The sequence below is a fragment of the Budorcas taxicolor genome, chromosome 21 (genome assembly GCF_023091745.1).
Source record: "Budorcas taxicolor isolate Tak-1 chromosome 21, Takin1.1, whole genome shotgun sequence".
NCBI classification, from domain to species: domain Eukaryota; kingdom Metazoa; phylum Chordata; class Mammalia; order Artiodactyla; family Bovidae; genus Budorcas; species Budorcas taxicolor.
This window is the reverse complement of record NC_068930.1, coordinates 51275860-51852575: the sequence shown is the minus strand read 5'-3', so window position 1 is coordinate 51852575 and position 576716 is coordinate 51275860. Positions and strand designations below refer to the sequence as shown.

Here is a 576716-nt window from a genome sequence, read left to right as displayed (position 1 = left end):
ACCTTTCTCTGTACAAGATAAACCAAATGAACAAAACAGTATGAATAAAGATTAATTTAAAATATAATTAATAAGGTAGATCTTATACATTTCAACACTATATGCTAATGATAGAAACTCTTTTTGGGAAGGCCCCTGGAATATTAAAGAAAAAAAGTTATCATGTATTAGACCACATTAAAACCCAATAAATTTCAATATTTGAAAATATAAAAATCCTCCCTCCTGAACATTTTAAGTGCTCCATCAATTTATCCTTTAATCAAAGGGGAAATTTGGCTAAAATTTCAAGTGCAACATTTTGGGAAAACAAAAATAAAAACACTAAAGACCAAAATTCAGGGGATACTGCTGAAAACATTACTTGGGAGAAAGGCATAACCCTTAACAACTTACCACAATATAAGTGAAAGAGAGAATAAATAAAGCTCTGACTCAAAAACTTAGACAAAGAATATAATAAAATTGAAGATAAAGAACAAAAGAGTAAACATATAAAAACACAACAAATAGTTTGATTCATGTAATGCATTACAATTCAAACATAATAAATTCAAAATATAAAAATATCATCTACTAACCCAACATTTTCATTTCAGACGTTATGAACTGATGCTGAAAAAAAGATTGTTGCCATAAAAACCAGAAGTAACATACACATCTCCTCACCCCCAGTCAAGTGCTCATGTGACTGAAACTTAAGGTAGAAATTTCGATGAGCTAGACAATTAGATCATGAAAGATAGTCTGAAAGAAAGTCTGAGATTTTGCTAAATGGGGACAAAAAGCAGAGAATTCCAGGTGGGAAGCTGGCAACAATGGACAGCAAGGAGACTGCAGGCACCTGGAGAAGTCCAAAACAATGTTTACTGGACAAGTGTTGAGTGGCTGATAATAATGAAAAGAATAAATGCACAGAGGTGTAAACATTTAATACATAATTATAGGCATTCTTATGAAAGAGAAAATCTCCTAAAGAGCTAATGAATGCCTGAGACATAAAGATTGCATTTTGAAACTATATGTAATGAAGAAAGCACTTACTGTCAAAAAGAAAACAAGAAGAAAAACTCACATTACCTGGGAAAATTGCCTGTGATGAAAGTAGATATTTCCTGCATTAAAGTAAGCCAGCGAGTAGGTGGGGTTTAAAGAAATTGCTTCTTGATAGTCTCTCATTGCGTTCTGTTGTTGACCCATAAACTCATGAATCACACCACGATTTGTTAAGAATTCTGCTGTACCATTGATCTGCAATATAATAGTAAGAGCAGTTAGCGTCTGGGAATAGTATTTATCTCCGATTTCATGTCTGCAAAAATGGACATTATGAAATCTCTTTGTGGGAAGCTAGTGATTTTATAGGGCAGGTAAAACTCCACGAGAGCAAACATTTTGAGAAAGGACTTGGCATGAAGTTGGTTCAATGCCAACATTTTGTTGATTTGGTTGCAATAAAACAAATAATCTTAGTGCTTTATTCAGTTCCTTTGCAAAGAATGGGGCTTAAGAATAGATGCATGAGGAAAAGTTTGTCTGTTTAGCTCTGTTAAGCTGGAGGAGAAATTAAAAAGTTACCATGTTTATTTGTCCTATGCAGTATAGCAATTACCTTTCAGGTCTTTCCTTTATCTGATCTCAAAGATTACAATATCTACCCAAATATACAAAAAAAAAAAAAAAAAAAAAGAATCCAAAATTGAGAAGACAAAAGGAAGATTTTCTGTCTTTGAATTTATTTGCCATTTCACTACAGAAAAAGCTGGGGATTTACATTATTCTTTCTTTAGTTCCTTCAAAGCCAGAAGATTATTTTATTTTTTTAATTATAAAATAATATTGATGTATCATGAAGCTATAAATTTGCATGTACTAAGAGGAATCAACTAAGAGAAATGTATTTTCAAAATTTTAAATACATTTAGGTTATAAAACTGGCAAGCTATAATAACTCTTTATTCTGTGAAACTCCTGGGGGAAACAATACAAATATTATTTTTTCTACAAGTCACTTTTAAAAGGCAACAGAGGACTTCTTACTTCATCTTATTCACTGATGACATTAATTTACACTAATGATAAATATAATATAAATAGATTTTTACCTTTATGGCAGCATTTATATCCTGAAATGCAGCAAAATTATCACCCATCTGAAGACAGACCACAGCTCTTCCTTCATAGGCTAGGTAGCTCTTTGGATCAACTTCCATAGCAATGGTAAAGTGGTTCCAAGCTTTCTGGAATTTTCCTTGGGCCTAAAATAATTTTCCATTTACACCAAGTAGGAAATTGCCCATATCATGACAAATGTTTATGATTCTAACTTAAATAAAGTCTTTTAGTAAGGGTATATTTATACTGTGCTAAATCTAAGATATTTTAAACAAGGAAGTAGGCTGTACTGTGAGTACATTCAAATGACTGATTCCCCTGAGTATTTATGCTGAAATTTTAATTAGTTGAAATAAATCTGATAATCAGAACCATGTCTTAGACGGGTTTTCAACAACATAAAATCTTGACCACCATGGGAAACACCAATGCTTCTGACAATCACTACCAAATTTACATTGAGTTCTGCAAGCTCAGTTGGTAAAGGATCCACCTGCAATGCAGGGGACCCCGGTTCGATTCCTGAGTTGGGAAGATCTGCTGAAGAAGGGATAGGCTACCCACTCTAGTATTCTTGGGCTTCCCTTGTGGCTCAGCTGGTAAAGAATCCACCTGCAAAGTGGGAGAGTTGGATTTGACCCCTGGTTTGGGAAGATCCCCTGGAGAAGGGAATGGCTACCCACTCCAGTATTCTGGCCTAGAGAATTCCATGGACTGCATAGTCCATGGGATAGCAAAGAGATGGACACGACTGAGCAACTTTCACTTTCACTGCACACACAGGCAGGAATCGTTTATTTGCTTGGCATTGAAACTCTAGTTATACATATTATACATAACAAAATAAATATGTGCTCAATAATTAAATAAACTAATGGTATAAAGTGAAAGTGTATAAATTGTACAGCCCATGGAATTCTCCAGGCCAGAATACTGGAGTGGGTAGCCTTTCCCTTCTCCAGGGGATCTTCCAAACCCAGTATCGAACCCAAGTCTCCAGCATTGCAGGTGGATTCTTTACCAGCTGAGCCACAAGGGAAGCCCATAATGGTATAAAACCTAACTGTTAAATTGCACCAGCGTCTGGCATTTTAGGATCACTATACACATTCCATGAAAAATGCATACAAATCAACCAAGCAGGTATTTATACCAACCTTAATACCAACTGGAAAACAAGAGAGAAAGTTAGGAGAGGGACACTGTTAGCAGAAAGATGTCAGAGTATTTCCTAGAGAAGACCAGTTGGCAACTAAATAAATCATCACAGAAAGGCAGTGAGTTGATAAATTCAGCACAGCCCAGGGCCTGTCTTTATTCCTGTGGGCTCAAAAACTCAACTTGCCAGTCTCAGAAGCTGACTCTCACATAAACCAATTGACTCTTGAATAAAACTAATACAAAATAGAACTTAGAGTTAACTAGACACTGTCTTTAACCAGTAAACTTCTCCCTCACAGTAAATTATGTGAAAATCAATGTCACCATCACAAGTTCATTTGATAAACAAGGAATTGAACTTGTCTGGTCCTGACAACATCTGTTCTGCTCACTTCACGTCTCTAGTGCTAAGTGCGTAGAAGGGGAATCTGTTTCATATTTATCTAAAAAATGGTCACTCGTGGCCCTAAACAGGATTTGATGGGTTTTTCTAGCTTTCATTTTTCCATCCTTCCTTTCCTGATTCAATTCTTCCTCATACTGACGAGTTCCTTCAGGTTGACATACACCCAGTGAGATCTTCATAAAATACAGATCTGATGTCAGTGCTCTGGTGAGTGATATTCACATATTTAACTGACCTAGACCAGTTAAAATGACCTTCACCTCCGGTCATTATGCAGTTCTGCAGTCTTATCCCACATTACTCTCGCCTTGTCCATAACATTCTGCCTCCCTTAAGCCTTCTGTCTCTTTCTCACCAAATGAGCTGGTCCCTCTCTGTGGAACACGGTGTTCTAAGCCCCAACTCCTACTTCTAATTACTAGTTTTTCATACCTCGATTTAAATGTTAATTTCTCGAAAAGTCTTTCCTCATCCCCTCAAACCAAGCTAGGTTTCCTTCATATGTTCAGTTCAGTTCAGTTCAGTTCAGTCGCTCAGTTGTGTCCGACTCTTTGCAACCCCATGAATCGCAGCACGCCAGGCCTCCCTGTTCATCACCATCTCCCAGAGTTCACTCAGACTCATGTCCATCGAGTCCGTGATGCCATCCAGCCATCTCATCCTCAGTTGTCCCTTTCTCCTACTGCCCCCAATCCCTCCCAGCATCAGAGTCTTTTCCAATGAGTCAACTCTTCACAAAGAGCAATATTGCATAGGAACCTGGAATGTCAGGTCCATGAATCAAGGCAAATTGGAAGTGGTTAAACAAGAGATGGCAAGGGTGAACGTTGACATTCTAGGAATCAGCGAACTGAAATGGACTGGAATGGGTGAATTTAACTCAGATGACCATTATATCTACTACTGTGGGCAGGAATCTCTCAGAAGAAATGGAATAGCCATCATGGTCAACAAAAGAGTCCAAAATGCAGTACTTGGATGCAATCTAAAAAATGACAGAATGATCTCTGTTCGTCTCCAAGGCAAACCATTCAATATCACAGTTATCCAAGTCTATGCCCCAACCAGTAATGCTGAAGAAGCTGAAGTTGAACGGTTTTATGAAGACCTACAAGACCTTGTAGAACTAACACCCAAAAAAGATGTCCTTTTCATTATAGGGGACTGGAATGCAAAAGTAGGAAGTCAAGAAACACCTGGAGTAACAGGCAAATTTGCCCTTGGAATGCGGAATGAAGCAGGGCAAAGACTAATGGAGTTTTGCCAAGAAAACACACTGGTCATAGCAAACACCCTCTTCCAACAACACGAGAGAAGACTCTACACATGGACATCACCAGATGGTCAACACCGAAATCAGATTGATTATATTATTTGCAGCCAAAGATGGAGAAGCTGTATACAGTCAACAAAAACAACACCAGGAGCTGACTGTGGCTCAGATCATGAACTCCTTATTACCAAATTCAGACTTAAATTGAAGAAAGTAGGGAAGACCGCTAGACCATTCAGGTATAACCTAAATCAAATCCCTTATGATTATACAGTGGAAGTGAGAAATAGATTTAAGGGCCTAGATCTGATAGATAGAGTGCCTGATGAACTATGGAATGAGGTTCATGACACTGTACAGCAGACAGGGATCAAGACCATCCCCATGGAAAAGAAATACAAAAAAGCAAAATGGCTGTCCGGGGAGGCCTTACAAATAGCTGTGAAAAGGAGAGAGGCAAGGGGCAAAGGAGAAAAGGAAAGATATAAGCATCTGAATGCAGAGTTCCAAAGAATAGCAAGAAGAGATAAGAAAGCCTTCTTCAGCGATCAGTGCAAACAAATCGAGGAAAAGAACAGAATGGGAAAGACTAGAGATCTCTTCAAGAAAATTAGAGATACCAAGGGAACATTTCATGCAAAGATGGGCTCAATAAAGGACAGAAATGGTCTAGACCTAACAGAAGCAGAAGATATTAAGAAGAGGTGGCAAGAATACATGGAAGAACTGTACAGAGAAGATCTTCATGACCCAGATAATCATGATGATGTGATTCCTTCATATAAACTGTACTAAAACTCATCCTTTTTTTTTTGTACTTATCCTGAGTATAATTAAGTAATTATTCATGTGCCAGCTTGATGCTTATCCCTTCAATAGGTAGTAAACTCTACAAGAAGAACCCAGTGTCTTTTCACCGCTCTAGCCCTAGGCCTAGATCAGTCCCTGTCCTATACTAGATGCCCAGCAAATGCAATGAACAATGACATTAACACATTTCTTTTGATTGCAGTCAGTTTTAGCTGTTTGGGAGTCACCCTGTCTCTAAATTGACTTTGCAAGTTTCTACTGTGATCAAACAATGGCTAATTTCATGTTTAACTCTCAGAAGGCAATCTTATTTCCCTTACTAATCAGTTCTTAGGCATACCTCACTATAACCAAGCCATAGCCACCTCCTAGTCTTAGATCAGCCAAATTTATTTATTTTTTAAATGAAAAAAAAAAAAAAAAACACCTCAACTTTAAAAGACATTGTAGATGTCCATCAGCAGACGAATGGATAAGAAAGCTGTGGTACATATACACAATGAGTATTACTTAGCCATTAAAAAGAATACATTTGAATCAGTTCTAATGAGGTGGATGAAACTGGAGCCTATTATACAGAGTGAAGTAAGCCAGAAAGGAAAACACCAATACAGTATACTAATGCATATATATGGAATTTAGAAAGATGGTAATGATAACCCTGTATGCAAGACAGCAAAAGAGACACAAATGTATAGAACAGTCTTTTGGACTCTGTGGGAGAGGGCAAGGGTGGGATGATTTGGGAGAATGGCATTGAAACATGTATATCATATGTGAAATGAATCGCCAGTCCAGGTTCGATGCATGATACAGGATGCTCGGGGCTGGTGCACTGGGATGACCCAGAGGGATGGTACGGGGAGGGAGGTGGGAGGGGGGTTCAGGGTGGGGAACACATGTACACCCATGGCGGATTCATGTTAATGTATGGCAAAACCAATACAATATTGTAAAGTAATTAGCCTCCAATTAAAATAAATAAATTTATATTAAAAAAATAAAAGACATTGTTAATAGGAATTTCTGTAAATTACAATAATTTAAACATACTTTTGCCCATTATTTAATTTTTTTAATAATAAAAGGCACAAAAAGATTACTCCTTTCCTTTTCATGGAAAATATAAGTCATCTAGCACTTTCTTCCAAGAATATCACTCCATATTTTGTAGTGCACGTAGCTCAGTGAGCGTATGGGTCAGGTCAGTGTCCCAGAAATGACTCAGAGACATGCTTGATAACAAAGAACAACACTCTTCCAACTATCTGGAAGGACACATGTCTATTCTCTTGGCTTCCAGTGTGTTCTAATTCACTGCCATTTGGAAGATGACCTGAATTCAGAAGTCCCTATATAGTGCTCGTCTGGTCCATCGCATAGGTCATGTCATTACATTGTCTATTCCCTTTAGCTTTTCACTAATTTAACAGGATAAAACCTATGGAGCTTAGGCATAACTAGTGAAATAAATTTTAACCAGCTTTTTATATGTGAAACTCACTGGGAAAGTCTTAACAGCTGTCTGTAAGAGTGGTATGTATAACGGGGTGAGGTAGAAAGAGGTGCAGGCAATAAGGCAACTCAAGTTCACAAGCTCCTCATCTCACTATCACACCAGGTTCCTGGGAATGCTTCCCAGGCAGCCTCCCTGTAACTCATCAAACCCCTGCTTCCCACTGACACTGTGAATACTAATAAGAAGATAAAGGTAAAATGTTCACAGTGAAAGAAGCATTGTATATACCCAGCACCAATGAAAGGTCAAATATAACCTCTTTCTTGTCCAAAAGGTGCTTTCGTGGTCCAAACTGTTGTCATATGATATTACCTGCAAATTATAGCCTAAACAAATTCTGGCTTTTGTATAGGCTGGATTAAAATGCAGTGCTTTCAGAAAGTCCTTCTGTGCTTGCTTGGTGGCCTCATCATGTCCATATTCCATGTAAGAATTTCCCCGTCCAATGTAAGCATCCAGAAAACGTGGATCAATTTTAACAGCCCAGGTGAAGAAGTTGACAGCTTCTTCAAATTCTTTATTCCTGAAAAGAAATGAAAATATTAATGCTTTCTGGTGAATTATCTAAGTGCTTTCCTATATATAATCTTTACATACAGGAATGCATTAACCCTTAAAAAAAACTTTAATTTTTATTAACATATGAATTATCATAAGAACTATTGCCATGGAGAAGAAAATGGCAACCCACTCCAGTATTCTTGCCTGGAGAATCCCATGGACAGAGGAGCCTGGCAGGGGGTCTCAAGAGTCCATGGGGTCTCAAGAGTCTGACATGACTTAGCGACTAAACTACCACCACCACTAAGAACTATTGCCATATAACCTAAGGCAGTCTGATGGGGTTCTTTGAAGATATTGGTAGAAGGAAAGAGGGGAAGTAAGAGCCTTCTTTATAGCAGAATACATTGAGATGATATTCTAGAGTTCTTTTTTCAGAATTATAAAAATCTGAATGGCATTCTTGAACACATTTATAACAGTTATCTGTGGACAGCATAGAAAAACATACTATTATTAATAAAATATACCATTTAAATCAGATTAAAATAAATTCATTGTTATATAATATGTCCTTTATAATGAAAGGAGCTCAATTTTTTGTCACACAGGAATTTTTACTTCAGTACTTCTGTAAAGGCAGCTCATTTCATTTTAGACACCAAAAGAGGAGGGGAGAAAAGGAGGTGAAATGCATTTTATTATTAACTTGTGAATATATGTGACTAAATGATAACTCTGTCTTTCTAACTTCCTGTGGGTTAGGTGAGGGTTGTTGAAGTAATCAAACATTTATCCATGGGTATATAAAGTCACTTTGCCATTTCACATGCAAATCTAATAACTATTTTTAATTTCAATTAATATGGAGAGTTTGCTGCTAGTGCTAAGTCACTTCAGTCGTGTCCAACTCTGTGCAACCCCATAGACGGCAGCCCACCAGGCTCCCCCGTTCCTGGGATTCTCCAGGCAAGAACACTGGAGTGGGTTGCCATTTCCTTCTCCAAGGCATGAAAGTGAAAAGTGAAAGTGAAGTTGCTCAGTCATGTCCAACCCTCAGCGATCCCATGGACTGCAGCCTTCCAGGCTCCTCCGTCCATGAGATTTTCCAGGCAAGAGTACTGGAGTGGGGTGCCATAGAATTTTTTAATAGAATAAAGGAGCTAACACTGAGTAACTACTTACTCACCAGGTACTGTGCTGAGTGCTTTACATATACTATTTCACTTAATTCTTCCAACACTTCTGTAAGCTTGTTATAATTTTTTATATTTTATAGATTAAAAGAATATCACGACTCAGAAAAGTTTGCACATATTAAATAACATAGTAGATAGCATGCTAAGATTGCACAGAGCAAATATGTGGGGTTCAAACCCAGGTGAGTCAGACTCCAAAATCCATGCTTTCCCACAAGTCATCCCTACCCACATTCTTCACCTTTAACATACTTGTAGCTGGCACACAAGAGCTGGTGTGGTGACCTCTCAACAGCGCAGTCAGAAGAAAGGCTTGGAATTCAAAACTAAGCCTGAACATATAAATTAATACTAATTTTTCAAAACTGCTAGAAGGACCAAATGACAGCATGTGAAAAACCCTTAGCAGAGAGACCCTCACCCAATAAAGATTATTTTCCTCTTTCCATTCTTTTCATTACTTCTCAAAAAGGTTTCAAACTTTAACAAGATGCATCACTTGCTTTTCTAACGTTTCCTTTATAAAAATACATGGAACCCAGGGTAACTGTTCTAGAAACTATCATCTCTTAGATATCACTCAGCATTATCTCTTAAAATACAGTTTCTCAAACCTCAGCCCTTCCTTCATGACAGTTGCCCTGTGTCCCAACTATACCTATCATTTATTGAGTACTTCTCTTTAAGTCACTTTTTTACTTAAGTAAATCTATTTTTAAAAATAACTTCAATACCACAAGTACAAAATCAATATCTCATGCATAAACAGAAGGCAACCATAAACATAAATAAATATTGGAGCTGGATAATACAGTTTGCAGAAAACTAAACCTAAGAGCTGTACCATCTATCATGAAGTGTGGGGAAGATGCTAAAGACTAACTCTTCGCTGAGACTTTCTCCTTGATGTGTTCAGAAGGTTTGAAAGAATTCACTTTGAAACTGAAAAGCAATCCAGTTTCCCATAATGTGATTCAATTTTTTTGAATGCTTGTGCATGCCATGAAAAATAATAGAGGTGCTGATGATTGCCCCATGCCAGAGTCGGACACGACTGAAGTGACTTAGCAGAGTCCAAAAGTGTGCACCAAGTGTTGTGCCAGAAGATGACAAAAGAGTCAACAGGAAAGCACTGGGAGAGGTTGACATTACAAACAGGAGACAGTTAACACTCCTGGATATGAGACAGCTGGTATCTTCTGGGTTCACTCTGTGGATTCTCACAAAGAAAACATGGCTCCCCTCCCTCAAGCAGTTTAGAGTGAAACTCTCCTCCTCTTTCCTGATAACTGGCACTATTTGAGAAGTAAAAGTTCACTGAATACAAGGTTACAATGCTTGTAGCCACTTTCTCACTGTATTACAGAAATAACTCCAGTCTAGATAATGAACTCTTTATCAAGAATAACTACACAGTAGTAATTTGCATTTCTATATAAAATGCATTTAGCTGATAGGTTTTTAACAGCCACTGCTTCCCTGGTGGCTCAGACGGTAAAGAATCTGCCTTCAAGGCAGAAGACCCGCATTCAGTTTCTGGGTCCGGAAGATCCCCTGAAGGAGGGCAAGGCAACCAACTCCAGTATTCTTGCCTGGAGACTCCCCATGGACAGAGGAGCCTGGTGGGCCACAGTACATGGGGTTGCAAAGAGTCAGACACGTTTGAGCAACTAACACTTGAACTCTTCACTTTCATTTCTGTCTCTGGGTAGTGAGCTACTTATTTATGATGCATACCTACAGTGACCATGTAAATGGAAATTTCCAGGGCAACCCAGTTCTCTCATATTCTTCCCACAAATCACTGAAATGTTTCTAGTATGCTTACATCCAAATTGTATCATACACATTGCTTCCCTCTTACCCAGAGGGAAATTTAAAATCCTTTGTGAGTACATATGCCAATATGTAGTTTACAAAACATAATTTCACCCTTTAAATCATCAAACCAATTTTAAAAGAAAAAATGAGGCAATGAATTGAAGTTATTTTTCGACACACATCTAGTTATCAGCACTAATGTTTAACAAACATCTAGTCTATTCAGACTAAGTAAACAATCATTAAACCTTAAACCTGGGGAGGGACCTTGAAAGGCACCTAGCAACCTCTTCAAAGCTGATAATATCTAAAAATCAAGTCCAGAGGAGGTGATGGAGCCAAAGCTAGAGACACCACCCCCAGCCCCTTACACCAGTAGGAAATAACATAGACCTAGCAACTTCATTTTTCTGAAGATGGGTATGTCACACAATGTCCTGTAGATCAGGGCTGCTGTTAAATAATCACACGACAGTTTAAAAATGGAAAAACGTGGCAGAGTGTCTGTTATATCAGGGTACACAATCACTGGCACATAAACTGTTAAAACATCAATCACACAAACACAAAACTATATTAGTTTTTCTAAAATAAAAAGTCTCTCTATAAATCTAAAATAACGTGATCACCGAAGGAAGGTGTGTGACTCTCATTATGGTGTCTATTAACTAAGGACCAGGTGCTGAGCTGGCAGGCTAGGCCACAGACACCAAGGCCCACCGCGCTTTCCAAATGAATCATATACGTGACCAGATGTGCCCTACTGGGTTGTACAAATAAATCATAAATACCTCCCCAAACTAAAGAATGTGGCCTGCAGAGTCGAAGATTCAGAAATATTTTATGCAAATATAAGAAGAGTGGAATAAATGTGCTGAAGTAAAAAGTGGATAGAATATGTAACTCTGAGCCATCAGGCTCTCCTTCTGTGACTTTTTTTTTTTTTTTAATCTTAAGGTGGCTTTCTCAAAGAGATCTAAAAATTAACTCTACCATAATACTCTCAGTGACCCAATTGGGCAACAAGTAGGATATTCAGCCTAAGGAATGTTGTCTCCTAGCAACCACAAGAGTGAGAACCAGAGATATACAAAGGCACACTTCAAAAGTCTGCAACCCCACGAGTTCAAAGATCAAAGCCCTAAAGTTTACACATTTATTCCTTTTTAAAATTTTTCCAAATGGGAGAATTTTTACTTTCTCTACTATGAAACATCAATAGTGAATCTCATTATTTACAAACCATGCTGCTGAAGTCATAAGCATGTTATAGCTCAACTTGAAAAGCAAAAATATTTTTCTTGAAATAAATATAACCGATCACTAAACATTCCTTATTGTTAAATTTAGTAAAACTGTTAAAATACATGGAATTGGGATGCTGAGTTATCAGAATTTTACTGTTGACTTAATTCTACTTTTATTAAAAGACAATAGAGATTCTGGTGGGATGATGAAAGTTGGTTATTTGGAATTGCAAAGCAGTTTCAGCTTAAGGAGGCCCTGCCATATATACCCAGTGATTACATTTCATAAAGGAGATCAGGACCTGACACATAGAAAAATTTACTGACTCTAACAGTTGCAAAATACAGGAATCCTGAGAAAATTTTGGTGTCTGGTTTAGGTTTTAAGAGAATTCAGTGACCTCAGACATTTCTGGTCTCCACTCGCCCACCAAAACAAATACATCAGTCAATATTATTCCATTTCTTTTTAAGAATGACAATTACTTAAAGAGATGAATTGTACAAAGATGCTGTATTAAAATAGCCAATGATGTGACTATGTTTTTTGCCTGTATAAATTTAAAGGTCTGAGACCAGTTTGGGCCTTTTAACCAAATATACCTTTACAAGCTCCAGTAATTATACTACCATAGTCATAAAATTGAAAAAATATAACTCTCATAGAGAAACCATACCTGTACTAGTTATGTCCCCAAAGAGGGGAAAAAAGAATGTTAGTTTTCTAAGTAATTCAAACTATGTCCTGTTGCCTAAATTGTATATTTACAGAGTCTACTTGCTATGCTAATTTTCTCATCGAAGTAACTGCTATTATTTCACTCATGAAAAATGCTGTAAACTATTACTTAACTAAATACATTCAATTTCACATTCACGAGCTGAATTTCTATCCTTTTAAAAGTAAAATGTCCAGAAATTAATTTTTTATATCAAATGTATGGGTAGAAATGTAAGCTACAAATTATAGTTAGCAAAATCAATCTAATATTATTTCAGAGTAAATTTTAAACTGATTTTCTATATTTTAGCCTTATGTTACTATTCTTTTCTCCTCTTCTATAATTTACTTATTTTTCACAATAATACCAGAAACAAGTAATGTATTTTAAGTAATTTTAAGTAATGTATTTTTTTGTAGATTTCATTATATTTTATAGATATTTACTGGTATATTTTAATTAGTTTTAGTTTAGAAGTGCTTTTCAAAGGTAAAATTTTCTTGAAAATATTTTACTAAATCAACCTCTCTTCTAGGAAACAGACTTTTAAAAAGTTAGCTCCATTTAATGAACAAAGTTAATTATTCTATTCTTAGATATTTCAAGCTATTCATTATTTCATTCTGTGTTATTACCAAGGTCCTTTCCAATAAGTGGACCTGAATCATATGGATACCCCCAATGCTATCAGCAGGCATTTACTTGCTGATTTGGCTAAAATAGTTTGAGAAACTTAGGTGTGGTTCCCACTTCCATACAGTGATTCTCGGTGTCTCTCGCCATTTTTGTACTCTGTCATTTCCACAATATTCTCCTCTGTTTCTCCTATTATAAATCTGCCGGTCCCACTTGCTCTCACTTCAACATGAATTGCACTCCATACCTGTGATAGCACATAGCAGTAGCTTGACATAGGCTCACATTAGTCTTGCTTATCAATGCAGCTTGCTTAAAATCCTGAAAAAGTGTTACAAATTTTTGTTAATTTTACCACATTATCTTTTGGGTTTTCATAAACTTCCTAACTTTGATTCTACCACAAATAAATTTTACACAAGCCTTAAAATATACATCTTCTTTAAAACTTTATGTTTTCCTTTTAGTATCACATGAGAATACTATAACCCAATACAGAATACCATAACCAAAAACTCACTCAGAACCTTGCACTACTGTCTCCACCCTTCCTGTGGTTTTGCCTGGTATTGTAATGAGGTATCACACTTACTTTCTTTTTCATTGTTTTTTTTCCCCCCACTGAACACAACCAGAGACTTCTGTATCCACACAGAAATAGAAATTTGCCTGCAGAGACTCTTAGGACTACAGGACAGATAAGCACTCAGGCCAGGCCCTACAACTGCAACTCTTGTGTGGATTAGCTAAGGTAGCTCCTACCTAGGCAACCCACACTTAGGGGAAAATGTGTCATTTTGTCCAGGGATCCTAGAAGCCTCCAGAGACGGAGCAGTGGAAATGCTAACTGCAACAGGTAAAGTCAGAGCAGTCAGTTGGAATGGACCTGAATGGTACTGGTTGTGCTTAGTCGCTCAGTCGTGTCCAACTCTTTTGACCCCATGGACTGTAGCCTGCCAGACTCTTCTGACCATGGGGATTCTCCAGGCAAGAATATTGGTGTGAGTTGCCATGCCCTCCTCCAGGGGATCTTCCCAACCCAAGGATCAAACCCACATCTCCTGCACTGCAAGCAGATTCTTTACCATCTGAGCCACAAGGGAAGCCCAAATGGTACTGAGGAAGAGGTTGAAAGTGAAAGTGAAAGTGAAGTCGCTCAGTCGTGTCCAACTCTTTGTGACCCGTGGACTGTAGACCACCAAGCTCCTCCGTCCATGGGATTCTCCAGGCAAGAATACTGGAGTGGGTTGCCATTTCCTTTTCCAGGGGATCTTCCCAACCCAGGGATCAAACCCAGGTCTCCCACACTGCAGGCAGACACTTTAACCTCTGCACCACCAGGGAAGCCCAGGGAAGAGTTTAAAAGAATTTAAAGCACTAACTCTGCCTAAGATCCTAATGCTGTGACCTGAACATTGTTCTCTGTTGGACACCAGAGATATGCTGTCTGAAGCTCTTTAGCTTTTCAAAGCCCTACAAAAACAACTGAAACCTGAAGCAAAATAAGAATACCACTCAGTCAGTTCAGTTCAGTTCAGTTCCTCAGTTGTGTCCGACTCTTTGTGACCCAATGAATCACAGCCCACCAGGCCTCCCTGTCCATCACCAAATCCCAGGGTTCACCCAAACTCATGTGCATCGAGTCAGTGATGCCATCCAGCCATCTCATTCTCTGTCGTCCCCTTCTCCTCCTGCCCCTAACCTCTCCCAGCATCAAGGTCATTTCCAATGAGTCAACCCTTCGCATGAGGTGGCCAAATTACTGGAGATTTAGCCTCAGCATCAGTCCTTCCAATGAACACCCAGGTCTGGTCTCCTTTAGGATGGACTGGTTGGATCTCCTTGCAGTCCAAGGGACTCTCAAGAGTCTTCTCCAACACCACAGTTCAAAAGCATCAATTCTTTGGCGCTCAGCCTTCTTCACAGTCCAACTCTCACATCCATACATGACCACTGGAAAAACCACAGCCTTGGCTAGATGGACCTTTGTTGGCAAAGTAATGTCTCTGATTTTGAATATACTATCTAGGTTGGTCATAACTTTCCATCCAAGGAGTAAGCGTCTTTTAATTTCATGGCTGCAGTCACCATCTGCAGTGACTTTGGAGCCCCCCAAAATAAAGTCTGACACTGTTTCCACTGTTTCCTCATCTATTTCCCATGAAGTGATGGGACCAGATGCCATGATTTTTGTTTTCTGAATGTTGAGCTTTAAGCCAACTTTTTCACTCTCCTCTTTCACTTTCATCAAGAGGCTTTTCAGTTCCTCTTCACTTTCTGCCATAAGGGTGGTGTCATCTGTCATCTGAGGTTATTGGTATTTCTCCCAGCAATCTTGATTCCAGCTTGTGCTTCTTCTAGCCCAGCATTTCTCATTATGTCCTCCGCACATAAGTTAAATAAGCAGGGTGACAATATACAGCCTTGACGTACTCCTTTTCCTATTTGGAACCAGTCTGTTGTTCCATGTCCAGTTCTAACTGTTGCTTCCTGACCTGCAGCCAGGTTTCTCAGGTCTTGTAGGTCTTCACAGAACTGTTCAACTTCAGCTTCTTCAGCATTACTGGTTGGGCCATAGGCTTGGATTACTGTGATATTGAATGGCTTGCCTTGGAAACGAACAGAGATCATTCTGTCGTTTTTGAGATTGCATCTAAGTACTACATTTTGGACTCTTTTGTTGACCATGATGGCTACTCCATTTCTTCTAAGGGATTCCTGCCCACAGTAGTAGATATAATGGTCATCTGAGGTAAATTCACCCATTCCAGTCCATTTTAGTTCGCTTATTCCTAGAATGTCGACGTTCACTCTTGCCATCTCCTGTTTGACCACCTCCAATTTGCCTTGATTCCTGGGCCTGACATTCCAGGTTCCTATGCAATAGAGGGCATCAACTCCAAGCTAGTGAGATGCAAAATATTCCCCGGACATTTACCCCTTCATAAAATTTCTGCCACTCAGTGTCAAATTGGTTGACAGAAACACGCGGCCATCTCATTTTCTCCTGAATCTGCCCATGTTGACAGGCTTAGAAAGTTTTCAAGAAAATGTTTCCTTCCCAAGGAGAATACCACTAAACTGAAACAAATAAAATGTTTAAATAAATGTCTACATATCGAAAGACCATGTCAACAGCAATGAGACTTATATGTATAGGCATGTGTGAAAGTGAAAGTGAAGTTGTTCAGTCATGTCCGACTCTTTGCAACCCCATGGACTGTAGCCTACCAGGATCCTCCATCCATGGGATTTCCCAGGCAAGAGTACTAGAGTGGGTTGCCATTTCCTTCTCCAAGGGTTCTTCCCAACCCAGGGATTGAACCCGGGTCTCCTGCATTGTAGGCAAATGCTTTACCATCTGAGCCACCAGGGAAGTCCTAGGTATGTCCATAGGTATGTGTACATATATACATAAATAATGTGGGATACCGATTGATTTCAATGCTTGCCATAGTGTGGGATTATGGAAAAATATCCCATAATTTGGGAACTCAAAAAATAAGAGTTCAACACCTGTGAAGGAATAAAAATGTAATAAACAAAGGAATAAAAAATAAAAATGACTCTGCTTTTTCCCAGAGGACTGCTTCAGCAAGAATCTTTTGGGCAGTTTTGGTTATGAACTAACTTGACCAAGCTAGACTGTGGGGAGGACCCTAGCCTCCTGTAGAGTGACTAAAGGAAACTTTAGTTTCCAGACTCCCTTCCCACTCTCAGAAGGCTGGGTAAGAGCGCTCTACAGTCTTAAAAGCTAAGCATCAGACTTCTGGTTTCCCCTTCACTAGAGAGAACTCAACCATGAAGATAATCTCCCTCCTCCCTCTGTTCCTCCATCATCTTCCCCTCTCCCTTCTCCTTCCACAAAGCTGGCTGTTTAATGGGGGGTAGAATAAGTTCTCTTCTAATTCCAGGGATGGAAGAGGGAGCAGTAGTGTCAAACTGAACCCTCTGGGATGCTACTATAGGAGAAGGGTATCAGTCCAGACCCATCTGAGAATATGAACTCCCCACTTAGACTTCTGAAGCGTATTTTGATGCTACATGGAATTATTTGGAAGAAAATAAGAAATTTATTGTCTAGAGAAATATAATCTAATGAAATATGCTACCAGGTATTTCCCACTAAGAGGATTTTCTTTTTCTTTTTTGTTGAAATGAAGTCAAACTTACAACTGTAACTGAGATTTCATTACAAACTTTCCCGTTAATTTGGCGTAACAATTCCAGTTCAAGTGCCACACTCTATTTCCTGTGTTCTTATGAAGGGGACACAACTATCAATTAACTAATACATTTTCAGCTCTCATCCTACTTGATCTCTCTGTTAATCAGTCATTCCCACTAAGAATGTTTCGCTGTGTAGGTTTTCTGACTCTGCTCTCTCTAGGTTCTGCATTTAGCCCTCTTATTATTCAGTCATGTATTTCTTCATTGGTCTGCCTCAGCAATCATCTTTTTTTAATATTCCAAATGAATTTTTAAAATTTACACAGGGGAAAAACTTTTTTTGCCTTTAATTGCAGGCATATCTTGTTTTATTGAGCTTCGCAGATACTGCACTTACAAATTGTGCAATCTTGCCTCAAACAAGTCTATTGGCACCATTTTTTCAACAGCATTTGTTCAGTTCATGTCTCTGTATCATATTCTGGTAATTCTCATAATATTTCAAACATTTTCATCATTATTGTAGTTGTTATGGTAGTTTGTGATCCTCAAAGATCCTTGATGTTACTACTGCAAAAAGATTGCAACTAACTGAAGGCTCAGATGATGGTCAACATTTTTTATCAATAAGGTACTTTTTAACTATGATAGGTCCATTTTTAAGACATAATGCTATTGCACACTTAATAGACTATAGCATTGTACAAACATAACTTTTATATGCACTTTTATGTGAAACAAAACAATTAGTGGGAGTCACTTTATCGCTATGTTTGCTTTATTGCTGTGGTCTGGAACCAAACCTACAATATCTCCAAGGCAAACCTGTAGTGTTTGCAGGGCATGTTTTTTCCCCCAGTCTTTTTACTTTTACCCTTCTTTATCTTATATATAAAGTCTGTTTCTTGCAGCCAGAATACCGTTGGGGCTTTTCAAAAATTCTAATCTAACATCCTCACTATTTCAATTGGGATATTTGGAGAATTTCCATTTAATGTAACTGCTGATAAGGTTGGATTTAGGTCGACCATTTATTGTCTGTTTTCTGCTGGTCTCCTCTGTTTCTGTTCTTTTGTGTTCTCTTTCCAGACTTATCTGGGATTATTTTAATTTTTTAATATTCCATTTTAATTAATCTACTCTTTTTGACTGCGGAGGTCACATTTGAAAAGAAACCTGGAATAAAAGGTCATGAACCATATACAGATCAATAGGAGGAGTGTTTTCCACATAGGGAATAGCTTGTGTGAGGACCCTGAGGCAGGAAGGGAGCCTGGGATTTCCAAGGTGTAACCTGAGAAGTAACCTGAGTTACTGAGTTACTCAGTTACACAGAGGAGTAACCTGAGTTGAGAAAACAAGAACATTGACAGTGAAGTCAGATCAGTGAGCAGCAGTCAGGCCACTGGGGTCTTGGTTGGCAACAGTCAAGAGTTCAAATTCTGGCCTAAGTGTGATGGGAAGCCCCTGGAGGGTTCTGAGCTGAGGAGTAGCTTGGTCTGCTTTATGTTTTTCAGAGGCATCTCTGGCTGCTGTGTGAACAGCACATAGAGGGACGAGAGCAGAAGCAGCGAGTCCAGATGGAAAGCTACCGCAGGAACCCAGGCAGGGGAAGGTAGAGGCTGGAAGGAGGAGGAGAGCAGGGGTAAAAAAAATGAGAAATGACTGAATTCAACATATGTTTTGATGGTAGAGCTGACCACACTGGTTCATGATTTAGACACGGGGCGTGAGAAAAGAGAGAGGTCAAGAATGATTCCCACCAGACCGTGAGCTCCTCAAGGACTGGAAATCTGTCTTATTTGTCTCCATATCTTCAATGTCAATGTTAGTACCACGCCTTGTCTGAAGGAATACAGGATTTGGAGAGACCTAAGTTCAAATCTTGTCCCAGTACTTCCTGATTGACTCAGTTCAGTTCAGTCACTCAGTTGTGTCCGACTCTTTGTGACCCCATGAACCGCAGCATTCCAGGCCTCCCTGTCCATCACCAACTCCCGGAGTCCACCCAAACCAATGTCCATTGAGTCAGTGATGCCATCCAGCCATCTCATCCTCTGTCGTCCCCTTCTCCTCCTGCCTTCAATCTTTCCCAGCATCAAGGTCTTTTCAAATGAGTCAGCTCTTCACATCAGGTGGCCAAAGTATTAGAGTTTCAGCTTCCACATCAGTCCTTCCAATTCAGAAAACAAAGATCGTGGCATCTGGTCCCAACACTTCATGGGAAATAGATGGAGAAACAGTGCAAACAGTGTCAAACTTTATTTTTGGGGGGCTCCAAAATCACTGCAGTTGGTGACTGCAGCCATGAAATTAAGACGCTTACTCCTTGGAAGAAAAGTTATGACCAACCTAGATAGCATATTCAAAAGCAGAGACATTACTTTGCCGACTAAGGTCTGTCTAGTCAAGGCTATGGTTGTATGGATGTGAGAGTTGGACTGTGAAGAAGGCTGAGCGCCGAAGAATTGATGCTTTTGAACTGTGGTGTTGGAGAAGACTTTTGAGAGTCCCTTGGACTGCAAGGAGATCCAACCAGTCCATTCTGAAGGAGATCAACCCTGGCATTTCTTTGGAAGGAATGATGCTAAAGCTGAAACTCCAGTACTTTGGCCACCTCATGCAAAGAGTTGACTCATTGGAAAAGACTTTGATGCTGGGAGGGATTGGGGGCAGGAGGAGAAGGGGACGACAGAGGATGAGATGGCTGGATGGCATCACTGACTCGATGGACATGAATCTGAGTGAACTCTGAGAGTTGGTAATGGACGGGGAGGCCTGGTGTGCTGCGATTCATGGGGTCACAAAGAGTTGGACACGACTGAGTGACTGAACTGAACTGAACATGGGCCTTGTATTTAATTCTCCAACAGCTGAGGTCTTTTGCTTCCAAACCTCATTTTCCTCACTTTCTCCACCCAACACCATTGCCCAGACTCTCATAGGTTTTTTGCCTATTCCAAAGACATTCTTTAGCTTTCCCTACCTGAAGGAATTCCAAAGGGCACATCTCAAAACCAAAACCTAAGGGAGTTCAACTCTTGAAATTACATTTCACCATAGTATAAATTGGTTTCCCTGGTGGCTCAGTGGTAAAGAATCCACCTGCCAAGCAGGAATCCGCCTATCCCATGCCAAGTTCAGTTTCTGGGTCTGGAAGATTCCCTGGGAAGGAAATGGCAACCCCCTCCAGTATTCTTGCTTGAGAAATCTCACGGACAGAAAAGCCTGGTAGGCTGCAGTGCATGCGGTCAGAAAGAGTCAGACACAACTTGTAATTGAGGACGAACACGATTATGTAAGCTGCCTAGAATACAGTATCTCAGTTACTTCTTTAATAACAAGTAATTCTGTGGGACAGAATCTCAAAAGATGGCTCCAGAAGTTGAAAAATAATACAAGTTATATTTGGAGGTGAAAAAACAGGAAACATTCCCTTACATAATTGTCTGTTGTGGTTCCTGAGAAACACAGAAGAAAAACTACCATTATGTAATGGCGAACTTCAAATTACTATTTGATTTTTGCCTGTATCTCTTAATTCCTAATTTAACTCTATATAGACAATACAGATAAAAATGAGAACAGTGAACTTTGTTTCATTATTCTATAAATAAATCCACCTGTTTCTTATCCGTGTATTCCAGATGCTGTCTTCTATTGCAATTCTGAGTGCCTGTTCCCACTAAGTTAAAAGCCTATTCCCAGTAACTTATTCTGGGCTGCTGTTCTCTGCCCACATGAAGCAAACATTTATTTTGACATATTTTCAGTGTGGAATGAGGAAAACTATGAACGAGGAAGAGCACTGAGCAGCAAAGTAAATGACACTTAAATCATATTAATTTTTGTCTACAGCGAAGACACCCCCTTAGGAGAGATGATAGTCTTGATATTTCATCAATTTAGAATTTTTTTACATATTATCTATTCATTTGTATTTAAAAAACAAACAAATAAATAAATAAAAAGTAAAAAACACATTTTTGCAAGATTCTATCATTCAAAGTACTTCATCACAATTCTCACTAAAGTTGAATTATTGTTCATCAATGATACCATTTCTTATCAAGAAAAACTTTTTCACAGGTTTTCAGAAGTGAACATACAAAATCAAGTGGGTTCATTTTTACAAGTAAACAAAGTTTTACCTCTAATGCGAAACTGAACTGTTCTAATTCTGCATAGATGAGTCCACGATTAATGTACGTGTTCAATGTCACAGTTTCTCCAGCATTAAGAAGAAGCACAATTCCATAATCTGTTAATGCCTAAAAATGAAATAATCACTTACAAGCTAGAGTCAACTCTTTAGAGCATTACTACATTGACCACGGACAAACTAGAACCTCATAATTAGTTCTTTAATGTGACTTAAAATTTAAGGCTAAAAATAGTCATTTGTTAGGTTTAATAGGTCCACTTAATTAAGCACTACGGATGCTGCTACTTTCTAACAAATGGGGTTCACTGTGCTTGTACTTCACATGCTATCCTAAGCATTTTTATTGTGCATGGATTGAAGGGGGCACACAACACCCTTCCCCAACTCAACAGTTTCACAAAATGACTATGGACATTAAAGCAGAGCACTTGTTAACCTTTTGAAGTTTAACTGCTTTATAGTGTTTTATTGTTTTTGTCACTGAAACCTACATTTTACTGAGGCAGAGATTACTCACTTTATTCACCATTGTTAAGCCAGTAACTAGCACCATGCCTGCACTTACTAGGCATTTGATAAATTTTTGTTGAGTGAATAAATCATAAAGCAATGAAAACAGATCTTAATAAAACTAACAAATGAGCACTTGCTGGAAAATTACTTCAATATTCTCTCTTTTAAAGATAGTCTAAGCTGAGAATCATCTCAGAGGACCTTTTTATATTTCTTATCTTTTTTTTTTCATTCAATAAATAGGTTTTTACTCTGTACCAGGTACTAGGAGTATCCCAAATATCGGTTGGAGCTGATTCTCTTAACTCTGAACATTTTCCTTCCAAACATTTTGCCCAAAAGAGCCATATGGTTTCATCAGAAAAGGGCCAAATCATATATGCCCATAGCATGTGCTAAATGAAAATGCAAATAAATATTATTTTACTATTTGCTTAGTTAGTGGTTCTCCTCTAGTGTTTTGTGATGGGGAACTCGACATCTAAAAGAATCATACAATTAAACATCCTATATGTATGTTGTGAATAACTATAAATAAACACTGACAGGCTGTAAAAATAATTTGTAACACTTGTAAAACAAAACTAGAATGTTTGCAATTTTCCTACCGTGGAATCACATAATTAAAACCTGTGTATATATCACGATGCCTTAGAAATCTACTAAGTAGCTGAATATATAACAAAAGAGGAAACAAAAGCTTGGAAATGAGATTTCATGAAGGTCACAATGAGCAGGCTTTGTGCTTTGTCTCTGCTATTGTTACTAAACTTTCAGTCTTGGGAAAGTTACTTAACATTAAGCCTAAGTTTTCTTATCCACAAAAATGGAATATTAATAACATCATATTGTTATAGAAGTCCACTTTAAAATATTGTTTTTTTAGATTTTTGATATGGACCATTTATTGAATTTATTACAATATTGCTTCTGTTTTATATTTCAGTTTTTTGGCCCCAAGGCATGTGGGATCTTAGCTCCCCAACCAGGGATCAAACCTCCACCTCCTACATTGGAAGGTGAAGTCTTAACCACTGGACTGCCAGGGAAGTCCTTAAAATATTTTGATTGAATGTTGGTAAAGTATTTAGCCCAGTGCCTGTCACACAATAAGCCCAAAATGGGTGGTAACGGTTACTACTTTTATTAACATAAGGGGGTAGGAACCAGACTTCACCTTTTCTTAGTTTTTATGAAACTGTATCTTGGGAGTGCATTTTTTGCACAAAATTACTTGGGTTTGCTTGGTCCTGTTACAGCAGGAATGCTGAGAAACAGGTGGAGGGACACAAAAGGGAGGAGGTGACACTATAAAATGACATCCGGTCCACATGCTGGAGGTCAGATGGCTTAACAAAGCCACCTAAAGACTGTTAACCAGAAGCAAACAAACCTGTGGATGCCGATACAGCTCCCTATTCCCTGTGTGACTTGGATGTGTTTCTAACCTCTCCCCGTTTCCATTTCTTCAACTGTAAAAGGAGGCCATTGGATGAAAAGCATTGGGTACCAGGCCACTCTAAAATAGCCCATATGTTCTTATTCTAGTTAGGTTCCTATTTACATAGATTTTCATTTTCCTTATTCATAGAGCACCAGCTCTGATACCAATCAGACATAACAAAAATAGTACTTCCCTGCCGAGTCCCCGACCATTGTTTGCAAGTTCAGGGTTACCCAGAAAAGGCAGGGGTGGGGGTGGGGAGGAAGCTGTCAAAGATACCTGCTGTATAGGTTACTCTAATAAATGATCCTTTAATTGGCTCTTAGAATGGTAAAAACAGCCTGTGTTAAAATTAGTTATTCATTTGTCAGCATTTCTGGAGGAAACCTGAAAATCCAGTTATTGGCAATTTTATATCCGTTTAGACAGAAACAATATTTCTCAACTTCTTTTTCTTCCATTGAAAATAAATCACTAAATTTCTAAATGTTTTAAACAGATTTAACTTTCCAGGTTTTAAGGAAATTGAGGGAGTGTGTCCGCACACAACAGCGGGAACACGATGCAATCTTTTAAAAGAAGGCATCATCAACAATGAAATGATAGAAACAAGGAAGAGGAGATAGGAGGATATCAGAAAAGGAAGCAAGAAATTGGGCAGAATACTAAAAAACTACTGATCTGCTCCCCAGAGAGGAATCTTGATTCGAAAAGGAAAAAACTGACAAGGAAAGACTGGAGAACGGAGTAAGATTCAAAAATATAAAAAGGGGCTTGCACAGGTAGAATCTGAAACAGGATAAATAGAGAAAAAAGGTTTGCTTCAACCATCAGTTAGGCTTCAAAATGGTCTCTGAGCTGGAAACCATCACTCAAAACTGCCTGCTGCATCTGCGCTCTGAGCACTGTAACAAAATACCTCCCCAGGCTATTCTGGTTAATGTTGAGATTGTGAAGCAAACAATATTGCTAGTGATCACTGCTTAAAAATTATACACACACTTTATCAGTGGAAACATTTTTCTCAAATGAGAAACATGTAACGTGTGTTAATTTACACAGTCCTTAAATGCTTTTATAAGCATTATAAAATTAATTTTCATTTGACATCGCAGAGATTGTATATGAAAATTTGGTAAGCACTAACAAAAAATTAAATTTTCTTTAAAATGGTTCTTTGGCTTCTCAAGTTTTGTGTGTATTTCCACAGAAATTATTTTTCCAAAATTGTAACAGAAATAATAAGAAAATATGCTTTAAATATATTCACAAATCTTACCATTTGAAGTTCATTTATCTTGGTGTAACATAATGCTCTGTTATAAAATGCTATATAACTGTTTTTATCCATGTTGATAGCTGTAGTTAAATCTGTAATCGCTAGTTTATAAGTCTACAAAGAAAACATAATTAAGTGAGAAGAGTTCATCATAATGGACTTAAATTTAGTTGTAAAATAAATTATTGATTCTATCAGAGTTTTGGGACTACTCGTTTAATCATTCTGTGTATCATCCATGAAATTAAGACAATCAAGCTAATCTTTTACAGAATTAATTAAGAAGGTCCCTTGGTAGGAACCGTTATTATAGTTTTTCTCACTCACAAATAAAATTTAATATACAAACAACTATTATCTTTTTTCCATTGTTGCTATATGTATCTGTGTGCTCGGTTGCTCTGTTGTGTCCGACTCTGCAACTCTATGGACTACAGCCTGCCAGACTCCTCTCTCCATGAAATTTTTTAGGCAAGAATACTGGAGTGGGTTGCCATTTCCTACTCCAAGGGATCTTCGCTACCAAGGGATCAAACCTGCATCTCCTGCATTGACAGGCAGATTCTTTACCACTAATGCCACCTGGGAAGACCCCTGTTGCTATACAGCAATGGATAAAAGAGAAGCAAGCTAATTCACCCAACAAACATTCACCAGAGCTGGCTTGCTTCTGTCACTTAGCACTATCATATCACATAATTGTCATGTTTTCTACCCACGTTCTCTTTTGCTTCTCTTTGATGCTTCCCTGATAACTTAGACATCCATTTTTATAGACAGTAATTTTCACAGAATTAACAGGTAATGCAAGGTCTTACCTTTGTTTTAAGGTATTATTTGCAAAATATTTCATATGAAATATGTACAAAGAAATGTCAGAAAAGAAAAATAGGGAGAAAAAAATCTGCCAAGAAGCATTAGACATCAATAGTGTTGCTCACAGTTTTAATTCAGTAATATCCATTTACGAACCATAACCTTTGATTTTGTTCTATGTGTATTATTTAAAATAGTAAAATAAGAAAAATTCAAACAATCCAAATGCCCAACAATAAAGTGGTTGAAATATACTATGATGGAATAGTATGCAGTTGTTAAAACTGGTATTATCTTCAATGATTAAATATAAGAAGCAAGGCACAACACAGATTACTTAAGTAGCACAGTCCCAGTTTTTGGAAGTATATATTTTATTAGGAAAAAAAGACTCAATGAAACACACCAAAATGCTCTCAGGAATTACTATCTGATGGTAGGGAATCAGGTGATTTTAATCTTCTTTATTTCTCATTGTATTTTCCAAATTCTCTATAATAAATACTACTTCCTTAATAAAAATACATAATTAATTCCATTTAAAATATAAATGTCAAAAATAAATATCCCTATTTTACAAAAAATCATTCATTGAAATCCCTTTTGATGTACTGTCAAAGTGCAACACCTTCTATGTAGTTCTGCCTCCATTCCATGGCAATTCTCCTTTCACAGAGAGAAAGGGGAAGTGAGTCCCTCCTTGGCATCCGAGCAGCCACACACTCTAAAATATCAGAGGTTAAGGTAGGAAATTCCTTACCCTGCTGTAGTATTTCAGAACTCCTCTGTAGACATAGGCACGCACACTCTGAGGGTAAATTTTGATGGCCTCATTACAACTCAAGATTGCTTTGGAGTATCTGCCTTTCAAACCATAGTAGGCTACTCGACTTAAATATGCCTTTTCAGAGAAAGAGAGGAAGAAAGCGGAAACAGATTATTTCAGTAAAAGCATCAGTTCTGCCAAAATATATATGGTAGTTAGAAAAAATTTATGCCATCCAAAGATGATATAAACCAGACTTTTTGTCACGCTCTTTTATTAAGAAAATTTCAGACTCACAGAATATTGAAAGAATAGTACAGTGAACACCCATACACCTACCACCTGGATTCAATAATTATTAACATTTTGTAATTTTGTTGTTATGTCTGGGGAGGCCTTACAAATAGCAGTGAAAAGAAGAGAAGCAAAAAGCAAAGGAGAAAAGGAAAGATAAAAGCATCTGAATGCAGAGTTACAAAGAACAGCAAAAAGAGATAAGAAAGCCTTCTTCAGCGATCAATGCAAAGAAACAGAAGAAAACAACAGAATGGGAAAGACTAGAGATCTAGTCAAGAAAATTAGAGATACCAAGGGAACATTTCATGCAAAGATGGGCTTGATAAAGGACAGAAATGGTATGGACCTAACAGAAGCAGATGTTAAGAAGAGGTGGCAAGAATACACAGAAGAACTGTACAAAAAAGATATTCACAACCCACATAATCACGATGGTGTGATCACTCATCTAGAGCCAGACATCCTGGAATGTGAAGTCAAGTGGGCCTTAGAAAGCATTACTATGAACAAAGCTAGTGGAGGTGATGGAATTCCAGTTGAGCTATTTCAAATCCTGAAAGATGATGCTGTGAAAGTGCTGCACTTAATATGCCAGCAAATTTGGAAAACTCAGCAGTGGCCACAGGACTGGAAAAGGTCAGTTTTCCTTCCAATCCCAAAGAAAGGCAATGCCAAAGAATGCTTAAACTACTGCACAATTGCACTCATCTCACATGCTAGTAAAGTAATGCTCAAAATTCTCCAAGCCAGGCTTCAGCAATACGTGAAAAGTGAACTTCCAGATGTTCAAGCTGGTTTTAGAAAAGGCAGAGGAACCAGAGATCAAACTGCCAACATCCACTGGATCATGGAAAAAGCAAGAGAGTTCCAGTAAAACATCTATTTCTGCTTTATTGACTATGCCAAAGCCTTTGACTGTGTGGATCACAAGAAACTGTAGAAAATTCTGAAAGAGACGGGAATACTAGACCACCTGACCTGCCTCTTGAGAAATCTGTATGCAGGTCAGGAAGCAATAGTTAGAACTGGACATGGAACAACAGACTGGTTCCAAATAGGAAAAGGAGTACGTCAAGGCTGTATATTGTCACCCTGCTTATTGAACTTCTATGCAGAGTACATCATGAGAAATGCTGGACTGGAAGAAACACAAGCTAGAATCAAGATTGCTGGGAGAAATATCAATAACCTCAGATATGCAGATGACACTACCCTTATGGCAGAAAGTGAAGAGGAACTAAAAAGCCTCTTGATGAAAGTGAAAGAGGAGAGTGAAAAAGTTGGCTTAAAGCTCAACATTCAGAAAACAAAGATCATGGCATCTGGTCCCATCACTTCATGGGAATAGATGGAGAAACACTGGAAACAGTGTCAAACTTTATTTTTGGGGGCTCCAAAATCACTGCAGATGGTGATTGCACCCATGAAATTAAAAGATGCTTACTCCTTGGAAGAAAAGTTATGACCAACCCAGATAGCATATTCAAAAGCAGAGACATTACTTTGCCAACTAAGGTCCATCTATTCCAGGCTATGGTTTTTCCAGTGGTCGTGTATGGATGTGAGAGTTGGACTGTGAAGAAGGCTGAGTGCCGAAGAATTGATGCTTTTGAACTGTGGTGTTGGAGAAGACTCTTTAGAGTCCCTTGGACTGCAAGGAGATCCAACCAGTCCATTCTGAAGGAGATCAGCCCCGGGATTTCTTTGGAAGGAATGATGCTAAAGCTGAAACTCCAGTACTTTGGCCACCTCATGTGAAGAGTTGACTGATTGGAAAAGATTCTGATGCTGGGAGGGATTGGAGGCAGGAGGAGAAGGGGATGACAGAGGATGAGATGGCTGGATGGCATCACTGACTCGATGGACGTGAGTCTGAGTGAACTCTGGGAGTTGGTGATGGACAGGGAGGCCCGGCGTGCTGCAATTCATGGGGTCGCAAAGAGTTGGACACTACTGAGCAACTGAACTGAACTGAATTTTTTCTGAACAATTTGAAAATAAGTTGTAGACATTTTAAAAATTCACCCTAAGTCTTTAAGTATACATCTCCTTTGAAGACGACATTCTCCTACACAACCATGTTACCACTGTATATCTAAAAAAATTAATAGTATTTCCCTAAAATCATCTGATATTTCATTCATATTCAAATTTCATGCACTTTAAAAATCAAGATCCAATGGAGTTTCATCTATTGGATTTTATATTGTCTCTATGGTCCCTTAAAAGTCAGGATACAATGTAACAGCAAAGCAAGAAGTAAATACATTTATTTATATAATATAATATATAAAATCATAATGACTAATAGGTACATTAAAATATTAACAAATTTATATATGTTAAAATTCACAAAGCACTTTTACCTTCATAATATCCCTGTTGGAAATCATATTTCCAGTTCAAAGGAAAATAGAGATAATATATAGATTATTTAAACAGCTGAAAAGTAGATAAAAGTAACTGTTGCTAACTAATAACAGTAACGCTTAAAGATTTGATAGTCTTAACAAATTTAACACACTCTCCAAACCAGAGCAATCACCTGTTTAAATACCTGGTAGTGTTTAGGATCAAGGGTAATCGCACGATTGAAATCCAGGATCGAGCCATTCTTATGGAGTTTGACTTTACAAAGCCCGCGGTGATAAAAGCTTTCTGCAAAATCAGGATTTGCTTTCACAGCTTTTGTAAAAGAATCATAAGCCTAGAAGAGCATATGGGTAAAAAGAAAATCATTCAGTGAGTAGAATACATTAGTTAAAAAGTTAATACATTACAGTATATAAATATTATTTAAAAGTTTTTTTTTTTGGTCATTTTAAATATGCTTTTCCCAGTGAACTTTGTGGAGCCAAAAAATATGAATGACCCAGGTTTATTATAATTTATAGGTTCCCTTATTCACAGACTAATGTCTATATAATTCATGTTGTTACAATACTTTAGAAGGGGTAATTTTTTAAATTTATTTATGTATTTATTTGGCTGTACTGGGTCTTAGCTGTGGTATGCAGGATCTTTAGTTGTAGCATGTGGGATCTAGATCCCTGACCAGGGATCAAACCAGGCCACCCTGCATTGGGAGCACTGAGTCTTAGCCACTGGGTCACCACGGAAGACCTTCAGTTCAGTTCAGTTCAGTCACTCAGTCTTGTCTGACTCTTTGTGACCCCATGAATTGCGGCACGCCAGGCCTCCCTGTCCATCACCAACTCCCGGAGTTCACTCAGACTCACGTCCATCGAGTCAGTGATGCCATCCAGCCATCTCATCCTCTGTCATCCCCTTCTCCTCCTGCCCCCAATCCCTCCCAGCATCAGAGTCTTTTCCAATGAGTCAACTCTTCACATGAGGTGGCCAAAGTACTGGAGTTTCAGCTTTGGCATCATTCCTTCCAAAGAAATCCCGGGGCTGATCTCCTTCAGAATGGACTGGTTGGATCTCCTTGCAGTCCAAGGGACTCTCAAGAGTCTTCTCCAACACCACAGTTCAAAAGCATCAATTCTTCGGCACTCAGCTTTCTTCACAGTCCAACTCTCACATCCATACATGACTACAGGAAAAACCATAGCCTTGACTAACGGACCTTAGTCGGCAAAGTAATGTCTCTGCTTTTGACCGTAACAGGACTTTAATCATTATGTGTCTTACTGTGTCTCTTCAAAGAAATCACACTTAGTATTTATTATTTCCCATGAGGACCAGTAGATAGTTACAAAATTTCAAAACAAAAGAACTCCAGAGTTTTTCCTAACATTGTAAAGCAAAATTAGGTTTCCCCTGCTTGTCCAAAGGACTAAGAACATGAAAAATATTTGTAATTAATCTCATATGTATTGTAATTTCTTAATGGAAAACTGATCAAGTGCAATTCTCTTTCAAAGTTATGAAGATACAGGTCTCAGACACCATCCAACCCTATGAATATAAGGACTGGAATGATGTGGGGGTGTGTCTGTCTGTGTGTCTCTGCAGTTGTGAAACATCCAAAAAGAGCTAATAATATGGTATTTACATATTTATCATATCAGTGAAAATTTTGAAAAGGAAAATTGCATAAAATAGTCAAATATTATTAGGTTGGTACAAACATAATTTTGGTTTTTGCAATCTTGAAATTTGCCATTTGATATTGGAATACATTCTTAAATAAATGTGATTACATTATGTTATTTTAATACACATTTTTCACTTTATGCTTTTTTGCTAATGATTTATTGCTGTTTATTTTATGTTTATTTTAGATTATGGAAATGATGTTAGACAGAAAGCAAATTTGAGCGATTTTCTTTTTTTTTTAATTTTTATTTTTACTTTATTTTGCTTTAAATACTGCATTGGTTTCGCCATACACTGACATGAATCAGCCACTGGTGTACATGAGTTCCCAATCCTGAACTCCCCTCCCACCTCCCACTCCATATCATCTCTCTGGATCATCCCTGTGGACCAGCCCCAGGCATCCTGTATCCTGTATTGAACATAGACTGGTGATTCATTTCTTACATGATAGTATTCATGTTTCACTGCCATTCTCCCAAATAATCCCACCCTCGCCCTCTCCCACAGAGTCAAAAAGTCCGTTCTATACATCTGTGTCTCTTTTGCTGTCTCGCATACAGGGTTATCATTACCATCTTTCTAAATTCCATATATACGTGTTAGTATACTGTATTGGTGTTTTTCTTTCTGGCTTACTTCACTCTGTATAATTGGCTCCAGTTTCATCCACTTCATTAGAACTGATTCAAATGTATTCTTTTTAATGGCTGAGTAATACTCCATTGTGTATATGTACCACAGCTTTCTTATCCATTCATCTGCTGATGGACATCTAGGTTGCTTCCATGTCCTGGCTATTATAGACAGTGCTGCGATGAACATTGGAGTACACGCGTCTCTTTCAATTCTGGTTTCCTCAGTGTGTATGCCCAGCAATGGGATTGCTGGGTCATAAGGCAGTTCTATTTCCAGTTCTTTAAGGAATCTCCACCTGTTCTCCATAGTGGCTGTACTAGTTTGCATTCCCACCAACAGTGTAAGAGGGTTTCCTTTTCTCCACACCCTCTCCAGCATTTATTGCTTGTAGACTTTTGGATCGCAGCCATTCTGACTGGCGTGAAATGGTACCTCACTGTGGTTTTGATGTGCATTTCTCTGATAATGAGTGATGTTGAGCATCTTTTCATGTGTTTGTTAGCCATCCGCATGTCTTCTTTGGAGAAATGTCTATTTAGTTCTTTGACCCATTTTTTGATTGGGTCGTTTATTTTTCTGGAATTGAGCTGCAGGAGTTGCTTGTATATTTTTGAGATTAGTTGTTTGTTAGTTGCTTCATTTGCTATTATTTTCTCCCATTCCAAAGGCTGTCTTTCACCTTGTTTATAGTTCCCTTTGTTGTGCAGAAGCTTTTAAGTTTAATTAGGTCCCATTTGTTTATTTTTGCTTTTATTTCCAATATTCTGGGAGGTGGATCATAGAGGATTCTGCTGTGATGTATGTCGGAGAGTGTTTTGCCTATGTTCTCCTCTAGGAGTTTTATAGTTTCTGGTCTTACATTTAGATCTTTAATCCATTTTGAGTTTATTTTTGTGTATGGTGTCAGAAAGTGTTCTAGTTTCATTCTTTTACAAGTGGTTGACCAGTTTTCCCAGCACCACTTGTTAAAGAGACTGTCTTTAATCCATTGTATACTCTTGCCTCCTTTGTCGAAGATAAGGTGTCCATAGGTGTGTGGATTTATCTCTGGGCTTTCTATTTTGTTCCACTGACCTATATTTCTGTCTTTGTGCCAGTACCATACTGTCTTGATGACTGTGGCTTTGTAGTAGAGCCTGAAGTCAGGCAGGTTGATTCCTCCAGTTCCATTCTTCTTTCTCAAGACTGCTTTGGCTATTCGAGGTTTTTTGTATTTCCATACAAATTGTGAAATTATTGGTTCTAGCTCTGTGAAAAATACCGCTGGTAGCTTGATAGGGATTGCATTGAATCTGTAGATTGCTTTGGGTAGTATACTCATTTTCACTATATTGATTCTTCCGATCCATGAACGTGGTATATTTCTCCATCTATTAGTGTCCTCTTTGATTTCTTTCATCAGTGTTTTATAATTTTCTATATATAGGTCTTTCGTTTCTTTAGGTAGATATATTCCCAAGTATTTTATTCTTTTCGTTGCAATGGTGAATGGAATTGTTTCCTTAATTTCTTTTCCTACTTTCTCATTACTAGTGTATAGGAATGCAAGGGATTTCTGTGTGTTGATTTTATATCCTGCAACTTTACTATATTCATTGACTAGCTCTAGTAATTTTCTGGTGGAGTCTTTAGGGTTTTCTATGTAGAGGATCATGTCATCTGCAAACAGTGAGAGTTTTACTTCTTCTTTTCCAATTTGGATTCCTTTTGTTTATTTTTCTGCTCTGATTGCTGTGGCCAAAACTTCCAGAATGATGTTGAATAGCAGCGGTGAAAGTGGGCACCCTTGTCTTGTTTCTGAATTTAGGGAAAATGCTTTCAATTTTTCACCGTTGAGGAAAATGTTTGCTGTGGGTTTGTCATAGATAGCTTTTATTATGTTGAGGTATGTTGCTTCTATTCCTGCTTTCTGGAGAGCTTTTATCATAAATGGATGTTGAATTTTGTCAAAGGCTTTCTCTGCATCTACTGAGAGAATCATATGGCTTTTATTTTTCAATTTGTTAATGTGGTGAATTACATTGATTGATTTGCGGATATTGAAGAATCCTTGCATCCCTGGGATAAAGCCCACTTGGTCATGGTGTAGGATCTTTTTAATGTGCTGTTGGATTCTGATTGCTAGAATTTTGTTAAGGATTTTTGCATCTATGTTCATCAGTGATATTGGCCTGTAGTTTTCTTTTTTTGTGGCATCTTCATCAGGTTTTGGTATTAGGGTGATGGTGGCCTCATAGAATGAGTTTGAAAGTTTACCTTCCTCTGCAATTTTCTGGAAGAGTTTGAGTAGGATCGGTGTTAGCTCTTCTCGAAATTTTTGGTAGAGTTCAGCTGTGAAGCCGTCTGGACCTGGGCTTTTGTTTGCCGGAAGATTTCTGATTACAGTTTCAATTTCCGGGCTTGTGATGGGTCTGTTAAGATTTTCTATTTCTTCCTGGTTCAGTTTTGGAAAGTTGTACTTTTCTAAGAATTTGTCCATTTCTTCCACGTTGTCCATTTTATTGGCATATAATTGCTGATAGTAGTCTCTTATGATTCTTTGTTTTTCTGTGTTGTCTGTTGTGATCTCTCCATTTTCATTTCTAGTTCTATTGATTTGATTTTTCTCCCTTTGTTTCTTGATGAGTCTGGCTAATGGTTTGTCAATTTTATTTTTCCTTTCAAAGAACCAGCTTTTGGCTTTGTTGATTTTTGCTATGGTCTCTTTTGTATCTTTTGCATTTATTTCTGCCCTAATTTTTAAGATTTCTTTCCTTTTACTAACCCTGGGGTTATCCATTTCATTTCTAATTGCTTTAAGTGTAGAGTTGGGTTACTTATTTGACTTTTTTCTTGTTTCTTGAGGTATGCCTGTAATGCTATGAACTTTCCCCTTAGCACTGCTTTTATAGTGTCCCACAGGTTTTGGGTTGTTCTGTTTTCATTTTCATTCGTTTCTATGCATAATTTCTGTTTTGATTTCTTCTGTGATTTGTTGGTTGTTGTTCAGCCTCCATATGTTGGAATTTTTAATAGTTTTTCTCCTGGAACTGAGATCTAATCTTATTGCATTATGGTCAGAAAAGATGCTTGGAATGATTTCAATTTTTTTCAATTTACCAAGGTTAGATTTATGGCCCAGGATGTGATCTATCCTGGAGAAGGTTCCGTGAGCACTTGAGAAAAAGGTGAAATTCATTGTTTTGGGGTGAAATGTCCTATAGATATCAATTAGGTCTAACTGGTCTATTGTATCATTTAAAGGTTGTGTTTCTTTGTTAATTTTCTGTTTAGTTGATCTGTCCATAGGTGTGAGTGGGGTATCAAAGTCTCCCACTATTATTGCGTTATTGTTAATTTCCCCTTTCATACTTGTTAGCATTTGTCTTACATATTGCGGTGCTCCTATGTTGGGTGCATATATATTTATAATTCTTATATCTTCTTCTTGGATTCATCCTTTGATCATTCTGTAGTGGCCTTCTTTGTCTCTTTCACAGCCTTAAAGTCTATTTTATCTGATATGAGTATTGCTACTCCTGCTTTCTCTTGGTCTCTATTTGCGTGGAATATCTTTTTCCAGCCCTTCACTTTCAGTCTGTATGTGTCCCTTGTTTTGAGGTGGGTCTCTTGTAGACAACATATATAGGGATCTTGTTTTTGTATCTATTCAGCCAGTCTTTGTCTTTTGGTTGGGGCATTCAACCCATTTACATTTAAGGTAATTATTGATAAGTATGATCCCGTTGCCGTTTACTTCATTGTTTTAGGTTTGGGTTTATACGCTCTTTTTGTGTTTCCTGTCTAGAGAATATCCTTTAGCATTTGTTGGAGAGCTGGTTTGGTGGTGCTGAATTCTCTCAGCTTTTGCTGGTCTGGGAAGCTTTTGATTTCTCTTTCATATTTGAATGAGATCCTTGCTGGGTACAGTAATCTGGGCTGTAGGTTATTTTCTTTCATCACTTTAAGTATGTCTTGCCATTCCCTCCTGGCCTGAAGCGTTTCTGTTGAAAGATCAGCTGTTATCCTTACGGGAATCCCCTTGTGCGTTATTTGTTGTTTTTCCCTTGCCGCTTTTAATGTTTGTTCTTTGTGTTTGATCTTCGCTAATTTGATTAATATGTGTCTTGGGGTGTTTTGCCTTGGGTTTATCCTGTTTGGGGCTCTCTGGGTTTCTTGGACTTGGGTGATTATTTCCTTCCCCATTTTAGGGAAGTTTTCAACTATTATCTCCTCAAGTATTTTCTCATGGTCTTTCTTTTGGTCTTCTTCTTCTGGGACTCCTATAATTTGAATGTTGGAGCATTTCATATTGTCCTGGAGGTCTCTGAGATTGTCCTCATTTCTTTTAATTCATTTTTCTTTTTTCCTCTCTGATTCATTTATTTCTACCATTCTATCTTCTATTTCACTAATCCTATCTTCTGCCTCTGATATGCTACTATTGGTTGCCTCCAGAGTGTTTCTGATCTCATTTATTGCATTATTCATTATATATTGACTCTCTTTTATTTCTTCTAGGTCCTTGTGAAACCTTTCTTGCATCTTCTCAATCCTTGTCTCCAGGCTATTTATCTGTGATTTCATTTTGATGTCAAGATTTTGGATCATTTTCACTATCATTATTCAGAATTCTTTCTCAGGTAGATTCCCTATCTCTTCCTCTTTTGTTTGGTTTGGTGGGCATTTCTCCTGTTCCTTTACCTGCTGGGTATTCCTCTGTCTCATCATCTTGGTTATATTACTGTGTTTGGGGTGGCCTTTCTGTATTCTGGGAATTTGTGGAGTTCTCTTTATTATGGTTTTTCCTCGCTGTGGGTGGGGTTGTATCAGTGGCTTGTCAAGGTTTCTTGGTTAGGGAAGCTTGTGTCAGAGTTCTGGTGGGTAGAGCTGGATTTCTTTTCTCTGGAGTGCAATGAAGTGTCCAGTAATGAGTTATGAGATGTCCATGGTTTTGCAGTAACTTGAGCTGCCTGTATATTGAAGCTCAGGGTGTGTTCCTGAGTTGCTGGAGAATTTGCGTGGTATGTCTTGCTCTGGATTTTGTTGGCCCTTGGGTGGTGCTTGGTTTCAGTGTAGGTATGGAGGCATTTGATGAGCTCCTATCGATTAATGTTCCTTGGAGTCAGGAGTTCTCTGATGTTCTCAGGATTTGGACTTAAGCCTCCTGCTTCTGGTTTTCAGTTTTATTTTTACAGTAGCCTCAAGACTTCTCCATCGGGTGGCTCAGGACTGACAGCATCTTTGGAAGTCCACCATGCACCTTTCCTCTGTTAGGTTTGGTCCTCATGAGTGGTCACCGCTCCTATACTGGGCTGCCCTCACCCATCCTCACAGCCTGGCTGCTCTGACCCCGCCTGCAATCTGAGCGATTTTCTTATTGGAGTTCAAAATAGGTCATTAAGCAGCGGAGACAACTCACAACATCAACAATGCTTTTGGCCCTAGAACTGCTAATGAATGTACAACACAGTGGTGGTTCAAAAAGTTTTGCAAAGGAGACAAGAGACTTGAAGATGAGGAGCACAGTGGCTGGCCATTGGAAGTTGATAACGAAAACTGAGAACCATCATCAAAGCTGATCCTCTTACAACTACATGAGAAGTTGCCAAAGAACTCAACGTCAACCATTCTACAGTCATTCTTCATTTGAAGCAAATTGGAAAAAAGGCGAAAAAGTTTAATAAGTGGGTGTCTCATGAGCTGACTGGAAATCAAAAACATTGTTGTTCTGAAGTGTCATCTTCCCTTTATTCTACACAACAACGAACCATTTCTCAATCAGATTGTGACAAAAAGTAGACTTTATACAACTGGCAATGACTTGCTCAGTGGGTGGACAAAGAAGGTCCAAAGCACTTCCCAAAGCCAAACTTGCACCAAAAAAAGGTCATGCTCACTGTTTGGTGTTCTGCTGCTGGTCTGATCCACTACAGCTTTTTGAATCCCAGTGAAACCATTACATCTGATAAGTATGCTCAGCAAATCAATGAGATACACTGAAAACTGCAACACCTACAGCTAGCATCAGTCAACAGAAAGGGCCCAATTTTTCTCCATAACAGTGCCCAACTGCATGTTGCACAACCAATACTTCAAAAGTCGAACAAGTTGCACTACAAAGTTTTGCCTCATCCACCATATTCACTTGACCTCTTGCCAACTGACTACCACTTCTTCAAGCATCTTGACAACTTTTTAAAGGGAAAACACTTCCACAACCAGCAGGATGCAGAAAATGCTTTCCAAGAGTTCATCAAATCCTGAAGCACAGATTTTTACACTACAGGAATAAATAAACTTATTTCTTGTTGGCAAAAATATGTTGATTATAATGGTTCCTATTTTGATTAATAAAGATGTGTTTGATAAGGAACCCAAAGCTGGGGTTCTGTGACAACCTAGAGGGGTAGGATGGGGAAAGAGGTGAGAGAGAGGTTTAAGAGTGAGGGGACAGATATATACCTATGGCCAATTCATGTTGATGTATGGCAGAAACTGTCACAATGTTGTAGAGTAATTATCCTCCAATTAAAAATAAAATTAAATTAAAAAAAAATAAGGATTTGTTTGAGCCTAGCTAATAATGATTTAAAGTTCAAGGTCCAAAACTGCAATTACTTTTCCACCAACCTAATAGATAAATACTTAATAACTGAATAAACTGGTTTTCAATGAACCTGACCATCTTAACAGCCAATTTACTCTGATTTTAATTGTTCAGTTGTCAATATGGGAAATCAGTGTCCTAATCACTTTCCATTTATCCTGCATGACATTGATGTACTCAATGTACTGACAATGTGATAAGTAAATGTATACTAAGTGATGAAATTCTTTTGCTATAATAATTTCTTACAGTTAGATTTATTGTTTTGGTGGGAAACATGTCTTTAGAATATTGTCAACAAACAAGCATTAATAAAATGTGTTGAATAAATAAAACAACGTAGTAGGTTTTACAGTGTGCAGGCTGACTATAGTAAGCCAAGCTTTACCAGAAGCTTTGGTCTAGTCCCTCACTGCTTAGGTGGCCTTTGGAAATGAAACTGAACGTAAGGAAACAATTTCTAAAACCATGGAAAAACTTATATGCCTAAATACACAAAATACCAGTTGTAAGTTGCCTTCCTCCATGTAACATAGACCCAAGTGATACAGACAGTCTGCTGAAGCTGCTAAGGAACTCGGTCCTTTATCAGAATAAGAAATGAGATCCAATGCCTTTTTAAACATTCTCATGGCTTCCTATAATGATTTTAAAAAAGAGAGAGTGAGGGAAGGTAATGTTTCTCTATAATATTTATTTAACATGACAGCCTACATAATAAAGGGAATCCTGAGTACACAGCCTTACTCTCATTTCACATGAGGACACACAGATCTAGTAAAGACATGGATCTTGTCAGTGCATGGCGAGAGGACCCAGGTGGGGAGTCTGACCTACCCACGTGCCTGGCCTATAAGCAGGTATATCAGTAGGCTTACACAAATGGACTTTTGGAACTGTAATTTCTAAATTCTTTTCTTTTTTGTGAAAATTTATGTGAGTTTAATCTATGAAAAAGAGAGCCATACAAGACTAATTTCTAATTCTAAAGGGCATTTTCTCATAGTCTTCAATCAGACTTCAATTTATAGACCCATTTATGACCAGTTGCCTAGTAAGTCTCCTGAAGGGAATGCTGGCCAGCTGTTATGTAGTAAAAGTTCTCTACTGACAATCTCTGAGGCGGTTTTAATCACCCTTTATTTCATTCTGCTGTGCTCTCAAGGGAGTTCCATTGACATGAGGGAATAAACTAACATCAAAAATTACCCATTTAAACTATTCCGCCAAAAGAGTTGAAATTCATTAATGAAAAAAATTCAATTTCCCAGATAAAGACAGCTTTTCATAATTAGTGACTCTCTGTATTAACCTATACAGAAATGCAGATGCTTATGACTCTTTAGCCCACTTAATGACATGAAATTGCTAAAGAAATGATGAGGTTTAACTTGGATATGCGGTGTCCTGTGTGCCCACCATTGGTTTCTGCAATATATTTACAGTCCATCTCAACATTCAGTGGCTCAGCTGGTAAAGAATCTGCCTGCAAAGAGGGAAGACCTGGGTTCGATCCCTGGGTTGGGAAGATCCCCTGGAGAAGGTAACAGCTATCCACTCCAGTATTCTGGCCTGGAGAATTCCATGGACTGTATAGTTCATGGGGTTGTAAAGAGTTGGACATGACTGAGAGACTCACTTTCAACATTAAACGCAAGACCTTGCGACAGAAAAAACACCAATCAACTTCGCAGTTTCCCTCCTTTTTAATTTTCAAAGTCCCTCTATCTTCTTCATTTCCATCTCTTTCTCTCCTGCCTTTGGATGGTTTCCTTTCTTCTTCTCAGAGCTAACTCCTTAAGCTGTGCCTTTGACCCCAACTCCATCCCCACAGAAGCCTGCTAGTTCCTTCCACTTCTGAATCTCTGCCCCTTCATTGTCTCCTTGACTCCCTACAGTCTTCCATCACATTTACTTTAAAATGAACACATCTTCACTTCCTCCTGCTTTCTCCTTCAGCTGATGTCTCACCTCTCTTTCCTTCACTACTATTGAAAGTAGTGGTCATCCTTGCGAGGTTTACCAGGAAGGCCTATTTACATTCTAAACACAATACTGAGGGGGGCGGTCCTAAGATGGCAGAGGAATAGGATGGGGAGACCACTTTCTCCCACACAAATTCATCAAAAGAACATTTCAACACCGAGTAAATTCCACAAAACAACTTCTGAATGCCGGCAGAGGACATCAGGCACCCAGAAAAGCAACTCATTGTCTTTGAAGACAGGTAGGAAAAAATATAAAAGACAAAAAGAGACTAAAGAGGTAGGGAGGGAGCTTAGTTCCAGGAAGGGAGTCTTAAAAAGAAAGAAGTTTCCAAATACCAGGAAATATTCTCACTGCTGAGTCTGTGGCGAGCCTTGGAAGCACAGAGGGCAACATAACAGGGAGGAAAAATAAATAAATAAATAAACCCCACAGATTACGAGCCCAACAGTAACTCCCCCAGTGGAGAAGCAGCACAGATGCCTGCATCCGCCACTAGCAAGCTGGGGCTGGGCAGGGAGGTGCAGACTGCATTGCTTTACAAGGATCGGGCCCAAATGCCCCGTATGCCCTGAGTGTAACCAGAGCGAGCTAACTTGGGCTAGCAAACCAGGCTGTGGGATAGCTACCACGCAAAAAGCTCTAACATAAGACACTGCCAGGACCTTGCACAGAACAAAGGATGGAACAGAATTAGCCGGCTGCAGACCATCCCCCTCCGGTGACAGGCAGCCAGAGTCAGAAGGGCCAGAAGCAGGCAACAACAGCCCCAGAGAGACATTACCTACGAAACTGCAAACAGGCTTCTTTGCTAACTAAGACTTCTTGGGGTTCTGGACAGTCATCATCCGCCTGAGAAAGTACACCAGCTGTACACCCAGAAAACTGAGTAGCAAGGACGGGAGAGGCGATAAGTCGCAGTGACCGCACTCGCCAAACACCTGAGCTACTCGGACCTGGGAAGGGCACAAAACACAGTCCCAACCAGTCTGCGCCTCTGGGGGCTACCTGAGTGCCTGAGCCTGAGCGGCTTAGACCTGGGAGGTGCATGCAGCCCAGGGCCGGCCTCAGACGGTTCCCAGTGGAGCAATCTAGAGCCTGATCTGTGTGTGCCGTGAGCAGGGGCAGGCCCAGCGTGGCTGGGACACTGCAAGCACTCGCCAGTGTTATTTGTTTGCAGCATCCCTCCCTCCCCACAGTGCAACTGAACAAGTGAGCCTATAAAAAACTGCCCACCACTGCCCCCCTTGTGTCAGGGCAGAAATCGGACACTGAAGAGACTAGCAAATAGAAGAAGCTAAAACAGAGGGAACCGCCTTTGAAGTGACAGGTGCAATAGATTAAAATCCTGTCATTAGTACCCACTACATAGGAAGGGGCCTATAGATCTTGAGAAATATAAGCCAGACCAAGGAACTATCCAAAAATGAACTGACCCCACACTGCCCACAACACCACCAGAGAAAGTCCTAGATATATCTTTACCATTTTTACAGTCATTCTTTTTTTTTTATGTTTGTTTTTTCTTCCTTTTCTTCTTTTTTTTAACACTTTTTAATTTTTAAGTCCTCTATTTCTCCTTTAGTTTTCATTTTTATAACCTGCTATTACTTTCCTCCCCCCAAAAAAAGACCCTATTTTTAAAGCAAACTTCGTATATATTTTTTATTTTTTATTGCCTTTTTAAATAATTCTTGTGACTTTGTTTTTTTTCTTTTCCTTTTTTCTTCTTCTTGTTCTATTTTTTAATATTGTATTTTTGAAAATACAATCTCTACTCTAGATTTTTAATCCTTGCTTTTTGGTATTTGTTATCAATTTTGTACCTTCAAAAACACAATCTTCAGTACCCATTTATACTTGAGAGCGAGATTACTGGCCTGACTCCTCTCTCCTCCTTTGGGCTCTCCTTTTTCTCCACTAGATCGCCCCTGTCTCCTCCCTCCCCCTTTTCTTCTCTACCCAACTCTGCGAATCTCTGTGTGTTCCAGACAGTGGAGAACTCTTAGGGAACTGACTACTGGCTGGATCTGTCTCTCTCCTTTTCATTCCCCTCTTTTATACTCCTGACCACCTTTGTCTCCATCCTCCCTCTCCTCCTCTCTGTATAATTCTGTGAACATCTCTGAGTGGTCCAGACTGTGGAGTACTCATAAGGAAGTGATTACTGGCTAGCTAGCTCTCTCCTCTTTTGATCCCACCTCATCTCATTCAGGTCACCTCCAACTCCCCCCTCCCTCTTTTCTTCTCCATGTAACTCTGTGAACCTCTCTGGGTGTCCCTCAATGTGGAGAAACTTTTCATCTTTAACCTAGATGGTTTACCAATGGTGCGATATAGAAGGGGAAGTCTTGAGACAACTGTAAAAATAAAACTGAAAACCAGAAGCAGGAGGCTTAAGTCCAAATCCTGAGAACATCAGAGAACTCCTGACTCCAAGGAACACTAATCAATAGGAGCTCATCAAACACCTCCATACCTACACTGAAACCAAGCCATCACCCAAGGGCCAACAAGTTCCAGAGCAAGCCATACCACGCAAATTCTCCAGCAACTCAGGAACACAGCCCTGAGCTTCAATATACAGGCAACTCAAAGGTACTTCAAAACCACTGACATCTCATAACTCATTACTGGACACGTCATTGCACTCCAGAGAGAAGAAATCCAGCTCTACCCACCAGAACTCTGACACAAGCTTCCCTAACCAAGAAACCTTGACAAGCCACTGATACAAACCCACCCATGGTGAGGAAACTCCACAATAAAGAGAACTCCAGAAATTCCCAGAATACAGAAAGGCCACCCAAAACACAGTAATATAACCAAGATGAAGAGACAGAGGAATACCCAGCAAGTAAAGGAACAGGAGAAATGCCCACCAAACCAAACAAAAGAGGAGAAGATAGGGATCTACCAGACAAAGAATTCCAAATAATGATAGTGAAAGTGATCCAAAATCTTGACATCAAAATGGAATCACAGATAAATAGCCTGGAGACAAGGATTGAGAAGATGCAAGAAAGGTTTCACAAGGACCTAGAAGAAATAAAAAGAGTCAATATATAATGAATAATGCAATAAATGAGATCAGAAACACTCTGGAGGCAACCAATAGTAGAATATCGGAGGCAGAAGATAGGATTAGTGAAATAGAAGATAGAATGGTAGAAACAAATGAATCAGAGAGGAAAAAAAAAACGAATTAAAAGAAATGAGGACAATCTCAGAGACCTCCAGGACAATATGAAATGCTCCAACATTCAAATTATAGGAGTCCCAGAAGAAGAAGACCAAAAGAAAGACCATGAGAAAATACTTGAGGAGATAATAGTTGAAAACTTCCCTAAAATGGGGAAGGAAATAATCACCCAAGTCCAAGAAACCCAGAGAGCCCCAAACAGGATAAACCCAAGGCAAAACACCCCAAGACACATATTAATCAAATTAGCGAAGATCAAACACAAAGAACAAATATTAAAAGCGGCAAGGGAAAAACAACAAATAATGCACAAGGGGATTCCCGTAAGGATAACAGCTGATCTTTCAACAGAAACGCTTCAGGCCAGGAGGGAATGGCAAGACATACTTAAAGTGATGAAAGAAAATAACCTACAGCCCAGATTACTGTACCCAGCAAGGATCTCATTCAAATATGAAAGAGAAATCAAAAGCTTCCCAGACCAGCAAAAGCTGAGAGAATTCAGCACCACCAAACCAGCTCTCCAACAAATGCTAAAGGATATTCTCTAGACAGGAAACACAAAAAAAGCATATAAAACCAAATGCAAAAACAATAAAGTAAATGGCAACGAGACCATACTTATCAATAATTACCTTAAATGTAAATGGGTTGAATGCCCCAACCAAAAGACAAAGACTGGCTGAATGGATACAAAAACAAGATCCCTATATATGTTGTCTACAAGAGACCCACCTCAAAACAAGGGACACATACAGACTGAAAGTGAAGGGCTGGAAAAAGATATTCCACGCAAATAGAGACCAAGAGAAAGCAGGAGTAGCAATACTCATATCAGATAAAATAGACTTTAAGGCTGTGAAAGAGACAAAGAAGGCCACTACAGAATGATCAAAGGATGAATCCAAGAAGAAGATATAAGAATTATAAATATATATGCACCCAACATAGGAGCACCGCAATATGTAAGACAAATGCTAACAAGTATGAAAGGGGAAATTAACAATAACGCAATAATAGTGGGAGACTTTGATACCCCACTCACACCTATGGACAGATCAACTAAACAGAAAATTAACAAAGAAACACAACCTTTAAATGATACAATAGACCAGTTAGACCTAATTGATATCTATAGGACATTTCACCCCAAAACAATGAATTTCACCTTTTTCTCAAGTGCTCACGGAAACTTCTCCAGGATAGATCACATCCTGGGCCATAAATCTAACCTTGGTAAATTGAAAAAAATTGAAATCATTCCAAGCATCTTTTCTGACCATAATGCAATAAGATTAGATCTCAGTTCCAGGAGAAAAACTATTAAAAATTCCAACATATGGAGGCTGAACAACAACCAACAAATCACAGAAGAAATCAAAACAGAAATTATGCATAGAAACGAATGAAAATGAAAACAGAACAACCCAAAACCTGTGGGACACTATAAAAGCAGTGCTAAGGGGAAAGTTCATAGCATTACAGGCATACCTCAAGAAACAAGAAAAAAGTCAAATAAGTAACCCAACTCTACACTTAAAGCAATTAGAAATGAAATGGATAACCCCAGGGTTAGTAAAAGGAAAGAAATCTTAAAAATTAGGGCAGAAATAAATGCAAAAGATACAAAAGAGACCATAGCAAAAATCAACAAAGCCAAAAGCTGGTTCTTTGAAAGGAAAAATAAAATTGACAAACCATTAGCCAGACTCATCAAGAAACAAAGCGAGAAAAATCAAATCAATAGAACTAGAAATGAAAATGGAGAGATCACAACAGACAACACAGAAAAACAAAGGATCATAAGAGACTACTATCAGCAATTATATGCCAATAAAATGGACAACGTGGAAGAAATGGACAAATTCTTAGAAAAGTACAACTTTCCAAAACTGAACCAGGAAGAAATAGAAAATCTTAACAGACCCATCACAAGCCCGGAAATTGAAACTGTAATCAGAAATCTTCCGGCAAACAAAAGCCCAGGTCCAGACGGCTTCACAGCTGAACTCTACCAAAAATTTCGAGAAGAGCTAACACCGATCCTACTCAAACTCTTCCAGAAAATTGCAGAGGAAGGTAAACTTTCAAACTCATTCTATGAGGCCACCATCACCCTAATACCAAAACCTGATGAAGATGCCACAAAAAAAGAAAACTACAGGCCAATATCACTGATGAACATAGATGCAAAAATCCTTAACAAAATTCTAGCAATCAGAATCCAACAGCACATTAAAAAGATCCTACACCATGACCAAGTGGGCTTTATCCCAGGGATGCAAGGATTCTTCAATATCCGCAAATCAATCAATGTAATTCACCACATTAACAAATTGAAAAATAAAAGCCATATGATTCTCTCAGTAGATGCAGAGAAAGCCTTTGACAAAATTCAACATCCATTTATGATAAAAGCTCTCCAGAAAGCAGGAATAGAAGCAACATACCTCAACATAATAAAAGCTATCTATGACAAACCCACAGCAAACATTTTCCTCAACGGTGAAAAATTGAAAGCATTTTCCCTAAATTCAGAAACAAGACAAGGGTGCCCACTTTCACCGCTGCTATTCAACATCATTCTGGAAGTTTTGGCCACAGCAATCAGAGCAGAAAAATAAACAAAAGGAATCCAAATTGGAAAAGAAGAAGTAAAACTCTCACTGTTTGCAGATGACATGATCCTCTACATAGAAAACCCTAAAGACTCCACCAGAAAATTACTAGAGCTAGTCAATGAATATAGTAAAGTTGCAGGATATAAAATCAACACACAGAAATCCCTTGCATTCCTATACACTAGTAATGAGAAAGTAGGAAAAGAAATTAAGGAAACAATTCCATTCACCATTGCAACGAAAAGAATAAAATACTTGGGAATATATCTACCTAAAGAAACGAAAGACCTATATATAGAAAATTATAAAACACTGATGAAAGAAATCAAAGAGGACACTAATAGATGGAGAAATATACCACGTTCATGGATCGGAAGAATCAATATAGTGAAAATGAGTATACTACCCAAAGCAATCTACAGATTCAATGCAATCCCTATCAAGCTACCAGCGGTATTTTTCACAGAGCTAGAACCAATAATTTCACAATTTGTATGGAAATACAAAAAACCTCGAATAGCCAAAGCAGTCTTGAGAAAGAAGAATGGAACTGGAGGAATCAACCTGCCTGACTTCAGGCTCTACTACAAAGCCACAGTCATCAAGACAGTATGGTACTGGCACAAAGACAGAAATATAGGTCAGTGGAACAAAATAGAAAGCCCAGAGATAAATCCACACACCTATGGACACCTTATCTTCGACAAAGGAGGCAAGAGTATACAATGGATTAAAGACAGTCTCTTTAACAAGTGGTGCTGGGAAAACTGGTCAACCACTTGTAAAAGAATGAAACTAGAACACTTTCTGACACCATACACAAAAATAAACTCAAAATGGATTAAAGATCTAAATGTAAGACCAGAAACTATAAAACTCCTAGAGGAGAACATAGGCAAAACACTCTCCGACATACATCACAGCAGAATCCTCTATGATCCACCTCCCAGAATATTGGAAATAAAAGCAAAAATAAACAAATGGGACCTAATTAAACTTAAAAGCTTCTGCACAACAAAGGGAACTATAAGCAAGGTGAAAAGACAGCCTTCTGTTGGGAGAAAACAATAGCAAATGAAGCAACTGACAAACAACTAAACTCAAAAATATACAAGCAACTCCTGCAGCTCAATTCCAGAAAAATAAATGACCCAATCAAAAAATGGGTCAAAGAACTAAATAGACATTTCTCCAAAGAAGACATGCGGATGGCTAACAAACACATGAAAAGATGCTCAACATCACTCATTATCAGAGAAATGCAAACCAAAACCACAATGAGGTACCACTTCACACCAGTCAGAATGGCTGCAATCCAGAAGTCTACAAGCAATAAATGCTGGAGAGGGTGTGGAGAAAAGGAAACCCTCTTACACTGTTGGTGGGAATGCAAATTAGTACAGCCACTATGGAGAACAGTGTGGAGATTCCTTCAAAAACTGGAAATAGAACTGCCTTATGACCCAGCAATCCCACTGCTGGGTATACACACAGAGGAAACCAGAATTGAAAGAGACATGTGTACTCCAATGTTCATCGCAGCACTGTTTATAATAGCCAGGACATGGAAACAACCTAGATGTCCATCAGCAGATGAATGGATAAGAAAGCTGTGGTACATATACACAATGGAGTATTACTCAGCCATCAAAAAGAATACATTTGAATCAGTTCTAATGAGGTGGATGAAACTGGAGCTGATTATACAGAGTGAAGTCAGCCAGAAAGAAAAACACCAATACAGTATACTAACACATATATATGGAATTTAGAAAGATGGTAACAATAACCCTTGTATGTGAGACAGCAAAAGAGACGCAGATGTACAGAACAGCCTTTTTGACTCTGTGGGAGAGGGAGAGGGTGGGATGATTTGGGAGAATGGCATTGAAACATGTATAATATCATATAAGAAATGAATCACCAGTCTAGGTTCGATGCAGGATACAAGATGCTTGGGGCTGGTGCACTGGGATAACCCAGAGGGATGGTATGGGGAGAGAGGTGGGAGAGGGGGTTCAGGAGTGGGAACTTAAGAAACCCGTGGCAGATTCATGTTGATGTACGGCAAAAACAACACAGTATTGTAAAGTTAAAAAAAAAAAAAAAGAACATTAGAATTATAAAGTACTGAAGAAATCTATAAAAGAAAACATTCAAACCTTTTCCTCTAGAGATTAAAAAGATAAATAAATAAATAAATAAGCAAACACAACACTCTGGTGGCAATGTGGATAAAAACTTTGAAGAGTTATAAGACTATTATATTAAGTCAAGCAAACTAAAAATATGTTCTGAATTAGGACTAATGACCAGAGAAATAGAGAAAGGAAGTGGATTTGAGAGACATATTTAGAAAGTAGATCCAAGAGAACATGACTATTGATTTAGTATAAAGTGCAAACAAAAGTGACCTCGGATTTCTAGCAAAGCAATGTCAGGGAGGCAGGGAGGTTAAAGGAAATTTAGGGTTATTCCCAAGAAGGAATTCAATATCATAAAGGTGTCAATTATCCCTAAAATAACCTAGAGAGTCAATGCAATTCATCAAAATTCCAGCAGGATTTCTTGTTGCTGTTGTTTTTATTGAGGCATAGTGGCAACCCACTACAGTGTTCTTGCCTGGAAAACCCCACAGACAGGAGCCTGGAGGGCTACAGTTCATGTGATCACAAAGAGTCAGACACAACTGAACGACTGAGCATAGATATTTACAGTAGTGTTAGTTTCTGCTGTACAAAGAAGTGAATCAGCTATATGCATACATATATCCCTTCCTTCTTGGACCTCCCTCCCTTCCACCCCTATCCCACCCATCTGGGTCATTTTAGAGCACTGAGCTGAGTTCCCTGGGCTATACAGCAGGTTCCCACTAGGGTTTTTAATGACTCTTGACAAGCTAAATTTTAAATGTGTATGGAGGAGTAAAAGGCTGAAAAATAACCAGGGATTTCCTGAAAAAATATGGTGTGATGACTTGCTCTACCAGATGTCAAAAATTACAATAAAGCAACAGTAATTAAGACATTGTATTATTAAGCCAGGGGTAGAAATTCTGACCAAAGGAACAGAATAGAGAGCCCAAAATCAGTCCCACACATACATGAAAAGCTACAAAAGGACAGATGTACTACTTAAATCTTTGATTGAGGAGAACACTTCAGTAAATGATACTGGAACATCTGAGTATCCATATGGGGAAAATTGAAATTTTATCAATATCTCACATCAAAAATATCTATTTAAGGTAGAGAGAGATCTTAAACTGGAGAAGGGAATGGCAAACCACTTCAGTATTCTTGCCTTGAGAACCCCATGAACAGTATAAAAAGGCAAAAAGATAGGACATTGAAAGATGTACTCCGCAGGTCGGTAGGTGCCCAATATGCTACTGGAGGTCAGTGGAGACATAACTCCAGAAAGAATGAAAACATGGAGCCAAAGCAAAAACAACGCCCTCTGGTCACAGAAGTAAAGTCCAATGCTGTAAAGTCAATACTGCATAGGAACAAGGAATGTTAGGTCCATGAATCACGGTAAATGGGAAGTGGTCAAACAGGAGATGGCAAGAGTGAATATCGACATTTTAGGAATCAGTGAACTAAAATGGACCGGAACGGGTGAATTTAACACAGAGGACCATTACATCTACTATTGTGGCCAACATTCCTTTAGAAGAAATGGAGTAGCCATCATAGTCAACAAAAGAGTCCAAAATGCAGTACTTGGATGCAATCTCAAAAATGACAGAATGATCTCTTCTCATCTCAAAGGCAAAACATTCAATATCATGGTAATCCAAGTCTATGCCCCAACCAGTAACGCTGAAGAAGCTGAAGTTGAATGGTTCTATAAAGACCTACAAGACCTTTTAGAACTAACATCCAAAAAAGATATCCTTCTCATCATAGGGGAATGGAATTCAAAAGTAGGATGTCAAGAGATACCTGGAGTAACAGGAAATTTGGCCTTGGAATACAAAATGAACCATGGCAAAGGCTAGCGGAGTTTTGCCAAGAGAACGCACTGGTCATAGCAAACACCCTCTTCCAACAACACAAGAGATGTCCCTACATATGAACATCATTAGATGGCCAACACCGAAATCAGACTGATTATATTCTTTGCAGCCAAAGATGGAGAAGCTCTATACAGTCAGCAAAAACAAGACCAGGAGATGACTGTGGCTCAGATCATGAACTCCTTATTGCCAAATTCAGACTTAAATTGAAGAAAGTAGGGAAAACCCCTAGACCATTCAGGTATAACCTAAATCAAACCCCTTATGATTATATAGTGGAAGTGAGAAATAGATTCAAGGGATTAGATCTAATAAACAGAGTGCGTGAAGAACTATGGACGGAGGTTCAGGACTTTGTACAGTAGGCAGTGATCAAGATCAACCCCAAGAAAAAGAAATGCAAAAAGGCAAAATGGTTGTCTGAGGAGGCCTTACAAATAGCTGAGAAAAGGAGAGAAGTGAAAGGCAAAGGAGAAAAGGAAAGATATAAGCATCTGAATGCAGAGTTCGAAAGAATAGCAAGGAGAGAAAAGAAAGTCTTCCTCAGCAATCTATGCAAAGAAATAGAGGAAAACAATAGAATGAGAAACTAGACATCTCTTCAAGAAATTAGATACCAAGGAAACTTTTCATGCAAAGATGGGCTCGATAAAGGACAGAAATGGTAGGGATCTAACAGAAGCAGAAGATATTAAGAAGAGGTAGCAAGAATACACAGAAGACTTGTACAAAAAAATCTTCATGACCCAGATAATCACGATGATGTGATCACTCACCTAGAGCCAGACATCCTGGAATGTGAAGTCAAGTGGGCCTTAGGAAGCATCACTACGAACAAAGCTAGTGGAGGTGATAGAATTCCAGTGGAGCTATTTCAAATCCTAAAAGATGATGCTGTCAAAGTGCTGCACTCAATATGCCAGCAAATTTGGAAAACTCAGTAGTGGCCACAGGACTGGAAAAGGTCAGTTTTCCTTCCAATCCCAAAGAAAGGCAATGTCAAAGAATGCTCAAACTACTGCACAATTGTACTCATCTCACACACTAGTAAAATAATGCTCAAAATTCTCAAAGCCAGGCTTCAACAGTACATGAAACATGAACTTCCATGTACTTCAAGCTGGATTTAGAAAGGTAGAGAAAACAGAGAGCAAATGCCAACATCTATTAGATCATCCAGAAACCAAGGGAGTTCCATAAAAACATCTACTCCTGCTTTATTGACTATGCCAAAGACTTTGACTATGTATATCACAACAAACTCTGGAAAATGCTTCAAGAGATGGGAATACCAGACCACTTTACCTGCCTCCTGAGAAATCTGTATGCAGGTCAAGAAGCAACAGTTAGAACCAGAGATGGAACAACAGACTGGTTCCAAATTGGGAAAGGAGTACATCAAGGCTGTATATTGTCACCCTGCTTATTTAACTTATATGCAGAATATCTCATGGGAAATGCCCAGTCTGGATGAAGCACAAGCTAGAATCAAGATTGCTGGGAGAAATATCAATAACCTCAGATATGCAGATGATGGCTGCATGGCTCAGGAGTGGCAGCTGCATGGCACAGGAGCTACCTCACGTCCAAGGTCAGGAGCTGCAGCCGTGAGAGGATAACACCACGTCCAAGGTAGGGAGTAGCAGCTGTGCTTTCCTGGAGCAGCCGTGAAGAGATACCCCATGTCCAAGGTAGTAAGAGAAATGCAAGTAAGATGGCAGGTGCTGAGAGAGGGCACTAGAGGGCTGATAGACTGAAACCACAATCACAGACAACTAGCCAATCTGATCACATGGACCACAGCCTTGTCTAACTCCATAAAACTAAGCCATGTCATGAGGGGCCACCCAAGATGGACGGGTCATGGTGGAGAGGTCAGACAGAATGTGGTCCACTGGAGAAGGGAATGGAAAACCACTTCAGTGTTTTGCTTTGAGAGCCCCATGAACAGTATGAGAAGGCAAAGAGACAGGACACCAAAAGATGAACTCCCCAGGTCGGTAGGTGCCCAATATGCCACTGGAGATCAGTGGAGACATAATTCCAGAAACAATGGAGGGATGGAGCCAAAGCAAAAACAACACCCAGTTGTGGATGGGACTGGTGATAGAAGCAAGGTCCAATGCTGTAAAGAACAACATTGCATAGGAACCTGGAATGTTAGTTCCATGAATCAAGGTAAATGGGAAGTGATCAAACAGGAGATAGCAAGAGTGAATGCCGACATTCTCAGAATCAGCAAACTAAGATGGACTGGAATGGGTGAATTTACCTCAGAGGACCATTATATCTACTACTGTGGGAAGGAATCCCTTAGAAGAAATGGTGTAGCCATCATAGTCAACAAGAGAGTTCAAAATGCAGTACTTGGATGCAATCTCAAAAACAACAGAATGATCTCTGTTCATTTCCAAGGCAAACCATTCAACATCATGGTAATCCAAGTCTATGCCCCGACCAATAACGCTGAAGAAGCTGAAGTTAAATGGTTCTATGAAAACCTACAAGACTTTTTAGAACTAAACCCAAAAAAGTACATCAAGGCTGTATATCCTTTTCATTATAGGGGACTGGAATGCAAAAGTAGGAAGTCAAGAAACACCTGGAGTAACAGGCAAATTAGGCCTTGGAATACGGAATGAAGAAGGCAAAGGCTATTAGAGTTTTGCCAAGAGAACGCACTGGTCATAGCAAACACCCTCTTCCAACAACAAAAGAGACAACTCTACACATGGACATCACCAGATGGCCAACACCAAAGTCAGACTGATTATATTCTTTGCAGCCAAAGATGGAGAAGCTCTATACAGTCAGCAAAAACAAGACCAGGAGCTGACTGTGGCTCAGATCATGAACTCCTTATTGCCAAATTCAGACTTAAATCGAAGAAAGTTGAGAAAACCACTAGTCCATTCAGGTATGACCTAAATCAAAACCCTTATGATTATACAGTGGAAGTGAGAAATAGGTTTAAGGGCCTAGATCTGATAGACAGAGTGCCTGATGAACTATGGACGGAGGTTCGAGACATTGTACCGGAGACAGGGAGGAAGACTGTTCCCAAGAAAAAGAAATGCAAAAAAGCAAAATGGCAATCTGAGGAGGCCTCACAAATAGCTGTGAAAAGAAGAGAAGTGAAAAGCAAAGGAGAAAAGCAAAGATATTCCCATTTGAATGCAGAGTTCCAAAGAATAGCAAGGAGAGATAACAAAGCCTTTCTCAGTGATCAATGCAAAGAAACAGAGGAAAACAATAGAACAGGAAAGACTAGAGACGTCTTCAAGAAAATTAGAGATACCAAGGGAACATTTCATGCAAAGATGGGCTCAATAAAGGACAGAAATGGTAGGGACCTAACAGAAGCAGAAGATATGAAGAAGAGGTAGCAAGAATATACAGAACTGTACAAAAAAAATCTTTACACTCCAGATAGTTACAATGGTGTGATCACTCACCTAGAGCCTGACATCCTGGAATGTGAAGTCAAGGGGGCCTTAGGAAGCATCACCACGAACAAAGCTAGTGGAGGTGATGGAATTCCAGTAGAGCCATTTCAAATCCTGAAAGATGATGCTGTGAAAGTGCTGCACTCAATATGCCAGCAAATTTGGAAAACTCAGCAGTGGCCACAGAACTGGAAAAGGTCAGTTTTCCTTCCAATCCCAAAGAAGGGCAATGCAAAAGAATGCTCAAACTACCGCACAACTGCACTCATTTCACACACAAGTAAAGTAATGCTCAAAATTCTCCAAGCCAGGCTTCAGCAATACATGAACTGTGAACTTCCAGATGTTCAAGCTGGTTTTAGAAAAGGCAGAGGAACCAGAGATCAAATTGCCAACATTCTCTGGATCATCGAAAAAGCAAGAGAGTTCCAGAAAACCATCTATTTCTGCTTTATTGACTATGCCAAACCCTTTGACTGTGTGGATCACAATAAACTGTGGAACATTCTGAAAGAGATGGGAATACCAGACCACCTGACCTGCCTCTTGAGAAATCTGTATGCAGGTCAGGAAGCAACATTTAGAACTGGACATGGGACAACAGACTGGTTCCAAATAGGAAAAGGAGTACGTCAAGGCTGTATATTGTCACCCTGCTTATTTAATTTATGTGTAGAGTACCTCATGTGAAATGCTGGGCTGGATGAAGCACAAGCTGGAATCAAGATTGCTGGGAGAAATATCAATAACCTCAGATATGCAGATGACACTACCCTTATGGCATAAAGTGAAGAAGAACAAAGGAGCCTCTTGATGAAAGTGAAAGAGGAGAGTGAAAAAGCTGGCTTAAAGCTCAACATTCAGAAAACTAAGATCATGGCATCCAGTCCCATCACTTCATGGAAACTAGATGGGGAAACAATGGAAACAGTGAGAGACTTTATTTTGGGGAGCTCCAAAAATCACTGCAGATGGTGACTGCAGCCATGAAATTAAAAGACACTTGCTCCTTGGAAAAAAAAAGCTATGACCATCCTAGACAGCATATTAAAAAGCAGAGACATTACTTTGCCAACAAAGGTCTTTTTACTCATAGCTATGGCTTTTCCAGTAGTCATGTATGGATGTAAGAGTTGGATTATAAGGAAAGCTGAATGTCAAAGAATTGATGCTTTTGAACTGTGGTGTTTGAGAAGACTCTTGAGACTCCCTTGGACTGCAAGGAGATCGAACCAGTCAATCCTTAAAGGAAATCAGTCCTGAATATCCACTGGAAGGACTGATGCTGATGCTGAAACTCCAATATTTTGGCAACCTGATGCGAAGAACTGACTCACTGGAAAAGACTCCGATGCTGGCAAAGATTGAAGGCAGGAGGAGAAGGGGATGACAGAGGATGAGATGATTGGATGGCATCACCAATTTGCTGGACATGAGTTTGAGCAACCTCCAGGAGCTGGTGAGGGACAGGGAAGCCTGGCGTGCTGCAGTCCATGGGGTCACAAAGAGTTGGACATGACTGAGTAACTGAACTGAACTGAGATCTTAAATTTGAATAGCAAAACTTTTAAACTCTTAGAAGAAATTATTGGGAAATATCTTACGACCCTCCAGTGTTCTTGCCTGGAGAAACCCAGGGACAGGGGAGCCTGGCGGGCTGCCGTCTCTGGGGTCGCAAAGAGTCAGACACGACTGAAGCTACTTAGCAGCAGCAGCAGTAGCAGCAGCTGGTGTAGAAAGGGAATTTTTAAACAAGAACTTTTTAAAAATATTTTTTATTTATTTATTTGACTGTGTCTGGTTGTGGCATGTGGGATCTAGTTAGCTGGCCAGGAATCGAACCCAGACCCCCTGCACTGGGAGCACAGAGTCTTTGCCATTGGACCTCTGGGAAAGTCCAAAGAAGAATTTTTTTAAGGCTGTGACAATGAAACAAAAAGTAGATATAGTCAACTACATTAAAATTAAGACCCCCTGCTCATTAAAAGACATCATAAAGAAAATTTAAAAAGCTGGCACAAATTTTAAGAGAATATATGACACACATGCCACCAACCAAGGATTCATACACAGAACTTATTTTTTTCAATGCCAAAAATCAATGTGAACAAGACAAACAAAAATGTGTACAGGAAATTGATAGAACAGTAAATGTGAGCAGCTATTAACCTATAAAATGACACCTCAACTTTCGCTCAAACTGAAAAATGTGAATTAAGACCACAGACAGTTTTATGCACCAAATTGACAAAAATAAAGTTGACAATACCAGTTATCATAGGATGGAGATAAGCAATAATACTCATACACCACAGGTGCAAGAATAAATTGGTAGAAGCCTATGGAATGATGTGCCATTTTCTTGAAAGTCAAACATTTACATTTTCTATGTTCCAGCAATGTTAACAAAGACATGAAAAAGAAGGCTTATAGCAACCTTACTCTTAAGAGGAACAAAAAAAAATAAAAGGGAATAACCTAAATGTTAATTAACAGAAGAATCAATAAATGAATGGCATGATTTAGTTTTGTTTAAAAATGTATATATAAGCTGTAATTCTAAGCACAATATTCAAAATCCATTAATAGGGTTAGTAAACATTACTGAAACGTTTTTCACCTTGTTTCTCTTGGCCTTCATTTGCGCTTTTGCTAATAGAGTACACATGGGGATATCAGGCTTATTCAACGTGATCCCATCCAAGACCTGAATGGCCTTGTCATGGTTCTCACAAAATGAATAAATGAGTGCTTGCTGTATAGGACTTAACTCAATGAGACCTGAAAGGAAAAGGAAGTTTATCAATAACTTTGCCAAGTATCTAGACTTCAATATAATTGTTTTTAGGCAGTCAAGCAATTCAATATTCTGTTTTTACAATATGAATTTAATAAATCAATATGATACTAAAATCTATTTATTATCAACAAACAATAAGACATTCCAATTACAAACAAAAAAATAATAGTGTAAGCTTGATATAGCCTGTAATAATCTCGGGGCTTTCCAGGTGGTAAAGGGTCCACCTGCCAATGCAGGAGACACAAGAGATGTGGATTCGATCCCTGGGACAGAAAGATCCCCTGGAGTAGGAAATGGCACTCATTCCAGTATTCTCACCTGGAAAATTCCATGAACAGAGGAGCCTGATGAGCTACAGTTCACGGGGTTTCAAAGAATCAAACGTGACTGAGCACACACATACCATAATCTCTCACAAAACTCACCAGGTTATGAGGCATTTTACAAATTGATTATATACATACAAAATTGGTGTTTTAAAGTTTCAAAATCCAACTCTGACTTTCAAGTGCACTCTTCGTGCTAGCTATACATAGCTATAGCAAATAGTATTAAAAGATTAAAGAAGTATTTTAAAATTAAGGCAATGTTATAGTTTTGCATTGATTATATTTACCTTTGTTCATTTCTGCTACTTGGTAAATAGTGAACTTTGCAAGATCATAGCATCTCATTTTAAGAAGATACTGTCCTCTGGAAGAAATAACACTCTTTAAATCTAAGCAGTTAAAAATAATCTGCATTTTTCTAAAATAAAGATTTTATATTACTTAAGATCTTAAATTACATTTATTCACACTTACATATATATGACAAAAACTGTGAAATTTATGAAAATTTGTGTAAGTCTAAGTAAGCCAATTAGCATGGGGATGTGAGAACAAAACAATTTAGCAAATGTGAACCTAAAAGGAAAATACTCAAGTCTTTTTTTTATCAGTATTTAAAATGTTACACTCTGCTGCTGAGAAATTTTAAAGCTAAACATAGGTCAAGGGGACATAAAAAGGGAGAAGTATTTACATAAATTGTTAAAATATGGTTCAAGAGTTAAAACACAAAGCAAGCTCTTATCAGAAAGCACTGTTACAGTCCATTTTCCCACATCTGTAAATCCATTTCCCATGTTAGTAATTATATTTTTGGTAGTGTTAACTCATAATTTGCAATAGGTCCTTTCATAGCAAACTCGACTGGGTCTGAAGTATCGTATTTTGTGTTTTTTTTTTTTTTCACCAAATTAGCTGAGGTTTATACTTGGTACCTCTGCAGACACAATCAAAATATATTGCCTCACTTTCATGAGATCTGGGGTAACTATCTAACCAGTAATCTAGAGAAGCCTCAAAGAACTTAGACACAAGACAGTTGTGTTTTGAAACAAGGACAGAACAAAGGGAAAGATCTGCTTATTACATACATTATCTTAAAATTCAACAAAAACAGTAACTATATTTGACTTGCTGGTTGGGAGATGGCCATTTCTGGGAGATTAAATGTAAGACAAAGAGGTCAGGGGGATCAAGAAAGAACTAAGGATTCCAACAGCTAGCTCAGATTCTGTTATCCCAAGAAGAATTCTATTTCTATGCTCATACCTTATTATATATAATTGGATTCCATCTGGCTGAAGGTGGATAGCATAAGATAACTCTCTTACTGACTTTTTCAGTTTGTGCAACTGTTGAGTGATAAACAGAAGTTTAGCTCATAATAATACTAATTGCTTCCTTTCTGATATTTATTTCCTCCCATTCTTCAATACAGAAATTGTGCAGGAATTCCTCAATGAACGTGGGATACAGTGAAGTAAAAAAAAAAAACAAAAAGATGCTAAGTCTTCTGGTTTTTTAAATTATCTTTAAGTTTGAAGAATGATTACACAGACCCACAAATACATAGTTTTAGATAAATATGATTATATCATGTATTCTAGTTTCTTTTATTTAGCTTTTTCTCTAGCTTTTCAGTTTTTCTCCCTCAAACATAGCATCTTTTACACCAAACATTACTCATTAGTAAGCTAGATCACAAAGGAAGGTAAAATAAAAAGTCAATTCCATTTAAAAATAAGAGAGGAAAAACAAGCTTCCACTTAAAGGGTAAAATGAATGAGTAAAACAAAATACAATGATAAAAAAGATATGTTTTAAAATCAATATTCAATGAAAAGCAAACATTGATTCTTATTTTAATAGTTTACATAGCATAATCTGGATTTGTACAAATTTTTACAACATTCAGTTCAGTTCAGTTGCTCAGTCGTGTCCAACTCTTTGCGACCCCATGAACCACAGCACACCAGGCCTTCCTGTCCATCACCAACTCCCAGAGTATACCCAAACTCATGTCCATTGAGTCAGTGATGCCATCCAGCCATCAAAAGGAGAAACTAAACAGATTCCAGCGAAATGAACCCAGGACAACAAATGACTCCTCTTACTATGCTGACATGTTGATCCAAATTTATTTGTTCATGGAAGTAGACATACAGAGTGGGTCACGTCAAAAGAGGGAATTCAAAAGGAAGGAGTTTGAAATGTGTTTAATTGTGCAACTTCCGGCCTGCTGCTTCTCAAATTGACCGACCAGGTTGGTGTAATTAATAAACCACCTTGTCATATGTTTGCATTGCTCCACCTGGTTCCAACAATGGACATAGCTATGCACTGAGAAAACCTTGACTGGGAATGATGCAGGCTCATTCTCTGGTCTTTACAAACTTTCCTGGGATTGAACTTCTCCAGGCAGCATGAAATTGGATTTACCCTCGAGGCTGAATCCACACTGTAGCAAAGGTGTTCTTCTACATACATACACAGGGTTGGCTTTGTCACTGTTTCATCTACATGGGAACAGACTGTACACACCTTATACTCGTCTAAATCTTGCTCTAGAGTATCTCGGAAATCCCTCTAAATCAGCTGGTATAGTCCTAATTATTCTTTTATTGGCTACATAATGCTCTAGAGTGTGAATACAATGTAATTTACTAAACATTACTGTGAAGAAATATTTGCCCCCTCACAAAAATAAGTCTTTGAATATATGTCCTTACACCTTGGTATTATGCTAGTGCTTTGGTTTCTAAGTATGTTCGAAGGAAACTTCTGCATAAGGCCTCAGCTCCATCTACAGGGAGTGACACAAAAGGGTCACACTCCATCCCCATCCCTTCCCAAAGGGAAACTCTCCCTGGGCACAATGCCAAAATGGCCACAGGGTCATCCACCTCCACCATCGGGTAGGTAAGGACTCTCGAGTGGGACTCTAGTCACACTGGGTTCTGAGATGTTGACAATGAGAACAGAGCCTCTAGCAAACTCCCAACGGACATGTAGTGTGGGCAAAAAATAAACTTTGATTATTTTAAGATGGTGACTTTGAAGTTTTGTCTGTTGTTGCTGTTTTTCCATAGCATAACACCCTATCTTGACTGAAACCTACGTGAGGAGAGGACTTGGAGGAGATTGGAGGAGATGGGGGCCAAAAGGTAATGAGAAGCCAGTTCACATGAACTCTTGCAGACCTTTGGCTTTTGCAGGATATTTGGCTTTTATGCTGAGCACACAAGGGAAGCTATTGAAGGGTTCCAGGCAAAAAAGTAAAATAATCTGATTTATGTTTTAACAGGATCATTATGCCGTTGTTTTGAAAATCCATCAAAAAGGAATAAAGAACAGAAGCAGCAAGACCAGGAGGCTACTGCAATAACCAGTGAGAAATGACAGTATCTTGGACAGGGTGGTTAGTAGTGGAGCGGTAGAAAGGAGTATCTGCTTTGAAAAGTAGACACAACCAGCTAACACCATATATCTCTGGAAAGTCAAATTTGCTTGGAGTCAGGAAGAACTTTATTTACTGCATTGTTTGAATTTTACACTAAGCATACATTAGTTCTTTAATTTAAATAACGTGTAAAATTTAAACCAAATTTAAAGGAAAATGTGAATGATTTGGATCCCATCCAGTGCACAGATCCCATTCTAGAGAATAAGATTGCGAATGGTTTTTAATTTATTCTTATTTGTATACATATATTACATATATATATTGCTTTTGTAATAAGAAAAAAAGGCATTATTTTAAAAAAAAGAAAATGAAAGAAATTCACACCTCATCAGGAGAGGCTTTATAAGTGGGCTTTTCTAATTAACTGAATCTATTTAATACCTAATATTCATTGCTTATAAATACACTAGGCTCTGTAAGTAGCTAAAAAAGAATACATATATATTTTAAATTATACTATTTAACAACTATTCAGAAAATTAAAACTTTTTTTAAAAAATCAAGCATCTCAAACTTTAGATACCTTATTATAGGCTTCTGCTCGACAAATATAGCTTTGAATATACATAGGGTCATATCTAATAGCCTCAGAAAAATAGGAAGTGGCTTCAATGTAGTTATCCAGATGTAGCAGATTTATGAGGCCAATATTTATATAGGCCAAAGTCATTGTTCTTTAAAAAAAATGACAAAGCAAAATATTCTTAGACATTTTAACTATTCCAAATGTTCTCCAATTATAAATGAACCTAATAAAACACATACAGCAATTTATTCAAGGGTTCATTCTCAGGGTTTTACTAAAGCAAAGTAAACCAATTAACTACTTTCTATTAAAAATTACAAACACCTTCATAAAATCCTTAGTAAGGAATAAACATCTGTAGGATTTATCCTAGGAATAGATTTCCTAAAGTCTTCTTGACTCTTAACAATACTTCACTCTTTTTTACTTAATCTTGACTTATCTTGAATAACAAGCTTAGTTTTCTTCAAAAGCTTTTGCCTCAGTCTTATGTTATATTTGCCCCGAGAAAGGGTGTGGAACAATAAGAAACAGCAAGGCTTAGGGTTAAAAATCCTCTCCACGGAGTTTTTAACCCAGCTGCTTTTCTATATCAAATAAATACTGTTTTTCTCTCTTAGAATCAAACCATTTTGAACGTAGAACTTTAGAAATTGTGTTCCATGCCTCTATTTCAAAATGAAGAAACTACACATCTTTAGCCCAACTTTGTAGAAGTCCTGACCCTTTGCCTACTGCCCACTTTCTGGCTTTCTGCAACTGAAACTCACTTCTTTCTCCTCCTGACTCAAAAATAACCCAAAGAAAACCACTGCGGCCACTATGGAGCCATGCTCCATGACCTTCCTAAGTCAAGTTGCGTGTTTACCCCAAAGAAGCAAAGTAATCAGTCTGTCGGATAGCACGAAAATGGCATAATTTGTTACCTTTCTGACAACTTCCATTTTAACGAATGCTTCTTTGGAAAGAAGGGGAATTATTTAATTAAATCCTGTTTTTACAGTCTGGTTTTCTTACTAGTGTATATAACCTTTGGTCTGTTTCTTCCTGAACCTATATTCTAATGGTATTCACTTTTTTCTTTTGCATTACTAAACAAAATGCAGTCAGAAGTTCTAAACAGAGGATTTCCTTCCATTAAGTCATATATTGTACATTGTAATGATATACCAAGCAGAATATTTTGCCATTATTTTAGAAATAGATGATAATTTTCCATGAACTTAACTTCGAAAAGTTCTAACCTGGTTATCCCCAAACTGCTCTTAATTACTGGTTGATTTTTTTGTCCATGAATATAAACTCCCCTCAAACCCATTCAACCCCTAAAATTTGCAGAAGCAGCTGAGGCAAACAGATGTTGAGAACAGTCCTTATTTTGGAAGTAATCTTATTTTTGGAAGTAGTATTATAATTCTAGGGTGACTTTATATTTGTCTCATTTTTACAAAGTTACTAATGATGAGGGGAGAAAGCTTTTTCTTGCATTTTTGGTATTTTCTTAATTTTATACAAAAGTGAAATCAGTAAGAATGAAAAAGAAAACATACCTTTCTAGAGAAATAACGGCTTCAAAGTCACAAATTGCTAGCAACCAAAGTTTCAGATCTGCATAGAGTATGCCCCGATGTAGGAAACAACTAAGATTCTCATAGCCATCATTTATGAGAGCTTAAAAATAAAGGTACATATCTTATTCAGGTTGTGAGCAAACATATCTGAGTTATATTTTACCCTATACTCCCTCCTACAGATTATTCTTATTTTTTAACATTACATAAAATAAAACATATCTATGGGTGTAATTCCTTAGTGAGTAAAAGAAGTATTCACATATAAAAGTATATTTGTTTATAAATAACATTGTGATTATCCTGGTTCACAAATTCATTAGAGCTGGAAGACATCCTGGCGGTAATCCAGGTAATCTACAAATGAAAAGATTAAGGTCCACATTGCCCATGCAAACCAATGTCAAAGATGGGCCTAGAATCTAACCTCTGATTCACTTCAGTGAACTGCAGTCAGAAAGGTGCCATTACCCTTGATGGTCTGTTATTATCAGGTATACAGGAAAGCATCATTACTGGCCAAACAACAGGTACAAGCCCAGACTGGAACAGACAGCAGAGGCCAGGCTTATTTATACACATAAACCAGGAAGGGCAGCTCAAAGAGACCACTCCAGTGCATACAGACCTTGGAGTTAAGGCAGGCAAGTTGACTATGCATGTCCCAAATAACAGAAGCATAGGGCACAAGTAACCTCCTCTCAGGACTCCAGGTGTGTGGGCCTCATCAGTGACCAGTGTAGTCAGTCAATCCTAAAGGAAATCAACCCTGAATATTCATTGGAAGGACTGATGCTGAAGCTGAAGCTCTAATACTTTGGCCACCTGATGCGAAGAGACAAGTCACTGGAAAAGACCTTGAGGCTGGGAAAGACTGAAGGCAGAAGAGAAGAGGGTCACAGAGAATGAGATGGTTGGATGGCATCACCAACTCAATGGGCAGCAGTCTGAACAAACTCCAGAAGACACTGACAGACAGGGAAGTCTGGTGTGCTGCAGTCCACAGGATCACAAAGAATCAGACACGATTTAGCGACTGAACAATAACCAGTCAGTCTAGAGGTCATCTCACGTTTCCCCCTCAGCTTTCAAAACTATGCAGTGAATTAGATGAGATTTACACAACATATGGTCTACGTCTTCCAAGTTTCTCGAGCACATTCTAGCTAAAAAGGGAAAGTTTTCAAAAAAAAAAAAAAGATATATAATGTTCACAGTCTGGGACACAAATAATCACAGTACTATATTCTGGGAAGTATACCGAGTATAAGCAATGATCACACAGATTAAGTAATCACTTGAAGGTCATTTGACTGCTCAGTTTACAGTATGACTGTCTAACAAGGAGAAAGTTTGCTGCAGTTTGGGTGGTTACTCTGAAAAACAGAAACATTCTCTTTAGGGCAAAAAAGAAATGTATTAGAATTATTTAACCCCTCTGTGCATCGGTTTTCTCATCAGTAAAATGGAGATGATAATAGTACCTACCTCATAGCATTATTCTGAAGAGTAATTGAGACACTCTCTATATAGCATTTAGAATAGTACCTGGAAAGTTGTGAAATGTCTAATGAATGTTAGATATTATTATTAGCTTAGAGAAATATCTTGAGGGTCCATTTAATGAAAGATAAAACTCCTTAGGCTAACCTATAGGAAAGGACTGAGGCCAAAATAAAGTTGGTCAGCTCTGAATAATCAACTGACAAGGATTTATATTATTGTGATAGCCTAGAAAAGAGGGGATGAGGAGCCCAAGACATGGAGAAGAGGGAAATATGAGAAAGCAGCTTTTAGGAAGAACAGGAAGAAAGGGGTTTGGCCAGATGGCAGATGTACAGGACTGACAAAGAGACTAATAAAAGATGAACCTTCAGAAATAAAGATGTTTAACCTTCAGTTTTAAATTATCTGTGCTAACTTTATCCAACGATCCCTAAAACATTCAGTAATAGATGGTAACCATGAGAAGTGAACTGGTGAACCAAAAGGGAGAATCAATCAGAGAGGAGTAATTAGATACAAAGATTACAAGAGAAATGAACAAGAAGCCTCAGTTCCAGGAATCACCGGCAATAGAAGGGAGGACACTAGACTCCTCCCAGCACATAGGGTGGGCTCTGAGTTATTTTATTTGCATATTCATGGGAAGGGTGACTTCAGAAGTCAGATGGACTTAGAGATATCAATAAATGATCCTCTAGTATTGACTTCCCTGAACAGCTGTCTATTCTCTTCCTAAGGGTCTAGGGGTTTCCTTAAGCTCTAGATTCTGCCTCATCAAGGATGTCGGGATTCTAACACTTTGCACCCAGGTTAACACAGCCATGTCTGGAGGGTTGAACCCTGGCTGGAAACAACTGGACACTGTTTACTGAGCACTTATTCTCTGTACAGAATTGTGCTGAACATACTTGTGGACCAAGAATGTACTGGTACAGAGTGAGGTGGAAATGGCCACTTTTAGCTGTTGGCATCCTCTTACCGAGGATTCCCATTTTCAGTTTAAGGGTTACAAAACTCCGAATTTGACTAATCCATCGGCTGGGCCTATGGAGTGGGAACTCATCCCACCAGGAAAATTTACTATCATTTTAGCAAGAGGACTAGGAAATAGGCCTAGATTTCCAGAAATAGCCTCAGAAGTTCATATATAGAAAGAGATTTCTTTGATATGATATTCTCTCTTTGTCACTGTTATACACACGTAAACACACACACAGTCACACACACTAAAAGGGAATATTAGAAACACTTTAAGCTAAACTATTATAGCTTACAAATATAAACAAACACAGGTGCTATATAAATATACATTAGTGTATATATATATATATATATATAACCATACAATAATACACATATTACATTAGTCATCCCACATTAGTATCCCACTCCATGAAAGTGAGCTGCTGAACCTCAGATTAAATCCCCATATATGTGCCATTGAAGGTGAAGTACCTGAAACACTATAATCCTGTAGTGCTCTAAGAGGGTTACTCTTCCTAAATAAGCAGGCTCTATAATACAATGCTAACCAGTTATTAGGATCTAAGTGAACTGCAATAGAAAGATCTTGAACTGCTTGCTTATAGAAGTTTCGTTTAAAATATGCTCTCCCTCGGTACATCCTAGAAAAAGAGAAAAATTCATTTTAACATGTACAGAAAAATATAAATTTTCTCTTTTTGGCAAACCTATACAACTAATTTCATATTTGAATAACAATTGGCGGTTATTTCCCTTTGCTTCTCAGGAAAGTTTAATCATAATGTTAACAGCAAAAGAGATACAAACTTTTTATAAATAAATATATATAATAAAATGCTAATATTAATAATGTTATATATTAATTGTATGCTTATGAATTTATTATATTTCTTGTATCTATCAGAGAGGTGTGTCAATAAAAAAAAAAATGAAACACCAAAGGTACACCCAAATAAATGGGAGATTTCTCTATCTACACGCATTAAAGATATTGCATCAGTTTCATGAGTTGAATTCTTTCTCCATTAATTTCTGACTTCAGTTCCTAAATTTTCATTGACCTCGATCAACGCTGAAAATCTCATCTTCAATCAATTAATAATGTAAAGCAAATCAGCTTTTGTAAATAAAATTAAAAAGGCAGTTAAGGAAAAACAGGAAGAATAAGCTACTAGGCTGCCTGCTCTGAAGAAGTTAAACCCAGGGGAAGGAAAAGAGATGCTCAAGAAGGTTCTAATAGGAAAATAATGATAATTTGAAATAAAGAGGGCAGCCAGTAACAGAGGCCTTTCAAAAGCACCAAGACTCAGGATATTTTATACTAGAGCAAAATATTTTTTACCCCACACATAAAAAATGTCTTATGTACCTTGTAATAAACATAAAATCTTACTTATTTTTAATAATTTCTATTTTTTAAAGAATATTAATTAACTTTTAAGTCTACATATGATTCTGAACTTAAAATCTTACAGAATAAATCTTTAGTAATATTTTTTGTAGGACGTCATCTACAATGTGTTTGAAGAATTAAGTTATATCAATTCTTCAAAAATACTGACATTCGCATCTGTTGCTTCTTTCATTTCCACTGCCTCAATACTGAAGATTCTCATCAGATCACACCTAGGCTACTATTTTATCCCATTCCTGTCTCTAGAGTGCTAAGATTTGATCATCAGATAATAAAGATCAAGGGGATCTTCCCCACCCAGGGATTGAATCTGCATCTCTCGCACTGCAGGCAGATTCTTTACCAGTGAGCCAAAAGGGAAGTCCTTTCTGTAAGTAATCCCCTTCAAGTCAAGAAGCAGACAACCAGAACAGAACAATAGCTAGGGAAGAATTTTTAAAGAGCTTCAAAAAAGTTTGCCCTCCCTTCAAATGGCTGCAAGGTGGGATAGTTTTATAATTAAATTATTTCAAACTTTCAAAGAATAAAAATTATCCTATCCTAAAGGACATATTTCTAAGAAAAGAAAAAGATAAAAGACTTAATTCATTTTGAGAAAGTAGCCAGTTCCTGAAATCAAAATCTGACTATATGAAATCAGTAAACAATTTTACTATGAATATAGATGAAAATTTTAAAAATTTAAAAGACAAATTCAGTATAGTTTAATAACATTCAGTATAAAAATATATGACAGCCAAGAGGTTTCAAAATTAGAAGGCCTATTACCATGAAACTCGTATAAATAGATCATAGGAAAAAATTTAAACAGAAAAAAAAGATATTCCCTAAAAATAAAGAATAAATGGCTTAAAAACGAAAACTGCAATGTTTGTTGGCAAAAGCCAAAGTCACTTTCATTAATTTCAAGGAATAAAGACTATTTTATCACTAATGTTATAATAAGGTTAAAGTTGATACAATGATAAAAAGAGTTGGGAGACTGAAGTAGACCAAAACAGGTAGAATAAGAACTCTAAAACTCCACTTTTCCACAAAAGCAATGAGTAAGATGGCATAAACTGTCAGAATCAAATTTTTGGAACTCTGAAATCTAATTAAAAACAGAACAACCAGGGAAATGCTTAATAAAGGAGGACAAACTGCTGAATTTTGGTAAGGGAGCTCTGTGGTGTTCTAACTCACCCTGTATTTCCCTCCCCAATTTCCCAGGCCCATGGTGGCCTTCAAGACAACCACCTGCCTTCCTGGTGCAGGTTACTAGTACCAGAGGGAACAACACAAATCTTATTCTCAAAGAACTGTAGCTGTGTATTTTGACCTGTCTGCTGGATGGATCACTGAAAGACTGGCTCAAATGTTTCCCTCTGTTTTGACTGCCTTAGAGCTTTCTGGGGGCTGATGTGACTTCCTGGAAGGTATTTATCAAAAGCACTTAAAGGTAAATGTATCAGCAGCTGCCACTTGAGGCAAGGGATAACAGTCCGGACAAGCAACAAACTAACCAAAAACTCTGGGATGAAAGAAGCTGGAAAAGGAGATACCAGAGGGGTAAGGCCTTTAGAAAGTTTCTACATATTGCAAAAATCTAAAAGCCACATGAAAACCCAAGGCTGGAAGCATGCACAGAAAAGACCTAAGCTCTCACCTCTGATTAACTCAGGCTCTGTGCAAGCAGGACACAAAAGCTCAGTCATTGAAGTCATCTGGACAAGCACTGAAAGAGTGCCTCATCAGAGCCAATCTGCAAAGATTGAGAGACTTCTTTTGTTTGATTGGTTGGTTTCTTCCAGGAGATTAAGAAAGTCTCAGTCAAATCACAGCTAACAATCAAGCTAACAGAAAAGAGACCTAAGTACCCACACATAACAAAGAATACACACTTTAAAAAACCTGTTCAGAAAGTCACTAAACAAACCACATGAATGACAAGAAGCAGCAACAACAAACCCTGAAAGTTGAGTGGATGAAAATGATATCCTGAAGTGCTATATTATAATATTCAAAGTGACTACTTTTCAACAAAAAATTACAAGCAATGCAAATAAAAATATGACCCATTCACAGTATAAAAAGAAATGAATAGAAATCATCCCTGAGGGCATCCAGACATCAGACAGACTTATATTCAACTATCTTAGTCAGTCAATCACTTTAGTCGCTCAGTCGTTTCCAACTCTTTGAGACCCCATGAACCACAGGACACCAGGCCTCCCTGTCCATCACCAACTCCCGGAGTTTACCCAAACTCATGTCCGTTGAGTCGGTGATGCCATCTAACCATCTCATCCTCTGTTGTCCCTTCTCCTCCTGCCTTCAATCCTTCCCAACATCAGGGTCTTTTCAAATGAGTCAGCTCTTCTATCAGGTGGCCAAAGTATTGGAGTTTCAACATCAGTCCTTCCAATGAACACCCAGGACTGATCTCCTTTAGGATGGACTGGTTGGATCTCCTTGCAGTCCAAGGGACTCTCAGGAGTCTTCTCCAGCACCACAGCTCAAAAGCATCCATTCTTCTGCACTCAGCCCTCTGTATAGTCCAACTCTCACATCCATACACGACCACTGGAAAAACAATAGCCTTGACTAGATGGGCCTTTGTTGGCAAAGTAATGTCTCTGCTTTTCAATATGCTATCTAGGTTGGTCATAACTTTCCTTCCAAGGAGTAAGCATCTTTTAGTTTCATGGCTGCAATCACCATCTGCACTGATTCTGGAGCCCAAAGAAATAAAGTCAGCCACTGTTTCCACTGTTTCCTCATCTATTTGCCATGAAGTGATGGGACCAGATGCCATGATCTTAGCTTTCTGAATGTTGAGCGTTAAGCCAACTTTTTCACTCTCCTCTTTCAAGAGGCTCGTTAGTTCTTCTTCACTTTCTGCCATAAGGGTGGTGTCATCTGCATATCTGAGGTTATTGATATTTCTCCCAGCAATCTTGATTCCAGCTTGTGCTTCATCCAGCCCAGCATTTCTCATGATGTACTCTGCACATAGTTAAATAAGCAGGGTGACAATATACAGCCTTGATGTACTCCTTTTCCTATCTGGAACCAGTCTGTTGTTCCATGTCCAGTTCTAAATATTGCTTCCAGACCTGAATCCAGGTTTCTCAAGAGGCAGGTCAGGTGGTCTGGTATTCCCATCTCTTTCAGAATTTTCCACAGTTTATTGTGATTCACACAGTCAAAGGGTTTGGCATAGTCAATAAAGCAGAAATAGATGTTTTTCTGAAACCCTCTTGCTTTTTTGATGATCCAGAGGATGTTGGCAATTTGATCTCTGGTTCCTCTGCCTTTTCTAAAACCAGCTTGAACATCTGGAAGTTCGTGGTTCACATATTGCCAAAGCCCAACTTGGAAAATTTTGAGCATTACTTTACTAGCATGCAGTGGCTGTGCTTTGCTGGAGCAGCTGTGAAGAGATACCCCACGTCCAAGGTAAGAGAAACCCAAGTAAGACAGTAGGCACTGAGAGGGGGCATCAGAGGGCAGACAGACTGAAACCACAACCACAGACAGCTAGCCAGTCTGATCACATGGACCACAGCTTGTCTAACTCAATGAAACTAAGCCATGCCGTGTGGGGCCACCCAAGACAGACAGGTCATGGTGGAGAGGTCTGACAGAATGTGGGCCACTGGAGAAGGGAATGGCAAACCACTTCCGTATTCTTGCTTTGAGAACCCCATGAACAGTATGAGAAGGCAGAAAGATAGCACACTGAAAGATGAACTCCCCAGGTCGGTAGGTGCCCAATATGCTACTGGAGATCAGTGGAGACATAACTCCAGAAAGAATGAAGGGATGGAGCCAAAGCAAAAACAACACCCAGTTGTGGATGTGACTGGTGATAGAACAAAGGTCTGATGCTGTAAAGAGCAATATTGCATAGGAACCTGGAATGTTAGTTCCATGAATCAAGGGAAATTGGAAGTGGTCAAACAAGAGATGGCAAAAATGAACATCGACATTCTCGGAATCAGCAAACTAAGACAGACTGGAATGGGTGAATTTACCTCAGATGACCATTATATCTACTACTGTGGGCAGGAATTCCTTAGCAGAATTGGAGTAGCCACCATAGTCAACAAAAAATCCGAAACGCAGTACTTGGATGCAATCTCAAAAATGATAGAATGATCTCTATTCATTTCCAAGGCAAACCATTCAATATCACAGTAATCCAAGTCTATGCCCCAACCAGTAACACTGAAGAACCTGATGCTGAACAGTTCTATGAAGATCTCCAAGACCTTTTAGAACTAACACCCAAAAAAGATGTCCTTTTCATTATAGGAGATGGGAATGCAAAAGTAGGAAGTCAAGAAATACCTGGAGTAACAGGTAAATTTGGTCTTGGAGTACAGAATGAAGTAGGTCAAAGGTTAATAGAGTTTTGCCAAGAGAACGCACTGGTCATAGCAAACACCTTCTTCCAACAACATAAGAGAAGACTCTACACATGGACATAACCAGATGGTAAACACTGACATCAGACTGATTATATTCTTTGCAGCCAAAGATGGAGAAGTTCTATATAGTCAGCAAAAACAAGACTGGGAGCTGACTGTGGCTCAGATCATGAACTCCTTATTGCCAAATTCAGACTTCAATTGAAGAAAGTGGGGGAAACCACTAGATCATTCAGGTATGACCTAAATCAAATCCCTTATGATTATACAGTGGAAGTGAGAAATAGATTTAAGGGACTAGACCTGATAGACAGAATGCCTGATGAATTATGAATGGAGGTTTGTGACACTGTACAGGAGACAGGGATCAAGACCATCCCCATGGAAAAGAAATGCAAAAAAGCAAAATGGCTGTCTGAGGAGGGCTTACAAATAGCTGTGAAAAGAAGAGAAGCGAAAAGCAAAGGAGAAAAGGAAAGATATACCCATTTGAATGCAGAGTTCCAAAGAATAGCAAGGAGAGACTAGAAAGCCTTCTTCAGCAATCAATGCAAAGAAATAGAGGAAAATAATAGAACAGGAAAGACTAGAGATCTCTTCAAGAAACTTAGAGATAGAAGGGAACATTTCATGCAAAGATGGGATCAATAAAGAACAGAAATGGTATGAACCTAACAGAAGCAGAAGATACTAAGAAGAGGTGGCAAGAATACACAGAAGAACAGTACAAAAAAGATCTTCACAATGCAGATAATCACAATGGTGTGATCACTCACCTAGAGCCAGACATCCAGGAATGTCAAGTGAAGTGGGCCTAGGAAGCATCACTACAAACAAAGCTAGTGGAGGTGATGGAATTCCAGTTGAGCTATTTCAAATCCTGAAAGATGATGCTGTCAAAGTGCTGCACTCAATATGTCAGCAAATTTGGGAAACTCAGCAACAGTGGCCACAGAACTGGAAAAGGTCAGTTTTCCTTCCAATCCCAACGAAAGGTAATGCCAAAGAATGCTCAAACTACCGCACAATTGTACTCATCTCACATGCTAGTAAAGTAATGCTCAACTATCTTAAATATGTTCAAATAGCTAAAAGAAACTATAAATAAAGAACTAAAAGAAACTAGGAGGATTATATCTCAACACATAGAGGTATTGTTGACTTAAAAAATGTTCACAACATATAAGTTGACAGTTATGTTTTATTCAGTAGGATTTTTTAGGACTTCAAGGTTTATTCAAGCTCAAGTAACCTTAAGAGAAGTGCTCTGAGGAGGCGAGGGGTTGGGGGAAGTTTATATAGAAGTTTTGCAACAAAGAGCAGGTGGTCTTAATGTTAAAAGATTATTATAAATTAAAGGAAAACCAGATATCTTAAGTTAAGGAATTTAGCACTTTTCTATGTATGGAAAGATGCAAAAAAATAGACAGCCAATGGGAATTTGCTGTACTGTATGAGGCAGGGAGCTCAAATCCAATGTGACAACCTAGAGGGGTAGGATGGGGTGGGAGGTGGGAGGGAGGTTCAAGAGAGAGAGGTTATATGTATACCTATGGTTGATTCATGTTCATGTATGGCAGAAACCAACACAACATTGTAGAGCAATTATACTCCCGTTAAATAGAAGTAAGTTTTTAAAATATATTTTTTTAAAGTTTAGCTAGATTGTTATATTGCAAGGTCAATATACATTTATCAACTACATTTCTATATAACAGCAACAAAAAGTTTATAATAAAATTATACTAAAGTAGTATCTAAAATAAAACTAAGCAATATTGAATATATAGGAATAAAGAAAAAGATACACATAAGGCTTCTTTACAGAAATTATGAAATATTATTGAGCAAAGGGAATGAAGACATAAAAATATTTATCATAGGCATACATGAAAAGATTTAATATTGTTAGGATGTCAAATTTTCCCCTGCTGCTCTATAAATTCATTGCAACCCCAATTGAAATACAAATGAATTACCACGGAAGTTAACATGCTGATTCTGCTAACTTAAACCATACAAAACTGTGAAACTTTACTATTCTAATCAATAACGAAGTCAATTTTCATATAGTTTGCATGCCTGCTTAGTCAGTCAGTCATGTCTGATTCTTTGCAACCTCATGGACTGTAGCCCACACCAGGCTCCTCTGTGCATGGGGATTCTCCAGGCAAGAATACTGAAGTGGGTTGCCATGCCCTCCTCCAGGGGATCTTCCCAACCCAGGGATCAAACCCAGGTCTCCTGCATTACAGGCGAATTCTGTAACATCTGAGCCACCAGGGAAGTCCAAGAATAGTCTGTCCTTCTTCAGGGGAACTTCCCAACCCAGGAATTGACCCAGGGTCTCCTGTATCACAGGCAAATTCTTTACCAGCTGAGCTATAAGGGAAGACCTTCACATAGTTTAACCCCATTCAATGGGTTTGGAAATGCAAACTAGCCAAGGGAAGCTCTGACAATTTTAAAAGATCAAAAGAACTGTTCTACTGGATTTCATGACTTACTATGAAACCACAGGATTTAAGACAGAATAGTATTGGTGCAAAGGTAGATTTTTTTTAAAACCCCCAAAATAGGGACTTCCCTAGCAATCCCGTGGTTAAGACTTCACCTTCCAATGTAGGGGGTGGTGGTTCAATTCCTGGTCGGGGAGCTAAGATCCCTCATGCCTTGTGGCCAAAAACTCAAAATATAAAAAAACAGAAGCAACACTGTAACAAATTCAATAAACCTTTAAAAGTGGTCCATATCATAAAAAAAAAAAAAAAAAACTCAAAATAGAAAAAAGGACTAAGAAAGAGATCCACCACACCTGGATCTTCATTTCCTACAAAGCTAACAATATAGAGCAATGGGAAAGTGACAGGCATTTTATTAAATGTTGCTGGGAAAATTGAATATGCATACGGAAAAAAATGAAGTTTGTTCTCTGCTTCACAGCATATACAAAAATTGATTCTAGGTATACTGTAAATCTAACTTTAAAGGTAAAATAATAAACTTTCTAGAAGATCAGACAGGAGAATATCTACATGACATAAAAGTAGGAAAAACTTCTAATAAAGACAGATAAAGCACTAATCTTAAAGAAAAAATGTTATTCAGTCAGATCATATTATATTACATTTAAAAACTTTACCAAAGACAATATTTAAGGAGGGCAATGACAATCCAGAGCCAGAAAAAAATAATTGCTATAAATATAACCAAAGGGCTCATATCAAGAATATGTTTTCATTCATACAGATTAATAAAGAAAAAGGACCAACAACACAAAAGCTATGGATGACAAGGAAAAGAAAATCCAAATGGTTAGTAAACATTAGTAATGAAGAAAATGAAAATTCAAACTAAATAAGATAATACTTCATACCCACTAGGATGGCTAAAATTTGAAAGTACCCAGTGCTGGCGTGGAGCCTCCACAACTACTGGGAGTACAACCAGTTTGCAAAATTAGTTTGGTGCTACAGCTGAACAATTGCATATCCTATGAATTAGGCATAGGAATGCAGGTATCCACTCCTACTTGTATACCCAATCAGTTCAGTTCAGTTCAGTCGCTCAGTCGTGTCCGACTCTTTGCGACCCCATGAATCGCAGCATGCCAGGCCTCCCTGTCTATCACCAACTCCCGGAGTTCACTCAGACTCGCATCCATCGAGTCAGTGATGCCATCCAGCCATCTCATTCTCTGTCGTCCCCTTCTCCTTCTGCCCCAAATCCCTTCCAGCATCAAAGTCTTTTCCAATGAGTCAACTCTTCGCATGAGGTGGCCAAAGTACTGGAGTTTCAGCTTTAGCATCATTCCTTCCAAAGAAATCCCAGGGTTGATCTCCTTCAGAATGGACTGGTTGGATCTTCTTGCAGTCCAAGGGACTCTCAAGAGTCTTCTCCAACACCACAGTTCAGAAGCATCAATTCTTCAGTGCTCAGCCTTCTTCACAATCCAACTCTCACATCCATACATGACTACTGGAAAACCATAGCCTTGACTAGACGGACCTTAGTTGGCAAAGTAATGTCTCTGCTTTTGAATATGCTATCTAGGTTGGTCATAACTTTTCTTCCAAGGAGTAAGCGTCTTTTAATTTCATGGCTGCAATCACCATCTGCAGTGATTTTGGAGCCCAAAAAAATAAAGTCTGACACTGTTTCCACTGTTTCCCCATTCACCCAATAGATATGTACACATGTGTGTCATGTACAATAATGGCGAATGAAACCATATTTGAATTCATCAGTAGAATAGATAAATAAACTGTAATATATTCATGTCACTGAATACTATACAAAAATTAAAATGAACAAACTGGAGCCACATGTACTAATACATAATATTCAATGAAATAATCTAGAGATGAAAGAATACTACCTTACAATTTTATTTATATAAAGTTCAAGGAAACAGAAAAACTAAACTAAGAATGTTTAGGGACACATGCTTGCGTGTTGAAACCATAAAGAAATGTTAAGTCAGGACAGTGGTTACCTTCTCAGAGAGGCAAAGGCACAAGGAGGTGTGCTAGAAATGTTTCTTGAGCTGGTGGTGGTTACATAAGCATTTACATTGTGATGTCTTTATACTTTGCATCTTTTTGAATGCATAGTTTATTTAACTATAACAATGCTGCTGCTGCTGTTAAGTCGCTTCAGTCGTGTCTGACTCTGTGCGACCCCATAGACGGCAGCCCACCAGGCTCCCATCCCTTGGGTTCTCCAGGCAAGAACACTGGAGTGGGTTGCCATTTCCTTCTCCAATGCATGAAAGTGAAAAGTGAAAGTGAAATCTCTCAGTCGTGTTTGACTCTTCACGACCCCATGGACTGCAGCCCACCAGGCTCCTCCATCCACGGGATTTTCCAGGCAAGAGTACTACAGTGGGGTGCCACTGCCTTCTCTGATAACAATGCTAATAGACGACAAATAGGTATGACTATATAAACGTTGTAAGCCTCCTCAAAACTAAATTTTGATTAAAAGAAAAACAACAAAATGGAAACGAATTATGTACAATAAGGTAGGAAGAACAAAGTTTAATATCCAAGTTACAACAAGAAAGAATGAAAATCTATGTCAACAGTTCTCTGTACTGAATAAATACAGGTATGAAAAGAAATCCAAAGAAACGAAATACAGGTCAATATTTTTAAAAATTGATAATGTAACTCGTCTTTAGAAAATGCAAATGAAACAACTCTAAATTATCACTTTTATGCCTTTTAGGTTGAAATGCTCACTACTCTGAGGGTATAGGTAAAGAGCTTCATACACTAGTAGCTCTAAAAATAGATTCACTATTTCAAAGGGCTGTCTGATGTTTTTCAAGCAATTTTCTTTCCTGAGAGCATATTTCAATTTTTTTTTTCAAAAACTGTATCTAAAATAATTCTTACCTTGCTTGAGAATTTTGGGGATCTATATTTAACAAGGCTGTAAAATCTTGTTCAGCTGCAATCCAGTTTTCATTTTCATAGTAGAACATCCCACGTTTAAATAATGCATCTGTTCTTTTGGGATCATAAAAGATACACTACATGCGGCAGGGGGAGGAGGGAAGTCACAAAAACATATCATATTATGAAAAAAATAAGCAAGAAAAGTATACAATCCCACAGGAAATTAAAAAACTACAACCCTGTTTTTAACTTCAGATTACATAAAAACAAACTAAGATGCCAAAAGTTTCAGATTTGCATGTAAAGACCATGCCTTTAAGGAAATCCATTTGTCATCAAATTCTAGAAAGGGGAGGTTTTATTAAAAACAAAAACCAAATCAAGCACATATAAGAAGCCAAGGTTTCTTCCCGCCAAAGTTTTTATTAATAAAACCTCATAAGTAATTATTCAACTAGAGTAGGATTGGATTATATTGTATCTATCATAGCATTTTATTCCAATTTAAGGTGACACACATTAGACTACATTAAGGCTGACTCAATGAAATCAAATATGGGTTAATTTAGCCCCTAAAATGGAGAAAAGAAATGAATTGGTAATGGCATCGCTCAATCATTTCACACTGACAAAGAAGACAATAAACAGACTAAATCATTGTAAACTCAGTTGTAAAGTTCCTTGCCTGTTGATAGTAGAGGGGAAATAGAAGCACAGCAATTATGAAGTATTTTTAACAGAGGAAAAAACACACTAAAGATTTTGACGGTTGACCTCAAGTCGCTGCATTAGTCAATTTTTAAACTATTAATATCAGTGCTAGATAAAGGAAATGATCAGAAAAGATATTTTAACAACTTTAATATCTTCAAAAGAGACTTGTGTTCACTTCTATTCAAGAAGTTACCAAGTTATAACAATATTCTCTTGAAGCAAAAGAATGTCAAGTGTGTGGCTAACCATTATAAATTAAGAAACAGAGTAGTTGGGAAAATGAGAAGTTAAACTGTTTAAATAACTTCTAAGTTGTACTAAGAAGCAGAATTTAGAATTAAAACTCAGAAGTTCAAGGTTACAATTCTGCTGCAATCAGTGGAATATCTGCCTGACTATAGACTCAGAACATAGGCTAGCAAAAATTCACTCCCTCAAGGGGTTCTCTGATATCTCCCAGTCAAATATAAATTGCCCCCTATCATCAATAAATATTTCATTTGCTAAAGGGAAAGGAAAAGAGGGAAGATAGACCCATTTGAATGCAGAGTTCCAAAGAATAACAAGGAGAGATAAGAAAGCCTTCCTCAGTGATCAATGCAAACAAAGAGGAAAACAATAAAATGGGAAGGACTAGAGGTTTCTTCAAGAAAATCAGAGATACCTTGGGGACATTTCATGCAAAGATAGGCTCAATAAAGGACAGAAATGGTATGAACCTAACAGAAGTAAAAGATATTAAGAAGAGGCAGCAAGAATACACAGAAGAACTGTGCAAAAAATATCTTCACGACCCAGATAAGCACGATGGTGTGATCACTCACCTAGAGCCAGACATTCTGGAATGGGAAGTCAAGTGGGCCTTAGGAAGCATCCCTATGAACAAAGCTAGTGGAGGTGATGGAATTCCAGTAGAGCTATTTCAAATCCTAAAAGATGATGTTTTGAAAGTGCTGCACTCAATATGCCAGCAACTTTGGAAAACTCAGCAGTGGCCACAGGACTGGAAAAGGTCAGTTTTCATTCCAATCCCAAAGAAAGGCAATGCCAAAAAATGCTCAAACTACCGCACAATTGCACTATTTTACACGCTAGCAAAGTAATGCTCAAAATTCTCCAAGCCAGGCTTCAACAGTATGTGAACTGTAAACTTCCAGATGTTCAGCCTGGATTTAGAAAAGCCAAGAGGAACCAGAGATCAAATTGCCAACATCCACTGTATCATAGAAAAAGCAAGAGAGTTCCAGAAAACCATCTATTTCTGCTTTATTGACTGTGCCAAAGCCTTTGACTGTATGGATCACAATCAACTGTGGAAAATTCTTCAAGAGATGGGAATACCAGACCACCTTACCTGCCTCCTGAGAAATCTGTATGCAGGTCAAGAAGCAACAGTTAGAACTGAACATGGAACAACAGACTGGTTCCAAATCGGGAAACAAGTACATCAAGGCTGTATATTGCCACCCTGCTTATTTAACTTATATGCAGAGTACATCATGAGAAACACTGGGCTGGAGGAAGCACAAGCTGGAATCAAGATTGCTGGGAGAAATATCAATAACCTCAGATATGCAGATGACATCACCCTTATGGCAGAAAGTGAAGAACTAGAGTCTCTTGATGAAAGTGAAAGAGGAGAGTGAAAAAGTTGGCTTAAAACTCAACATCCAGAACTCAGATCATGGCATCTGGTCCCATCACTTCATAGCAAATAGATGGGGAAGCAATGGAAACAGTGACAGACTTTAATTTTAGGGGCTCCAAAATCACTGCAGATGGTGACTGTAGCCATGAAATTAAAAGACACTTGCTCCTTGGAAGAAAGCTATGATCAACCTAGACAGCATGTTAAAAAGCAGAGACACTACTTTGCCAACAAAGGTTCGTCTAGTCAAAGCTATGGTTTTCTCAGTAGTCATGTATGGATGTGAGAGTTGGACTATAAAGAAAGCTGAGCACCAAAGAATTGATGCTTTTGAACTGTGTTGCTGGAGAAGACTCTTGAGAGTCCCTTAGACTACAAGGAGATTGAACTAGCCTATCCTAAAGGAAATCAGTCCTGATATTCATTGGAAGGACTGATGCTGAAGCTGAAACTCCAATTCTTTGGCCACTTGATGCAAAGAACTGACTCATTAGAAAAGACTCTGATGCTGGGAAAGATTGAGGGCAGAAGGAGAAGGGGACGACAGAGGATGAGATGTTTGGATGGCATCACTGACTCAATGGACATGAGTTTGAGTAAGCTCTGGGAGTTACTGATGGACAGGGAAGCCTGGAGTGCTGCAGTCCATGGGGTCGCAAAGAATCGGACATGATTGAGCAACCAAACAGAACTGACCATCTTTATTTCCATCACACCATTCATCACAATTAGTAATTATATATTAGTATATATATTTATTTCTTTAATATTTGTTCTTTATACTATAGGCTCCACGTAAGCATGAAACATGCCTGTTTTATTCACCAAGATTTATCGATTTTATTACCCAGTGCCTTAGGCAATAAATATTTGTGAGTGAATGAATGGATGAATGAATGAGCCAGTAAGCAGTCTTTGAAAGCAGACAGGTTTACTGCAGGAGAAAATTGCCAGATCTCAGTGTCAAGAAGTGGAAAATTATTTTCTCCACTGAATAGAAGAAGCACCTATTAAAGAACCTGCAAAGGTTTCTTTATTCACTGCTTCATAATCCAAAAGAAGACAGCTGGAAAGTCAATGCTCCATCAAAGTTTCCTGAATGCTCCCATACCCAACTCTGATGGAAATCCATTCATTCAAAAATATCATTGATGTATTGTTAATATCAATTCCACTAACGAATATTCTAGAATCTAATCTAAAATAAATTAATTTTGACTTAATTAATTTTTATTAATTTTCATATAACATATGAAAGAATTTCAACAATTTGTTATAAATTAGGATATCATGCTCTAAAATATATAAATATATAATTAGATAATTTGTATTTATATAATTAGTATTTTATATCATATTCTAAAATATACAAATATATAAAAGGCTGCATTATATGTAATAGAACTTACTTTAGAAAAGTCATCAATGGCTAGCATTTTGTTTTCTGTTTCATACATCTCACCCCTCCGGAAGTACAAATCAGCTTCCGTGGGCCTGCACTTGATTGCCTGAGTATAATTTAGAATTGCCAAAGTAATTTCATTTTTTTCTCTGAAAATTTCTGCTCTTGAAAAATATGCATCTAAAGAAAATTAATAGGGTAAAATTTAGTGTTACAGTCTTAAATTTTAAGAGATTAATCCTTCACCCTCCAAAAATGTAATCTTAGAAAAGTGTATCTCTATTTTACTTTGTCATTTAATACTTGTTCTTTTGTTCAACAATGCAAAATTCATGTTCACAGACTGGATAAATATTTATGTTAAAAGTGTTTTCAATTTCATTAACAAAAATTACCTTTTACCTTTTTATAAAATGTCTCATAATCTTTTTGTTCATAGTAAAAAGTTATGGACTTTTAGTAGAGATCAGCACAGAGTTAAAAAAAAAAACATTTATTAAGCTCATTATATTTTAGTGGTATGTTGTGAGTGTTGGAGATACAAAGATGAATATGACATTTTCTCATTTCTCAAAAGTTCCATACCTAGTCATTCAACTTGATTAGAGCATAGTACATAAACACAAAGCTATCTTTTTCATCCAATCATATTCTATTCATGGAATATTTTTCATCCATCTTAGAAGTCTTAAGAATGGTAAAGAATCTGCCTGCCAATGCAGCAGTTTCAGGAGACACCAGTTCGATGGCTGGTTCAGGAAGATCCCCTAGAGGAAGAAATGGCAACCCACTCCAGTATTCTTGCCTAGAGAAGCCTATGGAGAGAGGAGCTTGGTGGGCTGTAGACTATGCGGTCACAAAGAATTGGACACAACTGAGCAATTGAGCACTCACACATGCAAAATTACTACAACTCTAATTCAGACTAAATTTGTGAATTATTTCTATAAAAACTGTAAGCTTAACTTACAAAATAAGCAGTAAGAAACCAATTTATTGTAAGGTATACCAAGGACATTAACATTTCAAACTATGATAAATATTTTTTAAAACAACAGGATCACAAAAGAGTCCTATATTTACAATATCAAGAGTAAATTTAACTTAGGAAAGTTACAAACATTTGTGGAGACTTATATGTCTTAAATTATGTATCTTTATATCACTAAATGACCAAAGCTTAGGTTAAGATATAACCGCACAGACAACCCACCTGCATTATTTTTATTGTATTTATTTATAAAATTCAAGTCATCCAAAGCTTCATTAATTTTGTCTTGGAAAAGATAAATGAAATGTCGGTGCCAATAGGCATTGAGGAACAATGGCTCCAAGAATATAGCCTAGAAAATAGATGTATAAATTCAATTTAAATTGATTTAAGGGAAGAAAGCCTATCAAATAAACTTTCAAACATTGCTGACTTCAACAGCTTTATATGTGTATAGTATAATATGATGCCTCTGAATCTGACAAAATCTAGTGTTTTTAAGGCTAATTATTTGAAAATGTCAAAATTTTCCAATCCTATATACATAATACAAATGTTCATTATTCAAAATTCTAGTAAAAGTTAATATATAATCATAAGGATAAATTGTTAGTATTATTATTTTGATTACATAAAACTTACTTCCTGTAGATCATTCATGGCACTCTGTAACTTTCCCAGTTTCCTATAAAGAGCTCCACGCCTACAGTATAAAAATGCAGGATATTTCTTCTTACTATTTATTTCTTCAGTCAAGATCTCCACTTCGGACTCATAATGTTTAATGACTGCTGGAGGAAGACCACAGGTCAAAGAATCACTCAAGTCCAGCTTTGCTGATTGTTTCACTGTTTCAGATGAGTCTTCGTCAACAGATATTTTAACTCTCGGGGTTGTCTTCTTTTGCTTAAACTGAGACACCATCTCAGGAGCCCATGTTTGAGGATCATTATGTTCTAGAATTCTTTTAATTTGGGCACTTTTGTCAAAATTTAAATCCAAAGGTACACTGGGACACCGAAGTACACGTTCATATTGTGGAATTCTGAGCAAATATTTCTTCTGTCCAGGAAGGACTCCGTGGGACAGTGATCTAGTATGCAAAAGGGTGATTCTTAAATTACAGAAATATAATTTTTATAACCAATAAATCAACTCAGTGACAAGTACTATTTCTCTGCTATCAAAATAAAATTACATGTGAAAGAAAAGTGAAAGTGAAGTTGCTCAGTCGTGTCCGACTCTTTGCAACCCATGGACTGTAGCCCACCAAGCTCCTCCGTCCATGGGATTCTCCAGGCAAGAATACTGGAGTGGGTTGCCATTTCCTTCTCCAGGGGGTCTTCCCAACCCAGGGATCGAACCCAGGTCTCCCGCATTGCAGGCAGACGCTTTAACCTCTGAGCCCCCAGGGTTTTATGCAAACCAAGTCCTGCTGTTCGTTCATTTAGATTGTGTGAAGAATCTATGCTGAGGTTAGGAAAGCAGAAGACTGTTATTAAAGATACAGCCTCTGTAAAGAACTGAATAAGGGGTCAGTGCTCCTTCCAGGCTTAATTTATATCCCTACCCCCAACCAGAGGAAATACAATCTCCAGAGAACTGAGGAGTTAAAACTTGATGTGCAAAAGGAAATGTATCCAAATGGTTGGCAAGGACAAGAACTTGAGGAAGCAGGAAGAAGCAAAGATTTTACTCCATAGCAGACCAACAAAAAGACATCCCAGACTTCATCCCAAACTTCTTAGGCTATCAAATTAGCTAACATCTAATACGCTTTCAAATGCTATGTTTCTAGGATCATCTCCGCAAACTCTCCATTTCCCACACAGTTTTCATTCAGTAGCATTCATTGTATGCTGGTGCTGTTATAGCCACGTGAGAGAACAAACACGCTCTATTGGAAGGAAAAAAAATTAAACCCCATCATTTCATAAATATTTAACGAGTGTGTACTATGAGAAAGGCCTGTGCTAAAAGAAGGAGAATAAAAGTGAGAAATGTCAGTATCCTTCTGCTTCCTTACTCAGTGACACTTCTCACCTCTCTCCACACTCCAGTGCAAGCCTCCATCATCTCTTCTGTCTAGAGTACAATAACATCTTAAATCCCTGCTTGTACTCTTGGTCTCATCCATTCTCCACACGGCAGCCAGCATGTTTTGTTTTTTTTTTTTAAAAACAAATGTAAATCAGATCATGTCACTCCCTCCAAGAGCTTTCCCTAGTACCTAGAATACAAATCAAGCTTTTCACCATGGCCTACAAGACAACACGATGAGACCCCAGCAAATATCTCTAGTAACACTACTCTCTCGCCTCCCACTGTTCCAGGCTTAGGGCAAGCCTCAAAGCCATTGCATTTTCCAGTCCTTCTGAGTGGCTGACTCCTTCTCAATTCCTATTTCTGGTCAAAGGTCACCCTGGAAAGACCATCTGTGCCAAACAGATCTCGTTTCCACCTCCACATTTATCTCTATTCTCTACCTTGTCATTTGCCCTGGAATACTAGTCTGTACAGACTATATACATAGGAATACTTGCTTTCTTCTAATCAAGTATGTTCAATTAGGAGCCCTGAAAAGAGAGTTCAAGTGAAGTCATAGTATTTAGTCCTCCGGGCCCTTCCTGAAAGGTTGCCTCAAACTGGCCATGATCTTTGACCAAAATTCACTACTTCTTTCAAGGAAATCCTTTCCATAAAACTCCTTTCTTCCAGGTTCTAGTAATCATTCTCTCTTTTTGTCCTCTCATACTGAGGGGTAGAGACTGGCTCTATTATTTCTAGCCCCAGGAAAGCACTCTATCATTTGTGATTTCCCTATGCCCACATCTTTGTAAAATACCCTTTGTTATACCTCTCTAGAATTATTCTAAATTGAGAGTGCTATCTGTTTACTTCTGGGACCCTGACTGATAAATTAATTGGCACCAGAGATGGGCCCAGGAAAAGCTATGGTTTAGTCAAAGCTATGGTTTTTCCAGTAGTCATGTATGGATGTGAGAGTTGGACCATAAAGAAGGCTGAGCACTGAAGAATTGATGTTTTTGAACTGTGGCATTGGAGAAGACTCTTTAGAAAAGACCCTGAGGCTGGGAAAGATTGAAGGCAGGAGGAGAAGGGGACAACAGAGGACAAGATGGTTGGATGGCATCACCAACTCAAGGGACATGAGTTTGAGCAAGCTCCGGGAGATGGTGAAGGACAGGGAAGCCTGGTGTGCTGCAGTCCATGGGGTCGCAAGGAGTCAGATATGACTGAGCAACTGAACAACAAGAGACGGACCCAGGAAATATACATACAAAAGGATCCTTCAATGAGTGAATTATAAAACTAAGGCCCAAACCATAATATATTTCTTAAGCTATAACAAATGTTGATTAAACAAGACCTTTCAAGAGTTTTTGGAGGCTTGGATAACTCATCATACACAAGTGTAAGTTTACTGAGTCTCAGTCCTTTCCTCCATCTCATCTTCTTTTTCTTGGGATAAACAATGTAAGTAATGCCAGCTTGTCGAGATGCTTCAATAAGAGTGAAAGACAGGTCTCTTGAACCATATCTGCCGTGCATGTAGTCTAAGATAGTATCTATACTTTCTTTCTCAGAGACAGATTCCTTAGTTTCGTTTTTCTCAGTCATCCAACGCTCCAACTCCTTTGCTTTTTGAAGCTTCACCTCTTTTATATTGCTTTGCATGTCATCCTGAAACTCTGATAGAACTACGGTCTCGTCCTTATTCAACTCAACTGCAGATTTTACTCTCTTATTCATAAGAAAACAAAAAATCAAAAAATATAAAATCAATTTAGTTGCTATACATTTAAAATTAATTCAGTTATAATTACTGTTAATTTAATTTGGTCACTATTGAAAAATTTCAAATCATCTATTCTTGATGTATTTCAAGTGAGCTTATAAGTTAACAGTGGGTTAGTTAAAGCAAAGTACAATAATTTGGTCACATGACATTTCATTAGCTATATAAAAATAACACCATAAAGTAGATATGAATTGTGATTTTATATATTCTTAATTTAAAGAGAATGCTCTTTACATATCCAAATAAAGTATGTGCTCTACTTTTAGTTTAATGCAAAAAAATGGTGAGTGAAGTGAAACCTGCTAAGTCATATCCAACTCTTTGCTACCCCATGGACTGTATAGTCTATGGAATTCTCCAGGCCAGAATACTGGAGTGGGTAGCCGTTCCCTTCCCCAGGGGGTCTTTCCAATCCAGGGATTGAACCCAGGTCTCCCACATTGCAGGTGGATTCTTTACCTACTGAGCCACCAGAGAAGCCCAGGAATACTGAAATGGATAGCCTAGCCCTTCTCCAGCAGATCTTCCCGACCCAGGAATCAAACCAGGGTCTCCTGCATTGCAGGCAGAGCAAAAATTATTGACATGCCTCACCTTATTACATCAATTTGTAAGTCTATTTTCAAAAGCACCTCAATAACACAGAATTCCTATACTTAATATTCAACTGTTTTCAATTCAATATTTATAGGTTTACATAACAGAATTTCAACCTAACATTTTATCTAATCATTACAGAATCAATTTTCAATAATAATATTAATATTACAATACATTAATGAATAATTTATAATAATTATGCATTTGTACTTGAAACTCTAACATTAATTACAAATAAAAGAAGAGATTAGCTTCAATCCTTTGATATAGCATTTCTTACCTATTGAGCTATTGTCAATTAAAAATTGCATTTAATTTTGCTAGTAAATAATTCATTATAGAAATATTTTTCTTAACAGTGAATATAGACCCAAATTCCAAACCCAAATAACAATTCCATACAAGCTAGTTGTGTATTTTAAAATGTACTAAAATGTAATAGAGATATTGACTTTCTCTGTGACTTACTATATATACTTACCCATGTCAAGAAACTCTATTTAACTCAATATGGACTTAGAACAGAGAACAGAGAAATACCAACTATAGAACACATGTATGTGTACATATGTGTGTATATATATATATATATATATATATATATATAAATAAGCACATATGTATGTACCAAGAACAAGTGGAACATGCCTGAAAAAAGTAAAACAAAATTATTCTTCAAATAATTTTTCTGGTCCCTTCTCTCTTCTCCTTCTGGGACCTCTATAATGTGAATGCTATTCTGCCTAATGTTGTAACAGAGGTCCTTTAAGGTAGCCTCACTTTTTAAAATTCTTTTCTCACTTTGCTGCCTAACAGCGATCTCTGTTGCTTTTCCTTCTTGCTTGTAGATTCATGCTTCTCCTTCATCCAGTTTGCTGTTTTAACTCTTCACGTATATTTTTCAGTTCAGTTGTAACTTGTGTTCAGTATTTTCTTATATTTTCTGTCTCTTTGCTGTTCCCACTGTGTTCATCCATTCATCTCCCAAATTTGGTGACCATCTTTTGGCCATTACGTTGAACTCTTTAGGAACACATTCCTGTCTCTGCACTTGGCCTGATTCTCGGTGTTCTATACAAATTAGGCAAACCAGCACCTCTCCTAGGCTTGAAAGAGTCTTGAGTAGGAAATGATCCACGGGACCCAGAAGCACAGTCTCCCCTGGCACCTGAGCCAGGTTCTCCAAGGGTGCTCCTGTGGGTGTTGTGTTCACCTGCCAGTTATTGCAAAGCTGCAGCTGCTGCACAGAGAGAGCAAGGCTTGGTGCACTTGCTCATCCAGCCCAATTGTGGCACAGCTGCTGCGGCACAGGTGGGTGGGACTTGGGGCACTTGCCCTGCTTGACACAATTGCGTCACGGGGTTTGCAGAGTTTGGTACACTCACCCAACCCAGTTTCAATATAGCTGCTGCAGAAGGTATGTGCTGGAGCATGCCCATTGGCACTAACAGGTTACAGGGAGAACACCAAAAATGGCACCCACCAGCTCCCTCATCAGTAAACTAGAACGAGATTTAAAAATGGTGCCCACCAGCACATCTGAAGTCCCAACAGATTTCTGCCTCTCCAGCAGCTGCTTTAATTTCAGTAAGTAGGTGTCCCTCACTTATGATCTATGCTTTAAAACGGTTAGCCCACTTTGCAGTCCTGGCACACCAGGGAACCAGGTCATGAGGAAGGGAGGGCTTCATGAACTCCCACCATTTCTTCCACCTTCAGTCTCTACGCCTTCTGCAGAGCTTCCAACAGTGCTACATTGGGACAGAGCATCTGGACGTTCACAACCTGGAGCCACTGTGAGGAGGGCCCACAGAAGAATATACCATTTTCAGTGGAAAACAAGTGGAGGTTACTAACTATGATGACTTTGCTCTTTGGGTCTGGATTTGTTGCATCTTTCTTTACAGTAAGACACCAACTGCTTAAGAAGTAATCCATGAGACAGACATGAAGAGGAGCATATTAAGAGGTGCAATCTCTGAAAAAAGGATTAAACTCTCAAACTCAGCATCCTAGATATGTTTGTAAATAAACTTACAGCATAAAACAAACTGTGAGCTCAATGCAAATGGCAGATCAATATATAAGTGACTTGACTTATATACTAAGTAAAGTCAGGGTTTCCCTTGTGGCTCAGCTGGTAAAGAACCATCTGCAATGCGGGAGACCTGGGTTCGATCCCTGGGTTGGGAAGATCCCCTGGAGAAGGGAAAGGCTACCCATTCCAGTATTCTGGCCTGGAGAACTCCAATGGGGTCGCAAAGAGTTGGACACGACTGAGCAACTTTCACCTACACTTTTCACTTTCAAGTAAAGTCAAAGTATGACTATGAGACACTTCCAAGAGATGTTGAAAACCTTAAATTGGCACTATGCACAACAATCTTACAGAGGCCACCAAATCCTCAGTTAAATCCAAAAGTTCAATCAACTCTGTATGAATCAAGTGATCATGCTATTTTAGGAAAGCAAACAAAAAGCATAGGTGGTGATTATTACTAGAAATGTGAACATTTCCTTTCAGTAACAAAAACTGAAAAATTATCTTACCTTTAGTTGAGTAGACTGTGTGCTGAAATGTTTTTGGATATTTTCAAATGATGCAGCTTTTCTCAGGAAAAAATGCTGTAAAATAGTCAAATGACAAATATACATTGACTCTACATACTATTTGGTAAACTAAAATATCAGATGACAATTGGCTAGTGATAACTGAGTAAATTAGAGTAAATGCAGAAATACTAATTAAAATACAGGTTCTTCCTGATTTTGAAATCACTATGTTCACACATAGGGTCAGAACTTAAAATCCATCAATTTAGTAGCAGTTGAGTAGTTCAGTTGCTCAGTCGTGTCTGACTCTGTGTGACCCCATGGACTGCAGCACGCCAGGCTTCCCTGACCATCACCAACTTCCGGAGTTTACCCAAACTCATGTCCATTGAATCCAACCATCTCATCCTCTGTGATCCTGTTCTCCTCCCACCTTCAATCTTTCCCAGCAACAGGGTCTTTTCAAATGAGTCAGTTCTTCACATCAGGTGGCCAAAGTACTGGAGTTTCAGCTTCAGCATCAGTCCTTCCAATGAATATTCAGGACTGATTTCCTTTCAGATGGACTGGTTGGATCTCCTTTCTGTCTAAGGGACTCTCAAGAGTCTTCTCCAACACCACAGTTTAAAAACATCAATTCTTCGGGACTCAACTTTCTTTATAGTCCAACTCTCACATCCATACATGACTACTGGAAAAGCCATAGCTCTGACTAGATGGATCTTTGTTGGCAAAGTAATCTCTCTACTTTTTAATACGCTGTCTAGATTGGTCATAACTTTTCCTCCAAGGAGCAAGCATCTTTTAATTTCACAGCTGCTGCTGCTAAGGCACTTCAGTTGTGTCTGACTCTGTGCGACCCCATAGATGGCAGCCCACCAGGCTCCGCCATCCCTGGGATTCTCCAGGCAAGAACACTGGAGTGGGTTCCTTCTCCAATTTCATGGCTTCATTCACACAAATATTACTCACCATGAGAACTAGTACACTAAAAGAGGAAGTACTACCACACCAGATAGGGTGGAAAGTACAAAAAACTAACTTGTTTCAGGTATGATGGTGGAAAAAGACATAAAGTAGTAACAATTCACAGCAGCTGTAACAATGACTGTAAGGATAGCATGAATCAGGTGTAAAGAGAGCACAGGAGAGGCGGAGGTCAATTCAGAATGAGAAGGAACCTGGATTGACCAGCTAGAAGAGGTACCATTAGGGCCAGGCTGTGAAAGGTAGTAACATTTTCACTGTGTGACCGAGAATGGGTTGAGAACATGCCAGGCCAATGGTATAGCCTAAACAAGCACAGAGAAGTATCAAAGTGCTGGGATGTTAGTCCCCAAGGACTCTGGTGCAAGCAGAGAAACAGAGTACATGGAGGTTACATGGAAGCAGAGGCACAATGGGAGGTAAGACAGAAAACATAGCTGAGGCCACGTTATGAGACTTAGATAAGCACTCTAACTTTGATAGGTGATGTTATTCAGTTTGTTGAGATTGAGTGATGTAATTACACCTGTGTTCTAAGAATATTGCAAGGGGCAACAGGGAGGTTAGATTAGAAACAGCTTTGAAAAACAGGAATACCTGGCAGGTTAGGTACCAGTAATGCTACTATAATAGTCCATGGATTCCAAACTAGAAAGTGTCGTTTGTTGGTTCAATTAATTTTTATGTGATGGTCACTGTTCTAGGTGCTGTCGATAAAAAATAAGAATGATATGACCTCCATATCATTCAGACTGATGAGAAATAAAAAGCTCAAACATACATAAGGACAAATATTTAATAAGAAATAGTTATCTATATTAAAATAGCAAAAGTGATCTACATTAAATAGAAACATTACCTCAAAAAAATATATCACCTGACTGTATGGGGAATACAGAAAGGGGCACAGAATCATATTAAACCTAGTGTAATTGACTAGAATAGGGATCTGATTTGTCCCAGGTTAATAAGACTCTCTACTCTGTGGCACTCAGCCTCCTAAGATATCATCAAGGGGAGTAGAGGGCTGGAGGCCTTAAGGAAAGAAAAATAAAACCATTTCCTCTTTGTCCCTCATAAAGTTCAGGATATTTATTAAGCCAGTGATATAAATTGCATACCTATCTTCCCTCAATCGCTATCTCTTTTCTCTTCAACTGTGTTTATTATTTAATTATTTTACTTAGATACACTTTAGTGACTATAAAATCATGGGCACAAATCCAGTCACCACTTAGAGAATTCACTGTTACCCTGTTTCATAGCCATAAACAATCCCCTCCCCTCATTTGGTAAAAAGATTCATAAACATGTTCCTTTGATCATTTAAGACCTGGGCAAGCAGTGACGAATGATGGAAAAAACAGACATTTAGGAATTTCAGTAAAACTCACAGCAGATATCCTACTACTGATTAGTAAATAACATATTCTGAGTATCATAAAGACAGCATATTTGAAAAAGAGGAAATACGTCCTCCACAAACGTTCTGGTGAATGCACGTAGGCATTTCCCAGAATGAGGAAGCATCAAGAAATTACTTCTGAAATCACTAAAAATAATATCTAAACTGTAGGAAGACAAAGACACCAACCCATAATTTAGACTAAAAATTATACTTACCCTGGAACTTCTCCTATGCTGATTTAAAGTAATGATACTTTCCTTGCTTTCAGATGTAAATTTCTCAATTAAAATTCTGCTTGTTTGTGCACTCTGTGATAAAAGAAAGATAACAGTTGTAAACTATATAGTAGAATACTTCTAATTCAGAGCCTATGATTACTGTTGCTACATACTAAAATGTTATTACCAAAAGAGCAATACATAGGAAAGTATAATTCTAGAAAAAAAAAAAAAAACATAGATCAAAGTCCAGCTGGAGCCTTAGTATTTGGCTAAAACCCACAATATGGCTTTGGCACTGGACCTTAGCCAAACCGATACTTCTACATTATTTCTGACATTCTTGGACTCAGGACAATCAATGATCCTGTGACCTCATAGAGTGGTGCTGAATCTCTTCAGTCTGTTAACATCAGGATTATGAACAAAACATGCCATTTAGAGTTATTATCAATATGTGACTATTCACTGACAAATACAAGCAAACATTCTAAATATTAACTGGAATGAAAATTTCCTTAAGTGCTTTATAGTTTGAATTGTATCCATCAGTTAGATTATATATATATTTATTGCTGCAATGTAAACTGCTGCAATAGTTATTATTATTATTAAATGTCCTACTTATCTATCTTGTAACCAGTGATTTGGATATACAGAAACAACTTGAAAACCTAAGTTCCATAGGATTCATGGTGAAGTAAATCATGCTGCTGCTTTGTTTGATGAACTTTTTATATTTCAACTAGCATTTTAATAATTTAAAATTTTTATTCAGTAGAAAATGAACTTTTTAAAGTATCATGTAATTATTACTGAGAATGAAACAGATACGGAGAAGGCAATGGTTAATTTTAGTTATCATCAATATTGAATTTTTGTTCATCCTCTCTGTGGTATTTTTGGAATGTAGTTATAGCACAATGCAATGTAAGAGAATTACTGGACATTGCAGAAAGATACCTGGTCACTTTCATCATTATTCTTCAAAGATAAATTATGTGACACACAAGGATTTTGGAATTATTTGGCCATATACTTACACAAAATATTCAAATATGGAGGAATAGCAGCTATTACATTTTAAAAGAATGCTTTTAACAATAACAAAGACAAAAACCTTAACACTTTTTTTTATATCAAAACAGCAGAACTAACAATCAATGGCTGCTTTGTAAAAAGACAATGTGGTTCATATGTTGGAACCTATCAGTATTTGCTCATACCAGCATGCCTTGAGAGGACAATTACAGTAGTGCTTACATATATATGATGTAAAAATTCTGCTCTATTACAGGAATATTGCTAAAATTAGTATGTGTGCAATAAAAGCTGGGATACAGATGGAAATGGAAACAGTTTTGCTACCTTAAAAGTCAATTATGACTTCTACTTCTAGTTATGGCAAGCTAGGTAATTCTAGGAGATCAAATCAGTCGATTCTATAGGAAATCATCCCTGAATATTCATTGGAAGGGCTAATGCTGAAGTTCCAATACTTTGGCTATCTGATGTGAAAAGCGAACTCATTGGAAAAGACTCTGATGCTGGGAAAGATTGAGGGCAGGAGGAGAAGGGTGCAACAGAGGATGGTTGGATAGCATCACTCACTCAATGGACATGAGTTTTAGCAAACTCTGGGAGATAGTGAAGGACAGAGAAGCCTGACGCTACAGTCCATGGAGTCACAAAGAGTTGAACACAACTTAGGGACTGAACAATGAACAACAACAAGCAATTCTTCTGAAAACAACTAGAAAGCATGTATTATGACAAAGATAATCTTCAAAGCATCAGAGCTAATAATATGACGAAGAGATACTCGGCAAAAAATATACGAAAAATCCAAAAATCTGAAAAGGTAAACCCAGTATTCAAAGATGCTTTTGTTCACAAAATGTTTGCCAAAACAGTTGCAGATCTGAGCTGCATATGTGCAACTTTAAGGGCAAGGGTGACAGACAGGCAAGCCCAGAGTCTCCCTGAAGTATGGAAACTGATTTTATATATATATATATAATATACAGGTATCCAAGGCTTTGGGCTCCAAAATCACTGCAGATGGTGATTGCAGCCATGAAATTAAAAGATGCTTACTCTTTGGAAGGAAAGTTATGACCAACCTAGATAGCATATTGAAAAGCAGAGACATTACTTTGCCAACAAAAGTCCGTCTAGTCAAGGCTATGGTTTTTCCAGAGGTCATGTATGGATGTGAGAGTTGGACTGTGAAGAAAGCTGAGTGCCAAAGAATTGATGCTTTTGAACTGTGGTGTTGGAAAAGAGTCCTGAGAGTCCCTTGGACTGCAAGGAGATCCAACCAGTCCATCCTAAAAGAGATCAGTCCTGGGTATTCATTGGAAGGACTGATGCTAAAGCTGAAACTCCAGTACTTTGGCCACCTCATGTGAAGAGCTGACTCACTGGAAAGGACTCTGATGCTGGGAGGGATTGGGGGCAGGAGGAGAAAGGGATGACAGAGGATGAGATGGCTGGATGGCATCACCGACTCAATGGACATGAGTTTGAGTGAACTCCAGGAGTTGGTGATGGACAGGGAGGCCTGGCGTGCTGCAATTCATGGGGTCGCAAAGAGTCAGACATGACTGAGCAACTGAACTGAACTGAAGGCTACAAGGATATTACAGGGTTATACCCTAAGATTAGGAATGAATGGATATAAATCAACATTTGTGTAGACTTGCAGCCTAGGCTCTGTACACAGCTGTTCAAAGAAACTCAAGCCTCAACCTCAATTTTAGGTTGAACGGTACAGATATCAGGTTCTGACAAAAAATTTTCTCTAGAGGAAGAACCGCCATTCTAGGTCTCAAATATTTACTAAAAATAATGTTCTAAATACAATGATAAACATTTAAAGACAAGTATACAAAAATACAAAACACCAGAATGTAAAAGAGAAAACAGATAAATTCTAAAAAGAATATAAAACCAAGTTTAAACATGCAGAGAACAAGTTAAACGGTATTATTAGACACAACTGAAGAATTTATGAACCTGAACTATATGACAGATCAGAAGAAACTGTATAGGATCCAGTATCAAGGGGGGAAAAAAGTAGTTAATACATGTTATTAAAGGCCCAGAAAATAAAGGACAGAATAGACAGAGGCAAAATGTGAAGAAACAGTAACTAAAAAATTTCCATAGCTGATGAAAGATATCAAACCACAGATTCAAAGATCCCAATCATTCCAAAATATAATAAAGAAGAAGAAATCTGCAACTAGACATACCATACTGAAACTGCATGGAAGAAAAAAGAACAGCTTAAAAGTAAAAGGGAGGAGGCAGAGAATTTATTATCAAAGGGTTCTTTGATTTTTTATCAAAGAACCTTCAAAGGGTTCATATTAGACACAGATGTGTATAACGGACTTTTGGACTCAGAGGGAGAGGGGGAGGATGGGATGATTTGGGAGAATGGCATTGTAACATGTATACTATCATGTTTAAGAATCGAATTGCCAGTCTACGTCTGATGCAGGATACAGCATGCTTGGGGCTGGTGCACGGTGATGACCCAGAGAGATGTTATGGGGAGGGTGGTGGGAGGGGGGTTCATGTTTGGGAACGCATGTACACCCGTGGTGGATTCATGTCAATGTATGGCAAAACCAATTAAAAAAAAAAAAAAGAATCAATTCTCAATAGCAATAATGGATACCAGAAAACTTTGAGACATCCTTAGTGTGCTAAAAATAAGTATCTGCAATAATATTATCACAAAGTGAAATATCCCTCAAGCATGAAGTAATATAAAGGCATTTAAAACAAAGAAAAAACAGAATTTTTACCAACTGTAGACCTCCTACTTCCCTTAAAGCAAATTCTAAATGATATATTCTAGCAGAAGGCAAAATGATTCCAGACAGAAAGGTCTGAGATGTTTGAAAAGTAGAAAGGAAAAAAGAGAGAGATAAATTCATGGGTAAAAATCTAAGGAATATTGCATAAAATGATAAAAACAACATCTTCTGAATTTTAAAAGATAAGGACCTAAAAATATATCAAAGTAAGAGCATATTAAATCAAGAAAGGGTAAATGGAATAACAAGTTTTCAAATAATTGCAGTTTCCTGGAAGAGTATAAAGGTATTAATTAATATTAGATATTGATAAGTTAAACATGTATGTTCTAGGGAGACCACCATAGGAATAAGAAACAATATATATAACTTCCAAAACAGGGATGATAAAGTATAATTTATCCAAATAGTTAAAATAAAAATAAAATCAGAATATGTTATACTCAGACCACTGAAATTTTTTTAAAAGGAATAACAATAAAGGACAAATTTAAGAAAAGAAATAAAAAAGAGAATATAAAACAAACAAAAGGCAATATCTAGCTTATGAATTTGCAAGCAAAGAAGGGGACTGCAACATTTTGGCAAATTTGCTATGTAACCAGTACTAAATTTGTCATTGTACAATTAAGTTTCACTTTGATCTCTGGGATACTGCTAACTGTTAAGACTTTGTAAATTCTTCATTTTATAATGGAAGTAATCTGTTTTTTAGAACGATTGCATATATTGCTTAGTTTGTCCAAATTTTTTTTAAAAAAGGCAGCATCTATAAAAAACAAAAATCAAATGGCAGGATAAAACAGAAAACACCAATAACCATAATATCTGTAAATAGGTAAAATTTGTTTTTAAAAAATGAGGCACACAGATCATTGTATCTAAATGAATTTCCCATTCAAAGGAACCAACAGTCTTTAAACAAAGGTCTGATTCCAGTTCTAGTGAATGGAAAGTGTCCTGGGCCCTCTTTCTGTACCAGAAAGTCCTGCTGGATATTTGTCCTTCTGGTCACTGGATTTGAACAATCACCAAGAGCGATTTGTTTTTGAACTAGCTTTGTAATGTGTTTCTCCATTTTCAACAGTTCTAACCAAACTTCTTAAAATTGCTGAAATTTTTACTTCTGTTTGGACAATTCTGCCTACTCTCAGTTCCCTATATTCATACTTTTATACACACAAAGACAGAAAAACATGTGTCCATGCTTTATAAACACACAGTTTAGATAACACTATACTAATATCACAGATTCTCTATTGCGTCAGTTCAGTTAGAAGCAGATGCTACCAATGGAGGATAAAGAGAGAAGGAGCAGTAGGCAGGGGTTGCCTTCAGACCATGATTCAACAACTGTGGAAGGGGAAGAGAGATTTTCATTCTTAAATTGAAATGTAGATTTACAATACTGTGTTAGTTTCAAATGTATAGCACAGTGATTCAGATATTGTTGCTTAGTCACTGTCATGTCTGACCCCATGGACTGTAGCCCACCAGGCTCCTCAGTTCATGGGATTTTCCAGGCAAGGATACTGGAGTGGGTTGCCATTTCTTTCTCCAGGGAATCTTCCCCAGTCAGGGATCGAACATATGTCTCCTGCACTGTCAGGCAGATTCTTTCTTTACCTTTGAGCCACCAGAGAAGCCCATAATCATACATCAAAAACCTTGCTAAAAAAAAATTGAATGGATGGTTTTATACTAGTGTGAGTAGAGCAATTCGATGAGTAGAAAATAAAGCATCTGTACTTGAAAATAAATGAAAAAAGATCCCTGAAAGAAATACTAAATTAACTTCTAGAAAATTTATTCTAGGGGAAAAAGAAAATTCCCCAAATATCATTAGAAATCATAAAGAAAATAATCCAACTTTAGAAATGGAGATTAAAACTAAAGAGAGACTGTATACAAACTCTGCATATAAACTTGTAAATTTCAACTGAATAGATGGCTTTTTGTAAGCATATATGTTACCAATTGACTTGAGGAAAAATATTAAGCATGAGTAACCCAATAAGTAGAAAACAAAAGGTTCTAATTGTCAAAAGTTATCTTCCCAAATAGCTCAAATGTTCCTAGACAGTGGATTCTTCCACACTTTCAAGATTATTCCTATGTTCTTTCAATTCCAGAATATTAAAAAAATGAAATGCTAATCAATTTACTTTATAAAGCAAGAATAACCTTGATAAGAGTCCAACAAAAAACTACACTACATATACATTTCACTTAGTATGTATTTTAAAAAAACAATAAAATATTGCCTAACAGAATTCAATATAATATTTAAAAATAATACATCATAATCAAGTAATGCAAGGAATGTAAAGATGTTTCAACACCAACACTGATGCTGATGACCTCATTTCAAGCAAAGGCATATATGGACAGAATTTCTTCATGTCTGACTTATGCTATTACCCTGGTTGTTCTTTCCCTATGGGTAACTTTTTTGTCTAATTTTTTCTCATATATGTGTTATGAGTAATCTATCTAGGATCCTATGCAAACAAAATAATTCTAAATACCATTAAAACTTTATGCACAATTATGTTCATCACAGAATTATTTTAAGAGGAAAATATAAGTAGGAAGAAGAAAAGGGGGAAAGGAGAAAAAAAGGAAGAGGAGGAGGAAGAAGAAGAACTTTTAACAATGAAAGAAAGTGGACCAAAAAGTGGACAGTAATTGTCTTGAGGGAGAAAAATAATAGACTATTTTGGTTTTCCTCTCTTGATTTTTCTACTTTGAGACTCCATGGACTGTAGCCCACCAGGGTCCTCTGTCCATGGAATTCTCCAGGCAGGAATACTGGAGTGGGTTGCCATTTGCTTCTCCAGGGGATCTTCCCAACCCAGAGGCTGAACCCGGGTATCCTGCATTGCAGGCAGATTCTTTACCATCTGAGCTCGCAGGGAAGCCCTTTAAAATAATCAGTGTGACATAAAATGTGAAACACCTTAAGGGAAGAAGAAAATGGATTAATAATTGTATTAGGTAGTTTTAAACTTTTTTAAACAATAACTAAAAATTCACTTTTAAAAGCAAATGAGCATATCATAAAGATCTTCTAAACAGCCCAAGATGCTTTATACCTGGTCAGTCAATTAATTCTTTCAGAATGAAAAGACTAGCTAAAGTAACATGGATAAGTCCAACTGTTTTCTTAGAAATATACCTATAAGTGTACATGTATAAGTGTACACATAGTTATAAGCTAATAAGTATATATATATATATGTACACACATATAATATATATAATAATTATCTATTATATGCATACTTTCTATAGTGCCATCCAATCATTCAGTTATTGCAGTCTTTACTGACAATTTGCATAATAACTTCCAGTAAAATTTAATATCATAATTAATTATACAGATTAATTAGTAAACAACAATACAGAAAAGTCATTCTGCATTTTACCTCATATTTTGGATAGACGGTTTCCTTCATGACAGATACTGGAACAGAGAATTTGGGTGAAGTTAGATTCCAAAACAACTTTGTAACTCCTGGATAAGCAGACACCTTTGAAAATAACATAAAAGGCTATTAGAAACTAATAAATAGACCCTAGGATAAACACTCAAGCTTCTATCAAAATTAGTTCTAGTTCCTGAGAAAATGAGGTGATTGGTTCCACAGTCTCTGAAAATCTGGGAAAGACAATTGATCATACCTATAAGATTAGCAAAAATAAAAAGTCAGCAGTTTCAAGTGATGCCGAGGATGTGGGAAGAGGCAAACTGGTCATTTCTAGTAAAACAGAAAATGTACGTGCCACACGATCCAACAAGTTCACTTCTAGCTATATGGGCTTCCCTAGTTGCTCAGAGGTTAAAGCGTCTGCCTGCAATGCGGGAGACCTGGGTTTGATCCCTGGGTCGGGAAGTCTAGCTATATAGTCTAAGGAAATTCTTTCACATACGCATGAGGAGATATGTACAAGGATGTTGATACAGCATATGAAATAGCTAAATCATAGCCCAATCTAAATGTCAATTAATAAGTAGATGAATAAAATGTAGTACATTCATTTAACTAAACACTGTAAAGACATTCCAGCACAAACATTATCAACCATAGACGGATCTTAGTAGCATACTGCTTAACAGTAAAATAAGCATGATTTAGAAAGATACCTACAAAGTCACGTCACTTATATAAATGTTCTTAGAACACACAGAACTACAGGATTTATTGTTTAGGGTCACAAGTACACCTAATAAAGTAAAAAATCATGGAGTGGGGAAAAAAAAACAACACACAACTGTAACAGTAACCGTCCTTGGGTAAAAAGGAAGAGAAATGGAATTAAGAAATACAAGAGGACTTAATCTGTTCTTTAAATGTCTTTTTTAAAAATCTGAAACAAGTATGACAAAATGTTAATTACAAATACACATGTAGTCATGTGTTCATTAGTTTGGTTTCTGTATTTAACTTTTTCCAAATAAAAGCTGAAATTTTTAAAAAATTATTTGGGAGGTCAAGAGGAATCCCACAATGAAATGTGGAATATAACAAAACAATCTATTATAAATATATGAAACAATCTCAATAAAAGGGGGAAGAAGAAATTGCTGACCTTAGTAACTTTGGAAATGAGTAAAGTATATAACACTAAAGGCAAAAGAAACTGTACATAGTACTACACTTCAGTTGATAAGATTATTTTCCACAAGAATATGGGTAAATAATTCTGATATTTCTATGCTGGAATTGAATAACTAGGTAAATAGATGGAGTGTGGGGGCAACCAGGTTTGTCACTAACTATTGGGAGTTTAAAGATTAAGAATGATCCATGTGGTTGTGAATTAGAGGTGGAGACATAAGTATGAACTCATGAATAGCTTACATTAGACAAAGATGGTTACATATAGAAATATCACATTATATGCATTCATTAAATTTATTATGTATATTAAAATGTGTATTTATAGGAAGGAGTTAGAATACAGACATGTATTTGTGTGAGCTGAGAACGCCTAGAAGCAACGGAGACTTGGTGGCAATAAGCACATCCAAAGGCCAGATCTTAGTTTCTAATTACCTTCTCCAATTAAGGGAACTGAGACTTCCTGTAGAAATGGCTGATTCTGTGGCCTGGCACAGGAAATAAGCAAGATGAGCCTGGAACATCAGTACTGCCAGTAATTAAATGTTAAAAAAAAGTTCCACAGTGATAGGGTCTGTCAAAGGGACATAGGAGACAACTGAAGGAGCTCTCAATGACCAAAGCTCAGTCTTAGCAAAATAATAATAAATAGTATTAGAGTATAACTCGGGCTTCCCAGGTGGCTCAGCAGTAAAGAATCTGCCTGCAATGGAGAAGACACTGGTTCAGTCCTTGAGTGGAGAAGATCCCCTGCAGAATGTCATGGTAACCCAACTCCACCATTCTTTCCTGGTGAATCCCATGAACAGAGGAGTCTGGTGGGCTACAATCCATAGGGTTGCAAAGGATCAGACATGACCGAAGCGACTGACCACAACTCAAAGTGTAAACATCTATGAGTCTTACTGATATAAGCAAGTGATTGAATAAATAAATGGGAAGAAGAGACATCCTGTCTGGGTGAATTCAAATTAGTTTTTATAGATAATCTGCCCTCAAGGAGATGAAGCATGGCTCTTTGTTTCTTAAGTGTGGGCTATATATAGCAACTTCTTTCCAGACTACAGTGTGGAAAGGGAGCAAAAAAGAAAAACTTCACAGTGAAATCTGGCAGACACTGCCTCAGCCGGACAATTAAGGTCAACATCAACAATGGTAAGTCACATTGGTAATATGTACTCTGGATATGAGATGAATGGCACCTTACCTCAGTGGTCTTCCTTCCCAAATCACATCACACACAATCAAATCCAAAAGAACATCATATGAGACTTTGCTAGTGGTCCAGTGGTTAAGAATCACCTTACAGTGCAGGGGATGCTGGCTGAGGAACTATGATCCTACACGCCACAGAGCAACTAAGTCCGTACGATATCACTAAGCCCAGAGGCAGCCAAATAAAAAGTATTTGGGGAATAGTCTACAAAATACCTGATAGTACTCCCCCAAACTGTCAAGGTCATCAAAACAAGGAAGTCCCAGAAACTATCACCGCTGAGAGAAGCCTAAGGAGACATGGCAACTACATGTAATGTGGTATCCACTTCTATCCTGGAACAGAAAAAGGGCATTACCTTGATGCTGGGAGGGATGGGGGGCAGGAGGAGAAAGGGATGACTGAGGATGAGATGGCTGGATGGCATCACTGACTCAATGGACGCGAGTCTGAGAGAACTCCGGGAGTTGGTGATGGACAGGGAGGCCTGGCGTGCTGCGATTCATGGGATTGCAAAGGGTCGGACACGACTGAGCGACTGAACTGAACTGACTGAACTGACTGAAGGAAATCCAAATGAAGCATGGATCTTAATTAATCATAAAGTATAAATATTGGTTCATTGGTTTGAACAAATGTATCATACAGCTGTCAGATGTACTGGTAGTTTTCTAGGGCTACTGTAGCAAATTACTATTGGATGGCTTAAAACAACAGAAATTAATTATCTGAGTTCTGGAAACAAGAAGCCCAAAATCAAAATGTTGGGAGGGCTATGCTGCCTCTGAATGCTATAGAGAATTCTGCCTTGCCCCTTCCTAGCTTCTAGTGGTTGCCAGCCACCCCTGGCATTCCTTGGCTTGCAGCAGCATTGCTCCAGTTTGCTTCTATCAGCTCATGGCATTCTTCCCTGTGTGTCTATGTGTTCACAGGGTTTTCACCTCTTTTAAGGACAGTCATATTGAATTTAGATATGTAGAGCTTACCCTAAATCCAAGATGATCTCATTCCAGGATTCTTAATTACATCTGCAAAGACTGTATTTCCAAATAAGGTCACATTCACAGATATCGTGGGTTAGGATCTGGATATATCTTTTGGGTGTGGAGAGGGAAATGGCAACCCACTCCAGTATTCTTGCCTGGAGAATTCCATGGACAGAGAAGCCTGGTGGGCTATGGTCTATGGTGTCACAGAGCGTCAGACACAACTGAGCAACTGAGCATGTATCTTTTGGGGACCACTATTTACCCATCATTATTGTATTAATATAATAATAGGGGGAACAGAGTGGGAAATCTCCATACTGTCTTTGTAATTTTTCTGGAAGTCTAAAACTATTCTAAAAAATAGAGTCTACTATCAATAAAATAATAATAATAAATAATAAAATAAAAAAATTTAATAGTTGAAAGTGAAAAAATTAATCAGGCATTCATGACAAGATTTGAAGAATTGTGAGTTTTTTAAATTATAGCTGTTTGAGTCCATGGTATTCCTGGTAATTATGTTTGCCTTAACTTTCACTAACTCGGAGCAATACTTAATTGGACCAAACACTTTCCCCAACAAGATCTGTGGCTTCCCTGGTAGCTCAGGTGGTAAAGAATTTGCCTGCAATACAGGAGACCACAGTTCAATCCCTGGGTCAGGAAAATCCCCTGGGAAAGGGAATGGTTACCCACTCCAGTATTCTTGCCTGGAGAATTCCATGGACAGAGGAGACTGGCAAGCTAGTCCATGGAGTCACAAAGACTCCGTGGTGGAGCCTGTGGAGTCACAAAGAATTGGACACAACTGAGCGACTAAACACACACACACACACCCATGAAATCTTAACAGAATTCCCCGGTGGCTAAGCAGAAGATTCTGCCTGCAATGCAGGAGACCCAGATTCGATCCCTGGGTCAGGAAGATCCCCTGGAGGAGGACGTGGCAACCCACTCTAGTACTCTTGCCTAGAGAACCCCATGGACAGAGAAGCTTGCTAGGCTGCAGTCCATAGGGTTGCACAGAGTCAGACACGTCTGAAGCGACTAAGCAGCAGCAGTGTGAAACCTTCACAGCCACCATCCCCTGGAGCATGGCTGTTTTACAGACTTTTAGAGTAATATCCAAAGACCCAAACACGGTAAATAAAGATTCACAATTATAAGCTGATACTGAGTCTTCACCACTTTTATTTCTCAACTAGATCACATTTCTTCTCTACCAACAGAGTATTTATTTAGAGAAAGGTAGATTTTTTCAGATGCTATGTTCATTTGTCTACCATAGAAATTCAAAATTGTTTCCATCTCACTCATCCTCTGTTTTGGTGGACACACTGCATCCCTTTATGCTGTATAGACCTAGAGCCAGGAATTCCTTGGTAAAAGATGAAAAATTTCTTCCAAAATCAGTTGAAAATTCTTCTTCCAAAGATCACCTAGAAATTAAGATTTCAGATATTCAAATGATATATCACATACAATGTGGTAAACCTTTCCTTGTAGTAGATAGACTTTCAGCAGCTTGAGCATCTAGAATAAAATTATTCCCCTAGAAGAAAGTAATATACAAGCCTCTAAATGGGAAGGAAGAAAAATCTATCACTAAACAACACTATTTTGTTCCCAAGGAAAAGCACCCATGCACTTTCAGGAGAGATTTGTCAAATTAAACTAGCAAAGAAACACTCATAATGGTACACTGGTTTCCCCAACAATCCTCAGAACTTTCTAAGAGAAAATCAGGTAAACAGAAGCAGCTAGATTGGTGGCTGTTAGAACTTGATTGCACAGCAAATTGAATTACTAACTATAATTTAGTAATTATAGAGCAGGGCTTCCCTGGTAGCTCAGACGGTAAATAATCTGCCTACAGTTTAGGAGGCCCAGGTTCAGTCCCTGGGTTGGGAAGATCTCCTGGAGACAGGAATGGCAACCCACTTCAATATGTTAGCCTGGAAAATTCCATGGACAGAGGAGCCCAGCGGGCTACAGTTCATGGGGTCGCAAAGAGTCAGACACGACTTAGTGACTAACATACAAACACACACACAACTATAAAGCAAGCTAGGTTAATTAGTTTAACAGCACCTGCACAGCCCCTAAGGTTACTATATATATTACAACCCAATGTAATAACCACATTCATACTAAAGACCCAATGGTTTCAGATTTCAAATGCAACAAACATTTTTAGCTGTACAAATGATCATTTAATACACATTCTAATTAACTTTAATTTTTTAGCACTGGTCCAACAACCATAATTTTTATTAAATTTTTAAGCTAATTATAAATTCACATGCAGTTTTGAGAAATAATACAGAGACTATCTTTTACCCAGTTTACCTCAAAGGTAATATCTTGCAAAACTGTGGTACAGAATCACAAACAAAATATTGACATTGATATAGTTAAGATATAGAACATTTTCATCACCATAAGTGATCCCATGCTGTCTTTTATAAACACACTCCACTCATTCCCACCCCCTCATCCTGAAACCCTGGAAAACCCGAATCTGTTCAGCATTTCTGTAATTTTGTCATTTCCTCAACATTTTATAAGAATATCATCCAGTGTGTAATGTTTTAGAATTGGTTTTTTCCAGCATAATTCTCTGAAGATTTATCCTTATAGTTTATGTATTTATTCTGCAACATGCTTAATAGTATTATAGTTGCATATTTATTTTGACTTTTTAACTGTCAAATTATTTCAGGGGTCTGAGAAGGGAGTTTTGTAGGCCTTTACTTTCCTTAACGTTATAGAGCTACTCAAATTATCTATTAATATTTCATACTAAGTGAATTGTGGTAGTTTGTGTTTTTTGATGCACTGCTCTATTTTGTCTAAGTTGTCAAAATTATGTGTGTAGAGTTGTTTATACTGTTCATGGGGTTCTTGAGGCAAGAATACTGGAATTGCTTATATAAATTGCTTATATTAACAACTGGAGTTACTTATTGTACTGCCTTGCTAGTCTTTTGATGTATGTAGGGTCTGCAATGATAGCTTTCATTCCTAATATTAGTAATTTGCGTCTTTTCTGTTTCGTGTCAGCTTTGTAGAGATCCATTTTTTGTAAGAACTATTCTGTCTCAGTGATTTTTCTCTATTGTTTTCATGTTTCCAACTTCAGTGGTTTCTGCTCTTCCTTATTCTTTTCCACTGCTTGCTTTTGGGATATTTGCCTCTTCTTTTTCTAGGTTCTTGCAGGGGGAGCTTAAACTATTGATTTGAGACTTCTCTTTTTTAATTGTAAGCATTTTGTGTTATAATTTTCCATATTGGCATCATCTCTGTTCCACAAATTATGATATGTTACATTTTCATTTTAATTCAGTTTAATTGGTTTTCAAAGTACTTTTTAAATCCCTTGAGACGCCCTCTTTAACCCATGAATTAATTATATCTGTATTGTTTAGACTCCAACAGTTTGGAGATTTTTCTGTTATCTATGTTATTGATATCTAGTTTGATTTCATTATGGATTTATCTTGGTATATCTTCTGCAGGAACTCAAAAAGAATAAGTATTCTGCTCTGATTTGGTGTAGTGGTCTGTACATTTCAATTAGATCCTGTTAGTTGATAGAGTCATTGATTTTTCTGTATCCCTGCTGATTTTCTAGTGTTCCACCAACTATTTAGAGAGGAGCATTGCAGTCTCCAATTGTAACTGTGAAATTGCCTATTTCTCCTTTCAGTTCACCAGCTTTTGCTTCACATGTTTTATAATTCTGCTGTTTTGTGCACACGCTTTTTAAGACTACTATGTCTTCCTGGCGGGTTGACATTTTTGTCATAATGTAATCCCCTTCTCTGTCTCTAGCAACTGTCTTTGCTGAGAGGTCTACTTTATCTGATATTAACTTAGTCACTCCTACTTCTCTTTGATTAATGTTGGTATGACTTATCTGTTTTATCCTTTTACTTGCAGCCTCTCTAAATCATTATATATGAAGTCAGTTACTTGCAGATAGTAAACAGTTGGATCATTTCTTTTTTTTTGGGGGGGGGGGTGTCATTTCTTTTAATCCACTCTGCATTCCCTGTCACTTAATTGGTGTATTTAGACCAATAATGTATTTAAGTTAGGGATTTCATCTGTCATTTCATTTTTTGTTTTCTGCTTATTCTCTCTGGTTTCTCTGTTTTCTTTCCCCTGCTTTCCTTTTACATGGACATATTTTAGAATTCCACTTTTATTTATCTGTGGTGTTTATGAATATGCCTCTTAAAGATTTTTAGACTTGCTCTAGGTGTTACGTTATATAAACATAACTTATCAAAGACTTATCATAGACTTATCAAAGTCTACTGATGTCTGCACTCTACCAGTTCAAGGGTGTGTAAACCTACCTTCTTTTATGTCTCCTTTCTCTATTTATAATACAGTTGTCTTAAACATTTCCTCTGTATACATTTAATGGTATGGTAATTTTTGCTTCAACCGACAGACATAATTTAGAAAACTCAAAATGAGGAGGAAAATTCTTTATTGCATTTACTCACATTTTTGCTTTATTTGTCTTTGTTCCTTCTAGATAGTCCAAGATTTCATCTTTCATCATTTAAGAACATGCTCCAGACTTTCTTTCAGGGCAAATCTGTTGGGTGACAAATTCTCTTACTTTCCTGTCATCTGGAAATGTCTGGATTCCCCTTCATTCCTGAAGGGTATCTTCTCTGGATATGTAGGACTCAGGGCATACCATTCTTTCCTTTCAGCATTTGAAAAATGTTCTGCCATTTATTTCTGGCCTCCATGGTTTCTGATGAGAAATCCATTATCACTCAACTGTTTTTCTCCTGTAGGTAACATATGGTTTCTCTCTTGCTGCTTTCAAGATTCTTTTCTTTATCATTAGTTTTCAAAAGTTTGACTATTAAGTGACTTGGTGGACTTTTCCTGCTTGGAGTTTGCTCAGCTTCCTGAATATGCAGGTTTAAGTCTCACTAAAATGGGGAAGTTTCCAGTCATTATTTCTTCCTAAACATTTTCAGTCACCCCTCTTCTTTTTCTTCTCCTTCCAGGACTGTGATAACATAAATGTTAGATCTTTTACTTTAGTCCCACAATTAACAGACTCCTGAAGATCTGTTAATTTTTTTTTCTTTAGTCTATTTCTCTTGGTTGCTCAGACTGGATAAATTCTACTATTTTATCTTCAACTTCACCTCCTATCTCCTCCATTCTACTTTTGATCCCATCTGCCAAGCATTTTACTTTATTATATTTTTTCAATTCTAAAATGTCTTTGGTTTCTTTACTAAGTATCTTCAATGATTTTTACTAAGATCTTCTATTTCCTTTCTAAATCTTCCTATTTAAAAAAACTTTTTTCCAAGTGTGTTCATAATTATCACTGAAGCATATTTAGGATGATGGCTTTAAAATCACTGTCAGACAATTCTAACATTTCTGTCATCTAAATGATAGCATCTATTGATTACCTTCTTATATTCAGTTTGAGGCTTTCCTAGTTCTTGGGATGGATTAGTAATTTTTGATTGAAATTCGGATACTTTGCTATGAGATTCTGGATCTTATTTAAACCTTCTGTTCCAGCTGACAGTCTGCTGGGCCTCCTCTGATACCACCACAGTGGGGAGGGAGAGAAGTGGCTCATTACTACTAGGTGGGGATGCAAGTCCACGATCCCTGTGTGGCATCAACTGACACCAGAGAAGGGAAACCTCATGACCACTCTACCAAAACAAAAGTCCCAGCCCCACACGGCCTTCTTCAACACCACCCTGTCAGAGGTGTGACAGTGCCTTCTCGTACTCTGTGGCACAGTGGCAAAGAATCTGTCTGCCAATGCAGGAGATGCAAGAGATGCTGGTTCAATCTCTGGGTTGGGAAGATCCTCTGGAGAAGGGAATGGCAACCCACTCCAGTATTCTTGCCTGGAGAATCCCAAGGACAGAGGAGACTGGCAGGCTACAGTCCCTGGGGTCCCAAAGAGTCAGACACAACTAAATGAGCACACACATTACATACTTTGGCAAGAGCAAGTCTAGTTTTCCTACGAGGCCTTTGCTGGTAGAAGTGAGGGAAGGACCAGGGCCACCATTTTTTCTGTGATGTTTGGCTAGGGTTAGTTCAGTTCAGTCACTCAGTCGTGTCTGACTCTTTGCAACTCCATGAATCGCAGCACGCCAGGCCTCCCAGTCCATCACCAACTCCCGGAATTCACTCAGACTCATGTCTATTGAATCAGTGATGCCATCCAGCCATCTCATCCTCGGTCGTCCCCTTCTCCTCCTGCTCCCAATCCCTCCCACCATCAGAGTCTTTTCCAATGAGTCACCTCTTCACATGAGGTGGCCAAAGTACTGGAGTTTCAGCTTTAGCATCATTCCTTCCAAAGAAATCCCAGGGCTGATCTCCTTCAGAATGGACTGGTTGGATCTCCTTGCAGTCCAAGGGACTCTCAAGAGTCTTCTCCAACACCACAGTTCAAAAGCATCAATTCTTCGGCATTCAGCCTTCTTCACAGTCCAACTCTCACATCCATACGTGACCACAGGAAAAACCATAGCCTTGACTAGACGGACCTTAGTCAGCAAAGTAATGTCTCTGCTTTTGAATATACTGTCTAGGTTGGTCATAACTTTTCTTCCAAGGAGTAAGCGTCTTTTAATTTCATGGCTGCAATCACCATCTGTAGTTATTTTGGAGCCCAGAAAAATAAAGTCTGACATTGTTTCCACTGTTTCCCCATCTATTTCCCATGAAGTGATGGGACCAGATGCCATGGGTAGCTGTTGTTTGAAAATTGTGGCATGCTAGGCTGCCCCTTTCCTGGTTCTTCGGCTAAAAAGAGTAGGCTTTGTTTGGACTTCTTTGTGTCTTTACCTAATTTTCTTTCCAGGTTTCCTTTTTTAACTTGAAATTATAAAAAGGATTTATCAAAGGATTACAAGGCAAAAAAGGAAACTCAAGGAACTAGCTTGCCACAGTGTCATTTCTTGGATCCCAAAGTTCCTAGTTAGAGTCTCAGTCTCTCCGCCTTTCAGATCTATCCTGTTTGTAACACCCGGTTTTTACTTGCACTTCGCAGGAAGAATAGGAAAAAGAACTTCCACTGCATCATTCACAGAAGTGGAAGTCTCACAGCTAAGCTTCAAGAAACTACCTCTTGTGTGTGTGTTAAGTCGCTTCAGTCATGTACAACTCTTTGCGACCCCATGGACTGTAGTCTACCAGGCTCCTCCGTCCTTTGGATTCTCCAGGCAAGAATACTGGAATGGGCTGCCATTTCCTCCTCCAGAGGATCTTCCCAACCTAGAGCTCAAACCCACGTCTCTTGTGTCTCCTGCATTGGCAGGCAGGTTCTTTACCAACTGTGCCACCTAGGAAGCGCATTATCAAACAAGAATATCCATAATTACGTTTAAAGGCTATTAAAATAATCTCTCCTTTTTCAACTACATATCTGCATGAAGCCAGAATTTTCCTCATATAGTTCAGTCAAAACAACTTATCACAAAATTGAATGCAGAAGCAAGCATAAGAATCCAGCTGTCATCTATTAAGCCAAGCATTAGAGATTTGCAAAAACTACAACTCCAGTTTTACACTACTTCTTTGTTTTAAAAAATATAACTATTTTTCATATAGCATGTTAACATATATTATTTTAGTACTGTTATTTTACATTTAGAAAATAAACACGTTAGCATTTTCCCAGTTTTAACTTCCAACATTGAAAATGTCAATAGAGACAAGCCACATAAACAATTATTAAAGTCCTCAATAATTTTTAAGAACATAAAAAAGGGTCCTGAAACCAAAAAGTTTGAGAGTCTATGAGATAGAGAAAACTAATATTAAAGGAAGCTCTTACTTCCTCTCCTACGAGTTGTAACTGTGGTTTGTGAGCACTCTGGTCAGTTCCTGGTATCAGTTCAGGCAGTATCCCTGGTCTTGGTGGAACGACAGCAGCATATTCTTGACTGACATTCATAACAGGAGCTCCGTGCAGTATTCTACAGTGTGGAAAAAAAATTTTTTAAGTCATTGATAAAGCAACAGGTATTTACTCTCATTTTATATCTCTATGAAATAAACACATTGACATTTGATATCTACACTAAAGGAGACTTCACTGGTGGCTCAGCTGGTAAAGAATCAACCTGCCAATGCAGAAGACACAAGAGATGCAGGTTCAATTCCTGGGTCAGGAAGCTCCCCTGGAGGAGGGAATGGCTACTCACTTCAGAATTTTTGCCTGGAGAAATCCATGGACAGAGGAGCCTGGCAGGCTACAGTCCATGGGGTCACAGTCAGTCGGACACAACTGAGAGCACATGCATGCATGCATCTATGCTAAATAAATATTGTGCAGAAGTCAGATAATTCAAAATGGGGAATAACTCAAAAATAATTTATGTTTGCTTCTGAATGTACTTTAGTAGTAACCTTTTGGTGGCTTTGCTTTATAATATAATAATAATAAATTCACTCTACGAAAGTCTTATTACAACAGAGGTAAAAAGTTCTCTACCTTCTGATTCCTAACCTGCTCCCCACTCCAAGCTCATGGGGAAATGGTTTCATTTCTTAGCCCAAGGCAAAGCATCACCCTAAGCAGAACTGCCTGCTCACATTAAGGTTTTTCTTTCTTGATTCATATCTTGCCAGGATGAACAAAAAACTGTTATGGCATTAGGTCTTTACTTCTGGGCTACCAACAATATACAGGGCTTCCTTAGTGGCTCAGAATGTCTTCCCTGTAGCTCACAAGGTAAAGAATCTGCCTGCCAGTGCAGGAAATGTGGGCTCGATCCTTGGGTTGGGAAGATCCCCTGGAGAAATAAATGGCAGTCCACTCCAGTAATCTTGCCTGGAGAATCCTATGGACAGAGGAGGCTGGTAGACTACAGTCCATGGGGTTGCAAAAGTGTCAGGCACAGCTTAGCAACTTAACAACAACTAACTATATATACATAAGAAGAATATACATAGGAGGTTTAAAACTTATCAACAAAAGCCTGAATTAAACCAAGAGATGAGGTAAATCAAAATGTGAAGGCAAAATGTGTCATTAATGACTGACTTACAGATGGCTTGAAATAACATTAATTTTTGTATTATCAGTTCAGTTCAGTTGCTCAGTTGTGTCCGACTCTCTGCAACCCCATGAATCACAGCACGCCAGGCCTCCCTGTCCATCACCAACTCCCGGAGTTCACTCAGATTCATGTCCATCGAGTCAGTGATGCCATCCAGCCATCTCATCCTCGGTCGTCCCCTTCTCCTCCTGCCCCCAATCCCTCCCAGCATCAGAGTCTTTTCCAATGAGTCAACTCTTCGCGTGAGGTGGCCAAAGTACTGGAGTTTCAGCTTTAGCATCATTCCTTCCAAAGAAATCCCAGGGCTGATCTCCTTCAGAATGGACTGGTTGGATCTCCTTGCAGTCCAAGGGACTCTCAAGAGTCTTCTCCAACACCACAGTTCAAAAGCATCAATTCTTTGGCATTCAGCCTTCTTCACAGTCCAACTCTCACATCCATACGTGACCACAGGAAAAACCATAGCCTTGACTAGATGGACCTTAGTCGGCAAAGTAATGTCTCTGCTTTTGAATATGCTATCTAGGTTGGTCATAACTTTTCTTCCAAGGAGTAAGCGTCTTTTAATTTCATAACACTATACAAAATACATAAAATGAGTATAAAGTGGAACTACACTGACTATAGCCATATTTCAATTTCACTTAAAAGTAGAGCCAATGTTCCCTCGAATGCTTGGTATACCATTACCTGAACAGACAATCACTTTAGAGCCACCAAATATGAAAACCAAGCACACCCATACCAGACTGACTGCACTTAACAATATGCTGAAATCCTCAGATTCTATCATATCAAACCAGCTCTTAAAAATCAGGCCCACCCAAAGCTAGGCTGGAGAAGACAGGGCTTTGCCAAACTAGGTTCATGGGGGAAAAAAGCCTCCTATCTCACCCAGTTAAATATCTGAATTCAAAGAGAAGGTAAAGCCCAACTCCCAGCACAGTGGCTTATAACACACTGTCATTCAACATCCAATCCAATATGCTTTCCCAAACTGCTGAGGATGGAGAGGTGACGACTCTCCTGCAGCCAGTGTCTGAGATGTGTCTTAGGATCTACTAACCAGATGCACTCACATACAGTCTAGAAGAAGGCTGGCAAGCAGTCGTGGCAACACTGAGTTCTTCTGTAGCAGCCTTCCAGTTACATCTTTTGTGGGTAGGCTTTTTTGCCAGTGAATATTTCAAACAGACATGGTGTATCTCCAGAATCAAAAGCTGTGGCAGGAGAGGCCACACAATCTCTGAGTCTCAGCTAAAGTGGTATGTTGCCAAGGTTGGCCTCCAGCTTTCCCACCTTCCTGACTCTACCAGAAGGAGCAGCAGGCATGGAAGCCAGTTAAACGTGCTATATGAGTCATCTCTGGAAAGTCCAGACTGCCTAGAGCCCATTCTTCCAATCTTTCCATTGATTTTACAAGCATCATATTCCCATTAGCAGATTCCTTTATGCTTAAAATAGCTAAAAATGTTTCTGTTTTCTGCAACTGGCTCCTCACTGATATATCCAGCAAAAACAAAAGAGCGGGATATTGCACTGTCTAGAATAATGAGCCAAGAGAGTACATACATGACAAGCAGGGAGGAGAGGGGTGACTTAAGAAGCTACCTTGAGGCACTGCTATATTTTTATCTGGCCCTAAGCCAAAGCTTTTGACTGTGTGGACCACAACAACTCTGTAAAATTATTAAAGAGATGGGAATACCAGACCACCTGACCTGCCTCTTAAGAAATCTGTATGCAGTTAGAACGGGACATGGAACAACAGACTGGTTCCAAATTGGGAAACAAGTATGTCAAGGCTGTATATTGTCCACCCTGCTTATTTAACGTATATGCAGAGTACATCATGAGAAACACTGGGCTGGAGGAAGCACAAGCTGGAATCAAGATTGCCGGGAGAAATATCAATAACCTCAGATATGCAGATGATACCACCCTTATGGCAGAAAGCAAAGAAGAACTAAAGAGCCTCTTGATGAAAGTGAAAGAGGAGAGCAAAAAAGTTGGCTTAAAGCTCAACATTCAGAAAATGAAGATCATGGCATCCGGTCCCATCACTTCATGGCAAATAGATGGGGAAACAGCAGAAACAGTAACAGACTTTATTTTGGGGGGCTCCAAAATCACTGCAGATGGTAACTGCAGCCATGAAATTAAAAGATGCTTGCTCTTTGGAAGAAAAGTTATGACCAACCAAGACAGCATATTAAAAAGCAGAGATATTAGTTTGCCAACAAAGGTCCAACTAGTCAAAGCTATGGTTTTTCCAGTAGTCATTTAAGGATGTGAGAGTTGGAGTATAAAGAAAGCTGAGCGCCAAAGAATTGATGCTTTTGAACTGTGGTGTTGGAGAAGACTCTTGAGAGTCCCTTGGACAGCAAGGAGGTCCAACCAGTCCATCGTAAAGGAAATAAGTCCTGAATATTCATTGGAAGGACAGATGCTAAAGCTGAAACTCCAATACTTTAGCCACCTCATGTGAAGAACTGACTCATTTGAAAAGACCCTGATGCTGAGAAAGATCGAAAGCAGGAGAAGGGGATGACAGAGGATGAGATGCTTGGATGGCATCACTGACTCAATGGATGAGTTTGAGTGAACTCCAGGAGTTGGTGATGGACAGGGAGGCCTGGCGTGCTGCAGTCCATGAGGTCACAAAGAGTCGGACACAACTGAGCAATTGAACTGAACTGAACTAAAGCCAAAAACAAAGTGGTCAGGATCATTTACATATTACTGTCTTTTCATATCCCAAATGTGCATCAAAAAAAAAAAACAAATTCTGGTTGGTTGGAAGGAAAGTGAGAGAGGTCATTGGACATTTTAAAGTGCATAGCTAGTTCTGGTAGATATGAACTGGAGATCTTAGTGGAAAGGCTACCCAAGGTTAGCAACTATTCCTGCCTGACAAAAATAAATCATTTGCTTTGAAATTTTTGTCCAAATTTTCCCTGCTTCCTTCTTAATTTCCAGAGAAAAGAACCAATCCTTTTGAGAGATCCTCCCTTTGGGGATCACCACTATCTCAGTGGTTCAGACTGAAAATCTCTTCTTCTCCAACCTCTCCCTCATCCCAGCAGTAATCACTAGTCCTGACTCTTCTCCCTCCAGTGTCTCTCCACCCTGTTTCATTCTTCTCTCAACTGAGTCCTGTGATAACATTTTTGCTGTCCCTCACTTCCAAACTTTCCCTCCTCTAATCCATGCTACAGACTGGTACCAAAGTTACTGTCAGTTACCCTCTTCCAAATACTTTAATGACTGCACACACACACACAAGCTCCTGGCCTCGCCATTAGGGTCCTCCACACCTGGGCATCACCTACTTTACCAATTCTACTTCCCTCCCCAACACCCAGCCCAATCTTTCACTGCACAAAAGATGCTCTAGATTACTCCAGCTGTTGCAGGAGAGACAGGGAAACTGAACTACAAATACCTACAATACAAGGTGCCTATGAAAACACTGAAAAGACGACTCAGGTCTCAACTATTCCATGGGGCCTTTACAAATATCCCTCTGCCCAGCAAAAATTCATCTTTGCCTCCCTAGTTTCCCGGTACATTTGATCTGCAATTTCATTACAGAATATGCTGCATTTTGTTCTGTGTGTTTTTCACAGCAGATTACAGGCTAGTTGGGGTGGGGGAAGACTGATTCTTATTCATTTCCTGTCTCCCATGAGTACAGTAGATACTGAATACATACTGTTTAACACTGCTTGAAAAATCCCACAGCCAAAGCCAGTCCAGATCGTGTGTCCTGAGAAACTGAGAATAATGGGTTGGCATGATGTACTACACTGATTCTCAAGGTGTATTCCCTAACCAGCATCATTAGCACCACATAGGAACTTGTTAGAAATTAAAATTCTTGAGTCCCATTAAAAGGTCTGGGGAGAACCCCAGCCTTCTGTGTTTTAAACAGCCCTACAGTTAATTCTGATGCACAATGAAGTCTGAGAAGCACTGATGCAGTGCTCAGACGGTAAAGAGTCTGTCTGCAATGCAGGAGATCCGGGTTCGATCCCTGGGTTGGGAAGATCCCCTAGAGAAGGAAATGGCAGCCCACTCCAGTATTCTTGCCTGGAAAATCCCATGGACTATGGAGCCTGGTAGGTTACCGTCCATGGGGTCGCAAAGAGTCGGACATGACTGAGTGACTTCACTTCACAGTTAATTCTGATGCACAATGAAGTCTGAGAAGCACTGATGCAGTGCAGCCTTTCCCAGCAGTCTGATGGTAAGAATATTCTGGGATGCTTGTCAGATCTACAGCTCCCCAGATACTTCCTCTGGAGATTCTAGTTCAGTTGGTTTGGAATAGAGACCAAGATCACTTAAACACTCCAGGTGGTCTTTATCCTCAGGAAAAGCCTAAAAAGCACAGTGAGAAGAGCTAGCCTTTGGAACGAAGTTAAAAACCAGCATTTTAGCTTTAGTTTGGCCACTTGATGTGCTGTTTTGGGTAAGTCATTTTTCCTTCTTAAGGCTCCATTTCCTCATCTATGAAGAGCAACAGTGATGGGATCTTTCAGCATCTAATGCTTAAAAATAATATATGTAACAAATTTGCACAAAGTTCAGAAAAAATACATTAAGTAGTTGATATTACAATCATTTTTGTTATTATGACTGAGAGGACTGAATGAAGCAAACAAGCCCATCTCAGAGCAAGTTAAACCTCATTCTCAGTCAACACTGATCTCCCAAGGGCCAGAAATATAAAATAGGGTTCTTATTACAAGTTAGAAGAAGTTTGGAGAACATTTGCTCTAGGCTGTGAGCACTCTTAAAAATCTTCACCCACATCTTTTATGACTTACATAAAAGTGACTGCGGGCTCCATCCTGTGATGCATGGAGGGTTCTCCCTCCAGCAACCCTCTTACCCTCCCTGATGTGACTCTAACAACGGAGAAGTTACACATCGCATCCTCCCTACCCCTTCCTCAGAAAATTCATTGTGCTCCTTGGGGTACTAAGCCTGGGGAGCATTCACAGGATAAAGCTCACAGCCATTTTTATGCAACTCAGAGAAGATGTGTTCAGAGATAGTTTGAGCGTTCACGCAAAATGTTTTGTCAAAGTAATACTTACATGCAATATTCTATCCCAAACACCGTTTCTTTAAGGGGCTCATAGCAAGCCATTAAGTTGATCGCACAATCCACTTACTAGGTCACAATCGACAACTTAGAAAACAGTAATTTAAAAGAATGTTGTTTCAAAAGCAAACTTCTAGGTCTAGAAAAGACTTTAAGAGCTCACCTTCTTGAAGATACTAATCTACAAATAATTTTGCTTAGTAAAGTCTTTAAAATCTATAGCAGAGATAATGAATATTTTCAGTACTTTAAAAAATTCAGGAAACATAGTCTTCAATAAAATAATAAATTTAAAGAAGAATAAGCCAAAGAAGAATAAGAGTATAATTATGCAGAATCTTTTATACAAATATAATTAGGGAGGGGGGAATTTTATTTTAATCATTGTAACTTCATTGCTACATGCAAAGAGTGACATCTGGTGGAATGACATTGCTTTGCTTTCAGACATTTTTGTGTGAAAGTCGCTCAGTTGTGTCGACTCTGTGACCCCATAGAGTGTGACCCCATGGACTATAGAGTCCATAGAATTCTCCAGGCCAGAATACTGGAGTGGGTAGGCATTTCTTTCTCCAGGGGATCTTCCCAGCCCAGGGATCGAACCCAGGTCTCCCGCATTGCAGGTGGATTTTTTACCAGCTGAGCCACCAAGGAAGCCCAAGAACACTGGAGTGGGTAGCCTACCCCTTCTCCAGAGGATCTTCCCAACTCAGGAACTGAACCGAGGTCTCCTTCATTGCAGGCAGATTCTTTACCAGCTGAGCTACTAGATGTTGGCAGATATGAAATCAGGCAAATTTCCAAATAAATTTTTTGGTGTTTCCATATAAAAACAAAAATATATTAATCTTATCAAATATTTATAATGTGTACTAACATAAATTTGTCATCCCAATTTATTTTTTAAAGTATGCTTAAGGCTTACTTAGGTATGGGGGCTACTTGAAAATGAATTAACAAAAATCTAAATGAGGTTACTGTTGATGCTAGTCCTAACTGCCACCTACTGTGATTGGGGTGCAAAATTCTGCCTCTGTTTCCCCATCTATAACATGAGATGGTTAGGCAAGGGCAAGGCCAAGGTCTCTTACAGCTCTTATATATGTGCTTCTGTCACACACATCACCAGCAAGACCTCAAATGGGGCTTAGGTCTTATATTCTTTGGTATAATACCTTGGGTCATTGTCTGGATTATGTAGCAAGGAACAAGGCCAAGTAAGGGGTGGGGGGTAGACCAGGTCAGGATTGACCTGATCACCGAGGAATGAATGGCAGACAATGCCAGACATGGGGATGGTGGGGAAAGTCAGTCCCAGATACCCACACTGGAAGGACATGTGGAGCAGAAGACCAAACAGACTCTCCCAAACGCAGAGCTGCAGACCACAGCACTGCAGGTGGCACTGGAAAGGTCTAAATGGGATGAGGGCACATTCTAGTGTGGGGGCAGGAGCAACCAGTGACACGGAGTACAAATACAGGCAGTATTCGGTGAGAGCTTTCAATAATTGAGCAGTTCGTATCAGAAAAGTCCCCTCAGGGAGCAAGGCCCCAGCTTTGGCCCAGGACTCAGAAACAGAACTTCAGTTCCTAAGAAGGAACAAACGATACCAGATAAAATCCCCACCTGAATAAGCATAAACCCTACTTTCGAAATTGGGTCATAACAGACCAAATACAAAGCATCAAGGGTGAGTAAAATATGATCCTTCCTAGTTCATATCAGGATTGGTTCTGAAAACAAGATAAGAATCAGTATTTGGAATTGAAACATAGAAAAAAATAAGAGGAATTTTTATAAGGTCACAAAACAGTGAACTTATATATACACATATATGTGTGTGTGTGTGTATGAATATATATATAAATAATTCCCTGGTGGTCCAGTGGTTAAGACTCTGCACTCCCAATGCAGGGAGCACGGGTTCGATCCTGGGCCAGGGGAACTAAGCAGAAACTAACGCAACATTGTAAGTCAACAATGAAAATTAATTTAAAAAAACAGTGTGATATATTGGAAACCACATTTAGGATCAGAGCAACTTGGGTCTGAGTCCCAGCTTTCACCAGCTCTATAAATATGAACTGGTCAATCTCTGAACCTCCTTTTCTCTGTTTGGGAAACAGAATGATTTCATCTACTGCATAGAGTGGTTGTTAAAAATAAATTATGCAATAAATGTACCTCAATAGACTTTCTACTAGATAATATTCTGTTTTCCATTTCAGATATTGCTACCCTACTCAAGATGGAGGGCCAGATAAAATCTTCCTGATGGAAGTACATTTTATATAGTTGATTTGTAAGCTGTAAGTAGTAAAGATAATAAGTCAAAATAATTACTCATATGTCTGCCCTTCAGTTTTAAAATTAAAATCCTCGAAGGATTATAAATGTCAAGATAACATCTTTAATGTCTTTTCTGTAAAATGTATGTATAAGTAATATATGTGCATGCACAGAAAAAAAGCCAAGAATAATCTTTCCACATAGAAAACTCAGTAGGAAAAGGTCGGCTTCTAGTACAATAGTTTTAACAATCACAGATGTAAACCATAGATGCAAAATCTTTCAATCCTGTCCTCTCCCACCTCCAACACCTTTCAAGAATACTACCAAGTGTATCTGATATGACAATAAATGAATATGAGATGATCCAGCCTACTATAAGAAAATTAATTTCTGATTGGCTTAACTAATATTCAATACTATGAAATCTACAAGGGAAACAACTTAGAAAAAATTAAAAATTAAAGGACAAATATATTCCCTTGTAGCTCAGCTGGTAAAGGATCCGCCTACAATGAAGGAGACCTGGGTTCTATCTCTGGGTTGGGAAGATCCCCTGGAGAAGGGAAAGGCTACCCACTCCAGTATTCTGGCCTGGAGAATTCCATGGACTGTATAGTCCATGGGGTCCCAAAGAGTTGGACACAACTGAGCGACTTTCACTTTCATATATCATACAAATAAAGCAAAAATAAGACAAAGTATAATTTCACTTTTTATCAATTTGGTGTAAAATATAAAAGGAAAATAGAAGGATCACAGTTAACAGTTTCCTGAATTTTCCTCCATGCTAAAAATCTGTTTGTGCATAATCATATATCTGTTTATATACTGGGTTCTAACTCCTCTCAGTACGCAGAGCTCTAACTTATTCTTTGCCACAATTCTAATACATCCCATCATTGGATGCACTATAAAAAGTCTTCCATTGTTGGACACTTAAGTTTTTTCCAGCTTTTAGTTATTATAAGGACAATTATAGCCTTTAATCATTTATTTTAATTAATAATAGTTATCAGCATATAGATCATATGTAAAGCTATGATCCTGAATAAGATCACCTTGAGAGTACAGGCAGAAGAGAAAATTGATCCAAGGATAAGCTTTGGGCACTCCAATGCTTTGAAGTCAAGAGATGAGGAGATACCAGCAAGGGAGACTAAGAAGACATAGCAAAGGAGGCAGGAATCAAGAGAGACTGCAGTCCTGAAGGCCAAGGGATAAAGGTGTTGTAAGGAAGAGCAGGTGATCAACTGTGCTAGGTGCTACTGAGAAGTCATGATGAGGACTGTGCTATCTTAAAGCAAATCTGATCATGTCCTTCTTCCTCAAATAATCCTATCAGTGGCTTCTCAACACACTGTGAATAACAATCTCTCCCCCAGGTCCCCACACACATGCTCTCACATACACACAGAGAACATCTACAAGTCCTGCATAATCTTGACCCTTGTGTCCTCTCCAGAATCAATGGTATCACTGCTCTACTGATGGACATCTTTCTAATTCTCAAATGGGTTACAACTGTCCACAGCACAGACTCTCAAACTTCAGCTTGCATACACATCACCTGTATTTTTAACAAGCTTCCAGGTGATGGTGATGCTGCTAGTCTGTGAACTATACTTTGGAGTAGCAAGAAACTAAAAATATTCTTTCCCTCTTCCTGGCTATCTTCTGTTCATTCCTAGATTTCAATTTAAGTATCATTTGCTCAATCTTCCACAGATAATTGAAAACATGCTTCTATATACTGCCCATCTGCATATTAACTGTCAAACTCACAATAATTAATTCACCACCTTTCTTCTCTGCTAATCTCCAAATTCCCTGTGGGCAGAGATTGTTTGTTGTGTTCACAGATTCTTAACTCTGTCAGTCACTCAAGTTGTGTCCAGCTGTTTGCAACCCCATAGGTTGTAGCCTTCCAGGCTCCTCTGTCCATGGAATTCTCCAGGCAAGACTACTGGAGTAGGTAGCCATTCCCTTTTCCAGGGGATCTTTCCAACCCAGGGATCGAACCTGGGTCTCTTACACCCCAGGCAGGTTCTTTACCATCTGAGCCACCAGGGAAGCTCCTCACAGATGCTTGCTGCTGCTGCTGCTAAGTCACTTCAGTTGTGTCCAACTCTGTGCAACCCCATAGACGGCAGCCCACCAGGCTCCCCCGTCCCTGGGATTCTCCAGGCAAGAACACTGGAGTGGGTTGCCATTTCCTTCTCCAGTGCATGAAAGTCAAAAGTGAAGTCGCTCAGTCTTGTCCGACCCTCAGCGACCCCATGGACTGCAGCCCACCAGGCTCCTCCGTCCATGGGATTTTCCAGGCAAGAGCACTGGAGTGGGGTGCCACTGCCTTCTCTGCTCACAGATGCTTACTTAGTGCCTAACTCAAAGCCTGCCACACAGTAAGTTTAAAAAATTTCTTAAACTGATCAATTTAAATGACTATTCAGACCTGTATTTCATGACATAGAAAGATAATTATGGCATAATAAGCTTTAAAAATCAGGTTACAAAACATTATTTACATAGCATTACCCAAGTTTTGTTCCATATGATTTATTTGCAAACAACAAAGTCCAGAATCATATACTTAAGAAAAGTATTATCTCTGGATGGCAAGATCTTGAGTAATTGTTGTCCTTTTTTGTATTTTATTGCATATTTGTATTTTTATTATTATTTTATAGCAAAATAACAAATGAAATTAAACTTTGATTTCTACCATCTAACCTCTGCTTTTCCAATTTTTGTTGTGGTAGTCATGACTGCTATTTTAATGCACAGAACTAACCATCTACACACGTTTTTCTAAAATATGACTAGAAATTTCCCTTGTAATTTGAATGAAGTTCAGTTGAGGGCTAAATTTGGTATCTCTAATCTAAGCACGTCTTACCACCAGAAGCTGGCTATGAGGGATACCTGACTTGAGAGGGTCAGTCAATGTTTATTGACAGCATTTTTGCCACCCATTCTTTCTTGATGGTGGGTCAACAAAATATACATGTAATTTTACACAGAAAACTCACTAAAATAGAATGTAAGTCTATAAACAAACTTGATGACACATTGCAATTTAAGGTATGAAAAGTTGGCATTTCAAATTAGTGAGGAAAAGGATTTATTGAAAAACTAAACTTATTGTGCAATTAATTAGTCATTTGGGAAGGAAACAATAATGCTTAATCTTATCAAATTAATTAAAGATGGATCAAAGATTAAATTTTTTTAAAGAAAGCAATAAAATTACTTGATGAAAATATGAAAAATATATTTAAATTTAAGTGTAGCAAAGCCCTTTCTAAGAATGACACCAAGACTAGAAACACATAAAGGAAACTATTGCCAGTTTTCACTACTTCTGTATTAGTGTAAAACTTTTGTATGGCATAAAGCAGCATAAACAAAACTGAAAGCAAACAACAAAATTTTTTAAGGTCTTCATTAATATGACAAATAATTAAAATCTTTAATATAGAAAGATCACTTATTAATCAATAAGAAAAAGATGAATGATAACAGAAGATAAATTGGTAATTCTCAAAAGCATAAAAACAAATAACCAAGAGACATCTAAAAACATGCTCAATCTTATTAGAAATGAATAAAAGAAATAAAGAGATTTTTTTCTATATTAGATTAGGGAAAAAAATCATGAAAATTGACAGTTAATAGTTTGGTCAGATTGAAAGGAAATGAACAATGCCATCAATTGTTGGTAGGGATATAAGATGGTATAACTTTTCCAGAGAGAATTTCAGCAATATGCATCAAAATTTTTACACCACAAAATTTAATAAGTAATTCCATACCAAGGAATTCTCTTAAGCTACAGATTGGTTAAGTTAGCAAATATTATGGAATAATTTAAATGTTCACACATAACCTTGAGTGAAAAATATCAGTCTATAGAATGCCATCTATGGTTTAAATTCATGTATACAGAGAAATGTTCACAAGGCTTTTCACCAAAATTCCATGCTATTCACTAAAATTCCATGCTAAGAATCCTAATTCTTGATGTCTATAAACTTCTCTTTATAATACAGAAACTTCTACATGCAAAAGTATGATCAATATGGAGTATTTTTATAGTTCTCATCAAAATTGTTATTTAACAAAATAAACAAGTTTGAACAGTAGATTGCTATTTTAACTAAACTTATGTACCCACACTATCCCATTAAAGTATCCTTGGTGTTTCCCACAAATGACAATTACTATGTGCAAAATTAAGAAAGCATTAAACTATATAACCACAAGTGTTATGCTTTGTGGTTAACTGTTCCCTGCACAGAAAAACCAAAAAGCCACCAAGTGAAAAGGTATTCATTTTCTGTTCACAATTACCTTTCTTGAGACAACTTATTAGTGCAGAAAAAAATATACATTTCTCTGAACTTGTAGGCTCAGCAGACAGATATATTTTGAAAAGGTTAAGCTATGTTTAGCAAGATAATCCTCAAGAAATGGATGCCAGAGAATTAAATATTCAGTACTTAAATTAACTTCTTATTTGGTACTTAGGAACAAATTGCCAAGAATTATCATCATCAAATAGAACATTTATTGACTCTCTGGGAAAAAGAAAGTGAGATCTGCTTAAGGAAAAAACATTTAGAATTGGAAAGAAATCAGTATTTTTAACACTTTGCATGAATAATATAAGCTGTGAGTCCTCAAAAGAGGATGCCTGGCTTGCAGAGTGCCAATGGAAATTACTCAATATAGTTGTCTCATTGCATCTACTACTCTCTAGTTGTATCTACTGGACTATGTTTATGTCTTTATGTCCACTCTCCGCTTTTAAAAGACATTTCAAAGAAGTTATATGGAACTGCTATTATCTATCAGAGAAACTGGAGCAATTTTGAAATCACCAAAATCTTTATATAAAATTTTATTCATAAAATTATGAATAATACATAAATCCTTTTTAAAAAAATCTTTTGCCTAAACAGAAAACAAACATGCGAATGACCTTCCTTGGGGGATTCATATTGAATGGCACGGTGATTACTAAATGCAGGGAAATCAGAAGACTTTAAATCTTAAAAGAAGGCAGTAAAGTGTTACAATCTTGACTAAAAGTAAAGTTTGAGGAAACTGGATCAGAATAAAGCATGTGAGAGTAAGTCACCAATAATTTTTTTAATAGTAAAATTAAAAGTGATCATTTAAAATATGATCTTCATATGTAGACTGGTTAAAATATAACACTAAGAACATATCTATTTAAATTTAACTTAATATTTAATATTTTAGTATTTTAAAAACATACAGAGTACCCAGCCTGCTGCTCTGTGACAACCTAGAGGGATGGAGTGGGTGGCAGAGGGAGGCTCAACAGGGAGGAGATATACTTGTAATTATGACTGATTCATGTTGATGTACAGCAGAGACCATCACAAAACTGTAAAGCAATTATCCTCCAATAAAAAAATTAATGCAAAAAAATGCATTACAGATGATCTTTCAGGATTCCTACCAGCTCTTTTGAAAGACAAGAGACTTTAGAGTATGCATTCTCTGTATGCACGTGATATCACCCTCAAGGGAGTGAAAATTAGTGGCTGAGGAGGGCAGGGGATGATAAGTTTACTCTTTCTATGTATAAGGTACAGATATACACACAGTACCATAGACAGGTATACAATATATCTAGAGCATTATAATTTAATGCGGAGGGGAAATTAGGGTGGGGAGAAGTTTAAAAAGCCTTCTTAAGGGGGTGACAATGAAAAAACATTTTTGAGAAAAATTAGGTTAAACAAATCTGGATTCTAATCACTATTTAGAGGTAAGTTACCTGATATTATAAAGCCTAAGTTTCTTCATGAATAAAATGGAAATTATGACTTCTTATGATTGAAGATTTAAACAGGAAAAATGCAAAGCACAGAGCATAGTACAAGGAATATAGTTCATGTTAAGTAAATGTTAGCCCCCTTCCCTTTTCTTTTCCCATTTGAGGATGCTATAAGTTATATACTCACCATAAAAGAATACTCCTATTCCAAAGGAAACTGAGACATGAGGAGAAATGGAAAAGGTTCCAGTAGATATGACTTTTGTACATGATCCCTGGACCCAAGAATGCCCAATGATGAGGAAATCTAAACACTGCCTTCAGCTCTCAAATCTGTGATGTTCTTAGTTGTATAAGCCAGGCAAAGTTGCTTGGTTCTTATGAGCTTCCATTTCTACATCTGTACTCCATCAAGTTGTTACAGAGAACAAAGGAGGCCGTGCATGTGACACTCTTTGGGAACTATAAACCATTATTAAACGAAATTTGCCTTCTGGTTCATGTCAATACCAGGAAATGAAGACACTGACCTAGACTGTGTACATATGGGGAAGGGACAGAAAGGGCCAAAACTCAACTGTTCCTTTCTAGTGCCCAAGAACAGAAGCAGGTCTTCAGAATCTAAGGCTCAAAGGCAGAAATTCTTTGGCTAAATTCTTTTAAATCTAGTTTAAGACAAAATGAACAGTGGAATTCTCACCTATCTCTTTGCTCTTCGTCTGTATAGCGATCATCTAACAAAGAGGTTCCGAATACTCCAAGCACAGTATTGTGACCTTTCTTGTCGGCTGTATGATACACTCGAGAGGCCACGCGCAAGTCAACGGGCAGCTCTTTGGCTGGGATGGTGGTGCACAGGTTGTGAAGGGTCCAAGTGGAGTAGTCTGGAATTCTGCCACAGAAATAAGAAAGTAGGCCTCTTTTTTTTTTTTTTTTTTTTTATCATTTTCTGCTTTTTTAGATACAAAATTTATTTACACTGTCAGTTTAGTTCAGGCTCTACAAAAGACGTCTACACATGGGAAATCACATTTAAAACTATTACAGTGGTTCATAAAAAATTTATTATTACAACCTCAGGCCATTGACCAGATCTTTAGTCATATATATCCAACTGCCTGCCAAAGATCTCAACCTGTATTTTCTACAAGTATCTCAGAATCAACAGGTCTAAAAGCTAACTCATTATTATTATTATCCCACTCCCACCCAAATCTCTTCTCTTCTGAACTCTGCAACTCACTCAGTGACACCATAACCTTTAGCCATCATACATTACTTCATCGCTACTCTGCTCAAATGCTTACATCGCTGAAGAAGTTCAACAACACAGTACATTATCCATTAACTAGCACTGGTGGAAATCTGGGTCTCTCTAAGTTAACAAAGCATCTTCTTTCCCACTATGCAGTTAATAGAACTTGCTTCTCTCCTGCCTTTCCAAAACAGAAAAGAGGCCATGAAGATCTAATTTCTTAATACCCACTCTCACTTGCCATGCCATTCAATCAACAAATCCTTTTTGACCACCTATTACATACCAGACTTTGTACCAGGCAATCTATACACATCATCTCTAACTTCTATAATGAAACTATGTGGGAGGTATTATTATTATTATTAGCCTTATTTTGGAGCAGGCTTGTTTTGGATAGGTCACAAAATTAGTCAGTGGTCACTGGATCTAAAAAAGTGTTGCTAACTATGAGTCAAATTTCTTTCCTATTAATGCCTATTAATGACCTCTGAGGAGGAAATGGTCATTAGCCAGTACTACTCCATCCCCACCTCCTACTAACGTTATACTCTTACATTACCCAAACGATGGCCTTCTCATCAAATCAAATGAACTTTAAATCTTTAAATTACGGACCTCCAAGCCACAGCTGGCAATACTGATGGCCCTTCTTCCTCTCTGAGCTTTGTTAAGCCTGCACCATCCCAGCTCGCCATCTACCTTTCAAATTCATTATAACTTGACTTAGTCACCGGCTTTTCTTTCACCATCTTCTGAACTGGGTATGGCTTCCAAAGTTGAACTACTCTTTCTACACTGGAAAAATCATATTCAGTGTTTCAACTCTTCCCTCTGTGTTGAATTCCCAAGCCCCATCTCTGCTATCACTATCTCACTGAGATTCCTCATCTTCAACGTAACAAAGCACTGGAGCCATCTTTGTCTCCGCCCTTCACCTGCTCAGCCAATGAAAAACTGAGCGTCTCCCTTGGACAGAGCTCTTCCTGTGTGCTCCTTCTCCCTCTTACTTCCACCACACTCCAGCCCAAGCCCTCACCACCTCGCCTGCAGAGCAAAGTCTGCCACTTGGATTCAGCACTGCACCCTCTGTCTCCTCCCCCTTCCATGCATGCTTGCGTGCGTGCTCAGTTGCCCAGTCATATCTGATTCTCTGGGACCCCACAGACTGTGGCCCACCAAGTTCCTCTGTCCATGGATATTTCCAGGCAAGAATATTGGATTGGGTTGCCATTTGCTATTCCACCTCCTTCCAAAGATCCTGCAAAATTCTAGCACACGGATCTTTAAATACTCCTCTCCCCAATACAATGGTTTTTTTGTTGCTTGCTGCATGCAACAATTTCCTCTCTCAAGTTTCAAGGCTCCTAGCATCTGGCCCTACTTTCAGCATAGTGGTTAAGAATGCCTCTGTTCAAATCCTGTTTAAAGTTATCACTTGGCAATAAGCAAATCAATTAATTTCATTATACCTCAGTAAGGTGAGAATTAACAACATTCGTTAAGATGAGAATTACAACATTAGTGCATCCTGAGTAAGGTTGCTTTAAGAAAGAAAGGAATGAATGCATTTAGAGCGTATGTGCCATCTCATATGGCAGATGCTGTCTCCAGGACAATTCATAGGGCCAGAAAGACCTCTCAGTCCTTTGAGTTATAGATATATTTCCTAACTTTTTATCTGCTTTCCTGGTGTTTCAGACAGTAAAGAATCTGCCTGCAATGTGGGAGACCCAGGTTCAATCCCTGGGTCAGGAAGATCCCCTGGAGAAGGGAATTGCTACCCACTCCAATATTCTTGCCTGGAGAGTCCCATGGACAGAGGAGGCTGATGGGCTACAGTCCAAGAGGTTGCAAAGAGCTGGACATGACTGAGTGACCAGCACTTTCACTTTTTCAAATATTCTTCAAATAATACTTCAAGGACAAATTTCTCTGCAAACTTTACTTTCTTTTTCCTTCTTACAAATATCTCTTTTCATACATCGCCCTATTCCTGTCCCACCCAATCTGACCCTTTATGTAATGGGTTAATGCAGATCTATCCACTGACCGTTCCATGAGTCTGGATAGTAGCATAGTATAAATAGTTAGCAGGGCCTGCATCAGAAGCCTAGTTCTAACACTTGGAAACACTACTACTGGCCTCTCTGAAGGTCTTCTGCAAAATTAAAGCAAAAATTCTTAACCCCTACCTTATAAAAAAATTGATAACAGTAACACTTCTTGGTCTCTGGAACTCTCCAGAAATGCTCACTTATGTTTACTGATGTTACCAATTTGCACTGCACAACAGCTAACCCATTGCTAGGGATCACATGCACATTATTGAATCACTGATAGAGAGTAGTTTATGTCGTTTCCAAAACAGTATACGGCCCAACAAAAACAGGATATGAAATGTGTACATGTTTAAGTGGCAGAGGAAAAGAGAGGTAAATCTAAAGCGTTTGGAAATGCCTGGGACAACGAAATATAACTCAGGGAGTGAAAATGGGTCTCCAGGAAGCCGAGGATCCCTAAGAAACTCACGGTTCCTAAGAAAGGACTGGGAAAAAGAGAAAAAGGTGGGTTCTGATGTCACGCTCACCTACATCTTCATTCTATCAGGGACAGGTCTTGGCTAGTGGAATATTCTTGAGATTACAGATTTTTTTTTTACTTAAAAAAGCATCAGAACCAATCTGAATTCCTATGTTCTCTTCATGTTTTTAATAATATAGATCTGCAAGTGAATCTCCTTGGTTATTGAGCTAAAAAAACACTATGTTTTCAAGAGATGGCTGAATTCCTAAGAAAACAGTTCAATTGGGAAGCTAGTCATTGGTGAGAAAAGTTAGGTAAAAAACTGATTAAGGAAAAAAGTCCAGTGAATAAAAGATTTTCCAAAATTCTCTTCTATTCATATAAACTTTTTAAATACCAGATTTTTATTCCTCTGCATCACATTCTTAGTTCTTTATAATGGAGGTTTCTAATTTCAGTTTTAATGAATTAACAGAGTACTATATATATATATATCAAAAAGATCTACAAATATTTTTGGCATGCTCAAGAAAGGCTGTGTGTTTTTATAGCACACTCTCCTTTAACAGGACTATTTGTCATTCTTTGAAACACTAAGACATAAAAAAGAAAAGACTGCCTCTGTGTGTGGCCACACTACTTTGCCTAATGCACTAAATGCAAGGTTTTTTAGGGAAAAAAAATCAAGAAGTTTCTGCTTCATTGATAATCTGACAGTAACTATTTATTGAAGGTAAAATACTTGTTGTCTGCTGTCACTATTTGTTTTAATACATAATCTTGCTAACTAAATGAGCTTAAAGCAATGCAGATAAGCAATGGCATGTACAGGGTCACTTAAATGCCAATTTGACTCTTTCATAAACTTTGGAATTCTTTTCCTGTGAGTCTACTCTCAGCTACTAAATTGTGAGTATTATCCATTTACAAAGTTTAGGCCGGCCATAAAAAGGTTGTCTTCCATGTCCTGCACACCTTTCAGTGCCCTAAGCAACAACAAAAGCTAATAATTAAAGCTTCTTTAAGCCCCCCATAAAGAGTTAAATGAAGAAGAACCTAGAAAAAACCAACCCATAAAAACCTAGTGGAAAAATAAGGAGAAAATAAGTTTCATCAAGATGACTGGCAAAAGATAAACCATAAACCTAAATTGCATTTACACACTATTATTCAAAATTGTGCTTGCACCCCTGTGTAATAAGAAACCCTACTGAAAGTATGTGAGAGGTGGAAATGAAATATAAAATTATAGTAGAGAAAAGTAAGGCCATCTAAATTTCTAAATCGAGAAGGAAATGGCAACCCACTCCAGTATTCTTGCCTGGAAAAGTCCATGGACAGAGGAACCTGGCAGGCTGCAGTCCCTGCAGTTACATGACTGAGCATGTGTGCATGAGGTTGGTAGCAATAAACTGGTAGAACTAAAAACAAATAAATAAATAAATTTCCAAATCGACTGTCCTATAGACAGTGGGGGGTTGTCTTTTATTTTATCATAACAAAATTAACCAATATAATGAGCAGTTAATCCAAATTAGGCACTTCAGTGACCAAAAATATCAAATCTTACATGTTAACATTAAATTCTTTTTTGTCTCTCAAAGAGTCATTTTTATTCTAGCTGTTGCTTTGTCATTACTTAGTACACTGATCAAAAAAAAAAAAAAGTAGAAAGAAGCGTGGACCACAATATATATATATATCCTACTGTACCAGCTGCCACCAACTCTTCCTGTGAGAAGGTTTAAGTTGGATCTCATACGTGAATTTCTAAAACATTTAATCTTCCTTTACAAACACAGTTTCACGTATCAGTACTACTGAATAATTTCTCTTCCGACAATAAAATTTGTATAGCTAAGAAACCGACAATAAAATTTGTATAGCTAAGGAAGTTACTTTTTTTTAGGTAGTTTTTGACCACACTTGGGTTTTGAAATCTTTTTCGGTCTCTGTGGTGTAACTCCAAATTTACTTTTTCGCCTTCGCTTAACTTCTTTTCCTTTGATTTGCAACAATTCTGATGAATTCACCTTGGAAAAAACATAAAGTATGCTGTTAAGAAAAGTTAGATCTTTCTCTCATATCTGATGTTCCATGTTATTTTTCAACTCCTAATTTCTATGTATATTTTAGAATATAAATCCTAAAGGAGGTGTTGATATTTTCCTCTAAATTTTTTCCTAAATTTTATAACACGTAATTTTCTACCTTCACAGCAATGAAAATATTAGTGCCATAATTATTTATAATAGTCTATTTGTTGCCTTTAAACTATTAAAGAAAAAATATAAGATTTTTCCCTTCATAAATCTACTCTTCTTGATTAGTATTTTTAATAAAACTTACCTTCAGCCCCAAAGTTGGTCATGACTGGTGCTTGAAAGCACAAGCCAAAATGAACTTTAATGCTTTATAGAACTATTTTGAGCAATGTTTACCAATTTATACTTCTTATAGTTATACTGTTTTCTGTTTTGACTACTTGGGAAAAGTCAAATGCATTTCTGTCTCTTAAATAATTGCCTTTTAATCACTATAGATATTAGGAATGTCGTTTCCCTAGATTCCTTAGGAAATCTTCGGAATTCATGGCAGCAGTTCATTTAAAGATACTTTTCTCTGTGGGTTGCTCTGTACTTTTTGGAGACTAGATTTCAGGAAGAAAGCAGGGAGGCTTTCCTTGAGGAAAGCAGAGAATGACTGAATAAGTAGAAGGAGGCCAGGTAAAGAGAGGTCCTTATAAATTAGGTAGAGGGTTTGGGCTCGCTGCAGTCATAAGGAGAGAGCTATTGCAATGTCTTGGGTAAGAAAATGATAATGAATAAGGGAAATTCAGAGTACGGGGTATTCCATCTCACCACCAAGTTCATGTCTGAACTTCCTCTATAGTGTCTCCACTAAAGGCCATCCATCCTGACTTGAAAATGGGGAGGGAAATGATGATGAATGGGGAAAACTCACAGGATGGGGTATTCTATCTCACATCAAGTTCATATCTGAATTTCCTCTACAGCGTCTCCACCAAAGGCCATCCATCCTGATTTGAACATGATCGGCAACAGAGGACTCGGAGTCATCTTTGAAATTCTTCCAGGTGTTAGAATTTTTGTTTATTATTATTATTGTGCCTACAACTTTCATCTACCAATCTCAATTCAATCCTCGGGATCATACAGGCACAATGGCTCTCTTCCATGTGACAGACAAATATTTGAACACAGTTGACTTCCTGGGCCTGCTTTCCCACCTCCCACCCCCTCACCACCACCACCACCACCCCGCCGCGATAAGCATCTCCAGTCCCTCCGACTCTACCTCACATGATATTTTTTTTTGAAATATTCTTTGTCATCCTGAGTACTTTCTTCCAAATGGTCTCCAATTTGTCAGTATCTCTCCTGGGGTTGGACTCCCAGGTCCGAACACAGTATTTGAGGTGAGATGTGATCAAATCTGAGGGCTTTCCAGGTGGCGCTAGTGGTAAAGAACCACCTGCCAATGCAGGAGACATAAGAGACGTGGGTTCAATTTCTGGGTTGGAAAGGTGCCCTGGAGGAGGGCATAGCAAGCCACTCCAGAGAACCCCTGGAGAATTCTATGGACAGGGGAGCCTGGAGGGCTACAGTCCAGAGACACAGCTGAAGTGACTTAGCACAGCACACGCACGTGATCAGATCCACCAGGAGAAAGACGATCTTCTTTTAGGGTAATTGTCAATCAATGCAAATTATGATTGCACATATCTTCCTATCACAAAACTGAATCATAACTTAAAACCCTGAAACCTTTTCCACATTCGCTCTAAGTCATGCCATCCCACAGCTACACACTTAGTTTGTGGAGTCAGGGAAAGAATCATACATACATTTATCCCAACTAAATTGCATCTGAGCCAGCAAATATTATCAGTCTCATTTTGGACATTATCTGCAAATCTAATCAGTAAGTCTTCCATATTCTCACCCAAATTATTGAAAAATAGGCTGAATTAGATACAACCCTATGACAGTCCACTAGGGACTTCCGTGACTAACTGTGCCTCCTTCACATAACTACTTATAAGTCCACCTGGCAGTTCACCAAGTTGTCCTGTCTTCAAAACTGTCATCAGGAGGCTAAATAGATTGTTGAAATCCAAAGGATAGTAACAATAACTAACGTTTATTGAGCTTTCTGATGTGCTGGGCTCTTCCCCACGGTACTCTTGTGTTGACCCCCAGGAATGAAACTTTTCTTCTGTTCAGTCTAGTAATTCTCAAAAAATAATAGTAATAATAATAAGGTTGTTCTTCCATGGCTTGCCTTTAGGGAACACATACTGGCTCCTTTTTATAAGGGTTCAAACACAATTCTTTTAATGATTCATTTAATCATTTCAGATCTTTATCTAAGATCAGTGCATACACTGCAGAAACCATAACTCTTATCCTTAAAAAAAAAAAAAAACCTCAGGATTTGAGTTGCCTGTTTCCAGGTTCCCAGCACCTCTCCCACAACAACAGCTCCTCAAAGCTGCTGCTGACAGAGGCACAGCAGGCTTAAACCCATCTCTCTGAGCCAACAGGATCAGATATCCAAGTTAACTCTTAAAATCTTTCTACCAATCTTGGGCTTCAAGTTTCTTTTATTAATTCTTTCTTCTTTCTAAACTAAGGATCATTCTCCTTGTCAGATTTAAGAGAAGCAAAGTACAATTTTATCAGCTTCCCTTTCGACATAGCTCTGTTTATTTAAAACCTCAACCTTTTCCCAAAAATAAATTAAGACTGCTCTGTCATCTGTTGTCATCACTCTATTCATCCGTAATGACAAGGTTATCCTTCCTTTTTTCTCTCTTTGCTCCAAAACTAACACCAAAAAAAAAATATTTTCTTATTCTTTGCATTATTCACAGGCCTCAACCCATTTTGGATCTTAGCCCTCCTGATATAATTGTTATAGCCACATGCCACTTTTACGTTTATCTATGGATATTTCTTCTTTCATTCTCTGTGTATTTTTAAAACTCTGAATGCAATAGATCACTCAAAATTGTTTTGTAAAAACTGGGGAGAATTTGGGGTATGCCACATCTCTGAAGCTTCCTTTTATTTAGAATTTTGAGATACATGTTAGCTATATTTTTTTTTTAATAAATTTTTGATCTTTTCCTTCCTAAAATGTTCAACGATCCTCTCACAGGTTCTTCTGTCTGTCATTTCTTCAGAGTCACTATTATCTAATTTCTTTTTGTTGGTCATGGCTCAAATCAGAGTCCTCAATCTTTTCTATACTAATAAGCTTCTAAGGGTAGAAATGGTCAGTAAAGTAAGAACTGATTAAATTCTCTCCTTTTTTTTTTTTTTTTTTTTTGGCTGAATGAGACCATCTGGCCTGTAGTTGAGCAGTGCAAATCCTGCATTGTTCCTTTATCACAGCTCCAGGCTACTTCTCTGAGCAACGTACAAGAGGTTTCCTTGTGTCCCCAGTCCGGCCTGGCTAGCTGGAATACACTGTTCCTCATTCCTGTGCCAGAGATGCTGGAGACTAACTTTATGGCCTCAGATGTCCAAACGGGGTAAAGTTCATGGAGACTAACTGACCTTGAGATGTTATCACAAATAAAAGGAATACGAGGTGAAGATTTGGTGGGATGAGTCAGAAAACTTCCAGCTCTCTTTTCTCTGGGCCTTTCTGATGTGTCCCATGACAATAAACCATCAAAGTCTTATCAGACATTCTCTTCTCCTCCTTTTGAAATACTTCTGGTTTCAGGTTAGAACCCTCCGAATCTGCTCTCTGAGTCTCTCTCATCAAACCGTGCCTCCCAGTTCAGTGAGGGACACTCTGGCCATGGTCATTTTCGCCACTATGAGTCCATGTTCTTGTATTTCACCAGGTGCCTGTTAACTGTTGTTATGAATGGGCAGCACCGCAAACAGGCAAAGAGCAAAGGCTCCAGAATTAGACTACCTCAGCTCAAGTCTTACCTCTACAACTTAGCCATATGGTTGTAGCTGGGAAAGCTATTTCTCTTCTCCATGACTCAGTTTTTTCAACTGAGAGTCCTATAATAGGGTTGTTGTTAGGAGAAAAAAGATAACATGTAAAACACTTAGCAAAGTGGCCGGAACATGATAAACACTCAGTAAACTCTAGTTACCTTAGGAAATGAGTGTTTTACCAAAAATAAATAATTTTGCACATTTTTTCATGACACTTAATAGCAGCCACAGCAAATCAAAAGAATGAACATTATGGGCCTTTTTTCAATGCAAGATTTAAATTCCTCACAGGTCATGGTGGTGAAATCATTGTCCAAAAAATCCATTTCATTCTTTGACACACTTACTAATTAACCATTTGCCCCTCATGCCACATTTTATTTCCAAAGTCCTAATTTTCAGTTGGGAGAATGGGTAAAACACATCACCTGTGACCACCAGCTGAACACTTTTTCAGCAAGACATCATCATTTTTAAAGATGCCTTTTAAGTTCTCCACACCTAGAAGGTATCAGCCTAACACAGGGTAGTTATCATTGAGAGGGCTCACTCAGCCGTGGCAGGCTTCACTTCATATACTCGGTGTGAGCTTAGGGAGACAGCATGATGTAGGATAATGTCAGTCACCAATCATAGCAGTTAAGTCCCTTCCCCCTGACAGCAGTGGCAGATTTTCTCTGGTCACCTATTACTTGTGGATTTTCCTTATTATCTATTATTGCAGGAAGATCCATATGCTAATATCATGCCAGATGACCCTAAGAAAATAGGACTTGAGAAATGAATAAAAGGCAAAAGGCAACGGTACTAATCCAGAGAGAATGTCAACTGGAAAAGAGAAGAAAAAGGTTATAAGCAATTATGTTTAGGAGGAATCTAGGCCTTGGAGACTGATTATTTTGTGAAAGGCAAGAAGACAGTAAGGTCACAGAAAACTATAAGGTTTCAGAGTTGGGTGTTTGGGGCAAAAGTTAAAGAACGGGCAATGGCCAGTTGATCTGCGTGATGCACAATAGCAGGATCATGGTCGCTGGTGGGGACAGAGGAGCCCAGAGGGAGAGGGACTGACTAAAGGGAGTGTTTATCCAAAAAGGGGTATCCATCTGAATCAGAGAAGACTGCAGGAGATAATATCAAGATAACATGCTGCGGTTCATTAAAAAGTGGCTTTTCAAAAAAATCTTAATAATAATATATCTATTCTTAAATGTGCTAAGTTACTTCAGCCATGTCCAACTCTTTGAAACCCCATGGACTGTAGCCTGCCAGGCTCCTCTGTCCATGGGATTCTCCAGGCAAGAATACTGGAGCAGGTTGCCATCTCCTTCTCCAGGGAGTCTTCATGACCCAGGGATAGAACCCACGTCTTTTACATCTCCTGCACTGGCAGGCAGGTTCTTCACCACAAGCACCACCTGGGAAGTCCAAGGCTTATTATTAATTATCTATTCTTAAATAAACTCAAATTCCTAAATAACTCATTTATTTAAATCAAAAAATGACTCAAGGAAACACACCAAGCAAATAATAATAAGGCAATATACAAATGTGGTAAAACAATGAAAATTATGCATGAATAAAATAGAATAAAATTATAAATAAAATAAAATTCTCACAGTAGAAAAAGACACTGGGAGTAGGAGAAACCTAAATGGAACACAGGTTACAAAATTCACCCAATCCTGATCCCCAGGCTACAGTCCTTGACTCTCTCAAGATGGTAACAAGACAACATTTGGTCAGTTTCTGAAAGCCCCAAGGTTCCTTTATTCCTTAAAAATCTTTCTTCTCTCTCCAGAGCTGCAATTAGGTTTGAGACTAAAAGTTTGTAAGAAACAGAAGTCCTTTTTTCCCAGACAAGCAAGTTCACATGAAAAGCCATTTTTCAGGACGAACCCTCTCACAAACCTTGGCCCATGCTGGGCCATATCTTCACACTTAAACGTTCTCAACTCTCACAACTTTATTTCCAACGTAAGTAGTGTTTTACCTTTAAAGATACCCGCTTCGTTATTTTTGCATCACCTATGGGCTGCGCGCCTTCCAGAGGTTTACTTGATTCACTTGCTGACTGAACTTCCGAAGTTTCCTGAGGTTTAAATAATATGCTTTCTGCTTCTGAGGTTCCCCATTCTAATACATCCTCTTGTTCAATCTGGAAAATACTTGATACAGTTTCAGGAAGCTTCTCAAGCACATTCTGTTGGGAAACATAAGTGCACAAAGCGTGCTTTTTTAAATTGGTCCTTCCAAAGTTTTAAGTTATGCAATGTTTTCTCTCTGACAACAAACTGATTATGAAAAATGCATGATTGAAATTAAGCAGAAATAATAAACTTCCTCTGAAAGACTGAGAAAGAGAAACTCACACTGGACTTAAGAAAAATGTGAAGCTTGGCAAATTATTTTCCTTGGCCCTTGTATCAAAACATATTACTACCCGACACATATGATCCAACAACTCTAAGGAAATAATAAGACTCTACTCTTGCCCTGATTCTTCCCCACACTCACACAGAATCAAGCCCATTGAAATATTCAACCTCTCCCCAATCTGAGGTTCTTTCATCCTAAACAATGAGATTCCTACTAGCCAAATGCTCTTGTAGAAGCGTGACTTCAGTCTGTCAGAGAAGGGCTCACCCAGAGCCCCAAGAAGACCACACAGACACCCCAGCTCCATGCCAAGCCCTAATGAAAAATTCTTACAAAATATCATTCCTACACCTGTTTTGTGTTTCTTAAAAACGTCTGACTTACTTAATATCTATCTCACTGAGCCTCAAAGAAAGTACCTCTATAGACATATTTTGGGTATTATCCAATTCTAAACCAAGATTATTGGGGATTATGAGCACTGCCTCAGATTAACAGATGATAAAACCAGTTTGATTTACACAGAATCTGAATTTTATAGAATGACTTGAAAACACAATTGTATCCCTTTTCTCTCTGGCGTACTCATTTGATAATAAGTAAGTTCAATTCAGTTCAGTCGCTCAGTCGTGTCTGACTCTTTGTGGCCCTATGGACTGCAGCAGGCCAGGCCTCCCTGTTCACCACCAACTCCTGGAGTCTGCTCAAACTCATGCCCATTGAGTCGGTGATGCCATCCAACCATCTCATCCTCTGTCGTCCAAATAAGGGGTAAAGATGGTGAATAGTACCAAATACTCTTTAAGTTTCTTTATTACGCAAGAAAGGATAGCTAAACAAAGAAACGTACTTTTGTGAAATGTAACTTTAATCTGGAGCTCATGTTTTTACAAAGCTACTCAGTGGTACTGGAGAAAGAGTAAGAGCTTTGTATCTATATAGGACTTGATTCAAATCCTGGATCTATTAACAGATGTGTAATCTCAGTCAAATTATTTAACCCTCTTTAACCTCATCTTCCTCACTGGTGAAAAGGGTTTAAAAAGTCCCTCCATAAAATGGCAGGATAGATACACAAAGGCAATATGTCTTATGGGCTTATAGTGTCTACCTCCAAACTCATTCATTTTATATTCCATAACTTTTGGAACTGTTCATCACTCCCTTGCTTTTTACTCTTTCTGCTCCTGGCTTTCGCAGCATACATTCCCAGGATCTGGCTGGGGAGACTGAACACATGAAGGTGCCACCCTCCAAAATAGAAAATGGAGAAGAAAAGCTTGAGAGGGCAATGGTCATCCCCCAACTGCAAGTGACCATCTCAGGACTCTGCCTCACCTACCCACAAAGCTATTACTGATCTCATCACTACCCTATGACCTGCTCTATTGTAGCACATATCATCCTATAGTATATTCATCTAAGTAACCATCATAACTGTCAACATATAGCAGCATTATCTCATAAAATTTTAATCTTCACCTCAACTCCATGAAGTAGGAACTGTCCGCAACCCCACTTTATGGATGAAGAAACGGGCATAATGAAGTTAAGTAACCTGCCCAAGGCCATATTGAGAGTAACTCTAAAGGATAGGTAGAATGAATAGACAGAATTCTGTTCTCTGACCCAGGGTAGGAACCCCAAAAATGTGTTAGGAATTAAAGGCACCATAGAGGAGCGCATTTTTTTTTTCTAACCATGGCTAGGTATCAACTTAAAAGATAAAGAAGTGATAAACTTAATAAAAGCTAAACAAAAGATAAAAGATCTAAACAAGTGGTAAGCTTCCTCTTAAAAAACCAGTGGCCAGGAGAGGTCCAGAGATTGCTTATAAATATCAAAGCTGAGGGTATGGTTCCTATAGAATTACAAAACAATTGATATTTTTGTTTAAACCTTTCTTTTAACAATCAAGATGATATATAAGCTAGGTATCTGAAACTAGCCTTTTTCACAGCTTCCTTCAAAATGGAATAATATTTTCTCTTACTTTATATGAATATTCAGTGAATGGTATTATGTCAAGTTTATTCTGTGAATGAATATTCTTAATTTTCTGAACCTAAGTGATCTTGCAGTTTCAGTTTACTATACCTGTTACAAGCTTACAGGTCTGATGAAGTGAAGTGAAGTGAAGTGAAGTGAATTCGCTCAGTCGTGTCCGACTCTTTGTGACCCCATGGACTGTAGCCCACCAGGCACCTCCCTCCATGGGATTCTCCAGGCAAGAGTACTGGAGTGGGTTGCCATTTCCTTCTCCAGGTATCTACCTGTAAATGGTGTCACCCAGAGGCAGCTACCCTAAATGTCAGTTTTAAGCCCATAGCATACGTGGTAAGGCTTCAGAATTGATTTATCCACCTACTATTGTGCCACGCACGCTGGGTATTGAGACACATGATCAGACTACAAAGGGGAAAAGTGCATGATCTCAACCCAGAAGCATCTCAAACTCTAGGAGTCAACCTCTTGTAGTAACTCTAACGTTATAAGATCCATGATTTTTGTGAAAAGATTCAGTACATTTTCTAAACATGATATATTATCCTAAAAATAACTGTGATCTGAATTTGTATGTACTCAGAATCATATTTTCAGGAACTAAAGGAGCTTGTTATCTAATGATATCATTTTATGAATCCTTTGTAAAAGACTGATCATCGTGCCATTGTTTATTTCATGTAAATATGGGTTTCTACACACACGGAGACATTTCCCATTCACAGGGAATATGTTCCAGATTCCTTTGAGTCCCATAAGTATTTTGCCAGTGATAGATGAAAAGAAAGTTCTATTTCTGAAGCAAACTTCTATCACCAAGTGTCCGTATTTCTCTACAAAATGCTCCCCTTGTCAGTGCTTTTCACAATTCTTCCACCTAAATAAAGAATTAGGGGATGCTTTCTTAAAAACTAAAAACTTTTAATTTCTCCAGCCACTTTCTAGATATAAATGTGTTCAGAGCAGAAGAACTGTTAAAAACCTTTTCTTTCTGAAGAGTTTTGAGCCTTAGCAGAGAACATCTATGATAGGCAAAAATGGTGAGTCAAAGTAGCCAAGACTCTCCATATGGCATTAGATTAGATGTGTTTATAGTTAAACACGCCTCTAAAATACATCAGAGATTTTTTTTAACTCTCTAGATAAAACATTAAAGCAACAGAAGCAGACTGTTACTTTAAAATAGGTGAGGATGATTTTTATTAAACACATTACCATTTGAGTTTCCTTAATACTTATCTGTGGTCCTTGCTCTGCTTGCATTTGAGGTGATTGCTGCCAGTACCTTTTTCCCATTAAAGAAATATCCTTGAAGGAGGAAAAGAAAACAATTAAAATAATGTGAATTTTTAAAATTTATTTTTAATTGAAGGATAATTGCTTTACAGAATTTTGTTGTTTTCTGTCAAACCTCAACATGAATCAACCATAGGTGTACCTATAGGTATAGCCCCTCCCTTTTGAAACTCCCTCCCATCTCCCTCCCCATCTCACCCACCCCTCTAGGTTGATACAGAGCCCTTGTTTGAGTTTCCTGAGACATACAGCAAATTCCCATTGGCTATCTATTTTACATTTGGTAATGTAAGTTAATAATGCCAGTTTTAAAGATCACTGAGGCATATTATTCAATGCAATTAAATGTAGTCAGTAAAATGCAGTAAATGAGAAGACAAAACCAAAGACACAGTAAAAATATTTTGTCTATCATTTCAATTTAAAACTTTTAAAATTACTGACCTCTATAGATATATCATCAGGCTTAATAAAACAATTAGGTAATATTAAATCAGATAATATAAATCACTGCTCTTAAATGGCTGCACAAGAAATTTAAAATCAAAAGTAAAATTTAACCTAACCAAGAACAAGAAGGAATATAAATATACTTTAAATGTTAATGGGTGGAACTGCTAGTGTCATTTTCATCATTACTGATGCTAACTGCTATGATATACCCTCAATTCAGCTGAAGTGGTAAGAAACAGCACACCACAATGTCTAACAATGAACAGGAATGAAGAGACCCAGCTTCTGCCCAAACTTGCCCAAGGCAAGTTATCTTGTTTCCCTTTACCTCAGTTTTATCATCCTTAAAATGGACATTCATGACTTTTTAAGGCCCCTTTCTCCTCTGGACTTTTAGTAATGTCAGTAGCAAAATATGAACATTCTTTGTACTTTAAAATGCTGCTTGTCTACCTTTCCTTTGCTTCATTAGAAAGAGGCAACTGAGGTTACTGGCTTATACGTCTGCCCTCTTGTCATAAATAACTATAAAACTGGACAAAATATAAGGACAACTCTTTTAGGGCTGGACAATAGGAAATGCAAGACTATAATGGCTAAGAGAATGGAAACAAAAAACGTTATGAGCTAAATCACCCCACATTTCTGCCTCACACAATTTTCAGACCACAACATAAGGAGAGAGAAATCACACAGAGCCCAGGAACCTCACTGAGTTGCAGAGACAGAAATTAGAGAAGGAAGACAAAGAGGGTAGAATTCGTAGGACACAGTATGGGGAGGAGGGAGCTGCACAGATTAAACAGCTCCAGAAATCTGCAACAGAATCCTTGAGTCTTTGGCTGAATATCAATCTGCTCAGTAAAACAGTGAAACCCATGAGGCCAAACAGAGAAAAACTGCCAGGGGGAAAAAGCAATTGCCAAAAAGATGACGTCATAATTCCCAGACTTCACACAGTGCTCACTCAGTCGTGTCCAACTCTTTGCAACCCCATGGACTAGCCTGCCAGGCTCCTCTGTCCATGGGATTTTACAGGCAAGAATACTGGAGTGGGTTGCCATTTCCTTCTCCAGGGGATCTCCCCAACTCAGGGATCAAACCCAGATCTCCCACACTGCAGGCAGACTCTCTACTGTCTGAGTCACCAGGGAAAGATAGCACTAAGCTGTGTCCAACTCTTGCAATCCCATGAACTGTAGCCTACCAGGCTCCTCTGTCCATGGGACTCTCCAGGCAAGAATACTGGAGTGGGTTGCCGCCAAACAATGCTAGGAATCATCAGATCTCCCATTAGACATTCTGAATATATGCTACATTCATTACAAACCTCACGCCGGTGGCTTAGAGGTTAAAGCGTCTGCCTGGAATGTGGGAGACCCGGGTTCAATCCCTGGGTCGGGAAGATCCCCTGGAGAAGGAAATGGCAGCCCACTCCAGTACTCTTGCCTGGAGAATCCCATGGAGGAAGGAGCCTGGTAGGCTACTAGCCCGTGGGGTCGCAAAGAGTTGGACACGACTGAGCGACTTCACTCACTCATTACAAACCTCAGATGGATCATATATTAGCCCTAGAATAAAAACCTCTTTGGACATTAAAAAAATCTTAAAATAAATACTTTAAAAGATCAAGCTGATCTTCAAGTAGCTTAACTGCCTAACAGAACAAACTCCAGATCTTTTTAAAGGAAAACAACAAAATCCAGTACTTGACAATGGAAAATTCACTGTGTTCAACACCTCATCAAAAGTTACTACTTATATGAAGAAGCCTGAGTATGTAACACATAACCAGAAGAAAAACCAACAGAAAAAGACCCAGAAATGACAGAGACATTGAAATTAAGAGGTGAGAATCTTGAAACTTCTAATATAAATATTATAAATTTTCAAAGATATAAATATAGTGAGGAACAAATGTAGGCGAAAGACAGAATCAAATGGAATGACTAGATAAAATGTCCACTACCTGAGACAAAATTTTCACTGACTGGCATGAAAACCAGAGAAAATATTGCAGAAGAAAAGATCAGCTAACCTGAAGACACAGCAAAAGAAGTCACACAAAATAAATCACTGAGAGAAATAAAAACCAAAACAAAATTAACAAAACACTCACACTAACATATATTTAATTAGAGTCACAGAAAGCCGAGTATGAAGAGAGCAGAAGATATCTGTACAAAACAAACACATTATCATCAAAATGAAAAAAAAAGTAATAAATGAAAAAAATCTTAGAAGCATTCAGAGATACATCAATTACAAAGACACAAAGAATTATGGCAACTAATTCCCAGGAGGCTCAGTGGTAAAGAATCCACCTGCCAATGCAGGAGATGCAACAGATACTGATTCAATCCCTGAATCAGGTAGATTCCCTGGAGGAGGGTATGGCAACCCACTCCAGTGCTCTTGCCTGGAAAATTCCATGAACAAAGGAGCCTGGTGGGCTACAGTCCAGGGGGTTGCAAAGAATCAAACGCAACTGAGTATATAGGCAGATAGACAGAATTACCACAAAGTAACACTGCAGGCTTCTCGTCAGAACAATATAAGACAGAAGACAAGGAAGCAACATATTTAGAGCACTGGTACTGAAAACAACAGTCCACACAGAATTCCATAGCCAGCAAAAATGTCTTTTAAAACTGAAGGTGGAATACTTCTGTAGCAATCGAAAGGTGAAAAGTTTGATTGCCATCAAAGCTGCATTACAAGAAATGTTAAAGGAAATTCTTCAAGCAGAAGGGGCCAAACTTGAATGCATATAGTGAAAATAAATGATAAAATGATTTTAAAAATGGGAGAAGGCAATGGCACCCCATTCCAGTACTCTTGCCTGGAAAATTCTATGGACGGAGGAGCCTGGTAGGCTGCAGTCCATGGGGTCGCTAAGAGTCGGACACGACTGAGCAACTTCACTTTCAATTTTCACTTTTATGCATTGGAGAAGGAAATGGCAACCCACTCCAGTGTTCTTGCCTGGAGAATCCCAGGGATGGGGGATCCTGGTGGGCTGCCGTCTATGGGGTCACACAGAGTCGGACACAACTGAAGCGACTTAGCAAATAAAAAATATACTTTCCCATTTTGAAGTTTTTAAAATATAATAGACTATTTAAAAATGATACATTTTGAGATTTATAACGTACATAGAAGTGAAGTATGCACTAATGAGATAACAATAATAGGAGAAGGGAAAAGGAAGTATACATCTCTATGTTTCTTATATTATACACTATTTAGTGGAATAAGCTAGACATACTTATTGTAAATCCCATGCTGCCGCTGCTGCTAAGTCACTTCAGTCATGTCCGACTCTGTACGACCCCATAGATGGCAGCCAACCAGGCTCCTCCATCCCTGGGATTCTCCAGGCAAGAATACTGGAGTGGATTGCCATTTCCTTCTCCAATGCATGCCTGCATGCTAAGTCACTTCAGTCGTGTCCGACTCTGTGCTACTCCATGGACGGCAGCCCACCAGGCTCCTCCTTCCACAGGACTCTCCAGGCAAGAACACTGGAGTGGGTTGCCATTTCCTGCTCTGGCAAATCCCATAGCATCCACTAAAACAATAAAACAAAAAGGTAAGTAAGCTAACAGTATGAAATAGCATGAAAGGCTTTAAAAAAAAAAAAGGCAGGTAAAGCAGAAAAGGGGGGCAAACAATAAATGCAAAAAATAGAAACCAAATAGCAAGATATAAATATCTTTATAATTTATATATATTAAGTTTTTAAAAACATATAATTCATATATATAATGTATATAAGATATAAATATCAATAATGACTGTTTGGTGGCTCAATGCCAAAGAATCCGCCTGCAATGCAGCAGACATGGGTTCAATCCCTGGATCAGGAAGGTCCACTGGAGAAGGAAATGGCAACCCATTCCAGTATTCTTGCCTGGAGAATCCATGGACACAGTAGCCTGGTGGGCTACAGTCCATGGAGTTGCAAAGAGGTAGACACGACTTAGCGACCAACACTTTCACTTTCATTTCAATAACTGCATGTAAATGGTGCTAAATAGTCCAGTTAAAAGACAAAGACAGTCACATTGCAGAAAAAACAAGACCCTACTATATGACTGCTATGGGAAACCTACTTTAAGTATAAAGACACAGATAGGTTAAAGACAAAAGGATGAAGGAAAATAAAACATGAAAATACGAAGATAAAACAGAACTGATTATATTAACATCAGACAAGGCAGACTTCAAAACAAGAAGTATTAGAAAGAAAAATAGGATCAATGCATCATAAAAAAAGAGAATCAAATCCTTCATAAAACATAACAGTATGCACTGATGACAAAGCTTCAAAGGGCATAACATGAAAACTAAAAGAACTAAAAACAGATATTAAAAAAACACACTATTACAGTTAGAAATTTCAAACAAAAACTATGTGGCTCCAGAGACTACATTTTTTTTAATTTAATAACTAAACAGTCAATTTGAAATACGAACAACTACAAAAAATTCTTCACAACCTTTTAGGCTTATAAAGACATCATTAAAATATAAAAACATGACGGCAACAAAGATCAAATTCAGGATACCATTCACATCAGAGGTGGAAGAGAATTACTGGAAAGAGGTACAAAAGGGGGTGCTACTTTACTTGCAATTTTCTATTTATTTAAACAATCTGAAGTAAATGTGGTAAAAATAAATTTTGAAAAATCTGAGTGTTGAGTATTTATTCTACAATTAAAATATTTCCTGATAAAAAAAAGAAATCTCTCAACATATTTAATGTAGGTAGCATAAAACTGTCAAAGATGGATAAAAACATCTTACTAAAGAAACCTACAGCTTGCATCACTTGTAAACATAAATGCAAAAATCCCAATTAAAAGACTTGCAAATCAAACTAATCAGCATATGTAGAAACAAGGTATCTTGGCAAAGGATATTTGTACATCAATATTCATAGTAACACTATTCACAATCACCAAAATGTAGAAATCAGCTGGGTGTCTATAAATAGAATGGAATACTATTCAGCCAAAAAAAGAAGCGACATATTAACATATGTCACAACATAAATGAACCTCAAAACTATTATGGTAATTGAAAGATACCAGACACAAAAGGTCGTATATTTCATGATTCTATTTACATGAAACATCCAGAAGAGGTAAGTCCACTGAGACAGAAAACCAACTGGTGGCTGCCAGGGGCTGGAGGGAGGGCACTGATGGGGAGTGACTGCTTAATGCATGTGGTGTATATCCTTTGGGGATAATGAAATCATTTTGGAACCAGATGTAGGTGATGGTTACTCAACAGGGAAAATGTACCAGATGCACTGAACTGTGCACTTCAAGATGGTTTATTTTACGTTAATTTCACCTCAATGTTAAAAAAAAAAAAGGGATTGGGTTTGATGAGCACTTGAAAATATTCCCTGCTTCTTTGATACTTCCTAATATAGCAATAAAATCTATACCTAATAATTCTAAGATACTGTCCAATGGTAAAAGAACTGCTTTTGTCTGTATTGTAGTAAACTCATAGAAATAAAAATCGCATTTGACATTTTTTTGAAGACATGTAATATAAAAATAATGATTTATTAATATCAATTTTGTTAGTGTTAGTTCTAAATTTCAGTAACATAAACTGATGTGGAGGTAACAGATAAGAGTTACTATCATGGCAGTCTCAAGTGACAATCCCATGGGATAAGCTGGTTGAGCACACATGCTTTGAAGTCAAAAGTTGCTTCAAGTCTTAACTCAAACACCATATGGCAGACTTGAATGAGTTACTTACTCTCTCCAGACCTTGGTTTTGTAAAATGGAGATAATAACAGTGCATACTTCTTATATTTATCCTTAGGAATAAATGAAATAATATATGAAAACAAAAAATATCGTATATGTAATAATACCTATTACTGTTAACATTGAAATAAAAAAACAAAATAAATTCCAGATATGAAATAAATATAAAATTATAAGAAATAATTTAACTGAATTACTGAGCATTGAAGAGGACATGACTATATGACTAGAAACCCTAGCAGAATCTATTGCAAAAGTATTAGAAATCATATTATTTAGACATAAAATCAATTCACAAAAACAAATTTAGAAAATGAGAAAAGGAAAAAAAATGCAAAAAGCAACAAAAATATAAACTATCAAAACAATGCCTTAACAAATATGAGGAAAACTAAAAAACTGAGATATTAAAATTGACTTGAATCAGAAATTTTGAATGTAGGACTAAAAAGAAAAGCAAAGATAATTTTTTAAAGAAATACGATTAGTGTTTTGCCCAAGTGTTTGTCTGTTGTTCAGTTGCATCTGCCTCTTCGTGACCCCGTGGACTGTACCCTGCCAGGCTCCACTGTCCGTGGGATTTTTCAAGCAAGAATCCTGGAGTGGGTTGCCATTTCCTTCTCCAGGGAATCTCCCCCACCCAGGGATCAAACTTGGGTTTCCAGCACTGCAGGTGGATTCTTTACCAACTGAGCCATCAGAGAAGCCCCCTTTACCTAAGAGCAGTATTAATTCCATTTTGTCTCTCCAACTGAGTCAGAAACTATAACAACTAGCATTGTTCTTCATTTTACACAAGGTCTGGCACAGTGTTGAACAAATGTTTTAAAACTTGAGAACTTATAAAGCTGTGAGCAGTCCAGTTTCACAATCCTAGATACATTTTTCATATGTTTCTCAGAGCAGTTTCTACCTGTGGTGTCAAACTTAGAACCCAAAACATCAGAGATGGAAGGAACCTGAAAGATGAATAAAGTCTGAAGGAAGCCACATGTCACAGACACTGAAACCAGAGCTCTGCGCCCCAAAGTGTGCTGGGTAGTATTCAAAACAAACAGAGATGGTGGTCTTTTTCCCTAACCTGCTTCCAGCAGAGGAACCAGCAACAGAAGCAGAAGTGTTCCGGTGGCCTGTTAGGCAGGCCCAGTAGTTTTTCAGTCATCTTTAAAAAGTGATGGGAAGAGCAACTTCCCCCTACCCTTCCTCACATAATCCAGCTGTCCCCAAACGACGCTGCCCGCCAAGATAGAGGCTGAGAGTGTGTTTCTCCCACATACCCATTTATGGTTTCATCAGCACTTATTCAAGGTGCACTGCCTTTAAATAACTTACTATGAAGTTCAAGTTTCAGAAAGAAGGAAAGAAAAGACATTTTTATGGCCCTAAGCAAATACCTGTCCACACAGGTTATTTTCTTGAGAAACTGCCTTGATTTGCATTGACTTTCTCTTGCTTCCCGCAGGCAAAACCCTGCTGGCATTGGCCTGCAGAATCCTGCTCACAGGCACAAGAATGTGCCAGAGCTGCTTTGCACTCGTTCTTAACCACATTTGACTTTTTTTTTTTTTTTAATTAAACAGTTTATGGGATTGTTCTGGATGGCTGACCCCTGTATTCAGTAAACTGTCACTTCTAAAAAATACGATTAAAAAAAAAAAAAAGAACCTGAATGGCAGCCACATAAGTATAAATATCAAAAACATTTGTAGTACCATATGCAAATCTTATTACAACAGACTCTGATATCCCATGCCCAAGGTGGTCCCCAGTGATTTCCATCTGCTGGTAATCATGCCCTTGAGTAGTCTTCCTCCTCAGTGAATATGGCAGACTTGTGTCATTGATAAGCTACAGTGGAAATGACAGTATGTGGCTATGTCATAAAAGATACTGCAAGTCCAACCCTGTTCCCTCTTAGAATACTTGCTCTAGGGGAAGCCAGATGGCATGTAACGAGGACACTCAAGCAGTGTCCTATGGTGAGGTCCACACAGTAAGGAACTGAGGTCTCCTGCCAACAGCCTACACCAAACTGCCAGTCTTGTGTCTGAGGCATCCTGGAACCAGACCCTTTAGTCCCCAACAATCAAGTCTTCAAATGGCAGCCCCCAACAAGGTCTTGGGGCTTCCCAGGTGGCAAAGTGGTAGAGAACATGCCTGCCACCGCAGGAGACATAAGAGACGCAGGTTCAGTCCCTGGGTCGGGAACATACCCTGCAGAAGGGCATGGCAACCCACTCCAGTATTCTTGCCTGGAGAATCCCATGGACAGAGAAGCCTGGCGGGTTACAGTCCATAGGTTCGCAAAGAATCGGACACGACTGAAGTGACTTAGTGCGCACGCACACACACACACACAGAGTAAGATCTTGACCACAATCCCATGACCTCCAGTCAGAGTCATCTAGCTAAGCTGCTCCTGACCCACAGAAACTATGTGAAACAATGCATATTCATTGTTTTAAACTGCTAAGTTCTGAGGTGATTTGTTACAAAGAAATAACTTTGAAAGGCACTAAAGGCTAAATTCTAACTCTTCAGATATTTCATGGCAGTTCCTAGAGAACCCAAGACTTCAAGAGCTCAAAGCAATTACCATTCCTACTTAGGTAATAATATGTTTTCTTTCCTATTATCTATAATTACATAATTTTTCTTAGCTCTTTTAAAAGATATATATTGCTTAAGAAAGTCCAATAAAAAGGTAAGTATTTTGTGCTAGGTCTTTACAAAAAGTATGTGCATTAGCAATATATACTGGGTGATAACTTAATACGCCTTTCTTTGTCCCACATAATTATCCTGTACATCATGAAATATTATCATCTGACATTTCATTACCTATGTCAGCAACTTTAAAAGACACATGCTAAGCACCACTGCTATAGTATTTGAAAACTACACAGTTACAGAGAATTAGGGCGCTTACTTGAAGCAGGCTATACCAAGAACATGGTTCTTTGTCCTATTACTAGGCAAAGCCAAGGAAGGAAATTCTGTAAGTCCCCTAAGAAACATAAATCTATAAGTAATACCCAAACTGTTTTTATTTTAGGCAATGTATACATCTTTAGTTCAGATGAAGAATGACTAATATCATCCATAAAGGAGAATCAATAATCCAGCTTCTGTTATGTATTCCCCATACCAAATTCAAACTCCTCCAAACTTTTCTCACATGGATCTAGGAGTGGAAATGATTCAGCAGAGTCCATAAGTATATTCTTAAAGCCTTCTAATATCACATATGATTTAATAACATAAATTCTTCAATAATAAAATTCAGGTCTCCAAGTATAAGCATATTTTTATTTACAACATTTGACAAATATGTATTTATAGTTAACTCTTAAGTCTGAGGAACTATGTGATGTAAGGGATAAAAAGACAAAATATAAATAATCTTGCCTCCAGGTCATTTAGCATTCATTTGATCCATCCTACTAAAAACAGAAAGACAAGTAAGACTTAATTCCAATCACTTAGTTATTCACAGCCTAGACAGACAAATGTATTGGTATCTGTGTAAATAACAATAATCCATGCCATAAGAGAGGTAGAAAGTAAACTTGTACCATGGAGTTAGGGCAAGGAGGGGACAGATTAAATATTTTTAGAATAGAAGGCATTGTTTCCTTAAAATAGGCATGAGAGAAAGGTAGGATCTAAATGTGTCTGGGGAATACAAAGGGCATTTAGTGTGGAAAAATACTCTTTGGGCAGATTCTTAGGTCCTTTCTCTTCCCCAAGGGGCAGGCACACACATGCCACTTACTCAAGATAAGCAGGGTGAGGATAGAGGCCATATTCACACTGGCTCCTTCACTTCCTACCCACCCCCATGTCTATTTTCAAGGGATGGGAATAAGTCTTTTGGCTGTGTGCTTACCTGATTCTCTAAAATGGCTTTCCTGATAGCCAGATTTCAATTCAAAAGCGAAATCATTCTATTCACCTGGTTTATATGAAGTTGTTAGAACTTGTACCACATTATCTACATTCTTACTTTCCCTCCTCCCACTTTGCGAATTTTAGGAGCAAGGAAGTTCATCTGTCGGGGAACGCAAGGAGCCTACTCAAGTCATCAAATGATTCAATCAACATTCTCAGTCAGAAGCATCAAAAACAGGCTCTTGTCATATAAGAGGCACTGGAAGACGGGCAAGACTCACAGAATCAGTGGGAGAAGGACCAAAGGAGTCACAGGATCAAGAAGCAAGAAATATCATAACAGTGTTTCAGCAAGAATAGACTTGCCAGGCTTCCTCATGACACAATGGCTCAGAATGAACCTTTACCACCTGTGCCACTACTTGGCACAAGTGATGACGGGCCAATTCCAAGCCCAGAGCTCAGGAGGTCCTGCATTTCACTGTCTTGAGCTTCTGCTGTCACTGTGAGAAAGGCATGCCTGGTCAAACCAATGGGTTTGAGGTGAAAACAGGCATGGATGTGCCTGCTCTACACGTTAGTCCCCAAAGGGAAACACAGGGGCAGAGCTGCTCCAGTTAAAGCCTCCTGTTGACCCACTGATACATGAACAATTGGACTCGCAGACCCATATGCAAGTTCAGTTCAGATCAAATAACTCCAGCCAAGAGATGTGAGAGCTATAATAATACTGTCATAAGCCACTAGATTCGGAAAGCTGCTGTTACACAGCATTAGCTGACTGATATATCTGGTGATTGACATCAGATTGCAAGAGAAAAGTATAAGGCTAGTAAGGTTAAATCATGAAGCACCCTCTAGGTTATCTACATTTTGGAGTTGGACTCTATCCTGTGATCAGTAGGAATCCAGCCAAATTTTTGTGAGAAATAACACAATAACAAGTACCTGGTAAATAAACTTCAGTGAGGGTAAGAACTGGCAGTTGGTCCTGAAGATGTTGAAAGGATTCACGTGAAAGCTGATGAGGGCCTAACTGAAGATACAGTCAGTGGAAATAAGAAGATTTAAAAGAATATTCTCTTTAAATTCTCATTCTTGGGACTCTCCTGGTGGGCCAGTGGTTAAGAATCTGTCTTCCAATGCAGGGGATGCAGATGCAATCCCTGGTTGGGAAACTAAGAACCCACACGCTGCAAGGTAACTAAACCCAACTAGAGAGGCCACGTGCTACAACGACGGGGCCCACACACTCTGTAGTCCATGCTCTGCCACAAGAGAAACCCTAGTGCTGCGACCAGAGAAGCCCCCAAGTGCCCCAGCTAGAGAGGGCCAGTGGGCCACAATGAAGACTCAACAACAAAATCTGAAAGAAAAAATTCTCATTCTCCGTTCCTTAAGGATATCTTCACAGATCAAAGGAAAATATTAATAAAAAATAACTCAAGTTTTTGAAATATAGGGAGGCTACCTTGAGTCTAAATGGAATTCAGATATGTTTGGACATGCCTGGCAAAGTCTTACGAACAAACTTCCCAAAATCTCATCTGCATGAATATGGAGTCACTTGTGGGAAAAAATTAAAAAAAAAACAGCGAATGAAAAAGCTAAGGCATGATCAGCAGAATCCCACAAGAAAGCCTTTGTCTTCTGAGAGGAGTGACACGTCTGTCTCTCAAATCTGTCTCCTGGTTCAATCCAATAGAACTCATGTCTGATTCATAGTAGGTATATGATTGGGGAGAATGGGTGTTATAAGTAAAGAGTAAAAGAATTAATTAACTTAACACATCTAAGGGATGAAAAAGAGTCCTTCTCCCCAACCTAATCCCCCTGCTCTAACCAGGGCTTACATGTCTGGTAGACTCAGCAGATATAGTGCCCAGGGCCTGTGATATTTTGAAGACCTACAAAAATGTTTTCATTTTCATTTCTTTTACAATCAGATGAAAATGATACTTATAAGTATGAACATGTAATAATGAATCCAGCCTGAATTCTATTTCTTTTTTATACCAACAGAGTCAAATAATCTTCAAATATTTTTTACAATACAAGGAACTCCAAAGGCAAAAGTGTCTTGGGCCCACAAAAGTCACAAATGCAGTCCTGGGGCCAGCACAGTATAACTTGAGAACTCTGAGAGCCCTGAGCTGCGGTGAATGCCACCAGGATGGGAGCTGGGTAATGCCCCCTCCACCTACCCCCTCAGAGGACATGAGCAGAAAATGACAAGGCTGGAGGCAGAGGGGGGCTTTAGCAGATCGAGATCAAATGAGTTTGGGGTTATCTTTCTTTATTTCCCCTCCCTCCTCTCCTAAGGGAACCTCTGCCCAGATAAGGCATCCCACAGGCCATATGACAAGACAGCAACTGCCTGAGAGGGGCAGGAAAACTGCTAGGCGTGGGGACAGGCACTGGAGAATTTAGACATGTAGAAATCAACTTTAAATCAACTTTCAGCTTTTTACAAAGCAGGATCTTGGGCTCCCCTGGTAGCTCAGTGGTAAAGAATCCTTCTGCCACTGCAGGAGACATGGGTTCAATCCCTGACCCGGGAAGATCCCACATGCCGTGAACTAAGCCCATGCACTGAGCCTAATGCTCCAGAGCCTGGAAGCCTCGCGTGCTGCAGCTGCTGAAGCCCGCACACCCTGGAGCCTGTGCTCCACCGCAAGAGAAACCACTGCAATGCAAAGCCTGTGCCCATTAACAAAGACCCAGCAAGCCAAATATTTAAAAAAGAAAAAAAAAGCAGGATCTTTTTTTGTCAATTTCATGCTTGAAGGTCCAGCAAACCAGTAGATCAAAAAGGAATGCCAGGGGCTTCCCTGGTGGCTCAGTGGTAGAGAATCCACCTAGCAACACAGGAGACATGAGTCTGATCCCTGGTCTGGGAAGACTGTACATGCCGTAGGGCAACTAAGCCCGTGCGCCACAACTATTGAGCCTGTGCTCTGGTGCAATAGGAGAGCAGCCTCTGCTCGCTTGCAACTAGAGAAAGCCTGTGCTAAGCAACAAAGACCCAGAGCAGCCAAAAATAAATAAAGTTTAAAAAAAAAAAAGGAATGTTGCACTTGGGTAAGGACTGATGGAGAGTGCTGGGAGGCCAATGCCCTCTCCACTCATTCCTCCCGCCCACCTCCATATGATCCCAGGAGTCTCTGGTATGCTAGAAATCACTGCTCTTGCTTAAGCAGAAATATAATATAGATGGGCTAATCGAAAAATATATTTAAATTTATAACTCGTTTCATTTGTAAACTGCTTTGTAATTATATATTTATTTGGCTCCAACAGATTTAACTATATATGTTGGGAGTAGAAGGAGAAAAAGAATCATCTATTTAAATCAAGGCTCTTGTATGTGCTTAAGATGACAAGCATGACTTGGCTGCTGCCTCAGTTCCCGATGCAGCCTCAGAGTATGAACATCTCACCTAAGGAGTGTGATTTCAGTTTTAAGCAGATGTACAGCTCCAAAACATTAACCAGCCACGTCATCTTGGGCTCAGCCTAGCTCCCCTGGGCTTACTTGGAGACTGTGTAGCTGTCTTGCGGTGTGTGCTGTGTGCTTAGCCGTTCAGACGTGTCTGACTCTTTTTGACTCCATGGACTCTAGCTCACCAGGAGCCTCTGTTTATGGAATTCTCCGGGCAAGAATACTGGGGTGGGTTGCCATTTCCTTCTCCAGGGGATCTTCCCAACCCAAGGATCAAACCTGCGTCTCTTTCACCTCCTGCATTTGCAGGGAGATTTTTTCACCACTGCACCACCTGGGAAGCCTGTGTAGCTGTTTTATCTGGCCTCTTGTCCTTTAAGATGCTCAGGGGTAGTTAGGAGTGTTCATCATTTTCAATTTAAGTGCTGATTTGGGAACCTGACTCCTCACAGAATAAATCTCTGCATTAAATTTCATAAGGGAAATTCTGTGACTTTTCAAACAGTCAATGGTAGAACAAAAGACACTTTTCTCAAAATTTTATCTATATTAATATCATGAATATCATGTCTAAAGCAACTAGCATAACTAGCAAAGCAAAAAGGTTTCAACTTGATAACATGAATAAGAGAACAGATGATTAAGAGTAACCCTTGATTAACCAACTTCTAAGTCTTGGTAATTAATCATCATATAATTTATATTTCAAAGAAAAATAAACTCAATGTCACCCAATGATTATAGCTTTGTAAGACCAAGATCCAAATTTTAGAGTGGAAGCATGGATGTATTCTCAAAAATGTCATGAGTTTCCATAATCATTTACCTTCATATACATTTCTAAAGTGAAGGTAAAAGAAAGACTTTTTCAGACATCTTATTTATCCAGGGCTTTTCTAAAAACAGAAAGCCAAGACCAGTCAAACCAAGAATACCTCCAACTACAAGCCTCACCAACTCACACTTTTAAGTAACAATGGCCAAGGTCCCCTCCATCTCTCTTTTGTTCAAAAGAGGAAAACTTGATCACATAAAATGACAGTCTTTCATAATATAATATAAATCAAGACTTGGCAAAAAATGGCCTACCAAATCTGGCCAGTCACCTGTTTTTGTTTGGTTCATGAGCTAAGAATGGTTTTTACATTTTTTAATGACTTTTAAAAAGCAAAAGAAAAATAATATTTTGTGACATGTAAAAAATCATGTGAAATTCAAATTTCAATGTCCATTTAAAAATTTTAATTTCATTGATATTTTTGGAAATTCATTTTCTCTTATTATATAAGTACCTACACACTGTTCTTGATTTCACCTTTCGGCCCACAAAGCTTAAACTATTTACTATCTACTATTTACTTTACAGAGAAGTTTGGTGACCCCTGATGTAAATGACTGATAAGTAACAAGAAATCACCACTTTGTGGGGAAAAATGTATTTCTAAAGAGGACCAAAGGAATGAATTTTCCACTCTGGAATTTCTGACAAAACAAATACTTTTAAGAGTTGGTATATATCAACAAAAGAAATCAAACTTATCTCCCTATGTAGAGTTACATGGCTTGAACTGATGTTATCGCCTCACTACATACCATATTGTCTGTAAAACAAGATAAATTGGTATCTCCTCCCAAAATTACTTTCACTGGGAGTTTAAGTTAAAGAATTTAAACAACCACTCTACTTTGACCTTCTGCTTTAAACTTTATTAATCCAAATAATATTTTATAAAATTGATACCTGTGAAAAAATCTACATAATGATAAGCAATGTATGAAGTAAATTTCAATTCACGAAGCACACCAATACAGGTATGCCTTGTTTTATTGCACTTTGCTTTATTGTACTTTGTAGATAAAGCGTTTTTTACAAACTGAAGGTTTGTGACAACCCCACATCCAGCAAGCCTATTGGTGTCATTTTTCCAACAGCATTGGCTTACTTGGTGTCTCTGTGTCATATTTTGGTAATTCTTGCAATATTTCAATCTTTTTTTATTATTATATTTGTTATGGGTGATCTGTGAAATGGGATCTCTGATGTTACTATTGCAAAAAGATTACAGCTCCCTGAAGCCTCAGATGATTTTTAGCATCAAAGTATTTTTTAATTAAGGTATGTACATTTTTCAGACATACTACCACTGCACACTTAATGGACTCCATTATAGTGTAAACATAACTTTTATACACAATGGGAAACTCAAAAATTCGTGTGACTCACTTTATTGCAATGGTCTGGAATGAACCCGCAATATCACTGAGGTATGACTGTAAATGTGTTATTTTTCTTTATAGATTGTCTCAAATCATTCATACTGGTATAGTTTCCCAAATACATTGGGTCCTTTCTTGGCTTAGTACCCCTACTTACATTTGTCCCGCTGTCAGGAATTTTCTTTCTGAATACACTGTTTCAGGGATTCTCTCCAGGTGGCATAGGTAGATAAATAAGGCGTTCAGGAGGTTTGGGGGAGGAGGAGGGTTTTTTTGTTTTGTTTTTTGTTTTTCTTCTTTTTTTAATTGGAAAGCTTCCAAGCCTTCTAAACCTTTTGAAAATGATTTTTTATTGAACTGTCTGTCCTCCTTGAAAGCTCACGCAGAATTCATTGCTCACACAACACATTACTTGAACTTCTATTTTGTATTTATGCCATTCTATCTGGTTAGAATGTGACTTTAGAATCATCCATCTCTAGCTCTTTACAGATTTCAAGAACTTCATTGTGTGGGACTTCCCTGGTGGTTCAGTGGCTAAGACTCCATGCTCCCAAAGCATGGGGCCTGGATGCAATCCCTGGTCAGGAAACTAGACCCCACGTGCCGCAACTAAGAGTTCTCATGCCACAGCGTAAGATCATGCATGCAGCAACAAAGATTCAAGATTCCCTGCTGCAACTAAGACCCAACAAAGCCAAATAAACAAATATTTTTTTAAAAAGGAGAAGCAGCTAGTTGTTTTCCAGAATGGCAATGTACAAATGTCAGAAAGGAGGAAACATCTTTGACATTTCTCCTCTCCCTCATCTCCAAAATCCAGCTCAATACCAAATCCTTAAGTTGCTGCCTAAATATTTCTGGAATTTCCACACTGGCCTCTTAGCTGTTATAACCTACAACCAACCTTACCACCACCTACCAAAGCTATTTCATTCTCCCACTAGACAGGGTAATCTTCTTAAATCAAACTCATCCATGTTCACACATTAGCATCCTTGACTTCATCTACCCACAACCACAGCACCCACATCTACAGATCATAGCACCATGTGGCTTGCAAAATTGTGTGGGAATTTGAAGCCTGTCCCTTCCACGAGATCATAACAAATGATGTGTATATAGTACTCATTCAAAGACATTTCATGACTGAATTAATGCTGGGCAACACCTCATTCTTTGCATTCTCGATGCTGCCAACTACTTTAAAGGAGTCCATTTTGGAAGTTCCACACTTAATTCCGTAATTTTTGGAATATCTTTTCGAACTGCATTCAGAGACACTTTGCCTTCTACAAAAGAAAAAACTGTCTTTCTTTTTCATTGCTATACCTGGATTTTTGACCCAAAAAGGCTTTACTCCAAAAGTGTTCACCCATTGTATTTGAAAGACATTGCTTTAAATGACATTTGCTTCTTTCCAAAATATCTAACCCACATCCAAAAGCCAGATATTTAACAAGAGATAGGCAAAAGAATATATCATGAAAGCTAAGAATTACTTGGCACTTACGGTGGTCCAAGCATCAGTGAACACTTGACAGACATTATTCAACAAATCCATGTGATAATGACTATTATCATTCCAACTTTACATATTAAAAGAAAATAACAACAAACTGAAATTAAGAGCCATGGTTAAGACTTTGTGGAAGGGACTTCCCTGGTGATCCAGTTAAGAATCCTCCTGCCAATGCAGGGAACAAGGGTTCGATCTCTAAACTGGAATAACATGCTGCGGAGCCTGCGCTCTAAAGCCCTTGAGTCACAACTACTGAGCCCATGTGCCCCAACTACTGAAGCCTGTGCACGCAGAGCCTGTGCTCCACAGCAAAAGGAGCCACCACAACGAGAAGCCTTTGCACCATAACGAAGAGTAGCCCCTGCTCACCGCAACTAGAGAGAGTCTTCATGCGGCAATAAAGACCCAGGGCAACCAAAAATAAATACATTAATTTTTTAATTAAACAAAAATGAAGACTTTGCAGTAAAGTCTCTTATGAATACCCACAAATAAAATATTGAGTGATCACAGGTACTGGGTAGTCGTAGTAGCAGATTAATGTTTATCTTTACATTTTCTGGGAATCTACAGTCATTTTATTATCTTTTGTTGATACCTATTCAAAGTATTTTGGGCCCCTGCATGATGCTAAGTCATGCTGAATAATGAATAAGAGTGGGAGGAGCTGTTAGAAAAATAAAAATCTAGAAAAGGGATATGATATGCCTATATTATAGATACAGCCAAAAGTTCAAAGAAAAAGATGGTAACTTCAAATTGACACAAGGGTAGTTCTGAAAAAAAAAAAAGAACAATAATCCTGTTTGGGGGTTCATACTCTAAAAATTCAAGATATCATAATTCATATCAATCACATGGTAGCAAAGTAGTAGTATATTAACAGAAATTAAAACACAAGGTTTTATTTTTAAACTGCAGGAAATAGCTTAAAATACAGAAAGTTAAATGGAAACTAGAGGAATTATTTGAGAAACTATGAGAAACTATCCATTTTATACATAAGAGTATTTTTTTCTTCTTTAGTCTTTGCTTTTTTGGGTACCACTCACTTTCTCTATTTAGATGAAAATGTTGTCAACTTGTTTCATTATAAATATTCATCTTTAAGGACTTAAGCCCAGGTGGCTCAGATGGTAAAGAATCTGCCTGAAATGCAGGAGACCTGGGTTCAAACCCTGGGTCGGGATCCTCTGGAGAAGGAAATGGCAGCCCACTCCAGTATTCTTGCCCAGGAAATCCCACGAACAGAGAAGCCTGGCAGACTACAGCCCATGGGGTCACAAAGAGTCAGACATGACTGAGCAACTAACACTCATCTTTACAGTATCAAAATTCAAAGGTGGCATTGGTCATGATTCTTATTTTTCCAGTCTTTATGTCAAAATCTCCAAGCCCACTACACTAGACGTGCAAATGATTTAAACAACTTGGGGGTGAGGCCAGGGGTGAGGGTGGGGGGTGGTGAGGGGTTGTAAGCGACACATCCAAAGAGCAGCCAAAATCACTTCCTCACAGTTTCCAAACCCATCCACAGCATCCTGAAATCACACACTTAATATAAATTTAGAAATTATTTACATAATCTCCAGATTAGCATTAGTAGACTATAATCAACTATAAAATCTAGTCTCGTTCTCTATAAATTAGAAAACAAAAATTTTTAATAACTCAAATACCTGACTTACTCATATTTTTGAGAGTGCTATTATTTAAACTAATTTAAATTTTGTCCAAGTACACACTACATATTTTTGCTTAAATTTATGAGACTAGACAAACCAAGAGAAAAATTACTTAGCCCTGAACTGCTTTATTCTCTAATGATTCTGTCAGTTCCAACTTCCAAATATTTTTTTAAAGTTATGCTTTTACTATCTTTTCAATTTAAAGCATTTTAAAAATACAATCATATAAGACTCTATAGGAGGCAGCAAAAGCAGTCCTCAGAGGGAAGTTCATAGCAATAAAGACTTCCTCAAACAAGAAAAATTTCAAATTTCAAATAACAACCTAACCTTTACCATCTAAAAGAACTAGAAAAAGAACAACAACAACAACAACAATCTCAAGTCAGCAGAAAGAAGGAAATAATAAGGATCAGAGAGGAAATGAATAAAATAGAGATTGAAAAATCAATAAAACCAAAATCTCATTTTTTTTGAAATGGTAAACAAACCCAACAAACCTCTGGCCAGCTCACCAAGAGGAAAAGAGAGAGGACCCAAATAAGCAAAATAAGAAATTTGAGAGAAATAACATTCAATACCACAGAAATACAAAAAAAGAAAAAACTGTAAGAGAATACTATGAACAACTAAGTGTCAAAAAACTGGGCAACCTAGAAGTGGACAAATTTCTGAAAATAAATAGCCCACCAAAACTGAATCAAGAAGAAATATATAATTTGAACACAGCAATTATCAGAACTGAAATCAAAAATCTAATTTAAAAAATGATTCTCTAAAAACAATACTCCAGGACTGGATGACTTCACTGGAGAATTCTACCAAACATAAAGGAAGAACATATACCAATTCTCAAACTCTTCCAAAAGACTCAAGGGGGGGATGCTCCCAAAGTTATTATAGGAAGCCACCATCGCCCTGACACCAAAACCAGACAAAGATACCATCAAAAAAGAAAATTACAGGCTGATATTTTTTATGAATATACATGCAAAAGTTCTCAACAAAATATTGGCAAATAGAATCCAACAACACATTAAAAAAAGGTCATACACCACAATCAAGTTGGATTCATTCCAAGCTCACAAGCATGGCTCAACATATGCAAACTAGTCAATGTGATATACATCAACAAAAAAAAAGACAAAACCTACATGAGTATCTCAATAGATGCAGAAAAAGAAGCTGATGAAATTCAACATCCATTCATGAAAAAAAGGAGTCTTATCAAAGTGGGTATAGAGGGAAGATAGCTCAACCTAATAAAAGTCATTTATGACAAACCCATGGCCAACATAATACTCAACAGTGAAAAGCTGAAAGTCTTCATGCTAAAATCTGGAAAGAGACAAAGATATTAGTCTCACCTCTACTATTCAACATAGTACCAGAAGTCCTAGCCACAGCTATCAGACAAGAAAGAGATAAAAGGAATCCAAATTGGAAGGGACAAAGTGAAACTGTCATTATATGCCAATGACATACAATAGAGAGAAAGAATCCTAAAGACTCCACACAAAAACTAGCAGAACTGATCAATGAATTCAGTGAGGTAGCAGGATACTAACAGATATCTGTTGCATCTCTTTACGCTGACAAAATGAAATACTAGAAAGAAAGTTAAAAAAAAAAAAAAAAATTTTAAAATAGCATCCAAAAAAGTACTTTGGAGTAAACTTGACCAAGGAGGTGAACACTGATAAAGGAGATACTGAAGATGAGTCAAAGAAATAGAAGGCTATCCTGTGGTCTTGGGCTAGAAGAATTAATAGTTAAAATGGCCATGCTATCCAAAGCAATCTACAGATTTAATGCAACCTCTATCAAATTACCCATGATATTTTTTCACAGAACTAGAATAAGTAATCCTAAAATTGATATGGAATCATAAAAGATCCAAAATTGATTCTGAGGAAGAAGAACAAAGCTGGAAAAGAATCCTCCCAGACTTCAGACATCACTACCACACTACAGCAATCAAAACATCACGGCACTGGCACGAAAACAGACGTGGGGGCCAATGGAACAGAACAGAAAGCGCAGAAATAAATCCACAGACCTACAGTCAATTAAACTGTGAGAAAGGAGGCAAGAATATACAATGGAGAAAAGATAAGCTCTTCAGCAAGTAGTGTTGGGAAACCGGACAGCCACACACAAATCAATGAAATTGTAATATACCCTCACACCATATACAAAAATAAACTTGAACTGGCTTAAAGACTTAAATGTAAGACCAAATACCATAAAACTCCTAGAATAAAACATACTCAAAACATTTTCAGACATAAATTGTAGCAATGTTCTCCTAGGTTAGCCAGTCTCTGAAGGCACTAGAAATAAAAGCAAAAATAAACAAATGGGACTAAATCAAACTTATAAGCTTTTGCACAGCAAAGGAAACCACAAACAAAATGAAAGGACAACCTACAGAATGGGAAAAGATATTTGCAAACAATGCTACCAACAACAGATTAATTTCTAAAATATACAAACAGCTCATATGACTCAATAACAAAAAAACAAACAACCAAAACATCGACAGAACACCTACACTGACATTTCTCAAAAGAAGATATACAGATGGCCAACAGGCATAAGAAAAGATGCTCATGTGCTAATTATTAGGGAAATACAAGTCAAAACCACAATAAGGTATCACCTCACACCAGTCAGAATGGCCATTACCAAAAAGTCTACAAATAATAAAAGCTGTTCTTGCCTGGAAAATCCCGTGGACGGAGGAGCCTGGTGAGCTGCAGTCCATGGGGTCACTAAGAGTCGGACACGACTGAGCGACTTCACTTTCACTTTTTACTTTCATGCATTGGAGAAGGAAATGGCAACCCACTCCAGTGTTCTTGCCTGGAGAATCCCAGGGACGGGGGATCCTGGTGGGCTGCCATCTATAGGATCGCACAGAGTTGGACACGACTGAAGCGACTTAGCAGCAGTAGCAGCAGCAGTGAAGGCGTGGAGAAAACGAAAGCATCCCACACTGTTGGTAAGAATGCAACTGGTACAGCCACTATGGAGAACGGTATGGAAGTTCCTTTAAAAACTAAAATTAGAGTTACCATATGATCCAGTAATCCCACTCCTGGGTGTATATCCAGATAAAGGTCTAATTCAAAAGATACATGACCTCAGTGTTCCCAGCAGCACTATTTACAGCAGCCAAGATATGGAAGCAAGCTAAATGGCCACTGACAGATGAATGGATAATGAAGATTTGATATGTGTGTCTGTGTGTGTGTGTGTGTGTGTGTGTGTGTGTGAGTCAAATGGAATATTACTCAGTCATAAAAAAATAATGAAATAATGTTATTTACAGCAACATGCATGGATCTATAGATTATCATGCTGAGTAAGCCAGACAAAGAAAGACCGTATCGCTTATATGTGGAATCTAAAAAAAAAAAAAAAATGATAGAAATTAACTTAAATACAAGAAAGACGTTGACCCACAGACGTAGAAAACAAATTTAGGATTACCAAAGGGGAAAGGGTGAGAGAGATAGATTAGGCATTTGGGATTAGCAGATACAAACTACTATGTATAAACCAGATAAACAACAAGGTCCTATTGTATAGCACAGGGAATTATGTCCAATATCTTATAATAAAGTGTGATAAGTCACTTCAGTCATGTCCAGTTCTTTGTGACCTTATGTACTATAGCCTGCCAGGCTTGTAATAAACTATAATGGAAAAGAATATAAAAAAAGAATATATGTGTAACAATCATTTTGCTGTGTATGAAACTAACATAACATTGTAAATTAATGATACTTCAATTTTTTAAAAGACAATTATCTTAGACAAGTTTCAAATATAAGAAGACACTGCTTTAAATAAACACTCCTCTAATTGGGAGGAAATATATTAAAGGAAGTTTCCTTTGGACGTGACTTAACAGCCAATGGGAAAAAAAAAAAAAAAACAGCCAATGAGAATCTCAAAATGTGTTTTGTAAGACTGTTATTTATTCTGGTGTCTTACTACTATAACACACACATAGCAAGTTGCAAATAAATAAATAAAGGCACACATTAAAAACAATTCTAAACATTGATAAGCTGACATGAGAATATTTTGTAAATTTTTTTTATTTTATCAAAAATGCTCTGTGAAATGTAAACTTGCTTTACAAAAATGAAAGCCTAGAAGCAAAACAAGTCAAACTATAACCTCAGAAAGATTTAGGAATTGGAGGCAAGTGTGTGTGCTAACTCGCTTCAGTCCTGTCAGGCTCTTTGTAACCTATGAACTACAGTCCGCCAGGCTCCTCTGTCCATGGGATTGTCCAGGCAAGAATACTGGAGTGGGTTGCCATACCCTCCTCCAGGGGATCTTCCTGACCCAGGGATCGAACCCACCACTCCTGAAGCTCCTGCAGTGCAGGCTGATTCTTCAACCACTGAGCCACTGGGGAAGCTCCAGGGATTAGAGGCAATTATCTCCAAAAGTGAGGGTGCAAGGGAAGGCAGCCTCCCTAGAACTCCCCTTCATACAGCCAAATAACTATCTCTCCCACACTAGGATAGAGGACAGAAAGGGTTAAGAATAAAACAAGCCAGCAGAATGAATATGTCAATACAAAAAAACAAGAAACAAAAATTAAGAAAATTCTGCCAAAACAAAGAGGCAACAACAAGGAAGCAAATAGTAGAGAAATAAATAAAAATAAGAGAATCACTCCAGAGAACCAACATCCAACTAAGAGGAGTTTCAGAGAGGACTGAGAAAACAGAGGTGAAGACTTATAAGTAACAAAAGGAAATTTCCCAGAACTGAAGGACATCATGCCATTGTGAAACTGCAGGAAACCTGGAGTAAAAGGCTTTCGGAGACAGGAGAAAAGGTCACTAGAAGGGAACAGAAAGGAGAACATCACTGAAGCTGTGACCGGCAACCACAGATGTTAGAAGATGGAATAGCACTTTCAAAATTCTGAGTAAAGTAACTTTTGACCTAGCATTCTGTGACCAAACTGTTAAGTGAAGTAAGATACAGAAACTTTCACAAGTGAGATATTTTTTTTAAGTACTTCCCAAGTATCCTTTCTTGGTAGTTAGTAAGTCAAGAAATCAGAAGATATGTGGCTCAACCACAGATGATGAAGGCAAATGCCATGGCCACAGGTAAGCATAACAGTAGCCCAGAGAGCAATTAGTCCAGATCTTACCAGGAAATCAACCCCAAAAAGTCTCAAAGAAAGAATATGAAAGATTCTATGATGTATCAAAAGGCACAGCAAGAAATCAGTGATGGTGCTCACTTCGGCAGCACATATACCAAAACTGGAACGATACAAAGAAGATTAGCATGGCCCCTGCGCAAGGATGACATGTAAATTCGTGAAGAGTTCCATATTTTTATTGGAAATAAAAACAAAAATAAACAAATGGGATCTAATTAAACTTAAAAGCTTCTGCACAACAAAGGAAACTATAAGCAAGGTGAAAAGACAGCCTTCAGAATGGGAGAAAATAATAGCAAATGAAGCAACTGACAAACAACTAATCTCAAAAACATACAAGCAAATCCTTCAGTTCAATTCCAGAAAAATAAACGACCCAATCAAAAAATGGGCCAAAGAACTAAACAGACATTTCTCCAAAGAAGACATACAGATGGCTAATAAACACATGAAAAGATGCTCAACATCACTCATTATGAGAGAAATGCAAGTCAAAACCACAGTGAGGTACCATTTCACACCAGTCAGAATGGCTGTGATCCAAAAGTCTACAAGCAATAAATGCTGGAGAGGGTGTGGAGAAAAGGGAACCCTCTTACACTGTTGGTGGGAATGCAAACTAGTACAGCCACTATGGAGAACAGTGTGGAGATTCCTTTAAAAACTGGAAATAGAACTGCCTTATGACCCAGCAATCCCACTGCTGGGCATACACACGGAGGAAACCAGAATTGAAAGAGACACGTGTACCCCAATGTTCATCGCAGCACTGTTTATAATAGCCAGGACATGGAAGCAACCTAGATGTCCATCAGCAGATGAATGGATAAGAAAGCTGTGGTACATATACACAATGGAGTATTACTCAGCAATTAAAAAGAATACATTTGAATCAGTTCTAATGAAGTGGATGAAACTGGAGCCAATTATACAGAGTGAAGTCAGCCAGAAAGAAAAACACCAATACAGTATACTAAGGCATATATATGGAATTTAGAAAGATGGTAACGATAACCCTGTATGCAAGACAGCAAAAGAGACACAGATGTATAGAACAGTCTTTTGGACTCTGTGGGAGAGGGCGAGGGTGGGATGATTTGGGAGAATGGCATTGAAACATCTATAGTATCATATATGAAATGAATTGCTGGTCCAGGTTCGATGCATGATACTGGATGCTTGGGGCTGGTGGTCCCTTGGGACGACCCAGAGGGATGGTACAGGGAGGGAGGAGGGAGGGGGGTTCAGGATGGGGAACACGTGTATACCCATGGCGGATTATTCATGTTGATGTATGGCAAAACCAATATAATATTGTAAAGTAATTAACCAAAAAAAAAAAAAAAAAGAAATTAGTGATGTTTACACAAAACACTAAATAACTAGGGGAAGAAAGAAAAACTCTGCTATCATTAAGTCTAGGAAAAGGTAGTTACTCAATAAAGAAAATGTTAGCTATGATATCTTCCTAAATAATACATTGCAAATACCAAAAATTATGATTATGTTGTGAAGACAGGAAAATGTATGTGCCATGGAGTGATGGCAAATGGTAGAAAAAGCACTAAATTGTTATATTTCATAAAGAAAATCAACAGATGCTGTCTAATATAAAAAAATCAGAAAGAGCAGCATTAAAATATTATTTATAAGTATAAAGATACATGTAAGATGAGTAGCTAAAAGGTTGAAGAGTAATTTTCTATGGGGAGTAGAAATGGGAGGTATGGAACTGTTGTAATTTTTTTTTAAAATCAAGTAGTACTATTTAACTTTTAAAACTATATCTCCCTATTATTTTGACAAAATTTTAAATAAAACAATGATAATACTGGACTTCCCTGGTGGTTGAGTGGTAAGCTCTGTGCCTCCACTGCAGGGGGCAAAGATTCAGTCCCGGGTGAGGAACTAAGATCCCATGTGTTGCAAAGTGTGGTCAAAAAATAAAACATTTGGGGACTTTTCCTCATGGTCCAGGGAGTTCCCAAGGCAGCGGGCCCAGGTTCAATTCCTGGTCAGGGAACTAGATCCCACGTGCTGCAACTAAAGATTCTGCATACTGCAACTAAGACCCAACACAGCCAAATAAGTAAATATGTTTTTAAAATACATAAAGCAACTCTCGATTTGTAATTAAACATATACATTATCATATGTAAAATAGATAGCCAGTGGGAATTTGCTGTATGATGCAGAGAGCTCAATCCTGTGCTCTGTGACAACCTAGAGGGGTGTGAAGGGGTGGAAGGTGGGAGGGAGGTCCAAGAGAGAGGGGACATATGTATACCTGTGGTTGATCCATGTCGATGCAGGGAAAAATCAACACAACACTGTAAAGCAGCCATCTTCCAATTAAAAATAAATTTGATAAATAAATAAAGCAATACAAGAAACAACAACATTAAATCCATTTCTTCTTATAGCTTCACTCTCCCCCCAGGTTGTCTTTCCCCTCAGCATATAAACATCCTTTCCAAGAAAACCCTTATATAACCTCTTCCAGCCATAGTCCAGATTCTTTTCTTTCCATCACAGTCAATCTTACTGCATATTATTCTCTAACCTGCAGCAAAAATTAAATTAAATCATATGAAAAAGTACCGATCCCATCATTTTTTACCTATAAAAAGAACATTTTATATGATTCATCTAAATGGCTTACTCTCATCACCACCAAATTCTGAATTCACTACCTGAATATGCCCTGCTGTTTCATTTGTGCCCTGCACTGCAGCAACACTGCCCTGCCTTCATTCAGACATTCTTCATTTCTTTCTGGATTAAAGCCTTAACCTCCTAACTTGTGCTTACCACCAGGCCACGTTGGCATTGCTGCCAGGACAGGCTTTCTAAACACTCAGTGCTGTGACACTCCCCTTCTTACAATGCATCCCCAAACCATCGGATTCAAACCTAAACTCTCCCACGGCCGTGGGCTGACCACTGCGGCCTCTCTCTGTACCCATCCTAGACAGACTACCACCCTGCACTCTATACTTGACTCAAGCTAACCATTCGGTGTTTTCTTAAACAATCCCAAAAGTAATCATGGAGGAAAAAAATTTCAATCTCTTCTAGGGGCCAAGTCAATGATGTAAGGCTGATTATGTTCTACTTAAATATTCAAATGAATGGTGATAGGGAACTAAGAACTAGTCGTACTGAAAGAGGGAGAGACAGAGAAAGAATGTGAGAAGGAAAAAGAAAAGAGGAATGGGATAGGGAGGCATGGAGAAGGGTCTGGAAAAAAAATACAACACAGCTTCACAGGCATAGTGTCTGCTCTTACTAAAGAGAATCCACTAATATATATCATTGGAGTATTTCAATCATAATACTAGTAAATAAACAGTCTTCCCTCTTGAGGACAAAAAAAGTTTCACCTCAAGTTTACAATGTAACAACTATGTGACATAAACTTGCAAACATTACAACTAATCTGTTTGCAGGAAATTGCTCTCCATTTTCCAACAAAATGATAAACCTAAGACCAGCTCACAGTTAGCTTTAGAAAAATATGTGTACCAAGTATTTGTACTTCTGTTTATCTTCTGGTGAAGAGCTTCATCATTAAGTTTTAAAAGCCGTCCAACCAGTTCTCAAACTAGCACCCTATCCAACAAAAGTTTAATTGGGTTTGGAGTTTTGTTTAAACTGACAGCTGTGGTTCAGAAAGCCCCCAAGGTCAGCGGTACCGTTTGCATCAAATGGCCCAAAGGTATTCTGTGGTTCTGGGGTGGTGACTTTTTTATTTTTATTTGCAACTACCTAGTTAATGGCTCTTTTCTCAGAAAGTGGCATAATCATATGCAAAACATTCTTACAGAAACTCTGAATCAACGAAATAAGAAAAGGAAGGGGGGAGAAAAGCAGTTGATCCTCACCTGTTCACTGTGCAGACATCCTGCACCTTCACGGATCTAGCCGAGACAGGAAGCAGGATGTAAGAAAAAAGGCCTTCGAGCAGGCAAAGAGGGGTCAACAAAGGCTTGTGCAAAAGAAGCTTGCAAACTTTCCCATAGGAAAGCGTGGAAGGCTCTCCCTCAGAGGCTATTTACTCTCACTTTACAAACAATATCACCAGGCTTATTTACCTAGTTTCAAAGCCTAGGGCAGAACAGACAAAAGATATTAGGAAGAGAGCAGAGGAAGATACTTACAACATACTGAAATATTGACTGCAAAACAGAGACACTTGCTAGCATAATTGGAAGGAGGAAACAAAAATTACAAAAAGAAAACAAGAGAATTCAAAGCACAGTTGGATCCAGGGTATGGGGGACAAACACCTCATTCACTCAATAAGACCATGGCCATTACTTTATATAGTATTAGGAACCAACTTCCAAAGTGGTGTCCTTGGTCCTCAAGAAAAGAATCAACTTAGCACCTCTGCTAGGGGGTACCTGAGCAGGTAATGAGAATGCAAGGGGGAACAAGTCCCGCCCACTTTTACAAAGGGGAAGAAGTATAATAGATTTTAGAACATGTTTCTACTAAAAGAGAAAACATTTTAAAAGGGCATATTTGGGACTGGCCTGGAGGCTAAATGGTTGGGACTCCAAGCTTCCAATGCAGGGGACATGGGTTCAGTCCCTGGTCAAGGAACTAAGATCCCACATGCCCTGCAGCACTCCCCTCCCCCCAAAAAAGGCATATTTGTCCTGAACCCATAATTATTAAGAAAATTGAGCATCTACAATAGTTCATTTGCTAAGGTATCCTCATGATGACAGTTACAAAGTATTTGAAACTGAGGTGAAATAAGTATTGGGTTGTAGAATCTAGACTCAATAGGTGTTTCAAATAACTATTAAGACAATATATAACATCAAAGAACAGAAAAGTAGTAGACATCTGGAGTTTGGTCTCTGTTGGACGTGACCTTGGCAAGTCCATTACTCCTCTGAGACTCTGATCCCTCATCTGTCAAATAAGGGTCTGAAGGGACAGTTTTGAAGAATCCACTGACATTTCCCTCCAACCCACATTCACAGTATTCTCCCTTTATTCAACTTGGCCATTCTGGACCCACGGCCTTAGGCAAAAGATGCTACTGCAGGATAAAGTGATAAAACAAGGGTCCATTCTGGTTTTCAGGTTTTAAAAACCAGGGAGTCTTATGGAAAAGAAGAACACAGGACAGTAACAATTAATTTGGGAGCAAACAAGGTGAGTTTATCTGAGTAACATGTCCTACCTCTACAGCTAGAAAAGAATTAAATTCCTGGACCGGAAAACATTTGTGGGGAGGTGATGAAAACACGGAATGCTGCTGGATCCCCAGGACAGAGACTCATACCAGCTCCCCAGGGCTAAGCCCAAAGGAAACAAGAGGGAGATGTGTTTGTAGGAACAGCGAGCAGGGGCAGAAGCCCACTGCGTCTGGTTATTGGTGTCACCAAGGAAAGCACAACAGTCGAGCACTGGAGGGAACAATGTTCCACAGAGAGGCAGAGGAAGATCAGCTCCGCTAGTGGCCGTAGGTCCACCAAGGCCAGCAAGGCCCTCCTGACATCCAATGCAGCACCAGAGGCCTTCACGAAGTCCAGAACTCTGGTGTGGTAAAATCAAAGGCCCCAGCCCTGCCCTGCAATGGACGGATAAAGTAATGGGGTTCACCAGGTGCCATATGACACACACACTTAGGCAGAACAAAGACATACATTTTGAATAGGAAGCAGGAAAAGATATTCCCATACAAGGATACAAATCCAACACAAGCTATGAGGACCCTGGTAGAGAAGTATTCCAAGCCAAAGGCCCATTCCTACGTGGCCGAGTTGGAGTACCCTCCAATAGGCAAAAGACTTCATGTCTTCCTTCCTAACATGACCTAAGGGGAGCCCTAAGTGGACCACCAGATGGAAAGATGTCCCAGGCAAAGAATGAGATGCAATCTTAAGAGACTCTGTAAACACCCCAGGCAAGGTGATAGGGAAACCCCAAATTGCCTAAGACCAAATTTTTGTGGTCCTGATGGAATAGGAACCCCAAATAAAGACTAAATTGAGTTCTAAAGAAATAAATATATTTCTTGCACATCCATGTTTGGAGGCTGAGATTCATACCCACTGTATGCTGAGACAGACTCCATAGCTATAAAATAAAAAGACTATAAACCTCAGAATAAGAAAAATAATATATAAATAACTTTATATATAATAATATATAATATTTATATATTTATAAATAAATACAGCAAAACTTGATTTTAAAAATTATTATCTAGAAATATACGTCACAAAGTTGACCCACTAGGGAGGGAGGGAATTAAAAGTCTGAATAAATTAATAATCATTACAGAAATTGAGATAATTTTTTTAATCTCTGTTTACCCAAGACACAAGCCACATTACAAGTGAAAATTACCAAACTTTCAAGGAACAAACAACCCATCTCTTATACAACATATATAGAACAGAAAAAGATAGAAAGCATCCAGCTTATGCATCTAGAACAACATTAATACCAAAAACATACAAGGCTAGTATAAGAAAATATATATATATACCAATCTCAGGTGAAACCATAAATGCAAAATACCCATAGAGATTCTCATTGTATAAAAACATACTATAACACAAACAAGACTTTTTCCCAGGATGCAAGGATAGTTCAGATAGACCAACATATCACAACATTAAAGAAGCAAAAAAAGAACTCAACAAAAGTCAGCACTCATTAATGACAAAAAGTTTTGACAAGCTGATAAAGGAAGAGAACATAAAGAGTACCTATCAAAAGGTATGGCAAACCTTATACTTAGTGGTGAAACTAAGAACCAAGTCTTTGTTTTAAAGTCAGAAATAAAATAGGGATGTTTATTATCACCACTTTTATTCAACACAAATTTTATTAAAGAAATTCTATAGGCAAACTGTTGGAACAAATAAGAGAGTTCAGAGATATTTGGGATATACAATCAACATGTTAAACCAACATGGTAATAAACAATTTGAAAATGTGAATGGAAAAAAAATCTCACTCAACAAGAACAGTAAGATCTGTAAGGTAGGTATGCTTATGTGTCTGTGTGTAGCTATATGATATAGTTGAAATGTTATTATTAATCCTTACAGTGCACATCTAATTTGACCCAGTAGGATTTGACATTGAAGAAGGAAATGGCAACCCACTCCAGTATTCTTGCCTGGAGAATCCCAGAGACAGAGGAGCCTGATGGGCTATCGTCTATGGGGTTGCACAGAGTCAGTGACTGAAGCAACTTAGCAGCAGCAGCAGAAGCAGGATTTGACACAGTTATCGCATCCTTCTGGACATATTTCCTTCACTTGGTTTTCAAGACCCCATACACCAAGGGTCCCTGATAGGAATCGGACCACACAGCAGGAGGTGAACAGGGGGCGATGGAGCAGAGCTCTGCAGCCGCTCCCCATTGCTCGAATCATCACCTGAGCTCTGCCCCCTGTCAGATCAGCAGTGCCGTTAGATTCTCACAGAGGCATGAACCCTGACCCTAAAGTCAAGGCAGAATATCTTCTTATTGCCACAAAACAGAAATAAAGTGCACAATAAATAAACGTGCTTGCATCATCCCAAAACCATCTTCCAGCCCCTCAGTCTATGGAAAAACTGTCTTCCACAAAACAGGTTTCTGGTGCTAAAAAGGCAGGGGACCGCTGCCATACCCCTCCTCCCGGTTCCTTCTCCCACACCTGGCTCTTCTGTGGCTTTTGTCCATTCTACCTCTTCTCTCAGCCTGTAAACAATGGTGGCCCTGAGGCTCTTAGTCCTTAGGCTTCTTCTCCTTTCCAACTATACTTTTCCTTTGGTCATCTCTTCCAGTTTAATAAATTCAAACTACTGAATTTGGACCCTGATGAGTCCCAATCTTTCTAGCCTTAACCTGCCTCCTGATCTCTGAAACTGTAAGTAATCGCCTACTCAACATCTCCATTTGGAATTATATTAGGTGCCTCTAACTTAAATCGTCAATATGTGAACCATGAACTTCCAGATGTTCAAGCTAGTTTTAGAAAAGGCAGAGAAACCAGAGATCAAATTGTCAACATCCGCTGGATCATGGAAAAAGCAAGAGAGTTCCAGAAAAATATCTATTTCTGCTTTATTGACTATGCCAAAGCCTTTGAACGTGTGGATCACAACAAACTGTGGAAAATTCTGAAAGAGATGGGACTACCAGACCACCTGACCTGCCTCCTGAGAAATCTGTATGCAGGTTAGGAAGCAACAGTTAGAACTGGACATGGAACAGCAGACTGGTTCCAAATAGGAAAAGGAGTACATCAAGGCTGTATATTGTCACCCTGCTTATTTAACTTATACACAAAGTACATCATGAGAAAGGCTGGGCTGGAAGAAGCACAAGCTGGGAACAAGACTGCCAGGAGAAATATCAGTAACCTCAGATATGCAGACGACACCATCCTTATGGCAGAAAGTGAAGAGGAACAAGAAAGCCTCTTGATGAAAGTGAAAGTGGAGAGTGAAAAAGTTGGCTTAAATCTCAACATTCAGAAAACTAAGACAATGTCATCTGGTCTCATCACTTCATGGCAAATAGATGGGGAAACAGTGGAAACAGTGTCAGACTTTATTTTTCTGGGCTCCAAAATCACTGCAGGTGGTAACTGCAGCCATGAAATTAAGAGACACTTACCCCTTGGAAGGAAAGTTATGACCAACCTAGATAGTATATTCAAAAGCAGAGACATTACTTTGCCGACTAAGGTCCGTCTAGTCAAGGCTATGGTTTTTCCAGTGGTCATGTATGGATGTGAGAGCTGGACTGTGAAGAAAGCTGAGCACCAAAGAATCGATGCTTTTGAACTGTGGTGTTGGAGAAGACTCTTGAGAGTCCCTTGGACTGCAAGGAGATCCAACCAGTCCATTCTAAAGGAGATCAGTCCTGGGTGTTCTTTGGAAGGAATGATGCTAACGCCGAAACTCCAGTACTTTGGCCACCTCATGTGAAGAGTTGGCTTATTGGAAAAGACTCTGATGCTGGGAGGGATTGGCGGCAGGAGGACAAGGGGACGACAGAGGATGAGATGGCTGGATGACATCACCGACTCAAAGGACATGAGTTTGAGTGAACTCCAGGAGTTAGTGATGGACAGGGAGGCCTGGCGTGCTGCAATTCATGGGGTCACAAAGAGTCAGACATGACTGGGTGACTGAACTGGAACTGGAACTGGAACTTAAACCAACCCCACATGCTAACTCATCTTTGGTCTTCACCATCTCAGAAAATGAAAACTTAATTTTTCCAGTTAACTTCACCCATCAAAAGACCATGAGTCATCTTCTACTCTTCTCTCTCCACCCTCTCAACCCATAAGGGACCTTCAGAATTCATGGTAAGTCAGACCACTTGTCACCTCCTTTCCAGCACTACCATCACAGTTGGATGAAGTCACAATCATCTCTCATGTGGATTACTGCAAGAGGCACCTAACTGGTCATCTTTTCTCCACCACTGCTTAGCCTGTAAACTACCGTCCACACAGTAGTCAGTTGATCATTTTACAATAAGGTCAAATCATGTCATGCCATGATATGATGTGCTAAGTCACTTCAGTTGTGTCCAACTCTTTGCTACCCTATGCTTCTGCTCGAAACCCCCCAACATCTTCCTATGCCATGCCAAGTGAAATTCAAAGCTCTTAAAAGCCTACAGTTATCTGCACATCAGTGATTCTCATTAGGAATGATACTGCTCCACAGGGAACATTTATAAATTGCCTGAGGGTGGGGGCAGCATCTTTGGTTTTTACAATGGGAAAGTGATACTGGCATTTACTGGGCAAGGAAGGACTAGGGAATGGACCAGACAGCCTACAGTTTACAGGACAGTCCTACAAAACAAAAATGTCCTGCATCCTGTATTGTTGTTCAGTAGCTCAATTATGTCCGATTCTTTGCGAGCCCACGGACTGCAGCATGCCAGGCTTCCCTGTCCTTCACTATCTCCCAGAGTTTGCTCAACGTCATGTCCATAGAGTTGTTATTGCCATTTAACCATCTCATCCTCTGTCGCCCCCACTTTTCCTCCTGCCCTCAGTCTTTCCCAGCATCAGGGTCTTCTCCAATGAGTCAGCTCTTTACATCAGGTGGCCAAAGTATTGGAGTTTCAACTTCAGTCCTTCCAGTCAATATTCAGGGTTGATTTCCTTTATGATCAACTGGTTTGATCATTTGATCACCTTGCTGTCCAAGGGACTCTCAAGAGTCTTCTCCAACACCACAGTTTGAAAGCATTAAGTCTTCAGCACTTAGCCTTATTTATGGTCCAACTCTTACATCCATACATGACTACTGGAAAAACCACAGCTTTGACTAGACGGACCTTTGTCAGCAAAGTCATGTCTCTGTTTTTTAATATGCTATCTAGGTTTGTCATAGTTTTTCTTCCAAGGAGCAAGTGTCTTTTAATTTTGTGGCTACAGTTACCATCTGCAGTGATTTTGGAGCCCAAGAAAATAAAGTCTCTCACCATCTCCATTGTTTCCCCATCTATTTGCCATGAAGTGATGGGACCAGATGCCATGATCTTTATTTTTTGCATGTTGAATTTTAAGCCAAATTTTTCACTCTCCTCTTTCACCTTCATCAAGAGGCTCTTTAGTTCCTCTTCACTTTCTGTCATAAGGGTGGTATCATTTGCATATCTGAGGTTATTGATATTTCTCCTAGCAGTCTTAATTCTAGCTTGAGCTTCATCTAATGTGGCATTTCACATGATGTACTCTGCATAGAAGTTAAGTAAGCAGGATGACAATATACACTTTGATGTACTCCTTTGCCAATTTTGAACCAGTCCGTTTTTCCATGTCCGGTTCTAACTGTTGCTTCTTGACCTGCATACAGGTTTCTGCATAAAGGTTTCTCCATTTTATATATAAAAATACATAATATTCCCCTTATTTATCCCATACTATATTTTCCAGGAATACAACTACTTTGTAAATCAAAGAAAGATTGTACCTCATTTTCCTGGGAACTTCAACAAGAATTCCTTACCATTTCAGAATATCAGGTCAACCAAAGACAACTCTGCTGACAGTTTATTCTATCTGTGTTAACAGAACAATACACCTGTTTCATTCTGCATTGTTAGCAGTTGCATATGAAAATGTACAAAAGGATTATGAAGTTCATTTTATAAACTTAGAACCAAACATAATTAATTTAGCAAAGAAATGTAAAACATAGGAATAATAAATATTTAATAAAGGGATTAACTGTATATCATTAAGAATTTATATAATTTTAAATACTTTAAGCAAAGGGTAATAAATATATCATAAAAATTACATGTCAAAGTGGTTTTTTTTTTTTTGAATGGCCTGGTTTGGTTTTTATTTTACTGTCAAACAGTTCACAATGGTCTATTTCTCCATGTCTTCCTGTATTTTTTTTTTTTTCCAGTTCATCCTGTAGTCTCATCATCTATCGAAAGACATGGCTTGCAAGTTATTTTTAGGTTTCAGACTCTGAATGTGTCCTGGTATCTGCTAAAAGTTCATGTGGGGAAATATGGCGGGGGGTGCGGACAGTGTGATACCTGGCCCTTTGTCCTATATCTCAAGAGAGATTTATTTTGCCAGTATACTTATAAAGAGGCTGAGCTCATTTTCTCCATTTCAAGAGTCTTTCATTGGTCACAGCATACATCCTAACTTCACTCAAAGTTGCTTCCCATCTTCTCTTATCATAACACATGTAAGTCTAGTCTGCTATTAGTTACCTTAACACATATTCCAGTGGCACCTGTGTTCATTTTTTGGTCATCGTTATATATTATGGCCCATATATTCCTACCCAGAGCACATTCATTATCAGTAGATACAAGCAACAAACAACTTTATTATGTCTTCCAGTGTCCTTATTTATAATTTAATTATTCATCACTCATTTTTTTCTTTACATTACAAATAGTCCATTATATTGATTTTCAAGATCACTTAGGTAGGCAGATGATAATTATCCATTAATTTTATTTCAGGCCAGTAAAAGGGGTAAATGACATGCAAAGTGCATGCAAAAAGAAGGGTGTGCTGGAGCTTCCCTGAAGGTTCAGTGGTTAAGGCTCTGTGCTTTCACTGTAGGAGACACGGGTTCAATCCCTGGTTCAGGAACTAAGGTCCCGCACGCCCTGTGGCACAGCCAAGAACAACAAACAAACAAAAAAGAAGGCAATCCTAAGTCTGATCATATTCTCCTATCACAACCCCCCACACACAAAGCCCCCCACTTGTTGTTCCTCAAACACCACAGGAACATTCCTGCCTTGGAGGCTCACAGTGTTTCCTCCCTTTGCCTGGAATGACCTTCACACACATGAAGTATATGGCCCGCTCATTACTTCCTTCAGACCTCTGCTCAAATTCCATCTTCTCTCTAACAGTCCTTCTCTGACCATCCAGTTTAAACATCTCTCCATCCCATCAGGCTCTCTCTTATCCTGAAGTATTCACATCACTTACTGCCACATGAGACATTACTGATTTGTTTACTCTCTGCCTCACGTCTCTAGAACGCAGAGTGGCCCACAAAAGCAGGGACTTCAGCTGTTCACTGCTGTTTTCCAGTTTCTGGTGGGGTGCCTGATATAATATCATAGGTACCCAATGAAACTGAATGGAGAGGTGAATATCTAAAAGGCCAAAGAATGTGCTGGTAGGAGCCTGAATCCTGTGCAGGTAGGTTCCCAACTGACACTCTGCTGCCATGGTATTAAATGTTTGAGATCCTGAACATTCATTGAGTATTTCATTTGAAGAAAGGTTTCCAGAACTGAAAAGTATTGGAAAGCCACTGACGTTTCAAATTAGCAAAGATTCAAAGCACGGTAACACACAATGCTGGTGAGGATGGAGAGAAACAGACTAATGCTCTCTATTTGTGGGAATGTATATGGTTCAATTTTACCAGGAGGTAATAAGAAAATACACACTAAAAGCCTTTAAAAACTGTAGTATATTTAACAAATGCTATTTTATTTAAGATCATTTTACTCTCACAGTATTGTAAAGTAAGGATTATTAACTCTACTGCACAGATAAGAAAAGTGAGGCACCAAGAATTTTAAGTAACAAATAAATTACAAGTCAAGGATCTAGGTCGTCAAGCTGAAATTCCAGGCCTTTCTCCATCGGTTTCCACTGACCGCTAGTTCTGTTTACCTAATTCCTTAAAGCTAACATTTGTGTCACATACAAAATCTTTCAACACTTAGGGCCGGATGTGCTGTGCTCAGTCATGTCCTAATCTTTGTGATCCCATGGACTGTAGCCCGCCAGGCTTCTCTGTCCATGGGATTCTCCAGGCAAGAGTACTAGAGTGGGTTGCCATTCCCTGCTCTAGCAGATCTTTCTGATCTAGGGATCGAATCTGCATCTCCTGCATTGGCAGATGGATTCTTTACTTACTGAGCCACCAAATGTTGCAGGTACTCAATAAACCTTTGCTGGAAAAGGGAAAAAGTTTTTCAGCCACAAAAGTCTCCATAGACACTGCATGACCCATAGGAACAATAACAGAACCCAATCCAACATCTCCTCTATTCTTCTTCAGAGTAACAGAATGTGAACCTTGCCACACAGCCTGCTCAGAATATCAACTTTATTTTCGTTGTCATTTGTAGGTAAATGTAGTCATGGAGTTAAGTTCTGGCTAGTGAAACATAAGCAAAAGTGGTGGGCAATTTTATGCGCACACTTTTCTTGCTTAAAGCCTTCCTGTTGGCTGGAATATAGATACAGTGGCCATGGCAGCCACTGTTGACCTTGAGATGACCATGGCAATGAGGGTTAGTCAGTGAAACAGTAAGATGGCAGGATTCCTGACTCTGCAAAACACCATATCAGTCCAACATTACCTTTGATTTGACTTTTACAAGACAGAAATAAACTTCCATCTCATCTAAGTCACTATTATTTTGGCTTTTCTGATTATCTGCACCCATAAGCTGCCCTATCTAGTTCTATTAGGACTGCCACTTACTCCTGTTTCCTGTTACTTGATATTTGGCTAAACTAATTTGGCATTGTACTAGTGACAACCTATATGAATTATGCATTCCATTTAGCATTTTCAAAGATTCCATTGTAAATGGATATTTAATAAGCTTTTTCACTTAACCCTAAAGAGCGAGAGAACAGACTCAGGCATAAAAAGCTATAATTCAGTGAACTGTTTAATAATCACTTTCCAGAGGAATAATTGATTGTCAAAGACTACATCTAGGCAGGTCTCAACAGCATAATGAGATCAGAACAATGAAAAGTGTCTCAGCTGTCTCAGTCTTTCATTTCTTCAAAACCCTATTTCCAATGATTAAGAGATGAAGAGCTTGATACTAGAGATGTTCTTGAGGGGAAATCTGACTGAAATGATGAGGTCTGGCTTTATTATAATCTTCTCCTGTGTGCCTAATAAATTTGTAGTAAGTCATGCAAAGGACAGGAATTTTATTTACTGTATTATCTGTGAAATCTAAAAAGAAGATAGACTACCAATTTAAAAGGTAGGAAAAGGTAGAGGGCGGCGAGGATTTTATTCATTATCATGACTGGCCCAATCTGATGAACAGAATGCCAACTAACAGCGAACCACGCAATCATGGCAACCCTGCAGTCTCATCTGGATAACATCCAACGTGCTAACTCTTCCTCCTGGCTTTTGGGAAGTCTTGGTAAGGCGACTGATACCCTCCATTCTCTCAAGTCGAGGAGTCTCAACAAGACCCCAATCCATCACAGATAAGAAGATTTCAAGTATGTCAAAAGTTGCTCTCCTTGGGCTTCCCTGGTGGTCCAGTGGTTGAGAGTCTGCCTGCCAATGCAAGGCACATGGGTTGGATCCCTGATCCAGGAAAATCCCACCTGCTCCGACGCAACTAATCCCAGCCCCCCGTGCCACCACTACTGAAGCCCGAGCTCTAGAGCCCACGCTCCACAAGAGAAGCCACTGCAATGAAAAGCCCAAGTCCCAGAATGAAGAGTAGCCCCTGCCCTCCGCAACTAGAGAAAGCCGATGCACAGCAACAAAGACCCAAGTGCAGGCAAACATGAATTAGTTAATTGCTTTTTAAGTAGCCCTTCTTCCCCAAAAGGATGGGGACTCATAACCTATATGACTGGGCTAGGAAGAAAAAAAAAAACGTGCAGGCATCTCCTCACTTTGAGAATAGCTAACAGATTTTTATATAAAATAAAGCTAAGAAGATGAAGTAGAAGTGGGTCAGACTGTATTCTGCCATGAGAGATGGCAGATAATGGTCATTTCATCTTTTATTCATATTAGCAGCAACCTAAGTTGGCAGGATCAGTGTTCCTTGATTGCATGTAACTGGTTAGTGATCATATAACCCACTGCTAATTCATCCCACTTGTATTCTTTCACTTTATGACACAATCTTAGCCCAAGTCCCGCACACACCATCGCTACCACCACCACACCACTCTATGAGCAGCCAATCCTTGCTTCTTGCTGACCTTCCCAGGTCCAAGTATGCTGGGCTTAGAAGTCACCAGCAAGAGGCTACAGATGGACACCCCAGGACAGGAGAGTGTGATGGGCCTCTCACTAATGTAGAGATCTGAGAGGGGGAAAATCGAGTTAAGAAGTAATTTTGGACACTTTTTTTGGGGTCTAGGTCTCAAGACAGTTGGTGGGGGCGGGGAGAAGATGGGGCCAAAGAGGAAAAGGAAGTGCCATCAACACCATGTAGTAAGAATAAAAACAATTCTGGTTCAGCTGTCAAAAGACCTAAACTGGTTCTGATCCCAACAATGCTAATTGGCTGTATGGCCTTATAAAAGTCACTATCTCTCACTGGGTCTCAGTTTTGTTATCAAAGTTAATTAGGTTACCTTTCAGCTCCAGACACTATTGTAATGAAACATGAGGGTAAGGAAACATTATGAAAAAATTTATCACAGAACTCTAGAAGTTCTTTTCGACACAGGAACACAGGGACTTCTCTGGTGGTCCAGAGGCTAGGACTTTGTGTCCCCAATGCAGGGGACTCAGGTTCGATGCCTAGTCAGGGAACTAGATTCCACATGCTACAACTAAGACCCAGCATAGCCAAATAAATAAATATTTAAAAAAAATTTTTAAGACAAATATATAAAATTTATTAAATGAGAATGTGTTATTTTTAGTTTCAATGCAAGAGACTATTTTTTGTTTCAGTGCAACAGATTTTAACCTTTATTCTTAGTGTGCTCATAAAAACTCATAAAGATGATAAGTATGACTGATTCTGTCAAGCCATCCCTCTCTATTACAGTAAGACTAAAATGCAGTGTACTTTACAGTGGACTAAAGAAACCAGGTACTTGTAAAATAATATGCTCCCCAAAGTGACATACATAGTCAGCACAACTGGACCGTGTGCTGTCTCGTCTACTAAATTACTTCCACTTGGGATGAAAGATGCATGATTGCGGTTCACTCGTTCTCAAGATTTTAATTTTATTATCAAAACTGTTAATCTATCCATCCTTAAAAGCCATACGTTTACCTATTATGTGTTAAAACAGGCACTCTAAATAATACAACTGCCCAGCTTCAGGCTGTTTACAGCTACAGAATGACTGACTTAACTCACAACCCAATACTGTAGTTTTCAGTAATAAAAAATAAACCACTTACTGTGTGAAAGTGAAAGCGAAAGAGAAGGCGTCGCTCAGTAGTGTCCGACTATTTGCGACCCCATGAACTGTAACCTGTCAGGCTCCTCTGTCCATGGGATTTTCCAGGCAATAGTACTGGAGTGGATTGCCATTTCCTTCTCCAGCGGATCTTCCCGACCCAGGGATCGAACCCAGGTCTCCCGCATTGTAGACAGACGCTTTACTGTCTGAGCCACCAGAGAACCTAGCTGGGACATTCAGTTGGTTTGGCTGCTCTCGAGGTAGCCATATTATTCTAAGCCTTGATAGCAACTTTAGTTTTTTTAAGCTTCTTTAAACTACATGAACTCTTTCCTCTCGTTTTACACAGCACATAAAAATCATGAATTGATATCACAAAAATTACCCTTAAAGATATATTTGAATTTCACAATGTTAAGATAGTGATTAGTGCTGGATTTTAAATATGCTATTTATCAACTGCGCCTCACCACCCACTTAAGGAGCTTCTAAGGGCTTACACTAGCCATTAAAATGTAAAAGCATTAGAAAGGTCTACTTTAGGAAATCAAAGTTAAAACTGTTATGTATTGAAATAACAATCCACAGAGGGGGAAAGTCTTTGTCCTAAATATCCAAATAACTGTAACTGAAGTAGCCCAGAAAAAAGCAATTATTTCACTAACATTTAAAAATTCTTCATTTTATTGCATATGTACTCAAAACTGTGGCATATGTGAAACTTAATTACTCTCAATACATTCAAATGTATTTGTTCTTTATAGTCTAAATTATGAGACTATTACACAGACAGGCAAAAGAAAAAAATCTCTGCTGGGCAGCATCTGTACTAAGAATCAGAAGAAAAGTACATCTGAATTCTATAATAAATTAACATTTCATCTTTCAAGTAACTCTGTATTTCAGTCTTAAAAAAAAATGCTCATGGAAAATAAAACACATTTGTATCCAACAAAGAAGTTTATTTTAAAGGAACAACTTCTAGCTTGGTTCAAAATCATATTACCATCAAACCAGCTAAAGGAATAAGAATTTTTTCTCAAGAACAAATAAAAATATTATTTTCCATCTTTTAAAATAAACTGAAATTAAACACATGAACATTTTGCATTTATTGAAGGCATCCAAATGATATCTGAGAGATTTTAAAACTTCACAGGAAAAAAAAAACTGTAAATCAAGAAACTTCTTAATCATTACATCATTTGTACTAGTTTAAGCTGTTACGTCTGTGAGAATAAAGTAATGCACAAAGAGAATATAAAGAGAAAAGTATAATAAACACGTCTGTCACTCTGAAGAGAAAAGATTTGCCCAAACTAGTCCTTCCCAATTGTACCTATGACAGTCAAACAACAGATGGCTTTTCTTTGTCCAGATCCTGGTAGGTTCTTTGATTTATAACTCCAGTAGAGCAAAACTTTGTTCCTAGGATAGGGAAAGAAAAAATTTGAAGAGCAAAGAGCCAAGAAATGTTTAAATACTATGGAATAATATGCAGCGATTTTAAAAAAAATAAATTAAAAAGTATACATGTCCATTGATATGTGTCAAAAAAGTAAGCTGCAGAATAATGTGTACCATAGGTTCTTATTTTTACTTAAAAAAAATCCTACATATGTATGTATGTGTACAAATTTATATCAAAGAATTTATTTAGCATAAATATTTATACTAAAGAATTAAGATAAATGTAGAAGGATAAACCTACTTCTGTTTCATTGACAACGCTAAAGCCTTTGACTGTGGGGATCACAACACACTGTGGAAAATTCGTAAAGAGATGAGAATATCAGACCACCTTATCTGCCTCCTGTGAAATCTGTAGGCAGGTCAAGAAGCAACAGTTAGAACTGGACATGGAACAATGGACTGATTCAAAATTGGGGAAGGAGTACGTCAAGGCTGTATATTGTTACCCTGCTTATTTAATTTTTATGCAGAGTACATCATGTGAAATGCCGGGCTGGATGAAGCACAAGCTGGAATCAAGATTGGCGGGAGAAATATCAATAACCTCAGATATGCAGACACCACCACCCTTAAGGCAGAAAGCAAAGAAGAATTAAGAGCCTCTTGATGAAGGTGAAAGAGGAGAGTGAAAAAGCTGACTCAACATTCAAAAAAATGAAGATAATGGCATTCGGTCCCATCACTACATGGCAAAAAGATGGGGAAACAATGGAAATAATGACAGACTTTATTTTCTTGGGCTCCAAAATCACTGCAGATAGTGACTGTAGCCATGAAATTAGAAGACAATTGCTCCTTAGAAGAAAAGCTATGACAAACCTAAACAGCATATCAAAAAGCAGGGACGTGACTTTGCCAACAAAGGTCCGTCTAGTCAAAGCTATGGTTTTTCCAGTTGTCATGTATGGATGTGAGACCATAAATAAGGCTGAGAGCTGAAGAATTGATGTTTTTGATCTGTGGTGATGGAGAAGACTCTTGAGAGTCCCCTGGACTGCAAGGAGATCCAACCAGTCCATCCTAAAGGAAATCAATCCTGAATATTTATTAGGACTGATCCTGAAAGAAGCTCCAACACTTTGGCCACCTGATTTGAAGAGCCAACTCATTAGAAAAGACCCTGATGCTGGGAAAGATTGAAGGCAGGAGGAGAAGGGGACAACAGAGGATGAGCTGATTGGCTGGCATCACTGACTCAATGGACATGAGTTTGAGCAAGCTCCTGAAGATGGTGAAGGACAGGGAAGGCTGGCGTGCTGCAGACCATGGGGTCACAAAGAGTCAAACACAACTGAGTGATTAAACAACAGACGGGTAAACAAGTATTGGTTACTGTTGGTGAGTTAAGCGAGGCTTAAAAGAGAAATTATCGTTTCTTTATATTCCTCCTTACAACTTGTAAAAAGAAGCATAAACTTTTATAAACAATCAGATAAAATTTTAAAAGTTTCTGTTTTGAAATAATTATGGTTCATATTCACTTTGGGGGCTTCCCTGGTGGCTCAGATGGTAGAGAATCTGCCTACAATGCAGGAGACATGGGTTTGATCCCTGGGTCAGAAAGATGCCCCCTGGGATAGGAAATGGCAACCCACTCCAGTACTCTTGCCTAGAGAATTTCATGGACAGAGGAGCCTGGCAGGCTAGAGTGCATGGGGTCGCAAAGAGTCAGACATGACTGAGCGATTAACACACACACACACCATACACACACACACACATATTCACTTATAATAAATAATACAGAGATATGCCCTCTACCCTTTATCAGGTTTTCCCAATGAGAATATCATGCAAAACTATTACAAAATCACAGGCAGGATACTGACACTGATATAGTCAAGATACAGAACATCTCCATCACCAGAAAGATTTCTGAAGTTGCAAGCTACACATACTTCCCTCTCACCCTCCCCTCCTTCAAGCCTGTCCTCAATCCCTGACAGCCACAAATCTCATCTCCATTCCTATAGTCATCTTAAGAATGTTGTATAAAATGTAATTATACAGTATATAACATTTAGAGACTGGATTTGCCTCGGCATAATTTTCTGGAGATTCATCCAAGTTGTTGTAGATACAAGTACTTTATTTCTTTTTATTGCTGAGTAATATGTCCTTAAAGGACATCTGGGTTATTTCTAGTTTGGGGTTATTAAGTAATAAAAGCTTCTGAGAACATTCATCTCAGTTTCCTATTTGAATGTAAGTAATTTTTCATTCTCTAGGATAAAGGCACTACTGCTTTACCTATGTCCCCTAAATTTTATACTTTTAATTCAGTTCAGTTTTTAAAATTTCTCTGAGATTTCCCCACTGATCCATGGATTACTTAGATATTGTTTAAGTTTCCAAGTGTTTGGAGATTTTATTATCAATCTGTTATTAATTTCTAGTTTGACTCCATTATAATCAGAGAACACACTCTATATGATGTCAATGCTTTTAAATTCATTAAAGTTCACTTTTATGGACCAGAGATGGTCTTAGTATATGTCCCATGGGCAGTGACAAGCATGAGTATTCTGCTACCACTGAGTGCAGTGTTTTATAAATGTAGATTAGTTTCTAATGTTTGATGGTAGTGTTGAGTTCATCTGCATTCTTGGGGAATTTCTGTCAAGGGTTTTCTATCAATTGTTGAAAGAAGGGTGCTGATATCTTCAACTATGATTGTAGTTTCATCAATTTCTCCTTTTGGTTTTTACTTCACATATTTTTTCAGCTCTGTTGTTTAACACACATTTAGGATTCCTTTGACATAATGGATTAACCCTTTTATCATGTTAAAATGCCAACTGTGTCTCTCATAATTTTCTTTGTACTGAAGTCTACTTTATCTGAAATTAATATAGCCACTCTTCTTTCTTTTGAATAATTTGTGCCTGATATTTTTTTCATGCTTTACTTTAAACCTGCCTATATCATCATACCAGAAGTACATTTCTTGTAAAAAAAAAATAAAATAAAATACTGGGTTTTATACCGAATCCACTTGCCAATCTCTGCTTTTAATCACTACATTTAGACCATTTACATTTAGTGTAGTTATTGATACATTTGAGTTTGAAGTTGCTACTTTATCTTTTCTTTTCTTTTTGTTCTCTGTTTTTTTGCTTCTGTTTACTTTTACCTGCCTTCCTATGGGTTACTTAAAATTTCTTAATTCTATGTTTATTTATATATAGTGGTTTTTTAGTGAATCTCTGTATAGATTTTTTGGTCATTGCTCCAGATATTACATTATATATCATAACATTTCCATCTACTGGTATTGTTGTTTTTCAATTAGAGTGATGTATAGGACCACTTTAAAATCTTTATCAGAGAATTCTAACATCTTGGTCATCTCAATGTTGGTATCGTCTTTTTTTTTCTTTCAAGTCTAAACACAAAACAAAACTCCAATAAGCAGTAAAATGAGCATACTTGGAACAATGAGAAAAAGAGAGTCTTAGCAGAGAAACAGAGTCTTAGTAAAGAAACAACATATAAAGAGGAGCCAAAGAAAAACGTTAGAACTGAAAATTGCAGTAACTGAAATAAAACTGTACAAATGCCTCAAATACAGAATGTATGGGAGACAGTGGAAAGAATCAGTAATCATGAAGATGAAACAATATGATTTTATCAATCTGAGTAACAGACAGTAAACCGTGGGAATAATAGAGCCTTAGGCACTTGTGGGACTGCAACAGAAGATCCAACCTTCCTGTCATCAAAGTCTTGCTGCTGCTGCTAAGTCACTTCAGTTGTGTCCAACTCTGTGCGACTCCATAGATGGCAGCCCACCAGGCTCCCCCGTCCCTGGTATTTTCCAGGCAAGAACACTGGAGTGGGTTGCCATTTCCTTCTTCAAGGCATGAAAGTGAAAAGTGAAAGTGAAGTCGCTCAGTCGTGTCAACTCTTAGTGACCCCATGGACTGCAGCCCACCAGGCTCCTCTATCCATGGGATTTTCCAGGCAAGAGTACTGGAGTGGGGTGCCATTGCCTTCTCCACATCAAAGTCCTGGAAACTGGGAAAAGCCTGTATGGTGTCCAGTGACACTACAGGGAAGAAGGTAGGGTAGCCTCTTTACTGTTAGATAGGGTTGAAAGTCTTGGCTCTCCACTGACACTATGTCATTAGGGAAGAAATTGGGGTAACCTGTTACAGTCATTCAAGAGTGGAAGTTTAGCTCCCTCCTCAGTCCTGGCTGGCAGAGGAGAGGACAGGGTCATAGGTTTTTCTGTGGTGCTTGACTAGAGTAGCACAGTTATTGTCTAAGAATTTTGTCTTGCTAGGCTGCTCCTTTCTTGATCCTTAGCTAAAGAGAGCAGGCTTTTTCTGGGGCTTTTTCTGTCTGTACCCACTGGCACATTCTTAGGTTGCCAGTCTCCTTAGCTCTGGTGCAGTAGATCTGAGACAAAAAGAAAACCTAAGAACTTATCACTACGTGATCCCTTGGATCCCAAAGTCCCCAGCCAGTCTGCTTCTTTCTACCTTTTGGAGTCTTCTCCTGTTTGATTTATAAACAACATCTTGGGTTTGCACCTAGTTTAACTTAGCAGGAAATAGATGGGAAAACAGTAGAAACACTGTCAGACTTTATTTTGGGGGGGCTCCAAAATCACTGCAGATGGTGACTGCAACCAGGAAATTAAAAGACACTCCTTGGAAGAAAAGTTATGACCAACCTAGATAGCATATTCAAAAGCAGAGACATTACTTTGCCAACAAAGTTCCGTCTAGTCAAGTCTATGGTTTTTCCAGTGGTCATGTATGGATGTGAGAGTTGGACTGTGAAGAAAGCTGAGCGCCGAAGTATTGATGCTTTTGAACTGTGGTGTTGGAGAAGACTCTTGACAGTCCTTTGGACTGCAAGGAGATCCAACCAGTCCATCCTAAAGGAAATCAGTCCTGAATATCCATTGGAAGGACTGATGCTGAAGCTGAAACTCCAATACTTTGGCTACCTGATGCGAAGAACTGACTCATCTGAAAAGACCTTGATGCTGGGAAAGATTGAGGGCAGGAGAATGGGACAACAGAGGATGAGATGGTTGGATGGCATCACCTACTCAAAGGACGTGAGTCTGAGTGAACTCTGGGAGTTGGTGATGGACAGGGAGGCCTGGTGTGCTGCAATTCATGAGGTCGCAAAGAGTTGGACACAACTAAGCAACTGAACTTACTTACTTACTTGCTTACTTGGCAGGAGGAAGAGGGAGAAGTATGTCTATTTCATCTTCCCTAAAGTTAAAGCAGGCATAAGTTTTATGACAAAACATTTGCTTGTGAGTTATTTGTTTATAAAGACCCAGGGACATGAATTCTCTCTTACCTGTGTCATTTTAAGCCATTTCTTCTTTTGAGCTATATGGCCAAAAACAACCCACATGACAGAAGCAAGGATTCCTTCATCCTCAATTAACATCTGGAAGGAAGTCTTGAAACTTGATTCAGTCTCATATAATTAGAATGTATTTTGTGAGTGATAATATTGAATTCCTCAGTAAAACAAACATAGGACCTTATAACATTTCTATCCCTCCTCCCATGGTGTATGCTTACTATTTAAGCCACCAGTTTTCAGCTGGTTGGGAGGATGAGGGGGGCGGGAGGGGTGATTATGCCCTTCTCCCCCTGGTCTCATTTGGCAACATGTCGGAGAAGGCAATGGCACCCTACTCCAGTACTCTTGCCTGGAAAATCCCATGGACAGAGGAGCCTGGTAGGCTGCAGTCCATGGGGTCGCTGAGTTGGACACGACTGAGCAACTTCACTTTCACTTTTCACTTTCATGCATTGGAAAAGGAAATGGCAACCCACTCCAGTGTTCTTGCCTGGAGAATCCCAGGGACGGCGGAGCCTGGTGGGCTGCCATCTATGGGGTCGCACAGAGTCAGACACGACTGAAGCGACTTAGCAGCAGCAGCAGCAGAGATATTTCGATTGTTATGACTTGGTGGCAGGGAGGATGATGAGAGGATCATACTACTGGCATCTACTGCGTAGAGGCCAAGGATAAGTCTAAACATCCTACAATTACAGGACAGCCACCCACGATGAAGAATTATTCAAACCAAAAAGTTAAGTGCCATGGTTGAGAAACCTTGGTTTAGATGTTTCACCTACATTTGACAGCTGAGTTTAATCTTCAGGTATTCTGAGTACCTTCTGGCCTATGTAATTGTTTGTGGAACTCTGAATGCTAGGTCTGGAAGGGCCCTGCCCGAGCTCTAAACAGAGATAGCACATCTTGCCAAGACTGTCTTATCCTCTGACTTTCCCTCAAGGGATTGGCTCCAAATTAAGACGTCTAAAGTGAAGAACCATATCCCTTGGAGATATCATATGGAGAGAACGTTGTTTATATAAACTCCAAACATTTAGAACAAGTGGCCTTATTATAATCTTAAGGATTTTTAGAATCATAGACACCACATTTACTTGCATTTTCATTGCTATCCCTCACCTCCCCAGTCACAACCATTTCAATAAATACCCCACTGTTCTCTTCTCACCCTAATAAAACTTCTGAGACTATAATAATGCAAAGCACCATCTTCTGGAATTGTTGGGGGGAAGGGGAGATGGGGCACAGAGGCAAAAGTTTAAAAGCAAGAACAAAAACTAGCTATACAAAAAATCAATACAATAGAAGGCAGGGATGGGACTAACGCATTTGAAACTGGCCAAGTCTTGAGAGTCCCTTGAACTGCAAGGAGATCAAACCAGTCCATCCTAAAGGAAATCAACCCTGAATATTCATTGGAAGGACTGATGCTGAACCTGAAGCTCCAATATTTTGGCCACCTGATGCGAAGAGCCAGCTCACTGGAAAAGACTCTGATGGTGGGAAAGAGTGAGGGCAGGAGGACAATTAGATGAGTGGATGGCATCACCAAATCAATGTATATGAGTTTGAGCAAGCTCTGGGTGATGGTGAAGACAGGGAAGCCTGGTGTGCTGCAATCCACAGGGTCACAAGAGTTGGACATGACTTAGCAACTGAACAACAAAGTCTTACAATGTGGGGCTAGCTACTGACGCTGGCTTCTGACCCTAATCCTCCAAACCACTCTCCTACATAAAGCAATTCTGGTAACTGAAGCACCAGAAAAGGATACACAAGAGAAATGGAATATTAGAAAGAACAGAATTCACTGTCCTGGGGCCGATCATCATTGATACTCTCCCTTCTTATATCTATTCTATTTGAACCCTTCAAAATGCATTTTTATGGACCCTTGCTCTAAAAGTGTAACTTTCCCCAACTGTATAGGACCTTTGAGCCGGCTTCCAATACAGGCCGCTCTTCATGTCACACGCCTTGATTATGTTACAGAGTTCCTTCTCACAGGGGCGGGCAATGAGGCCTTTGTTCTCTCCGTTTGGGCTCTCCAATGTGTGTATCCCTGATTCCTTTTTCTGTTAGATCCACAGGAAACTTAATTAGAAGTACTCATTTTGAAACAGCCTGAACAGTCAGGCTGGTCTTGTTCAGTAACCGTAGGGAAGTGTGGATCTTACTTGAAAACATTTGTCCCATTCTGCCTACAAACATCAGGTCAAAGACGACACAGGGGACTCTTGTCCTTACACGTTTTTGTTTCCCTAATGGGCTTTAGGATCACATTCCTTAAATCACAGCCAAGAGTATATTCTGGGCTGAAACTATTTTGAAGACATAATGTGGCAGCAGTATTCTGTGTACTAACAAGAGGTTTGGCACTGCAGCCAAGAAGAGTAATAGAATCTTCTTCCCTCCTAAGTGTCATTCTAATTACCATTCTCAAAAAAAAAAAAAACACCTCTTTCCTTTCCTCCTTCCCTCTCTCCCTCTCTCTCTCTCTGAGTATGGGACTCAGACTCCCCTATTATTTTTTCTACTTTGAATGTCCCTGTTTAGAACTAAGTCTGTATAATGAACTAGGACCCTATCTAGCTTTGCTCCCTGCTGGGTTCACATCACAATGAACAAACAGGCAGTCCTGGCATGATTCCAGTCTCTTCTCTGGGGTATGACTGGCTGGGGTGGATGCCCAGCTCTATTCTGCCTTAGTTGCTGAACTGGGAAGCAATCCTTTTAAACTCACTAAAGCTAGGAAGCCTCATGTAAAACAGGGCTCTTACAGGTATCCACCTGATGGGCTTGTCCTTGGGACAAAGAATCACTTATAGTCCATATAACTGAGAAGACCTAGAAAGTAAATTTTTTAAACATATTTTAAGAGAATGATTTTCACTGAAAATGGACCAAAACTCTTATAAATACAACTTATTAGTAATATATTGATCTTCTTAAGGTACAGATTCACTGTTAATAAACTGTACCAAAGACCGTGTCTTTCAGATAAAACATCAACCAAATCAATACTAAATAATCAAAGACTTTGAAAGGAAAGGTTACCAGTGATGATTACTCGGGTCAAAGAACTAGTGTTCTTTGTACCTTTGTACCAGTTTCTGAAATATCCTCTCCATTATTTTCACTTTTCTAAAAGGATATACCCCCTCGATGGAAAATTCAAAGACCCTGATTAATACCCGAGCACTTTGTCTAGCTTTTCGAGCTTGTCTAGCTTAGAACACACGATATGCACGATTTTATGACTGAATCCTGAAATGAAATTTATCCAGAAGAAATATGACCCCCATTCTGGATCACCTACTTCCATTTTAATGTCGTAGTTCTGCCCAAGGACGCTGTGGATGAGCTCTTTGATGGTCTGGTCGGAGGCCACCTGGGCCTCGGACTGCAGCGAGGCGATGATCTCCTCGATGGACTTGGGGATCGCACGCACTGGCTGCGGGGCCTGCGGGTTGGCCTCCCGGGAGTCGCTCGGCGGGGTGCTCTCGCGGTCGGTTTTGGAAGAGGGCCCGGGGGCTTCCCGCGACTCGCCATCCGAGTCCTCGAGCAGGAAGCGGGTGTTAATCCTCACTCTCTTCCGCCGGCCGGCCGCCTCCGCGTCTCCCTCGTCGCTGGAAAGGGAGTCGGGCAGCCTCTCTCTGGCCTGGCCGACCTCGGCGAGCTGAGCCGGCTCCAGGCTGGCCACGCGCCCCCGGGCCGGGTCGAGCACGGGCTTGGAGTCCGCCGGCGGGGGGGTCCTGGAGCCCCGGTGAGCCCTGGCCTTGCCCGTGGGCACGCGCGGCGGCATCAGGACCACGGGCCTGGACGTGCCGGCCCTGGGCGCGATGACTGGCGGTTTCTGGGGCCGGCGCCGGAGGAACGCGGAGCTCCGCAAGTAGAAGTCCTGGGGGCGGAAGGGCCGGCCCTTCCCGGGAGCGGCCACCCCCCTCGGGCCCGGGGGCCGCCGGGCGCCTCGGGGCGCCGGCTGCGGGAGGGTCGCAGTTGGGCGCGCACGACCTTTAACCCGCGGGGAGCCTGCTGGTTTGGGGGATCCGAGGCGGGAAGCGCTTCCCTTCGCCGCATACCGGGCCGGGCTGGGGAGCCGGAGGCCAAAGACGGGGATTTCATCCACCGCTGGCTTGGCGGCCAACTTCTCCTTGATTCGGAGAAATTCTTTTTTGGTCTCCTTGCGAACCTTCTCCAGCTCTTTAAAGATGTACGATTCTTCTTTGTATTTCAGTCCAAAGTGCTTTGAAATCGTGGACATCTTGACTGATTTGTCCTGTGAAATAACAATAAATTTGTATTATATATGTATACATACACACATACATGAAAACTTCTATTGATAAAATTCCAGTTCAAGAAAGCTTCTCATGGTAGAATGCTCACTGCGCTTAACTGAGGCACCAGTGGGCAGCATTCATTCATATCACTTTAAATCTACTATTTAAAGGATTTACTACTAAATCATAATGATACGACTAAAATGATCTTCTATCATTTTTAATATATCATTTTAAACTACTGGCCTTTTCACAGTAACAATGAAAACCTTTAAATTAGTACAGTTTTACAGTGAAGATTTCCTGAAACTTCTATTGAGTGTATTTTAGTATTTGTCTCAACTGTACTGTAGTGTCCCATTTCCAGGCAAGAGGGACCACGCTCCACATAGGCAAAGTAAACCTAAAGTAATCCTGCCAAGAAGAGAGATCAGAGGTCAGCAGTAGCCTGGATCCTACTTGCAAGCATGCTTTTCAATTTCTCTGAGCTTTTCAGAAATATTAATTCATAGCCAACAATTTTAAATTGAGAGATTTTCATATAAAAATGCAGATTTGCAGTTTCTCTCGGGGGAAATAAAATGAAGGCTCTGGCAATGCAAGGGCCAACCCTTACTCTTGTGGCAGGACAACAATTTCCCTTTCCCTTCTCCAGCTGGTCCGGGGCCTTACCCAGCCCACCTGCCTCTAAATCTGACAGGAAACAGAGCAGGTGTAGGAAGGGAAAGAGGTGATCAGCCACAAGCTAGGCTGCAGTGAGATCAGGAGGCCTTGAATGCCAGGTGTTTGTACTTTTTCTGTGGTCTACTGGAAACTATTCAAAAACATTTAACAGAACAGTGGCTTGATAGGATCTAGGGCTTGGGGTGGGAGAAAGATGAAAGGGAGAGAGGGCAAGTAAGAGTAGGTAAGGCCTAAGGCCTAGTTTTGGTAACAGAGCAGAGTGAAAAGACTCTATAAGGTAAAACTGGTAGGATCTGGCCAATGACTGGGAATAAATAAAATAGCAACTTTGAATCGCTTTGATAAAGTCTGGGTCATAACCAAGTGTCTAATAAAGCTGTTGCTATTCACTGAACTTTACACTTAGAAATGGTTTAAGATGGTAAATTTTATGTCAGGTATATTATCACAATTGAAAAAAAAGCATGCTATTCAGCAGAGCCAGCCATCTATGATTACAGGTGAATTTTCAGATCTTGAGAGCTCTGAGATCATTACCGAATGCCAGGATAACAAGAAACACAAATACAGATGGGCTGATGACATTCTTTGGTACTCTCACAGTTGGGAGGTGGGAAGAGTGGGAGCAATCACAGAGCTGGGAAAATGAGTAGTTTCCACAGAAGCCAAGGAGAGGAGAGTGTCAAGAAATAAGAGTAAAACAATGAAATAAAAGCAGAAAATAATAAAGAAACTAATTGATTTCTTAGAAAACCCAAGGCCAAGGTTCTTTGAAAATAAAATAATAAAGCAAAAATACCTCAGGAATACCATCATTACTTGCAAATGTGATTATTTACATAGAAAATCTAAGCACTAAAGAACTATTTAGAATTATAATTGAGGTCTGAAAAGTATTTAAATTTTTAAAATTTATACAAAAAAAAATCTTTCTTTATACCAAAAGCATGATGGCAAAATTCCATGTATAATTTATTTGAAGGAGTAAATGTCTAGGAATAAACATAAGGAATGTGCTGAAACTGCATGAATGAAATGTTTTAATTTTAACTGAAGGACATAAAGGAAAGACTCCACTAAGCAGGCAGTTAATATTCCTTGGTTCAGTTCAGTTCAGTTCAGTTCAGTCGCTCAGTCGTGTCCAACTCTTTGCGGTCCCATGAACTGCAACACGCCAGGCCCCCCTGTCCATCACCAACTCCCAGAGTTCACTCAAACTCATGTCCATCAAGTCGCTGATGCCATCCAGCCGTCTCATCCTCTGTCATCCCCTTCTCCTCCTGCCCCCAATCCCTCCCAGCATCAGAGTCTTTTCCAGTGAGTCAACTCTTCGCATGAGGTGGCCAAAGTACTGGAGTTTCAGCTTTAGCATCATGCCTTCCAAAGAACACCCAGGACCGATCTCCTTTAGAATGACTGGTTGGATCTCCTTGCAGTCCAAGGGACTCTCAAGAGTCTTCTCCAACACCACAGTTCAAAAGCATCCATTCTTCAGCACTCAGCTTTCTTCACAGTCCAACTCTCACATCCATACATGACCACTGGAAAAACCATAGTCTTGACTAGACGGACCTTTGTTGGCAAAGTAATGTCTCTGCTTTTGAATATGCTATCTAGGTTGGTCATAACTTTCCTTCCAAGGAGTAAGCGTCTTTTAATTTCATGGCTGCAATCACCATGTGCAGTGATTTTGGTATTCCTTGGTAAGAAGACCAAATATTTTCATTTTATCAGATCTTCCCAAAATACTGTACTAGTTTAATCCCATCATAAACAAAATTGAAACATGATATTTTGAAATTTGAAAACTAATTCTGGATCTATTTGAAGTAATATACAGATAGATTGGCCACAATTTTGGAAAGAGAAAGAGGGAGTGTTGTCCAACAAGATAATTAAAAACTCATATGGATGTAAGAATTAAAATGGAAACACTGCGGATAGAATCAATATGTAGACTGAGTGAGCAAAATAATTGAGAATAATATGGGTAATATTATAATAGCAGCATTAAATTGATGATAAAAGAAGAATCATTCAATAGATTGTGCTGAGACAATTGGTTGACTATTGAGGGGGGTGAGGGGGTTTATCTCATTTTATGCCAAAATATAATGGGCTTCCCTGATGGCTTAGACTGTGAAGAATCTGCCTGTAATATAGGAGACCTGGGTTCAATCCTCAGACTAGGAAGAAACCCTGGAAAAGGAAATGGTTACCCATTCCAGTAGTCTTGCCTGGAGAATTCCATGGACAAGGAGTCTGGCTGGGTATAGTCCACGTGGTCCCAAAAAGTCTGACATGACTAACACTTTCACTTTTTCATTTTTCACAATGGACTTAAGACAAATATGGAAAGAAACATTTTTTTATGTTACTTTGCATTTCTTTGCTTACCAAGTATCCACATTTCTTGGTTGTTTCTTTTATATCAGCTCATAAAAGGGTTATTTTTACAATTAGATTTCTTCATTTATCATGCAGTCTAGGCTATATGAGAGTATGCCAAGGCTGTATATTGTCACCCTGCTTATTTAACTGGTATGCAGAGTACACACGTGAAATGCCAGGCTGGATGAAGCACAAGCTGGAATCAAGATTGGCAGGAGAATGAATATCAATAACCTCAGATACGCAGATGACATCACCCTTATGGCAGGAAGCAAAGAAGAACTAAAGAGTCTCTTGATGAAAGTGAAAGAGGACAGTGAAAAAGTTGGCTTAAAATTCAACATTCAGAAAACAAAGATCATGGCATCTGGTCCCATCACTTCATGGGAAATAGATGGGGAAACAATGGAAATGGTTAGAGACTTTATTTGGGGGGGGCTCCAAAATCACTGCAGATGGTGACTGTAGCCATGAAATTAAAAGACACTTGACTCCTTGGAAGAAAAGCTATGACCAACCTAGACAGCATATTAGAAAGCAGAGACGTTACTTTACCAACAAAGGTCCATCTAGTCAAAGCTATGGTTTTTCCAATAGTCATGTATGGATGTGAGAGTTGGACTATAAAGAAAGCTGAGCACCAAGGAATTGATGCTTTTGAACTGTGGTGTTGGAGAACACTCTTAAGAGTCCCTTGGACTGCAAGGAGATCCAGCCAGTCAATCCTAAAGGAAATCAATCCTGAATATTCATTGGAAGGACTAATGCTGAAGCTGAAGCTTCAATACTTTGGCCACCTGATGCAAAGAACTGACATTTGAAAAGACCCTGATGCTACGAAAGACTGAAGCGGAAGAAGGGGACAACAGAGGATGAGATGGTTGGATGGGTTGGATGGCATCACCAACTTGATGGACATGAGTTTGAGCAAGCTCCGGGAGTTGGTAATGGACAGGGTTCCCTGGCATGCTGCAGTCCATGGGGTCGCAAACAGTCTGACACAACTGAGCAACTGAACTGAACTGAACTGAATGGGTTATATGAAGAAAACATCCTATTTAGCCTCTAGAAATAGCCATATTGCTTCTAATCACTAAAATTGTCACTGCTGGTTCTCAAATCCAAGACCCTGCTATATGACAGAGCTCTCATTTCAGAATCAGTAGGCTTTCTTTCTCCACCCAGTTCCACCACTGACTACACCTTGGACAATTCAATCCTATCAGTAACAAGATTTCTTATTAAAAAATGAAAATAATAATCTGTTGCCTCTTTTCCAAGCCATAGAATATGAACATTAGAAATGACTTCTAAAGCCCTTAAGGAAGTTTCCTTATTTAAAAAATTCTGTATAACCTCCCTCATAGTATTGTGGCTGTTTATTGTTTGCACAGGTGGTAATATGCTCATCCTGACACCATCTGCATTTCTTCCTACAAAAGACTGAAAGGTAGTGACTGGAACAGAGCACAGACCAGAAAGACATTAGTACCTGATGGGAATCTGATTTGACTCTCTCAACTGCACTTCCCTTTTATTTCTTAGTTCCTGCTTTGTATTCCTTTCCAACTTCTCTCAAGCCCTAGGTTTGCTATTGAAGTTTAACAAGTGGTCATTGTTTAACATTTCTCAGTACCTTCCCTAGAGTTCCGCATAGGAAAGTTGTTCTTTATATGTAAAAATGAAACCGTGGGAAATGGAACTTCTATTGTGTTTTCAAGGAAGGTGGTATCCCAATGCAAATAGGCCAGGCCATCAAAGCCAGTGCTTTCATAGTCTCCATCCACCCCTTAACACTACAAAATATGTAAAATGATTTTTAAACATCCAATCTCATAGGAAAACAACAGGTTCTCTTTTTTTGCTAGCAATTTATTTAAAAAAAAGAGAGAGAGAGAGAGAGAGAGCCTAGTTCTGATTTGGAGATACTCAAGGAAAAATAATGTCGCTGTCCCAAAAGAAGGAAGTATTAAAATTAACATACAGTGTCACACCTGCTGCTCACAATCCAGGTTGACTGTTTACCCTACACTTTGAATGGGACAGAATGAGCAGTAATTTCACCCTCCTCTTCCTTCCCAAGTGTTGAAAACTGCCTTTTCCTTACTCCTCTACCAGGATGTTCAATGCCTGAGCAGTGAAGTAGTCAAGAGAGTCCAAGGGCCAGTCTCCTCTCCCTCCCACAAAGTCGGTCAGACATAAAAAGTAAGCTCCCAGACCAAAAGAGCTAAAGGCCCAGGGAGGGCTGCCTGCATGAATTCTCTAGACTCTGAGACAGGTTGCTCTCTGGTTCTTGCAGGTTTGGTTGTTCCTCCTGTTAGAACAGAAGATACAGAACTCTGCTCTAGACTCTAAAGCAGAAATAAATAAAGCAGACTACCAGATGACTTGGTTCCAAGCCACATGAACACTTCACACAGGGCAAGGAGTCTTAGTCCAGCAGAGTATTACCTGGGGAACTGAGCCAAAGCTCCAGCTGGTTATTGGAATTACTTGTCCTTGACCACCTCCTACAAATAGTCACCTATATATCAGCACGTCAGTGGGAACAGTGACCCATTAAGGATAAGATTTAAGTTGAGTTCATAGCCAAATATCTCAATTCAGTTCCTAAATTTCACACCAACATCAACTCACAATACACAGCACCAAAGTTCCAAAAGAAATGTCCAAAGACAGCCTATCTCATCTAGTAAAATCTTCACTATTGCAAGGAACATAAAAGTATTCTGAAAATCACATTGGCTTTTGAAATATCACTGGTAGAAATGAGATCTGTCTGCCCACTGATAATAATTTATTAAAAAGTCCAAAAGGAAATATATAAACATTTTAATGATTTTGCTAAGAAATGGGATAATAGCACTTTTTTCTATTATCCCACACTTTGTATAATACATGCTTTCCTGCCTTTAATCCTAGTAATATCAATAATAATAACTGACACATATCATGCTGGTTAAAAATGATAGAGAAAATAGAGAAACGCTGTCTTCAAGCTCCAAAAAGATGTTTTTCTAAACTATTCAGAGGCTTCTCTGGTAGCTTAGCTGATAAAGAATCTGCCTGCAATGCAGGAGACCCAGGTTTGATTCCTGAGTGGGAAAGATCCCCTGGAGAAGGGAAAGGCTACCCACTCCAGTATTCTTAGGCTCACAGAAATTTCAGTAACTATAAAAGCTTAACCTAGTTAACTCTTTATAACCAATACCTAGAGTATGTCCATACCCCCTTGTGAATACTCACACATACATACAAAATATATATATACATAAATACATAATAGGTAATAGAACAGCTAAAAGCTCTTTCTGCCTGTTTTTCCTCTCCATGTTTTATCTTTTCTTGCTAGACTTCTGGCCAGAAGAATTAGAGAGAAGAGTCCAGACAACAACCACCACTGTGGAGTGAGAGAGAAATTCCAGAGGAAAGAGAGTCAGAGAAGTTAATCCCCCAATTCTGTGTCTAAACCCCATACAAGTCTAGACTGACCTCTGAACTATGCACATGTGGGACAAACTCAAAGCTCAATAACAGTTACTAGAACATATTGAACTGATTAAAAATCATATAGGAAATAGAAGCAAAGGCTTAAAGAGCTGAACTGAGATTTAGCTGAACTTAACCTCCAATCATAGAGAATGAGATAGAGCTTACAGTGAGCCTAACCTGGTGAATTTCCTTTTTTTGGTTTAAACATTTAAGCTGTACTTTTCCCTCTAATCAGTGCTTTAGCTGTATCCCACACATTTTGATATATTGTATTTTCACTATTATTTAATCTAAAATGTTTTCTAAATAAGAATTAAATGAAGTGAAAAAAGTAAATGAAAATGAAAAACGAACTGAAAAAATGAAAAAATAAACCTTCTTCAGAGAGCTACAACAGAACCCAGAGTTTACACAAACATTCACAGTGTCCAGGATATAACAAGAAAATACTTCACATAAAAAGATCCAGGAAAATTTGACCCAATGTCAAGGGCAAAGATAATTAACTAATGCCAGTCCAGAGATGACCCAGAGGTTGAAATTATTAAACAAGGACTTTATAGCAACTATTATAGCTATACTCAATGAAGTAAAGGAAAATATGTTAAAGAGGAATAAAAAGACAAAATCTTAGAAGAGAAATAAATAGAAATTTTATATCTGAAAAAACATTTGTCAATAAAAATTTGACTAGTAGAATGGGGATGTTAGAGAAAGAGTCAGTAAACTAGAAGATAAATTAACAGAAATTATCCAATATTTAAAAGAGAGAGAAAAAAGTTTTGAGAAAAAGAAGTCCTCAGAGCCTTGTGAGAAAATATCAAAACCTCTAACACATGGATTATTGTTAGCCCAAAAGGAGGGAGGAGAATGGGGTGAAAAAATATTTGAAGAAATGACCTCTGCAAACATCCCAAATTTGGAGAAATACATAAATTTATAGATTCAAAAAGTTTATAACAAAGAGGCTTTCATTATGCCAAGCTAGATAAAGAAAATTACATGCTGGAAACCAAACACAAACATAAAATCCTGAAGGAAACAGAAAAACAACACACTAATTAAAGGGAAGTAATTCAAATGATCGTGAACTTCCCACCCCTGAGACTGCAGGAAAATGAAACAAGGTTCATAACATGCTAAAACACAAAAAAAGTGCCAACCCAGAATTAGATATCTAGCAAGTATAGTCTTTAAAAAAATGAAAACAAAATGAAGACTCAACTAAGATACAGGAAAACTAAGAGAATAACTCACCAGCAGTCTAAAACTGTAACAAATGCTAAAGAAAGCTTTAGACTGAAGGAAAATTTTACTGGTGGAAAATCAAATTCTTCAGGAATGAATGAAGAAGATCAGAAATGGCAAATATCTGTGTATATTTAACAAGCCATCTTTGTATACATATTACAACATTGTCTTGTGGAGTATCTGTATACACAGATGTAATGCATATGGCAACACTAAAGAGACTGGAATGGGGGTGGGTAAGGGAACTGTGGGGCTTCCCTCATGGCTCAGACCATAAAGAATCTGCCTGCAATGCAAGAGACAAGAGACGCAGGTTCAATCCCTGTGTTGGGAAGATCCCTTGGAGAAGGGAATGGCTACCCACCCAGCATTCTTACCTGGAAAATTCCATGAACAGAGGAGCCTGGTGGGCTTCAGTCCATGGGGTCGCCAAGAATCAGACACCACTGAGCAGCTAATCAGGGAACTATGGCTGTTAATATTTCTGTACTTTATGTGAACTAGTTCAATATTAACTCTAGACCATGAAATATTAAGGGTATATACTGTAATTCCTTGTTGTTGTTGAGTCACTAAGCATGTCTGACTCTTTGCGACCCCATGAAGTGCTGCACGCTAGGCTTTCCTATTCTTCACTATCTCCTGCAGTTTGCTCAAACTCATGTCCATTGAGTCAGTGATGCCATCCAACCATCTCATCCTCTGTTGCCCCCTTCTCCTCTTGCCCCCAATCTTTCCTAGCATCAGGTGGCCAAAGTATTGCAACTCCTAGAGAAACACTTTTTTTTTTGGCCACACTGTATGACTTGCAGGATCTTAGTTCCCTGACCAGGGACTGAACCCAGGCCACCCCAGTGAAAAGGTGGAGTCCTAACCACTGGACCACCAGAGAATTCCCGCAAGACACATTTTTTTAAAGTAATACAAAAAGGTGTAATAAAAAGTTAATAAAAAATAAAACAATACAAAAAAATTATTGAATCTTAGGAAACATTTTAGACTAAGTAATAGTGAAAATACAGTATATCAATGTGTGGGACATAGCTAAAGCACTGATTAGAAGGGAAAGTACTGTTTAAATGCTTAAATCAAAAAGAAAAATAGGTCTAAAATCAATAACCTAAGTTTCTACTTTAAGAATCTAGAAAAAGAGGAGTAAAGTATACACAAAGTAAACAGAAGAATATAAGTACAAAGACATATATCAATCAAATAATAGAAGCCAGAAAAATAATTGAGAAAATTAAGAAAACCAAGAGCTGGTTCTTAAAAAAAAAATCAATAAAATTTTTATAATCCCCTAGCTAGACTGTCCAAAAACAAAAGAGAACAAAATCACCTATAAAAGGAATGAAGAAAGGATGTTCACAACAGATCTTAAAGATAGTAAAGGATGATAAGAGAATATGATAACTTTATGCCAATAAATCCAATAATTAAGATGAAGTGGGTTAATCTCTGAAAACTACAACCTACCAAAATTAAAGAAACAGAAAATCTGAATAGTTAAGAAAATCTGAATTAATATATTTTTTATCAAAATCTTATCACAAAGAAATTTCCAGGCCCAGATGGTTCTCTCAAACCCCACTCTTGAAAGAAATAACATCAGTCTTACACAAATATTTTCAGAAAAGAGAGGAAGGAACTCAATTTTTTGAGATTTACATAATCCTACTACCAAACCTGACAAAGACATTCTTTTTAAAAAGGAAAGTTACATACTAATATCCCTCATAAACACAGATGCAAAAATTTTAAATAAAAAAGCAGATAAATCCAAAAATATATTTTTGAAAAGAATACTATATCCTAATCACATAGTTTACCCCAGAGTTGAAAAATGGATTTAACATTAAAAAGCAATATAATTCACAACATTAACAAAGGAGAAAAAAAAAATGATCATTTAAATAGATAATAGAAAATCACATGACAAAATTCAACACTTTTTGTGATAAAAATAAATAAATAACTCTAGGAAAGCTATGAAGCATAGTGAACATTCTCAATCTGATTAAGATAAATTTTTTAAAAACTTGCAGCTAATATTTTATTTTTGCTTTCCCCCTAAAACTGAAAGCTAAGCAAAAATGCCTCAACTCTTACTATATCTATTCAACCTTGTATTGGAGGTACTTGCCATTGCAACATGGCAGGGAAAAGGAATAAAAACTGAAAAGGAGGGACCTCCCAGGTGGTCCAGTGGCTAAGAATCTGCCTGGCAATGCAGGGGATGCAGGTTTGATCACTGGTTGGGGAACTAAGATCCCTCAGTGCCAGCGGAGTGACTAAGCTGGTGTGCAACTACTGAGCCCACACCTCTGGAGCGTGCCACAACTACAGAATCCATGCAAAAGATCACAAATGAGGCAGAAAAGATTCTGCATGCCACAAGTAAGACAACACAGCCAAAATCAGTCAATAAATATTTTTTTAAAAAACTGTAAAGGAAAAAGTAAAACTGTCCCTATTTGCAGATGATGTGATTTCAACGTTAAAAATCTCAAGGAATCCACAAAACAATTACTAGTACTAAGGAATGAATTGCCTAGGTTGTACAATACCAGGTTAATATACAAACTCAATAGCATTTTTATATCCTAACATCAAACAATTGGGAAAAAACACATAAAGTACTTAGTTAATCTAACAAAATATGTACAAAATCTCTACACTGAAAATTACAAAACACTGCTAAGAGAAATTAATTAACATAAATTTAGGGACCATGTTCATAACTGCAAGACAATATTGTTAAAATGGTAATTCTCCCCAAATAGATCTATAGATTTCATGCCTTCCCAATCAAAATTACAGCAGACTTTTTTTTCTAGAAATTACAAGCTTATTCTAAATTGTGTTCACAAATTCAAATGTTTTAAAATAGCTAAATTGATTTTTTAAAAGAAAAAGGTAGACTTACACTACTCAGTTTCAAAACTTACTATTTACTACAGTAATGAAGACAATACCTGCATGCTAAGTTCCTTCAGTTATGTCCGCCTCTGTGCCACCCTGTGGGCTGTAGCCTGCCAGACTCCTCTGTCCATGGAATTCTCCAGGCAAGAATACTGGAGTGGGTTGCCGTTCCAGCCTCCAGGGGATCTTTCCCACCCAGGGATCAAACCCTCGACTCTTGAGGTCTCCTGCATTGGCAGGTGGGTTCTTTACCACCAGCGCCACCTAGGAAGCCTCAACCACGACAAGGCCATGGCAAACCATTATGCTGAGTAAAGGAACTCAGGCACAATGTATGCTTCCATTTATATAAACTAGTAGAAAATGCAGCTGCTTCTACGATATTACACAGCACATCAGTGGTTGAAGGCGGTAGGAGAGGGTGAGTGCAGGGCTAGATAGCAAAAGCAGCAGAGATATGAAAAAGGTTCTGTTATCTTGATTGCAGTAATTGCTTGAAAAGTGTTCGCAGCTATCAAAACTCATCAAACTGTACACCTGAACATTATAAAAACCATACATTCTGTACATTTTAGTGAATACAAATTATACCTCTATGAAGCTGTAAATAGGAAAAAAAATGTTAAATTTACATTTGAATGCTTAAAATAAAAAGAATTATTAAATTTCTTCGGACCCTTGCAGTGGTAGTCCACAGTAGACTGATTGTGGATCTGTGGCCTTCGGTACCGAATAATTCTCAAAGTAATCCTAGAGTGTCCCACTGCCTATCGAAGAATTTTAGGGTCAAACTCAGTAAGAGCTCCCTATTCTGAAATTAGACACACTGACCTAAGTGGGGAAGGTCACCAAAGGAGGTGTGTAAGGTTTGTCCCAAACAACCAGCCCCTGTGGCAAGGGATAGCAGAAAAGGTCAAGGAATTGGAAATTAAATTCCTCTATTGTGACCTTTCAGCCTCCCCCTAACCCCTCCGATTCTTCCCCCCACCCCCGCTTTTTGCCTTCCTAGCTCCTCCTATTTCCCTCACAGTTGGTCATCATAATCTACCTATTATTCCCTCCCACTAGATTTTCACTCCTCCCAGGTCCTCCTTGACTCGTGCTCCCAGCCCCAATCCCTTCTCCAACCTCAACTCTTTTCCGCCCTGATTTTCCTGGAGATTAGAGAGGCGGAATAGAGGTGACAACTGCTCCGCCGAAATAACGCAGCCATTCCTTCTCACAGCCTCCCAGACCAAGTTCCCCGCGCCCCGGTCCGCGACCTCCTCTCACCCGCCTCCCGCGAGGCCGCTGCTCCTGCTCATGTGACGGAGAAGCTGGCCGGCCGGCCCCGCGGCCCAGTCTCCAACCGGCCTTTCAGGGGCTCAGCGGCCGGTGGACCCGCACCGCTGGCCGTCAGAACGCGCGTCGTCGCCTAGCAACAAGCCACGCGCTACTCCCTCCGGTACCCGTCTCCGCCCCCGCCCCCGCCCCCCGGTCCTGGACCCGAAGGATTGGATTCATCTGCCCTGCGGGCGCCCACTCGCGGATTCTGCCTCGGGGAACCAGCTTTACGACCGCTTTGGAGTGTGAGCACAAACTCTTGAGACCGCATCTCCCCTGAGGTCCCAAAGAGCTTCCTGGACTAGAGTCTCCTAGATGGCCAATTTTGCTCAATTTAACCCACCTGCTTTCTTGGCACTCTGGTTATTTCTACAGTTTAATGAATAATACTGGACTACAAAACTTGAAGCTTTCTTTTCTTTTTTTCAAGGGTTTTTAAGCTGTATGTCTACACTACATAGGGGCTTCCCTGGTGGCTCAGTGGTAAAGAATCCACCTGTCAATGCAGGAGACCAGGAGATTCGATCCCTGGGTTGGGAAGATCCCCTGGAGAAAGGCATGACTACCCACTCCAGTATTCTTGCCTAGTGAATCCCATGGACAGAGAAGCCTGGTGAGCTACAGTACGTGGGGTTGCAGAGTCAGACACGACTGAGCGACTTCACTTTTATTCATAAATGCAATGCTATACTTGAAAGAAATAAAGAAAGATCTGTGGGGAACATATACATAAATCGCTAACTAATGTTATGTTGAACTATGAAGCTATACCCAAAAGAATACATACCATACCATTCCATTCATATAAAGTTTAAAACCCAAGCCAGCAAAAACTATAGTGCTATGGATGCAGGCTCAGCAGATTTACTACAAATAAACACAAGAAAGTAACAACCTTAAGAGTCAAGATAGTAACCATGGCGAGTGGATGGACAGTGAAGAATCATGAGGTGCTAACATTGTTCTAGTTTTTAACATTGGTGATGGCTGTTTGAGTTTTTTTCTTTAGAAAAGCCATTCTCTGTTTTGCTCATTTTCCTGTGTTTACGTCATCATTGTTTAAATAGGCAAAAAGAAAAACCACTAAATGAAACCATGGAGATGATAGTGCTTTGCTCAGTCTGGCACTTAGCAGGCCCTTAAAAATGTTTATTTTATATTCCTCTACTCTTGACCATGACAAACCTAAATAGCATTTTAAAAAGTAGAGATATCACTTTGCCAACAAAGCTCCATATAGTCCAAGCAATGGTTTCTCCAACAGTCATGTACAGATGTGAGAGATGGGCCATAAAGAAAGCTGAGCACCAAAGAATTGATGCTTTCAAACTGTGGTGCTGGAAAAGACTCTTGAGAGTCCCTTGGTCTACAGTGAGATCAACCCAGTCAGTCCTCGAGGAAATCAATCCTGAATATTCTTGAAAGGACTGATGCTGAAGCTGAAACTCTTAATATTTTGGCCACCTGATTCGAAGAGCGGACTCACTGGAAAAGACCCTGATGCTGGGAAAGACTGAGGGCAGGAGGAGAAGGGGTCGACAGAGGATGAGATGGTAGGATGGCATCACCAACTCAATGGACATGAGTTTGAGCAAACTCCAGGAGATAGTGAAGGACAGGGAAACCTGGTGTGCTGCAGTCCATGGGGTCGAAAGTAGCTGGACTCTACTTAATAACTGAACAGCAGCAATAACTCTCTACCAACCTGTCTTTCTCCAAATATCCAAGCAACTAATAAGTGAGATCGAGAAAGTGGCAGATAAAACCTTCTGGAAGTCCTCCATGAGACTCCATATGCTGGAAGCGGGAAGCATGCTTTCCAGTTGTTTCATGTTTTCCAAGAATGCTGCTGCTGCTGCTGGAGCTATACAATTCCCTGGTGCTGGGTCTTAGAGCAGCCCGGCTGAGGAGGTGGATATGCTCAGGCATCTCAGTGAGGCCTCCCTGAGGGACACTCCTGTTCTGGAGGTGTACAAAGCCAGGAGTGGAAGCCTGGCTTTGCCACTTGGGCAAGTTGCTTCCCTCGCAGGGTTTCTGCAACCTCATCTGTAAAATGGAGACAATACTCTTACCTTGAATGTTTGTTGCTTTACCCGCTAACATAATGAGTTCACAGAGAAGGCCCTGCCACCTTCCTCACATCTCACTGTCCTGAGGGTGCTTCATGAGGGCAGCTTCATTCTAAGCATGGGAGTAACCCCTTCAGACAGTAAGAAAATTACTTTTCTGTGCCAATTAAAACAATAAGCAAATAACCAAGAGCTTAGAAGATGACTAATTGTTCTTGGTACCATTCTGGAGTCTGCACACAAAAAACAAACAGGCCATGTTTCTGAGCTGGAGAAATTAAAAAATTAATGTAGCCTTGAAATATGCCTATCATATGATCAGGAAACAATTTAAGTGGTAAATAAATACTGTTCATAATACTTTTGATAATCAAAAATAGTATGTAAATATTCAGATAATGAGATCCATGAGCCAGATACTATTAGCTTCATTTTATAGATAAGGTACTAATGTCCAAAGAGATTAAGGATTTACCTTGAGCTAGTAGTGAAAATGGCAAGCCACTCCAGTGTTCTTGCCTGGAGAATCCCAGGGAGGGGGAGCCTAGTGGGCTGCCGTCTATGGGGTCACACAGAGTCGGACATGACTGAAGCCACTTAGCAGCAACAGCAGCAGCAGCGGTCGTCAACCCTGTACTAGAAATTCTATTCTCGGTCTGCTTACACCAAAAAAAAGAAGAAAAAAAAAAGGAGGGAAAGAACAAAGTGACAAAAGAGGAAAGCAGGGGCAAGAGAGAAAGGGAGGAGGAGGAGGAGGAGTGGCAGTTATGGCTCAGACAGTAAAGAATTTGCTTGCAATGCAGGAGACCTGGGTTCAGTCCCTGGATCAGGAAGATTTCTGGGACAAAGAAATGGCTATTCACTCCAGTATTCTTGCTTTTAGCCTGGAGAATCCCATAGACAGAGGAGCCCGGAAGGCTACAGTCCATGGAGTTGTCGGACACAACTGAGTGACTAAGCTGCTGCTGCTAAGTCGCTTCAGTTGTGTCCAACTCTGCGCGACCCCATAGATGGCATAGGAGGCTCCCCTGTCCCCGGGATTCTCCAGGCAAGAACACTGGAGCAGGTTGCCATTTCCTTCTCCAATGCATGAAAGTGAAAAGTGAAAGTGAAGTCTCTCAGTCATGTCTGACTCTTCGCGACCCCATGGACTGCAGCCTACCAGGCTCCTCCATCCACTCATGCATTAATCTAAAAATATTTCAAATTCTTCATTGATACTGAAATGCCATCATATGAAAATGTTAATAATGTTCAGTTCAGTTCAGTCGCTCAGTCGTGTGTGACTCTTTGCGACCCCATGAATCGCAGCACGCCACGCCTCCCTGTCCATCACCAACTCCCAGAGTTCACTCAAACTCATGTCCATCGAGTCGGTGATGCCATCCAGCCATCTCATCCTCTGTCGTCCCCTTCTCCTCCTGCCCGAAATCCCTCCCAGCACCAGAGTCTTTTCCAATGAGTCAACTCTTCGCATGAGGTGGCCAAAGTACTGGAGTTTCAGCTTCAGCATCATTCCCTCCAAAGAAATCCCAGGGCTGATCTCCTTCAGAATGGACTGGTTGGATCTCCTTGCAGTCCAAGGGACTCTCAAGAGTCTTCTCCAGCACCACAGTTCAAAAGCATCAATTCTTCGGCGCTCAGCTTTCTTCACAGTCCGACTCTCACATCCATACATGACCACTGGAAAAACCATAGCCTTGACTAGACGGACTTTTGTTGGCAAAGTAATGTCTCTGCTTTTGAATATGCTGTCTAGGTTGGTCATAACTTTTCTTCCAAGGAGTAAGCGTCTTTTAAATTCATGGCTGCAATCACCATCTGCAGTGATTTTGGAGCCCCCAAAAATAATTAGTACCATCTTAAAGAGAGAACTTAAAAGAGTGACATAAAATTACTCACCCATCATTGAAACACTGATTTCCTCCGGTTTTTATCACTCTCAAACTGCCCTCTAGCCATCCTCTTGTCATCTAGTTTTGGAGCCCCCTATTGGTTCTCTGCATAGCAAGTCAAGGAAAATCCAATGGAACATTCAGCTTCTGTACTTCCCACGTTCTCTCACAGAACAAATTCCAAAGTTTTCCAAAGAGAATTCAAGGTCCCACACCATTAGAGCCTGCCCGAAGGTCTATCTGGAAAATAAATGATGACTAAATTATACCACTTAATATAATAAATTCCAACTGGATGAAAGATTTTGTTATACACAAAAGTAGCAGGTATAGAAAAGACCTGTAAGCATTAAACTATAAGAGGGAGAAACTACAAATGAAAATACTGACAGATGTGTTTTTCAAAACCCATGCATTTAAAAATAAACAAAATTACAGTGTAAATGAAAACTTAGTGGAAAATTCACAACATTTACAGCAGACATGGGATTAATAGTCTTTAAATGAAAAATAGATAAGACATCAAAGCTTGAAATTGGCTAAAGAAAGTGTGAAGAGAGCTCCCAAAAGAAGAAATACTTCTGGCTAATAGAAATATTAAAATATTCAACTTCAGCAGTAATCTTGGACATGTAAAATTGAAACAGTTTCATGTAATTTTTGCCAGACTACAAAGTGACGGGGTACATGCATGCAAGTGTGGCTATCTCTTGCTGTTTTCTAGATGTTTTGTAGCAAAATGTCTCATAAGTCTTAAACACTTATGCATCTTTTGATCTAGAAAGTTCATTTTTGTTGACTTTTCCTACTAATAGAGATATGCAAAATTTAACAATAATGATACTGAAGAATTGTTTTAATCAGTAGAAGGCAAAACTCTTGTCTTAAACCGAATCTCACAGAGCCTGGGACACGGAGAGTGCTCACTGAGAGACACACCTAAATAGTGTCGCTGATTTAGCACTAGTCAAGGCCAAGTTATTGCCAGGGCACAGGTGTAGGGAGAACTGAACTCTAGACTTAACATTCCAAAGATTAGAAAGCGAGAGATGCTCCGGCCATGGAGAGTGTATTTCCCAGGAGCCCCATGGTCCCTGGACTTACTTTGCGCTCAGTCGCTCACCTGTGTCCGACTCTTTGTGGTTCCATGGACTGTGGCCCGTCAGGCTCCTCTGCCCATGAAATTTTCCAGACATGAATAATGGAATGGGTTGCCATTTCCTACTCCAGGGGATCTTCCCAATCCAGGGATTGAACCCATGTCTCTTGCACCTCCTACACTGGCAGGTGGATTCCTTACTACTAGACCCACCGGGGAAGCTCAGACCTAGTTTAGTGTCTGGTTATATTCACACAATCCACTAGAAGCAAAAGTCTCAGTCTTAGGTTTATAGCAAAGATTGGTTCACCAGAAAAAAAAAAAAAAAAAACACTTGAATAATATCGGTACTTGGTTTTAACATCAATTACTTTCACAATGATATCAAATGCAAATTAGCAAATTAACATGGAATATAAAACAAATACACTCAGAGTTCACAACCCTGCAGCCTTGCTTGCAGGAAGCAACCACCACCGAAACCCTGAAAGCATCGCAGCTGTACTCCACCCATGATGATGAGGAAAGGGTACAGCCTTTCGATGAGTACAGTATGAGGACCACACTGGAAAAGTTAAAGACACTGTATTTGACTTCCATTCCCCTCCTTATCAGTTAGATTCCCACCTGAGACAGATGGCATGCTGGAAAGGTGGTGTGTTGGAGGGGTAACACAGAATGGAGAGAGCTGTTTACAGGATGCAGGCAGGATTAAAGGGAACTAACATTCAAGGTGTAGCAACAGCACAGAGCTATTATCACCCTTGATCTGAAGGCAGAAAGGGATTAAAAAGGTGTGAGCAGAGCCTGGTGAGAGCTGAGACTGGAGAGAGGGGTTGCCTGATAGGAACTATGGCCACAGAGGCAGTTAAGGACAAAGCCACACTGATGCAGGGAGAAAGCAGGAGTTAAGTACTCCTATTGCTCTATTCTGCTTTCCTTGCTGGCAACATTATCCCCACATTGGCCAAATCCAACTGGAAGCCCCAAGGCAAGGAAAATGGATCAATGAGACTCATAGAGATTGGTCTCTGGGGCAGAGGACCAGAGGAGGAAGCTCAGAGAACTAACAGAGAAGAACAAGCAAAGTCTACTACCCAAAGTCTACTACTACCGTACTGCTTTAATCCACACAGACTAATGAACTGAGACACTTCCCCCACCTTAGGATCCTCCTTGGCATTGCTCACCCCCAGCCTGCTCACCCATTTCCCCCTTCCCACCTTGCTGACCTAATTAACATATGCCAGGCTTCTCTCCAGACCCCAAACTCTGATTTGACGCTAACACCTGAGCTTTTTGAGTTCAGGAATGGACCCCTGGGAAGCCAGCAACCATCCTTCCAGTGGGATGTCTCAGAAGTCTGGCGCCAGGCCTGATCTCAGGATTTTTAAGGTAAGATAAAAATAGAAAGCATTGAGTAGAAAGAAAAGTCTGTGAGTAAAACTATCCACTTGAAAAGACACAAATAACACTAATAAGCCTTGTCCAAAGCAGGTGTACCTGGCTGAGAATGAAGGATTTATTTTCCTTGGAGGTGGTAGCTGGTATTTGACATTCCAGTTACACTTTACACTTCCAAAGGCTTTGCTTAGGTGTTCTCCAAGCATGGTAATGCACTGGAGATTTTGCTACGTTTGGGGTCAGAGCCATTTTTTTTCTTCTAAAGGCATATAAGACTGTTGGATGTGCTTTGTAGCCTAAACACTGAGCTTAGAGAACCAATGCTCGGTTTATGCTTAGAAAAACTAACAATTCTCCCTAAGTAAGCTGTAAAAACAGAAGCTGCATTTAGCTAGAGATTCATTGCTGCCTGAGACTTCTGTGTACCAGCCCACCTCCCCCAAAGGCAACTCCCCAATACCAACCCAAGGAAAATTAATAAGCTTTGAAGGCGTGTTGTTTGTCTGTCCTCCAGCAGAGGAAATATTTTATTTTATTCCCCTGGTTCTGGTTACTAAGTGAAGCAGAATTCAAAATCTTACTAGAGTTGTCTTAGCCCATCCAAGCCCTGTCTGAAATATGTGGGTCGTTATGCAAGAGACTCAGGAATTCACCCCCAGACTCTAGCTCTTCCAAGCCTCCTTAGTGGGAGGTGATAATCAACTTGTGAATTTTTACCCCATCAGTTGGATCTATGTGTATGGGGCAAAATCCTCTTGTGGCTTGGTCTTTACTATTTGTCTTGATTAAGCTCCTGTCCCCCACTAAGCTTTCCTACACATGCAAAGTATATGCAAAGTATCATTTAGGGTCTTCAGTATTTGAAGGGTCAAACTTAAGTCCAGCATGCTTGCTTCATTTCTGATGGACTTGGACTCTCAGATAGAAACTGTTTTTTAAAGGGAATCTTTATCGAATGATTCTAAAAGACAGGACCTAAAGTTTCCTTACACTCGTACTGTCTCAGGTTTTGAGGATTTTAGAAAACGTCTTCAGTGATACTTCTCCAAATGAGTCCTAAGTGGCTTGTTCTGACTCTGTCCATGACAGGACGGGGGAAATAGGGGAATCCCAGGGAGAAAAAAAAAAATGTTTGGGTGAATCAAGGGTCCTGCTTTCTCACCTCCTTGCTCTGCAAGTTCTAGTGATGAGGGTGGGGAATAGCCTCCCAGAAGCCCCAACTCATTTCCTTCACCTCTCCCAGTGAATGCTTCCTGGATCCAGGCCCCACAGTCTTGCCTGAGGTCACCATAGCCAGTGCTGCGATGGCACAGTTCCCCCTAGCGTGCCTGTGCCCCGTCGGAGGTGGTGGGGAGTGAAGTGGGGGAATAGAAGGGGGTAAGCAAAGAGGAGCTCCTGGAGCTGGACCTACTTCCCTGGTGGCTCAGATGGTAAAGAACCTGCCTGCAATGTGGGAGACTATGGTTTGATCCCTGGGTCAGGAAGATCCCCTGGAGAAGGGAATGGCTACACACTTCAGTGTTCTTGCCTGGGAGAATCTCATGGTTAGAGGAGCCTGGCGGGTTGCAAAGGGTTGGACAAGGCTGAGGGACTTTCAGTGGGGTTTGCCGAGTCCTCCGGGGAGGGAGGCACGGGGATCTCTCACCTCTTCTCCCCTTGAGCCTCCTCTCCCTTAAAGATCCTAACGGTGTAGCTGATGCAGCCACCGGACATTTTCAGGAAGCATGTTTCTTTGCTCCACAGAGAGCTGCCCTGTGGGTGGGGAAGATTGGGAGGGGATTATAGGCAGTGTCTCAATGGACATTTAGGCGCAGCTGGGGGCTCAGCGTCATTAAGTGTGGACTCCCTTCTCCCTGCCATTTGTATCTGGGAGACACTGTGATTTCCGGGAGCCTGGCTGGTGACCACCTCCAAAAGACTGGTAAAAAGGGAGGGCCGAGGGTGCCCAGATGGCCAGTCCACAGCAGCCAGCATTGCCCAGGTTCCCAGATTTCTGTAAAGGCTCTTGACTGTTGCTACCTTTTATTGTACTTACACTCTGCACTCATCTAGGGTGAGGTAGGTACTAATGTGCCCATTTTATAGTTGAAAAAATGGAGGCTCAGAGAAAGCAAGTCTCCTACAGAGTACAGAGTGGAATCTGATTCCAAATCCATGATCTTAAACATAAACCCTATAGTCCTTGTCAACTGCAAAAACAAGCCAGGTTGGAGCTTGTGTAATGAGAGATTCCTAAGACTCAGAGACCCCCAGCCTCAGAGGTGCCAGCCGTGCACAGGGGCATGTGCAGAGCACTGCTTCTGCTGCTGAGAAGGCTTTGCCCGGTGTTGGAAACTGAAACAAAAGCTCTACTTTTCCTCCCACTGCTTGTTGTCTTTGGAGATGCTGGAAAATGGAAAAAGAAAGAAAGAAAGGCTTTTGCCCCAAATGTGCTAAGAAACATAGATCACAAAATTAGAGCAAACCGGAGGAAAATCTTTGTGTTATGTGTTATGCCAGAGTCTTCTCAACTTGCAGAGAAGAGGCTTCCCTATAAATGGTTTCCTTCTTAAGTTCACACAGATCCTGGTTCCCGCGGGTGGGGTCATCAGGCCTGCACCAGCCACTCCAGACTCAGGGGAAACTGAGGCCCAAAGTATCCATCCAGGCTCCCCAGCAAATTGAAGGTGGGTTGGAGGGTGCCAAACTCCTGACCACTCCCTGCCACCCTGTTGGAATCCCTGTCTACATCCCCTGGTGTCTTCTCCTAGTCCAGGCTTCCTCCCTCTCCCATTTCTTGGGACAGGTTTATTCCCATTCCAGCACCTGCAGGAGTTTTAGAAGTTTCTGCCCCAGTGTAAACTGACCTTCAAGGCAAGCACTGTGCTTTATTTATTGAAACCACTTCTCTTGCCGGGTGGGTTGTGAGGGAAGGGTCACAAGGAGGTCAGAGAAGACTAGCAGATTCACAGCAGAAGGTATTTTCGTAGAAGGAGGCTAGTGGGGTGAGGAGAGTGGGATGCACCCCGCGGACTGTATCATGGAAAGCATTGGAAAGAAAACAGACAGACACCAGATCTGTTAGAAGCCTAAGCCTCCAAGGTGGGTCGGGTTCCATCCAGTGCCAAGTTCCTCTCCGGAGCCGCAGGACAGGGGTCCAGGTAGGGAGCTGTCCCGGGAAGAAAAAGAGGTCTGAAAGCAGCCAGTTTGCCCCTCAGCTCCTGGGCGGGGCGTGGGGGGGCGGGGTGTTGGAGAGGGGTGCTACGGAGCCTTAGAGCGGCTCTCAGCGCCGGGGCCGGTGGGATGTAGGGGACTGGGACATCACGGACACCAGATGCTGCCTGGTGGCTTTCCGAGTGACAGCAGCCCAGAGGAGAGGGAGGAGGATGTGCTTCCTCTCTCAAGGACTCCCACGCAGGCTTTCATGTTAAATAAAACTTCAGGAGGAGAAGTTGACCCGCGGGGTCTCCAGTTAATACCTTGTAACAACAACATGGCAGGTTCGGAGAAGTTTGGTGGTCCTTTAAGAAAATGATTACATCACACTGGGAAGGTGCGTGGAATAAAATGCTTTAGATCCTAAAGACAGGAAGACAATGAAGGTAAAAGCCTGAAAACTTTGAGTGCGCTGCCACCTCCGTAGTGCGCTGAGCCTCTGGTATCCGGGAGGGTCACCTCGGGGACTCTTGCTGCGCCACCTGTCCTGGTCGCGCCCCGCCCCTGCAGGCGCCCCCCGGAGTCCCGGGGCGGAAACGCCGCGCGCCCAGCGCTGGGCACAATCCGGGACTAACAGTGCTTTTCCTTCTCACTGCGTGGGATCGGCTTCATCCCTTGGCCAATTTAAACATATTATTTAAACACGGAAGTTTCCTTTACAGATTGGAGTGAAACATTTTGCTTAATAGAAAGTAGATGGGGTTCTTCAACTTTTAATCGATAACTTTGTTGAAAGGTGCGGTTGGCCGCCTTTTCACAGCGGGGGGAAGTGAAAACATTTGCCTCGGGTCACACGTTGAGGGCCCTAGATGAGCAACGGCTGCCGCTGATTCTGCCAAAGGCCGGGTACAGGTGAGGTGAGGGCATTTCCCATTTGATCATGTCACCACGGTGATTTAGGTTAAAATTAAGTGAAAATCCAAGGATCCCAGGGTTCTGAGGCCCTAGCCATTATGCTAGAAATATCTGTTCATCTATTTGTTCATTGTACTGTCCATTTATTTCTCAAGCCCATTGAATTGAGACAAGTCCCTGAGATCCTCTCACTTGGACCAGCATCTTTTCCTGTCTGACACCAACCTGGCCAGTCTCTGGATTGGAACAATTAGTTCAGTGATTGAATCAACAAATCTTTATTGAAGTCTACTAACCCCCAGGCTCTGCTGCAGCAGTGGAGACTACTGTAGTCTGCACCCTCAGAGAGCTTCTAGTCCAGTGAGGGAGAGAAAAAAAAATGAAAAGACACAAATGGAATTTGCTGTTGAGGACGGATAAAAACCTGGCAGGAACTTAGAGCACAATGTGGACCTAAGATCCCCCGAAGAAGGAAATGGAAACCCACTCCAGTATTCTTGCCTTCAAAACCCCATGGATGGGATGGCAAAAGAGTTGGACACGACTTAACGACTAAACAACAGAAACAGAAATGGACCTCAGTTAGCTGGGGAAGTCTGCAAATTCCTCAAGACCCAGGGAGGCTGCACTGGACTTGCCACCACAGATAATGCCCAGTGTTGGCAGCTGCATTTCCTTACTTTGATCCATTTACTATAGACAACCAGGATGGCAGCATTCAGAAAGTGGTAAAAGAGCCTGCAAGTTTTGCTGTATCCTAGCAAAAGGGAATGCTGCCAAGGAGCCCTCCTCCTAGTGTTTCTCTTTACAAGAAAACTCACTGCATGTGAGCTAAGTACTGGTTTTACTCTGTGACCCTTAGGACAAGGAAAATCAAACAGCTTCAAACAGATGCACTATTTTAAAACAAAGCTTTCCCTAGCTCTGGAATAGTTTGCTGGAAACCCCAAAAGCAACCACTCAACAGTGTCCTCCAATCGAATTTTAAATAATGAACATAACCTCCCTCTAGCCATGCCACGCCAATCCAAAAGCACAATTTTAAAATTAGGAGAGAGATCAGGAAGCCAGTACAATGGGAAAAGCCTGGCTATAACACATTTTACCTTTTCACCCCCATGTGTAGGATATGATTTATATAATTGTTACAAAAGCATCTGTTAAATAGAACTATGTAAATTTGAGGGTAATCACATTTGAATAGCCCAAGTTAAGCCGCCAGGTCAGGCTGAAGGGCCGTGAGAAAGTCCTGGGTGTACCTGTGGTGGCGTTTGGGGGAGACCGGTGGATGGGGAAGGGGGAATTCAGGGACTGAGAAGTTAAACATTCCTTAACAATTAGGGAAGGATTGAGGTCTAATCAAGCAACCCCAACCCTTTGTTTCCATCACTGTTTCCCACTAGCCTGAGCTTCTGCCATTTGGAGCAATGGAGGTTCTGACACACCAACCCCTACACCTCCAGTCTCCCAGTTGCACATCTGGAGCAGCATAGGAGGAAAAGATTGGGATCTCAAAGCTTTCTCCCAGCCTCAAGCGCACCTCACCCCGCTCCTTCGGTGGCACACAGTAGGGCCTCAGCCACTCTAGTCCTTTTCTGCTCTCAGACTTAAAAGTTTGTCACACCTATAATTTTTTCAACTCTGAAGCAGTGCATTTCCAGTTACTCCCCCCAAGACCCCCTTCCTAGTGGTTTTCAAGTAACCACAGGGGGAAAATCCGGGCACCACTACGCAGAGATAACCATTCCAGGAGTGTGCAAGGGTGAGGAAAGACTTTAGGGATTGGGCCACTTTCTCCAGCTGGAGTGAATAAAGCTGTCGGGTGACTCGGAGAAACGGCTGCCTGGAGACACGCGACGGCCTCGGGGACCTGGCCTGGACCGGCGGGGGGTTGGGGCGGGGTGTCGCGTTTTATGCGCGACCCTCCAAGGAGAGAGGCCCTGCGAGGACCGACGGGCTTCTGACTCCTACCTCCCAAGGCTAGTGATGGCCCAGGAGGGCAGGTCGCCCTTCCCAACCTTTCTCATTTCAATTCATGAAAATGAGAGTTGATTTTGGCAAGGCGCTGCTCGCTCAAGGCCAGAGAGACGGTTTTGTCGCCCGCGGGCGGAGGCCGGGTGGGGAGCAGCTCCGGCTCCGACATCCGGCTGTGGGCGAGCCCGGCCCGCGACCCGGGTCGCTCAGAAACCCGGCAGCGGCTCAAGAAGCTGTAGGGGAAGGGACACACCCAGGGATGAAGAACCGGGATTAAAACGTTACATTAAAATTTTTTTTCAGTCAAGTGAAAGCCCTTAATGTGTATGTCTGTGGATCCACATACACAGATACCTGCCTGCAAACGTAGACTTCCCCGCAGGGAACCGACAAGGCGGGTTAAGGCGGTCCCGTGGCCCCTACCTACTGAGGGTCAAACGCCTAGTGAATTAATTTCTTAAATTGATGTAATGATAGAAGCAAGGGCTTCCCTGGTGGCTCAGTCAGTAAAGAATCCGCCTGCAATGCGGGGGACCTGGGTTGGATCCCTGGGTTGGGAAGACACCCTGGAGAAGGTAATGGCTTCAGTATTACTCCAGTATTCTTGCCTGGAGAATCCCAGGGACAGAGGAGCCTGGCGGGCTACAGTCCAAGGGGTCACAAAGAGTCGGACACGACTGAGCAAGGGCAGAGGAAGAAAGGAAAGGAGGAGAGAGAGGCAGCGGAGGAACAAGGAGCTCGGTGCTGCTCTTCTGACCCTCTGCGCCCTCACCCTGGCCTGGGCGGCGGCGGGACCCGAAGGCCGTGTCTCGGCGGCCGCGGTGGTGGGCGGGAGGCCGAGGCCGGCGCTGGGGTCCGCCCTCTCGCGGCGCCGGCCCTTCCCCAGCTCCCGCACACACCTCTGTCCTCGAGGGCCAGGCATACGCAGGAGCAGACAGTTGTTTCCAGCGCCCCAAGCCTTCCTCGGTCCTAAACCGACCCGGGGCCCGGTTCCAGGAGACTGTGAACCGCGTGCAAGGCGACAGGTCTTAGTTCCTCGGCGTCTGATTCTCCCGGGACGTGGAGGATCGAAGCTTCTTATCTGGGGGCGGGTGGGAGCCTGTGGCGGAGCTCGGATCACCCTGCAGCGAGCGTGCACCCTGGGCCCGCGGCCGCGGGCGAGATCTGGCCGAGGCTCGTCGGGGAGGGGAGGGCTGGTGAGGAAAGGGGACACATTTTTAGACCCCGCCGCCCCGGGCCCTGCTGTCTGCCACGCGTCTAAACGGGCCCGCTGAACAGGTAGGACCTGGTGCCGCCACAGGCAACCAGCTGGGCCCGAGGCGCGAGCCCCCGGCCTTTGCTTCCAGTCGTCACCCTCGACTTCTCCCTGACCGAGTGGAGATCTGCAGAAGGGGCTCCTAGCCAGGTAATGCTGGGAGAGCGGAGCGAAGGTGGCTAAGTTCAGTGGGTGGGCCCGGCGCCACCGGCCCCAGGGCCCGACTGCGAGGAGAGCGGACCCCAAGGGGGTAGAGGGCGCAGCTTCCGGGAAGGGCGGGGCCCCTTCCTCCGTCCTTGTTCACCTGGAGGTACCCGCGCACCTGCCATCGCGACTGCCCTGACTGCCTCCATCCAAGGAGCCTGCCCACTCCGCTACCCAGGCCACTCCAGGCGCGCTCTGTTCGCCCTGGCACAGGCCACTTGAGCCCGGGACGCCCCAGGAGCCGCCACGTGGCTGCCCTCGGGGCTCCCTTACCTCGATTTCCCCCCGCGACCCCACCTCCCCGACACAGAAGGCAGGTCCAGTTGCCTGGAAAGCGCAGCAATCTTTCTGCACCGCGTAAAGGCAGGGCCTGTTAGGGAGAAAAGGTTGGAAATGAGCAGGCTGCAGCAGCCGGGCTTGTTACCTGGTTGCTGGTCAGCAACCTAGAAACAGCAGTTTTGTTGGTCGTTAATTTTCCAAACCAAAGACCCAATAAGGCACTGATGATTCGCTTTTAAATCTCAGGGAAATGACCGACTGGCAGCAGGGTACACCAGAACTTCACCTTCTAAATTTGTTAGGTGTCTTGGAACACCGCGACCGAGATGGAGAAAGGCTAGAAGCTCACCGAGCTGCCGCCTTTCCTTCTTCTTGGCCTCGGGCAGTCGGCTCTAGGAACCAAAAATCTCTGGCTGAGGGAGGCGTGCGAGGTTCCAGTCTCGCCTGCTAGTGCTGGCTGGGGGCGCCTGCGGCAGGATTCCGCGTTCCCTTTTCACTACAGGAGGCGCTGTGATCGCGGGAATTCCTCGGGCTGCGGACAGGGTGCCCAAGCTGGATCAAGGTTCTAAAACTGGCAGAGCCCGCTCTTCACCACCGATCTTGAGCTTTGGAGAAGCCCTGAAGAAACTTCACTTTGGCCATCCGCTTTGAAAAATGGGTGTCCCCCCTCTCCCCCCCACCAAGCTGAATTTTTTTTAAGATGAGGTCTAGTGGGTTTGAGATGTGGGCTGAAAGGAAGATTTTTTTTTTTATTATTGACTCCCTTTACGGTTACAGCCTTTGGTTTGGTTTATTTTCCCCTTAAAGCTCCGGCTTTTTGTGCAACATAAAAGTTATTGCTAAGTTGTTACTACCCAAGGAAAATACCCTAGTCATGCTGGATGTGGTGGAAGAGCCAAGAGGGCGTTGGCGAATCACCGCGGGAAGGAACAAGGAAGCTCATTAGCACTGAAAGTACCCCCACCTCCCCAGTCAGGCTGAGGAGCCTATGCATCCGTGTACTTTACAAATGGGACTAAGGTCCTGCTGTTGATGGGAACCTGGCACAAAAGAATTAGTTTCTGACTGTCGCCCTGAGAAATATGTGCAGACCCACACGTTTGCAGATACATTTACACAAATTGATGGGACTGGCTTGCAGTCCCAGGGACAGGCTGCAGTTGGGGAGGGCGACTGGCTGCTGAGTTCCAGGTGATTTAATTTCACTTTCAAGCCTTTCCTTACAATGTGACGTTACTCACTACCACCACCCTCCCTTTTTTTTTTCTTAAAGGAATTGGAATCCAATGCTTTTATCTTTTTTTATTTCCTTAACTACACATCTTCACCCTCTCATGCTCTCCTGCTGATTTAAGAGATTTGTTTGGTTCAAGGATTTAATGTGATTCTCTTGCCAGATTTCAAGGAAGAAAGGTTTGTAAGAACAAAGCACAGGGGGGGAAAGGAATCTGTTTGGAAGACAAGTTAAAACACATTTCTTAAAATGAGATTAATAACAGTTTAAAACTTTGCCAATATTTCGCGGATTCTTAGTCCTTTTGGAAAGATTTTTTATTGCTACTTAAACCTAGTGGTTCTCCGAAAGTACAGCACATACATGGTCACACACACACACACACTCAGAACCACACAATCACCATAGCACAACCTCTCACCAACTCACTGCCTACCACCCAGTCACTTTAGTTGGTCCTCCCCAGGGCTTGTGGGCAAGCCACTACCCAGAGTCTCATGGAAGCCAAGAGGCTTTGCCTGAAGAAGCACTTCCCACGGATGTCCAGTCCCAGCCCGGCCACTCCAGATCAGAGATGGGACCAAGCACCGCCGTCACCACCGCTGGCTTCGGCCTGGCACCTCTCTAGCCGAGTAGATGCTTTCCCGCGCCCGAGCCCAGCCTCTCCCGGCGCGTATTTAGGGAGATGTCCCCTCCCCCTGACCTTTCCCTATCAGAAACCAGACGGTCGCCTCCAGCTCAGTCCCCGAGGCTGCGGAAGGGGGGCGGGAGGAGGAGCTGGGCAGAGGGAGGACGGCCCGACTCGGGTCCGCCTGCCCTATCACATAGACATCTGTTCTCAGTTTCTTCCTCTTCATGATCGCTGCAGATGACAGGGGGAGTAGAGCGGATCGAGGTGGAAAAAAAAAGTTATGTCATAAAGATATAAAACGGTGTTGTGACTCACCTGCTCTTAGCCGCAGGTACGGGTTTCGTGGCAGCGTCTCCACTCTGCTAGCCAGGAGCCGGGATCGGCCTAACGTCACCTGGCTCGGCTGACTCAGATGGCCGAGTTTCTAGTGACTGGGCAAAAGTGGGGCTTTTTCCTTTTTCAATCCTGAAGTCCGGGGCGGGGGCCGGGGGTGGGAGGAGGAAGTCTGAATTTTCCAGTCTCCCGGGGTTGAACTTTTAGGTCAGGAATCAGAAGGGCGGGAGCTGGAAGCGGGCAGAATAGTAGGAGGCAGGAGGGGCGCGGGACGGGGTCGCAGCACCGAGGGCCGAAGGTCCCCCAGGGGAACCCTGGGGTCATGTAGCCGGCTCTACCCCCAGGAGCCCGGGCTCCAACGCCACCGCCCCCAGCGCTTCATCGGCTGCGCGGTTCCCATCCAAAACCCTCGCTAGCACTCCCGGCCCCGCCTATTTTTCTTTTTTCCTCTTCCAAAGAGGGGTTACACACACACACCCCACCCCGCCTCCACCACCACCACCCGGGTTTCCCTCATTCCCCCAGCCTCCCGGCTTAAACCAATTACGCCGCTTGGCAAACAAAGTGAGGGTCGGGTTTGGGGGAGGGGGCGCGGCGGGAGGGGGCCCAGGGGGCGCGCGCGGCGGCGGCGGCGCGGCGGGGCGGGAGGCGCGGCGGCCGGACTGGCGGGCGGCCGCCTCGCAGGTGCACCTCGGGCTTTGTAGGTGCGAGCGTCTTTGTGCGGCGGACAAATGGGGAGAGGACGAGGAGGTGGGCACTCGAGCGACGTAAGATCCACATCAGCTCAACTGCACTCATCTCGCAGAGGCCGCCAGCTCACTTCCCGCGGAGGCGCTCCCCGGCGCCGCGCTCCGCGGCCGCCGCCTGCCCCCGCCCGCCCCGCCGCCGCCGCCGCCGCCGCCGCCGAGCACGCCGCGCCCCGCAGCTCCTGGCTTCCTCCTCGCTAGGGTGGCGTTGGGCCGGCGCGGGCGCTCGGGTGACTGCAGCGGCTCGGCTCCCCGCCCCCCGCCCCGGGCCGCGCGGCTGCCAGTCGCTTCGCACAGGGCTGGATGGTTGCAGCGAGCAGGGTGGCTCCAGGATGTTAGGGACTGTGAAGATGGAAGGGCACGAGAGCAGCGACTGGAACAGCTACTATGCGGACACACAGGAGGTGAGAGGCGGGCGGCAGGCGGGACGTTCCTGGAGCCAGTGCTGGGACGGGGGAAACGAGGCGAGGCGGGCAGCGGGCGGACTGGGGCGCCTCCTCCGTGCCACCGGTGCCTACCCACCCCGGTTAGCCCCGGCCGGGCCTTGGCTAAACGGGCCTTGGGGCCGGATCCTCAGCCCGGCCCGGGGACGGGATTCCGGCGATCGGCGCTCAGAGCGGGCGAGACGGTTTTAAGAAACTTGCTGTGAAAGCACCCGCTCTCTGGGACACACTTGCCTCTTGCTTGCGGAGAACGGGAGCCAGAGCCCAGACCCGGGTGCCTCGCGCGGGTTGGCTGGCTGGCGGAGGCATGAGTTTGAGGCAAGTATGAAAAGGCTAGAATTTGCCTGCGGGGCAGTTTCTTCCTGCCGTAGTTGAATTCTCAGATGTCTTCTGATGAAAGCGCGCAGCCGCTAATAATGCGAATCTTGATAATGAAATGATTCCGAAATTTTGTAAAAGTTCTTCAAAAGCCTGTTTGGAGAGAAGTGTGCTTCTTCCTGTTTAGAACCGCTGGGTGGCGCTAGTGCGAGCTGACTTTTCCTCCAGCACTCCGGGCGGGCGGAGAACCTGTTTCTCTTCATTGTCCCCTTGGTGGCACGTTCGTGTGGTTTATTTTATCAACACAGTGTGCACAAAGGGATTGCGAGGAAAACCAGGTACAGGCAGGACCCTACTCCTAAAAGTATTTCTCTGTTAATAACTGGCGATTACCCTCCAAAAATTTACCATTATTGAAAACGTTTATTGAAACTGCCTTGGATAATCTTGGGAAGAGGAAAAGTAAAATATACTTTAAGACATGGACAGAAAAACATAAAATCAAGAAATATTTTCATGGTAATTAATTTATTTAAATTTATATGTGTATATATTCACAAACCTATCCCGAGTTTATTTGCATACTATAGCAGAATGTGTGCCTAATTAAATGTTTGTTCACCTTTTATGTTTTCAAATAAAGTCATGTTTTCGGATGAAAATAAATGTAAGGATATTATTATTTTTAGTAAGTTAACAGATAAGTAGTTTTTACATTTCTATACTCTATATTTTTAACATATCTAGTGCATTCTCAGATTGCCATTGATAAGAGTTTTCCCCTACTGATGATTTAAGAAGCTCAGAACACTTCCTCAGATTTAATTCAGGTACAGTCATCTCCACTCACTAGTGAGTTAAATTCTCTATGAAAAGAGCTTCTTTACAGGTTAGAATTGGGAAGTAGAATAGCATTAAGAGAAAGCAAGTGGACTTTGATTTTTGAATTTTAAAGTATTTGATACTATTCATATAGTTTCGAAAGCCAGGTTTTGAGATGATCAGTGGCAAAATATCAGACTATGTAAAAAATGTGATTATTTCTGTAAATTTTGTCACCAAAATTTTCAGACATTAGGGGCCTGGAAATAGGTAATGAAATTAGTTCAAGTTTATGAATGGCTGTAAATGTAAATGTAGGTTATGCATTGATATTATTATGTACCCTCCCCTATTCTTTCTCCTATTATATATCTATTTTTTCCAAAAAGTTACTCAACTTCTGAGTTTTTTCCCTTTTAATATTACAGTTGCTACAAGTAGATGGAAAACACTACTTCTAAATATAATGAACAACAAAAAGTCACCATTTGGTGAAAGCTGCTAAGACAGTAAAGCCAATTGTTTGGAAATGTTTGGTCATATGGCCATGGATGATTTGCTCTATCAGGGAGAGGTTAACTGTCACCCGAAACAGCACGGGCCGCTAGGTGGTCAGCCCAGGCCTGGCAGGCTTAGGCGAGATGGGTGCAAATCTGGGGATGTTGCCCGCCTAAGGGTGGGGGCTGGGGCATGGAGGGAAGCACTGTCATACCCACCGCACGCTTAAGGTGGAGTGAATAAGCCGAGGATCCGAGATATTAATTCTATTTTCGGAGTTTTAACTCCTTTCAAGCAAAAGGACGGCTTTGCCGAGGCCCGATCTGGGGTGGAAAGTGGGATACCGGCCTGGCGTGGATAGAGGCGATGGAGGGGCCCCAGAAGCCGGCCCCTAAGCCCGGCGTGTAAGGCGATTACACATCTTCCTGGGGACATTTTCTGTGAGTTCTTGGCTTTCATGCCTGCCGAGCTAGGATTTCCCCCCCTGCCGTGCACGACATCTCTTTGCTGGCTCTGGGGAGGGCGCCCGCCGGTTTGCCCCTGGTTGGGGGATCTTAGACTTTGCAGAAATGGCCTCGAGTTCTCGTTTTCGGATTTGCCGGGGGGCCAGTAGCCGCCAGCGCGCCCACTGCTAACTCAGCCCTTCGGGGCCTCTTCACGCTGTCTCCGCTCCAGGCCTACTCCTCCGTCCCGGTCAGCAACATGAACTCGGGTCTGGGCACCATGAATTCCATGAACACCTACATGACCATGAACACCATGAGCACGAGCGGCAACATGACCCCGGCTTCGTTCAACATGTCCTACGCAAACCCGGGCCTGGGAGCCGGGCTGAGCCCCGGGGCGGTGGCTGGCATGCCCGGCGGCTCTGCGGGCGCCATGAATAGCATGACGGCGGGCGTGACGGCCATGGGGACGACGCTGAGCCCAGGCGGCATGGGGGCTATGGGCGCGCAGCCGGCGGCCTCCATGAATGGCCTGGGGCCCTACGCGGCCGCCATGAACCCGTGCATGAGCCCCATGGCGTACGCGCCGTCCAACCTGGGCCGCAGCCGCGCTGGCGGCGGCGGCGGCGACGCCAAGACTTTCAAGCGCAGCTACCCTCACGCCAAGCCGCCCTACTCGTACATCTCTCTCATCACCATGGCCATCCAGCAGGCGCCCAGCAAGATGCTCACGCTGAGCGAGATCTATCAGTGGATCATGGACCTCTTCCCCTATTACCGGCAGAACCAGCAGCGCTGGCAGAACTCCATCCGCCACTCGCTCTCCTTCAACGACTGCTTTGTCAAAGTGGCCCGCTCCCCGGACAAGCCGGGCAAGGGTTCCTATTGGACGCTGCACCCGGACTCCGGCAACATGTTCGAGAACGGCTGTTACTTGCGCCGCCAGAAGCGCTTCAAGTGCGAGAAGCAGCCGGGCCCCGGGGGCGGGAGCGGCAGCGGCGGCCCCAAGGGTGGCCCAGAGAGCCGCAAGGACCCCTCGAGCGCTGCCAACCCCAGCGCCGACTCGCCCCTTCATCGCGGTGTGCACGGGAAGGCCGGCCAGCTAGAGGGCGCGCCGGCCCCCGGGCCCGCCGCCAGCCCCCAGACTCTGGACCACGGCGGGGCGGCGGCGACAGGGGGCGCCTCGGAGTTGAAGACTCCAGCCACCTCGGCTGCTCCTCCGATCAGCTCTGGGCCCGGGGCGCTGGTATCTGTGCCCCCCTCCCACCCGGCGCATGGCCTGGCACCCCACGAGTCCCAGCTGCACATGAAAGGGGACCCTCACTACTCCTTCAACCATCCTTTCTCCATCAACAACCTCATGTCCTCCTCGGAGCAGCAGCACAAGTTGGACTTCAAGGCGTACGAGCAGGCACTACAGTACTCGCCCTATGGCAGCGCATTGCCCGCCAGCTTGCCCCTCGGCGGCGCCTCGGTGGCCACGAGGAGCCCCATTGAGCCCTCAGCCCTGGAGCCAGCCTACTACCAAGGTGTGTATTCCAGACCCGTTCTAAACACTTCTTAGCTCCCTGGGACCGGGGGTCTGTCTGGCATGGCCATGCTGGTAGCAGGAGAGAGAGAGAGAAATCAACAGCAAACAAAGCCACACATACCAAGCCGACAGCAGCATCATGAAATCCCAACTATTTTTATTTCCTTTTTTGTGTGTGTGCACAATCTTTCCCCTAGTGCAAAAGACTGTTACTTTGTTACTGTTGTTCAAAACGCCTTGTGTATATTATTACAAAGAAAACCAACCTCAGACCAAAAAAAGTTGTCCTGCGAAGTTTAATGATCCACAAGTGTATATATATATAAATCCTCCTGCTTCCTTGTCCTTCTCCCTTTCTTCCCTCTTTCCCCCCTGCAGACATGTTTTAGTCTGTGCAGGATTTATTTAAAAAGAAAGAAAGATGGTCAAGCTTGTAAAGTATTTGTGCTTTTTTTCCCCTCCTCACCTGATTCCCCTCCCCCACCCCCCCACACACAGACACACAGTTTACAGGTCCATGGCAATACTCTTAACCATAAGAACTGAAAGGGTGAAGAAACAAGTAGACACCAGGACTGTTAAAAGTATTGAAGGACAGTGCTGCTGTTACACAGCAAAACATAAACAGATTAGAGCCACTTTTTTTCAGCTTGCATTTCAGATACATTCAGATAGCAGATGTCTCTAAATGAAATACATATCTATCATATATATGAACTTATTTATGCACATGCTCAGATATGTAGACATCATCCATATATTTATATAACATAGAAAGGTAATAGGTCAGTGATATACCTGCTCTTGAGTTGCCGGACCAAGAAGTTACAAAGACACCCTCTTCCCCTCCTCTCCAACCACACATAGCCCTGGGAATCAATTCCTTGAGAATTGCCCTTGTCAATAACTCTACTCCTTGTTTTGCAGAGGGCCATGGTCATGTCATTCTGAGGTCATATAACATGTGTAAAATTAGCTTCTTTGTATTTATACCATTTAAAGGATATTTTTTTTCCAGAAAAAAAAAGGGGGGGGAATACTATTACAGTCTTGGAGGAGAGATAAGTTATAGGGAGCTGTATTTCAAAATTTGGTCCAAGATTCCAAAATCCAATTGATTGTGGCCATTTTAATTATTGCCATCGTGTGCTTGTTTCATTCAGTGTTAATGCACTTTTCACAGTTGGACATGGTGTTAGTATAGCCAGACGGGTTCCATTATTATTCCTCTTCGCTTTCTCAATGTTAATTTATTGCATGGTTTATTTTTTTCTTTACAGCTGAAATTGCTTTAAATGATGGTTAAAATTACAAAATAAAATGTTAATTTTTATCAGTGTGATTGTAATCAAAATATTTTGATTTAAATAATGAAAATGAGAAATTTTAAGCTGTGGAATATGTTCTTGATCATTTGCAGCTAAGGACTTTAAATAAATCAAATGTTAACAAAAAGAAAACTTCTGCTATTTTCCTTAATTAAATCCAAAATGGATTTTCTGAATATTTTTCAAAGCCCAACACTGAATAGAAATGACAAAAACGAAAAGAATCTTAAAAATTTTTTTTTATTTTTATTATATGAATGTGTAGCTAGGAAAAAGTAATTAAGGAGATTCAATAAAAGTAGATAAATAAAAAGGTAGATAAATTGATTTAATATCCTAAGAATTGAGTTTTTGAAAGATTCTTTATTCCTTGTAATGTTTACTTCAATTTTTGACAAGGGCTGAAGTCTTCTGTGCTTCCTTTGAGCCTTTCTACAATGAACTCAAATATTATTAATTTAACTACCTCCCCCCCTTCTCCAGTGTATCATTTTCCTTTATCTGAAAAGTATTTGAGTGAGAATAAAATATCAGATGTAGCCGATAAAATTAAGTTGTCTACAAGAGAGGAATCCGGAACGGTCTTTTTATTAAAGGAGAGACAAAATTTAACCATCATGGCAGCTTTAGAGGAGGCCCAGGGAGGCCTGGGTCAATTCACTCCTGCAGGGGAAGCTTTGTGCCACCAGGACGTTTCAGGGTTGTGGGTATTTTGTATTTTGTGAAGGTATTTTTAAAAAATATTGTTTCAAAAATTTTTTTTTCCCTGAGAACTTAAAAACTGATGATTTGTTCGCCTTCTAAGAAGCTTTCGAATGCAACTTCACACCTCTACAGTTGGTTGAGATCACAAAATCAGTAATCTCCTTTGATAGTAGGCTCACTTTCCAGTCCACCTATTTCTTTGTAAGCCTCGTCGGATTGACATCAACAATAACAACACTAGCCCCAGCAGAGGCTGGCCTGCCTGAGCCCTTGTGTATGAACTCCATCCTAGCCAGGGCTTGAACTTGGACAGCCTTTACTTTGATCGCCTACTCCTTACCGCGGACAAGATAAAAAGAGCTGTGTGAGTCCCTTAATTATCGAGTAATTGCCTCCCCAGATGAGAGAAGGGGTGCCATGTAGCACTTGAGAAAAATCCAGAAATTCAACCCCTCGCTCTCAGTTCAGCTAATAAAAGGAGGAGATGGAAACTATTGATTTGAGTAACTTCAAAATTTAATTTAGACGCCTCTCGGAAGGACGTTAAAGTCTCAAAGAGAGGGAAAAGCTTTCAATCCCAATAGTTATTTATATTTATACAATGGGCAACGTTGGCAAATTCGAGTTCCAAAAGTAATATAAAGGCATGAGCTTGATCCTCGGAATCTTACCCGGAACCTAAATCGTCTTACTTTGTTCCCTTCCCTTTTTCTAACATATTAGCAATAAAGTGTCTTGCATTCACCCACCAGGCTTAAGTCGGCCTCAGTTCTTGGTCTCTTACTTGGCGGAGACTTTTTCAAGGTTCGCGGGGGACGGTGCGCGGCGGGTTTACGGCCGAGGCCACTCTGGAGACCCGCCTGGGGAGCTAGCCCGTGGATCGCGGGGAGCGGGGATCGCCTCATGGGCTTCTCAGACTATTTTCCAACCGCACCCTCGGCCACCTTTGGGCGATGCCATCTGCGCCCGGTGTGCTAGGACGCGCGCGGGCTGGGCGCCGGCGCGTCCGGTTGCCGGGGAAGGAGGACAGAGAGAAGGACCGCAAGCATCTCGAGGTGACAAGTGCAGTTAGTTCTTCATTGTTTGGGCATTTTCCCCTCCTAGCGAATAAATCTTCTGTTGAGCCCGAGACCTAAAAGTCAACAAAGAAGGCCAGGCGCCTCGTTACCGCTCCTGCGGCCCCAACGCCCGCGCTGCCGCGGCTGCTCCCGCTGCGTAATCCCTTCCTCGGAAACCGGGACACACAAATGCCGGAACGCCCGGGGCTGGGACGCGGAGCCCCAGGGCCAGGAGGAAAACATCTGTGGTTCCGAGGGAGTGCTGGAACCCTCCCGGAGCGCGCCGCCTTCCCGCGACCCCCTCCCACCTCCCTTTTTGTCCCGGAGCTTCCAGATTTCTACACCTCGGACGCTCCTGCAGCAGACGGCCGGAAAGGGGATGCTGACCGCTCAGCCGCGGTCCACCGGACTCGCTCTATTTAGGAATTTCGCCCGAGGTGGGGGAGGGGTCTCCCGAGGAGGAGGGAGGGAACGAGAAGGGAAAAACCTTCCTTTAGACCCGTGTGCAAAGCTCGGGAGGCCCTCTGATCCACTGACTAGCCGCAGAGCAAACATTTTTAGAAAACAAGAAAAAGGTTTTGAGAGTGAGTATAGTGTTGGGGAGGGGAGCTTCAGAAGTTACCTTCACCTTGTCCCAGGCCTGAAACATTTTTTTAAATTAATAAATTTAGGGATGAAGAAAAGCTCCCTGGTTGTGTTCAGAAACTCCACAACTTAAATGTGTTTCCAAGTAGAAAGCAGCTCAGCGTTTTCCACAGGATAGCTACCAGTGTTTAAACCGAAGATAAAATTTAATTTCCATTGTCCCTTCGCGATCCCCTCATAGTACAAAAAACTGGTGAGAATCATTATGGCAGGAGGGATTAAACAAAGAAAATTCTATTAAAGTTCTCAACTTCTGTTTTCAGTCTCTGAAAGCTAGATACCCGATTGATATCACTGAAAGTATCAAAAACATTATTTTACTCAGGAGTCTAGCAGAGTTGAATAAGCCACGGCAGTAAAGAATTCCTGGAGTGATAGAAATTGAAAACTTCGTTGTTTTGGCACTTTAAATAATTGATCTCAATTCCACGAAAATGCTTATTACATTTCTTTGCAGAAAACTTCTGTGATCGATACAAATTCCTCTCAATGCAGGCCAGTGTAGAAGACCTGTAGCCCAAATTAATTAACCTTTCCTCAAGATCAATTGGTCTTCTGTTGATCTAGCAGTAATATTGCAGAACATTTAGCTATAATGTATTTTAATGTGATACTTCAATATGTCAAGAGGAAACATGCTTTAAAAAGATAATTGTTTAAATTATGTAATAAATAGTTTAAATGTTTTACTTTCAAAAATCAAATTTAAATTGCTTATTTGAATTGTAGTAAAATGTGTTTTGCAACTAAATGGAGTTAAGATAATGTCTAATTACTTCAAGATAATTATGTGCAAAAAGGTGATTATTTGTAAGCTACCTTGGACTAAATAGGAAATGAAATTATGCTGAAATCTAGAATAAGCTTTTCCTGAACTGAAAGAATCATTGGCATATGTAGAAACTTGTGAGAGTAAGAATGTAATAAAATGAAATAACTTGGAAGGTTTTACAACCTTACTACTTAAAAATAGAATCCATTTGGAGAGAGAAAAGGTTTTTAAGAAGTCATTTATTCAAGTTTTTATTTTCTACAAATGATCCTAGTGTATCCAATTAACATTTAAAAACAGATTACTTTAAATATTCTCATCCCCCCCCCCTTTCCAAATAGTAAAGTTTGAGGCCATAATGTTTCCACTGGTGTTTCTCTTTTTAGCTCCTGGTCTAACTCAGTTCATTGAACTTTGGACAGCTGGGACTGCAGCCTTCATCTTTTTTTTTTTTTTCCTTCTCCAGCCATCATACTAGTAAGCAATTTGGGGCTGGAACATATCCATTCTATTCAACTTTAACTTGTAAAGTGCATGCATTTTCCTCCTTATGAATACGTCTTTTAATCTGACAAAGGGGAAATTCTCCCTTGCTACCTTTCTAATTTCCTCATTTCTCCAATTATATTAGCTCTTAAGTGCACAGTGTAAGAGCAAAGCTCATGGTGAGCATGAGCTCCCCTCTGCAGCCTGGAAAGTGAGGAGCATCCCTCCTTCTAGATATCACTTCCTGATGTTTTGGGGTTCTCTATGTCCTAGTCAACTTAGAGTATAAAAGCAGAATATTCTTTCTCAAAATCCGGGAAGGAAAGGGCTTGAATGGAATAAATGCTTGAAGACCTCAGAATTCAAGTGGGATGCCAGTCAAGGCACATCCAGAGCAAGTTGAGACAGGGGCTGGTCAGTGCCACTCAGTGTGAGTGAGGTTGCCTTAGGTTGACTTTCTATTTCTTTTCTCAACTCCTCTTCAACATTACACACCAGGGACTTTTTCTTTGTCTTTCTTTTTTAATCCTGAAACTAAGAAAAACAACCTGGAAATACCACCCCCCCCCCCCCAAGCATTGCCTGGAATTAGGGGGAAAATGTTTTCAACTGGAAACCTCCTTAGTTTTTTTCCCCTCTCTCCCATGAAATTTCAGTTAGTCCTTTGCTTGTCTGATCATGTCCCAGGTCCGCTTTCTCTCTCTCTCTCCCTCTGTCTCTCTCTCTCTCTCACACACACACCAAGGAGTTGTTATTTTAAAACACAAACAATTTAATGAGAAGAATGTAAGGGGCTTCTTGGGGGTGGGGGAGTGTTTCGTTTATAGATTTAATTTTAAGGACACATTATGCACGAGGGAGCATGGACACTCCCGCCTAGTGCTGCACTCCTGGAAAGCTGATTTTCTTGGCGCGATTCAGGTGACTGGGGTGTTTTTGGGACGTTCCAGTAGCCCTGGGTCCCACCTGGAAGCCTACTGCTTCAGTTCCATAGCCCAGCTACGAACGCCTAACCCCAAAGCTCCTCAACTCGGAGGGCCACCTCCTGCCGCGTTCTCCACCGCTTCTTCCTAGGTGGAGGCCGATTCACAAGCTCCAACTGCAATGAGCCGTGTTGTAGCGTAGGGCACCGGCCAGGTTTCTTCGCCTCTGCCTGGAATCACTGCCTTCTGCTGACACGCGCTTCCTTTGTGTTATGCCTGGCTAATATATTAATGGGGCGGATAACCCAGATCCTTTGAGGAGGGGTAGAGGGGGGTTGGAGACAGGGAAGGGAGAGAAGGAAAGGGAACGCATCTAGCTGCTGACCCTTGGGCCAAAGTGTTCAGAGGCGAGCGGGCGGCAGGAGAGGGAGGGGGGCGCGGGGTGCGAATCCAGGTGGGGAAAGTTCACGTTGAGGGCGCTGTAAGCAAACTTAAATGCCTGCACCAAGTGATTTAGAAAGAGCGATCTGATGCTAATGTGCAGCCCGGGGTTCAGAACTGCGAGGCCCGGACGCCACGCATGCTGGAGAACCTGCCCCGCTGGCCGAGCGGGCCGTGCGCCTCCGGGTCCCCCGCCCCGCGTTCCGCCCTCACCCGCCGCCCCCCGCCCGGAGCTGGGTCGCCCTGCGCGGTGTCCTCGAGTCACAGGTGAAAAATTCTAACTGCGTGTGGCACGGATGCCCCTGCCTGCGGTGTGGTTACACCTCCGCAGTCTTATCCAGCTCTAGCTGAGACAGCCACCTTAGATGTTGGGTCCCAGTGACTAAACCTAAAGACTTCCAACCTCCTTCACCCACTGCCTTCCCCAGCCTCACCTCCAAAGGGCTGTCTGGGCTCCCAGTCGGGGGGTCTTAACTGATTAACCACGAAGGCATCCCCTGCGCTACGCCACGAAGTGGGCGCGAGGAACTGCGACCCCAGGCCCCAGAGGACGCTCCTGGTGGGTGCGGGTCTGTTCTCTGGTTCCAGCCTCTCAGCTGGTACGGCCGAGGCCCCTCTCGCCAGGCCTGCGGCCCGCCCGCCAGACAGTGCTGGCGCACCCGCGAGACATATGCTGTCCGCAGGCCGCGCGGCCCGACGTGGTGCTCATTGCAGAGGCGGTTCTCAGCCCATCAAAAGCCCAGGCTTTCTTCAGCCGTATGGGCCGCGAGGTGAACAACAATGCCTGGGCCCCTTCACTTCAAAAGCGGCGATCAGGGGAAAGGCTCCCCTAGAGAATTTTTTTTTTTCCTCCTCTGCCTTTCATTCCAGGTTAAGAGAAAAAAAAAAAAGGCATCAGCAACTCCAGGGCCCGGGCGAGCCTAATGCCCTTTGATGGGGATTGAATTCATTATCTCCAATAACACAATTGTGCTTGGCCAACGAAAAGAGCAAAGCGGGGCTCTATCCCGCCCGAGGGGCCCGGCCGGGCGGGGCAGGCCAGCGAGGCGCGCTCCTGGGACCCGCTCTGAGGCGCAGTTGCAGCCGGCCCGGCCGGGATGCGACACCCCCGGCGCGCGGGGGCGCGGGCCCTCCCGGAGGCTGCAGGACCCGATGGCGCCGCCCGCGGAGGCAGCGGGGGAGGGGGCGGGGCGGCTCTCGGGCTTGATTTATTTTTCGTGTCTCCCTTTGCGGCCATTCCCCGAGGGCGGCCCAGAGGGCTGGGTGTTTACTCTCTTCCCTCCCGGCCTCCAGCTGTGAAGTAGCGGGGGCCCCCGCGCGCCCGCCAGAAAGGACGCCCTGCGCCCACGGCTGAGCGCGAAGGGCTCTCAGCATCCTGGCGGCGCAGCCCGACCCCCCGGCGTCCTGGGCTCCAAGCCAGCTATACTCGCAACGCAGCACTGATATACCCGGCTTTAAATAGCCCCTGTCCTGGAGCCCGCTGCTCTCAGGCTTGCACAGCAGCCACCTGCATTAATCGCAGAACGGCGGCAGGAGCCTGAGCCCCGACGGCCGGACACCACGTCCGGTACCCAGGCGCCAGGCCACAGCCCCGGACGTGAGGTGCTGTACCTTCGCTTCCGGGCGGGTGGACACTGCCCGGACCCCGACCTCCACGCGAGCGCCTCCTCCCGGCTTCCACTGCCATCTTTGCCCTTTCAGTCGCCTCCGGGACCTGCGGTCCTGAGTGGACGCAGGTGAAACCAGGGGCTAAAACGGGTACTGTTAGGTACCTTGATTTCAGGTGTGTGTGCGTGCGTGTGCGTGTATGCAATTCCCTAAGAATCAAGATCAAAGAAGACTTCTGTGTCTAAAATTTGAGTCATCTCATTGCTAGGCGTACTTTCTACGCAACCCTATTTCCCCCGTCACTCATTATTGTGGACAGTATGTGTTGCAGTTTCATTTCAATCAGATAACGAATAATAATAAAGAAAATAGAAACTTCTTTTGTGTGTGTGTGAGAATACATAAAATGCTCTATGGTAGTAACCATGGGTTAGGGTTAGTCATCCCTCGCCAATTAGTCATGGCTATTCCAATCTTGAAGCTTTGACTCTTCACTTTTCTCTTCAGGGCATTAGGGCCAGCACACATATACTATAGGTTTCTCTGGTGGCTCAGACCCATAAAGAATCCATCTACAATGCAGGAGAACCAGGTTCAATCCCTGGGTCTGGAAGATCCCCTGGAAAAGGGAATGGCTACCCACTCCAGTATTCTTGCCTGGAGAATTTCATGGACAGAGGAGCCTGGTGGGTACAGTCCCTGGGTTTGCAAAGAGTTGGACTAAGCAACTAGAATAATAGATATCGATAGGTAGATAGATATGCCAGATATAGGATGTGCGTGGAGACACACACAATTAGATATGCGGATTTAGAAGAGCATACAGAAGATCCTTCTGTTCCTATGACTGTCCCCTAAGCATGAAAGCAATAAATTAAGTGATCTGTTGATTTGGGGGCAAACCAAGAAAAGCATTTCAGATGTAAGACTTTCAGCTAGGTGTTATTCTCATCATGAGAAACAGGGTAGTTTTTAGCTTTTTTAAAAAAATTAGTTTTAATTGAAAGGTGATTGCTTTACAATATTCATTGGTTTCTGCCATACATCAACAGAGATACAGGAATTTTGTTATTTATTCCCTTCAGCATTAAGTGGTGAAAACTACACATTTATCCCAAGAAACTTGGACCACTTCCCCCAGTTTTTAGGCCTAGGAATCTAGGGGAGGTGGAGGAGAAAAATCTATTGTGATAGGTAATGTTAAGGAGAAGACCTCAGTTCTTTCTTCCTTCATTTTCTTCTGTTTTTTTCTCTCCTCTTTTTGTCTTACACAGTAACATCCTGAATACAGCTTACATTAAAACATGTACTTACTTTTATGAAGACTTTATGGTTTTCATTTACATCAAAAAGGATGTAAAACATTGACTTGCAGATATTCTGAATCTCTAATAAAGAAGTCTATGGGTAACACTAATCTTTAGATGAGTTATCAAACTCCAAATCTGTATTACAAATTGTCAAGGAATGAATGACTTCTCCCCTGCACCCTACTCCACATTTTATTAACTTATTAAAGAATGGATCTGAATCTTGGTGACCTAGACATTTACAGTGTGGTGTTAAGTCACCTTTTATAAAATCTCTTTTGTAACATCAAGTAGCAGTTTCATCTTCGTCCTCAATGTGACATACTACTCCACACCTGGCAGACTGCTGTGCTTCCTTTGTTCATTATCACGTGTTTAGAAATACTGGGGAGAGAAAGGCATTTATACTGGGTAAAGATGGCAGTGACTTAGATTTTACAGATTAATAATTTGAGTAAGAGTTTAACATAGCATGCATGACCAGAATAAGTTATATGTAGGTATAGCTATCTGGGGATTAATTTTTACAACATTTTGAGGACTTCAGAGTAACCACATTCTGGACTCAATGTAAGAACTATTCTGTGAGTAACAATGTATTCAAAATAACCACCAAAAAAGCTTTAATTCCAACATATAAACAATTATGTGACTTCAGGTGAGCAGGGTGCCATAGGATGGATGAATTACTAATAAAAAATATCATGATTTTCATGTAAATATCTTCGATCATGAAGCAAAATTAGGAGGGAAGGAAATGTAAAGCATTTCAGTAGAAGTGAGAATTCAATGTTACCTAAAGTGCAACCCCAGAGCATATTTTAAGCCCAGAGATTCACTGCCTGGGACTCTAGTATATGGTAATAGGAAAGATGGATTTACTATGTTTTCTATTTTACACACCTGTGAGTTTACTCCCCTCAGAGTTTTCCCAAATCAAGTCCAGAATAGATTTAAATGTCAAGAACTGAAGAACTCCCACTTCTTGAGTTTATCAGTGTATTGGAGAAGCACTATATTTCAACGCAAGACATCTTGCCAACAGAATATTTTCTCCGATATTTTCGACTTACATTTTAAACGAGCTTCTTGGAAGATCCATTTTCATTCAGCCTTAAACCTGTTTCAGATACTTGCATGTTTATGTCTCTGTTTATGTAACCAATCTGTACACATTTACTTTCTCTAATTCTCGCCTAAGATTGGTCCAAATAGTGTCCCAGGGGGGAAAGCACCTTTAACAAGTATAAGCATTTGACTTTCTATTCTTAATACTGAAAGGGGAAAAATAAAGTTAAACCTCAGCAATTCCTTTTAATTATACTGGCATTATAAACAGGAAACTTGGTCCATTTGTGAATGCCACCCAAATCACGCAGCTTCTTCATCTTTATGTGAGACTATTGTACTAAGTAGGCTTCCTGGTGGCTCAGTGGTAGAGAATCTGCCAATGCAGGAGGCATGGCAATGCATGACCCATTCAGTCCCTGGGTCGGGAATATCGCTGGAGAAGGAAACAGCAGCCCACTCCAGTGTTCTTGCCTGGGAAATCCCATGGACAGAGGAGCCTGGCGGGCTACAGTCCACGGGGTTGCAAAAGAGTTGGACACGACTTAGCAACTAAACAACAACAAATTGTAAGAGGTATAAGAACTTCAGTTTCTCAAAACGTGTTGAGTTCTTAATTTATAAGAACAAAATCAAGAAACCAATCTGGAGTTTGGTTCATTTAAAAGAAATACTGTTCCTCAGACTAGAGAGAGTTTAGAGTATTTGTTAATCTGTGCTACACAGATTTATATGTGACCTATCAGGGATATATTATGTCAGAGTTTTCTTTAATAAAGACACTGAGGAAGTTCATTATTAAACTTCTAAAGAGAAGTTAAACTTTTTTTTTTGGTGTATAGAAATAAAATTTATTTTCATACTATAGCACAGGAGACATACAATCAATATTTTTTCCTAGAGTGTATAATATATAAATTATTCACATTAAAAAATTAAGAACAGAAAGCCTCATATGCAGGAGGTATTTAAAAATGTATACCTAATTTTGAATTGGTGTTTTTGACAGTACACACAACTAGCTTACAAATCTGAATGAGTATGATGATACATATTTGAACAAAGTACACAGATGGGCCCACTCCAGATACTTAATTCGGTACAGATAACTCGTTCTTCACTTTGGTCACTGCAACTCCAGGTGCTGAGGCATATGTGGATCTGAAAGGTACTTCCAGGAGTATTATTTATTACATTGGCATTTTAAAGATTTCTGTTCCTTCTATTCTCCTTTATAGCGAGGGGTCCTTTTCTCTTTAAAAGCAAGAAGACCTTCAAGTCTGTCTTTTGTTGGAATAGTCTGAGCATAACATGCTTCTTCTATGGCTAATCCTGTTACTAAATCAACCTCCATTCCTTGATTAATTGCTCATTTTGCCACTCTCATTGCAACAGGTCCCTGAGGTAAAAACTCTCTTGCTAGGTCCAAGGCCTTTCTGTAGGCGGCGTCCCCCTCCTGGTTCTGTTCTAGAACATGGCTGATCAAGCCCACTGACTTGGCTTCTTGGCCATCAAGCACACGCGCAGAGATGTGCTCTTTCGCCAGGGACATCCCAATGGCACGCGGCAGTCGCTGCGTTCCCCCTCCACCAGGAATAATTGCCAACTTTGTCTCAACCAGGCCCATTTTTGCAGAGGAAGCTGCTACTCTTATATCACACGCTAAAGCCAGTTCAAGTCCACCACCTAAAGCAAGTCCATCAATTGCTGCAATGGTTGGCACTGGAAGATTAGCAATTTCATTAATCATTGCTCTTATTTTGGAGACAAAAGGACCAACTTCACTGGAACTCATTTTGGCTCTTTCCTTAAGATCAGCACCAGCACAGAATATCCCAGGGACTTCACTTCTGACTATTATGGTCCGTACTTTCTTATCAGATTGTAAAGCATCCACAGCTTTCGAAAGCATTTTTATAAGGTTTTTACTCAATGAATTTTTGGCATAGGCTCTGTTTATTCCAAGCACCACAATTCCTCGGTTCTCCTCCTCCAGGTACCGCACCCGCAGCTCGTCCTCAGTCTTCACCTCTGCGCTGTAGCCCCTCTGCCGGGCCGCTCCCCCGGCCGCGGGCGTCCAGTCCCGGGCCCATATCGTCGAGTCGACCCGCGGGCACGTCCAGGAGCCGGGCAGCCTCCACCTGGGGCCTAGCCGCGCACAGCAAGCGGCCACCAAGCGGGCACGGCTGGCCTGCAAAGTGCCCAAGGCCCCAGGTGCCGCAGAAGCCGCCACCGCCATGTTGTCTGTTTACGGCGTGGGCCCGCAGTTGCTGCCCCCAGAAGTTAAACTTTTAAATTTCACTTTCAGAGAATCCAGATTCTAGGTTCCCAAGGCTCTGAAGGATTCACCACTTTCTCTACAGTGACCACTGTACCATGCTTTGCCAAGAATTAACACTCCAGACTACACCTGTCTGTCAAGTTACAACATCTCTACTGAGTCAGGCAATTAGAAAGGAGATGCTTATTGGAATTTGACCGATAATTCACTTTGGAAGTATAATCATAGTAAGAATAGATTGAGGGTTAAGTAGGGAGGAAAAAAATGAGAAAGGAAAAATGATTTCTACTACATTCCACTCACCTCCATCATCTTATAAAATAAAATAGGTGAAAGGGAAAATTGGAATTATAATAAAAGTGAAAGGTTGTAAGGCCTGTGATGACTCAAAGAGTAACAGTAAGAAGTTGTATAATAATATTATTATCTTATAAATGTATTGAATACAAAATTCCAGTGATACCAGCTTCTCCCAAGTTGTCTGTTCTGTTTTGAGATGGACAAGTTCTACCCAATTCTTGTTTCATATGGTATAACAAGTTACAGTGTTGGGTTTTATTTAAATCTCTGTATTTGGTATAATCTTAAAAATATTTAAATAGCCTTCTTAAATGAAGTGGGATCTGCCTTTTTTTTCAGGATATACTTAAAATCTCACATTCACTTAGAGTTGTTATCAGATGATGTGGTTTGTGAAACAACCTTAGATTTTAATAATAAGCAGAAATTAACAGAGTAACATAGACCTTTTTCTTTTAGCCTTATCTTCAGCAACAGAAAGCATGATATAGTAGCCAGTGTCCAACCTGAAAAATTTAAAAAAAAAAAAAAAGTAGAACATAGTGAAATCCTTCTTGACTATACTCAAAACCCCCCAGAATGGATTCCTCATGAAGGGTAATAAACATGACTACCATGCTGGGATCAAAGAAACAAAATTTTTTTTTTCTTAATGTTTACAGTTTAGGAGGTAAACATGTTCTCAAGAGAAACAAGAAAATAGAGTGTCAGGAATGTGTGAGGAAGAAAAGATAAGGGAAAGGGAGGAAGGGAGAGGGTCCATAGCTGAAAAAGCAAAGTATTGGGGCTGCTATAGACTCACAGACCAAGAGACCGAAGGAATAAGAGATGATATGGAGGCAAATTAATGGCTGGAGAGAGCCAGAGAGTGTGTGCTGAGCAAGGGCCAGGCCTGAAAAGATTTTGTGTCGTCATAGCAACGGGCTCAGCCCTGCTCCCCCTGAAGCCCATTCAGCTCTGAGCTGCCGGAACACGTTTTTAATTAAAGCGTATAAAAGTTGTTTTGTAAGGACTTCTTCTCATCCGATAGATTTCAAAATGGTTAATCAGGCTTCATCTCCTTTTGATGCTCACAAGAGCATGGGCTCCTTCAAGCATAGAAACTGATGCTGCTGCCACTGCCTCTGAGTAAGTCATCTCTCAGTTGCACCCAATACTGGGAGTGAGCAAAACATCCAGCTATTTAGACACACATAATCAGAGAATTCAAGAGGGAGTAGAGGGACCATTTATAAGTGCAAATGTTGATTTTCTTTGCTCTAGATACTATAGAATTCATCCTTCTGGATGATGGTCATCTCTGGTTGATGTTCTATTTAGCTTTGGAAAACAGCGAGATTATCCCCCCTTGGGAGCTACAGTCCCAAAACCAAAATTAAAAGTAACAAATTATTTGTGTCAAATAATATTTAATCTAATATGGGTCTCCTGTGAAAGAGGTTTGTTGTACCTTGTGCATCTTTTATAAAAAGATGCTAACCCGTTCATTTTTTTTTTTTTAGGGAATAAAAGGGCTTTTACTTCTAAATCCTCTATCACTTCACAATACACAGCAACAGTTGCATTTTCTGTAGTAAAATGGATGACAATAGAAAACAGCATCTTTTGTTGAGTCACTAAACAACTTCTTAGCAGATGACTCAAATCTTCTCCAAATTTTTCATCTCCTTTTCTCCAAACCCCTGGCAGATGATCTTATTTCTAATTTCACTGAAAAGGAAAAAAAAACAACAACAACAAAGATAATTTTGCCTGTCATCCATTCCTTCATCTACCCTATATTCTAGCTCAGCCTTTCTGTTTCTCTACCAACAGTCTCTGCTGGGTCCCGGAGGAGGAGTCCTGCCTCCCCTCCAGAGCAAACACTTTCCTTGAAGTTCTTAGTCCTAGACTGTCTTTTCTGTTTTTACTGGCACTGGATTTTTTTTCCCGTTTCTATGTCCAGGGAGTCTTCTTCTCAGCCTTGAACATGTATTTCTATTTTTTGGGGAGAGGGGGGACTCCAATTGGTTTTTCAAAATCCTCTAGTGAACATTCCCTTGCTTTCTCACTGCCAAACTTTTCAAGTGAGTGGCCATCACCCACAGTCTCTACTTATCCATAGCCTTGCAATGTGACCTGTTGTCCCTTAAACTTCCTTCTTGAAGACCATCAGTGGTGGCTTGCTCAATTCTGTTTTTACTCTATTTCTTTTGCTAAGTCTCAAAAGCCTCAAGAGTTCTGAATATTCTTAGCAGCGTTGAACGCTCTCCTTCCAGAGATCCCCTGGCACCAACCTATCCTTAATGCCTATTTCTTCTCAGCTGCCCTTCTGTTTCTACAGCTGTCTTCCCTGTCTACTCAAACCTTCACCATAGTTCCCCGAGGCTGAGTATGTTAGCCTGAGACAGCAAAACAGCCCCTCATGTTTGGAAACTGGCTTGACACTTCCAAGTAGCCTAGGATGTTCTTAGGAGTTGGTCTGACACTCACAGATAGACCTAGGTGCTCTCCTGTCAAACATCAACCACTTTACTGAACATCAACAGGAGACAAGGCCACCTTATAACTATAGAAAAAGTGAGGCAAAAAAAAAAAGACGACTTTATAACTTTTTCTAAGCACAGATATAAACAAAGTCACTGCAAATCACAAAAATGGCAAACATTTCTTACACGTGAATTAGGATTGGTAACTGCTGCCTCTTTATAAAGTACAGCTTGACTTTTAGTCTTTCCTCCTTCTAGGTAAGATATTTTTCTTTTTTTAAGTCTTTATTGAATTTGTTACAATACTGCTTCTCTTTTATGTTTTGATTGATGGCCCCAAGGCATGTGGGACCTTAACTCCCTGAGTGGGGATCAAACCTATATACCCTGCATTGGAAAGTGAAGTCTTAACCATCGGACCACCAGGGAAGTCCCAAGATTTCTTAACATACTTAACCGCAGAATTATCTTCAGAGCCTGACGACATCCCACTTCACAGCCTGACGTCCCACTTTCTTGAACTCTCCCTTAAACCACCTAGCAGAAGCCCCAATACTCTAAGTCCTTTCTAACAACTCTCTTACTGAAATATCACACGGCCCTTAGGATGTGTGGTCTCTCTTGCTGGCAACAAGCAAGAAACTGAACTTGTTCAACTATAGGTATATCCCTGTACCAAGCTAAAACTCCATTATCTGTCCCCAACAAAATCTCCCATCTTATATCAACACCAGTTATGAGGTATTTCCATGAGTATTTAATACATTTAAATGACAGCAACACAATTGTTTCAGTACCAAGGCATGCCTCTTGATATCCATATTTCTCTCATTCTCTTTGTCACAGGCTTGAAAATTCATAGTCTTTGACTCATCCCTCTTTTGGCCTATACATTACTTAATTAATATGCTCTTTCAATAACCCCCATCCTCCAATCGTTTATTTCTTAACATTGTAAAGGTCACAGCTTTCATACTAGTGTCTACTACCTGTTGAAATAGCCTCTGAGTCTCTTTGCCTGTATACCGTTTCTAGCCTAATATTCCTGAGCAATACCTTTCGGTGAACACCTTTCAGTGAACTCTGCCTCTTGAGGCCAGAGTTTTCAGAGGTTAAATCAGGAATTACATATGAATAAGTAGCATGATTCCCCTCCCCCCTGCCCCTTATGAAAGATAAATGCCGTTGGTGTACACAGGGAATAGGGACGGCGAGAAGGCTCTAGTCTCCACAGAATCATTCCAGATCTGTTCCAGATCTGTTCTTTGAGAAATATTTTAAAAGTGAGATGCAGTTAAAAGATTCTGGGTTAGATGGGTACTGGACCATGCCTTGTGAAGGAATGTTGGATTGGGGCTGTTTGACCACAGAATAAAGCTTTTCTGTTACATTGGAGGATAATTTAGTTATTTCAAGCATGTGTGAAAGAAATTAGAATATGTATTGCATGTGATTCTAGAAGGCAAAATTAGAGACAGAAGGTGGAAATCGGAGAGAATTACAGATTATAGCTCAATATAAAAACATGTGTAGCATGGTGACAGAATAGGCTACCTCAGGAAATAGTGAGCTTCTCAACGTTGAACATTCAGGGGTGGACTAGATGAACATTTGGGTAAACATGTCCCTCAAATTTGTGCTTTATTTATTAGCTGTGATCATTAGACTGTCAATTACAGTAGATTTGTTTCTTTTAAACAAAATAAACTTTATATTACATGCATGCTCTTATTTCTTAAATAGCTAGCATTCATTTATCTTATCGCACACGTTTACCCTTCCAGGTGATTGCATTCTTCCCAGTGTTACTGTGATTCCATCTGTGATCACTTTTCACTTGCCTAATCAACTTCCTTAAAGATTTTTTTAATTGGTGTTCTGCTTGTAACATTCTCTGATTTTTTGAGGAGCAATTAATTGTAGGTGTTTTTTGTTGGTTTTTTGACTTTCAGCTCTTTAAAGATACTACTTCATTTTATTTTGGATTCTGTTTCTTGGAGAAGTTCTCTCTTATTGTTACCATTTTGAAAATAATATGTACTTTTATTCTTTTTTTCCCTCTTTTTAACAGTTTCTGATACTTTCAACATCTGGGTCATTGCTAGGTCTGGTTCAATCACCTATATTATATTTTCACATGGCTCTTCTTTCTTTTTAGTGTGTCTTGTATTTTTAAAAAATTAAGTGCCAGATATTGTGTGTAAAGTCTTCCCAGGTGGCTCAGTGGTAAAGAATCCACCTGTCAATGTGGGAAACAGGAGATGCAGGTTCCACCCCTGAGTTGGGAAGATCCACTGGAGGAAGAAATGGCAACCTGCTCCAGTATTTTTGCCTGGAAAATCCCAAGGACAGAGGAGCCTGGCGGGCTATAATCCATGGGGTCGCAACGAGTCAGACATGACTGAGCGTGCACATGCTACCCATGGTGTATGAAATAACATAGAACTGAGGTAAGTGCCCAAGACGAGAATACTTCATTCACTAACGGACATCTGTTAACATTTGAAATGAGTTTGGTTTTGTGGTTGCTATAGTTTCCTTTAACATACCACAGATTTGAAGTTCCCCAATAGTGAGCTGGATTTCCACTGTTCTGGGTTTAGTGTAAGGCCTGGAGAACTGGAGGAGGGTTTTCTGTTTCCCTGCTCCACCCTCAGATTACAGCAGGTTCTCTAGGCCTGCAACATTGAGACTGTCTCTTTCCACATTTTTGTTCCCCCCACCAGTACATGGATATTATATGAAGCAGTACAGGGCTTCCCTTGTGGCTCAGCTGGTAAAGAATCCGCCTGTAATGTAGGAGACCTGGGTTCGAGCCTTGGGTTGGGAAGATCCCCTGGAGAAGAGAAAGGCTACCCACTCCAATATTCTGGCCTGGAGAATTCCATGGGCTGTATAGTCCATGGGATTGCAAAGAGTCGGACACGACTGAGAGACTTTCACATGGCTATTACCTGTTACTAGATGCAAGTTTCACTGGGGCAGGGAAGGTTGCTCAGCTCTCCAGCTCCCGTCTCAGGCTTAGGCAGGCTGTATGCACCTGCTCCAGTGGTGGACAGTCTCTGCCTCCTATTCAGTGCAGGGTCTAGAGCACAGGGAAGTTCCCAAATTCTACTTCAGTGTTGGCGGGACCAACTTAGGTGTGAGTGAGTTTGGGTAGATCAACCTGATAAACAGTTGAAGCTGGTCTATTTACCCTTTACCCTTACTTCTATGGCAGAACTTTCCCAGAGTCTAAGTTAAAAGCTGAGTCTTTCCTCCTCGTTGATGAGATTTCACCCCAATTTTTGTCTCCTTAGCATCACAGGACCAATTCTCCTTAGTTATTTTTTTAATCTTCTTAGCAATTTTTTTTTTTTTAAACTTGGTTTCTCTGTGTTTTGTCCTGAATTTAAGCCTCTTAGAAATCAGAAAATGCCTTTAGGGAAAAATTGTACCCAGCACGTTGGTCTCCAGTCTGTAGCTCTCTTCTCCTAACCTTGGCTCCTCGTAGCATAGCTGTTTAATTAGTTCTAAACTCCATTTTTGTTTCTCCAGCTCAAACGGCCACAAACTGGAGAAGCTGCTTTTGTTATACTTCTATGTCCCAAACCTTGACTAGGCAAACACCCTGAGGGAAAAACACAGCTGCGAAGGCAGGGCTCACCTCGGCGTATTTTCCTTCTCTCCAGGACCCTGGCCCCTCGGGTACCGCTGCACTGGTTGCGCTTCAGTGCCTTCAGATTTTGTTTTGTTTGACTTTGCATTTTGTCCAAGTTTTGTAGTTATTCTCTGTGAGTGAATTGATCTCTTTCTATCAACTCTGTTACAGCCAGAAGTGAGACACGTTTTCTAATTATATTCTAAACCCTGGTCCCTAACGATCAAGTCTTGGTGAGACTTACGAGACCCTCTTAATTACCTTGTGTTCAAGGCTCACATGCATCCTCTTACTCATAATTTGTGGATTGACGTATATTTGAGGTCACATTATGGTAGCATTATTGTTCTGTAAATTTTGGTTGTTTAGACAAAAAAGATCATCTATGGTAATTCTAGAAGAATTGAATATCTTGATATTATTTAATCTAGTATGTTTGTTTTACCTAAAGGGCAGAGAGCTACAGATTAACATCATCATGAAGAGCAAGCCTTCACACTTAAAATTCAGATCAGTGTACAGGATTCGTACTGGAGTTTAATTTACACTTTGAATAAGATAATGTCCTTAACAGAGGACACTCATGGAGAGGAAAGTTAGATAAATACATAACTGATTTAAAGCAATACAGTAGTTGAACAATATATAGAAAATAAGTACAGTAATACACGAATCTAGGTTAATCCAAAAAATTCCCTTGAAAATGAATTTTAAGCTTGATTGCAGATAGCTGGAGTGATAGTAAATTGTGTTGGTGGTGGAAGTGAAGAGGTAGAATATTCCAGAAGTGAAGGACATTTTAAGCTGAAGACGGTTGGCAAATAGCCAGAAGATGAACATTACGGAAGAAATGGAAGTGTATTAGTATTAAGCAGTTTTATAATGTCTACAGAAACAGGAAAGATGAAAAGGCATATAATCTGAGTTTATATAAGCTAAGTCATGTAGGATGGACTGAAAGGAGGAAATGACTGGTGTTGAATGATCCTTTTAAGGAAGTTGTAGTATGGTCACCACCTAAATGAGGTAGTGATGTAGATAAAGTGGAAGGATTTAATTAATACTATTACTTGTGGACTCTTTCAGTGGAATGGATGGAGCTGAAGATAGGGAAGAGTTTAAGAGAAAAAATACAAGGAAATCAAATACCATTTTAAAAAAATGCTATTTAAGGTGGTTCAACTGAGGAAGTGACAAAGTGTTCTTGCAGATAATGGTAGGATGGAATTTCATGACAGGGAGGATAAAATATTTGGGTGCTGTCTGTCTAATTGAATTTCAGGGGGTGAGTCTCTGAGGTTAATAATTAATTTTTGTTGAATAATTGCTACATGTAAAACATTGTAAAAGTTATAGAGCTATTTCAGATGGTTTTTGGTCTCAAAGAATGTATAGTCTGATAGGAGTGATGAGATAAAACAGTTTCTCCACCATGGCAAAAAACGGTAGAAAATGACAACTTCAGTTCCTAGCACACAGTAGATGGATGGTGAATAAAGGTTTGTTGAATGAATGAAAGGCATAGAGAGGCACATATAAATATAAGAGTTGAGAAGAAAATCTATATTTGGGAAAATTTTAAGAAAGGCTTTTACATGGAATATGACAACCCAGACCATAAGTGTCAGACAGTATTTAGATAGATTTCAGGGAGAGGGTAGTTCCGGGTGGAAGTAACAGTGTCAGGAAATGGAAGACAGAAAGTTCAGAGTGCATAGAGAGCAGGGTGAAGTTGAAGCTTGAGAGAGGAAGCTACGAGAATAAAAAGTTGAGAAAGTAGACTGGCAAAAAAAGTCTGGAGGGCCTTGAATGCTCTAAAGAATTTGGAGTTTATTCAGTAGGTAATATTTGGTGTTAGAAAGATACTGTATAGACAGTAAAATATTTGAACTTGAGGATATATGGTTAGAGGTATACAGAGAAATTATATGAAAGATGGAAGAGAGGAAAGAAAGAAAAAGTTTCATCCGGGAACACTTTGCAAATAACACTGAAGTTCCTGAAAAGAAAACAGGAATAGAATTAGGGATCAAAGGCATTCATAATACAAAGGTATAGATATGACCCTCCTTCAGTGCTAAGACTCTTGCCAGAAGGATTGATGCTTGAGCTTGTACATGTGGAATGGAATTTATTTACTAACACAGAAAAAATCCATTATATCATTAGCACTTAATTGTGCTATGCAATGTGAAATTCCTTATTGAATCTTTTCAGAGGTAGTAAGTAAGAAGAGTTAGGAGGTAATCCTGGCAAAAGTAGTCTATATTCACTGTCCATTTCTACATTTTTCATTCACATTTTAATTCACTGCCATTTGGATTTTTCTCTCATTACAGTAGAAACTGCTCTCATTAAAGTCATCATGGCTTCTTTAATTGCCAGTTCCAATGGCACTTAGCTCCAAACCATCTCCTCTGGGAAGCCTTCCCTAATCTCATAGATAGGGCAAGGTACCCTTTCACCTGTTCTGCCAAAGCATTCTGAGCCTACCTCTCTTATGGTACCTATGATACTATGTTGTAATTATTTACAGTTTTGTCATTCTTTCTGGATGTGATTTCCATGATAGAAACTGTATCTTATTCTGTATCCTCAGTACCTAGGATGGTGTTGTTTGAATTAATGATAAAAATAAATAATAATGCCCTCTCTATTACACATCTCAATTCTTTCATGAAGATATACTTTTAGAGAAATACTGAAACCTTCCAATATAATCAGCATAAATATCCTCTGAGAATACTACTGACACCTTCACTTGTACTATAAATTATGTGTATGATATTGAATAACTAATTTATTAACAGGGCTTAGATGTTTACATTTTACAGTTGAGTCCCTCGTCATCTATCCCTTAGCCATTGCCACAGTACATTATCCATAATTCTTACGACTCTATCATGATTTCATTGGGTAAGGACATTTTAATTTTAGCTAAATATTTTAAAGTGTCTCCTATGGTCAGTATGTTCTAATTGGTGCTGGATATAAGAAGATAAAATAAGAATTAATAAAAATTGTACACTGCATGAACAAACTCATTATTATTTCTAATTTCATCAGACACGGCTTTTTTTCTAAAAATGGAGTTCATGGTCAGTAAAGATGCTCAGTATTTTATTATTTTGTTTTACCACACCCTTAAACCATTAAAACATAATATGTGAAGACCATTCTTGTCTACATTTTTATAAATACAGACATGCACACAACCTTTTTAAATCCAATTTTGCAAATACTTTGGGATTCATCAGAATCGACACATGTGGCAGTTTGGAATTATCTTTGGTTCTTTCTCTTCCTTTTGCTCCTTTATTTTTGCCGAAGTGTTTCTCCTCATCAGTTACAAAGTCCACACTTTTCATTGTTTTTTGTTTGTTTCTGGTTAACACCTGCCTTTTCAGTCTTATACTTAACTATTATCACTTCTCCCATTATCTTGTTTGTCTATCATTTTGACCATTTTACTCCTGTAGAAGATCTTCTTTTGGCTGTCTTATGGTAGTAGTTTTTTGTTGTTTCATCACTAAGTCATGTCTGACTATATGAGACCCCATGGACTACTGGGTTGGCACTTCCTTCTCCAGGGGATCTTCCCAACCCAGGGACTGAACCCATGTCTGCTGCTTAGCAGGTGGATTCTTTACCACCAGGGAAGCCTGCATCTTATGGTACAACCATGAATAAATAATATACTATACAGGTATCTATATATGCCATGAAGAGGTGTAGTGCTATTATCTTTTAAGAAAATTTATATCAAACTAGTATCTAATATCAGAGAAAGCAATGGCAACCCACTCCAGTACTCTTGCCTGGAAAATCCCATGGACGGAGGAGCCTGGTGGGCTGCAGTCCATGGGGTCACTAAGAGTTGGACACAACTGAGCGACTTCACTTTCACTTTTCACTTTCATGCATTGGAGAAGGAAATGGCAACCCACTCCAGTGTTCTTGCCTGGAGAATCCCAGGGACGGGGCAGTCTGGTGGGCTGCCGTCTATGGGGTCGCACAGAGTCGAACACGACTGAAGTGACTTAGCAGCAGCAGCAGCAGCAGTATCTAATATAGTGTAAAGTCCAAGATAAACAAGGATTTGAGTCTAAGAGGTAAATTAAAGTATTCCAGTTGTCCACTCACTATTATTCTGAGTTTATAATTTCCATGAAAAAGCAATAAAAATTATGAATTCAAATAGCAGTCATAGTATATAATCAAGTGCTAACAAGTGGTAGAAACTAAGCTTCAATAAATGTCATATGAGGGTTGGTTGGAACCAGTAAATGTAGGCAGGGCTGAGGAGGAGAACAATGATGCCTTGATTTGATGTTACTTGTGATAAATGTCCCAATGCCCTAAATGTATCATTCATATATCCCATTAAAAAAACATATTTAGCAAACTAATTTCAATGTTATTGTTTACATGAAACATACTATATGATAAGGAATATGTGACTGCAGGAATCTGTAAATGTTTTGTTATTTTTTATTTTGATAAGAAATTTTCAATTTAATAATGCTGAAGATAGTTATTTCGAGTAGAATTGAGCACATGTTAATTTAAAAATCTTATATGTGTATATTTTAAATGAGTAGCGAAGTTTATATTCAAATTTAGCTTGTTATTTTTTTTCTTAACTTAATGAAAGATAATGAAAGGGGACTTCCCTGGCGGTCCAGTGGTTAAGACTCCGTGCTGCTAATTCAGGGGGCACAGGTTTGATTTCTGGTCCGGGAATTCTGCTCCCATATGCAGTGTGGCATGGCCAAAGGATAAATAAAAAAAGAAGAAAAGTCATTTGAATAATTACAACTTTGTTGGTAGATACTATCAAAGAAAGTTTATATATTCATATAAGCAGAATTTTTAAAAATGTAAACTTAATATTTAAAAGATACTCCCTTTGCTGCTTATAAACTCATCTGTATGAGGGTGGATAGCAGCTATAGACGCTTTGCTTTTACTTTTAAAAAGCATTGGTGCATCTATGGATTTAAATACATTGAAAGCAATACAAGACTAGGCAAACAGACTGAAGGAAAAGCGAGGTCGAAATTAGCCTTTCAAATACATCTTCTCATCATTCCTAATGTAAACTTTTCTTTTAATTATTCTTTACTTCGAATAAAGTATGAACAATGCATACATGACAAAGTTTCCTAACAAGTGAACCTTAGAGAAGATTTTCAGGAACTCAAATATCCTTTACTATGTACCACTTGTTAAAACAACATAATGAACAATAAGACATGTAAGCATAACTGGCTATATATTTAATGTACTTAATTTTAAAGATATCAGAATTAATATATTACATAAAGCCACTCATACTTAAAAAGGCATAATTGTTTGCCACAATCATTTGGATATACTTCTAAGATTATTTTAAGTTCAGGAAAGCAAGGTTTGGAATGTGAAGAGTTAAAAAACGCAGAGCAACAGTAACCCTATTTAGATAAGGGAATAGAGGGGTGGAGCAAAGGAACAATACACTAAAGTGCTTTCCTTTCACAGATCTTGGTTCAAATTAAGGTTAAATTCCACAGGAGGATGTGTTTTCCCCATACGGAGTCTTAAAGGACGTGCCTTTGTTTCCAACTTCCCAGAGAAGATATATGTTAACACAAACAAAGCATTTCATAATAAATTTAACTTTTATAGAGTGACTAATGCCCTGTGGAGATAAGGTAGACTCTCAGTCACCTGTGTTTAATCCAGGCTGAAGAAATTACGCCAAGGGCACACTGAGAAAACTCTATTCCTTTGGAGAGAATGGCAGTAACTTGGTAGGGAGCAGAAAGGGTCTTGATTTTAAAAGTCTCATTGGAATGACTCTTCCTTCCTCACTGTGAACACAGTTTAGCATTTATGTACTTTGGAAGGACAAAGAGGTGAGGTAAGCCTGCCAAAATCTGAACCTGGATTTCTGGGAACCTGTTAGTAGGTCAGCTGTTATAAATGTAAGAGAAGCTGCCAAGGAGCGGTGGGTCCTAGATATTTGGAAGTTGGACTACAACTTTATTAAAGCCTGCGTACTTTTCCTTCCAGATCTGCAGTTAGGTGACATAATGTTTAAAATGCCACAGAGGACCACTATCATTCAATCAAACCAGCCTTTGGTGAAGACCTGGGGAAGAGGTGGAACAACAAAGAAACAACTCTTTCTGTTAGAAATATTTATACTTAGCAGATAGAAAGAGATTTTTCAAACATTAATTGGCGTCTTATTGACAATAATTTAGTAATCTATTTCTTCCTTCTAAGAAAGACAAACTATTTTTGTAAATAGTGCTTTTCTTTCATCTCCCACTTTCTTTCATCTGCACATTATTCTTTACTGACTAGATGCCTAATTCTTACATCCTTATTCTTTAAAATATCTCTGAATTTGTGTCTAGATAATTCCCTCATTGATATATCATCCCTTTCCCATGTGATTTCAATATTGACTTCAATTGAGGATGTAAAAATTAGTTCTATGGCATATAAAATAATTCCATTTTTCAGAGAGAGACGTGTCAAATATCATATTGTATACATTTGTTTTTTATATTTATGAATTCATCCTTGATGAGAGGTTTAGGAAATCTATATAGAATTTAAATAAAATGGAGTAACATTTTCCTCTAACACTAATCAAAAAAGGAGACATTCACACAGAAAAAATTTCATTTTAAGTTGCTTTATGAGAATCTTAGAAACATCTCTTTAGTTTATCAATCTGCAGGTCACTAATATAGATCCCAGACAAAGTTCTTATCATCATCTCTTATCATAGTTTCTTTATAGTGCTCAATTTCTTTCTTGTGGTCTAAATTAAATTTAAAAAATAAACTCCTTTAATCTTTGTATGTTAGCCAGTGACTAACAGAAGAAAAGATGTCTCGTTTTAGACTGTTGGACACGAGTAAAGAGATTTATCTTCTCAGGCTAAGTAACCAAATCCAAATTTCAGAAATCAATTAACTATTCAGAGAGGAATACCACAAGGGGGCAGGTGAATCCAAGCTAGGTCCTAGGTGAGAGGGTCTCAGTTTTAGGAATTCTGGTCAAAGGAGGAGGAAGGATGAAATGAAAACCAGAAACAACTCTAAAGAGAATATTTCTCCAGGAACTTCAGCATTGTGTCTGTGTCGCCCAAGTAAAATTTTATTTAAAATACATCCAGATACATTTTCTTATCATATACCAAAAAATGAGTTAAAGAAACCAAACCAATGTAGTCACACATTGCAAGTGCCTGCTGTATATACAAAGGCCAATAGCATGCTTTTATCAAGAAGAGAAAAGTTATACACAAACTGAGAAGAAATCCAAAATTTACTATAGAGCAATTAGGGTATTCTTTGAAAATAAATTACAACCAGAGAAAATCTATCAAATTATTAAAAAGATATGAAAAGAAAATTTTGCCTCAAGGTGATCTGAATGATCAACAATTTCATAACAGAGGCATAAACTTTGAATAATAGAGTTTCTTTTCCCCATAGAAAAATTGAGATATTAATTTCAGACATTTTAGGAAAAATAAAAGCTGCTGCTTAAAAGAATTTGCTTTTTCATGAGAAACTAAACTTAGTCTACCAATAGGAAGCAAAATTAACAGAAAACTAGTTCTCCTAAACAAATATTTTTAAATTGACTCTAGACATCTCCCATGACAATGTCAATGACAATATCATCAGTCACCAACATATATACATATATATATGTACCTTATATGCAAAGTAGCCAGGATTAATTCTACTTGATAAAACTGGAACCTTTTACTAATAGTCTCCCTTTTATACATCACATTTAGTTATTTGCTGGGGTTAGATAGTGGATTATTTTTTTACAGATTAGTAAAATGAAATGCATAGATCACTGTAGCATAAAATATAATATATAGCATAAAAGAGTGTAATATATAACACAGTATAAAGCATATAAGATTTGTTTCATAACTGGTAGATTTATTTAGTTTCCGAAGGCAATTAGAATCTTTGAAGTGAGCTTTTAAGTAGCTTCTCTTATTTATGATAAAATTAACTTTATATTTAGGCCTTTACAGTAATTTTTTATAGTAACATGGTAGAAGTCACTTCTTCTATTACAAATCTATTGACTGATGAAGTCATCTCCTAATAGACTTTAGGGTAATCTAGGTGTTAGAACCTGGGGGGCCAAGTTGAGTAATCTTTCTGTTATGATTTATTTGGTTTTGTCCTACCATAGAACTTAACACTGGCCAAAATATTATTAAGCTTATTTTTAAAGCAAAGCTCTGGACTCAAATATAAATTTTTATGTCACCTTAACAAAGTCTATTTTTTCTCAAATTCAGTCATTCTTCTCTTTGTGTGTATATGTGTATATACACATATACATAATACATGCTCATACACATAAACGCATAAACACACGTACATACATGATGCAATCTGTTGGTGATATTTTAGGTTATCCTTTCTTCTCTTTTCAGTCTGTCAATTAGCTTCCTCTTCCTTGCCTGTCTTCATCCTAAGTAATTGCAGGGTCCTCAGAGGTTTTGTCACCTGAAGGACATGGAAGCAGCTTCTGCAATACTTAAAAATAATAATGCTTTGATGTGTCAATGTAAGAAGATGGGTGGCTTTTAAAAGCTGACCAGTCAGGGCTATTTGCACATAGTAGACATTCAATAAATATTTGTTGATTTGATTTATTCTAGGGTAAAGACTGGGTTACAACTCTTTTTTTTCTTCACTGATATGCTATGATTTACCCTGTGTACAAATGAGTTTATGAGTAAACATTAATGGTCATGGTCATTGAAGATGTTTTAGAGGGAAAAAATTCTAGATCTGCAGGAGTTAGGAATAGCAATGATGGGAGTATGTTTAATAAAATACTCCAAGTAGTTATAGAATAGATGATAGACACCATAAGATAGGTTCTAACTGAACTGCATTCTGACAAATTTTTTGAAAACAAAGTAGCTACTTCATCATTTTTGAATCAATCACATGTTGAGGGTTTAAATTTTTGACTCCATACAATAAAGCAAAGGACCTTTCCATTAAAAAAAATAAGGGATAGTATTTTGGTGATGAAAATTAGAGCATATTAAAGCTGTGTAATATTTTCTTTGGTATATTCTCCTTTGTGAGAATCACAAAAGTGTTTATGCATGTTTTATTGACAACTGAGAGGTCGTAGAATAAAAAATGAGAATATTTCTCAAATTTCAAGTAACTTTTAAAGAGTTAAACTCTCTACTCCTATCCTTCAAAAGAGCATAATTGATTTCCTTTTCTTGTCACTAACAGCAAAAACTGTTTCTGAGCTTACAACATGTTAATTTTGGCTCAAGGCAAACGTACAACAGCAAGGTTTATGATAAAATCTGTCAAAACATTAACCATGATGGCACAAGCTTCAGCTCTTACCAGAAACAGGGAAGCAGAAGTTTAGGAATGGACACACGGTTGTACATCTAGCTCTGAAAATGCCTGCTTGTGTCATGTTATGAAAGTTATTCAATTCCTTTTTTCTCATTTCTAATGTGAAAGTTCTATAAGGTGATTATCTGTTTTAATTAACTGGTTTCAAAGAGACGGAAGATCCTAGGATTAAAGATATAAATCTAAGTAAAAAATTACCAGCTAACAGGACTTCAGATGTTCAAGACAAAAGCCAAGATTCTATAGCATTTTCACTTCTTGTCTGATGAGTTTCATGAAAATTAAGTCTTAACATAAGTAGTGTCTTACCCTTTTTGCTATTTTAAGACAAAGATGATTCATTTGGCTATGTACCAGCATTTGAGCACTATAAACTTTTAGTTTTCAACATGGTAGACAATGTTGGTAGTTTGGGTTTACTATTCCTTTGTGAGGAAAGAAGCTGTATTTCCTAGAAAATTATGAACAAAATACTGTTATCAAAAGTGAGCCTCTCTGCTGACAGCCAGTTATAACCAAGACAGTTAACTTTGCGTGTGAGGTATATACAAAAACAATTTTAGAGAAGGGCATACTGTCTTGAAAAATGTAACTTGATTAGACACAGCTAGCAAAGATTTATGAAAGTCTTCTTTAGGGAACTCAAAGGTTTTCCTAGTGTTAATGTCATGGTCATACAAGTAGTATGCAGTGAATATTCTATGCTTAAGCATTTCCAAAAGCCTTTGATATAATTAACTTATTTATTGAAGAAAGGTAGGTATTTTTTAAGCTTTAGGATCTTCACTCAACAAGGTTCATGATGAAAATTGGTGAAGACTAGAGATAAAATAAATTAGTAACTAAATATAAATCTTTGAAGCTCTAGCTTGGTGGGTAATGTTCATACACAATTTAGTTTTGCTCTCAAAACTGTATCTTAGAATAGGGCTTAGATATTGAAAGAATAATAAACAGCCAGAAAATAAAATCTCAGGAAAACTTAACAATATACTTGGAATTCAGAAGACTTCAGTTACTTTTAGGAAATAAGGAATTATTGAATTTGAAATCATGATTTAAGTAGCTTGAAGCAATATCAGGAAGCATCTAAGAAAGCCCTGGTTTACACACTGTTTGCCTTCTCCTTCTTTTTGCATTCTAACATACTTGGTTCCAGAAAACAACTTAGTTATTACTGTTCAAAAAAGATTTAAATGACCTCGCTTGTGGTCTGGAAATTTTGTGTAAACATCGCAAGACAACAAAACCTCATCTTAAATTTCTCATGGAGTGAAATTTCAAATTTTGGATTGTATGGGACCAAAATTGAAGGATAATGCAAGAAATTCTGATTAAAAAACAAATCTAATCAAATAAACAAACAAATACCCCCTCCACCCCCAAAACTCTTCACTTTAAATTGATTATGATTAAAAGTTAAAATCTTCAGGTAAACCCGATGTCTCACCTGGTAATGGGCTAGGTGCTAGATAATTTGACATAACAGTATATTTTATCAGCACTATTTTAAAAAAAGGTGCTCAAATCTTAATCTTCCATTGCATGTATTTTTTAGAAAGACAGATTACATAGATGTTTATAAAAACAAAAACATAGTTTGAAAATCTAGCCTTCATTATCAACAAAAATGATTAAGTATTTACCTCTGCAAAGAAATATAAGACTGAATTTTTGACCTCCAGAAGCTATATGCTAATGGGAGATAGTACAGGGATAATGAAACAAGAAGAAACTTATTAACTGCCCTAATAGAGATGAAGGAAGACCTATAAATCATACAGAAAAGAGACTGACTTCTACTTGGCGGTGGGGTAGAAGCGGGGAATTAGGGAAAGCTTCATGTTAGGGGTTGGTATAAAAGTGTTCTTGAAAGATAAATTAGGTTAAACTTGTGAAGGTGATTTTGACTGAGTAGAGGACTAAAAATGGCAAATGAATTAAATAATAAAAATACAGAGTAGGAACTAGAATGGAGAGGAGCACAGGGTCTAAGGTATTAGTATGAATGAGTCACTTTCATTAGTTTTCTTGCTATCCAAAGAAAAACAAAATAACATATCAAAACTTCAAAGTATGAATTGGGCAATTACTTCTTTTAGAAAATCCAAAAATGGGTCCAGAAAACTTTCCTAAAACTTAAAAAAATAAAAAATAAAAAGCACACACATGCACACTTCATTCTTTGATTCTAGAAATGATAAAACCACTGTTTGTCTTATTGCAACTTAAAGACAATAATATCTGTAATATTTAGACTTACAGTACACAGGGTAGCTATAATTCTTGAAAAAGTTGTTACAATTTTTATAAAAGAAGAAATAAGTAATTATATGATATGCTTGAGGTCTTCATTGAAAGGAAACTTCTGATTTCAAAAGACTGTCTTCACTTCTATTTCACAAACAAGGTAACATATTCATGTTCATCTGTCATTAAATAAAAGCATGTAATTACTCTTTGTAGTGTGACCACAACTTAAGAAAATAAGACGCAAAAAGCAATAATTTTGTAAAGTGGGAAGACTATGATGTAAGACATTACTAATTAGTGTGCATACACATTCAAGTAGAGTAATTCTTCAAAGCAATAACACTGAGACATTTCTGTAAAATTATTATATTGCTGTTCAAACTCTATTTGAATTTTCTTCTCCAGAATTATCTTCAGAACTTGTTTTTAAGTTGCAAAAAAAATTCAGCCACCTGGCTTTTGTTTCAAAAAAGTATGTTTAGAAGCAAAATGAAGCTTAGAGATTTAAGATCAAACCTGTCTTTAAGAAGCCAATGTGTACATAATCTATATAGTTTGAGAAACATTCTTTGTGACATTACAGGAGGATATCCCTAAGCAACAAAAACTGTTGGCATGGAAGAAAAGTCCACATGAGACAAAGTCTGTTTGACTGCTGCATTTGGCAGCTCTTACCTTTGCAAATATTATGTAATTTTGGTTTCTCAATTTTATGCAAAGTTTCTAAGTTTTAAAATAAACATGTTTGGGAACACATGTACACCCGTGGTGGATTCATGTCAATGTATGGCAAAACCAATACAGTATTGTAAAGTAAAATAAAAATAAAAATTAAAAAAAAAAAAGCATACATTTTGAAACTTCCATTTTTTTTCTTTTAAATAAAAAGCCACTTCTTAATTTAAGCTTTCTTAGGTGCTACCTTGGTTTATTTTTATCTTTTCATATATATCATAAAGGCTACTTTTGGGCGGGGTTCAGTCAGAATAGACAGGCAGCAGCATCTTACTTTCCTAAAGACATAGCCTATGGTTTTATTTATAATGCCAGAAATGTTGACTGCTGCTGTTTTCTAAGTCTTACCTTACATGGAACCAGTGTTAAAAGTTCGTTAGCTAGAGCTTAACAACACAATGGCTGAAGGAATGGAGTTACCACACAAGTGTTTAAATTCCATGCTGGATTCCTAGCTACAACAGAGAAGAAAGTTCAAACAACAAAAACAGAGCTGCAAGGTCTGAACTTGTGTGTCACGGATACCTCTTACTCATCACCAGGCAGCTCTTATTCAGGGCAACCAAGCCCTCCCAAGCAACATGGTTAATTGAATAAGGATTCTGAACCTTTTGGCTGCAGATAAACCAAAGTGGCACATGGCTCATAACTCAAACATTTCATTTTAGGCAGCTGTTAGTTTTCTTGCCCAGGCTAATTTGGATTATTCAATCATTTTCTTTTCTTTAATGAAAAACTGCTTGTAGATACTGGTGGGGACAAAGAGATGCAATTATGGATCTTGGAAGGTAAATTTATTACCTACTCATTTTAATCATGTATACAAGTGATACTAAATTCAGAACATTTTATTCGTAGTATAATTATACCTGTGTGTGTGTGTGTGTGTGTGTGTGTGTAAATTTAATAACATTCAGCCCTGGCTACTGTTTCCTACTACAAAGGACCTGGAACCTCCCATAGTGAACAACTAAAAATATTGTACAGAAAATGAGAAACATCTTAAACGCATCGTTACATTGGCAAGTAGGTGAGGAATACAGAGAGTAAATCTAAGTACAACTGGGAACCCTTAATGGTATGTGAAGCATGAAGGGCAAGGTTTTTACCTTGAGAGCATTTGACTTATGATAGAGGTAAGGTTGAGCTCTGGTTTTCCATGGCCTCCTAATGGAGCAGGGGACAAAGTCCAGGGCCCACACACAAACAGAAATCTTAAGCTCAGACTATGAATGGAAGATAGAAAAAAATATCTCTTATAAATTTTATAAACACAAGCTACACTTCATAGGAATTATCATCCCAAATTGTTATTTAAGCAGCCCAATAAAATTCAAATTAAGGTCTTAAAGTATGCTAAGGCCTATACTTATTCCCAGGCAGAAGCAAATGCAAAGCCTCTATGAAGGAATCTATCTTCAATTAAGGCCTGAAAACTCCCATAGGAACTAGTTCTAAGACATATAAGCTCATATTCACGAATCAGTAAACATCAAAAGAAAAGAGGCAAGTTAAATGTAGCTAGCAGAAATATCAAAATTGGAGCAATAAATATTTGAGATTGTAAAATAGTCAGAAGTATAGAATTGTTGTTCTTGTTTAGTTGCTAAGTTGTGTCTGAGCCTTTTGTGATCACATGGACTGCAGTTGTCCAGGCTCCTTTGTCCATGCAGTTCTCCAGGCAAGAATCCTGGAGTGGGTTGCCATTTCCTTCTTCAGAGGATTCTCCCAACCCAGGGACTGAACCCATGTCTCCTCCATTGGCAGGTGGATTCTTTACCACTGACCCACCAGGGAAGCCCTAAGTATAGAATAAGCATGTTTAAAATGTACAAGAAAATTAAAAAGGGGTTGAAAATATGAGACAGAAACAAGAGACCACAAGAATGGTCAAACAGATTTGGGGATGAACAAGATATAACTTCCTGAAATGAAAAATAACAAAAATTTAAAACGCACTGGAATTCTGCTTCCAGACAGAACAGAGTCATTTGTGGCAGATCAGTGCTTTGCAGGAACAACTAGTAAAGCTGGATGAAATGGAAAACATATTTGTTTAAAAGTATCAGAAGGGCTGAAACAAAGACAGCTAGAGGAACCAAGACTCCAGAGGTGAGAGCTGAGAGGCAAACTAACGGCCTGCAGCCACTCTTCCTCTGGAAGCATTTGCTGGCGCTGGGTTTGTCCTGGCAGGAGGCTGCTGTTAGAGACAAGAAACCAGCAGAATTTTGGGCAACCTTTCAGGGTTGGAGCAAGAGACCTAGAAAACCAAAGGGGCCTGAGACACATGCCTTGTTGTTGTTTAGTTGCTAAGTCGGGCCTCTCTGCAGCCCCATGGACAACAGCACGCCAGGCTTCCCTGTCCTTCCCTGTCTGCTGGAGCTTGCTCAAACTTATGTCCCTTGAGTTGGTGATGCTATCCAACTATCTCATTTTCTGTTGCCCCATTCTCCTCCTGCCCTCAATCGTTCCCAGCATCAGGGACTTTTCTAATAAGTTTGCTCTTTGCATTAGGTGGCCAAAGTATTGGAGTGTTATGCCTAGTTTCCCCTTGAAAGTATTTGGTAAAATTCTGGGCTCTCCTAGGTGGAAGATTAAGAAAGCTCATATAAGAATATCTAAAAGACTCAAGTGAAGATATTACTTTCACCACTGAAAGCCTAGTAAGCTACCCCATAGGAAAAGAGGCAAACCAGAGAAAACTGAGCCTTATTCAAACTGCAACTCAGCTTCAACTCAGCATACCTGACTGGATTAAGGTGGACGTCCACTCAATCTTTCCAAAAGAGGAAAGATGAAGCTCTCTCTAGTGGAAAGCAAAAGTACCTGGCAGGCTCAGGATGTCTTCTATTAAATCAACAATTAATAGGCATGCCAAGAGAGGACCATGCATCTAGACACCCAGAAACAAAACAGATATTAAGGACCCACAGGTGTTTCAGATATTGGAGTTAATAGGTATGGACTTTTAATTACTAATTTATAGAAACTAAGTTACTATAGTTTCTTATAGTTATAAGCAAAGGGGAGACAATATATTTAGAAAGATGAGTATTTCACCAGAGAATTGAAATGCACCAAAAACACCAAGAGGAAGACTGTAAATTAAAAAACACAAAATCTGAAATTAAGAATTGAATAGATGGCTTTAACAGCAGGAAATAGGATTAGTGAAATAAAAGACAGGTAATTTTGAAAATTTAAAACTAATGCCCATAAAAAAAAAAGGAAAACACAGAAGAGATATATAGGAACTGAAAATATGTATCTAGTTGGAGTCACAAAAGGAAGGAGAAAAAGATACTAAGCAAAGGTTTCCTAAAATTGACAACAGATATGAAGTCAGAGATTTAATAGGTCTACAAACTCAAGCAAAGAACATTAAAAAAAAAAAAACCCTGCCAAACAAAATAAAACACCCTCCCCGCAAAACCCAACAACGAGAAAGATCTAAAAAACAATCAGAGAAAATAGACATTTTACTTTCAGAAGAACATTAAGACTGGATGGTTGATTTCTCAACAGGGATGAGGGAAGCTAGACATTAAGAGGATGACATTTTAGAAAGAGTTATAGGAGGACTTATACTTCTGGTCATGATGGAATAACAGGGATCATTTTACCTTCTCCACCTTAAAAAAAAAAGCAAACGACCAAATGACCAACTAACCAACCAACCACCCAACCAAACAAAAAACAAAAGAAAAATCCCCCAAACAAACCAAAACCTCAAAACAAAACAAAAAGACCCACCAAAAGGAAAACAACAACAAAAACAGGTAGAAATACATGAATCAATGTCTTTGTACTTGGGACAACAGGCAAACAGGACAGTGATCCCAGAGAAAAGGGGAAGAAATGGAGCACTAAGATGATTCCAGTGCATCTCATGGTGAGTTTACAGAGCAGAGTGCAGAGTCTGGGAGCTTCCCTGAATTGAGAGCACAGAGTTGAGAACTGGGGGAGGTCAAGGTGGTTAGGATTTGCAGTCAGGGTACTAGAGAGCGTAGATTCTGGAACAAAAATTGCTGTACAGAAACAGAGTGAGAGCAAGTGGGCTCAGAAGAGCTACAGAACATTCCTTGAGTCTTACTCTGAGTATGGACCAGCAGACCTGTGTAAGTAAACTACCAAGGCTAAGGTTAGAGCTTTAGAGAGGTGCAGGAAGAACAATGACCAAAACTCACACATAGGTGTGACTAGTCAGAGCAGAGCCAACTCATACTGCACAGGGTATCAGGTATTCAGAAGGGGATTGCCTAAGCTGAGGGGGAGAATGAGCCCTAGACTTAAGGTTCTCTGGTCCTACCTACTGAAGCTTAAAACCTACTAGCAAGGATCAAAACTGTTTCCAAACAATGTAACTGCATCCCTGAACACGCTTCAAAATTTTTAATGAAAAACAAAAATATCTAACACCCAACAAGATAAAATTTACAATGACTTGCGTCCAAAACAAGTTATCAAGCATACAAGGCAGAAAAATACAACTCATGATTGTACAGCACAGGGAAATAGCTATTATTTTGTGTTAACTTTAAATGGAATATAATCTATAAAATATTGAACCACGATGATGTGCACCTGAAACTAATATAATATTGTAAATCAACTATCAGTTCAGTTTAGTTGCTCAGTCATGTCCGACTCTTTGCAACCCCAGGGACTGCAGCACACCAGGCTTCCCTGTCTATCACCAACTTCCAGAATTTGCTCAAACTCCATGTCCACTGCGTCGGTGATGCCATCCAACCATTTCATCCTCTGTCGTCCCCTTCTCCTCCTGCCTTCAATCTTTCCCAGCATCAGGGTCTTTTCCAATGAGTCAGTTCTTCATATCAGGTGGCCAAAGTATTGGAGTTTCAGCTCTAGCATCAGTCCTTCCAATGACTATTCAGGACTGATTTCCTTTAGGATGGACTGGTTGGATCTCCTTGCAGTCCAAGGGACTCTCAAGAGTCTTCTCCAACCCCACAGTTCAAAAACATTAATTCTTTGGCTCTCAGCCTTATTTATGGTTCAACTCTCACATCCATACATGACTACTAGAAAAACCATAGCTTTGACTAGTCCGTCCTTTTTTGGCAAAGTAACGTCTCTGCTTTTTAATATGCTGTTTAGGTTTGTCATATATTTTCTTCCAAGGAGCAAGCATCCTTTAATTTCATGGCTATAGTTACCATCTGCAGTGATATTGGAACCCAAGAAAATAAAGTCTCTCACTGTTTCCATTGTTTCCCTGTCTATTTGCCATGAAGTGATGGGACCAGATGCCATGATCTTAGTTTTCTGAATGTTAAGTTTTAAGTCAACTTTTTCACTTTCCTCTTTCACTTTCATCAAAAGGCTCTTTGTTTTTCTTCACTTTCTGCCATGAGGGTGGTGTCATCTGCATATCTGAAGGTATTGATATTTCTTCTGCCAATCTTGATTGCAGCTTGTGCTTCATCCAGCCCGGCATTTCGCATAATGTACTCTGCATGTAAGTTAAGTAAGCATGGTGACAATATATAGCCTTGATGTACACCTTTCCTGATTTGGAACCAATCCGTTGTTCCATGTCCAGTTCTAACTGTTGCTTCTTGACCTGCATACAGACTTCTCAGGAGGTAGGTAAGGTGGTCTGGTATTCCCATCTCTTTCAGAATTTTCCACAGTGTGCTGTGATCCAGACAGTCAAAGGCTTTGGTGTAGTCAAGAAAACAGAAATGTATGTTTTATTGGAACTCTCTTGCTTTTTTGATGATCCAATGGATGTTGGCAATTTGATCTCTGGTTCCTCGCCTTTTCTAAATCCAGCTTGAACATCTGGAAGTTCATGGTTCACGTACTGTTGAAGCCTGGCTTGTATCAGGCTTCAACTATAAAGTATCAAATATACTTCAACTATACTTCAATTAAAAAAAAACAACTTATGATAAGGAAATCAATAGAAACAGACTTGGAAATAGGATAATAGAATTAACAGACAAGCACAGGATTCCAGAAAATAGTGTGAAGCATGAAAAAATTAAGGAGATTGGAAAGACATTAAAAAGACCCCAATTTAAAATTTTAGAGATGAGAAGTATATTTGTGAAGTAAAAGGCTCTAGGTGGAATTAAGAAGAGTATATTAGATACTGCAAAAGAAAAGGTCGCTAACTTTAAAGACAAAATAATAGAAAGTATTCAAAATAAAACAACCAGAGGAAAAAGAAACACTCCTCTGCCACTGGCAAAATGAACAAAGAATGAATAAGCCGTACCTAGGACAACCTCAAGTGGCCTAATATATTAAGTAGCAGTTCTAGAGAGGGAGGAAAGAGTTTGAGGACAAATGGTATTGGGGAAAAAAGCCAAAATTTAAAAAAATTGATGAAGATTATAAACTTATAGTCCAAGAAGTTCAACAAATAAGCACAGGAACATGCAGAAATCTATAACACATCACAATCAAATTGGCTAGAACAAGTAATGAAGGTAAAACCCTTAAAGCAGCCAGAGGACATATGTACAGAGAACAAAAATTAAAATGACAGTAGCCAGAGACAGTAGAATAACATCTTGAAAATATTTTTCCAAAAGGTTAATCTAGAATTCTATAGCCAGAAAAAAACCTTTCTTCCCACAACAAAATGAAGGCAAAAAAAAGACACAGACATTTTCAAACATATAAAAGCTGAAAGAACTCATTATTTACAGCCCAGCATTGTATAAAAGATACATACGTCAGGAAAGAAGAAAATGGTAGCAGGTGGAAACTTGGATCTACATAAAGAAGAGTACTAGAAATGTAAATATGTGGGTAAATATAAAATAATGTTGTTCTTACTTTTTGAAACACTTTAAAAGCAGTTAATTATTCAAAGCAAAAACAATAATTAAATTATTATTGTATACCTATGTAAAAGTAAAATGCATGACAACAATATCACAAAGGTCATACATGGTGAGACAATTTTTTTAAACAGCAACCTGAGTGTTTAGATATTATCAGTTTATAGAAACTTTACCCCAACAATTCCTACTGCCTAACCCACCCTAGTCCTCTTGTAGCCATGTACCTTAAACTTTAAATTCTAAAGTTTAGAATGTAACACACTACAGGTGATAGTGTGTTACATAATCTGTTTATATTTACCTTATCTTGATTGAAAAACCAAACACAACAGAAGCAATGTTCTTAGATTTTAGCTCTTGGTTACAGCAAAATTCCACATACAAATTTCAAAATTAGTAGAGGTGCTTTGTAATAGATTCGAATCATTTTTTTATTAAGAGAATTTGATTGCCTGTCTTAGGTTCTTTCTAACCAAAATACAATTTCTCTTTAATATTTCACTAGTGCCAGTAGTAAAGTACCTAATAAATTTGTCCTTAATGACTTTTATCTTTATTAAACTTGTAAGACAGTCAGACACAGTTTGACAGTGAACTTAATCTGTTTCCTTACTGTAGTGTATTTTATAGGCATATTCAGTACAGTGCCTTCAGGACTGAACACTTTTAAAAGCTTGATTAAATGTATAAATAACTATTGAAATGTATAAAATTTGCAGTAGAGAGCTTAAATGACTGAAAAGTAAATATATATTTCAGATTTTGGAGTTTGTGCATTAAAATATACCTTTCTTAATAATCTGACCGTCAGGAAACTGGTCACATCCAAAGTACCAGCATTCTCTAAAACTATGTTGAGAAAACAGTAACATTAAAAATAAGTATATTAAGATCTCTCCAAAGAAGTTATCAATAGTACACAATAATTTAATGAGTCTTAAAAATACACATTTATCACTGTCCAATTCTATTTATGAAATCATACATTAAAAATAACTTCAACCTTTATCAATTTAACTTAAAGTACATAATAAAAAAGAAAAGAAAACCTTTTCAAAGAAGGTTATTCTAGTAAAAGGATTACAAAAAATCTGGTAACCTGAGATGCTATTCTGGAACGTATGCTACTAGTTCAAATGTGCAAGCTCCAACTTAACAAATGTTTAAAATATTTGAGTTTTTAAAACAGTGCCAAAATAAACCACATCTTTTCTAGAGATGACATATTTAGCTGAGCTCAAGCAATATAAATCTTTCAACCATTTCATGTATTTGTTTAAAAGCCTCAGAAACCACGTGCATTTGTAATAAAACGAACAAAATGCTGAAGTCACTGGAGCCTAACAATTGACTTATAAATCAATTTTTTAGAAAGGCAAATGTATTTATGTGCGTATGTGTCTCTGTATTTATATATCTACATATCTCTCTTGATATCACTAGATAGATAGCATAGCTGTAGAGAGTAGTTATCAACACAATAACTGTCTTGAGAAAAATTTGGGTTCCATACAAACCATATGTGAGAAGAAAAATGTATAGGACATGGCTATTTTATCATTATAATGCCTCACTTGTCAAGAGTATTTACAGACAGAAACTTCACTAATTATCTTTAAAAATATACTATCTATAAAAATGGCTTTCTATGCAATGTTAATCAATATTAAAACTACATTTTTGTCCAATAAACTAATTCTGTTGGAAAGTGATCTGATGAGAAGATTTATCCATTTATTTGAATAAGGACATCTACAAAGAATCAAGTTTCTCACTGAAAAAGAAAGATATTTTAAATAATTTTAACACAATGGTTAAACATAACATAGTAGAATGAAAGTTTCTCCCATATTATTAACTAATAACTTTGCTTTATACTTTGCTTATAACTTGCCTATAACTGGTTGTATCTTTAACAGATGCTCCAGGAAGTACAGTTTAGACTGTCATTTGCTAGAAATATACTGTCAGGTTCTAACATCAAGCCAAATTAAAGAGTACAAAAGAACTCTGGTTATTTTTAATCAACAATGAATTGTCACAATATTCCTAATTAGTGAAAGTAAGGCTAAGGTTGCTACTGAAACACTATAGAGAGGTAGTAACAACGTGATGCTGTTCACATATGTAGCTCACATTACCGTACTTAATTGAAAGATATGTGCAGAAAATTCATACATATATGCATAAAAGAAATGGCACAATAATAAAAGGAATTGCAACAGTTAGAATCTTTGATTTTTAATTTTTGTAAATGAAAGTTTTGGAGACCTGTGGTTGCATGGAGTTGAGTCATAAGACCTCAGCTGTACGTCCCAGCCAGTTCTTGCCAAATTCCTAGCTCCATCGAGTGTGTTTCCTCATTCACAAAATGTATTACTAATACTACTACTAATGGTAATACTAAGACTACTAGCATCATTATCATTATTACATGGTTGACATACATATTGGTAATATATTACTGTCTATAGAATCACATAAAAATGCAGATGAGAAAGGGCTTTGCAAATCAAGTGTTACACGTTTGTGTCTTTTCTGCTTTTCCTCTGAACTACTTATTTTTAACAAGGAAAAGTAAATTATCATTTCACTGTAGGAATTAGACTTGATGTTTAAAGTAAACTCAAAGCAACCCCTTTTCTGAAGTGTTGAACACTTCAGAAGTTGCATTATTATTGAATATATAGAGAACTGATCTTCAGCAGGCAAGATTATTCCTTCATATCCCCTTGCCCTGTCCAAAAAAAAAGTACTACTTGACGCATCTATAATTTTGTAGACAATTCATTTTCAAGAGGATGTGGTAATCTGGGGGAGATTACCTACACTGAGCAATAGGAGATGCTAGAACTATTTTGTAAATTTAATGTCAAGGTATCAAATTCTTTAAAGGTTCTGTATATTGATTATAGGAATTAGTTGTGCTAGTGATTGGTTAGTGATAGAAAGAGATGCTTGGAAATTGTAAAATGCCTTTTTTCTACACTTTGTGTTTTACAAAACCTCAAGGAAAATAACTCAATAAAGTTTTGTCTGTTATTCAGGAATAAATTGAAAATTCAAGTTACTTGCGATTTATTTGAAGAGGATTCAGGAATGGACTATTTTGTGATGAGAACTGTTTTTCTTCACTTACCTGCATGACTTGAAAGGGGCTGTTCCTTTGTGAAGGCTGTTCCTTCACATAGTTTCAGTTAGAGCTCGTAGAGAAAACTACATGCATGACGAAACTATTCTAAATTTCTATAGTTAGGTCATCGCGGTTTAGAGAGGCTACAATTCTCTTCAGGACTGTAGAATAAATCCAGTTAATTTTGAACCCCTATTCTTCCTTATTTTTCACATAGTTTAAGCAAAAGTAAAAGCAGGCAACATGAGTAAATTCTAAATTTGAATCAATGGGATGATTCTGTCAGTTAATTCAACGAGTTTACTAAGAAAGAAATAGAGCTTGTTTGCATCACAATTCTTTTGTCATCCTGTGATAAAGCACCTTATATTTTTCTGCAGAGTAAAAAAAATTCAAAAGAATAATTTCCACTGGTGTATGCAATAAATGATTCTGTACTTGTCCTGAAAATAGGCAATGGTAGATAATTTAGCTCAGTCTTAAATTAAAAGATTATATGGACTTAGAAAATTTTTCACTTGCCTACTTAATTTTCACTAATTCCATCTCTACTTATCTATTTCATCCTATTCTGGTCATATTTATTTTCTATTTGCTTCTCATCTATTCAATCTTAAAAAAAAAAAGATTTTTTCCTGTAGCTAAATACATGAATTTTAGTTTTATCCATAAAATTAAAAAAAGTAGGTTTCCTGAACCAAATCACAGGTTTACTTTCTCCCCCAAGTCTTTATATTTTTACATTATAATTTTATTGTATATTATAATTAGATTCCCATCTTCCATAACAAAAATTCAAGTGACAGTCTAAATAAAGGCATTAAAAAAAAGAATACTTCATATGTTTCATGGGTGCTTGCCTTTTCGTGTCATGGTGACACATGCTAATTTTCAATCCAAAAGTATCCCACCTGTGTAGACAGACTTGGCAATTACTATGGCTTAAATAGAGTTTAGATCATTATTCAGACCCAACATTAAAGAATTTATAAGTACACATTAACAATACTTTCTTTTTATTGAAAACAGTGTGCGTTATTTGTAGTGAAAAAAATCATGCTTTGATTAACATAATTTTAATATGCCAAGCTCTTAATAAAGCAAATTATACATTTGATTCTTGGTATCTATACTTAATATTCTTTAATACTAAAAAAGATTACACGCATGCATCGAATGAAGACTATACATGCTTCTTATGTATGTGTTTCTCTCATTGGTTAAGAAATAAACTCTATATTGAAAAAAGCATGTATTTGAAGTTTTGACCTAACACAGTGGATTAAGGTTTAGACAATATTTACTTTTCTGCATTTGACTCAGAAAGGGCCATATGTGAAGATATGATCCTGACCAACTTTACTATGTTTCTATAATGGTCTTCCAGCAAAAATATTTATATTAAATACAGTAAGATATAAAATAATTACAAATAAGCTACAACTTTACAGCTATTCATTGGTAAAAGTCTGTAGTTAATACATTTGGATAAATAACTCAAGTCAGCAGCAAAGTGGTTAAACATTTGTGATTTGATTTTATCTCAGCTTGGAATGTGGTTGGAGTGTCCCACTTCTAACAACTGTTTGCTAAGTTAAGGCTTTAGTGTTTACACAGTGTTGAATGAAGCAGCCTGGTCACCAGATGTGATTGCTTCCCCAGACTGTCGGGTTTTTTTTCAGTTCAGATCACTGTCCTCATGGTCCCTGTTCCAACCTTCTTCCTCAGGACGTCCACCAGCCTTTCCAACCTAAGTTGAGGGCAGTGGGGTGGGAAGGGGAAAAAATAAAGAACATAGAAAGTGCAATGATTGTCAGGGATGTTTTGACTGAAAAAGGACAGTATTTACCTGTGACCAAGCACTTCTGGTCGTCATGAGAAGAGACAAGGCATGACTGTAAGTGAGAGACACGGGTGCAGACTGCCAAGTATTTGACGTTAAAAAAACAGCAAAAACACACACTTAAACCCAATCTTCAGATTACGTCAGTTTTAGAGGCTACATGAAAAACACAAGCTACTAGTTTTAATACATCTACCTACTTGCATCAAAGTCATGAATTATTATGTCATGACAAGATGGCATATTAAATGTTGAGCAGTTTCAAACCGATTTTTTACCCAAGAAGTACATTTCTCAATACAGAAATACTATCACTCTTAGACCTGTCACTGAGCTTAATAAGTGATATGCTGGTATAGTGTATAATTGTTATGCATTACATTTTCTTCTCTTTAAAGCCAGGTATTAGGTGGCTAGGTTGGAAAAATGATGTCTCAGTGGCATCAAAACAATTTAAATATATAAAAATGGTTTGATGCTAATAAAACCAGATTTTCTGTCCTACATTTTAAAAGTTTCTATTCCTGAGTAATATAAATAGGCTAGCACTGACTCTATATACTTCTGAGTCAAATATAAGTGATTTTTCAGTTGATTAAAAATTCACCAACTAAACTGAAAATGGGAGTCAAAAGTTCAGAAGTCATTCTGTAGGGTTCTTAGACTACTCTCTATGGGAGAGAGATGACATTCATTGAATCAGCAAGGGTTTTGCTTCTCAAAAGATGATGGAATTAGATCATCAATTGCCTTTTTCTTACTATTTCCTTTATGGTAAGCATAAAACCTCAACCAAAAATCTTGCTTGATGTCACACACACAGAAATCTTCTCTGTAAGGGAAGCTCATACCCAGCAGCTTTCATATACACAATTCTCCCTCCTCAAAGACTGGTGAGCGACACAGTCTAGTCTGCTCCAGCTTGCCTCATTTATATGGATCCATGCATGAGGGTCCTTTGCAAATAAACACAGCACCGAGCCAGACACTAAAGGAATGAGGGTATCCTTAGAGTCATACACACTGGTTTAGATGGACTCATCAGCTGCATGCCACATTGAAAACAGCTCAAGTTAAATGGATGACTCTGCATATATCAAGAGTTTTGTTAATAGAAAGTAGGGACATGAAACAACCCGGGGCATAAAAAAATCTTGGCTTTGAGAAATGTAGTTATGATCTCATAGTGAAAAAGAAAAATCTTGCTTAAATTTATTACCACAAATTTCTCTAATGTAAATTTTACGAAAGTATTATACATCCATTAAAACAGCTTTAAGCTAGTGATGCAAATACTTGAACTAGAAGATTTACTAGGCAATTCACTGTATTTACAGATGACTCTGTATTAGTGGGACTTTCCCTAGTGATAAGAACCAGTGCTCTGTTATAACTCTCTGAAGAGTATGATTCCTAGGATCGCATAGATTCTTTAAGACAAAGTTTTACTAAGGTTAACTGTGGAGGAAAGGGAAGAAAAATGTCACTGTGAAATTTTAACTGCATTGTAAAATAAGCGAATAACCTGAATTAACGGTTAACAACTAAAGACCCTGTAGAAGCCAGCAGAAACCTTGATATGCCATTAATAGAATTTCTCAGCATAGACTGTAAAAAGTTAGCACAATGCACATATTTTTGGCTGCACTGGGTCTTTATTGCTGCGTGCAGGTTCCTCCAGTTGCCATGCAGGGGCTTCTCCTGCTGTGAAGCATGGGCTCTAGAGAGTATGGTCTCAGCGGCTGCAGCGTGCAAGCTCTTTAGTTGTGGCATGCAGGGTTAGTTTCTCTGTGGCACGTGGGATCTTGGTGAATCCACATCCCCTGCATTGGAAGGCAGATTCTCAACCAGTGGACCACCAAGGAAGTCCCAAAAGTTAGAAAATAGTACTTTCAGGTTAGTTAACTATATCTCTCTCCCACAATATCATTTGCTCTATTATTAAAAAAACTTCCTAATAATGTAAAAGAAAGCTCTACTTTGCATAGTTATTGTCAGTATGAATTCTGAATCAATGGAATGCTAAATTACTGAGATGAGTCTGTGTTGTGCTTCTTTTGTTTTTTTCTTTACAGATGGACTCATCTTACTTTAGTTTCTTCATACATTAGGATATCTTTCCACTTAGAACTCTTACATCTTGTGATGGTAAGAGGTTAGGAGGAAATACTTAAATATCATGTTTTGCAATGTCTTTACTATATTTCAACAACTACTAGATCAACCACATTCTCAGTTTATCCAGGTTGAATGACTTATGAAAATTTGATCTCAGAAATGAGAAATATGTCAATTACATCGTTTTGTAAAAGCTTACTGACTTTTGAAACACAATGAAGCATCTATTCCTTCCTGTAAGGAATGGACTATACCTTGTCAAACACGGACTGTGTTGACAGGAAGGTAGGTGTGTTTGTCTGTTGAACCACCTTGCAGGATCTGCCTGCAGGTTATTCTTTACTGTCCTAATCAATAATATCCTTAAAAAATTACATAGTTTAATAAAATAGGCTCCAATTGCTTTACATGTTGCTCAATGATAGCTTCTCACAAAATTCATGAAATAGGAAGAGAGTTAGATTAGAATTCTAGGATTAGAATTTCTCTCTTCTAAATGAAGAAACAGAAGCCCAGACAAGGAAACCCTTGTACAAGGTCCTAAGATAAGACAGTAACAAATGTGGGCCTGGTTTCCTTGTTCTTATTTCAAAGTTACTTCCACTAGAGCTTGGGCTAATAGAAAGCTACAGATTTTAGATTATAGGTTAATGTATTGTTTGTCTTAATAAGTACATTAAACTGTTTCCTCAAGTTATTACTTAAGTCAAATTGGTAAGCATTTATTGGTATTTTTTTTTTTAACTGGTATATTTTATCTGCTAGTTTAGTAACAATTATAGGAAAGTAAACTGATAACGCTGTATATAATTAGGAAATAAGACAGTTTATTTGCTATAACACAAATGTTTTGTGAACTTGAAAAATACATTTACAGCTATATTTTAGATAGAAATTCTAGCTTTTTCAAATAACACCACTTTTATATTTTCTTTATGTCTATATAATATGTACATACTACAATGAAATACATAGCTTTCCATCAAGTAGATGATCATAAGTTATTTACCAATTTTCTGAGTTGGTTTACTCTCATTTTTCACTCTTAATGAATATCTTGATACATTTTAAAAGGCAAGTAATACTTAATGAATACTGACTATGTGTCAGTATTCTGAGAAGTACTTTATGCACATATTTAATTTTCATTACAACTCCATGGAGCAGATACTATCATTAGATGACAAACCAAAGCATATAGAAGGTAATCTGACCAGAGTTGCACTGCTATTGAGTTCTGAAGCTGGCGTACGCTGCAAGGTGTAATTACCACATCCCTGATCTCTCTGATGATGTGCTCCACTGCTTCCAAAAATACTGTAACTTTTAAGGTTTAGTTTTGATTTTTTATGGCCTTGGACTACTCTTACTGACTAGATAATTTTTTTGCAAAGTGAGAGAAAGGACTGAAAATAGAACAAATTCCTCATCTTCACTTGAATTGTAGTGAAGCAAAAATCTGACTATAGATAAACAAGCTATAGATTCCATAAAAATTTTTTTTTAGATTTCATTTTTGAGAGAAATTTTTGTTTTATCTATCAAGGTGAGAGTAGAATTCTTATTAGCAGGAGAATTTTCTTTTTAGAAAAAAATTCCATTTCTACTATTTAGGCAATGAAATTATCTCATCCAACATATCTGGCTTCTTAATTATTATTTTTTTTTCCCAAGGAGAGAACCAGGGAAATTCAAGAGAGATGGATAAAAATCATCCTTCCAGTAGAGAAGACAGCAAAGCCACTAAAAATGCTTTGGGTTGTCCATTAGTATCAAAGGTCTTGCCCTCTTTAAACCATGGCAGCGGGACAAGAAAGAGATTTAAATGTAGTTTTTTCTTTTACTATTATGGCTGTTCTTCCTATGCTAGTTCTTAAATGTTGTTTTATCACCTTTAAACACTTTTTATGTTTTCCTAAAAGATGTTATTTGTTCCCCTGATTTCACTTAAATGCTTATGGTACAGATTATCATCCCAAAACTCTTTGAGTTTCACCCTCATATATCCAACTGCCTTCAAGATAGCTCCTCTTGCTTATTTCACGGGTATATGACAATGAGCATATCTAAAATAAAGCTTATTTTACCTCCCATGCATATTTCAGTATTTCTTATTCTGATTACTGTTGCCATTCATTAACTCAACCAACTTTTAAGTTCAAAAAATTTAGAAAACCTTGGTTCATTGATTTTTTTTTTCTCACTGCAGCTTGGATCTATGAAAAGATTGTGATAAAACCATTAATGTAGACAGTGGGAAGCAATAAAAGGGTTTACCTCATCTAGTAACATCATTTACATTTTAGGAAGATTCCCCCTGGCAAGAATATAGAGATGAGATGGAGGTAAGTTGGCCTACAGGTAGGGAGCCCAGATAACTTCTTAGGAGCACAGCAATGTGAATGTACTTATGGTCACAAAACTGCATACCTAAAAAGCTTATGACACAGATTTAAGTTCAATCAACCAACATTTATTTAGTAATTCCTATGAGCTAGTTACTATTCGAGGCATTGATTATTCAAAGACTAGGACATGGCTTGATCATAGGAGCAGTAAGGTGGAGAAACATCTTTATATGGTAACTTCAATCAGTTATTGGTAAATGCTGTAATAAAAGGGTAAGCATGGGTATTACATAGAACCTAGCTTGAGCAGGGAAAAAGAAGGGCCTGTAAAGGCTTTCTGATGATGCCTGAGTTAAGTTTTGAAAGATAAGAAAGGTGGGCATGGAGAGGGGGTAGGATGGGAATTTCAGACAAAGGAAATAATGTGTGCACAGGCACTGAGGTATGAAAAGCATGATGTGTGTCAAGCCTACCAGTAGGATGGTTTCATAGGTTTCTCAGGATCATGGAGGATGTTGGGAAATGAGACCGGAGTGGTTGGTCATGACTAGGTCTTGCCCTAGGTGGTAACTAAAGGCACAGGAGTGGATGGAAATGCTAAGAGAAATATAAGAAAGGAGGAGGAGGTGGGGGGTGGTGGGAAGAAGATAGAACCAAAGTCAAAACAAACACTTAAAAGGAAAAGGACTGACAAAAGAATTTGAGAAAACAGTCAGGAAAGCAAAAGACAAACCAAGAGTACGTGCTGTCACAGAAAGCAGAGAAGAGAATTTCAAGAAGAGAGTGATCAACAGGGTTAAATACTTAAATAAGATGAAAGTGACAAATGAACATTAGGAAATTACAACCTTCTCTGTGCAGCTTTAATAGCATGATAGAAGTAGGATAATGTGAAAAAGTGAAGATGAAGTATAGGCTTGGTTAGAAAATATAAGATCTTGGGTAGAAACTAAAGAGGATTATAGTTGCAGGAAAATGTATGGCTGAGGAAGTCCTTAAAGAAATGGGTGGCATGTGAATATGTTTATTGACGATAGAAGAGAAGACTACGGGAAGAAGCTAAAGTAAAGGAGGAAGACAATATATTTTAAGGAGGGTCTCAGAGAATGGAATCATTTAAGCACAACTTGCAGCATTATCACTAAAAATATGACTGGAAAACTTTTCCTTGGAGATTAGAGGGTATAGAGGTTGGGGGAATAGAGCTGTGGATAACTCTGTACAGGTGGAGGCATTTAACTGACATAACTCATCATTGCTAGACTCAATTTTCCCCACTGAGTAAGAGGCAGAGTTCTCTACTGAGAGCACAGGGTAAAGAAGAAGGCTGGGAAGGGGGCAGGAAATAGTAAAGGTTTAATAGGACAAGAAAGGGAGGTGATATTGGACATGTAAAAGCAATGCTAGTGGGACTGATGGGCCACTGATATTGAAGTTTCTTAGCATGAATGCAGAGGTTAGGGTGGAGAGGAAGACACTGAACCAGGTACTTGAAATGCACATTAAAGGAATCTCACTGATCTCACATTTATGGAGATCAGTAGATATCACTGGAGAGGAGAGAGAAATAGTGATAATAAAGCTGGATGATATAAATCTCAAAGAAGGGAGGGTTTTCATGTGGATGCAGAAGGTATGCAAATAGCAACAGGGAACCAGAGAACTCTTCTTTCTAGTCTACAGGGTATGGGGAAAAGACTGGTGTCTAGTAGGCTACAAGGAAAGAAGTGTCTTTGGTAAATTCAAGTTTCAGGTAGAACGTATGTGTGAAACATTCAGTACAGAAGTTATGGAAAGATGCAATGTAGTAGGGCTTCTGAGGTGGTGCAGTGATAAAGAATCCTCCTGCCAATGACAGGAGGCACAAGACATGTGGGTTTGATCCCTGGGTCAGGAAGATCCCTGGAGTAGGAAATGGCAACCCACTCCAGTATTCTAGCCTGGGAAATCCTGAGGACAGAGGAGCCTGGTGGGCTACAGTCTGTAGGGTTGCAAAGAGTTGGACACGACTTGATGACTGAACAACAAAACCCACCCTCCCAGGCATAAACTGTAAACAATGAAACAAAAGGTTCTTTCTCAGTCTCAGGCACACTATGTAACTGAAGGATACAGATTAAAATACACACAGATGCATAAAAAATACATGTATATATATATATTTATATATACACACATTTATAAATCTGTAAAGATACAACACATAAATATGAACACACGTATGTGCATAAAAGTATGTGCAAGAAATAAAGGAAGATCAATAAAAGAGAGAATAAAATGGAGAAGAGAAAAGAAAGCTTATTCACATATGAAACAATGGAAAAAGAAATTCTAAATGAAAAGGTGAATGCAGAAGTAGATGGGAGAGTGGGGTGAAAAGTCATGGTGAGCACATTAATAAACTGAAAGATAAAAACCATATGATTATCTCAACAGATGCAGAGAAAGCCTTCGACAAAATTCAACATCCATTTAAAAACCCATCCATAATAAAAACCCTCCAGAAAGCAGGCACAGAAGGAACATACCTCAACATAATAAAAGCCATATATGATAAACCTACGGCAAACATTAACCTCAGTGGTGAAATACTGAAAGCACTTCCCCTAAAGTCAGGAACAAGACAAGGGTGCCCACTCTTACCACTACTATTCAACATAGTTTTGGAAGTTTTAGCCACAGCAATCAGAGAAGAAAAAGAAATAAAAGGAATCCAGACTGGAAAAGAAGTAACTCTCACTGTTTGCAGATGACATGATCCTCTACATAAAAAACCCTAAAGACAACACCAGAAAATTACTAGAGCTAATCAATGAATATAGTAAAGTTGCATTCCTATACACTAATAATGAGAAAACAGAAAGAGAAATTAAGGAAACAATTCCATTCACTTTTGCAACAAAAAGAATAAAATACTTAGGAATAAATCTACCTAAAGAAACAAAAGACCTATATATAGAAAACTATTAAACACTGATGAAAGAAATCAAAGATGACACAAATAGATGGAGAAATATACCATGTTCATGGATTGGAAGAATCAATATAGTGAAAATGAGTATACTATCCAAAGCAATCTATAGATTCAATGCAATCCGTATCACGCTATCAAAGGCATTTTTCGGAGAACTAGAAAAAATAATTTCACAATTTGTATGGAAATACAAAAAACCTCGAATAGCCAAAGCAATCTTGAGAAAGAGGAATGGAACTGGAGGAATCAACCTGCCTGACTTCAGACTATAGTACAAAGCCACAGTCATCAAGACAGTACAGTACTGGAACAAAAACAGAAAAATAGATCAATGGAACAAAATAGAAAGCCCAGAGATAAATTCATGCACCTATGGACACCTTATCTTTGACAAAGGAGACAAGAATATACAATAGAGAAAAGACAATCTCTTTAACAAGTGGTGCTGGGAAAACTGGACAACCACTTGTAAAAGAATGAAACTAGAACACTTTCTACACCATACACAAAAATAAACTCAAAATGGATTAAAGATCTAAATGTAAGACCAGAAACTATAAAACTCCTAGAGGAAAACATAGACAAAACACTCTCTGACATAAAAATCACAGCAGGATCCTCTATGACCCACCTCCCAGAGTAATGAAAATAAAAGCAAAAATAAACAAACGGGATCTAATTAAGCTTAAAAGCTTTTGCACAATGAAGGAAACTATAAGTAAGGTGAAAAGACAGCCTTCAGAATGGGAGAAAATAATAGCAAACAAAGCAACTGACAAAGAATTAATCTCAGAAATATACAAGCAGCTCATGCTGCTCAATTCAAAAAATAAACGACCCAATCAAAAAATGGGCCAAATAACTAAACAGACATTTCTCCAAAGAAGACATACAGATGACCAACAAACACATGAAAAGATGCTCAACATCACTCATTATCAGAGAAATGCAAATCAAAACCACAATGAGGTACCATCTTACACCAGTCAGAATGGCTGCGATCCAAAAGTCTACAAACAATAAATGCTAGAGAGGGTGTGGAGAAAAGGGAACACTCTTACACTGTTGCTGGGAATGCAAGCTAGTACAGCCACTATGGAGAACAGTGTGGAGATTCCTTAAAAAACTGGAACTAGAATTGCCATATGTCCCAGCAATCCCACTGCTGGACATACAGACCAAGGAAACCAGAACTGAAAGACACGTGTACCCCAGTGTTCATCACAGCACTGTTTATGATAGCTAGGACATGGATGCAACCTGGATGTCCATCAGCAGACGAATGGATAAGAAAGCTGTGGTACAAAAACACAATGGAATATTACTCAGCTATTAAAAAGAATGCATTTGAATCAGTTCTAATGAGGTGGATGAAACTGGAGCCTATTATACAAATGCAAGTAAGTCAAAAAGAAAAACACCAATATAGTATATTAACACACATATATGGAATTTAATGGTAACGATGACCCTATATGTGAGACAGCAAAAGAGACACAGATGTAAAGAACAGACTTTTGGATTCTGTGGGAGAAGGCGAGGGTGGGATGATTTGAGAGAACAGCGTTGAAACATGTATATTATCATATGTGAAACAGATTGCCAGTCCAGGTTCGATGCGAGAAAGGGTGCTCAGGACTGGTGCCCTGGGATGACCCTGAGGGATGGGATGGGGAGGGAGGTGGGAAGGAGGTTCAGGATGGGGAACACATGTAGACCCATGACTGATTCATGTCAGTGTATGGCAAAAACAAATACAATATTGTAAAATAATTAGCCTCCAATTAAAATAAATAAATTAAAAAATAAAAATAAAAAATAAATACAGGAAGAAAGGGGAAAAAAGTCATGGTGAAGAAAGTGGAAACAACTAGCAGAAAATGGTGAGAGTGGGAAACTGAATAATAGTAACATGGTTAAAATTATTTCTTATATTACTAGGAAATAAGTCTCCTTGGATCTTCCACACATCTGCCTAGATCTATCCTTCACATCATTACCCTATCTGATTTCCTATATGAAGTGGTGTCAAAATGTTAAAAGAACTGCCATGTCCATACTAGGTTATTTTTTTCAAGGTTAATATTTTCAGCTGTAAATGGTTTTGCATATTAGAGTTAATAGACTATCACCATATTGATTATTCTTTGTGCAGGTTCTTCAGCATGTCTAGGTTTTTAAACATATTGAGTCTGATCTAATAATTCAGGTTAATCAATTAGAAAGGAAAGTGGGATTGATATTTCTCTCGATCTGGAATTTACTTCTATTTGAATGCTGCCATATTTCACTACTGGCTTACACAGAGTTTTAGTGCAAATGACTCCACACTGACCTGTTTTGCCTACCAATCCAAGCCAAGTCAAGTCTATTCTATTCTGGACATGGACAACTAATATTTTTGTATCAGTTATTTATTGCTATGTAATAAACCACCCAGGGCTTTCCTATAGCTCAGATGATAAATAATCTGCCTGCAGGGGAGGAGACCTGGGTTCGATCCCTGGGTTGGGAAGATCCCCTGGAGAAGGGAAAGGCTACCCACTCCAGTATTCTTGCCTAGAGAATGCCACGGACAGAGGAGCCTGGCGTGCTACAGTCCACGGGGTTGCAAAGAGTCAGACACAACTAAGTGACTAACACTACTACTTCTACTAAACCACCCAAAACTTGGAGGCTTAAAACAACAGCTATTTTACTTAATCATGCTAATGTGGGCTTGCTGCAGCTGGATGTTCACTTGCCTGACAATCGGTGTTGACTTCTGGCTAGGACTTGCCTCTTAAGGATCTCACGCCCAAGTAGACCAACCCAGGCTTATTTACATGGTGAGCACGAGTTACCAAGAGCTGGGAACAAGGGTGACTGAGGCCTTGTTCAGAAGTTGTACAACATCATTTGGTTCATTTTATTGGGTCAAAGGGAGTCACAGGCCACCCTAGATTCAAAGGGTGGGGGAATAGATTTTACCTTCGACCAGAGCAACTGCAAAAAAATTGTGGCCGTGTTGATCCTAAATGTTATGTGATTGAAAAAAAAAAAAAGGCTACCAAGCGTAACTACATTTTACAATAAAACAAAGCTTTAACCTCAATCTGAATCGTCAATGGAGGAATTTCAGGTATCACTTGACAGGTGTTACAAAAGATACATTTTGGAACTTGCAGTATCTCTTAAATACTACCAAGGGTGTGACTATCTTCTCTGTCAGATAAGGTTGTTTCTATCTGTTGTCAACTGGGTATATTTTGCTGGATCTACATTTATTTAAAAAAGAAAAGCAAAATAAAAAAGTTTGGTACATGCAATCAATATTTAGTTTCCAAAGATGTTACTAACCATTTATTAATTTGCTGATTTCTACCATAACTTTCAATTTAATCAAATATAATTCAGTTCTTTCCTCCAAATCTATTTGCTGTGTAAAAATATTATGCTTTTAGAATAAATAATACAAGGAAATAATATGGATAGATTAATTTAGCTCTTCAGATATGTCATTATATCAAGTACTATCATTCATTTTTATTTATTCATTTATTTTTTGGGCTCCAAAATCACTGCAGATGGTGATTGCAGCCATGAAATTAAAAGACGCTTACTCTTTGGAAGAAAAGTTATGACCAACCTAGATAGCATATTCAAAAGCAGACATTACTTTGCCGACTAAGGTCCGTCTAGTCAAGGCTATGGTTTTCCCAGTGGTCATGTATGGATGTGAGAGTTGGACTGTGAAGAAGGCTGAGAGCCGAAGAATTGATGCTTTTGAACTGTGGTGTTGGAGAAGACTCTTGAGAGTCCCTTGGACTGCAAGGAGATCAGCCCTGGGATTTCTTTGGAAGGAATGATGCTAAAGCTGAAACTCCAGTACTTTGGCCACCTCATGTGAAGAGTTGACTCATTGGAAAAGACTTTAATGCTGGGAGGGATTGGGGGCAGGAGGAGAAGGGGACAACAGAGGATGAGATGGCTGGATGGCATCACGGACTCGATGGACGTGAGTCTGAGTGAACTCCGGGAGTTGGTGATGGACAGGGAGGCCTGGCGTGCTGCGATTCATGGGGTCGCAAAGAGTCGGACATGACTGAGCGACTGAACTGAACTGAACTGATCATTCATTTATTCATAAATACTTGAGTATTTATTTTGTGAATGGCACCTTCTAAGCAGTTGTGTTCAAAAGAGTTTTTCATGTGTCTACCGTAGGTGTGTGTTGTATCAACCTTTTTTTTTTTTTAATACAATATCCTCTGTAAAGATGTTCCATAAAAGGAATTTTCAGCTATGTCATGATATAATGAGTTTGGGCTATACCTTTTGCAAATAGTTCTAAGATTATAAGCATTGTGAACAAGACGTGTATTAACAAGAAGATAATGAGAAAGTAGGAATAAGATGTTCTTAGACACCACAATTTTGGGTCATTTAATTTTCAGTACTTGGTTTAGCTCCACTTTTAGATGTACATTAATAGTAAGAAACTGTTTTTCACCTTGAAATTAAATAATAAACTTGGATTTATCTTTGAGATAAAACAGAGCATAGAAAAAACTTAGTACATGTATATTCAATAGTGCTTAGATTAGATATATGACATTTCTTATTCAATGTCATTAATATATAAGGTGAAGTGAAAAGTGAAGTGAAAGTGAAAGTCGCTCAGTTGTGTCTGACTCTGCGACCCCAGAGACTATACAGTCCAAGGAATTCTCCAGGCCAGAATACTGGAGTGGGTAGCCTTTCCCTTCTCAAGGGGATCTTCCCAACCCAGGGATTGAACCCAGGTCTCTCGCATTGCAGGCGGATTCTTAACCAGCTGAGCCACAAGGGAAGCCCAAGAATACTGGAGTGGGTAGCCTATCCCTTCTCCAGCGGATCTTCCCGACCCAGAAATCGAACTGGGGTCTCCTGCATTCCAGATTTTTTACCAACCGAGCTATCAGGGTAGACAGGGCAATGAAAAGTTACCTATATTTTAAACACAGACTAACATTTGCTATTTTCTATGTAACCTTGAAAAATCAGTTTCACTAAACAATCATTATATCAATTAGCATCAATTTAGATGACTAAAAAAGGTGGAAAAACAACAACCAAAATACATAAAGCTTGGCCTTATTTTTATTTCATCCCACTTAAAAATTAAAACGGAGAAGAATTAAAGCTATATTTCCTTCTTTACAGGATCTCTAAGGTAATTCTGCTTCAAGTTTTAGATTTTAAATGGATAATTTTGGCATAATTTTATCCAGGGCTTAATTAAGTCTTTGTTGGTAAGTTAGATGTCTAGATGGTCTGTTGGATTCCGACTGTCCAAGGCAGTGCTAGTGCAGTGGATGATACTATTAGGAAAGTACTTACTGAAGATAATGGAGCTATTTTGCTTAAGCCTCTAACTTAACATAATAAAGTGATTGAGAGAATAGAATGAATTAAAATCAAGTGACAATTTTATTGGGCTCTTTAACTGTCTATCAAAGGATATTTAAACCATATGTAAGATTCCCTAGAAAACTCCATGTCAGTAACAACCTCATGAAGCTCCATGAAGGCTGGGACACTATGTGTTTTGTTCATAAATGTATTCTTGTAACTAGCAGAATAGGCTCTCAAAAATCAACAGGACATTATTTATTTTTTTGTGCATAAATATTATACACACATGCATATGTTAAGGGTCTCTGCAGAAGCATACTGAATGATAAAATAGTTATTTGAAAAGAATGTAGGGAGTTTGGGGACTTGGTGGGACAGATGTTAAATGAAATTTCACTCTTAGAACCAAGATTATGCTTTTTGTATCAGGAGGAATTTTGTCAATGTGATAAGAATAAATTATTAATTCCAAAACCCAGCAATTCCAGCTCTTCTTTTTGACTTCATAACTTATAAGGAGAAAAAAATGAAGCATACAAAGCGATAAAATTGCTATAGATGCACCTTCTATGCACCTTCTATGGGAGAAGCATCAGAGTCAAAAACAAGCAGGTACATGACAATATAGGGAAAACAAACTGAAAATAAGGTAAAACATTTTTAACTATTCCATTAAAAACTCCTGATTTAGAAGAATTGAAAAAGGGATACGTTAGTGGTATTTTTAAAAAGAAAACAAATTTTGGCCAGTTCCTTTTCCAATTCTTGTGTTTTGTCCCTGCTCAGCAGCTTCTAGGATAGTCCTACTGATGGAACCAGATGCCAGGATCTTAGTTTTTCGCATGTTGAATTTTAAGCCAGCTTTTTCACTCTCTTCTTTCACCTTCATCAAGAGGTACTTTAGTTCCTCTTCACTTTCTGCCATTAGGGTGGTGTCATCTGCATATATGAGGTTACTGATATTTCTCCCAGCAGTCTTGACTCCAGCTTGAGCTTCAACCAGCCCAGCATTTCACATGAAGCAGATGTTTTTTTCTGGAACTCCTCTGCTTTCTCCAAGATCCAGCGAATGTTGGCAATTTGGATCTCTGGTCCCTTTGCCTTTTCGAAACTCAGCTTGTAAATCTAGAAGTGTTTGGTTTACATACTTCTGAAGACCAGCTTGAAGAATTTTGAGCATAATCTTGCTAGCATGTGAAATGAGTGCAACTGTATGGTAGTTTGGACATTCTTTGGCACTGCCTTTCTTTGGGACTGGAATGAAAACTGACCTTTTCCAGTCCTGTGGCTATTGCTGCGTTTTCCAAATTTTCTGACACATTGAGTGCAGAGCTTTAACAGCAGCATCTTTTAGGATTTGAAATAGTTCAGTTGGATTTTGATCACCTCTATTAGCTTTGTTCACAGTAATGCTATCTAAGCCCCACTTGACTTCACACTCCAGGACGTCCAGCTATAGGTGAGTGATTACACTATTGTGATTATCTGGGTCATTAGGACCTTTTTTGTATAGCTCTTCTGTGAATTCTTGCCACCTCTTCCTAGTCTCTTCTTCTGTTACGTCCTTATCATTTCTGTCCTTTATCATGCCCATCTCGCATGAAATGCTCTGTTGATATCTCTAATTCTTCTGAAGAGATCTCTAGTCTTCTCCATTCTATTGTTTTCCTCTATTTCTTTGCATTGTTCATTTAAGATAGCCTTCTTATATCTGTGCTATTCTCTGGAACTCTGCATTCGGTTGGGTATGTCTTTCCCTTTCTCCCTTGCTTTTTGCTTTTCTTCTTTCCTCAAGTATGTGTAAAGCCTCCTCACACAACCATTTTGCCTTTGTGCATTTCTTTTTCTTTGGGATGATTTTGGTCACTGCCTCCTGTACAGTATTACAAACCTTCATTCATAGTTCTTCAGGCACTTTGTCTACCAGATCTAATCCCTTGAAGCCACTTGTCACTTCCACTGTATAGTAACAGGGGTGTGATTTAGGTCATACCTGAATAGTGGTTTTCCCTACTTTCTTCAATTTAAGCTTGAATTTTGCATTAAGGAGCTCCTGATCTTAGCCACAGTCAACTCCTGGTATTGTTTGACTATATACAGTTTCTCCATTTCAGCTGCAAAGTACATATCAATCTGGTTTTGGTACTCACCATCTGGTGATGTCCATGTGTACAGTCATCTCTTGTGTTGTTGGAAGAGGGTGTTTGCTATGACAAGCGTGTTCTATTAAATGTGTTCTGTTAGCCTTTGCCCTGCTTTATTTTGCACTCCAAGGCCAAATTGCCTATTATTCCGGGTATCTCTTGACTTCCTACGTTTGCATTCCAATTCCCTATGATGCAAAGGATGTCTTCTTTTGGTGTTAGGTCTAGGTGTTGTAGGTCTTCCTAGAATTGGTGAACTTAAGCTTCTTTGGCATCAGTGGTTGGGACACAGACTTGGATTACTATGATGTTGAATGGTTTGTCTTGGAAATGAAACCAAGATCATGCTGTTGTTTTTGAGACTGAATGCAGGTACTGTATTTTGGACAGTTTTGGTTGACTATGAGGGTGTCTCCATTTCTTCTAAGGGATTCTTGCCTGAAATAATAGGTATTGTGGTCATCTGAATTAAATTCACCCATGCCTATCCACTGTAGTTCACTGATCCTTAAAATGAAACTATTGCCATCTCCTGCTTGACTATGTCCAATTTACCTTGATTCATGGACTGAACATTCCAGGTTCCTATGCAATATTTTTTTTACAGCATTGGACTTTACTTTCACCACCAGACACATTCACATCTGAGCGTCGTTCCTGCTTTGGTCCAAATGCTACATTCTTCCTGGAGTTATTAGTAACTACCCTCCCCACTCTTCCCCAGAAGCGTATTGGACACCTTCCATCCTGGGGGGCTCATCTTCTGATGTAATATCTTTTTGCCTTTATATACTGTTCATGGGGTTTTCCAGGCAAGAATATTGAAGTGGGTTGCCATTTTCTTCTCCAGCAGACCACATTTAGTCAGAGCTCTTTACTATGATCCATCTGTCTTGGGTGTCCTTGCACAGCAAGGCTCACAGATTCATTGTTACATAAGGGCCTTCACCATGACAAGGCCATGATCCATGAAGGGGAAGGCACACAGAAGACCTTTATTTATTTTAGATGAAAGACTAGTGATTACATCACTCTTCTATTTAAAATATAATAGTTTCACTATTTTTAGAGTCTTTTGTTAAAAATTAAGGATAAGTCATTTTCTTTTCAGTACTGTTTTAAAAACTTCAATTATATTCCCCTAAAAGTTTTTTTCCCCCCCATGAAGAAATTGATCCTTGGTTTCAAGATAAGGATACAGCAAATAAAAGTTTGAAGAAAATCTAATTCATGATATCATTAGATAGCTAGACAGTCACTGCTTCTGTCAGTTTAAAATCGTATGTTACAATACTTAGATATTTTATATACAGTCTAATTTTAATATGAATGAGAAAAATCAATCTTTCTAAAATATCAAAATTGAGCTAAGCAATATAATCATGAAAAAGAAGATTTCTCTGAAAAGTTTATGATGCATACTGGTCATAAAACATACACTATTTACTTACAGTTGCCATGAGAACATATTAAAGGAAAATGTTTATAAAGATTTATACTAATACATACATAAAAGAATAAAAGAGGTTTATATTTTCATCTATCTCAAAAGAGTGTCTATCCCAACCATATACACATTTTTTTGGTAATTTATGGATAAGGAATTCTGAACACCTTCAAAGAGAGCATTTATAAGTTTCATTTCTTCCTGATTTTTGATTTTTATATGCCATTTGTAAATATAATTACTATTCTTTAATATCCATTCACTTCACAGTTAATACTTTCAAGCACCAGAGAAGACAAAATTAAATTGCATGTATCTTTCTTTTATGTGTTAAAGTGTTAACATTAAGGATGAATGAACTTTATTCTCAGTATCTAGATTAGTCACTGGTGGCAAGTTAGTGACTTATATGCAGAGTACACCATGTGAAATGCCAGACTGGATGAATCACAAGTTAGAATCAAGATTGCTGGAAGAAATATCAACAACCTCAGATATGCAGATGATACCACTCTAATGGTAAAAAGTGTAAAGGAACTAAAGAGCCTTTTGATGAGGGTGAAAGAGGAGAATGAAAAAGCTGGCCTGAAATTCAACATTCAAAAAACGAAGACCATGTCATCTGGTCCCATCACATCAAGGCAAACAGAAGGGGAAAAAGTAGAAGTATTTTTTTGGGCTGCAGACCGTGGCCATGAAATTAAAAGACACTTGCTCCTTGGAACAAAAGCTATGGCAAACTTAAACAGCATACTAAAAAGCAGAGACATCACTTTGCTGACAAAGGTCTGTATAGTCAAAACTACGGTTTTTCCAGTAGTCATGTATGGATGTGAGAGTTGAACCATAAAGAAAGCTGAAGGCTAAAGAATTGATGCTTTTGAACTGTGGTGCTGGAGAAGACTCTTGAGAGTCCCTTGGACTGCAAGGAGATCCAACCAGTCAATCCTAAAGGAAATCAACCCTGAATATTCACTGGAAGACCTGTTGCTGAAGCTGATGCTTCAATACTTCAGTCACCTGATAGGGAGAGATGACTCACTGGAAAAGACTCTGATGCTGGAAAAGACTGAAGGAAGAGGAAGAGGGCGGCAGGGAATGAGATGGTTAGATAGCATCATCGACTCAATGGAGGTTAGTTTGAGCAAACTCTGGAAGGTAGTGGAGAACAGAGGAGCCTGGTATGCTACATAGTCTAAGGGGTCTCAAAGAGTGGGACACCACTTATTGACTGAACAACATCAATAAGTTAGTTGCACAGACACACATCCACTCTTTCTAGCTGTGTCTGTGTGTCTGTGACTGTGTGTGCTTAGTCGCTCAGTCATGTCTAACTCTTTGGTATCCCATGGACTGTAGCCCGTAAGGCTCCTCTGCCCATATAATTCTCCAGGTAAGAATACTGGAGTGGGTTGCCAGTTGCCACTCCAGGGGATCTTCCCCACCCATAGATCTAACCTAGGTCTCTTGTATCTGCTGCATTGGCAGGTGGATTCCAGGTGGTGCTAGTGGTTAAAGCATCTGGCTGCCAGTGCAGGAGACCGTAAGAGAGGTGGGTTTGATCCCTGGGTTGGGAAGATCCCTGGTGGAGGAAGCAAGCTGACAGAATACTATTAAATTGTAACAGGGACTGAGTTACAAAGATCCTGAAATGTGAATTACTCTTATGTTCAAATTTGCTTACAGTGAGTAATTCATTCACTGAGGTGGATTTTTTTTTACATAATTTTCTTTAGACTTACCATATTTGTGGTGTTAACAATACATACAGGTTTTTATATTCTAGAAACTACCTTGAATTTGTCACAAATAACAACAAATAAGGCCTCATATATTTATAATGATTATGATTTACAGAGTATTAGAGGGAAATGTAGGCTTCCCAGGTGGTGCTAGTGGTAAAGAACCCACCTACCAATGCAGGGGACATAAGAGACGTGGGTTTAATCCCTGGATCAGGAAGATCCCCTGGAAGAAGGCATGGCAACCCACTCCAGTATTCTTGCCTGGAGAATCCCACCAACAGAGGAGTCTGGCAGGTTACATTCCATAGGATCACAAAGAGTCAGAAGGACTGACTTGACTTAGCATACATGCATGCAGAGGGAAATTTGTATGGTCAGTAAAAACTATTCTCTTAATTGGTAGAGCAATTCCCATCTGGTTGTGAAGAGCTGAGCCTTAAACCTGCCTTCTGATAAAATCCTGAAGGTTTTTCTAACAGTCTATAAGGTATCATACATGAAAAGTATCATTTGTTATTTTTCCTTAAACTAGGTTTGGGTAATACAGAAATGTTTATATCTTCTCGTGTGTGTTTTGTTACTTAAATTTAGCGGAACTACTTCTTTGAGTAAATAATCTGGCTGGTATTAATGAATAATTGCTGTAAATCTTTGCTAGTAGCCTGGCATCGTCATGTGCCTTGTAAAACAAAATAATTATAAAATTTTCTTCTACATCTGCTCTCTGCCCCATATATCTGGACTTTTAAATATTCACCCAGCAGCTCGGTTCAGACAGTTCTTCCCAATACTATCAGCTCAGGAACTGATCTGCTGTTTGCCCAGTAGAGGAGTTACATATTGCCTTTTGAAGAATGACACCTCAGACCACAGCCTTGACATCTGGCCTATTTTTGAATGGCTTCAGATTTAGCTCTTAAGAATAATCTATATCATCCGGAATGACTTTGGGCATTCTGACTTTTAGCACTAAACTCCACAGAAAGAGTTTAATTAGGTGGGAAAGTTATATAATTTAAACTGCTATCATTCTAAAGACATAATCAAGGGTGTTCCTGCTCTTTCCAGAGAAGATTCCTTAGAAGCCTTTTCCTTCTTTTGCTCTTCAGTTACTGGAAGCCAGTTTTGATGAGTTTTATATCTGCCATCTGACAGCACTGTTCTCAAACACTAGTTTTTCTCCTAAGTTTATAAGTTAGGGTTACACAAAAAGAAAATGAAATTCATTTTCAGTGCTGAACTAAAGACATTCTATTAATGGCACTGTGTGGTTCCTATCTCTTGGGAAGAAAATCTTAAAATATCGACTACTTCTTTACCCTGCACATCTCGTCAGTCACCAAATTACACTGTTTTCCTCTATGGTGTTCCTGGTATGAATTCCTTCCTCCTGTTCTCACTGCTACCAGCCCACATCAGCATATCAGTTCTCTATACTATTAAATTATAGTGCTTCTTGGCTGGTACTCCTATCTCTAAAACCAACCTGCTGCAATTAATCTTCCACAATACTAAGCGGGACGGATGTTCTAAAATGCTATTTCCATCATGTAACCTTTGCTACTTTCAAAACTCTTCAGTGGTTTCTTATTCCCTATCACCTGAAATCTAAATGCCTTTGCATACTTTGAAGGCTCTCAGTAGTTCAGCCCTGCCTCGCCCATGTGACGTCATCCCACTGGAACCTCCGCTCCTGCGGGGCTGACCTTTGGACTGGCTCCTCTCCAGTACTCCACTCACACTTGTACTTTTGCTTCATTTACGCTCTTTCTCTCCTCTTTTATCCTTTCTTCCTTCCTCTCTGCTTATGTGTCTCCCACTCATTCTACAGGTCTTCCTTTTCTCTGTATTATCTGCACTGAACAATTAACAAGCTCTTCCAAGTTCTTCGATACCAGTCAACGAAATAATAAAAAAGGGAAATAAATATATAAATATGTTATTAGCTTTATATACAGACGAAAGATGGCAGATACCCTCACAATTTCACTTTGGAATCTGTGCCCTCTCTAAGGCATTTAGCTGTAAGGGCTTCCGTCACGGCTCAGTGGCAAAGAATCCAGCTGCCAAGCAGGAGACGCTGGTTCAATCCCTGGGTCGGGAAGATCCACTGGAGAAGGAAATGGCAAGCCACTCTAGTATTCTTGCCTGTGAAATCCCAAGGACAGAGGAGCCTGGTGGGCTATAGTCTGTGGGGTGGCAAAAGAGTCAGACGCAACTTAGCAACTTAACAACAACAACAACAACATATTCATTGCAGCAGCATTTGGAAACAACTTAAAACCAATGCTCTAAATGTCTTGTGGGCAAGAGCTGTATAGCATACTGTTTGTTTATTCCACCAAATCTGAGTGCTAAATACAGAAAACAAATTCTTTGTGAGGTGTCTTTCTCTATATCTTATAATAACGTGTGCTCACTTGCTCAGCTGTGTTCATGGAATTTTCCAGGCAAGAATACTGGTGTGGGTTGCCATTTCCTACTCCAGGGGCTCTTCCCCACCCAGGGACTGAACCATGTCTTTTGTATCTTCTCCCCTGGCAGGCTGATTCTTCACCACTGTGCCATCTGGGAAGCCCATATTATGCCAGTAACAGAGATGAAAATAAAATTCAAACTCACTGATTCCTCCCTATTACTGGTCTGTATTTCTCACTCAAATCCCATATCTTTACTTTCCAAGAAAAGATAAAATAATTTAAATTTCATATGGTAGTCTGACTAACAAGAAACACAGGAAACTATTTCATTAATGCCTACAAGGAAATGGCTAGAAGAAAAAGCATTACCAGATATAAAGAAACAAGTTGGAAGAATTAATCTTACTCATAATTGTTATCTTCTCCGAAAGTCCCCATAGGCAGTGTGCTTCTAATGCTATGTGCCTGAGTGCATGCTCAGCTCAGGAGCTAAGTCGTGTCTGACTCTTTGTGACCCCATGGACGCTAGGCTGCCAGGCTCCTCTGTCCATGGGATTTCCCAGGCAAGAACACTAGAGTGGGCTTGCCATTTCCTTCTCCAGGGGAATGTTCCCAACTCAGGGACTGAACCCACGTCTCCTGCATTAGCAGGCAGATTCTTTACCACTGAGTCACTAGGGAAGCCTCTACTGATATGTACATACACTCAAAGACTTAAATCCTTCATATGTACCTGTCAAAAGTGCACTATTTTGACATGCTTACTGAGAACAGAGGATAACTTACTATCCTCAAAGCAAGCTAACTCCTGTCTAAACTTTCTCTCTCAATCTGAACTACTGTAGGATGGCTCTTTGACGGAAAGCATTCTCTGCCTTTTCCAACATCATTCTGCTCTATTACATGCCAGTGTCTCTGAAGGCTATAAAAAGAGCCATATTAACAAAGTATAGATATTTTGAATAAAAAGATTCTCAGTCCTTTATCTGAAAATCTAGCTATCACTACATATGCTAGGCTTCCCTCATAGCTCGGTCAGTAAAGAATCCACCTGCAATGCAGGAGACCTGGGTTTGATTCTTAGGTTGGGGAAGATCCCCTGGAGAAAGAAATGGCAACCCACCCCAGTATTCTTGCGTGGAGAATCCCATGGACAGAGGAGCCTGGCAGGCTGCAGTCTATGGGTCACATGAGTTAGACACGACTTAGTGACTAAACCTCCACCACCACATATACTTACGCTTGTGCCTGGTTACTCAGTTCTAACTCTGCAACCTGACAGGTCTGCAGGCACCTGGTCTGCAGCCTGCCAGGGTCCTCTGTCCATGGAAGTTTCCAGGCAATGATACAAGAGGGGGTGCCATTTTCTACTCCAGGGAATCTTCCCAACCCAGGGATCGAACCTGCATCTCTTGTGTCTCTTGCATTTGCAGGTGGATTCTTTACCATAGTGTCACCTGGAAAGCCTTGTATACTCTTATATATAGCTTTTAAACAATTTAGGTTATTATTATAATAGAAGGTATTAACATGTGTTTTATAATTAGAGGGCAAGATGAAGTATTACCTGTATACTATAAAAAAAACCCTAGTACCATATTTCTCTTTTTGATACAACTGAAGAAATTTAAAATCTGCTGCTATTCCTCAATGGCATCTCTACAAATGACCTAACTATATTCTTAATTAACAGAAACCTTTTCTAACAATTCTAAATACTTTTAAATTCAACAATTTGACTTCTAGGAATTTGTGTCTCCAACAATAACTACAGATATATGCAAACATTTAGATGCAAGTAGGTTCACTGCAGCAGTACTTTAAAACTAGTAACAATAGATTTAAAGTCATTTGAATTACTTAGTAAAACATTATGTATAATGATATAGAAAGTTAATCATGACATATCAAGTGAATCAGGAAATCTGTATGTACTATATAAAAACATTTTTAAAAAATGTCAAGTTGTTTAGTAATATTTTAAGTGAAGTGAAGTGAAGCGAAGTCGCTCAGATGTGTCCAACTCTTTGCAACCGCATGGACTGTAGACTACCAGGCTTCTCTGTCCATGGAATTTTCCAGGCAAGAATACTGGAGTGGGTTGCCATTAGTGTATATTAGTATAGTAATTTCCATATAGATATATATCTCATGGTTATAAAGCATTTAAAAATATTTGACCTAAAACAATATCATGTAACATTTCTCTTGATAAAAATGACACATGTACTTAACTACTAGTGAATAAGGGGTCATTAAAAAGAAAAAAAATGCAACCTGTCTCTATTTCCAGTCTTATTTTTTGTTGAGCTATCCACAGGTTTGAGGCTCCAATAAGGCTGACAGACAGCTTATGAGGCTTAAAAGTTACCTGTGGCTATAAACTAGTTTTATTCAGTATGTGTATTTTGCAGGTTTAAAAGTTTTACTTCTTATTAGCTAGACACTTCCCAGAAAAATAAATGAAGGGGACATAAGGTACACAAAGATGGAATAAGTATTATTTCACTGTTTTTTAATGTCATAAATCAAGGTCATATAATTTTGCCAATTAAGTTTTTACAATATTTAAAAATATTATTTGAACTGAAGGAGACTTTTTTACAAGTCAAGGCTTCCTCAGGTACTTTCCTTTAATCTCTCACACCCAAATGAGGCCAATCCAGCAAATAAGAGCTCAAACCTCTCATTGTGTTTTGATCCTGTTTGTTCTATCCTTGCAGGATATTTGCTTTGGAAGAGGAGATTTACAGCTGAAGAACTATGACTTAAACAGCTTATTTGCTAAGATAAACCAACCTGCATTAGTATTAAGGTTAAAAAAAAAAACTATTACCTACTGGACTGCTAATTAATAAAAACAACCCTTTCTTTAAAAGGAAAAAAGAAGTACACAGAGATCAAGTTTATAAATAATTCTAATGCTTTTTCTAGACAGATAATCACAAGTAATAATTTTAAAAAATCCTCCAATGAACAACATAATAAACCTGAATCATAAAAGAAAAAAAAGTCTTTGTTAAAAAAAAATAAAAACAAAGTTTTAAACAGAAAAATGTTCATGGTACATATAATAAAAAGCTTATTTACTACCCAAAGAGTTCTTACAAATCAATAAAAAGTGATTAACAGTTCAGTATAAAAATAGGAAAAGGTCATGAACAACAGTTAACATAAAAAGAAAAATAAACTGCAATATTAAAAATTGTTTAACTTTATTCATAATTAATAGAAGACATTAAAATGAGATATTTTTCATCTTTCAGAGTGGAAGGCTAAAAACTTTGATAATACTAAATAGTGTATTAAATACACTATTTCAATACTAAATAGCTTAGGGAATAAGCATTCTCACAGATTATTAGTTGCTGACGTAACTTTTTAACAGAACAATTTGGCAATATTTAGAATAAAAAGGGGACAAAGGGGCGAAAGAGGATGAGATGGTTGGATGGCGTCACCAACTTGATGGACATGAGTTTGAGCAAGCTCTGGAAGCTGGTGATGAACAGGGAAGCCTGGCGTGCTGCAGTCCATGGGGTCGTAAAGAGTTGGATATGACTGAGCAGCTGAACTGACTGACTGAGTTAAAAAGACACATTTTTTTTAACCTTAAAATTTGGATTTCTAGAAATTTATCCTATAAATCTAGCTAAAGGACTATACAAAAATATGCTTAAGGAAGGCTGTTCACTTGTAGCATAGTTTGTAACAGCATATTTTAAAAACTCAAGTAAGCAAATTCAAATTCTTTTCTCACAGAAATTGCACCCTAGTCTACAAAAGACATATGCATACAGTAATTTTTTTTTAAGCCTCAAAGTATTATTTCACAACGTTCTGTATTGGCTGGGAATTAGCAGTTAATGTTTCTATTTTTGGAAAATCTGTAAGGAAGCTGATAATACTTTGGAGACTGAAAATTCAAAGTTAATTTTTTTTTAGTACTATTAAGATACACACATTTGCCTTTTTCTTGGACACATCAGTATATATCCTTCTTCATGGGTAGGCAAAATGCTTTGCTTAAAACAGGGATCATGTTCACAGAATTGCAGTGGAGAAGATCAAAACAACTTAAATATGGGCTCCAGTGAAAACTTGATGCTCTACAATAATTTGAATTGTTTCTAGCTTCTCTTTTAGTAGCTCAACCCTCAAAAGCTAGCTGGAGCCTGTAATAAAAAGACATCGTTTCCAGGGAAAACCACAGAACCCTGTTTCAAAAAAAATCCCTTAGGTGTGGCATTTGACTTTTTCTTTTTACTTAACCCAACTAATAGGTGGTTATGCATCTCAGTAAACAAAAACTTCACTGACTTGTAAGACTGCAGAAAAAAAAATGAACAACAATGGAATAAAGTTTTAGGAAAATGTTGAAACAAGGAAAGCTCCCACTTGTAACAAATCCTTCTTTATAAACCCAGCCTAGTCCACTAGGTTACCACATCATCTGATATTATAAAGTAGTATATATACAACTATCCTGACCAGAGGCCTGACATAAATTTAGCTTGGAGAAGCTAACATTTAATGAAGTTATAAAACTTCTATTTAAAAATATTTATCACATTTTTGTGATTCTTTTATCCCTAAAATTTAAACAACTTTGTCTATGATGCCATAATCTCTTAGAAATACTACTATTAAAGAAGTCAGTAGGAACAGTCACTTTTTCCCACTGATCCTTCCAATCACCAAGGGATAGTCAATATACCATCATAGAGGAAGGAGTGTAATCTTTCCTTTAAATTTCAATAACTGATATTATGAGCACAAACATAATGCAAAGTCTTCACTGGGTAACCTTTTGTTAATTTATCAATTTCAATTTTTTTCTTATACAAAAGGATGCTTTATTTATAATTCTTTAATGTGCAATTTGAAAACTGAGAAAGGTCCGAAAAACCAAAAGTATTTTTATGTTTGTTGTAACTCTTGTAACAGCAAAACCTGAACGAGGGTGATAATTCATATATTTCACTGCAGAAATATTCATGCTCGATTACAGTATGCTTCTCTACAACAACTGAAGATATTAACTAATAAAGAGAATATACATCATATTACCTTTATGAAATTTGAAAAATTCTAAATTCTGAAACACTAATAGCCCCCAAGTGGGGTTAAATGAAGGGTGTGGATCTGATTAGATTCTGTTTTGTTATTTCTTTAGTAGGTGAATATAGTACATATGCTATAGCATATTCAATATTTAAAAATAAAAATTCGAGAAGGCCTAAATTTTAGACCTTTTTTTTGGTGGCACTCTGTAACAAGTAACCAAGACCACTAGCAACATAACCCACAAAATTAATGAAACATATATGCTTTCACAACCAAGAAACCTCCCCTAATTGATCCAAGTCTGATAGAGTAGTCTCCTTAAGTTTCCCTGAGTACCTCAAACTTCCTCTTTAGAGCTGTTTACTTGTCAATATCCTTTGCTAGATTGTAAGCTCAGCGATGGCTAGTATTGCTGTCTTTAATTTTATCTACCAGTGATGCTCAGTGTCTACCTCAGTGCTTGGTGAATCATACATACTTGATTAAAATAATAATTGAATTGAAAAGAGGAGAAAGGTTTCAGAGAATTTTCTAAGGACCTCCACATGGTTCACTGGAAGTCTCTCAGTCGTGTCCAACTATATAAAGTCCATGGAATTCTCTAGGCCAGAATACCAGAGTGGGTAGCCTTTCCCTTTTCCAGGAGATCTTTCCAACCCAGGGATTGAACCCAGGTCTCCTGTACTGCAGGAGGATTCTTTACCAACTGAGCTATCAGGGAAGCCCCCACATAGTTCAAAGTACTTAGAAACGGGCAGGCACTCCTCTCATTCAACTTCTAGCTTGTGTGTGTGTTTAGTCGCTCGGTCATGTCCAACTCTTTGTGACCCCATGAACTGTAGCCAGCCACGCTTCTCTGTCCAAGGAATTCTCCAGGCAAGAACACTGGAGTGGGTGGCCAGTTCCTGCTCTAGGAGATCTTCCTGACCCAGAGAATGAACTTGAGTCTCCTGCATTGGCAGGCAGATCCTTTGCCATTGCGCCACCTGGGAAGCCCAACTTTTATCTTATCATTATTTAATAGCTCTTTTTTATCTTATTTTACCAAAATATTTTAACAGCTATCCATTCACTGACATTTCTATTGTAGGACAATCATGTTTATTATTATTTCAATTTATTTTTCAGTAATCTTTCATGTTAATGATTACAACTATTTGTCTTTTTAAGTAAAATATTTTAAATACTTATATTTGGTAACTTAAATTTTTGCTGAATCTTCACTGCTATTGACATTTGTTTTTAAACTGTGTACAATTATTAATAGCATCAATATCAACAATGAACAGATCTGAAGTCCTAATAATACTGCTACACTTCAGTATATTGTCAAATAACAATAACTGGTTTTCTATATTCACCACAGCAGAGCATTCCCCTTTCCCCTTATTTTATTTTTCTCATTTTTATCGGTAGGACTGGCTTAAATCTTGACTCAGATTCTCTGTATTCACTTATATTTCAAAGAGATAAAAATCTAACTCTTCCTCCCTTGTTTCTTATACTACCTAGTGGCACTCTGAAGTTTAAAATTCCGATTTCTAAAATAAGTAGGAACCAGGAGCACCACAGACAGATCGAGCTAACTGCCCAGTTCGTGATCTTTTATGTTTCTGAATATGCATGATTCCTGGTACTTAATTTTGGCTCAGGCTTTGGTTTCTTTAGAAGTTTTGACCTTGCCATGACCTTTGGTTTCTTTAAATAGGATTCTGTACATTTTCAGAGGATTGAGATGATTTCCTAAGGTCAGAGTGTGGTTGGGCATTTTACCACTGCTCATGAAGCAATATGAGCAACTGCATGTCATAGACACCATCAATTCTTAGCATCCTCAGTTCAGTTCAGTCGCTCAGTTGTTTCCGACTCTTTGCGACCCCATGAATTGCAGCACACCAGGCCTCCCGGTCCATCACCAGCTCCTGGAGTTCATTCAAACTCATGTCCATCAAGTCGGTGATGCCATCCAGCCATCTCATCCACTGTCATCCCCTACTTCTCCTGCCCCCAATCCCTCCCAGCATCAGTTTTCCAATGAGTCAACTCTTCGCATGAGATGGCCAAAGTATTGAAGCTTCAGCATTAGTCCTTCCAATAAACACCCAGGACTGATCTCCTCTAGGATGGACTGGCTGGATCTCCTTGCAGTCCAAGGGACTCTCAAACATCTTCTCCAACACCACAGTTCAAAAGCATCAATTCTTCAACGCTCAGCTTTCTTCATAGTCCAACTCTCACATCCATACATGACCACTGGAAAAACCATAGCCTTGACTAGACGGACCTTTGTTGGCAAAGTAATGTCTCTGGTTTTCAATATACTATCTAGGCTAGTCATAACTTTCCTTCCAAGGAGTAAGCATCTTTTAATTTCATGGCTGCAATCACCATCTGCAGTGATTTTGGAGCCCCCCAAAATAAAGTCTGATACTGTTTCCACTGTTTCCCCGTCTATTTCCCAAGAAGTGATGGGACCAGATGCCATGATCTTCGTTTTCTGAATATTGAGCTTTAAGCCAACTTTTTCACTCTCCTCTTTCACTTTCATGAAGAGACTTTTTAGTTTCTCTTCACTTTCTGCCATAAGGGTGGTGTCATCTGCATATCTGAAGTTATTGATATTTCTCCCGGTAATCTTGATTCCAGCTTGTGCTTCTTCCAGCCCAGAGTTTCTCATGATGTACTCTGCGTATAAGTTAAATAAGCAGGGTGACAACATACAGCCTTGACGTACTCCTTTTCCTATTTGGAACCAGTCTGTTGTTCCATGTCCAGTTCTAACTGTTGCTTCCTGACCTGCATATAGGTTTCTCAAGAGGCAGGTCAGGTGGTCTGGTATTCCCATCTCTTGAAGAATTTTCCAGTTTATTGTGATCCACACAGTCAAAGGCTTTGGCATAGTCAATAAAGCAGAAATAGATGTTTTTCTGGAACTCTCTTGCTTTTTTGATGATCCAGAGGATGTTGGTAATTTGATCTCTGGTTCCTCTGTCGTTTCAAAACCAGCTTGAACATCTGGAAGTTCACGGTTCACGTATTGCTGAAGCCTGGCTTGGAGAATTTTGAGCATTACTTTACTAGCGTGTGAGATGAGTGCAATTGTGCGGTAGTTTGAGCATTCTTTGGCATTGCCTTTCTTTGGGATTGGAATGAAAACTAACCTTTTCCAGTCCTGTGGCCACTGCTGAGTTTTCCAAATTTGCTGGCATATTGAGTGCAGCACTTTCACAGCATCATCTTTCAGGATTTGAAATAGCTCAACTGGAATTCCATCACCTCCACTAGCTTTGTTCGTAGTGATGCTTTCTAAGGTCAACTTGACTTCACATTCCAGGATGTCTGGCTCTAGGTGAGTGATCACACCATCATGATTATCTTAGCTCCCTAAGGGCCAATAAAAATAACTTAACCTTCTGAAAACTTTGAGGAAGGTGGCTTCTGACATGGCTTCCAATGAGGCTTGCCTTCTGGTATTTACACCATTGTGTAATGCCCTCCCCATTGGTGGGGACTGGACCCAAGGATTTGGTTCTAATGAACAGAACATGGCAAAAGTGATTGAATGCCACCTCTAAGACTGCTAGAAAAGGCTGTGACTTCCATTCTGCTAGGGTACTCTCTGTCTTCCTTGGCCATTCCAGTGAAGCCAGCTGCCAAGTTCTGAGATGCTACATGGAGAGAGCCACATAGCAAGGAACTAAAGAAAGCCTGAGGCCTTGAGTGTGAGAAGAACTGAGTAGCTTTAGTTTAACAGCTTGTGAGATCTGAATGCTGACAACAACCATGTGGGTCACCTAGAAAGTAGATCCTTCCCAGTCAGGCTGTGAGATTACTGTAGCTTGCAACACACCTGGAACCACAGGACTCAGCTAAGCTTTACTGAGATCCTTTATTCAAAGAAATGAAAATAATAATGAAAGTGAAAAGAAAGTGCTAGTTGCTCAATCATGTCTGACTCTTTGAGACCCTATGGACTGTATGTAGCCTGCCAGGCTTCTCTGTCCATGGAATTTTCCAGGTAAGAATACTGGAATGGATTGCCATTCCCTTCTCCAGGGGATCTTCCCAATCCAAGGATCAAACCAGGCCTCCCACATTTCAGTTAGATTCTTTACCATCTGAGCCACAGGGAAGCCCAGGGAAATAATAATAGTTTTAAGCTATTAAGTTTTGGAGTAATTTGTTAGAAGAAGATAACTAGGCTAATATAAAACCTCACAAGCAAAATATTTTTGTCTTATAAAATATAACAAAATTATGGTTTCAAATAATGTACCTAGCTGGTTAATATGTATCTTTTTAAAAAGGCACAGAGTGTGTAAGATCTTTTATTTATTTATTTTTATTTTTTGGCCCCACCACATGGCTTGCAGGATCCTAGTTCCTCATCCATGGATGGAACCTGTGCAGTGGAATTGTGTAGTCCTAACCACTGGACACCCAAGACATTCCTTGGTTAACGTGTATTCATTATATCTTTTAATATGATGCAAGTACATTATTAGCAGGAAATAAATATATATAGCAAGGAAGAGTTCTGGAACAAAATAGTGACACATATGTATAAATGATGTAATTTTAAGACCTAAAGTGATTCTTGGCAAGATGGTTCAATGAAAATTTTTGGATAAAAATGATATATTCTATGGGAAGGAAAAATATACCAACTAAATAATGTTCTTAGGTTATATCTGTTATTGTAGATATCAATCATGTCACAGAATGTTATCTGGTCTCCTCATATAGCTTAATGGTAAGATTATCATGCAGGAAAACCACAGGTTATCCTCTTTTCATTAGAATTTTAAACTCTAAATATAAGTGACCACTTAATATTTAAGGGACATAAATGTCATATATTTTCTTAAATGGAGTGTGCATGTGCTCAGTTGTGTCCAATTCCTTGCAATCCATGGACTGTAGCCACCAGGCTCCTCTGTCCCTGGAATTTTCCAGGCAAGAATACTGGGGCAGGTTGCCATTTTCTACTCCAGGGGATCTTCCCAACCCAGGGCTTGAACCTGCATCTCTGTGTCTCCTGCACTGACAGGCAGATTCTTTACCAACTGGACCACCTGGGAAGCCCTTCTTAAATGGACTAACAATTCTGAGGGATTATCTGTTAATAAATGAAAGCCCCTTCCTTGAGAAATTAACATCCCAAGAAGGACAGCTATTAGGATATCCTGCATACTACTCAAACTCTTAGAAATGTCCTTCTTTTTCATCTCTGTTCTTCCTCTGGTTTTCTCAATCTCAACGAAAGGTATTTCTGTCTATCAGGTTGCTCAAGACAAAAGTTTGGGCATTCTCCAAAACACTCCACATCATTATACAGGAAGTTTATTGCTCGGATTTCATGTACATCTCAAGTTCCCACCGTCTCCATCTCCAATGAGACTCCCCTGGTCCAAGTCATCACAGTGTCTCATGACTGCTGTTTCTCTCTAGTGAGTCTCTCTACGTCTTTTCTTATTCAAATTCATCCTCCACAGAGCATTCAGGGTTAATCTTTTAAATATGCAAATAAGAACATGTACTCTTATTAAAATTGATCAACAAATTCTACCGTTTAAGTTAAAAAAAGGAAACTAACAGACAAAAACCTTGATGAGGGTTACAAGGTTCCTCAAGATCTGACTGTACAAGACTACTCCATCCTTCTTTTTTGTTTCAAGCTGCCCTCTGGCCACAAAGATCTTTCTTCAGTTTCTCCCATGCACCAATTTCTTTGCTTTGGCTTACACACAGAAGGGCTTCCCCCGGCTAATTCTTATTTATACTTTCGGCCTCAGCTTAGTAAAACCATCCTCCCTTTAACACAAATCTGAATTAGATCTGTTTTATTCTCTTACAGTTTGTAGAGAATTTTCCCTCATCATATTAAGTACAAATTACAGTAATACACTTATTTGTATGCATATTTACTATTTATCTCTTCTGAAAGAAGGTTTGCTTTATGAACTCAAGGTACAGTTTGTCTTCATTCACCCATGCCTGACACTATGTGTTTTTAAAATATTTGTAGAATAATAACATAAATAAAATTGTTCAAGATCTTGCTTATTATTATTGGTGAAATATTTAATTATGGCCTTTCATCCATTAAGGAACTTTCTCTTTTATCTTTTTATTTATAATAAAATACATTGATTTCTGAGAAGCGAAAAAATTCTACTATTTATATTGACATGACTATTCACTTCCTCAGTCAGTTCAACTGTAATGATTTATACTTACTTTTTCACTTTACAGTAATTAGGACATCTATATCAACTAATTATGAATACAAATAATCACTGTCTAGTAGTCAAAAGGGCTACTTCTGAAAGTGACAAAATCTGTCAGGAAAAGAGTGTCAAAGCTATGTTTCATCATGAAAGTACAGTTTCTTTAAAGAATTGGACAACTGAATGGGTTAGTTATTTAAGACAACAAAATTTTAACAAGTAATGAAGCATTACAGGAACTATTATTACTATTATTTTTTAATTTCGCTGCACTGGCTCTCAGTTGCAGCATGCAGGATCTAGTTCCCTGACCAGGAATTGAACTTATACCCCCTGCTTTTGGAGTGTGAAGTCTTAGCCACTGGGCCACGAGGGAAGTCCCAGGAGCAAGACTACATGATTATAAAGGAACTTTTTTGATGCATTCATTTTATTCCCAGTTTTATAACACAGTTATTTAATCAATGTAGAATTTACTGTGTTAAATTGTATTTAAATGTATTTAAAATTTTTAATGCATTAAAAAAAATGCATTTTTGGGTCTTCCCTGTGGCCAAGAATTCACCTGCAATGCATGAGACCTGGGTTTGATCCCTGGGTTGGGAAGATCCCCTGGAGGAGGAAATGAAAACACACTCCAGTATTCTTGCCTGGGAAATCCCATGGACAGAGGAGCCTCGTGGGCTATGACTGTGGGGTCGCAAAGAATCAGACACAACTGAATGACTAACACACTTTCAATGCATTTTTGCCATCTATTATAATATGATAATAGAAAATGTATGAAACCAATATAAAATTCAATGACTAAACATAAAAATTTTATTAACAGGTGCCAGTTTCATTCCCTAAATAAGAAATATGATTCATTAATCTGGTTAAAGATCACTAACATGTAGCTTTTCAGAATAATTACTTAAAATGTATTCCCATGATATAAACATTTTGTTTTACTATTAACTGGATTTATTATTCAAAAACTTATAATCAGTGCTACAACCAATTTATACCATACAATAAATGATGTATATTGTTAAAATCAAATGTTCTCAGAGTCAGTCTCATCAAAATATAACTTTCTGATTCATGCATTCACTTACAGTTTGCTTACAATTGCTTCATAGAGATAGGAATATGTACATTACAAGATTTTATTGATTTATTATAGAATATACCTAGCATACTCAGTAGACTGAAAAAGCTAGCTATGGGGCTAGTATCATGTAACAGCAAATTGCAGAATATTTTAGAGGAAAATTAGTGTTGGCATAAAAGCTAAATGTATAAACTGGACTAGTAAAGATAATATTTAGTAAGTTCACTAAGAAATCAGGTCTTGGAGTTGTACACTTTGCTCATGATGAAAGGAATATTATATAAAATAATGAAAAAAAGAAAGTGAAAGTTGCTCAGTTGAGTCCCACTCTCTGCGACCCTGTGGATTACAGTCCATGGAATTCTCCAGGCCAGAATACTGGAGTAGGTAGCCATTCCATTCTTCAGGGGATCTTGGGGATCTTCCCAACTCAGGGATCAAACCCAGGTCTCCTGCACTGCAGACGGATTCTTTACCACTGAGCCACCAGGCAAGCCCATAATATATAATAATAATATTTAATTTAGCTTTACATACATTGGAGTACAGACCCAAAACAATCATAATGTGCTACCTGTGGAAATATTTTAGCAAACAAAGGTTGAAAAACCACTGTTATTTCATTTTAAAAGTAAAATGCTAAGAATTTCAAATATTATCTCACAAGCAGTTATTTAATGCCATAAGACATTATGAAATTTTAATCTATTAATACTTACTTATATGTATATCAAATACCATGTGATGTTACACATGAATACTAAAGAGTGTACTTAATATAAAACTTAAAAAACAATCATGCATATTAACTTCTTTATCTTGTACTAATGCAAGAAGGATACTTAAAACTCTGCCTAGTGAATAGCATTACTACTAAAGGGAATTAAGAGTCAAGAAAGGTTAGGAAACATTGCTATAACATTGCTGAGGTTTTTGATCATTTTAAACCCAGAAAAGTTTCAATTAATGATGGAGGAAGTAAAGTCATTGGTTTTTATACTGCCAAGTGAAATGCAGCAAGCTAGAAAACTGGTTAGTTTTATTAAGGTATCTTATTAAGATGGCTTATTAAGCTACTCACTATTGTTTTCACAGGGCTTTATGCTGATACTAAACTTTAAAATGTAGGATTCTTTCCTTCCTAACTTTCATAAAAGTCATATATAATTAGCACTGAATGAAATTTTCTAATGTCAACATTTCAAATTTTGATTAAGAGGGAATACAAATCAACCTTATTCAAGTTTAATTCAAAAGACTGGCAACATCCTTTGGGAGACTAGAAGAGATAATACATCAATGTACCTTCAAACTTCAGACTAAGCCAGGGGCCTACAAAGTAAAAGTAATATTCAACTTATTAAGCAGAATCAGCACAGTCATTTTCTCTATCCGACTTATCTTTGATTCATAAAAACCAAATATTCTCAAATTGAAATAAACACTTAGGGTCTAGAATACAACCACAGCCTTACTGTTGATAGATATAATAACCCATCTACCCAGGTGATTGCAATAAAGACAAAGCAACAGTCGAAAAAAGTGGTGCAGGTAATGGCCATAAAGTAAGAAACAGAAATTCAGAGAGTGGTAGGCTTTCTGGACAGTATGTAATTAAAAACCTGGTCAATTTCCATAGAGTGGCGAGAACCATAGTTTCTCAGCTCCACTGTATGACTATTATTTCTGAACATGAAACACCATTCAATAGAAATCATACAAACTAGGAAAACTAAGTAAGCGGTTCTTATTTTTGACTGAGGGTAAACGAGAAGTGCACTCTGAGAGTGTCTATTTCATCTACAGAGTACTCAGGGCTAAATCTAGGGAGAGGTGAATGGGATACTCAATTCAGGTGAACAATTTAAAGAGGTGTAAAAACGCTCATTATCAAGATAAATAATATTTTAATGCAACATTTCAAAAAATAAAAATTAACACAAAAACCCCATGATTAAAAAACCCCAAAATTTAAATAAAGGATCAGTACCTAGTCTAAGATTGATAAAATCTCTAAGGCAAAACTTCTTTATAGTGAGTTTCTTTAAAAGATCAATTTTGATAGAAGGTTGAATGGTTTAGGTCTATCTTCTATGATTTACATAAGCACAGAATATTTGAGTAAGAAAAATTTCTAGAGTAAATTTTAATAATAAATCCCTAAATATTGTTTGAAGGCACTTGACATCTTAAATCCCCATGTCTAAGCCCTCTCTGATTTTTAAGCTCTAAACTCTTTGGTATATGCTAAGTAAGTTTCCCCAAACTAGACTGACTGACTCTAGTGCCAAAGTAGCTTCTTTTAACTCATTACATGGCTGATGGAACGGTCTTCGCTTGAATTAATTACAGTAGGGGTTACAAGATGATAGTTTTCTGATTCTATTACTCTATGTTAGCTGCCATTCTCCTTCCATGGGGCTTCCCAGGTGGTACCTGCCAAAACAGGAGACACAAGAGACGCAGGTTCAAGCCTTGGGTTGGGAAGATCCCCTGGAGTAGGAAATGGCAACCCACTCCAGTATTCTTGCCTGGAAAATTCCATGGATGGAGGAGCCTGGCAGGCCACAGTCCATGCAGTCACAGAGTTGGACGCGACTGAGCACAACAGGACAGCACGTTCTTCTTTACAGAAGGCTTTCTTCCTTTCTTCCTTTCCAACTTCCGTCTTTTTTTAAAAAAGTATCTTTATAGATCTTAAGTGAAACAATTACGGATTCTATAATCAAACACACTTCTTCTTTTGATGCATCCATTATGTCAATTTTGGTCTATGGGAACATTGTCAAGCTGTTCCCACGCTCTTTCTACATGACTCTATTAGTCTCTGAGCAAAACCCAGAAAGTTCTTGCTTTCTGGTACTAAATGATAATCTAGACTCATGGTACTTTCCATGATCCAGACCCAGAAGCTTTGATACCCTTTAATAAGAAATGTAGTCAGAAACCAAAATTTGGGTGTTTAGGTGTGTCCCTTGCTTCTAAGGCCTTTTCAATAAATAAAGCTAAGGAAAAATATACATTTTTTTAAAATCAAAATTCATACTGATAGTTTCAACTCAAATTGAGTATTACAGTTTCTTTTTCTTAATGGCATTTATTTTACAGTGTAAATTTTGGCTCCTAATAATATTTACATAGCTCCTTAGTCCAACAATATAGAGAAAAGTTTTAAGATTTTAATAACCAGAAGTACAACTAAATATGAATATACTGAGCAAAGTTTAAGATTATTTTGCATTTCTTCTTGTCCTTAAAACATATGCCTTTAATGATGCATAGTCAGTCTAACAGTTAAAAGACACTGGAGTTAATTATTTTCTCTCTATAAGAATCTAACCAATCTGATATATAGTCAGGTACATTTACTTCTATTTGTGTTCATTTTCATGGGTGCTTTTTAATTTTTTCATTTGATTTTAATTTCTAAATATTTAAAACATATATGTGGTTCAAAAGTCAAACTATACAAAAAGACATAGTTCAAAAAGTTGCATTACCATCCTATGCCTGTATCTCTTTCCTACCTACCTCCAAAGGATAAACATCCTTCCTGTTCTTTTTATCCTTATTTCTTACTTATATTATAAATAATTTTTTCTCCAATTAGCAACATGCCAATCACTGTTCGTTTATAGACATCTTCCTTACTATTTTCCCTGGTGGCTCAGACAGTAAAGCGTCTGCCTATGACGTGGGAGATCCCTGTTCAATCCCTGGGTCAGGAAGATCCTCTGGCGAAGGAAATGGCAACCTACTCCAGTATTCTTGCCTGGAAAATCCCGTGGATGGAGGAGCCTGGTAGGCTACAGTCCATGGGGTCGCAAAGAGTTGGACATGACTGAGCGACTAAACTTTCACTTTCACTTACTATTTTATTTTTTAAAGTTGCACTGTATCACACTAAGCACTGCCACAGGAGGTGCAGTGGTAAAGAATCTGCCTGTAATGCAGGAGACTCAGGAGATGCAGGTTTGATTCTTGGATCAGGAAGATCCCCTGGAGTAGGAAATGGCAACCCACTCCAGTGTGCTCGCCTGTAAAATTCCATGGACAGAGTTGCCTGGCAGGCCACAGTCATGGGGTTGCAAAGAGTCAGACATGACTGAGTTAAGTACATGTATTACACTATGAAAATATATGCATGATTTATTCATCTGCTCTCCTATTGGGGTTGTTTCTGTTTGCTATTAAAAATAATACTGTAGGGGGTTCTCTGACGGTCCAGTGGTTAAGACTCTGTGCTTCCACTGCAGGGGGCACAGGTTTGATCCCTGATCAGCGAACTAGGATGCCACATGCCACACAGTGCATTCACTAAATAATAGTAATGATGATAATAATACTACAATTCTTAGGAGGAATTCCTAAAAGTGGTTTTTCTTAGTCAAAGGGTAAATGTAATTTTGTTGTGTGTGCGTGCTAAGTTGCTTAGTAGTGTCCAACTCTTTGTGACCCTATAGACTGCAGCCTGCCAGGTTTCCCTGTCCATGGGATTCTCCAGGCAAGAATATTGGAGTGGGTTGCCATGCCCTCATCCAGGGGCTCTTCCTGACCTTGGAATAAAACTGGGATCTCATATTTCTCCTGCATTGGTAGGCTATTTCTTTGCTATTTCTTTACCACTAGCGCCACCTGGGAATCCCATGGTTTTGTTAGATACCATCAAATTCTCCACCATAGGGCTTTTTTTTTTTTCTCCCACTATTTTTCAATCTCACCAGTAATGTACGAGAAAGCACAGAATCCTCTTTATTTTTGGTTTCCAAGATCTATGTGTAGAATCATTTTTTCCAGTTACATGACATCTATATCATCTCTGAGGCTAAAATATTATTTTTCTAACTCACTCCTTTCCGGTTTAGATTAATACTTTTTAATCTAAAATGTATATTATAAGCAGAAGATATTCTTCAGTCTATGGCTTGCATTTATAAAGTATATATTTTTCAAAGTACTTTTATGTACATGTATATTATTTGATTCTCACAATCATGTTTGGAAGTAGTTACAGCAAGTCTATCAGCTCCATCTTCCAGATGAGGAAACCGAGAAGAAACACAATCTAATTAACTTATATGTACCCAGTTAATGACAGTCAAGGGCCTTTAGTTTACTGGTATTTCTACTAAATACTTGGTTGCCTTCCTCTTAACTTTCAATTCTATTATTTTATTATATGTTAGTGTCACTTATTAGATAAAAGTATTAAGAACACAGACTTATTCATTATATTTACTTCACATATAATAGAAATATGAAGGCTATTAATTAGTCATGTTCATCTTTTAAGCATATTTTAGAAAATAAAGCTTACTTGTTTGGGTTTAGCTCAAGACTTTTGTAAACTGTAAAGTGCTAGACAAGTCTAATAATTAAATTTGTTCTGGAAAAATACACCATATTTTAATTTACAGTAAGATTCAGTTGTAAGCATTAGTAACAGGTGAGTATAGTGGACTACATCTTGACTATATATACAATTATGAACTTCTAAAATCTTACAAAATCAAATGCAAAGTACCTTTCAAGAATGCATTAAAGTTCAAAGGCTCCTTTGTACTAAACAATGCCTCTTTGCATTTTCTAAAAAGGTAATCAAAAAGTTCTATTCCGACTGTAAAATATTTTGGCCTAAATTAATTAGACTGATTAATCCTTGAGAATGGCAACACAGATTTGCCCTATCAAGTGAGTTTCAAGAAAATATGAAAGGATGTCATTAACAAATGTTATGAATTGAGAGCCCTCAAACGAAAGCAGTAAAATCAATGTGCAAATATAAACTCGGATTTTGGTCTGTTTCATAATGTAAACTGTTTTCCATAACGCACAATCTGTACATTTGTCATTTAGTTTTGAAGATAAATGTCATTTATTTTTGAAGTTGAAAAATAACAAAAAGACTTTAGACCCACATATAAAAGGTATTCTTTTTATCCTTTTCTGAGACGCTGACCTGTATATTCATTTAAAAATGAACACCACATCTTTACGTTATTAAATCTTTGTTTTGATCTATTAGTATTCACCAAAGTGCCATTTTATAAAACCTCACACTGAATAGACAAGGCTGGAGGTGACCATCTGCAGCTTTAGAGTCTGTGTTTGAATTGATGAAAAGAGCTTTGTGTTTTCATTGCCAAGTTTGATTCTTCCAGTCATTAGGCATTCCCCTCAGATCACATCAATGAAGCCGTACTCTCTTACACCCATGTGTTAAATTCTCTTCTCCTCATGGTTTCCTTTGCCAGCTCTACTCAAGAATGACTACTGGGCCTTAGCCACATTCTTCTCACAGCTGTGTCAAAAAGAGCATCAGAAAGTCTTCTTAAAACCCATATGTGTATCTGGGCAGTTCTCAGTCTTAGGGTCACCTCACATTGTAGCGTGATTATACAGAGATTCATTCTTGTTCTTGAACTGAGCTACTCCCATCATTCTGAGAAAGATTAGGCCCTCCAGTCAGTAGTGGAGAACTTCTTGGAACACTGATGTGAAATACACATAGCTCAGAAGGCAGATTAGTTTAAACTAAAGAAGGTGACATTTCAAGATTTTGAGCATGTTTATGTTATTTTTACCATTATGTGGCTTGTCAAATGGTATAACACGAAAGAAGACACACTTTCATTATGCTTTTGGATACTATTGCATGTGAAGGAAAAAGTCAAATGATGATGCTGTTCCAAGAACTATTAGTTTGAATGCTATACATGTCAAAGTAATTTAAAAAATTAAAATAGTTAAGTTCACTAATAGGTTCCAAAATACTATTTACTATATAAAATTTTCACTTCCAGTTAGTCTTTCCATAGGAACACCTAATGAAGTAATCTATAGTAGCAAAATTATTCTTTTCTTTATACTTAGGTTAAGAGCTGAAGAAAAAAATGATATTTGTTGAGTTGCTCAGGAATATATTAACAAAACAATATAAGAAAGAAAGACGGAGGATTTCAGCTGCTATTATATACTATATTGCTACAGAATGCATTCTTTTCTCTGTAAATGTAAATGATGAAGAATGAAGTTTATGTGAGGACTGTGTTTATGATTTCACTATCAGACAGAGTTACCCTGAAAGAAACAATATTCTTTCATTTATAGAGGGCCAAATGTGCACTTGGGAAAAATCCTTTAGTGGGGGATATAGACAAACATGGAATAATGAGAAGAAAGAATCAAACATGGAATCTTACAATCCAAGTAAAATTTGTATTTCTAGTTGTTCTTGGGTTCAATTTAGAATTTTTCAATTATATTTTGGGAATAAAACCTATACCTAGTAAAGAAGTATACATCAGACTTTAGATGAATACACTGACAATATATTTAAAAAAAAATTAGACCTTGATTTATGCAAGCATGTTAACATTCTCTGCATCAATAGACAGATACATTATATCCATTCATCTGTGCTTTTAAGAATAGAGAAAGCAAAAGAGGGATTTCCGAATGAGTTATCAAGTATAATGAGGTCGAGCAACATCCAGGCAGGAACGATGAAAACTTTAAAAAATCTAATTTCTACAACAGCTTCCTTTTTTTCCTTGACTACATAAGAAGTACGCTAAAATATTCAGTGGTTGGTGATATTAAGTACCTTTCCTAGGAAGTTCAAATCACTTTATGTATCTATTTTTATCAATTCTAAAACTATTCTCAGGTAAGATAGATGAGTTCTCCTATCTTTATGAAGTACCCTGGGGTCAAGGGTTAAACAATTAAGAAGGCTTTTAACTGGAGCTAAGAATAGAACCTAGGAAAATGGTACTGATTAGAGCATAAGACCACTCTTAAGGAATTTACATTTCATGTATATGCATGAAAATCACAATAGGACATCACAGCAGTGTAAGAACTCTTGTACTTTTTTCAGCTTGTCAAGTTTCAGTTAAAGTGTACTTGATCATCATTAAGTGCTTTCTATAATTTCCCTAATAAAGGTCCATATAGTCAAAGCTATGGTTTTTCCAGTAGTCATGTAAAGACATGAGTTGGACCAAAAAGAAGGCTGAGCACCAAAGAACTGATGCTTTCGAATTGTGGAGCTGGAGAAGACTTTTGGGAGGCCCTTGGACAGCAAGGAGATTTAACCAGTCAATCCTAAAGGAAATCAACCCTGAATATTCACTGGAAGGACTAATGCTGGAGCTGAAGCTCCAATACTTTGGCCATCTGATGCAGAGCCAACTGACTGGAAAAGACCCTGATGCTGAAGAAAAGACCTGAAGAAAAGACCCTGAAGGCAAAAGAAGAGGGCAGCAGAGGATGAGATGGTTAGATGCATCACTGACTCAATGGACATGAATTTGAGCAAACTCTGGGGGATAGTGGAAGAGAGAGGAGCCTGGCGTACTGCAGTGCATGGGGTCGTAAAGAGTCAGACACGACTTAGTGACTGAACACCAATAAATAATTTCCCTAAAATAATAGGAACTCTTATCTTTGATTTCAATTACTGTAACACTGGGATTAATAAAAAACAATAAAAATTGCTCCATTTTATTTAGTTTTAAACAGAAACTATATGAGTCTCTTATTCAACACTTCTATTCTTTTTCTCTCATTCCTCTCATGATCATCTGAAGCATGTTTTATCTACCTTAGTAGGCTGAGATGAATACTAGTCCAACTCTAGATCACCTAGAGAAGACAGACTCTGAAATGAAGAAGCCAATCAAATGTAAGAACTCATGTTGTGATTTAACTTTTTAGGCCCTACTTTCAGGCTGTTTATGATTCATGCCATAAAATTAACCATAAAAGGGAACTCAACAGGGACAGGGTAGATACTTAGGTTTAGAGAATCCCTCTTCCTCTTTAGCCTGGATCTTTTACTTTACACTTCATTGGAATTTCTCAATTTTAATAATCACAGATTAATCCTTCCCTGGTAGAAAGAAATGAGCTAGACAATTAAAACTATGTTTCTTTTTCATGTCAAAGTGAGACAGTCCTTGAAGATCAAGGTATAAACCTCAATTCTCTAGTTTTTATAAAGAAATGAATATAATTATATCACCTATCAAACATGGTAGGTATTTCTGTATATAATAAAAGTAGCTCGAAGGAAAGCTACTTTACGTACTCAGTGTGTAAGAGAGGTGATCCACTATAAAAATATATAGTGGAATTAAAGTTTTTATAAAATACATACTTGTTTGATAGAGTACAAGATGTATTTCATAAGTTAAATAGGTATTTAATTTAAAAACATGTGTTATGATTAAAAAACCCAGAACATTAAATTCTTAAAAAGCATACCATGTGTTCAAGAATAAAAATTAAGCATGTTAGATTGTGTATATTTTGAGATGATTGTTTAGGAGGCATCTGAATCCATTTTCCGTATATAAATGACATATAAAAGCTATATCTAATTACTTCTAGATTCAGAAGGTGCTGTCCAAAGCTGATGGGGGTGTTCAGTTGTACATAAACTATCACAAATAAATTAACTATTTGTCTGATTATTTGCTGACGTATATATCATACTTCACAGAGCTTTTAAAATCTCAAATACAAAAAAGATTGTGAAGACATTTCCAGAAAAGTTTTAAATCCTCATTTACTAATAATACTAATAAATCCAAGTAAACTCTCAACATTTTATTAAATCTTGATTTAAACCTTATGCTGAGTTGAGAATTTATGAAATGTACTCTTTGATTCAATTAACAAATATCATATTTACAAAGCATTCACAGTACATCTAGTATTGCTTTGCAACTTGTAGTCCAACCAAGAATTTACAGGGAAAATAGCAAGATAAAGTGGGCAAGAAGTAGAATAATTTTAATGAAAACACAATATTAATGCAACTATGTAAAAAAATTCATTGATGCTTTTCACATTAAACTATGTAAGACTATTTGAGCAGAATCATTTATCATTATAGTTAATATCAGATTCTGGAACTAGCAACAAAACTACAAAGTTTAGTGAAGTCTTTTGATGAAAACTGTAGTTTTTTTTTAAATAATAGAAAAAAAAAAGTCAAGAAACTGGAAATGCTCTGTTCCCCTTCCCAGCGCCCAGAGTCATCTACCCTGTTTTATAATTCAACCTGCAAACAGATTAAGCAGCTAAGTTTGTGAAAAGTATGTTTGCTCTCCGCTAAGAACCGTTGTGTGACACTGTGGAGACTCCCCCGATACCTCGACGTGAACTACAGACTGCTCTCACTCATCAGCAGGGAAACCAGGCTGAGAATTCACAACTCCTTTGTAACCTCAACTTCTTCATAGAAATCAGTATTTGGCCAACGGCAGGAAAGACTTTTATTAGCTTTACATGCTCTTTTCTTTTTTTTTTAAAATAGCACTCAAAAGCCACAGGATGCCTTATATTTCAGAAGGAAATGTTTTATGCTGATCTTTCAAATTTTAATTATGCAATTAAAAAATAGAATGCCTACAAATAAGTAACTGATTTTTTTCAAAGTACAGAAAGAAAATTCTAAATATTTTTCTTCTTGAAGATATATTAAAAGTTTACAATTTTAGTCCAACCTATTCATTATATAGTTATAGTTTATGAGGAAATAAATAACATCAGTGAAAATTCGGCCCACAGTAAAGATGGTATGTGATGAAAGTTATTTCATTTTAAAACCTAGATCTTTGAGAGGTCTTCTAACCACATCAGTCTGGCTGTAAATACTTTTAGGTAACTGTGTAGCTTAAAGAAGTTAATTACAGTAAAATATATTAAAAAATCCCTTTGGGAACTTTTGCTCTAGGCCAGAAGAAGCATATCTGTACATGGAAAGACAGATAGAAAAATACAGCACAAAGAATCAGATTTTATAATCTCATGTGATAAAAACATCATTTAGTGGACTGTGCATCAGTTTTCTTTTTAATAAATGAGGACTATGGATGGTCTAGGCAAAACTATCAAGAGAAGTTTGTTATAACAAAGTTCTCATGTTCTTAACCTGTTTTTTAGCTTCCACGTAAATCTCTCCATCCAGGATTGGCAAAAACAAAACAAAACAAAACCCTAAAAGGCAAATCACTATGTGCTCTTCTTCTACAAACACATACATTTTTAAAAGAGACCTACCTAAAGAGAGTAATGTTGAAGGCAAAGGAATGGATTTCCATTGGTGAAATTTTAGGTATCACCCAGATACCTAGGCCAAGAAGTTATTTTTGGTTTGTGAAGTCTGGCATTCACCACATTTTACCCTATAAGTGACTATCTGCCTATAAATATTGGCTACTTTATGGATAGTAATTCTGTACAACTTTCCTTTCCAAATATACTCCTATAGGTTAAAAAATTTAAGAAAAATATTTAATCAAAGAAATAAAATATAAATTTAAAATACAATTATTAGAAATAGTTTATGGTCTCTCTGTCCTATTTACTGAAGATTTCAGGTCTTTTAAATGTAATTAAACTTGATGGAAGTTTGTGGTTAGAACAAGCTGATCACTAGCAAGTGTGTGTGCTCAATCACTCAGTTGTGTCTGACTCTTTTGCAACCCATGGACTGTAGCCTGCCAGGTGCCTCTGTCCATGGGATTCTCCAGATAGGAATACTAGAGTGGTTTCCATTTCTTCCTCCAGGAGATCTTCCTGATCCAGGGATCAAATCCCTGTCTCTGTGTCTCCTGCATTGGCAGGTGGATTCTTTACCACTTTGCCACCAGGGAAACCCCTTTCTGTCATTATATCAAGCTACTAAATTGTTCTAGTCTATATGTTCATAAGCATTTATAGAGAACGCACTTAACAGTGGGCATCTGTGCCAAGTATTTGGAGGCAATGGGGATACAAAGATGAACAGAACACCATCTATGGCTTGGAAAAGCTCCACGATAACTAATTTTGCATGGATCAGAGTAGATAGGATACAGATATACAAAGCAATTTTAACACCTAGTTGATTAAGACTTCTAATAAGGGTATGGACTGAGTATTACGAAAGCATTAAAGAATGGAAATATAAAGAACCATCATGGGGTAACATTTAGATAAGAATTCAAGGAATAACAAAAATCTGGCAAGGCACTAAAAGGGAGGAATATTTTCTAAGAAGGTGAAATGGCATGAGCAGAGATACTATGGTAGGGCATCATGGGGGAAGATGATACTAAAACAATGGGAGAAGCCCATTAATAGGCCTCCAGCACCCCACTCCAGTACTCTTGCCTGGAAAATCCCATGGATGGAGGAACCTGGTGGGCTGCAGTCCATGGGGTCGCGAAGAGTCGGACACAACTGAGTAACTTCACTTTCACTTTTCACTGTCATGCATTGGAGAAGGAAATGGCAACACACTCCAGTGTTCTTGTCTGGAGAATCCCAGCGTTGGCGGAGCCTGGTGGGCTGCCGTCTATGTCACACAGAGTCGGACACGACTGGAGCAACTTAGCAGCAGCAGCAGCATGCTAAGCTAAGCTAAGCTAAACAACATGCTAAGTTGTTTAAACTTTAACTTGCAGGGGTTGAAGAGTCCCTGAAAGATTTAAAATAGGGAAATAATATAACCTGATCTGTGTTTTAGAAAAATTAACTCTGGTGGCGGTAAGGAAGACAAATTTTGAGAGAGCTACAGGCAGGTAAACTAGTTCTAAGATTATTTCAATAGTCCGGAGGAATAATTATTTCAACAGCCATGAGGGATGATAAAGGCCTGCATTAATGAAATTAACAAGGGAAGAGTGGTGGGAATCAGCAGATACTTAGCCAGCAGACAACAGAGACTGATGGCAAAGTGAACGTGAATGACAAGAAAGAGTGAGGGAAGAAGGAAAGGGCTGAAACTTTTGAGGACTATGATAGAGATAGGAAATACAGAATGGGAAGGGTTTATTTTCAGAGGAGTAATTTTTCACCAAAAAAATCTATGACACAGAAGACTGTGATTTAACTTTCTAGGATGCTGGAGAAGACTTGGTAGAGAAAAGGCAGTTGAACTACTCCTATGGGTTTGATAAATGTGATACTAATGATGTAATTTGCAGAATGCTATAGTAACTATTACAAACTAGGCATCTTTACATACCATCCGGTTTATTCTTCACATAAAGTCTCCCTGTGAAGTCAGTGTAACTGTCCAAATTCTTTCACTGAAAAAATTTCGCTTCAAGGGTTAAGTAATCTGCCCCAAATCTGACAGGAAATAGGTAGGAAAGCAGGGACTCAAACACAGGTCTGTCTGATTTGACTACACATCTTGACTGTCTTCTACACTGCAGTGAGTCTCATAGGATGAATACAATTCTCATGAAGGAAAAGGGCCAAAGGCTCCAAGGAGAGAGGCCAACATATATAAAGGCATAAAGGCATTTAGCCTTGAAAAGGTAGTGCCCTTCTGAAGAATGAGACAGTGCAGTGTGAGTGAAATGGCAAGAGGAGGAACTATGCAATGCACATTCTTCTAAAAGCATCACGTGTATTATCTCCTCTAATTCTTACATGATGAGGCAGGAGTATTACTGTCCACATTTTATTGTACACATCAGCACAATGTTTTAAAATGAAATGTCCTAGTTCATATACCATACATTCCGAATCCAGAGCCTGAGATTTTAAATTAACATGTTGAAGACGTATGAGCATTTTTACTTATTTTGCCATGATCATATACTAGTTTTATAATAAAGTATAGTTAGGAATGGGCCGCTGAATTTAATATTTAGGAAATTACTGGTGATCTTAAGAAGAACAATTTTAGTATAAGAGCTAACCATAGTGCATTGAGTAGTAGATGAGCTAATGGGAATCGAAAAATTAGAGTGAATACAGATCAGCCATTTAAGAAATTTAGTTATGAAGGGAAAGGCAAAATGTGAACATTTTTAGTTTAAATTTTAATTATTGCCTGGAATGCTGATGTATTTACAAAGGACCTTCAAAAATAAGTGCTAGTAATAATTGCTAGTAATAGTAATTTGGATTATATAGAGGATACTAATACCATCTAATAAAATCTTACAAGTTGGCTTCCTGGAAGGTTATCATCTTATATCCAATAAAATAGGCTGATGCTCACCATAACTGTAATGAAGATACACTGCACACTTGAGAGTAACTAGAGATGAAAGATAGTGTATAAAATATGAAAAGGAAAGCCTGATAATACTTCCTCTAGGTCTGATTGCTAGAAATCAGAATAAAAGATTTAACATTTAAATTAAAATTAAACATTTAACTCTGGTAACTGACATAATTATTGCACTTAAATCCTGTCCATGGTTGGTGCCATTTCCAAGTCTTGATTTGACTGTTGTAAAATGTGAAAAATAAGGGCAATATCACTAGTTTTTCAAAAGGTTAAGCATTACAAGAGAAAATGTTGTTTCTACTTCTTGGGGTACAAAGTTATTTCTTTTACAAAATAATAAGATAGCTGATGAGATTTAAAAATGAAAGCTGACAACATTTCCAAATATTTCAGCAATCTAATGCTCTTTGGGAAACACAATTTTAGGGAATTTTAGTTATATAAAGAAATTAAAGGATTACATGTAAAGAAAACTGTGAAATTTTGAAGTACTTGTAGCTTTTAAGCAAGTTGATCCAAAATAGATCTTGACTGTCAAAAGTTACTGATTTGTAATTGACAATGAAATGAGATAGACCTAAATATCTATCTTGGTGTTCTTAGAACGTTAATATTTCATTGTGAATAATTATAGACAGTTGCTGGTCAAATATAAACTTAATCTTTAAACCTATAAAAATATAATATCATAAATCATAAGTTTCAAGGTAGAAGACATTGATTTAAAGATTAATATGCAAAATTCCTAATCTGTTTTAAAAAAGTCTTGACTACATATGTACTTGACCTTAGGCTATGAATCAAGATATAAGATATAATTTCAGGAGTGTGAGGGAAATGTTTGAGACCTATTTTCAAATAAGAAGTAGTAAGAAGTAAGAAATCTTGAAGTTAGCACTTACACTTCATACTGTAAAAATGAAAAAAAATTGCTAAGGAAAAGGGTATGTTTTAGAACTCTTTGTCTTACAATTTAGTGTCTTAGAATTGAATGCGATTAGGTATGTAAATGATGCAATGCTGTTAGCAATACATCAAAAAAGGCTCTGTTAAAATGACAAAGTTCTATTACATTAAAGCTGCCTTAGCAAATTCTGCTACAGTGTTCAAGTCTCATCAATTAACAAGCGACTTCATTATCTGATAAGTTATTTGTTATCATTTTGCTAGCTATCATTAAAGACTGACTGATTATGCAGCTTTATTTAAATCTGAATAAAAATGCAAAGATTATTTAAAATAAATATCATGCACTGTGAAAGCTGTATTGAATTCTTCAGAGGAACAACACAAGAAAATGAATTTCACTGTACTGGATTCTATGTACCTAGAGGTCTCAAACTGCAAGATCACAGATTTCAGCTCAGGCAGGATTACTTTGATGCTAAATGAATAAAGTTGGTAACTTGCCCGTCTCTTCCCTTTGCTAATAACTTCATGTATTACCTATGAAATGACTTTTATCGTATGGCCTCCATGAACTCATGAAGATCAATTACTAAGTTATAGAAAGTTAAAAACAAACAAAAATAAAAGTTGTTTGCCCTAAACAGTAACCACGATTCCCAAGTAAATGACTTTTTGAGCCCAAATTTAAATATGACAGGTAGTCTAAAAAAGTTCATTTGGCTCAATCCACTTTTGTCTGAAACTATTAATAACATGAATAACATATTCCTTAGTTGCCAAAACAAAGTGCTTTTGCCTTGTTTTGTTTCATACTTTTGAAATAATACAAGATCATTTTACTTACTTCTGAATTTTATCATTGGCCGTTCGGGAGGCCTCTACAGCACGCTGAAGCTCTAATTCCATGTTTGCTCGATCTGTCAGAGCTTGCTGCAGTTGGGTAGCCAGTTCCTCATTTTGTTGTTGAGTGATGGAAACAATGTTCTCTCTATTTTTTAAAGCTTCTTCATAGGTACTAAGTGTAAGATTAAACTGATCCTTCAAATTTTCTTCTTGGGATAAAGATTTGTGTAAACTGAGAAAACATAAAAATAAAAAAATTTAAACATAAATATGTAGGCTTACAAACCAATAATCTATTAAACAAAAATCTCCAGTTAGAAAGATCCATTTCTAAAAATCAATAAAGGCATACTTAAATGGATAAATGAAAGTAATTTTTATATCACAATATTATACTTGATAATTATCCATTTCTCTGCTTCTAAGCTGAAAGCTACCCAGACAAATGATTATCTTTGCTACCAAAGCATACAAAAAGATGCTGTAAGATGTTAATTTAATTATATCAGTGTAAATATTACATTCAATTTTCTTTAAAAGGAATAGCAAAGAATTGGAAAATAAAGTATCTCTAGGTAAATAAAAGAATGTAATAAGCTGACTGCAAAGAAGTGAGAAGTAAGAGAATGGGCATCAGTTTAGTAGATCCAGGGTCTAATTCAGCTGAACACTTAATGAGAACGAATGAGGTTTGTACAAATACTGAGAAGCCTTATACACAGCATTTTCTACTTGTCACAGTTGAGATATGAATGAGGTTAAAATTACTAGTCAGACCGCACAGAAATAATTTGTATTCAGATATATTTTCTTTTTGTTAATGAATCTTACTCCAAATACACCCACTCATTAAGTCATACAGAGAAACAGCATATAAATTAAGACCAAATGAATGCAGAAGAAAATGCAGACAAATAGAATCCTAAAATGCTAAAGGTCAAATCTTTGATATGTCATTACACCTACCACCTGAGGTTATTCTGAAATGGCACCAAGCACCTCACTCAATTAAATAAAGACATTTTGAAAATATAAATATTTAATAAGGGGAAATTTAAAATCCACACAGGAGATGTTCTTTTTTAATTAAATAAAATCATTTCAGTATATGCATACAAAAGAAATGTCGATGGGAGACTCGAAGTAAAACAACCCAACTATATAATACAGATTGATAATGTTGAAAGAAAGTAATCTAATCCTTAAAGCTGCAGAAAGCTTGTCAGGGAACTTTAACTCTGGCCAAATATCTAGCCTAGTACTTAATCTAAAACTTTTCAAACTAAAGTAATTATAAATTTCTTCTTGCTTTAGCAACCTATACAACTCTCCAAGGTGTTCACTTTGGAGATGGTGTCACAAGGAAATAAGATGGACCTGAGGCAGGGACCGTTAGCACACTAAAAGAAATCATTCCAGAATTCAACTTAATCTGGAAGAGAGAATGCTGCTACACTGTGGTCAAGTGACTGATTACTGTGTATGAAATAAAAATGGGGTATGGTGCCAGATTGGCGGAGTGCAAAGAAAGTATTTTCCTTTGTGCTTTTTCACCTCCTTATTTATGTTTCTAACTCTTTTTTCATTCTTCTTTCTACCAATCTATATACTTAAAGACTTCTGTCTCTTGCTCATTTTCCTATTCTTTCTCTGTCCTCTCATACCTTCTACATTCTTTCAACTTCCAATTTCTTTCAATCCACTCTTTTTGTTTACTTGAAAGACCCAAGAAAGAAACTAAAAACAAAAGAAAACCTCTAAAAAGTCTATGTTCTTTCCTTTAAATGTCAATTACATTTTAAATAATATAATGTGCACAAATCTAAAATATTCAGCTTTGACAAAATGTAAAGTGAAGAGGAACTAAAAAGCCTCTTGATGAAAGTAAAAGAGGAGAGTGAAGAACGTGGCTTAAAGCTCAACATTCAGAAAACGAACATCATGGCATCCGGTCCCATCACTTCATGGGAAATAGATGGGGAAACAGTAGAAACAGTGTCAGACTTTATTTTGGGGGGCTCCAAAATCACTGCAGATGGTGACTGCAGCCATGAAATTAAAAGACACTTACAACTTGGAAGAAAAGTTATGAGCAACCTAGATAGCATATTCAAAAGCAGAGACATTACTTTGCCGACTAAGGTCTGCCTAGTCAAGGCTATGGTTTTTCCAGTGGTCATGTATGGATGTGAGAGTTGGACTGTGAAGAAGGCTGAGTGCCGAAGGATTGATGCTTTTGAACTGTGGTGTTGGAGAAGACTCTTGAGAGTCCCTTGGACTGCAAGGAGATCCAACCAGTCCATTCTGAAGGAGATCAACCCTGGGATTTCTCTGGAAGGAATGATGCTAAAGCTGAAACTCCAGTACTTTGGCCACCTCATGCGAAGAGTTGACTGATTGGAAAAGACTCTGATGCTGGGAGGGACTGGGGGCAGAAGGAGAAGGGGACGGCAGAGGATGAGATGGCTGGATGGCATCACTGACTCCAATGGATGTGAGTCTGAGTGAACTCCGGGAGTTGGTGATGGACAGGGAGGCCTGGCGTGCTGCGATTCATGGGGTTGCAGAGTCGGACACGACTGAGTGACTGAACTGAACTGAACTGAAAGAACAAAATACAGAACAAATACAGAAGACTCCAGTCCTTACAGTTGATCCCCTTCCCAAAGGTAATCACTAATTCAACCTCTATCAAGATTAATATTGCTTTTTGAACTTTTTGTTTGACTTATTTTACCTAACATAAAGCTTATGAGATTCATCTTGCTGTTGCATGTAGTTCTCCCCCCACCTTTTTTTCTATTAAGTATTCTGTTACATAAATACACAGTAACTTATTTCACCATTCCACGGTTGCTGCCATGAATAAATTCTCGTATGCATCTTTCGATGGACCTACGCACTTGCTTCTTTTTTGTTTGGTTTTGTTTCCAGGTTTACTGAGATATAAGTGACATAAGCACTCATACCTGGAACAGAATTTCTCCTTAGGGTATATGTATGTCCAGATTTAGCAGATACTGCAAAGTTTCCCAAAGTGGTCACACCAATGTACACTCCCATCACAAGGGAGTTCCAGTTGCTCTATGCGCAACCTTAGAGTGGGATTGCCAGTCCTTTAAACTGTGGCCATTTTAATAGGGGTACAGTGATATTTCATTCTCTTAATGTTGTCTTTTGATGAATACAAGTTCTTAATGCTAATGAAATCCAGTTTATTATTATTCCATTTATGGCAGTGCTTTCTTGCGTCCTATTTTAAAAAAATCTTAGCCTATCCTGTTCCTTTGTATTTTAATCTTACATATATGCTCATCATTTAAAATTTAAAGTCAGTCAGCTTTTTTTTGGGAATTCTGCACTCGTTTATGATACCTAAAACACTATCTAGTATATTATAAACAATTAACTATTAAGAATCAATGACTCAGTTTTAAAAATTATACCATTATTAAAATCAATGTTATCCTAATTTAACTCCCTCATCATTCATCATTTATTAGTCTTCTATCATTTAATATTTTCCTTTTGGGGAGTAAGTTTATACTACCTGATTTTAATTTTCCTCTCAGATGGACTTGTGACTGGGACCCTTTATTCTCAAGCTCAAAAAGCTACTCATCATTCCGTGTGTTTTGGAAACCTTTAAATCCCCATCAAGTCTTTCTCAGACTGAAGTAGTAGCTGGAGTGATCTCATAAAAAGATGAATTAGATAATGTCATTCAAAATCCTATAATAGTTCCTCACTGAATTCAGAATAAATCTCTGACGATAATAACGAACTACATATTTTAAATAACCTCACAACAACTTTGAAAGTCCTATTAATATTACTTTTTTACTAATAAAAAACTGAAGCAAAGACATAAGTAATATAATTAATCTCACCCCTAGCAGAGCCAGGATCTGAACACCCACCACAGCCTTTTACTTGGGCTGGAATCCTCCCCTACTTGCCATGGGCTACAAAGCCTTCTGTCATCTGGTCTCTCTACGTGCCACCTTTTAGCAGACATTCCATTTCTCAGGTACAGCAAGCTTTTCCTGCTTGAAGCATTTGTTTGGAATGCCTTTCTCTCCACGCTTCTATGTGACTAAACCCCTAGGTCTCAGCCTAAGTACTGCTTTCTCAGATAAAACTTTTATGTCTCTTAATTTAAATTTATATGCTCCCTCATAGAACCTCTTTTCCTTAGAACTTACAATACTTTGCAGTTTTTTTCAGTATCATCATGTGATTTACTTTCTAATTCCAACATATTAACTTACATAGGGAAGTTCTATTTTATGGGAAGAATATATTCATAAACTTCAATAAATCAGAATGCTTATAATTTAGGGAAATTTTCTTAGAGGAATAAAGGTGAAGTAGAGTGGATATATTCCTAGTGTGTATAAATCTATAACCACTGAAGTAAATTTTTGTTTTGGTGATTTTTTCCGTGGCCCCATGGACTGTATCCCACCAGGCTCCTCTGTCCATGGAGTTTTCCAGGCAAGAATACTGGATTGGATAGCCATTAGCTTCTCCAGGGGATCTTCCAGACCCAGGGATGGAACCTGAGTCTCCTGCATTGCAGGTAGATTCTTTACCATCTGAGTCATGAGGAAAGCCTGCACTAACACTTTTCTTCAGAAAGTTCTTCCCTAAATTGACAAGAGGGTCACACTGTTTAGTTTTCTTCAGAGTCATATCACATTTAACCTCTGTTCCAAGTTGATTGAGATGCATTGCTTTTCAGATGTATCTTTTCCCATGCAGCAGCACTGCAATTTAATGGCACTTAAATGACATTGTACAGGAAAATATTTTAAGTTGCAGTAAGAATAAATGATAAAACAACAACAGAAAAGCTGTTAATCACCCCCGGAAAGAGTGTGGCTTACAGGGCATTAACACAGGATGGTAACCAACCGTATTTATTATGAAGATAACGAAGTAACATAAAAAATTAAATTAACTCTTCCAGTTTTGAAATTCTTAGTGAATGTTTCTTTAGGAAGTGAGCCTTTAAAAACACTTTTACCAGCATTTAGTGAGCAGAGGCCAGAGATGTTGCTAAACATATTACATTGCAGAGGACAGATCCCCAGGACAAAGAATTATCCAATCTAATACGTCAAGAATGTCAAATCTGGTAAACAGAAAGAGATTGGATTTGGATTTTGAAGAAGGAGATTCAAATTTCAGTCTTGCTGTTCACTCTGTCTGAAAAATACAGTACCCCTTTGACTGTTATCCTCAACTCTAAAATAATGAGAAAAACCTCATTAAGTTTAAATGAGAAAAAAATGAGGTGATCTATCTATATGAAAATATCTAGCACAACACCTGGCAGAAACCAGCTATTTATACACTACATAATTTTTTTATATTATATAATTTAAAAGAAATAATTTATATCTAATTATTTTGTATAAGATATCATACAATACTTAGATATTTTATAAATACTATGATTAAAAAAACCTGCCTGTTGCTACAGATTTTTCATGAACTGGGAGAAGTAACCTAGTTTTCCTAACCTTATCACTCACTGATAACATTATTAAATCATAAAAAAAAAAAAAACAGGCAGGTTTGGCTTGTTTTACTGAATAAAAATAAATAAAGACAAAGCCAGTATGGAAAGCAGAAGTATGAGCTATGCTGTCCTAACTACATTTTCTGAGAAGACAGAGCCTCTTTTTTACTTCCCGGTTTATTGCATCAATTAATTAACTGACTTACTCACAGTAAGTCAGTTGCTAACTGAGTTGCTGACTTACTGTGAGTATCTTTACTCTGAAGAAATTCTTTTAACATTTTCTGCAAGGTAGGTGTTTTGGTGACAAGCTCCCTCAGTTTTTGTCTATCTAAGAAAGTATTTCTCCTTCACTTTTGGAGGGTAAGTTCCCTGGATGTAGAATTCTAGGCTGATGTCCCAAGGTTTAGTCTGACAATTCAAGGTGCTCCAGAACTCTGTTCTGCTTTTCTTTTCAGGCTTCATCCTACCTATGCTATCAAAAATTTTTATTCTAGTCAAATGGTAACATAAACTATTCTTTAAAAACACTCTCACATTTTTCACTATGAATTACTGCTCACACTGTTGCCTCCACTATGAATGCCTGATCACTACACTTTAAGACCCAGATGAATTGTCACAACCATCAGGAAGTCATTCTCCCATATCCTGCCAAGGAGACACAACTTCATCATTTTCCACTATCCTTCATACCTACTTTATGCCTGTCTTATCTTTTCTACTTTAATACTTTTACTCTTCTTTATTTCCTTCTATGGCCAAGCACAGCGGCTTTTCTATAAGAGGCTTGCAAAAATAATCTATTGAACATTGTTGCTTAAATGCTCCATTTGAACAAGTGGACTCTAGTGCTCTAGAAGAGTCATATCAGTTTTACTTTCCTTCTTTTTGTCCTTATGTTTGTGTGAAGCCTCATTCTCTACTGCGTTCCCTCATCCCGACTCCATTCCATTCCATTTTTGAGGAATATTTAATGATTTACCTCTTTGTTTTGAGATAATTGTAAATTCATATGGAGTTGCATGAAATAATACAGAAGATGCCTGATATTCTTAACCACCTTCCCCCCAACAGTAACATTTTGTAAAATTATAGCATAATAGCACCACCAAGATATTGACATGGATACAGACAAAATACAAAACAGTTATTTCACCACAAAAACCTCCTTTTTCCCTACTTCCTTACCACTCCACCCTCTCCTTCAATCTAATAACTACTAATCTGTTTCCCATTTGTATAATGTCATTTCAAGAGTGTTATACAAATAGAAAGGTTTGGGGATTTTCTCTTTTCACACAGCATAGTTCCCCAGGAATTCATCCAGGTTGTTGCATGTATCAAAAATGACATAGTAGTTTTTTCTGAGGAAATGGTCTGTCACTTGAAGTTTCCATTTCTATGCATGTAGAGCTGTTCATAGTAATCTCTTATTCTTTTTTTCTCTGGAAAGTCCATTGTGATATCCTATCATTCCTGATATTCGTCATGTGTCCTCTCTGCTCTTATGTGCTTCTTTCTGTTCTTATTTTTAATATTTTCCTCCTTCTACTTGGTTTGTATTTATTTTAATGTTCTTTTTCCATATTCTTGAGGTAGGACCTTAGACTGCTAATTTGATACATTTCAAATTTCCCTAAGGTATGAATTTAGTGCTAAAAATTTCCCTCTCAGCATTGCCTTAGCTGTGTCTCAGAAATTTTGCTATGTTGCAGTTTGATTTTCATTCACTTTCACATGTATGTGTATACATATATATATATACACATATATACACACATATATATATTCTAATTTCCCTTGACAATTCTCCTTTGACTTATTGATTATTTAGAAATCTGTTGTTTAGTTCCCAAGTGTTTGGAACTTTCTTGTGTCTCCTTGCCACAACAGGTAACACTTAAAGGTTCCAGTGATTTACTGTGGATATCTGGGAGGTGGGAGGGGGGTTCAGGATGGGGAACACCTGTATACCCATGGTGGATTCATGTTGATGCATGGCAAAACCAATAAATATTGTAAAGTAAAAAAAAAAAAAATGAAAGCAGAAACTTTAATTCAAAAAGAAAAAAAAATACCCTTCACCCCAAAGGAAAAAAAAAAAGAAAAAAAATAATGTGGATATCTTTGAGAAGAGGCATTTTTAGCCTATCACAATTAATAAAATCAATAAACCTCTAGCCATGTTAACCAAGAAAGAGAAGATAAAATTTACTAATAGCAAAATGAAAGAGAGGTCCTCACTGATCCCAGGGACATTAAAAGTAACATTAGAACAACTCAATGTCCACAAATTTAATAACTTAGGAAAATGGACCAAATTCCTTGTAAGATACAAACTAACAAAACTCATACAAGGAGAAATAGACAGTATGAATAAGTTTTTATCTATTAAATTAATCAACAGTCAATGATATCCCAAAAAAGAAAGCACAAGGCCCAGATGAATTAATTAAACATTTAAGGAAGAAATGATACCAATTCTTTTTCTTTTGATAACAATTAGCTCTTCATAATCTCTTCCAGAAAGTAGAAACAGAAGAAATATTTCCAAACTCAATCTATGAGTCCTGCCATTATCCCAAAATCAAAATCAGATTAAGACATTATGAGAAAAAAAACCCTACAGAATATTATCTCTCATGTATATAGATGCAAAAATCCTCAGCAAAATATCAGTAAATCAACCCCAACATAGTACACAAAGAATTATGTACTCCAACACATAAGATTTATTCTAGGTATAAAACATCAAAAAGTCGATTATTGTCATTTATCATAAAACAATCTAAGAAAAAAATCATTTGATTATATCAATAAATTCAGAAGAAGCAATGGCAAAATCTAAGATCCATTCATAATAAAAAGTTTCAGCTAACTAGAGGGAGAAGAAATTTCTTAACTTGATACAGAACATCTGCCAAAAAGCCTCTAAAGCTAACATCATACTTAATGGTAAGAAATTAGATACTTTCTCCCAGAGATCACAGCAAAAGCAAACACATTTCCTCTTACCTCTTCTGTTCAACACAGTACTGGAAGTTGTAGCTAATGCAATAAGATAAGAAAATAAAATGTATACAGATTAAGAAGGAAGAAATAAAACTCTCTTTGTTCACAGATGACATGATTGTCTATGTAGAAAATCTCAAAGACTCAACAGAAACAAAACAACAAAATTCTTGGAACTAGTAAGTGATATAATAAGGCTGCAGGATTGAAGGTTAATCTAAAGTTGATTGCTTGCCTATCTTGCAGCAGTGAACAGTTCCAATTTAAAATGAAAACATAATACCACTTATATTACCACTCCCTCAAATGAAATATTTAGATATAAATCCAACAGGAAGAAAACTGGAATAAAACAAATCAAAGACCTAAATAAATGGAGAGATATTCCATGTACATGATTAAAAAGACTCAATATCATTACATGTCAATTCTTCCTAACTTGTTCTATAGATTCAATGAAATTCCAATCAAAGGACCAGAACATTATTTTATATATTGACAAACTGATTCTAAAGTTTATATGGTGAGGCAAAAGATTTAGGACCGCCAACTCAATATTGAAGAATAGTCAGAAGAATGACATCGCCCAACTTTAGGACTTAAAGCTACAGAAATCAAGACAGCATTTTGCTGGCAAAAGAAGAGGCAAACAGATCAGTGGAAGAGAACAGAAAGTCTTGAAACAGACATACAAATGTGGCCAACTGATCTTGACAAAAGAGGAAAGGCACTTCCAGGGACAAGGAATAGCCTTTTCTCAAAGTGCTGGAACAAATGAACATTCACACAAGAAAAGAATCTAGAGAGAGAATTGACACCAAAAAGTAACTAAAAATGTTTTATAGGCCTGAAGAGTAAAATGCAAAACAATATACATCTAGAAGATAACATAAGAGAAAACATATGAGATCTTGGGTTTAACAATGAGCTTTCAGATACAACACTAAAGACATAATCCATGAAAACAAAATAGATATAAAAACTTATTAAAACTAAAAACTTGTATGCTGCCAGAAACACCGTTAAGAGAATGAAAACACAATCCACAGACTGAGAGAAAATCTTCACAGCAACATAGATAAGACTAGAGATTATCATATTAACCATATTTTAGTAGGAATCCAAAGTGACACGAGAAAGGAATAAAAAAAAGGCAAGCATGGCCAGCCATGGCATAATATCCAAATCAGACATAATCACACCTGAATTCAGCCATGTCTAAGTTATAAATTGAAGCACCTTATCAGGTAAGATAAGCCCTACCTGTGATCAGATACCATATTTATGTAGACACTAGATAACTAAGCTGTTAGAAATGGTGTAGAAGAAATCCCTGCACAATGTAGGAGAGTGGTGTCAGTCAGCTCCAGACATAAGTGATCTCACAGTGCGGAGGCCTAGTTAAATGTCAACTATCATAATTTGTCATCCTCCTTCTACTGAGATGGGGCACTCCATCTACAAACAGTCACAAAGGAAGAGTATCACCCACATAAGGGTCAGTTCTAGACAAAAGGTTTTGAGGAGCCTGGCCATGCTCTTACTAGCCTATTTCTTAGCAAATGGCTGAGAAGTCTGTTCAACTATTGAAAAGCTATGCTCCATACCATCTGCATGAATAAATCATTCTACTAAAAACGTAAAAACAGCAGACCAACTGTTCTTACATAGGGTAAATATTTTTCAATTTTATTAATGATCCTAAATGACTCCCTTAGGAAAAGTAAATTAAGTCCTATATATATAGTTTTATTTCACATTATAGAAAGCCTAGGATAAGCACTGATGCTGCTCTCAGCTATGAAGTTTAAATAAATTCATTTTATGAGACCATTACAAAGGCACAGTGCTTGATACACAGCTGTTGCTGTACCGTTGTTTGTTTAATTGAGTTGTTGAGTAGGGTTCAGTCAGTACACACAGACTGGAAGCATGTGCTTTGCTTTACTTGGAATTGGGCGGCTGCATGGTGACATGTCAGGCCCTGCTTCCCCTCCTCACGTAAATGAATGACTAGTGTGTGCTGGGGCACTTTGCTAGAGCTATAGTAGTGACTAAACACACATTTCAAATGATTCCAAGTGCTATCAAGGAAGGGATGTGATATTTGAGTTGAAATTTAAAGGTAAGAGTAGCACTAACTAGAAGAGAGGTGATGGAAACATTTCAGGCACAGGAAAGAGCATATACCAAGGCTTCATAACAACATGATGATCTTATTACATAGTAAGTTAGTAAGTATTAGTCGCTCAGTCATGTCCGACTCTTTGCAATCTCATGGACTGTAGCCCACCAGGTTCCTCTGACCATGAAATTCTCCAGGCAAGAATACTGGAGTGGGTTGCCATTTCCTTCTCTTATTACATAAGGATATATTATATATTTATTTATCTGTACTTTATATATATAATAAGGATGGCTGATGAGCTCAATGAAGCCCAGCTACAACCAGTGTTTGTATCACTGAACAAGTGGTTGGGACTAGATCAGAGGGCCTTTTCAGAACATGAGGAGGATTTTGCTTCTTTTCCTAAGGCAAATGAGAAACTCCTGAAGGATTTTAAGGAGAGGGGAACAAGATTTACCTTTTAAAACAATTGCTCTAGTCTGGGTAGGGTGTGTTTTGTGTCTCTTCATTACCTTATATGACAAACAGCCTCTAACTGCTAAGATGTACCTTGCTTCTTCTCTGAGTGGGCATGGAATTATATTGAGGCTTCCCTGGTGGCTCAGATGGTAAAGCGTCTGCCTGCAATGTGGGAAACGCGGGTTCAATCTCTGAGTTGGGAAGATCCTCTGGAGAAGGAATGGCAATGCACTCCTGTGTTCTTGCCTGGAAAATCCCATGGATGGAGGAGCCTCGTAGGCTACAGTCCATGTGGTAGCAAAGAATCGGACATGACTGAGTGACTTCATTTCTTTTCAAATCTGGGAAATAAAGTTCTAGGACTCACATTTTATTTATTTTCCTTGGCTCAGATATTCCATTTATGAAGTTTTTTGCTTTGTTCTGTTTTCTACCAGAGATTCTGACTAAGTTCAAAGGTATGCTAGTCTGGTCTAAAAGATGAGATTTTTCTTGGACTTACTTTGGGATCATCTCATTTAGAATCAAACTGTCTGTGCTTGCTATCTTCACCTCAAATTCTATTCAAGGCTCTGCTATCTGCTCTATCCACAGCTGCTCCAACGATGTTGTTGCTCATTTTTCAATCTCTATGTTTTATTATCTATTAGAAGCCAATTCTTTCTGAAAATGCTTTCTATAAAAATATACTTTGGCTTTTCTGCTTCATCAAAAGTATTTCTTGACATTTCTTAATCTCCTCTGGGAGCTTCTTTTTCTTTACCCAACTTTTAACTGTTGTTGTCTTCTCACTTCTAGTCCCTCTCCCTTGATTTTAACTCAGTCCCATGGTCTCACTCAATCATTTATTTTGCTAATGACTCCCAACTCAGAAGTCTTTCTCTCCAACTCAGATTTCTATCCTCAGCAGCAGATCTACACAACCACCTACTAGACATCTTCACTTGGCCATCCTACAAATATCTACAACTCAGTATATCTAAAAACTAAACTCATGATCTCATTTTATATTCCTCTACAAATCAGCCCTTTCTTTCCCTGTCTTCTCACTGGGTACTGCTAGTGTTCATGCTCAAAACCTATGCATCATCCTTGACATCTATTTCTCACACACAGTCTAATCAATCCTTTTGATTTAAACTTAAATCTCCCTTGTATCTTTCCAGTATTTCTTTCTAGCCCCATTACCATTATCATAATTTAGAGTGTCTGCCATTATTTTCTTAAGTGGATTACTGCAGTAGTCTTCACTTGTTCTTTGCCTTGAGTGAGTTTTCTAAAGCACAAATGTGAATGTATGACTACATGGATTAAAACTCTTCAATGACTTCTCACTGCTCCGAGGGTAAAGTCCAAATTCCTTAAGCATCATTTACAAAGCTCCTCATGCCTCTCTTTCTAGCTCATTTCTCATTATTCACCTATTTAATCTCTATACTCCAGGCCAGAATGAACAGCTTTCATATCTCCCAGAACACTGACCTTATTCTCTGTTACTTATCTAGCCCCTACTCATCCTTTAGATCTCAGCATGGATATGAGTTTCTCTAAGAAATCTGACCTGTTGTCCAGATTAGCTGATCCTCTCACGTGTTCCTACAGTACTCTGACTTTTCAACTGGATAGCTGTGAAGCAATTTTTTTCCCCCACCATTTGATCTCTGCTGCTGCTGCTGCTGCTAAGTCACTTCAGTCATGTCCGACTCTGTGTGACCCCATAGACAGCAGCCCACCAGGCTCCCCCGTCCCTGGGATTCTCCAGGCAAGAACACCAGAGTGGGTTGCCATTTCCTTCTCCAATGCATGAAAGTGAAAAGTGAAAGTGAAGTCACTCAGTCGTGTCCGACTCTTGGCGACCCCATGGACTGCAGGCTACCATTTGATCTCTAGTGCCCAGAAAAGGATTTAATAAATATTTGTGGAACTGATAGTCTGCTTCATGTGGTTCTTAATTTTTTTTTTAATGTTTTAATGGCTGACTCGAATCTCTGTGATTGGTGTGTGCCCTGCAGAATCTAAGTTATGGATATGTACTGGTCTACAGTTAAGCAATGTGGCTTCCAGGTTGATTGCTTTGTGAACACTAACAATAAGAAAAAGCCTAAGATTTAAAAAGAAAATGAAAGAAAGAAAAGCAAGCAAAAATAGCTCCCACGAATTATTCTCCTCTGGAGGGGGATTTCACCTTGACTCTCATCTACCATGGTACTGCTGTGGATTTCAGCAGTTTTCCTGGAATACTAGATACAAGTGCTACTGGACTCCCCTCTGGTGGATGAGTGAATATTTGCTCGTAATGAAATAATGTTTGAAGGGAGTCATTCATTTAATAAATACTTATTGAGCAACTAAACATATAGAGTACTGAGTATACATTAAAAGCTTGGGGATATAACAGTAACCAAAGCAGATAAAAATGTCTGATCATACAGAGATTTTGCTCACTACCTTTATCTCTAGTGCCTGGAAGAACTGCTTAATATTTGCAAACTGACTAATGAATGTTGCTTAAGGCCTGCTTCTAATCTGAATCATTCTGCATTTCCTTACATCTTGATGGCCTTGCATTCTAGATGAGGGATTATAAGGCAGATGCATAGAAAAAGAAGGAGGGCTGTAACACAGTTCTTCCGGTGGGTAATCGTTCTGTCTCCCTTAGTTTCTTTTATATCTTTAAGTTTGAAACCAATTTTACCATAATATAGCATAATCAACAAATGCTACCTTGTGAAATTTAAAAGAGTTCCCTTTATAATGAATAGAGTTATAAGAAAATATCTTTTTTCATAATTTTGCTGATAATTTTGGCTATGGCAATTGTAGAGAAATGTTATTCAGGGCTTCCTAGGTGGTGCAGTGGTAAAGAATATGCCCGGTAATGCAGGAGACACAAAAGATGTGGGTTCTATCCCTGGGTTGGGAAGATTCCCTGGAGTAGGAAATGGCAACCCACTCCAGTATTTTTGCCTAGGAATTTCCATGGACAGAGGAGCCTGGTGGGCATGGTCATAAAGAGTCGGACATGACTAGGTGTGTACATACTACATACACTCACATACACCAGAATGATTCCCTTAATTTTAGCAAATTACACATGTGCTCTATATAACTTATTTAAAAGGAAATCAATTTGATAATTATTGTTATATTTTTAGCAGTTTCTCTGTATAATATGTGAAAATTGAAGACATGAATAAAATCAGTGCAAGCTTCTATCCGACTGCTTTATCTATATGTCTTAGGGATTATAAAGATAAAAGTAAGGTTATTGTTCTTTGAGAGCTAAAGAACTCAGTAAAGCACTCATTCAGGTTTCTTCAGAAGGGAATATGTGATTTATCAGCAGTCTGATAAACACTAAATGTGCCTTATATCACATTTATAGGCATCAGAATTCTTTAAAAAAATGTAGCTAATAATCAGGTTGAATGTCATTTACTTTTGTTTTGGTCTCCAGGAAATATTGTTTACTTTGCTTTAAAATTTATGTGAGTCATTTTGGTTATATGCCTTTTTTAATTAGCTTGAAGGAAGCAATCACTGGGGAGAAAGCGGAAATCAATTCTGATCCGATATTGATAGCTACTGTGCTGTAAACTGTGTGTCCTTTCTAATTAAATGTAAACATGTTCAGTTCTAAAGTCCAGCGGCAATGACAACAGTCACTAGGAAAGATTGCCTAAGTACTTACTGCTCAACTGATTTGCCTGGCCTTTCTTTCTTTCATAGCTGTGCTTGTGCAATCATCGCTGGGGTGAATGCTGGTTGTAACTGACTTTTTTTTAGGTCATCTTCAGAGAAAATATTTGACAAGAATGTAGAGTGCTCTGTAATACCTAAAGTTATTTATTAACTATGTCCTTCTGATAGCTAATCAATGGCATTGCACAGAGTCAAATTTGTTGCACCAAACTGCCTCCCTGCCCAAAGCTGAGTCTTGGTAAATATTTAATGGCAGAAGAGGTGTTTTGCTAGTTATCAAACTGATATGCTAAAGGACTCTTAAAAGCAACTTTATCTTGCCTTCTCTTCCATAAATGATTTGCTCAGCAATATAGTATGTAGGTGTAAAAGCATCTGGATTTCATTTTACTGGGTATCCTGCTCAGAAAAAGACCAAATGAGAATATGAAAAAATGCTCATTTTAATCAGTACTCTGTTACTTAAACATAAGAGGGGAAAACAAACCACCAACAAACTTCTCTTCTTGGCAAAATGCCAACTCAAACCATAAAACAACCTAGCCTCTGCATTTTACTAAACATTGCACCAGACTTTTTCAAAACTCATTGTAGGCTTCTGTCATCAGGAAATGTTATAAAGTTTCTATTGCTACAGAGTTGCTACATGCCCTGTAAAAATCAGAAGGCATTTGGATTTTTGCTTTCTATTCAACACAACGAAGGTTGAGTTTTACACCTTTACCTTTTTAATTTCTGAATTCTTAGGCCCTCCTGTTTCACTTACTCTAACTTGTGGTTGGGCAAAAACAAATAAACAAATCTGACAACTTTTTTAAATTTGGAAGAAATCTTTTCAGGTTTAAATTTTATTGGAATATTGATAACTGTTTAGACTCTTTCTAGAAATCATGCTCATTTTATCTAAAAATTTAACACTAAATTTACTACTAAATACTGTTTTACAAAGTATGAATTTTAATAGTCTAACTACAGAAAGCCACAAATTATTCTCCTAAGTATCAAATAAGAACCTGTGACTCAAAGCATTGTATTAAATTAATGGCCTTTTAAGAGGCATCCTACATCAAAAGGATTAAAATTGAAAATTTTAAAAAAGTGTGAAAGCAAAAAAGTTTAAAGTTAAGTTTCAGAATGAAAAAATTTTACAAATGTGCCAGATTTGAGGTGGAAACACTGGGTTTAACAATACCTGGATGACCTGTTTACTTTACTTTGTGGTAGTCTGAAAGGAATGTTCATACATTTTTTTTGGCCTGACATGGCTAGTGCATAAAAGAGAAATAGCCACCTATTATCAGTGACATATGAAGTTAATTTTTTAAGATATTATTAGATGAACCAATTATATGAAAGAAAGGTTTCTGAATCTTTCCTAAAACCCTTTCTAAGAGTTCTTTAATAACATTGTGCTTTGAGAGAGTAAGGCACTATTCAGTTCAGTTCAGTCGCTCAGTTGTGTCCGACTCTTTGCGACCCCAGGAAGTGCAGCACACCAGGCCTCCCTGTCCATCACCACCTCCTGGAGTCCACCCAAAGCCATGTCCATTGAGTCAGTGATGCCATCCAACCATCTTATCCTCTGCTGTCCCCTTCTCCTTCTGCCCTCAATCTTTGCCAGCATCACGGTCTTCAAATGAGTCAGTTCTTCACATCAGGTGGCCAAAGTACTGGAGTTTCAGCTTCACATCAGTCCTTCCAATGAACACCCAGGACTGATCTCCTTTAGGATGGACTGGTTGGATCTCCTTGCAGTCCAAGGGACTCTCAAGAGTCTTCTCCAACACCACAGTTCAAAAGCATCAATTCTTCGGTGCTCAGCTTTCTTTATAGTCCAACTCTCACATCCATACATGTCCACTGGAAAAACCACAGCCTTGACTAGATGGACTTACACTCCAACTATAAGGCACTATTTCCAACTTTAAAAGGAGTTCATTTTTACATTGCTAAGCTCTACATACTAAAGTCTGGAAAGATGGCATAGAATACGTATGCTTTAAAATTAGTATTTCTGTTTATGTCTCTTGAAAATATGTCTATATTCATTTTGATATATATTATGTGATATAATGGTATTGCCCTACTTCTCAGAATTTGGCCAGGGATGTAGATCAGACAAGAATTAGGGGCAGGCCAATAGGTGCACGTCATGGGCCTCAATTTTAAATGGTCACAAAAAACTCACTGGAATAAATTTAAAATTTGCACAGGTGACCAATGACTCATGTAAATGCAAAAAAGTAAATTGGGTCACTTCCCTAAATAGATGAGTACCTTACCTAGAAATTTAGAATATTTTTTTTTGCCAGCTCTGATACATAATTGCATATTATAACGTATGATAATTAGCATCAATTACACTTTACCAGACAACTAACTTCTGAAACCAAAACATATGATGTGATGCCACTAAGGGATTCAATTCTAATATGTTTCCTCAAAAGTGTTTGGTTGGGAAATTAAAAAAGACAAGTAAAAGAAGCTGTGGCAGTACCTAGTAGGGGCACCCAGCTCAGACAGACTGAAGGGTAGGGAGTATAGGAGCTTCTTAGAAGACATTATGTCTAATTTGAGTCTTGAAAAGGAACAGGATTTGTGTAATCAAACAAAGATCTATAGAAGATGTTGTAGCTAATGAAGGTTGTGTTTATCATACAACTATGTGTGTATCAAGGTGGTATGAGAAAAACTTTGTGGAAAATATTTAACTCATTATAGGCTTGCACAGTTGGCTAGTGCTAAAAAGAAACCGTCAGATCTTTGTAAAGTAGGTGAGGGAGAGACTATTTAGTGTTCTCTTACTGACAAGTGTTTTCTGAATCTAAGAGAGGGAATAACTGATGATCTGACTGCTGAAAGGCCAATGTGTGGAAACTCTGGTCTGGTTGAGGACAGGCTCATTTTCACTGTCATCACTCATTCATTCAACAGATATTTATACAATACCTACTTTGTGCTAGACACAGTTCTAGGCACTATGGAGAGAACAACGAATAAAACAGATTAAGATTCCTACTCTTCTGGAAAGTTTGAGAATGAAGTTTACTCAGCTTTATTTAGCAAAGACATACCTGACAGCTGAGGTCCCTTTCTGGAGAACTAACCTATAGCCTTGGTCTGAGAGGCTCTTATGGCTCACCTATTTTTCACTCTATCCTCTATGTTAAAGATTCCCCAGATAACAATTCTTCAGTTTTTAAAACTAATGTTTTGTTTCAAATTTTATATTTTCATGATGAGTCCACTTTTTGTATTATATGTATCTCCAGAATAAATTTTCAGTCAACAAAGTACACCTTATTGTAGTATTTCTTTTTAATGGTAAAGGTATATGTAAATATTATGCAAATACACAAAAGAACATTAGTTATAATTTTATTTTTTTTAATATTTTTATTTATTTATTTGGCTGTGTCAAGTTGCAGATGTGGGATCTAGTGAGCTGACCAGGGATCGAACCCAGGCCCCCTGCATTGGGAGTGCAAAATCTTAGTCACTGGACCACCAGGGAAGTCCCATTAGTCACAATTTTGAAGAATGATTCGACTCTAAAGACAATTCCTTGAAGGTAGCCTATGAAGTGAGTTTTCATATACTCACGCTTATTTTCAAAAAGATTTTATATTCTTATAAGACATTAGGATAAACTGAAATATTTTCAGATAATAAGAAAAGGTTTGAAATCATAAGTACTAGGTTTTATAGTACTTCAACATCCATCTATATTCTGATAATCACTGCCTATAAGAGGTTTACTTTGGAGAGTGACAAATATAACTTCTAGATCTCTTTGAAGCAAGTAAATCATCAAAACAAACAAACCAACCAATCCAACAAACTGACAGTTAAATGATATAGCAGGGAAATTTTTATTGTCCTTACAATCCAATATTTAGCTAGCTTTGGATTGAAATAGTGGATTAGGATAAGATGTACTGCTGCTGAGTATACTATAACAAAGAATGTTAGGCTCCTTTCAATAAGCAAGATTGTATTTCCTTTATCTGAAAAATTCATAGCTGCAACATGCTTGTTTTTCATTTAATAAGTTTTCATTGTAGGTATGTATAGAACTTATCTGTAATACAAATATAAACATGGGCCTAACTATAATTTGTTCTTTACTTGGGGAATAACTATCTGATCTTGTTCACTACTCAAGAAAATATCTGCTAACTGGAAGGCAGATTCAACTAGAAAAAACAATATAAAAAAGACTGATGTGGATGGGCAAAGGACTGAAAGCTGGTCTTCAGCTTACTTATTTTATTTAGTTTGTTTCCTGCTATGGGTATGATAAATTCATAAATGAAAAGCTACCAATATTAACATAATAGAGAAGAAACCTATATTTTCATCTACACGAGGCTTCTGCAATATTATCAGCATATGTTACTTTTTTATAACTTATTGAAACATGTTACAAAAGAGAATAACAAATTATTATTTTAATGAAAAAATGACATGCATATGGATTAAATCTAACTTGGCAACATGAATTTACCAAATTTGACCTACTAAAGAGATCATTCACAACAAAATGAAATAAATTTAAAAACTTAAACACATGTAGTTTTCAAGAACACAACATTTCTAAAAGCACACCCATTTCAAAACTATCTGAGTGTCTGAAAATAAAAAGTGAAAGTCGCTCAGTCGTGTCCAACTCTTTGCTACCCTGTGGACTATACAGTCCGTGGAATTCTCTAGGCCAGAACACTGGAGTGGGTAGCCTTTCCCTTCTCCAGGAGATCTTCCCAACCCAGGGATCGAACCCAGGTTTCCCACATTGTAGGCGATTCTTTACCAAGTGGGCTATCAGGGAAGCCCAAATCTGAGTGTCTATAATATACCAAATATACCATTAGCCCAAGTGTTACAAACTGCAGAGTGCAGCTGATGAGACAGATAATTACAATACAAGCAGAGTGGAAGCTCACCTAATTTGGCTGGTGAATGGGAGGTGAGAATGGTAACAGATTTTTAAGAAGAGAACAATTCCTTAAAAAAAAAAAAAGCATAAGCAAAAGCTTTTTTGGGGAAAAAAAAAGAACAGCATACGGGCAACTATAAGCAGTTGGTGTGTAGGTGGCCTCAGCTAAACAGCAGGGAAAGGGCAAAGATGAAGTGGAAGAGGGAGTCATGGGGGAGATCATGACGGAAGCCTTAAGAACTATGATGCTATCCTGTGGGAAGGGAGGACTATTATTTAAAGGCTTTACAAAGGGAAATGGCAGTCAGGAGTGGGGAATGAATCTGAAGATAACAAAACTGGCTACAGAGAAATTATTTAGGAGGCTATCCTAGTAGTTCAGGGCTTCCCTGGTGGCTTAGACGGTAAAGAATTTACCTGCAACGTGGGAGACCTGGATTCAATCCCTGGGCCCGGAAGATCCTCTGGAGGAGGGAATGGCATTCTTGCCTGGAGAATCCCATGGACAGAGGAACCTGACAGGCTACAGTCTATGGGGTTGCAAAGAGTTGGACACGACTGAGTGACCAACACTTTCCCAGTAGTTCAAGTGAGATATAATGAGGGACTGAATAGGGTACTGCTAATCAAGATAAAGGGAGAAGGCAATGGCACCCCACTCCAGCACTCTTGCCTGGAAAATCCCATGCACGGAGGAGTCTGGAAGGCTGCAGTCCATGAGGTCGCTGCGGGTCGGACATGACTGAGCGACTTCACTTTCACTTTTCACTTTCATGCATTGGAGAAAGCAATGGCACCCCACTCCAGTGTTCTTGCCTGGAGAATCCCAGGGACGGGGGAGCCTGATGGGCTCCCGTCTCTGGGGTCGCACAGAGTCGGATATGACTGAAGTGACTTAGCAGCAATCAAGATAGAAGAGAGGAAACAGATTCCAGAAGTATTTGAAAGGAAAGAGATGACTATGTTGACTCAGGCACTTAGGAGGAAGAGCAGTTTTTATTTTAAAGAAAGTTGTCTTCAGTTTCAGAAGTTGGGATACCCATTCTGAATTGGAGTGCCCCTGAAATATCATCTGGAAATGTCCAGCAGATAGTTTGCATACAGTGACTGAAGCTGAGAAGTCTGGGCTGTGTATCTGCATTTAGGAGTCATCAGCATATACGTAGGTGTTAAAATCAGAGGAATAAGTGGAGGCAGTCCAGGAAAATGATTTATAGAATAACTGCGATCACAAACAATGAAAAAATTGCTGAGAGATAGTTGTAATAAAAATCATAGAAAGACTTTTTTCCCCTAGAAGAGACAGTGTCTTTTTAAATGATATTCTAAGTGAAATAATAATTTAAAAAAATTTAGCAGCTACCTCCCAAGAGAGTTTTGAGAGAAATAAAAGAAATGTAAGACTTACTCCCTAGTTAACACTGCCAATACTTTATTTCTCATATAGATTTGTATATAAGATGCTTCTTCCAGTAGCCTTCATATCCCAACATAATACTTTTAACTGTACATTTTCATTCTGTTATTATATTGGGGCACTTTTAGTTATCTCAGGGCACCTGGGGTACCATTTGCCAGCAAAGGATCATAAGCAGTGATTGAGAGGTGAAAAGAGCATGGGGTTTGTGGTCAAAGGCCCTAGGCCCTTCTGTTCATGATTTACATGACTTTGGGCAAATTACTTAACTGAATTTCAGATTCCTCAATTGTAAGACAGACAATTTACGTACTTCACACAGTTGTTATGAGGATCAACTTAGATTATGGCTGTGAAAGAAACTCTGCCAAAAGTAAAGCTCTATGTAAGTATTAGCCAACACCATCACTACACCTCTGTGGTAGACCAGTTAGACAGCATGGGAAGTGAGGAGTGGAAGGTCCACATCACAGATGGCAAAGAAAACTGGCTCAGGAGAAGGTCAAACTTGGGGAGCACCCTGAAACCTATAATCCAGGAGGAGTAAGAGATCTAGAGCTCTGAACACCGTTCTGGTCCAAGAGCATGAAGTCCACGAAAAGCCAGCAGACAGAATACAAGGTGCCACGTATCAGCAGGTATATTGGCAACTGTATGACCTAGAGTAGAAATTGTATGACTTACAGTAGAAATGTCTTCTGTTATTTATTCTAGGTCATGGCTAACTAGACTCATTTTCCAGATTCTAAAAATTGGCCGTTGAAAAAACTCTTGTTTCTAACAGAATTTGAAAGTATTTGTTTAAAAATAATAGGATTCTTTAAATCACACATACATGAAAAAAAAAAAAAATCTGGGTTTCAGGCCTTAATGACAGATATTCAAATCTTGAATTGTAGGGACAGGCAAGAAAGTGATGACACTATTGAGTAACATGCTGCTGTTGTTGTTATTGTGTCAGTCATGACCGACTCTTTGTGACTCCATGGACTGTAGCCCCACCAGGCTCCTCTGCCCATGGGATTTCCCAGGCAAGAATACTGGAGCAGGCTGCCATTTCCTTCTCCAGAGGATCTGCCCAACCCAGGAATTGAACCTGTGTCTCCCGCACGTCTCTTGCATTGCAGGTGGCTTCTTTATCATTGAGCCACTGGGGAAGACTCATTCAGTAACAGGGGTATCCACCAGTGAATAATCCTGACTAAAAAGACTAGACAATTTCAATAACTAAGAGATAACATTGCATCTGCAAAGAACACTGGATTTGGTTAGAACATCTTAGTTCTAAACTCTATCCTTGCCACTAACAGGTCATGATACCTTGGTAAATTCTATTTTAACTTTTCTAGGACTGAGTTCAAATCTTCAGATAAAAATGAACATGATGCCTATTGTTCTGAGTGCTTTCAATACTTATTTGGGCATTTTACATACACTATATCTAACTTGCACAGAAAAGCTGAAAGGTAGTTATTTCCATTTAAAATGAGAAAATGGAGGGTAAAGAGGCTGAGTAATCTACCCAGGCTAGTAAATGGCTGAGTAAGGGTTCCAGTCACAATATATGTTCCTCCAAAAATTATGTCATATTTGTTTTCTAAAATGTGATTTTCTCAGGACTCTTTCCGGAGAAGGCAATGGCACCCCACTCCAGTACTCTTGCCTGGAAAATCCCATGGATGGAGGAGCCTGGTAGGCTGCAGTTCATGTGATCGTGAAGAGTCGGACACGACTGAGCGACTTCACTTTCACTTTTCACTTTCTTGCACTGGAGAAGGAAATGGCAACCCACTCCAGTGTTCTTGCCTGGAGAATCCCAGGGATGGGGGAGCCTGGTGGGCTGCCGTCTATGGGGTCGCACAGAGTTGGACACGACTAAAGCGACTTAGCAGCAGCAGCAGCAGCAGGACTCTTCCAGGCTTACTATTTTATGAGACCAATGTTTAATCAAATAAAATGAGTATAAGTATACATTCTAAGTCCTAGAATAGTTTATCAAAGTTAGTATATCAAAGATCAGTTCTGGGATCCAAAGAAAACTACCAAGCCTCTCCCTGTTTCACTTTTGAAACCATTTTTATAGAGATAATAATTTATGATATCAATTATCTCACAAGAGGTGGGAAATAAAAAGTGCTTATGACCTTGGAAGATACAAAGACTATGGATAATAACATTATAATTGCCTATCATGTATCTAAGAAGCCTTTCAAAAATTTTTTAAAATAAAAATAAAGTCAGTTTTAATACTCTGTGTATGACTTAAAAGTTATCAGTTGAAGACTGAAGGAAATTTCTTCTATTGGTAAGCAAAAATGTACATGCTAACAACATTCATTTTCCAACCCATTACTACAACTTCTTAATACCACTGCCTGGTTTCTGAAATGGAATTCATTAGAAGGCCATTTCACCAAAAATACCTAAGGAATAAAGCTTAAGGAATAAAGAATGAACATCCTGCTACTTGACATTAATCACATTAACTCAGAGAACCTAACAGACAGCTATAGCATTACTCCTAACTGGAAGACACTGAAATTAAAGCACAGGGCTTTACAGTTAATGGGAGTTGCACAACTGAAAACACTGAATGTCAACTTCAAAATATGCCCCTAAGTTATTGTTCATGGATAGTGCCATTCCTCTGTTTAATCAAGAGTTAAAGCATGTGCAGTAATTCCCTATTTTCACAATATTCTTTCTGACAATAAAGATAACAACTACGAGAACAGTTTTCAGCTGGCTAAACCTGATGTACTGGTTTTGTTAATAAAAAATTCATGACAATTAATGAAATGGATCTATTAAGACAGTCCCCCAAAGTAGCACAGCTGCCCCACCTACAAATGAACTTCTCGTGACCTATATTATTCAGAAAGAACTGTAGTAACTTGCTCTAAAAATTGTTACATACAAAAGGTTCAAATCAAATCAAAGCATTACTCAGAAGCTGGCAAGATAATTCAAGAGAAGAATGTTTGATATGGCCATCTTTAATCAAGTTTTCATTTGCTGTTCATATTCATGAGACTATTTCTCTAATTAATGCTTTTCTACTATATTAAATTATAATAAATGCAAACCTACATTTAAAAATCATCTAAAGATATTAATAACTAACACTTGGCTGAATTCCAGATTTCATACTTTGCTATTCCAACTGCACTGACAGACTATTGAGTAGCCATATCTCTTTCTTTTCATCTCAAGCCCTTAGTGGTCAAGTGCTAGGCAAAGAGAACAGACAAAAAACTTTAAGATTCATAACGATTTGCTTGATATGCTTTCACAAATACAACTCAGCAGGACATTTATTTCTTAGTTTTCCCCTTAAAAATAATCCTTTGTTTTAACTAAGTCATGCTTTGCACTTAAAATCTGTTAAATGTTAATGCTTTTTTCTAACACACTCACACACATATGTATATGTGTACATGTATACATCTTTCATTAGAAAAATTTATGACTATCAGGGAGATAATTCAGGAAGATCCCCTGGAGGAGGGCATGGCAACCCATTCCAGTATTCTTGCCTGGAAAATCCCATGGACAGAGGTGCCTGGTGGGCTACGGTCCCTAGGGTTGCACAGAGTTGGAAAAGACCAAAGGGACTTAGCTTGCAGCACGCAGGGAGATAATTAACTCCATTTCCATATACAAAAGTCAGAGTCTACACACTGAAGTTCAATGTACAAGAATGACAGATTTGTACCAAAAGGCAGGTGATGTCCCTGATGAAGATATGGAAAGCTTATGACACACAATCTTTTCTAAACCAAAGAAGCCTCATCATATTTAATCTATCTTTAATTTAGGAATTGAAATTATTTAAAAATTTCTACTTGTACAATAGTTAATGAAGTCCACATCTGATACTAGGCCTTTTGTTTTTTAACTATGAAAAGACATATGACGAGAGCCACAGTATGAAAAAGAATAAAACAAGGTAAATAAACAGAAAATCTGATCCCTAAAAAAAAAAAAAAAGTTTAATGTGAAAACACAGAGAGACATGAGAAGACAAGACAATATGTTATCTTACAATATAAGATTGGGATGCTATGGAAAAGGAATAAAATCTAAGAAGGCAATTTTAGAGAATAAAGATTTCACTGACTAAATTAAAAGTAAGTAGAAAGATGTAACAGTATAATGTGACTGCATGATGCCACTGAATCGCCCAGTTAAAAAATGGTTAAAATGGTAAGTTTTGTTATATATGTTTTATGACAAAAAAAAAAAAGAATGTGTGAACTTTTATGTAGTTTGGTAAATGGGAGAATATTCTACAGAAAAACTCCTCGTAGCCAATAGCTGTGGTGGAAATTTTGTACTACAAACAACTTATTTTTATTCTTGGAAATGGAAAGTTACTTAAAGCAACAGTGAGGAAGTAGACTGCATTATTTATACAAATAAATGTTTTAAATCCACTGACAAAAGGATAACCTGAAGTAAAGTTGGGGAAATTTCTACAACTATGTATCAGAAAAAATATATAAAGAAAAACATGAATCAGTCCAGAAAGTACAACATCTGGGAATTAGGAAAATTGAAAGAGACACCATAAAGAAACAAAAAAGAGAGGAAACTCTCAGATAATCTTAAGGAGCATTTCTCAGAGATGAAAGAGAATCTTCAAATTAAAAGCATCTATAAGTACAGAACACAATAAAAGAAAGAAGATCCACTCTCAGAACCTCCTTATGAGATTTCAGAACACTAAGGTGAAAAAAAATTAATATTTTTCATGAGCAAAAAGCCTGCAAAGGAAGACTGATTTGAATCATCCTGGAATCAGTTACCGGAAACAGAAAGAGAGAAGAGAAATCTCTTAGAAGTTTCAAAGGCAGATAAACTTCAAACTTCAGTTCCACATTCAAAGAACCTCTCTGTCATTACCCTTTGTTTAGAAGTGACTTGAACAGGCAAGACAGCAAGAAAGAAGACATGGAATCCTAGAAACAATGAAACCAACCCAAAGGAGAAGAGAAATCTTAGGAAGACAGCTGCGAGGAAGCCTAGAGAGCAACCAGCAGGCCCAATTATAGCAGGAGGATGGGGGCTCTGGTGAAAAAGGAAAGTGCAGAAAACAGAAAGCGTGTCAAGACGGACAAAGCTGAAATAATAAAGCACAAGATCCAAGAAAAAGAAAGGTAATTAGAAATTTCAGACAAGATGAAACAACTGTACAAGAAAGTCAGGGCTTAAGTAAGAAAAAGACACAAAATATGGTATGATGTGAAGTACTTGATGGAGTTTTTTTTTTTTTTTAATCCTTTTGTCTTGATCCAAAGAACATTCTCCTTTGGCACAGGGACTGAAAAATTCAACCCAACAAAAGGGACTATAGTTCTTGAACATACATGGCCAATACAGTCAATTACATTGCTTTCTGTTGTTCAAACAGGAAAAATTTTAAATTTGAACATCAATCTGTGTATAAAGCAATAAAGAATTTCATTACTAATTCCACTGAAGGACAGGTGGAGAAAAGAGGAGAAAGTCAAATTCAGATTCTTCACCTTCATTCAATTTGTTGAACAATTTTTAGGGCAAGTGACAATAAGAGTTCTTTACAAATCTATATATTTGCTATTTCAACGCCTTCTAGAAGTCTGCTGCTGCTGCTAAGTCAGTTTAGTCGTGTCCGACTCTGTGTGACTCCATAGACAGCAGCCCACCAGGCTCCCCTGTCCCTCGGATTCTCCAGGCAAGAACACTGGAGTGGGTTGCCATTTCCTTCTCCAATGCATGAAAGTGAAAAGTGAAAGTGAAGTCGCTCAGTCGTGTCCGACCCGCAGTGACCCCATGGACTGCAGCCTACCAGGCTCCTCCGTCCACGGGATTTTCCAGGCAAGAGTACTGGAGTGGGGTGCCATTGCCTTCTCTGGTTAAACACCTTATTTAGACCCAAATAAGAGCACATTCCAAGGCACTAGGGGTTAAGACGTCAATATATTTTTGTGAGGGACACAATTCAACCTATAACAATAACCAATTAGTATTTACATCAAATAACACTGTTTTAAAGCATGGATTCTTAACATGAGGATGGGAAAAATTTTTTATCTTTAATTTTCACTCTTCATGTAAATACAGCATTTCTTACGATTATGAACACAGGCAACATCTTCAGTAGTATTATTAGTGGTTCTTGAGACTTTGAGCCCATAGAAACCACTGGTATTTTCAGGTCACATTTCAGTGTTTGCAGTCATCTTCAAAATATTATTTATAGTTATCACTACTTCAAAATTACAGTTTTTAATAGACTTGCTGTTAGATAGTTATTTAATGTATTAGTGCATTAATATATCATGATGTAATACCTTCATAATTTTATTTCAATAAAACTGATTTTGATTTAATTGAATTTTATGCACTGAACATTATTTTGAGAGGGGATCAAAAATTTAAAAAAACCTTTCAATAACCTACAGCTCTAGTTAGTGAATTCTTCCATTTCATACTTGAGTTTTTTTAATCTTCTTAAGTATTTAAAAATATGCAGTGCCTTGTACATCATTTTCAAACCTTTTATATAAAAAAAAACTATGATCCACCATGAAAAAATATATTTTACATGTAGCTCAAGACACAATCTTCTTTCTCACACACAACACAAAACTGAAACAAAAATGTCACAAAACAGTATTTATCCTTCCTGCACTCCTGACATTTTCTATTCTATCTCTATTCATTAAAAAGTGCCAGTGTGACCTAATGAATTAATTTTACAACTAATCTCGGAGCATAAATTAAATTAGTCTTAAAAATCCTTTAGTTTTGTCAATTTTTATACTGATAAACAGGCTTCCCAGGTGGCGCTAGTGGTAAAGAACCTGCCCGCCAATGCAGGAGACACAAGAGACACAGGCTTGATCCCTGCATTGGGAAGATCCTCTGGAAGAGGGCATGGTAACCCACTCCAGTATTACTGCCTGGAGAATCCCATGGAGCCTGGCAAGGCTAAGGTCCATATGGTAGCAAAGAGTCAGATACAACTGAAGTGGCTGAGCATGCATACTGATAAACATAATTATTCAAAACATAATCTGAGTGTATGTTTGTTTTAATATTTTAACAATTGTAGATTACCTCTGCCAAAGATTCCTTTCATTTTTAAAACTGATAACATTAATAGAAGAGCCTATTAACAGGGAGATTAAAAGAAAATGAAGTAGAGCTCTTAATTATCAGAGATGACTTTGACATGGCAAAAATTTCAGCAACCTGTCTGATCAAGTATCGATGTATGAAATAAGACAAATACTCCTCAGGTGACAAAAAGAAGAATGTGATCTTGCTGCTTTTCCCTTCTTTGCTGGCATAAACCGATTTCTTTTAAGGTGGTCTTTGAGAATGTCTCTGGTCTTTGAGAAGACAAATATGTAAGAATAAATACTTTGAGGAATAACTAAAGGAACACGTCTGTCATGAAATTTGAATGTAGCATATATTGATAAATATGTATAAACGTAAAAACTACAAGTGATCTTCACATAACAAGAAAGAGTCAGCAGGATATCGATTCTGACATCTGAGATCCTTTGGCTCTTTTAGTATAATAAACAGTATAAAGTAAGACTATCAGTTCTCTAAGATCCCTTTAGGAAGCTTTCTGCCCCTTGCACTCCTGATTAACCCCATCCCACTGATTTTAAAAGGCCACAGCATAGCAAACAATATTAACTTCCTTGGAAAGATTTTAAGAGTATTCAATATGTAAGGGATAAAATGAACTAAGACGACTGGAAACTGTGAATGATTTTGCTGGCTGTTAATAACAAGTATTTATTGGCAAATCAAACAATCTTTTAGGAAAAAATGATCAATATAGTTTAGTCAAAAAGAATTTTGTGATGTATCAGAACTTAATTCATAATGTCATCAACATCAATAACATAAAAATAACTTCCTGCCAATGATACTATGGGCAGTTTAGTTTAAACAAACTACTATAATACTACATCTTAGACCAGTTTTAGAAAAGCAGCATGTATAGGACACCATGAATCAACTTCCTGTTTCAGAATATAAGCTGCCTTTTGCAATGATACCTCTGTCATGCATCAGCCCACACTGCTTATTGCTGTTATTGCTGTAGAACAGAGTCTGTCCCCTTTAAAAGGAAGATCTGGCAGTCTTGAAGTTATGAGGGACTGTTAGGGCTTCCCCTGTGGCTCAGCTGGCAAGGAATCTGCTTGCAGTGTGGGAGACCTGGGTTTGAATCCTGGGTTGGGAAGATCCCCTGGAGGAGGGAAAGGCTACACACTCCATTATTCTGGCCTAGAGAATTCCAAGGACTGTATAGTCCGTGAGGTCACAAAGCGCTGGACATGACTGAACAATTTTCACTTTCATTAGAACCTAATGGGTTTTCTCTCTGGTGAGTAATCGAAGTAGAATCCTGAAACATAGCTTTGAAGAGAAGTATTTATTTTTCTGTGGCTCAGACTATTTTTTGGTTTTGCTTTTAATTTAAGAGCATTCCCAGTTTGCAACCAAGTGATGAGGTAGTTTATAATACAGCCTACTCCTTTAAGAATCATTTTATAAAATCAGCCATCAGGAGTCCTGAACTTTACCTGAGATCTTTCTCTTTCATGTCAGTGGTCAAGTTATCTTACTTCTCTAGTTCATCTACCAACATTAGTCACTGATTATCTACCCATATATTGACAGTATGGCTACCAAAATCCTTTAATTTCTTTGAGCAAAAAATTAAGTCATACTGGATCTATATTAATTTTTTTAAAAACTCACTGGAATTAAATGTTAGCATAAATGAATATATTATGTTGACTCTAGCTGCCAGTGGGAGTAAAATTCACATCAGTAGCATCAACAAACAGTATTGAATTATCCATAGGCACATATCATTGCTCTGTTTCTTGTTACTCTAAGTTTAACATGTTCTTATGCTTGCCACTTCCAATAAATACAAATGCAATGACACAAAGAAATATCTATAAAACTATTAAACATTTCAGAGTCAGGTGAATGTACCTGGAAGTTATGAAGGAAAGTTACCCAGACTGACTCAGTGAAATAAGGGAACTAGAATCTGGGTTATATCTTAACGAAACTGAGTTATAGCTTATTGAAGCTAAAACAAAGTTTGTATAGCCTTCCGAAAGTGTGGTAATCATCTCTCACTTAGGGTCAGAAACCAAGACAACTATTCTAATCATTTATTCATTACACAGGTAATTATTTAGCACCTACTACCAGACAGATGGGCTTTCCTGGTAGCTTAGCTGGTAAAAGAGTCTGCCTGCAATGCAGGAGGCCCCGGTTCGATTCCTGGGTCGGGAAGATCCCCTGGAGAAGGGATAGGCTACCCATTTCAGTATTCTTGGGCTTCCCTGGTGGCTCAGATGGTAAAGAATCCGCCTGCAATGCAGGAGATCTGGGTTTGATCCCTGGGCTGGGAAGATCCCCTGGAGGAGGGCATGGCAAACCACTCCAGTATTCGTGCCTGGAGAACCCCCATGGACAGAGGAGCCTGGTGGGCTACAGTCCATGGGATCATAAAGAGTCGGAGACAACTGAGTGACTGAGTACATGAGACAAACAGTACATAAGATGCTGGAATAAAACTTTTTACATTGTTAACATGGTGAATTACATTGATTTTTAAATGTTAAATCAAACTTGCATTGCCACCTGGTCACAATGTGGTGTCATTTTTATATACTGTTGGGTTTGAGTTCCTGATTTTTGTTAAAGATTTGGCCTGTGGTTTTGTTTTTTGTAATGCCTTCATCTGGTTTTTACAATAATGTAAAACTGGCATCATCAACTAAATTAGAATGTATTCCCATCTCTTCCACTTTCTGAGAGTTTAAGATTGCTTACTGTTTTCCTTAAATGGCTGACAAAATTAACCATTAAAACACTTGGGCCTAGCACTGTTTAAGCTATAAATGTTTTAAACTGCAAATTCAATGTCTTTAAAAGATATTGGGCCATTCCGTTTTCATTTCTTACTATGTCAAGTATGGGTTTCCTTCTAGAGTCTCAATTCTGTTGAATATCTAGATATCTATTCTAATGCTAGTACCACAGTGTTTTAACTAACGTAGCTTTGTAGTAAGTTTTAAAATCAGGAAGTGTGAGTTTGCCTATTTTTTTTCAAGACTGTTTTTACTATTCTTGTCCCTTGCCATTTGACATGCAATTTCCATACAAAAGTCAAAATTCTGACAGGAGTTATGTTGAGTCTGTATCCAGTCTGGGGAGTGTTACCAACTGCATGGTAACATGGTAACAGATTACCAACTTCTTATCCCGGCAAATGGATGTTTTCCATTTATCTTCTTTAATTTCTTTTAAGAATGTTTTATAGTTTTCAAAGTATATGAAATACATTCCTAAGTATATTACTCTGTTTGATGTTATTACAAATGTTATGTACTTGATTTCATTCTTGGATTGCTCATTGTAAATGAGAAATACAATTAATTTTTACATATTGAGTTTGTGTTCTGTAACCTCACTAAACTTAGTTCTAACATCTTTTTAATGAATTTCATATAATTTCCAAAATTATGACCATGTAATGTGTAAACAGAGATGCTTTTACCACTCCTTTTCCAATCCGGAAGCCTTTTTATTGTATTTTCTTGTCTAAATGCCCTTGCTACAACACACAGTACAATTTTAAGCAGAAGTGGTGAGAATGGACATCTTTGTCTTGTTTGTGATCTGAGGGAGAAGGCAGCTAGTCTTTCATTATTAAGTGTGATGTTATCTGTGGGTTTTTCATAGATGCCATTTTTCAGATTGAGAATATTCCTTTCTATACCTATTCTGTTGGGAGTCTTTTTTTTTAATCATGAAAGATTGTTGGATATTGTCAAATGCTTTTTCTGCATCTACTGAGGTAATCACATGGGTTTGTTTTTTATTCATTTTACATTATTTTGTTTATATTTACTTTTATATTAATGCATAAGTATGTCGATATGGTGGTTAACTTTACATGTCAACAGTGCTCAAATAGTTGATCAGACCTCCTAGACTTTATGTAACAGTGGTTTCTGAATGAGACTAACATTTAAATTAGTTAGCTTTGAGTAAAAGCAGACCACCTTCAATAACGTGGATGGGACTCATCCAGTCAGGTGGTCTTACTAGGACAAAGCAAAAAGGAATCCTAGCCATAGACTGCCTTCTAAACTGCAACCTCGAGCTTTCCCTCATTCTTTAGCCTAATGGCCTTTGTACTTGAATTGCAATATCAGCTCTTCCCTAGATCTCCAAACTACTGGGTCACCTGAAGATTCTGGATTTGTCTGTCTCCATAATCACATAATCCAATGAGCTGTTTCCTTAAATTAAATCTTTCAGTGTCGTACATATCGTACATATCATATTGGTTCTGTACATATCGTATTGGTTCTGTTTCTTTATAACTAATATAGATTTTCGTACCAGAATCTATAACTAATACAGATTTTGGTACCTAAAAAATGTAGATGTCGCTTTGGAACTGGAAAAAAGGTAGAGGCTAAAAGAGTTTTGAGATGCATATTAGAAAAACCTACATTGCTCTGAAGAGATAGCTGGAAAAAAACATGGATGTTTTTTCTGATATTGCAATTCAAGATGAGTTTGGTGAGGTCTCAGATGGATTCAAAGAATGTGTCTTTAGAAACTGGAAGAGAGTTGATCCTTGTTTTAAACTGGCAAGCAACTTGGCTGAAATGTGTTCTAATAACGTGGAAAGTAAAAATTTTAAGTGGTGAACTTGGCTATTTAATTCAAGAGATTTCTAATACTGATGGTGTGGCCTGGTTTCTCCTCGCTACTTGGAGTAAAATATAAGCAGAATCAGTTGAAGAAATTAAGTAAAAGGCACCAGAACTTGATTTAGAAAATTCACAGCCTATCCATACTGCTAAAACTGAGGAAGTGTCTTCTGGAGAGAACAATGAGATGGGACAGAAATGCCATAAAGTGATTACAGGTGTGACTCATGGTCTAATCAGCCACCTCTGCAGAAGCTAGGAATAAACATGGGGTTACATCAGGAGAAACACTGTCAGTCTGGACTAAAGGGAACAGAGATAGGACAAAATGAAGTGACGTGGTCGGACTTCTGGAACTCTGTAGGATGGGATAATAGATATATCCATCTTGCTGCACACGTGCCATCCTTCATGAAAGAGAAGAGGGACCCTGGAGGTGGTTCAGGTATCAGAACGGCTGTCACTTGCACCACATGTCCAGGGCGCACCACTGTCTCCTCTTTAGCTTAGGGGGACCAGGTTCCCACCCAGGGTGAAGTGGTGACCGTGCCATCCTAGAGGGGCTGCAGGTTGGGCTGTTACCGCACTAGGCCTGAAGGATAGAGCACTGAGTCAAAGAAGATTACTCTGGAGCCTTAAAGCCTGTTTTGGACTTAACTGGGACCTGTGATCCCCTTTCTTCTTTCTGGAATGGAAATGTCTACCCTATGCTTGTCCCACCACTATATTTTGGAAGCAGATATCCTGTGTGGTTTCACAGTTTCATAGCTGGAGAGGAAGTTTGGCTTGGGCTGAATCATACCTCAAGTTTTGTTCACCACTGATTTATAAGAGATTTGGAACTTAGAATGATGATGCAATCAGTTAAGACTTTGGGGCTGTTGGGATGGGGATGAATGAGTTTTGAATGGGAGAAGAACACATTTTGGAGTGTGATGACTGAAATCTATACCCGCCAAATTCACATGTTGAAGTCCTAACTCCCACCAAACTTCCAATGCCTCAGAATGTGACTGTATGGGCGACAGAATTTTTAATAAGATAATTAAGATGAGGATGTTATGGTAGCCTCTAATATGACCTGACTGGTGACCTTATAAAAAGAGATCAGGACAAAGGAGATAGACATCAGGGATGTGAGCACAAAGAGAAAGCCTACGTGAGAACTCAGCACGGTGGACATCTGCAAGTCAAGGAGATAGAGCTCAGAAGAAATCAGACCTCTGACACCTTTATCCTAAACTTCTGGTCTCCAAAACTGACATAAAATAAATTTTCATTGTTTAAGCTACCTAACCTAAGGTATAGGAGAAGGAAATGGCAACCCACTCCAGTATTCTTGCCTAGAGAATCCTGTGGACAGAGGAGCCTGGTGGGCTGCTGTCCATAGGGTAGCACAGAGTCAGACACGACTAACGCGACTTAGCATGCATGCATGGACTGGAGAAGGAAATGGCAACATACTCCAGTATTCTTGCCTGGATAATCCCAGGGACAGAGAAGCCTAGTGGGCTGCTGTCTATGGGGTTGCACAGAGTCGGACATGACTGAAGTGACTTAGCAGCAGCAGCAGTAACCTAAGGTATTTTGTTATGGCAGTCCTAGCAAAATAATAAAGCATATTCCATGTATCAATTTTCAGGTGTTAAACCAACTTTGCTTGTGTGTGTGTGTGTGTGTGTGTGTGTGTGTGTTAAGTTGCTTTAGTTGTGTCTGACTCTTTATGACTATATGGCCCACCAGGTTCCTCTGTCTATGGGATTCTCCCGACAAGGATACTAGAATGCCTTGCACCAGGGATCTTCCCGACCCAGGGAAAGAACCTGTTTCTTATGTCTCCTGCATTGGCAGGTGAGTTCTTTACCACTAGCACCACCTGGGAATTCATGATAAAGAATTCTTTTTATAGGTTGCTGGTTTCAGTCTGCGAGTGTTTGGGTTTTTCTTAGAACAAACATAACATGAAATACACTATTAGTGATATTTAGTATAGTCACAACGTTGTATAACCATCTCACTATTTAGTTCCGGAACACCTTTATCATCCCCAAGGAAATCTTGTACTCATTAAGCAGTTACTTTCCATTCTTCACTATTTCCAGTCCCACTAATCTACGTCTGGTTCCATAAATTAGGATAATTTTTGTCCAAAAATTTATTCAAGGTGTACCTTTGTGTGGCATTCTTCATGTAGCATGTTCCTTCATATTGCAGCATGTACCTGCATCCCATTCCTTTTTGTGGCTGAAGAATATTGTATGGACATGCCACATACTGTCTATCTATTAAGTGATGGACATTTCAGATGTTTCTACTCTTTGGCTATTGTGAACAATTCTGCTATGAATATTCATGTACTAGCTTTTGTTTGACTATCTGTTTTCAATTATTTTGGGTATATAGTCAGGAATACTGGGCAATATGCTAATTCTATAATAAATTTATTAAGCAATCACCCAACTATTTTCCAGTTGTTGCACCATTTTATATTCCTACTAAGAAAGCATAAAAGGTCTTTTTTTCTGTATCCTTGCTAATATTTGTTATTTTCCATTAAAAAAAGTATAGCCATCCTGGTTGCTATAAATGTTAGCTTTAAGGATAATTAAAACTTTGCTGTATTTTGAGTTAGTTTATTATGATTAATAGCTCTATGACTCTATAAACTTGGAGGGTCTATGTTCTATCTGTATATTCCCATGCCTGAAATGAATTCATTATATTTATCTTTACAGTGTATCTCAGAGATGATTATATGAAACCATTCTATGACTCCATATTATAAGGAAACTTGTATGACAGTCTTGTGAATGGGAGCTAAGATATCTCTCTTATGTGATTCTAAACTCTAGTTTCAGTTCATAGTGGATCAAATTTTAAATAGGCATAGTATATTTAATTTTTACTTTTTATCAACTGTGAGGAATATGAAAGAAGCTAAGAATTAGTGTTATTATATACAGATCAAGATGTATGACAGAAGTAACAGATAATGTAAGAATTATAGTATAATATATACTGGAAGAAATTGGCATAGAAACATTAAGTAAAACATTTTGAAAAAAAGTACTGTATAGCTAGTGACAGGAGAAATGTTTAGAATTATACATTCCAAAATATGAACAGAGTAGTGGAACTGAAGCTCACTTCTATTTTTATAGTTTTGGATTTTCTACTATAAATATTTATAACCAATAAAAAGGGGCATGTGAAAACTGAAGTGAATGATTCATGTTCTAAAAAAACAGACATTATACATACATACATATTAGAAGTATAACAAATGGTAACTTCAAGAAAATTGGAGCTACCAAGAGAACATTTCATGCACATATGAGCACAATAAAGGACAGAAATGGCAAGGACCTAACACAGCAGACGAGATTAAGAAGAGGTGGCAAGAATACACAGAAGAACTATACAAAAAATGTCTTAATGACCTGGATAACCACGATGGTGTGGTCACTCACCTAAAGCCAGACAGCCGGGAGTGCAAAGTCAAGTGGGCCTTAGGAAGCATTACTACGAACAAAGCTAGCAGAGGTGATGAAATTCCAACTGAGCTATTTCAAATCCTAAGAGATGATGCTGTTAATGTGTTGCACTCAATACGTCAGCAAGTTTGGAAAACTCAGCAGTGGCCACAGGACTGGAAAAGGTCAGTTTTCATTCCAATTCCAAAGAAAAGCAATGCCAAATAATGTTAAAACTTCGGTACATTGCACTCATTTCATGTGCTAGCAAGATTAATGCCCCAAATCTTTCAAACTAGGCTTCAACAGCATATGAACCCAGAACTTCCAGATGTAGAAGCAGGATTTAGAAAAAGCAGATGAACCAGAGATCAAACTGCCAACATCCACTGGATCATATAAAAAGCAAGGGCATTCCAAAAAACCATCTACCTACTTCTGCTTTATTGACCATGTTAAAGCCTTTGACTATGTGGATCACAACGAACTGTGGAAAATTTTGAAAGAGGTGGAAACACCTTACCTGTACACAGGACAAGAAGCAACAGTTAGAACCAGACATGGAACAAGAGATTGGTTCAAAATTGGTAAAGGAGTATGTCAAGGCTATATATTGTCACCCTGCTTATTTTTCTTTTTTTTTTTATTATTTTTCTTATAAGCAGAGTACATCATGTAAAATGCCAGGCTGGATGAAGCACAGCTGAAATCAAGATTGAGGGAGAAGTATCAATAACCTCAGATCTGCAGATGATACCACCCTTATGGTAAAAGTGAAGAGGAACTAAAGAGCCTCTTAATGAAAGTAAAAGAGGAGAGTGAAAAAGTTGGCTGAAAACTCAACATTCAAAGCACTAAAATCATGGTATCTGGTCCCATCATTTCATGGCAAATAGATGGGAAAACAATGGAAAAAGTGAGAGACTTTATTTTCTTGGGCTCCAAAATCACTGCAGATGCTGACTGCAGCCATGAAATTAAAAGACACTTGCTCCTTGGAAGAAAAGCTATGACACAACTACACAGCATATTAAAAAGCAGAGACATTATTTTACTGAAAAAGGTCTGTCTAGTCAAAGCTACGGTTTTTCCAATAGTCATGTATGGATGTGAGAGTTGGGCTATAAAGAAAGCTGAGTGCCAAAGAACTGATACTTTTGAATTGTGGTGTTGCAGAAGATTCTTGAGAGTCCCTTGAACTGCAAGGAGTCAAATCAGTCAATCCTAAAGGAAATCAGTCCTGAATATTTATTGGAAGGATTGATGCTGAAGCTCCAATACTTTGGCCACCTGATGTGAAGAACTGACTCATTGGAAAAGACCCTGATGCTGGGAAAGATTGAAGGCAGGAGAAAAAGGGGACGACAGAGGATGAGATGGTTGGATGGCATCACCGACTTTATGGACCTGAGTTTGAGTGAACTCTGGAAATTGGTGATGGACAGGGAGGCCCATGTGCTGCAGTCCATGGGGTTGCAAACAGTCGGACACAACAGAGTGATGGAACTGAACTGAATGCTCATTACACCTTGTTCAGTTTTGCTTATACTGTTCTATACTATAATGCCCTTTTTCTTTCTCCTCTCTTTCAGAATCTCATTTGTTCATATCTCAATTTCTAGGCATTTCATAAGACTTCATTTTAGTCTGTAAAAATTTCTCACTTTGCTTTCTATGGCAATGTCCAATCACTTTATTTAAAAGTTTATCATTTTATATGCTCATTTTCTTTTTTCCATCTAATTATATTTATTTGTGGATGATAACTGTATCTTACTCTTTGTTACTCTATTTATTATAGGAGACTACACAATACAGTAGGAGACTCTGCATATAGTAGGTTCCTGATACTGAAAATGACTATTTGGTTAATGTCAGTGATTGTGATAGAGCACTGATAAAATAACAATACCAAAACATATAAATGAAAATAAATGTTTGGGTAAAATTACTTTCAGGCACAGTATTACCTTTGTTGTCTGACATATGATATAATGCTAGCGCTTAAAGGTTCTCAAAAAAATAATTCAGAGGTAGTCTATTTATAAATCCAGACACTGACTGCGGTTGTAATTTGCAGAGTTTGGCTGAACACAGACAAAGACTGTTGAACTCCACAGCAGGTCAGGTTCTTTTACCATTTTAACATGTCTTTAACGTGGGCTTGGAGGCATGGTTTATGTGATAAACATACCAAGCATATCCAAATCAGAAAAATAATGCTGAAGTACCAGTTCTACCTTAGCATTATTTCTGAGAGGCAAGGGTGGGGGAAGCTGTCTGGCAGATAGTGCAGGATGGGTTATGTAATATTTATACTTCTGTTACTGGCCCTGATGTGACCTAGGGCATGTTAGTTTATAGCTCTGTATTTCAGTTTCCTCATCTGTAAAAAGCAATAACACCTCACAAGGATGTTGAAGGGATTCAAGGGATTCAAGAATATAATGTTTGTACTGAACTCTATGATACAAGATAGAATTAGGAACATAGCTTTAAAAGTACATCCTGATTATTTTCTGGAGTAGATTCTAAAACAGAAAACATGGTATATTTTGAATGTGTATTACATGAAACATATGTTTCTAATAGAGTAGAAAAAATGAAAAAATTATTAAATTCTCAATAGAGTTCTGAGCTTTAAATTCTCCTGTGTGAAGAACAACACCTGAAAATAAACTGTTAATCAAAAAGGGCCAAATCTAAATCAAAACATAACACTTTGACTAAATATTTTTTAAATGTCATGTAACGAGAAAAAAAATTAACCTTTTAATTCCAGTGAAAACTTGCTTCCAAAGAAAAAACAAATGATTCCATATTGCAGTCACAGTATTACATTTTGAGTCAAAACACTAAAAATATTTAATATCCATTAATACATTCTCAAAGAAAAGTGAATGCTGGATCACTATAAACTCAGCATAGGCATCATAACAACAATCAACTCAGTTCAGTAGCTTAGTCGTGTCTGACTCTTTTGGACCCCATGAACCGCAGCACGCCAGGCCTCCCTGTCCATCACCAACCCCCAGAGTCCACCCAAACCCATGTCCATTGAGTCGGTGATGCCATCCAACCATCTCATCCTCTGTCGTCCCATTCTCCTCCTGCCCTCAACCTTTCCCAGCATCAGGGTCTTTTCAAATGAGTCAGCTCTTTGTATCAGGTGGCCAATATTGGAATTTCAGCTTCAACATCAGTCCTTCCAATGAACACCCAGGACTGATCTCCTTTAGGATGGACTGGTTGGGTCTCCTTGCAGTACAAGGGACTCTCAAGAGTCTTCTCCAACACGACAGTTCAAAAGCATCAATTCTTTGGCACTCAGTTTTTTTTATACTCCAACTCTCACATTCATACATGACCACTGGAAAAACCAAAGCTTTGACTAGATGGACCTTTGTTGACAAAGTGGTTCACACTTATTACTTAAAATCTGTACTCAGGTATGATACAAAGCATTTGACAACTATTATTTCATTTTGATTTTTCTCAAAAACAATATAAGCAGCTATTAGTATAATTTCAATTTAACAGGTCAGGAAATTGAGGCTTACAGAGGTTATTACCTATCAAAGGTCATCTTGGCTAGGAAGTCAGAATCTACACCATCTGTCTTATTACAGTGTTCAGTTCAGTTCAGTTCAGTCACTCGGTCGTGTCCGACTCTTTGTGACCCCATGAATTGCAGCACGCCAGGCCTCCCTGTCCATCACCAACTCCCGGAGTTCACTAAGACTCACGTCCATCGAGCCCGTGATGCCATCCAGCCATCTCATCCTCTGTCGTCCCCTTCTCCTCCTGCTCCCAATCCCTCCCAGCATCAGAGTCTTTTCCAATGAGTCAACTCTTCGCATGAGGTGGCCAAAGTACTGGAGTTTCAGCTTTAGCATCATTTCTTCCAAAGAAATCCCAGGGCTGATCTCCTTCAGAATGGACTTGTTGGATCTCCTTGCAGTCCAAGGGACTCTCAAGAGTCTTGTCCAACACCATAGTTCAAAAGCATCAATTCTTCGGTGCTCAGCTTTCTTCACAGTCCAACTCTTACATCCATACATGACCACTGGAAAAACCATAGCCTTGGCTAGACGGACCTCTGTTGGCAAAGTAATGTCTCTGCTTTTGAATATATATCTAGGTTGGTCATAACTTTCCTTCCAGGGAGTAAGCATCTTTTAATTTCATGGCTGCAGTCACCATCTACAGTGATTTTGGAGCCCCAAAAAATAAAGTCTGACACTGTTTCTACTGTTTCCCCATCTATTTCCCATGAAGTGATATAAACTGTGGAAAATTCTGAAAGAGATGGGAATACCAGACCACCTGACCTGCCTCTTGAGAAACCTATATGCAGGTCAGGAAGCAACAGTTAGAACTGGACATGGAACAACAGACTGGTTCCAAATAGGAAAAGGAGTACGTCAAGGCTGTATATTGTCACCCTGCTTATTTAACTTCTATGCAGAGTACATCATGAGAAATGGTGGGCTGGAAGAAGCATAAGCTGGAATCAAGATTGCCGGGAGAAATATCAATAACCTCAGATATTACAGTGTTAGCTAGGAATTAAAACACTGTTGTTGTACTAAAAGAATAACTGCAAAACACAAACTTTACAAATAAAAAAGAGAAACACAGGTCCAATTAACTCAGATTTAGAAATAAGTGGTTTTCTTTATATAAATTATAATTGAAGTCTATTTATATCACCTTTTAATCATGTTACTAATTATTAATAAAAAAAATAACTATTAAAGTCAGAAGTTAATACTTGACTCCCTGGTTTCACTTAGTTTTCAAGTAACAGAGTAGAATAAGTGACTGAGGGATTATTTCAATTTCGAATCATATACAACCAAACGAAAGAACAAATGAAACCAATCAGAAATGTATACTCCTCAATTATAAGCCAACAGTGTGACTTTCCAGATTAAAACCTCAATTCTCACATTTTTCCATATAACTGATGTTTTAAAAAAAATTTTATTGTTTTACAGTTCAGATTAGTTAACCAAGACTGTTTATACCTGTTTAGCTGCTAAGTCCTGTCCGACTCTTTTGTGACCCCATAGACTGTAGCATGCCAAGCTCCTCTCTCCATGGGATTTCCCAGGCAAGAATCCTGGAGTGGGTTTTACCATTTCCTTCTCTAGGGGATCTTCCTGACCCAGGGAGGAACTCTTGTCTCCTGCATGAGCAGGCAGATTCTTTACCACTGAGCCACCAGGGAAGCCCTAACCAAGCCTGACAGGACAGCTAAACTTTCTATGGATTAAACAAATTTAAATACTTACCAGATCAATGATGTCTAATATACTAAATTTAAAAATATTAATACCTATGATTCTGATTTCTCCCTTGTTTCATGAAATAACAGAATATTATTTATTTCTGATCTAATCTGAACCAGTTATTTGGGGAAAAAATTGTAACTATGATAGAATACTGACAATCACAAAACTATTAAAAGCCCAAAGGGAACAAGATACAGAGTATAACAACATTTAAAACTTAGCAAGGAGTAAATTAGATCTTAATAAATTTGGAATTTTCATAAATATCTGAAGTCTAAAATAGTAAGGGGAACAAAATATTTTAATATTGACCTGAGTTCATAAAACACATTTTGGCTTGGAATTACAGAGAAAACATTCAATTAGGCCTTTTTTGACCTTTGCAAACTTTTGAAACATCACCTTAAACTTCAGAGAACAACTACTTCATGCTATAGAGAGTGAAGACTCTAACTACTTCATATATATTTAAGACTGGAATATTTACACATTTAAATGCTTAACTGCAAGTAAACATTTGTCCTTTTGGGAGAGGCCCAGGTGGAAGGGCCCCATGGCAAAATGACAATGTAAGTCCCGGATATCTGACGGTACTGCCAGTGCCACCCAGTCTTAAAAGTATTGCCATATCATCATTATCATCCTCAGTCAATATTTACTAAGCTCTTTATGACAGCAGTGACATTAGAAAGTTTATAAAAATCAAGAGTAGCTCAAAGATCTCAGTTTATTGTAACTAGTTATGTAAGTTAACCTTGATATTTGGGTTTTTTTTTTTTTTTTGCAATTAATGAATCAAATTGTTTCTGAACAAAGGCCTTTATTATTAGCTATTATTTCCATTTATTTTCAATATTTCAAACTAGATTCAGTAAAACTTTAATACATTCAATAATATGTATGTCACATGTAGTGAGAGAAAATGTTTATAATACAGCTATGCTAAATTAATCTAATTGCACTGAGCAAAGTCTCTGGAAATATGAAGGAATTCTTTTCTTTCATTGTCATTTCTGGCCAGAACCCAATGTTCACAGGACTGAATTCTTTGCAAAGGTATCCTTTCCCTCACTAACTGTCCTGGACCCCCACCTCTACCAAATGGCAGAAGAATGTTATAACAGGCTAATGCTTCTTTTAAAATTGCTAATAATTTTCTTTTTTCTTTTTTTTTTTATAAAAGTGATTGAATTTCTGCAGTGTAAAGTACTTTAAAAAGTTTAAAATATTTGGAAAACTTAAAACATAAGTGAGGTTATCATGTATATACGTATCTATTTCATAAGGTAAGTGAATCCACTTTGGGGTGTCATTCCCTTATATATCTCATTGTTTTCTAAAGCACAACACTAATAAACTAAATTAAAGAGATGAACTTCATTGATATAATAAATAAATTATACACACACATATGTATATATTATAGACTTATTTTTCACAGAAGCTTATTTACTTTTAGGCATCAAATTTAATTTGTGCAAGTTACTATGAATAAAGTTGCAAAACTTTATCAAAACTTGCAAACTCATTTTTATATAAAAGTAACATATATACATAAAAAATTCAAACACTTAATTAGGTTATGAATGCAAGTTAAAATTTCCTTTCCTCTCATTCATCACATACATATAATAAACCTAACTGTTAAACACAGTCCCACTTTCCAGAAAACATGCTGTTGAGTTTCTGGGGTATCAGAAAAATTTTTATCGACCCTTACAGATGCTCCAAGCACTGATTCAGGTACAAGGTGCAGTGGTAAATTAAACGGAATCCTTGTCCTTGCTGATCTTAATTTCTAGAGGACAATGCACAAATCCATTATAGTATCATGCAGGCTTGTCCACAATTAAGAAAAATATAGGAGAGTAACAAATAGTGTGATCCAGCGAGGAGGTAGACTATTTTAGATAATGTGGCCAGAAACATTTAACCAGAAAGTTGAACAAAGTGAAAAGTTGACTTGTGACACTATAGTGGTGGTGGTGGGCTCGTAGATTAGGCAGAGAAAAAAGAAAGCTGAGGTTTTGTGATGGGAGCATTCTTAGAATGTTGGAGATAATAAGAAACCTGGTGTGGCTGGACCAAAGCAAGAGTAGACACCTGTTAAGAAATGAAGTTAGAAAGGTAGCAGGGACCAGTGCATATGTGTACAAACACTCCTTTTATAATTAAATAAGAAAGGACAAATATCTGAGTCACTATATGATTTAGGCAGCTGTTGTTAAATGCATGAAGTAAGCAGGATACTGTTGGCTCTTGAGTGTCCCTTGGGCAGCAAGGAGATCAAACCAGTCAATCTTGAAGGAAATCAACCCTGAATATTCATTGGAAAGACAATGCCAAAGCTGAAGCTCAAGACTTTGGTCACCTGATGGGAAGGGACAACTCATTAAAAAAACACAAAAACCTGACGTTGGGAAAGATTGAGGGCAGGAAGAGAAGGGGGCAACAGAGGATGAGATGGTTGGCTGGCATCACCGACTCAATGGACATGAGTTTGAGCAAACTCCGGGAGATACTGAAGGACAAGGAAGCCTGGCGTGCTGTGGTCCCTGGGGTCACAAAGAGTGGGACATGACTGAGCAACTGAAAACAACAAAAGCAGGATGGAAAATGTGGAAAAATGGTAAATACTGGCCCCTTTTAGGGAAGGTAGCCTCTACTTAGCCTCAGCTAATTGTTGAAAAGCACAGGTATAATGGTTAATTTTATGTGTCAATGCAGCTAGACTATGGTGCTCAGCTGTTTGTTCATCCACTGGTCTAGATATTGCTATAAAGGTATATTTTAAATATGATTAATATTTAGATCAGTAGGCTTTGAGGAAAGCAGATTAGTCTCCATAATATGGATGGGCCTCAGCCAATCAGTTGAAGGCTTTAAGAGAAAGACTGAGATCTCCCAAGGAAGAAGGAATTCTGCATCTTGGGACTTACAACCACAACAACTCATTCCTGGTTCTCTAGCCAGCTGACTTGCCCTGCAGATTTTAGACTTACCAGTACCCACAACTGCATGAGCTTCCAGTTGGCATTAGTGGTAAAGAATTCGCCTGCCAATGCAGGAGACGTAAGAGATGGGGGTCTAATCCTTGGGTTGGGAAAATCCCCCAGAGGAGGGCATGGCAACCCACTCCAGTAGTCTTGCCTGGAGAATCCCATGGACAGAGGAGCCTGGTGGGCTACAGTCCATAGGGTTGTAAAGAGTTGGACATAACTGAAGTGATTGAGTACAGCGCACAATTCTTTAAAATAAATCTCCCTCCCTGTATATAAACAGTCTATTGGTTCTGTTTCTTTGGAGAACCCTAACACACTTGCCATGCTAAGAATCCCACATGGGCAGATCTTCCAGCTTTTCTTTTTCACCTTGGGAAACAATGTTGCAAATGAATATGGAATAATGCTACTGTTTCCTACACATTTTTTTAATTGGACCTGTGAGAATTTATTCAAGGAATATACACAGGTGCCAAATTTCTAGGTAATGGATAATGCTCTCTAGAATGGCTTTAGAAGTTTACACTCTTATTTCAATGCATGCAGGGTCTTCTCTATTTAGTCTGCCTTAGCCCCCCCACCCAACACTTTTTAATTCTAAATTTTAAGAAAGGTAAAATCCAAACAAATGTTACTGATAATGGTTTTCAAATATGAACACTGTTGGTCTAAAAGAAAAGAAACTTTGTTGCCAGATAAGATACTTTATCATATAAAGACCTTGTTTAGCCCCACAGTCCTACAAATGAAAAGCTGAACTAGGTCCATGTTATTTTCAATCAATTTACTCATCACTGAGTTCTTATTATGTGCATTGCACACACTATCACTCTACAGAAGAAAGTTTTAATCTGAAGAGACTTTCAATCTACTGTTAAATTTGACTGTCTATTCATTTGCTTGGCAAATATTACTGAAGGCTTGTAATATACAAAAAATACAATCCTTAGAAGGGAAATTAAGAGAAATATTCATAAAGGTGTTATACAGGTGAGCAAGAGGTATGTATGATGAGAGAGCACTATATATAATTATGGTAGTTAATGTTAGATAGAATGAGATCACTTCCGATTGAGAAGATCAGAAAAAGATTACCAGAACAGTTCTTAAATTGTGTTTTGAAGGCTCAGTAAGAATCTGATAGGCAGAGATTGGGAGAATTCCAGGAGTAAGATGAAGTAAAAAGAAAGCAGTGAAGTGGGAAATTTGGGGTATGGCCAGGAAACAGTGAATAATTCATTTTGAGAGTACAAATAACAGTCAATTTAGTATAACAAATATTTGTTGGGTGCTTATTGTGTGTGAGGTAGTGTACTAGCACCACTGACACAAATATGAATGAAACCAGAAGATAAAAAGATGATTGGTGGAACACTAAATCAGAGATAGAGGTGGCAGCAATATCAAAGGTTCACAAGTGTTAGGTTAAAGGGTCTGGAATTTATTGTACAGGCAATGTGGTATTTCCCAGGTGGTGCAGTGGTAAAGAATCTGCCTGCTCATATAGGAGGCATAAGAGACAAGGGTTTGATCCCTGGGTTGGGAAGATCTCCTGGAGGAGGGCATGGGAACCCACTCCAGTATTCTTATCTGGAAAATTCCATTCCAGAAGAGGCTGGTGGGCTACAGTCCATGGGGTTGCAAAGAGTTGGACATGACTGAGTGCGCGCGCATGCACGCACACACACACACAATGTGGTATTACTAAATACTGTTGATATCTGATTGAGAGGTTGAAAATAATGTTTCAGTAGTCTTAAGAGAAGTAAGAAATGGAGACAAGTGGATGATGTAGCTAGAAAAGGCTGGGCATGAAATTATACAAGACTAGTCTAAGGTAGGAATTTTGCAGAGGAAGGAGACATTGCAAGGAAAAATCTAGCAAAATTTGGTTACTAATTAAATTTTATAAAGGGACAAATCAAAGATTACCTATGCAGAAGGGAACAAGCAACTGCAGAACTCTAATAATAGTGCCAACTTGCAACTTTTGAAATTGATCTTAAAGAAGCACAAAGATTTTTTGCTCAGAAATTCTCCTGTGGTGCCTCAGTAACAGGGGAGGATGAAATCATCATTCAGGGAGACTTTACAGATGATATTATTGATGTCATTCAGGAAAAATGGCCAGAGGTGGATGATGATAGCATTGAAGATCTTGGAGAAGTGAAGAAGTGATTTTGAAAATGTGTCTGTATTTAATGATCTGAGCTGATTGTTGATGTGGCCAAAGGGAGAGAGGCCTTTTAAAAATATATATATTTATCCTACAGTAAAACTGTAGCCTACCCTTCACCCTTGGAATTTTCACTGTTCTGTACAAGGCTGCTTGTTTTTTGGTGTTTTGGTTTTTTTTTTAATTGCCAAAGTCTAATAAACAGGAGAGACTGTCATGCTTATGCATGAGATAGAATTTAGTCAAATAAAAATTTTTGGTCATTTGGTACTGAAAAAAAAAAAAATAATAATAGTGCCAAGACCAAGGGAAACACTTTACTTTTTTATTTACCAAAATAAAAAATTAATTTTTTCTCAAGCTGATGAAAACGATGTTAATAGATGGCAAACTCCAGGATCTATAATTAGCAGGCCCATTCTAAGTCTGGACCTTTTGCTAACCATGATAATTAAATGGCAAAATATTTTGTTAAATGTTCTTCAAAGAGGAAGCTGAACCATTTTACAGAATAAAAAGGAGCAGTTGCAAGCTATACATGTTGAACTTTTATGTTAAAATAAGGCACAGAAAACAGTGAAAGTCAGTGCAAAAAAAAAAAAATGTCCTTCTAAATTCAAAGTCATAGAAGACATAAAATATTTTGGTAGCCTCTGTAGTTATTTAATTGTTGTCTTATATGTCAATAAAGCAAAAACATTTAAAGTATTTTGATCAATGATACTATTAATACATTTCCTTGGCACAGTACTTTATAGTTTTCAAAAACATTAAAAAAAAATCATCTCCCTAATTGTCATAGTAAGTGGCTTAGATCATTCACAAACAGGTGCAACTCACTGGTATAAGAAACTAGTTCTTAATTCCAAATATCACTAAACAAAAAAATCTAATCTACTTCATACAAAATGGTTAGAGATGTCACAGAATATTAGAACTAGAGAAATCCTCAAGTCCAAGTTAAAGATCTTGAAGCCTAGAAAGCCTGGAGCTTGTCTACATCAGAAAAAAAGTTTGGTTAATGGCAAAGATGCTCTTTCGATTTTTTATTACTGTTTTGGCAGTATGGTTCCATAATACAGTTCCATGATAATTAATTCCAACAAAACTACAGATATAACAAAATGTTTGTGTCACTGGGTAGTCCAATTAGAACACAGAACTAAGAGTTCAGGATTGAGTGTTCAACCCCTCTTGAGGAGGGATTTACATTGAGAAAAATGTTGCTTCATGGCTAGAGTTTGCATGCCATTGACTCTTATTGATGCATAGTTCTGACTACTGAATGAGAAACTATCACCATCACCATTACACACACACACCCCCCAAGCCCACCCAGAGCCTAGCGACAGTCAGTAATATTTCTGATTATGAAGAACAGGATATATAAAGACTATATATATATATATATATATATATATATAAAAGAAGTAAAATTTTAGGACCCATACTAAAAAAAATTTATAAAAAGAATGTAGGAAAAAAAAAAATCATCCCACCCTCTTTTTGAGCATATTTGACATGGTTTCTGTCTTTGTGGCTTTTATGACTTAGAAATGTAGTATATCACGAACCCAGTAAGTAGGATTTATTTTTAATCCAGTATTCACTATGCCAAAACTTCAAGCATTCTATTTAATTTTTTTAAAAAATACTATTACTATCAGAGGAAACATACCACCTTCAAATATGAAACAGACTATTCAATATTTGTGATGTTCTAGAATGTCAAATCTGCCATGTTCTGAAAGGCATCACAACTTCTCAGTTGGAATTGAACAAAACAACAAAAATTTAAAATATAATCTGCTGCTATTATGAGTATATTAAATCCTAGTCTACTGGCACTGAACAACAGGATCTAATTCCTATCTACACACTTGAATTTACACTTTTTTTAAGCAGAAGTAAATACAGAACTACTATAAAATCAGCAAACATTGAAACTTAGGCTTTCTCTCGATTAGAAAAGAGTTTGTTATTATTATGCCTCCTGAGCTTAGGAATGCAGCACTACAGGTTTAAAGAACAGGAAAAAATCATTACTAAATACAAATCTAACTCCTACAAGTTTAAGATTCTTCCCTGATGAAACAGTTTAGATTTACACTAATGAAGCTGTTGTAGATGAACTCAGTATTTGGCAGAAAGGAAGGCACTAATACTTTACTAATAGCACTTTTGTAATAATAAAATTTATTTTAAAACCTCACATTGATTCCTCTCCTGCTATCCTCTGCTTTAATGTGAAGGAGTCATCACTTATACTGGTAAGTTTACCATCGCTACCCATTCACCTCACCTGCCCCGTCCTTAACTGTGCCAAAGGACACAATGGCCAACATTTCCTTTCCTCAGTATTCAAAGTCTTCTAGGACTCAAAGGGAACAAACAGAATAGAAAAATCTCGTAATACATACGTCCATACTCCTATTCCCATTCGGGGAAATGAAACGCTTAGAATAAACAGTAGCTCTTGGTATAACCCAGCTTAAAAAAACAACTTTTTAGAAAAAAAATTAGAAAGAAGATCAATATCAAGAAGAATAAAAGTCATTAACATATTTTAATATGCCCCTAACACTAATGACTGATCACATATCCTCTTTTGCTTTGGCTGTTGGAAAGTTTAAGACAGAATTATTCTTGACGTTTATTCTTTTGCTGTTTCATGGTAAATATGCAAGCTGACTTACTCCTGGCTCTAGCTTCTTGTCCTATTCCTATATTTTTCTTAGTGTATTTTCTCTTAGTTATTGATAAGCAACTTTCTTTGACATGACCATATACATGTATGTGTATATATATATATATATATATATATTTATGTGTAAAATTGATCTGAATAACAAAGTGCATTTCTTCTTAAACTTTTTTTAAAAATACATTACCTATTATGACATACACATACACATGCAAACACACATGAAAATTACAGAGTCAGTCTTGGCTTTCTTCACAATAAATATGAAACTCTTCCCCCTGTCTTCTATAGCAGAGGAAACTTTGAAGAAAAAAAAAAAAAGAGTACTATCTCTATGAGTTAGTTGTGTTTCATGTATGGATCTGTAACTACCATCTATTCGGGTGTGTAAGAAATATTGTTTACTTTCACTTAAATTAGAATCTGGGATTCCAGGAAATTTAAACTTTATTGTTTCTGGAAATAGCCTCTTTCTTCCTAGAGTTTTATATCCCAGGGATCTTACTCCTGTTCTATTTAAAATAAATTCCTGAATATCCTCACAGAATGTTTTCTATACCTTAAAAAGGAAACTTAACTGTGAGTTTAAATTTATTTATATTCATAGCTATTCTTGTCTCCTTTACTCCTGTCTATAAGCACAAGGTGACCATCTTCCTGCTCAAGGCAAACTCTTCTACAGATTCTTAATTCCATCTCTTTTTATATTTGGGAGGATTCTGTTCTAGAACAATTCTCTCTTGGCTCTTTCCAACGACTCATAAACATGCTCAAATGTCTGCCATTTTTCAAAAACAAGAGACATAATCCTTAACCCACTTTCCTTTCTTCTTAGCTATAACATCTTTCTTATTCAGGTTTCTTCAAGGATCACTCAAACTGATAGTTCAAACTGCGATTCTTCTCTCCCTCAAATCACTCTTGAACTTCGAAAAAAATTGGCTTCTATACCTAATACTCCATTAAAACTACTCTTATAGATGTCCATAATGGCCACCTCATTTCAAACAAAGGGGATACTTTTTGCTCATATCTTAACCATTTAGAAACATTTGACTTTAAAAAAATTATTTTAAATTAAAATCTCCTTCCTTGGCTTCAGTGATATTGTTTTTAATTCTACTCTTACCTCACTGACTTGCTGTAAAAAGAAATTTAACGTTCAGTTCAGTTCAGTTTAGTCACTCAATCATGTCTGACTCTTTGTGACCCCATGAATTACAGCACGCCAGGCCTCCCTGTCCATCACCAACTCCCGGAGTTCACTTAAACTCACATCCGTTGAGTCGGTGATGCCATCCAGCCATCTCATCCTCGGTCATCCCCTTCTCCTCCTGCCCCCAATCCCTCCCAGCATCAAAGTCTTTTCCAATGAGTCAACGCTTTGCATGAAGTGGCCAAAGTACTGGAGTTTCAGCTTTACCATCATTCCTTTCAAAGAACACCCAGCACTGATCTCCTTTAGAATGGATTGATTGGATCTCCTTGCAGTCCAAAGGACTCTCAAGAGTCTTCTCCAACACCACAGTTCAAAAGCATCAATTCTTCGACGCTCAGCTTTCTTCACAGTCCAACTCTCACATCCATACATGACTACTGGAAAAACCATAACCTTGACTAGACGGACCTTTGTTGGCAAAGTAATGTCTCTGCTTTTCAATATGCTATCTAGGTTGGTCATAACTTTCCTTCCAAGGAGTAAGCGTCTTTTAATTTCATGGCTGTAATCACCATCTACAATGATTTTGGAGCCCCCCAAAATAAAGTCTGACACTGTTTCCACTGTTTCCCCATCTATTTCCCATGAAGTGATAGGACCAGATGCCATGATCTTAGTTTTCTTAATTTAACATTGGTTGAACACTAATAATCAGCCAAACACTGTGTGAAGGGTTGCAAGTACTTATAACAATTCCAGAAAATTCCCTGGTGGTCCAGTGGTTAGAACTCTGTGCTTTCACTGATGAGGGCCTGGGTTTGATCCCTGGTCAGGGAACTAAGATCCTGCAAGCTGTGTGGCCTGGCCATAAAAAACAAAACAACACAAAATCTCTATGTGGTAGGTACTATAATTCTCATTTTATAAAATGAAAATGGTCTTGGAGAGGTTCATTTATATAAGGTTATAAAAGGCAGGGCTGTCTAACTGCAAATCTCTGTAGCTTTACTACATTATCAGCAATTAAAAAAAAAGTAGCAGTGAGAGGGGTCTTTGTGAAGCTTATCTTTGAGCCAATAATTGTTAACTATTTAAAAGAGGTTATGTAGCTGTTAGATTCATGTAGATTTTAAAAAGTCTTTGAAAGATAAATGTTTAATCCACATAATTTTCAAAAATCTTTCAGTAATCCTCTGCAATTCAGCAAAGAGAAGGAGTATCAAGGTTTGTTTTTCAGTAAGTACGGTCAACTTATGCAAGATTAGCACATCACCCTCAGCACTCTTGGACACTGTCACTTTAACGACAGAACACCTGCTGACCTATCTAATGGCAGGAGAAGGTGCCATAAAAACCCTCCCTATCAATGGGGTGAAAAGACTTAATACCATATCGCAACAGCCAAGGTCTAAGCACAAACCACACAGTATTCGTAAGTCTTAATAAAGGCTTCTGTTATTCTCCCAAGAAGTAACCCTAACTTAATGCAGCCAACTGAAGTGTGCATCTAAACTGGCAGCCTTCAAACTTGGCTGCACATGGGAATTTCTAAGGAGCTTTAAACACACCAAAGCAGAGTCGTACTCCAAGAGACTCTGAAGTAATCAGTTTTGGATGGGATGGGGATCAGGATTTTTAGAGGCTCCTCAAGTGATGCTATTGCATAATTACAGCTGAGAATCCACTACTGTAAAATATACAAGTGTGTACTAAGTTGCTTCAGTTGTGCCCAACTATTTGCGACCCTATGGACTGTAGCCCGCCAGGCTCCTCTGTCCATGGGGACTCTCCAGGGGATCTTCCCAACCAGGGATCAAACCGGCATCTCTTATGTCTCTTGCCTTGGCAGGCAGGTTCTTTACCAGAGGTGCCACCTGGGAGGAAAGACTGTTATATTCATGCTCTTAAAAAAAAAAAAAAATAGGATTCGCCATCTTCAACTATTACCAGGGTTCTGCTTGCCCACATACCTACTAATTCTAATTGCAAGCAAATGATTCCCTATGGTCAGTCATCAACCAAACATACTTGGAATTTGGTAACTGTATTAGTTTCCTGAGCTGCTGTAACAAAGTACCCAAACTAGGGGGCTTAAAACAACAGAAATTTTTTGTCTCACAGTTCTGGAGGCTACAAGTCCAAAATCACGGTTTCAGCTGGATTGTGTCTTCCATGAAGGCTGTAAGGGAGAATGCTCCTGGTGCCTATTCTGGCTTTGGGCATTTGCTTCCAATCCTTGGTATTCATTTGCTTGTAGATACTTCACGTCTTCCCAGGCACAAGGCCGTGTTTGTCCCGGGTCTTCACATAGTCTTCCCTCTATGCCTGTGTCTTTGTGGCTAATTTTCTACTTTTTATAAAAACTTCAGTCATATTGGGTTAGAGCCCATGCTAATGATCTCATTTTAACTTGATTAGCTCTGTTAAACACCTTGCTGCTGCTAAGTCACTTCAGTTGTGTCCGACTCTGTGCGACCCCATAGACGGCAGCCCAACAGGCTCCCCCGTCCCTGGGATTCTCCAGGAAAGAACACTGGAGTGGGTTGCCATTTCCTTCTCCAATGCATGAAAGTGAAAAGTGAAGTCGCTTAGTCATGTCCGACCCTTAGCAACCCCATGGACTGCAGCCTACCAGGCTCCTCCGTCCACGGGATTTTCCAGGCAAGAGTACTGGAGTGGGGTGCCATTGCCTTCTCTGGTTAAACACCTTATTTAGACCCAAATAAGAGCACATTCCAAGGCACTAGGGGTTAAGACGTCACGTCAATATATTTTTGTGAGGGACACAATTCAACCTATAACAATAACCAATTAGTATTTGCATCAAGTAACACTGTTTCAAAGCATGGATTCTTAACATGAGGATGGGAAAAATTTTTTAATCTTTATTTTTCACTCTTCATGTAAATACAGTATTTCTTACGATTATGAACACAGGCAACATCTTCAGTAGTATTATTAGTGGTTCTTGAGCCTTTGAGCCCATAGAAACCACTGGTATTTTCAGGTCACATTTCAGTGTTTGCAGTCATCTTCAAAATATTATTTATAGTTATTACTACTTCAAAATTACAGTTTTTAATAGACTTGCTGTTAGATAGTTATTTAAGGTATTAGTGCATTAATATATCATGATGTAATACCTTCATAATTTTATTTCAATAAAACTGATTTTGATTTAACTGAATTTTATGCACTGAACATTATTTTGAGGAGATCAAAATTTTTAAAAAAACTTTTAATAACCTACAGCTCTAGTTAGTGAGTTCTTCCATTTCATACTTGAGTGTTTTTAAACTTCATAACTATTTAAAAATATGCAGTGCCTTGTACATCATTTTCAAACCTTTTATTAAAAAAAACCTATGATTCACCGTGAAAAAATATATTTTACATGTAGCTCAAGACACAATCTTCTTTCTCACACACAACACAAAACTGAAACAAAAATGTCACAAAACAATATTTACCCTTACCTCACTCTTGACATTTTCTATTCTATCTCTATTCATTAAAAAATGCCAGTGTGACCTACTGAATTAATTTTACAGCTAATCTTGGAGCATAAATTAAATCAGTCTTAAAAATCCTTTAGTGGAATTTCTTTAGAAACTTCTCATACTGTGATAGTTGAAAGGCTGTTATTACTGGTATTCATGTACTATTTTTAAAATATATGCCTTCATTTCAGAGGTGCCATTTAGATGAGCAAATAATTCAAGAGGTAAGCAGGCTCCATTTAGACAACTGGTTAAGAGTTACGTAAACTTTATAATTCCCATTTTATAATGGGAGTCTCAATTTAAACTTTACCCAATACCAAAAGGAAACAAGGTAGAATAATAAATATTTTATGCCTGAATCATTTTAAAATTACAAAAATGTCTTAAGTGTATAATGTTAAATTTCACTGAGGTATTTCCTCATTCACCACTATAAAACTGGGTAGAAACATTTTCTAAACTAACATTTTTTATGCCCAGGATAGAAAGAATTTTACCTGTAGTAAACTCGAAGTGTCTGGATTTCTTCTTCCAGTTTTTTGTACTGCTGAACTGCGGTTTCTCTGGCTTGTTGCATAGCTAACAACTTTGCCTGCAAGTAATTAACATTTTAAGGAATTTACTAGCAGTTGGGTACCTTTAAATACACTACTATAGTATGAATAGAAGTCTTTAATTTCTGGGAGTTTAAAAACCCATCAATATTTTTAGTAGTGGTTCATAATTTCCCACAAAATAATTTGATTATATTAATAACAGAAATATTAAAGACATGAACATATTTAATTTACCAACTTTGCTCATTACTAAACTTCAATCTTATTCATCTGTATCATCAGATATATGCCTTTCTGCAATGTTTAACTTTACACACAGAATTCAGAATGTGGAACATGGGTTCAGAGCATTATCTAGAATAGAGATAAGCACAATGGCTGTTTCACATATAAATTTTATGTGGCTCCACTGCCTGATCGCTAGATTTTCTTTTAACTTTATTAATAGAAACTCAGAAAATTCTAAATATGTTAAGCCATCTTTGATATTTAACATGAAAATACTGGCACAAGACTACAACCTGATTTTTACAGATATGACTTAACCTCTTCAATTCCTTTTCTGCAGGAAAAAAAAAATCTCTAAAGGGAGAATGGCAGTAATTTTGAATGTTGGAGATATTTTACTCAAGGGTTGCTATTGTTCATCTTGGCTTAAAATAGTCTAATTTTAAAGAGTCTTAAGCAGTTTTTCAATAGAGTTCAATAGTAATTTTAAAAGAATTGTACCTTCCAAACATCATCCCCAAAATTTCCAGCATAGTCAATAAAAGTTATCAACCTGCCTTTTAAAGTATGGTACTGGTAAGTCAGACTTTAATTTTGCTTATTTAAAGTTTAATTTGCATGAAAAAGGCTGTCTTTTACTTTAAATGTGTTTGATAGATAACATGAAGCAAATTGTTATCATACATGTCACAAACTGCACTAAAGGTAATAATTAAAAAGTAATCAAAAGTTGGAGGTTGAACGAAATTCATTAATTTTGCTTAACTCATATGATTTTACTGAAATTATTTTCTTGCATAAGAATGAAGTCACAAGATAAATTGTGAAATCTGATCACAGGAAAATTAATGAGTGTAATATAAATAAACATTAAACAGTGCCACTTTTCTATTTTAATAATGCAGAATTATAACAAATAGCAGTTTAAAATTTTATATAAAAAATTAAGCACCAAATTAACTAGCTATCTGCACTAGCAAATCCTAACAAAGAGTTACTTTTAATTAGATTTAAGATGTTCAAGTGCTTGCTTTAACATGTCACATTCTAGAATTATGGATGAAATAGTCTCAAAAATTATTTTTAAAAGACCATTTAAAGCTGTTTCTTGATGCCAAAAATTAACAGCTTTGCTAATTTTCAGTATACTATAGAATGTAATCGAAAGGGTAACTTGCATGACCGAATACGCACTGTGATTAATAAGAAACCAAAAAGAATCGCCCCCCAAATATTTCACATTCAACTTACAAAACATCAGACATCCTGTTTCATGTAATTTAAGAAATATCAACTATTTGACAGGTAATTGAGAATTTGATAAATAACAATGGGACAGTGTTAAGAACCTGAGATGATTATTTTTAAGCTTTTGTACCCGGTACTTCTTCAGAAAACCAAAAAACAAACCCAAACACAAAGCAAAAAACAAAACCAGCAATGTTGTAGCAAGAAAAAGGCATAACAAAGATTATGCCTAAGAAATTTCTGCAGTGAAAATGGGTTGTGAGAACTGTACATAAATTCCCTTGCTTTGGGTAAAAATGAACATTTTATTCCTCTTCCTACACTCAGTTCACCATGAAGATTTGGTGTTGCTTCATAGCAACCCATTTGATTTATTACTTCCAAATGCCTGATCTTATATCTAGGCACTGGAGACTATGTTCAAAGCTATTATAAACCTCTGGCCTTACAAGCTCCTTCTGCTACTTTATCAGATACACATTTATCTGGTCAACTTTTTAGGGGTGAGTAAATACCATTACCTTATGGCACAGTGATCCTGTTTGGCGGCTAGGATGAACTTCCTTCCCCACTACCTCAAGTACTCAAGTATATATGATCTAGAATTTTTTAAAAAAATATTTATTTATTTATTTAGTTGTGCCGGTCTTAGTTGCAGCATGCGGGATCTTTGACCTTCATTGCGACATGTGGGATCTTTTTTTTTAAGCTTTGGCATACAGGATGTTTTAGCTGTGGCATGCAAGCTCCTAGTTGCAGCATGTGGGATCCAGTTCCTGACCAGGGATTGAACCCAGGTCCCCTGCATTGGGCATGTGGAGTCCCAGCCACTGGACCACTGGGGGCATCCCTATAGGGTCTAGATTGTTCAAACAGAGTAGTCCATCCTGATAGCCCCAGAAGAAAACTGAACCTTGATGACATCATTTGTATCCTGGATCCCTGTACACCAGACAGATCCAGATTCATTTCTTGGACACACGAGTTTTTTCTTTTTTTGCATAGGCTACTTTGAGTTGGATTTATGGTATATGCAGTGAAATGTCCCTGGTGGCTCAGAAAGTAAAGAATTTGCCTGCAAGCAGGAGACCTGGGTTCGATCCCTGGGTTGGGAAGATCCCCTGGAGAAGGGGATACTGGACTATCCACTCCAGTATTCTTGTCTGGAGAATTCCACGGACAGAGGAGCTTGGTGGGCTACAGTCCATGGGGTCACAAAGAGTATAAACAATATAAGAAAATTTAATTAATTTACATGCACTGTTTATACCTATTGCATTTCCTAGTTTCATTATTGAAAGAAAAGTGAAAGTGTTAGTTACTCAGTCATGTTGATTCTTTCCATCACATCGAAAGTCAAAAATATATGTAATTCCCAAAACAATAAAAATTAGCAAACAAGATATTTTTCCCTATGTCTCTGGCATCATATTTCCCGTATTTTTGGTAATTACTTGTCAATCTCCCACCCCTAATCTTCAAACTACAAATATTCTGAGATTTCAAGTTACCTGTTTATTGTATATCCTTCTAGAAATATATCTACAAGCATATATATATGTCTACAACCAAATAAATCTATTTACAATATTGATGGTATCTTTACATACTATTAAAAACTTTGTTTTAGATTTAAAAGAAGTTTTGCTATTTTGCTTTTTATTAAAAAGGAAATCTTTTATCCCAACCCATGTGTTGCACTCACTAATCATATTTCCTTCCTTCCCTCCAACCTCAAAGTGAAACATTTCCATGAATTTGGGTTCATCATTTTCAAGAGTATTTTATACTTTTACAATATAGTTATGTACTTACAGATAATATATCTGATTGTTTATACATTTCTAAACTTGAACATACACTTTAAATATATTTTTGAGCAAAGCCTACAGTGAGTCAAAATTTCTAAGTATTGCTGGCCTTCCCTATCCACAGGTTCCATATATGCAGATACTGGAGGGCCAATTAAGGAACTTGAACACTGCAGATTTTGGTATCTGTGGGGCTCCTAGAACCAATCTGCTCTGGATAACAAGGGATGATTATATGGTCATAGACTTAGGCAAACATTGTACAAAAGTATAACTTTTTTTTAAACTTACATTTTCAGGTAAAAATTTTATGAAAGTAAAACATTCATAACATATATAAATATATACATACATGAATTTTTTAGGTAGGCTATTTGAGCGATAACTGAGGCAAAGTAAAAATTCACCCATTTTTTGGTGTACAGTTGGATAAATTTTCACAAGTTTATCAAGTTCTGTTATAACAATGACAATCAAGACACAGAATATTTTCATTATCCCAAAATGTTCCCTTGTGCAATACTGCAATCAATGTCCTTTCTTTACATGTAATTCCTGGCAACCAGTGATGTGATTTTTTATTTTTACTGCTATAGTCTTCCCATTTCTAGAACATCATATAAATATTATATAGTCGACAGCCTTTTGAATTTGGCTTCTTTTACTTAATGCTTTTAAAGATTCATTCATATTATTACACGGATTAGTAGTTCATTCCTCTGTATCACTGAGCAGTACTCCACTGCATGGATGTACTATAATCTGTATATTCATTCACCAGTTGATGGACAGTTGGATTGTTTCCAGTTTTTGGTAGTTTTAATAAAGCTGCTATAAACATTTGTTTATAGATAATTTTGTGGAAATATGCTTTCATTTCTCTTACTTAGGTAAACACCATGGAGTGGAATTGCTGGGTCCCATGATAAGTGTGTGTATTTATATACTTTAAAACTTATGTACTCTATTAAGTTATATACATTATAAAGAAACTGCCAAACATGCTGCTTAAATTGATAAAACTTAAAAACATCTGTGCTTCAGCAAAGGAAACCATATGCAAAATGAAAATACAACCGATAGAATGGGAGAAAATATTTGCAAACAATGTAACTGACAAAGGATTCATTTTCAAAATACACAAACAACTTATACAACTCAACAACAAAAAAATACCAAACAATTCAATCAAAAAATGAGCAGAAGTAAATAGGCATTTCTCCAAAGAAGACATACAGATGACCAACAGGCATATGAAAAGATGCTCAACATTGCTAATTATCAGAGAAATGCAAATCAAAACCACAATGAGGTATCACCTCACATTGGTCAGATGGGACTACCATCAAAAAGTCTACAAATAACAAATACTGGAGAGGGTGTGGAGAAAAGGGAATCTGCTTACACTGTTGGTGGGAATGTAAACTTGTCTAACCATTATGGACAACAATATGGAGATTCCTCTAAAAACTAAAAAGAGAGTTGACATATGACCCAGCAATCCTACTCCTGGGCATATACCCAGATAAAACTATAATTCAAAAAGACACATGTTCAAAGCAGCACTATTCACCATAGCCAAAACATGGAAACCTAAATGTCCATCAACAGATGAATAAAAGACAATGGTGGGGCACACATGTATAATACAATGCAATACTACTCAGTCATAAAACAGAACAAAATAACGCCATTTGTAGCAACATGGATGGAACTAGAGATTATCACACTAAGTAAAGTAAATCAGAAGAGAAAGACAAATACCATAATACCACATCACTTATACGTGGAACCTGTAATATGACATACACAAACTTACCTATGAAACAGAAACAGACTCACAGACACAGAAAACAGACTTGTGGTTGCCAAGAGGGGGGCGTGTAGGGGAGGGACCGAGTGGGAGTTTGGGGTTAGTAGATGCAAACTGTTAAATATAGAGCATCAAAAAACAGCAAGGTCCTATTGTATAGCACAGAGAATTATATTCAATGTACTGACTATAAAAAAGAATGTGTTCATGAGCATGTGTGTGTGCATGTGTGTGTGTGTGTGTGTGTGTATGAATCATTTTGCTACACAGCAGAATTTACCAGAACATTGTAAATCAACTAGATTTCAATAAAAAACAAAAACAAAAACCATCTGTGGTTAACCACAATAGCAATGCCATTTGTTGAATGCCTTCTATGGGTTGGACATTGTACTGAGTATCTGAAATGCCAGGCTGGATGAAGCACAAGCTGGAATCAAGATTATCAGGAGAAATATCAACAACCTCAGATATGCAGATGATACCACTCTAATGGAAGAAAGCAAAGAGGAACTAAAGAGCCTCTTGATGAAAGTGAAAGAGAGTGAAAAAGCTAGCTTAAAATTCAACATTCAAAAAATTAAGACCATGATATCTGGTCCCATTACTTCGTGGCAAATAGATGGGGAAAAAGTGGAAACAGTGACAGATTTCATTTTCTTGGGCTCGAAAATCACTGTGGACAGTGACTATGGCCATTAAATTAAAAGATGCTTGCTCCTTGGAAGAAAAACTATTACAAACCTAGACAGCATATTAAAAAGCAGAGACATCACTTTGCTGACAAAGGCCAGTATATTCAAAGCTATGGTTTTTCCAGTAGTCAGGTACAGATGTGAGAGGCGGACCATAAAGAAGACTGAGTGCCAAACTGAGGCTTCTGAATTGTGGTTCTTGAGAAGATTCTCTTGAGAGTCCCTGGACTGCAAGCAGATCAAACCAGTCAATTCTAAAGGACATCGACCCTGAATATTCATTGTAAGGACTGATGCTGAAGCTGAAGCTGCAATACTTTGGTCACCAGACATGAAGAGCCAACTCATTGGAAAAGACCCTGATGGTGGGAAAGATTGAAGGCAAGAGGAGAAGGGGGTAAAAGAAGATGAGATGTTTGGATGGCATCACTGACTCAATGGACATGAGTTTGAGCAAGCTCCTGGCATGAGTGAAGGACAGGGAAACCTGGTGTGCTGCAGTTCATGGGGTCGCAAAGAGTCACACATGACTTAGTGACTGAACAACAACTATATTCACAAATCAGTGAGATAATTCCCAGTACCCCTATTTTACAGATGATTAAACTGAGGTCCATGAACATTAATCAACCTGTAAATATAACAGAGCTAGTGACTGATAGAACTCAAGCACATATTCAAGCCTATTTGGAACAAAATACATATTTCTCCCTTAAACCTCAACATACTAGCATTCTGGGCTGTGTGTGGGATAGCTTTTCTCTTTGTTTTAAAGCTATAACTGACATATAACATTATATTAATTTTAGGTGTACAACATCATGATTTTATGTATATATATATATACACACACACATATACACACACGGTGGTGGTTTAGTCGCTAAGTTGTGTCCAACTCTTGCAACCCCGTGAACTATAGCCCGCCAGGCTCCTCTGCCCATGGGATTCTCCAGGCAAGAATATTGGAATGGGTTGCCATTTCCTTCTCCAGGGAATCTTTCCAACCCAGGAATCAAACCCTGGACTCCTGTACTGCAGGCAGATTTTTTTTTTTTTACCAATTGAGCTGAGGGAAGTCCTATATATACATACTGCAAAATGAATACCACAGTAAGTTAACATCCATCACCTCACATGATCACATTTTTTTTTCCCCTGTGATGAGAAGTTTTAAGATTTACTCTCCTAGCAACTTTCAAATATCTAATACGGTATTGTTACTATTCTGTACATTAGCATTTCTCCAGAACTTATTCACCTTGTTCTTAACTTATTTAAGTGACTGAAAAACATGCTAGTTAATCAATGTTAGGTTAACCTTATAATTATCTCATTATTCTTAAACTGTATCTATCTTGAACAATACCATCTAAACAGGACAACCATTTGTACTATTACTGCTACTCTTCAGAAATTAACTACATTATTTCCTTAGTTTTATCTAGTAATGTAGAATCACAAAGAAAAGACTACACTATTCACATCAGTGAACAATATTTGTATGGATATTGTGGAGAAACCACTTTTATCTTACTTTAAAATCTTGTTATGTTTGGTTTTGAATGTGTTTTTAATAGTAATAGTCTGATACAGTTAAACCTTTCTTTGGTAGCTCCAAGATCATAAAATGGAAATCTCCATAAATGGAGAACAGCGGCATCTACCTTATGTATGATATCTTCTAAAGAAAGAAACATACAGTACAAATCAAATCATAGAACCAAATCCTGAAAAGGATTTCAGAGGTAATATAGTCCTCTACTTTTATAGGTGAGGAAATTGTTGCTAACATTATACAATATGTTTAGAGAAACATTTGGGAACTGTTTAAGGTTTCATGGCTGGTTAGAAGTTTGAACTAGCATAAAACTATCCAGAAAATATTGCTTATTTTTAACAAGCAATTAATATATATGTTAACTGTTTTAATATAAGTATTTTACAGAGTAAGTATAAATATATGAACTGTGCTATGTTATTAAACACATCTGTAAGGTACCTAATTAGAGATTTTCAAACAATATGTCTGATTGCACAATTGCTCAAACAATATGAGTATGACCATTCCAGTATTTGACTCTTTAATCTCAGAAGCTTATTAAGAAGCTCATAAAGAGACACAGCAAAAGGATATCTAAAAAATTAGAAGCTACTATATTAGAAAGATACAAATGACTGATTTTAATTACATCTCCCCTTGATAAGAAGACTGCGATTACAGCAGTATATTACTGGCGTGCATTGCTCTTTCAAAGGTTATTCCTCAGAGGTTATCTTTTGTCCTCATGTCAAATTTCTTAGACCAAGCATTATCAGCATCTAGACTCAAAAGCAGTCGTAATGCACTGTCTAGTGATCTATGGTTTGAAATGGAAGCAGAAATAAAAATATACACAGGCAGAGAGTGATCTATGAGCAGTGAGAAGAAACCATGAAGCCGAGAAAGGAAGGGTAGAGAGAAGTACACCAGAAAGATAGCACAGAACATTGAGTAAGAATAAACTTGGGGTTCACTTCCAGCAATTAGTTCTATGAATGAGTAAGTTACAGCCTGTGAACCTCTATTTTCTTTTTGGTAAAATAAGCATAATATCACATCTCACAGGATTACGATACAATGATAAAATAAATTCCCATACAATATAGTCATATCAAAGTGAATAAATATATAAACTGCACAATAACAACTGTTGAACTTTTGATGTGAAGTTACTGTGGAAAGAACTATGTCAGTAAAGGAACAGCATTGTATAAAGTAACAGGTCAATAAGGTGAGAAGGAATTGGGCTTAAAGTACAAGTTCAAACCATGTGGCCATCAAGAGAATGGTTGTTAAGAACTATAGTTCTTAAACATTTTAAAAATGTGAACTGTAAAGATTGTGTTACAGCTACTTAATTATTGTTGGAGAGTGAAAGCCACCATAGACAATATACAAATAAACAAGCATGGCTGTATTTTTTTTTTTTTAACTTTACAATATTGTATTGGTTTTGCCATACATTAACATGAATCCGCCACAGGTGTACACGTGTTTCCCATCCTGAACCCCTCTCCCACCTCCCTCCCCATCCCATCCCTCTGGGTCATCCCACTGCACCAGCCCCGAGCACCTTGTATCATGCATCGAACCTGGACTGGCAATTCGTTTCACATATCATAATTTACATGTTTCAATGAGCATGGCTGTATTAAAAACATCTTTCTTTACAAAAATAAGGAGACTGTCCAAAGGCCATTGTTTGCCAACTATGCATCTGGAGGGCCAGATACATAGAACCTAAAATATTTCTTGGTCTTTATAAGCTTTTGGCTAATGCTGTCAGATACCTGGGGAAATGAAGAAAGAAAATGTTGCCTTGTCTAGATGAACATGTTTCTGAGTGCAATGAAACAAATACCTGAAATTCACACTGTTCTAGAACAGATTTGCCAGGACACATAATGATGGAAAGGAAGAAAGGAGTTAATGGTTGTATGGTAACCTTGTGTTGGCATAGGAACACTGCGCTGTGACAGGAACCACCTTGTCAGTGAGCTATGATGTCACCTATTGTATACAAAGCAAAACAAATGGAAAACCTTGCAGCTTCAAATTCTCAATAGAGTTTTCATAGCATTCTTTTTATTAGTGTTTGCATGGCATATCTTTTTTATATCCTGTTAATGTCAATCTTTTTTACATGCCTAGGTTTAGATGTGACTACTGTAAACAGCATAAAGGCAGAACTCAGATATTGCAAGTTCAGTTCCAGAGCACTGGAATAAAATGGAGACTGCAATGAACTGAGTGACATGAATTTTCTAGCTTCCCAGAATGTACGTGTCATGTTTATACTATAGTGTAGTCTATTAAGTGTACAAGAGCATTATGTCTATAAAAATCAATGTGCTTATCTTAATTAAAAATGCTTTATTGCTAAAAAATTGTTAATCATCATATGAACCTTTGGTGAGTCATAATCCTTTTGTAATAGTAATATCAGAGATCCCTGATCACAGATAACCATAATAAATAAAATGAAAAAGTTTGAAATAGTGAGAATTATTAAAATGTGACAGAGACACACAGTGAACAAATGTTGTTGGAAAAATTGTACTGAAGACTTCTTTGACAAAGGGTTGCCACAAACCTCCTGTAAAAAACTCACTGAGAAGCACAATAAAGCAACATACGATAAAATGAGGTTTGCCTGTATTTTTTTCAGTCTAAAACTCTTTGTCTTTTAACTAGGACATTTGATCTCTTTACAGTTAATGTAATTACCACTAGATTTGGGCTTAAGTATATATTCTTATTTCCTGGTGGCTCAGATCGTAAAGAATCTGTCTGCAAACAAGGAGACTAAGGTTTGATCCCTGGGTTGGGAAGAGCTCCTGAAAAGGGAATGGCATCTCATTTCAGTATTCTTGTCTGGAGAATCCCATGGACAGAGGAGCCTGGCGGGCTACAGTTCATGGGATTGCAGATTCGGACACAACTGAGTGATTAACACTTCCATATATTATCTTGTGATTTCTATTTGGCCTGTTAGCTCTGCTACATTTTTCTTTTAAAATCATCTTTTCTTGTTATATTTTGGGTTCTTTTATTATCCCATTTCCCCTTCTTCATTTAATGTAATAATTCCTTCACATTCTTTTAATGATTATCCCAGAAATTACAAGATTCAATTTGATTTAGCATAAATATAACATTAATCCTCCTGGACAATGAAAGGACCTACAACCCTTTAACCCTTTTTACTTTCATTCCAATTTATTTATTACTGTTTTTAAAATGTATTATAATTCACCTTAGTTAGGTTTAATTCCCCCAAAACATTATTAATATTATTTTCTTGATTAAGTGTATATGTATATTTGTCACTTTTTTGTGTTTCATTCCTTCCTCCTTGGGAAGTTCCTTATAGAATCACATTCCTTCTACTTAAACACAGCTCTTAGAAGTTTCTTTAATACAAGGCTGAAAATAACTAAATCAAGTTAGTTGTGAATTCATATTTTCCAGATAGTAATTTATGGGAATTATGTTGAACTAAATTGGCAATATCTTTCTCTGAGGAGAACTTGTGTCTGTTTCATTAGGGAGTCAGAAGACAATTCCTAGATAAAGTTCAAGAAGTCTAGATTAATATCGTTTCTGGCTCAGATGGGGACCCCAAGTGAAGATCAAAGTGTTTCTATAGATGTCTGCCCCTGGTACTTCTGGGGACCATTGATTTGCCTACTTTTGGAGAAGGGAATGTTTCTGGTTCAACTCTCAGTTTTCTGGTAAAGTAAAATCTTTGGAAAATTTTCTCTATTTTTTTGTGATTCTAACAATGCATGAATTAGATTTTGTCCAGGACCTAGCAGGTTGGAAGCAGAAGGGTCCCCATAGTATGTTTTTGTTACATGTCAAGAAGAAAAAGCCTACACTGAAATTTAACATGTATTATGCCATAAAAAATAGACCAAACTATTTTTATAATTTAATATTTGGAATTCTAAGATTTGGTACATTAACTAGATTTAATTATTTTAATAATTTAATAATATTTTTGAATTGTTTTTGATTAGAAAAGATACAAGAGAAGGTTTCAGATCACCACGTGCAAGCCCTTCTCTATGAATAGCCCACTGTGTGGAGGTCTAGTCTAAAATCCAAATACCTGAAACATAAAGTAAAATTTTGAACATAGTCATCCTAACAGTATTTCTAATATCATCACTTTTAAGCTGTGTATTAACTACTGTATCATCATTAGTATCTTTTTTTTTTTGCTTTCTGTTTAAAAACAACAGCTTCTCTGTTCTACAATAAACACTATAAGAATGAAAGCTATTTAAAACAGATTAATGGTCAGAATCACTATAGCAGCTAGCATGGTTCAGTTGAGTGATAAATTGTGTCATAAGCTTGTCATGTCTGATCTCTAGTAACTGCCACATATTCTAATTAAACAAATAGAAGTTATCACAGTCTCACTTATTTTAGAGGGAAAAGTATATATAAATAATTATTTAATTGATAAAATGTTGAAAAGCAGAAATTGAAACATTCCCCCTAACTACACTTAACAATGTGAATCCTTCTGGAAAAAAAATTCCTTGGGGTGGAAGAACTGCTTGTTGGGAAATTATTCACTTAAATTTTCTCAGTTTTTAAGGTTAATAAATAAAGGTTAGTGTCAGAACCAGAATTTGAGTACAGAATTCTTAACTACCTATTCAATAAACAATTCTGAGTTTATGCATTAACTACTTTGCCAACTTCTTCTCCAACTTTAAAGAAGCCATTATATCCTATTGGGATGATAATAAAGAACACAGTTTACTCCAATTTCTCTTTTTCTGTTCACTGTCATTTAAAGTTGTTTTTTTTGTATTTTTAATTTTAGTATATGATATTATTCAATTTTAAAGCCATAAGTAATTCAACATATTTATTTTGAAGCATTTGTCCATTAATTCAGACTGTGGAGGCTCTCTTTTCCACTGAATGAACTCTTATCTCGGAAGATACTACCTTGACCTTAAATTTATTGCTAGTTAGATGCCATTAGATATCTAGCTCCCAGGACTTCTTGACCATACCTCTGAAAGTCACTTATACTGATGCATACAAAACCACTGACCACCTCACTGGCTTCACTAAGAAATCTATTCATCATTAAATGAGATTTGCTGTTTTAGAAAACAGGTTAATCAAGTAGTAGTCACAGTCTTCAGAGAATATCCATTAAATTATTGATTTCCTGTCTATCACACCACTTGTTCTTGAAGTTATTTTCTCTGGAAAAAAATCTATATGCAAGAAAACACTTAAAGCATCAGCTGGAATATGAGTTCCCTCCAAAACGTCCATTCTCCTTTTCCATGGCATGATACATTCCTTTCACTAAGCTTGCTCTCTCTGGTACTACCTAAGAACATGAGCACACAGAGAAAATTAAATTCTTATTTAAACTCAAGAAGCAAACATTTCCCAAAATGACAGTGTTCTCCTCCTTTACAGATGAGTCGTAAGCACTTTTCTACATGCCGCTGTTCTACTTAGTTAGAATTTTAGTCAGCAGTATTTTGTTTATTTGTTCAGGATCATGTATATTTTTTCACTATGTCTACAATACACTTCACCACCTGAACACCTGTTGAACTAAACTTAAACTTATCTTGCCAGCAAAAAATTTTGAAATTATGCAATCTGCCATTCAGTCCATGGCAAGCACTTAGATAGAATTTCTTCTATACCTTCCAACATACCTAATGACAATTAAAGAACTGCCTGAATAGAAATACTGCCAACTGAAAAGTTAGTGAAGTGAGTTTAACCAAGGGAACTTGAGTAACATTTTAGCTAAGGAATTTTCTGATACTCAAATAAATACCATGATCACTGTCTATCAGATTAACGTTAACATTAAGTTAAAAGGAAAATCAGTATTATGTAATCTCTAATTATTAAAAATAAAAACTTTACTCATTACAAAGTTTATACATATATAGACTATAAAGAAAATATAAGACTATGGAAAAGCCTATTGAAAAAATCAGCCATGATAACTGAAAAATATATTCTTACAAAGGAAAACAAGTTAATAAGCTACATTTTACATGGAAAATTTTAAGATATGAGAAAAGCAAATTTAAAAATATGTAAGCATTAATCTATAGCAAAAATTATAATGATAATACAAATATAAAGCTTTATAACAGGTTATATGAAATATATTTTTACTGAAATAGTTCATAATTAAATTAGAGTACTAAAATTTTTCAAATAAAAGAAATGCTAAATTTATAAGTCTTTCATTTGTGAAACCATTTTACTCAGATCTCTATCACTAAGCCAGTAAATTTCCAGTTCATCTTAAAAATCAACAAGAAATAACTGAAGTTATCTGAATTAAAGGCAAAGTTTTTAAAAGACGAAACACATTTTAAAGAAAAACAGATGAAGTAAGATTTCATATATAAATTAAACGTTTATACTTTAAGTTAACATACAGGCATTAAACACAGCAACTAAAGTTGTTAAGAAATGACAAAACAAAGGAAATCACTAAACTGGACTTCACTTGTGTTACTCAATAAAAACATGAATTTAAACAAAAATTCTGTAAATGAATGTGGAATTATTTGGGAGTTGTGTTTAAGCATGTGAAAAGCATAAGAAAAGAGAATTCCCTGTTTCCTTTTGGATGCTGCAGACAACAGCAACACAGCCTAGGGCACGCTGCTGCGGATTTTAACTGTTGTATGGAACTACTCAAAATGCTTTTGATCCATTTTATCTTGCAAGTTAGCAAAGAAATGTTGCAATAAGAAACACCAACAAAGATCTGAAAAAGTTAAGCTCTGGATTACCATATTGTGTTCTCCTGCCATTCAATGCTTCATACAAAGGCAGTGGTGTTCAAAGTAAGGGAAAAAAAGTGGAGGGAGAGAGAAAAGAGAAACTGGTCTCAGAGAGCGCAAAGCACAAAGTAAATAATATTCTTCTACATCCCTTCTTTTTCACAGATTGGATGTTAAAAGAGTTGCAGCAATTAGGCTTTTGTTAATTACCAGCTGTTGAAACAGATGTGTTGACTATCCTTATTAGCCAACAGCTGGGTGAGAAGAACAATTGATGCTCCCTAAAACCAACAGCCAGCTGCTCTGCAGTAATTATCTACAATTAATAATACAGGTGATAAAGGCAAAAAGCTCCTACCCCTCTGTTTCAATAACTTTGGTAGTTTCAATAACTATGGCTTTATCATTACACAGTGATAGAGAATACGTTTATTACAACAAACAAGGCTGTATATTTGACTCCCATTAATTCTTTGGTAGTTTCCATGATGCAATTCCTGGAGAAGCAATCAGACAAGTGCTAAAAGTAGAAGCAGACATTCGACAGGCTTTTATTTATCATATTTCAAATGACACTGCCAACTTACTTCTCCAGTACTAACAATAACAGCTAAGTACTTAAGTTCTTTGAAAAGGAGAAGCATAACTAAAATCTGTTCTTTTTGATTTCCAGGTGTTTTCACTGATCGTGTTTTATATTCAGTTCACTGAAGAAATCTATTTCCTCTTGGTATGCCTAAATATCAGTGTCTTGTTCCCTCGCTTACATTTCCTAGGTGACGAGTAGAAGCCATTTTACCAAACCCAAAAAGAATTTACTTCATAGCAGTAAACATTATTTTATGTACACAAAGAGATCAGCAAAGCAAACAACCAAGCAGGAAGACAAAACAGAAAACCCTACTTTTATTTTGCTGTGATCATCTCATATGATATTCAAGTTTCTAATTGTGACAATGTTAAAAAAGAAAGATCACAAGGGAGCATACTAATAAAAGAGGAATAATTATATGTATAAATTTAATTTTCCTATTCTCCATTGTCAAATGTTCAATATCAAAATTTCACTTAAAAGAAATGTAAAACAAAGATTTAAACAAGCCAGGCATCCATTTCTGTCCTACAAAAGAGGTGTCTACAAGAATTTACAACCATATCTATTCACTAATTAGAGAACACTTAAAGACACTGTCTTTCTGAAAACAAGGATTAGAGCGGGATGAATACATCCCTTTCACAAACCTTCCTCATGTCTCTGTTGGGTCATCATAAGCAGCTTGTTCCTCCAGCGTTAAATAGAAAAGCCTACTGATTATCAGTTCTGAATGCCCTCAGTTAGGCATCAAGACAGTTAATAGGACAGAAACTTAAAAAAAAAAAAAGTAAATAAATCACTTCACCAAAAAAGGCTGTAATAAAAAAATAATGAATAAAGGCAAACTTCCTACAGAAATATTCAGGTTTTCACTTGGGCACCCTGGCTTTCCGATATGAAAGATTGGAAGCTTACCACATTCCATAATCACAGTAACTTCAGTATTTATATAATTACAAACATGAGAGATAAATACATTACAAAAAAGAGGAAGATGGTCCATTTCTAGGAAACCAAATTCCCATGAGTGTCAGGACCCTTTTCCTCTGCATTAAGCTGGAAAACTGGAAAAGTACACAAGTGACATCATGATGCTCTTTCCTTTGCAAACCATCACTTCTATACTGGAAAGGTGTTAACATTTTCTCTTCCCCAACTGAGTACAGATATTTTAGCCAGATATATCTATACATTCAACATATGTATATAAATTTATACAAGTAATAAAACATTTATTCTACCCCATCCTTGTAATGTACTTTCATTTTGATAACTTGAGTTTTCCTTTGGTTCAAGTATTCAGTTCAGTTGCTCAGTCATGTCCAACTCTGCGACGCCATGGACTACAGCACTCCAGGCCTCCCTGTCCATCGCCAACTCCCAGAGTTTACTCAAACTCATGTCCATTGAGTCAGTGATGCCATCCAGCCATCTCATCCTCTGTTGGCCCTTGGTTCAGGTGAGTTTTTGCCTGTTACTCTTTTGAATATGGTTTCCCTTACATCTACTCCTTTCATTTCTAAAAGTTACTCCTGTTTTCACACACTAGGTTTTGTCTAGCATTTCACTCCAATTCTTTATTTTCTCCTTTTGTTCTTCCAGATCACTAGAATTTTGTCCTTGATCATTCTGCTCAAATCTCCTATGATATCTTTCTAAAAATGAAGGTCTATTTTGATCACTCCCTCAAAATATGCCTGATTTTGAGTTGGACTGTGAAGAATGCTGAGCACCGAAGAACTGATGCTTTTGAACTGTGGTGTTGGAGAAGACTCTTGAGAGTCCCTTGGACTGCAAGGAGATCCAACCAGTCCATTCTGAAGGAGATCAGCCCTGGGATTTCTTTGGAAGGAATGATGCTAAAGCTGAAACTCCAGTACTTTGGCCATCTCATGCGAAGAGCTGACTCACTGGAAAAGACTCTGATGCTGGGAGGGACTGGGGGCAGGAAGAGAAGGGGGCGACCGAGGATGAGATGGCTGGATGGCATCACTGACTCGATGGACGTGAATCTGAGTGAACTCTGGGAGTTGGTGATGGACAGGGAGGCCTGGTGTGCTGTGACTCATGGGGTTGCAAAGAGTCAGACACGACTGAGCGACTGAACTGAACTGAACTGAGCCATAAGAAGTCTTATTTTAATTGTAAAATTTTCTTCTTGTACTAAAACAGTTTCAGTTGGAGCCAAAAGGGTAAATGGAATATGGCCTTTCTCCATGAAGCAATCAAATTCTCTAAATGACACGTGGACTCTCAAGCCTATTCATATTAGCTCATATGGGTTCCCTTTAGTACATTTGAAAACTAATGTATTTGGAAGAGTAGTGATGAGCAAGGTTGAGTAGTAAGTAGTTTCATCATTAGGTAGATTGGCAAGTTTCTCATAGTGCGCGATCATGAACTGGACAGAGACAGCTTCTTTCCAAGATAAGAGGACATACTGGAGCTCTGTTATTCAGGGCAGAAACAACTTTTATTCCACCACTTCTTTTCCTATCATCCATTCAAACTTTTAAAAGTTATATGTTTTCCTTTTGTACAAATGGCAAATACTCTTGTTAAATCATAATATTTACTCCATAGGGAGTCAGTATTGATCCTGCAGTGTTCACTAAACCTTTGTCCTGTCCTTATCAATGACCTCCAGTTTCAGTAATTTGAACTTTTGCACTTCATTCATTGATGTGATCAGCCAACTCACTGGAAAAGACCCTGATACTGGGAGATTGAAGGCAGGAGAAGGGGACGACAGAGGATGAGATGGTTGGATGGTATCACCAGTTCAGTGGACATGAACTTGGGCAGACTTCAGGAGATGGTGAGGGACAGAGAGGCCTGGCATGCCACAGTCCATGGGATCACAGAGTCGGACATGACATGGCAACTGAACAACAATGTCATTCATGAAATACTCCAGTAGCCTCCAAGACAGTCTTTCCTACCTTCCCATACCTGCCCTGCTGCTGCTGCTGCTAAGTCGCTTCAGTCGTGTCCGACTCTGTGAGACCCCATAGACGGCAGCCCACCAGGCTCCCCCATCCCTGGGATTCTCTAGGCAAGAATACTGGAGTGTGTTGCCATTTCCTTCTCCAATGCATGAAAGTGAAAAGTCAAAGTGAAGTCGCTCAGTCCTGTCCGACTCTTGGCGACCCCATGGACTGCAGCTTACCAGGCTCCTCCATCCATGGGATTTTCCAGGCAAGAGTACTGGAGTGGGGTGCCATTGCCTTCTCTGATACCTGTCCTAGCTAATTCAATTAAAACCAGTGAGATTACTTTCCTCCAACTCTGATATTATCAAGTCATACATTTTATCACTCCTCCAGAAAATGGACTTCAGAGTTTGCCAAATTTTTAACAGACCAAGTACAATCTCCTTTGTGTCACTTTCAAGAGCTCACTCTCTGACATCAGAGTTGTCCACAGAGTGACCAACCATTTTGGGAAACCCTTCCCTGTACTGTAAAATATTCTGGTCTTTGGCAATGGGTGTAGAAGTTTGGCAGGGGGAGTACAAACTCATATGGTAGTCCAAAAAACAGGGCTAAAAGCAATACTGGTTTTAGTATCTGATGGATACAGCAAAATTATCTGCCTGCTGCAACTGCTCTTTTTTCCTCTGGCAACTTATAAGTGGTTCACAATCATGGATCGTTCATCACTACACCGCTCCGAGTGATACAACTTAAGTTCAACAAATATACACTGTCAATGTTAAGAGTTAACAGTTCACCTCTGACTTTCTCTGTACACTAACTGTTGTGTTTTGTATCAAGACAGAGCTAGTTTAATGTTTAAAGCTGTGGATATTATTAACACGTTTTCTAAGAGTTCCAGATAATGAAAATGGGAATGCTGACAAGACCAATGTCGGCATGACCCAGGTATTACAAAAAATGAAGGCTAAATGACAGGACACATATACAGGTGGATTATGCAGATAATTAATCAAAACAATATACAGCAAAATACACAGAGAATGTGTGGTTGGGCATGCTGGAGAGGGAGATGTGAAAGTACATATGGAAAGTGAATCTCCCAAGTCTGGGGTGAAATAGGCATGTGTTTCTAAACCAATCTAACGGGGTGTTTTTGTTTCTTCACATCACACCAATGATAATAAATTACACTAGGCTGCATTAGCCTGGGCATACTACACAGAACAGACAAAAATTAGTTTTGTTTCCTTGACTGTTCTATGAAACTGAGTAAAATTACCTATTTTGGCTCAGAGGTTATAACTATGGATAAACAAAAAAGGATTTTGATAAGAGATATGCTGGCCCCTTATAGTATACAGCTGACGGTCAGAACTTAAGAGTAATAACATTTTTTAAAACATATCAAGCAATGTGCCAAATCAGAGCAACAAAAATCATTACCCTCTACCTATTAGGTATTTTCATTTGAAAAATGAGGTTTCAAATTGTTTTCTTGATTTCTATAAGGGTTTTAAACTGTAAAAAACATAAAACAAAAGAATATTGATATTGTGTCCAAATATACATTAGACTTTTCTCATTTATCTGGATATTAGGCTGACAATGCAAATAAAACTTAGGCAGTTTCTTTTCTATAAATTTCTTACCAACAGAATGAAATGTCTTGCACAGCTTGTATGCAATACTTCTAAAAAAGGGGTATGATCTGTTTACCTGTGATACTGAGGCTTTAATAATGAAAGTTTTTGTTCTACTTTTGATCCTCTCGAAACATGCAAAATTATTTAATGAGATTTTTTTTACTTTAAAAAATGGAGGTAGACAGCCTCCTCAGATATGAGCCTATGATGGCTATCATTGTTGCTGGTCATAGAAAAGATATTAAAAGGCTGGCCTACAATAAAATCATATTTTCAAAGTGCAGAACAAAAAGAATATCCTTCTGTGATTTGGAAACATAATGAGCATATTATATGCTTTTCTCTAAAACTGTTTGAAGATCACTGAGTAAACTATTAAGAAACCTAAGAAGGACGAGTAGCCTACCTGAGTTGTTTGACGTTATGTGTAGGTTGTGAAAAATATGTATACAACCCCAAAACAAACAAAGACTTATTTTTTGGAATAAAACCGTTTTGAAACTCAAAAAAAGTCACCAGAAAGTGGCAGTATGTTATTGAGCTGGCCAAAAAATTCATTTGGGTTTTTCTGTAAGATGCTATGGAAAAACCTGAATGAATTTTTTGATAGTAGTTTCCTAGGACTACTAGAATGAATTACCAGAGATTGGGTGAGTTAAAACCACAGGAATTTATTCTCTCACAGTTCTGAGGCCAGAAGTTCAAACTTAAGGTGTGGATAGGGTTGTTTCCTTCCAGAAACTCTGTTTCCTGCATCTCTCCAGGCTTCTGGTGGTTGCTAGCAATCCTTACCATCCCTTAGCTTGTGTACACGTCACTCCAATCTCTGCCTCTGTGATCACATGGTCTTCTTGGAAGTGTCTCCTGGGTTTGTGTCCAAATTTTCCTCTTATAAGGACACCAGGCGTTAGATTAGGGTCCACCTTTATGGGCTTCCCAGGTGGCTCAGAGGTTAAAGCATCTACCTGCAATGCGGGAGAGCTGGGTTCGATCCCTGGGTCGGGAAGATCCCCTGAAGAAGGAAATGGCAACCCATTCCAGTATTCTTGCCTGGAGAATCCCATGGACAGAGGAGCCTGGTGGGCTATAGTCCATGGGGTCCCAAAGAGTCGGACACGACTGAGCAACTTCACTTTCACTTTATGCAGTATACTCTCATTTTAACTTGATCACATTTGTGAAGATTTCCAAATAAGGTCACATTTATAGGTACCAGGGATTAAAGCTTAAAGATCTTATTAGGAAGACGCAGTTCTACCCACATTAGACAGATAAGTTAAACAGAACTTCCTCAACTTCTGTAGTAACTGAAAATTATTTGGATCCAATTTTGAATCCATAAGTTCCAACTACCTCTGTGTCCAATTGATGCTGAAAAAGCCTTTGAGAAAATTCAACATCCATTCATAATAAAAACTCCATGGAAGGTCTTTGTTGTGATAAAGAGTATCCACAAAAAATCATAGCTAACAACATACTTAAAGATGAAAGACCGAATGCTTTTCCCCAAGATTGGGAATAAGGCAATGATGCCCTTCCTCACTACTCTTACTCAGCACAGTGCTCGGAGTTCCAATCAGCGCAATAAAGAAGGAAAAGGAAAGAAAAAGCATACATGGTGAAAGGAAGACCTAGTAATGTCCCTATTTAGAGACAAATGATTGTCTATGTTGAAAATCCCAAGGAACTTTAAAACAACAATAACACTTGGACTAATAAGTGAATTCATGAAGGCTGCAGGAAACAAGCCGAACAAATAGAAATAAATTGTATTTCTGTGCACTGGTAACATACAACTGGAAAAACAAAATTTGAAACAATATTACTTACAATATTGATCATTAATACTTAAGTGTAAATCTAATAAAGCTTGTACAGGATCTGTATGCTCAACACTCCAACTGCTATTAAAGAAATCAAAGAAACATAAATAAATGGAGACACATATCCTATTCATGGATTGTAAGATTCACCATAGTAAAGAAGTCAATTATCCTTGAATTGATCTATAAATCGATTCCTATCAAAATCTCAGCAGGATCTCTTGTAGAAGTAGATAAGCTGATTTAAACATTTATACAAGGGAATGAAAGAATAAAATAATAATGAAAATAAATAAAGTTGGAGTTATCAAACTATTTAACTATAAGACTTCCTATAAAGCCACAGAAATCAAGATAGCCTGGTATTGGTGAAGGAATAGATAGATCAACAGAACAGATTGGTTTAGTCCATAAGTGGAGTCACATTAACGTGGTTAATTTTTTTCTTGATAAAGGTGCAAAGCAATTCAACAGAGATAGCAGAGTCCTTTAACAAGTGGTTTTGGAACAACTGAACATCCATATGCAAAAAAAAAAAAAGACTTCCACCTGAGTATCCTTGTTGCACAAATAAATCAAAATGAACATCTAAATGTAAAACTACATAACTTTTAGAAGAATGCAGAATATCTTCATGACCTAGGGTCACAGAGTTCTTAGGATGATGCCAAAAATACAATACATTGATGAAACAATTAACTCCATAATTAATTCACTAATAATTGAATTCAAAAAAATTAAAAATATTTGCCCCCAAAACACTAAAAAATACTTAATAGATCAAAATTCCATCCATCAAATGGTTCCCACAACTGATTACATATGAGAATCACCTGGAGTTTTTAGAAACATAAATTTTCAGGTCCTATCACACACCCACTGAATCAGATCTTCTGACAAAGGGCTTTAAAACCTGTACTTTTTTTTTTTTACTTTATTTTACTTTACAATACTCTATTGGTTTTGCCATACATTGACATGAATCCGCCACAGGTGTACATGAGTTCCCAATCCTGAACCCCACTCCCACCTCCCACCCCATATCATCTCTCTGGATCATCCCCGTGCACCAGCTCCAAGCATCCTGTATTGAACATGGACTGGCGATTAAAAAACTCTATAGGTAATTTTGGTACACAGCTGATCCAAAGACTATCATTTAGAAACAGCTGTTATAACAAGACAATATAGGAAATAAAAGGCACGTGAGCATAGCAGACGGAATAGTTCTGAATACAGAAGGAGGGAGGTCACTTCCTCTGAGACACTGGGAAACCAAATAAGGATTAAGTAGACAGATCATACTTACTAGATCCATTTCCGCTGTGAAGCTTATCTCTCTGCAAGCTTATCTTCTTAGAGAGACAGGGGAAGAGCATCAGAGTAAGATCTCCAAAAGAACAGTAGAAGTTAAAAATGGTTGCTGTAAGAGATCATGCTGAAAGAATTGCTAGGAGGCACTGAAAAGGAAGGCTGAAGATAAAGCCACAGTCACAGCAATTGACTCAACTGGGTAATTACTTTTTCTTCCTAAGGTAAAATCTTAAGAATATTTGCTTCTGGCCTTTTAGCTATTCTAATAAACATTTTAAGTGTATCACTTTCCCTTCTATGGACTGAGTTGCAGTGGTCTCTATCATGCCCTTCTGACCTCCCACTGTGTGTATATTATATTGTTAACTATATGGTTCAAATCTTCTATATCATTTCTCATTCGTTTGTTCTATTAATTACAGAGAAAGATGTGCTAAAACCTACCGCGATTTAAGTTTACGTAGTTCTTTCTGTTTCATCAATTTTTGCCGTATATATTCTTAAACTGGTACTACAGCATATAGGTTTAGAATTGCCATATCTTCTTTATATTTATCAGTGTTCAGTTCAGTTCAGTTCAGTCACTCAGTCGTGTTAGACTCTTTGCTACCCCATGGACTGCAGCACGCCAGGCCTCCCTGTCCATCGGCAACTCCCAGAGTTTACTCAAACTCATGTCCATTGAGTTGGTGATGCCATCCAACCATCTTATCCTCTGTTGTTCCCTTTTCTTCCTGCCTTCAATCCTTCCCAGCATCAGGCTCTTTTCAAATGAGTCAGTTCTTCACATCACGTGGTCAAAGTACTGGCGTTTCAGCTTCAGCATCAGTCCTTCCACTGAATATTCAGGACTGATGTCCTTTAGGATGGACAAGTTGGGCCTCCTTGCCATCCAATGGACTCTCAAGAGTCTTCTCCAACACCGCAGTTCAAAAGCATCAATTCTTTGGCACTCAGCTTTCTTTATAGTCCAACTCTCACATCCGTACATGACTACTGTAAAAACGATAGCTTTGACTAGATGGACCTTTGTTGGCAAAGTCATGTCTCTACTTTTTAATATTCTGTCTAGGTTGGTAATAACTTTTCTTTCAAGGAGTAAGCATCTTTAAATTTCACGGCTACAGTCACCATCTGCAGTGATTATGGAGCACAGAAAAATAAATCTCTTACTGTTTCCACTGTTCACCCATCTATTTGCTATGAAGTGATGGGACCTAATGGCATGATCTTAGTTTTCTGAATATTGAGTTTTAAGCCGACTTTTTCATTCTCTTTCATTTTCATCAAGAGGATCTTTAGTTCTTCACTTTCTGCCATAAAGGTGGAATCATCTGCATATCTGAGGTTATTGATATTTCTCCGGGCAATCTTGCTTCCAGCTTGTGCTTCATCCAGCCCAGAGTTTCTCATGATGTACTCTGCATATAAGTTAAATAAGCATGGTGACAATATAGAGCCTTGACGTACTTCTTTCCCGATTTGGAAACGGTCTGTTGTTTCATGTCCAGTTCTAACTGCTGCTTCCTGACCTGCATACAGATTTCTCAGGAGGCAGGTTAGGGAGTCTGGTATTCCCATCTCTTTCAGAACTTTCCACAGTCTGTTGTGATCCACACAGTCAAAGGTTTTGGCATAGTCCATAAAGCAGAAATAGATGTTTTTCTGGAACTCTCTTGCTTTTTCCACGATCCAGCAGATGCTGGCAATTTGATCTCTGGTTCCTCTGCCTTTTCTAAATCCAACTTGAACATCTGGAAATTCACGGTTCACGTACTGTTGAAGCCTGGATTGGAGAATTTTGAGCATCACTTTGCTAGCATGTGAGATGAGTACAATTGTGCAGTAGTTTGAGCATTCTTTGGCATTGCTTTTCTTTGGGATCTGAGTGTAAACTGACCATTTCCAGTCCTGTGGCCACTGGTGAGTTTTCCAGATTTGCTGGTATATTGAATGCAGCACTTTCACAGCATCATCTTTTAGGATTTGAAACAGCTCAACTGGAATTCCATCACCTCCACTAGCTTTGTTTGTAGTGATGCTTCCTAAGGCCCACTTGACTTCGCATTCTAGGATGTCTGGCTCTAGGTGAATGATCACACCATCATGATTATCTGAGTCATGGAGGTCTTTTTTGTATAGATTTTCTGTATATTCTTGCCACCTCTTCTTAGTATCTTCTGCTTCAGTTAGATCCATACCATTTTTGTCCTTTATTGTGCCCACCTTTGCATGAAATGTTCCCTTAGTATCTCCAATTTTCTTGAAGAGATCTCTAGTCTTTCACATTTTATTGTTTGCCTCTATTTCCTTGCATTGATCACTGAGGAAGGCTTTCTTTTCTCTCCTTGTTTTCCATGAAACTCTGCATGCAAATGGGTATATCTTTCCTTCTCTCCTTTTCCTTTCATTTCTCCTCTTTTCCACAGCTATTTGTAAGGCCTCCTCAGAAAACCATTTTGCCTTTCTGCATTTCTTTTTCTTGGGGATGGTCTTGATCAGTGCCTCCTGTATAATGTCATGAACCTCCGTCCATAGTTCTTCAGGCACTCTATCAGATCTAATCCCTTGAATCTATTTGTCACTTCCACTGTATAATTGAAAGGGATTTAATTTAGAGCAGAACTGTATGGTCTAGTGGTTTTCCCTACTTTTTTCAATTTAAGTCTGAATTTGGCAACAAGGAGTTCATGATCTGAGCCACAGTCAGCTCCTGGTCTTGTTTCTGCTGACTGTATAGAGCTTCTCCATCTTAGGCTGCAAAGAATATAATCAATCTGACTTTGGTATTGACTATCTGGTAACGTCCATGTGTAGAATCTTCTCTTGTGTTGTTGGAAGAGGGTGTTTGCTATGACCAGTGTGTTCTCTTGGCAAAACTCTACTAGTCTTTGCCCTGGTTCATTCTGTACTCAAGGCCAAATTTGCCTGTTATTCCAGGTATCTCTTGACTTCCTACTTTTGTATTCCAGTTCCCTGTAATGAAAAGGACATCTTTTTTGGGTGTTAGTTCTAGAAGGTCTTGTAGGTCTTCATAGAACCGTTCAACTTCAGCTTCTTCAAGCCTATGCCCCAACCAATACTGCTGAAGAAGCTGAGTTGAATGGTTCTATGAAGACCTACAAGATCTTCTAGAACTAAAACCCCAAAAAGTGATTATTGTGATACTGAATGTTTTGCCTTAGAAGCAAACGGAGATCGTTCTTTTGTTTTTGAGCCGGCATCCTAGTACTGCATTTCAGACTCTTTTGTTGACTATGATGGCTACTCCATTTTGTCTAAGGGACTCTTGCCCACAGTAGTAGATATAATGGTCATCTCAGTTAAATTCACCGATTTCAATCCATTTTAGTTAGCTGATTCCTAACATGTCGATGTTTACTCTTGCCATCTCCTATTTGACTACTTCCACTTTGCCTTGATTCATGGACCTAACATTCCAGGTTCCTATGTAATATTGCTCTTTATTGCATTGGACTTTACTTCCATCACCAGTCACATCCACAACTGGGTGTTCTTTTTGTTTTGGCTCTGTCTCTTCATTCTTTCTCGAGTTATTTCACCACTGATCTCCAGCAGCATACTGGGCACCTACTGACCTGGGGAGTTCATCTTTCAGTGTCCCATCTTTTTGCCTTTTCATACTGTTCATGGGGTTCTCAAGGCAAGAATAGTGAAGTGGTTTGCCATTCCATTCTCCAAGAGACCATGTTTTATCAGTGTTAGGTATTATTTATTTCTAATATAATGCAGAATAATCTGTTTATCTAAATTCTCCTTCATTTTTTTGAATACTTTAATCATGGCTATTATAATTTTTCCAACTTATCTCTCTCCTTCCCCCTTAATCCCTTGTAATCTTAAGTTTGTTTTCTACATCTGGAACTCCATTTGGATCTTCTGCTCATTTTTTGATTGGGTTGTTTATTGATATTGAGCTGCATGGGCTCTGTATATATATCTTGGAGATTAATCCCTTGTCAGTTGCTTTGTTTGCAAATATTTTCTCCCATTCTGAGGTTTGCCTTTTTGTTTATGGTTTCCTTTGCTGTGCAAAAGCTTTTAAGTTATACTAGGTCCCATTTGTTTATTTCTATTTCATTTTTATTTGTTTGTTTTTATTTTCACTACTCTAGGAGATGGGTTGAAAAAGATCTTGCTTTGATTTATATCAAAGAGTGTTCTGCCTGTTTTCCTTTAAGAGTATCCAGCATTACACTCCGGTCTTTAGTCTATTTGGAGTTTATTTCTTCTAATTTCATTCTTTTAAATGGAGCTGTTCAGTTTTTCTAGCATCATTTATTGAAGAGATTGTCTTTTCTCCACTGTATATTCTTGACTCCTTTGTCACAGATTAGGTGACCACAGGTGTGCAGGTTTATCTCTGGATTTTTCTATCCTGTTCCACTGACCCATATTCATTTTTTTTTTTTTTTTGGTACTGGTATAATACTGTTTTGATTACTGTAGATTTGTAGTATAGTCTGAAATCAGGGAGTCTGAGTCGTCCAGCTCCATTTTTCTTTTTCAAGATTGCTTTAGCTATTTGGGGTCTTGTGTTTCCATCCAAATTGTAAAATGTTGTGCTCTAATTCTGTGAAAGATGTCACTGGTAATTTTATAGCGGTTGCATTGCTATTATTATAAAGCCCTTGTACATCTATCTCCAATATCTAGATCCATCTGAATGGCAATATCAGTTAGATCAGATCAATTTTGAGTTGGTTTATATAATAATACATTTCTTTTGATTTTGGTCATGTAGTCTCATCTTTCTGTGTGCCTAGTAATTATCACAGAAGTGCCTGCCATCACGTATAATATAATGGTAGAGATTCCAGACATTTTTCTGGAGATTCACAGATGGAGTAGGAAGTGATCACATTAATTCAAACAAGAACTGTTCTAGGTAAATGCCAGTTTGTAGCCTCTGGTCTTATAAAACAACTGTGAAGCCCATTTTGATTTTCAGAGACTTTTTATTTGTTTTTAATCTCTTAATGTGTACAGTCTCAGATGTCTTGGGTTCAGTTCAGTCACTCAGTTGTGTCCAATTCGTTGCGACCCCATGAATCGCAGCATGCCAGGCCTCCCTGTCCATCACCAACTCCCGGAGTTCACCCAAACTCATGTGCATCGAGTCAGCGATGCTATCCAGCCATCTCATCCTCTGTCGTCCCCTTCTCCTCCTGCTCCCCCAGTCCCTCCCAGCATCAGGGTATTTTCCAGTTAGTCAGCTCTTCACATCAGGTGGCCAAAGTACTGGAGTTTCAGCCTCAGCATCAGTCCTTCCAATGAACACCCAGGACTGGTCTCCTTTAGGATGGACTGGTTGGATCTCCTTGCAGTCCAAGGGACTCTCAAGAGTCTTCTCCAGCACCACAGTTCAAAAGCATCAATTCTTCGGTGCTCACTTTTCTTCACAGTCCAACTCTCATATCCATACATGACCACTGGAAAAACCATAGCCTTGACTACACAGGCCTTTGTTGGCAAAGTAATGTCTCTGCTTTTGAATATGCTATCTAGGTTGGTCATAACTTTCCTTCCAAGGAGAAAGCGTCTTTTAATTTCATGGCTGCAATCACCATCTGCAGTGATTTTGGAGCCCAAGAAAATAAAGTCTGACACTGTTTTCACTGTTTCCCCATCTATTTCCCATGAAGTGATGGGACTAGATGCCATGATCTTAGTTTTCTGAATGTTGAGCTTTAAGCCAACTTTTTCACTCTCATCTTTCACTTTCATCAAGAGGCTTTTTAGTTCCTCTTCACTTTCTGCCATAAGGGTGGTGTCATCTGCGTATCTGAGGTTATTGATATTTCTCCAGGCAATCTTGATTCCAACTTGTGCTTCTTCCAGCCCAGTGTTTCTCATGATGTACTCTGCATATAAGTTAAATAAGCAGGGTGACAATATACAGCCTTGACGGACTCCTTTTCCTATTTGGAACCAGTCTGTTGTTCCATGTCCAGTTCTAACTGTTGTTCCCTGACCTGCATATAGGTTTCTCAAGAGGCAGGTCAGGTGGTCTGGTATTCCCATCTCTTGAAGAATTTTCCACAGTTTATTGTGATCCCACAGTCAAAGGCTTTGGCATAGTCAATAAAGCTGTAATAGATGTTTTTCTGGAACTCTCTTGCTTTATTGATGATCCAGCGGATTTTGGTAATTTGATATCTGGTTCCTCTGCCTTTTCTAACAGCAGCTTTGAACATCAGGAAGTTCACGGTTCACGTATTGCTGAAGCCTGGCTTGGAGAATTTTGAGCATTACTTTACTAGCATGTGAGATGAGTGCATAGTTCTTACTTAGTGATTTTCCTGATCATTGATTCAGTATTTTTTCTCTTCACGTTTACTTCAAAATTGAACATAAGATAATACGTAATTCTCCAAGTTATATTATATATTTGCTTAGTTCTAAGCCATATATCTGGCTTTCTCTCATTCCAGTTGTCTTAATTTCTATATTAAGTCTCATTTAATTTTTAGAAATCTTTTGGATCTTAAAGTTTTCCCATTTCCCCTTTAAAATTATATTGGAAAATATTAGTTTTAGAGAAATATGAATTTTAAAACACCCAATGCTTTATAATAAAAACATTCCAAACACAGGACTAATAACTTAAGATTCAGGAAAAATGCTGTGTGTGTGTATATATATATATATATATAGAGAGAGAGAGAGAGAGAGAGAGAGAGAATTGTGGTCTTAACAACTAGGGACATTGGAAGTGTGCTTGAGACAGATACACCCATAAAGTTTTTATTAAAGAATTATGAAACTTATATAACACAGAATGGCTACACATGAATTACGCTGAAACTTACGTCAGAGACAGGTAACTACTATCTAACAAGAACTGCCACCAAGACAAAACTGACACACCCCATGGAAATCCTGTATCAAGTTTCAGGAGTTAAGTTAAGCAATTTGAGAGTTTCTGGAAACAAATGTACTTACAGCACTAAGAGAATCTTTTTTCCCTTTTACTTCCTTATCAGTAGTCACAGAAAAGAATAAAAATAAAAGATTTTAAATAAAATTATCCTTTCTCTCAGCAGTTTTATCTGACCAAAACCGTTTTCCTGATCTAGGTAAAACCATACACAATATAGTATTATTATAAATCATTATTAAAATATTTTAGTTATTTGTCATATAACTCACCAACTGAATGAACATGAATTAGAGCAAACTCTGGGAGATAGTGTAGGACAGAGGAGCCTGGCATGCTGCAATCAACCCTGCCTGTGCTGGGTCACAAAGAGTCAGACACAAGTTAGCGACTGAATACATAACTTAACGCCGCTTAAAATAACTTTGCTGCTTTTCCTGTTTCAAACATTTTAAATTACCTTTTCTGAATTCTTTCATATTTAACAACTCAATTATTAGTTATTTCCCTCAAGTTTTCATTATCTTTCAGGCGATACACACTATTACATGTAATTCCTTTAGTATACTGTTCATAGGAAGCATTAGCCACCTAGAGGGATGCCTATACTTTTGAAGTACAATGTCATTCTTTTTTGCAGCTTTTATGTGATGATATTAGTTGACTTATCTTTCAATAAAGTAATAGGTATATTGTCAACTGCTTATATCTAGAAAAATGAGGCAATTATCATTTTTATTTTATCATTTTCCTGAGGTACTGGGATTAGGACATTAACATAATGTGTAGCCATCATAGGATTTGGAGTATATCATTAAAATACTATTTATATTTAAAGCTGGTAAAATCAATGTCTGCTTTATGTTTTTCAATTTCTAACATAGTGATTTGTACTAAGTACTTAATACTTTATTTGACTCTGATTCTCCGATACTCTAGGTTAACAACTGTCTATACCACTATCTAGAGAAAATAAGACCTAGAATAAGGCTCTTATCCTGGGGCACATGGATGGGGTTGGGTGAGAAATAAACCTGAACCTATATGCAAATTTCTGTGCATGTGTATTTTTCAAGGGAAAAGATTCAAAACTGGCGTTGGCTTCTCAATAGGGTTTAAGTACATAAAATGTTAAAAACCAGTTATATGGAGAAACAAAGAACACCTATCTCTTATCAAAAGACAAAATTATTTCCTTTATACACTACTGAGGCTTGATATTAACTATAATATCATGGAAATGTCTTGATACTACAGTTAAGAAGTTGAATATTATAGGAATGCATCACAGAGTATATGATATCTGAAAATTAAGTTTGAAAACAAAAAAATACTGAAACAATTCAGTAAAAACTAAACTCTGTTAGATTAAATTCTCATAGTTAAGAATATCTCAATTGGAGAATAATAAAGATTATACAATATGTACATGTCATTTGAAATACTACAAAATTATAAGAAATGTACAAAATCATTTAAAAAGCACATGTGCCTAAACTGGAAACAGTGACCAGCTAGGAAATGATGGGCAAACTGAAACATCAACCTATATTCAAACCACTAAAGATAATAACAAAATAATGTAACACACATTAGGCCACGTTCATTTCTCTCTAAAAAAGTATTTTCACGAACTTCTTTAAATTGTGAATGAAAATAACAACTGTATAATACACTGAAGACTTTTTCGCCAACCCTTATCAATCAGTGAACAAAAAGCAAAACATATCTATAAAAACAAATGGCTTTCATATAGTATAATCTATACATTATATAGATTATAAATCATGCATTATCTGATGCACACCTGTAAGTATATGAAGAGATAAAATATATAAAATAAGAGAAGTAAATGCCGGCAACAGAACATCGAAGTATAACACTTAGTTCTGTCTCTGCATTATAAAAAACCCTAGCCATCATGAAGGCCTGTGCCATTCTTAGGCCACTTTCAGGCAGACTCTGAAAAGCTCTAAAGTAAACACAGGTGTTTTAAAACTAGAGCTGCTGTCACGGACAACCACAAACACCCTTAACTCTGATGTGGCAACGCCTCTTTCCCGCCCTCTGTTTTTTAAAGCAATGCCCGAAAAGAAAATGTCAAATGTTTCACCTTTCAACACCTCAAAATAAGTTAGAGCTTAAAGTATTGTTTTGCAAATCTCTAGCAAATAGAGCATTTTTTCACTGCTTTTAAATGTAGCCAATTAAACATTACTTGCATAAAATAAAAATAAAATTTCATAAAGAATGATCACCCTTCCTCACTTTAAACCACTTCGCGACCATCATATTTCACAGTACTTTAGTTTCTGAGAGCAAGATCTTTTGTTTGACCACATTAGAGAGTTTGTTCTGTTGTATAATTTTACAGAAAGTATGTGACCTTCTGTAAGGTTTAACAGACAAATCAGAAATAAATAAGAATCTTTAAAAAAAAAATAGTCAAGTATCTTTGGTACAAGGAAAGATTGTTCTTAAGAAATATTCAAAGCTTGAAAATCTGTAATTCTCTTTTAGAAAATTATCTTAATGGATATCTAAAAAGGGTAGATATTGTTTACAGAGAAAAACAGAAAGGAAAATAATTTCCAAATTGCTGTAGATATGGAACTCATATTCATAAAAGAAATAAATTTTCTAACACTGAAATATTTAGTGTTAAAAGTCCCTCCATAATTGTATAAAAGAGATCCCAAAGCAAAGATAACACATTAAAAATTGATTAGCAACTAACTACTGAACATAAAAATTAAGTGCATTCATTTTTATGTTTTACCATAATCATCAAGAAATAGGTGCTCTTAAAAGAGTGGCCAAGTTTCTAACAGTTTCCAAATAAATCCTGGAGGTTACTTTGAGAGGTTTAGTTCTACTCTATAAGTAGATATTCCACATATAATTCTTTTCTGCAACTCATATTAGAACTCTCTGTGAAATCATACTTGTATACTTGGGTATTTATAATAAAACACTAGTAGTTTCTCATTGCCCCAACAGAGAGATAGCTGCCTTTCAAGATGACAAGAAAATGATAAAACAAAAAGTAATCAATGGGAAAAAAATTAAGAATAAATAACACTTTTAAAATCAGTAACTACATTTTTCAAAAATTTCTTGATATTTTATAATTTTTTATTACCTTTTTTCACAATTTAAAGAACTATATTAGAGCAGCATGATAATGGTTAATCAGAGGCAATCAACTGTAAATGAGAGAAAGGCAAACAAACTTTTCCATTTTGTTCAGATGCACCCATGCATTGCTTCATCTCACATGTGAAGGACATTATATAGTATTAAGGGACAAAATAATATTAAGTTGTGACATAAACCAACAAAGTAAAGAAATTTAGAATTATGTTTGACAGTTCTGAACTGAGTCCACGGTACTTTGGTATTACAACACATTCATGATACCTACAGGCACAAAGGAGCAAGGAAAGGGCACTGTGTCAGCCTTAGAAGTTAATTTCCTTGCTTTTGTTGGTTTATATTACCATCTAATATTACGTAAACAATCTGTTTCTAGGCAATTTATTTTTTCCATGATGAGCTGAGCTCATTTGGACGCTACCTTCCAGCATATAAAAATCCAGTTTAATAGCAACAGCACAAAAGCCCACAATGGACTACTATTTAAAAATCAATTTACAAAAATATAAGATAAACAATATCCACTAACTGGAAAGAATACAATTATTTATATTTTACAAACTTTCAAAAGGTAAAGGTAATTGACACAACAGAATTTATTAAAAAATGATATACCTTAGAATACTTTGGGTTTATTAATAATTATCTCTTGGTCTTTATAAAGTAAATTGACTACTTGAAAACTTATAGATCTAGATAAATTCAACATAAGTGACAACTATCACAAGATAGGTTCCAGAATCTTTTAAGAATAATAAGTAAATTTTCTTAGAGGGAACACAGAGTTAAAAGCTGATCACCACATAATGAAACAAAAAATACAGGGGACAAATGTACTTTTTGATCACTGTAATCATGATTCCATTTCATTATCCTCTTATTCTAATAAAAATGAATTGATGTTCTATCTTTAAATGAATAATTATATATCAAACAGAACTAGCACTTTTACAAAGAAGGACAGGAAAGCTCATATATCTTCAGAGTAAAATGTACAAAAATGATTCTGGACTTAATATAGCGGGTATCAAAAGAAGTAAAGATTTAACAAAATAGTTATAAACTACAAATACTGGAAATAGGACACTGGATTACATTGGAAAGACTTCTATGGAATATATAAAATCACACTGCATGATTTTGTGAAATTATTAAGGAAACAGAAATAAAGGAAAATATACATCATTCAGATATAGTTATGGTTGTACAATATTCAAAGTTAATATTTTCTAAAGAAAGGGTTACAAGTTATCAAAACTTCTGAAGCTGCTATTTATCTAAAAATACTCAAGAGTTTTTTCAAGACTATGAAATATATATTAAAACACATATTTAATATGAATATAAGAGAAAAAAATGTTGGTATATTTTGTATTGTATTCAACTTTAAACACTAAGCAATAAATTATGGATCTTTTAAATGTGTCTACGAGGCACTAGGCAAGAGTGATTCTTCAAGATGCTTTTTTTTTGTTTCAGTTAAAATTAAAATCCATGCTGTCTAATCCTTGGAGTCAATTTGTAATTAAGGGGATTTGATGAGAGACCAGGAGCTGAATTAATGATAAAATTTAATATCTGTTTTAATGCATCAACATAACAGAAAAACTAGCCAACACTGAACAACACAATAAAGTTATTTTGATATAGAAGACATACTGTAGCTATGTCAATTTATATAAAATGTTAGTTTTTAAAATATTAGTAATAAGTTAAATATGCCACATTCTATAGACGCATTACACTAAAAACTATGTGTCTAAAAACCACTCAAGCCAAAAATGCTACTACAATAACGATTTGCTTGGTACAGAAAACTACACTGTTAAAAATACTTTTATTGAGAATTGTATGTAATCTCTTATGAAGGACTTAACTGCTTTCCAGCATCACGTCTGAAATCAGAAACAACTTCCTCAGTAGCCAGAGTGGATTAATTGTATTTGATAATCTAATATTTTAATATATGTATATATTCTAGTTTAGAAAGAACATGTAATACTAAAAATCCATCACATTAAATTTCACAGTATTTAAAAAAGCATCTGGATTTTTCACTACACTTTTCACAGTATTACTACACTGCAATTCACAAGAGAATCTAATATGTCATTCATTTCAAATCACTATTAGGTATAATCGTGTATAGAATTTGATTGCTGGAAATGCAAAAACTGAAACAGAAAAATTTTATTTGGCCAGCAGTCTCTCTGTAGTCTCATCTAGCTTATCCTTAAAATACCAGAAAACACATTTATAAAAGATATAAAACTGATAATGCCACAAAAACACTGATACCAGCCCAATCCTGCAATCAATTAGAAAATCAAACAGAACTAACATTAAACAAGAGGAGAAGGGGGTAATGGAGTATGAGATGGTTGGATGGCATCACTGACTCAATGGACATGAGTCTGAGCAAATTCAGGGAGAAGATGAAGGAATGGAAGCCTGGCATGCTGCAGTTTATGGGGTTGCAAAGAGTCAGACATGACTTAGCGACTAACCAACAATGAACAACATTAAAAAATACCACTGGTAGAAAACAAACATTATCTTCAGAAATAAAGAAATCCACAGGCATAAGAGAAGGTTGGGGACATTATTTTGTCCCTATTTTATGTCCAAACACCAAGTCTATGACAGTAAGTTTTCAAACACCATGTAAGATATTCCAATTCAGCATGATTTATGTCAGGCCCAGATTTAAATAGCGACCATTCTTCTTATGACTCTGATATATGCCTCTGTTATGAACCTATACTCAGTACCTAACAGTCAATCAATCGGACCGTCATTGCCTTTAAAGGTACCCAGGGTACTGTTTCCAAGAAAGTATGGTGGACATCCGCTCTTTTACACCTTCTTGGTCACCGTAATACCAAAGGCCAATAGGTCAGGAGAAAAAGAGAGATGATGAGGGAGAGCCTGGGACAAGGGGAAAGGAGGACTGCTGATGTGGGCAGCCTTGGGAAAGACTCGGAAGGAAGTCCTGAGAGCACTGAAGAGTTTCTCACGTATTACGTTTCTTTTCAGGTCAGTACTTATTTTGTTATTAAAACAATTTCATTCCACTATCCATCCAGTCCCATCACTTGATGGCAAATAGATGGGAAAACAATGGAAACAGTGACAGACTTTATTTTCTTGGGCGCCAAAATCACTGCAGATGGTGACTGCAGCCATGAAATTAAAGACACTTGCTCCTTGGAAGAAAGGCTATCACCAACATAGCATACTAAAAAGCAGAGACATGACTTCGCCAACAAGGGTCCATCTAGTCAAAGCTATGGTTTTTCCAGTAGTCATATATGGATGTGAGAGTTGGACTATCAAGAAAGCTGAGTGCTGAAGAATTGATGCTTTTGAACTGTGGTGTTGGAGAAGATTCTTGAGAGTCCCTTAGACAGCAAGGAGATCCAACCAGTCCATCCTAAAGGAAATCAATCCTAAATATTCATTGGAAGGACTGATGCTGAAACTCCAATACTTTGGCCACCTGATGTGAAGAACTGACTCAGTGGAAAAGACCCTGATGCTGGGAAAGATTGAAGGCAGGAGAAGGGGACAACAGAGGATGAGATGGTTGGATGGCATCACCAATTCGATGGACATCACCAACTCCAGGAGTTTGTGAAAGACTGGGAAGCCTGGCGGGCTGCAGTCCATGGGGTCGCAAAGAGTCAGACATGACTGCGAGACTGCACTGAACTGATTCTATTACCCAAATCCTTCTCGAGTTTGGCTGGAGACAAGAGGACTGTGGCCAAACTGAAATTGGTACAAGTAGGTATTATCTGGGCAAAGGAAATAGGGCAACAGGTGATGCAGAGCATTTTTCAGTTAGGGAAATACTAGGTCCAAAGGCTGGAGAAAGACTCCAGGATCTATCTAAAGCCAGCTCCCATAATGATGAGTCTGCCTGTGTGCCTAAAGTTCAGTCTCCTACTGAAAGGGTATGTCTTCATTCAAATGCTCATTTTGATTAATTTTTTATATTATAAAATATATAAAACAATAGGGAAGCATGCAAGGTAATTTTATATTTCTATCACTTTTTGTCAAAATAATATCTTCAAATTGTTAAAATACGACGACAAACATCAAAATTACAAAAACATTAGTAACCAATCCTAGGAGCAATTAAATGTAAATATTTACAAGTATTATATTTGGGGTTTGCCTCTGACAATCTCCATAGAAGTTTCCCACAGTAATTCAGTATTCCTTTTATGGAAGAGCGAACAGTTCACAGTTGTTTCATCTGAATCGCATCAGTTTTATTGTGTCTTGGTGTACCTGATGAACTTACACAGGCTTTGATGATTTGGCTATCCTTGGTGCAGTAATCCACAGAGTCACCCTTTAATGCAATCATTCCTTTCAGAGAGCCTATAATGAATGTGTCATAGCAATTCTCCATTTGGTGTGCAGACTTTAAACCCGGTCTAGCTGAGAGTCTTGCCCATTATAAAGAAAGAAAACATTTATTGTGTGGAAAAGCAAGCCTACAGGGTAACAGAATACTATTAGGAACCACCTCTCTTCTTCAGAATTTCATACTTTTTAATAAATTGATATACTGGCTCCAACTTTTCCAACTGGCTATTTCATAACTTCAGAGTACCCATGGCCTACAGCAGTTTGCTGCTGTTGCTGCTTAGTCACTTCAGTAGCATCTGGCTCTGTGCAACCCTATGGACCTCAGCCTGCCAGGACCTCTGTCCATGGGATTCTCTAGGCAAGAATACTAGAGTGAGTAGCCATGCCCGCCTCCAAGGGATCTTCCCTACCCGGGTCTCCTGCACTGCAGGCAGATTCTTTACCGCTGAGCCACCAGGGAAGTGCACAGCAGTCTGCCTGGCCTTAAACCTACCTTGGGATCTTTTGGCTCAGATTTCAAAGCTCACTGTCGTGTCCTCTCTGTTTCCTGATTCCAAATGATTAAATTATCATCTAACCGCTAGCAAAGTAACACTCAAAATTCTCCAAGCCAATCTTCAACAGAACGTGAACCATGAACTTCCAGATGTTCAAGCTAGATTTAGAAAAGGCAGAGGAACCAGAGATCAAATTGCCAACATCCACTGGATCATCAAAAAAGCAAGAGAGTTCCAGAAAAACATCTACTTCCGCTTTATTGACTATGCCAAAACCTTTCACTGTGTGGACCACAACAAACTGTGGAAAATTCTTCAAGAGACGGGAATTCCAGACCACCTGACCTGTATCCTGAGAAATCTGTATGCAGGTCAAGAAGCAACAGTTAGAACTGGGCATGGAACAACAGACTGGTTCCAAATCAGGAAAGGAGTATGTCAAGGCTGTATATTGTCACCATGCTTATTTAACTTATATGCAGAGTACATCATGAGAAATGCTGGGCTGGATGAAGCACAAGCTGGAATCAAGATTGCTGGGAGAAATATCCATAACCTCAGATATGCAGATGACATCAAACTTATGGCAAAAAGTGAAGAATTAAAGAGTCTCTTGATGAAAGTGAAAGAGGAGAGTGAAAAAGTTGGCTGAAAACTCAACATTCAGAAAACTAAGATCATGGCATCTGGTCACATCACTTCATGGCAAATAGATGGGGAAACAAAGGAAACAGTGACAGACTTTATATTTTGGGGCTCCAAAATCACTGCAGATGGTGACTGCAGCCATGAAATTAAAGACACTTGCTCCTTGGAAGAAAAGTTATGACCAACCTAGAAAGCATATTAAAAAGTAGAGACCTTGTCAACAAAGGTCCGTCTAGTCAAAGCCATGGTTTTCCCAGTAGTCATGTATGGATGTGAGAGTTGGACTAGAAAGAAAGCTGAGTGCTGAAGATGATGCTATTAAACAGTGGTGTTGGAGAAGACCCTTGAGAGTCCCTTAGACAGCAAGGAGATCCAACCAGTTCATCATAAAGGAAATCAGTCCTGAATATTCATTGGAAGGACTGATGCTGAAGCTGAAACTCCAATACTTTGGCCACCTGATGGGAAGACCTGACTCATTTGAAAAGACTCTGATGCTGGGAAAGACTGAAAACAGAAGGGGACAACAGAGGATGAGATGGTTGGATGGCATCACCAACTCAATGGACATGAGTTTGAGTAAGCTCCAGGAGTTGGTGAAAGGCAGGGAAGCCTGGTGGGCTGCAGTGCATGGGGTCACGAAGAGTCAGATACAACTGAGTGACTGAACTAAACTGAACCTAACAATCTTTTTGAACTGGATGAGATGGTCAGATAGCATGAGTAACTCAATCAACAGCAAACTCTGGGAGATAGCTGAGAACAGAGGAGCCTGGGGTCACAGAGTAGGACACAACTTAGCAACTGAACAACAACAAATACAGATCATTACTAGCTAGCTTTGGGCTAGACAGGCATACATCAGAGATCTTATAAAAGGAGAATGCTTGAGGATATGTTAACTGTTCTTCTCTCCATTCTTTAATTCTTCCTCCAGGTTATATTCATATAACCCTTACACTTACACTTCACAGAAAAGCTCCTCAAAAAATAATCTACCTTTTCCCCACTTTTAAATGTACTAACTCTGCAATTTACTAAATCGAAGGCTACCATCAGAACCATTGAACTGCAACTGCAACAATAAAGGTACCATTGCCTTCCTAGTTGCCAGATCAAACAGACACTTGTGATTGTATTTGACTTTGTAGAATTTGACCCTGTGAACTACTCCGTGCACAGAACTTTATTCTATTCTGAATCTATGATAACACAACCTCTTGGTAATCTTTCTGACTCGCTTCTCAGTCTCTTTTGTGAACCATTTATTTCTGTGCATCAGTAGTGAGATTCTGGAATACACTCTTGTTTCATATATCTTTTCTTCTAAATCTGACCTCTGAATACTCTCATATACTTCAGAGATTTGAACTGCAACCTGTACAAAATCTGGTATCATTCTCTCCCTTCTCCAGTAATTTCCTGCCACTATACTTCCCACTGTATGGTCACATGCTCTAAGAGAAAGATGTACATGTAAGAGTATTTTTCAAAGTTTTGCTTATGATATTGAGTAGCTGGAATGAAAATGTTCTAAACAGAAGACAGAGAATTACAAGGTATGTATCAAGCACAGGGATTTACAGAGTCAACAAACTGGTGATGCAGATCTGTACTGACAGATGCAGAAAGATCTTTATATTTGGTGAGTTACTTCATTTTTGTTTATATTAAATCCATAACAACACAGAGAAAAAAGGTCTGGAATCATTGGCTTCACGTGGTACACGTGCCTGATTCTGAAGCAACTGCTGTGGCCAGGAGAATCTGACATTCTGATCTGTCAGACCTGAGGCCACAGAGGTATTATCACCAGCCAAACCACATGCGAGGAATAAGGAAAGTCTGTTTCTTACAAGAGAACAAAGGTTATAAAAATCAGGTGAAGGGTGAAAAAATTCTGAGTAGCAAAATTACTGTTGAACAGTACCTTTATACTAGGCAAATGTAAAAACAAAAGAAAGAAAAACTAGTTCCTATGGTCTGAATTTTTGTCACTCCAAAATTTCAATGCTGAAATCTTAACCCTTAAAGATGATGGTATTAGAAAGGTGACCTTTAAAATGGGAGGCGATTAGGTCATGAGTATAGAGAGTTCTTGGTATTGATGTAGACCCCACAGTAATCCCTTGCCCTTCCACCACCAGAAGACACAGTGAGAGGTGCCAGCTATGAAAAAAAGAGAAGGCCCTTACCAGATCCTTACCATACTGGTATCTTGATCTTGGACTTTCCAGCCTCCAAAATTGTGAGAAATAAATATCTGCTATTTATAAGGTACTCGGTCTGTGATATTTTGGTTATAGCAGTCGGAATGAACCAAGATAATGGCACTAATACATATATCAGAAACGTATACTTAAAGGTATGAAGCTGTAAGCAGTATGAAAAGGAACAGTATATAATGATGTATATGCATAGCCTAAGAGAGTTATAAATATCTATATAACAAAGAATAGAGCAGACAAATGTATAAAGCAAGAAATTCCTAGCTATATGAGAAAATTGTAAGAATGCAATTATAGTGGAAGCATAAATTGAGTTCAACTGAATATATACTGACCTCATACACTGAACAGAGACTGTAATTTATTTATTTAGTCGATGATATCTTTCAAAGTGGATTATTTACACAGTAAGAAATAAAACATTAATACATTTAAAAAATAAGTGTTTAAATTATATTCTCTAAATTATCCTGGGTCAAACAAAAAAAAATCAGAACCAACTCGTGAAAAAAATGAACATTTGATCCCTCCCAAAACTATAGACATAGCTAGACTTATAGCCAAGAGTAAAGTGTATAGCCTTACAATTTTATTTTTTAAAAAAAGACTGAGATAAGCTAATTAACTTATAAGAATCAGAATAAAATGGAATAAAGAGTGAAAAGGGAAACAGAAATGGAAACTTTATCAAGTTGAAAGGAGAAGTAAAACCAAGAATTTGTTAAAAGAAAATAAAATGCATAAAGCCCAGGAAAGACTTTATAAGAAAAAAGAGAAAGGGAGAGAGAAAGCAGATATATGCCACAATACAGATGAAAGAGTAAACACAGAGAAACAGAAGAAATTCAAAAACTGAGAAAATTATCTACAATTCTATAATATCAAATCTGAGACGTGTAAAGGGTATTTCCTAGAAAAAATACAGACCAACAAAACTGACTTAAGAAAAATAAAAACTAGATAAATATAGTGAAACTATTGAAAAAGCAATTTACAAATTCACTGTAATAAAAAGTTACCAAGAGTACATGGTTTTTAAATTTGATTCTATTTAATACTTAAGATCATTCTCATGCAATTTTAAACTTGCCAAGATGGACAGCTGAAGGCAGAAATTTTGATCATTCACTAAGCTAGTAACATTAACATCAAAACAGGTGCAGCCAAATAAGCCAAAACAAACTGAAGAACTCAGGTCTAGATGACATGCCTACTACAAAGCTAGTGATCAACAGAGTGGTACCATCATAGAGACAGATATGTTAGATCAATAGAACAGAACTAAGAGTCTTGAGCTAAACTCTCGTATTTATGATCACTGACTTTTGAGAAGGCGTCAAGATAATTCTGTAGGGAGGAAAACAGTCTTTCAAATAGTGCAGAGAAAACTGGATACACACATGTAAAGAAAGTATTTGGACTCCTACCTTATACAATACCTAAAAATTCATTAAAAATTGGTCAAAGGTCTAAATGTTTAACCTAAATGTCCATCAGCTAATAATCTGATCATCAGATTATAGTATATCTGTACAACAATTATGCATCAAAGAAAAAGGAAGGATGATACATGCTATAATATGAATAAACTTTGAAAATATTATGTAAAGTGAAAGAAGCCAGTCACAAAGAATCACATTTCCTATAATTTCACTTATAAAAAATCTCCAGAATGGCAAATCTATATAAATAGAAAGTAGCATAGTGGTTGCTTGGGACTGAGGAGAGGATGTTCGCAGGAATGAGGAATGATAGTTAAAAATGTACAGGATGTTTTAGGTGAATGTTGAAAATGTTCTAAAATTACTATTGTGGTTATGTTATAGCTGCTCAAATATACAAATACACCAAAAAACACTGAATTGTAAACTGTAAACAAGTGAATTTTATTGTATATGAAATACTTATCAATAAAGCTGTAAGATGCAAAACGAAACAAAACGGCGCAAAACAAAACCACAAGACTGATGGACAAAGGACCAAAAGAAAGCAAAGAAAAACCAACAGAAGAAAATGACAAAAAACATGAACAAATACACCTGACTATTTATATTCTCACATATAATCCCTGAATATATGAAAAAAAATCCACACTCACTGACAAACAAAACAGGTAATTTTCATTTATATTCGAGAACATGAACTTTGGAGATCAATAGCCTTGGTTCAGACCTAAGGTACATCTCTAACTACTACTCCTAACATGGGTCACATTAATTAACACGTGTTGCTTAGTTTATTACCCTATAAAATTAGAAACAGCTGTACCTGCTATCTCAAAGGTCTAAATACTTTACCACTCTAAGTAAATTCCTTACTACTATATGGAGTAAGAGTACTTGACACTCAGTTATGTACTATATGAGGGCTGCTGCTGCTACTGCTAAGTCACTTCAGTCGTGTCCGATTCTGTGCGACCCCATAGACGGCAGCCCACCAGGCACCCCCGTCCCTGGGTTTCTCCAGGCAAGAACACTGGAGTGGGTTGCCATTTCCTTCTCCAATGCATGAAAGTGAAAATTGAAAGTGAAGTCGCTCAGTCGTGTCTGACCCGCAGCGACCCCATGGACTGCAGCCTACCAGGCTCCTCCATCCATGGGATTTGCCAGGCAAGAGTATTGGAGTGGGGTGCCACTGCCTTCTCCACTATATGAGGGCAGACAATTATAATTTTTAAAATTCCCAGGAAAACAATGACAAAACAAATCCAACAGTTTATTCAAGGAGTTGTTCAACATCCAAGAACTCAATAAAACACATCTACTAATAAGAACTTTTAAAAAATTCTAGAAAGAAGCTACTTAAATATGAAAAAACAGTATCAAAGTCCAACAGTAGATGTAATGCTTATGCCTAGGTTGCAGAAAGCTGGAACAAGCTGTCACTCCACTTTGACAGTAAGAAAAGCTGAATAAGGCACAAAGCCATACCTTTTCTTGAGCTCATCAGACAACTAAGCTCAGCAGAAAACCAGTTTTAACTTCAAGGAGGGAGAAGCATGGAAAGCAAATGGGATACAACAGTCTAGTTGACTCAGAGTAGAGCACGGGAAGAAGGGTTAGCTATCACAAAGAATCTTCAGAAATCCCTGACAAAAGGGGACTTGCACCTACGGGTAGATATTTCCCCAGATCTCCACCAGGTGCTCATGAGAAATATTAAGGACAGGGTAGAAAACCAGAGAGAGCTTCCCTCAGTGATGCAGGCATGCAGGGGATGTTGGGGAGGGAACTGCTGCTATGGAAAGGAACAAACCACCCCACCCCTCTATCCCAACACCAGCCCTTTCTGTAAACAGATCAAAAGCCATACACAGCTAAAAGGACAGTAAACTTCAGGACACAGGAAAAAAACACACACACATACACACACACTCTGCTTGGGAGTGGTAGAAGAAAGAATTCTTTCTATTCCTGGGTGAGCAGCAAGAAATAGATCCAGGCCCAGGACCCTACATCAATATCATTAGATAAGTAGATTCTACATTGAGAGAGGGGCATGAATGTCTCTCTTTTACAATACCTGTCACAGATACAAGTCAGAGTTTGGCTCCCATGGAGAGGAATCCTGAGAAAGCCTGACCCCACAGTCCAATCACAAAGGGACTGTGTAAGATAGAAGCAGAAAAACTCTTCAGTTCTTCAGCACCAGATGGTAAAAATCAGCATACAAATGCTAGATAAGCGCAGGAGTGTACAGTGAGATACCCTCGAGGTTTAAGTACACAGCATCAACTGAAAATGAAGGGTGGAAGATGAACACTGAGAAAGTCCTCCAGCACTGCACTTCTATCCTTAGAAAAAGGCCAACAGCAATCCATTCTGAGAACAACCTGAAACTTAGGATGCACTAACAGTGATCATAACAACAAAACCCAAGTCCAGATCAACTCCTGAGTAGATCAACTCAATACCCACACTACTGGCCTGATAGAAGCAGCACCATTCTACCCGCAATGTCTAGCATTTAAAAAAGAAAAAATTATGAGATACATGAAAAGTAAAAGCAAAACAACAAACATGTCAAAAGACAAAGCAACCACAAAACCAGACACAGAGATGATCCATATACTGGAACTATTCAGGTGAGACTCTAAACTATGAAAGGAAATATAAAATCCCATGGTAAGTATGACAACTAGTTGGTGTAACGTAGAATCCATTCTCATTAAAATTAGGTAAAAGTCAAGCAGGGTATCTATTGCAATTCCTAGTCAAGATTAATTTGGCAGGTCTAGAAACTGTGAGAGAGGAGAGGAAATATTATTAACATTTCCTTTACGTATCTTAGCACTTTTTCACTGGCTGCAATGAACATATAAAAATTTTTAACAATGTATTATTTTGAAATAATTCAAGACCACAAATTCTTGCAGAGTAGGGAGGAAGGGGACAGTGGGATAAATGGAGAGAATAGCATGGAAACATACATGACCATATGTAAAATAGACAGCCAATGGGAATTTGCTATATGACTCAGGGAATTCAAACCAGCGCTCTCTAACAACCTAGAGGGGTGGGAGGTGGGAGGGAAGTTATAGAGAGAGGAGATATAGGTATATCAATGGCTGATTCATGTTGTTGTGTGGCAGAAACCAAACAATGAAAAGCAACTGCAGTTCTTTTATTTATCCAATCGTTAATAGCTGCTTTCTCTCTGTATATTTAAGGAATTAGTCCCCCTTTGGCTTTTAGCATATTTAAGATATTATACCATTATTACTGTCAGGAAGTCAGATAGCAAGAATTCAGGCAACAGGTGTGATTCTAAACCAGCCGTGAAGCTAGCTGTAAAAGATGAATTCTTGAGACTTTTTGTGAGCTTCTCCACAGTAAGCTTCTCCAAAGTAAGAAAATCAAGTTTTCTTACTTTCATATTTTGCATGAAGGGCTTGACTCTTGTTCACCTAAACAGTGATGGTGTGACCATCTAAGATACCAGCTTCAGGAAAAGATCTTCATTACATTCTGGTTTAAATAGGCCCTGGGCTCTGTTTTGTTTGTCTTGTCCTTGTAGTCCTTAAAATTCAAAGTTCAAATTCACCACCATTTGACAAAAGCACTGAGGGTCAAGATGACTTCAGGCAATCACTTGATGTTTGTTCATTTGTTTTTCTATTTCCATGTTGCTTTAAGCCTTTTCAGATTCCTTGTCTTCTCAGTAATTTTGTAAAATATTCTTAAAGTAATAGGCATCCTTTTTATTGTTTTTATCAAGAAGGTTATTCAGAATATATGTCTTCTTTCATTGCTGAAAATGTTAGACTTACTAAAGGTTTTGGGGTAGAAAAGTGTCACATGTTTTAGAATGACAGATAATGGAAGTGTGACAATGATTACAAAGGTGAGAAACTGAGAGGAAAAAAGTTAGATTGGAAGGTACTATTACCTTCTGGATCATGAACTTGAAATAAAGTCAAGGCATGATAATACAAAGGAGAGTAAAATAGAAATCACTGTTGCAGAATTGACAGGACTGGATGTTCTGTCACTGTGTAGTAGGTGAGAGCTTGAAAGATATGAAGAGTATGTCAATTACATATTAGGCTAGGAGTATTGGAATACCATTAATTAATAGAAGTTAACTGATCAATAAAGTTAAGAGGAACTAAAGAACTTCTTGATGAAGGTGAAAGGGAAGAGTGAAAAAGCTAGCTTAAAACTCAACATTCAAAAAACTAAGATACTGGCATCAGGTCCCATTACTTTATGGCAAATAGGAAAAATTGGAAACAGTGACAGACTTTATTTTCGTGGGCTCCAAAAATCACTGCAGATGGTGACTGCACTCAGGAAGTTAAAAGACGCTTGCTCCTTGGAAGAAACACTATGATAAACTTAGACAACATATGAAAAAGCAGAGACATCACTTTGCTGAAAAAGTCCGTATAGTCAAAGCTATGATTTTTCCAGTAGTCATATATGGATGTGACAGTTGGACCATAAAGAAGGCTGAGAACCACAGAATTGATGTTTTTGAACTGTCGTACTGGAGAAGACGCTTGAGAGTCCCTTGAACAGCAAGGAGATCAAACCAGTCAATCCTAAAGGAAATCAACCCTGGTATTCATTGAAAGGACTGATGCTGACACTGAAGCTCGAATACTTTGGCCACCTGAAGTAAACAGCCAACTCATCAGAAAAGACCCTGATGCTGGGAAAGATTGAGGGCAAAAGGAGGAAAAGAAGGTGATAGAGGATGAGATGGTTGCATAGCATCATCAACTCAATGGACATGAGTTTGAGCAAACTCACAGAGATGGTGAAAGACAGGGAAGCCTGGTGTGCTGCAGTCCATGGGGTTGCAAAGAGTCACACATGACTGAACAACTAAACAAAAACAGAGTAATCAATCTGTAAGTAAATAGAAAATTGTTAAGAATGATTTAAAATATATAGCATTATGTCACTAGAAAAATAAGTCAGGGTATAGATGACCACATAGGGACTAAAAAGTTCTCTAAGTGGCTCACTTGCTAAGAGGCTCAATGATGTTAAAGGCCAGCTTCCCTGGTCAGGCAGATAGTAAAGAATCTGCCTGCAAGGCAGGAGACCCAGTTTCACTCCCAGGGTTGGAAAGTTCCCCTGGAGAAGTATTTCCAAGAATAATCCAGTATTCTTGTCTGGAGAACTCCACGGACAGAGGAGCCTGGTGGGCTGTCATTCATGGGGGCGCAAAAGGTCAGACATGACTAACTGATAAAAACATACTTTTCTCTTGGCATTTGTGTGTTTCTGTGTGAGAGTGCTCAGTTGTACATGTCCGACTCCTTGCGACTCCATGGACAGTAGCCCGCCAGGCTCCTCTGTCCATGGAATTTTTCAGGCAAGAATACTGGTACAGGTTGCCATTCTGTACTCCAGGGCTCTTCCTAACCCAAGGATTGAACCCACATCTCTGTCTCCTGCATCAGCAGGCAGATTCTTTACCACTGCACCACCTAGGAACCCCCAACTTCACACCTATAAAATTGAGATTCTTCCTTCTTCTCTCATCCCTGCTGTAGAATTCCTTTTATGTCTCACTGGCAGAAAGAAAAGCTTACAAAGTGTTTAACTTTTCCAGCTTCTATAAAGCTGTAAAGGCAAACAAAGGAGAATATAACTGAGAATAAATGTTAAGTTATAGAGTCAATAGTGTTTGGCTCAGGTCCTGACTTCCTCCCAGGTTGAAGAGAGGACTTAGGAAGTCAAATTCAGGATTTCGTTTCAAGTTTACTGAAGTAAAGGAGACACTAAGATATCCAAGTGGAAGGGCAGACAAAGCAGTCGTTAGGACACAAATGACAGATGATGTTGCAGGAACGGATGAAATTAGAAAAGACAAGCCTACAATAAACAAAACAGCAATTGCTGGCAAGAATATGGAGTAACTGTCATTCATAACTAGCAAATCCAAAATGGTATAGCCATTTGGGAAAACACTCTGGCATCTCCTCAAAAACTAAATATACTTTTACCATACAATTCAGCAATTATAGTTCTTTGTACTTACCAAAATGAGTTGAAAACTTACATCCACAGAAAAACGTGCATGTGGATGCTTACAGCAGATTTATTTATAAATAAATGCCCAAATTTGGAAGCAACCAAAAGGTGCCTCAATAGGTGGGTGAATAAATAAATTGTGGTATATTCAAATAATGGAAATTTATTCAATTCTAAAAAGGAATGAAGTATAAAGCCATCAAAAGATATGGATAAACTTTAAATGATTATTATTAAGTGAAAGAAACCAATGTGCACAGAACTACTACATGACATTCTAGAAAAAACAAAATTATGGACACAGTAAAATGATTAATGGCTGGTAGGTGCTGAGGTGAAGGAGGGATAAATAGGTGGAATGCAGAGGACTTTTGGAGTGAAACTCTTCTGTATACTTTTTCACAGTGAAACTCTTCTGTAATACTACAATGATATTAGTAAATATTTATTTACATTTCTCAAAATCAACAGAATGTACAACTCTCAGTTCAGTTCAGTTCGGTCACTCAGTCATGTCCGACTCTTTGCAACCCCATGAATCGCAGCACGCCAGGCCTCCCTGTCCATCACCAGCTCCCGGAGTTCACTCAGAGTTGCGTCCATCGAGTCAGTGATGCCATCCAGCCATCTCATCTTTGGTCATCCCCTTCTCCTCCTGCCCCCAATCCCTCCCAGCATCAAAGTCTAAGTGAACCCTAACATAAACTACAGACTGTGGATTACACTGATGTAGGTTCATGGACTGCAACAAATGTACCTTTCCTATACTGGATGCTGAGGGCATCTGAACGTATGGAACACTGAGTGTGAAGGAGTTCTAGTTTGATTTTGCTGTGCAGCTAAAACTTCTCTAAAATAAAAAATCTGTTGTTCTTTTTTCTTTAAGAAACAAAAAGTAGGGGACTAATCACATAACTTAGGGGAATATTTATACTTTAGGAACTGGTAGAAAAAAGGCACAAGCTAAAGAATAACAATCAAAGAAAAGAAAAATGATGAGGATATGAAAGCAAAGAACTATAGGAAGGTAATTCATGAGGGCAGGGGCCAGTGAGATGAAAATGTGTTCCAGTTAGGCTTACTGGGATACTAAGCAGGATATGAAATGATAAGTTTCATGGGTTTAACCATCAGAGGTTACATATAATTTAAGAAAGAGTGTGTTTCAATGGAATTACAGTGGTGAAGTCCAACTGTAGGAGGTTAAAGATATGTGACAAGGGAAGCGAATGAAATCAAACAGGAAAGAAAGGCAGTTTATATGACACTTCTTATTAAATCTAATGCCTGAATATTTATGGCTAATCTAAATTTACTTTAAAATCATTAGATGTTCAAAACTGTGTTCATCGAGAAATAAATTTAATAGTGGATAAAATTTATTTTAAATAAAGGAATAAGCTATCTTTTTAATTTATGTAACTTTCAGGGTATAGATTAGTGTCAGTATAAATTTAGCCTTTCATCCTATATGTATCACTGTGCTCTACTTATTATTAGGGAAAATTTTAAATAGTAAAAGTAGGGAAACAGTGTCAAGCTACCAAATTTAGCTAGTATATATTCCATGATTGGACTTCCCTTGTAGCTTAGTCAGTAAGCAATCGGCCTGCAATGCAGGAGACCAGGGTTCGATCCCTGGGTCGGGAAGATTCCCCAGAGAAGGAAAAGGCAACCCACTCCAGTATTCTTGCCTGGAGAATCCCATGGACAGAGGAGTCTGGCAGGCTATAGTCCTTGGGGTTGCAAGAGTCGGATACAACTTAGTGACTAAATCACCACCATTCTATACTACTTCAAAAACAATGCATTTAACAAAATTCTTATTTTATGCTTTATCACAAAAAATAATTTACTAAGTATTTCCTGGTTATTAGGATAAACAAAGATATCATTCAAATGGTACTAGATTACTAAAAAGTATCCACATATAATATATCCATGTATAATAATCATGTTATTTCCCACAGTCATCACGTTGGAAAGTTCTATGTAATGTAGAACCATTAACTTTGATTTTTTCCAACATATCTGGAGGACTGTTTCCTTTAAGAATTACAGCATAATGCAATGTAATAAAGCACAAAAAATTCAGCTATCATCTGATTCAAATTTATATTACCTGTATCAGTGATATTAATAATAGTACCACTTATGTTAAAATACTAGAAATATTATTGGCAGACTGAAATCTACTAGAGACAGAGATTCTGTTTAAAAATTCTTCCTCAACTTCATTAGATACTAGCCAAATATTGCCAGTTAACATTTTTTTAAAATGACACCTGTAAATGTATTTTAAGAGATAAGCATATTGCTTAGAAAGGAGAAAGTTTGTTCACCAAACAGCTTGGTAATAAACTTATTATTATCCATATCTGATACGGCAATTTAAAGATATGAAGTGTAATAATAAAAGAACCAAATGAAGAATAAAGACCCGGAAAGGTAAGAAAAATTTTTAAAAAATGATTCAGAATAAAGCAGATATATTATCTGCTAAGTCGCTTCAGCTGTGTTCGACTCTGTGCGACCCCATAGATGGCAGCCTACCAGGCTCCCCCATCCCTGGGATTCTCCAGGCAAGAACACTGGAGTGGGTTGCCATTTCCTTCTCCAGTGTATGAAAGTGAAAAGTGAAAGGGAAGTTGCCCAGTCGTGTCTGCCTCTTAGTGACCCCATGGACTGCAGCCTACCAGGCTCCTCCATCCATGGGATTTTCCAGGCAAGAGTACTGGAGTGGGGTGCCACTGCCTTCTCCAAGATATACTATAAATGACCTAATTTTTGTAATAAACTTAAAGGTATTCTATGAGGAATAATGGCACAAGATAATTAAAGAATGATTTTATGGGAGTTTATTTTTATTTTGTGTTGAATTTACGGGTTTCTTTTGATCTACAATTTGCCTTCTAATTTTAATAATCTCTTGGAACTATGCATCTTTTTCTCTCCACACATAGTAGCTATCATTTAATTCAATTTAACATAAATACACAAACAAAAATGCCAGAATAAAGATCATGCAATTATTATTAACTTAACAAACTAGAATTCTTATTTTAGGTCCTATTTTAAATACTGATAGCCATATCAAACAGAGCACATAATACCTGTCCCTTAAGGCTGATAAACTAACACTCATGATGGAGGCTCTCTCTAAAAGAACGTTACCTTTGATTTGCAAATATACATCTAAGTAATTATATGCTTAATTTTACTCATACAATAGAAAATTCCTTGGGGTAATTGAAAAATAATCATAGCAATCTACAATTCTTTTCTTTCCCATTTATTGTTCTGGCCTATTTATAAATTTGAGAGAAAAAAGAAAAGTGCATTAAATAGTAATAGCAAAGTTATTACACACACACACACTGCTGAGAATGAAGCTAAATTTACTTTGTAGAAAAATCCGTCTTCAACCAAACCTCATACTTCATAAACAGATTAAAAATATTTCCACATCAAATGTCACCATTTTCCTCAACATCGGTTGATGATACTGGTTTACTGACTTACCCTTCTAACGACATGATGTTCTTTTGTAATCTGCAGCAAGAAATGAATATAAGACAACAAAGTACAATACAATCTTCTTGACAGCACTTCTTTCTTTAACTGTGCCACTAACAACAACGATGAACGTTTTGTTTCCTGTGGCTATGCTGTGTTTTTATTTTTAACCCATTAATGAGAACGTAAGCACCCTGAGGGAAGGGGCCTCTATTATGTCACAGGCATTATGCTAGGAACCAGGGCAAAGACAAAAGAGAGAATGAAAAATATCTTAAGAAAACAAGAAAAAAAAAAAAGAAAACAAGATAATTAGTTAAATTGAAATAATGTCCTTTTGCATAACTATAGGATCTATACTAAAATCAAACAGAACTTTTGTCATGATATATACTCTACTTGTCTCAAGTTCTAATAGAATATATTTTCTTTCTTTCATTTTTTGCTGTAGGTAACATTTTAAGCATTCTTTCAATTCCCAAACATATTCATGTACCTTTCAAGAAGTGTCAATTCTGTGGGACACTAATATTATAAGTCATTTAGAAAATTACTGTAATAATTATTGATGCAAAGAAAAAGCCCAATATATATTTTTTTCTTTCAGAGTGGCCACTTTTTCTTAACTACTAAAGGTAACAACGTACTTTGAAATCACAAACACAATGAGCATGAACCTAAAGTTATTAATATACCACCACTTGAAATTCAGAAAATATGTTGTTTTCATGTACACATACACGAAATAAAATAATACCGTGACAGAAGGGTGCTGTATCTGTGTTTAAAGAAGGGGCTGTTGGCAAACACCACAGCTCACTTCTGCTGAAATGTACACAACTGATATATGCAGCACAGAAAGCTGGCACCAAGGGCTTACAACCTTAATTTGCCTGCAAGAAGGAATGGAGATTTACCTTCAATGCACGTTCTTGATTGTTTTCAGCAGTCAGATGTCTCATGTTGTTTGCTGAAGTCTGCTTCTGCTCTTTCAGATGATGAAGCTCCTGCTCAAGCCGTTTGCACTGCCACAGGGAAAGAATCCCATTAAGTAAAGGAGTCACGGCATTTTTTTCACAAACCCACATGAATTGATGTAAATAATACCATCTTACTCTCTAAAAGACAAAGTATCCTTTGCAATAAGAATAGTAAGTTAAAAGCACTGTTGAAAATGAACAAAATAATATTGCATACAGTACTCTGGCACATTCAATTGCAATTTTCAGTTTCTACTTTTATTCATCTAAATGCTATCATATAAATTAGAAAAATACCTATTTCTTGTAAAATTAAGATTAAAGTACATTCAATATTATTTTCTTCATTGACCAAATGATTTTCACTGTGTATCTGCTGGCTGAATTAAAAGCATACTTCTAAAAATGATAGTAGGTTCTAAATAAACTACAATATAATATTCTGTGAGGAACTTTTATTAATTTTTAAAATAAAAATTATCATAAAAATATATATGAGATTTTCATATTTTTAGAACTATCTAAAGAAACAGTTGAGAAAAAACAATAGCCACAGAATGCTACGTGACTTGGAAACAACTGTTTCTAATCCTATTTTGACTAAACCTTACTTGTATGTAAAACAAGTGATAAAATAGATGTGAAATGACACAGACCTATTGGGAATACATGAAAATGTAAGTAAAAAGGAAATGATAAACAAAAGCATAAGTGAACTAACAGAAGCATCTACATTCAAAAAAATCATTAAAATGTTGTATCATTTGAAAATGAGATCTTAATATGAATATGTCAAACATTTTCACAATGACTGTATGGGATATAAAACTGATATACTGCATATTAAAACCATATGATGATACAAGGGTGATTTGTAAAGAAATAAATTACTAAATCTATTGTTCAGTAAAATATTTTAAAAAATCACTCCTTAGTTTATCTATTTTTAAAGGAGGATATTTAATAACCAATAAGTAAGTACACCTATTAGTTCGAGAATTAGACAGTTACTTCTGCATTAACCAGCAAGTGTTAGCTGTCATAATGAATTAAAAATCATTATTATGATACAAAATCAAGATGCAGTCATAATCCAAATGAGCATTTCTTACTACTCTAATATTTTGTGCCCCTGATCTCAATATTATTCAGCAATCTGTATCGGTATCTCCCAACTTTGAGTAACATACAAATTCTTTTAAAAGAAAAAGTCTTACCAAACTCTTGATATTCACTTATTTATTGATATATATTAAGCACTTATCCTGTGCTAGATTTAATTATAAATGGTGGGGGAATGGCATTTAACAGATAAAAATCCCTGCCCACATGGAACTCATATTCCATATGGGAAAAGAGACAATAAAATAAATGAAATACATAGTATGATAGAAGGTGAAAATGTTATGGAGAAAAATAGATAAGAAATATAGGGAATACCAAAAGAGTAGGAAGGAAATCTTTTATGACTTTAAATAGGAGAAAATTTAAATTGAGAAAAAGATACTTGAATAAAGACACCAAGAAGACGAAGAAGTAAGTCTTCAGAACTTCGGAAGCAGTGGTTCAAGCAAAAGGACAATTGAGTGCAAAGGCTCCGAAGTAGAAGCTTGTCTAGCATTTTCGAGTTTTAACAAGGGGAAGAATACAGCAGGAATGAAATAAGCAAGGGACAGAACACGGGGAGATGAGATCAGAAGAGCCTTGAGATATTATAGACCACGGCTTTCACTCTGAGTGTGTGGGAAAGTTGCTGGAGGGTTTAGAACAAAGAAGTACCACGATTTGCCTCATACTAATATAGGCTCACTCTTCCTGCAATGTAAAGAATAGGTTCTAAGGAAGGCAAGGACAAGAGGCAGGAGTCTAGCTGAGAGGTTACTGAGCAGTGCAGGAGAGAGATGATGGTAATGCGCAGCAGCTGGACTTTGGATGTATTTTAGATGTAGCCAAAAAAAAAAAAAAAAAGTGGTGGTTATTCTTCCGCTCTTGCTCGTGACCTTAAAAGGAATTCTTCTATCATATAACCACTTAGATGCATTTTGTTACATATCGTTTACATCCATTTGAATGTGTATATGCATATGAAAAATATATGTTAATTGGGTTTCCAAGTATTTTATATTAATATATCAGATTGTGGGGTACATATTCTGAAATGAAACTGACCTGTATCTTTCCTCTCTGGGCTATCCTTTCCAGTTTTGTTATCAAGGTTGGATCACCCTCACAAAGTTTACTATTTTATTTTTGGAAATAGCTTATACAAAATTATCTATTCATACAAGAATAGGTGTAAGTCCCCTATCAAACCCTTTGAGATTTCCTTCTGGGTTCAAGTCCCTCTTTCTAAAGGAATAGCTTTTAAAAATCTCTTAGTGAGACATTCTGCCTGAAAAGGTGATTATTTTGTTTTCATGACACTCTTTACTGGATAGAACTGTTATGACACAAGTTCTATCTTCAGTACTCTGAAGATGCTGTTCTGTCTCAGTCTGGCATCTATTGTTGCTAATGTGAGGTCAATATTAGTCTAATAATCATTCTTGTTTAGGTTTGTCTTTACTCAATGTTTGCTTTAAAATTTGTAGTTTAACTTTGGAGTTCTTCCATTTTATATTCGAAGAGATAGATTTATTTAAATCTTTTAGATATTCTGTATGCTTCTCAAACCTAAAAAACTCATAGCTGTTATATCTTGAATTGTTACCCAGTTCCCATTTTGAAACTCTTATAGGTCATATATTGGATTTATTAATTTTCCTTTCATATCTTTTAATATCCATTTCTCTCTGTATGTGTGTGAATTCTGAGCATCTATCATTCATTAGTGAATTGAGACTCCTGATTCTACCTTCAATTCTGTCTATACCTTTGTCTGTTCACTTATCTTTTAATGTCAATGACTAGTTTTCAGTTCTAAATATTTCCTTGTATTCTTTTTCAGTTCTGTCCATCTACTTTTCATAGTGCTCTTCTTTTATATGTATTACTTAATGATGTCTCTGTTTAAACACGCAAGTTTCATAACTCTTTCATTTTTTCCTACTATCTCAAATTCTAAATGGTCTAACTCTTTTAATTGTGTTTCATAGTAGACTGTTTCCTTACATGGAGAATTCTTTTTTGTAGAAGTTTTGTCCACCTGTGTGTGGAAGAATTGTCCAGACTGGTTTTGCATTTGTTTCTTGCAAGGTGACCCCAAGTTTTTACTCATCTAGCACAGATGTTTATGAAAATGTCTTAGTTTGTGAATTCTCATCATGATGGTTAGTACACTGACTGTCCAACCCTTTAATTGCTCAGGATGCTGGAGCCTTTTGCTCAGTCAAGACCAAAGACAAACGTCCTTGTCCTTTCCTAAACCAGTGAGTGGTTTTTTCCCCTAGATTCTCTTATACTAAAAAGGGGGTCTTTCTATGATTCTGGAAATACATGCAAGGGTCTGGTCCCATCACAAGTAGTCCAATCATTAACCCTTGTAAGGGCAATAAAATTCAAGTTTTTAGCCTTGGAGTTCTATACCTGGTCTTAGATCCCTAGTTAACTGGTATGTTTGTAACTATTTAGGCTTCCTTTCTTTCTTGGTTTCCTCGAAATTTTTATTCTTCATAGATTTTCTCACTTTCTGAAAAGACTGGGAGGGGAGAGGAAGGGTACTTGTAGACCAAAGTTTATATGAAAAACTGTAACCAAAGAGATAAATATAGCTTAATAAAGCTATTTTTGTGCTGAGGACATTTATTCACATTTTGTACTTGGGCTCAGTATTCACTGCCATGCAGTGTAAGAGGGACAGAAGATAAAGCCCAGGGACCACTCAATGTGGCAAGTGTCCCAAAGTGCTACACTTTCAGGCGTTTAATAATCTTCCCTAATTTAATGAATGAAAAGAAACAAACAAGTGCTAGGGAAGAAGAATGTCCCTAAATTAAGTAATATGTAATTTCTTCTACAGTTTTAGACAGTTTCATTTTGAACTGACACAATTAATAATAAATAACACAATATCTTATCTGTTCATATTGTGCCAAACATTAATATTCTTAAAAGTTCTAATGCATAAAATAAGACCTAGGAGGATTTTTAAACATTTTTTTATACTTAAAATTTTTTAATATTTAAATGGAACGTAATGAAATGCTATCTGTATATTGTCACAGTTTCATTGCAGCACTATATATAATAGCCAGAACATGGAAACAACCTAAATGTCCATCAACAGAGGAATGGATAAGGAAGTGGTGTGTATACACAAAAGAATATTACTCAGCCATAAAGAGGAATGAAATTGTGCCATTTGCAAAGACATGGATGGACCTAGAGATTATCATAAAGAGTGAAGTCAGTCAGAAAGAGAAAAACAACTATTATATATTAACACATATATGTGGAATCTAGAAAAATGGTACAGATGAATTGATCTGTCAAACAGAAGGAGACACAGAAGTAGAGAACAAACATGGACACCTGGGGGGAAGCGGGGGCCGCTGAACTGGGAGATTGGGACTGACATATATACACTACTATATATAAAACAGATAACTAACGGGAACCTATTGTATAGCACAGGGAACTCTACTTAATGCTCTGTGATGGCCTAACTGGGAAGGAAATCCAAAAAAGAAGGGATGTAAGTATACATAGAGCTGATTTACTTTGCTATATGGCAGAAACTAACACAACATTGTAAAACAACTGTACTCCAAAAAAAATTTTTTTTAAGTCTTAAGAGTCAATTCAATCATTTGTAAGATGTGATTCTTACTTTAGATACAGATTCAAAACAAAGAGGAAAAGTATATTTATGAGACTACTGGAATTTGAAAACTAACTGAATGTTTCACAATATTACAGAACTGTTAATATTTTTGGTATGATAATTGTGCTGTAATTATATTTTACACAGAAGTCCACATCTTTAGGGCTTTCCAGGTGGGGCACTGATAAAGAAACCACCTGCCAAAGCACAAGATGCAGGTTCAATCGCTAGGTCAGGAAGATTCCCTGGAGTAGGAAATGGCAACCCACTCCAGTATTCTTGCCACAGAAAATTCCATGGACAGTGGAGTCTGGGGGACTACAGTCCACTGGGTTGCAGAGTTGGACACGCCTGAGTGACTGAGCATGCACTCATGTGCTTGGGGATATACATGCCACAACTTTAAGAGATACACAATAAAAGTTAGAGATAAAAAGGACATTATGTCTGGGATTCCCTGCAAGATAAAACAAGGAGTAGTAAATAAGTGGGGGATATAGATTAAAAAAGATGGACAGTTGTTTTAATAGGGTGAAATGATCTCAGAGGCTCATGATTCTATGCACTATAGTATTACTAATAAAAAGAAAAGAATTAAATCTGCCCCTGCAAACAAAACTAATTCTATAACATGAGTGAACTAAACACATAAAATATATAAAAAATTAATGAAAAATTTTGATTAAAGGATTTGACCCATATTTACTGTAAGATATTATATTCACCAGTAATCTCCTTTTACTCATTACCCCGAATTGTGAAGAACTGTATCAAACAGAAAATATATTGCTATGATTCTGTCTCACCTAATGTTTATTTCCTGAAAGAGTTTGTTTTTTTTTTTAAAGAATTCTCTAATACTGTCTAGGATTTTAACAGCTGCTGTTTCTCTTCCTGTAAAATCTGCTTTCACTCACAAATCATGTTGATTGCATTACAATCAAACATCTTCCCACTTGGATGTTATACAACTCTTTCCCTTGCAGACAAAAAAATAATACCAGACTCTTCCAGTCAAAACAGAAACTACACTTTGGTGTCAATGTGAATTATGAACTTTGAGCTGTAGATGTTTGGAAGCACTTAGGATTATATAAATAACTTTATTCCTTTTCATTTAGGAGAATTTTAAAACAACACTTCATTTTAGATTTAAAAATAATAACTAGAATGCTTTTCTCACAGCAAAATAACTTGGAATAGATACAGTTTTCCAATTCAAAAAGGTAACTTGTTTCTTCTTCAAAGCCCTGGCAAAATATCAGCAGTTTGGTTAAATGAATAATTTATACAATATTCAGAGTTTAAAAAAAAACAAAGATTAAAAAAAGAAAAACAATAATTATGTGAGTCTCTGAAAACGCTTATGTTACAGCTCATACACACCCGTGTACGTGCACACGCACATACACATACAGACGAATCATAAATTACTCAGTAAACACTCATCAAGCAATATACCAGCAATTACCAGGCAACATGCCAGGCAACGACATGTTTGTACATATTTATACACATATATCTTAATTATATTTACATATAACATTTCAAAAACATCATGTGAAAGTAAATAAGGATTTAATAGCAAATACAGTAATTTATACTCATTTTAAACAACTAAGTTGCTCAAAAAGATTAAAATCACAATGTAAAAAGATTATTAGTAAACATAATAATTACTTAAAAAGATGTCAACATGTATACAGGTATTTAGTAAGCTATGCTATCAAAATACCATTTTTGTAATACTGTTTAAGATTATTTTGTTAGCTGTATTCATAAAATATATTCATTTGAAAAATCATGATTTGCATCTCTATTTCAAGATAAAGGTTAACACATGTTATTAATGATAGTCAACCAACCCTCAGTGAGAAATCAGTATGTGCCAGGCTCTAAGAACTTTACATGTATTAAATCAGTCAATCTTCATGTGGACCCTATAGATTATATATTTTACCATTTGGCAGAGAAGGAAACAGAAACAGAGAGTAAAAAATACCTCCTTTAAACTCATGCAACTAATAAGGAGGATTCAATTGCAGGCAGAATAACCATTTATCAACAAAATTTATAATATATACACATAGGGAAATAGTAAAAGCAATGTAATAGCTAGAATTACAGAAAAAGTTAATGATAATGATGTTTTAGAATATGAACTTTAAGGAAATACATAACATAGATCAGAATGGAAGGTGAACTAGCTACCATTCAGGATTACTACATTTAACTCAGTTCATTCAACCTAAGCGAAATTGATAAAAACCTAGGCAATTATTTCTCAACTTTTAATAGCATATTCTAAGACTAACATTATATCTAAAATCATAATGTTCTCTTTAGGAATACGAAACACAAAAATTGCTATTCTTTTATTAACACTGGAAGTGTTTTAAATGAAGGCCCTATAAAAGCTATATACACATATATATGGATACATATATATACACATATATATATACACACATACATACACATATTTTTATACCTGTTATATAACAAATATATTTATGTATGAATATACAAAAAATCTGAAATCATCAGGCCTTCACATGAAAATATCTATTTCTATTTCTACTTTGTATAAATTGCAAACTCCAAGAAAGTAGAGCCCAAAGTCTCTGTTCATTGCTACATAGCAGAGTACCTAAAAATAGGTGATATTAAATGTGCATTTCCTATTTTACTATATTCCCTGCTTATAAATGGCATTTAACCAATCATCCTTACTAAACCTGAAAGTCATCTTAAGCTTCCTCCTATCTTCATCCTAAAGTTGGAGGAAGTCTTATTCCTTCAACATGCTTTATTTTTTATCCCCATGTCATGCCTTTCATTCAGCCTCTGACTTTTTCATTAACTGTAAGAGCAAGTGTCATGTCTTCAGTCTTAAGTCCTTTCAAATTATCCTCTAATCTGGTAGTTCTCAAAGCAGACTACAAATCAATTATCATCAAGAGAGTTTAAAAAAGAATGTGCTAGTACCACACTGCTTTGATGAGTATACCTTTGCAGTATAGTCTGAAGTCCCAAGAACAGAAACATAGATCAGTGGAACAGGATACAAAGCCCAGAAATAAACCCATAACCTACAGTCAATTAATCTATGACAAAGGAGGCAAGACCACATAATAGAAGAGTCTCTTCAATAAATGGTGCTGGGAAAACTGGACAGTCACATGAAAAAAATGAAGTTAGAACACTCTTTAACACCATACACAAAAATAAATTCAAAATGGATTAATGACCTAAATGTGACTGCATACTATAAAACTCTTAGAGGAAAACATGGAGAATATTCTCTGACATAAATTGTAGCAGTATATTTTTCAATCCATCTCCTAGAGTAATAAAAACAAAAAATAAACAAATAGGACCTAATTAAATTCAAAAGTTTTTGGAAAGCAAAAGAAACCATAAATAAAACAAAAGGACAATCCAAAGAATGGGAGAAAATATTTGCAAACAATGAGGTCAACAATGAATTAGTCTCTAAAATTTACAAATAGCACACGTGGCTCAATACCATAAATACAAACAACCCAATAAAAAAAATGGGCAGAAGGTATAAATAGACATTTCTCCAAAGAAGTCATATAGATGGCTGAGGCATATCAAAAGATGCTCAACACTGCTAATTATTCAAGAAATGCAAATCAAAAGTACAATGAGATCCCACCTCACACCAGTCAGAACGGCCACTATAGAAATATCTACAAACAATAAATAGCAATGAGGGTGTGGAAAAAAGGGAATTCTTCTACACCATTGGTGGGAATATAAATTGGTAGAACCACTATGAATAACAGTGTGGATGGCCCTTAAGAAACTAAAAACAGACCTAACATATGATCGAACAATCCCACTCCCGGGAATATAGCTGGAGAAAACCATGGTTTGAAAGCATACATGCAACCTAAGTGGAGGCAACTTATATGCCCATCAACAGATGAATGGATAAAGAAGACGCGGTACATAAATACAATGGAATATTACTTAGCCATCAAAAAGAATGAAATAATGCCATTTGCAGCAACATGGATAAACCTGGAGACTATCATCCTAAGTGAAGTAAGTCAGACAAAGACAAATATCATGATACTACTTACATGTGGTATGTAAAAAAGTAAATACATATGAATTTCTTTACAAAACAGAAAAAGACTCACAGACTTACAGAATAAACTTATAGTTACCAGTGGGGAAGGTTGCAGTGAAGAACAGATTAGGAGTTTGGGATTAACATGTACGCACTGGTATATTTAAAATAGATAACCCAGAAGAACCTACTCCACGGCAGAGGGGACTCTCCATCAGTATTCTGCAATATCCTAAATAGGAGAAGAATTTTAAAAAGAATAGACACATGTGTATACACATACCTAACTGAATCATTTTGCTGTACACTTGAAACACAACATGGTTAATCAACTATACTCCAATAATAATAATAAAAAAAGAATGGATATGTGTGCATGCACGTGTTTTCAGGCTGCATCTCAGAGCTAACAAATACTTCAGAAAGGTCTTTCTAAAATACAACTCTAATCACACTAACTCCTACTTGCCCTATCTTGATATTGCATATTGGTTTTCCCATTGCTTAAAGAATTAAAATTAAGTGTCATATCTCATTCCTCCTCAATTGTACACCTCAATTTATCAGACATGATAAATTATCCAGTCCCCAAGATATGAATATTCCTTTCAACTTTCATGCCTTTGCACAAGTTTTTGTACATATATGATTTATCCACACAACACCAGACCCACTGGGAAGCCCTCCTGAGGAATACCATCCCCGCCTTCCCTCTCTGAATTCACTGCCCTTTCTGTTCTCATCTACAACCATCTGCTTGTCATTCTCCCTCACATCCACCTACAATCCCAGGGACAAATCCAGCACCTGCTTCACTGAAGCTATATAATACATGCTTAAGAATAAATGATGTGAATTTTTAAAAAGAAGTCTTATTTTTCTATATTAATTTCGATCTAAAATTAAAAGTATACACCAGTAATCAATATTTAGGCTATTGTATACATATAAGCATACAAGCATGAACGCAGCATAATATAAAAATTGAAAAAAATTATACTTAAAATACAGCAATATGCAAAATCTTTGGATGATGATATATATAATATTTACATCACACCAGAGAGGTCTTGGTGCTTCCAATCTGTTGTTCCCTTCTCCAGGGGATCTTCCCAACCCAGGAATTGAACCCAGGTCTCTTGCATTGCAGGTGGGTTCTTTACCATTTGAGCCACCAGGGAAGTCCATTCATAGCCACAGGCTACCATTGTTCCGATTTATAGTGTCATGAGGAGGTTGACAAGATGATGGAGGAGTAGGTGGACGTGGAGTAAAACTCTCTCCATGGTACATCAAGAATACATCTATAAATGCAGCAGTTCTCACAGAACACCAGTTAAATACTGGCAGAAGTCCTTGAGCACTGGAAAAGAATATTTGGAATTTTCTCTAATACCATGAGTAATTTCACTTGTTTTTTTAACTTTGTAAAAATACAATAAAATCTTTAGTTGTAATCCTTTGACTTCTTTCAATCAACTTATATATTTGAGAGTCACCTAAGCTTTTGTGTGCATCAGTATGTCATTCTTTTTGTGTAAAATATTAATAATATTCCATTGTATGGAATTGTATGTATTTGTCCATATTCTTACTAAGGAAATGACACTTGAGTTGTCTTTAGTATTTGAATATTACAAATGAGCTCCTATAAATGTTTCTCTAAAATTCTTACAGCATTATATATATATATATATTTTTTTTTTTCATTTTCCTTGGATAAATACATAGAAATGGACTTGCTAGGTCACAAAGTATATCTTGTTCAAGTGTCTAGTAGTTTTCAAAACTGGTTGTTCCATTTTACATTCCTATTAGCAATGGGTCCTTGTTTCAGTTGCTATACATTCTCAGCAACATTTACTGTTATTGGTCTTTTCAATTTCAGATGACATTGTGTATGTGAGGTGGTATCACATTTAACTTTGTGTTTCCCTGTTCACAAATTACAATAATCTTTTCGTGTGTTCACTGAACATCTGTGAAGCTTCTCTTCCAGTATTTGACCGATTTTTTTCTTGGGTTCTTTTTATTCACAAATTGTGGGAATTATTTAAATATACTTACTGCAAGTCCTGTGTCAGACACACGAATTGCAAATATTTTCTCCTAGGCTATGGCTTACCTTTTGTTGTTTGTTTACTTGGCTTTGGCAGGTGAACCCTTAGTTGCAGCATGTGGGGTCTAGTCCCCTGACCAGGGACAGAACCAGGTCCCTGCACTGGAAGCACAGAAATCTCAGCCACTGGACCACCAGGGAAGTCCCACCTTTCATATTCTTAAAGTTGGCTTTTGATAAGCATTAGCTTTTAATTTTGTCAAAGTTAAATTTATCACTTTTTTTTGTTTTTGCTATGGTTGGAGCTCTTTCTGTCCTTTCTGACAACTTTACCTCCCTTGAGGTAATAAAGATATTTACTCCTGGTGTCTTACAACATCTTTAAGGTTTAAGTTTTCTTGTGTAAGTTTATAATCCACCTTGACTTTATTTTTGAGTATGGTGTGAGGAGAGAGTTAAGGTTCCTTTTAATTCTATACTGATCCTGAGCTGTTGTTCCACCATTATTTGCTATAAATATATCCTTCCACAGTGGACTGACCTGATGCCTTGGTCAGATGTTAAGTGTGTCACAAGCAAAAGAATAAAGTTACACAACTTTCTTAGTACACACAGAAAAATTAAATTTGATCACAGATCTAAATTTGATCACAGATCTAAAGAAATAAAGTATAAAAATCTTAGGGAAGAACAGGAGTAAATTTAGTGTTATTGGGTTCAGCATAACCTTCTAAGCCTTCAAACAACAAAAGAAAAAAAATAAATGGGACTTGACTACACTGAACAACTTGTGTGCTGCACATGGTTGCTCATATAATTGAGAGGTGAAAAGACAACCCACAGAAAGGGAAAAATATTTTATAAATGATGTATCTGATTTAAAAGAAAAATCTTGTATCTACAATACAAAAAGAATTCTTACTACTCAATAACAAAAGGAAGAATAAAAACATAACTAAACAATGGGCAAAGGACCAAAATAGATATTTCTCAAAAAACATATATAAATGGCCAATAAGCATAAGAAAAGATAGTCCGTATCAGTAGCCATTAGGAAATGTAAATCAAAATGACAATGAGCAGAATGACACCTGCAAGATGGTGGAAAATAAGCTCCTCAATGGAAACAAAAAGTAAACAACATATGGACTAAAGCTTTGTGGAAATTCTAGAAAACAATTAAGGATCTACAGCAACCAAATGAACCCCCAACCAATCTGACACTCTCAATTGGCAGGAAAATTAGTGGCATATTTAGTTGACCTTCCTGGACTATCTCCATGACTCATTACAATGATGTCAGTTGGGAAGAGACAACCCAATTTTCAGTTATAGTTGCCATATGACACAGAAATTCCACTTTCAGGTATATTCTCAAGAAAGTGAAAAAAAGTAAGTTCACACAAAAAGTTGTAAATGAACAGTCAGAGAAGAATTATTTGCAAAAACCACAAAGTAGAAATAAATTATCTATCAACTGACAAACAAAATGTAGTATATCCATATTATCTGGCAATTTAAAAAGGATTAATTTAGCTATAAAAGTACTGATACATGCTAACACATGGGTTAACTGTAAATGCATTATATAAAGTCAAAGAAATTAGTCACTAAAGATCACATTTTGTGTGATTCCACTACATAAAATGTCCAGAACAGGTAACTCTATGGAGATAGACAGTACATTAGAGGTTGCCTAGGGCTGGTGGAGGGGTGCTTTGCGGGACCGAATGGGAATGACTAATAATGGGTATAGTTTCTTCTGGGCTGATAAAAATGTTCCAAATTTTTGAGAACGTACAACTCTATGAAAACAATAAAAATGCTAAATTATAACTTTAAATGTATTTAGGGCTTCCCTGGTGGCTCAGATGGAAAAGAATCTGCCTGCAGTGCAGGAGACCCAGGTTCAATTCTTGGGTTGGGAAGATCCTCTGGAGAAGGAAATGGCAACCTACTCCAGTATTCTGGCCTGGAAAATTTCACGGACACAGGAGTCCGGCAGGCTAAAGTCCATGGGGTTGCAAAGAGTCAGACACGACTGAGCGTGTCTACTGAGACTACTACTACTGTGGCATGTAAATCTCAATAAATCTATTAAAAATGTAAAAAAAAAATTAAGGAACTATACACAAGATCTGGGGCTTCCCTGGTAAAGAATCTGCCTGCAACGCAGGGAGACCCAGGTTCTATCCCTGGGCCGAGAAGATCCCCTGGAGAAGGAAATGGCTACCAACTCCAGTATTCTTGCCTGCAGAATTCCATGGACAGAGGAGCCTGGTGGGTTATACAGTCCACGGGGCTGCAAAGAGTTGGACATGACTGAGCAACTAACACTTCACACAATAGATACCTCTTTCTGGGCTTGCTATACTCTTCTACTGATTTGTGCATGTGCAAAGCATGGTCTTGATTATTGTAGTTTTAGAGCAAGTCTTGAACTCAGATAGCATGAGTGGTCAAATTTCATTCTTTTACACTATTTAACACTGTAGAAGGCTTGACTTTTACTTTTCATTCAGTTTGACCTAGTACACATTCTTCTCAATGGAAAGAAAAAACTATATGCTCGACCTTAAAATATATCACAATAAATGTGAAAAGACAGAAATCATACAGCATATTTCTGCTCACAAGGGAACTAAATGAGAAATTCATAAGAATAAGATATCTAGAATAACCCTAAATATCTGGAAATTAAACATTGTTAGAATGCTTGATACTGTTCCACAGATCACTGAGCTTATATTCTTTTCTAATCATTTTCTTCTTTCCTCCAGGTTAGATAAATTCTACTGATCTGTCTTCACGCTCACCCATCTTTTACTGTACAGTCTCTAAACTACTATTAAGTACGTCCACTGAAGTTTTCATATCAGATGTTACAATTTTAGTTTTACAATTAAGTTCTTTCTAGAGTTTCATTTCCTTGCTGATATTGCCCAGCAGTTCACACACTGGGAACACTTTTCCTTTAAGTCTTGGAAAAAACTTAGAATAACTTCTTCAAAGCACTGTTCTGAATCTGCAATATTTTGAGTATGTCACGATTTGTTTCTGCTAACTATATGTTCTCTGGACTGTGGCTCATATTTATCTACTTCTAGTATTTTTAATTATATGGTGGTCAATGTGGGTGGTTCACTGTAAGGTATCTATATTATGCTGTCTTTCTTTGAAGAGTGTGGATTTTTCCTCCAGGAAAGAGTGAAATTATTGCTTAATTCCTTTGCACCTATCAAACTTATTTTTATAATTTATTTGAACAGGTCTATTCCAGTTCTGAACTTAATCTGAGGTCCTGAATCTTTACCTAGAGCTGTTCTGACTGATATATAGACAGAAGGCATATGTGGCTATTCAGATTTAACTGTACATTAATTAAAATTACATAAAATTTAAAATATTCTTTTGTATTAGCCACATTTAAAGTGCTCAGGGACCAGATGTAGTTCATGGCTACCAAACTGAACAATGTAGAAATATTTCCATTATTATAGAATATTCTATTAAATAGCACTGCATTCAGGCTTGGTCCTTAATCTAAGGAAGAATCAAGTGAATGTCCAAGGTTCTCACCAAGCTTTCTCTACTTCAGACAGACCAGATCTCCAACTTCTCCATCTAACTCACAGTACTCTGGCAGTGCTTTTAAGCCACTTGCATGCAAGCCCTGTGCATGAATTACAAAACTCTTGGATGAGGACTGAAGAGTCTAACTAAGTGGAGAGTTTTGAAATCACCTTTGCTGGATTCTAATAGAACACATCTAGAAATGATTGCTAACATTGAGTTGTTAATAAAATAAGAAACTAAAAAAGATAAAAAATGCAAGTAATACTTCCCTGAATAGAAAAGTAAGCCAAAACTAACTTATCATACGTCCATTCCATCCACCCCTCTTTGCTCTCTCTCCCCTACCATCCTAATTCTCAGTGTATTCTAACTGGCTGTGTATGGATATGACACGCACTGTTCCAGGAGTAAAAGATGAGAAGGGCAGGATGATAAATCAAAAGGAGTAATCTGAACAGGCTGCCCAAAAACAGAAGAGAGAAAAACAAAAGCCACAGAACCCCTTGATTTCAGTAGTATCTGTTGTATCCTGGGAAGAGGCACCACTTCCACTATGCCATAGCTTCTAAGGATCTCAATCTGTTGGTCCAGCCTTCAGGTCTAACAAGAAGAAAATGACAGTTTAACACTGAGGCTATTATATTTCACATCTAATGTGTGAATCATTTATTATGTCAATGCTTATAATTATACTTATTATACTGATGTTGAATTATAAATATGTTTATATAAAGTTAAAGAAAACTTAGTTTGCAATTTCCAGATTTTAGGATGATCACCTAAATTACTAAATAGATTTGAAATTATAATTCTAGCAGTTAAATTAAAAGGTATAATTCAAACTTAATAACACTTCCTCTTCAATTTCATTAATAAAAACTATAGAACTGCTTTGAGTTTTTGTTTTGTTATGAATTATATCAGAAAAGTATTGCATTTCAATAGTTTAATATGAACAATCAGAACTAATTAACAGTATAACAATATTTTACAACTGAAAACAGGTCTAATCTAGCTTATTCACTTTCTGTAATCTCTTCAGTGCTGCAAAACCATTTATTTCTAAGATGATGACTTTACTTCTCTGGTTAATTCGACTACTAGGCTGTGGTACTCTGATCCTTTCTGTACAGTCATAACCTTGTAATGCTGAACCTTGTACTTAGCTAATGGTCAGGAAAACAAAATTCAGTAAATAATACCATTGTAATGAATTGGTGCTTAAGTAAACTTCAGTGGATTTTCTCAAAATCCATAAACAAACAATAGTATAACCTAAATGTTAGGTTGACAGTTGTTGCACAAAAGGATAGAGATGCTTCTTATACTATTGTAAGACACAAAGCAGAGTTCAGGAAATAGTATTAGTACTGACTGGATGACAGCCATAGTTTAATAGTTTATTAAGCTCTTTTTCAGTTATTGTATTCCTGGAATCACAGATGCCTCCTCCTCTTGGTTTGCAAACTTTGTTTGTTTGCTGTTATAAATGTAATCTCAATACAGCTGTCAATTTCTTAAGTACTCATTCTTAATTTTCTTATTGTATAATGTCTGTTGCCCAAACATTGTGATATCCTAACAGAAGCCACTTCAACTTCTAAGATTACAAGAGAAAAACTAAAAAATTGTGTGATAAATCAAAGTATCAACAAGTTGAAAATTTAAAGAGTCATTCTCTTGGAGAGATAAGACTCTAATATTTTTGAATATGCAACTATAACTAGCATTTTCCAAAGGAAAGCAGTAAATTACTTGTGGTCTGATTTAGTGACTGCTATTTAGCAAACACTGGTGGCTCAGACCTGAGTTCTATCCCTGGGTCGGGAAGATCCGCTGGAGAAGGAAATGGCAATCCACTCCAGTACTATTGCCTGGAAAATCCCATGGACAGAGGAGCCTAGTAGGCTACAGTCTATGGGGTCGCAAAGAGTCAGACACGACTGAGCGACTTCACTTTCCTTGTAAGTTTAGGCACTTCCTAGTTTTTCAATGGAGTCAATCATTTCACCTATTTTTATTTATTTATTTGGCTGTACTACATGGCTTGCCAGATCTTAGTTCCCTGGCCAGGGATCAAACCCATGCCCCATGCATAGAAGCACAATGTCTCAAACACTGGACCAGGGAATTCTCTATTTCACCTATTTTAAAAAAATATATTTGTACATTTTTGAAACTGTTTTCATTTTACACATATTCAGAACTTTCCTGGTGGCACAGTGGTAAGAATCCACCTGCCAATGCAGCAGACATGGGTTAGACCCCTGGCCCGGAAAGATTTCACATGCCGTGGGGCAACTAAGTCCATAGACCACAACCTCTTGGTCTGCACTCTAGAGCCCATGAGCTGACTACTGAAGCCTGTATGCCCTAGAGCCCATTCTTCACAAGAGAAGACACTGCAATGAGAAGCCCACGCACCACATTAAAGAGTAGTCCCTGCTCACCACAACTAGAGAAAGCCCATGCAAAGCAAGGAAAACCCAGTGCAGCCAAAAATCAATTAATTAAAAATAATATATATATATGCAAACCCATGAACATCATCCAAACCATCTGACAGGAATCAAGAGCAATCTCAGTAGAAAAGTAAGTCAACACTGTATTTAGCTCCCTCAAGTCAACTAAAACTTGCATTCTCTCCTGCCTTAATTCTTTCTCTGACCTACCCGTCCTGCACTTTTGGTGCTGGGGACTTTGGAAGTACTTTTTCATTGCCAAAATACTTCCATACATTCTTAAGCTTAATCCCTTTATTTCCTCAGCTTGATTAAAAAAAAAAAAAGTCACTCCCAGTGACATCTGCATCTGCACCCTCTCTAGTAGAGCCTCCTCTACGTTCAAATACTGTAATGTCAGAGACAGGAAAAAAGACCATGTAACTTTCCTAGTTCCCAACTGTCATTTCCAGTCCACTAATCCTTCATTAGACAGCCCTTTCACTTTTGAAGTTTCTGTTACCCATTCAAAGTGTGCGGTCCATGGGCTAGTAGTGGTCCGAAACTGACATTGCCTTGAAGCTGGTACTAAAATTCAGAAGCAGCAATCAAACATCTTACAGGAATTTCACAGGGCAAATTTCATGGCTTTGAACTCATTAAAAGAATGTTTGTTTGAATTCTGCATGTCTATATATTTTTTCATTTCATCTTTTCATAAGTCATTTTTATTGTATGTTAAAAATTAGTGGTCCATAACACATTGGAAAATATTTTTTTAAAAACTAGTTTTCACCACACACAGTTTGAGAAGCAATGATTTGGATGACTTGCTTCATATCTATAACACTGTGATATGACAACTAAGGTTATTTTCCCACATTAAAAAAAATTTTTTTGCTTGCCAATATTCTAGACAGAAGCAAGAATCACCCACACAACACTCTAGCTTTACAATTTCTTGACTCATTTATTTCAATAAAATTTACCTCCAAACAATATCCTCCGCCAGCATCTAGTTTTTAGTCCTCCTTAATCCTTAACTCTGAAATTCTACTCTTGGATCACAACCTTTCATTTCCCTACCTTCTTACTAAAACTGCTCTTTACTCTTCTTACCAGAATACACACTTTGTCTGGATGTGGATTTGCCTTCTCTGAATGCAACACTTCTGCAAAAACAGCAACCCATGAACTTACAGAAGGCCTCACATGAGATTCCACACAGCACTGTTCTTATGAAAGGAATTCACTTCATAGCACATGAAGCGTGGTACTGGGCTCACGCTCCTGAAAACTGATCTTACCAAGTCCCACAGAATCGTGAAGCAGCTGACTTGATACGAGAGTGAAAACAGAATTTTGAAGACTTAAATATAGTGCCAGGTACATGGCAATATCTTTTGCGCTAGGGTAAGGTTGTCTGTGACAATGTTTAAGTTCCACATCATAGTCACAACACATGGTACTTTTTCATTCACAGTCAATATTCATGGGTCTAGGAATCAAGGGGTTGATATGGGAATGGCTTTATTATTACCCAGAGTGATCCAATAGCAAGATTTTTGCTTCCCATCTCTGCAAACTGAGATTCTGCTAATCCACAGGTGGTAGTTCTAAAGGGAGAGAAAAATTCTACTTAGTGACCTAACAAAAATCCCATTATGCTTGTAGTTGGAACTGTCACCTGGCCACATAGAGCTCCTTACGCCTCTCAATCAATATGTAAGGAAGGAGGTAAATGTACAGGCTACAGAAACTAATTCTGACTACCTAGGGGGAGCAGAGTTGCTATTATTATACATTGAGGCTAAGGAGGAATATATCTAGAATACAGGAGAACACTCACAACATCTCTCGTAGAAATCTTATTTATCACATCCACCAATACCCTTAAAAATGAGGGTGAAATAAAAACATACGGAGATAAATAAGAATGGAACTAAATGGGAGGAAAGAAAGAAGGGCTAAAAGATGTCATTTGGGGAAAGAAAAATAACCAATAAGGAAAATTCATTCCAACATGAACAAATAGGGAATACTGAAAATCAATAATGGATAAACATAGAGTTTATTTTTAATTCTCATAATTTCTTTAAAAAACTATTTCAATCAAAATAAACAAAAAGTCAATACATTAAGAAGGGTGATAGCAAATGAAATTTTACTGTTTTAAGGTTCTTCAATTTAAACCATGTAATATACTATTAATATCAAGAAGACTGTGAGAAATACCATGGATCAAAAAAAAAAAAAAACTAAAAATTGAGATGTCAATCTCCCTCCATTTCAATGATCTACTAATTCAACACAATCTAATCATAATCCCACCAGGCTTTTTATAGAAGCTGAAAACCTGGTTTTAATATTTATAGAAAAATACAAAGAATCTATAACAACAAAAACAATCTTGAAAAACAACAAAGTTGGAGGACAAGCAATGCCTGACATCACTGATTTACAGCAATCAGTGTAGTGTGCCACTGACATAAGCATAGGAAAACATCATTATAACAGAAGAGTATGTTCATAAACAGGTACAAGGCAAAGAATTTGCCTGCCAATGCAAGAGATGCAAGAGACAGAGGCTCAATTCCTGGTCGGGAATATCTGATAGAGGTGGAAATGACAACCCACTCCAGTATGCTTGCCTGGGAAATCCCACAAAGAGAGGAGTCTGGCGGGCTACAGTTCATGGGGTCACAAAGAGCTGGACACGTCTTAGCAATGGAGCATGCATGGATGGCCAATTAATGTTCAAAACATGTCACCAAAGCCATTCAACGGGGTAAAAAACACCTTTTCAACAAACAGTGCTGGAAAAAATGAATATTAACCTGTTTAGAAAACGATCCTGAATCTAAAATCATACACAATAGTTAAATCACAGATAAGAAGTAAAAACTAAAATAATAAAGCTTGTAGAGGAAAACAGGACAATATCTTTGTAATCTTGGGGTGAGGACACATTTCTTAGACAAGGTACATTAAAATATTGCTATACCATCATATATGAATGCATATATATGGAATATAGCCAATGGGGTTACAAAGAGACATGACTAAGCAACAGAACAACAATATATATGGAATCTAGAAAAACTGTAGAGATGAACCTATTTGCAGGGTAGGAAGGAGAGGGTGGGATGGACGGAGGAAGTAGCACTGACATATATACACTACTCTGTGTAAAACAGCTAGTGGCAAGCTGCTGTATAACACAGGGGACTCAGCTAGGCACTCTGCGATGACCTAAAGGGGGTAGTAAGGGGGGTGGGTTGAAAGGGAGCATCGAGAGGGAGGTGACATATGTATACATATGGCTGATTCACGATGTTGTACAGCAGAGACTAACACAACAATGTAACACAATTCTATTCTAATAAAAAAGTATGATATCTCAGATTTCATCAAAATTTAAAACTTGGTCCATCAAAATACAGAATTAAGAAAATGAGCAATCAAGAGAAGACTAGGAATAAATATTTTTACTACATGTATCAAATAACTGACTTTATATAGAATATACAAATCAATAAAAGTCAAATCACTCTATCAAAAGATAGGTAAAAGACTTGAACACATGTTCAAAAAGGTAAGTATATAAATGAGCAATAAGCACATGAAAAACTGCTATTAGTCACTAAGAGATACAAAATAGAATCACAATGATATATATATTATTGCACAACTAATAAAACAGTTATAATTGAAATACTGACAATTGTGGGTGAGTATATGGAGCAATCAGAACATCCATAAATTGCTGCTGAGACTGTAAAATGATAGAGCAACTTCAGTGAGCAATTTGTGATCCCACAATTTCAATTTTGGATTTGTAACCAAGAGAATGAAAACTTACGTCCACAGAAAGGCTTGTACAAGAATTCTCATAGTAGCCTTAATGATAATGAACAAAAACGGGACAAATCCAACTTTCCTGTTTCATCAACAAGAAAATGATAGAAAGAGCAATATGGATGAATACAAATATTGTGCTGCCAATTGTGTAATTGTTTAACCTACTTGTACAAAGTTCTAGAATATGCAAAATAAATCCGTGGTTAAAAACAGAAAAGTCTGCAGGGTGATACTTCGGGATCTCATGTTCCCCAAAGTGATTTCCCTCAATGGCTTTGGGGTCCATGGATGGTCTGTACCTGAATCAACTATTACATTTTCCAACTCTATCTTTGCTTAGACACATCAGCTGGCATTATTCAGAAAGAACCGGCCCTCAGTCATCTTTCTAAAAAATAATTAATTAATTTTGAAAAAACAAAAACAAAACAGAAAAGTCATTTGGGTGGGGCAGATGTGATTGGTAGGGAAGGGAAATAAGTGAGGGGACTTTCCTGGGATATGGAAATGTTCTCTATTTTCAAAGGGATGTGGTCATGTGGGTGAAGATATTTGTCACAACTTGTCAAATTGCTGATTTAATACTTAACGTATTTCATTTGTGTGTAAATTGCATTTGAAATAAAAATTGTAAATAAAAAGTAAATATATTAATAGCAAAAAACATTCCATTTTCAAGGATCACTAAACCAAAATAACACTCATGAAGATCTAGTAATATATTTATGACTTACAGACATATTTATCAAAAAAGTTTCCAGATAAATTATAACTTAGAAATATATTTCATTATATATTCTAACCTACAAATAAAGACTATGATAATTTTTTACTGCAACAGGTTAAATAATGTTAACAAGGAGTTAATATATAAATTCAGAATTTTTTCCAAGGGTTTATAATACTGAAATAGGCTACTAGTAACAGTAAAAACCATTATCCCCTGAATCATTGCAAGTATCAACATTAGATATTTAAATTAATTCTAGGAGGTGATTTGAGAATCTGATCTTTTGTGATCCCAGAGCTTAGTATTATGATAGATGAGTCAAGTAGCAATTAATCAAACAAACCTGTAGGTAAATGTACAGGCACAGTCACAGAGTCATTTTCAACAGTGAGGGCCTTGATGTTGAGAAATAAAGTTTTATTTTAAAAAGTGTCCTAATACTTTGGACCAAAGACATACATTTTATAGTGAATGATACATTCAGATATCTTTATGTTACTCCTGAACTACTTGTGTAAACAAGTCAAATAATTTTACTACATATTTGGTTGCATGTTCCTATATTTTTGAAAAGAAAATTTAGCAGAAATATTATTAACCAAAATGCTAACTGAAAATTTTCTTTATGAAATCAGAGATGTAATGAAGAAACAAAATCACAGCAATTTGAATTTTTGTGCCCAAATGGCATGTAAAGTAGTTTTTCAAGATTACTACAAAATATGGGATTTTTAAAAATCATAAATTTATAACTTACACAAAAAATGTCACAAAGTCTTTAGAAAAAAGATGCTTTCATGCCAAAACTTTATAATACAGGCTCCTCAAAACTTAGAGACTTCTGCTAATTATCAAATGTGTTCATGGTTTAAACTCACACTCCCTTCAATCATGCCTAACATTGCTTTTTCTGGAAAATAAGTGTAGGTTTACTATTACACTGAAGAATAATGTATCAGAGAAAATGGTATTGCATACTTAACATGGTCTATTATATTTTAAAAAGTATTAGTTGCAAAGCTGGTGAAGACTAATTTTTAAGGAAATAACTTCAGTTTTTGATATTTTAAGATGGCAAAATTACATGCAGATCTTTAGGAATGATATGCTGAAATGCAGTTTTAACAGAATGACCCACAGGAATTCACACAGAAAAAGAATAATAGAAATTCTAGATCAACTTCAAAAAAAGATGAAGAAAATCTTAAGAAAAAAAAAGCAGTCCTCAACAGCAAGAGGCAAGCGTAGAAAAATATGTATTTTCTACCCAACAAGCATATGAGACCAAAACAAATGTGATCATCTAAGATATATTGTGATCTCGAGCATATAACTTTCTAGAGAAAGTATAACTAATTAATGATGTAAAAATACCAGACTGATGATCGCTACTGGGGAACAGAAAGGGCATGGGTTAACTGCAAAGATAATGGGGAAAATTTCTGGAGTGATAACTAATGATATGCTGTGCTGAAGAATTCAGAGGACAAAGTACCGACTCCTGCCTTCATCTGAAATTCATAAAGTGAGTGAGGTGAACTGACTGATAGAGGAAAGGATGGATAACGCAGAGATAATATAACAAATCAAGCTTAGCAAAATACTACCGATTTTTGGATTAAGGATTTCAGGTGATGAGTGCCATACATTGAAAACATGTCATAAGAAAATGTTAGGGAAAAAAGGTTGCTATAGTAATCCTAAAGATTTGAGAACATAACTACATGGTTTCAAAATAAGTAAGACAAAAGTTAACCGAATTAAAAGAAGAAAAATTCATCATGATCATTTGATACTTTAAACACCTCCCTCAGGAATATATACAACAAGCAAAAATAAATCTACGAATACAGAACTGAAAGACATGATTAATCTACTGGACCTAAATGACACATAGAGAAAAAGACTACATTTGGCAACTGCAGAATACACAATGTTTTAGAATACACAGCACATGTAACAAATACAACTTGTTTTGGGGTCAGAGCAAAGTATCAACAAATTTCTAAGGACTGAAATAACCTAGCTTGTTTTCTTGTCTCCATGGACTTAAATTCCAATTTAATGACAAAATATCAAATCTAATGTTTAAGTGTTAGCAACATATTTCTAAATGACTCATGGATTCTAGGAAAAAAACCACATATAGAAAATAACAAACATTTTAAGGTATATAATAATGAAATAACAAACATATCAAAAACTTGTGGGATGTGACCAAAGTGGTATACAAAGAAAAATCACTAATTTTTATGAAAAGATCAATGGTTTGGAAGATTCTAAGAGGCCAATCTTTCTCTAATTGATCTTTATAGTCCGTGTAATTCTCATCAAAATACTAGACGATTTTTTTTCTCCTGAAAAATGACAATCTGAACAAAGGACCAAGAATCCAGAAACAAACCCACATACATACAGCCACCTGATAGATTAGAATTCACTGGAGGCAAGAGGAAAGGAGTTGATCTTTTAAATACATGATACTGGGTCCAGACAAGTAGATATTCATTTGAAGAAAATGATGTATCTGGAATACATAAAAATTAATTGGAAACCAATGAAGACCAAATGTGAAAGCTAAAATAATCGAGCTTCTATAAGAAAGCACAGCAGAACATGTTCATCACTCTGAGAAAGCAAGGAGTTCTTAAAGAGGTGACAAAATACATTAACTACTAGGAAAAAAAAAATGAGAAAATATACTTCATTAAAATTAAGAATTTTTGATGACAAAAGACAGCAATAAGAGAATAAAAATGCAAGTTCCAAAGTGTGCAAGCATTTGCATCCAAATTACATAACTCAATAAGAAAAAACAAACAAGTTTAATATTGGGCAAAAGCCTAACAGACACTTTACGAAAGAGGATATCAAAATGGCCAATAAATACATGAAGAGAAGATCAAGGTCGTTAGTGATTAAGGAAACACAAAGCCTAATGAAATGCAACTACATCTCGATCAAAATGATGGAAATTAAAATAAAGGTGCCCAATATGCTACTGGAGATCAGTGGAGAAATGACTCCAGAAAGAATGAAGGGATGGAACCAAATAAAAAACAATATCCAGTTGTGGATGTGACTGGTGATAGAAGCAAGGTCCGATGCTGTAAAGAGCAATATTGTATAGGAATATGGAATGTTAGGTCCATGAATCAAGGCAAATTGGAAGTAGTCAAACAGGAGATGGCAACAGTGAATGTCGACATTCTAGGAATCAGCGAACTAAAATGGACTGGAATGGGTGAATTTAAGTCAGATGACTATTATATTGACTACTGTGGGCAGGAATCCCTTAGAAGAAATGGAGTAGCCATCATGGTCAACAAGAGTCTAAAAGGCAGTACTTGGATGCAATCTCAAAAACAACAGAATGATCTCTGTTTGTTTCCAAGGCAAACCATTCAATATCACAGAAATCCAAGTCTATGTCCCAACCAGTAACGCTGAAGAAGCTGAAGTTGAAGAGTTTTACAAAGACCTCCAAGACCTTTTAGAACTAACACCCAAAAGAGATGTCCTTTTCATTATAGGGGACTGGAATGCAAAAGTAGGAAGTCAAGAAACACCTGGACTATCAGGAAAATTTGGCCTTGGAATACAGAATAAAGCATGGCAAAGGCTAATAGAGTTTTGCCAAGAGAATGCACTGGTCGTAGCAAACACCCTCTTCCAACAACACAAGAGAAGACTCTACACAAGGACATCACCAGATGGTCAACACCGACATCAGACTGATTATACTCTTTGCAGCCAAAGATGGAGAAGCTCTATACAGTCAGCAAAAACAAGATGGGAAGCTGACTGTGGCTCAGATCATGAACTCCTTATTGCCAAATTCAGACTTAAATTGAAGAAAGTAGGGAAAACCAATAGACCATTCAGGTATGACCTAAATCAAATCCCTTATGAGTATACAGTAGAAGTGAGAAGTAGATTTAAGGGACTAGATCTGATAGATAGAGTGCCTGATGAACTATGGACAGAGGTTCGTGACATTGTACAGGAGACAGGGATCAAGATAATCCCCATGGAAAAGAAATGCAAAAGAGCAAAATGGCTGTCTGGGGATGACTTACAAATAGCTGTGAAAAGAAGAGAAGCGAAAAGCAAAGGAGAAAAGGAAAGATATAAGCATCTGAATGCAGAGTTCCAAAGTATAGCAAGGAGAGATAAGAAAGCCTTCCTCAGCAATCAATGCAAAAAAATAGAGGAAAACAACAGAATGGGAAAGACTAGAGATCTCTTCAAGAAAATTAGAGATACTAAGGGAACATTTCATGCAAAGATGGGCTCGAAAAAGGACAGAAATGGTATGGACCTAACAGAAGCAGAAGATATTAAGAAGAGGTGGCAAGAATACACAAAAGAACTGTACAAAAAAGAGCTTCACGACCAAGATAATCATGATGGTGTGATCACTCACCTAGAGCCAGACATCCTGGAATGTCAAGTCAAGTGGGCCTTAGAAAGCATAACTACGAACAAAGCTAGTAGAGGTGATGGAATTCCAGTTGAGCTATTTCAAATCTGGAAGATGATGCTGTGAAAGTGCTGCACTCAATATGCCAGCAAATTTGGAAAAGTTAGCAGTGGCCACAGGACTGGAAAAGGTCAGTTTTCATTCCAATTCCAAAGAAAGGCAATGCCAAAGAATGCTCAAACTACCGCACAATTGCACTCATCTCACACGCTAGTAAAGTAATGCTCAAAATTCTCCAAGCCAGGCTTCAGCAACACATGAACCGTGAACTTCCAGATGTTCGAGCTGGTTTTAGAAAAGGCAGAGGAACCAGAGATCAAATTGCCAACATCCACTGGCTCATAAAAAGCAAGAGAGTTCCAGAAAAACATCTATTTCGGCTTTATTGACTATGCCAAAGCCTTTGTGTGGATCATAATCAACTGTGGACAATTCTGAATGAGATGGGAATACCAGACCACCTGACCTGCCTCTTGAGAAACATATATGAAGGTCAGGAAGCAACAGTTAGGACTGGACATGGAACAACAGACTGGTTCCGAATAGGAAAAGGAGTATGTCAAGGCTGTATATTGTCACCCTGCTTATTTAACTTCTATGCAGAGTACATCATGAGAAACGCTGGGCTGGAAGAAGCACAAGCTGGAATCAAGATTGCCGGGAGAAATATCAATCACCTCAGATATGCAGATGACACCACCCTTATGGCAGAAAGTGAAGAGGAACTAAAAAGCCTCTAGACGAAAGTGAAAGAGGAGAGTAAAAAGTTTGCTTAAAGCTCAACATTCAGAAAACTAAGATCATGGCATCTGGTTCTATCACTTCATGGGAAATAGATGGGGAAACAGTGGAAACAGTGTCAGACTTTATTTTTGGGGGGCTCCAGAATCACTGCAGATGGTGATTGCAGCCATGAAATTAAAAGACGCTTACTCCTTGGAAGGAAAGTTATGACCAACCTAGATAGCATATTGAAAAGCAGAGACATTACTTTGCCAACAAAGGTCCGTCTAGTCAAGGCTATGGTTTTTCCAGTGGTCATGTATGGATGTGAGAGTTGGACTGTGAAGAAAGCTGAGCGCCAAAGAATTGATGCTTTTGAACTGTGGTGCTGGAGAAGGGTCTTGAGAGTCCCTTGGACTGCAAGGAGTTCCAACCAGTCCATCCTAAAGGAGATCAGTCCTGGGTGTTCTTTGGAAGGAATGATGCTAAAGCTGAAACTGCAATTCTTTGAAGAGTTGACTCATTGGAAAAGACTCTGATGCTGGGAGGGAATGGTGGCAGATGGAGAAGGGGACAACAGAGGATGAGATGGCTGGATGGCCTCACTGACTCAATGGGCATGAGTTTGGGTGAACTCTGGGAGTTACTGATGGACAGGGAGGCCTGGCGTGCTGCAGTTCATGGGGTTGCAAAGAGTCAGACACGACTGAGCAACTGAACTGAGTGACAGCAAGTGTTAACCCTGGCAGCTAGAGAAGCTCTTACATTGCTGGTGTAAACTGGTAAAACAACTTCAGGAAAACGTTTAGCATTACCTATGAAAGCTAAATCTGTGACAGCTATTCTCCTGTGTATATCCCTGAATATGTTCCAAAAGTAGTGAATGTAAAGAACCACCACAGGACTTCATTCATAATAAATCAAAAAGAGAAACAACATCCTTTCTAACACCTGTTATTTTCATACAATAGAATGTAACACTATAATGAAAAAGATAAACCACTGATAACTGTAACAACACACATCACCATACTGGCATAAATAACACTGGATGAAGGAAGTCAGACACAGAAGAGTATGTAGCATGATTCCTTTTATATCAAGTTGAAAACATGCAAAATGACCTAGGTGTTAGAAGGTGTTAGAAGTGAGAGTAGTGACTACTCTTGGAAAGGAATTCTGACTAGGAAGAGGCATGGAGGAACCCTCTGGAGTGCTGCTTCTGTACTATAAAATGGGGTCAATATCCAGCAAATTTTTACTTAAGATTTGTGTTCCTTCCTATAAGTCATACATGATGTAAACTGTTTTGTTTTAATGCAAGTTTAGTTTTCATATCTATTCCTCTATCATTTTTCTTGTTTAGACCCTCATTATCTCTTGCCTGAATTATTACAATAGGATCCCAACTATTTCCTCAGCCTTGGACTTATACTACCCAATTTACTTTATGTAGTGCTGTCCAGAAATCTTGTTCAAGAACGTACTTTCCATATTACCAGAAAACTAAAAAACATTTCAGGAGACCCAACTGCCTAGAAAATAAAGTCTAAATTCCTGAGCATTTTATTCATCCAAATTTCCCTTGGATGAAATCTCAACATTTCTGTGTACAATTTTTCTATGAAGGCAATACAAAAATCTATATTTATTTAAAATGTTTATACTCTTTGATTTAGTATTTCTACTTCTAAGAATTTTCCCTAAGGAAATAAACATGGATGTACATAAAAATTTACCTACAAAAATGCTCCTGCTATGAAAAGAAGAGAAAAAACATAACTACCTCCCCAAACATCATATGAGTTCAATAAATCTTAATATAAACATTTAGAAAAATATACGAATATCTCACAAAATATAAAATCAAAGTGAAAAGTCAGGTTATCAAGTAGTATACATGGTGTGCATTGAAAAAAAGACAAAGGATCTGTGTATGACTGTCTCCGTTCTTGCTTCTCTGTACTTGTCCAACGTTATCTATAGTTTCAAAAAGTTGTAAAAATGTTGTAATAAGAAGAAAGAAAGTTATTAGAATAGATCAAATAACAATACGGTTCAGCAAGATGGACTGGAAAAAATGCACAGGCAAATAATTGCATGACAGACAGGAAAGCAAATTAACAACCTGACAGGGGAAAAAATTAATAAAAATTTTTAGCCACAATAATAATGTTAAACATGTCTCCTACTTTTCTTGAAAAAAATCAAACTCTAAATGTTATGATTTATTTTCAAGTATGAGTTTTTTGTCAAACTTCTAATAATTTAACAGATCATTATTTTGCATTTATTAGGAGCTAGTTATTACGTGAATTACAAGGGCTACAGAGTGAAAGCAACACTTAACAATGGAGAGATCTGGAAACTTGGTTATGCTTTCCTCTGCTAACGTGGAACATTACCACTGATGGTTACATCACTGGCCAGGAATCAGGGTTTGCTCTTCAAGGAGATTTGTTAAAGTTTATTTACACACAAACTGGGACAACTCCAATCATCCTGAGGGTATTTACGGGGGACTGGTTCCAGGAGTTCCTGCATATATATCAAGACCCACTGAAGCTCAAGGGCCTTATATAAAGTGCTGTAGTACAATAAATACAGTTGACACTTGAAAAACACCAGTATGAACTACACAGGCCCATGTGGATTTTTTCAACAAATATACAGTTGGCCCTCCTTATTCAGGGTTTCCACATCCGTGGATTCAACAAACCAGATAGAAATTTCCATCAGTGGTTGGTTGAATCCACTACATCTGCCAAACCTATAGACAGGGAAGGCTGACTGTATTTAAAATTATCACCTCTTTATAAATCTCCACCACCATCCACTGACCTTTAACACTGAGAAACTCAAAAAACCTAACATTTTCAAAAAGAAAAGGATGGTCACCTAATCTCCTAAATTCATCAACTTGCCAGCTCATGTGTCTATCCAAGTTCTTGACAGTCATCTGCTACGATGAAAGTAGTTTTACTGTTTCTATCAAAAGACAACTCTTCTACTTAAGTTCTAGATCCGCTCTCAATCTACTTATCTACTTCAAGACTTTGCTAAAGTAATACTCTAGTCTCTCCCTTAAGTTCATCTTTCCTTCTTTTCTGGTTCATTTCCATCAACAGACCAACAACATGCCTTAGAATCTCCCATTAAAAAAGAAAGAAAAGCCCACCAACCATTCACCCTTACCCTAAACATAAGCCCATTCTCCATCTATTGGCAATGTCTCTATTGCCATTATAGGGAGATAAAAGTCGTATACATTCACTCCGTTTAGTTTCTCACCTTTCATTCTTCCTCAAACCACTTCAATGTGGCCTCTGTCCTGGACAAAACTCTTGTCAAGGCTCTCAACACCTCCCATCTGATCAAATTTAAAAGTAATAGTCCCACCTTCAATGTGCATGACCCCTCAACACCATTCAAGGGAACTGATCATTCTCATCTTTTGCAAACACTTCTTCAGTTTCCTTCTTCATTTTCCATCATTTCTAGTCTCTTCATGGGCCCCTTCCACTTTGGCCAACTGCTAAATTGTTGATAGACCACAGGGTTTGATCCTAGGCCCACTCTTTCTCAATTATCTTTCTCTGGTTTCATCCAGAGTGACTTCTTTAATTATCTGTATGCTGATGACTGCAATAGCTAAGTGAATACTCAATACTTCCATCTGGATTTCTAAGAATCATCTCAAATATACCATATCCATCAAAAATATAAATTCCCTCTGGAAATACACTGATCACCTCCCCCCACCCACCACCTAAACTTGCTCATCACAAAAATGAAAGCAAATAATCTACACAGCATTCAAGTCCAAAACAGACTCAGCCTAATTCTTCCAGCTCCCTTATGCCCCAAACCAATCTGTCTTAAAGATCTACTCGCTATACTCTTGAAATATTTTTCAAATGTATCTACTTCTCCAAATCTACACTTGCCCCTATGAACTAGCATCAGTTTCATCTCTGGCTTGGACTATTGCAACAGCCTTCTCCTTCAATATAAGACACAAATTTTAGTGCTTACCAGGCCACATAAAACCTTACAAATTTGTCTGCTGCCTATCTCTTCTACCTCATCAGTTGCTGGTATCTTCCTTGCTCAGTGCTCTTCAACCGTATTTAAGCTTGGAACATTTACATCAATACCTTAAACACACAAAGCATGTTCCCTTACACAGCACATTATTGATGTATTCTTTCTTGATGGAATGTTCTCTTTATAGATTAGCATGGCTGGACTCTTCTCTTTCAAGTCTCAATTCAACTATTCACCAGACTTCAACAATTCAACAAAAGGACTGCCTTGATCACCCAATTTAAAGTGACAATCCTATGACCAATTGTGGTCACTCTCCATTACCTTTTTATTTTAATAATATCACTAACTGAAAATACTTCATTCGTTTGTTCACAATCTTTATTGCCGTAATAAAACATAGGTTCCATAAGAGTAAGAACATTCTATCCCTGGATTGGGACGATCCTCTGGAGGAGGGAAAGGCTACCCACTCCAGTATTCTGGCCTGGAGAATTCCATGGACTGTATAGTCCATGGGGACACAAAGAGTTGGACATGACTGAGTGACTTTCACTTTCACTGAGTCCCCCAACACAAAGATATAACATGTCCTCAGTAAAATGTGGATGAATAAATATTTCAATAACTCCTTTTAGTTCAGTTTATCTTGAAATACATGAGGAAACAGTGGAGACAGTGTCAGACTTTATTTTTTTGGGCTCCAAAATCACTGCAGATGGTGACTGTGGCCATGAAATTAAAAGACGCTTACTCCTTGTAAGGAAAATTATGACCAACCTAGACAGCATATTAAAAAGCAGAGACATTACTTTGCTAACAAAGGTCCGTGTAGTCAAGGCTATGATTTTTCCAGTAGTCATGTATGGATGTGAGAGTTGGACTATAAATAAAGCTAAGCGCAGAATAATTGATGCTTTTAAACTGTGGTATTGGAGAGAAGACTCTTGAGAGTCCCTTGGACTGCAAGGAGATCCATCCAGTCCATCCTAAAGAAAATCAATCCTGAATATTCATTGGAAGGACTAATGCTGAAGCTGAAACTCCAATACTTTGGCCACCTCATGCGAAGAGTTGACTCATTGGAAAAGACTCTGATGCTGGGAAAGAATGAAGGCAGGAGGAGAAGGGGATGACAAAGGATCAGATGGTTGGATGGCATCACCGACTCAATGGACATGAGTTTGAGTAAACTCCAAGAGTTGGTGATGAACAGGGAAGCCTGGCATGCTGCAGTCCATGGGGTCACAAAGAGTCAGACGTGACTAAGTGACTGAACTGAACTGAACATGTAATAAAATGAAATTGGATCCCTATCTTACACCATTCACAAAAATTAACTTGAGACAAATTAAAGACTTAATTGTAAGACCTGAAGCCATAACTCCTTTAAGAACTGAACTGATCTTGAAATAGATCTAAAATATAAAATAGCTAAGCTCATTCAATTCATTAATTCTTCTGTTTTGTGCCTACACTGTCCTAAAGACTAATAAACACAGATAAAGGACAGTTCCTACCTTCAAGTTAGGTGGGAAGATAGGCATAAAGTCAATTAACTGTACTGCAGTGTGACAAGTAGTATAATAGGATATAAAGTAAAATGTGGGCACAAAGCAGATATTTATCAATACTGTGCCATGAAAGAGACCTTTATGGAAGAGATAATATTTAAGTTGGCTATAAAGCAGTAGGGGATGAGACAGTAGCAAGTGAACAGAAGCATGTGTCAGTGAGAAGGGGAAATACACTTAAAGGTACAAAGAGTTACAAAGCAACAGATCACCTGTACTTGTGGTAAACTGTTCAGCAGCCTTCTTAGAATTTATTCACTGTAATCCTGTACTGGATTCACATCTTCCACTTAACTAGTTTATTTTTCATTTTGCTAGAGCTTATTGCATGCTATATCAACAGCTTGCAAGCTATAGAGAAGGAGGAACCTGACTAGTGAAATGTTTAGCTGAATTTCTTTAATTACCCTGATACTCCATGGTCCTCCCTCCTTTTTACATTTGTCAACTGTGGACCTAAAAGATCTCAGGATCTATAGTTTTCATTACAGCATTTGACAGAAGTAAGTAACTATCAAAAAAATGTGTTAAATTATATGTTGGTTAAAAAGAGGCACATAAATGTTTTAAAAATATTTTCAACAACAAACACAATAAAGAAAAGTACACAGATGAAAAAGAGTTACTACTGAATTTAGGGATTTGGAATGACTCTTTTCCAGAAAATAAGTGATGAGTTAAGATTCTCTGCATGGTGTTCAGGTAATAGAAATTTATGATCACTCATTCAGCCTTGATAGGCCAAGATGGAAAATTAACAAGTAGAAGACAACAAAGGAAAAGGAAACTCAGGGAAAGGACACTGAGACACTTGACCTGGGGAAAGAGAAAACAGTGCTAATTAAGATGATATTTCTGTGGTATTCTTTCCAAAGACTCAAAGTCTCATTCTAACCATAAGAAAAAGGTATAGTGTCAGCTTTAGTCCGAAGGCATGAAAACCAGGAAAGTCAATGATGTAAGATTCAGATGTTAATGTCATCCAGAAACACCCTCACAGACACAATCAGAAATAACGTCTAACCAAAAAGCTGGACACCCCATGGTCCAGTCAAGTTTTCACATAATTAGCATACTATTCCTGGAGTTCTGGCTAAATTAGACTGGTTCTAGGCTAGTTTTGATTTCCCAGAATATGCATAGATGGTTAGAGCCTGGCAGGAGAAGGCTTCAGGCCTCACTGATAGTTGTAGTCCATAGAATAATATTATATTTTCATTGACTGGAACTCAGCTGGTACCCAGTGTAGTAGGTGAATGGCCTAGCTTCTGAGCACTAAATAAGTAAGGCATGGGAATGAAGGTTGGGGTATGGACTTTTGCCAAAAGGGTTAGGGGGTTGGTATATAAAATATATCCAAAACACAAAAGCAAAAACTTTGTAATAAAGATTTGGAATATAGCAGGAATAAAGGAAGAAAGCGGTCAGTTCTCTACGTACATGGATGTTTTAGTTAACAAAATAAATGATTTCTAAAACATCCTAAGCTGGAGTTTATACCTATATTTGTTGTAAGCTCAAAAAAAATAGTTTTGACTCTCTCTTTTACAATATAGGGCTTCCCTGGTTGTTCAGACAGTAAAGAATCTGCCTGCAACGTAGAAGACCGGAGTTTGATCCCTGCACTAGGAAGATCCCCTGGAGAAGGGAATGGCTACCCAGTATTCTTGCCTGCAGAATTCCATGGACAGAGGAGCCTGGCAGGCTACAATCCATGGGGTCACAAAGAGTCAGACCCAACTGAGCAACTAACACTTCACTTTTTTTTTTAAACAATATACTGAATGATCCAAGATTGAATACACTTGGTAGGGAACAAAATGCTAAAAAAAAAAAAAAAAAAAAAAAAAAAGTTGCTCATTTAAAAAGTTTAAATTGAAATTTTCCCAATTCTAATCTGAAGATAAATGATAAATGTCAGATTTCCACATTGAGATAGAATTATTTGCAGCAGAACAGTGCTCCAGCCAAGAAAAAAGAAAGCTAGATTAAAATTTTAAAATCATGTTTAAGACAACAGAAGACTGCTGCTGCAACAATGATTTGAGCAGCTAGAATTCTGAAGAGGGTTTAGCTGGAGACAGGTGATTGGAAGATCGGAAGTTGTTTTTTCCCTCCTAAGTTTTAAAGGCTCAAGGAATGGGCAAGAGGCTGAGAAATCAGGCTGTGACTACATAGAGGACTCTGGTTGGAGAACAGAGAAGTCATCTAAGCCTCTGGCATTTATGCAGGGCTGAAGTGACAAAATTAGAGATTTGAGACTCGTTTCCATCTCAGATCATTTGCTAAATCCCAAACTTGTACAGGGCTCGAAGTTAAAGAGCTAAGCCCTAAGCCCGATGAAAAGAATACTGGCATTTCCAACAGTCTTATAATGCTGAGGAGACAAACAACAGACTAGAGGATTCTCCAGGAGTAGGTCCCTAGTGAATACTCAGCTCTCAGTTTAGGAAGCCTCACCAAAAGCACAGGGGTAAACCACAGGTAGACCAAGATGTGCCAAAACTCACCCAGCCTTCAAGGATATACTAAAGAATGTCAGATACTGATAGAAATGAGCTAATAGGAAATATTTCATGAAGTATAAAAGGGACAGCTGGTTATGTGATAACCTTAAACAAGCAAGAAAAGAGGTCCATTAGTGTGAAATAGAGAAGCTGTCCGCTAACAGAAATATGTAAGAAAGATATAAAGTAGAAAAGGCGGAGTATATGGGTGCCACATTCAGGTAGGCCAGTCAATGATATGATGGAGACAAGCAGAAATTTCTCTTTCTATTGGTAAGAAGAGGTTGGATAGTTGAGGAGAAAGGAAGAAGATAAAGGAGTCCTCCAGAGGGGGAGAGTGAGTGGACTAGCAAAAGGCAAGAAGGTTATCAGGCAACACCAGGGGTCTACTTGAAGACAACTGTCATAAACAGTTGAGTCATCAAATGTGTGTGACAGACTCTTGCCATATAAAGCTTTGAAGGTATAGAACAGGCAGAAAGTTAAATTTATAAAACTTAGGTTTTGTTAGGTGAGCAGGACAAAGGAAGAGAGTCAGGACAACTGAGGTTATCTTACATGCAAGCAGGAGATGATTATGGTGACCCAAGGAATCTAAGCTAGATAAAGAGAGAAGAGAGGACATGAAGGGGTTAAAGGAAAGGAAACGAGGTGATAAGATCGATATCATCAGGCACCAGTAGAGCTGAAAATTTGCTAGAGTTTTAGAGTAGGCCGGAAAGATAGTAAGTGGATGCTTGAAATTGAGACTGATAATGACCAAGAATAAGGTATGATCATAGGGTCAATAGCAGAACAGGTAAAAAGCATCTGGAAGACTGGAGGAGAGAGATTCAGAGAGATGAGATGGCTACTGAAAGAATCATCCACAGAGATATTTAAATCACCAAGAACTGTGACAAGAGTAAGCTAACGAAACAGACAGTAAAATAGATCCTAAAATCTTTAAGAGATGAAGGAAGCTATATGGGAGTGTATACACGACTGCAACAGGAGTGTGTAATGGGTGGTACAATCTGATGCGTGGGTCTCAAAGCTGGAGGTGTTTAGAGAGAAAAAAGGAACAATGATCTGAAAGCACTAATCGAACAAGCCTCCAAGGCCAGTGGCCCAACTGCTGGGGGAGGGAATATATTCACACTTGAGAGGACTGCAGGGGAAACTGCATCCTCAGGGTGGTGATCAGGTTTCAGCTGGAGCAGGAAGGTGTAAGTAATGTTCAGAAAAGAATACCCTAATAATTTGATTCATTTATCCATGTTTACTAAAAGGCACTGAATTAGGCACTGGGAATAAAACAGTAATAAAGACATAATCTCAGCCCTCCCAAAACTGTGACTCAAGTAAGAAGTCTCATATAAAAGCGATTACTTTAAAGAATTGAACTAAATTTTTATAAAAAGCTAGCAGTTTTATTAAGAAATGAGGATACATATATTTGAAGAATGATATAACAAAATATGTGATTATCTTAATATAGCTATAATTAATTAGCTATATCTTATATAGCTAATCATTGTGGTATTAATTATAAGCTAAAAACTAATTTGAATTAAGAATAAGTGGGGGGAAGTCATTTTTTAATGTAAAGAAAGAGGGAAAAATGGTAGACAGCTTTTTACAGATACATGCAGGTACCTGAGACAAAGCAGCATCTCGTTCTTCAATCACTGCGTTCATTTCTTCTGCAGTTATTCTCTTTTTACATTCCTTGGTCTTGTAGATTCTATCCACAATTATAGCTCCATTCTTCTGAATAGCTACCCCTGTGTCTGCATTGTTTATTCTGTTCAGTAATTCCTGTAATGTCTACCAACACCATTATACGTTAGTCAGACATGAAGTTTTAATATATTTTATTTAATATAGGGTTTTAATTAATAGGCACATGTGAATTGTAAATTGACTGAGTGAAGTTATTGAATTTTCATATTGCAGCAAAGATGTACATTATTAGTGTGTCAATTCTTCTTTTTCCCACATCTTAGTTCTTGAAACCCACTCAATTGAACTTAAGCCTCTAAGATATAAGACTGACATCAAGAAATCTCCTCGGAGAATGGCTTACCATGTCATTTTCTTCAGGGTTAATATTTTCTAGCCTAGAAAAAAGGGACACAGAAAGCCTGATCAGTAGCATTTCCTTAGTGCAGCAAAATGAGTTCGCTTTTTAAATCTTTAGAACCTCAAGTAATTTCATTCGACTAGTCTTTAGAGTCAACCATGACACTGAACATATTAAAGTGCCACCTGCTCGACTCCATCTTTCAATAATGCTCCATCTCTTCTGCACTGACTTCAGACTGTTAAGTTATTAATGTTTACTGCTATATATGACTACAAGGATCAATTGTTCATATGTGCTTAGATGAAGAAAGTTCCCCAGTGATAGCAGCACTCATTCTCATCATTATATTTATTTCTGGACTTTCAATTCTTACCAGAAACTGTATTTCCTCTCTTTTTTGGACATCATCACAAATAAAACAAGGCAAGTATTTTTACTACAAGTTTAACAATGTTCCCTCAAAAAGCAACAACAAATAATTACCACTAAATTTGACCTGACAATCTCCTGCTGCTACCTATTTGGTAAAACAAATACACTGTATAGAAATGCTGACCAAAACTGCGCCACATTTTTAGATATCTAATATTATTTTCTGCATAACATAGATAGAATTATTCAAATTAAGGGCAAAAAAGGTAAACTGGTTCCCGTCATAAATGCATTTTTGTCTTACAAGAGTCATAGTGCTGGGGGAGGATGGGATGGGAGGTAGGAGGGAAGCTCAAGAGGGAGGGGACATATGTATACCTATGTATACATAGGTATACTATGTTGATGTGTGGCAGAAAGTAACACAGTATTGTAAAAGCAATTATCCTCCAATTAAAAATAAATTTAAAAAAATGAAAAAAGAAAACAGTCTTAGTGCTCACTGAGAAGTTTGCTGATGTTGGCAAACTGAAGAAATGCAGTAAAAGTAAAGAAAGAAGTTCTAAATCACATATTTAGAAAATTATCAGTAATATAACTTAGGCAATATTAAATTTGGTAGATTAAATGAAACTTTATCATGGATACCAGCAAGATTACCTAGATTTTAGAAATGATTTCAATTATTTAAAAACTGTACTAGGGAATTCCCTGGTGGTCTAGTGGTTAGGGCTTTGTGCTTCCACTGAAGGGGGCGTGGGTTCAATCCCTGGTTGGGGAACTAAGATCAGACATGATGTGCAATGCAACCAAAAATAAAAAGGTAAAATAAAAAGTGGACTAAAAATTTTAGATATCCAAATTTCTGTTTTGATTTTCCCCCCTCTATTTCTTTGCTCCTATGATTTAACATTTACTGCAAAAAAAAAGATACTATGAAAAAATAAAAAATACTTAATAAATTTATTACAAAATTGTTCCAAACTCCACAGTTGAAACTACTACATTCATAGAGAGGAAGTAAAGATGAACATATATAAAAAAACCTATTTCTACCCATATTTAAATAGTATTTAACAAGTAGGTGAAGCAATTTTGAATTATATATATTTAATGTATTATATCTCAAACTGCTAATGTCCCCTTGGATTCACATTCCAATAAGGGTAAATATATACTCTTTTATCTTTTTCTCCCAAAATCAATCCAAAGTTTTCAAATATTCTGGTTCATAGAAGCTTAGTTTATAAGAACTATGAAGATAATCATTTCTTTTACTCAATTAAAAAATACAGTGGAAAAGTATAAGATAAAATTCTTACACTTGTTTAAGATCATGTAAAAACATTTGAAAAACATGAGCAGCTTTAACCATCAGTTACTGGTTGGCTAAATATGATTTTTAGAAAGCCATAGGTGGTGAGAAATATTTACCTTAATGTTGTTCTTTATAGATGAAATCAAACTAAAAGAGCTGATTAACGACAGTTTCCAAAGAAGCTTAAATTTTTATAAATTTAACAATTTATTAAACTTGATCATTTAAAATGAGAAAAGACATGTGGAAATTAAGCGTTTAGATTTACAGATTACTGGAAACAAAAAGTTTTATTTCTCAGTATTACGCATCTCCCTTTTTTTTTGTTTCAAAGAATTACATATGGATGAAAAGAAAATGGCAGTAGAGACAGGTTAATGAATTCCTATGTTCCAAATAATCAACACAATAAAAAGTGCATGGAATTCCTGTATAATATCTGTACATTTTTTTCAAGCACTGCAAAGTGAACAATTATTACTTTAAGGAAAGTCAAATTAAGACTTTAAATGATTTAAATTAACAGTCTTCAACAGGAAAAGGTTAAGATAACTATATTTAATCTAATATTAAATTCCCTGCTAACAACTAAAATTTAAGAAAAAATATTAAAATCAAATTTTCTTAGCAGACGTTATATACTAGATCCTCAGTATATGAATTCAGCATTCTGTTTATAAATAAATTGTGTGGTTGTCTTTAAAAGTACATGATATACAGTGATTTATCACTTTCTGATAAATGAATCTGAATCATGTTTTAGTGAGTGAGTATGTCAGGTCTGAAATGCAGGGCATAAGTGAGTGAGCCAAGTCAGCCACTTAGCATGTGAACCTCAATTTTGCTTTATTCTGACCCTTTAAAATTGATGTAAGTATAAAGATAAATGGTCACTAAGAGAAAAATAAAACGTGAGAAGAAAAACTTTAAAACTCTCGTACAAAACAACAATGAGGTATAACCTAATACCTGTCAGAATGGCTGTTATCAAAAGGACAAAACAGTATATTTGACACATTTTTCTGAGGTGGATCATTCAATATCTACTTAAAGATTAAAAATCAACAAAAGTGGCTTCCAGAAGATTAAATATAGTTCTATGGTAAGTACATAATATACTGTATCACAAATGAAAACAAAAATTAGACAAACAACTTACCTTTAAAAAATTGAAGCAATCTGAAATAGTTACATAAGACATTCAACTTTCTATGTAAAATGACTTTTTAGGCTTAAGGTTTACTAGCAGCGTGTACAACATAAAAGTTTTATTTGCTTAATAAAGACAAAATAATAGTTGTCATATGAAATATAGCTGACAAATTATACACTATATTTTAATAGGAAGTTTACAATTAAACAAAAGAACCTTAACCTTTCATAAACTCTAAATTATTCCTATAACAATCTAATTAGACAGTCATGATAATCAGTAAGAATATTGCTGAAGTAAATGTCCATGGGCTCAAGTTTCAATTGATTTCCTATACCATGCAAATTCTGACTGACAACCTTGCACTCTAAGTGAAAAGACTCATGCACGAAATGTCACATTTCTTGATTTATTCCTAAATCAGTCAATATAACATCTTTTCCTTCTGAACCTAGAGTCATTTACCTTGTTCAATGGGAAGAAGCAAAACTTTGACCCCAAATGATAAAACTAATTAATGATCAGCTTATCAGAAAATCCTAAAGTATTTGCTTTTTTCTCTAAGTCTCATTTTTTACACAATGCCACCTTTAATATGGTATAAAAAATACACCAATAATAAAAGATTGAAAAAAGATATCATGATCTCAAAAGCTGGAATGTTCATATGCACGGATGTGTATACTGGCATGCTACAAGTCATTTTACCTTGAAGCTTTTTTATTTTTTCCTAGTTTTGAATAGAAGCAAAAGAGACAAAAAAGCATTAAAAATTCAGGGAGTAAGGGAAAGCAGAGAAGTGACAGAATAATAAGACAAGACAAACATTATACAGAAAGATGCAAAGTAGATCAGAAGTGAAAAAATGATAAGAGAAAAGAGAAGGAAGGAATTTCCAGATTACAGGAAGCAAGAAATGAGGAATTAAAAAAGAAATGTTGGAGAAGGAAATGGCAACCCACTCCAGTATTCTTGCCTAGGAAATTCAATGGACAGAGGAGCCTGCCATGCTACAGTTTATGGGGTCACAAAGAGTCAGACACAACTGAGCAACCAAGCACATATGCTATTATGAGACAAAGGAAAGAGAAAGTTCAATTTGAGAATAACTATCATATCCCATTGATATGGGATAAATGATATGGGATACTTTGCTACACAAAGTAGGGCACTATCTCTCAAACCAAGGAAAAAGGTCGTTGTTTAGAGAAATAAAAGATGCAAAACCCTTTTTAAAAAAGAGATGTAAAATAATTTATGTATTTTCTTCTTATACATAATGCTTCTAAATATGCCTTTCAGTCAAGCAAAGCTCAGTTACAAATTGGTTCTATCTTAACAAAGATTTAGTCTAAAATGCACTATTGATGTTCAGAGTTCACAGACCTCAGCTAACTAGAAAGGAACCTCCACAGCACCATATAAAACTATACTGACATGCTATTTGTTGCTGCTGTTGTTCTTGCTTCTTATGTGTTTGTCCTGATCCCCTTACCTGAAACCCTAGACTGTAATAAAGTAGGAGCTGTCTATAAACTTTTCCTAGGAACTAAAAATTCTTCATTATCACTTGAAATTATTTTAAATATTTATGTAATTATTTACTTGATGCTGATCTTAACTGAGACCATAATGCTGTGTTCCCAGCAACTAGCAGTCTACCTGACACTTAGCACATATTCAGTAAGTATTTATTGAATGGACTAAGTAGCAAAAAGAGAAGGCTTAGGATAGGACTGTTTTCCTTAACTCCCTTCCCCATTCTTCCCTCACTATGAACTCTACCTAGAACAAAATGAAAAAGGTTGTACCTCAAAGAAGCCTAATTTTCATGTATTGTAATACAAACTATAATAAAACATATATACCAATGAAAGTAGACAATGGAGGCTAAAAAATTTAAAGAAGGTTCAATTTAGATTCATCTTTTAAAGAGACAGAATGAACTGACCATCTCCTAGTCCATAAAGCAAGTCATATTTCCAAGGGGAAAAAAGAGATAGAATGAACAAAACTAAGAGACCAATCTAAGAGGAATTCTGAGGAAGAAATTTTGGTTTGGATATGTGGGAGAGTGGTTATGCCACTGATTGGTACAGGGAATTAAGGAGAATCAGGCTTTAAAAATAAATAATTCATTTTTGGATATGATAAGTTTGAGCTGCCTGAATAGATCTGAGGTAGCTATAGCATGTGCCTTACTATGACTCCTTAGGCAGGTAGTCGATCACTCTTAAGTTTGCTCACCTATAAAGCTTGATTATCACCTAACTCAAGGAGTTGTGACACTACATAAAAAATTGATTTGTAATCTTTTTCAGGCAAATTTCATTTCAAAAACCACTCAAATCTATTTATAAGCAAAATTCATGATTAAAACTGGTGATCTCCTGGAGGAGGAAACGGCAACCCACTCCAGTATTCTTGCCTGGAAAATTCCATGAACAGAGGAGTCTGGTGGGCTACGGTCCCTGGGGTTGCGGAGCTGGATATGATCGAGCACACACAGCAGAGGACCTATGTGTATGCATAACATTCATTCTGCTGTACACCTGAAGCTAACACAACATTGTAAATCAACAATGCACAAATAAAATGATATATAAAAACTGATGATCAATCTACATAAAAGATTTATGGTCATAAATTATATGTGAAGTGTAGTACTGTGAATGGTTGATAAGTTGAAGCTAATAATACTTACAAATCCCTAAAGAAGAGTTCTAAAGGTATTAATAGCTGCATTATTGAAATAAGAAAAAAGGTATCTATTTGAAGAGTATGTTTAAACACATTCGGCCCCAACAACTGTTTTTGTAGATAAAATCAAACTGACTCGGCAAGGTATATGGAAAGGCCAATGTACCAGAATAGTTAAAATAATTCTATAATAAAAGAGCAAAGTTTAAAAGGATGACATCTGATTTCAAGATTTAGCAATCAAGAGTGTGTGGTACTGGCAATGCCAGTGACAGACTCAACGATCAATGGAACAGAAAAGAAAGTCCTGAAATTAACCCACATGAATACAGTCAATTGATTTTTGGGAAAGGTGCAAAGGAAATTAGTGGAGAAATGATACCGTTTTCACAAATGGTGCTGGAATAAATAAATGTCCAGATGTAAAAGTAAAACTGTATGCATCATGTACCATACCGCCATACACAAAAATCAATTAAAAATGAATTATAGACCTACATGTAAAACATGAAATTTATAATTCTAGAAGAAAACACAGGAGAAAATTTGGTGTGACCTAACATGTGGCACTGAGTTTTAGATTCAATACCAAAAGTACAAAACATAAAAGAAAAACCAATAAGCTGGATTTTATCAAAATTTAAACTTATATTCTGCTAAACACATTGTTGAGAGACCAAAAATATGGACTGCAAGAAAATATTTGAAAACCACCTATCTGAAAAAGGACTCACATACGGAATGCATAAAGAACACTTAAAATTAACAGAAGAAAACAATACAACTTCAAAAACAGGTCAAATACCTAAACAGACACTTTACCAAAGAAGATACACAGCTGGAGAAGGGCTGTTACTGGAGAATGGCTAAATGTCCAATGGAAACCTAACCAAACAAAAAGGATAATTACAAATGCTGGCAAGGATGGTAAGCAATGAGAATTCTGATTCATTGCTGGGTGGGCACATCCCTTTCATAAAGCATTTTATATGTTTTATAGTGCCAGAAAGTAAGAAAATGTTCAAAAACCAAAAGGATGAGAACAAGCCAAAGGCATACAGGAATCACCTGGAAGAGTTTCCAATGGTCAAAACTGGAACACTCCAGGAAACAAATTAACACAGAATTTAATTATAACTCAAAGTATTAAATGAATATCAATGAGTCCATACTGACATAACTAAACACATCAATTAGGGATAAAATCTCCTATATTGAAGAATCACAAATAATTTATATAGATATTGTCCACTAAGAAAGGTAGAACTCAACTAACCAGGACTTCCCTGGTGGTTCAGCGGTTAAGAATCTGCCTTTCAATGCAGGGCTGGATCCCTGGTCAAGGAACTAAGACCCCACATACTGCGGGGCAACTCAGCGCATGCACCACAACCAGAGACGCCTGCATGCCGCAATGAAGACCCAGCACAACCAGAAAAACACAACCTCCTAGCCCACACTCTCCAGCCCCACCATTGAGTATAGGCTGCACTTTTGTGATCTGCTTCAAAGAGTAGAGTATAAAAGAGGAATGCGGGTAACTTTACAGTGAAGAAACGGCAAGCACTACCTTGACTGGGAGACCAAAATTAACATCCCCAGCTGAAAGTTGACAGAATATAATCTTGAAATGATGTGATAAAAATGACATTTCACTTCTGTACTATTTGTCCCATAAAACCAATACGTCAGTCTAATCATGACAAAAACTGAAATTGAGGAACATTCTATAAACTGACCAGTACTCCAAAGAACTGTCACATCATCAAAAACAAGGAAAGTCTGAGAAAATGTCACAGACCAGAGTGGGCAATGGAGACACAGTAACTACATGCCTATGGAATCCTGGAAAGGATCATGGAAAATAAAAAGGACATTAGAGAAAAGTAGTGAAATCTGAATAAAGTATGAAGTGGAGTGAAGTCGCTCAGTCGTGTCTGACTCTTTGTGACCCCATGGACTGTAGCCTACCAGGCTTCTCTGTCTATGGGATTTTCCAGGCAAGGGTACTGGAGTGGGTTGCCATTTCCTTCTCCAGGGGCTCTTCCTGACCCAGGAATCGAACCTGCATTGCAGGCAAACGCTTTACCCTCTGAGCCACCAGGGAAGCCCGTATGGCCTAGAGTAAATAGTTGTATAACAATGTTGATTTCTCTCCTGTGACATATATATCATAGTAATACAAAATGGTAGCAATAAAAGAAACTGGGTGAGCATTATATAAACTCTGTATTATCCTCACAACTTTTCTGTAAATCTGAAAGTATTCTAAAATGAAAAGTTTATTCTAAAAAAAGTCCAAGTAAAGACAGTGGAGTGAAATCTGAACACAATCCATCTACCCCATCACATACCACTTGAACAGAAGATAAAAATTAGTCAAACTGTAGAGGAAGCAGGACATCATGCAGTAACTTTTTAAAGTAAGGACAAGGTGGAGGGTGGAAAAACAATTTTGAACTGGTTCAACTAACTTATCTTTTTACACATGAAAATAGGTATTGAGAAAAGACAGTGACCTCACCAAATCTTAGGAATTTTTCACTAATACCACACAGCTTATAAATAACCTTAAGAGACCAATGAGTTGAGTAGACAGCCTAAAGAAAAGTTAGGGAAATCTTTCTGTATTACTAAGAATCTTTACAGATGAAGCAAAAATCATCAGGGCTGGCCATTGTGTTTGCCTGTTTCTTTTTACTACACTGGTGTAATGAATAAAAGCCCCAAAGTACTACTCCATGGAATCAGGATATTCACAAGAAGGGACAGAGTGGCCCCTCACTGCAGTGCAAGACACCAAACAAAACTCCACAAGCAGAGGACAGGATCTCAAGCAAAATGGGTACCCAACCCCAAAGAGGTCTTCCCAACCTCTGCTCCTACCCTACTGCCCTAGGGCAATGTAGAAAGGTGGCCCAGAAGCAATACCTAGCCAAGAGTCAGAGGAGAAGGCAAACAGGTGTCAAATAATGTGAAATATTTATCAAGGAAAATTCATTTGCACCATATCAGAACAGATAAAATTTCTTGACGATTCTAAGTATGAGCAAGATAAAAGAGAAATGACTAGTCAACTATGAATTCACCACACACATGACAAAGTATCATGCAGATGGAATAAAGATCACAATATAAAAGATAACACTGACCAAGAGAAAGAAGAAGTTGACCTATTAATGGCTGGCATTCTAGAAAAGCATAAGAACATGAAGTCAATAAAACAAATTTCAAAGAGAAGATGCCAAAATAAAAGAGCAGATGAAGAGGAAAACTGAAAACTAAAGGACAGACCTGAAACTGATATAATTTTAAAAAGAAAGAAAAGAAAGCCTGAGGAAACATTGACAATAAATAAACAGACATATATTTAATAAATGAAGTAGAAAGAACAGGCGATGGGATTGTAAAACTGCAAGTATTAACGTACAGGAAAGGCTTGAGACTGTCACAATGAATGCACAGAAAAAAACAGGAATTAAAATAATTATTGAATTGATAACAGAGGAGGACCAAAGTGCCTATAATAATAACCAAAGTCTCTAAAATAGAAAACCACAAAACCAATACAATATTGTAAAGTAATTAGCCTCCAATTAAAATAAATAAATTTAAATTAAAAAATTTTAAAAAATAAAATAGAAAACCAGAAATAAAATAAAATTTAAAAATCTAAAATTTCCCTGAAATAAAGGAAGAATCAAATAGTCTTTAGAAAGACAAGCTGTGATTCTAAAAATATTATTACATAATAATCAACACAAGCATCCTGATTAAGCTGTTCTACTTCAAGAATAAAGGAAAATCCTTCTGGTATCCAGGCAGGGAAAAATAAACTACCTTTAAGTGAGGGAAAAAGGAATCTGATGGACGCTAGACTTCTTTTCAGACAAACTTGATGTCAGAAAAGTCAGTAACATTTTTTACAATGTTTAGAATGAAAAATACGTGAGCCAAGAATTTTATTCATAACCACTTTGAATATAAGGATAATAAACAGCCAGTCTGGAGCATATTAAAGTTTAGAATAACGTATTTATAAACCTTTCCTTAAAAGACTATTTGAAAATGAAATTTGGTCACCCAGGAATTTCCCACAATAAGGAACTCAGGTGTAAAAATGCATGTATGATAAAAAGTTTCAGCAATGATTCTTAATTCTTTAAACTATAAATTTAAGGTTAAACCCAGAGAAGTACTTTGGCTATTGTATCCAATGTAACTTTATAAAATTTTGGAAAGTAGAATTCATAAAGAAAAAGAAAAAAGGAGTTCAAAATTATTATTTCATAGCTGAGTCAAATAATATTGTTTAACTAAAAAACTAAAACTCTGTGGATCACAATAAACTGTGGAAAACTCTGAAAGAGATGGGAATACCAGACCACCTGACCTGCCTCTTGAGAAACCTATATGCAGGTCAGGAAGCAACAGTTAGAACTGGACATGGAACAAAAGACTGGTTCCAGATAGGAAAAGGAGTACGTCAAGGCTGTATATTGTCACCCTGCTTATTTAACTTCTATGCAGAGAAACGCTGGGCTGGAAGAAGCACAAGCTTGGAATCAAAATTGCCGGGAGAAATATCAATAACCTCAGATATGCAGATGACACCACCCATAGAGCAGAAAGTGAAGAGGAACTAAAAAGCCTCTTGATGAAAGTGAAAGTGGAGAGCGAAAAAGTTGGCTTAAAGCTCAACATTCAGAAAACGAAGATCATGGCATCTGGTCCCATCACTTCATGGCAAATAGATGGGGAAACAGTGGAAACAGTGTCAGATTTTGGTGTTTTTTTGGCTCCAAAATCACTGCAGATGATGACTGCAGCCATGAAATTAAAAGACACTTACTCCTTGGAAGAAAAGTTACGACCAACCTAGATAGCATATTCAAAAGCAGAGACGTTACTTTGCCGACTAAGGTCCATCTAGTCAAGGCTATGGTTTTTCCTGTGGTCATGTATGGATGTGAGAGTTGGACTGTGAAGAAGGCTGAGCGCCGAAGAATAGATGCTTTGGAACTGTCGTGTTGGAGAAGACTCTTGAGAGTCCCTTGGACTGCAAGGAGATCCAACCAGTCCATTCTGAAGGAGATCAGCCCTGGGATTTCTTTGGAAGGAATGATGCTAAAGCTGAAACTCCAGTACTTTGGCCACCTCATGCGAAGAGTTGACTCATTGGAAAAGACTCTGATGCTGGGAGGGATTGGGGGCAGGAGGAGAAGGGGACGACCGAGGATAAGATGGCTGGATGGCATCACTGACTCGATGGACGTGAGTCTTAGTGAACTCCGGGAGTTGGTGATGGACAGGGAGGCCTGGCGTGCTGCGATTCATGGGGTCGCAAAGAGTCGGACATACTGAGCGACTGAACTGAACTGAACTGAAAAACACTACATAAAAAATATTGATGAGATTCTAACACCTTAATGTTTTGCAGTCTCTTTTCTTAAATTTAAAAGGATCCTTAGGGAATTAATGTATCTTACTGAGAGAAAATGGGGCTTCCGTGGTGTCTCAGATGGTAAAGAATCTGCCTGCAATGCAGGAGACTTGGGTTCAATCTCTGGGAGAAAACAGTGCCTCATGTTCAAAATTTTCTTCAGTTTCACAACTGCTTATTACTCTTAAATCCAAGTACTATTTATACAGAACTGCTACAAGTACTTTTCAATACTTATTAAATCCTTTAGTCCTCATAACAACCAATATAAAAATAGCCACTACTTCCACATTTTGTAGTTTCAGAAACTTGAATAGTTTGTCCATGGTTGTACAGCTAGGAAGCAAAGAGTCAACATTCAAAGACAGGTCACTGGGTGTGGAATCTATGCTCTTCACCTCGATAATATAATTCCTCTCATATAAAACAGAATGTAGAAAATGAACTAATTTTTATCAAATCAATTCTATTGGGCTTCCCTGGTGGCTCAGTGGTAAAGAATCTGCCTGTGATGCAGGAGACACAGGAGACTTAGGTTCAATCCCTGGGTCAGGAAGATCCTCTGAAGAAGGAAATGGTAATCTACTCCAGTATTCTTGCCTGGAGAATTACACGGACAGCAAGCCAGACGGGCTACTGTCCAAAGGGCTGCAAAGAGTTGGATACAACTCTAGCAACTTAGCATGTTGCAAGCATCTATTCAATCATCAACCATCTATCCTTCCAGACAGTAGTTTATATATGCAAAGAAAAATGTTTGGAATAATGTTTCCCTATTGATAAAACGATAGTTTTTTGGGAGTAGGCAGTGTAGAATTTAGCTAATATTTTTTCCTTTATTTTTATTTGTCAATGAATTTAATGTTTATAATGAGTCTATCTACTTTTTGAATGAGCCTTCAAAAAAACCCTTTAATATAAACAAAAACCAAATCATGCTATCTAGTCACAACCTGAGCACTGCAATATTAACTATTTAATGCTTGCTGTCAAATAAACCACCACTTTTTTTGTACCTTTTTGGCTTTTTTATCCACACGATGTGGCTTGTGGGATCGTAGATCCCCAACCAGGGATCAAACATGTGCCTCCTGTAGTGGAAGCATACAGTCCTAACCACCAGACTGCTAGGGAACTTCCTACCATGTTTTAATTAGTATTTGACTGTGATCCCTCAGAGAGTCTAGAACAACGCTGGGCAAAAGAAACATTCAATAAATATACAGAGGGATCAACATAAAATACTAGATTATTATAGTCTATAGATGCTCTAGGGCCTTTCTACCCAAAGTGCACTTCTTAGATTAGCATCATTTGCATGATCTGGGAGCTTGGCAAAAGGCAGAATCTCAGGCCCTGCTCCAGACCTACCTATCAAGAATCTGCATTTTAACAATATTCCCCCATGATTGGAATGCACATTAACATTGAAGTACTTCTTTCCAGTGCATTGTTTCTTTAAAAAAGTGAAAGTTTAGTTGCTAGGTTGTGTCTGACTCTTTGTGACCCTATGGACTATGGCCTGATAGGCTCCTCTGTCCATGGGATTCTCCAGGCAAGAATACTGGAGTGGGTAGCCATTCCCTTCTCCAGGGGATCTTCCTGACCCAAGTTTCTCTAAGTGTGGTCCAGTATTTATCTATATCAGAATCACCTGGATTGCCTGCTAAAAATGTAGATTCTCAGGCTCTACCCTATTTCAGGTGTCATTAAGTTTTAAGTCTCACAACTAAAAGAAGTAAAAAGTACCAGAGACGATAAATGAGCACAGCAAGCAGAAAGCAGTAAAAGAAGCCAGAGAGCTGAAATAAATCAAGAAGGAGAGGAAGAAAAGAGGAGTCACAAAAGAAAGCAGAGTAAGGACATCAACAACAGCACTGTGAAGAAAGAAAGTCACTTTCCTGAATGTTTCCCTTCCTTCCTCCCTCTCTGCCTCTCTGTTTAGTGACTGAAAACTACTAGCATGACCAAAGTTCTAGAGAAAGACTGGGGATATGGAATTTACCACTGTAATTATAACATTTTTGAACATGTAACCATCACATAATTCATGCACTTTATAAATGCTCCTGATGTCACATGTGGTTTTACAAGCATACGTACAATTTTAGAGACATTTCCATATGCTTGGCTCGTGCAATTGCTTCATCTCTCTCCTCATTGGCTAACTGCAGTCGAGACATAATAGCTTCATCACGTTCTTTCTGTGCAAGATACACCTCTTCAACCAGAGCTACCAAAATACATAATTCAAAATTAATTAGAGAATACAGAAGAAAATGCATACTTTTAGCAAAAATAAAAGAATTCATTTATTCAACTGAATTGGCATCAATTAACCACTTGAGAAGGCAATGGCAACCCACTCCAGTACTCTTGCCTGGAAAATCCCATGGACAGAGGAGCCTGGTAGGCTGCAGTCCATGGGGTCGCTAAGAGTCGACATGACTGAGCAACTTCACTTTCACTTTTCTCTTTCATGCACTGGAGAAGGAAATGGCAACCCACTCCAGCATTCTTGCCTGGAGAATCCCAGGGACGGGGGAGCCTGGTGGGCTGCCGTCTATGGAGTTGCACAGAGTCGGACACAACTGAAGCGACTTAGCAGCAGCAGCAGCAACCACTTAAACATTCTTTTAAAGCTACTGCAAAAGTGAGATACCACTTCATACACATAAAATAAAAAATTAAAACATTAAATAATAAAAAATATTGAGCTTGTGAAATAACAGAAACACTCAAATATATTGCAGATAGGCATATATATTTCTACAACCATCTAAAGAGCAATTTGGCAATGCTTAAGCTGTGCCCCATTTATAACCTGGCTAATCTCCTCATGGGGTCGCAAAGAGTCAGACACGACTGAGCGACTGAACTGAACTGAACTGAACTGAATCTCCTCTTTGGTATGAAGCACATGAGAAATTCTTGCACATGAGTACAAGGAAAGAAGTATAAAAATGTTTAGGAAGCATGTATAAAAATGTTTATCTCAACATTATATAATAACAAAAACTCACCAATAACCTAATATAGAATAATTGGAGCAGCAATAAATTTCTATACATTAAAAGTGGAATACAAGGCAGCATTTAAAATGAATTAACTATAGACAAATGGACAAATCTCAAAAATGAAAATCTGAAAAATACAGAAATTGCAAAATAAAGCAAATCTAACTATTGTGGATAGACAGAATTAGTAAAAATATTAAAATGAACATGAAAATGGTAAACACCAACTTCAGGACAGTAGTTACCTCAGTAAGATGATGAAAGAAGAGGAAAGAGGCGAGGACATGGGTGCACACTAGTTTAGCATGGCACATCTCCAGAGGCACCATTTATATTGATTACAATGCAAATGACTTCATTTAAATTTCTGCAGCACTACTGAAGGAGCTTATACGTTATCTGAAATTGTCATTTCTCAAACTGAATTTCTACTTGAAATCTTATATAACTTAAAATATCACCGCAATTTTAGAAAGGGGCTCAAATACTTACATCACTGAAGCACATTTATTTTTATTGTCAAACCACAAAATAAACTCAGGAAAGACATTTGAAACATTCCTTTAGGTCACAGAATACTGAGTTTTGTACCAAGATTCGTCATAGACTAATATACTTTAATCAAGATAGTTACTTTTATATTACTTAAAATATAAGCAGTAAAAAAGAAACCCTGAGAAAAAAATCAACTATATCTTTTCCATAATAGAGTGTAAAATGGAACATGCAATGGTAAAACAAAAGGCACAATCATTTCTAAGAAGCTGAGCCTGAGGCAAGATAAATATTCAATAAATTAATTAATTCATCAAATATTTATATAGTTCCTGTGGCAGTCATCAATCCAGTTTTAAGGAATAAGAATATAGTGGTCCTAGAAGTCCGTATCACCCGGCAGTATACATTCCATTACAGCAAAACAGACAATAGTGAGAAAAACAGACCAAAAATTAGATAGGGAGGTATGGAGACATATTGCTTTAAAGGAAAATACATAGAAAATAGAGTGATTTGGTACATGTGGATTCGAGCAGACTATTTTAGAAAGAGTAGTCAGAAAAGATCTTTTTAAGTAAGTGACATTTCAGTACATCCAAATAAAGGAAGAAAACCATATTTATATTTGAAAGTAGAAGAAGTTGAAGAAAAACTGCGACTAAGGCCCTAGAATATTGCTAAAACAACATAAATATGACTGGAGCACAGCGAGAGAGGATGAGTGTTCTGGGGGATCACACTCTAAGTCATAGCAGGGAATTCAGATCTGTTACAAAGCATCGGACATGACTTAGAGACTAAACAACAAAACATGACGGTAGCAATGGAGCTTTATGAGCAAGCAAATGACAGACTCACATATATGTTTAAAAAGGAACTCTGGCTTCTGCGGGAGAAATTGTTCATAGGTGGGGCAAACATGGAAGCAGATTCCAGTAGAGAGACATAGGAGTGATCTATGCAAGAATTCACATCAATAACCCACAAGAATAACCCTTTCCCTGAAACTTAAAGCTACCCAGAAATAAATATGCAACCCTAGATAAATGACTTCTAGAAAAATAGGCACAGATTGATCAGATCTGTGTTTTAGAGGAAACACCCAGAGATTAGCATTCAGAGTGTCTGAAACAGCGATCAGAGAAAAGCTGTTAGACTGTACATGCCCCTTAATCCAACACTAGATTTTATGAGTCCAGGTGAGAAATAATGAAATCCTGAATTAAGGCAAGGGCAACATTAAAGAGAAAGAAAACTGATTCAATTCATAACAAAAAGTTAAGCACATATCAAATTTTCAAGGAGAGAAAAATAGGACAGGTGACTTCACTAAGGTACCCCTCCATCTATCAAAAGATAATCTTCATAAAACTCTGAGGAATACAAGTTACTCTTCTCCTTCCTGCTGCCACATCGATTCCAAGGGGGAAGGGGAGTCTTAGTCCAACATTTAAGGAAATCTGGAGTCTAGTTCTAGCCTACCTTCCTGCATCCTCTATCATTATATTCCTTCTACGTCAGTAGTTCACAAAATATAGGACGTGAAACACATTTTAAATAGTTATGTGTCATTTTAATGTATAAAAATATAACTAGCACATTAAACCTATACCTTATCCTTTATATGTGAAATCTAAAAAGAAATGATGCAATTTAATTCAATTAAGAACTTCCAGTCTTCAAAGATGCTGATAAGGGAGAAAAAAGAGAGAAGCCACAGACTGGAAGAAAATAACTGCAAAGTATGTATCTGATAAAAGACTTGCATCTAGAATGTAATCTTAAAAACTGTCAAAGTTCAATAACAAGGAAAAGAAACAATTAAAATTGGGAAAAAAAAACTTGAAGACTTTTTATCAGATATACTGATGGTAATAGGCACAAGAAAAGGTGTTCAACATGTTCAGTCATTAGAGAAATGTAAATTAAAACTATGAGATAGCCATCATAGACAGTTGACCCTTGAACAACATGAAAGTTAGAGGTACCCTCCCCCTAACTACTTTGGACAAAAATCTGTGTGTAACTTTACAGCTGGTCCTCTGTATCCATGCAGAACCACAGATCATGCAGTACTGCAGTGTGCATTTATTGGAAAAAAATTACACGAATAGGTGGCCTGTGGAGTTTAAATCGGTTTTGTTCAAGGGCCAACTTACAAGCTTATTACGATGACTTATAGGAAAGACTGATAAAAGATGTTGGCAAGGATGTAAAAAACAAAAAAGCACCTGGACCACTTATACACTTCTGGTAGAATGTAAGATAGTATAACCACATTTTGTAGTTTCTTAAAAAAGTAAACATATACCCACCATAAGATTCAGCTACTCCATTCAAAAGTATTTATCCAAAAAAATTAAAGATTATGTGCATGCGAAGACTTAAACACAAATATTCACAGCATTTTTATTTATAATAGTAAAAACAGAAACACCCCAGACTTCTAGTAACAGATGAATGGATAAACAAACTACATAACAAATTGTGCTAGAACAATTGGATATCCACATGCATAAAATCAAATGCTTTTAAACAACAGTTTAGATAAAGTTAAGAAATTCTTGCTATAAACATAGCTTTTGGAAGATCTACTACTTCCGAGTACAATCTTCACATATTTTTTGTCTATATCATTACTGTTAAGTGCTTGCTTGTGGCCACACTATTCTGTGTGTATGCATCAATTCATCACGCTATTTTGAAAGAAACTTTTGCCTATAATGTAGTACACAATAGTGAGTTTTATTTTCCCGTTAGCTGTATACAATCTCCGGTTAGTTGTATACAACCCTAGAAAAGGATTAGAGAAAACTATGAGATATTATGAAGAATATGGGCTTTGATTCAGATCCAAGGTGTTATCACCATAAAGTTAGGCAATTTGGTTTTTTTTATATTTCTTAAATTATTTTAGTCACAGTTCAGGTGTATAAAATGAATACCATCATTTATGGTTATTAGGGAAAATTAAATGAGATGACATATAAAAGCTCTTGGTCATATAAAGCAGATTCTCAACAAACATTATTTCCATGCCACCATTACCATCATCACCTTCAACCCACAGTCTCACAATTTAGCTTCATTTCTAGACATATTAAAAATGTGATTTTGATTAATTTGGATCATTGCTATCTATAATCATTTCAAAATTTCTTACTTTTTAGGCTTTTTCATTAATATGGAAAAAGTACAAATGGGAATTGAGTAAGATTTTATTCAGAACACATTCTATACTATACAGTATACTATAAAGACACATTTGTACAAAATATGGTACTCAAGATATTTTTAAATTTTTATATTATAAAATACTTCTAATTTGTGGGTAAGATAAGATGAATAAAATGATGCTAAACAGTGACCTAGGTACCAATTAACATGTATGTTTTATTGCCCTGTAATATTCTGGCACATCAAAAGGTCAAAACACAATTTGTGTGTGTGTGAAGTCACTTCAGTTGTGTCCAACTTTTTACCACGCTATGGACTGTAGCCCTCCAGGCTCCTCAGTCCATGGGATTCTCCAGCAAGAATATTGGAGCAGGCTGCCATGCCCTCCTTCAGGGGATCTTCCTGATGCAAGGATTGAACCTCTTATGGCTCCTGCAGTGGCAAGCGGGTTCTTTACTACTTAGCTCCACCTGTAAAGTCCCAAAGCACTATTTACTAAATTTTTAATGCCACAGGCTTCTATCACTTCTGTATAGTGTGATGAGATCTTTATAAAGTGACATTTAGTGTAAGCTGTGTTCTACTTTATATACAATTTAACACTTGATTGAAAAGGTAAGGCTGTGACTATTAAGGGCTTTTAATGTCTAGTTTGGAGAAGGAAATGGCAAGCCACTCCAGTAGGCTTGCCTGAGAAATCCCATGGACAGAGGAGCCTGACGGACTACAGTCCAAGGGGTCATAAGAGTCAGACATGTGACTAAATGACAATATGAAAACCCCAGAGTTCCCAAATATTAACTTTTATATTCAGCATCTGCAGACTTACTTAACATACTTGGTTGCCTTATGAACATCAGAATTCTTTCATGCCCACCTGTCTTTAGTTTACTTCCTGATATTTATGGCTTGCCTCAGCAATTGCCAACTTACTGTGACATTATAACATTATTTCAGTGGCTTAATTCTATTTTATGTAAATAGCACACTTACTTAATATATTATTGGGCTTCCCTTGTGGCTCAGCTGGTAGAGAATCTGCCTGCAATGCAGGAGACCTGGGTTCGATCCCTGGGTTGGGAAGATCCCCTAGAGAAGGGAAAGGCTACCCACTCCAGTATTCTGGCCTGGAGAATTCCATGGACCGTATAGTCTATGAGGTTGCAAAGAGTCGGACACAACTGAGTGACTTTCACTATCTCTATGCTTAAGGATAAATGCTTTACATGAAGAGTTTATTTGGTCCTATATGATAAAGAGAAAATGTTTTTTTTCCTCTATAATGCTGTATCAGTTCTAAATATATGAATAATGTGTGCATTTAAAGGAATATTCTAAGGTTAAAATTTAAAATACCCTAAAACACACACACACAATCTGATTATGCATTTTATAAATGTTATGAAAAGTTTTCCAAAAGTAAAGCGTTACAAAATGGTAATTTCAACAACTATACTAGATTATATGTGAAATTTGTTGATTATGAAAAACCTGATTCTTTTTCTAGAATTCATACTTTTAAAGAATCAATATGCAACTCTCAAACATTTTTAGTAAAGAAAACTTAATTGTAAACACAGAGCTTTTCCAAGGTAGGTGACTATTACAAAGTTCACTAGAAAATCAATATAGCATTTTAGTTGGAATTTGCTCATTAAACACCCACAGCTCTAATGCAAATTATGATGGAATGAATAAAGCAAATACGTATGCTTCTTTCTTTTTATTAAATGTAAAATCTACTGTTAATTGCATCTCGTATGTCATACAAACTTTTCTCCTTAACTATTAAATAGAAGCTTTAACAAAAGTCATTAGAGATTCTCTTTCTTTGACTTGAATAAATTTCAATATTTGTTCAGTAAAGGTTCACAGCAGTTAAATTACATTAACAAATATTATTAGCTACTATGTAAGCCAACCAAGTAAAATACTTGTATTGTAGGTAAAACAAATCATTGGGTGTTTACAATAATATTTGGATATCTCCATTTTTAAACATGGTTATCAAATATCCTATAATTCTTAGTCAAATGAGAAAGATTCAGAGAGGATCACCCCACTCCCCACCCCCAAATACTCAAATTTGTTTAGTAAGCTAATTGTTTTCTAATATGAGCAAAAGTAAATATGAAGAAGCTAAACCATACTAAGTATGAGTTTATTGAGTCAAGACAGAGTACATATTTTCTTAGTAGAACCCAAGTCTATTGACAAACCCATATTCTACACCTCCCAAACTACTTTTAAAATACAGTAGAAGTAAGACGGTTTATTGGAAAACATTCTAGTTTAAACATGAAATCATAATTCTCTAAATAACATAATTTGGAAGACAGACATTTCCCGAGAAAAAGAATCCATTTAACATCCTCAAGGTAGCTATTTAAATAGAAAAGGCTGAACTGCCAAGAGGGAAGAAGAAATCATTAGGATTTGAATCTGAAACATAGAAAATAATCACTGATTATAATTCAAATTCCAAAATTCTAAGCAATAAATATAGGTAATAGTTTGGTTAAAGATTACGAAATTTCATATTATATGAATATTTTTTATTATTGCTTTACATGTGGTTAAATGAATTCCTCACAAACAATATTTAATGTTTTATGAAATCACAATATGTATACATTCCAGAACCACAAATATTACATTATGTCTTAATTTCCTTAAAATCTATAATTTCTCTTTGTTGGCCTAAGTTGTTTATTGTAAATTAAACACAGGTTGTAAATACCACACACCAGTAGGGAACTAACCAACATACTTCAAGTAGTTTGGTGGTTCTGTTCTTGGCATTACATTGCTGAATTCAACTTATTTCTTCCGAACTTCTTTAGTAAACCAGAATATTATTTTTCTAAAACTGGAATAAATGTTCAACATTTTACATGATTATTCTGTAAGTAACCTTTTTTGACTGAAAAATAATACACACTCACAGTAAAAATGTGGAGACAGAAATATTTTGCATAGTTTTGTAACTTTCTGTGTATATTTAAGACAAATAGAACATGTTTTCAAATTATTTAGTATTCATCAAAGGTATAAAATAGAATAGAATAGACTTTTATCATAGGGACATGACATATTTAACTGAACCAGGATGCTCCTAAAATAAGATTTTATACCATTTCCAATTATTCACTATATGAACAACACTGTAATGAACATCTTTCTACACAAATCTTTATGTATGTACACAGACAATGAGTTAGGAAAATTCCTAGAAGTATGATTACTACATTAAAAATCAGCTTTTTAAGCTTTTTATTATGTTTTAAAATTTTCCTCTGTAAACTTGCTATAAATTTATACTTTCCAAGAGTATAGAAACTGCCAAAGATTAATTAGAAAATTATACAAAATACTAAGGAGCAAAACTATAAAACAGCAACTTTCTGGCAAAACCTGCCATCATTTCATACATGTATTTAGTAAAAATAATGCAAAGACTATATAAAACACTTCCTAAAAATGTGATCTTTACATTCAAACCTTCAATATATCTGATATTAGCTACAATTTTTACTGTGAAAGAGAAGCTTATCGCTGAAGTATTCAAATTATTTTATGCACTTTTGAAATATAATTTTAAGGGGTATTTAACCTATTTTCTGCACAGAATATACACTTTAAATTTTAATAGATATCAATGGGAAAATTCTGTGAAATATAATTGTTACCTAAACATTTTCCTCTTTAGAATTAATTAAACATATGGAAAAAGTCAGGAATCAGTTTTTGAGAAGTCTTTTGTTATTTTTATTTTAAATACCCAAATTGCATGATAAGCTCTCAAATGCCTGATACCATGCTAAAGTCCATAGCATGCCATACCTAGTAAAATATTCCCAATTGTTGGTTATTGTTATGTATGATGGTTTTTGTTTTCTCATGTTCATTTTGTTGTTTCCAGAAAAATGCAAACTTTTCTAGGGAGGGAGGTTATAAAATTGGCCATACTCTACCTGTAAGCATTATTTGACCTAGCACTCATTACAATTTTAATACTCAAAGGATTCTACAGCCAAAGATAGTAATATAATTTGCATTCTATCAATATTTCTACTTGCTGCATTTCACAGATATGGACCTTTTTGTTTTAATCTGAAATAACTAGCCATATTCTTGAAATCCTTTTTTCTTCCAAATTAATAAACATGCAACAGAGATATATGTGGTGTATCATTATATTAATACTATTACAGCATTTAGGTTTTAGATTAAAGGCTAGCATATTTTATTAATGCCCATTATGCACATGTGCATGCTAAGTCACTTTAGTCGTGTCCAACTCTTCGTGAACCTATGGCGTGGAGACTGCCAGTCTCCTCTGTTCATGAGATTCTCCAGGCAAAAATACTGGAGTGGGTTGTCATGCCTTCCTCCAGGGATCTTCCTGACCCAGGGATTGAACCTGCACCTCTTTCGTCTCCTGCATTGGCAAGCGGGTTCTTTACCGCTAGTGCTACCTGGGAAGTCCAATGCCCATTATATATACAGAGAAATGGAATTCCGATGTGTATTATTTCTTAAAAGTAATAGTTTGTTATTTTCTGTTCTTCTGATATACCAAACTAAATGACTCTTGTTCTTCTTAATCATCTTCAGCATCATCAGAGATATGGTATACAGTAACAAATAATTTTTTTACAAGAGAACAATGTACATATTTTCTTAAAACAACTTTTACTTTTATGTGTTAATTAGTTGGGTATCTTAATATATTTGCTACAACAGTAGATGATATTCTATACTTTTAACATTTACCTATTAATCTGACTAGAAAAACATGTTACATATTTCAGGGATTCTATGTTCTGATGCTTTGGACAATAAACTTATTTTGTCTCTACCAAAAATAATTGAAAATTCTCTGTAATAAGAAAGACTTAATTGTTTTTACTAGCAGTCTAATGCACAGAGAAGAATCTGTTTACCTAGAAAAGGTGGATTAAATGCTTGCAGAATCAGTATGGTATGCTAACTAAGCAAACTTCGTAACCACCGAATTATATATAAAATGTAACTAAGAAATAGATAGATTTATACAAGGAACTAAGGAGTTCTTTTGGCTAAAACCCAATATTGGCCTTATTTCAGTTTAATTGGAAGAGGATCTCAAATTCATCTTCTCCATGAGATATCAGGAACCCGGATTTCTCTTTGTACCAAAGGTTAATAAGAAATGTGTCTGCAAAAGTCAAACAGCATTAAATACCAAAAACTGATTATTATTCTACAGCAGTTGTTCTGTCATTCATAATCTCTCCATGCTCCAACCTTCCACAGCTAATCTTTAATGGATGACATGCAAGAAAGAAAAATAACATATAGAGGAGAGACTCTAAAGACAGGGTTTAAGAAATAGAAAAATAAGGCTTTTAAAGAAATATAAATGTTCTAAATATCACAAAAAGAAATCAATATTCTTTGTGCAAAAATTCACACATCATCTGTATACTATAAATGCAATAGATTAATAAAAATTAAGACATTAAACACTAAAAAATGTCCACTGAGATTGTTTCAGAAAAATGAAAGGTTTATTAACAAATTATTTTTTAAAGTTATAACATCACTCACCTAAGAGAAATTAAATTAAGTGGATGCAAATAAGGTAATACAGTACTATCTCTGTCAAACTCAATTTAAGTAAATGAAATTTTGAAGTGCTTGTGATTTAATCACTTTTATTTAGATAAGAAAAGATACTTACTTAAAGGACAATGTTTCAGTTGTGCTTCTCTGAAATATCTCCTAGTATCTGAAGGTCATACGTGCCAATAATTTACATCATATTATTCACATGTATAATTTAATGAATTAAAACACAGTAAGACCTACATAGCATATATTTTCCTTTATTTTCTTTTTGGTAGAGATTTAAAAATTTTTCATATTTTCAAACTTTCCAGAAAAAGTTAATTCTGAAAAGTCAGGGCAAATAAAAATCTATGTGGATAAGATGAAGTAAATAAAATATATATTTTTAACAAGGAATATAAAAAACAAAACTATATATAAGTAACTATGAAATATTTATATTAGCTACACTTGATATGCCCCCTATTAGGCCAAGAAGTCTTAAGGAAACAAGATGCTAATATCATCTCCTTATCATCATAATTACCACTTATTGAGTGCTTTCTAATGGGTTAACTACTTCATAAACATTATTTCACTTAAATGTCACAGCAACCTATTAAGTAGGTTTTAACCAAATCTTAGTGAGGCTGTCACTTACACATGATAAGTAGTAAAAAGATTAGAACAAAGGTCTGAATCCAAAGTCTAAGTAAGCATTTACCACCATCGACTACAATGACGTATTATGAATAAGAAGTGACTGCAAACAAAAAGACATGTCTGAAATACCAAACCTGTCTTATTTGCTGATGCATATTTAGTGCCTAGCACAGTGTCTAGTATATACAAACCCTTCAATAAATATTTCTTGTTTAACTTTTAAAGAAGTCAGCATAGTTCCAATTAAATGCCTACGAAAAGTTTCAATGGTGGTGACGCTGCTGCTGCCGATGTCAAAAAAGAAGGGGAAGGTAAAAAGTCAACCATTTGAGATTTTATCAAGATACAGGATACAACTGCATTTCAAACTCATGAAATTACTTTACAATGATAGCACATTATTCACATTAAAAACTAACAGAGAAGCAAAGGAAACAGTAACAGTCTACATGAAGGTTTACTATAAGTACATATCAGATTAAAACCCAAACCTTGTGCATCCTATTTCATCAGATCCGTATTTAAGTAAACTGTATTAGTGATAATATATTTTTTGGGAATTTTTCTCATCATCCAATCCTGGTTTCCAAACCTTCTTCTTTCACTTTTCTCTTTATTTACCTCTTAAAATCTATTAACAGTAAACTATAAATTCTAACTGAAAGCTAAACAGAATAAAAATAGTATCATGACTTCTGACATTATCAAAGGTTTAAGAATTTCATAAAGATAACAGTAACCAAATATTAATATTAGCTACAATTTACTGAGTACCAGTTATACCCTAGGTGCTTCTATACATTATCTCTAATCCTTAAAATAATCTGGTAAATTAGTTAATATTTACATCTGACATGGGAGAAAGTAAACCGGGAGAGGCTAATAAGTAACTTGCCCAAAGGCACATGGTTGGTATTAAGGGTCAAAGCTGTGATTTGAACCTTAGTCCATCTGATTTCAAAGCTTATAGTCTTCCCATTGCTTCAATCTGTCTCACAGAGTACTGGGAACGTTTGTTTTTATATGGTTTTGATTATACAAGCTTCTTATTCTTATGAATCATACAATCAACTGGGGGGAGATAAGATGAACTAATACATATAAGTTACATAATAGAGACAAAAAAATAAATAAGGGGAAATTCAGAAAGACAAGAAAAACAACATAGGTAAAATGGCAAGATTTGATCAAAGCCATTACATGGACTTCATAGAATTTTGGTTTATATAATCTTTATGTGTCAAACCTATCGCAGGAATGATTTTAAGATTAGAGAGCAAGTAACAACAACAAAAAAATCACATCTTTTAAAAGTAACATTTACTATTTCTAATACTAAATCTAATCCACACTCACTGCAAAAAACCCAAAAAGGCAGAAAACTGGTAACTGAAGCACTTACACATCCATTCACCAAACCAAAATTTGACTCTAATTTTATATTACATATATGTACATACAGTTTTTTAACAAAAATTATATCAAGAATACAGCTTCCCCCTAATTTTCATTTAACTTTGAGTCATAAAGTTTTTCTCAAATCATTAAATATTCTTCATAAATGGTTTTAAATTATTGCATGATGTCTCATACCATAAATGTACCTGAATTTACTGCTATCATAACTAATACTGATACAAATATTCTTATTTATACAAATATTTACAAATCATATACTTAAAGAAAATGGCTATTTCCTGAGAATATCACATATTTTAATTATAATTTTATTTGAAAAAAACTATAGATGTACATTTTTGTATCCTGTTTTCAATTTTCAATGTCCAGATGTTTTAGCATTCTTTTAATATAGAATATTTTGATTTAAAACAGTATTAGTTAGCTCCAGAGAAACTATATAGCACTTTCATTTTCATCAACTTAGGACATTATAGAAATATACTAAACATCTTTCAAACATTCAACATTAAAGTATTTTGTCATTAATGAGAAAATTTGATTAACAAGAATGATAAAGCAATCAAATTCTTTCCATCTTACGCAGGCATGATTCATACTGTTTAGTCACAGGGAACCCTTAAATATATACAAATAAATAAATATTTAAAGTATACGATTAGCTATACTATACAAAAGTTTAAAGAGTGAATATTAATGCTTAATCAGTTTTCCCCTCCAAGAGATAAATGAGCTATGTAGACATATTAATTCATGATTTTCAATAAATCACAATGGCCTAAACCTTAATAAATTATATCTGAAAGACATACACAAACTTAAATTATAATGCAAACACTAAAAACAGGTGTACTTCTTATAATACCATTCCAGCAATTAGTACACATATTTGATTATAAAAAGCCAAAAACTTAAGTGTTCTAAATTTATATTTGAACTACCCATTTTAACATACTGTTAATTTTCCTTAAAATACATTACTTTCATATTTTCCCACTAAAAAAGAAACAAAAAATTCATAGTAGTTTAACATTAATCAAAAAACAAATATCTGGTATTTGGCTGGAATACTTATTTCTCATCATCTTTGTTCTATTTTCTTAGTGATGTTCTACTTTGCACAATAATGTTTTAAAGACATATTATACCTGTTAATTGTATCTGACTTAAAACACCAGAATTCTTTCATATAAGGCAACCAGGTTAAGTGATTTATAAAGTGATTTAGGGAAGGAGAGAAAGCAAGAGAAAGAATCCATCAGAGATACTTGACCATATCCGTAACACATCACAGATACATTTTTAAAATTTTCTCCTTACAAAGACTTGTGAATGAACATAGACTCCAAAACATATTTTAGGCAGTCATTTATAATTTTAAACTCAGGCAATCCTTTACTTTAATCTTTTCAGGAAAGACATTATCTTCATCATCATCCATGTCATCAGATGAAAATTAACTTCACAAAACAGATTTTTGAATCAAATGTAGGTTTCCACTGGCAATGAATATATGACTATCTTCATACAAAGAAGTATTTCCTCTCAACAAGCTAAAACAATAAGTGGTATCTGAACTGCTGGGATGAAAGGTAGAGGCACTGGTAATCATTATTTCCCCTTGTTTGTTCAGGCCCTTCCAACAAAACAAACAACCTTTTTGTGATTGGATTGACATGGTGTTAACAATGCATTTAATGCCCAAATCAGTATGAATACAGGTAAAGCTCTCACTAATACCAGTACCAGGATGTTAAAGCCACCTATTTTCTAAGCAGCCAAAAAAAAAAAGAGCCAGAGCTTTCCCTCCTTTGGCAAATAACTTAGCATGCTAGTATTCACCAAGCCACATCAGATAACAGCTTTGCGTATGATTTTTGATGCCATATGTTAATACTCATATGCGATACCTGCTGTCTTTTCAGCAATTTGAGCTTCTGTTGCTTTTTCTTGGAGTTCCAGTTTAAGCTTCAGTTTTCTGTGTTCTTTATCTTCTTTACTCAGTTTTTCTTGAAGCTAAAAAACATTGAAAAAAACATGGATTCTTACGAATATATCTCTTGCACAAATATAATTAATCCCAGTGTTAATTTTTACTTTCTCTAAACCCTTATGGAATAACATATTAACTTGACGAATATGTAACTCTTGGGAAAAAACAATCATTATGGTTTTAAGATAATTTACAAAATAATAATTACCTGAAATGACATAAAAATTATAAAAACATTTTAATATATACTTAATAGGCAAATGAAATTAAAGAAGGAACATTATTATTATTAAATATACTGCAACAAAAAGCAATCTGATAAATTCTTTTGTCGTAAAGCAAAAGGCTTGGAAGGGACCATTGTAATAAAATAAAGGATAGCACAAATTACAGCTTCTCTTAGTAAGGCTAAGATTTTGAAACAAAATTAATTAAGATAATAATCTTAATATTTGGTACAAGTCTCCCTTTGAGAATGCTATGCCATCAACTTCCATTTAAATTGGCACTGGCACCTGATTCATAATCGGTATGCAATAAATAACTGCTAGATGAAAGTACAGAAAATAGCTCACGCTTTCATATGGAGTCCTTCGAAATGTTTTATTTTTAATTTCTCCCTCAGCTTTTGTCGTTTGTGTTGTTTTCCATCAGACATGATCAACACTCCTAACATCATGTTTCAGTTTGATTAGGTCAAACAAATAGAATATTAGAATCAGAAAAGTATATAGAGGTTAAAAAAAAACAGCAAGCAGAGAAAATGAACATTATTTAATAACACTACTTAAAGCTCAAAGGAATGTAACTAGAAAAAGAGTCAGAAGTGACATGACAAATTAGATTGGACAAAATACAGCAATATAAGATAACACAAGGTACATGACAATATTTCCAAGCCTTGCTACTTTAAAGTTTACATATAGTACTGAGGTGAAATACAGGGCACAGATACTACAAAGAAAAAAAGTTAAGAAAGTAACATGAAACCAATGAAGTAAAACTTGAATTTTATAGGCACCTATGCAAAGTACTACAGATTATGAAAAAGCGAGTGATATTGCAAGCCACCAAGGCAGAAAACAAAAGAAATTGCTTTTCATAGCCCATGTCTCAATTCAATCATACCCTGAATGGCATGGTATGGCAACGGCATAAAGCTACTGTTACAGGATTAAAGTACACAATAAAACTGAATTATGATGAGTGACAAAGCAAACTTAGAAGGTCAATAACTAAAAATATGCTCTACAATTATCAGACTTTCTATACTGTACCTTTTTATTGCTTGCTTTGAGAATGTTCAATTCTTTTAGAAGCAATGCTATTGTCTCCTCTTTACTTAAATCTGAAGTAACCTGACAAGGATTCGTACATTCGCAATGCAAATCATTTCTGTGGTCCATGATGCTGTAATGAAGAAAACTATTAAAACAATATACACATAATTTCCACTCTATAGGATCTATACATTTTATACTTCAAACAGGGGAAACAAGTTTAATAATAAATATGTAAAATTACTTAATTTAAAATTTATCTTAAGAAAATACTATGGATGAAAAAGCATAAACATCACAAATTCACAGAGGTACTAATATACCAATTTCACAAGGAAGAGTTAAATCTATGAAAAACATTTGGTAATAACTATAGAGATTCATGCAGGAGACCCAGGTTTGATCCCTGGGTCAGGAAGATCCTGGGGAGAAGGAAATGCCAAACCACTGCAGTACTCTTGCCTGGGAAATCCCACAGCTTGGAGGACTAGTGTGTGGGGTTGCAAGAGTTGGACAAAACTTAGCGACTAAACCACCACCACCATAGAGATACATGGTTCAGTACAATTAAAAAATTCAGTTTTTAAGGGGTTATGAATATTCATTCAATTTGTACTTTTGGTTAGGACTGCAGATACATTCTTACTGTTCTGAAACTGGGAACAACAAATAATTTTTCATTATAAATGACAGAATAACATATTTTCATTACTAAAATCACAGCATATTAAAAATGAAAACCTATTCCTGTAATACTTAGGGATAAGCAAAATAAATTTTTGACAATGTGTATACTATTTGAGAACAATAATTAACTTGTTAGCAAGAACTATAAAGGACGGGAAGGAAAAAGTAGATGACTTTAGCCCAGTCTCTACTATTTATCTTTCCTATGTGGTTATAAAGTTTATCACCTCTTCATTCATCCCTACTCCCCCAAAATATACTCCAATCTGCACTTTCATCAGACTGTAACTGACTGCCAAGAGGGTGGAACATATTAACATATCTACTTCATTATATATCAATATTCATTAGCATACCTATTTCATAATTTTTAAGCAAGTACAAACAGGTATTCCTACATAAAACTCTGTTGCAAAGTATTCTATACATATGATTTTGTCTAGACTGAAAATACAATATTTATATTTCAATATAATTATAGTCATTGAGAATCTTTAAATGTAGCAATATTTTCATAGTACATGACTAATTATCAAAGTATTTTACTCTTATAGGCAAAAGTCACAGGTGTCACAAATTCAAATCTCTTCATAAAATAGGTAGGTAAAGTGAATGGGTAGAAACTACAAAATGTAAAATATCAAGGAATGTAAATGGAAGAGCAGATGACCCTTCTAAAAGAAGTCAAACTCATTTAAATGAAGAACAGTGTTGACCAAAAGCAAAACATATCTTTGGGCTTGTCTTTTCGTGGAGCTGCCAGGTCATGGTTCTGATGAAAAATATACCATTTTCATCAATGTAATAGTTATTTCCAGATCCTTAATGAAAGGTCACTTAAAACAATACTCAACAAAATATAAAACCTCAGGACAAAACAAACAAAAACAATTAAAAAAAAATCCTCGTGACCTTTATTCAGGCTCATCCTGTGCTTTTTCACTCAGTGATTTAGACACATTATATTAACATAATGAAAATAGTAGAAAACTCCCCAAATTCTAATAAGTTAACCATACATCAAATTTAGGCCACATCAAAAAGAAAGGGAGGGACAGAGGGAAGAAGACAGGAAGGAAAAGTTCTCCCAATTCTTACTTTCTAAATCTAAGGCTGCTAGCACTCACTTGGATTTTCCTGCAGTGCAGTAAGCTGTCTCGTCATCTGGATGAGGGCTGACGAGTTGAAAATTCCTTGATCTCTGCTCTGGCAGTTCCGTGCTCTCATATGTAGCTTCATTAACTAATTCATTGGATTTTTGATGCATGCTTCCCTTAGAATTCACAGGCAGTTGCTCATCTGGCTGGGTATTTTTATTTCTGCCTGTAGTCTCTTGTTCAAGGTAACTATGGGTTATGTCTGCATTTAAAACAAAATAAAAACATGATATTTAAAACATCATTACATATTAAATAGATCAAAAGAGTATTTTTCTGTAAATAAGTGGTCTTGTAGCTTTAAACATGCACTTACTAACCTTACTCCTATTATAATCAGACAAACATGTACAGGGTGATCTTGCTATTAATGCTTCCATTTCCAGTCAGACAGCAGAGTAGGACGGTGGTTTGCAACTTTAAGTACACATCAGCAGTGTGTGTGTTTAGCCACTCAGTCGTGTCCAGCTCTTCGCAGCCCTATGAACTGCAGCCTCTGTCCATGGGATTTCCCAGGCAAGAAACATTGGAGTGGGTTGCCTTTCCCTTCTCCAGGGGATCTTTCTGACGCAAGGACTGAACCTGTGTCTCCTGCGCAGGCAAGTTCTTTACCCACTTAGCCAGCAGGGAAGTCTACATCAGCTGAGGAGTTTCTAAAACTCCTAAAGCTCAGGTTCACCTTATACTAATTAAATCAAGATCCCTGGGTGTGATCACAGGATTCTAGTATAAAATCAAGGCTGGGAACCACTGATTTAGGTTATTATTTTATACATTACTTTTTTTTCTAGAATTTGAAAAACAGGATATGGTAAGCTAACTGATTACAGTGAAGTGATAATGTGCGTGGGATTCTGGTATCAGACCGAGTTAGAATCCTGTCTTTACCAGACACATAACTTTGGGCAAGTTACTTTACCCATCCATGCCTCAGACTTTGTTAAGTGGAAACATAATACTGCTTACTTGAGTTGCTCCAAGGATTAACTGAATTAATGAAGACAAAGTACTTGGCCTACTGTCTGGCACATCAATATTAAAAGGGAAATAATACAAGAAGAATTATTTTTAACTTACCTTTTATCAGATATGTATAATACATTAGAGAATATTTTGAAAAGCTTGGCTATCTCATAAAAATTAGTTACCTCAAGCAGTAACTATTAAATAGCTATTCAAAGGAACAGTGTATATCTGATTTATAGTGAAATTTCGGGGAGAAAATGACACACACACAAGTGAACAAAACAAACTCTCTTAACCAATAAATCAGATCAATGACCACAAATACCGATTGAAACTAGTACTTTATTATTTCCAATAGAAATTCTTTAATTTTAAAAAGCAGGTGAATCGCATCTGCTTGTTTATGATACCTTCTTTAACTTGTCACACTTAAAATCCTTTTGAGGCAGAAGAGTAGTTTTACAATAAAAACAAAATAGAGAAACATAAATAAGGTACCCCTCACAAAGCACTCATTCTTTCAGAAGAAATTCATTGCATATATATATATATATATGCTGAAATTAGGTATAGCCAGTCATACACTCCAAGTCCGGGACATTCAGTCGCTCAGTTGAGCCCAACTCTTTGCGACCCCATGGATTGCAGCACGCAAGGTTTCTGTGTGCCCCATGGCAATGCCTTATCAATTACTTCAGAATCTTAAGTCTTGACTCTCTGACCTTGTTTTTGAGAACAAACATACCGTTATCTGCAACTTGTCTCATGTTTTCACCTCTGTGTTTCTGGATGTAATGCAACATCTCTCTTCATTTAGTTTTTTATTTCTGACTCTGAGTGCTGACTTCACCTCATCCCTGGTATCTATACTGCTTCTCATCACCACATTTATAGCTCTCTTTCTTACTTCAGCTTCTCTCTCCTGGGCTCAGTCATGCACTGAGTACACAGGCACTCACTCTTTGCAACCCCATTCACTATAGCCCACAAGCATCCTCTGTCCATAGAATTTTCCAGGCAAGAATACTGGAGCAGGTTGCCATTTCCTACTCCAGGGATTGAACCCACGTCTCCCGCACTGGCAGGTGGATTCTTTACCACTGTGCCACCTGGGAAGCCCCCACTTCAGCTTACCTAATGTCAAATTTTGTGATCCCTGAACTCTTGGTAAATCATGGTCTTTTCACCTGTGAATGTGTTATCTTCTTCAAACTGAGAGCAGACATGGAACCTTGCCAGAAAGAGGGTTCTTTACTGATTGCTCCCCGATCCGAGTAATCATTAACTCTTGAAGTATTATCAAAATAAACTCATAAAGTTCTAATGCACTTCTGGATTTTAATTCTAAATGTTTAATACTTTTGAAGAATTCATACTATGTGATTTGGCTCTATTTCTGGATGTTTCTAATCTTGTTCTGTAATAAAAGGTTTTAGATTCCTAACTGAAACTGTTCATCAGATATTTGGAGACTGATCTGAAACTATCCATATTCTTCTACTGAGAATTTAATTTTACTTTAAAGTAAACAAGCTGACTTATAAAATTTTCCTTCCTGTCTGCCTTTTACTTTTTTTTTTTGGACCAACTATTTTAGCAAATCTTCCTTAAATCCTCTGAATGCTCTCGACAGTCCTCTACTCTGCCATACTGCGTTACCTTATTTCAAAATTTGATCATTTGTATAGAAAGTTTGACCCCATAATTTATTTATTCATTAATTTAATGACTTGCCTGGTGGCTCAGATGGTAAAGCATCTGCCTATAATGTGGGAGACCTGGGTTCAATCCCTGAGTTGGGAAGATCTTCTGGAGAAGGAAATGGCAACCCACTCCAGTATTCTTGCCTGGAAAATCCCATGGATGGAGGAGCCTGGTAGACTACAGTCCATGGGGTTGCAAAGAGTCGGACGTGACTGAGCGACTTCACTTTCACTTTTCACTTTCACTTAATAATAATCCATGGAAATGCCACAGTGTGATATGTCCTGTGATAAGTACTGGGAAAACAAAGATGGATGAGAAACAGATTCTCCCCTCAAAGACTCTACAGTACAGTGAAAAAGATGTAATCGAACTGATCTAATAATTTGAAGACAATGTACTAAGCAGCATGCTAGGGCTACAAAGACCACAAACAAAACATACTAGACATCCTGATGCTCAACTGGAAGACTGTGGGATGATTTCACAAAGGCATTTATTCCAAAACATGACAAACAGAAATATGCAAAGTAATGGACTGTCAAAGGGTTTGAGTTCAGTAAAAAAAAAGCTGACAGACTGTAAGAATAAGAGAACAGGAAGAATGAGTACAAAAGAGAAGGAACAGCCAAACAAAAGACATCTGGTGTTTTGAAAGGACAAGATGCTATAGTTGAGGAGTGAAAACTTGTAAAATGCGTAACACTGTAAAGACAAGATGTGGTAGGTCTGGGAATGTGTTGATTAAATAGACTGATAATGAAGTACTTGGAGAGGAATAAATGAAGGTATCAGGGTACAGGGAATGCTACCTTTCAAGACACTGAAGTCATTCAGAAAAAAAGGCAAGCAATGGAGACCAGAGATGAAAGACAAATGCAGAAGACTTCACTGGCTGCATAAACATGCTAAAGAAGACAGAACCTGATGAGAAAGCTGACTGATGGTAGATGACAGTCATCTCTTTCTACCGTTTTACTTTGAAATAATTCCAGTCTTATAAAAATGTTGCAAATATAGTACAAAGGGTTCCTATATAACCTTCAGGCAGATTCCTCAAATGTTAACATTTTACACTTGCTTTATTATTTATTCTGTCAGTCTACCTACACATATATTTTTTTTTTTTCTGAAACATTTCAAATTAAGTTGCAGGCATGATTCACTGACTTTTCAGGTCAAATATTAAGATGGGGCTGTACCATACTTCATTTTACCAAGTTTTCTTTACCTTATTCAAAGCTCAACTTAAATTCAATTTCTGAGTTAATATCTTCACCAACCAAGAGAAAATTGCATTTAGTTACTCTAATTCAGTTTTCAGTTACTTGTCCTAAACTCTGCAGGCCCAACAGAAAAATTTTTACCAAGTAATAACAGGTTGATGCTACCAAAAACTTTAGTTGAGATGCTATCTTACCCCCATCACTTGAAAAAAATACTGAATTAGCAATATATCAATAAAGTGTAGCAACAGTGAAGTTATGGGTCTGTTTCATACACTATTCAAGTAGAAATATGAGACAAATGTTTAAAAGAACAACTGACTTCCGATTCAAATTTACCTCTAGGCAGATGAAAACACTCTATTCTGTTGATGCCTCTCTCTCTCTCATGGTTTGAAATGGAAACTCTGTAACTTTCTTTAATAATTTGCTTCAGTGTTGAATCAACGTCATTGTCAATCGTTCTATCATTAGGACTAACAGAATTAAAACTATTTAAATTCATTTCTTCATATGAACTTAAGAATGTTACCAATCTTTTCTTCACAATGCGTGTCTATGAAATCTAACTTTCCTCAAATAACATGAGATTTTTTGTGATGACTAATAAATCCCTTTATTTATTTGCTCTTCTGTGGGCATGCTGTATTAATTGGACAAATGAATTTTAACTACTTAAAACAAATGTATTCTCCAAAACTTTTATAATACAATATTTTTACATGCTATCTAATGTAATCACTGCCATGTAAACCTATCCTGTCACCAATGAAAATAATGTTATAGAAGATTATTACTCAGTATGCTTCAAATGCCACCTACTGCTATTATTAGAGCCAGTTTATTAATCTGGGCAAACTGGGTGAATTTAGTAACAACTTTTTAAAACTCTTAATGCATGTGCCTTGGCTGGCTGTATTATATGGTGTGAAGACCCTGCATCTTCCTAGTGGCTTTCATATTGTTTCAGCGGATCCTTTTCATGATCTAACAAATTCTCCCCTTACCGCTGGAGGTATCGGTATTGTCAACCATTTCAATGTCAGTGTTGCTATCACATTCTCAACTCCTTAGTCTAGAAAATTAACAGCATCGTACTATTTCCTAACCTAGAAAAGAACGCTTTGGGATCCCCTTTGACATCAGTTCTCCAGACAATTATACATTAATGTATAATATACTCAGCTACATTGATGCCATCCAAGAAATCATAACTCAGGGCCAAAAATAACTGTTACTTCACAACTACTATACAGAAGTGAGGAGGCAGTTAGAAATCAAATAGGGATTCTTAGAGGCTGGGAAATTCTGTCCTGTCTGGCTTTGTAAATAGTTTGTGACAACTGGTATCTGTGTAAATGGATTTGATGGTCCCCTGGGGGGGTCAATACTGTTTACAGAGCTGTTTCTTCAGAGTGGTTGAGCTAGAATTGTCTCTAGGGATCTTACAGGGGTTACTCAGAATAGCAACATCACAGGTACCTGAGAGCTCAGTGGCAGAAAAGAGAAAGAAGGATGGAGGTGTAACAGGCAAGTGCATTCAAATAAATGTATGTCTTGCTCCTTCACATGCAGGCGCTACTCAGGGGCACTGACTATCTAAAATGAACCATAAAAGAAGCAATTTGTAATTGTGTTGTCTGACACCTGCTAACACAATTGGTCATCACTTCTTTATAATCCATCTTTCTTTTTTTTGAAAAGGTTGTTACGTTGATAGTAGCATTAGATTTTATAAATATAAAAAGAATGAAAATCTCATGTTTATCACTTCTTTCTTTTGTATGCTGTCACTACATTATGTAAAAACATCAAAATGATAAGATTTTTTTTTTTTACTGTTGAATAAGTATAAATGTGATTTCATGATGGATTTACTATAGTCCCACATTTTAAACAGAATATGTCTTTTTTCCAAAGGTTAAGAATTTTTCTAAACAAACATTAGTTTCAACATAGCCCCTAATAACTTCTACCAATTCCTTAACTAAGTTACATGTAGATCATCTATCTCTGTATGTATACAAATACTCCCTTTACTAAATACTTCGGACTATTTGCTTCCTTTAATTTGTGTGGGGTGATTAGTTTTCCACATAGATGCATATATGAGCTTTTCTCTCCCCAAACATAAAAGACATCAGAAACTTCTGCCATATTATAGCAGCTCTACTTAACATGAGTGAGTACAAGAGCAAAGTTCAGACCTTCCAAGTAGAATATTGGTGTATTTAGAGTTTCCAAGCAAAACCAAAGTGCATGGGCTCTGAAGACAGACCGCAGAGTTTGAATCCCAGCTCTACAACATAGCTGTATGACCTTTACCAAATTAATAAACCTCTCATCAATTTCCGTATCAGTAAAAAGCACACACAAAAAAGCACCTAACTCAAAAGGTTATTATGAGAATTAAATTAAATTATATAATCTCTTGGAAAAGTATCAGCATAGAAAACACACTCAATAAATTTTAGCTATTATTATTTGCAAGTATCTACTTGGCTAAAAGCAAAATATTTTATTAAACTGCAGTAGGAATAGATAAAAATGTAATTGAGAAAAAAATTTCTATTTAAATCAAAAGACATGAACGTGGAAAATAAATAAAATGCTACTTTGTTCAATGAGATACATACAAAAAAAAGAAAATACTTAAGCTTAATTACAACTTGTAGTTAATACATAATGGTTTAATAAAGTTTGTATAAGATTATAAAGCTGAAAAATTACAAAAATAACAGAACTTCAAAACTCAGAAATCCTGACATTAGGAAAAAGATCCTGAAAGAAAAATCCATCTCATAGCAAGAAAATTAAGAGGATATTTCTGTAAATTCACTCCCACAGCAGGAAAATAAGGAATTTAAATAGCATGTTTCTGTAACATAATTTGAACACTACGATACTGGCACATGAAATTAGATATGATCAGGACCATAGGTAATATATCACAGGTACTTATTCTTCAGAGATTCTAATTTAGGAGTCACAAGAAATTAGGTAACTTCTGGATCTTTGGCTTAAAAACTGCAAACTTGTTACCTATGTATTGTTTACTCTCTCGGGGTGTTTTCAATTTATTGTTTGGCTTAACCAGCCTTATGAAGAAGAAGAAGATACTATAACTTTAATTTTCATTGTTCTGTATTCTAATTGCTCATATTTCAAGCATTTAAAGCACATGGAGCCATTGGCTATTATGTTGAAAAGCACAGATACACAGTTTTGTGTAATTCTAATGAAGTGTATCATATATACTGATGGGAGGTCAAAAACGTGATGGGGGAGAGGCTGGACATAGGTCTAAGATTTTAAAATAAGGCTTCATAAAAGTTTATTAACCTGAAAAATCATGAAACCTAGGAATGTCATATAATTTATTCATTTGGACATGAATTCAAAATAAACTATGTCCTTTCATTCCATTACATGGTTGTATCTCTAAATAAACATGTCAAAAAGAACTAGTGAGGTTATTTCTTCTTTGATTAAGACAATTCAATGGCTTAGTATACCACATTTCAAATTATCCAATGACTAGACATATAGATCACCTTACTGGAATTTTGCTTTTTATTATTTAAAAAAGCTACTGAAGTGGTGGTACTAAACAAATTTTTTAAAGTTTTTGTTTCAAGCCTGAAACAGTCATGAACACATCGATATTCATTCAACATATTTCTGCAAAAACTGTTCTATTATAGTATTTCAGCTTTCAAATTTTAACATTTTTCACCATATGAAGACCATGAACACAGTACAGTATAATTACCTAAAGCTTATACTACCTAACTTATGAAACTATCACATAAATTAAAGCTTTGTAAAAATTATATCATCCTACTTAAACCATTGCAAATATTATTTAAGCTAAAATGATTGTGAAAACTATCATAAAATTAGATTAACCAGCAGAATAGTACTCTATATTCTCTTTCTTCCCCAGTGACATGAACTGTTTGGCTACTTACTATATTTCTAATCTTTTCAACCTTTTCAATTTTTCCTAAGAATAATTTATATAAAGTAATTAAATATATGAACCAACTAGGTAAGTCTTACATTTCTACCACTGCAAGTAAAATGGTTTTTTTAATTATATATTTTTGTTTGCTAAGTATGAACACATACTAATTGTCTATGAATTCAACAATTCCATAAAGCATTTATGGAAGGTAACCTTTTTAATAGCAATTGTAAAAAGGAGAAAAAATGATTTCATTACATATGCCTTTCATTTTATTTAAGATCATCTTTAGATCTGGAAAACAAAACAGGAGAATCACCAGTCAGATACTAAGTGGAAATCACTGAAACACAATGTTAGTTCTAATGGATGGATGATTGTATTTGGTCTTTTGAAACTTTGAAGTATAGGTAAGTCTTGATCACACAAATTAATAAATCCTAAAGCTGGAGTTAACAATAACCATTACACCCAAATTCTGCAGCTTAGCCCAGCCAATTTTTCAAAAGGTCAGGTTGTGAACTGGAGAAGATCAGGGAGGTCCACCGCATAGCTTTGTTGCCAGGCATCTCTCGTCTGGATTGTTGCAGGCATTTATTAGTATTCGTCAGCAGACTCAACAGAGCAAACAAGAAATTCAAGCACGAATAATAAAATGAAATGCTGCTATATAACCCTTTGTCATTCAGCAAATATGGGACTTTTTAGCTACATTGTTCCTAAACCTGGGTTACTACTTTAATTTTTCTCCCCAGTGCTGACTGAATGAGTATGCATGTGTGTTAAATGCAGAGCTCCCCTAACAACTGCAGGACTGCCATTTAATCTGTTGGTAGATGGACCATTTCCTGTGGGAACCCTAGCTATGATTTCCAGATCCACCAAATAAATCTCAGATTAAGATTCCAAATGAAACCTGCCTTTGGCAGATAAAAAATGTCAAGATGGATATAAACAGTAAAATTATAAATTATCTAGGTGTTGCATGACAAACCAATGTTCATTTTTTTTGTTGACATGTGCCTAGATATCAAAACTATATGAGACATTCATCAAATGTCACACTTTCATAATATTGGAAGCATCATTAAAACTGTTTGACTAAGGACCTCAAAGTGTTTAAGCAGTAGCTCAAAAGTATATTTGTGCAAAGTAGAAGAATAAATTTACATATCAGCAGCAGCTCATAAGGGATGGGTAAATATTCTGTTTATCTCTCATTGTAATTCAGGTTACTTTAAATACAAGGTTTTAGGAAATCATTACACTCTATATGGCATCATTACATAACTTTCTATGCAAATGATATATGTTTTATTCAAATTCCCCACTTATTTGGTAGGGGAGGGAACAAAAGGAAAAGGTAAGGACTCTCATTTTATTAATCAACTGTGACTACTATACTAATGTACATCATCATCACCATCTTGTTAGTATTTTTTAAAAAAGCATTAAATACCTGAGACAAAAAAAGCCTGAGAAAAGTAAAAATTATCTATGTATATAATCTATTCATTTCAAATGACTGTGGTGAGAAGCAGAGACTTTTAAAAAAGAAAAAGGTAAAAAGAACCAATATAGAACCTATTAGAGACCAATGGTCTATTAAAAATGCAGAGGAAGTCTCCGATGCTAGTCTTCACTGCATTCTCAGGAGATCAAGGACTTCTTTTTTAATGAAAATTTTTGTTTTGTCTTTGCTCTTCTTACCTGGACTAATGCAGCATTGTCCTGATGTTGAAATATATCGACTGATTAAAAAATATAGGCAATGAAGGTTTCTGAAGGAAAAAAATCAGATTTGCTGAACCGAAATCTTTTAAATTTTAAACTCTTAAAAGCAATTGAATAAAAGCCTTTAGTGACTCCAAATTCTGCAACATTTGGTTTCCTGAAGATTCAAAAATCATTTAATCTACTTAAAATAAGAATTCCTTGAAATTTGTAAATTCTTTACACTTAATTTAATCCATGGAAAGGATACAAAATATTCTGTATTCCATACTCAAAATGCTAGAATTTATACACAATCCTGATTCTTTCAGAACTATTTCTCCAGTTCTTCCTATCAGATTTCCTCCAATACGTGTTGTGGATTCAAGGAAACTAAGGCTAAATAAACCTTACCTATCCTAATCTGTTAGGGATCAACATTAATCTGAAAATTAATCTGAAACAGAGAGGATAAAACTTAAACAGGATATTAAGAGTATTTTTTGCTTAATTTTGAATATATTTCTAAACTCAAAATCAAAGAATGTTTACCATGTTTTAGAGTACATCACATTATTTTAAGTACAGCCAGTGAAACTATTAAAAAAGAGTATTTGGTTTTTAACTTCAAACATATTTAATTCTCAAAAACTAACATATTCAGTATCTATACAAGTATAATTTTACCAATGTGAACTGATTACTTTTAGCTTTTCATTCACTAGCATCCTGATTTTAAAGCACAGAAAAGTTTCAATATGTGAAGACAAAATAAATTAAAAATGATGTCAAAATATAATTTTCTGAAATAATTACTTTTACCTTACATCTTGTCAGCACAATTTTACCATTTGGCAAAAATTATCAATTTTACCACAAAGCTTCTAGACTATGAAATAATCTATGCAACCAATTTCAAAATTTTATAGCTTGATATTCTAAATTTGTTTTTTATTCCCCAAGAAAAAACAAAATCACAAAAGACAAAACATGAAGAAAATCTGTATCTGAAACTTCCTCCCAGAAGATAATGATGTCTTACATGACAGGTAGTTTAGATTAAAACACAAATATCTACACATACTAAACCCCAAATTTTATATTCAACTTTCACATGTATTTACAACCAAAAACAGTGAGTAAATGTAGTCACATCAGTCCTACTCTACAGTCAGTTAGTCAATCTGAACCAACTGTGTAAATGGTCATAAATTCAGTCTATACACCACAGTATATTGATTCAGATCAACAAAATCAACAAAATGCCAGTGCACACTCAGGACAATCATGCTAAGCTGACAAATGCAGCCACTGTGGAGACCATAATAACCACCTTAAGTATGATCCACTGAAATTCCAATTTCTAAAAAGTTTAAGATTCAATAATATTATATTGAGATTTGTGTCATAAATATGTGTTCCAGGAAGTGGTCTGGCGTGAAAGGGCCCTAACCAGAAATGAATGAGGACTTTTATCAAAGAGCTCATATTCTTAAGAATGGAGAACTTGAAAAACAAAGCCAAAAGCTTTTGAAAAATTCAAGTAGTTTTTTTCTATTTCAAAAAAATGTATTTTCATGGTCACAAATATATTTAAAACACCTCTTTAAAAGCAGAATTGCATTTCCTTAAATCAAAGAAATAATCCCAAGTTGTAAAAAGAGAGGATCATACTAATAGCATAAAAATGGAGAAGTAGTCCTATTAAAAAAAAATTTACCATTTTTCATGCTTAGTCTTAGTAATTATCATTTTTACAAAATGAAGGACTGAAACGGTAGTAAGAATTCCATGTGAAGAGTATACACTGAACTGACATAAAGACTCTAAATTTAGTTTCAAAAAAAAGAAAGAAAAGAAATAAAGAGTCCTATTATCTCCCCAAATTTTCCCTCATTAAGAATTTATGGGCAGGTTTATCAACTGTAGCAAATGCACCACTATACTCAGCTGTTCTTGTGTGGGGTTAGGCAGTAGGTGTGCAATGGGAACTCTGTACTTTTTGCTCAGTTTTGCTGAGAACTTAAAGCTGTTCTACAAAATAAAGTCTTTTTAAAAAACTATATAAAAAATATATGTGACATAAATTCATAAATGTGAATTACTAACAGCAGAAATTATAAATCCCAAAACACAGTTTATAATAAACTTTATAACCAGCTAGAAGACTAAGTTGTCCTTACAAAAATTTTTTGGTTTTCCATTACATTTTTCTAATGAGGCCAGGAATCGTGACAGAATCATTCATATCAACTCTAAAAAATAAAGACACTCAGAATCTCATTTATTTTTATAAACTTTTTTTTTTTTTTTAAGAAATTTTTTTTTTCTAAAAGAGCAAACCTCAATCATGCTTTTAAGGGTATCTTAGCATTTCCTCTGGAAATGAATCAATCCTTGTTGGCTCGCTGCCAGCAGTCCTAAAACCACTCTCAAATATTCTCAATGGTCATGTGTAAGAAACCACCAGAACTCTATTAAGTTAGAACCTATGGAGTTAAATAGTAAATTTAGGCAGACCTTGACATGCTCTTTTTTTAACCCTTCTATGGCAAAACAAAAATTAGAAATGCGTTCTTATATTCACCCTTGCCAAAAGGAAAAGGCAAACTGTACGATGTCACTAGTGTGAAGATTATTACTGCAATTGGGATCTCAATACAGACACAATTAGATTTTACCCTAAATGATTATTATTGATTGTATATTCTATTCTAAAAAATATAAATATACTAAATATAAACTATACTACTTTGAAAAATATCAAGTTTTTGATATTGTGAACATTATATCTAAAGAGAATAACTTCCTATAAAACTAATAATAACCATTTCAAATACTACTATTTGTGTTCTTAATACTTCTGAAACTTTTTTATAGACTATCTTTCACAGCTGGGTGGAAGAACAATGATGCAATCACCACCACTTATCTAGGCCCTATAAAATATGTCAACAATCTTATTTTTTTAAGCATCTGTAAAGACCATTACTACCACTACATTATTGAAAATAATTATTCTGGTATATGAAATTCATATTAAACTTGTTTCCTATTTCAGGTATTGTAGTAGGGCTTTTATATACACAATCTCTCATCTTCCAAACTCTCCAAAAGGAAGTATCTCCCTGTTCCATAAACAAGAAAACTCTGGTTTGAAAATAATTATGAAACGTGCACCGAAGTCCAGGTAGGTAGTTAGTAGAAGATTGAAAAATTAAAACACAGGTCTATCTAGTTCCAAAAGCTACATTCTTTCTACTATAACATGTTATTGAAATTAATAAATGCATTGGTTCTCCAGTGTTAATTTTCCTTTAAATTTAAACAAAAAGAAAATTAATGAAAACAAATTGTCTTGCTCATTCAGGGAAAATAACCATTACTAACGAGAATGACAATTATTAAGTACAATTCAAATCCCGTAATTCAACACAGAATAAATAATTATGTGGACAGTTCCAACACCTTGAATTTCAAGGAGTGTCTAATCATATGTCTAAGGGATTCATTTTTTCCTACCAGTTATCTTGCTGGTAGAAATGGATGTCCATTTTACATAAGTGGCTGTTTCCTTCCTCTCTGCTTTAAAACAGTTTATGAAGATGACATGAAATTCTACTATTATCATAATGATCAAAGACATTTAAAAGCATACAGGTTGTTTTTCTATAGATGTCTACTCTTATAAAATGTTTGCAAATCATACAATAGTTTTAGATGTAATTCAGTTACAGAACACTATATGGGCAAAAAGTAAAAGAACACATAATTTGTGAAAAGAGAGAAAGATAAAACAACCAATAATAAAAGAGGTTGAAGGTGGCACACAGGTTCCAAATGCCAAGCAAAATTAAACAGTATTCTGACTCAAGAAGAAACTAACAAACTACTTATAAGTTACCTTTTGCTAGGTTTTAGTCCTTGTTATTTGAGAGAAAAACCACAAAAATCACAGTAACAAAATCATGTCCTCTCTACATATAAAGAAGTTGCTTTTTACTTAGAGCAGCAAGATAAGATTTTTTAAAATATTTGCTAACCTCCAAAAAACTGCAACATGTAAGAAATCTATTGACATAAGCAGTTCTAGAAGGCTTTCAACTCAAGTTTCAATTGAGACAATGATTTAGAATTATGCTCACTTTTTTAAAACTATGCTTAAAATAGTTTTTAAAATGTGTTTCACATTTAAATTGAGATAATACATAAGTGAAAACTACTCTGTGTATAAAACAAATATTAAATATTAACTCCTAAAATACTAAACCTAAAAATATTAAAGAAACTCATAAAATTGAAAGGTTTTTGTTTAAAGATTCTTCAAGCTGTATAATTCCTACCATTTCTTACCCTCAATTGGTAAGAAATATTTAAAACACAGCAGACAGTGTTTAATTTGGGTAGGCACAATAACCTTCTTTAACCTTTCTTAGGGAACACTGACCCCTAAAGGTTCTAAATTTAAACAAGTTTAACAATATTCTAAATTTAACTGGTATCCAGACCTCATTTTTACCATTATCGTAGGTGTATATTCTTATGGCACACACGTTTATTCATAAACCACACTTAAAATTATTTCCAACAGACTGCTGTGTACTACTAAATAACCATGTTTCTGCTAATTTAATAAAAATTACCAAAATTTAAGAACTACCCAGTAATTTATCATACTATTTCCAATAATTACTCATAAGAGATTTCTGATCCCCAAGACTTTTTTCTAACATTGTTAAGTAAATAATAAGTATATGCTTAAGACAGGCTAAACAATCAATCATATAGTAACTGGTTCTTTCTGAGGGTTAACTTTACATATGCCCTTTGACTGCGCCATTTCACTTTTTTTCTTCAAAAGCAGGGAGGAAAAAGGAATATTGAAAAAGAGAAGGCTTTCATGAAAGGACAAAACATCATTTACTTCTTAAGTAAGCCAGAAGATGTTATCAATGTTAACTAGACAACACACAAATGTTGTAACCTATTGCTTCCACAACCTAAAATTTTGTTCATTCAGGGCTGGGTTTTTTTTTTTAACTACCCAAAGAAACTTGTACAGTTTATAGATGTCTTCACTTATCCTATAAATCTCAGCTTTACATTTTCTAAACTGAGAATAATGATAAAAACCAAGAAAAATGTAAATCATTTCACCAGTTAACATTGTTTACCTCATCAAATCTTTGATGTCAAATATTTCAGCAACATTTCTAAAATAAAGCTAGGAAAAGAATGACCACTTCAGCATTCCTTATAATGAAACTTGTAAGATGATGCAAAGTATAATAAAAGTTATTAATTAGCTCCATTTCCTTAAAAATTAAGATAACTTTAAATAAAATAAGAATAGCCTATGAACATTTGTGTTAGTAGAGCTTTGAAGCAATCTGTGCTTTATGAAAAATCCCATGAACCTTGATAACAAAAAAAGTAAATGTATCGGTTATCACAAAACTCAAAAGATACTCCATTTACCTGTTTAACTTTATTTGTTAATAATGTTTCATTAATAGGTCCTTAAGGAATGTCTTAGTGTTATTTCCAATGTCCAAAAAATGTCTGTAAAAATGCAAATTTTCTTAATGATGTTTCAGTCACGTCTCTTGCAGTCTGCCTCCTGCAAACTATTTATGCATCTGTCTTCAGCCCTAAAACCTTCCTCTCTACAAGTGTCCTAGAGCTTCAGCAGTTCCCTTCCTTAACATTTCTCATGGTTGGTTCACATTTATGAGAAGTATTTCCTCTACAGTCCCTACACTTTAGAGACATTAAAAATTATTCCTTTGGCTCCTTAAAGATCCTTTGGTCTATAATGTGAACCACATGGCTTTCATAGCAACGTGACCTCTGAACAGGGAACAAAAGCAAGAAGGGCATTGTTATTTACTTCCTCTTTTCTTATTTTGCACATACATTGAGTAAGAACTGCTTTGAGTTTTAAGAGTGTTTGCCTGCTTATCTGCATAAATGAATAAAAACAGCTACAACAAATAGTTTCCTGCTTCACCCCAATACATCATTATCACAAGTTGAATATAAAGAGAGTAGACTAAAATCAAGTGCCACAAAATCCTTCCACTAAAGCTATTAACTTTTCATTAAAATCTTTAACTATATACATTACTCAGGTACTACTTGCTATTCCTTTATACACAATGCAATCAGTTACGTGGATACTAAACTCAGAACAGTAGCCTAGAATCATAAGTAAGAGAAAGGTTGCTAACGGTACGCATAAATGACAAGAAAATCTATAATAGTATAGAAATCAAAAACAAATGGAGAAATCAAAAAACATATACTCGGTGCAGCATCTTTCTATATCTCAAAAGAATGTGTAGCTATTAACTGATTTAGTTCAAGGATGACAGAAGAGTTCCCTCAAAAGGCCTTTAACCCAAAAGGTTACAGTGTGGTTGATAAATGGTAAAGAAAGCCCTGTTGAAGGAGAGGGGAAAGAGAGATGTGTGCAATGTTTCGATAATAATTCTATTTGGAAAAAAATAGAAGACATAAAAATGACGAACATAAAATTTCAAGTCTTCAACTATACGTCATACTATATTCAGAATGATTTGTTATCCAAGGATTTCAGATTTGCAACTGTATCCAGATTTAGTGTAAAAGACCTCAAATAAAAACTAAACATTTTTAAAACCTGTCTGTGTAGCACTTATTCTACCTTGCTCTACACACAGATGGGTGTCCTCTACTTATCTACCTACGTTTGTACCTATCCATCCATCCATCCATCCATCCATCCATCCATCCATCCATCCATCCATCCATCCATCCCATCCATCCTTCCACTATTTCTCCCTTTGGCAGGACATCTCTTTGTCTGTCTGTCTTTCAGACTGTGTTTCTCTCTGACTGCTCTCTCCTCTGCCTGTGCACATCTGTGCTTTTCTCTTTCTGATTCTCTCCTTGTCTCTGACTGTTTTCATGTCTCTGTCTCTTTTTCGAAGTATTTCTTCTGCTTTCCTCTGCACATCTCTGCGAGTGTCTGCGGCTCTGACTCTTTAGGGAGAGTCCCCCTTTGACTGTTTTTCTGTGGTTGTCTCTGAGTGTGCCTTTTAGTGTACAAGTGTCTCTGTATGTGTCTCTGTTTTTCTGTGTATGTGTGTCTCCTCTCCATACATGTCTGTCTGTCTCTGCATGTGTGTGTATCTTCCATGTCTCTTTGTGCTCGTCTCTGTCTCTTTCTGAGAGTGTCTGCGTGTACACAGGTGCCCCTCTCTCTCAGTGTGTCCCTTTCCCGTCTCCGCCCAACCCCTCTCTCTCTGTCACAGGATGTCTGTTTCTCTTACTCAGGTACTTCTCCATGAGTCTCGGGATGTGTGCCTTCTTGTGTGTATCTATGCATGCGTCTCTCTCTGGGTACCTCTATATGTGTATCTGTGTCTTTTTCATTGAGTTTACCATCTCCCCCCTGTGTCTGTGTCTCCTTTCTCTGTTTGGGTTTCTTTCTCTGAGTTTGCCTCTCTGCATGCATTTCTCTACTAGTCATTCTCTCAATCTCCTCTATCACTTTGTGGGTGTGTGTCTTTCTCTTTGTGTGTCTGCTTTCCTTTTTCTCTTTCAGTGTCTCTTGCTCTGTGCCTTTTCTCTTTCTCCTTGGGTCTCTTTTGCAGAATGTGTGTCTTTCTGTGTATACTTCCTTCCTTGCGTGTGTGCGTGCATGTGTGCTTGTGCTTATCTGCTCCTGTCTAATACACTGGTTAGAACAAACACATTTCATTCAGTGCCTTAAAGTTGCACATCACCTGGGGTTTGGTATTAATACCTTAAAAGTCCTTACCTTTTGACCAGTCCTCCATTTGCACTTCTGTTCTTGTTTGCTCTGGCAATGTCTCTGGTTTTTGCGCCAAGATTTGAGGCTAAAATAAAGCCAACTCTAGATAAATAAACTTAAAACAATATAGCAGAACACACCTAAATCTTACCTTTGTTTAAGAGAGAATTTACAGGATAACTGGTTTTCTAAAACACTTATAATAGGACAATTAACTGTATATTTCAACACGTGAAATTAAATCTTTTTTCTCAGAAAAAAAGTTCTTTCATTCACACTTACATTTTAGTAAATACAGTTCAAGGGTAAGTGTCTAGACATTCTTGCTCCTTTGGTTAGGGAACTATTCAATTTATTTCACTTAAGTCTTCTGCAACTATTAACACAACTTCAACAACTTAAGAAAAATAAAAAGTTTACTCTATTTGTCATAAGTTTATAGCAAAAATTTCAAACATTTATTTGAATGTATATTTTCACATAAATATTTCATAGTGTGTAATTTTAAAATGTTACTCTAATTTTTTTAAAGGTTATTTTCATCTTGTGGAATTATTGGTATTTCTCTCTTGCATTTGTTTTCATAATAAATATGATCAAAGCTATGCAAGTTCAGTTTTTTGCATGCTTTTAAAGAGAATAATAAAATTAGATTCACCTCACAGCTAGAACTCTGCGTTCTTTAAAAAGTCCTCAAATAAAGCTGTAGCAAGCTTCTCCTATTCCAATTTTCTCTAAATATGTTGATCTGGAGTTGGCAATCTTTTTCTAAGTTCCTCATTTACTTTTGGATTAACTGAAAATATAGGAAGTTATTAATAGCAAAGAAATATGTTCCAGTCAATGAAGCCATTTCCTTCCATATTGCCCAAAAAGGTTAATAATAATTGCAGTCTTTTAATAAGAGATTCATATAGCAAGACATGTAGAAAATACAGTCTTTAATAACCTCTGGAGTATTTTAAAACATGCCTTACAGGCCTTAATGTGCTTAGTAATATACTATTTAAAACCATAATTTTATCCCTTTGCGATATACAGTCACTCCTCCTCATCATTTACCCAGCTAATGAATGCCAGCAATTAGTAAAATGTAATCCCATTGCACAATCATTTTAATGCTTTTAGCACTCAGAAAAGTAAACACCAAATTAATACTGCTCAAGCCATATCAGATCCTAGTTGGAAGCAAGCAATTATAGTTCAGCTCCTCAGGTGTAATTAAATGATTGGAATGATTTAGTTCCATAAATGCAAGTTAATTCATAAGCAAGCAACAAATATACTGGGAGTAATTACAAGAAACATTGACAGTCTAAGTAGGGCTAATTCTTTTATGAGACTGATATAGTAAAATGCTGCCCTCTCCTGGGCATATAAGTGAATACTTCAGAGCCAAAAATAAAACATTTCCCCCTACCCAAAATCTAAGTTTTAAAAGGACACTAAAAAGGAAAAAAAAAAATATATATATATACATATATATGTATATATAAATACATATATATGTATATATAAATTTGATTTCATTCCTTAAGCAAAAGATTTTCATTTATGGCTTACTGTGATAATTTTTTCACACTCTAGTAATTAGTGATTTTTCCATTCAAGTTCTGAATATGAGTCCCAAAACATACCAGGCAATTCCTATAATCTGATGAAACTAAATCATTCATATAGGACACTGGCTGCAAGTGAAACTTCTAGTTCCCTTTTGGACTGTCAGACCAATACCTATATTCTCTCACTGGTAAACCCTAACTAGACTGCTAGAGATTTAAGCTATGATTTTATAAGTACTAAAAATGGATAAGAAAAATAATCTCTGATGGATATAAAACAAAACACTCAGTATTACTGTGACTATACAAAATGGTCTAAACTAATTGTTTTTAATGAACTCCAATAACAACAACAACAAGAAAGACCTACAGCACCTGTATAATATCATTACAAGCTCATTTGAAAACATAACGAATAGCAGGCAGTACACAAAATAAAACACCCCGGTTTTACTTCAGCCATTCCCAACTTTTTACTTTTTTAGGCTAACATTCAGAACAAACTTACTTGAATACTACCTGATGTGTATCAACTAAATTTCTTACACTATACTTTTAGAAATGTATTTATTACACATTTAAGTTATGATATAATCAGTAAGACTGTGTTAACACATATGTATCTATATCACTAAGCCTATTCAGAATCATCCCTTAAACTTTGTACAAAATTGAACATATGCTCAAATATAAACAATGGTATAACAAGTGTTTAATTCTCCAATAAATGCAATAGATACTTGCAGGGGATAATGCTTATCAGTATCAATTTTTTTAGTCCGGGAGGGAACAATATTCCTTTCTACTATGCTTTCAAATGCAGTAAAATAACTATATTCTAAGTCACAGCCTATGCAAACTATAGAAATAAACCAAAATATTAAAGAGTCCTGCCACTAAGTTTAAAATGTACAGCACATTTGCTTTGCCCTTGATGTCACAGTCTTATTTTTCAATTCATATCTTGTACACTGTAAGTTAATTGCTTTTGGAAAGTACTTATTATTCATGTAAAAATTAATGTGCCAATGTGTTTAAATCCTCTTAAATGACCATTCATGCATCTTTCTTCTTTAAGTACCAATGAAATCTGTCAAAAGACATCAATGCAAAATGGTCTTAAAGAAAGTTCTAATAGAGATTTTTTTTCTGCTAACACAAGATTTTCATATTCACCAACTTTACTTCAATTTCATTAATTTTTTAAGCTACTTTTAATAAATTCACCAAGTAAAATTTTTAGGCCCCATAGTCTGTCATTTGTGTTCCAGCTGACATTATGAATATTAATAACCGTGTTATCCTGATTAAATAGGCTTCATATGAAATCCCTGTGAATCCTATAGCTCAGACATCTCATTTTTCCAACTCTTTATGAATTTGGATTCAGACATTAAACTGGAAAAATCTTAAAAAACAGATTTAATGGCACATTTGCATATTGTCAAGCAAAAATTAGATGTTCTAATGATTCAAACAATTACAACTTACAGATCTACATATTGTAATAGAATAGAAGATTTTTGTAAACATGCAACATATTTTACAGATCTATTCATTTTAGGACAAAGGATAAGACTAATAAGATTCTGATTCTTTTCCTCACACTCACCTTAAAGATTGATACCAAGAACTTGTTTAAATCAGAAATTATATCTTCATGTTAAAATTAGTGGGATGATTTCAGAGTAGATACATAAACTAGGCTACTTAATCAAAGTGCTAAATCATTATATCACAGACAAAATATGTTAAATGCTTTAACATTACTAATGTTATCAGGTTCGAGCAGCAAAATAAAATCTAACTGAAGTTCATCTTTAAGTAATGTGGGAAAAAATTACCCATATAAAAAAGAAAAATAAAATCTTTACTATAACAGAACATATCATATCAGCATGTGTTAAAATGAAATCTTCTCCATCAGAGGCCTAACCTCATTCCTCCAAGTTATTTTTAAGTCTTGGAATAAGTGAAATAAGAAAAAACAAATTACAGTTAAGGAAACCATATACCACCTCTAACTACACTGGAATTTGAATGTATCTGCCTATATTTCCTACTTTCATGCTATCAAAAAATGGAGACTGAAAAAAATTAAACAAACATCTCCATGCTCTGAAATGGGACTTGACTCTCCTTGTTTACTCAGCAGTAAAACACTTGATGAAACAAAATTTGTTCTTTGACCAGTCTAAAATTTTTAATCTGCCTAAAAAAGAATGAGTAATTCTGACATTTTTCCTTCAAAACGAAACAATGCTTTTTGGATAGAAAGGCATTTAAAGATGGGACTTCACATCCCAAAGTAACAATACCCAGGATCTTTTAAAACGTATTTTAAATAGGAGATTCCCGTCTACTTTCCTCCACAAAAACCACACATGGCAAAGGTGTTCAGCTGACTCTTTTTCATAATGTCTCGGTAGTTTAATCACAAATTTGTATAATTTGAATCCAGAGTATAAAGCTAAGAATCATTTCTAACTATAACTTAAATTATATGCAACTATAACAATGACAAATTTTGGATTTTCTGGATTAAGAAATGTTGATAATTTCTGCACTGGGATGGTTTCATTAAATGGCTAAAGAAGAGCAGTGTATTTCTGAGAGCCAAATATCATATCAGGTAACTCAACATACACAATATATGCATAAGTTCTACTGATGGATTTCCATCTTACTAGACAAAAGTCTCTTAAATATTCACATTCTCTCACAAAAAAGAATTCCTTTCACTGACTATCTCACATCACAGCCCACTCCCTACCAGCTCCAGATAATCCAAATTTCCCAGAGCCTGGGTAATCAAGGAAAGGTTTAGGGAAAGGGAGAAAGGATAAAAGTAGCCAGATGCCATCGCTATCAAGATTGTAAAGGCATATACTATTGGATCCCTCCGGTCTACTACAAGTCTTTTTACATATAAAGATACACATTGAAGCAGTATTTATTTGGTATGAGACGATACTTATGTTCTAGTCATTCTGAACTTCTTTCTATTCCTTGAACTCACCAAGCTTATTCTTGCCTCAGAACTTTTATACTTCTCTAGATTGCTAAACCATTTTCTCCCATCATTTAGGCCTTGCTCAAAATTCATCTCTTCAAAAGGTTTCGCCTGGCCATCCTATCTAAAGTGGACACTCCTCTCTCATCACATTACCTGTGCTACTACTTTCATGAAGCCACCAGTTTGGGTTTTACTTCAGTGTTTATGATATATATCCGCCAAGGGTGTATATGGAAGTTACATTCAGGCATAGCCCTTGTTTTTGTCTTTCATCTGTATCCTTAGAAGGGTGTTTGGCATACAGTAAGTAAGTATTTCAGTATGTACTTGATGATCAGGCAGGTGGGCAGAAGATGTGAAGATTTTCTCAACAAGCATCTGTTATGCACCTATATATTATTTGTCAGCCAACCATTCTAGGGATTAAATATAAAATAAATAGATAAGGCAAATAAATTTCCTACCCAAAATGAATCTTTAGCTAAAACAATATAGGTACAGAACATGGATAGTTTAAAGACAGAAAAAACTGTAAAATTACACTCATATTTGCATACATGCTTGAATAGGATACACACAGCAATCTATTATCAACAGTTACTCTGAAGAAAGGGCCTAAGAGTTGAGGTAGAGAGACTGAGAAAATGAGGGAGAGAAGTATTTCTGTTTCATATCTATCTACCTGTATAATCTGATTTTTTTTTACTATGTGCATGTATTACTTTTTAACTTAATAACAAAATATTTATTAATAACCTTGGCATTTTATAAGAAACTCTGAAAGAAGCCACATTACATCAGAGAGATTCAAAATGAACTGAAAGAAAGCTTTATGATTCCCTTGAAACTCTGAACAAATAATTAAGACTAATTAACTTTTATAATTATACTTTGTCATGGCTGTTTGCTTGCTTGGTTTATGTAGAGTGAAAAATTCTAATTTAACTAATATATGGTGGAAATATTTGAGTATAGAAAAATTTTTAAATGGATGGATGAGAATTAAGCTTTTTTTTTTAAACAATCACATTTCTTTGTTCAATTAGGGACTATTTATAACAGTCATAGTGTTCAGGATTCTAATATTTAAGAGTTTACAATAGAAATTAGTTTCAAAAAAAGACTAATTACTTACATCATTTAATTATCATGGAGGATGTCAAATTAAAAGGAGATAAATATTTAATGTTTCAAATGTATGGTTTTCATGCAACTAAGACCCAACATAGACAAACAAATAAATATACCTGAACACTGCATATACCAGATGGAACACTGCAACAGCTTTCACTGTCAGTCACAAATAACATTTTGAGAATGAATCCTGTATTGCACAGCCTACTGATAACATTTTAAAAAGAAAAACTTTAAAACTGGTTATTATTTTCAGAAGGTTAATCAGATACAGGATTTTCTAAAATAACCTGAAATGTTTTGCCCTAGGCCAAACCAAACTAAATCATTTAATCTAGCACAGAATATAAAAACAAAGTCATCTTATAGAATAGCTTCTCCAGGGAACAAACAGAATGTTTTCTTAAGATTCATGTGATTGCCAAGTTCTGATGCAATGACACACTCCTTCACACAAAGGCTTACATTTCCATACAACCAACTGAAGTTCTTGGCAAATCAAAGGTAAAAAAGTATTAGAGCAAGTTAAATCGATCTGTAATGACAACTGGTATGACAAATAAAAGAACAGCTGTTAGAAAACGTCCTTCTAAAATAAAGTAAAAATTGTAAGTTCTTAATTCATCACATATCATAATACTTTACTAACAGATTTTATCCCCCCAAAATTGCTTAATAATTCTATCATTTATACAATTAAATAATAAGCAGTAATAGGGACATTAACAAATAACATCAATATACTCTGATAGCAGTTATGCTTTTGAACACTTTTAGTATTAAATTTTTTCTTTCTGTTGACATATAGCTGATTTACAATGTTGTGTTAGTTTATATTTTAAATACTAAATAACAATTCATGCATATAATTAGGATAAAGTTTATCTATGCAATTTGCTAAAATTATAGCACTTACTCATTCCCAGTGGACAGTATGCACCATGCCAACTATGTATTTCACTTTTTAAACAGTAATGTTAAAGGTAACTAGGGTGTAAAATACAATTACTAGAAACAAAAACTTTGAAGAAAGTAAAGCAAATGTTAGGCTTACAGTTCTAACTCCTTATCCAATATCAAGAAAGTCACAGCCATCAGTTTCATTAATCTGAGGACCTACCAAAACTCATTTAACTTCTTAAGAGTCATTCTTAATAAATGTATCTGTTAATAAAAAATATGTAATAAGACTATGATCTTAAAGTAGATAATTCATAACTGATGTAGAATAAAATACAATATGAAATGGGAAAATATAAGAAGCCAATTATATAGAGAAATTTCCTTCAATGATTTTTTCGTCCTGCATCTAAAGTAAGATGTCAACTACAAATTACATGTAAGGATGGTACTAGCTCTTTTGTTCACCATACCATAAAGAATTTCTTAAGATTCAGAAGTATATGTTCACTAAAAACCTGTTTCAGGAAAGTTATTTTTTAAAACATATCAAGATGGCAAAATGACTGAGTTTAAAATATTATTAATACTTAGAAAATTAATATTTAGTGAAACAAATGTACAGTGTTTTACAGTACTAAATTAAACAATATGTGCTATAAATTTTAAGACATTTTCTACAAGAAAATGCTCTTTCATTTTAAAAGAATTTTCTTTCTTTTAAGAAACTTCATCTCTAGGATGTGTTGATTTATACTATAATCATGTTGAAGCTGGGTTATGAGTACATAGGGGCTCATTATTCCATATCTGTACTCTTGTATGTTTGTAATTTTCCATAATAGCTTAAAATACATATTATAATATAAAACAGTATATACACTATCATTTACTTTCACAGAACTAGCAATGAGTACTTCATCTTATAATGGAACATTATCAAACTTTCATCAGTTTCATGCCTGATATACGTATCCACAAACATATGTAACAAATATTGCACACGGTTCACGAATATATCATACATACACACCTCACGTGGATTCTATATTGCACGTCATTTAGAGTAAAGCCTAAAAGTTTCATCTTATCATATAGGAACTGAACAGAAAATATAATCTGCTGAGAAATATGTACTTTATTAAAATGCTTTGGAATTTTTCCCTGACCTTATACTTAATAACTTCCTGAAGCTAAGACCTTACGTTATCAATGACCTAGTGCACATGCTGGAAATGTACACTCTGTCACCTTTAGCAAACATTCTCCTCACCAGAGGCCATCTGCTGCACCCTGAAGCAATATCCTAGTTACTGCTACAGACATGTGATGTAAGTAACCAAATTTATCATTTGTTGGAGTCAAAGCTACATGAATCTGAAATATTTCCTAATTTTATCTGAAAAGATATGTATTTTCACTGCTGGAGATATTTCTCATTTGTAGAACAGTGATAGATCTTTGTATATGCACAGTAATTATTCCTTAATTAACAAAGATGGTGATTTAGAAGAATCATAAGCAGAAATAATGACAATGACTATTGTTTAGTTGCTAAGTTGTATCTGACTCTTTTGCAACCCCATGTACTTTAGCCCACCAGGCTCCTCTGTCCATGGGATTTCCCAGACAAGAATACCAGAGTGGGTTTCCATTTCCTTCTCCAGGGGATCTTCCCAACCCAGGTCTCCCGCATTGCCAGGCAGCTTCTTTATAAGCTGAGCCACAAGGGAAGCCAAAGTAGATTTTTTTTTGGAATTCCCTTGCTTTTTCTATGATCCAGCAGATGCTGGCAATCTGATCTCTGGCTCCTTCACCTTTTCTAAATTCAGCCTGCATATCTGGAATTTCTTGGCTCATATACTGCTGAAGCCTAGCTTGAAGGATTTTGAGCCTAACCTTGCTAGCATGTGAAATGAGTGCAATTGTACAGTACTATGAACATTCTTTGGCATTGCCTTTCTTTGAGATTGGAATGAAAACTGACCTTTTCCAATCCTGCGGACACCGCTAAGTTTTCCAAATTTGCTGGTATATTGAGTGCAGCACTTTAACAGCATCATCTTTTTAGGATTTTAAATAGCTCAACTGGAATTCCATCACCTCCACTACCTTTGTTCATAGCAAAGCTTCCTAAGGCCCATTTGACTGCACTCCAAGATGTCTGCTCCGGGTAAGTAACACACCCTTTCCTCTTTTTCCAACCACCTGCTCAATATCTGAGCCAGACACAATGCACCCACCAAATTAGGTAGAAAAGTGAACTACCTAACATCAAAACCCAAAGTCTTCGCCATGGTGGGGCAAGGAATACAAACTTGTACTTAAGCCAATCAATTAATGTAAACTGGTTAGCAATCTGAGACTATACAGTCCAGCCAGAAATTTGAAAGAAAAAAAAAAAAATTAGGTCACGAACTGCATTTCTTTACAAGATAATTTCTTTTGAAAATAAGCTCACAGTCACAAGAAAAAACTATAAAATATATGAAAGAATTTAACATAAGGAAAAGCAGTACAGGCATATGAAAGAGAGGTGGAGATTCAGACTTGAACTAGAGAAAACTAGGCAACCTGAAATCAATCTTCACAACAGGTATAATTTTCAAATTGTTCAGTTCAGTTCAGTTGCTCAGTCGTGTCCGACTCTGCGATCCCATGAATCACAGCACGCCAGGCCTCCCTGTCCATCACCAACTCCCGGAGTTCACTCAAACTCACGTCATCGACTCGGTCATGCCATCCAGCCATCTCATCCTCTGTCATCCCCTTTTCCTCCTGCCCCCAATCCCTCCCAGCATCAGAGTCTTTTCCAATGAGTCAACTCTTTGCATCAAGAGGCCAAAGTACTGGAGTTTCAGCTTTACCATTAGTCCTTCCAATGAACACCCAGGACTGATCTCCTTTAGGATGGACTGGTTGGATCTCCTTGCAGTCCAAGGGACTCTCAAGAGTCTTCTCCAACACCACAGCTCAAAAGCATCAATTCTTCAGTGCTCAGCTTTCTTCACAATCCAACTCTCACATCCATACATGACCACTGGAAAAACCACAGCCTTGACTAGACGGACCTTTGTTGGCAAAGTAATGTCTCTGCTTTTCAATATGATATCTAGGTTGGTCATAACTTTCCTTCCAAGGAGTAAGCATCTTTTAATTTCATGGCTGCAATCAGCATCTGCAATGATTTTGGAGCCCCCAAAAATAAAGTATGACACTGTTTCCACATCTATTTCCCATGAAGTGATGGGACCAGATGTCATGATCTTCGTTTTCTGAATGTTTAGCTTTAAGCCAACTTTTTCACTCTCTTCCACTTTCATCAAGAGGCTTTTAGTTTCTCTTCACTTTCTGCCATAAGGGTGGTGTCATCTGCGTATCTGAGGTTATCGATATTTCTCCCGGCAATCTTGATTCCAGCTTGTGCTTCACCCAGCCCAGCGTTTCTCATGATGTACTCTGCATAGAAGTTAAATAAGCAGGGTGACAATATACAGCCTTGACGTACTCCTTTTCCTATTTGGAACCAGTCTGTTGTTCCATGTCCAGTTCTAACTGTTGCTTCCTGACCTGCATATAGGTTTCTCAAGAGCCAGGTCAGGTGGTCTGGTATTCCCATCTCTTTCAGAATTTTCAACAGTTGATTGTGATCCACACAGTCAAAGGCTTTGGCATAGTCAATAAAGCAGAAATAGATGTTTTTCTGGAACTCTCTTGCTTTTTCGATGATCCAGAGGATGTTGGCAATTTGATCTCTGGTTCCTCTGCCTTTTCTAAAACCAGCTTGAACATCTGGAAGTTCACGGTTCACGTATTGCTAAAGCCTGGCTTGGAGAATTGACTTCTCTGGTGGCTCAGATGGTAAAACTCTCCCTAACAGGGACCTGAAAACTAGATGGACAGAGTCTCCACAACAAAAGGTAAAAAAGGACAACAACAAGGCATGTAGGAGACAGCAATCCATAGACAGGAAAGATTGCAAAGGTATACATATTTCCCCTAGGAGCAGAGGATTCAAGCTCCACATCAGGCACCCAAAGCCCTAGATCCTACACGAGAGCGATAAGCCCCCAACAGCTGGCTTTGAAAACCAATGAGGAATATGCCCAGGAAACCTACAGAACCGCAGAAAATGGAAAACCTGCTCTTAAAAGGCTTGAGCACAGTCTCATTCCACACAAAAACACCAGGTTGAAAAGTGCATGGAACGAAGTGTGAAGGGAATCCACCCACTAATCTTGAAGAGTCTGCTGGAGAGACAGGAACACTTGGGATACTCTCTGGGGTCTGAGAAACTGGTGAGAACAACTTTTGCAATCTCAGGCTACCTTGCAGATGCCATTGTGAAATTCTCCCTCTAGTCTGTTAGCTCCAGAGGGTACACCTTGTTGGGAGTCTTGCCTATCTCGGTCTCCACTGGGGTTCACAGCCAGAAGTATGACTACTGTACCTGCCAGCTGACTGCAGCAGCCACCATCAGGCCCTGAAGCCAGTCAGAGGGCCAGCTCCACCCATCAACACTCCATAGCAACAGCCACAGCCCCACCCAACATGAAAGAACGCAAAAATACAAAGAATTGTAAGAGACTACTATGAACAATTATATACCAACAAATTGGACAACTTAGAAGAAATGGGTAAATTCCTAGAAGCATGTAATCTTCCAGGACTGAATCACGAAGAAATAGAAAATCTGAATAGATCAATTACTAGCAAGTAGATGGAAACCATAATCAACAATCTCCCAAACAAGCAAAAGCCCAGAACCAGACATTTCACAAGAAAATTCTATAAAACATTCAAAGAGGATTTAATACCTATCCTTTTCAAGCTCTTCCATCTGAAGAGGAAAATCTTTGAAAGACATTTTATAAAACCAGCAATCCAAACCAGATACCACAGAAAGAAAATATAAGAGGCTAACATCCTTGATGATCATAGGTCCAAAAATCCTCAACAAAATACTGAATCCAACTGAATCCAATGATATATTAAAATGATCAAACACTAAAATCAAGTGGCATTTATTTCAGGGAATCAATGATGATTCAACATCTGCAAATCAATCTACATGATACATCACATTCTAAAAAATGAAAAATAAAAACCATGATTATCTCAATGGATGTAGAAAATGCCTCTGACAAAACCCAACATCCAGTTATGATACAAACTCTCAACAAAGTAGGCACAGAGGGAACAAACCTTAACAAAACGAAGGTCATATGTGACAAATCCACAGCTGACATCATATTCAGTAGTGAAGTGTAAAACTGTCACTACTTGCCGATGACATGATACTATATATAGAAATTTATAAAGATTTCACCAAAAAATTGGTTAGAATAAATGAATAAAGTGTAGGATACAAATCAATATACAGAATCTGTGGCATTTCTATACACTAATAACAAACTATTAGAGAAGGCAAATAAAAAAAATCTCATTTACAGCTGCATCAAAAAGTTTAAAACACCTAGAAATAAATTTAACTAATGAGGCGAAAACCTGTACACTAAAAACTGTAAGACATCAATAAAAGAAATTGAAGAAGACACCAAAAAAAAAAAGGAAAGATATTTTGTACTGGTGGACTGGAAGAATTAAAACTGTTCAAATGTCCATACTTCCCAAAGCAATCTACAGATTCAGTGCAATCCGTATCAAAATCCCAATGGCATATTTAACAGAACTTGGACATATAATTCTAAAATTTGTATGGAAGCACAAAAGATCCTGAGTCACAAAAGCAATCTTGAGAAAGAAAAACAAAGCCGGAGGTATCACACCCTCTGACTTCAAACTACAGTTAACCTTTTAAACAACTCAGGGTTTAGGAGTACTGACCTCTCACGTAGTTGAAAACACACATATAAGTTTACAGTCAGTCCTCCATATACAAGGGTTTGAATCTTTAGATTCAACCAACTGTGGATACTGTAGTACTGTAGTGTATTTTTACTGAAAAAAACTCTGCTGTAATGGACATACTTAGATCACATCCATGTTGTTCAAGGATCATTTGTATACTACAAAGTTATCAAAACAGTATGGTTTGGGTACAAAACCAGATATACAGATGAATGGAACAGAACTGAGAGCCCCAAATTAAGCCATACATACATGGAAAATTAATCTATAACAAAGGAATAAAGAACATACAATGGAGAAAGGACAGTCTTCTAAATCAGCAGCATGGGAAAACTAGACAGCCACATACAAAAGAATGACATTAGAGCACTACATCACACCATATACAAACATTAACTCAAAAGGAATTAGAATTGAATGTAAGACCTGAAATCATAAAATTCCTAATAGAAAACAAAGGAACTAAACTTACTGACATTGGCCTTAGGCAATGTTTTGTGGATGAAACCAAAAGGCAAGGGAACACAAGCAAAAATAAATGAACAGGACTACATCAAACTAAAAAGCATTTATACAGCAAAGGAAACCATAATCAAAATGAAAAGGCAACCTACTGAATGGAAGAATCTATTTGCAAACTATATATCTAATAAAGGGTTACTATCCAAAATATATAAAAACAACAACAACAAAATACAAACAACCTGATTTAAAAAGTGGATAGAGGATCTGAGTTGATATTTTTCCAAAGAAGACACACAGATGGTAAAATAAACAGAAAGAAATGTTAGAGATCACTATTAATTGGGGAAATGCAAATCAAAACCAAAATGAGATATTATCTCACACCTGTTAGAATGGTTATTATTGAAAAGACAAGACATAATAACATGTTGGAGAAGATATGAAGAAAAAGGGAAAAAGTGGAAGCAGTGCAGATTTTATTTTCTTGGGTTCCAAAATCACTGTGGACAGTGACTGCAGCCATGAAATTAAAAGACGCTTGCTCCTTGGCAGGAAAGCTATGACAAACCTAGACAGTGTATTAAAAAAGCAGAGACATCACTTTGCCCACAAAGTCTGTATAATCAAAGCTAAGGTCTTTTCAGTAGTCATGTACCGATGTGAAAGTTGGATCATAAAGAAGGCTGAGGGCCAAAGAACTGATGCCTTTGAATCGTGGTGCTGGAGAAGACTCTTGAAAGTCCCTTGGACAGCAAAGAGATCCAACCAGTCAATCCTAAAGGAAATCACCACTGAATATTCACTGGAAGGACTGATGCTGAAGCTGAGGTTCCAAATGGCCACCTGATACGAACAGTCAATTCTTTGCAAAGACCCTGATGCTGGGTAAGATTCAAGGCAAAAGGAGAAAGAGGAAGAGGATGAGATGATTGGATAGAATCACTGACTCAATGGACATAAATTTGAGCAAACTCTGGGAGACAGAGAAGGACAGGGGAACCTGGTGTGCTGCAGTCCATGGGGTCACCAAAGAATTGGACAGGATTTAGTGACTGAACAACAACAATATAGACTGCTGGCAGGATTGGTACAGCCACTATGGAAAACAGTATGGAGATTCCTCAAAAAATTACAAACAGAACTACCTTACAACCCAGCTATTCTGCTCAATAGTAATTTAAATAGTAATCATGATTCTACAATCACTTTCTTTTCAGTTGCTTGGATAAAGCCATACACAAAATTCACCTGACTTTACCAGCCCATATAGGTTCACATTTTATCTTTACACTACAGTCTTATTCATAATATACAGTTGAAAATTTTGAGTTGCAGTAAGCACACTAGTATTTTTACCACTACACTTAGAATTCAACTAAAACTTTATTTTCTTCACTTTAAAAATCCATTTTGAGGCATCCACTTCAACTGTACACTTGGTAAGTTAAGTTTTAACAATTGTCTACAATGGTATAATTTTTAAAAATGCATTAAAGGATTTCCCTGGTGGTCCAGTGGTTAAGACTTCACCTTCCAATGTAAGGGGTGAGGGTTCAATCCCTGGTTGGGGAGCTAAGGTCCCACATGCCTTGCAGCCAAGAAAACAATACATGAAACAAGCAACACTGTCACTGTAAAAAATTCTATAAAGACTTTAAAAAAAATGGTCCACATCCCCCCAAAAAAAATCTTAAAAAAAACACAACACATTAAAAAGTTGTTCCTTTGCAATAAATCTAACCAATCTTGCTCAATCCTAGGCAAATACTAATATATGTTCCTTTACTACACAAATTCAATGGTACTTCTAGAATCTGTGTGAATGGGATCAAACAATGTATACTTGAGGAACCCAGGTCCTGTGTATGATTTTTCACATAAGCAATTACAATCATATTATGCTGTCAACCATAAGCAATTACAAAAGCTTTATCTGGCTAATGTCACAGGACAACACTGCCTTCCCCATACCAGACTTTGCACAACCGATGTACCGCAGTTTCTAAAGTGAGTTGCAGTCAAAGACTCAAGTCCCCCTGTCTAGCCAAGCTCTTATGTGTATCTTCATTCCAAGCCATTAAGAGATCCCTTTATCTAGAGCCTCCCTCAGAAGCAGACTTCCTTGGAGGTGGTGGTGGGAGAACAGTTTTCTAAACTCTGAGTCAGTAAACAGTACTTTTCCATTCCTAGCCCTTTACTCTCTCTGTCCTCCCTGCACTACCCTCTAACCCCCAAACTAGGCCCAAAATAATGCGGTGACTTTTTGTTAGGGTTTCCCCAAATAGTGAGATGACCCCTACATTTGTGCTGATTCACCTCACCCTCAGACTTCCCTGACAGTCCAGTGGTTAAGACTATACTCCCAACATGAGTGGTGCAAGTTTGATCCCAGGTCAGAGAACTAGGATCCGCATGACTCAACAGCCAAAAACAAACAGAAAGAAACACTCAATAGGAGGAATGTCAGCAAAATGGCAGGCTAGAAAGTGACAAGCTCTCATTACTGCAGAACAATTTTAAAAAGAAAAAGAAACAGGAACAGCCTAAGCCAACTTTGTTGAAGCTCTGGAAAACCGTCAAAACTTAACAGCAGCCAAGCAAACATCAAATCAACAAAAAGTCATCTTTAAAATGGCAGAAGAGTTCTGCGGTATTTCCCCTCACTGTTCCCACCCCTTCTCCAATGTCAGATCCTGAAGCATTAACAGCAGCCTGGTTCCCAGTTTCCAAGGAACAGGGAAGTCTTGATATGGAAATTATTATACAATTATATTCTAACCTGTCTGGAGGGTATCTGAAGGATTGACATAAGGCACTTGCCTTTCTATTACCTAGTTTGGAACTTCAGTACTTGGAAAAGCTACAAGAAAACTACAGAGCCACACCCAGGCAAACTACACCCAGGGCAAGAAAGATGGAGACATACACTAAACCATCTAAGGCCTGGAAGAGAAGCCAGGGAGACTCTGGGAAATTAACACAAGTAAAAGCAGTCAAAAATATGGGGGAATTTAGAGTGACGTAGGCTTTCCTGGTGGCTCAGGTAAAGAATCTACCTGCTCTGCAAGAAGCATGGGTTTGATCCCTGGGTCAAGAAGATCCCCTGGAGGAAATGGCAACCCACTCCAATACTCTTGCCTGGGAAATCCCATGGACAGAGGAATCTGGCGGGCTATACCCCATGAGGTAGCCAAGAATCCACACAACTTGGCAAGTAAACCACCACCTCCACAGAAAGTTACCTGTATGCTCAGAAAGGAAGACCTTAAGCTTTTACCTTAGGCTGAACACTATACTCAAAGAAGCTTAGCTAAGGGTTGAAGGAGTACCAAAGCACAGAGGTAATCTGCAAAGACTGGAAGAGCTAGCAGTCAAGGAAGTCTCTGTAAACATATTAGCTGAGCGTGAATTAAAGGAACAGAGACTTCAGGGACCACACACAAAGAGAAACATTCTGCAAAAACAATTTGGAAAAGTCTCAAACTACTACAGCCTTCAAAAGTATATATATATATAAAAAAGGACAAAGAATTTGAATAGACATTTTATCAAAGAAGATACACAAATAGCCAAAAAATACATGAAAAGATGCTTGGCATCACTAACCATTAGGAAAATCCAAATCAAAACTACTCTGCATATAACAGAATGGCTGGTATCAAAAAACTGAAAATACCAAGAGCAAAGACGAAGAGGAATTGGAACCCTTGCATATTGTAGGTAGAAATGTAAAATGATGCAACTGCTATAGAAAACAGTTTGGCAGCTTCTCAGAGTTAAACAGAATTACCCAAGGCTCAGCAACCCCACTACTAGGTATATATCCCAAAGAATTGACATCAGACTCAAACAAATATTTGTAAGCCAACATTCACAGCAGCATAATTTACAAAGCTAAAAGGTGGAAACAACCCAAGTGCCCACTGACAGACGAATGAATAAACAAAATGCAGCATACATATACAGTGGAATAACTTTCCATCTTAACAAGAAGAAAGCGCTAACACATGCTAAAATGTGGATGAACCTGGAAGGCATGCTAAGTAAAAAGCCAAACACAAAGGACAATAACTGTATGATTCCACTTACATAAGTTACCGGAAGTAGGCAAATTCAGAGAGAGAGAGAGCAGAATAGAGGTTACCAGGAGTTGGAGGAGGAAAGATTCAGGAGTTACTATTTAATACATACAGAGTTTGCTTCTATTTGGGATGATGAAAGTTCTGGAAATGGGTAATGGTGATGATTACACAATACTGTGAATGTACTTAATGACACTGAAAGGTCTACTTAAAAATGGTTAATGAGCCACGTGGCAGGGTTGTCTTCCTGGGTTTCTTTACCATTCTCCTCTCCGCCTGCATGCCCTTCCCAATAAAGGCTCTTGCTTTGTCAGCATGTGTGTCTCCTTGGACAATGCATTTCTGAGTGTTAGACAAGAGCCTACTCAGGGGCCCTGGAAGGGGTCCCCCGCCCTGTAACAAAAATGTCACTGTAATGGCATAAAAGGAAAGGCTGGGGAACTTCCACTTTAAGAATGCAGTTATAAGTGGACCATACTAGAGCTCTACCAGTACTGCAGAGACCTACAAACGAGTCGTGACTGGAATTGACACTTATTTTTTTCTAGAATTTACTTTGTTATTGCTGTTCAGTCACCAAGTTGTGTCTGACTCTTCCCGAGCCCATGGACTGCAGCACACTTTAACAAAAAGTATTTAACAGTCAAAGATTTAATTAAAAGCTTGGAACAGAGAATCACTTATTAATTTGAACTGCCTCAATATGTTTCCACTGATTGTTCAGTTCAGTTCAGTTCAGTCGTTCAGTTGTATCCGATTCTTTGCGACCCCATGAATTACAGCACGCCAGGCCTCCCTGTCCATCACCATCTCCCGGAGTTCACTCAGACTCACGTCCATCGAGTTAGTGATGCCATCCAGCCATCTCATCCTCTGCCGTCCTCTTTTCCTCCTGCCCCCAATCCCTCCCAGCATCAGAGTCTTTTCCAATGAGTCAACTCTTCACATGACGTGGCCAAAGTACTGGAGTTTCAGCTTTAATATCATTCCTTCCAAAGAACGCCCAGGAGTTGATATCCTTTAGAATGGATTGGTTGGATCTCCTTGCAGTCCAAGGACTCTCAAGAGTCTTCACCACCACAGTTCAAAAGCATCAATTCTTCGGCAATCAGCCTTCTTCACAGTCAACTCTCACATCCATACATGACTACTGGAAAAACCACGGCCTTGACTAGACGGACCTTTGTTGGCAAAGTAATGTCTCTGCTTTTTAATATGCTATCTAGGTTGGTCATAACTTTCCTTCCAAGGAGTAAGCGTCTTTTAATTTCATGGCTGCAGTCACCATCTGCAGTGATTTTGGAGCCCCCCAAAATAAAGTCTGACACTGTTTCCACATCTATTTCCCATGAAGTGATGGGACCAGATGCCATGATCTTCGTTTTCTGAATGTTGAGAGCTTTAAGCCAACTTTTTCGCTCTCCTCTTTCACTTTCATCAAGAGGCTTTTTAGCTCCTCTTCACTTTCTGCCATAAGGGTGGTGTCATCTGCGTATCTGAGGTTATTGATATTTCTCCCGGCAATCTTGATTCCAGCTTGTGCTTCTTTCAGCCCAGCGTTTCTCATGATGTACTCTGCATAGAAGTTAAATAAGCAGGGTGACAATATACAGCCTTGACGTACTCCTTTTCCTATTTGGAACCAGTCTGTTGTTCCATGTCCAGTTCTAACTGTTGCTTCCTGACCTGCATATAGGTTTCTCAAGAGCCAGGTCATCTGGTATTCCCATCTCTTTCAGAATTTTCCACAGTTGATTGTGATCCACACAATCAAAGGCTTTGGCATAGTCAATAAAGCAGAAATAGATGTTTTTCTGGAACTCTCTTGCTTTTTCGATGATCCAGAGGATGTTGGCAATTTGATCTCTGGTTCCTCTGCCTTTTCTAAAATCAGCTTGAACATCTGGAAGTTCATGGTTCACGTATTGCTGAAGCCTGGCTTGGAGAATTTTGAGCATTACTTTACTAGTTACCTACACCTACGTACAAAAATAGGCAAAGAAATAAAATATTACATGGACAGAACACATTCCTTACCACTCTCAAAGTAATGATCTCATTAAAAATTGGAGTGAGCAATTAAAACATGTTACTTAAAATGATGGGAGATAAGCCATTGAGGGCTGGCTAACTCAAGTTGGCCACTGAGTTAAAAGGTTAAATATGAGAGGAAGTAAGAGGGGACCCCACCAGAAACACTTCTAGTGTCGACTTAAAAAATATCCACAACCTAAAAGTGGAGTTGTTGTTGTTGTTCCGTTGTTCAGTTGTGTCCAACTCTTTGTGACCCTATGGACTGCAGCACGTCAGGCTTCTGTGTCCTTCACTGTCTCCTGGAGTTTGCTCAAACTCATGTCCATTCAGTCAGTGATACCATTCAACCATCTCTTCCTCTGTTGCCCCCTTCTCCTCCTGCCCTCAACCATTCCCAGCATCAGGGTCTTTTCCAAAGTGTTGGCTCTTTGCATCAGGTAGCCAAAATTTTGGAGCTTCAGCATCAGTCCTTCCAATGAATATTCAGAGTTGATTTCCTTTAAGATTGGAAATGCAAGTGTCTGGGCTCACTGAAATCATTCCTTTCAAATGCACCTTGCCTATCTGGAGCCAGTGACCTATTTTCACATCCTGAGCTTCCTTTCCTCAGGGCTCACTACAGGGAGTGGCTGTAGTCTGAAGGCTGCTGGATTAGCAGGCATGCTTCTCTTTCCTGAGTTCCCCTAGGGCTCATTGGCTCACACTGAAGGCTCCAATCCATGATGACTATAACATCTTTGTTTACCAACATGACAAGGAAACTGGAGAAGGCAATGGCACCCCACTCCAGTACTCTTGCCTGGAAAATCCCACGGACAGAGGAGCCTGGTAGGCTGCAGTCCATGGGGTCATGAAGAGTCGAACACGACTGAATGACTTCACTTTCACCTTTCACTTTGTGCATTGGAGAAGGAAATGGCAACCCACTCCAGTGTTCTTGCCTGGAGAATCCCAGGGACGGGGGAGCCTGGTGGGCTGCCGTCTATGGGGTCACACAGAGTCGGACACGACTGAAGCGACTTAGCAGTAGCAGCAGTAAGGAAATATTCCACTTCTCACTAGCAACTGGAGTGGCAGATAAAGGGATGGTGGTGATGCAATTCACAATTTTCTATCTTTCTCACCTCACAAATTTTTCTTTCATCCTGCGAGACCCAGCTGTGCCAAGACCAGAAGAGCAGTGTCAACAGAGGTATTGCTGCACAGGACACATTGTCCATAACATACAATCTGATCAGACATATTCCTAAGGAATGGAGGAGGAAATGGCAACCCACTCCAGTATTTTAGCCTGGAGAATCCCCATAGAAAGAGGAGGCTGGTGGGCTACAGTGCATGGGGTCACAAAGAGTCAGACAAGGCTGAGGGACTAAGAACATTCCTAAGGAAATATATATATTTTATTTATTAATTTTTGGTTGTGCTGAGTCTTTGTTTTTGTGCACAGACTTTCTCTAGTTGTGGTGAGCTGAGGCTACTCCTCCTTGTGATGCACAGGCTTCTCACTGCAGTAGCTTCGTCTTCTTGCGGAGTACAGATTCTAGGCACAGGTTCTTCAGTAGTTGCAGCACTCGGCCTAGGAGTTGGGGCACAGGGGCTTTAGTTGCCCATGGCATGTGGAATCTTCCCAGACCAGGGATCAGACCCACATTCCCTGCTTGGCAGGCAGATTCTTGTCCACTGTACCACCAGCAAAGTCCCCAAAGGGAACTTTTGACTTCACCCCACGCAGTTAAATTAAGATTAACTCTAAGTGCTGCTTCATTACTAAGAAGAAGACAGTCCTTTACTTCTTTGTCAAACTGTACAAAATTTTCCCAGGAATAAATAAAAGCAGAGGTTCTGGCAAGGCTGCTGTAATTGACTGCTTCGTGGACAGGCATGGGGCCAAATCAGAGCACTGCACTAGAGGGGGAAAAGTTAGGTTAAAATGCATAATAAATGGAAGCCTAAATAAATATTGGCCAATAGTAAAGGAACAGAGAAATGGGATATGACACAAGGAAAAATGCTATTATTCTTTTTCCACAAGAATTTTTCAGAGCAGTGTAATAAGAATGACTGGGGCTGGGAAAAAGCAGTTAACTTATTATTTCTAGAGTATGAAAACTCAACTAATACTGACTGATAACAACTACCTCAAGTGATTTAGAGAAAGGATACCAAAGATAATCCTTTTAACGACTCACCTAAATGGGAGGACATTAGAATCATAATTGAAGTCACATTCTTGTTGGTAGTATTTTTAACACATTGGTTCCTTTGCCGTGCTTAACAAAAATTCTACCTTTCAATCAAGTGGGATGAATCATAAGAGGTAGCAGATGACTGGTGTATTGTATTGTCCCCATCAAAATCACTCTGAGAAAACGACTGGGGTATGAGGGCAAAGTACTGCTGCTCCTTCGGTTATAAAAGGCATGAAAACAAATGAAATAGCGTTCATAGGATTAAAGTGGTCTCTAAAAGAGTGGGTCTGAAACATGATGGCTACTTATCACTCACAGATTCACCTCTGGAATTCAGAAAAGGGCTACTGCATTAAACCTTGTGGCTGACAAAGACTAAATTTAACCTGAAAGTGAAATGAATACGCTTTATTGACTATTTCTTGGGACACAAAAAATATATTTAGGTGTGCACATTATATTTAAGGTTTTATGGTGGCTCTATCAACACTGGCCCCAACAACCAAGAGGCAAGTGGGGAGCCTCAAGGACAAACTTGGATTACTGAACCAAGCCCAAAAGGGGCTCTGAGAAGCACTTCATCAGGTAAAACAACACTTGTTATCTCAAAAAGGGACACTAGAGGGTGCTTTATTTCAGAAGTTTGGTCAAGACTAGCATCCCAGGGATGGGGGAGCCAGGTGGGCTGCCATCCAAGGGGTCGCACAGAGTCGGGCTTGACTGAAGCGACTCAGCAGCAGCAGCAGTCAGATTAGAAAGACAAAGCTATACATGAGTGAATCAGACACCTCACTAAGCCAGTAAAACAGTATACATCTCAGTTACACTAGAGAAGGCTTATACACTTACCTAGGAAGGACTATTGAATATTTTAATCATTATGGAATCTGGCAGTCCTAAATTGGTCATGAGATTTTCATCTTTTTGCCACAGTAGTATGATGCAACAGTGAGATTATAGGTTCATTAACAGAATTAAATAAAATCAGACATTTGAATTTCCAGGATTAAAAAAAAATGAGACAAGATTTAACGTCCTCATTTGATATGTTATTTACAGAAAATGGACCCCCAAAATAAGAGAATCTGGCTTTGGAAAAATTACACATGGGCTTCCCAGGTGGCTCTAGTGATAAAGAACCTGCCTGACAATGCAGAAGATGTAAGAGATATGGGTTTGATCCTTGGGTTGGGAAGATCCCCTGGAGAAGGGCATGACAACCCACTCCAATATTCTTGCCTGGACAATCCCATGGACAGGGGAGCCTGACTAGCTACAATCCATAGGGTTGCAAAGAGTTGGACATGACTGAAGCAAGCATACACACACACATGCAAGTAAATGCTTCCATCAACACATATAAAAAGGTACAAGCATCTGTTGATGGAAGAGGAAAAAGAACAATCAAAAAGACAAGAGTATATTTTTAAAAACCTGTGAAGGGATATAGTTGCAATTACTATATCTTGCAGAGCAAATTTCATTTCCCACTGGATGGCTCCTCCTGGTGATATCAGGATATTAGTGTGCTTCCCCTTTTATAAAGAGTGAACTTACGGTCAATGGCAGGTAGATGAGAGGAAGGGATAGTTAGGGAGTTTGGGATGGACATGTACACACTGCTGTATTTAGAATGGATAACCGACAAGGACCTACTGTATAACATATGGAACTCTGCTCAATGCTATGTGCAAGTCTGGATGGGAGGGGAGTGTGGATATTTGTATATGTATGGCTGAGTCCCTTCCACAGGACTCCTCCCTCCTAAGAAATGCCTGAGGCAGTTATGACTTAAACCAAAACTCCTTATAAATTATGGTGGACAGAATTTATTAGCTAAAAGAAATCTCTAGTCAGTAAGTGACTTTTTCTTTTATTTATTTCTATTTATTTTCTAAGAATTCAGTTCACTCAGTCCTGTACGACTCTTTGCGACCCTATGGACTGCAGCATGACAGGCTTCCCTGTCTCTGACAAACTCCTGGAGTTTACTCAAACTCATGTCCATTGAGTCAGGGATGCCATCCAACCACCTCATCCTCTGTCGTCCCCTTCTCCTCCCACCTTCAATCTTTCCCAGCATCAGGGTCTTTTCCAATGAGTCAGTTCTTCGCATCAGGTGGCCACAGTATTGGAGTTTCAGCTTCAGCATCAGTCCTTCCAATGAATATTCAGGGTTGATTTCCTTTTGGATTGACTGGTTGGATTTCCTTGCAGTCCAAGGGACTCTCAAGAGTCTTCTCCAACACCACAGTTCAAAAGTTTCCAAGTATTACCTGTATTCATAGTGTATTACAAAGCAGTACATATTAGGTACACTGTACAAGGTAGAATATTATATATTACATACATATATGTACATAAATACATATTACATACCAAACTAATACATATACACTAATGAGTTCATTAAGAATTACATAATTAGGCATCAGTATTTTGGGCTTCCCTGGTGACTCAGATGGTAAAGAATCTGCTTGTAATGTAGGAGTTCGATCCCAAGTTCAATCTCTGAGTTAAGAAGATTTCCCTGGAGAACGGAATGGCTACTCACTTCAGTATTCTTGACTGGAGAATTCTACGGACAGAGGAGTCTGGTGGGTCACAGCCCACAAGGTGGCAAAAAGTCGGACATGACTGAGCAACTTTCATTTCACTTCACATCAGTATTTTAAATGTCATACTATGATAACAACTATATATGATTATATAGATGTGGAAGAGTATTTCAGTGATACTTAGAAGACAACTGGTTAGGGTTTGAGGATAAGCTCATAACACTTCATTACTCTTCTATTTAATGCAATGGAATATAGGTCTTCACAGTATCAAAAAAAAATCCCTATTTAATACATTTTCACGATGGATTACACTGGCACAATAAAGACTCCTGTATTTATTAAACCATAGGGAAAAAACCTCAGTATCACCTTCGTTTTCTGGTCCATATTATATATTCATTTTATTGTTGTTATTGTTTAGTCACTAAGTTGTGTCTGATTCTTTATGACCCCATGCACTATAGCCCACCAGGCTCTTCTGTCCATGGGATTTCCCAGGCAAGAATACTGAAGTGGGTTTCCCATTTCTTTCTCCAGGGGATCTTCCTGACCCAAGGATAGAACCCACGTCTAATGCTTGGCAAGTGGATTCTTTACCACTGAGCCACCTGGTAAGCCCACTTATTTTATACCTATTTTATATCTATATTATATAGAGATAGACTGATTATGTCTGTATATATCTGGTATTGTTCAGTCACTCAGTCATGTCCAACTCTTTGGTACCCTATGGACTGAAGCACACCAAGCTTCCCTGTCCATCGCCATCCCCCAGAGATTGCTCAAACTCATGTCCATTGAGTCAGTGATGCCATCCAACCATCTCATCTTCTGTCACCCCTTCTACTCCTGTCTTCAATTCTTCCCAGGATCAGGGTCTTTTTCAGTGAGTTGGCTCTTCACATCAGATGGCCAAAGTAATGGAGTTTCAGCTTCAGTATCAGTCCTTCCAGTGAATATTCAGGACTGATTGCCTTTAGGATGGACTGGTTGGATCTCCTTGCTGTACAAGGGACTCTCAAGAGTCTTCTCCAACACCACAATTCAAAAACATCAATTCTTCGGCACTCAGCTTTCTTTATGGTCCAACTCTCACATCCATACATGACTACTGGAAAAATCATAGCTTTGACTAGACAGACCTTTGTTAGCAAAGCAATGTCTCTGCTTTTTAATATGCTGTCTAAGTTGGTCATAGCTTTTCTTCCAAGGAGCAAGCACCTTTTAATTTCATGGCTGCAGTCACCATCTGCAGTGATTTTGGAGCCCAAGAAAAGAAAGTCTGTCACTGTTTCCATTGTTTCCCCATCTATTTGCCAAGAAGTGATGGGATTGGATGCCATGATCTTAGTTTTTTGAATGTTGAGTTTTAAACCAGTTTTTTCACTCTCCTCTTTCACTTTCATCAAGAGGCTCTTCAGTTCCTCTTTACATTCTGCCATAAAGGTGGTATTACCTGCATATCTGAGGTTGCTGATATTTCTCCTGGCAATCTTGATTCCACCTTGTGCTTCATCCAGCCTGGCATTTCACATGATGTACTCTGCATATAAGTTAAATAAGCAGGGTGACAATATACAGCCTTGACATACTCCTTTCCCAATTTTGAACCAGTCCATTGTTCCATGTCCAGTTCTGTTGCTTCTTGAGCTGCATTTATATCTGTATTTATTCCAAATATATATCTATATATATCTGTATTATATACAAATATATATCTGTATTTATTCCAAATTCCTTTCAAAATCTTTGTGTTACACAGTTTCTCAGAACCTCAGAGTTAAAAAGTGAAAGTGAAGTCGCTCAGTTGTGTCCGACTCTTTGCGACCCCATGGACTGTAGCCCACCAGGCTCCTCTGTCCATGGGATTCTCCAGACAAGAATACTGGAGTGGGTTGCCATTTCCTTCTCCAGGGGATCTTCCCAACCCAGGGATCAAACCCGGGTCTCCTGCATTGCAGGCAGACGCTTTATCCTCTGAGCCACCAGGGAAGCTCAGAGTTAGAAAGGACCTCAAAAATCATTCAGTTATGTTCCCTCTTACAGAAAAAGAAACTTAGGGTTTAAGAAGAGAAAGCAATTTCCTCCAAAGTCAAAGAAACAAAGTCAAAGGTACATTAGAATTTCTGACTAGTTTCAGTATGTGAGTACTATATCAACTACTAGCCAATATCTAATACTCATCTAAAGCAGCAGTCAGCAAACGTTTTCTGTAATGAATGAGAGAATGAACATTTTAGGCCTTATTATATGCCACTGGTCTCTGTTGCAACTATTCAATTCTGCCACGATAGCAATAAAGTAGTCACAAACAAGACATAAATGCACATGCTATGTTTCAGTAAAATTTTATTTACAAAAACAGACAGCAGGCCAGTTTCTTCCCATTAGCCATAATTTACCAACTCCTGTTTAAAGACCTGACTCAGATACTAAGAAAAATATGCCTCACAGTAAATACGGAAATAAGGAAGGTTGTCCCTACTGTAATCCTTCTAGAAAAGTTTAAAGATCTCAGAGAGAATAAATCTGTTGACTCCAGAGTATGAATTAAATGATTATATTTACCAAATTATTATGATTTCAAAAGGTCCTTCATTTGCTAATAATTTATCTAAAAACCAAGAGACTCATGAGAGAAAAAAGTTAGCCCATAAGAAATATCTTAAGAGAAAAGACAACGATTAGATCAGAATGCTAGAAGGTATCTGAAAGCCACTCTGTAAGTAAGTGGCTAAATAAAGTTTGGTACATCCAGAGCATATCATCAGAATAATAACAGCAAATCATGGCCAGTATTTTCTGAGTACCCGTTATATAAAAGGCAACATACTAACGTAAAACAGATTTTAAAAGCTATTCATTAAATTATATAGATCAATATGTATTGACACAAAAATATATCTATGATATAGTGAAAAATGAAATATCAGAAAAGGATTATAACATGACTGCGTTTATTTTTTAAACTAAAAACTAAACACACATACTGATATTTTATGTGTGTCTGAATAAGTGAATACATAGAAGTCAGTCTGATAAAATACCCAGCTACTTTTAACAGGGATTAACATAAAAAAGAGAAATGAGATTGGCAATAAGGTAAAATGCAAAACACTTTTAAAAGGTGACAAATTTGGGTAGCTCAATACACCACCTATTATTTTCTATGCTTTTCTGGATACATGATACATTTTGTAACAAAAACAGGAAATTAAAGAAATAATACCATATATAATAGCTAGAAAGAAATTAGGTAATACAGGATCTATGTGCTGAAAACAAACACTGGTGAAAGAAAGCAAGGTCTACATAAATGGAAAGGCATATTCAACTCATGAAAGATGACTCAACATAGTAAAGATGTCAATTCTCCCCTAAAGTAATGAATATATTTAATGCAATACCAATCAAAATCACAGCAAGATATTTTACAGATAAAACATGATTCTAAAAATTAAAGGAAAACTCAAAGGAATGAGAATTGCTAAAACAATTTTGAAAAGAAAGAACAAAACTTGAAAACACACATTACCAAACATTAAGATTTACTATGAAGCTAAAGTAACCACGATAGCATGGTATTAAACTCTAAATCAAAAGAAATAACTAGGGAGCCCAGAGATAAACCCAAACAAATATGACCACTTGATCTCTACCTACCAAAGCTGTACAAACAATTCAAGAAAAATTAATTTTTCAACAAAAACTGTTGGAATGCCCAGACATTTAAAAAAAACATTTTTTTTATCATAAAAACTAAATCTTACATCATATGCAAAAATTGGGTCACAAACATAAATGAAAGCAGTAGGGATTTCTTTGGTGGTCCAGTGCTTAAGACTCCATGCTTCCAATGCAGGGGCACGGGTACTCCTGGTTGGGGAACTAAGATCCTATGTGCCACATGACACAACCCCTCCTCCAAAAAAAAGGCAGTAATAAATAAATAAATAATAAATAAAACGTTTAGAAGCAACATAAAAATATACCAGCAATGAACAATTATATTTGAAATTAGGCATACATCAAATAAAATATAGACAAGATACACAAGAGGAAAACTACAGAAGTGTGGTTAAAAAAAAAAAATCAAAGAACTAAATAAATGGAGAGATATTACATGCACATGGGAAAGAAGACTCAATATTTTCAAGATATCAGCTCCTTTAAACTTGATCTATAGATTCAGTGTGATTTCAATCAAAACCCAAGCAAGTTTTGTTGCTGATACTAATAAACTAATTCTAAAATTGAAAGAGACAAAAGATACAGAAGAGCAACCCAATATTGAAGAAGAACAAAGTCAGAATATTAACACTATACAATTTCAAGGCTCAATATAAAGCTGTTGCAATCAAGACAGTGTGGTATTAGTGAAAGAATAGACAAACAGGTCAACAGAAATAGACTTGGACCCACACAAGCAGAGTCAACTGATCTTTGACAAAGGAGTAAAGGCAATTCAATGGAGAAAGAATAATCTTTTCAACAACTGGAACCTGACCAACTGGACATCCACATGTAAAAAATGAATCAAGACTGCATATCTTTCACTAAAGTTAACTCTAAACAGATCATAGATTTAAATGTAATACACAATGTGATTAAAAAAAAAAAACTCCTATACTATAACACAGATACAAGAGAATATTACTGTCTGAAAAAGGAATGAAATACTGATACATGCCACACATGCTTGAATACTGAAAATGTTATACTAATAAAACAAGCCAAATACAAAAGGATAAATACCACATGGTCTACTTATACAAGATACCTAGAATATTCAGCTTCGTAGAGAAAGTACAGTAATAACCAGTGGTTGGGAGAGGGAAGAGTAAGAGTTATTGCTTAATGAGTATAAAGGTTCTGTTTGGAACAGCGAAAAGTTACAGAGACAGATAGTGGTAATGGTTGCTGTTGCAGTTTAGTCGCTAAGTTGTGTCTGCTGCAACCCCGTGGACGGCAACACGTCAAGGCTTCCCTGTCCTTCGCTATCTTCTAGAGTTTGCTCAAACTCATATCCACTGAACCGATGATGCCATCCAACCATCTCATCCTCTGTTGTCCCCTTCTCCTCCTGCCCTCAATCTTTCCCAGCATCAGGGTCATGGTCCGTTGGAGGACGGACTGGCAAACCATTCCAGTATTCTTGCCTTGACTAGTAATGGTGCATACTGTGAATGCAGCTTATGCTACTATGCTGGCCACATAAAAGGGGTTTAAATTTTACGTTAAACACACTTTTACATTAAGCACACTTTTTTTTTGGTCCCGACATTTTTCTTTTGGTCCCCCTTAGTTACCTTAGTAGGGATTAAACCTGGGCCCTTGGCCGTGAAAGAGCTGAGTCTTAACCACTAAACTGCCAGGGAATTCCCTACACGTAACCACAATAAAAGTAATTCATAGGAACATACACCAAATGAAAAAGAAGTCTTTTATATAATACTTTTAAATGTAAAGTTAAAAAGAAATTGTCAAATTTGACTTTTTGTAATCTGTCTATATGCTGACTCACCCAAAATGAAAAGGATCAGAACAACAAAATGATGTAAATGTAAATATTAAGCAAATGATCTTAAGTTACTATAATATGAGGCAAAACAGATTTTAAGCAGAAAGAATGTCCCTTCATAATGTTTCAATTTGTAAGGAAAATACAAAAATTCTAAGTGCATACAAGCCTAACAACATCCTCTACACATATGCAATGTAGCAACCAACAGAACTTTGAAAAGAAAAAGATAAATCCACAATGATGGAACAACACCAAAAACTCAGTAAGAATACAGACTTACACAATGAAATTAACAAACCTGACCCAACATATCTGAATAAATTAATAAATTAATGTTCTACAACATCCAGAATATATACTCTTGCTAAGTACATAAAACATCAACCATATTCTGGGAGCAAGTAGAATCAAATTTCAAAGAATTAAAACTCAATAGAGCATCTTTGCTAATCACAAAATAAGGTTAGAAACAGGTAACAAAAAGAAAATTTTCATATGTTTAAAATTTTAAATTCTTATATATTCAGAAATTAATATAGTTCCTATGTTTAGAAAGTAAGAAATAAGTCAGTGAAAATATCATGATTACATTTAGAAAATATTTTGAACTCTACAGTAACAAATTTCACAAAGCGAAACTGTGAGATACTACTTAAGTACCACTTGGAGGCAACTTCATATCATAAAATCCACATATTAGGAAAGGAGACTGAAAGTTAATGTGTTTGAGTTAAGAATCTAGAAAAAACAATTAGAACTAAAGCAAAATAAGCTCAAAGATATTAGAAGGGAAAAAATTGAGAAGAAATTAAATAGGAAATAAAACCGACTAAGAATTAACAAAGCCAGAAGTTGGCTCTTTGAAGAGAATTAAAAACTGACAAATCTGGTAAAACTGATCAAGAAGAAAAGACAAAATCTACAAATAAACAATTCAGAAATAATTTAAATTGTATATGTGTATAATACAACACTATAAATCAACTATACTTCAAAAAAAGAATAGAATATTATTGACATTTCTACAGCAATACATTTGAAAATTGAGACGCAGCAAATTCCCAGAAAAACATAAATTCCAAAGCTGATTTAGTAGAATAAAAACCTTGACTAATTCTATAATTTCAAAGAAATTAATCAGGAGTGGAAAATATGCCTGGGAAGTAACATATTTCAGAAATTATTATTCCAATCTTATTTGGAACTATTCCAATCTTACTTTAAAATTTTCAGTGAGGAAAACAATAGCAAAATCTTACAAGGGCAGCAGAATCTTGATAACCAACCCACATAGGAAAGTATAAGAAGACTCTTGGGACCCCATGGACTGTAGCCAGCCAGGCTTCTCTGTCCATAGGATTCTGAAGGCAGAATACCGGAGTGGATTGCCATTTCCTTCTCCAGGGGATCTTCCCAACTCGGGGATACAACCAGGGTCTCCTGCACTGCAGGCAGATTCTTTACCAATTGAGCTACCAGGGAAGCCCTAAAAAAGGCAAATCTCATTAATGAACACAGATGTAAAAATTATAAACAAAATATTAACAAGTAGAAACCAACAACATAGGAAAAGCAATAATGTATTGTGACTAAGTTGTGTTTATCTCAATACAGATTTATTCAATATTTGAAAAGAAATTAATGCATTCATTACTAACATCAAAGGACAGACAAACATCTATAGATAGAGATGAAGCATCTGGTAATATTCAACAAGCATTTCTTAAAATAACTCTTTGAATTCTAAAAATATAATAACCTGATAACAGGTATCTTAAACAACAAACAAGAAAAAATCCTCTAAGAATGGTGAAACATTAAAAATTGTCCGCTCGCTACTGGAACAAATCAAGAATCTTGGCTATTCACGCTTCTTTCAACATCTATACTTAAGGTTCTTGCCATTACAACAATGCAAAACCCCGAAGGAGAAAATAATACAAGTTTATTGACAGATACAGATCTGTGGTCACGGATTGGAAAACTTAAAATTATAAAATGTCAATCTGTTCAAACTAAATGCAAGAAAGCCAGTTAGGATACAAGGGCAGAGTGAATGGCTATGAGGGCCACTAAAACCTCACTGGAATGAATTAGAAGTATGATGTCAGTAAACTGGGGTTTCTGTATATTACTCTTAACTGGAAGTTTTATAACATCCCTCAACAATACCTCCTACACATGTAGTTAAACTGAGTTAAAAATTCAAACAGCACTTTCTGGTGACTTACGTTACCCAATTTTGAAACTCAAATATGCTTCCCAAGAAGCAAACTGTTGATTCAGAAGTGAAAAGAGCTAGAGAAAACTAAAAAATATTTTACAAAATCTTTTTCAGAAATGTTTTCAACAAGTAAAAGTTACTGCTTTCATTGTTTCCATATAATAGCTTGAAGAAAAAGAAATCAGTTTTCTCTACACCCACAAAGTAAATGTTCAAACAGTACCTATGGGTTTAAAAGGGCTATCTCCTTGTCTCTTCCCAGTTTTATCCATACATAACTTCACCAGAGCACTTGTCAACTTGTCAAAGTACATATTATTTACTTATGTGATCCTACCAATTAAGCAATTTGATCAAAAGGAGGCTTATATTTCTTATTTTTGCCTGATTCATAACACTGAAGAAACGTGTGTTGAATTAATAAAATTACATTTGATAGATAAGGTTCTAAGAAAGGCTAACTGACTAGGTTATAATTTCACAATTCATATGGAACACCGGAGAAGGCGATGGCACCCCACTCCAGTACTCTTGCCTGGAAAATCCCATGGACGGAGGAGCCTGGTAGACTACAGTCCATGGGGTCTCGAAGAGTCGGACACAACTGAGCAACTTCACTTTCACTTTTCACTTTCATGCATTGGAGAAGGAAATGGCAACCCACTCCAGTGTTCTTGCCTGGAGAATCCCAGGGACAGGGGAGCATGGTGGGCTGCCATCTATGGGGTCGCACAGAGTCGGACACGACTGAAGCGACTTAGCAGCAGCAGCATATGGAACACGCTACTCATTTATTTTATGTATTGAGCAAATATTTATTGTTCTATGTCCTAAATTCTAGGACTAAAACCTAGATCTTCTGACTCCTATAACAGTGTTCTTTTCAAAAAAAGTAGAAAAAAAAATCTACCATTTCTCAGTAATGAAATTGCTCTCAGAGGATTATAGTGAGGAAGAAATACCATATTATAGGCAAACTGACTCACCACTGAACTAAAACTGCCTTTCTTATATACCTGGAAGAAAACAATCCCTTCTTAGTTAAACATGAAGAGGCCAGAGAACTAAGGGACCAAAATTCAAACTTTTGGCTGAAAAACAATTCAGCAACAAATCATAAAATCTAGAATTATAAAAAGACAAGGATCTATACATTCACTCAACAGCAAGACTGCAAAGACTATGTTATTTGCAAAACTATCTTTCTGAAGCCTTTGATAAGTATTAATTTTCTCCTATCTAATCACATTTTGTTTTCTAATACCCTCTATATAGATGTACCTAAATAACAATCACTTAAATCAACCATATAAACTATAGAAAGAGAGTAATATTAAGAAATAAACAAACTTTAAAATTACTAAGCACGTAAGTAAAGGCTTTAAATAATTTTCATCCAGGACATTCAACATCTTCAAGTAAAAACTTTGTGAAGAGTTATCTCTCAGTTGTAGGATCAAAATGTGAAACGTCTACATTTGAAATCACTCTGTTAAATAAAAGCACCTTTAGTACAGAACTGACAGAATTCTAAGCATTCTTCTCTCTCATAAATAAGTGCATAATCTAAATTTCTCCCATAGCTTCCTCACACCTATTTTGATAGTACTTTTTTTTAGCAACTCACCTAACTTGAATGGTGCTAAATATTAACTTGGTTTTCTCAGGAAGAACACTTTTTATAAAGATATTTCCATTAGCTTACCTAGATTTCATTTAAATAATATGACAGAGATACAACTGGTATAAACAGGTTTGGGGACAAATACAAGTCATTCTTGGTATGTAAATAAATCAACTAAACTAGTAGGAGCAAAAACATCAACAAGAGATCAATACTAGTTCGTGCATTAAGCATACCACAGGCATCAGTTGGTATGTTTATACCAAAGGAAATGAAGAACTTTATTTAGTCTGGAAAATCATCAAGTGGAAAACATTTAAGATCATTTCAACTGTATACTGAATTTTTTAAATATTTTTGGCCATTAAGATGCTGACAAAACATAAGGATAGACTAACAAAAAATTAGCAATCCTATCCAAAAAATCAAAATTGCACATTCCCCTCAGATGACTGGTAAATAACATTTTATAAATAGCAAATAAAGTTATATTTTCCCTTAGTTATACAACAAATAGATCAATTATTTATTTCTATTAATATACAGGCTACTAAAGTTTAACCTTAGTATTTACCTGACGGGATAACTGGCCTTGTTTGCTATAGAAGAATAAGAAGTAAACAGCACCATCTAGTGGGAAAATAGACAAATGTTTCCAGAGCCTATATTTCAGTCCTGATTTCACAAGTCTACCAAAATTAGCTTTTAAAAAGGCCAACTTTTCACTCATAGGCTTTCCCAGTGGCTCAGACAGTAAAGCGTAGGCCTGCAATGCAGGAGACCAGGGTTCGATCCCTGGGTAGGGAAGATCCCATGGAGAAGGAAATGGCAACCCACTCCAGTACTCTTGCCTGGAGAATCCCATGGACGGAGGAGCCTGGTGGGCGACAGTCCATGGGGTCGCAAAGAGTCGGACACGACTGAGTGACCACTTCTTCACTCATAACAAGTAATTACAAACTTTTTCCTAATCAATATTCTAACCAACATTTTTGCATTTGATCAGTGATATTTATGAATATTTGAGATTTCCTCAATATCTTCTAATGAAGTTTTCTATAGGAAAAAAGCAGTGACAACTGATTTTGCAAAGGAAAAACTTAGAAATCCCTGTTCCTTTAAAAAGAATAAAACACACAAAAGTCATAACCAAAACATACAATTATGGAGTAATATTCTGCAAGCAAATACTAATGTAAAATGCTCTTCCAAGTTCCTATGGTGATAATAACAGCTAGAGAGATATGGACAAAACACCAGTAAGGTTTCTAAATACTTTTTTCACCTTTCCCCACTATTAAAAGGCCCTCCCTTGTGGCTCAGCTAGTAAAGAATCCACCTGCAATGCAGGAGACCTGGGTTCGATCCCTGGGTTGGGAAGATCCACTGGAGAAGGGAAAGGCTACCCACTTCAGTATTCTGGTCTGGAGAACTCCATGGACTGTATAGACCGTGGGGTCTCAAAGAGTCGAACACAACTGAACAAGTTTCACTTCACACTATTAAATAACATAATAAAAAAAATTTCAAATGTTTTAAAAGTTTGATGCAAAAGTTTAATGTTATAGCAATTTTAAAGAACTATGAAAATTCCTCCTTATTAAAGTTATTAAACTACTTTAAATACATATATTTTCAAACTATAAAAACATTCTAATCATTAATGCAACTAAACTCAAATCAAACTCATTTATTTCTGAATCGTGATGCAATGTATTTAACTTAATATAAAAGCCAACTAAAATCAAGTACCAGACATGAAGAGGTACACAAACGCAGTACTAACAGGTCTAATACTAATTTCCACACCTCCGCATAAACTCCATACAGAATTTAACTGTATTTCTCTTTATGTTGTTGATTTAATTAGAACTGTTTAGTCGACTAATCTGTGATGTTAATTCATAAGAATAATATGGCTAGCAAACATTAATCTTTTAATAATGTCTAACAGTTAGAACTGGACATGGAACAACAGACTGGTTCCAAATAGGAAAAGGAGTACGTCAAGGCTGTCTATTGTCCCCCTGCTTATTTAACTTATATGCAGAGTACATCATGAGAAACGCTGGGCTGGAAGAAACACAAGCTGGAATCAAGATTGAGAAATATCAATAACCTCAGATATGCAGATGACACCACCCTTATGGCAGAAAGTGAAGAGGAGCTAAAAAGCCTCTTGATGAAAGTGAAAGAGGAGAGCAAAAAAGTTGGCTTAAAGCTCGACATTCAGAAAACGAAAATCATGGCATCCGGTCCCATCACTTCATGGGAAATAGATGGGGAAACAGTGGAAACAGTGTCAGACTTTATTTCTGGGGGCTCCAAAATCACTGCAGATGGTGACTGCAGCCGTGAAATTAAAAGACGCTTACTCCTTGGAAGAAAAGTGATGACCAACCTAGATAGTATATTCAAAAGCAGAGACATTACTTTGCCAACTAAGGTCCGTCTAGGGAAGGCTATGGCTTTTCCTGTGGTCATGCATGGATGTGAGAGTTGGACTGTGAAGAAGGCTGAGCGCCGAAGAATAGACGCTTTTGAACTGTGGTGTTGGAGAAGACTCTTGAGAGTCCCTTGGACTGCAAGGAGATCCAACCAGTCCATTCTGAAGGAGATCAACCCTGGGATTTCTTTGGAAGGAACGATGCTGAAGCTGAAACTCCAGTACTTTGGCCACCTCATGGGAAGAGTTGACTCACTGGAAAAGACTCTGATGCTGGGAGGGATTGGGGGCAGGAGGAGAAGGGGACGACCGAGGATGAGATGGCTGGATGGCATCATGGACTCGATGGACGTTGAGTCTGAGTTAACTCCGGGAGATGGTGATGAACCGGGAGACCTGGCGTGCTGCAATCCATGGGGTTGCAAAGAGTCGGACACGACTGAGTGACTGAACAGAACTGAAGGATTTAACACTGTCCTAATTCATATCTCCAGTGCCTGTTGAGCACAGAACCTAGCAGAAGAGTAAAATTATTCATATTTTAAATGAACAATCCAATATAAAGACTTTTTATGAGAATGTTGACTTATTTCGGGGAACCTTAACAACACTATCAACCTTACAACTTTTCTTTATTGGTCAGGGTGATATCTTATCAAATCAAATTGCTTTAATTTTTTCTTCCTTTAGGATGCCATGAGAGGCTAAAAATTTGAAGCAATGTAATTGCTTTGATAAACTGGCTTTAAAATTACTAATTTGGACCTCCAACCTGACCTTAACAGGTGGGTAAGGACAGCATCAACAGTTGAAAGAAAGAATCCACTGCAAAAACAGGAATGATATCCACAAATAACCTAATACAAAGTTTCCTGCTATCCTTGGTCAGGTCATTATCATATGATAAACTTTTCCATAGGAAAAGTTCAGTTCAGTCACTCAGTTGTGTCTGACTCTGTGCGACCCCATGAATCACAGCATGCCAGGCCTCCCTGTCCATCACCAACTCCCAGAGTTCACTCAAACTCAGGTCCATCGAGTCGGTGATGCCATCCAGGTCCGTCTAGTCAAGGCTATGGTTTTTCCTGTGGTCATGCATGGATGTGAGAGTTGGACTGTGAAGAAAGCTGAGCGCCAAGGAATTGATGCTTTTGAACTGTGGTGTTGGAGAAGACTCTTGAGAGTCCCTTGGACTGCAAGGAGATCTAACCAGTCCATTCTGAAGGAGATCAGCCCTGGGATTTCTTTGGAGGGAATAATGCTGAAGCTGACACTCCAATACTTTGGCCACCTCATGCAAAGAGTTGACGCATTGGAAAAGACTCTGATGCTGGGAAGGCAGGAGGAGAAGGGGATGACAGAGGATGAGATGGCTGGATGGCATCATTGACTCGATGGACGCGAGTCTGAGTGAACTCCAGAGTTCGTGATGGACAGGGAGGCCTGGTGTGCTGTGATTCATGGGGTCGCAAAGAGTCGGACACGACTGAGTGACTGAACTGAACCTCCCCATGGCCTTTCCTGGTGGCTGAGCAGTAAACAATCTGCCTGCAACGCAGGAGAAGCAGATTCGATCCCTTGGTCAGGAAGATCCCCTGGAGAAGGAAATGGCAACCCACTCCAGAATTCTTGCCTGGGAAATCCATGGACAGAGGAGTCTGGCAGGTTACAGTCCATGGGGTTGCAAAAGAGTCAGATATGACTTGGAAACTAAAGAAAGACAACCACCCCATGCTGCATTAGAACAATTCTTGTCTGTTTCACCAACACAGAAACCAGCAGCAATAACCCAAGTTGCAAGTGCCATGGGATAATAAGGCAGCACAGAAATTCCACTGGGTCAGGAAGAGAGATTTATCTTAGTCCATTTGGGCTGTTCCACCAAAAGTACTACAGACTGTATGGCTCACAAACAACAGAAATTTATTTCCCACAGTTCCAGAGGCTAGAAGTCTGAGATAAGGGTGTCAGCCAGCATGGTTGAGTTCTGGTGAAAGTCCTCTTCTGGGCTGCAGATTACCAACTTCACACTGTACTCACAAGGTAGAGAGCAGAGTGGGGAAGCAATTGTCAAATGATTCTTATAAGGGAACTAATCCCATTCACGAGGACACTGCCCCTGTGACCTTATGAAATCCTAATTACCTCCCAAAGTACTCACCTGGCACACCATCACATTTCAGAATAAAGTTTCAACATATGAATTTGGGGGACACATATACATTCAGTTCATAACAAGATCTAAACATTATTTACTTTTCTATCTTCTCCTCTTCTAAACGCCAGACTGGGTGGATTATAAACCACAGCACTTCCTACTCCTGAATATATAAGATAACTGCATTTCCTAAACTTCTTTACATTTGGGTCATATAACTGAGTTGTAGCCAAAGCAGTGTAGGCAGAAGAGATACTCTAGCCTTCTCTGACCCTCCTGCAAAAACCTTAAAAACCACATTTGAGATGGTAGCATCACAACAGAGAAGGAACCTCAATCTCTAAGCCAAACTCTGTATGGGCAAGAAATAAACTTGTGTTGTATTAAGTCACAATTTGACAGTTGTTAGTCCCTTCGACTGCAAGAAGATCAAACCAACCAATCCTAAAGGAAATCAACCCCGATTATTCATTGGAAGGACTGATGCTAAAGCTGACGCTCCAATACTTTGGTCACCTGATGCGAAGAGCCAACTCACTGGAAAAGACCCTGATGCTGGGAAAGATTGAAAGCAAATGGAGAAGGGGGAGGCCGAGGATGAGGTGACTAGATAGCATCACTGACTCAATGGATACGAATTTGAGCAAACTCTGGAAGACAGTGCAGGACAACTGAGCCTGGCGTGCTGAAGTTCATGGAGTCTCAAAGAGTCAGACATAACTAAACAACAACAAAATGCAACAGAGCTCTCTTATCCTAATAAACAACTTAAAGACTGCCACCCTCCCTCCTTCAGTTCTCACCAAGGAATTTCTTGTTGCAGTACCAACAAATGTCAACAGTGAATATACCCAAAACTCTTTCACTGCAAGCTCATCCAGTACCCTCTTCTGAAAATACACGCACATATACACTCACACTCCCTCTCTCCCTCTCACACACATTTCATATTTTTAGATCATGGATATACTTGTTCAGCTCTATCACCATTTTCAACCCCCAGATATGAGGAGAGATAAAATGAAATAAACTGCACTCAGTAAGTTCATGAATAGACTAAAAAATGTTAACCCTGATCACCTCCTTGGGGAAATGTACTATTTCAGTTGTTAAAAAGCGGGACTCCCTCTAAAGTAGGAAAAGAGGAAAAGAGAACCTCCCTTGGAGAGTCTACAAAGGAATGCAGTCCTAGTAACATCTTTTTAGGGCAGCGGGGGTCATGTCAGATTTCTAACCTCCAGAACTGTGAGATAACAAATGTGTGTTGTTTTAAGCCACTAGATTTGTGCTGATTTGTTACAGCTGTTGCAGCAGCAATAGAAACTAAACACACGTCTTGTTAGTCTTCTAGCGCTCATACCACCTATGTTTAGAGACATTTTCAGCTTCGCTTACAGAACAAATTTAAAATAAAAGAGGGATCACAGTCATGAGTCAACTAGAAACTGAGTTCTTAATTATCAGGAGCCTGCCAAAAAGCATCTCTCCACTCTTCCTAGATAGGTTGTTTCTCATACCATCCAGAAGAGAGTCCTAACTCAGTACAACCACATATTAGCTAAAGGATAGAACACTTTCTAAACAGTGTTCACTTTCATGCAGTCACTTCCTGCAACTAATTTAGGGCTGATTATTATGGAATCATAAAATGAATGTTTAGACTCTGATGCTGTCACTCATTAATGCTGTAGCCTTTGACAAGTCACTTATTTTTTCCGTTCCAGGGAATGGAGAAATTAAGTGGTCACTAAAACATTCGATTTCACAAGCCAGTCAAGTTTCCACAACAAAAACTGTTTCTAGACATGTATTTTATAAAATAAAGAACATCTTAACGGAATATATCTTCAAAACAGACAATCTTTTAAACTGAATAAATTTAACTTTGTGAGAAAACCAAGAACATTCTGGGAAGGCCATGGTAGAAGCTGCATAATTTTTGAATCTCTTCAAATATTTCCATAAAAACAGAGATACCAGGAGAGCAAAAACAAACCCAGAAAAGAAAAAAAAAAAAAAAGAGCGAGAGACAAAATATCAACCTCAAAACTAGGTAAACACAAAAACACAAAACGAATGACTAGAAGACCTGCATGATACTCAACATCTGTGCAGGAAGAGGGGAACGACATGAAGCAAAGTGGTACCCGAGAGCCACGAGCATCTCTCTGCACAGCAGTTACATTCTCAGCAAGCAAAGGGCCTCAACAAGGTCTCAAGTGGGGGTCTAGAGCAGTCAAAGCCTTGTCAACTCTCAAAACATCTCACAGTTTCTTGCACATGGAGAAACTGAAAACAGTCTAAATCAACAGGGAAGATACAACATGGACAAAATAAAAACACAAGTCCAGGAAATTCCCTGGAGGCACAGTGGTTAGGACTCTGCACTCTCACTGTCCAGGGCCTGGGTTCAATTCCCAGTAGGGGAACTAAAATCCCACAGGTCATGTGGCAGGGCCAAAAACACTAAAAAGTAAAGCAACATGGACAACATACAAAAATTAGTTTTTTTAAAAAAGTATAGACAAAAGCTAGAGAAGGGAAGGTGATATACACAGATGATCTTAGAAAATTATTTCTCAAAAACAGGAAACCGTTTTCCAAATAATCACTTACTTTAAAAAAATTTGACAGCTCATTTGGAAGATTTCAAAGGGCTTAAAAATCATTATATTCTTAAAACAAATACACTGGTTACAATCAACAATAATCTTTAGAAGTCAGGGTGAATCCAATACTAATGTTAAAAGATGCTGGATTCTTGATTTGGTAGAAATCACTGATAGAAAAAAAAAATAGAGACTGAAATTCTAGCACTGCCCAAATGATCACATTCTATAAAAAAAAAAATCCAGAATACACAAAAATAGGAAGAAGGAAAAAAGAGATAATCCCTTACATTCAACAACAAAATATAAAATTAAAACTGTGTTTTGTCACTTTTGTTTTACATATTTATATATGTGCAACCAAAGTCTACAAATACTTGTTTTTCACAAATTATCTCATAAGTATTTTTCTTTAAACTACTTCAATGGTTGTTTAATTCCATTGGACGGCAGTATCATAATCTCCTGTTAGGGATATTTCTAGAAGGAACATGTTTTGGCAACTTAAAAAGTCTCATGAAAATGAAATGTGGCAATGTTAAAGAGCAGTCTAAATTTCTCTCCACTAACAGGCAAATAATACAGTCTTTTGTTTCTCATAGAGTAATCTCTAATATTTTAAAGCATGTTTTAGAAGAAAAATGATTCCAAAAACTTCAATGGAGAAAATAATTAATTTCTCTAATTTAAAGATATACTTAACATGCACGTCAAAAGCTTCCAAAGCTACCAAAACCAACCAGTTAATAATCATGTAACAAAATATTTTAAAAGCGATTTTAATTCTAAGATGGCTAACAAACAAAAATACAGGCATTTTAAAGATGTGGATGAAGATTTTAAACTAAAATGAAAATTAATCATCTGCCAGAAATAAAGGCAATATAAATTAAGCCACTGAAATCCTAAGCAGAGTTTCTGAACCAGTAAAGAATCACAAAGAAACTCAGACAATGAGTTTTTGTATACGAACTTCCTAGGTTCAGTTCACCTACCCAAATGAATTAGAATAATCTTGCCCACTGTGCCAGCTCATGCCACTGAATAAAATGTTCTACTTTGGGTTATCTTAAGCTACATCACACAATATCTGCAGCTCCCATGCTGGTAACAAGCTGTTTGACATAAATTAAGGAAATAGCTTCAATTTACATTAAATTTCAAAGATAATAAAGTATTAAACTACTAATTAGTTTCAAGACATGCTGCTTAAAGAAGTCTGCCATACTTCAGAAAATATATCATTAAAAAAATGAGTTATTTTTTTTAAATTTTCGGTTGTATGTTTATGATTGAGACAATGCAAAACAGCATTTCAACACCCAAACACAAATAGTATCTGTAAGAAATTACCATTCAAATTCCATCCGAGAATTAGAATAATAATGCAAAATTTTTTTCTAATTGTGTTATGAACACTTAAATCCTTATACCTTAATATAAATTATCAATACATGATCTTAGGTCATACTTAGTAAAACATTTACTTGCTAAAACCAAAACATTACTTAAAATAAATACATAAATAACCAAATGCACTGTTGGGGTGAAAAACTTTCTTGATCCTCTTAGGATACTTGGCAGGAGTCTGAATATTAAACTGACAAAGACAGATTAACAAAGAAAAGCAGACAAATTTAATTAATCTAAGTTTACATGACAGGGGAGCCTTTACAAAGAAATGAAGATGTGAAGAAACAGGTCTAAGCATTTTTACACGAGGTATGATGAACAATTGAGAGTAATGGAAAAAATGTCACAGGACAAAAGAGTATGAGCCAACGGGTAGTAAACTGGGAAAAACTTAGCAAGGCCTGTTCATTCAGATTCCTCTTGGTATCCTCCAGCTCTGAAGACAAGGATGTCCCTTTCCTCCAGATTTAGGGAAGAGGGACCCTCTCACATGAGGGTCTTATGATCTGCTTTAGTGAAGAAAGAGGAGGTCTGAGAGTCCTTCCTGCACCTTCCGTTTCTCAAAATCCTTCAGCTTTAAAATATTCAATATGCCAAGGTATCATATTTGGGGGGTAGTGCGTTCTGAACCCTGCCAATGCCAAATGAAATATCCTGCAAATCACCCTTTCATAAACTATATATTTAGGCTTCCCTGGTAGTTCCGCTGGTAAAGAATCTGCCTATAATGCAGGAGACCCCGGTTCAATTCCTGGGTCGGGAAGATCCCCTGGAGAAGGGATAGGTTACCCACTCCAGTATTCTTGGGTTTCCCTGGTGGCTCAGATGGTAAAGAATCTGCCTGCAATGTGGGAGACCTGGGTTCAATTCCTGGGTTAGGAAGATCCCCCGGAGGAGGGCATGGCAACCCACTGCAGTATTCTTGCCTGGAGAATCCTCATGACAGAGGAGCCCAGCACGCTACAGTCCATGGGGTCGCAAAAAGCAGGACACGACTGAGCAACTAAGCACAGCACACAGCAAACCATGTTATTTAGGATAAAGGCCACAGTGGGAAAAAACAAGCAAATACTAATCAAAGGAAAGCAGAGTGAAACAAGAAACATTACCAAGACTAAGGACATTGCAGGGTTTAGATCACTAGTAAGACACAAATAATTTTAAATATGTAAGCACTTCACAACAAAATGTCAAAATAGAGGAGGTGAGAACTGATGAAAGGAATAACAGACAAATCCATGATTATACCTGAAAACTGAGTAATCAGGACAATCAATACTCAGAAAATCAGCAAAGATACAGAGGATCAGTGTTATCAACCAACTTGACCTATTTGACATTCATAGACAACTCTACCCAGCAGAGGAAAATACACAATCTTTTCAAGTGCACACCGCACATTTACCATAAAAGACCCTATTCTGATCCATAAAAAAAAAACCTCAACACATTGATGAGAACTGAAATCATACAATGCTATCACAACAAAATAAACCAGAAATCATTAACAGAAAGGTATCTCAAAAATGCCTAAACACTTCTAAATAGTACATGATATAAAAAACAAGAGTAAAGGGAAAATTTTAAATATTTCAAACTATATGCTTTTGAACTGTGGTAGTGGAGAAGACTCTTGAGGGTCCTTTGGACTGCAAGGAGATCCAACCAGTCCATCCTAAAGGAAATCAGTCCTGGGTGTTCATCGGAAGGACTGATGTTGAAGCTGAAACTCCAACATTTTGGCCACCTGATGCAAAGAGCTGATTCATTTGAAAAGACCCTGATGTTGAGAAAGATTTAAGGCAGGAGGACAAGGGGACAATAGAGGATGAGATGGTTGGATGGCATCACCGACTCAATGGACATGAGTTTGGGTAAACTCCGGTAGTTGGTGATGGACAGGGTGGCCTGGCATACGAAGGTTCATGGGGTCGCAGAGAGTCGGACACGACTGAGCGACTGAACTGAACTGATATAAAAATGGAAACACAACATACCAAAATTGGTGGGATGTGGCTAGATCAGCGTGGCTGTTGTTTAGTTGCTCAGTCATGTCCAACTCTTTTGCGACCCCATGAACTGTAGCCCACCAGGGTCCTCTGTCCATGGGATATCCCAGGCAAGGATACCAGAGTGGGTTGCCATTTTCTTCTCCAAGGGATCTTTCTGACTCAGGGGTTGAACCTACGTCTCCTGCATTGGCAGGCAGATTTTTTACTTCTGAGCCACAAGGGGAAGACCAAGATCAGTGTTTAGAGGGAATTTATAGTATTAAACACATACATTAAAAAAGAGAGGTGGATTCCCTTCTCACCACACCCTCTCCAGCATTTATAGATTTTTTGATGTTGGCCATTCTGACTAGTGTGATGTAATACTTCATTGTAGTCTTGATGTGCATTTCTCAAATACTTAGTGATGTTGACCATCTTTTCATGTGCCTTTTGGCCATCTGTATGTCTTCTTTGGAGAAAAGTCTACTTTGATCCTCTGCCCATTTTTTGATTGGGTTTTTTTTTTTTGATACTGAGCTGCACAAATTGTTTGTATATTTTGGAGATTAAATCCTTGTAGGTTGCTTCACTTGCAAATACTGGTGGAAATGTAAATTGGTGCAGCCACTATGGAGAACAATATAGATGTTCTTTAGGGATAAAAGAACTTTATTCCTATAATTCTTAAAAAAAAAAAAAACAACTTAGGAGCTTTTTTAGGGATTAAAAAAAACTAAAAACAGAACTACCATATGACCCAGCAATCCTATTCCTAGGCATACAGCTGAAGAAAACCATAACTTGAAAAGACACATGTACTTCAATGTCCACTGCAGCACTACTTACAATACCCAGGACATGGAAGCAACCTAAATGTCCATCAACAGAGGAATGGATAAGGAAGATGCGGTACATATACACAATAGAATAATGTTGTTTGTTGTTGTTGTTAAGTTGCTAAATTGTGTCTGACTCATTTGTGACCCTATGGACTGCAACCTGCAAGTTCCTCTGGCCACAGGATTTCCCAGGGAGGATACTGGAGTGGGTTGCCATTTGCTTCTCCAGGGAAATTTTCCCAACCCAGAGATCAAACCCACATCTCCTGCATTGGCAGGCAAATTCTTTACCACTGAGCCACCAGGGAAGCCCCAATGTAATATTACTCAGCTATCAAAAAAGAAAAAAAAATAATGCCATTTACAGCAAAATGGATGGACCTACAGATCATCATTGGAGCAGGAAATGGCAACCCAGTCCAGTGTTCTTGTCTTGAGAATCCCAGGGACGGAGGAGCCTGGTGGGCTCCTGATCAAGATAAAAATAAAAACACCATACATTGCCAGTATCAGAAAGAAGAGAAGGCTATTAAAACAACTCCATATACATTAAAAAGACTAAAGGAATATTACAATTTAATACCTATAAATTCAACAAATTCCTTGAAAGATAAAATCTACCAAAGCTAACTCAGTAAGAATAGCTAATCAAAATAGGCCCGTATCTATTAAAGAAATTGAATTCATACATTAAAAAACCTTCCAACAGAGAAAACTCCAGCCCAGAGGATATAGATCTCTTCAATCCCCATTTCGTTCCTGGAAACTTCCTATCTGAGGATTCTCTCAAATTGGACCATCTGCTCTCTAGGCCTGCTATATAGCCCTCCCACCTGGGACATCATTTCACTGATCTCCTGGGTTGAATTACTATTTCCTACACCCCAGGTCTTTTTTTCACTTCTTCCATACCTGACATATTGTTACTTAACTAGCCATTCTGCTGATCAAGAAGACTGATGCTGGTATATTCAATTCTTTTTCTCATTAGGTTTTCTCTGGAAATCTTCAGAAATTTTTTTTAAATTCCTGGTGCTGTGAAATTTAACAAACACATGCCTATGACTAGGCTTTTTAAATCTTTTTTTAATTGAGCACACCTAAGCCTCTTGATGAAAGTGAAAGAGGAGAGTGAAAAAGTTGGTTTAAAGCTCAACATTCAGAAAACAAAAATCATGGCATCTGGTCCCATCACTTCATGGGAAATAGATGGGGAAACAGTGGAAACAGTGTCAGACTTATTTTGGGGGGTTCCCAAATCACTGTAGATGGTGACTGCAGCCATGAAATTAAAAGACGCTTATTCCTTGGAAGGAAAGTTATGACCAACCTAGATAGCATATTAAAAAGAAGAGACATTATTTTGCCAACAAAGGTCCATCTAGTCAAGGCTATAGTTTTTCCAGCAGTCATGTATGGATGTGAGAGTTGGACTGTGAAGAAAGCTGAGTGCCGAAGAATTGATGCTTTTGAACTGTAGTGCTGGAGAAGACTCTTGAGAGTCCCTTGGACTGCAAGGAGATTCAACCAGTCCATTCTAAAGGAGATCAGTCCTGAGTGTTCTTTGGAAGGAATGATGCTTACGCTGAAACTCCAATACTTTGGCCACCTTATGTGAAGAGCTGACTCACTGGAAAAGACTCTGATGCTGGGAGGGATTGGGGGCAGGAGGAAAAGGGGATGACAGAGGATGAGATGGCTGGATGGCATCACCAACTCAATGGACGTGAGTCTGAGTGAACTCCGGGAGTTGGTGATGGACAGGGAGGCCTGGCATGCTGCAATTCATGGGGCTGCAAAGAGTCGGACACGACTGAACTGAACCAAAGGAACAGGCACATAAAATGCTGTACACCTGGTTTTTAATAAAGGTTATTTTTGCTGGGATAGAATCTGGGGTAATGTTAATGTTTTGCTGTCAACGTTTTATAGATTTATGTTGCTTGAAAGAGTTTATAACAATTATGCATTTATTTTTTTAATAAATGAAAAGAAGTAGTCATAAAATAATACAGTAGGCCCATTGTTACATTAAAGAAAAAAAGAAAACAAAGCAAAACTATGTGGTTGGATACATACATAGACATAAAGAAATGCATTAAAGTCTGAAAGGACGCATTCCAGGATTCTACAGTTTTTACAAGAGCCACTAAAAGAATTATAAGGTATGTATAATTTCCAAAATAACTGGGTAAAAAACCCCCCCAACAAATTATGAATGGATTAAATGATCCAACCACCAAATGCTCCAATTTTAAGACAAAGATGTCCCACTGGATTTTTTAAAACCAATTCTAAGTACACATTAACCAAAAAAAGGGATGATATAGTTAAACTGAAATCATAAAGAGGTCACAGATTGGATAAGACACAGGAAACATGACAACTAAATACAGTGTGGGATCTGGATTGAGTCCTGGAACAAAAAAGAATAGTACTGTTATGAGAAAACTAGTGATAAAGTATATAATTTAGTGACTAGCATTGTAACAATATTAATTTCTTGTCTTCGAGAATTATACTGATTATGCATTGTGTTAACATTAGAAGCAGGTTGAAGGGTTCAGAGAAACTCTCTGTGCTATTTTTGCAACTTTTAAGGAAATCTAAAATTATTTCAAAAAGTTTTTAAAAAGTCAGATTAGAATTTAACATGAAGCGCATTACTAGGGATAAATAGGGACATTTTTTCATGGAACAAAAGTTCATTTCATAGGGAGACAGAAGAATTAGAAACCTGAATATGCTTCTAATAACATGACTTCAAAATAAATACACCAAAAATTGGCAGAAAACTACAAGAAGAAAATAAAATCCAACATTACACTGGGAGATTTAACACACAGTAAATTATCAGTAACAGGCAAGCACATGTGAGTGCACACACATACACACATAAATCAATAAGGAAAGAGAAGATTTTAACAAAAGCATTAACAAATTTCATGTACTAGACACAAAGTACCATACCTGTTAACTGCAGAAGTTATTAAGACATCACTAACACAGTCATCAGAGAAGGCAATGGCACCCCACTCCAGTACTCTTGCTTGGAAAATCCCATGGACAGAGGAGCCTGGTAGGCTGCAGTCCATGGGGTCGCTAAGGGTCGAACACGACTGAGGGATTTCACTTTCACTTTTCACTTCATGCATTGGAGAAGGAAATGGCAAGCCACTCCAGTGTTCTTGCCTGGAGAATCCCAGGGGGAGCCTGGTGGGCTGCCGTCCATGGGGTTACAGAGTTGGACACGACTTAGCAGCAGCAGCAGCAGCAGCAGCAGCAACACAGTCATATAACACTTTAAAAAGGACATTTCAATGATTCTTCAATTCAGATATCTGAGGGTAGTTTCCTTCCAAGGAGTAATCATCTTTTAATTTCATGGCTGCAATCACCATCTGCAGTGATTTTGGAGCCCCCCAAAATAAAGTCTGACATTGTTTCCTCTGTTTCCCCATCTATTTCCCACGAAGTGATGGGACCGGATGCCATGATCTTCGTTTTCTGAATGTTGAGTTTTAAGCCAGCTTTTTCACTCTTTCACTTTCATCAAGAGGCTCTTTAGTTCTTCTTTGCTTTCCGCCATAAGGGTGGTGTCATCTGCATATCTGAGGTTATTGATATTTCTCCCGGAAATTTTGATTCCAGCTTGTGTTTCTTCCAGTCCAGCATTTCTCATGATGTACTCTGCATAGAAGTTAAATAAGCAGGGTGAGAATATACAGCCTTGATGTACTCCTTTCCTGGTTTGGAACCAGTCTGTTGTTCCCTGTCTAGCTCTAACTGTTGCTTTCTGACCTGCATACAGATTTCTTAGGAGGCAGGTCAGGTGGTCTGGAATTCCCATCTCTTTCAGAATTTTCCACAGTTTATTGTGATCCACATAGTCAAAGGCTTTGGCATAGTCAATAAAGCAGAAATAGATGTTTTTCTGGAACTCTCTTGCTTTTTCGATGATCCAGTAGATGTTGGCAATTTGATCTCTGGTTCCTCTGCCTTTTCTAAATCCAGCTTGAACATCTGGAAGTTCATGGCTCACGTACTGTTGGAGCCTGGCTTGGAGAATTTTGAGCATTACTTTGCTAGCGTGTGAGATGGGTGCAATTGTGCGGCAGTTTGAGCATTCTCTGGCATTGCCTTTCTTTGGGATTGGAATGAAAACTGACCTTTTCAGGTCCTGTGGCCACTGCTGAGTTTTCCAATTTGCTGGCATACTGAGTGCAGCACTTTCATGGCATCATCTTTTAGGACATGAAACAGCTCAACTGGAATTGCATCACCTCCACTAGCTTTGTTTGTAGTGATGCTTCCTAAGGCTCACTTGACTTCACATTCTAGGATGTCTGGCTATAGGTAAGTGATCACACCATCGTGATTATCTGGGATGTGATGATCTTTTTTGTATGGTTCTTCCGTGTATTCTTGCCACCTCATCTTAATATCTTCTGCTTCTGTTACATCCATACCATTTCTGTCTTTATTGCGCCCATCTTTGCATGAAATATTCCCTTATTGTCTTGAAGAGATCTCTAGTGTTTCCCATTCTACTGTTTTCCTCTATTTGTTTCCACTGATCACTGAGGAAGGCTTTCTTATCTCTCCTTGCTATTCTTTGGAACTCTGTATTCAGATGTTTATATCGATCCCTTTCTCCTTTGCCTTTAGCTTCTCTTCTTTTCACAGCTATTTGTAAGGCCTTCTCAGACAACCATTTTCCTTTTTTGCACTTCTTTTTCTTGGGATGGTCTTGTTCTCTGTATCCTGCACAATGTCCCAATCCTCCGTCCATAGTTTTTCAGGCACTCTGTGTATCAGATCTAATCCCTTGAATCTATTTGTCTCTTCCACTGTATAATCATAAGGGATTTTATTTAGGTCGTACCTGAATGGTCTAGTGGTTTTCCCTATACTCTTCAATTTAAGTCTGAATTTGGGAATAAGGAGTTCATGATCTGAGCCACAGTCAGCTCCTGGTCTTGTTTTTGCTGACTGTATAGAGCTTCTCCACCTTTGGATGCAAAGAATATAATCAGTCTAATATCAGTATTGACCATCTGGTGATATCCGTGAGTAGAGTCTTCTCATGTGTTGTTGGAAGAGGGTGTTTGTTATGACCAGTGCATTCTCTTGGCAAAACTCTATTAGCCTTTGCCCTGCTTCATTCTGTATTCCAAGGCCAAATTTTCCTGATAGTCCAGGTGTTTCTTCACTTCCTACTTTTGCATTCCAGTCCCCTATAATGAAAAGGACATCTTTTTTGCAGGTTAGTTTGAGAAGGTCTTGTAGGTCTTCATAGAACCATTCAACTTCAGCTTCTTCAGTGTTACTATTTGGGGCACAGACTCGGGTTACTGTGATATTGAATTGTTCACCTTGGAACGAATAGAGATCATTCTGTTATTTTTGAAATTGCATCCAAGTACTGCATTTTGGACTCTTTTGTTGCCTTTGATGGCTACTGCATTTCTTCCAAGGGGTTCTTGCCCACAGTGATAGATATAATAGTCATCTGAGTTAAATTCATCCATTCTAGTCCATTTTAGTTCACTGATTCCTAAAATGTCAATGTTCATTCTTGCTATCTCCTGTTTGACCACCTCCAATTTGCCTTGATTGATAGTCCTAACATTCCAGGTTCCTATGAAATATTACTCTTTATAGCACTGGACTTTGCTTATATCACCAGTCCCATCCATAACTGGGTGTTGTTTTTGCTTTGGCTCCGTCTCTTCATTCTTTTTGGAGTTATTTCTCCAATGATCTCCAGTAGCACATTGGGTACCTACCGACCTGGGGAGTTCACCTTTCAGTGTCCTATTTTTTTGCCTTTTCATACTGTTCATGGCATTCTCAAGGCAAGAATACTGAAGTGGTTTGCCATTCCCTTCTCCAGTGGACCACATTTTGTTAGAACTCTCCACCATGACCTGTCTGTCTTGGGTGGCCCTACATGGCATGGCTCATAGGTTCATTGAGTTAGAGATCATTCGATGGGGCTATTTGTAAAAGTATACTTACTGATGCTGAAGAGAAGCTCTGATACTTTGGCAATCTGGTACAAAGAGTCGACTCACTGGAAAAGACCTTGACGATGGGAAAGATTGAGGGCAGAAGGAAAAGGGGGCAGCAGAGAATGAGATGGTTAGATGGCATCGTTGATTCAATGGACATGAGTCTGAGGAAATTCTGGGAGATAATGAAGGACAGGGAAGCCTAGCATGCTGCAATCCATGTGGTCACAAAGAGTTGGACATAACTGAGCAACTGAACAATAGCAATGTGTGACTATAATGTTTTAGTGTTAAATATCTCTTATTCCCTTTAAACCTGCGGAATAAAAGAGAGGTAAGAACTGAGAAAAGGAAATACAACCTTTGTTGATTGACATAAAAGGCTACGAAAAAGATGGATATCCAGGCAGTTGTCGACATTGAGTAAAAAAAGTATCAAAAAGCAAAAACTTTTTGCCACACTTTGAGATGGATATTGTCTTTTGAGCTGTTCCATCTTGGGTTGGCTTGGTTGAAATTTAGATCTACATGACTGAGTACACTCATAATATAGGAGGTAATTAACAATTACTTCCACAAGGGCTTCCCTTGTGGCTCTGCTGGTAATGAATCTGCCTGCAATGCAGGAGACATAGGTTCGATTCCTGGGTTGGGAAGATCTCCTGGAGAAGGGAAAGGCTACCTACTCCAGTATTCTGGCCTGGAGAATTCCATGGACTGTAGAGGGTTGCAAAGACTCGGACACAACTGAGCGACTTTCACTTTCAATTACCGATGACTTGGCCCATGAAACTCAACTGTGGCACCCATCCCTGAGTTCAAGGTCCTGTCTTCCTTAAATGCTTCATTGGGCTGTCCAGTTCATCTCTTATTTTTGGCCCCTTGCTTTTCACTTAGTACTAAAAGTATAAAAAAACCAACTTTTGAAAAGTATGTTAACATATTTAGCTAACAACTCTTTTTTTAGGTGGTATATAGAAGTTATTTAGGTATTTACTTGAATATATGATAATACTAACTCAGCAGTGGCCACAGGGCCGGAAAAGGTCAGTTTTCATTCCAATCCCAAAGAAAGGCAATGGCAAAGAATGCTCAAACTGCCACACAATTGCACCCATCTCACACGCTAGCAAAGTAATGCTCAAAATTCTCCAAGCCAGGCTCCATAAGTACGTGAGCCGTGAAATTCCAGATGTTCAAGCTGGATTTAGAAAAGGCAGAGGAACCAGAGATCAAATTGCCAACAGCCACTGGATCACCGAAAAAGCAAGAGAGTTCCAGAAAAACATCTATTTCTGCTTTATTGACTATGCCAAAGCCTTTGACTATGTGGATCACAATAAACTGTGGAAAATTCTGAAAGAGATGGGAATTCCAGACCACCTGACCTGCCTCCTAAGAAATCTGTATGCAGGTCAGAAAGCAACAGATAGAGCTAGACAGGGAACAACAGACTGGTTCCAAACCAGGAAAGGAGTACATCAAGGCTGTATATTCTCACCCTGCTTATTTAACTTCTATGCAGAGTACATCATGAGAAATGCTGGACTGGAAGAAACACAAGCTGGAATCAAAATTTCTGGGAGAAATATCAATAACCTCAGATATGCAGATGACACCACCCTTATGGCAGAAAGCAAAGAAGAACTAAAGAGCCTCTTGATGAAAGTGAAAGAGGAGAGTGAAAAAGTTGGCTTAAAACTCAACATTCAGAAAACGAAGATCATGGCATCTGGTCCATCACTTCGTGGGAAATAGATGGGGAAACAGTGGAAACAATATCAGACTTTATTTTGGGGAGCTCCAAAATCACTGCAGATGATGATTGCAGCCATGAAATTAAAAGACGCTTACTCCTTTGGAGAAAAGTTATAACCAACTTGCTGCTGCTGCTGCTAAGTCGCTTCAGTCATGTCCGACTCTGTGAGACCCCATAGACAGCAGCCCACAAGGCTCCCTTGTCCCTGGGATTCTCCAGGCAAGAACACTGGAGTGGGTTGCCATTGCCTTCTCCAGTGCATGCAAGTGAAAAGTGAAAGTGAAGTTGCTCAGTCGTGTCTTACTCTTCGCGACCCCATGGACTGCAGCCCACCAGGCTCCTCCGTCCATGGGATTTTCCAGGCAAGAGTACTGGAGTGCGGTGCCATCGCCTTCTCCGAATGGAAACTTGCTGCTGCTGCTAAGTTGCTTCAGTCGTGTCTGACTCTTAGCGACTCCATGGACTGCAGCCCACCAGGCTCCTTCATCCATGGGATTTTCCAGGCAAGAGTACTGGAGTGGGGTGCCACTGCCTTCTCCACGAATGGAAGCTTATCTGCCTCTAAAAAGAAACTTAGACAGCAAATATTAAAAAGTAGAGACATTACTTTGCCAACAAAGGTCCATCTAGTCAAGGCTGTGGTTTTTCCAGTAGTCATGTATGGATGTGAGAGTTGGACTTAGAAGAAAGCTGAGCTCCCAAGAATTGATTCTTTTGAACTGTGGTGTTGGAGAAGACTCTTGAGAGTCCCTTGGACTGCAAGGAGATCCAACCAGTCAATCCTAAAGGAAATCAGTCTTGAATAGTCATTGGTAGGACTGATGCTAAAGCTGAAACTCCAATACTACTACGGTCACCTGATGCGAAGAACTGACTCATTGGAAAATACCCTGATGCTGGGAAAGATTGAAGTCGGGAGGAGAAGGGGACGACACAGGATAAGATGGTTTGATGGTATCACCAACTCAATGGACATGAGCTTGAGCAAGCTCCAGGAGCTGGTGATGGACAGGGAGGCCTGGTATGCTGCAGTCCATGGCGTCGTAAAGAGTCGGACAGGACTGAGTGACTGAATTGAACTGAATAATGTCACTGCCAACAATGAGCAGATGATCAAATGGTTATTTAAAAATAGTCATTTTCAACACAGTAATGGTTAGCGAAGTACAAAATGAAGGAAGGAAGGAGAAAAGAAAATTAAAGAGAAAAATGAGATGGAGGGATGAACGAAGAAAAGGAGGGGAGAAAGGAGGTAAGGTAGACAGGGAAGCAAGCAAACAGGCAGGCAAAAAAAAAAAAGGAAAGAAAATACAAACTATCTGTAATAGACACTATGTGGCCTGCAAAACCTAAAATACAAGCAGTCCTAACTTCACACAGTATTGCTTTAACTGAAACTCTACAAAGCAAGATGCCTATATTAACTATCCAGCCCTTTACAGAAGATTTGATGATCCCTGCCACTGGAGATACCCAAATGGCCAATACACATACAGAGAGGTGTAAATATTCATAAGTAGAGAAATTAGGGAAAAACCACAATGTGATATCACTACCCAACAGAATGGGTAAAATGAAACGAATGATGCTAAATGTTTCAAGCATGTGGAAACTGATTTGAACAATTTTTTAGTAATGTATACCAGAAATGGCAGAAAGCAAAGAACTAAAGAGCCTCCTGATAAAGGAGAAAGAGGAGAGTGAAAAACGTGGCTTAAAACTCAACATTCAAAACTCTAAGATCATGGTATCCCTGTATCATCACTTCAGGACAAATAGATTGGGAAAAGTGGAAACAGTAACAGATTTTATTTTCTTGGGCTCCAAAGCCACTGCAGACAGTGACTGAAGGCATGAAATTAAAAGATGCTTGCTCTTTGGAAGAAAAGTTATGACCAACCTAGACAGCATATTAAAAAGTAGAGCCATCACTTTCCCAACGAAGGTCGGTCTAGTCAAAGCTTTGGGTTTTCCAGTTGTCATGTATGGATGTGGGAGTTGAACAATAATTGATCCAACTGAGCACTAAAAAATTGATGCTTTTGAACTGCAAGAAGATCCAACCAGTCAAAAGGAAATCAGTCCTGAACATTCATTGGAAGGACTGATGCTGAAGCTGAAGCTCCAACACTTTGGCCACCTGATGCGAAGAACTGCCTCATTAGAAAAGACCCTGATGATAGGAAAGATTGAAGGCAGGAGGTGAAGGGGATGACAGAGGACAAAATGGTTGGATGGCATCACTGACTCAATGGACATGAGTTTGAGCAAGCTCCGGGAGTTGGTGATAGACAACAGGGAAGCAAGGCATGCTGCAGATGGTAGGGTCACAAAGAGTCGGACATGACTGAGCAACTGAACAACATACCAGAAATGGGCTTCCCTGGTGGCTTAGTGGTAAAGAACCAGCCTGCCAACGCAAGAGATGTAGGTTTAATCCTTGTGTTGGGAAGATCCCATGGAGAATGGAATGGCAACCCACTCTAGTATTCTTGCCTGTGAAATCCCATGGACAGAGGAACCTGGGAGGCTACAGTCCATGGGGTGGCAAAAGAGTCGGACGCTACTTAGCTACTGAACCACAACAATAATATTAGAAATACATATATGCATAGCCTATAATATAGTCATTTCACCAGTGGGTATATATCCAACAGAAATGTATACATACGTTCACCAAAATACTTTAAAAAAAAGTTCATGCCAGACCTATTAGTAATAGCCAAAAGCTGGATAAAACATTGCACAGCATTAACAACAAACAACTGCTACATAACTTGTATAAATCCCGCAATATTAAGCAAAAGTGAGACACAAAAGACTATACAGTGTATGTTTCCATTTATATAAAGTCAATAATCAGTAAATTTATTGATGATATCAGAAACTGAAAAGTGGGGCTTCTAGGATGTGAGTAACGCTCTCTCTTGGATATACACACTTGGTGAAAATTCAGTGAACTGTACACTTATGATTCATGCACTTTTCTGTGTGTCTATTAACCTTTAATAATTAACACAGTAAAAACAATTCATATTTACAAACTCTATGCCTTTGAAGGAAAATTGTGTACATCTTCTGTTCACTTTTCTGATTTACCATCCTTACCACCAATGAGATATCTTAATTCCTGTTACCTTACATAGAAGGTAGTTTTGTTTTAATTAATTCTCTTGGTATACTACTGCACAGGATACCCACATGTTTATGTAACCGTCATTTTAGGTTAGTTCCACAAGAGATCCCAAGGAGAAACTTCGAAAAGCCAATAACTTGACATTGTGAAAGTTATCTGGGAAAGAAGGGGAGGGGGACAACCTCCTTAAAACGTACTTTTGTTTGGCCCTTTGTTTTGGTTCACCTTTATCTACTACCACTGTGATTTAAATCTGCATAAAATGTTCAAAGGAGCCTTTCAAAAAGCCTCTTCTGGTGGAAAAGTTTTTTCTTCCCACGACATCCTAATAATGCTGTCTTGTTTGATCCAGTACCTTCCACCCACGGTGCTTAAAGTAAATACTTCACAAATACTACCGGGTGGTGTCACCTTCCAGCCAGGACGAGAAATGTGGGCCCAGAGGCACTATGAACTCAAAAAAGTCTAACTATCTTTCTACAGCATGACTCCGCCTACCTGAGGAATCACTGTATTCTTTGCCGAAAGTTAAAGTGTGAGAACTGAAATACAAACCAGTGAGTGACTCTCAAGGGCACGGAGTCAATCCTAGGTTGAGCCAGGACCTCCAACTCACTGCCTCTTAAGGGAAAAGCAAACCACCACCACCACCAACAACAAAAAACCTCGAATAAAAACTCAGCTGCAGCATTCTTGTAATAAGAAACAGGGGAAGATGCCGAAATCCTGCCGAGAAAGTAGATCGGAGGACCACACAACGCTGACCTTCGAGGGAGCCCCATCATTCCCGGCCGCACGGGGCCAGCATTCACCCGGTGCAGCTCCTGCGCGGCCCCTTCCCCTTCTCCAAGGAGGCTGCGGCCAGAAATTCCAGGGCTGGTCTCAACCCACCCCTCCTTTTCTCGGATAGCCCAAACCTCCCACCCTACCCGTTTACCTGAGATGCGCCCAGCACAGCCCCGGGAGCAGACTGCGCTCTCGCCCAGAGTTTCTCAGGCCAGACGCGCAGCCTCCACGTCAGCCAATCGCAGCTCGCTCGGAGCCTCCCTGCCCCGGGTTCCTCTGCGCGAGGAGGTGCGCGCGCTCGTGAATGCTCCCGCGGGGCGCGACGGAGGACGGGGGCCAGACGCGCGCGGCGCGCGAGGATCCACGGCGAGCAGGGGCGGGGCAGACGCCGGGCGGGGGCAGGCGGCGCGCACCGGGCATGCGCATTTCGCGCCACTAGGGCCGTGGGGCGGGGCCCCTGGGCAACAGAACAAGCTTAGGAAGTCTTCGCTGGAGGGTGGCCTCAACTTGAGCGTTGTGGAGTTTCCACAGAAACTGGCGGAAATGGGGTTTCCGGTTCTGTTTTTGTCTTGAGGTGAGAGGGAGAGTGGGGATGGGACCCCAGGGAGAGAAGAGGGACGTGTTGGGAAAGAATGGTTGAATGAAAAAGGCCGCAGTCGGACCCCAGTTGGTCCAGCAAAAAGCAGTACCCACCCCTCAGACAAAGAACGCTTCAGACTAAAACTAGGAGGTACTTAAGAAAAAGATACGGATGCTTAACGTTCAATATATGGATTCTTTAAGACAAAAGGTTGAACTTTCCAGAATTAAAAAATTAAGTCCTCAATTCGCGTACCTCTGTGTTGAAACAAGAAAGAATTATAGCTGATAGTAATTCAAATGTGGTTTTCTTGTACCACAGATAAGTGTTGCTTTTATAAATGTCACGTTAAGTCCTTCAGATGCCACATAGTTATTGAGGACATACCATGGGCCAGGTACTCTTCTGGGTTTGGATAATAAGCAATAGTGATGGTTTCTTAAATATCCCCGAAGAATATGTATAATGTAAAGTCTTGACGGTCTCTTAAGTTAGGCGTTAAAGTTAATGAAAGGAACTTACACTTTAGTAAAAAAGAGGAGGGGGGGAATGAAAAAACCAATGTAAATTAGTTGGAGCACAGTTGTAACACAAGCTCTTGGTTATTATATTGTAATGAATGCACAGGGCTCTGAAGAAATTTTCTTTTTTTATAGATTCAGCTTTGAAATCCATTTTTCTTTACTTCAGTCAAGGTCTGAATCAGATACTTATGGACAAAAAGTACCAAAAAGATATAGGAGGCAAAAAGGAGAACGGGTCCGAGCAGATGGGAAGAGCACCCTAATCAGGAAAAACGGTTTGACTTGTGAACAGCTTTAAGGGCAACTCAAATTTATGTTATTAAAAAAAAAAAAAGGAGGGAGAGTTGCTTTTCCTAGCTAGAGTAGCAAGAAATAAGAGAGGATAGTTATCACAACACTGAGAAAAGTCAAACCAAATAATGAATTTATAAGTTAAATAGAAACAATGTGATTATACTATTTTTCTTTGGCTAAGGGTACATTCAGTTCAGTTCAGTTCAGTCGCTCAGTCGTGTACGACTCTTTGCAGCCCCATGAATTGCAGCACGCCAGGCCTCCCTGTCCATCACCAACCCCTGGAGTTCACTCAAACTCACGTCCATCGAGTTGGTGATGCCATCCAGCCATCTCATCCTCGCTCGTCCCCTTCTCCTGCCCCCAGTCCCTCCCAGCATCAGAGTCTTTTCCAATGAGTCAGTTCTTCACATGACGTGGCCAAAGTACTGGAGTTTCAACTTTAGCATCATTCCTTCCAAAGAACACCCAGGACTGATCTCCTTTAGAATGGACTGGTTGGATCTCCTTGCAGTCCAAGGGACTCTCAAGAGTCTTCTCCAACACCACAGTTCAAAAGCATCAATTCTTCGGTACTCAGCCTTCTTCACAGTCCTACTCTCACATCCATACATGACCACTGGAAAAACCATAGCCTTGACTAGACGGACCTTTGTTGGCAAAGTAATGTCTCTGCTTTTTATTATGCTATCTAGGTTGGTCATAACTTTCCTTCCAAGGAGTAAGCGTCTTTTAATTTCATGGCTGCAGTCACCATCTGCAGTGATTTTGGAGCCCCCCAAAATAAAGTCTGACACTGTTTCCACTGTTTCCCCATCTATTTCCCACGAAGTGATGGGACCAGATGCCATGATCTTCGTTTTCTGAATGTTGAGTTTTAAGCCAACTTTTTCACTCTCCTCTTTCACTTTCATCAAGAGGCTTTTTGGTTCCTCTTCACTTTCTGCCATAAGGGTGGTGTCATCTGCATATCTGAGGTTGATATTTCTCCCGGCAATCTTGATTCCAGCTTGTGCTTCTTCCAGCCCAGCGTTTCTCATCATGTACTCTGCATATAAGTTAAATAAGCAGGGTGACAACATACAGCCTTGACGTACTCCTTTTCCTATTTGGAACCAGTCTGTTGTTCCATGTTCAGTTCTAACTGTTGCTTCCTGACCTGCATATAGGTTTCTCAAGAGGCAGGTTAGGTGGTCTGGAATTCTCATCTCTTTCAGAATTTTCCACAGTTTATTGTGATCCACATGCACACAGTCAAAGACTTTGGCATAGTCAATAAAGCAGAAATATATGTTTTTCTGGAACTCTCTTGCTTTTTCGATGATCTAGCAGATGTTGGCAATCTGATCTCTGGTTCCTCTACCTTTTCTAAAACCAGCTTGAACATCTGGAAGTTCACGGTTCACATATTGCTGAAGCCTGGCTTGGAGAATTTCGAGCATTATTTTACTTGATGTGAGATGAGTGCAATTGTGTGGTAGTTTGAGCATTCTTTGGCATTGCCTTTCTTTGGGATTGGAATGACAACTGACCTTTTCCGGCCCTGTGGCCACTGCTGAGTTTTCTAAATTTGCTGGCATTAACCCCGGTTTTTTAAAGTTCATTAACTTCATGTGAAAAACCTCTTCGGTAAGAAGAAAATCCATGTTTTCTTTCCTTTTAGTAACTTGTTTTTTCTTCCGTTGTTTTTATTCAGTGAGTTCAAACATTATGCCTTTTCTCCTTTGTCCTTTTTCCCACTTACCAGGAGTAAGTAGTGTTCTTTTCTTGAACTTTACATGCCACAATAACTAATTTTCTCCTAACCCCTTTCACCACCATCATCACTTACATGTACACTTCTTCATTCTCAATCCTGCTAACGGTTGCCAGTCTACAAGAAATGAAAGGCCCCAATTAGATCTTTTTTCCTCAAGCTAATTATCAAAGCCAATATGTCCTTATCCCTCTTATAAGTTGGATAAGTATGAGAGAAGTGAAGAAAATGAACCTCATTTTCATTACAGAGAGCAGAAGAATGTCAGATCATGAATACTTTTAAGTTCACAAATATATTTCCCACAATGTGCTAGCCACACCAGTCAGTTCTAGAAATAAAATAGTGAATAAAATCCATGCACACATGTAACTTAAAATATCTTTTTTATTAGTGTTCTCCAGAGATATAGAAACTACAAGGTTAGATAGATAGATAGGTTTTTATTATAAAGGGTATCTTGTTTTAATTTGCATTTTGAGCTTAATCCTCTCCTGATCTCAGTGTCTTTATCTTCTACCAAGCCCTTTCTTAGGGTTTTGTTGGTGGCTCAGGGGTTAAGAATCTGCCTGCCAATACAGGAGACTTGGGTTCAATCCTTGGGTGGGGAAGATCCCCCGGAAAAGGAAATGGCAACCCATTCCAGTATCCTTGCCTGGAAAATCCCATGGACAGAGGAGCTTGGTGGGTTACAGTCCATGGGGTTGCAAAGATTCAGACACAACTTAGTGATTAAACAACATTCACTTTCTTATGTACCTAATAAAAGAACTTCAGAATACATAAAATGTGTTAGCACTTCAGAGAGAAATCCATAATTAATATAAAATTATAATCAGATTTCACACTCATCTCAAAAATTGATAGAGCAAGCAGAAAGTAAATCAGGAAGGGTATATAAGGCTTGAACAACACAATCAACCACAACAGTATTAACCAACTTACCTAACTGACTTTTATAGAATAGCTGTTAACAACAGGATACACATTGTTTTCAGGGATGCAGAAGATATTCCAAGACAGGTCATAATTTATATCATAAATACAAATTCATTGAAAAAGATTCAAATCAGGAGTGACATTAAGAAGATGGCAGAATAGGCAATCCCAGACTCTCCTTCTCCCACGGAGACACAAATTTAACAATAATACATGGGCCAATTGCCTTTGTGAGAAATCCAGAAACCAGTTAAGTGGGTCCTGCACCCCAGGTTAATGTGAAACCAACTGCATCAGTACCCAGTAAGAAATCTTAAGGCACTCACTTGCAAGTGATTCACCCCCAATAAAACATGATTGGGAGGAAACTCTCAACTCCCATCTTCTCACTGAGAAGAAAAAGGAGAACATATATTCAGTGATTTGAATTTTCAAGAAGGTGCCTGGGGGACTGGTTTCTATCTTCCTTGAATCTAAAAACTGACAGGAACGGGTAGCCAGTTTGGGGCTGCTACAAACAAAAGCAATCAGTGTGCCCCAGAGTCCACTATACTACAGGCAGAAGTTAGATGGGAGACAAGTACCACAGCTTACTACTGCATCACAGAGGCCACAGTAAGGCAGAAAGATCCAAAAGGAGAGTCTCAATAGAAATTGGCAAACCCCTTCAATTATTAGATTACACACACAAGCCCAAAGTGCGTGTAAGGCTTAAGATGTCTCTAGGATCTGTAGCTGGATTGATTATAGAAAGTTCTCCCTGTATGAAGCCAGTCCACAAAAACTGGGAGAGCTGGCTGATTTGTCAAATGCTAAAGTCCCAACAGAAGATGACAGGACATACAAAGAATAGGGAAACATTACCCACTGAAAGGAGCAAATTAAATTTGATACCTACCCTAATGAAATAGAAATATACGAATTACCAAAAAATTCAAAATAACCATCATATGGATGCTCAGTGAATTAAGACAGCACAGATAGATAACTAATGTAGTCAGGAAAACATAATGTTAACAAACAACATTAACAAAGATAAACCATGAAGAAGATCTAAACAGGTATTCTGAAATTGAATTCTTGACCAGAAAGAAGAAAGAATCAATGAAATTGAACACAGAACTTTCCAAATCACTCAGGCAGAGGAGCAAGAAGAAAAAAGAATGAGGAAAAATTACGAGAGGCTAAGGGACTTATGGAACACCATCATGTGAAACAACATAAGCATAATGAGTGTCCCAGAAGGAAAAGAAAAAGAAGGCAGAGAGCCTATTTGAAGAAATAATGACTGTAAACTCACCAAATCTGAGGAGAGAAACTGACATAAAATTCAGGAGGCTCAAAAACTCTGATGAGATAAAAACTCTGATGACCTGTACTGAGACACACAAACTATCAAAAATCTGAGACAAAAAGTGAATCTTGAAAATGAGAAAAAACAATTTGTCATGTACAAAGGAGCTTTTTATGAGCTTATAAGCACATGTCTCTGCTGAAACTTTTCAGGTTAGAAGGGAGTGGGATGATGTATTCACAGTGCCAAATGAAAAAAATAGCCAATCAAGAATACTATACTCTGCAAAAATCTGTTTCAATAACAAAGAAGAAAAAAGTTTTTCCAGATAAAGTAAATCTATAGGCTTTCATCACCATTACTCCTGCCCTACAAAAAATGCTGAAGGGAACTCTTTAAGTTTAAATGAAAGAATGGTAAACAGCAATACAAAGCCATAAAAAAAAAATAAAGCTCCCTGGTAAAGGTAATAAACTGTGGAAAATTCTGAAAGAGATGGGAATACCAGACCACCTAACTTGCCTCTTGAGAAATCTGTATGCAGGTCAGGAAGCAACAGTTAGAACTGGACATGGAACAACAGACTGGTTCCAAATAGGAAAAGGAGTACATCAAGGCTGTATATTGTCACCCTGCTTATTCAACTTATATGCAGAGTACATAATGAGAAACGCTGGACTGGAAGAAACACAAGCTGGAATCAAGATTGCTGGGAGAAATATCAATAACCTCAGATATGCAGATGACACCACCCTTATGGCAGAAAGTGAAGAGGGGCGAAAAAGCCTCTTGATGAAAGTGAAAGAGGAGAATGAAACAGTTGGCTTAAAGCTCAACATTCAGAAAATGAAGATCATGGCATCCGGTCCCATCACTTCATGGGAAATAGATGGGGAAACAGTGGAAACAGTGTCAGACTTTATTTTGGGGGGCTCCAAAATCACTGCAGATGGTGACTGCAGCCATGAAATTAAAAGACGCTTACTTCTTGGAAGAAAATTTATGACCAACCTAGATAGTATATTCAAAAGCAGAGACATTACTTTGCCAACTAAGGTCCGTCTAGTCAAGGCTATGGTTTTTCCTGTGGTCATGTATGGATGTGAGAGTTGGACTGTGAAGAAGGCTGAGTGCTGAAGAATTGATGCTTTTGAACTGTAGTGTTGGAGAAGACTCTTAAGAGTCCTTTGGACTGCAAGGAGATCCAACCAGTCCATTCTGAAGGAGATCAGTCCTGGGTGTTCTTTGGAAGGAATGATGCTAAAGCTGAAGCTCCAGTACTTTGGCCACCTCATGGGAAGAGTTGACTCATTGGAAAAGACTCTGATGCTGGGAGGGATTGGGGGCAGGAGGAGAAGGGGACGACCGAGGATGAGATGGCTGGATGGCATCACTAACTCGATGGACGTGAGTCTGAGTGAACTCTGGGAGATGGTGATGGACAGGGAGGCCTGGTGTGCTGCGATACATGGGGTTGCAAAGAGTCGGACACGACTGAGCAACTGAACTGAACTGAACTGGTAAAGGTAAATTTATAGACAAATATAGAATTCTACAGTATTTGTAATCATATGCATGAATCGCTTTTACATGTATAAAATTTTAAACACAAAAGCATGAAAACTACAAATCTGGATCAACATAAAGGGTAGGACAGATGTAACCAAAGGAAAATATATTCTGTATATGCATATGCATAATGGGAAAGGAGAAAGGAATCAAAACAGTTTACTATAAAATATCCATTGATTTAAAATTTTAAAATGACAACAATAAAGAAAAGAATAGGAAGAAAAACTACACAGCATACAAAAAGCAGCTAAGGAAATGGCAATAGTAAATCTTATCCTGTCAGTAATTATTTTTTTTAACAATTACTTTAAATGTGAATGTATATTCAAATATGTAGATTGGCTAAATGGATGAGGAAACAAGGTCAACTATATGTTGCCTACAAGAGACTCCCTTTAGAGCTAAGAAAACATTAAAAGTGAAAGGAAGAGAAAAGATACTGCATACAATCAGAACTTGCAGAGAGCAGCAATGGCCAACTTCTGTCCAATAAAATAGCTTTAAGACAGAAACTGTCACAAGAGACAAAGATGGACATTATATAATAATAAATAATAATAAAAGTGTCAATTCACCAACAAGATCATCGAAAAAGCAAGAGAGTTCCTGCGGATGTTGGCAATTTGATCTCCGGTTCCTCTGCCCTTTCTAAATCCAGCTTGAACAACTGGAATTTCACAGTTCACATACTGCAGAAGCCTGGCTTGAAGAATTTTGAGCATTACTTTGCTAGTGTGTGAGATGAGTGCAACTGTGCAGTAGTTTTAACATTCTTTGGCATTACCTAACATTAGAATGCCTTAATATATGCAGCAAACATTGACAGAACTGAAGGGAGAAATAGATTGCAATATAGTAATAGGAGACTTTAATGGCCAACTTTCAACTACAGGTAGGACAGCAAAACAGCAAATCAAATAAGGAAACAGAAAACTTGAACAACACTATAGACCAACCTAGCAGACATATGACAGAGAAGGCAATGGCACCCCACTCCAGTACTCTTGCCTGGAAAGTCCCATGGAAGGAGGAGCCTGGTGGGCTGCAGTCCATGGAGTCGCTAAGAGTCAGACACGACTGAGCGACTTCACTTTCACTTTTCACCTTCATGCATTGGAGAAGGAAATGGCAACCCACTCCAATGTTCTTGCCTGGAGAATCCCAGAAACAGGGGAGCCTGGTGGGCTGCCATTTATGGGGTCGCACAAAGGTGGACACGACTGAAGCAACTTAGCAGCAGCAGACATGTGAACAACATTATATCCAACAATGGGGCTTCCCTGGTGGCTCAGTGGTAAAGAATTTGCCTGTTAATGCAGATGATTCAATCCCTGGTCCAGTAAGATCTCCTGGAGAAGGAAATGGCAACCTACTCCATCTTCCTGCCTGGAAAATATCATGGACAAGGGAACCTGGCAGGCTATAGTCCATGGAGTCACAAAGAGTCGGAAATGTTCCATTTTCAAGATATGTTAGGCCAGAAAACAAGTCTTAATAAATTTAAGAAGTTTGAAATAAAGTACCTTCTCCAATCACAAATGAAGCTAGAAATCAACAACAAAGAAAATAGGAAAATCTCCGAATTATTAACTACTATTAAGTAAAAAAATCCCATGGACAGAGTAGCCTGGCAGGCTACAGTTCTGGAGTCAGACTTGACTGAAAGGATTGAGTTCAGTTCAGTTGCTCAGTTGTGTTCGACTCTTTGCGACCCCATGAATCGCAGCATGCCAGGCCTCCCTGTTCATCACCATCTCCCGGAGTTCACTCAGACTCACATCCATCGAGTTAGTGATGCCATCCAGCCATCTCATCCTCGGTCGTCCCCCTTCTCCTCCTGCCCCCAATCCCTCCCAGCATCAGAGTCTTTTCCAATGAGTCAATTCTTCACATGACATGGCCAAAGTACTGGAGCTTCAGCTTTAGCATCATTCCTTCCAAAGAACACCCAGGGCTGATCTCCTTCAGAATGGACTGGTTGGATCTCCTTGCAGTCCAAGGGACTCTCAAGAGTCTTCTCCAACACCACAGTTCAAAAGCATCAATTCTTCAGCACTCAGCCTTCTTCACAGTCCAACTCTCACATCCATACATGACCACAGGAAAAACCATAGCCTTGACTAGACGGACCTTAGTTGGCAAAGTAATGTCTCTGCTTTTGAATATACTATCTAGGTTGGTCAAAACTTTCCTTCCAAGAAGTAAGTGTCTTTTAATTTCATGGCTGCAGTCACCATCTGCAGTGATTTTGGAGCCCCCAAAAATAAAGTCTGACACTGTTTCCACTGTTTCCCCATCTATTTCCCATGAAGTGATGGGACCGGATGCCATGATCTTCATTTTCTGAATGTTGAGCTTTAAGCCAACTGTTTCATTCTCCTCTTTCACTTTCATCAAGAGGCTTTTTAGTTCCTCTTCACTTTCTGCCATAAGGGTGGTGTCATCTGCATATCTGAGGTTATTGATATTTCTCCCGGCAATCTTTATTCCAGCTTGTGCTTCTTCCAGCCCAGCGTTTCTCATGATGTACTCTGCATATAAGTTGAATAAGCAGGGTGACAATATACACCCTTGACGTACTCCTTTTCTTATTTGGAACCAGTCTGTTGTTCCATGTCCAGTTCTAACTGTTGCTTCCTGACCTGCATAAAGATTTCTCAAGAGGCAGGTTAGGTGGTCTGGTATTCCCATCTCTTTCAGAATTTTGCACAGTTGATTGTGATCCACACAGTCAAAGGCTTTGGCATAGTCAATAAAGCAGAAATAGATGTTTTTCTGGAACTCTCTTGCTTTTTCCATATGGGATGCTGCAAATGGAGTACTAACTGGGAAGTTTATAGTAGTGAAAGTGAAAGTGAAGTCACTCAGTCGTGTCTGACTCTTTGCCACCTTCATGGACTGGAGCCTACAGGGCTTCTCCGTCCATGGGATTCTCCAGGCAAGAATACTGGAGTGGGTTACCATTTCCTTCTCCAGGGTATCTCCCTGACCCAGGGATCGAATGCTTGCATTAAAAGAAAAAAACAAAAAACCCCAAGTTGACAACCTAACTTTAGACCTCAGGGAACTAGGAAAATGGAGCCAAACTATGTCCAAAGTTCAAAAAAGAAAAGAAATAATAAAGATTAGAACAAAGATAAATGAAATAGACTAGAAAGACAGCTTTTAAAAAATCAATGAATCCAAAGTTGATATTCTTAAAAAGATCAACAAAATTGATAAGCCTTTGCCTAAACTCAGAAAGAAAAAAAAGAGGACTCATAACTAAAATTAGAAATGAAATAGAAGACATTGCCACTGATGTGACAGAATTAAAAATGACCACAAGAGCTCATGGTTCCAGTGGGGAGAAAAGGAGGAAGCAGGGAGAGGGGTGGTTGAGGGAGGACCCGCTGCAGCTTCTGCAACCGCTGCCACCACCATCTCTATGCTTGTGATGTGGGAAAGTGAAAGTGAAGTCGCTCAGTCGTGCCTGACTCTTTGCGACCCTATGGATAGTAGCCTGCCCCAAGCTCCTCTGTCCATGGATTTTCAAGGCAAGAGTACTAAAGCAAGTTGCCATTTCCTTCTCCAGGGAATCTCCCAACCCAGGTATTGAAACCAGGTCTCTCACATTGTAGACAGACGCTTTACCATCTGAGCCACCAGGGAAGTCCTGTGATGTGGGAAAGGAGGTGTAAATCCTGACCTGTGGCTGCGGTGGAGCCTCTGCGAGAAGGTTAGTGGCAGGAAGGTGAAGGTGGATATAAATAAACTCAGTATTGGCGGTAGCATCTAACTGCTGCTGTAAGTGAGAGAGTTGAAGCCTAGTAAGAATGTCCAGCTACAGGAGAATGAAATCAGAGGACTGTGCTTAAAGTCCCAAGAGAGCTTTCTCAATCAGTCTTATCCTGCTAGAACTTGAAGCACCACTCAAGATACGTGGTGATATCCATGGGCAATACTACAATTTGCTTCGACTTTTTGAGTAGAGTGGTGCAATCCTGCCAGAAAACAAATTACCTGTTTATTGGGGACTATGCGCATAGGGGAAAGCAGTCATTGGAGACTATCAGCCTCTTGTTGGCTTACAAAATCAAATATCCTGAGGAATTTTTTCTTAGAGGAAACCATGAATGTGCCAGCATCAATAGGATTTATGGATTTTATGATGAGTGTAAAAGAAGATATAACTTTAAACTATGGAAAACTTTCACAGCCTGCTTTAACTGTTTATTGATAGCAGCCATCGTGGATGAGAAAATATTCTGCTGTCATGGAGGTTTATCACCAAATCTTCAATCCATGGAACAGATTTGGCAAATTATGTGACCAACTGATGTACCAGATCAAGGTCTTCTTTGTGATCTTTTGTAGTCTGACCCTGATGAAGATGTCTTAAGCTGAGGTGAAAATGACAGAGAAGTGTCCACATTTGATGCAGAAGTGGATGTAAAATTTCTCCATAGGCATAATTTGGATCTTATATGTAAAGCCCATTAAGTGGTTGAAGATGGATATGAAGTTTTTGCAAAGAGGCAGTTGGTTACTCTGTTTTCCATGTCCAGTTATGGTAGAGAGTTTGACAATGCAGGTACCATGATGAGTGTGGACAAAACACATCTGGTGTGTTCTTTTCAGATTTTAAAGCCTGCAGAGATGGCAACCCACTCCAGTACTCTTGCCTGGACAATCCCATGGATGGAGGAGCTTGGTAGGCTGCGGTCTGTGGGGTCGCTAAGAGTTGGACAGGACTGAGCGTCTTCACTTTCACTTTTCACTTTCATGCACCGGGGAAGGAAATGGCAACCCACTCCAGTGTTCTTGCCTGGATAATCCCAGGGACGGGGGAGCCTGGTGGGCTGCCGTCTATGGGGTCGCACAGAGTCAGACACGACTGAAGCGACTTAGCAGCAGCAGCAGCAGCAGAGAAAAAGAAGCCAAATGCCACGAGACCCATAACACCTCCAAGGGGTATGATCACAAAGCAAACAAAGAAATTGATGTCATGTTGACACTGCTTAGTTGGGACTTTAACATACACTATATAAGCTTCATTTTTTAAAACTGTAATGTGTATTGTTCAGCTTGCTCAAACAGTGTTTTGAGGCCCCCCCCTTTTCCACTTTTTACTTAAGGAATGGTATTTGCTGGTTATAACAGCAAATGAAAGACTCTCCACTCCCAAGGAAAAATGTTTTGTTTTGTTTCTGTTCCTTTTGTAAACAACTTTAATGAGGGTGTAAAAGCTGTACACTTAGAACAGTGTACCCTAAGGGGTGAGTGTACAACTGATGTTTTTTAATTCAGTACAGCCCCTGAATAATGTAAATGCTCATTTTCTTTAAGATATAAAGAGCTCTAGGGTGCTCAGTCTGTACATGTTATTGTCATAAAATGCATACTGTTGGATACAAACCACTGTGAACTTTTTTGTTTCAAAGGGACTGTTTTTTTTTTTTTTCCCTTCTCATTGTCTTATCATGTAAAACTACTTTTTATAGCTATCAACATTAGGAGTAACTTTCAACCTTGCCGGCATCACTGGTATGTATATTTAATTAAAGCACACTTTCCCCTGTGGTATACTTAAAATGGCAGTTAAAGCCATTATTTTCTAAAAAATGACCATAAGAGACAAATATGAACAGTTATATGCCAACAAAATGGATAACCTAAAAGAAGTTGATAAATTCCTAGAAAAACACAACCTACCAAGATTGAATTATGCAGATAAAAAAATCTGAACAGA

General features: G+C 37.7%; 4 protein-coding genes, 1 non-coding gene and 1 pseudogene across 5 annotated transcripts in view; 3 read left to right on the top strand and 3 right to left on the bottom strand.

Moving 5' to 3' along the window:
* The window catches only part of TTC6 (tetratricopeptide repeat domain 6), a 200784-nt gene extending 10247 nt beyond the window's left edge, over positions 1 to 190537 (bottom strand). The window contains exons 1-29 of the mRNA XM_052660010.1: positions 189593 to 190537; positions 138510 to 138602; positions 134905 to 135114; positions 128827 to 128960; positions 123847 to 124038; positions 108702 to 108843; positions 97442 to 97546; positions 90181 to 90273; positions 87568 to 87642; positions 83986 to 84359; positions 81237 to 81687; positions 80817 to 80946; positions 79611 to 79783; positions 75837 to 75973; positions 65080 to 65249; positions 62098 to 62218; positions 60545 to 60695; positions 57828 to 57910; positions 56846 to 56922; positions 56047 to 56207; positions 38654 to 38788; positions 29418 to 29567; positions 26558 to 26698; positions 24982 to 25095; positions 21732 to 21851; positions 13658 to 13731; positions 7597 to 7807; positions 2106 to 2258; positions 1081 to 1251 (exon numbers count right to left, since the gene is read on the bottom strand). Coding sequence (XP_052515970.1) covers positions 1081 to 1251; positions 2106 to 2258; positions 7597 to 7807; positions 13658 to 13731; positions 21732 to 21851; positions 24982 to 25095; positions 26558 to 26698; positions 29418 to 29567; positions 38654 to 38788; positions 56047 to 56207; positions 56846 to 56922; positions 57828 to 57910; positions 60545 to 60695; positions 62098 to 62218; positions 65080 to 65249; positions 75837 to 75973; positions 79611 to 79783; positions 80817 to 80946; positions 81237 to 81687; positions 83986 to 84359; positions 87568 to 87642; positions 90181 to 90273; positions 97442 to 97546; positions 108702 to 108843; positions 123847 to 124038; positions 128827 to 128960; positions 134905 to 135114; positions 138510 to 138602; positions 189593 to 190537 — 5286 coding nt within the window. The remainder of the gene's footprint in view (positions 1 to 1080; positions 1252 to 2105; positions 2259 to 7596; positions 7808 to 13657; positions 13732 to 21731; positions 21852 to 24981; positions 25096 to 26557; positions 26699 to 29417; positions 29568 to 38653; positions 38789 to 56046; positions 56208 to 56845; positions 56923 to 57827; positions 57911 to 60544; positions 60696 to 62097; positions 62219 to 65079; positions 65250 to 75836; positions 75974 to 79610; positions 79784 to 80816; positions 80947 to 81236; positions 81688 to 83985; positions 84360 to 87567; positions 87643 to 90180; positions 90274 to 97441; positions 97547 to 108701; positions 108844 to 123846; positions 124039 to 128826; positions 128961 to 134904; positions 135115 to 138509; positions 138603 to 189592) is intronic.
* LOC128067156 (U6 spliceosomal RNA) lies at positions 162879 to 162985 on the top strand. The gene has a single exon (XR_008201358.1). It is a non-coding gene; the product is annotated as a U6 spliceosomal RNA (small nuclear RNA).
* Positions 190538 to 220124: 29587 nt separating the features above from the next.
* Positions 220125 to 223883, top strand: FOXA1 (forkhead box A1). The gene is made up of 2 exons (XM_052660003.1): positions 220125 to 220196; positions 222549 to 223883. The coding sequence occupies exons 1-2, from the start codon at positions 220125 to 220127 to the stop codon at positions 223881 to 223883; spliced, it is 1407 nt and encodes a 468-aa protein (XP_052515963.1).
* An 11441-nt stretch (positions 223884 to 235324) lies between these two features.
* LOC128066841 (methylglutaconyl-CoA hydratase, mitochondrial-like) lies at positions 235325 to 236433 on the bottom strand. Its single transcript, XM_052659955.1, has one exon. The coding sequence runs from the start codon at positions 236431 to 236433 to the stop codon at positions 235564 to 235566; it is 870 nt and encodes a 289-aa protein (XP_052515915.1). The 3' UTR covers positions 235325 to 235563.
* Positions 236434 to 266939: 30506 nt separating this feature from the next.
* Positions 266940 to 512435, bottom strand: MIPOL1 (mirror-image polydactyly 1). The gene is made up of 12 exons (XM_052659936.1): positions 512418 to 512435; positions 507693 to 507771; positions 490283 to 490514; positions 488466 to 488613; positions 487106 to 487211; positions 472933 to 473062; positions 459844 to 459877; positions 459414 to 459584; positions 422848 to 422955; positions 370600 to 370694; positions 315844 to 316074; positions 266940 to 267006 (listed from the first exon to the last, which is right to left on the bottom strand). Exons 1-12 carry the CDS (start codon positions 512433 to 512435, stop codon positions 266940 to 266942), a joined length of 1419 nt encoding a protein of 472 aa, XP_052515896.1.
* Positions 512436 to 564182: 51747 nt separating this feature from the next.
* Positions 564183 to 575979, top strand: LOC128066485 (serine/threonine-protein phosphatase PP1-gamma catalytic subunit-like; annotated as a pseudogene).
* Positions 575980 to 576716: the final 737 nt, after the last annotated feature.

Excerpts from the sequence above, each read along its gene's own strand:
- FOXA1 (XM_052660003.1), top strand. The coding sequence starts at position 220,125 with ATGTTAGGGACTGTGAAGATGGAAGGGCACGAGAGCAGCGACTGGAAC. Across the intron at positions 220,197-222,548 it reads ACTATGCGGACACACAGGAG|GCCTACTCCTCCGTCCCGGT; the intron begins GTGAGAGGCGGG and ends TCTCCGCTCCAG.
- LOC128066841 (XM_052659955.1), bottom strand. The coding sequence starts at position 236,433 with ATGGCGGTGGCGGCTTCTGCGGCACCTGGGGCCTTGGGCACTTTGCAG.
- MIPOL1 (XM_052659936.1), bottom strand. Across the intron at positions 459,585-459,843 it reads ACCCTGAAGAAAATGACATG|ACATTACAGGAATTACTGAA; the intron begins GTAAGCCATTCT and ends TGGTGTTGGTAG. Across the intron at positions 267,007-315,843 it reads GCCAATGATAAAATTCAGAA|GTTGGAAAGGCTGGTGGACG; the intron begins GTAAGTAAAATG and ends CCCTCAACTTAG.